This window comes from Triturus cristatus, chromosome 4_1, assembly GCF_964204655.1.
Source record: "Triturus cristatus chromosome 4_1, aTriCri1.1, whole genome shotgun sequence".
NCBI classification, from domain to species: domain Eukaryota; kingdom Metazoa; phylum Chordata; class Amphibia; order Caudata; family Salamandridae; genus Triturus; species Triturus cristatus.
In genome coordinates this window covers 249,568,229-250,144,944 of record NC_140585.1, presented here as the reverse complement: position 1 = coordinate 250,144,944, position 576,716 = coordinate 249,568,229, and the positions used below count along the sequence as shown (strand labels likewise).

General features: G+C 45.6%; 2 protein-coding genes across 6 annotated transcripts in view; both read left to right on the top strand.

The window, feature by feature from the left end:
* CNOT4 (CCR4-NOT transcription complex subunit 4) overlaps nt 1–2,755 on the top strand; it is a 753,420-nt gene extending 750,665 nt beyond the window's left edge. For all 5 annotated transcript variants that reach the window (XM_085651989.1, XM_085651993.1, XM_085651992.1 and 2 more), the window contains one exon: nt 1,345–2,755. In XM_085651989.1, the coding sequence (XP_085508115.1) occupies nt 1,345–1,649 (305 nt within the window). In that variant the 3' untranslated portion in view covers nt 1,650–2,755. The remainder of the gene's footprint in view (nt 1–1,344) is intronic.
* A 137,325-nt stretch (nt 2,756–140,080) lies between these two features.
* LOC146854207 (solute carrier family 23 member 1-like) lies at nt 140,081–519,366 on the top strand. Its single transcript, XM_085651987.1, has 12 exons — nt 140,081–140,355; nt 291,743–291,910; nt 294,218–294,375; nt 348,889–349,048; nt 366,973–367,154; nt 376,522–376,642; nt 390,650–390,806; nt 421,049–421,302; nt 489,197–489,361; nt 503,191–503,299; nt 508,950–509,045; nt 517,702–519,366. Exons 1-12 carry the CDS (start codon nt 140,284–140,286, stop codon nt 517,944–517,946), a joined length of 1,887 nt encoding a protein of 628 aa, XP_085508113.1. The 5' UTR covers nt 140,081–140,283; the 3' UTR covers nt 517,947–519,366.
* Nucleotides 519,367–576,716: the final 57,350 nt, after the last annotated feature.

The following is a 576,716-nucleotide window of genomic DNA, read 5'->3' as shown; positions in this document are numbered from 1 at the left end:
CCACAGGTACACCTGGAAATCTGTGATGTAATGCTAGCACGCTATTGTGCTTTCCATTTTTAGTTCTGGCGTTACCCTAGCCCTTTTGAATTCAGCAAATGTATGTGCATAATATACTTCCCTATAGTTACTTTCAGCCAGCCTTTTTCTTTGGTCAGTTGTCATCATTCATATTGCCTTACTCCCCCCTACAACGTAGGGCAGTGGGTCAGCCCACTTTAGCCATTGGTTAACTTCCACTGAGTTATGGCATTCTGCTTTTTTACAAGGAGCACCTCCACACAGTTGTTCTCTTTGATGACAGAGACTATGCAATGAGTGCTTTTTTAAACCAAAAAATATATACATTTGCTTTTAGCTAGTATTTTATTTTTATTTTGACAAGTGCCTAAAAGCTGCCACAAAAATAAAATTTTACAAAAACTATGACAAAACAAAGTAAGCTTTGACAAAACCAAAAGGCTGGCAGCCAGCGCTAAGACTTATTAGTTTTTACAATTCTTGTTGCTTGAGCGAACATGCCCGTGTATATCTACTTATGAGAAAAGATACTGAGTTCGTGCACTTGCTAACTTTCTTTTCTCTTGCCACTTACTTTCTTCTTCCACTGCACTTGCACCATTTTCAAGTTTATTCCCACCCTGGGAAAGCCTTTATATCTGCCTTTTCAGGAGTAAGGTTTATGAGGACCTATACATGTGTACCCTTTCAGTTCCCTTATGACGTCTGTGATCCGAACCAGTATATAAACAAGGCCTTTGCACACTTAGGGAAGTCAAGTATTCAGACAGTTGACATAAACAGAGCACTGGTTTTTATGCTGAGTCCAAATAAAGATTGAGGCTTTTGGTCTGAAGAAAATGTAAATTGAAGTACAGTAAGCTATTGATTTTTTTTTTTTTTAACTGTCCAGTCCTTAATTATAAATATTTAGGTGTTGTAAGAATTGTAAATAAGTTCGGTTTAGCGCTGGCTTTAGCATTTTCCTCTGCTTCTATGGAGTGTTCTAGTACTCGTAGTACCTGGTCTGCTTATAGTAACATTACAAGTATAGAGGTGCGGTTGGGAGTTAAATCAAGGGGATAGGGTTCATCACACTTTTTTGTCAAAATTGCTTACTTTATTATGGATTCATCATTGTTGCCAGAATGTAAATATTGTCATTAGGTATTGACTTGGTGTTCTCCATTGTTCTGTTTCTTCATTGTAGTATTTTTAACTGACTCAAATATGAGTGTAGTTAGTAGGTTCAGTTTTATCAACTGGAATCATTTTATTTTAGCTTCTTTATTGTCCTGCTGACTGTACTTATTCTTTTCTCTTTATTGTGTTTCCCTTCCACAGGTATCCCTTCGTCCACTGGGAATAGTTTAGAGACTCTACAAGACGACAATCCTCCACACTGGTTAAAATCTCTCCAGGCCCTGACAGAAATGGATGGCCCTGGTGGTGCCACCCCCTCGCAGACCCACCACATAAATCCCTTCAGCGCACAGATCCCCCTGCACAGAGCCGGTTGGAGCCCCTACCCTCCTCACACAAACCCCACCAGCTTCCATTCCCCACCTCCTGGCTTCCAGACAGCCTTCAGACCTCCCAGTAAAGCACCCACAGATCTTCTACAGAGCTCTACGCTGGACCGCCATTGAATGGACAGACTGGCAGCAGTTGCTTCTTACTCTGCCCTCCCCATTCGTCTCCTTTCACCTCCAGACTCACCCTCCAATCTGTCATTCTGAAGAATGTAGTTCCTGATGCGCCTCCCACCCCCAGATGCATTGTGATCGCAGTGTCATAGCCACCTCCCGTGGCAAAGTTTCTGTTAAACCACATAAGTTAGAGTAACCGCATATCTTCTCTTAAAATGCATTTCAGAGGTATGGTTTAAAAAAAGAGTAAAAAAAAAAAAAGCTGAAATAAATCAAAGTAAGATGCCGAATCAGAAAAATTCAATAATTCTCCCAGCACAACGCAATTTCGTGACACAAATGAAGTTTCCTGTCTCATTGGATAGTAACTACTTTGTTTGCTGCTAAATCCAAACGAGACACTTTGAAAATCAGTAGCAAAAACATTTTAATTAAAAAAAAAAAATGAATTAAACACCTTATCACTTTTGAAACCCTTCTGAGGAAACTGAAAAACCTTCTTGTTGGCAGTCATGGCATTGTGGAGTCTGGATATCGGTTTGTGTCCTTTCACCTGTGAATTTCTGAAAGATTACACTCCCATTCAGTAAGCGTTCTGATATGGAATATTGATTTAGCGAGGACCAGCAAACTAACAAGATTTAAGTTTAAAAAAAAAAAAATCACAAAACATTTGGCCTAAGGATTTGAAAAAAAACATCAGTTTTTACGGAAAATTCCAATATATTGTCAAGCAGTACATGATTTAACTACAATCAACCGGAACATCTGCGATAATTCTGCTTTTTCGCCAGTTCTATTTTTTTCATTTTGATCTTCGATTTAAATAAACATAATTTGAATTCCGTTGAATAGAGCACTGGGGTAACACCAAGTTGGGATTACAGCAACATAATCAGGAACGTACCCACAGTCAGCGGCAATTACTAAACCCTATAGTTTCTGGACGTTTGTGCAGTATTGAAGACGGGAAATGAAGAGGACAAAAAAAGAAAAGATAACATTTAGACAAACATGGTTATAACCTGTTGCTAAAACTAAACCAAGGAAATGTACCTCTTTCTTCAGAATTAAAACTAAAATCTTAAATAAAACGGTAAACTTGATAGAATTGTTCTCTTGTTTTTTTGTTTGACTTTGCAAACACTTTTTGCACTGAATTGCAGTTATATTTGATCGAACCAGATATTATATTTGTGTTATTGTGATACCTTCACATAAGTTTGCTTTAAAATTTCTTTTTCTTGCATTACTTCATCTTTTGTATGCTTGGATAATTGAATTGATCAGGCCAAAATAAATGCCACAGTGGGGGCATTGCAGGTTCTCTGAAATGTCATCAAGTGTAAATGGTAAATGCTCCTGTTGTCTAGAACAGCCGTCAAAAATTAGGCCCAGATGGCAGCAGGCTAGCCTGACTTGTGGTAATTTCTAACATCGGATGGGCATCCGCAGTGATAACAAAGAAGAGGGTTTCCGATTTTCCTTATTTATGTTTTAAGCAACATAGATGGGTATTTTAACTGTTTCATATAACTTTTGCTGAGAGAGCCGCTTGTAGGAACTTGAAACAGTAGGTTACATCTCATTCACATCACTTGTGGAACAAGATCCATGGCATATTTATAGGAAAGAAAAAACACTATGAAAATTACTTCCATCTAGATCACGTCTACATGAATGTATCTCAGGGTGATCTCTTGAGAATCTGGCATAGATCCTGCCATCCTGAACCCTGGTTGGACACCTATGAGCTACCTAATCAGTAGAATCCTCAGTCTGTCACCATGATGTGATTGACAATGCCAGTTATTTACCTTTTCTTTCACATCTTCTGCTTTACAGTAGATATGGCAAGCATCTGTGCAACTGTTAATTGGTATTGTTAGTAAAGGCCCACTTTGCAGGACCCCAATACCTGACAGCAGCCGTTGTATACCATTAATCTCAGTTATTTAAGTTAGTGTGAGTTCTTATGGCACTCGGTACTATTGTTCCTTCTTTTCCCCTTATAGTAACCTAGTTGGTGGGTGGAGTCACAGTGGTAGATGGCCGATATAATGACTTTGGATTGGGAGATCCCAGTTAGAAAGGAGTAGATCTAGTTTTTTGGGAAAAGCATATCATGCTGGAATACAGTGTTATAGTAAGACCAACAGTGAAAGTCTCTGTGTGAAGCAAAGGTTTTGGAAAATACAAATCGGGCCTCCTTAATCTATCCCATGCCTCCCAACCACCGCCAACACAAAATGTCACAGGACTGCTCTGCAGTCTACGTGTCCCATTGTAAAAAAAAATTCTTTTTTTTAATACTAGAAGCAGGGAAAGACTGCTGGTGGGAAGAATTATGTATTGTATACTTTTGTGTGTAGTAGGTATGACTAGTCTGTGCTATGTAAGCTCTTAATTTTAGGTCTGCTGTTTTGAACAGGATCGCAGAGGTAGAATGTTTCCCAGCAAGCTGGTTCTGTGCTAAAGATTGTTCATCTTAGGGTATTTAAATGAAAAGGTTTGTTCAGAGGGCAAAAACAGTGTGTGATGGACCAGTAATGTTTAAGCGGTTGAGTTTTAGTCTGCAGTGTTCCCTAAAAACTAGCTAGCACGGTGGTTCTTCACTTTTTGATATCTGTGGACCCCCATTTAATGATTACCAGAATCTGGGACCCCCACTGAATCATTATTGGAATCCGGGCAGACACAATGAGTCATTACTAGAAGCCTGGGACCCTTCAATTATCTTTTTTTGTTTTTTTGAACTGCAAAACAATAGCTAAAAAATACAGAAACAAGCATTTATCAAACAAATACACAAATTATTAAATGGTTTAATTCACACGTAAATATAACAAAATACATTTTTCATTTTATTGGGAATGATGGAACATTTAGAAATTCGAGGCCACTCCTCATCCATACTATATTCTGTTTGATGCACTTGTACTGCTCCTACAAATGAAAATGAGTCTAAGGATACTTACTTAATTTTGAGCCTCCAGTTTCTAATTCCTTTACAGTTGCAGAACATTTAAAATGTTTCACTTTTACAGTTTGCTTGTTTGTTTTTGGTTATTAGTCTGCATGCGGTATTACTGCCAATGTGAATGACGACTTTGAGACTGGCCACGCGATGGTTCAAAACCCTGAAAAGTATGAAACTATTGAGTACCCTATTCACCCTGGCACGATTTGTATTTGCGAAGGTGTCATTGCCCAATTCCCAACCATTTCTTCTAGGCTTCATTTATTCAGGATTGTGTAACTAGGGAGATCTTTGCTATATCACTTCGAGACACATAATAGCAATTTTGTGAGATCACTACTGCTAACACAATGACTACTGTTCTTTGTACTGATTTATTCAGTTACTGTCCATCTCTAACATCACATATTTTTTTATTAACACTTTTCACACTTACATTCTTGTGTCCTCTTATCACTGTGATGATTGGGACTAAAGGGAGAATGTTTTGCTAGCGGGATGTAGAGATTCCTTGGTACCAAACTTGTTACTTCCATAAATTGTTGACTGTCTTTGGTACCAACAACGTGTGATGGGTCTTCAATGGTGGTATGCCTTCTCATCGTTGGTCCAGCTTTGATCAAGTAAGTTCCTTGATGGTTAAAACATGCTTTCCACATTCTGTTTCAAATCCTAGTACTGGAACTGTTTTTGTTTTATTGCTTTGATCCCTAATGCCTTTGGTTGAAAATGAAATTAGAAAAATACCATGTAACGAGCTACGCATGTATATCAATGTAACAGTAGGTAGAGAGCAGGAGCCCAGCTTTGAAGAGCACTTCTAAATGTGTAGGGATCAGATAATATACATAACAGTAAGAAACCAACTCGAGTATTTGACTTGGGGTAGGATAGAGAAGTTATAGTGCTTTAGAGAGGTTTTATTTATTTATTTTTTACTCATCTCCTATGACCTCCGTAGCTATAGCACCCATTCGATCTGTACCACCACTGATGCCTATTAGCTTGGTGGTTTCACTCTCAGCTGATGTTCTTTACTGGGGATATCCATAACATATAACTTGAGCTGACCAGAGGTTTTAATCATTGGGTCATTGTCCTGTCCCTACACTCAACCAGATGTCGCATCATCCAGAAGATCCCAAAACTGTCCCTTCTCTGAGCTTTCCCCTATAAACATTTACTCTTTGATACAGTGCTCTAAAATATCTAACAGAACTCCACCAAGCATTCCAAGTGGGAGGTGTCATCTGGCGCCACAGTTTACAGATCTCTCTCTCCTGGCCAGCAAAATCAAGTAAAAGACCAATCTTTGTTGAAGCCCTATCGGGGTCCAAAACTCCCCCCCCAATACTGGAGTAAAACCAAATAATATAAGAGATGGGCTTACCTCTATATTGCAACCCAAGGCTCTAGAAATAGTTTTACCCACATTTATCCAGAATTCTTGTATCTTGGGGCAGGATGCAAATACGTGGACGTCATCCACGTTCTGATGGCCGCATCTCATACAACTGGCTTCTCCACCGCCCTTTATCTTGGATAACTTGAGGGGAGACCAATAGATTCTATTGAGTGTAAAAAACTGTTTTTTCCTGAGTGCAGCAGATTTAATCAAGGGGTAAAGAATGTCTAGAGATACTTGCCATAAGGTTTCCAGCAAGTAACTCTCCCAGGTTCTATATGGTTGATCTATCTTCCTATCTGTACCTGCCAGGAAATGGTTATACCATTGTGCCACTTCCTTTTTCCTTGGAGCTGGATCCTGTAGCTCGCATTCCATATTGTTGTTATCCATAATTGGCCAGCCTTGACCCTTACACCAGGAAGAGAGCTGGTAAAACTTGAACCTGGACAGGGTACAGTTGGTTCCAATATTCCCAAGGATGACATTTATCACCCAGTACAAGATCTCTCCAATGTACAACCCCTGCCTCTTTTAATGGATAGGCAAGAGAGTCCGAAAGACACTCTGGTATACCAGGAGAGCCCCCAAACTGGCGCCCAATCGCTATAAGATGATAATCCCAAACAATTTCGGCAGTCCGACCAGAGCCTAGCCGCCTAACGCAGAGACTTTAAGCTGATTTAAAAAAAAAAAAAATTGGAGAGCCAAATTTGTACATAAAACCTAGCTCCTCTTCCCCTACTAACATGGCTTTAAACATGCAGCCTCTCGGTGAGTTGTCAGGGGAGAGCAGTAGCATTCTACAATTCTTTAGTTGGTAAGCCCAACAGTACAGCTGGAAGTCTGGGAGAGCCACCCCCCCTCCCCTCGCTGGAGTTTGCGCCTAAGTTTTTTCCAGGATAAACGGATTGCTTTATTTGCGCAGATGAAGGACGATATCTTGCTCTGAATTTTGAGAATATCATCAGATTTAGCTAACTCTAACGGGATGTTGTTAAAAAGGTAAGTGTATTTTGGGAGTACACACATCTTGATCAAATTAACTCGACCGTACAATGATAGTGGAATACTCTGCCATCTTTTAAGTAGGACATCAACCTCCTTTGAGACTCTATCTAGATTAGTCTTGGGGATTTTGGCAGGGTCTTGAGTTATTATAACTCCTAGATATCCAAGTTCTTTAGCAAAATTTCCCTCCTGATCAGTTCTATTCCAGGCCATGATCTCGGTTTTCTCATTATGAGCTTCGATCTCTGGGGGAACATGGCGGCCAGCTAGATAGCAGGTCGCGGGTCGTGTCTCCTCCGGCTTCAACTGTCGAGACTGCTGTTTGTATAATGTGCCGGTAGATAAGCTTCCACGAGACAATCTTGATTTTGAACCCCGGTTTTTCCACAGGGCTGGTTACCAGGTGTTTTTCCTTTCGAGCGGCTGGCGAACGACAGGTGAGCGGGTAAAGCAGAGCCTCTGGGCCAGGGTTAGAGGGGGTATTTGACGGAGGGGGAAAGCAGAGGCGCAGAATTTGCGCTGGATTAGAGTGGGATTAAGACTGTTATCTTGCTCTACTGCGGTTATGGAGTTTTTGTTTTACTGATGTCATATCGCTATATCGTACTATACTGGCACTGCCTCTGTGGCTCTGCTTTTGGCTCAACTTGTGCTCCCTTTGCCCCCCGTGTTCTACCAATACATGGTGGGAACCGAGAGGAGACTCTGCTTTCGGTGTTGATTTTTTTTTTTTTTTGGATTTACATTAAGCGCTGGCTGAACACCTGCGTGTTTGGCACCAGTGTGATTGGCAGTCTAGTTTTAGCCTCTTTCCGCCCCTTATATTGAGACAAAGGGAAAGGGGTCCCCACTACTCACAGCTTGATCTGGTGGGTGAATTAAGAGCCAATCGGGGAGCGGAATATCTAGAAAACCCAGAAGCAATGAGACTGCACCGCATTACCCAACCAGAGAGGTCAGCTAAGGTAAGAGACCGGGAATGAGATTGATCTCCATCTTACAATGCCATCCGGCCTCTATATTGAGACCCGGTCTACTGAGAATGGTCTGGCCAAATTAAAGAAGTCAGAGGTGCCCCTTGGAAAGAGATATAAACTGAGATCACGTACACACTTAAATGGGGGACTTGCTGCTGAACAGCATGGCCAAGCTAGCCAAGTTGTAGCGGTTTCTGCGACAATAGCGAATCTTAAGCAAAAGAAACTGCCTAGTAGAGTAGGAGAGACAGGTAAATCCACTTGTGTGAAGAGTAAGAAGAAAAAAACCTGCATCCAGTTAGTCATCCCTTCTCTTCGGTCATATTTTATGCCTAATACTCAGGTTATTGGGAAATCTAAATCTCAGGCAGGGACAAACTTAGCTACGGCTCTATCGGCAGCTGAGAGGCAGAGTCTACTGGCTGTAATTCCTGTTTCTAATCGGTATTCTTTGTTAAGTGAGCCCCCTATGGCTTCTTCGGGTGAGGGTGGTAGTCAGATCGAACTAGACGACTCAGATGGCTCATCACCAACCTCTCCGACTTCTGAAGCTCAAAGTCCGGACTCGGAAACGGGATGTTAAAGCAACTGTCTATTGAGATCGGACTACAATATTCGACTTCAGAATCAAACCAAAAGAGGATCCAAGATACCTGCACCAGTTTAGAGGAAAACCTTACAGCACTGACTCACAGGACTGAGATTCTACAGAGCAGAGTGGGGGATTTGGGCTTAGAAGTCAGAGATAACTCTAATGAGGTACAGAGATTGAGGGATAAAGAGCGGGATTTAACAGAGAGGTTGGAGAGGTTAGAAAATATCTCGAGACAGATGAATATCAGAGTTGTAGATATAAAGGAAGGTCTAGAAGGAGATAATTTAAAGGCCTATGTCATTTATCTTCTGAGTGAAGCCTTTCCACAAATTGCTACGCTAAATATCTGGGAGTCCGAGATCCAGAGAATACACAGGGACCCATTTAAGTTGAATCCAGCCCGAAAAAAGCCGAGGAAAGTTCTAATCTATTTTCAATCATACCTGGTAAAGGAGCAATTACTAGGGGCTGCTCAAAAACTTAAGTCCATTCAGGTCTACGATGCCACTTTCAGGATCCTGTCTGATTTCTCCCGCGTCACAGAGGATAGAAGATGGGAGTTGGGCAAGAGAATGGATGCAGTGAGGGATTTGGGAGCCCAGGTACAATTGCGATTCCCGGCCTTTTTAAAAGTTGTATAGGCTAACAAAACATATAATTTCAGATTTCCAGAGGAAGTGGATACTTTTTTGACACAGCCTAAAACTAGTTAATCTAATTTAAGGGGGTTATGCACCGGCACTATACAACTTTATCACTTTTTTAGGTTTTTCATGTTTTGCTGTTTTCTTTTATGAGAGGCTGGATGGCCCGACCCGAATAGGCAATATTTATTGCCTATGAGTAATCAGGGAGGGTTCCCACAGGGGGGAGGAGGGGTTGGGGGGGGTTGGTGGTGAGTCTTAATAATATTCACGTTTACTGGTGGGGAGCATTGGGAAAAAATAGAAATAAAAGTGTAACATCAATCTCAAGTGACATAATAATAGGGGAGACAAGACAGTGATGGAGGATAGACCCATAGGGGGAGGGAAATATCATCTTGATCTATTAACCTGGAATGTGAATGGGTTGAAGGTGAAAGGGAGACAGCGTCTGATTTTGCAGTATCTAAAAAACAGTACAGCTAGTATTTTTATATTACAGGAGACGCATCTTTTACAATGAGAATGTTTGACACTATTTGGAAAACTAAGATGGGTCGACAAGATCATCGCGACAGATCAGCAATGCTCTTCGAAAGGGTTTGCTGTAATAATTAAAAATAATTCAGGAGAAGAAGTAATTAAGTCTCAAGTTGATAACGGAGGGCGTTGGATTATAGTAGCAATTATATGCTGGGAATAAAATATACAATAGTTAGTTATTATGGGCCTAATGATGACAATACTACCCCCTCCTGAATAACCTATGTATCGCCCTAGCAGATTTCGATTCAGCTTTGATCTTGGGTGGAGATTTTAATGTACTTCCGAACAATAAACTTGACGGGTCCACCCTTAGAAATCAGGTAGTATTGCCGCGGGTTAAAGCCTATCTTCTGGCCATGCTGAAAAATGTTAGCCTTATTGACGTATGGCGGAAAAAAAATGGCTGAGAAGAGAGAATACTCCTTTTATAGCAAAAAGAATTCTCACTGTTCAAGAATAGATTATATGTTTATGGAGCATTCTGATCTTGACAAAATTCGCACAATATATTTGCCCATACATTTATCGGACCATGGCGCTATACTCCTGAAATTAGAACTCCCTACGGAGGTATTTTTGACAAGGTGGACCTTAAATAGAAGATTCCTCTTCCAGCCCTCAACTCCAGGCTTTTTAAAGATAGAATCTACTCAGTTTTTCCAGGAGAATTTGGGGTCAACTAGTGTACACGTGGTATGGGATACTTTCAAGGCCTGGCTGAGAGGGATATTAAAAGGAGCAGTAGTGGGTTGGGATAGGGCTGAGATAGAACTAGCCGACTTGAAAGTAAAACTATCAGGGGCGGAGACAGAATTAAAAGCGAGTGGCTCTTCTGGAACAGATAATATAAATTTAATCAAAGTTGAAGAACTACAACTGAAGTTTAAACTTAGGTCTGAGGAAATCCTACGTCAAAAGTGGGAGATAAGCAAAATGAGTGACTTCGAACAGGGGGAGAACTGTGGTAAACTCCTTGCAATGAAAAGCAGGGTTGATAGAGCCAACAATTATATCACTAAAATTAAAATGGGTTCTCAAATCGCGGAGGACAAGGGTAGTATAGAACAAGCTTTTACACAATTTTTTCAGGAACTCTACGAGGATCGTCTTCAGGTGGCAGAAGATCATATTGATGGGTGGCTTAGAGACAAATACCTCCCTACATTAGCTGTGGGTAGGCATGGAATCCTCACATCAGAAATAACAGGACCAAAGATCTTAACTATCTTAGATGCTGGGAGGAAGGGGAAAGCAGCAGGCCCGCTGCAATTCCGATTGAGATCTATATGATCTTGAGAGAGATCATCATTCCAGTCTGGTTGGAATTGTTCAATGGTATCCTAGACTGTACTTCCCCTCTGCCTGATTCTTGGAGCGATGCAGTCATTGCACTGATTTTAAAGCAAGGGAAGAACCCAATTCAGTGTCAGTCATATCGACCAATTTCTTTGCTAAATGTGGACTCTAAAGTTTTTGCTGGAATCCGAACTTGTTGGGCCGATAATCCACCTGGACCAAAAGGGTTTCTTGCCAGGCCGTCAGATGTCAGATTTAACACACTCGAATTGGGTCGATCGACCTGGCCTCGACACAGGGTCTCCCTCTCTCAATCACTACTGTTGATGCAGCCAGGGCCTTCAACCGGGTGAACTGGCACTTTTTGGATAGGGTTTTGAAGGTCTTTGGCTTCCCCGACAGATTTAAGATAGTGTTGAAAGAAATATATAAATCCCCACGGGCTCAGATTCTGGTTAATGGAACTCTCTCCCCTGCAGTTTAGATAAGGCGTGGAACTATGCAGGGCTGTCCCCTCTCCCCCATTTTACTTGATTTATAAGTAGAGCCGTTAGCTCAGAGCATAAGGTTAAATGAGAAGATTGTTCCTTTTGAAATAAATGGGTTTACACGAAAGTTAGCCTTGTATGCTGATGATTGGATTCTTTTATCATCTAATGTTAGTACTACACTTTCAGAGCTTGAGGTTGAAGACCAAACTTTTGGAAGCCTGTCCGGTTATGAGATAAATAATGAGAAAACCGAGAGGTTTTATTTTTACTGGGAAAATGAATACAATCCTATATGTGTAGAACAATTTCAGTAACCTAGAAACAACTTTCACTACCAGTATGCACAAGGAATACAGCAATGAAAATGATTCTGAACGTTTTGAGGTATTCCCAAAAAATTTCCCCTTTGTCTGCCCCTTGGTGATTCTCTTCACTGTACACTACGCTTATACTCACCGCTATGGTTGGTCCTGGACAGTTATGTTATTGTTAACTGGTATTTGTATAGCGCATAATCACCGGCAGCTCTCTTAGCACTTTACAGAGAGTGGCCAAAAACTACTAGCGGTGTCATAACAGCGCAAGGACAGGGAGCTAAACTGTGTCCAACGCCTCTCTAAACAGGACCGTTTTGAGCTGCTTCCTGAACAGGAGTGCGGGTTCCTTGCGAAGGTGTTCAGGCAGTTGGTTCCATAGTTGTGGAACTAGGACAGAGAACACTCTACCCCCTTTGGATGCGGTGTTGCACCATGGGAGGGCCAGGCGACAGGCCTCGGAAGACCGCAGTGTACGGCCTGGAACATAGTTCTCGAGGCGTTCTTTATTATAGGCTGGGGCTTGGCCATAGATTGCTTTATGGGCAATGCAGAGACCCTTAAACTTTGTTCTCTGCTTGTTGGGGAGCCAGTGCAGCTTGCACAGCAGAGGGTTAGCGTGAGACCTTCTCAGGAGCCTGAAAACCAACCTGGCTTCGTCGTTCAGTACCACCTGCAGTTTATTAATACGTTTCTGGGGGAGGCCGATGTATAAGGCATTGCCGTTGTCTAACCTAGAGACAATAGTGGCTGACACAATTATCTGTGATAGAGGCGGTTGAACGGAGGGGGACAAGTTTCCGCAACTGCCTCATGAGGCCTGTACATGTGCCAACCACTGAGGTGACTTGGTTGACCATGGAAAGCTCGGAATCAACCTTTATGCCCAGGCTTTTCAAGACCGGCACTGGTGTGGGAGTGGCACCTAGCTCCTGGGGCCAGAAAAGGTCACTCCAGGGGCTGCTTTTTGTGGGGATGACAAGGACTTCTGTTTTATCAGGGTTGATTTTCAGCGAATTGGCTGTCATCCAGTTTACTGTAAATCTGAGAATGTTTTGTGCCAGATCATGCGCATGGGAGGAGTTGTCAATCCGGAGGATGAGTTGAGTGTCATCCACGTAGTTGAAGACTCTGCAGTCCAAGCGGGCTAGGGCCGCCACCAGAGGCTGTAGGTATATGTTAGAGGAACGGGGACAGGGCGGAGCCCTGGGGGACGCCTCAAGTAAGGGTGCCTCTGTCCGATCCCTGCTCACCCAACTGAATCCTCTGGGACCGACCTGACAAGAAGGATTCTAGCCAGCGGTGTGCCAACCCGCAGATGCCCAAGGTAGTGAGTCTCGCCAGCAGTTGTGTATGGCTGACCGTATCGAATGCCGCTGATAGATCTAGTAAAATCAGGGCGCACGTTTTTTTATTGTCAGCCATGATTCTGAGCTTGTCGAGTACAGACAGCATCACCAGCTCAGTACTATGGTGGGCTCTAAAACCTGCCTGTCGCCTCTGGAGTAGCTGGTGTTCCTCCAAGAAAGACGCGAGTGTCTTAAGGACATGTTGTTCCACAACTTTCACCAGGAAGGGGAGCTGAGAGATGGGCCTATTATCTTTTAGGTTGGCGGCGTATGCCTCTGGTTTTTCTTTAACAGGGGGATGACTCTGGCCTCCTTCAGGTTGGAGGGCAGGTAGCCAGACTCCAAGGAGTGGTTTAATAGAGCGAGGATCTGCCTTTCCAGCCCGGGAAGAGCCATTCGGAAGATCCTTGGGAGGGGGAGGGGGGGGGGAGTTCAGGGATCTGCAGGAGAGCCCGATTTTGTCAGATTCGTCAGTAGTGTCAGGGAGGCAGAGTCTAGGTTGGGGAAGGTGGTAAGTAGCTTGCAGGGGGTGGGGTTGTGCTGAACCAAGGAACCCTGATTTATAGGGGTATCATCAATCTCGGAGAGGATATCCTTGACCTTCTGGAGAAATATGGATTGGAATGCATTACAGTCTGCAGGCGTGGCTGCCGATTTCAGCTCAGACTTTTGGCTGAGTTCTTTCAATATTCAGAAAGTCTCTTTCTGTTTGTTTGCTGCAACTGTAATTCTTGCCTCGTAATACTCTGCTTTCCTGGTCGTAATAGATTTTTTGTACGAGGTAAGTAGGGTTTTGTAGATTATCAGCTCAACTGGGTCATAAGCTTTACGCCCCCGCCTCGGCGGAGATTTTGCTTCCTTTCCCTCAAAATCTCATTAAACCAGGGGGACCCCCTTTCCCTTGTCTCTAACTCTGCCCTCCACTCTGGTGCCACTTGGTCTATGGCTATGCGCAGAGTACCAGTGAGGGCTTCACTCTCCTGGTCAAGATTTCCCATCTTAAATTTGGAGGGGAGTCCCCAGAGTAGGTTGTCCACTAGGTTCTCTGCCTCAGTTTGTTTCCAGCTTCGCACCTTTTTCCACTCCGAGGGTGGTTGTGACAGTTGCCTGTCCATCGGGACCCAGCAGCTAATTAGTGAGAGGTCAGACCAGGCACAGGGGCTGATGTCTATTAGGCTAGCCCGTGGTTGCGAGGTCCTGATGAGGCCCAGGATGTGACCTTTAGTGTGGGTGGGACCTTCAACCAATTTATAGAGCCCCATCGAGCTCATTGCTGTCTCAAATTGGCTGGCCAGCGGCTCTCAGTACTTTTATCCCAGTGATAATTGAAGTTGTTGGTACCCGTGAGCAGAGGTCAGTAATAATCTCTGAGAAGATATCGTTGAAGCTGGGGGTTGACCACGGGGGTCGGTACGCTACCAGTATTAGGAGGCAGGAGGATTGAAATGAGATTTTGACCCCAAGTATGTCTGCATTTTCAATGCTCTCTGGCATTATTTTGGCAACCATTATCCGCCTATTAAAGAAGATGGCCACACCCCCTCCTCTCCTTTTATCTTGTCGGTTATGCCAGAGGGCATCAAAGTCTCCCGGGAGGGCTGCAATGATGTCTGGGACTGAGGTGTCACCTAGTCAGGTTTCTGTAAGCGCCAAGAGGTCTATGTCTCCATCTTGGAGGAGTGAAAAGACCAAGGTGGTGCTTCTGTAAGGAGCGTGTGTTAAGGATTGACACCTTCAGTCTTGGCGAATTTTTGGGTACGGTGGTTTTGTGGGATGGTGGACGCGGGATCATAGGTATGCTCCCTCCATTGTTCCTTTGAATTGTTTTTGTCTCTCAGCTTATCTACTGCATTTTTGTCTAGAGCATAGCGTCCTGCTGCTAAAGTCTGTAGTTCTTCCACTGAGTAAAACAGTGATTGACCAGGGGTCCTAGACCCGGTCGGGCACAGACTGGCTTGCCTTAGGCATGCCTGCTGCGCGCGTCCGCTCCGCGTCCGCTCCAGCGTGGCTATTTAGGTACTCCCTTCAGCCCATCAACCAATCAACTCTGCCTTGCAGCAGCTTTTCTCCCCCTGAGCACTAGACCGTGTTAGCAGAGCAGAAGTGATGGTGACCTGGGAGGGTGCTGTTGGCGAGGGAAAGCAAAAGGCACACAATTGATGGATGTAATGTAGAACAAATCAAAACATTCACCCCCAGTCAAGAGATCTGGGTTAAATCCATCATTCTTTTGCTCAGCATGCCACCCTAGTTTAGACCTGGCCATATGCAAATCAGCCATGACCCTGTGCCTCATGGGAACAGTCCAGCCCAAACTGCCAAGCCACGTCCTCCCTGGACCGGAAACAAGCATCCTAGGACCGGCTGGACTGTTCCCATTGGGCGCAGGCTCAAGACTGATTTGCATATGGCTGGGTCCAAACTGGAATGGCATGGTGAGCAAAAAAACGATGGATTTAGGCTCAAATCTCTGTACTGGGGTGAATGTATGACATTGTTCTGCATTCTGTTAATCAATTGTTCTTTTTACATTAGTCGGCGAGGGAAAAGCGCTACAGGTACCGGTCAATTTCAATTTTAAAAATGGGTCAGATTCAGTTTTAAAACATGTATAGATTCAACACAATTATTAGCAGCAGGCATTACGCTTAAAAATCAGTTAAAACGGTTAAAAAGCAGTATTTCCAGAGCACCACAATTCACATACATTGAGGACTGCCTAGCGAGCTGTGGTCTCTCTCTCCCTCTCTCTCCCCCTCTTTCCCCCTCTCTCCCCCTCTCTCTCCCATCTCCCTCTCTTTCCCCCCTCTCTCCCTCTTTCCCCCCTCTCTCCCGCTCCAGAAGGCAGGGTGCAATTTATTTAAAAAGTAGGACATGTATCTTTACATATCCTGGTAGTCTAAAACACTTACATTTGTTTGTCACTACAGCAAGGACTACCTCTCCATTAGGATAACATTTGAGTTAACTGATTACATTTTATAAGTGCAATTTCCAAATGGGACCTGGCAACCCTTTTATTTTTGGGATCTCTGGAATCACAATTTCAAACCCTTACTGTAACGTTGGATTTTAAATTGTAGTTCTAAAAATGTCACTTTTAGAAAGTTAGCATGTTCTTGCCTTGGCTATTTGGTGCTTACAGCCTGCCTCTGAGCCATGTGAATGCAGTTGGGCTTTGTGTATTCCTTCTAGACAGCCCTACACAATGTGAGGGCTTAGGTGTGACTGGATGGGTCATCACTGGCAGGACGGGAGGGAGGAGCTGAACCCAGCCTCACTTACACTTGAATAGGCAGTGGCCTGTCTCCACACAAAGGGCTGCATACCCCCTGCAGTCAGGCTAGAGCCAGGGCCATGAAGGCTGGTCATCTGTGCACTTAAAAGGCATTACCTCTAGGAGCTTCTCCCCACTTTAAAAGCACTATGTATAAAAGAAGGAACTGAAACACAAGCTCTTCAGTACACTTCTGGGCCTTTGGATACTCTGCCTGGAAGAAGGACTGCTGTGCTGCTGAAAGAACTGCCAATGTGCTGGACTGCTGCTCTAAAGAGACTACTGCTCTGCTGTGCTGACCTCTTGCCTGGGGAAGAAGAACTGGGCCTGCACCTTCATCTTGAACCCCAGAGTGACAAAAAGGGCTAGTCTGCTGGCCTCCTGATCTGAGACTCAATGACATAAGACTCCCCAACATCCTGCACCACACACTGTATCTAGTTGCATTGAGTTCCTGACCCTAAGTGGTGTGTCTTGTGTCCTGGACCCTTGGTGTGGCTTGGTGTCACGACCACAAATGGGCCCGTTTGCACCAATACCTCGCTGCTTGTACCGCAAATCAGAGTGAAGCTCCATCAACTTGACTCTTCGTGCAACTGCGAAGTTCCAGTAACACTGGCTGGCTCCTCACACTCCGCCAACAGCCTCCTGCAAAGCTCTCCATGCCCCTCCTGGGCCTCTACACGCAAACGGGACTCTTGGCACAAATCTGAGAAGTTAAAACTTCAGGGTGCCTAACTTGGTGACTGTAGCTGAATTGTGCCCCATTTGCGTTCTCCTGAAAGTGCGACTTTGACTCCGTCAAGCACAACCAGATATCCCTGGTTGGTGCTTTACGCTTTTTGGCGCTATTTTAACCTAAAATCTTCAACAATTCTAACTCCAGGTCTACTGATAGAGTTTTTTCATTTTGGTCTTGTTTTATTAACGTTTCATCTATTTTTCTGACTGTTTGGAATCTTTGTGTCGCTGTTTTACAGTTTGAAGTGTTGCACAAATACTTTAAACATTGCATCAAAGTTAAGCCGGACTGCTCTGTGCCAAGATACCAGAGGGTTCAGCACAAATTGCTTTTGGATTTGCTTGTGCCTTACCCTTACAAGATTTGTGGTTTCTGCTTGACCAGGGCTCACACCCCAGTCAACCAGTAACCCAATTTCTTAGTGTCCAAGAGATACAAATTTCCGTCATACTTCTGGATTCTAAATGCAAAAATTCAAGGGAACATGCTAAACTCTTCTAGTCCTGAAGGAGACAAAGATGGCAGGGGAGAGCAAAGTAATTGTGCCTACAATCCTCAAAAACCATCCAAGGCTGTGAGTACCAGTGGCCGTGGAGGACCCTTCACATCAAGACACTGCTGAGCTGCCGGCAGGTGCTATGATCTCCTATCAAGTCTCTGCTATCGACATGTGACTTCAGAACTTGATCATTGCCTTAACCATTTGAGAACCTCTGAACTAATCTACCAACATCCAGCAGTTATGGGGCATGTTTTAGCTTTTTAAATGGTCATGGTTGTACAGTCAGCCCTAGACTATTCTAGTTATAGCTGTAAAGCTAGTAAGATTTCTGTATTATCATCAATATACACTGCAGCAGCATACTTTACAACACCACCACTTGTGTGAGTGAAAGTAGGAGCATGGATCTCTTTTTCTCAGGTAATCTTAGGGGAGGTTGGTCTGAGCCATTCCCACAGGGGAAGAACTGTAGTTAGGCAGGCGTGTTCACATGTACATGTGCAAGTAAAGGAACTGCACTATGCAAGATGGTACATCTGTGAGGTAGGGCCTCCTATGCACATTTGCAAGAAGTATGGAAATGCATGCACTATAGGTATTTAACCTCTGTACATCTGTACTGTATGTAATTATGATGTTAATGTTACACAAATAATGCAACAGAAAATTAGCATGCGTTGTTTAAGGTGAAACCTCTGGTAAACCTACATAGCAGTGCTAAGTTGATCTTTCTACATAAATGCATTTAAACAGCCTCCCTAAATGAGTCTAAAGTATGCACTATCCCATATGAACTTTAGCTGCACTTCAAACATGTAAACATCTGTCTGCCTTTACCGAAATAAACACAGCTTAGTTAAAAATTCACTGCTCAGACTCAAACTACCAGTATTTTGCTTTCAAGCTACATAATTATCTCCTATAATGGAACGTTAAGAAAGATCACTTTTACACGCTTTCATTCCTTTCATTAGTTCAGTATTTGGAGATGGGACTTTCAGAGTTACTGTGCTGTGGCTTTCAGACATAGGCTCATTAATATCCACATCTTTTACACTGAGCACCTTCCAAGTTCATTGTCACTGCTTGCTTAGCAAAGACCACTTTTTTTCTTAAGCCCAAGAAACTTGAACCTCTTTTTTAATTATGAACAGTCTTATCTGTTTTTGCCACTGTTTCTCTCCCAACTCATCTGCTCCTCCTCAGCCTTCGAATGGGGACTCCTACTCACTTATCAAAACACTGACAATAAAAGTTATATTTAATCCTCATTAATTTATGCTGTCGCTCCGAGCTAAATGTGTTGGTATTGGCGATCTGTTAGAATGAATATTAGAGTAGCGTACACCCTTTAATTATAAATGCTCATCATGAACTCTCATCAATTACTGAATTGTTTACCCTAATACAAATGTCCTTGTACTTGGCATGAATTGTAAGGTCTAAAGATATAATCGTACTTGCACATTCTGAACGTGCTCAAATTACCATTTTAAAGATAAGCAATCACTGAACTACCTCAGCCCACAATACCCTTTAAATGATAAATGAATGAATAAATGGATATTAATATAGTGCTGTGCTACCGTGAGAGTGTGTCCTAGCGCTGAAGGAAGGAGTTACAGGCTGGGAGGACTGATTAGCCCTGTCGGAACGGCTAGGTTTTTAGAAGAGATTGAGGGCAGTATTAGGTGACAGTGAAAGTGTAAGGGGTCCCATGCCTTCACAGCCAGATAAACAAAAGAACAACCACCAGGGCAAAGCCGGGAGATGTGGACCGCCTGGATAAGAAGCGCATGGGAAGAGCAAAGAGGTCTGGGTGGGTAATGTGGCAGAAATGTTAACTTGAGGTGTGCAGGGCCTGTGCGATGAAAGCCTTGGTGCACCATGCACACAGCATTGAAAGCAGAGCGCTCCTGAATGGGGAGGTAGTCAGTATAAATCTGGTTAAGGAGTTTTGTACAACTTAAAGTGGACACACCAGGTACGCTGGGAGTCCTAGATGTATAAAAACAATTCCCATGGTCCAGTCTAGATGTACTTAAAACCCAAATAATCATTTTTGGATCCAATAAAGGAAGAAAAAAAAGATTTTTTTCTGTTTTATAAGGAAGCCGGAAAGAGCAACCTTGTTAATATGCATGTCCAATTAGAGCTTGGCTTTGAAGTAAATGCTCAGCAAGCTTCTAGGATGGGGACCACATAGAATAACTACAGCTGAAGAGGAGTACCTTAGCTTTTTAAAAAAAATATTTAGTTTAAGACAGTTCTCCTTCATCCTGGTGGCTACTGTTAATAGGCAGGCACTTATGCAGCCTTGAGTGCTGCATGAGTTGTCAAAAATGGATACCAAAATTTGAGTTATGTGGACACAGGAAAAGAGTGGAATTTAGCAAAGTTCTCTGCGGTACTCTGTATAGGACCTGTTTATCGCCTGAACAAAAGGGGAAGTAAGTGAGCTGGATTGAGACCAATTGGAAGCAAAGGAGGCCAGCTAATGTAAGGTTTTCTAACATATGCCAATTTCAAAAAAGAATCTTTTTTTAGGATGGTGTGGACGACCATGTCCAAGGTTTCAGAGACATCTAGGAGGATCAGACCTACCTGTCGTCCTCAAACTATGGTCAAAAGCACAGACTTCATACTGTGACATCTAAAAGATATTGGATTCAGCATAAGCACATTTCTGGTTGCTAACATCTTTCTCCAGCGTCTCAATACTGAACAAATTTAACATCTGTTGAAAATTTCGTTAGCAGGGTTCGAACTAGGGCTTGCTCCCAAGAACAAGGTACCTGCGCCAGAGATGAGGATAGGTTGCATAGGTCACTAATGACGGAGCAATTGTGTCTTACACTAAAAAAAAAGTGTGGGGAGACAAGGATATGGGGTGGAACCCGACTTTATAGTGAAAAGGGACACATTCACACCATGTACCACCCTTGGGATGATGGAATTCTGACAATGAGGAGCCTGTGGCAGAACAGCAGGGGGTTTATGATGACGAGAGATTCTAGGGGATATTGTGCTGCTATGTTGGACTGAATGTTGTGTATCTTTTCTTGAAACATTTATATTAAAAGGTTATAGAAGAGCTTTTGGGAAGGTACAGTAGAATTTGTGCAAGTTTTCAGATGGGATAGATAGGCTGTTAATCAGCGAGAACAGTACTTTGCTTAGATTTGTAGCCAAATATGAATCGTACGCTGATCAGACCAACTTGATATTTATTGATGTCCTTTTATAGCCATTTTTTGTTCCTGGAGAGTTATTGCCTCTCCAGGCTCGTTCTAAGAATTTACATTGCTGCAACATAGTGGAGATTCTCCCAGAAGCACGTTTTCCTAAATAGAGTGGACAACGAGAGAGGAGGGATACTTTTAGAGGGTAGTAGTGAGGGAATCTGTGGAGAAGATCACAGGGAGGGGCCCGCGTCTCAGACATGTCCCCAGTTCCACCCTGAATAGCCTAGTTGTGTAATAATATGCTCTTTGGAGTATCTCCAACTGGATGAGCCGTAGACCCCTTCAGTTTGCGACTGCTCCAAGGGATATTAGTGCTGCCTCCCAATCTAAATCTTACCACGTTCCCAAATCTATGTCCATGATAGGGTATGCAGTCTGTTGTATTGTTTAGAATGGATTTATAAGTGACCATGACTACCCCTTTGGTTAGTTCTTCGGTCGAGACCCTATTTCCTGCACGCTAGCTTTAAGGCATTTCCACCTATTAATGGAAGTAGGTTACCAGTGTGTGGCAGAGCCGTGTGCATCCATAGTGTTATGTTGGGGCTATTAATAGTCTTCATGTAACAGGGCACGTTTTGAGGCCCCTTGTTCCAGCTATGTCTCCTATTTTACTGCAACCAATGAAGTTCTATTATTTAAAGCCCTTATACTACCTTTCAGTAACGCACAAATGGAGTCTAATAATGTTCCCTTTCCATCCTATTGATGCTGTGGTGCCTCCCCATGCCCTGTGCACTGCCTCATGGACTGTCAAGAGTGTAGGTTGTGCACTTTCTCCATAGATGTAATGAACATACATTGTCTCCCCCATTAAAAGTCTGTTCAACCGTAGCTGGCAGATTCTGTTGGGGTGCACCCATTCATTCAATACTGGCAGCTCAGCGGCGTGGCCCAGTAGTATTGCTTAACATTTGGAAGCCCTACAGCCCCTGTTGGACATCTGTCTAGGGAATCAACTGCAATGGAGGGGGGGCTGGGTGGAAGCCTGCCGTCAGCAATCTCCATTCTCTTCAGATTTTTCAGGAAAGTTTCTGCTTCTGTATGTATACCTTTTTTTGTATAACACATATTAGGGGGGGGGGGGGTGTTATCCTCTTAAATATGGCTGCACCTTCCGTTACAGATTGGAAGTTTCCTCCAGCGTTGTAGATCTCTGAACTCAGCCATCCTTTCTCTAGGTTTACAGCTAGGAAATGTCTTCTGGTCCCTGGTTACTTTGATACGGAAATCCATCTATCCTTCTCTTCATGCCCCCTGTGTTGACGTCCACTCTGTATCAGTTCATTCTATATCCTGAATATTCACTGTTCTCAATGAAGATCGCCAGCAGTGAGTCTTGGATAGCTACTCTGTCAAGGACTGACGTCTCTGATTCTGGAATAAAAATATAGTCCATGCTGGAAAATGCCCTCCTGGTGCCCGAGAAGTTTGAGTGTGTTTAGTTTACCATAGGTTTGCTAGATCCAGAACCCTTGTAAAATTTGGCAGAATTTTGAGCACTGACCTTTCGGTATGCGCAGAAGAAGACTTATTTATAGTTCTAGACATATCCTCATTGAAGTCCTGCCTGGGCAGTTACCCTGCTCTCCCATTCCATTCATGTTCCTTGATGTGTGGGTACTTCCTCTTCTTCATTTGGCCCTACATTACCTGTCTGTGCTAACTGCGTACGCGGTCTCTCCTCTCCCTGGATCCAGATTGGCATGTTTGGGACAGCCCACCTCTGTCTGCTTGTTTCAACCTACCCCATCTGTTAATGTTTTGAGGTTTGTAATCATTCATAGTAACTCACTCCTCGTAACAGGTAGCCTTCTTTGGCAAAACTTTAACATAACCTCCACTCCCTTACCCCACTCTTGAACTCTGTTGCAGAATAGATGTTTCTTGCTCGTCATGTGCCATGTTTTCTTATTGGTCTGGGTTTGATATGCAGTCTGCTCTTGGAGTCAGACGTGTTTCTTTGATGTCAGTGGCCTCTTCAGTTCCTTACATTCTGGCACCCAATCCCATACCTCTTCCGGGGTGTAAAAATAATAGACCTTGAGTTATGCATTACTTTGTCTGGCCTGATATAGTAACATGTAGTCCTAGCTCTTTGCTCTTCAAAGGATTTACACTGCTTTTGGACAATTTTCATGTAATCCATTAAAAACATAACATAAGGCCTCATATTTCATATTGCCAGCTGTTTGTGCCATCTTTCGTGTTGTAACTGTCATAATTGATGCGTTTCCTAATTATAGGGTTTTTTGCTGCAGTCTGTGCTCAGTGGGCCATTCGAATCACGAAACTGGAGCAAAGCTTGTCCGTTGGCACTATAATTTGAAGTCACCACTCTAGAAATAACTCCTGGTGCTTGCCACACAATCCTCAAGCTGTACCGCACCCTGGCTTGCTTGTATTCTACCCTCTATCCCAATGTGTGGCAAGTTGCAGTGAGTTGTGAGTTAGTATGTTAGTGCCATCCTCCATGCCGATATTCTTCATTTTTGTCCGTCTGTCTACCACAGTTCTTAAATCCTGATGCGGTAGAGCAACTTTGTTTCCCACTTCCCCTATTTCTCTTTCCAGAGCTGTTTTTCTTTTGTCGTCCTCTTCATGGTTTTGGTGGGGCCCTACCATGGCTACGCTGGGCCGGGCCTGCACGTGGATTGATTTAGGATGATCGTACCGGCTCCAGCAAGGATTCAGTCTTTCCCCTCGAGTCTACTGATCCTGGGATGCCTTTAGAGGATCATGTATTTGGTCTCTACCCTCAATAGATCCTCTCTGCTCCTGCTCGCAAAATACAAATATGTACCTAAGCCGTGTATTACCACGTGTATCTTGCTAGTATCTGGTATGGTGCTGTTGCTTGACCTAATTTATTCTAATTACATCCCTACTATTTCATCTGTGTAGCTGAAGTGCAGTACGTCTTACTCATAGTTATTTACAAAAACGGTCATCAATATCGAGGATGAACATGTAACTTTGGGAGAATTCACAGGTTTCTATTTTCAGGTTCTCAAATCCAACAAATCAACCATATTTCCAGGTTCCACTTTAGGACTTCATCTTCCCTCACACAAAATCAGTGGATGCCTAGCCCTTAGAGGTAGAAAAAAAACCTAAGGTTGCCTTGGTTATCCTTAAAAACTATTCTTGACCATCTCTTCTGTTTTATGCCAGAGCCTGGTGCACAAAAAAAGGTGGTAGCAATAGATTTTTGCCTTCCTTCTGATGTTCAACAAAGCCTAAACAAATCCAGTGATAAATGTTAGTATTTTCTGGGATTTGAGAACCTTGTGTCCTATCGTCCCCTAATACCAATATCTCCAGCAGATTCACTAGTTTATTTACTGTCTACGTCAAACCTTACTTTGGCTTTACCTTCCTGGAGGAAAAGATTGAGAGCAGATGAAAGGGAGCCTTTAGTATTACGGCAGCAAAACCAACTGCTCTATTTACTTCTTAAATAGCCCACAGTCAGCCATTTTTAATCCTCCCCCAATCGGACAGAACTCTTGGAAAAAAAGTTGTAAATGTCCTTTGCTGGCTGACTTGACTTTAGTATCTACAATTCATATAACACTTATCTATTAAATGCACATTTCAGAATCCATTTATTTTGAAAAGTTTAATAAAACATTTATAAAACACATCAAATTATAAATACATTACTCTTCTTCTTGGTGCCTTCACAATACTTTTATAAACTACCTACCTAGTGGAGAGCTTGAAAGCGCTTCACAATCAGTTAAATGACAGCAGGCAATGGTAATACCACACATTCGTGCATACGGCATGTCCTGCATACGTATATGTAATTGCCAATTCTCTTTTTTGGCTGAATGTTTAACCTGAACCTAATTTTTCTACAGCTGAGCAAATTACCGAGAGGGGCTCGGACCCTGTTCTTTCTCTTGTTTTTTTTTGTTGTCGACATTTTTAAGTTTTACCTGAAACCACGTGCTTTTGGAGGAATCTTTTGTTAGAAAAATAAACAGAACAGTTTAATACTGGCTTAGAACGCCGCCTATTACTTACCAATACTTATCATTGGTTGGTTTCCATGTCAGTCTTGTTGCCTTGCCTTTTATTGGTTGTGCCTCCTGCTTTCTCCCTGGGCTCCTATCCCAGCGGTGGAGCATGGACCTATCACAGCTTCCTGTTTGCGACTATTGTCCTTTCACTGGCCCCCTCTCCTCCAGGTACTTTTTAAAATTAATTAATCTCAGCCGTTATTTGTGGATATTGATGGACAGCTTAAAAAACGAATGTGCCGACTTACCGCACTGTTGCCACTTTCCCAAAATACACGGACATGTATGGTATTGTATCATGCGTACTGGTATTAGGTTTTTGCTTTGAAAACTCCATAATTGCCAAAAGTAAGTCACCAAACCAAGAACAGGCAAGGCATGAAACCAAGGCAGCCTGGCTTGTAGAATCTGTTGGATATCCCTTAAACTGTTTTGAGTTCTACACAAGAAAGTTACCCATGCCGAGTTCCAATGAAATTTGAAAAGTCACTGGATTTTACCTTCCAATTTTGACCCCTCATTGACACACTCCGTATTTGGCACACTAAAAGGTAGGGTTTTGCAGGTTGTCCCTCCAAGTCCGGCTCACATTGGTCTATATTGTTTGAAGTTATTAAAGGTGCAGTGCCACCTTTCACTAGGGGCAAGATTGTGCCTCTTTAAAATACATCCATAGGCTGTGTATATAAGAACAGAATCGTCCAGTAATTGAATTGCGAGGGGAGGCATTGTTGAAGGCACCAGGAAACAGGTCTAGTTGGATTCATTAGAAGAAGCATTAACAAATGCGGGCTCTGCACTCCTTTCAAGCTGGGGATTCGTGCATTCTGCATATCTGCCAACTAAGACAGAAATGTCAGTGTGTGGAGGGGGGCGAGGCCTTGGAAGGGCGCGGTCTCGTGCTGCCAAGCACCTGAGAAGCACTTTTGCCCCGCTGGCCCCCAATCACCCTCCTCCAAAACCATATAAAAAGCTTGCTGAGGCTGGTGCCGAAGTCCTGGGGTGTTTGGGTGTTTTCACACCCCTTAATGGATGTTTGCAGTTCAAAGCCTCGAAAAAAGAGCTGAAAATCCACAGTTTACAGTGGTTTTCACCTCGTTTTCCCTGCCACATTGTGGTATCAGCTCCTCACCGGGCGACCGTGTGGTGGGAGCCGATGTCGTGTGTCACACTGGCACAGTGTGAGTTATAAGGTATGATGCCCTTTGTGTAAGGGGCTGCGAAATGAGAAATCAAAGGACACAGTTGTACTCTTAGCACCTGTGAAAGACAAAGCCCAGATATCACTAGGTCCCCGTTTTAACGGTCTGGATAGCAATGGTCTGCCCATCCCAGAGGGGAAGTTGGGTTGCATCAATCTGAACTAAAGTTGGGGTTGGTACAGAATATACACCTCAAGACAGAGTCCCAGGCATGTGGTTGTATGGTCATTTTAACTATAATACCAGACATCCTTGTAGTGAATTCCCTCTTTTAGGAGCCACAGAGGAGTAGGTATGCAGAGCACCCAGAGGCATATATGTAGCCTGGGGTTCTGTGGAGAAAAGGACAACAGGCAGGCACTTCCTACCCCCTCAGTTAGGTTAAACTCCTAGGTTTGTGGGGATTTCCAGGACAAAAGCAAGGTATTGATGTATGAGTGGTACACAGGACTCCTGCGCCCCACCCCATTTAAACAATACACAGTCCTTTGTATCCTCCAAGTGTTATGCACTAATCTGACATATATAATGTGTACTAGAATAAGATCTAAAACAATAATGAATATTATTACAGTGGCTAGATTATACTCCCATACAGTATTTATCACATGGTTGTAATAGATTATCTAAAACTTCCCTACTTGCTTTTTAATATTATATAATTAGGTTGCCTTGTTTCAGAGCCATACTGTCTTCAGAACTGCGTCCCATCACGCAGCATTCAGCTCTTTTCCTCTCTAGCTGAGCTCATGCATCCTAAATTGCATGCAACCCTGTCATGCTGGTGAATGGCACCTCTCACTTGCAACCCTGAGTTGGGCACCTAGCACCATTTTGCCCGAAGCAATGCTTTCACTCAAAATCATCAGGCGTGATTGTCCAGCATGATGGCCGCCTAGACGCCGCGTTAGCTGCTCCCTGTTCCCTACCCTGAGAGTTTACTCCGAGGGTGGTGCCTACCTCGCTGCTTGGTCACATCGGTCTGCTTTTCTGGCGCCAGCTCTGTTTTCTTTCTCTCTCAACTGCTGCGGACTGTCATCGGGAGAAGGGTGGGTGCACCTGGTGGGCTCTGTGGCATTTTCTGGACTCTGAAACATCCAGGGACACGAAACCCTGGGATGCTGCTGAAGGGAGCCAAACAAGTGAAGGAGCAGGTGGAGCTGGCAGGGACGCTCCCAGCACGCTCTGCTCCACCTGGCAAGAAGCTAGTACGCAAACTTGAGGAAACGGCAGGAACGTGGAATGGCAAGTCCCAGATGGGGATGGAAGTCTTGAATCCAGTGCAGCCAGGCACGCAAATGGCTGCAGCATGCCAGGATATTCCTAAGGACAGACAGCCCTCTATTGCAGAAATATTTTCAGGCAAACTGGGCGGTCAATCCCTGAGTGATCAGGGTAAGTTGTCAGCAAAGGCCTCAGCACAGGAGCTGATTATACCTTTGGTCACAGGGGATAAAGCAGTAGAAAGGTGTAAGAAGGGGGGGCACTAGCTCCTTAAAATGCACAAAAAGTGCCTGCAAATGAATGCGGGGAGCAATCTTTCTCAACTGGCGAGATCATGGGGACTGGAGGGACCATGATGCAGGGGTTGGAGGCAGTCACAGTGGTTTTAAACGAGGTAGGACTGCTGGGGCAAGATACTAATCACGAACCAGGTCCCCAGCAGGTATATCAAAAAAGTGAAGAGCAAACGAATATAAATCCGAGAGGGGGATCCCCTGCGGAGAAATTCTTTTTCTTAACAGACGATTCAGACCTGTCCAGCCTTAGCGAGGTGTTGACGGATGCTCAAGGATCATCAGGGGGTAGTTCAAAGGATGGGAAAACCGCCCTCAACTCAAACGACTCCCTTTCTAAAAGAAGCCGTGAGAGAGCGCGAAGGATTGAGAGGGAATCAGGATCTGAATTGGGCATTACTCGGCAACTGAAGTGGGACTACTCAGCGACTCGCCAGGTATATAGCGAGAATGAGAGAGAGATCAGGCACTTCTCATGGAGGTCCCACACCAGATCTGTCTGCTGCACCTTCAATAGAGGTAATCTACTCCACCCTGAAGCCAGTTCAGTCTGAGGCAAGAGTGGAACACAAAAGAGCTCACCTGGCCACTAAAAAAGATTCAAGGTGCCATACGTAAGGTGTCTAAAATTTGCTCAGAGATGGCAGAGCGGATTACTGTGGTCGAGGAGCATGTAGAGGCAGCTCCCATGGTGGTGGAGGCGGCGGCGGTCACGCAACAACAAAATGTATAGGAGACGCAGCTTGTAGATATGATGTGGAAGCTGGAAGACTTTGAGAACCGCCAGCATAGAAATAACCTTCGGTTCCTAGGTCTTGTAGAGATGGCGGAGAGAAATGACATCAGATCTTTTATGTTGAAGCTACTTAAGGGAGCCTTCCCTGATCTTGCTCATTGGGACTGAGAATCTGAGGTCCAAAGAGTTCATCGTTTTCCTCTGATGCCCCAAAAAAATAATCATTCTCATCAGGAAGAGTGGTTCTGGCAATTTTCTTCAGCACCACGCCATCTTCGACAAGGCAAGACCAGAAGCAAAGAGGTATTTCGAGAGCCATACCTTTTTTTGTTCGCCCGGATTTTTGTCATGCAATGGTAGAACGGAGGTGGCAGCTCCGTCAGCTTTTTTCTCCATTCCAGCGACTTGGGTGCAAAGTAGATCTATTAAGTCCTCTCCGCCTCAAGATTATATTCAAGGGAAAGACGCAGACTTTTCTCTTTGAGATTAAAGCATGAGACTATTTAAAGGAGATTTCTAACAAGACTGGAATGGGCTGATTGTCATGCTTTGTTGGTTATGTTGCTCCGTAGACGGGGCCCTATCCCTTAAGGAGGGATGCTGTTTTTTGGGTTTATCTTTATCTTAAGATTAGGATGTTTGGATAAGGGACTTTTGCTCTCTCTGGGTGGGGATTTCCTACTTTTTTCTTTGTGTGTTCTGTTCTGGATGGGGGTTCTCTCTCTGGTTCTTCCTTTGGGGCTTTTTGGCGGGGTTGTTTGGGTCGGGACAAGGGCAGCAGCGACTTGGTGGGTAGGAACCATCACAAGGGTCAGGACAGACTCTCTTGCTCGTGATAAGGGATGGGAGCTGGGAGGGCTGGCTGAAAGGGGGGTGGGGGATCCAGGTCAGGGCGTGGAAGTTGGCTGATTGGGCAGCAGAGTTTTTTACCGTTTTTCCAGCATAATAAAATGTGGCTAATTTAAGAATAGCCTCATTTATCATCTGTGGGCTAAACATCTTCCAAAAGAGACAAAGCGTCAATATAGATTTACAGTTTTTGAATGCAGACATCCTTTGCCTACAGGAAACTCATGTGGAAGGGTCTCAGAAACAGCTATTAGAATTTCAGGTTTTCAAATCATATCTAGCACTCTGCAAGGGTCCCGCACTGGTGATGTAGCAATTCTGGCTCGTAAAGGCAAGATTCGTTATAATAAAGCCAGGGCAGATAATCACGGGAGATGGGCGATTGCAGAAATTATGCATACACAAGGCTCTTTTACTCTTTGCTCTATTTATGGTCCTATTATTGATGATGCTACTCTTCTCGATGGGATCTGCACTAAACTAGCTGGGTGGACGTTCCCTTTAGTTATCTGTGGGGACTTTAATACCAATATTAAGGCAGAGTCCTTAAGGTTAGATACCGTGGCCTAAAATGGACGCAAGCCTAAGGTGTTCCGGTCACTAAAACATCTAGTTCAAACCCACGGGTTATATGATGTATGGGCGGATATGTTCTCCTTGGACCCCAGCTTTACATACTATTCTCCTCCACATAAAGGTAATGTCTGCCTTGATTACTTTTTTATACCTAGCAGATGGCTCCAGGCGTCACCTATTTTTAAATACCCTTGTGCAATGTCCGAACATAACCTGGTAGTATTGGAGGTGGATATTCAAGCAACTCCACAGATTAACAGGGCATGGTCGTTTGATTGAGCGTTTCTCTTAGATGAAGACTATCTTTGCCAGATGAGGAAGTGGCTACTGCTAGTCCTAGCCGAGAATGTGGGGTCTGCCCCCTTGAGCATTTTATGGGACATGCAGAAAGCAGGGATCGGGGGGGAAATGAGGTTTAGCTGGGGCAGGCAGAAGAGGGAGATGCAGAAACTAGAGGGGCTCGATCAGGCTCGAGCGGAGGCTGAGTTGGTGGGTGCAGTCTCAGCGAAGTCAGATATCGAAGAGGCCCAGCTTCGGGTTATTCTTGCTAAATCTGCAATAGGGGATATATCTACCAAAAAGGCAGGCGATAAATATACCGCTTGGAAAAACAAATCTTATGAACTTAATGACAAAATGGGGCGCACCTTAGCATTTCGTGCCAGGCAGCAGGTGGCTTTTGGTGAGATCAAACAGATCAATGATCCAGATTTCAGTCTCATTTCTGATGTAGGAGGGATATGATCGGCTTTTCAGAAGTATTACCAGCAACTTTATAATGAGGAGACCTCTGAATTATTGGAAATAGAGTCGTATCTAAAGTCTTCTACTATGGAAGGTTTGGATAGGGAAGATAGGAGCACTCGATCAGCCAATTTCTGCAGAAGAGATTGCAGTTACAATCTCTGGGCTCTCATTTGTTAAGGCCGCAGGGGTAGATTTAATATCTGGGGAGTTTTATAAAGTGTTTGCTACTACTCTTATTAAATTTATGCTGGAGGTGTTTTTGGATATTCAAAGAGGTTGTCCCCCACCTGAATCTTGGGCCTCTGCAAGGATTGTGGTTTTTCCAAAAAAAAGGGCAAACCAGTACAGGACCTAGGCTCATACCGCCCAATCACTTAATTAACTGCGATACAAAAATCTTTGCAAACATTTTTGCCTCAAGGTTATTGGGGATCATAAAGAAAATTTGTCACCTGTACAACATGGTTTCTATCCAGAGGTTTGGAACAACAGATCACACCCAGCGGGTAATTACCTTATTTGATGTAGCTAAAATCCGAGGGGTGCCCATGGCATTGTTATTGAATGCTGAGAAAGCCTTTGATAGGGTTTGTTGGCCCTATCATTGGTAAATTTTGGAGAAGAAGGGATTTGGACACGAGTTTATCGGGTGGATTAAAATGTTATACGTTAACCCTACGGCTAAGATCGCATTAATGGGTGGAGAATCAGAGTTAGTAAAAATTCAGCTGGGGACAAGGCAGGGGTGCCCCTGCTCTCCCCTGCTTTTTTGCTCTTTATATAGATCCTCTGATTTACCGAATTAAGGACAACGCCCTAATCCAGCCAATTACCACTTTGGGCTGGGAGACTACAATATAGGCATATGCCGATGACCTTGCAATTGTTACTCCAGACCCCACTACAGCGGTTGAGCAGATTAAAGGCAAGGCTCGTCGATTTGGCCGAATCTCGGTCTATAAACTGAACTGGGACAAAACCCAGATTCTCATTAATGATATTTGCTATGAGGATACACGAGTTTTGTCGGATGCTGTTTATCTGGGGTTAAGATTTAGGCTGACAAAGATAAAATTGTTGAGGGGAATCTGGGACCATTAATAGATGGAACAAAAACTGATCTACACAAATGGAATAACCTTAGATTAACTTCGATTAGTAGGAGCAATCTTATAAAATTATGTTTCTCCCTAAGATCATATATTTCTTTTAGAGCCATCCCGTTGGAGGTAAATATTACTTGGTTTAAGGTGCTGGACAGCATGATGGGGAGGTTCCTATGGGCCTATGCTAGACCACAGAGATCATTGAAGTTTCTTTGTCAAGAGAACGGGGGACTGGGCTGTACCAAATTTTATGTTGTATTATTGGGCCTCTGCTCTTGTACAAATTACTCCCCTACTGTTTGATGCAGGTCAGAGAGGGCAGTACTGTTACCATTGTGTTTTGAGCTAACCCTCGGAGAGGCGGCCCGTGGGTCTTTGTTCCGACAGCTTGAATTTAGCTATTTAAAAAACAGTAAGATTCAAGATCCTATTATATGCAGCTCAGGTTTGCACAAATATTTGGAAGAAGCTTGGGATTGGGTGGTTCTGTTTTTACACTCCCTCCAAGATAACCCCCTCCTAGCAGATATTTTTCACGATTCATACATCAAGCGGTGGGGGAATAATAATGGCCCTTGTATCCTTGGGGACTTTTTCTATGAAGAGGGTTTTGCCACATTTGAGGTTGTGAGAAGAAAATTTTCTTTAGGGAATAATGCATTTTTCAAGTTTTTGCAAATTAGGGTCTTTGTTGGGAAGAAAAAGGGTGGAGGTGAAGGGTTCAATAAAGTGGAGTTAATTAGGGGAGAAAGACACCTGATTGGGAAGATTTACAAACTGTTAAATGACAGGTTGGGGTATGGTATTGGGAAACATGTGGCCCGGTGGCAGGCAAGCAGTCGGGTTACGGAGAGGGACAGTCTCCTCTCTTTGGAGCTTGCTCGATCGACACTGCTATCCGCTAACCTACAGGTCCAACATTATAAGACCTGGTTTAATCTATATATTACTCAGGCAAAAATCATCAAATGGGGTGGGTTGGCAGTACAAATTGTCCCCGCTGTCAAATGTGCGGGATTGATTTAGTTCATTTGTTGGCAGATTGTCCAGGGATAGCGAGCCTAAGACTGGAGTTAAATCATTTTTTCAAGGTCAAATTAAAATTGAAGGTTTCGGTCGCATCACAATTAATTATTTGAGGAGTTCATGAACAGGAAATCTCCCCGGTGGCACCCTCTGTGTTTTTTTCTCGTGATGGCAGTGTTCAGATTGTGCTAACGACAGCTTGGTTGGACCCTGTTCCTCCATCTTTTAATCATTGGCTGGGCTGTTTAATCTCGGTGTACCATATCAAGAGGGCTGTTTATGCTCAGAACCGTTCTCCGGTTCGTAAAAAGGGGCTGCAAATTTGGGCATCTTTGAGGGAATGGTTGGAATCCCATGGAGATGGCCAATAGACACTCGGCCTATGGCTTCCTTATTTCCTATCCCTTTTTTGGTTTGTTTTTGTACAAGTCTGTTTTGCTTAATCGCTGCACGGCTCAACTGCTGTGGTTTTGTTTTTGTATAACGGCTTGGACCGTGGGTGGGGGGAGTGGGGGCTTAGGGAAATTAATTTGTAAAAAGCGAATAAAGATTGTTTAAAAAAAAAAGAAAAAATCAGGCGTGTGACTGTGTGTTGCATTTGTAACTTGGTTAGGGCAGGTGCTGGAGACCGTCCAAGGTTTTTTCTCCAAGGGAAATATCTATTTTCAGCTAATACCAAGCGTTCTAGAAACAGATCTTGAATAAAGACATTCATTCTAAGGCCTAATGCAGAATAATATTAAGTGAATGCACTTATACATTCATATAGGCACCAGACATTAACGTAACATTATGTTAAGATAAAGTGCTTATGCTACTGTATAACCCAAGAATACAAATGGGATGTTAAAATCACAGCTGATTCCAGGTGAGGATCAAAGGAGTAGTGTTGAGCACCTCATAGTGGAGGGTTATTCGAGGTCAACGATGCCTCACTTGAGAACACACTGTTGCCATGTGGGTCTAATCTAATCTGTATGGCTGCTTTGATTCCTGGACACCTTTGCAATATGTGGTCAAACAAATGCAACTCAATGAGTTATTGCCACCCATTGTAGTGAGAGTTTGAACAAGCCTTCCTCCTTGGGTGTTGGTCGCGGGACCAAGTTTCTGTTCGCAGCATATATTCGGAGTGATTGAGCACTGGCCTGAAGGCTACGTGCTCTTGTGCGCTGCCCCATTTGCCAGTACTAGATTGTGCCTTGGAAGCTGAATTGGACAGCAATAACTTGAAGCCAACCATAGGCACTTTACAAGCAAAAAGTAATTGCTAGGGTGATCTGTACACTGACAAAAAGCCAGGTCTCTCGCTGTTACTGGAGATCACAAGTATTTGCATCTAACAAGGTGCAAGATCTTGGTGCTGTTCATCAGAAATGGTTGTCTGTCGAACGTTGCTATGAGAGGGTGGATGCCCGAGGATAGCGATGCGAAAACTCACGAGAGGAGTATAGGACGGGGGGCTGGCCCTCCCGGACATCCAGTTGTATTACTGGGCTTCCCAACTGCAAGTGGTCAACGACTGGGTCTATGCGCCCTCTCACACGGGGGTGGTCCTTCAATGCTGGCGGGAAGCTAATACATTTCTGGGGTGGGCTGGTACCCTGACAGGTAGGACCCCTCTATGGGTGGGGGATCACCTGATGGAGGTTAAGGGGCTTATGGGCTTCAGGGGCTGGAAATTAATTGGAATAGAATACCTGGGTGATGTGTGGAAAAGAGATGCCCCTAGATCCTTCGTATATCTCAAACGGGAATACCAACAATTGCATGACTCGCAGCATTTTCATTACCTTCGCCTTATGCCTGCCCTGCGCTCCCATGTACGCCCCAACACTTCCATTCCAGAATATTCTCCCATGGAGGATTGGCTTCTTCTAGACCCCTTCCTCGGTAGGCCAACCTCCACTATTTACAGTAAACTCAAACAATATGCCTGACCCGCTGGTGTCCCTGCGGGAGAGATGGGAGGGAGAGATCGGTCACCTTGAGGACGACGATTGGCAGGACTCCTTGCAAAGCCCTCGCGAAGTTGCCTTTCGGATTAGGTTCTGCCTCGTACAGCTTAAAATTTTGCACCGGGTTTATTACCCGCAAACTCATCTTTTCGCACCGGGCAGGAGCCTATCTCCACTATGTGCGCGGTGATTCCAGGGGGAGGGGACATTCTATCATATCCTCTGGGAATGCCCGAACATAGTGCCCTTTTGGACGAAAGTAGCACGCACAATGGCGAAGGTGGTGGGTTCGCCGGTCCCGGTGGAGCCCAAATGGCTTCTCCTCATGATCAAAGGACCCACAGCCGGGGTGGCAAAGCGCAATATTGGCAGTTGTTGGGGGGGGCACAGGAGCCCCCACAGTGGGACCAGTGGCTCAGGGATCTGAACTGGTGCTAGAGGGCAGAGGAAATCATATATAAGTCCAGGGGCTGTGTGAAAAAATGAAAAAAGGTGTGGGGGCCGTGGCGGAGGTATCTGGCATCACGGGGTGGAGGGGGGGGGGGGTCAAGTGTGAATAGATCATTGTCCTGTCATGATGGCTTGCGTATGTACCATGCAGGGGTGTCACCCCCTATGCCTTGTGCATTTGGTTGTATTATGTGTGAGACCATGAGCAAAGTTAATAAAAAGAATAAAAAAAAAATTTAAAAAAATGGTTGTCTGTGTGTTAGACCTTGCGTCCTTGGAGAAGTCTCCCTTGTCTTTTCTTGACTCTTCCTCTTGTATTTTTGACTGTATGCTGGACTTTTTTTCATTTTCCTTAGTAGAGTGCACTCTGTACACCCAGGGCTTATAAATCAAATGCTACACTGATTTACTGGCCCTGGGTGCACACAGTGCACAGTACTAGGCACTTACTAGTAAGTCAAATATGCCAATCATGGAGAATCCAAATACCTTGTTATGTTATGTTAAAAAGAGTTATAAATGTATGAATCAGCTGAGTACTTCCTAAATCCATATTGGTACCTCCAAGACAGCAACACTTTCTACGAAGTGTGCTAAAAACAGGCATGCCAAGAATATTGTAGCATATACAATATTATACATAAAGTAGCACTTAGCTCAAAATGTGCCGTTCAAGTTTTCAAAGTTTCTCATTACCTGCCTATATAAATTGCAATTCATATATACCCAGACAAATCATGTTTTTGGCCAAACAAGTAAACAAATGCCGATGACCTTACCAAGCACAAATCTCCAGCCTCCCACTGCCAAGTTCTGAGTGACCTAACGGTCGTTTCAGAATATTCACGCCAAAGAAGATCTCAGTCGGGAGCGGCTAACACCTGGAGGGTCAAATCAGGAAAACCAGAAACACACTGGGCTGCAAAGACAAAGAATCTCCGTGCGCAGGGTACCTCCTCAGTAGATTCCTGTCCTGTCCTCCTTAGTAGATTCCTGTCTCCCGTCAAGACCACTCCCTTGGATAGCCGTTTCTCCGATGAGTCCCAGGTCCGGGCGCAAATATGTAGAAATGAAAAAGTTTTTAGGGGTTCACTGATGCACCTGGTCCTTTAAACCAACAAAGAAGAGATTGGCACGGAAGCTGTAATATCAAAAGAATACGTTTATTAACCTCACATGAGGGAGACTGCGTCATACAGTACCCTCAGGCCACTGTAGGAGACAGTCTAAGGAGTACAGAGAACAGGGGCCTTGTATGGCCAGTTTATTGCTGAGTTAGCATGCAGACTCAAAGAGGCAGTACAAGTGTGCACACAAATACATGTAAGGATACATGAGAATCGCTTAGTCAACAGAGTGGGAGGAGAGACTAAACTGCTTACATCAGTAAGAATAGCCTGACAGTTCCATATTAGGACAGGGGTATTGGCAGCTACAGGTCTTTCTGAGCATGTGCAAGGCTCTGGATCAGTGCTGAAAGAGTTAACTATATCACATGACAAAATCAGAATACAAGGGTAGTCAACAGTGAAGAGGGAGCAAGCACATGGCTAACTAAAATGGCTGCCACAAAACAAAATGGCTTCAGCTGATGCTAACAGCCATTGCAGCTAGTTTTTACACCTGTATCTCCTTGTAGACGAGGGAAATTATTTTCCAATAATGGGAATAAGAAATGTTCTGAAATGCAATGAATACAGTGCTCCCAGCTGAGTAGTGAATTGAATAGAACAAACATTTACTAAACAAACACATTAAGGGGTTGCAATTTGTTATTTGAAGAAACAATTAAAAATATTTGTAAATGACTAGAAAGTAACCTTCAAAAAGTAGGATTTGAATTTGATAGTTGAACTGAACACGAGAAGAGCCCTGTATTACTGCTTTGGTTGGCTATCTTAGGTACACCTCGTAATGGTGTTTTGGCGCTCTTACAGACAGCACATTAATGGGAACATGGACAAATACATTAAAAAAAATATAATGAACACAAAGAAGGACATTTTTTTTTTTTTTTAAGTTTGAGTTTATTGAAGAAATAAGAAGGGAAGGAGAAGGGAGGGGAAAGGGGGTATAATCATCATGGTATGCATATACAAACAATTAGCATTTCAATAAAAATTCTCAATTAAAGCAAAAATAACAAGCATGAGGTTTATATGAACAGAACCTACGTGTAGGAACGAAAAATACTGTATAATGTAGTAGAACGCAATATCATAGTAAAAAGGCATTAAGGAAACAAGAAAATCATGGCGGCTTGCGTACCTCAACTGTTTCAGGGTCTGGAGAGGCATGTGCTGGAGCAAAGGAGGAGAGATAAGATACCAAAGGGAGCCAAATCAGATCGCGCTTAATTGCTAGGGAAACGGGAGATACGTAATTGGTGTCTAGGCGGTGATGGAAGCAGACTGCATTCCACCAAGATTGATAGGAAACCTTTGCAGCCTGCTTCCAATTAGAAGTAATGGTATGGAAAGCCACAGCAACTAGGAGATCAAGTAGTAAATAATGGGAAGGAGATTGCGGAAGAAACGGTGATAGGGAACCTAGAAAAACTTGTAAAGGGGAGAAGGGAATTTGAAGATGGAATATTTTTTGTATTTGCGTCCAAATTAGGTGCCAGAACTTGGAAATAGGAGGGCATTCAAACAACATGTGTTTGAGATCAGCAACGGGACAGGAACAGGACCAACAAATAGATGTTGTGTCAGACGAAAAACGGGATAAAGCATGTGGAGTACATAAAGTTCTGTTATAAATAAAATATAAGGTTTGGGTAGTATTAGCAGCTCTAGAGGTTTTATGAAGTTTAGTCCATATTTTGTCCCAGAAAGGTATTGGCCAATCCTGAGAAAAATCCAATTCCCATGCAATCTCGATTTTAGACTTTAGTCTGTCAGTGGCGTATCGGAAAGAGTTATAAATAGCAGAGGCTGAGGGAGACGCATTCAATAATAGAGAAGTAGCTTTGCGGGCCAAAGGAATATTGGTAGAAGGTTCCAAGGAGCGAAGATATACGATCAGGACTGGGAGAAGGGTGTTGTATTGCAATCGAGCAGAAGAGGGTAGGGAGAAAGAGGATTGAAGTTCCTGGAATGAGAGAGGAATATCTTGGGAAATTAATTGAGAGATCCAACACAATCCTCTAGAATGCCAAGTCTTCCAGAATATGGTACGATTACGAATTTTAAAAAGAGAATTATGCCATATCGGTTGTTCGTGAATAGAAAGAAGGGAGGGATAAGATGATATTAGGTAAGGGAGAAGGAGAGTACGGGAATGAGAAATAACAGGTGTGCGAAAGCGAATTAAAGAAGACGTGAAGGATAAGAATTCGCGAAAAGTAAAGGGGGACAGGAAGGAAGATTCCATACTTAGCCAGACAGGCGGATAGAGCGGAAGATCGGAAGAGAACCAACGGGTCGATTGTTTCAAAGAGAAAGCTCGGTGGTATTCTCTAAAATCCGGAAAGCGTACACCAGACTGGGCCTTATCTTTGCGCAATGAAGCCAAAGCTATCCGAGAACGCTTGCCATTCCATAAGAATTTCAGCAACAAGGAATCAATCCGTTTAAAGAAGGAAACTGGAATGTGCACTGGAAGCATGGAAATGGTATAGAGAAGAAGAGGGGATAACATCATTTTTATAGAATTGAGCCGACCCCACCAGGACAGAAAGAGCGGGTGCCAACGTTGAATAGCTGTGTCCATTTTCTTGAAGACATAATCAAAATTAAATTTGAGCATATCAGACAAGAGAGGAGCAAACCAAACACCCAAATATTTGATCTTAGAAGGTTGCCATGAGAAACCGGTTTGGGAAAAAAGATGTTTTTGACAAATAGGGTTTAGAGGTAAAATCTCACATTTATCAGCATTTAGGCGATAACCAGAAACCGCGGAGAAGGAAGACACCTGCTGGAGAAAAGAGGGAATAGAGGAAACAGGATCAGAGCAGTAAAAAAGAATATCGTCAGCATAGACCGAGAGTTTAACCTGACGCGAACCAAATTTAAAACCAGAAATACTGTTGTCCAGACGAATTTTGGTAAGAAAGGGTTCCAAGGCTAAAACAAAAAGTAGGGGGGGATAGAGGACAACCTTGTCGCACTCCTCTGTGCAGCGAGAAATAATCCGAGGTCAACCCATTGACAAAAATGGAAGCCTGCGGATTAGAATAAAGTAAAGAAATAATAGAGATGAATTTGGAAGAAAAGCCGATCCAGCGTAAGGTCTGAAACATAAAATCCCATCCAATCCTGTCAAAGGCTTTCTCCGCGTCTAAAGATATAGCCGCGAAGGGAAGTGACAGTGAGGGAGCCTTGCTAAGTATATTAAGAAAAACACGGGAGTTATCAGAAGAGAGACGGCCCTTAACAAAACCTGATTGTTCAGGGCCAATGAGGTCGGGTAAAAGGGGATCCATGCGCAATGCCAGAATTTTAGCCAAAATTTTGTAATCCGTATTGACCAGGGAAATTGGTCTGTAATTTTTGCACAACGAATGATCCTTATCTTCTTTGGGGATTAAACAGATTAGAGCCTGTTGGAAAGAGCCGCTGGAAGAACCCGCTGCAAGGAAGGATTGGAATAGTAGTAACAGTTTAGGGAGAAGTAGAGAGGCAAAGTGGCTATAGAATTCAATAGTGAACCCATCAGGGCCTGGAGACTTACCGTGCCGTAATTTAGAAATAGCATGGGAAATTTCAGAGAGCGAAATGTCCTGTTCTAGGGCAGCAAAATCAACGGAAGAGGCCGGGGGAGAGGGAAGCGAGTGAAAATATGAAAGAAGATCTGTAGACTCCGGGATGTGCTCGGGGGTGTAAAGATTATCATAAAATTTAACAAATTCAGAAAGAATGTCCTTATCTTTAAAGTAAGAGTGCCCAGTGGAAGTCTTAATGGACTCAATCTTTGTACGCTCCTTTCTTATCTTTAAGTAATTGGCCAAAAGTCTCCCCATTTTGTTTTTACCCCCATAATACCTGGAATTACATTTTAGCAAAAGGTTAGAAGCGGCATTAGTTGTAAACCTATTGAAGGAAATTTTCGCGTCAATAAGCTTTTTAAGAGAAATCTCAGAATTAAAGGCGTGAAAATCAAGCTCTAAATTCTTAATATTAGCTAAAATGCGTTCGGACTTGGCTTCTCGAAGTCTCTTTTGTCGGGCTACAAAATTAATAATAAAACCCCTAGAGGCTGCTTTAAAAGAATCCCAAACAGTAACAAAAGAGGAATCAGGGGTATGATTGAGAAGGAAAAATTCAGTGGCAAAGGTAGTAAAATCAGAACAGAAAGTAGGTTCCAAAAGCAAAGCATTATTGAAACGCCATCTGCCAGAGTGAGGGGAGAAAGGAATTAGGTCAAGGTCCACATGAATCGGAGCATGGTCCGAGATTAGGATGGAACCAATATCAGAGCGTATGGCGTGCTGGGATAGGGATTTACTAAGGAAAATATGATCAATGCGGGATTGTGATTGATGTGGAGGAGAGTAAAAACTGTACTCCCGAAGATCAGGATTACACAATCTCCAAATATCTACCAAGGCATTATTTTGAAAGGTGTTGACAAATTGAGAGTGCATTCTAGAGGGGATAAATTTAACCTTGGAATGACGATCGAGGAAGGGATCAACAATTTGGTTACAATCTCCCCCGAGAAGTATATAATCTCCAGAAAAGGAGGACAGCTTAGTGGAAATAGAGGGCCAAAATAACCTGTCAATCCCAGTTGGGGCATACACATTAAAAAGAGTGATAGGAATATTATCTATGAGCAGTGTAACAATAACCCATCGACCATCAACATCACATTCATGAGAAATTGAGGAAACTTTCAACTTTTTATGTAATAAAATCACAACACCATTTTTCTTAGAAACTGTGGGGGAGCAAAAAACATGACCCACCCAATAACGCTTGAGTTTCAGAGCCTCCGTTTCAGAGAGATGAGTCTCCTGAAGGAGGGCAACATCAGATTTAAGTCTCGCTAAATGTGATAAAACCCTTTGCCTTTTAATGGGGTTGATTAAACCCTTAACGTTCCATGATGTAACACGGAATGGAATAGCAAAGAAAAACAGCTAATAGCAACATGCTTATTATTACAGAGAAAATAACTAGAGAAAACTGAGAGAGTTGTAACAGATTGATGAAGGAGAGAGGGCAGAAGGAAAGAAAGCAAAGAGGAAGGAAAGGAAAGGAAAGGAAAGAAGGAAGGAAGGAAGGAAGGAACCACTGAGAATATAATACTGAATCAAAGGTAAGGAAAGAGCAAAAAAAGGGGAAATGGGAGGGGAAAGAGAATGAAAGGAGAGAGGAAAAAGCAAATGGTAAGAGATCAAATGTAGGAGAAAGGACAGAAACAAAAACCAACAAAAAGACAGTACATGTTCGAAACGAACGACTGAAAAACATACTTACGGAACGAAAAACTCAAGAACAAGAATGGGGTGATGGCGCCAGGAGACAGCGACGACGACATCCAGAACAAAACATCGAACCTCAAATACCATGAGACCAAGAACGCAGCATATAGAAAACAGCATAGCACATCGGGGTAGAAGGGAGGAAGAAGATATCTGTAAAAACAAAGAGAAATATACAAATAAAGGGGAAGACGCGTCACAGGGAAACAAGAAACAATAAACTACAATTGAACTACAAAGGAGACACATGAGAGTGATACGACTGCTGGAAGAAGAGACAATAGGGGATTCACAACATCAGCAATAATGAAAAGACAACAGAATCATAACACAACAAATTCCAAGAAAAAATAGTAGGACCGGTCAACCAGGTCTGGAAGTATCCATAACATCTGGGCGTTGCCGTTGGAGAAACGCCTGCAAAGCTGCGGGGTCTTCATATGTGGTTGTTCTGTCCTTATATGTGACCTTGAAGAGACAAGGATGTAGTAAACCATATCTAGCATTCAGGGCCCGTAATTGAGGTCGCATGTCCACGAACTTCTTCCTACGATCTGCAGTGGCCTTGGAGACATCTTGCGAAAGATAGAGGCGGTGACCTTCCCACACAATTTGCTTCTTGAGCTTGGCAGCTGAAAGGACCTGTAGTAGGTCAGTGAATTGTAGGAAAAGCATAATGACGCCTCTAGGCTTACTAGCGACCTTTGGACCAAGACGATGAGCCCTTTGGATGTTGACGGAAGTTAAGGCCGGAGCATCTAAAATCTTGGCAAGAAAGGATTGGAAGAAGACGGTGGGGTTTGGCCCTTCTGTAAGTTCTGGAAGACCATAAAGGCGTAGGTTGTTCCTACGATTTCTATTTTCCAAATCCTCTGTCTGACGTTTGAGCAGAAGAATCTCCGCCTCCATTGACGGTATGTGGGAACAAGAGGATTGCAAAGAGTCTGTAGAGGTTTCCAAAGTTTGAACACGTGACTCTAGAGTCGACCATTTTTCCTGCATAGCCTGCATGTTCTTTGTGGTTGCCTCCATAAAGGGTTTGAAAGCTCGAAGTTCTTCCAAAATGAGATCCATGGAAGCGGATGAGGAATTACTCCCCGGGGATGGTGGGTCTTTCTTCAGGCGCTTAGAGGAAGCTAGAGAGGACGGCAGTTTCCCTTTGTTGCGCGCTTTTGGGATGGCGCCTCGTATTAAATCTGACTTCGATGTCGCGGCGTCCACCATGTCCCGAGGAGGAGAATCTGAGTCCGAGTCCACAGGCAACTGAGAAGAAGCAGCCAGCTCTAAATTCCGAAGTTTTCCCATGAGGGGTCTGGGAGTCAATAAAAGGAAAGCAGTAGGTCAATGCTGAAAATGCAAGGGACCTGAATCCAAGGAAGGCAGGTGAACGTGAATGACAAAATAAAATCACCACAAGACGAAGCAGAGCTGAGTTGAGGCAAAAACAAGCATGGTCATGCAAAGGAAGAAAGAGATAACAGATGTATGAGAGGAAACACAGTTGTGTCCCTGTAAGACGTCTCCCCTCAACAGGTATCCCTCCAATCGAACATTATACAAAAAGAGATGCTTGAAGACATAAAAAATCGAAGATAAGATCCATAAGTTCATCCATGGGTGCAAATTTGAATGAGAAAACACACTCCACATGAAGGTGTTAACACCGTACAGAATTGGCGTTTTGCTGTCTTGAGAAGCGACAAATGGAGTTTCTTGAAGATGCACGATGTTTCAGTGGAGCATTTCTCTGGCTAGCCACATATCAAGCAGCCCGTGAGCGCAAGCTCGTCGCGCTGGTTCGGGGGGCAACATTCCAACGCCGCCATATTCATTGGGCGTTTAGCCATATCCCCCCAATAACTGGAAGATTAACAAAGCAAAAAGCAAGCCTTTGAAAAAGAAACAGTCTCAATTTAAAAGAAGAATTAAACTCTGACGCACAGAGGCACTTGGGCAGTAGATGGCAGCAAAGCCCTTGTGAGCAGGGAAAAGAAAGTCAATTATGAGCTTCCTGAAGACTGTAGAAACATTCTTAGCATCGATAAGAGCGAGCTGCATGAGGAAATGAATTTCACTATTACTGGTAAAGCGCAATTATTATGCAAGAAACCAGGCAGAGGGAAGTTGTGGGCTTCAATAAATTAATATTAAGTATTTGTCAGTCAGCTGGTGTGCAAGACATAGGCATAGTATGTAGAAGCCTCCCCATAAGCGATATGAAGTAAAATTCCTCACAGAATGTGGGTTAAAATGGCGGCCGCTCTTGTGACGAGATAGCTCAGAGGTGCTTGACAAGAAAAAACGCCCCTTACATGCTGCTGCCGCTTCCCTCAGTTATAGCAAGGTGTGCAGCTTCATTTCCGCCAGGAAAGCTCGATCTTTGAGGTCCGAGCGTCGCCCCGGAAACGCGCTATGTCGGCCGTTTCCTCCCGCGATTCGGGAGAGTTAGGGATAAACCGCCATCTTCTACTGGCGCTGGCCACGCCCCCCAAAGAAGGACATTTTAACTAAAATGACTAAAGAAGTGCAGAAAAATATTGTTTTAATCTCATGCTATCAAGAGATGGAAGCCCCGTTTCAGAGCCAGGAGAGGGGTGGCAGAGAAATCATGCACTAAAACAATGAGAGAACGGGAACCATTCTGCCCCTTACTCTGAAGTCTGCAGCATTCATGATCTGAAGTTCTAGAGTTGGCAGTGAAATGAGGCACTGCAAGAAGTCTGGAAAGGCGGTAATGAGACCAGGCGAATCAGAACCCAGTCGCTCCTTCCCTCTCCCCTTTGCCCACCTATGTAGCTTTTGATTAGTATTGGTACACTGAACTCTTGTGCTGGTCTTGGAAGTTCTTAGGAGAGGCAATAATAGACTACCATTGGAGAAATGCATTACAGATTAACTCTGGCATAATCTCGGGCTAACAAATCACTGTGCTCATAATTTATGGTAGAAAAAAAAAAAAAACTTCTACTTGTTTTCGAGTGGATAATGAAATCTATTTGTCCATTTGCATCTTACTGTTGTACAGGGTATCTGCTTGATTTGCTGAGAGAAATTTGCATTCCATTGTCCATTGCAGTGCTTAGTTCAACCTTCTTAGTAAGAGGTGTTATTGTAAAATAAATCATATTTCGTAGAGCACCGGACTGCTTCCACAAGTTTCTTTTTTCTTAGTTTTTCTCTTTCACAGTTGTCTGATGGAGGTGATCTGAATCATCAGCGGTGTTTTGTGGGTCCACTGGATATGATGTGTCGACTGCCTATGAGATGCTACTTTTGATGATGACCGAAGTGTCCTTATGTCTGTGCCTCCAGGGAATGCGACAGTAACAGCCGCTGAACTTTTCAAATATTTGCATTCAAGCTTCATCTTTTTTCAAGACTTTTGAAAAAAATCGGATGCCGCTGCTCCATATCTTCTGGTTTACAGCCATGTAATGCTTGTCCGTGATATGCTCATGTCTCTTTCATCTGGTGACCTGTGCAAGGAGCATCACCCTACAACGAATGGCCTATCCCAAAGAACTTGTTTCATCCTAGTGACATATTCTTCATATATTTTCTATTTAGGTATCCCTTTTTGCATTATAATTGTTTCATTTATTCAGAATATACTTTTTTTCACTTAAATGCACAGTTGTTAATGTTGTTAACATATTTGTTTCAGTACAATATGATAATTCAACTTGCTCAAATATATTGTTTACATGCTTGTTCTAGCATTTTCTAGATATCGTTTCTAAATAATCAACAAGGTCTCAACTTAAGAATGGTTTGGCGGAAAACAAACTCATGTAGTTCAAAATGTTAGAATGGCCCCTTGAGTAATGAATGGGATACCTGGTGTGTTAGCTGGCTTTATACCGTATCCAAGCACAGTAAATCTGCCAGCTCCAGTCTTAAGACACTTATTAAATCAGTTAGCAGCCATCACTAGGATATATTCACAGTTCACGGAGGGCATACATCGGCAGTGCAGATTAAACGAGGTACCCGTCAAGGGTGTCCATGCTCGCCGCTGCTATTTGCGGTTTACATTGATCCGCTGATTCGTAAGTTGGAAATAAATGACCAAATTATTCCGATTAAAATTCAGGGCCAACTGTTTAAAACTCTAGTTTATGCGGACGACGTTGCGATAGTGACTCCTTCTCCAATTAAGGCAATTGTGGAAGTAGAAACGGAGGCTGAGGTATTCGGTTGGATATCGGGATATGCGTTAAATGGCCCCAAGACACAGATCATTAAGAATAGCCAGGTGGTTTGTAATGATGTGCGGGTAGTCAAATCGGCTGGGTATCTCGGTATTAGTATATCAGCAGATTTAGATAAGATCGTAGAGCACAATATTGAACCTATAATGGTTAAAAGCAAGAAAGATCTCGATAGGATACATAACCTTCATCTCTCCCTTGTTGGGCGCTCTAACGTGGTTAAAATGATAATTTTGCCCAAATTCCTGTATCTGTTTAGGACAATCCCATTGATATTTGAAGGTAAATGGTTTGCGGCAATTGAACGCTTGATCAACAGATTCATATGGGCACAAGGGAAAACCAGGAGAGCCCTTCGATTTATAACTCTTCCTAGGGATAGGGGAGGATGGGCGGTTCCCGATTTTAAGTTATATTACTGGGCAGCAGCCTTCCAGTACATGAGTGGGCTTATGGGAGGAGACACCTCAGATCCGCAGGTTAAGATAGGATCAACTGATTTATATGCAATACTTATTGATGAAGATGCAGGAAACTGCTTCCTGAAATATACAGATCCCGGGTACTATAAAAGAACCAGATTTAAGACACTTATAGCAGGCTTTAAAATTTGGGCATCATTTTGTAAAAAACTGGGGCTGGGTAGATTCAACGCCTATACTCGGATCGAAGGGAATATGTCTCTCCCAGGAGAAATATTTGCAGATACTGTTATGGGTGATTGGGGGCGGCGGGGGATTCGGAAATTTGGGGACCTCATGGGAGTTCAAGGCGTCTTACAGTTTACCGAAATCCAAGGGAAGTATGGTATCACTAGGAATAATTTTTTTAAGTTTTTGCAAGTTCAGAGTTATTTGATAAGTAAACTGGGCGGCACTGCCCGGTTCTGTAAAAATAGGATACCGGATGTCATTGAGGGCGGGGCAGAATGTTCTATAAGGAAACTTTATGCTGAGCTGTCTGTCTTCAGAAGCGATGATCTGGAAAAATATGGAAGGAAATTGGCAGATAAGCTGCAGGTCGACCAGGATTGCTTCCAGGACTCTCGAGTTGGGGCAGACCATACTCTGCTCAGCAGCACTACAGGCCCAACATTATAAGACGATATATTCTTTATACCATACACCTGATAGGATTGCTCAATGGGGGGGGGGGGAACGACAGGAATTACGTGCCCCCGGTGTGACGGCGAGGCTGATATCATCCATATTTTTGCGCTATGTCCACAACTTAATTTGCTGCTCAGGGTTATTGAATCTTTTCTAGATATAAATCTAGGAATTAATGATGCTCTTACGCCAGCATGGATTCTCCTTGGGGTAGGTGGGGGAAATGAGCAGGCTAGCTCGTCTTACTTCTTGTTCATGGCTATGTCAGTTTTGAGAATCTGTGTGGCAACAGCATGGCTGGATAAGGTAGCCCCAACATTCCATCAATGGTTGGCTAGACTGCTGTCAGTATATAATCTGGAAAAAGGGATATATGATAGGAAGGGGAAAAAGGGTAGAATTTTAGGAAAACGTATATGGGAACCTATCAGGAGGTGGAAGGAGAATGTTTGAAAATAAGTCTGGAAAAAAGAAAAAAATCTGAACTTATGTATATTTTGGGGGATAAAGGATTGTTTTCATGTTTTCTGATCTATGTGCCTCTCGGGCAAGGGACTGTGCTATGTGCAAAATTATTGTGACTTTTTTTTTTTTTTGGACAATTAGAAAAACTCAATAAAAAGAAATAATAAAAAAAAGGATATATTCAGTTTGTTTTGCAATTGACTGCGATGGGGCAATGTTGGTGATAAATCCATAGACTATTAATGCTCGAATGGTTAAAGAGTGCACAAAACAAGAAGTGACTCCATTTTAGGTTGCTTGTAAAGCTAATCCGCTAGAAGTGGTCTATCCTTATACAACACCCCAATAAAGAGGATGCTAACTATGTGTGTTCCATCTATACTAATATGCGTGGCACGCCCTCATTAGCAGTGGTGTTAAAACGAATAGAGAATGAGCACAGAGCTGCAATGGCTCTTGATTCAGGAATCAAATTAATAGGGAATTTTGAAACCGTTCTCTGTAGTTCTCAGTAACATTTGAAGAGAAGCCCAGTTCTGGCCGTGCACCAGTTTTTGCAGCAGTTCCCTTTCAAGATTGGAAATGGGAACTTCCTACAATTATTTCAGAAGTTTACTCCTTTGTTGGCTGGGATACTTTAGTTTCTTGAGCCTCATCACCGCAAATCAAAGCTGAGGGCTCCGGTAAAGAGAAAGCTGAACCGGATGTTAAAACACAAGCAGTAGGCAAAACAGAAAACTGGGATTGGATCTCCTCCATCGCAGGACTCCAGGAAGGGAAGATATGATTTGAAGGACCACAGAAAGGACAAATATGTCCAGCAGAAAAGTGAGCCAGAGTGTGAAGCTAAGGGTACCATGAAAAACAATCAGAAAAGTTTGGATTCAATAACTTTTTAATAAAAAAGTAGCCAATTTAGTGCAAAAACATGCCTCATGGATTACGGGCACTTCTGCGCAGCAGGACTTGAGGAGTAGCACTTCTGGACAGAGCTGGAGAAGTGACAATAGGTTGCTGGACTCTAAAAGAGCATCTGGTGGTGACTCCACGTAAAGAATATGCACAGGTTGCCACACTGAATGGACTATAAAGACCTTCCTGACAGGGTTTGTTGGGTAGCAATACAGATTAAGGGTGGTATATTGCATTAAGTTAAAGCTATATTTTAGTCCCAAATTTTTGGATGCTTATAACATACTCCTTGAAGGGAATGACTAGCCTCAGTTTTTCACAAGGGATGCTCCTTGAGGTAAGGAGGCTATGCAGGCGTTTTCCTCCTTAGTACTTTAAGAGCTTAGGGAAAGATATGCACATGAGTGGGCTTTAAAACATGCTCCCAGGGTGTTAGAAATCAAGCAGGGTGGGATACAGAATCTGTTCTACATGTGTTTCCCTTAAGGAGTGAGCACCAAGTTCAGGTTCAGTAACCTCAAAAGCCAGAAGCTAAGCATGATATAAAAGCTATTTTAGATCAGTTACAATATCAATGTATAATAGCGCCTTATCATTCCACAATGCACGCACTCTTTATTGTCTGGAGTTAAAAATGGACCATTCCTATAGAATCATTTTAGATTATAGGAATTTAAATGCACATGCTTACACACACACAGTGCAAAATGCTCACAGTACCTGACTAATGACAAGTTTAGTCAGGAAAAAAATATAATTAAACTCTAGATATATCTAATGGATTTTTTTTAGCAAAATAAAATAAAATGCCGGAATCCCATTATCTATCTGCATTTTCATTCAATGGTTTTAAATATGACTATACAAGATTAACTTGGGGGTATAAGAATAGCCCTATACTCTTTGCATCAATTTATGCACCCCGGGATCTTCTTGTAAAATCTCCATAATCGTTAATGCAGACATCTACATTACAGATGATGACTTGGCTGAAAACCTGATAAGGTGGGCTGGTCAATGACACTCTTACGTGACCGGACATGGGTATAAAAGTAATTTTAAAAAAATCTAAAATTACATATCTTAGTGTGATTGTCCTTAGATACGAATCATCCAGTGTGGGTAAGGGATTGGCACCTGACTTCCTACGGCAGGATGCCACTTTACAACCACCAAATAAATTAGGAATTTTGCATGCCCTGATGAAGTTTCTTAACTTTGGAAAAGCTTACTTACTGCATTATCGTTCAGGTTAAGCCTTTGTATAAATTGATTTCTATCTGGTTTTCTGAAAAGAATGGGATGAAAGCTATCTTACACGGACAGCAAAGAGGCATGTTAGAGACACAATTTAGTGACACGGGACAATAAAACAAACCTAGTAATTAAGATTATTCTCAGTACTTCAGACTACACATAAGTAGTTTACAAGGAGGGGACTAATGACTCCTATAGCATAAAGATTGCATTTGTATCCTTCTGCAAAGGTATGCTTTACTCCTACTGAGAAGGTTCCAACTGTCGTAAACATAGCTATACTGAAGGAGGATCCTATTGCACAGGGTAAATCAATCATTATATTTTCCCCTATTCCTGCCGCAATAAAACATAGTATCTCCAATGCAAGCACTCTTTACTTTTGTTGGGTGTGGCGGGCCATGTTTTTGTACTCAACCAATGAAAAAGTTGAAAATGATCCAACACCTCAGGGTTAGGCACCTTTACCATGCATAAACTTAAGTTTGTGGAACTTTTTACATTTACACAAATGCCAAATATCTTACCCATACATGAGTATAGAGAATGTCCTACACAGACAGCTCTGCACAGCTTACAGTTGACACTAAACAGAAATGCTCCACAGCTTTTGTTGCAGGGCAGGGAGTTTTTGAAGATGGAGACTTTAAGGTGGTACGTGTACACACTAAGGTTCTAGGTGATTCTATTGCACAATTAGCAAAAAAACATGCCCTACTACTTGTCCTTCAGGAAGCTGATCCATTAGTTTTCACACTTATTGGATTCACCATTCTGTATAAAGGCTTCAATGTAGATCTTCTGCAATTAAACAGATTCATAGCTATAAAGGTTAAAGTAATAAAATGCAAACAACTTTAGAGAAAGGTAACTGTTGCACTGGACAAGCTTTCTTTGGTTCATGTACAGCATACCATGCCCAATAAAACTGTGTATTTCACTTAAGAGGGAACTGTGCAGCAGAGTTGGCTACAAAGACAGAGGTGCAAACTTTAAAGTAGCTGCTGTAACTCAATCTCAAATTAAGATCGATGCAGACATCTAAGAGGCAATAAAAGCAACATTAAAAAGAGAAAAGCCTTCTGACATTTTCCACTCTAATTCTTACTAAAATAAAATTCTTACGGTTTTTATACTGAGATTGGCCATAGGGACATTCCAAATGAGCAAGCTAGATTATATTTGGGGCCCGATTCCATTTTTGTGTGAGGGCCCGCGCTCTGCCAGGGGGACTGAATAAATTACTCCGTCACCCTGACACAGGTACCACCCACCAAATCTTGAAATGTCCTCTGGCCCAGCAGGCATTTCAGGCATTGACAGCATCTGCCATCATGGCGATACATTGTAAGTTTGACAGACTGCTCCATCAACATGACAGCGCATACTACAAACGTAAAACAAATGTATAAAAAAACAACAACCTCAAAGCGGGGCATTGAGCACTTTTCAGTTCCACTTACCACCAGGTTTTTCAGGCGGTGAAGGGCATTGCAAAATGGGTATATGTCCACCCATCTGGATTAGGTGGACGGACATACAGCCAAACCTCTGATGGTCCCTACTCTGTCAGGCTGTCAGAGAAGTTTGACCATGGCAAAGACGGAGTAGTCTCCCTCCCTTGTCACACTATGGTCCACCCAACTTTAAATTGGGCTGGTGCACCATTATGTTGGTGGAAAATGATTCCGCCTAGATTCCTTTAAGCGGGGCATTGAGCACTTTTCAGTTCCCCTTACCACCAGGTTTCCCAGGCAGTGATGGGTATTGCAAAATGTGTATATGTCCACCCATCTAGATTGGATGAACTGATATACAGCCAAACCTCTGATGGTCCCTACTCTGCCAGGCTGTCAGAGAAGTTTGACCACGGCAAAGACTGAGTAGTCTAACCCCTCCCCCCCCCCCCCCACCCCCCCCCCCCCTTGTCAAACTATGGTCCGCCCAAATTTAAATTGGGCTGGTGCACCATTATGTTGGCGGAAAAGGATTATGCCTAGATACCTTTAAGCTTTTCTCAAAAAGACTAAAACAGCAATAAATGACTTGCAAAGGGAGCAATTCATACCTTTCATTCAGACAATGGTCCTGCGTTCTCCGCTGAGGCAGTTATGGATGCTTTGTTATTCCTAAACAACCCTTAACCACTAGGGTATTGGATACAGGAATGTTGAGGTATTGTAAGAAATGTATTTATTAGTCCAGAGAGGTGGCAGCCCTACTCACATAATAAACACAATCCTTTTCAAGATGAACCACAAAAATCACTAAATGTCCTGTGCTTAACCCTCTGGGTGGATGGTACAGAAACAGTCAGGCTTTACTTCGAGGCAATGTGTAAAGTATTTATGCAGCACTCAAACAATAATAAAGGAAAAACCAACACAAAAAAATCCCAAACCAATTTAGAAAAACAGTCAATTTTCATAAATAAACTGACATAAATAGTAAAAATCCAATCGGTAGAATCAGAGTTATAAGTTTTTGACGTTTCAGGTAAAAGAAGCACGGAGACTGAAAACACCAACTGCGGATATCTAATCGTGCTGGACCAGGACAAAGTCATAAGTACAGGCCGACTGCAAAAGAGTGCGGGCCAGGTAGAGGACCAAGTCTAACCTGCTTGGAGTTGCACCATTTGTCCTTGGTGTGGAGGCTCTGCTTCACGCAGCATTGGATCCAGTGAAGCAGGGATCAGGAGCTGCACAGTGCTGCAGTGCGAGGTCCAGCATAGGTCTGCGCTGCGTCAAAACTCACTCCCATAGAGGCCAGCAGAGGGGATCAGGTCCCCACCAGTTGGGTCTGGTCAGCTGGAAAGAAGAAGTGGTGTTTGGAAGCTTGTTGTGCCCCTGTAGCTCAAACAGGAGGCCAATCAACTGACCCTTGGTACCACTTCTGCAGATTTTGGACTTAGGGCAAGCATGTTCTGTCTTCCTTTCTTCAGACCGCAGAGCAGTTCTCCTGCTGATTCTTCCACCGGTCCAATGATGTTCTTATGAGAGGTTATGAAGGTGCCACCTTTCTATCCAGTGCAGCCTGTGGGTAGCGGATGCTCCCTTTGTCTAATCTCCCTCACTTCGGCTCCAAGGGTAACAAAGGATGGGCAGGCCTAAATGTGAGCTATGTTTGTCAGTGACAGGACTGTTAGAAGTCATGAAGGGGGTGGCCAAGCCCTGAGCCTACCCTTTGAAGCTCAGGAAGGCTGAAATCAACCCCTCAGAACATCCTGCTCAGTAGGTGAACACCCTGCCCCACACCAAAGACCCTTTAGTCCCCTGGTGTGGAGGGAATACACACAACATCACAGGAGAGCTATTCGCATTTATGTGATCCTGGAAACTAGTAGAAAGGCACACTTGGTTTACGCAGAAACATACCAACTTTCTAAAACTGGCATTTTCAGAATAGTAAATTCAAATCTGACTTTACCATCATTGAGAATTTCCCATTATAATGAATTTGAGTGGAAACAATATTTCTCTGGGTCTTAACATAAGTTATCGCTTATTAAGTATAATAATATAACCCAGTGTTAGTCTATGGAAGAGATAGCTGTACAATTGTGAAAACAACATTCAGGAGTTTTCCATTTTCAGGCATGTAAAACTTAAGTACACATGCCTTAATTTTTAACTATCATGCACACTGCCCTTTCAGCCTTTAGGGCCTATTTCAGGGATGACTTATAAGTATTAAAAAGCAAGGTTTAGGCCTGGCAAAAGGTTTATTTTGCAGGTCAAAATTGCAGTTTAATACTTCACTATAGGTAGTGGTAGGTCAGAGGCATGTTTTACAGTGATACTTTAGTAGATGGCACAATTACTGCTGCATCCCACTAGTAGCAAGCATTTAACATACAGGCTCTGGGGACTTACAACTAAATTAAACCTACCAATTAGGTGTAAGGCACTTTTACCACATTTAATCGAGAGAGCACAACCACTTTATTGTTTGTTAGCAGGGGTAAAGTGCACACTGTCCGAATGGCAACAAAAATGAATTCAGCAAACAAGGGAGTGAATGCAAAACGTTTGGGGTGAATACAATGCCAAGGATGTCAGGTCTAACAGATCTAATAACCTTTATAGGGCTCAGAGGGCACTAAATAACTTGCATAGAGGAGTATTAGGTGGCTACACCCCATACAAATTACTCTTTGGCATGCCAATGTAGGTGGCTGATCTTGATTTCCCTGGAGAGGTGGCCAGGTCAAAACTCAAACAAGTCCTCTGACCCTCTTTCACGGTTGGATTTGTTGCAAACCAACTTGTCCAATGTGATGAACTCTGACATCACCAAATATTAAGCAATTGAAGCTGCTAACTGGTGGCTCCGAAAGAGGGAGAGGTGGTCCAGGAAAATATCCATGAAAAGCAGGTCTTTGGACTGTTGTACAAAGCACCAGTTCTTGGACAGTAATATTGCTGCTGCTTCTTGGTGGAAACAAGAACAGAATAGTGCTGATTGATGATTGATCACTTCAAAAAGCATTAGGAGGCCAATTCTGTTCAACAGACCTCCATTGACACCACAGTGTCTCCGGAGTAGACCAATGCATCCTCTCTCTCTTCTGGCAGAACGACCCCAAGAAGAGTACAGCTGCGTTCTACCCTTACCTCTATTGGGGATTGATGAGACTGCTGTGCCTCCAGCTTTATTCTAAGTGCCAACTGCAACAAATGATGAATCAAATGATCCATTGCAAGGCACAGCTTCGACAAGTGAACCTGATGCTGCAATATCAACAATTGTAACCTCTGCGACTGCGATTTACTACTGCCCCCTAACAGAACCCACGTCAATTGAAAGGATGTAGCTGCAGGGAATTGTGTTATGAAAATGGCTCAGATTCAGGTTTTGAATTAAGGGAAATCATCACCCCTCCAGTTAGCCTGCTCTACAAATGGCCTCTTTCTTGTGTTGGTTCTGTGACAGACACCCTTTTCCAGCATTTTGTTTTTAAATATTTTCATTAAGGTTTTTACAGTTCTAGTAGGAACAATACACTTCAGAAGGCACTTGATTTAGCTAAAGGCCAACATATTATGTAGTGGGCACATATGTGGTATAATTGGATATGCAACAGTGCTCTTTAGAGAGGAAGAGATTATGGAAGAATGTCAAAATGTTACAGGAGTCAGGTATATTACAGTAGTGTCCTTCATTATGAGCAGCCAAAACTGTGCAGAAGGCGCGTTCCTCTGTCCCTGAACAAAGAACATCGTCTTTCAGTGGTTACTGAGTGCAAATACTAGTAATCTGAAAAAGAACAAAAAGAAACCCAAGAAACTAGGGGGCATATTATCAAGAAAGGCGATAAAATTATCGCCGCTTTAGCGGCAGAAAACTGCCGCTAAAACGGCGATAAAGGGCTTGATAATATGATCTATGGAATTCCAATTAAAGGCCATGTTAGATGTGAAGGACATCTAACCTGAGCTTGAATTGGAATTCCATAGAGCATATTATCAAGCCCATTATCGCCGCTTTAGAGGCAGTTTTCTGCCGCTAAAGCTGCAATATTATTATCACCTGGCTTGATAATATGCCCCTAGGTAGTCTAGATATCTATCACATCTGCGCTGCAAGAGTGCAGTCAGACATTCGAGCAAGTATGAAATGGAGAGAGAAAAATTAGGGGGTTGCAGCATGCAAAAGAAAGTTTGAATCTTGCTTCTGGTCTCGATTTGGCGTTCCCAGCTAAAGGAGAGGTCAGTGAAGGGGGTGAGGCACTGCGCTTTATAGAGTAATCGCTATGAGGAGGAGCATGACGGCAGTGTCATAGGGTGGAATCCTCAGAAGGCGGGAGGGAGTGCCTAGTCCTTCCCCTGGGCCCAAGGTCAGGGTATTCCATCCCAGCTTAGCGATAAAACGATATGTGCAGAGTCCTCTGACTTCCTTGCCTCAGAGCAACACACTTTCTGATTCGGCCCAGGAAAGCACTGTTCGATGCCAGGCGTCTAGTGCCGCAGGGGGGAGAGGCGAGGTATCCTTCCAAAAGCATGTTATGGAACGCGGTGCTAGTAGAAGGGCTAAATCTAGAAACTGGGAGGTGGCTTTGTATGTCTTAGGATGCGGGTAGAGGAACTCACTATGTTCTGAGAGTTGGTGTAATTGATCGGCAACAGACGTCCGGAAACTCTGTAAAGATGGGCAAGTCCAGAACACATTGGGCCCGATTCACAGAACTAACTTAAGACAAAATCCTAAACTTACTACTTTTGGTATTCACAGAAGTTAGGATTTTGTCTTAAGACAGACTTAAGTTAGGATTTTTTTTTAAGTCTGTCTTAAGTCTGTCTTAAGTCTGTCTTAAGTTTGTCTTAAGACAAACTTAAGACAAAATCCTAACTTCTGTGAATACCAAAAGTAGTAAGTTTAGGATTTTGTCTTAAGTTAGTTCTGTGAATCGGCCCCATGCAGTATATCTCCGCTAGATGGTTATATGACATTGCAACTAAGGCCTTTACCATGCATGCTTTTACCATGCATCCTTTGCCAAGCATCCTTTTTCACGCAATGCATTTACCACGCATTGCCTTTACCATACAAGTCTTTACGACGCCACACATTTTAGGACCCCCCTTTCTCTCGGCCCACCACTTGACAAATCACCCTGAAACCTTCCACACAGCAGCTGAAGTGAGTTGCCTACTAGTTTTAATAATTTCCTGAAGATTTGTCAAACTGCACCAATGTTTTTGGCAAAACAAAAAAACGCTTCATCTACGGAAACTAGGTCCTAACTATAACTATCTACTGGCAAAAAAATGAAAAACACGTCCAAGCACCTTTCAGTGACGTGAAATGAGGCCCACCAGCCAGTCCATTCTCAACGATTTTTTATTCTTAGCACAGCAAGATGATTTACCGCGTTTCAACTCCCAACGGGTCTTAATCATATGCTCACAAGTAGGTGGTCACTAATTAGGTATTTAAATCATTATGTAACAGTGAAGGACAACTGGCATAGTATAGTACCACCAATCCTCCAAACAAGTTTATAATAAAAGGTATTTATATGAAGATTTTTTATGAAAAACAGTGCATTTTCACCAGTTAGATGCACTGTTTAATCAGTTCAAATTCGATCTTCCTTGCATCGATACTCATGTGGTAACTGTCCATTAGTTCATCATTACGTGCACCTCACTGCCCATAATGCACTGTAATTGCTTGTAAAATCCATGTCCTTACCACATCACTCGTTGTTTCCATAATGTTTCCTTCGGTTCATGCAATTACCTTAATACCTCCTTTAGGCCTTTAAAGGGCAGAATTCCATATGCAGCAGGTTGTACATCATTATAGCAGTTTCCGAGGTCATGCCACTCTCTTGTTGTTACCTATAATACTTTCAGTTCCTTCTTGCTGTGCCTCTGTTTGTTATTTGTGTTCCTGACGTGCACAGGAAACAAATCCTCCACAAACCCTGGCTGTTCAAAACAACTTGACGTCGTGCCAGGCGGGCATTCTTTGCCCTTCCATGAAACCTTCCACCAATATGCATAGTTCAGCCAGCTGGCATCCCATCCTAATACAAATTCAAAAGGTAAATGACGCACCGGGATGCCCATCCTATTGGGCTGGGGCCTGTTAGGAGCGTCAATCCTCAACTATTCCAAACGAAAAACACGTCCAAGCACCTTTCAGTGATGTGAAATCAGGCCCACCAGCCAGTCCATTCTCAACGATTTTTTAGCACGAGCCTGCTGTAATAGAGTATGGGAGAGAAGCCCTGCCCACACTCCTCCCATATTTTTAATTGGCTTGTGTCATTGTCTTTCATAAATGCTGCCTTTGTATTCGTTAATAGGCTTATTTCCTCCTTAGTACGGCCTTGTCTTCATTTGTACACTCCCATGGCGACTAGCCCTTTTACTTCGGTTGTTACACGGGACCTGTTATTTAGTCTGTAAGCACTATTTACTTTGAGAGTCTCTTCCTGCAGGCTGGACATGAGCTGCTTCAGCTGAAACCACTTAGGTTTTTTAAAACAGCACGGCCGCCACCGTAAGACGGGCACCTGCTTTCAATCACTTTAACCCGGCAGTATCTTGTGTCTGTTTCAAACCCCCCACCACCCCCCCAAGTAAAATGGATTTAAAAAGGATTAGGGAATTAAGTCATGTGAATTCGAGGTAGCACATAATCCTGTTCTAATGGGCTGAAGCTGACAACAGCACATCTGTGTTACATCTCATCTCTACTAAAGCCACCTGATGGGTTGTTTTCAAAAGCCTGTTTTATTAACAATACCACCACCACCACCATCAACACCACCACCACCATCAACACCACCATCAACACCACCATCAACACCACCATCAACACCACCACCATCAATACCACCACCTCCACCACACCAATACCACCACCACAAATACCACTACCACCATCGCCACCACCAATACCACCACCGCCACCAATACCACCACCAATACCACAACCAATACCACCACCATAAATACCACCACCTCCACCACCACCAATACCAACACCACAACTACCACCAACAGCATCACCATCACCAACACCACCATCAACACCACCACCACCAATTCCAATATCACCACCACGAATACCACCACCACCATTACCACCACCCCTAATACCACCACCACCAATCCAATACCACCTCCACCACTACCAATACCATCACCACCAATTCCACCACCACCAATACCACCATCAACACCGATACCCAATAACACCACCAATACCACCACTAATACCACTTCCAATACCACCACCAATACCACCACCACCCGACGAAATGGGGAGTGGCAGATAGACCCTCGCTCAGGACGTGGGCCAGGGAATATGACAAGTGTATGATTGCGGAAAAAGAGGTATTCAAAGTAAGAGGGTGCCTCAAAAAATCACAGGAAGTTCAGTGTCATTACCGAGACTCGAACCCAGTTCCCCAACTCTCCTTATTAACAACAACCCCACCACCATCAACACCACCAACACCACCAATACCACCACCACCATCGCCACCACCAATACCACCACCGCCGCCAATACCACAACCAATACCACCACCACCAATACCACCACCATCAATACCACCACCTCCACCACCACTACCACCAACACCCCCACCACCAACACCACCATCAACACAACCACCACCAATACCACCACCAATACCAATACCACCACCACCAATACCACTAATACCACCACCACCACAAATCCAATACCACCTCTGCCATTACCAACACCACAGTTAATACCACCACCACTAATGCCACCATCACCACCAATACCACCACCACCAATACCACCACCATCAATACCACCAATACCACCACCACCACCAATGCCACCACCAATACCACCACCAATGCCACCACCACCACCAATAACACCATCACCACTACCACCACCAATACCACTGCCACCAATACCACCACCAATAGCACCACCAATACCACCACTGACACAATACCACCACCAATACCAATACCACCACCACCACAAATACCAGGACCACCACCACTAATACCAATACCACCACCAATGTCAGTACCACCACCACCAATACCACCACGACCAGTACCAATACCACCATCACCAATACTGCCACCAATACCACCGCCACCAATGCCGCCACCACCAATACCACCAATGCCACCACCAATACCAGCACCCCAATACCACCACCACCAATACCACCACCACCAATACCACCACCACCACCAATACCACCACCACCACCAATACCACTACCACCACCAATACCACTGATACCAGTACCACCACCTCAGCGCCTCTGGCTCACTAGTAATAGCAGGGGCACTGTACGAGGCCGGAGCTACAGCCGAGACCGTCCCTCCCTCCTTCCCTCCCATAAAGCACAGCCCGTCCTGCACCAATCCTTGTCTTCATTTGTACACTCCCATGACGATTAGCCCTTTTACTTTGGTTGTTACACGGGACCTGTTATTTAGTCTGTAAGCACTATTTACTTTATTGAGTGTCTCTTACTGCAGGCTGGACATGAGCTGCTTCAGCTGAAACCGCTTGTGTTTTTTAAAACAGCATGGCCGCCACCGTAACACGGGCACCTGCTTTCAATCACTTTAACCCGGCAGTATCTCGTGTCTGTTTCAAACCCCCCCACAAGTAAAATGGATTTAAAAATAATTAGGGAATTAAGTCATGTGAATTCCAGATAGCACATAATCCTGTGCTAATGGGCTGAAGCTGACAACAGCACATATGTGTTACATCTCATCTGTACTAAAACCACCTGATGGGTTGTTTTTAAAAGCCTGTTTTTTGTTGTTGGTTTTTTTGCAGAGTTTTATATAGCGCAAACTTGACCCGAATCCAATCAGGTATCAGAGCGCTTTACATAGCACCAGTTACCTTACATGAGGACACATTCATTTTTTGTTAGGCACGGGGAGATTAAGTGATTTGTCCAGAATCACAGGAAGTTCAGTGTCATTACCGAGACTCGAACCCAGTTCCCCAACTCTCCTTATTAACAACAACCCCACCACCAATAACACCACCAATACCACCACCACCATCGCCAATACCACCACTGCCGCCAATACCACCACCAATACCACAACCAATACCACCACCACCAATACCACCACCAATACCACCACCATCAATACCACCACCTCCACCACCAATACCACCACCACCAATACCACCACCACCACTACCACCAACACCCCACCACCAACACCACCATCAACACAACCACCACCAATACCAATACCACCACCACCAATACCACCAATACGACCACCACCAATACCACCACCAATGCCACCACCAATACCACCACCAATAACACCATCACCACTACCACCACCAATACTACTGCCACCAATACCACCACCAATAGCACCACCGCCACAATACCACCACCACCAATACCACCACCACCAATACCACCACCAATACCACCACCAACACCACCACTACCACCAATACCCAATAACACCACCACTACCACCTCCAATACCACCTCCAATACCACCATCAACACCACCACTACCACCAATACCCAATAACACCACCAATACCACCACCACTAATACCACCTCCAATACCACCACCAATACCACCACCAATACCACCATCACCAATACTAGTACCACCAATACCACCGCCGCCAATACAAATACCACCACTAATGCCAGTACCGCCAATACCACCACCACCAATGCCACCACCAATACCAGCACCCCAATACCACCACCACCAATACCACCACCACCAATACCAGCACCACAATACCACCACCACCAATACTACCACCACCAATTCCAATACCACCGATACCAGTACCACCACCTCAGTTCATCTCTCTCACTAGTAATCGCAGGGGCACTGTACGAGGCCGGAGCTGCAGCATTGACCGTCCCTCCCTCCCTCCATCCCTTCTCTCCCACCCATTTACAATGGCAAAATCTCAAACGCGTGTGAATGCGAGACCTATTGCACTGCAAATGCTTGTTATTCATAGCACAGCAAGTACCATGTTGTGAAATGTGCTTGGATGTGTTTTTCGTTTGGAATTTTTCCCTGTGCACACCAGGACCACAAATAACAGAGGCACAGAACGAAGGAACTGAAAGTAATCTAGGTCACAACAGAGAGGCATGACCTTGGAGACTGCTATAATGTTGAACAACCTGCCCCATATGGAATTGTGTCCATTAAAGGCTTAAAAGAAGTATTAAGTTAATTGCATGAACTGAAGGAAACATTATGGAAATGAGTGACATGGTAAGGACATGGATTTTACAGGCAATAACTGTTCTTTTTGGGCAATGAGGTTTGACACTCCTAACAGGCCCCGACCCGAGAGGATGGGCATCCTGGTGCGTCATTCTATATATATATATATATATATATATATATATATATATATGGATCGAAGGAAAGTGTAATGAATTTTGTCAAGGATATTAACTGTAATGATCTTAATCTCTCTTTTACTTCTAACATCAGTGAGGACTCAGTGACATTTTTAGATGTACAGGTTTCAGTATTTAACAACATTTTAACTACTACCCTTTTTAGAAAACCCACGGCAGGCAATACACTACTCCATGCTACCAGTTCATATCCCCCGCATCTAATAAGGAGTATACCCTATGGGGAGATGCTCCGCATCCGCCGCATATGTAGTAATGCTGAGGATGCAGAACAAAAACAGAAGGAAAGCATGATAAGGTTTTTAGCCAGAGGGTATAGCTATGAAGTAGTGGAGGCTGCTAAGAAAAAGGCCCAGTCAAAACCTAGGGAGGAACTTCTAGAATATAGAAAAAAGAGGTTTCAGATCCTAACAGTGAGCCTGTGCGTCTTATCTTAACATATTCCAAACAAGAAAAAGAATTGAGGAGCATCATGAGAAAAAATTGGCATTTGATACGGGAAGATCCAGTGATTGGTTGCCTTATGCCCTCAAACCCACCAATTAGCTTCCGTAAATCTAGAAGCATGGGGAATATGTTAACTGACAATAGCCAAGAGAGCTTTAAAAAGCAAACATGGTTACCCACAAGAAAAGGCTTTTTTAAATGCTCATCCTGCAAGGCCTGCCAGTTTGGTACAAACACAAAGACATATTGCACAGCATTCTCTCAAACACAAAGGGAAATCAAACAACATCCTACGTGTAAAATGGATTACTGTGTTTATGTCTTGCAGTGTGACTGCCCTTTAAAATATGTAGGTAGCACCAAGCTGGCAGTGCATAAGCGCATTCTGCAGCACATAAGAGCTATTGTCAATAAAGATCAGAATTACCCTGTAGCTAGACACTTTGAAAAAGTACATAAAAGTAACCCCAAATGCCTCAGGTATTTTGCCATTGAATCAGTTCCCCAGAAGCGAAGGGGTGGCAATAGAGGCTATCTTACGCCGTTTGGAAACTCAGTATATATTGGAGTTTGATTCCAAATGGCCAGGGGGTCTAAATGCTACAGAGGATCTTCATACCTTTCTATGATCTAACTCAAATTGCCTGGCATTATATAGTAGCTGCTGGGTATATCTTTTCATAGGAATGAAATATCTGTATTTGTTGGCTTTTGGGCTTGTATATTAATATTGTTTTTAATGATTAGTTTTAAGGATACTGTAGGGTAGTTTTTTATTTACCTAGTGTCTTTTTTTATTGATCATTTTAAATATGTCACAAGTCCTATTTTGCCTATTATCTTAAATGTCTCTCTTTGCACTTTTAACCCTGATTTAGCCAGTATGCATATGCTTCAAATGTCAACACAGGGGAAATATTTTTCTGCAATGTTTTTCAAACTTGGTCAGCTACGTTTTAAGCATCATCTGCTGTCTTTTGTACATTGGTGTCTCCTGCCTCAGCTCGCAATGATTGCCTCATTTGCACCTCTAAGCATCAGTCACTTTATGTTCACCTAGTACTGTTGCACTGATGCACTTTAATAGAATAATTATTATTAAGTATAGTGTTGGACAACTGTCGAAGTGTATATAATTTAATTTTTGTTTTTAATTCTTAAACACTGTAAGGTGAGCACAATATTAATAGTTAGAAGATGTGGAATGAATTTTCAATTGTTAAAAACAACTAATAAGGGGATATGTTTAGAAATATCAAAGTATATAAATATAGGCATTCGGGCCTTTAATTTTCTAAATATATATTTGGACATTAGTTATGCATTAGCAAAAATGAATATGTACAAATGCAAATATTTTATATTATGTGATTACCAGTATTTTCTCCATGTCTACTGAAAATTTAATTAGCACTTGCACTTTAAATAACGGGTTTGTCAATGCGTGTGGTCAGGTGATCAAGGCCGCTTGGACGGCCGAAACGCGTCTGGACAGCACTAAGGGAAATAAATAAAACTGTTTGGTATCGCAAGAGGTCTGTGCCCGTGATTTCCTCAAAAGGGAAAAGAATTGCGAGTTGCTTCATATATATATATATATATATATATATATATATATATATATACACACACACACACACAAACACATACTTGCTCCATGGTCTGCCAGTTGCTTCCGCACTCCCTAGCGGGCGCATTGTCGCTTGAGGGCAGACTCGCAACAATCTCTCAGCGCCTCAAAGAAAAGACCAGCACTCGCGGAAGTGGGGATAAATCCATGTAAGGATTTTTTCGTACTCTTTACAGCAAATGCGTTTTGGCTACTCGCCTTCTTCAGTGTCGGTGACTGCCGCTTCTGAGCCTCTTTTATTTCAGACATATCAACCATTTTCATTGGCGATCGGGCAGTTACTGTGCCACCATCTTTGAGTGGCGGTTCTTTAAAACAAATTGTATTGTTTCTCATTTATTTGCTTAGTTATTGCAATTTCATGAAAGCAAACAATTAAATTATTCTAAATGAATGCATGATGCTTCTGAGTTTCAAATCAAATTTCAATTTCACATGATTATGATACCTCATCTATACTTCATACAGATACCCGCCATATTGTATATATTCGTCTCCTTTCATGTGTTGCTGAATCATAGACAATATATTTCATATTCATCACCAAATGGCGGATAAAACAGCCAGAATTACACTTGATTCCGCCCTGGATGGGCAAAAGCAGCTGATTATTTTCTTTGTATATGCTAATCGCTCAAATTACGGTGCAACATACTTCTGCCCTCGATGGGCTCTCATAATCAGCCGGTTATTATCCATTATTACATTCATATGGCCTTTTACTGCCTTTCTACTCAATTATAGATGCACTCCTAGTTCCTCCCCAATATTCAATCCTAAAGGTGACTTAGTTGTCATGTCCAGTATGTATTGTGATTCTGATCTACGTAGTTTTTTCTCCTTGTCACCGCCTCTTATGTCCCACGGTACCTGATCAACTCAAAAGTATCTGAGCAGGTACTTGTTTCTCTGATGAGGAATCTGGAAATGTTTCGCAACAGGGTAACCAGGATCTTTTTTATTAATCCCTCTTTGATGCTCTAGAATGCGTATCTTTGCAGGGTGAATCATACTCCCCACATATCTTAGGTTACATGGGCTAATTAGGCAATACACGGCATAAAGTGTGTTGCAAATCCGAAACTTTGTTATGTGAACCGGGTCCCGTGGGCCTCGAATCACATAAGGAGTGACTTTATTGCTGTTAGTGCAGGCCTTGCACTTGCTGTTCTCTGCATGGGATACTATTTATTATATCACTGGGGTGGCTGCTTTTAGCATCCAATACAGAGTTTCCTGCTGTGTTTATAATGCCGTAAGGACCTTATTGTCTCTCACAAATACCTACAGGTACAGAAAATTGACCTCAGAGGAGCTAATCTCACTAGTGAATCTTAAGCTTAAGTTTGTCAGCTCGATGATTCCTCGGGAACGGTTCGATGCCAAAAAGGGGTCCACCTCTCGACAGTCCCAACCCTGAATGCTATAACAGCACAGGCGAGTGGGGTGATCATGCGGGGTAAGGAAAGGAAGGGGACTGCAGGGAGGGAGATCTATAAAGCAAAACAATATTGAGGAGTATAAATTTATACCATATCCTCTTATGCTACCTAATGAACCTTGCGTACCTGTAAAGAAAATAACTTCCTCATTTCCAGGGGAGGATAATATAGCCTTGTCTATTTTTTGCAAGGAAGGGAATTGCGCTGGGAAGGAGTTAAACAGAAGGAACCTTAACACAGTGTTCGTAAAGGGCACAAGTATTCATTACATTCGCAATATATATATCATCACATATAAAGAGATGTCCTGTACACACAATTCAGTTGAGCAGCACCCGCTTCACAGGGGATGAGCAGGCGGCCACCTCTTGAACCCCCTGTTAGGGATATATAAATAACAATCACCACTTAATTCTTTAGGGTATATGAGGCAAGAAATGATATGCCATGAGCCTTGTATTCTTTTATCAAGTGCGATATCCTAAATACCTAATGTCTCCCACATTGATTTGCAGGTCGATGTGAATACCGTGTAAATAATATGAGGAGTTAACAGCACTCCGCTCTGCAACCGGCAAACAGCATCACTGACATTGTCTCATATCACAGTCAACAAAATACAGCTCCGGGCATATGAGGAGTTAACAAAGTTTAAGTCTAGCTGTTTAGTAACCTATTTCTGTAAAATATGTCTATATATCTGTTTTTCACTTTGTCATTTGTATGCGTGACTACTGATGTCATTGCGACCTCTGGTTTTGCTGTGCAGAAGGAAAATGCATTTTTGATTTGGTTATTTCGACAAATGAATACAAAGGGAAAAGTTAAATCAGTATCCTACTAAATAACTACACTGAAACCTTTTGATAGTCAGGGAGAATATTAATATCCTGTTTACAATATTGAGTGTTGATTAACAATGAAGAGAGGGGGTGATGATCACTCAGGCATTTGCTATTCGATATAAGTGTATGATCAGTTAAAGAATAATACCGGGTGCAACAGAATTATGAGTTATAGAAATACAGCGGGATTAAGATCTTGAACATTTTGGGGGAGATGAGGATGAGGAATAGTCATATTAACTGTTAGAAGTAATAGTGTCCCCACTATATAGATAATTCAGATATTCGAGATCGGATACCTTTGGGGGCACTAGCCCATAAAAAGCTATATTAGGCTGTGTGGAATATTGCGAGGGATCACTCAGGCATATGTCAGTAGATTTAGACCCATAATTGAATAGAGGGTAATACCGGATGCAATTCTATATATTCTTTCACAATAATCATGAGGTGGACAGAAATATAATTAGAGTAAGATCATGAAATAATGGGGGGAAGAAATGAGGTGTATTAGCATGAAAAATTAATGATCTTAAACAACAATTATAAGAAATGACATCCCGGCTGGTCTAGTCTCAGAACTGATACCTCTGGGGCACTTGCCTTTAAAGAGTATGTGAAATGGTATGAGAGTGTTTGCCTAAAAATCTGCAATCAGAGGATAATGCTCACTGAAATCAAAGTACTGTATGTATATAGAATTTTCATGAATTTTGAAAGAAATGGATAATGGTAATTTTAACACTATTACGATATTGACTAATGAAGTCTTGCTGCACTCTTCATGAAATGAAAATACATAAAAAGAACAACATGGCGTGTGCATGTCATGTGACCAAGGGTGCCTGTACGGCCAAAACGCATTATGGCGGAAGGCAAATAAATGAAAATAATGATTCTACATTGGTGTCTGCTACGTTTTGTCTTGAAAGGATTCGAGAGCAATCGCAGGAGCAATATATATCTATAACTGAAAGTTACACTGTGTTTGGTTAAGGGGGTGCAGAGAAAAAAGGAGGGTCCTAAAACAGGCTTGAAATCCAATGCATGTTACATTGACTTTTGTATTTCACACAGCGCGAGAATGGCCAATCGCATTTAGCTGGAATTTGACAGCATTAGATATTGGGGTTCGCAGACGGATGATTCTTTTGGGTACTTCAGGTAAGTAGATTAAGTATTTTTTTTTAAGTTATAAGGTTTTTCAACGTGGTGTTAACTGGTGGCACAATACGACAAAAAGTAGCATGGAAGGCCAAACAATAACCTACACTGCATATATAATGTTTCAGGTTTACTACATAAACAACTGAAAGACCCATTTATGCTTACGTGCTAATGGCAACCTATACAAAAATAAATAACAAATACAATATGTCTTAATCTACATATACGTTTTCTTTGCATGCTTTCAGGCTCACAAAATAAAACTGGCCCAACAAGTCAAACAAAAAACCTCTTTCTTATTTACTCCTTTGCAACAAAATGAAAAATTGACCCAAGCAATGAGCCACACAAACTACTAATTGGAGGACATGATAATTGGTCACTAGGAAAAAATAATCTCAATTTTTATAACAGTAACAATGATTGTCTTACATTCCCTTTGGCCTACATATGTAGCACAATCCTACTAAAAGTAACAAAGAGGCCACAAAAAAAAAAACTAGACTGCATATGTAAAGTTTCAGATCTACTACATGAACAACTAAAAGACACATTTATGGTCCCATGCTAATGGAAACCTATAAACAAATACATAAAAAATAGAATACATATTAATCTACATGCTGTCTGGCTCACAAAGTAAAACTGTGCCTAACTAGCCGAACAAAAAATCTTTCTTATGTACTCCTGTGCAACAAAATTGAAAAGTGACTTAGCAGTGAGTTACACAAACTACTATATGGAGAACATGCTAATAGACCATAAGGCAAAAAAGTCTTAATTTTTATAACAATGATTGGCTTTCATTCACTTTTAACTTAATTTGTAGCACAATCCTACTAAAAGTAGAAAGAAGCCCAAAACTTAAACTAGACTGCATATGTAAAATTTCAGAATTACTACATAAACAACAAAAACACACATTTATGGTCACATGATCATGTAAACCAATAAATAAATGCATTACAAATACAATAGATAAAAGTACAAAAATCACATTAAACCTTATTGCCACTCTATAGTTATAGTTAGTATTCCCAAAGATAGGCATTCTTCGTATATTAGCTCCCTAATAACTTCCCATCCGATTGACGAATCGCCACAAACCTTTCCAGACCTATAGCACTTTCTACATTTTAGGATGGTGTACATTTTTGTGGTGAATCGTTAAGGGGTTGCAAAGATAAAATGCGGTCCCAAAATACATTTTTCCACCAATGCATTTGTCCATAGACTAATTTATTTGGCGGAGCACGAAAACGGATGAATGGATTTACATGAAATTTGGCATGATTATTTATTATGGTGCAGAGATTATGCTTTTGGGGTACTGCAGTTAAGTAGGGTAAGTATTTATTTTATGTTATAAGACATTTAAATTGAATGATATGTCACTGCTGTACTTTCATGGAATTTCACAAACCGTTGTGAAACTACCTTGGTACATGGCCTTAATTTCTTTAAAAATATATATTTATAAAATGAAAATCCCTACCTATTACCACTTTAAGAAACTGGTAATAAGTAGGGGCCTACTACTTACCTATATGTAAGGCCCTAACACTGAACACAGCCAAACTGTAGTAAAAACATCATGGCTACCTTTCATTCTCTAAAAACAGTCAATACCCAAGAATATACTGGCTTGTCATCACTGTTTACCATGGTATACTGCAATGTCATCACAATATACCATGGCCCAAAATATAACTAAGGCATAGCTAGCTGTATTATTGGATTGCAGTACCCTTGCATCACTCATGGTGCCACATAGGCAATACAAAACTTAAGTCTCATTTACAAAGGAACTCAAGGCCACCCATGTGTGGCCCTGTGTTGATTGGTAAATCTGGAGGCAGCGCAATTCACTGTTTCGCGTTATTCTGCACATCATAATCTACGTTGCTACTAAATTTCACATACATCTTTATGCCACGTTACTGTAGCCACTCCACTATGCGCTATTCCTCTCTATGCCACTCCACTCTATGCCTCTCCACTGTATTAGACCCCTGTGAGAAGTTGGCCTGGCATATGATGTTCACTAGTTAAAGTGACCACCTTGTACCATGCCAAGCAACCCTTATGGTGTGGTTGTAAGTCAACCTTTTCGGACTAGCTGCCCTAGTGGTAGCGTAGGCTAAGCAGTCTTTGAGGCTAAACTCGTGAAGCGTGTTAAGCCAGCTGTTTTACCAAATGTAACCCCCTTTTATACCAATGAGAGGACACCACACAGATATATATTCAAAATATATATGTATTTATTTCTCAAAGTAACCCCTAGTCTCTTTATGAGCACAGGAGCACAAATCGTCAAACAAGATTACAGTAGAATACACAGAAGTTGCACTTTATATGGATAGGCCCTGGTGGCCGCTCAAACCATATACTAAAATAGTGGTACAAGTACCACGAACAGAAAAGGGAAAAGGCCTAGGGCCTCTAGAATCGCTGGGCCTACAAGGAGCTAACTTCAGTTAGTGACCAGGAGGTCCACGGGTGGCGTGTGCAGAGCAAATAGTCACACGCGTGCTCCCATAGGTTTTCAATGGGTGCGTAAAAAGTACAAAGTTACTGCAAAGAGGATCTTCCGGATGGATTAGGAACTCAAGATTTGAAACACAGGCACTAGAGATGTAATACTACACTTGGGCACAGGAGTGCCAGCTTTACCTCACCCACAGGAAGCGGGTGCATAGGCCTCGAAGTGCGTCGGGTTTCTTCTATCTGTTCCGTGGAGCCTGAAGACAAAGATGCTGCAGGCGGTCGGTCTGGAAGAGATACGGTGGATCCAAGGGTGGATCGGAGTTGCAGAAGACCTGTAAGCAGAGGGGACAGTGTTCACAGTCACTAGCCAGTGACCAGCGTGGCACCAGGTGGGTACCAGGCGATGTCGGGTGCAAACAGGAAGAAAGGTGTAGCTTGTCTCTGCAGCCACGTGGTCCCTGAAGGTCGACGACGTCCAGGAGTCGGTTGACGAGCTGTCCCACGCAGGCTCTCGCTGTTGGCGGTGTCGGCGACTTGATCGAAGCAAACAAGCCTTGGCAAAAGCAATTGTTGTGGAAAACGAAATAAGCTGATGGATCTGACCAGCAAGGTCAGGGGGATTGCTCCTTTGGAGGGGAGCAAGGGCCAGTCTGGAGCAACCAGACCAGTGGTGTATTTCTTGAAGTTCGTCGCCAAGATGGCCACTAGCCAGCGGGCCAGCAACCGGTTAGGCGCGTCGAGTGGCAAAATGCAGAAGGGCCCCACGCAGATCGTGGAGATGCTGGAGGGCTCACCTTTGGTGCAGATGCTGCTCGAGGGTTGGGCTTCTCAGATCCCAAAGCACAACTTGGAGGGAGCCTCGGTTGTTGCGCTTGCAGCTTGTCGTGGTCGTTTTCAAGATGGCTGGCTCCACGTGTCTCGGTGCCTCCACGGGTCTCCTCTTTTCAGGGACTGTGGATCGGGCGATGAGAGATCTGGAGGTCCAGGTCTTGTCAGTCTCTGGGCTCGGGCTCCGTCGGGAGGCGGCGGCAAAGCAGACGTTGATTCGCTAGATGGTGCTTGCATTAGCAAGGTGGTCACTCCCTGACCACAGGGGAGATTTCCTTCAGTCTTCTGTGCAGCAGAATGTCGAAGTTCCCGTCTTCTTCTTAGTTTCAAGTTGATTCCAGGATGTCTGAAGTCTTAGGACACAGCTCCTACCTTTAAGCGGATTCTAGGGGCCGGACTACCTGCTAGGTCCCTCCCTATGGGTGGGACCAGGAAGGGGGGTGGTTACACCCCCAATCCTTTGTCCAGCTCGCCCCAGGCCCGGGACTGGTGTGCCCCAGGACCGGTTTGAACTGGCATATGCACCGAGGCTCCTTGTGAGCCTCAGGCATGTCTGGTTTCTTTCAAGCCCTACCTGACCAATACACAAAATCCTGTCCGGGGTGGTGCATGCACCTCCCCTGGCAGGAAACCCTTTGTCCACACCTCCCAAGCTGGAAGGACTCCCAGCAGCAGGAGGGCAGACTTGTGTCTGTGGTGGCAGCATCCATTTTGTGGAGCTGAGGCTATGTCTGATTTTACCCGGGTTTCAGGTACTGTACATGTCGCGTCCCTCTAGAAGGGTGGAATGCGAACCCCGTCGCCAGAATTGGCGAGGGGTTAGTATTCCAATTCGTATGACACCTTACTCGACATGTTTTGATAAAGCCAAGCCAAAGATAGCATTTAACCGCGAGGTTCATAATGCACTTAAGAGTATATGGTATGACGATATCTGGAAACAGTAGAAGGAAGTTGTTCCGACCACTGCAGAGAGGCTCAGCTCATGCCAGAGCACCATCTCACATGGAACCAAGCACTCTGCCTTCAGGATTGTTAAGGCCTGCCATAGGAGTGACTTATAGGTTACCAGGTGTCCCATTTAAGGTTAGGTATAGGTATACTACACCTAAGTAAGAGGTGGTTACACCAACTTACCCCAGCTGAGTGATCAGCCAGTTGTGTCAAATTTGTTAGGCCAGGGGTGGCATAATACATGCTTCAGCCCCTGGTAGGCCTTGGGTACACCAATGCCCTGGGTACCTAGTGTACACTGGTACAGGGGCTCACAGGGTGATCCACTTCCAATTGGTTATGCACCTAGGGTGCATAGTTTTAATTTAGTAGAGAGAACAGCAGGCTGGGGGTCTGATTAGCAGGCCCACAGCCTCAATATGTCAAAAACCAGTGAAGCAAAAAGCAAAAAATTTGGGGTGACCATAGGATAGCAGACCCTACTCTCCTACAACCCCACTATATGCCATTCCATTCTACGCCTTTTCAGTGTACGCCACTTCACTGTATGCCACTCTGCTATAAACTACTCCAGAATATGCTATTCTACTCTACGCTATTCCACTGTATGCCACTCAATGCTGTTCCACTATATGCCACTCCACAGTAGGCTACTTCACTCTATGCCTTTCCAGTGTATGGCACTCCACTCTATGCCACTTCATTCTATGCTATTCGATTGGATTCCACTCCAATGTACACCACTCCACTGTATGCTATTACACTCTACCGTCACTGTATGCCACTCCAGTCTACACCACTTCATTATACGCCACTCCACTGTACACTACTCCACTATACACTATCACACTCTACGCCACTACATTGTACAACACTTCACACCATGCCAGGCCACTCTATGCTATTACACGACACACAACTCCACTCCGTGCCAGTCCATTCTATGATATTACACTGTATGCAACACCACTCTACGACTCTTCAGTGTACGCCACTTCACTGTATGCCACTCTGCGATATGCTACTCCGGTATATGCTATTACACTGTATGCTATTCCACTGTGCGCCGCTCCACTGTATGCTACTCCACTCTACACCACTCTGGGTGTATGCCACTCCAGTCTACCTCACTCCATTCTACTCTATTTGATTGGACACCACTCTACTGTACACAGCTCCATTATGTGCTATTGCACTCTACCTCATTCCAGTGTATGGCACTCCACTCTACATCACTTCACAGTATGCCACTGCAATGCACACTACTCCATTATACTCTATTCCAGTCTACGTCACTCTACTGTACACCACTTCATTCTGTGCTATTCCACTGTATGCCACTCCAATATATGCTCCTCCACTCTATGCCACTTCAGTGTACACCACTCCACTCTACCCCACTCCATTCTATACTAGTCCATTGGACGCCACTCTACTCTAGGCCATTACACTCTATGCTATTTCACTCTACCCCATTCCACTGCACACTATTCGAGTCTATACCACTCCACCTTATGCCACTCCTCTCTATGCTATTCTATTCTATTCCACTCTAAGCTATTACACTGAATGCAACTTCAATATTTGCCCTTCTACTGTATGGTATTCCATTCTACCCAACTCCCTTGCACATCACTCAACTGTATGCTATTACACTCTACCCCACCCCACAATACACCACTACCACTTCACTGTACGCCACTCCATTGTATGACGCTACACTGTACACTACTCCACTCTAGGCCATTCCACTTTATGCCACTCCACTGTATGCACTCCAAGCTATGCCACTCTAGTGTACTCTCCTCCACTGTATAAAACTCTACTCTACAAAAGTCAACTACACTCTATACCACTCTATTAGACTCTACTCCACTCTATTCCTGTACACTCCAGTGTCCAAATTTGCACTCGATTGTACGCCTGAACACTATATTGTACAACACTTTACTTTGCTCTACGACAGTTCCAACACTTTACGACACAGCATTCCATTCAACTGTATGAGACGCCACTACAATTTATAACAATTTCCTCAACTCTACACTATGCCACTTCAATGTATGCTACTCCCCTCTACCCTAACCCACTGTACCCTATTCCACTCTATGCCACTCCAATGTACATCTCTCCAGTCTATACTATTCCACTCTATGCCATTCCACTCTTCTAAACTCCATTGTAAAGTATTCCCCTGTATGCTATTCCACTGTATGCTAAGCCACTTTATGCTAATCCACTCTGCGCCCCTAAAGTGCACACCACTTAACTCTATGCTGCTCCACTTTATGACACTCTATATAACTCCACCTTATAAAAGTCTACCACACTTCATGGCACTCTACGACAATCTACTCCACTCCATCCTCGTACACTCCACTGTCCACTTATATACTCCACTCTATGCCAGTACACTTGAATGTACAACACTCTGGTCCACTATATGACACTTTTCTATAGTACACAGCACTCCACTCTACTTTACGAGACCCTACTCCAATTTATAATAGTTTACTACCTACACTATGCCAGTACACTCTACACCATGCCAGTCTACTCTGCGACACACCGATACACTCTATTGCACTTTCCTCCGTACTACATTGTACCACTCCACTCAACTCTACTCCACTGTACGAGACTTTACCTCACTCTATGCTACTATACAACAATCCACTTTACACAGCTCCACTGGACCAAACAATAGTCAATCTTTCTGCGATAAGATAGCCCATCATTTCTACGATAAGGTAGGTCAAATATACAATCTGTTCAACTCATCTAGCACTGCTGATTCTAGCAACATCTCTCCGACAGCCCACCATCTCAGCCAAGATCCCAACACCTTGGTTAGTAACTCTTTAGATAATCTGTTACTTTACTCCCACCACCTTGCCAGAAGTCCTCAAGATTATCCAATCCGCAGGCTCTGGATCTCGCTACGGGCTGTGTCCCCCACTCCCTCCATTCTTAAACAGATCCCCAAACCCATTGACCTCTACCTGAACAACATTTTTAATGGGATGTTTGCGACAGGGATTTTTTCCCAATATGTGGAAAAAGGCATATTATTTTAACAAATTTCGAAAGCGCACAAATAGCCGTGGGTGTCTTGGTGCTACTGGGTTTAGCAGTTTGGGAGGCATCTATTCCTCCATTTCTCAAAAAGCCTAATCTGGACCGAGATAACCCTGCCAACTACCGTCCTACCTCCAGACTGCCTTTCCCAGCGAAGTTAGTAGAAAAAATAATAAATACCCAACTGACACAATTTATCCAACCCAATCACTTACTGGACCCCACACAACTTGGCTTTAGGGCTGAACACAGCACAGAGACGGCACTGATTAAAACTACCGATGAGTTAAGAAAAGTCTTGGATAAAGGAGATATGGCAGCCCTCATTCTTCATGACTTATCAGCGGCCTTCAATACGGTGGATCATTCCACTTTGATCCTTTTCTTCAAACATCGTGGCATTAATATCAAAGCTCTTGCTCTGCTACAGTCCTTCCTGAGAGGCAGAGAACATTCAGTGATGCTAGACAACCTCATCCTGGTGGGGTCTCGCAGGGGTCCTCACTCAGCCCCTTACTTTTCAGCATCTATGTTACAGAATTTGCATCTTTTATCAGGTCTTTGGGTTTCTCACCCTCATCTTACACTGATGACACGCAGATCGCCCTGTCTGCCTCTAACAATGTTAACTCCAGTAACCTTCAACTTCACAACTGTATGAGATCTATAGATAATTGGATGGGCAAACATTGCCTTAAATTGAACTCTGACAAAACCGAGGTCATTCGGCTCCAACCCCGTTAACTTTTGAAAAACTGCTGAAAACATGGCTTTAACAACTTGTAACCTTATAGCTCTGTGCTTGTTATGCTGAATCAGCTCCAAGACACACTTGGGTATACGTGTGCTTTAAAAATGTATTAACATAACTGTTTCACACACTACTATATGCTATACAACTCAACTCTACAACACTCTATTACACTATATGCCACTCTCCAACCACTTTACTCCAGTATATACCCCTTCACTCCACTGTTCAATGCTGTACTATACTCTGTGCCACTGTACAACACTCTACTCTATGATACTCGAGTCCATTATACAACACTTTGTATGCCACTGCACCCACCTTTACTCCACTCTACTCTGACATAGTACTCCACTCTACTCCACTGTACACCAGTTCACTTTACTTCATTGAATGCCATTATGCTCTATAACACTCAACGCCAATCCACCGTACAACACTCTACAGCACGGTACGACATGGTACTCCAATTTATGACACTTTATTTAACTGTATTCTACGCCACTCTACTGCACTCCATGCCACTATAGTCTATGACATGCCACTTCACTCTGACTCTCTACTCCACTCTACACTTCCCCACTCGAGTGTACTCCACTCCACTCCACTATACTCCACTCTACTTCCCTTTATCCCACTCTACACCACTGTACTATACTCCGCTCTACGCCTCCCCACTGTCTACACTCTACTCCACTTTCTGTAACTCCACAACACTGTACTACACTTTATGCCACTCTGCTCCACTCTATGCCCATCCACTCTACATGACTATATTTTGCTGTATGACATTCAACAACACGCCACTCAACTTCGATCTATGATACTCCACTCCACTATATGACATGGCGCTCTACTCTACGACACTCTCCTCCACTGTACTCTACGACACTCGACTTGATATTATTACACACTATGATACTCTACTTCACCCTAATCAACTCTAAAACACTCTACACCACTCTGACAGTCTACGACACCGTACCCTGCTGTTCGACACACCATTGCACTGTACAACTGACTGTTCAAGTCTAAGATACTTGACTTCACTATATGAGACACAATGCCACTACACAGCTCTTTACTACACTGTACGATGCGCTACTACACTGTACTCTACTCCACTCGCTTCCAATCTACAATACTCCAGTCTACAACAATCAAATTTACAACACTCTCCTCCATCATACTGTACGATATTCCACATAACTCTCAACTTGTGACAATGGACTCTGCAATTTGAAAAACATTTTTATTAAAAATTTAAAAAACTCGTGAATATTCAATGAAAAAAAACAAAGGTTAAATCTTAGTAATAGGTAAGAAAACATTTTCCCTAAACAAACCAAGTTTAAACTACAATAAGTGGCGCACCTCGTGAAAACACTAACTATAACTCGCCACTGTATATGTATTCCTAAGTAGCAAAAATTTATGTTGGCCAGTCGAGGGGTCCTCCGCCTAAGTCGTAGGTTGTAGGTAGATTTTAGGATTGGAGCGGGAACAGGCAAGATTTTTTCATTTGACTCGGAGACCTGAAATCTGATAGAAGTCGAGTAATTACCTGTGCAATATCAGAACAGTCTGCATAGGTGTCCTTATGTAAAACAGCATATCATCCGCATATATGGATCCGCATGTGCCGTATCCCCCAGGGGAATACTCCAGTCAGCTCCGCCCCAACGTAATCGAATGGCGAAGGGTTCCATGGCCAAGGCGAAGAGGAGCAGAGATAGGGGCAACCGTGTTGAGTTACTCTGTGAACCATAACGGGGCAGAAACACAGCAAACTTGCGCCGATAGACGCATACAGATGAGCCTCATGTTATGCAACATGCATCCTCTCAACCCAATGCACTGGATTTGGATAAAAAGGTCATCCTAATTAAGAGAACTGAAGGCTTTTTTGGGTCTAGGATCAAGCAGACCGACCCAGGGAAAAGTTGAGGCACAACTACATACCCCGAAATTTGTCGCCAAATGTTCAGAGAAGTGCTCCTTCCTGGAACAAAACCATTTTGGTCAGGGTGGACCAACTGAAGTAGGAGAGGAAGTAGGCGATCCTCTAATACCCTGCTATGAATTTTGTACTCTGTGTTCAAGATTGCCAAGGGGCGATAAGAGGCTGTCTCCTCAGTATCCTTAACCAGCTTAGAAATGAAAACCAATAAGAGCTCACGGAGCAAGGGAGAGAAAGACCTTTTCTCCAGTTTTGGCGCAAGGAGATCAGAGTGAGTCTTGTAAAACTCCATTGGAAGTCCATCAGATCCAGGAATTTTGTTTTCAGCGAGGATGCGGATCGCTTCTTTAATCACCATTATTGAGATGGGCTGATCTAGGTCCTGGTATAGCTCAGCAGGGATTTTATGGTAGGATGAGTTCTTCCAAGTAAGCTTAGGTAGAGTGAGGGGATGCCTGTAGCGAGGAGGAATAAAGTGTTGAATAGCACTGAGTGAATGTATTGTGCATGTTGCGTTGCATCAGCAGTAACACAGCTCTGATGGAGGTAAATAAATGGCGTTGCACAGTCTCCAGACAAATTAACCAGGACAGCAGTGCACCTGGTTTGTCCGCCTCACTGTATGAGCATTTTGCTGCGCTTGGTGGATAATACACCATAGCTGCTCTAAGATTTCAGCAAGTGCGAGTAAAGGTGGTGTTTGTACAGCCTGCTCGGTTTCTAGAGCAAGCAGGGAAGTCTCTTTATCAGCAAGCTGCAACTCAATGACGAGGCATTCACCTACCGTTGTGCCAATGCAATGGCCGTTTAGTGCCTCCTACTCAAGCATGATGGAGGAGACCAAACCTTGATTCAGATCAAAGATTTTGGTGATACGTTCACAAAATGACTGTCTGAAAGCAGTGTCTTCCAGCATTGAGGTATCCAGGTATCGGGAAAGTCCGCATTCTTAGGCCAGGCTGCCAAGTCATGGATTGTGTTCAGACAGTGTGTGGCCTAGGTAATCTTCGAACATTATATAGGTAATCTGCAAACCTTGCAATGGGGTAGAGAGTTGAACTTCACAAGATACTGTCCAATTGCACATGCAATTAGTATGGTGACGAGTAAAGTGAGTAATCTTTGAGAGGCTTTTGGTGTTGACTAAAATCACTGAAGTCCCAGTGTCGGAGCCAGTATGCAAAATGGCCAATATTGTGTGCCAAAGGTTTCTTGAGGAAGAGGTGGAAAGGACCCAATTGAAGTCCCCTCCATTGAGCCAAGGGATGAACGTCCATTGCACTCGATGACAGGATAACATATCAAGGAAAGAGGGCTGATTGACTTTGGGAGCGTAGATGCTGCCCAGAACAATGGGGACACCATCGAGGTAGCCTTGGAGTAATACGTAAGGAGCACCTTGCCTGGTACAGTAGACACTTAGAGCGGAAACCCATATCTGCACGCCCAATGCAAATGCGGAGTAGTTACTGGAGAAGACTTGTTGCTGGCTTCCAGAGTAAGCCGGTGCATCTCCTGCAAAAACAAGATGTGTGCTTGTCTCCTCTTTAAATAGAAATGAATAGAATACCAGCTACTTGCTATACACCTCTGATGTTGAAAGTGACAATATTGTTGAGTATTGAGTAGTGTGTTGACATATGTATCCTATCCTGCACTGCCATGACCATGTGCAAGGAAAAGAGTATCGCTAGTGACCAACACCAGAAAAAGAGGAAGGGTCTGCCGTGCCAGACAGCCACTTTGTCCTGAAAAAGCTGAAGGATGTGTTGAGTCAACCAGTAGAAAACTGGGAATACCAGAACAGTGTGGAACAGACAGCAAATGGCTCTTTCACCAAACAGCTAAAACCAAATGTAGAAAGTGCATCAGAGGTGGCATGTGTGCATTAAAGTCAAGAAACTCAGAGTGTAATATACTCCTGGCAGCCCTGATGTATGGGAAGATATTACCCAGCCCAGAAATTGCAGAAGCAGAGTAAAGATGTGCGCAGTAGGCACTGCAAGCCCTGCTATGGGGATATGGAGTGAGGAGCCCTACTAAGGGTGCATGTATGCAACCTTGCAGGGTCATATGTGTGTGCAGATTAGAGGAGGGAGAAATGTTTCTGACCCCTCATTGAGTGGCTACTCCTAGAATAGGGGGGGCCATGGAGCATACAGAAACTTAGTAATGGGAGTGAGATAAGTGTGCTTGGTGCAGATGGACAAGCAAGCTATGAGGGCAGTTTGTGGGTGTGATCAAATACAACTGGTTGGTTGAGAGGGGTGTGAGCCCTTCTCAAGCAACAGCCACAAACCTTGTCAGGGAGAAACACAAAAGTCACTAAATTAACTTGAATTTAACCATCTACTAGCTTGACACAAAAGTAGTCAGGCTTATGTTAGAGGCAATTTGTAAAGTATTTATACAGCACAAAAAAGTAATAAAGTGACAACACAGCACAAGAAAAATCCCACACCAATTTAGAAAAATAGAGAAAACATTAATAAATATTTCACACAAAAAATAAATCCAATAAGTAGGACTGAAGATATGCAATTTCAGAGATTTTAGGTAAGTATAGGGCCTAACAGCACGAAACGCCCATCAGAACTCCTTTCGGAAGGCCACAGGGAAAGCTGGTGCTGCTGGTCTCAACAGTGGTGGTTGAGGCCTTTTACTCCTGATGTCCTTGGCCCGGCCTAATATGTATTCTGAACAACTGGGCCAAATACCACTTCTGCACTTGACTCTCATTTGTAAACTTCGAAAAGTAGTCAAAGGCTCCCTCTGTGGGAGGGGAGAGTAGTGTGGATACAGATTAGTAAACATGGCTCACAACTAAAAATGCCTGCAGCAGCAGCAATAAATCTTTGCCCAGCCAAACACTCACTTTTATTCATAAAGCAAAGTATTTTATTTCTACTGCTAACCACACAAAGGAAGAATACCACATTCACAAGAAACTACATAGTGTTCCCCTGAACTTGGGGCTCTAGTGTGTCTCTCTGGCAATTACCTGTCCCACTCAGTCCTCGCGTTGGCAATTGTGGTTATTCCCCATCCACTATTGGTAACATTCAGGGCATGCCTCGCTAGTAGTCTGAGTTTCAAGAGTTCACTATGACTCTGATTCAATGTCAATAGTGTTCTAGTGTACACATGCTTGATTTAGCAGCAAGTTTCACTGGGACCGTCAGGCCGAAAACAAGTCTTACCTGCACTGACAACAGGAAAGCGTTTGGAGTCCTGGATTGTGGCCCGTCTGCAGATACTTGCTGCATCTTCAGCCCAAATCAGGAGTGGTGTTTCCAGTGATCTCCGATACACTGGGACCTCACCGCTTGCTGTTCATAGGCTGTGGTCCAGTCAACTGAGCAAAGTTATCCACAGCGGCACCTACTGGCATATAGGGGCACCGCTACCGCCAAGGCTTTGGCCCTTACTGCACGTCAGTCTTTCACCACGGCGGCCCTAACCTGACATATGGGGCTCGCTGACTCAATGTTGTACATGGGCAATGACTCGATCGGTGAAGCAGCCGTTTCTTCACACCTCGCACTTGGAGTCCACTCAACAGGCCTCCCCGCCTGACCTTGCTTTCTCCAATGCTCTCCTCTTTCTCATAGGGCACGCTGGTCTTGGCAAGCAGGCAGGTGCTGGTGCTAAAGGCTCCTGGGCAGGTGGTCTTGAATTCCCTGGGTGATGTCCAGGGAGTAGCAGGGAGACTAGTAGGCCTTGGCCCCTAGTTCTGGTCACAGACAGAAGTCTTGCACAGCTTCCTATCCTCATACAGCTTGTCTGGCTGCTTGGCAGATACACATTTTGAGGGTCTCAACCTCCCCTTTTATAGTCCATTTCCAGACACCAAATGTTATTTAGGGTCTGTGTGTTTGAAGTTTTATGTTGGGGTTCTGCTTTTTTGAAGTGCAAGCTCCTCTCCTCCGTCTTCCTCTTGAAAAGCTGTCTGTCACAGCAGGGAAGGAAACTGATTGTCCCACAACACAAGTCATAAGAGTGATTAGAGTTCACACCTTGATGTCAGCCATAGCGATGAAATGTGCATCAAAAGGTTAGCCCTGGGCTCTCAGCCATGCTATTTATGATTCTCTTATCAGCCCCATCACCTTCCTGAGATGTGTCCGGGCTCCTTCCTTGTGACCTTTCACTGACTCAAAGAGCACCCTTAGAAGTGTACAGGGGAAGCCTGGTTATCCCCTGCCCAGTGTGTGTCCAACCCAGCTTACAGGAATGCTGCCATACATAAATCTTCCTGGGGGATTTCTCTATCTCCTCTCCATATTTCACCATGCAGGTGAAACCGAGGGCCTTCCATGCATTGTACCATCCACAGACACATATACACCCAGTGCATGTATTCAGCACACACGCACTGCACAGTACTGTATCATCCATGTACTATAATATTCAAAGGCACACATACATCCAGCACTTGCATTTAACATGCGTGCACTGCCCAGAACTGTATCCTCAATGAACTGTACCACATATAGGCACCCATACACCCAACAAATGCACCTATCTTTCACACAATTTATCCTTCATGTATTGTACCACTCACAGGCACACATACACACAGCACATACATTTAACATGCACGCACTGCCCAGCACTACATCCTTCATGTACTGTGACACTCACAGGCACACAGATACACCACTCATGAGCTGTGCAGCACTACACACCGAACCAGGATAGGCCAAGGGTGAGTTAAGCACACAGGAGCGGAACTTTAAAATGAGTGGACCTGTAGACCTCCCTCCAGTGACACAGGTTAAAAATGACCTGTTCACTTCTAATGAACACTACTCGGTATGCTGCCACAACCACACTTGTGTGCTTAACTCCGGTGAAGGTAGTAGCCTTCCACCACAATGAGGTTAGTGCTTTGGGTGCACCTTCTGGTCCAACAAGACCTCAGTCCATGAGACAGGCCTATGTCATGGTGCTCACTCATGATCCGTGTTTGCCTATGACAACAAAAATCAGAATTAGGCAGGACCTTAAGTAGGCCGGGACCTGCTGGTGCTCAGCACCGGCAGTTCTATAAATCAGGTGCCGAGACGGGTCTCTATCGGGCTCTCCATTTTTGCCCTCAGGGTGAAAAATAAAATCTCAACTCTGCAGCGGTACTACCCTTCACTGCCTTTGAGGTAACTTCAAAGAGACTCATTATAATAGTTCTTTTACAATCTCATCATTTCAGAACAGAAGCATTTTCAATATTATATACAACTAAGCCATCGTTGTTGCTTATTTATCTTACACAGCTAACAACCATTGACAAAGCCAATAGCCGACTTGTTGTGGGTGTAATGTTACTTGTTGTATTATATATCTGATTGCAATGACACAAGCAGTAAAATACCAGTCGGGCGGCACACTATGCTAAGCACAGATTTTTACCTTGCACATTTTATGCCACTGCCATAATTACATCGGCTACGCCCCTTTGAGAGACCCCCTAGTTTTTTCATTCCACATGAAGCCCTAGCATTATGGATGAAGACATCAGTACAGTTGGGCACTCTGGCCATGGGTGCATGTGTATTACCATGCAGAGGACTTTTCTGTCCCAAAATGAGTTTATCGACCTTGAAAGCATGGAAGGCTAAGTCGATCCTTCTGGGACTGTAATGGTATGAATATCACTGCACGTCTGTGCCAAAAGTTTAAATCACTCAGCCTTGCTATCGGCAAACCACTGTCATTAAGTAGGAAAATAGGTTGTTTTTATGATTAGAGCTCTATCGAGAGTCCCTGCGGCCACAAAACTCGTTTTTCTGAAACTTGGTTGGCACCTGTGATGTTCTGATAGGAGACCACAGCAGCCGGAATTGACCTACGCGCAATTATATGGGCGGATTGCCCGATTTGCATTATGAGTCAGCCCTAAGCCCTTAAATATAATTCCTGTGACGGCTTTAACCACGTCGTTCTCCCTGTAATGACCCTGTTAGCAGCACTGGCTGGAAGGCGCGCTACACGGCATGATGGCACTGATAAGGCATGAAAAGATTTCATAGGAAAAGTTAAGAGCTGCCCCAAGAGAACCCCACCGGCGCTTTAGAATACAGTTTTATTTACAGTTTTCTGAAAAGTATAAACCGCTGGGATACCCAGGAGTCTGTGAGAGGAACGCTGTATCTCACAACTGAACACACAGTAGGAACCTCTGTGCTTGTGTCATGGGGTATACCCTTCTCTTGCATTTGTTTACTGTCTTGCATCTTTATTTAGGGAAATGGGTTTTTAGTACAGAGTGCACTTACCATTAACTCCTCGTGCATATGGTCCCAGAGCTCGCGGCAGAGGCACAGTCTTAGCACTTGGACAAATTGTATAAACTTTCTGGATTGCTCCCTACTCCTTCTGATTTTCCATTTTTTAAGTGAGCAATGACACCTGCACTTACTGTCAGTACATACTGGTGCATCTATGAAATCATCCCCTTCCTGAGATAAACATTATAAAATATACATTATGAGACGGTGTATTAATTCTACAGACACGACTCTCCACCTTCAGCAGCAGCGTTTGCATTTGCAAACGCATTCTGAACTCTGTCATTTGTTATTGACAAATCACCATTGGAAATTTTAATAGAGTGTACTTTTCATAACCCTGGGCGTAGTTCGCGTAGTGCACTACGCGAGCTACGCGTAGCACTTCGCGAACTGTGTAGTACCCTGTTCGCACTGTGCAAGATGCGGACAAGCATCCGGCACTGTGCAATCATTGAAAACAGCATCTTGCACAGTGTGAGCTGTAGTTTTCTGCCGCTCGAGTAGATTTTTACTCGAGCGGCAGCTTTCTCAACGCGGACTGGTAGTTTCTCATCGCGAGCGGTCGCGAGCATACTCGACCACTCTCAATGAGAAACCTGACCTCCTCGCGTTGAGAATCTCGCCGGGACGTTTATTTTCCACGCTCGCGATCGGCAACTTGATGTTGCTGATCGCGAACAAGGAAAAAGTCTCTCCGGGATGTCATTTTGCTTGCTCGCAGTCGCCAACTTGATGTTGAGGACCGCGAGCAAGCAAAAAATGATCGCTGCACTACGCAAAGCTACGCTACGCATGTTTGCACTTTGCTATGTGCAATTCACGTAGTGCGAAGTAGCGCAAACTACGCGAGCGTAGCGTAGTGCTTTGCCCAGGCTTACTTTTCAAGAGACTTCCACATTTTTAAATCTGTTTGATGGGAACTTTCCTTCCACTGTATTCCCAAAATATTTACGGAGTATCAAAAAACACTTTACTTGCTTGGATGTTCAGTTCGCAGATCCCAATGTGAGGCAATTGCCAGATCCATACGAGTTTGGGCTTTTTTTATTGAATTTTCAAAAATTCGCTATTAAGTGCCATTCACTTAAATATCACGTGTTTAAACAATCATGAATGAGACCATCCCACAGAAAGAGCATGCCAGCCACTGATTCCCTATTTTCATGTAAAAAGTGTTGTATTTCTTCCCTCATGTTTATATCTGGCTTTACAGCACAGCACAGCACAGCACAGAGCATGTGTGATGAGCAGAAAAAGAGTTTTCAGAAATGCTACGGAAACAGAGGCTTGGGCTCCATCCACTTGCTGGTTTGCTTGAGTACAGCATTTGATTTGGGCCGATATTGTGTGCTTCCACTGAAAAATAGTGCTTGCATTGCACTTTCTGTCTTTAGGAAACGCGTAGGATCAATACATTAGGACTAGGTTGTTTCTGGTGGCAAGCCATTGATCAAAGCTATAGGCCTGACCTGTTTATTATGAAAAGTCACTAAAAGGCTTTAGAGAGACATATTCATTGTGAAAGGCTATGTTAAAATCATTAGGCTTTTAAAGGTGGATTGTTATTACTCTTTATTAAAGCCTGCAGGTGGTATTTTGTTACATGAAATATTGCATGTTACCATACTGGGCGAGGGGTTTGACACTTCTTACTGAAGATCGTCAGGATAGGAGATCCTTATTAGGCCATTTTAGGAGTGATAGTAGTTTGCTTTGCCTACTGTAAGTCTGCACACAGTTGTGATTTTATGACTGCAAGGCTGACTTACTCAAAAGCGTACATTCAATGCAGTATCCCTGATTTGCTTATGATGACCAGCCAATCACAAAGGCTATTTGTCTAATTGGTTCACTAAATACGTTATGTCCTATTCCATTGGTCTGATCTGTTTACCATGGAAAGTTACGCCAAAGGCAGTCCGACTGGCCTCTTTATTGTGAAAAGAATTTGGTAGAGCCAATAGGCCTTTATCCATGGATTATTATCACACTGCGTTACACGTTGTAAATGGGTATTTTTTTACATGTAATCTCACAGATTACTGTAGTAGGCTATGATTTTGGTTTTGGTCACTCATTCTGACAATCCCTGAGAGTAGACGAGTTTTCGTGTGGTGGTTCTTGGCAGGCCATTTTGAGAGGGGTTATATATTTGTTGTCAACGGTAATGTTGTACATGCTTGTAATTTTATAACTGTATGCATGATGGTTGCCAGCTGATATATGCACTTCAGTCGGTTGTGGTGTTAAATCAAAGGGAAAGACTATAGCTCTAACTAGTTCATGGGGAAAAGTTAGGACAGATTTCAAAGGTTTGATCTGTTTAGTATGAAAAGTTATGACAAAGACAGTAGGCCTGACTTATTTTTTGTAAGAAGCAAGCATTACAAGCAATATACTTTTAATAGCAGATTATTATTATGCTGTACTAAAAGTCTGTAGGTAGGTATTTTTTATTATTTCTGTAGTTGAACTTTAAGAGAAATTAAGTCTGCACTTTTGGGCATTGGTTTGGCTGAACAGGGCCTCTGTAGTTCAACCTTTCATACATACAGTGTTGGGCAATGGCTAAATCATCAACATGCCTTCATTCTTTGCAGTACACTTAGGTCATATACAATTGTCATAGTGTTCATCCCAGATGTTTGGTGATGACAACTTGAGAACAAGCATAGTTAACCATTAACTACCGTTACATACAGGATATTCGTCCGCTGCAATTATACAGTATTTCTCCCACACATTATACTCAGTTTCTACTCACCTAGCCATACAGTGAATATTTTAGGTCCCCTGTCTTGTGCTGTGTGTCTCTCCTTCCCGCCCAATAGGTTGGTAAGGAGGATTGCCCAGTCAGTTGCGATATACTTTTCTCGTAGGCTCCCTTGATTGTCCATTCTCATTGCAGATTCCTCAGCTATGGCCCACTTTATGCGTGCTGCTTTCCAGCTGTTATGTAGTGGGCCAATTTGGGGCAGCAAGTGCATAGCAGTCACTTGTTTGACTAAAACCAGTTCCAGGTCAATGAATTTAGAGCCTACTCTGTGGACCGGTGATCTGTGGGAGAGGCCCAGTAGGCAGGTTTCCAACCGTCCAAGCCTTGGGCGATGCTTTATCTGTTCTTGTTCTTGCATCACCCAGTGATAGTAGGCAGAGATAGTTGGACAGGCCCACACCATGTTTATGAATCCGGCATCCATTAAGGAACATCGAGGGCAAGATTTGTCTGTGGTGCCCATTATTACCTTTTGTCTGTGTGGTGTAAGATATGTGGTATGAAGGTAGCTTAGTTGGGTATATTTTAATCCAGTGTTCCTAGACACTTGGCCCGTGTGCTGTAGCACGATTGTCCCATCTCTGGTAGTGAACTCCCAGGCTATTGTTTCTTCCCAGTGTACCTTGACCCTGTCCATGGGAGCCATTGACATCGAGAGGAGAATGTTATAAAGCTAGGGCATCAGTTTCTTGCAGCTACCAAATGTGAGGAGTGTTTGTAAGGTGTCATGCGTTGGAGGTTCTGTCTTGCCTCTCCCATGTGTCCCATATCATGACTGTAAGAGCCCTCTATGTTAGGAACTAGGATCCTGGCAGGCCCTCCTTGCTCAACAAATCCGCAAAGCTTCGCAGTACGCCCTTTGTGTAACAGTCCTTAATGGTACGGAGTCCAGCATCAGTCCACGGTGCCATCTGCCGGGCATTGAAGCTGCGAGGAGTCCTGCCTGTGGGACTGCAGGGGCTCACAGGGGTCTATTCCCAGTTTTCCGCACTTCCTTCCTCCAGCACAGCAGCACGATTGTGAGCATCTGCGTGCGCTCCAATGAGTTACTGTTCCTGCCCTGTATTAGGGCTATTAAAGACCTCTTGTTTCAGGCATCCCCTAGAGAAACCATCTCTTCCGTTCTCCTTTCACCCACCTACCTCACAGCCATTGCAGTTGCGCCACCCCATAGTAAAGTTACAGGTCTGGTACAACTAGTCCTCCCTCATCCTCGATAGGTCTTTGAAAAAGACTGAGTGAGATCCTCTTCCGTCCCCCCTCCCAAATCAATTCCCTCAGGAGAGTGTTCTGTTCCTTAAACCTGGACTGCAGGATCAAGATTGGTAGAGCTGCAAACAAATAAAGGACCATCACCATTTTGGTCAGTGCCACTCTAGACATGTGATGTAGGCGAAGCACGTTCCAAAAAGTTACAGCGCCTCACAGTAAACACATAAATGGGTCCCAAGTTACCGTCTCTTTTGTCCTTGTCTGTGTGGTACACTCTAAACCCCAACAATTTAATTGTTGTCAGTCCCATAGTATGTTTTGATCAGGAATTGGCAGTGTGGCTTCTGTCAGAATGGGAGACACAGGGAACATGCATGTTTTATTTTAATTGGCACGAAGGTCCAACACTGCTTCAAAAGCTGGCAACACTGTGGATCCCCGGAGTACACCTACCTCGGCATCCCCGATGAACAGCAGCATAACATCTGCAGAAAGGGAAATATGTTCAATCTCCTGAAAGCATATGACCCGTCCCTCCCTCTGGACCAACACCACAATGCAGCTTGATAGATAAGGCAAATAGCAGGGGAGATATGGGGCAACCCTGTCAGGTGCCACTGCTCATCTCTATGGGGTCCGATATTAGTTGTCCTGTGTGTACCCAGGCTATCACCCCACATACTGGAGCGACACTCATTTACCCACTCCTCTCCCAGTCGCATCGGGCACATGACCGCCTTGGGGTAAGGCCAGTGCACTGAATCAAATGCCTCGCAGAGATCAATGGATATGACCACTGCGTTGGGTGTGTTTCTGGGACAGCCACTTCAAGCACCCGGAATAGTTAGTGGATATTAGTGCTGATGAACAGGCTTGGCCAGTTCACTAGAATTTTACTTAGACCTTATAGTTTAGACTGAACATAGACTGAGGCCTATACGAGACTAAGTCAATAGGATCTTTGTGGGGTTTAAGGTTTGAGTCCAGGAACACATCCCTAGCTGTGTCTGGGAGGAGTCCTCTGCCATAGGCCTCAACATACATCGCTGCCAGGTGTTGGACCAGAATTGTACCGTATACCTAGTAGAATTTCACTGGAAGACCATCGATACAAGGTGTTTGCGCCAAGCCACCCTCCTCAGTCTGTAGGTAGGTTTTATATAACATGGCATCTCACCAATTATAGTGGTAGGCAAGGGTTTGGTGTTGGTGACTCACTCAAACAAACTATGGGGATAGAAGATTTACACTATATTTCTAATCAGGCCCTCTTAGAAGGAATTTTATATTGTTTTAACAACTATAATTTTCTACATATTTTTTATTTTATTAGGGTATACCTTATGGTTTTGTGTGAGAAAGCTAATGCTCTATACAGTAAGTATCAGTTGATTCTGGTGAAAAACCCATTATGAAGGATATTGGCGTGATTCGTTCATTGGGAAAAGTTTCATATACCATATTTTGGATCTGTTTATTATGAAAAGTTGCGATAAATGCACTAAGCCTCCTTTATTTATCATTAAAAACACATATGTTAAAGCCAAAGACCCTTAAGGGTGGATTGTTTTTGCACTGTGTTAAAATCTGCAGACGTGTATTTTGTTACATGAAATAACACAGATTGCCTTCATGGACAAGGATTTTGATGTTGATTTTGCCATATGTAAAACCCTAGGGGTAGAATATTTGCACTGCAATAACTCTTGCTACAATCTCTTTGAAAACCCAGACAGGCTTATTATGTGCCAGGATCTTCTAATAATAAAAAATCCTTATTTAAAAAAATATCTATCTATCTATATATTCACTGAAAAAACCATAGGTTTCACACATGTTATAGTTAGCTGGACATTTTACTGATAAAAAACCAATGAAATTCCCCCGTTATAGTTACTGCAGGCAACTAGAACTCACGCGACCGCAATCCTCTGCTGATGCTAATACTGTATTTAGACACTTATTTGCCCATGTCGTCTTCCATTAAATTTTAGCTTTACATATATTACAAATATTTTTTTTTCATAAAGACACATATGTCATCAGCAGAAGATTGCGGTCGCGTGAGTTATAGTTGCCTGCACTAACTATAACGGGGGAATTTCATTGGTTTTTTATCAGTAAAATGTCCAGCTAACTATAACATGTGTGAAACCTATGGTTTTTTCAGTGAATTTGCAAGGTTTTTTAAATGCTAAGTTACTTTACGCCATTCGTGGCGTGCGCGCCCAGTTAACGCAGTTCGTTCCGTGCGCGCACCGTGCGCGCACAGTGAGCACGCGGTGCGCTTCGCGCACCGCGCGCCCACTTTACGCAGTTAGTGCCGTGCACGCACAGTGGTCACGCGGTGCGCTGCGCGCACCGCGTGCCCACGTTAAGCGGGATGGGCCATGTACGCACGATGCGCTTCGCGCACCGTGCGCACACGGGGGACATATTTTGCGAATCTTTGTGAAATGTATTCTTTGTTAACTTCCTACCTATGATAAGCCATGCACAAATGGTGCCCTTCGGGCACCATTTGCACACGGGGTGGGGAGAATGTGGATAATTTTTTTTTTTTTACTATTTTTTACCGTGCGCGTAATCGGCGATTTTCCGAAAAAAAAATTATTATTTTTTTTGGGCTTGGGGACCCCTGTATCAATGCTGGGTGGTTAGGATCTCATTAAACTGCCTCTTTACACATTTTTGGGGTTGGTTTTTGCTGCCCTACTCAGGAAGCGAGAGAGAAAATGGCGGCCGCCGCTTCCTGGTTTCGACCGATTCGAATGTTTACTAAGAACTAAGAGCCAATCAGAATGGCGCTCGCGCACGCCACCGTACGCGTACGGTAAGCGCACGGTAAGCGCACGGTAAGCGCACCGTAAGCTGCCACAGATATATATATTGATTTAAAGGCTATTTTCTCAGAATCTACTGAACAGATTTACACCAAACCTACAAAAGGCACTTCCTTGACCTGGGGACTACCTCTCTGCCAAATTTCATTAAATTCTGTTCAGCCGTTCGGGCTGTAGCCCTGTCTAAAGGTCCTATGGAAAAATGCATGGGAAAAACGCGTTTTGGGACCCCCCCTTTTATCTCAGCCCCCGCTTGACGAATCCCCCCCGAGACTTTCAGGGTAGGAGCGGAGCGTAGCGCCCCACCTATTTTGAAAAATTCGCGAGGATTCGTCGACCGGCGCCAAAGTTATTCAAAATAGAATGTTGCGGATTTCCTATGGAAACGTGGTCCTAACTATAACTACCTACTGGCGACCGCCAGTAGGTAATATACATCTTTAACCGCTTCTCTGCGGCCGGAATTCCCACACGGTGCTGAAAAATCTGACGCGTGCGCGGTTCGGACAGCCCCCGGCTGTCCTCTGCACACGTCCAGTGTGACGTCAGAAGGCCAGGGGCCGTCCGACGCACGGAAGAGGATATATGTATCTATATATATATATATATCTATCTATATATACATAGATAGATATATATATATATTTCCCAAAGGTGACAGGGATGCTATAGTTAGGAATCAAAATTTAAATTGGCTTAGAAATTCACTGAAAAACCAAAGGCTACAGGGATGTAATAGATAGGCTTAGATTTCACATGCCCAAAATCATAAAAATTCAGTAGTTATAGTTACCTGAGCTAACCATACCTTACACCCTTGCAATGCACTGCTTATGACCTCTACTATTACATCACTCATGACATGGTCAGCGGCATCACTGATGACATCACTGATGACACCATTGATGACATCTCAAATGGCATCACTAATGGCATCACTCATGACATCACTGATGACATCATCATGTGAGTGTTTTGTAAAAGTTTGTTGATTTAAATATATATAATAAGCTACTACAAAGGTTAAATTGGCATACTTTCTGTACTACTAATGAGTGAAACTATTACTAACATATGTTATCTGAAACATGTGTGAGCTGCAGTATAAGTGTGTAAGTGGATGTCTGAGTGGTCGTATGGCTGTGTGAATGGGTGTGTCAGAGGCTTATGCATCTGTAAGTGGGTATGTCAGTGGCTGTATAGGTTTCTTAGTCGGTGTATGAGTGGCACTAGGAGTGTGTGAATGGATGTGTGAGTGGTTTTCTGGATGTGTGAGTGTTTGTATGAGTGGCTGCATGGGTGTGTGAGTGGTTTGTGGGTGTGTGAGTGGGTGTGTAAGTGGCTGTATCAGTGTATGGGTGGGTGTGTGTGTACCTGTATCAGTGTATAAGTGGGTATATGAGTGGTTGTATGGGTGTGAGAGTGGGTATGTGAGTGGTTGTAAGAGTGTACCAGTGGGTGTATGAGTGGGTATGTGGGTGATTGTATGGGTGTGTGAGTGGTTGTATGGGTGTGTGTAGGTATGTGAGCGGGTGTGTGAGTGCCTATATGGATGAGTGAGTGGATGTATGAGTGGTTGCATGGGTGTATGAGTGGCTGTGTGAGTGGCTGTATGGGTGAGTGAGTACCTTTGTGGGTGACTATATAGGTAAGTGAGTGGCTGTAAGAGTGGCTGTATGGGTGAGTGAGTGGTTGTATGGGTGAGTGAGTGAATGTATGAAATGGTTGTATGGGTGAGTGGGTGTGTGAGTGCCTGTATGGGTCTGTGAGTGGGTATGTTAGATGCTCTATGTGTGAGGGAGTAGGAGTTTCAGTGGTTATATGGGAAAGTAAGTGGCTGTGTGAGTGGCTATATGGGTGAGTGAGTAGCTGTCAGTGGCTGTATTGGTGAAGGAGTGGCTGTCTGAGTGACTGCATGGGTGAGTGAGTGGACGTGTGAGTGACTGTATGGGTGTGAGTGGTTTGTGGGTCTGTGAGTGGGTGTGTGAGTGGCTGTATGCGTATGTCAGAGGCTATATCGGTATGTGGGTGTGAGAGTGACTATATGGGGGAGTTAGTGGGTATGTGAGTGGCTGTATGAGTGACTGGGTGGGTGTGTGAGTAGATGTATAGGTGACCGAGTGGCTGTGTGAGTGAGTGGGTGTGCGAGTTGCTTTATGATTGATTGAGTGGTGTGTGATTGGCTGTATGGGTGAGTGAGTTGCTGTATGAGTGAGTGGCTGTATGAGTGACTATATGGGCAGGTGAGTACCTGGGTGAGAGGCTGTATAGGTATGTGACTGGTTATATGAGTGGCTGTATGGCTGCATGAGTCACTGTATGGATGAGTGAGTTGGTGTATGAGTGGTTGTGTGGGTGTGTGATAAGCTGTATGGGTCTGTGATAGACTGTATGGGTGAATGAGTGGGTGTTTTAGCAGATCTATGGGAGTACAAGTAGCTGTATGGGTTAATGAGTGGCTGTGTGAGTGACTGTATGGGTGAGTGAGTGGCTGTGTCAATGGCAGTGTGGGTCTGTGAGTAGGTATGTGAGTAGTACTATGGGTCTGTAAATGGGTGTGTGAGTACCTGTGTGGGTCTATGAGTGGGTATGTGAGTACCTGTGTGGGTCTATGAGTGGGTGTGTCAGTTCCTGTGTGAGGCTTTGAATAGGTAGGTGAGTATCTGTGTGTGGGTCTATGAGTGGCTATGTGGGTATATGAGTGGGAATGTGAGTGTTTGTGTGGTTCTGTGAGTGGGTATATGAATGTTTGTGGGTCTGTTTGTGGCTTTGTGAGTGCCCGTGTGGGTCTGTGAGTAGGTGTGCAAGTGACGGTGTGTGGGTCTGTGAGTGGCTATGTGGGTCTTTGAATGGGTATGTGAGTGTTCATGTGGGTCTGTGAGTGGCTGTGTGAGTGCCTGTGTGGGTCTATGAGTGGGTGTGTGAGTGTCTGTGTTGGTCTTTGAGTAGCTGTGTGGGTGGGTCTGTAAGTAGCTATATGGGTTTATGAGTGAGTATGTGAGTACATGTGTGGGTGTGTGAGTGCCTGTGTGGGTTCATGAGTGGGTGTGTAAGTTCCTATCTGGGTTTGTGAGTGGGTGTCTGAGTGCCTGTATAGGTCTGTGAGTGTGTCTCTAAGTGCCTGTATGGGTATATGAGTTGGTATGTGAGTTTTGTATAGGTCTGTGAGTGGGTGTGTAAGTGTCGTGTGGGTGTGTGAGTAGGTGAGTGTCTGTGGCTCTATGAGTGGGTGTCTGATTGGCAGTATGGGTGTGTATATGCCTGTGTGTGTCTGTGAGTGGGTGTGTCAGTTCCTGTGTGGATCTGTGTATGAGTGAGTGAGTGCTTATGTGGGTCTATGAGTGAATGTGTGAGTATGTGAGTGTGTGAGACTATGTGAGCATCTATGTGGGCCTGTGAGTAGGTATGTGAGTACCTGGGTGGGTGTGTGAGTGCATGTGTGGGCCTGTGAGTGGGTTTGTGAGTGGCAGTGTGAGTGTGTGAATGGGTATTTGAGTGGCTGTGGGTCTGTGTGTGGGTATGGATGTCTGAGTGGGTCTGTGAGTGGCTATGTAGTTGTGAGTCAATGTGTGAATACCTGTGTAGGTGTATGAGTGTCTGTGTGGGCCTGTGAGTGGGTCTGTGAGTGGCAGTGTGGATATATGACTGGATGTATTAATGTTTTGTGGGCCTGTGAGGGGCTGTGTGGGTCTGTGAAGTGGTGTGGGAGGGCCTGTGTGGGTCTGTGAGTGGCTATGTGGGTCTGTAACTAGTTGTGTGAGTGCCTGTGTGGGTCTATGATTGCCTGTGTGGGTCTATGAGTGGGTCTGTGAGTACCTGCATGGGTCTGTGAGTAGATGTGTGAGTGCTTGTAAAGATCTGTAAGTGAGTATGTTAATTCCTGTTTAGGTCTGTGAGTAGGTATCTGAGTGCATGTGTGGGTCTGTGAGGGAACGTGTAAGTCCCCATGGATGTGAGTGTCTGTCTAGGTCTGTGAATGGGTCTGTGAGTGGCTGTGTGGTTCTGTGAGTGGGTGTGTGAGTGCCTATGTGAGTCTGTGAGTTAATGTGTGAGTGCCTATGGATGTGTGAGTCACTGTATGGGTCTGTGAGTGGGTGTGTCAATTCCTATGTGGGTTTGTGAGTGGCTATGTGAGTGCCTACATGGGTGTGCAAGTGGGTGTGTGAGTGCCTAGGTGGGTGTGTGAGCAGGCCTGTGAGTGTTTGTGTGGGTCTGTGAGTGTTTGTGTGGGTATGTGAATGGGTGTGTGAGTGTTTGTGTCGGTCTGTGAGTGACTGTGGGTCTGTGAGTGGGTGTGTGAGTGTCTAAGTAGGTCTGTGAGTGGGTCTGTGAGTGGCTGTATGGGTCTGTGAGTCAGTGTGTGAGTGCCTGTATGGGTCTTTGAGTCGCTATATGGGTCTATCAATAGGTGTAAGAGTACCTGCGTGGGTCTATGAGTAGGTCTGTGAGTGCCTGCATGGGTCAGTGAGTGGATGTGTGAGTGTTTGTATAGGTCTATAAGTGGGTGTATCAATTCCTGTTTGGGTATGTGAGTGGGTGTCTGAGTGCCTATGTGGGTATTTGAGTACCTGTGTGGGTCTGTGAGTGAGTGTGTGGGTATGTGAAGGAATGTGTGAGTACCTGTGTGTGTCTATGAGTGAGAGTGTGAGTGCCTGTGTGGGTCTGGGAGTGAATGTGTGAGTACCTATGGATGTGAGTGGCTGTGTGGGTCTGTGAATGAGTCTGTGAATAGCTGTGTGGCTCTGTGTGTGGGTGTGTGAGTACCTGTGTGGGTCTGTGAGTAAGTGTGTGAGTACCTGTGTTGGTCTGTGGATGTGCGAGTGGTGCTATGGGTCTGTGAGTGGGTGTGTGAGTACCAGTGTGGGTCTGTGAATGGGTCTTTGAGTGCCTGTGTAGGTCTGTGAGTGTGTCTGTAAATGGTTGTATATATATCTGTAAGTATGTGTGTGTGTATGTGGGTCTATGAGTGGGTGTGTGAGTGCCTCTGTGGATCTGTGAGTAGGTCTGTGAGTACCAGTGTGGGTCTGTGGGTAGATGTGTGAGTGGCTGTGTGGATTTGTGAGAGGGTGTATGATTGGGTGTGTAGGTCTGTGAGTAGATGTGTGAGTGCCTGTGTGGATCTTTGAGTGCATATGTGAGAGTCTATGACTGGGTGTGTGAGTGCCTATGTGGGTGTATGAGTAGTGCTGTGAATCTGTTAGTGGGTGTGTGAGTACCCAGCATGGGTCTATGAGTGGGTGTGTGAGTACCCAGCATGGGTCTATGAGTGGGTGTGTGAGTACCTACATGGTTCTGTGAGTCAATGTGTGAGTGCCTGTGTGGGTCTGTGATTGGGGCTATGAGTGGGTGTGAGAGTGCCTGTGTGTGCCTGCCAGTGGGTCTGTGAGTAGATGTGTGAATGCCTGTGTGGGTCTTTGAGTGGTTATATGAGTGCCTTTGTAGGTCTTTGACTGAGTGTGTGAATGGCTGTGTGGTCTGTGAATGGGTGTGTGAGTGCCTATGTGGGTCTGGAAGTGGGTCTGTGAGTAAATTTTTTGTTTTGAGTTTTTAAATTGCAGCAGGATACGCAGATCTGGAACACGGGGGCTGCGCTGAGTGCTGTGGTGGATCTGTGGATCCACCTACCTGGGAACCAGCAGTTTTAAGGCAATTATTCACCTACTTGTGTCCCTCTCGGCCCCTCTAGCATACCTAGGTACCCTGACCCCTTCAATCACTTTGCACTCACATTTTGAGGCTCTGGACCGTGCCCCAGTACAAAAAATGGCAGCTGGAACTTTTTAGTCAGGTTGCGGCCAGCCAATTATGGCATTGCTGTGGATGTGTGAATTCACGAAACACTAGGGTGGATCCACAGAGGGTCCTCCTCTCTAGATATTTATGTTTCTTTTTTCTTTAATGACTTTAAAACTACTCAATGGATTTCCACCACATTACAAAAAGGGCTCTTTCTGGACCCAGAGCTAGCTTCCTGCCAAATTTGGTGTAATTCTGTTCAGTGGTTCGGGCTGTAGTCATTTCCAAAACCCATATGAGAACTTGCAGGAGGAAAAGCGTTTTGGGACCCCCCTTTTTCTCAGCCCCCGCTAAACATATCACCCCAAAACTTTCCACACAGCAGCTGAACTCAGGTGTGTACTAGTTTTGAACATTTCGTGGAGATTCGTCAAACATTGCCAAAGTTATTAGCAAACCCAATAACATTTTTCCCATGGAAACTAGGTCCTAACTATAACTACCTACTGACGACAGCTAGTAGGTAATGTATGTAGTCAGTAGGTAGTTATATTTAGGATATAGTTTCCATGAGAAAAGCATTCTTTGGCTTGCCTATATCTTTGGCATTGTTTGATGAATCTTCATGAAATTTCCCCAAAAAATTAACTGCTTGTTCTTGTTCTCCATGGAAAGTTTTGGGGTAATCCACCATGTAGAGGCCGAGAAAAAGGGGGGGGATGTCAAAGAAAGTGCGTTTACCGTGTTAGTTCTGATAGGGATTTTAGACACGACTAGAGCACGAACCCCTGAACGGAATTACAACCAATTTGGCAGAAAGCTACATCTTGGCCCAGAAAGCTTGTTTTTGTGATTTGGTATAAATCCATTCATTAGTTTTTGAGAAATTAAAAGAAAAACAATTTTGTATTTCTAGGGACACGGATCCTCCATTGACCCTCCTAGGATCCTCTGCCGATTCCCGAATCCACGCACCAACAGCAATGCTGTGATTGGCTGGCTGCAACCTGAGAGGAAAATTGCAGCCGCTATTTTGTTCATCGGGACTCAGTTCCAGGGGGGAAAATAAAATGAAAAAGTGAGTCAGGGTAGAGGTAGCCTGACCCTGTTGGACTAATAGTGGGGTCTGTGAAGGACCCCTCATGGGCAGGAAATTATCCGAAATCCTTTATTTTTTACCCCGCGAGGGTCTGCATATTCTACTGGATCCTCCTGGATCATAATGGAGGATCCAGGAATAAAAATCCCAATTCAAAAAAACATACATTCACTCACAGACCCACACAGGTTTCACAAATCCACTCACACATCCACTTATATACCCATACAACCACTCACACACCCATACAGCCACAAATATATCTACTCACAAAATCACTCACACACCAACACAGATTTCTCATACCCACTCATGAATCCACTTACACATCAATACAACCACCCACACAGCCACTCACACACCCATACAGCCACTCACATACCCAGCCACTCCACGCCCACTCACAGACCCACACAGCTTTCACAAACCCATTCACATACCCCCTTACACATTGACACAACCATTCACACAATCATTCACACGCCCACACAGCCACTTACACACACACCCTCAACCTGCTCCCACACCTGCTCGCAGAGCCAGACAACCAGTCACACATGCACTCACACACCAACCAGCAAAGGCAGGGAAACCCGTGTTTACTACCGGTTAGAGGGAGCATTTTTTAATCTCCTGCAAAGCGTGATCAAAAGCCAAACTGCTTTAAAAATGATCCCGCCAGCTGAAAGCAGACTGTTAATATGTGTCCCTGCCTGCACTGATGCGGGCTGGGAAACAGAGCATTGTGTCTGCCCAGAGGGAGCAACATATATATATTTTCACAAAAAAAGTTCAATTTACATTGTAGTTTGGTGTAATAAAAAGATGTTTTTGTTTAAAAAAAAAAACCTTGAAAATGTATTGACAAAAAAACCAAAGGTTAAAGTAATGACCCAAGGGCCATTGAGATCCATTTTCCAATGCCACAATGTTGCATCCCAAGACAACCATATATTTATTTGCTCCAAGCCTACGCACTCATTCCGCATCAACATCCCCAGTGACTCGATTTAGGAGATAGGCATGCAGGGGCCCCCAATGTCCATAGGTCACTGGGTCTGTGGAATCATTTTGTAATAGAGTTCCAATTGATCAACTCAATACACCATGTAGCACAGACAATCTTGAGCTCTGGATCTGCAGTCACCTTCCCGCAGGACATCTGCCTCTTTGTCAGTAGCACTGCCAGTAAGATGAATCACCTCACCGTTTTTTAAACGTTTTTAGTATATTCCACCCACCTCACACCAGTAGTCTGGCACAGTACCGCAGCTTCACATAAAGTACACGAGGTTCACATCTGGGATACCACATCTGGTGCAGCGGGAGTGAGGTCCCTGAGTTTGTTTAGAAATAATGTATGAGGCATGTGATAGGCACGCTGGATTTATTTGAAATGGATAAGTCACAGTATTAGGCCGATTCAGAGTCCGAGGGTTCCCCTCCTAGATCTTCCTAACACTGTACTCGTGCTCTGGGGTTCGGAAAAGGGGGGTTTTAGCTTGAATGGGAGAGTGTAGATTTGTCACCAAGTTTCTCTGTTGGAGCGAGCAGAAATAATTTTAGTGCTTTTGTCTCTGGGGGTTCTTGTGGGAACATTGGATAGATGTCTCTACATAGTGCCTGAAGCTGGAAGTAAGTGGAAGTGTCCATTAGAGATGGCTCCGCCCCTTCCACCGCGACAGGTGGTCCTGGAACTGACTCGACTCGAACATGTCGCCCATCGTGTTAAACCCCCAGCTATGTAATTGTCACAGGGTGCCTCAAGTGCACGTGCGAGGATATAATGGGTGGTGATTCACACTTGTTTAGGTGAATAAAGTATTGGAGAATTCAGTCTCTTGTGATTTTTTTGGATGATGCTACATACATGATACTGTGTCAATCTCCATTCGATTGCAGCATGGGGTTTGTCCCTGCAAGGCCATCGTTGAGGTGGGGTGTGCGCTATCATATTCGATTGCCAGGTGTGTCATATATAGAGGAGGATAATGCCTCATGGTAGTCATGCAACATTTCCTAATTACTGTATACCTATCTTGACAGACACAAATGCCCAAATATTTGATAGAAGTGTTGGTTTAGGTCAATAGGAAGTTCAGCTGGTGGTGTTGTGTAGTCACTGCCAGTGGGAATATTGTGGACTTATTCAAGTTGATAGCGACCCCACCGACCTCCTGGAACAGTGTAAATTCTCATATTAGAGGGCTTAGGTTTCACCCCAGGTCAGACAGAGAGAATGTTATGTCATCTGTGTATAATGGCAGTTAAATTGTGAGGCGAAAATGCCCGACCACATCTTCTATTTAGCTGGCGAATAGCAAAACCCAAGGATTTCTTGGCAAGAGCTTGAAGTATGGGGCAGAAGGCGCACCCCTGGTGAGAGCCTGAACCGATGGCAAATGTGTCAGAGAGCAGGCTGCCCATTCTGATCCTGCAGTAGGAGCCGTATACAGTAGCCGTACCCTGCCAGTGATGTACTGTGGCATGCCCATTTGCTACAGAACAGCAAATATATAATGCCATTTGATCAAGTCGAAGGCTTTAGCTGCATCTAAGAAAATGGCCACTTCTTTCTGCGTAGGGTCCAGCTGGTGTATAAGGGCAAAAAGAGTTCTCCAATTATGTGTGGTAGATCGTCCAGATATAAATCGTGCTTGATCTGGAAGAACCAGCCCAGGCAGCAGCAAGAGCAGCAAGTTTGCAAGCATTTTGGTGAAGATGTTTGCGTCTATATTTATTAATGACATATTCGGTACGAGTCTGAACTGTAAGGGGATTTACCTGGTTTAAGGAATGTTATAAGTATCAACTCTCTCAATGTTGGTGGCAAAGTGCCCCCTTGCAACACCTCATTATATACTTATAGCAACCTAGGTGCCAGAAGAGTTGCATATTTTTTATAAAATTAAGATGGGTACTCATCTCCTCCCAGGGTCTTACCATTAGTGAGTTCCACAATGCCGGCCCGGAACTCCTCCAATGTGAGCACCTCCAGAGGTCCCTCTATCCACGCCAGTGTTATACGATCAAAGTTCTGTTCTATCTCACCCAATGTTTGGCTTATATGGGACATATACAGACCGATGTAGTAGTCCACCAGTTCTAACAGTACATGTCTGCCTTGTGGACCAGTGTGCTGTGTTCTCTCTGCAGCTGAGTAATGGTTGCCGTGTATCTATCCGGCCACGCCAACATAGTGAGTGCTCTGCTGGGATGCTCTGCTTCTATATACATTCTTGCCTTAGTATTTTTATGGTTATGTTTTTCCTCTGTTTCTGTATCTGTATGCTTCTGTCTTATTTACCACAGCAAATGGGAGCTTTGAAAAGGGAAGTGAGCTATTGTATCTCTAAAGTCTTTAGTTCATACTCTATCTGGTCAAGGTCGGCATGGAGCGCAGTCCGCACTTCATGTTGTTTGGCGATACCGACTCCATGCATATATGCCTTAATAGACTCCCACAATGTTGATCGCACCGAACCCTCATTGTCTTTGAAATAGTTCTGCATTTCCCACCTTAATTCCTCAGAGAATGCAGTGTCGAGTAAGGATTGCAGGGAGAGGCGCAAGGAGAAGGTATGTTTGGGTGCTGGAATTATGATTGTAAGCAGGACAGGCGTATGGTCAGATAGTGTATGGGGGAGATGTTCTACCCCATTTGTCCACCCACATATGTCTGGCATACCTAACAGTTGTCTAATCTCGCCCATTCTCATGGGCTGTGGACACGTGTGTTCCCTCCATCCTGATGGGGAATCTGTTTTTCAAGCTATCGTGTAACCCATGGATTTCCATAATATTTGATAGGGCAGTGGCGGCAACATGGTGGGTGCGTGCCATTAGGTTTGAGCAATCCAGCTGCCTATTCAATACCAGAATAAAAGATCCTCTCTAGAGTATGATGTGTGGCGATAGTGTGGTGCATTTGTACCATAGCCATCATATAAAGTCTGGGTCATCTGTGTTGGGGCTGCAGGAATTTTCCCTGTCACTATCTGTAGAATGTTAAATCTCCCCTGAGGGTCATTTTCCCCATGTAGTAGTGTGAATGCATTCCACATTTGATGCAGTTGGAGAGGGAGCTGTGTTCTCACTGCAGTTGTCAGTGTATACCCAATATATGGACTGGTTTGTTGACGGGATCTGCTTGGTGCTACCGGTCTACAGGATCTGGCGCTTAATGGCTTGTTCGTTTTTTGGACCAGCGCACGCAAACTGTCAATCTGGGCCCACTTCGCTCACGTACTGGAAGCTTAGTAAGGGGGTGTCCCAGGGCTCTTGTTTGATCCCGACTTTATTTAATATCTACGTGGCCCCCCCTTGCTAACGTCATCCGAAAGTTTGGCTTCATGCCATTTTCTTATGCAGATGATACTCAATTACTCCTATCCTTTGATAAGGATAGGGAGTCAGTTGATCAGCGTTTTGCTGAAGGCATGTCTGCCATAGCAGAATGGATGACGGATCATTTCCTGCAGTTGAATGCGGTAAAAACCGAAATCCTGTTGTTTGGTCCTACACTTACCTCCTGGTCGCCTGCATGGTGGCCGACGGTGTTAGGCCACACCCCCTCTCCTACTTTGGTGGCAAAACATCTAGGAGCCCAGTTGGATGCACGGCTATCAATGAAAGATCAAGTTATGACCACCGTTCGGACCTGTTATCGCACCCTGAGCCTTTTGCGCAGAGTGTTCATCTGGCTGCCTCTAACAGTACGTAGAACCCTAGTTCAGGCTCTGATAATTGGTCGCCTTGACTATTGTAATGCCTTACTGGCATCTGCAAATGAGGCCCTTCTAAGCAGATTACAGATTGTTCAAAATGTGGCCGCACGCATAGTCCTTAATAAACCACCTCGCACCACCTCCGGGCCACTTCTGAAGTCGCTTCATTGGCTTCCTATTCGCCAGAGAATAAAGTTTAAGCTCTGCTGCTTTGCTCATAGAGCTGTTTTTGGCAAATGTCCGAGTTATATGGCAGATAAGTTTAAATTGTATCGCCCGAACCGGTGTCTTAGATCAGAAAGCAAAGGGTTGCTGGTGGTCCCACGTTTTAAGAAAATTCGACCTGGAGGTAAATCAGTTGCCTTCCTGGCCTCTAAACACTGGAACTCCCTGCCAGAGGAGCTTCGAAAATGCTCTAGCTTCACGCGCTTCAGAAAACTCCTGAAGACGGAATTATTCAAGATCTGAGCTACGGAAAGCTATATCAGTCTGCTCTGTTCTCTATGTTACGGCGGAGATACCCCTGCGGGGGCGATTCCTGCGCTTTATAAATTCCCTACATACATACATACATACACCACTAAAGGCGTTTCGGCTGTAAGGATCTGAGGTGCATGTGGTGTGTGCTGTGTAGACATAGGAAAGCACATTTAAATTCCTGCTAGTGTATCTGCCCCCCCCACGCTAGCCACTTCAACCTGCCAGAATATAACCCCAATTATCAAAACATTAAACAACATTTACATCAAAACAATGTAAACACTTATCCGTTAGCTCGCGTGTCTCAATATAGGGTTTACCCCTAGGGGGAAATTCAGAGGGCCTGCCTATCCACACCTCCTATCTTTGGGAATGTCTGCCGGTCATGATGTTGAAGGTAAGGGTTAATCATAATATTACTAACAAACTGTAGTATAATCCAACATGATGCCTGGTGTTGGCTGTGTGCAAATTTCCAGCCGGGCAACATTGTCACCATACTCTCTTAATGATAGTTTAAATGGCCTCATGGCTTTTTTACAGTGGCCGGGGGGGTAGGGCCTGGCTCACCCCCCCCCCCACACTCCCCATCTGCCACCAAGACTACTCAGTCCAGGCGTCAAGGCGCATCACAATTGCATAGTGTCATACGTGAATCCAGCATCAATTCCCTGCCACCCCTATCCTGCACTTCAGCATGAGTCCTGGTCATCATTCTGTGTCACTCGAGTCTTCCTCCGGTGTCTGTAGTCCGTGAGGCGTTGCAGACCACATATCCTTGGAGAGTCTCTTTATAAATGGTTCTGTTTTCTGTGGTGACACAAATATATGTGTTTTGTTTTTGCTGGCTACTTTGAAGTGTGCAGGATACAGCATTGCATACTGTACGCTGGCCTGGCACAACTTGCATTTGATAGGTAGGTACTTCTGGCAGGCCTCCTGCACTGCGAGGTAACAGTCCGTGAATATAGAGAAGGTGCAGCCCTCGTGCATTAGTGTCTGCTTCTCCCAAGTCAGGCGAAAGGCCGTATCCTGTCACAGTAATTGAACAGTCTGGCAATAATGGGACGTGGAGTTTCACCAGGCAAGGGCTCTTGCCACAGCGAACAATGGTGAAAATCCATTGCCCCCCAACAGCTTTTTATAGGAGGGCTTCCATGTAGTCTAACAAAAGCACAAAAGAGAGGCGCCAAACGAGGTTTAAAGACCAGCAGGAGGTAAATCCCCAAATACTAATAATAGAACACAAACAAACACCTGGGTCTAGATAGAGAAGAAGGCAGAAAGAGTTGGTCAATGTACCTAGCTGAAGTGGAGTATTTCTTTTAAAGGACGAATTTCCTTACCCACCATGGATGGCATGCTTCCTCAGTGGGAATCTCCTTGCACCATGATGCTTGGGTTCTGAATTCTCAGAAAAAGTGTGAACACATTTTGCATAATGTTCAATTAGACCCATGAAATTGGTGTTTTCTCTGAGTAGCTGGAGCCAGTGTAATGGATTTTATTAGATCTTCCTATGGCTTGGCACCTCGACATGTGATGGTGCATCCAAGACACTCAATTTCAGTTAACAGGAACTGCGATTTCTTATTGCAAATTGTTAAACCAGCTTCCCTTAGTATTTGTAGAACTTTCACCAAAGTACCATTATTCTCCTCTTCTTTGGCACCAAAAAGTAGAATATCATCTTGACCAAAGCGGACATTTGATGTATTTTTAAACAAATGTTGGAATACGCTTGAAACAAATGCCAAGCCACAAGGAAGTCTTGTAAATGGAAACATGCCATCCATTGTAATGAAAGCAGTGAGATTTTTTGACTTGGGGTGTAATTTAATCTGGCATGACAACAGTGATGTTAGAAATTTACAAGTATAAAGTAAGATTTCCACAACATTGTACCATATAATACTTTCCTAACTGCTGAATGCATACAGTTCATTTACAGGTATCCTCCAACCTTTCCTTGCACACTCCTTGTACTCCAGCAAGATTGTCACATAATTCACTTTAAAAACTCCTTTCCCTATGCAGTAAAGGAAAAAAAATGAAAACACCGCACCGCCACTGGCAAATGTTACAAGATAAACACCGAATTTAAATGTATCTTTATTTATTGATCAGACTTTCCAGACCCACCAAAATAGGCTCGCGACCCATCATTGGAAACGCTGCCCTAGGCCATGGATAGGGCAAAAGGCAGCTGGCTTTTCCCTTGGTTCACTAATAGCATTGTTTGAAAGTGCAGTGGTGGTGGAGGTATGAATGTTTCCAAGTTAATAATTAAACAGTGTTTCCTAAACTGTGGGTCGTAAATCGTGGTGGGTTGAGAGCTGATTTTTAGTGGGTGCGAAAGTCCAAGCTATAAATAAAGGTGTCTTTAACATCTGTATTTATCTTGCCACATATGCAGCGCTTCAAGACAGAGGTTAAAATGTCAGGCTAAATCTTCTAACAAATTGCTGCTTCTTTTAACATGTGGATTGGTGCTCTCACTTTGCAGTCAGAGAAAGGAAAGAAAAGTGACAAACTTGCTAGGGTACGTGTGTGTGGAAGGAAAGGCTGCAGGATGTCATTTTTTGTAACACACAACAAAATGTAATTACCTGTAAATGAACTGTACAAATTTAGAAGTTAGGAAAGAAAAAATGAAACTTCTTTTTTTTGTAATTCTTTAGTGTGATGGCAACAAGGGCCCCGATTCACAAAAGTAATCTGAGACAAAATCCAAACTTTACGACTTTCGCTATTCACAAAGCACACTTATGAGTAGGAAAGTTAGGATTTTGTCTAAGTTAAACTTAAGTTTTGGTCTTAAATTTAACTTAAGACCAAAACTTAGGTTTAACTGAGACAAAGTTTGGGTCTTAAGTTTACGTTTTGGTCTTAAGTTTAGCTTAAGTCCAAAACTTAAGTTTAACTGAGACAAAATTTTGGTCTTAAGTTTAAGTTCTGGTCTTAAGTTTAACTTAAGACCAAAACTTAAGTTTAACTGAGACAAAACCCAACTTTACTACTCCTAAATGCCCTTTGCGAATACCAAAAGTTGTAAAGTTAGAATTTTGTCTCAGATTACTTTTGTGAATCGGGCCCAAAGATTTTAATAGGTTAAAAGCGAACGAGACCCTTTACTTGCTTATTTGGTGATGCACAAATGAAAAATATTCACTGAAACCCAATTTCCACTCATTATCATTTGTGTGCGATATAGTTTTATCAGTAAAACTGTATGTCTGTGCAAATGTAGTCACCATTTCAATGGAAAATGTGGTGACTGTAAATTATGGAACGCTACCACACTATGCTTTAGTTACATTAACAAATTGCACGCCTAATGTCCATTAAAGTTTGGTAGGTCGTGCAAAATTGCCGTTCTAAAAATTGGGTTTAGGACCACTGGATTACAAACTACCACTTCAATTTCCACTCAATGTAATTGTATTATATAAAATACTAAATTGAAATGCATTGCATCGGTCACATTGTAATGAAAATACACAATTTTGAATTTGTCATATATGTATGGGAGTCCCTGAGCCAAGCAACCGCAGACCCCTCACCCCTCTGCCCCTAAAACTCTGAAGGTCAACATATCAAATGCAAAAACAAATGGTTTTGAAGCAATGCTTTAAAGCTATTTGTTGTGTACTGTTAATCTTTTTAAGCGTTGGAGGCACGAAAAACGTCTGGCCTGTCCACAACAAAAGAAACAGCCCCCATTGGCAGTGAAATCGGCCCCAATCTTTTCAGCCCACGCGGAAAATACCTGATGCCCAGTAGCGCCAGTCCAGGCCTGCTTAGATCTTTTCCAAGCATTCCTCCCATCACCTTTTGTGTATTTGTTACAACACCCATTTGGCCAAAAGGATGCCCAAGTGTGGGTCTTGTTCTCACCGTGCCACTGGAAACTAGCTGCACCTGGCTGAAAAGGTTAAAATAGGCTTAGGATAGCATGGCTTGGCAGTTCAGACTGCCCTGTCCAAGACCAAGGCTGATTTGCACCCAGATGGGTCTAATCTGAAGCATTAAGATAGGCAAAAATGAGTGCAAGTGCTGAGACTATTTGGAAGCGTTCCTTCCATCACCTTTTGAGTGGTTGCCATGGGGACATCTTTTATCCCTGGTGTGTGTGCAGAATTACCCATTCCTCTACCCATGTGATTCCAGGACTCAGAGGCAGCCAGACAGGGGCGCAGGCCCGGACTGAGCTTTGTTCCAACGGGCATTTCCCCAAGGGGCTGGAGCCATTTGAGGCTGGTGTTTGAAGGTGGAAGCTGCATCCTCTGTCTAATCTTTGGAGTTCAATACAGCAGGCACAGCGGAGGTCTAAGAGGAGACAGCGATAAAGAGAATGAACTGTAAAAAAAAGAGACGAAGAGCGCGGCACTGGTTTGATTTGAACATTTGTGCCAGGGCTGCTTTTGGCTCTCAGCCCATCCCTGCAGGCGCGCAATTAACAGAAGGCAGTCAGGCATTTGACATCCATGTTTACTATTCTCTCCACCACCCATAAACAGGAAATACAAGACTGTTAAAGAGTTAAGGGCAGGAGAAGAGCTGAGGACATCTTGTCCTGTTCCTAGGCCTGCAGAAGTGTCGTATTTGGGGCTGAGAGGCGAAGGTTGGGCACTCCTCTACAGTGACCCGTCTGTACGTCAGAGGGAGAAAAAAACACACCTTATGCATAGCGGAGGCTGGGCACGGAGACAGGAGAATGTTCCTGACAGACAGCAGCATGCGTTGCACTGATGCGCCTCACGTAGACCTTCATATGGAATGGAAGGCACTCGCGCTTCACGTATCCTTTCACAGGGATTCGAAGACGCCTGTGGTGCTCGCGCCTCACGTATCCCTTCACAGGGATTCGAAGACGCCAGTGGTGCTCGCGCCTCACCAGCACGTGACTCACGGTGCATTGCTTCACCGCCTGGGTCCAAGGCTGGCAGGTGTACAGATGAAAGTGGGGGTGACGATAATGAGGGAGTGTCTATTGGGGAAGGTCTAGGCTTGTGGAGTCTACACAGGCCATTTTCCTCAGCTCTGCTCTCTCAGGTGAGAAAAACCAAACAGATGTGTCGTGACCCGACCTCAGTCGGGTCAGGACTGTGTATGGATAATGCAACGGCGCATTACAGTAGATTCCTTTGTGTTTGAAGTCCATCAGGCTTTACATAGTTTAATCCTTGTGCATGATGTCTTTTTGAAAATCGAAATGGATGCTCCGCGCATATTGCCCTCGGAACGCATTTTAAATCACCCAGGTCTGCTCTCGCTAGGCCTCCGGCGACCAGCGCCAGTCCACTGTAGCTTTTAAATTAGATTTACGTGTTCTTTATTCAGCGAGTGAATTAACTGTTACTAACAATATGATGTACAGTGCAACAATGAATCTCAGTTTTTGGAGCTATTTTTAAATTACTTGAGGCATGCATTTGTCGTGCTCCGCTGACTGCTGTTTTTCTGCAGGGGCCCCCTCCTTCGTACCGTGCGGGCGAGCTGCGCGTAGAGGCCTATGTAACGCACCCTCATCCCCTTCCCTTGGGCACGTGACCTAAGGTCCTCCCCCTTTGGTCATACTGTGACACATAACCACTCCCTCCAAAGCCTCCGCGTGAAGGGTGGAGAGGGTACGTGTGTCCTCCTGTCCTCTCCGCCACTCCCTGAGCGGCTTATGTAACACCTTCTCCAAAGGTATCCTGAACTGACTCGCAAAAGCAGCTTGTGTGGAAGTCAATCCATACCTGGCTGCTCTAGGGTTACACTGGGGAAGGAAGGGTGGGTTATATTTAAAATGTAAGGCAGGTGTTTTTTTTTAGCAATATCTCCAAGGCTCTGGACTGCTATTGCGCCTAGTGAGCTTCTTAAAGTGTTTTGATTAGTATGCCACTAGGATGATTCAAGGTTTGGCAGCATTTACTCTGTCCGTCAGGATGGTGGAGGATATTACATCCGCCACCCTGACGGACAGAGGACTGCAGGGATCTCTGTATCTACAGAGGAATTGCATTCAAAGCAGTTCTTCATAAGGTACAAAAGATTTGGTGGACAGCCGCTACTGGGTTTGATGGCCGGCCACTAAACATTTTGTTTATTCAAAAACAAACAGCATATTTAGTGACTCCTACATCAGGGAGTTCCCCCCCCCTACTACAGGGATGGGGGTGATTATTATTGTAATTGTTTTTTAGTTTTTGCCAGCTTTTCCCTGTTGGTGATGGACAGAAAAATAGGACATCAGATAGTAAGGCCTAAGTAGAGCAGGCGGTGTGATGCCCTTACTCTGACGCTGCACTCTTTCCATTGACAGAGTCAATGAGGGCACTGCCAACAGAACACTTACGATTCACCCAAATTACAATAGGGCACGCAGAAGAAGAGTTTGCGGACAAGGTACTCCATCACAAATGGTAGCCGAACTCTAAATGAGGGACTTAGAGGCTTATTTACAAGCCCTGTGCGCTGTGATGCACCGGTGGCGCAAGGACCTTGTAAATAAGCCCGATAGTGTCTTTCCATTAGACTCCATATAGTGTTTCAATTGTCCCCTAACAGGTCGACCTAGGTTTTGCGTCTCTTTTGTACCTGAGTGAATAGAAACTTGGCCATTTACCCCAGCCAACTATTGGCCAATTTCTAATGGCCCTCTCCTCGTAAAGCTGGTTAAAAGAGGAGTTTTCTCCCACATCTCTAATTTGTTGAAAAGGGTGATCAGAATCCTAATCTAGGTCTTCTTTCGCAAAGAAAGGCAAAGTCTGTTGAGCACTGTCAACTCTTTCAAACTTATCAATGAAGGAAGAGGTCTGCCCTCTGTCACTATGGCTAGATACTTTAAGTGGAAACACTTGCAGTGCAATTCAAATTGTATCTAGGATGACGTTAGCATAGTCCAAACATGCTTGTCCACTCTCTTTCCTCATACGCTCCCAATTGGACACTTTATGGTTCAAATCTCTTTATTACTGTTATGTAAACGAAAACAAATACAAATGGCAAAAAGCGACCTGGCGCCATTCTGGGCTACGCAGAGCCCTGCGATAGAAGCATGAAAGTCAGGAAATTATGGATTAACAAACACCCAACCCACCCTCCTCCCACCCACCCTCCATTCAACCCCGCTCCAGCTTTAAGAATTTAGACATTGTTGCCATAACTTAATACCGCTGGGGGGGTGTTGACACTCCCGCCTCCGGTAATCTGAGTAGGCGCAGGTATTTGGGGCACGTTAGTTCACGGAATTCTTGTGTCAATAAGGTCAGAAAGGGAAGTCATAACTCGTGAAAATCAGCCCCTTCCCCAGCATTTGTGAGTGTTATCTTTTCCATGCCCAGGATATGCCACAAACGAGTTAGCTAGCCCGCGTGAGTGGGGATTTGGTGGGTTTCCCAGTGTGCAAGAATATTTGTATGGCTGTGCCCAGAGCTATGCCGATCAAGCGTCCTTTTCTAGATTTCAGTTGGTACGTCAGTGGGTGAGGCACTCCCAGCAGTATGTGTGCTGGAAATCTGAGTAGTTAGGTCTCAAGGTGTTTATCAATCTCGTCTAATACTTGGGACTAGTATTGTTGCAGTCGGGGGCATTCCCACAATAGATGTACTAGTGTACCTTGGCATCCGGAGTTACTCCAGCAATCTGCGCCCCTTGATGAGTTAATCTTATGCACTCTCTCCGGTGTGTAGTACCAGTAGGTTGCGACCTTTGTAAGCGTGTCAGTTAAGGCCATGTTGCTAGCTGTGTGACGCGGTCTATGGCAGATACCCTCCCATTCTTTGTTGCTTATGGGTCTCCCCATCTCTTTTTTCCATCTACAGCGCCCAGCGTCGTGCATGTGCGTGTTCCGCGCATTCAGGAGCTTGTACAGGTCGGAGACCATTCACTTATCTGAGGACTTGGATAGGAGCCATTTCTCATATAGAGTGAGATGCCGTTTTGCGGCGTCTCTATTTTGTGTCTGTAGTACCCAATGTCTGAGCTGTAGGCACCTTAGACGCTCTGTTTCTGGGATGCCATAATCTGCTTTAATCAGTTGGAACGAGAGTATCCCTTACACATTAAAAAAATGCCTATGGCACGGCACTCAGAACGGTGCCACAACATGAACTTTGTCTCACACATTCCCGGTTCAAAGTCTGGGTTATCAAACAGTTGGGTCATAGGTGATGGAAACATCGTTAGATTGTGTCTGACATTGGTCTGATCATATGTCGCCATTGTAGTCTTTGTGATGTCGGACACGTAAATACTCCGTGGTCTGTGTACCTTCTTTAGAAAGGGGATTTACATCAGTGACGTGCCGGCTACTGCCCTATCTTGGAATAACCAGTGCTTTTCTGATTCAGTGCAACTCCATTTCACTAGATATCGCAACTGCGCTGCCTGATAGTATAGTTGGATGTCAGGGATTCCCAACCCCCCTCATCGGGCGGTAGAAAGCTAAGGTTCTTTTACATCCTAGGTTTGCGGTCCTGCCATATGAACTGCATAATCTCCACTTGTAGTTTGTGTATCATGCCTGGTGGCGGGCGTAGTGGGAGTGTTTGGAACAAGTACAGAATTTTGGGAAGGATCATCGTCTTGGTAGCTGCTATTCTACCCAGCCAGGAGATCAGGTGATGTTTCCATCTATGTATGTCAGCCCTGAGTTGGCGGAGTAAATTATTGTAGTTGACGGTGAATGTGATATGTGTGGACGCCGCTATTTGTATTCCTTGGTATGAGATTGTGTCATGTGACCATTGAAACGGGTGTTTTTCTTAAGGCGATCCACGGTTTGGAACAGAAATGAGAGGTTGAGGGCTGCAGATTACCCTAGGTTCACCTTGAAGCCGGATGCCCTGCCGAAACATTCTAATTCTGTGAGAAAGGCCCCTAGTGATATGTCGTGTTCGTTAAGGGTGACCAAGACATCGAACGCGTAAAGGCTTATGATATGTTAATCCCCTCCAAACGGGACTCCATGTATCTGTGGATGTGTGCGTACTCTATGCGCCAGCGGCTCCATGTATAATGCAAAAATCAAAGGTGACAGAGGGCATCCCTGCCTTGTGCCTTGAGCTATCTTGAGTGGGGCCGACCTATGACCATTGACTCTCATAGTTGCTGTGGGGAAGCGATAACAATTAAAAATCTGAGTGCGGAAACGTTCCCCGAGACCGAAATGGGACAAGACTTGCTCAAGGTAGGGCCAATATACTCTGTCAAATGCTTTTTTCAGCATCTATCGTCATCATCATGTAGTTGTCTGGGAATCTGGAGGCCTTGTCTACTATATGTAAGACTCTCTTGGTGTTGTCGCTCGTCTGTCTCTAGGGAATGAAGCCAGCCTGATCGGGATCAACTAGGGCCCAATTGGACACTTTAAAGTGCTCCAGCGGAAAAGGGCAAATTTACATATTCTCCCTATGTCACAGACTCATCACCATGCTAACTCATCCATACACTCATTGGTGGGGCCCATAACACCAACACGCACTCGTCTCACATGAATCTGTACACGGGAGAAAAAGCGCTGGACATGTGGGTACCTTATTACCTATCAGGATTAAATTTCTTTACATTATATACATCTGCACCTATGGAATCCTAACCTTAACATCAAGGCACTCCACCACTTGGTCGACGGACCAATTAGTTGGACTGGTTGATGTCGATTTAGAACCAGCTAAACACAATTAAAGCCTAGGAAACATTTGATTAATTCTCAGTACTCAATTAAAGAATCACAAACTCATTTCTTATTAATCCAATTTTGTTTATCTAATATTAATTTTTCTGCATTAGCATTTAGGCGCTACAGATTTTAACATAATTCCGTTATTTCCAGAAGAAATCAAATCTTTTAGAAAATAAGCATAGATGTCGAATTGCAATATATTTACCAAATATCAAACGTTGTTGACCCTCCGATCACACAGATGTAATGTTCAAAGTCTCTGCTACAATCTCTAGAAACTGTTCAACCCACAGCAATGATCAAATCATCAGATGAATAACTTCTCGGAAAATCAAAGAAACCCAAGGTAAACCATGGAAATCTTCATTAGCTCAACGTAGACCCAATGCCACGGAAGATCAGCCCAATGAACACACCCCCCTTGGGCGGACAAGGGTCTTCTTTATACCCTTTCCCCGCTTACTTCGGATCAATATACAACAAATTTAGAGGTAGAAACTGCTCGGATTGGTCAGTCCAAGTCAATTTGTAATATTTTAAAAAGTTCACATGTCCCACGGTTTTCCATGAGACTTGGCATGGCAAAGTACAAATTGTATTTCTTCTTCTCCGGTTCACAGGCAAAAGTTCCGAAGCAATAACAAGTCATTGTCCCCTTGGTGGTTCACACCATTCATCACTTGGCAACCCTCCATGCTCCTATCCTTGACAAGGGACATGCTGCTACCGGAGCTGATGTCACTTGGAGATCTCCAGAGCCATCCGATTCTGCGCAGTAGTCATAGCGCTCACATGATGGCGGCACCACAGGAGCTCCATCTTGAATACTGCGGCCTAGCAGGCCCAAATGCCAACTTAAGCAAAAACAGACATAACAGTAATTAAGATATAGAAATGAAGAGTCTAATGTTTAATCCCATTCTAATACCAATGTATATTAGCAATTTCCTAGCTTGTAGCAACATTTAAAGCAATAATACTCACCATTCTGCATTGCTGAAAGCACAAACCATCAAAAAAGCAACATGAATCATGCAATTCTCTATTTCACCACAATCTAAAGTTAGTTTGCGTACCACAGTTAATTAATAAATTGTTCTGCCATGCAATTAGCAATTTAGTCCCGCGTGTGTCTTGTGTTTATCAAGGTGTAAAGGTTGGTTAGTACTTTTTTACTTCAAACTAATTAGTACGAGTTAATTCTTAGAATGATTACGTAATTAGTTACATGCAAAATAGAGGAGGTATACAAAATTTTGTTTTACCTGCTCCATCAATCCCCCCTTTAGTGATTTTTAACATCACCACTAATCACAAAAAAACAAATCAAATTTTTCAATGGAAATGGTTACTCAGTTCCCTTGCATTTGTTATGTTACATCATAGTGTTTACCATATCACTCTCTCTTGTTTTCTTGTACATATTTTCTTTCAATTCTTCTAATTCTATATCTTCTACCTCTCTTTTTCTTATTTCCTTCTCTTCTCTTTTCTTTTCTTAATTTCTCTTTTTATCTTATTTTGTATTTTTCTTCTTTTTATACACATACACCCTAGTCTCAACAATAACACTAATATAATCACAAAGGTCACAGGTATCAGTATTTTACCCACAAACGAACTACCTAATTTTGTTAATAAACTCTTAATAGTAGAAACACTTTTACCAAGTTTCTCCCAAACACTTTCAACCTCCAATGGAACAATTTCTTCATTCAAATCAGTTATATTCTTAATGTATTTCTTTAAGTTTTGACTTTCATCAGGAATGTAAGTACAACAATGTTGCACTTTCAGCATTCCACAGACTCCTCCCTCTTCGGCCAATATAATGTCAAGGGCAAGTCGATTTTGCATAATCATAGCTCTAATAGCAACCATTTTGGTATTTACCATTAGGAACCCTCCAGCTGTGCTGGTTGATAAACGATCCACAACTGTAGACAATTTTCTAATTTTATGGGCAGTCAGAGATATTCCAACTGCTGGTATCAGTGCCCCAAAAATATCCCCCATAATTTATGACCAACCCTCCCTCCTTCTACGTGTTAGTTGGCTACCTATCTCGTGCAAATCATCCTCTCCCCTTTCCACATGAAATATTTTTGGGAAAACCAGGCCTAGGTAGCAGGTTCCATACCAGTGGTCCGGTAACCTATAATAAGCTTTGTTCCCACAGATGATGTAATATATTCCAGGGAATACCGGATCATTTCCTCCTTTAAATCCCCATCCTGCCATGATTTTATATTTCATGGCATTCACCTGCACCTACAAAGTAATGATCATAGACAGTATTATCTCTACTGATGCACAATTTCCCTTTCTGGGGCCAATCTAAAGCCATTGCTGGATTTGTTTCTCCCTTTAAATGATTTTCCTTTCCAACATCCCAAAATGAGGTTTCCATCTTTTCCCCAGACACTTTCCTTTGCATCTTAACTCTCCTCTCCTCAACCATGTTCAAGAAGGTTTTCTCTTCTTTTCTCAAACTACAAGTAAGAATCACCTTGTTTAGTTCAGGAACTACAGGTATCTGTGAGAAAACATTATCTACATCAGTGTAATAGTATTCTAATTTTCCAGTGTTATAAAACAAACTAGCTAAAACACTACAAGTTATCTCATATGTCAAAGGAAGATGATGATAAGTGACACCTTCGGATACAGATGCAGGTAACTGCATGCAAACGTAGCAGTCTCTAACCTCCATGGCTTTTACATACTCGTACTGTAACTTTGAAAAAACATTATTAGAAAAATCACTTATGGACTTATCTTTATGAAGTTCTGTTCTATCTACCAGTTTCGTAACATGACTGTCATCAATCTTTCCCTTGTTAGTCCTATTCTCGGGGTGTTTTTCTATATCTTCAAATGTTATTCTAAATGAAATTATTATTGCCAATATGATCCAAATAAGCATTAGTAATCCTGTACAACAAAAACACATTTTACACCATTTTCGGAGAAACCCACAAGTAGGTTTTCTACCTTCTCTGTTTGCCATTTTGGTAATGATCAGTGTCTTTTGACTTAGCCTCTTTTCCTCCACAATTTGCTTTCGTCTAAACCTAAGGCTCTGATTGCCTGCTTGGTTCTTTACTGGTCATGTGTCTCGTCCGGAGTTTTAATTCTTTGCGATTTTCTTGGTCATTTCAATCCATGCATGAATCGTCTTTGTCTTTAGGTTCACAATCTTTGTTCAGAGCTTCCTGATCATCCGTTTCTTCTCTGATGTCAGACAACATAACCCTCAGGATTTCCGAATCTTCTTCTTCTTCAACCACTCCCTGTACAGTCACTCCTAGACTTTCTTGGCTATCCGCTTCCTCTTGTATATCAGGAAGTGCCACATATGTCCATTCCGGTGACTTTTACTTCTGGTTCGGTTTCTTTATCCTCTTTGCTCCTTGCAAGCGTTTCTGATCAGTGTCTTGTGATTTTTCTTGACTAGACACTTCATTCACTTGTTCAGCATTAGAAGATTTTATTTGCGTTGATCGGTATCTCAATCTTTTGAGTTTGTTGGGCCAAATTCTTCTTTTGACGGTCTCTTTAATTTTGTTCCTTTCCCTTCTCGCTCCGTTTTCCACCCTCTTTTCTTTAAAGTTCTTCCTTCTTTATCTTCTTCTTCACGCTCTTCGGATTCTGTATCGGTCTGGCCTTTACTGTCTTTGGATTTTATTCTCAGGACTTCAGGTTCACTATCTACATCTATTCCTCCTCGTGTTTCTTCCACGTATTCTTCCTGCTGACTAACTGTCCCTTCTTCTACCTGGGTGTGTGTTGTCCCTACACCTCCTCGGGGGTCTTCCACAATGATCTTACCCTCACTCTCTGTATCTAATTCCTCACCTTCTATTTCTATGATTTCGGGCGGAATTTCTCTTATGCTTTTACTCGGGACTTCTTTACCAAAAATTTATTTTTTTCAGTTTCTCCAGTATTCTCATTTATTTTTTCTTGTATTCGCACTTGTTCTGTCTCTGATTCAGAGCTGGTATCAGAAATTTCAAGTCGTCTCCTTAGCGGTATATTCTCCTGCCCCACAACTCTGCTCAAATCTGCTTCTTCTGCTCTTGGGGTCTGTCGTGTTCTTGTTTCTTCTGATTCTGACTCAGAGCAGGTATCTGACACTTCCAGATGCTCTTCTTCAGATCGATTTTCAGGACCAGGTACTCAAAGAGTGTGACTGGCATGAATCCAATTCTTTTCCTTTGCACACTTCACAGCAGTCGTGGTGGTCAGAATCACTTGACGTGGTTTCCCCCAGCGTGGAGCCAGACAATTTCTCCTTCTGTGTACTTTGATGCCTACTCAATCTCCAGGACTTAAGTCATGAGCTGGCTTCTTTTCGAGAGTGGTCGCATCTGGTCCATCCTGATGAAACACAGACTGTACCATATCAGCCAATCCCTTGCAATAATCCAAGACAAAGTCATCAGATATAGGCAGCAGTTTGTTGCCAGGAATGAAAACATGTCTCCTTGCTCTACCCTTGATAATTTCATGGGGGCTCAGACCAGTGCTCTTCTCAGGAATTGACCTAATAGTCATAAGCACAAGAAGCAAGACATCTGGCCATTTTAGACCTGTGGCCAAACACATTTTTCCCAATCTGTTCTTTATGGTGCCTTTTACCTGCTCAACCACCCCAGAAGCTTCTGGTCGGTAAGCACAATGTCGTTTTTGTTGTACATTCAATGCTTCACAAATCAATTTTATAATTTCGTTTTGGAAATGCGTTCCTCTATCTGATTCAATCGTTACTGGGAAACCAAACCTAGGAATGAACTCTCTCAGTAGGAGTTTTGCTACAGTAACTCCATCATTCCTTCTAGTCGGGTAAGCCTCAACCCAACGTGAAAACAGACAAACAATCACCAGTACATATCTTAGCCTGTTACATGGGGGAATTTCAATGAAATCAAGCTGCATTCGAGTGAAAGGATCTCCCTCCCGTCCTATGGTTCCCAAGCTCACCACTGTTTTTCTTCCTGGATTATATTGCTGGCATATAAGACATCTCAGACAAAGACTCTCGGCTATAAGCCGAAACTTTGCATTATACCAGGTCTGTTTGAGTATTCTGATCATGGCATCCCTACCTATGTGAGCCTGCCCATGGTACATCCGTGCCATGGTAGAGATCATGCTATCAGGCATCACTGGTCTTCCATCGCGATAAGCCCAAACTCTGTCTACCTCTCGTGGTGCACATCCTGATTTTATCCACTGTTTCTTTTCCTCTTCTCCTGCCTCTTCCTGCAACTGCCTCACCTCATCCCGTGTATTCACAGTGTTAGTAAAAAGCAAGGGACATGACTCAATTTCCCTCTCCCGATTACGATTTAAAGAGTTCTGATTTCGCGCACAATATTGTGCTATGTCATTGGCAAATTAATTTCCTGCTGATACATAGTCAGTTCCTTTGGTATGCGTTGCGCATTTTATAACTGTAATTTGTTTAGGCAGCTGTATCGCCTCAAGTAATTTTCCAACCATCTCTGCATTTCTGATTGGAGTTCCACTCGACGTCAAGAAACCTCTTTGGGACCAAATCTGCCCAAAATCATGCACTACTCCAAATCCATACTGACTGTCAGTAACCACAGTGATTTGCAGATTCTTTCCCAACTTGCATGCTCTAATCAGGGCAAACAACTCAGCAACTTGAGCAGATCGTACTCCTTTCAAACAGGATGCTTCCAACACAGCTGCTACAGTACACACAGCATATGCAGCACTCAAAATCCCTTCTCCAGTTCGCAGACATGACCCATCCACAAACATCACATAGTCACTCTCTATCAGGGGCACATCTTTTATGTCCGGATGCGGTTTGGTGCAAAAATCAAGCACTTCCAAACAGTCTTGATCAACATCATCCTTCACCTCCGCATTCACGGCATCAGGTAGTAAGGTCGATAGGTTCACATTAGTGCATCTTACATGACTCACATTTGTAGCACCCAAAATGACCTTTTCATATTTAGTCAGACGTATATGCGTCATAAATTGCGTTTTGCTCTTTGTCAAAAGTATTGCCACATCATGAGTTACAAACACTCTCACAGGATATCCCATCACGATTCCTTCACTCTGTTCCAAACTTTTACACGTGGCTGCCCCAGCTTTTAAACAACTAGGCAAAGCTACAGCTACGGGATCTAACACAGCTGAAAAATAGGCAATCGGTTGTCTCAATCTCCCATGCCTTTGTACCAACACAGACAGTGCACATCCATCTCTTTCACTGCAATAGAGCTCAAATTCTTTTTCGTAATCAGGCATTCCAAGAGCTGCTGTTTCACACAAGCGGTCCATTAATTGTCTAAAAGCCTTCATCTCTTCTTTATTCAGTTCGAGGGGATCTTTCACATCACTTTTTGTTAGACGTACCAGTGGTTTTGCAATCAGCAAAAAGTTGCTGATCCACTGGCGACAATATCCTACCATCCCAAGAAACATTCTGACTTCTGTTTGTGTCATTGGTGCTCTCATTCCTTTTATTATTCTAATTCTGTCCACAGTCACCTTTCTTAGACCCTTTTCAATCTTATGACCTAAGTATTGTACTTCTTTTTGACAAAACTGTAATTTCGATGGGGATACTTTGAGACCTCCATCAGCCAAATGATTTAACAGTGCAACTGTATCCACCACACATGCCTCTCGTGTCTTCGATGCCACCAATAGGTCATCGATATACTGCACGAGCACTGAACTTTCAGGCATTTTTAGGTCTTCTAGAGATTTCTTTAGAATCTGATTAAATATTGAAGGACTTTCTGCATACCCTTGAGGGATACGGCACCATGCCAAAATACGCTCGCCGAACCGGAACGCAAAGATTTGTTGGCTGTCAGGGTGCAATGGGATAGAAAAGAAAGCATGACACAAGTCAATGACTGTGTACCATTCTGCATCATGGGGAATCTGAAATAGGGTTACCGAAGGGTTCGGTACAATAGGACAGCAAGGAATAACGATTTTATTCACTTTCCTCAAATCCTGTACTATCCTAAAAGTCCCATTCGGTTTTTTCAAACCCATGATCAGAGAGTTACATGGACTACTCATTATTTCTCTCAGAATTCCTTGTCCAATCATTTTGTCAATGACAGGCGTTACTCCGGCAATTATTTTGTGTGACAGTTTATACTGAGGAATATTCGGGTAATTTACAATTATTTTCACAGGATCTACTCTTTTCATCAATCCAATATCTTCTCCTGTGAAATCCCATACTTCGGGTTTTACTGTTTTCTTCAACTCTTGAGGCAATCCTTCCGGATCAAATACAACAAATGCCTCAGTGATTTCAGGTTCTGAGTTTGCCATGGTATTCTATACAGTATGTCTTCATCAGAAGTTTCAAAAGCAATGCCATCAGGGCTACAGAAAATAGTGCAATTCATCTTGCACAACAAATCTCTCCCCAACAGATTTACGGGGCTAGTGCCACACACGACAAATCGATGCATGTCGGTGAATTTCCCTATTTGGACCTTAACAGGATCCGTAAGATACGTTTTTATCTGTTTGTTTGAGACTCAAACTACTTGGATTGTTTCACCAGAGAGAGGAGAATTTTTAACGTCAGCTGATCTAACAGTTAAACGAGTAGCACCAGTATCTACTAGGAAAGTGATGTTCTCTCCATTCACCTTTCCATCCACAAAAGGTCCTGTCTGGTCTACCTCTAGAGTTGCGCCAAGTACGCACTCCTCTTCCTCTCCTAGGCACCGTAAATAACTCTCGTCTGACTTACTCTCATCGCGTTGCAGCCAATACTGCGAAACAGCACTAGTGCGCGATGGCTTTGTTACCTGTTCCTCGCTGTAGAATCCTGTCTCATTACTGTATCTCTGAGGATTTACGTGCTGTGGAAAAGGTGGCTTTGGCACCTGACACTGTTGGGTAACAACCTGCTGCTGTCGCGGCGGTTGGCAACTCACCTCATTCTGCACCTGTGGATTCAATGATGTATTATCACCATTAGCCCTCGGTGGCAATTTACACTCGGATTTCCAATGCCCTAATTTTCCGCAGTTATGACATGGCCACTTCTTTTTAGCTTCTTCTATACTGACCTTTTCTTTTCCCTTTCCAATATTAGGCTTTTGTTTAACTTGGCCCATGCCATTAGCTTTTTCAATCAACTGGGCTTCTTGTCGTTCAGCTCCCTTAACCTGTGCCCACATCGCTTTTTCTTTCAGTTTACGCTGTTTGGCTTCAATTTCATCAGTAAAATATTTTGCACGTCGTAACACCTCATCTATCTTTTTATTCTGCCAATCCACTGTATGTTGTTTGATCATTTCACTAACCTCAGGTTTTAAACCATAAACAAAATGACTCCTTTTCACTTTGGAGGTACTTTGTTCTTCAAAAAGGTAATTACCTGGTCATATTTTTTTATTACTTCTAGATCAGGGGCTCCCGTTTTAGGATCCCTAGGATACTCTCGTGTTGGCTAATCTATTGTAATTTTACATTCTGCCCATAAATCTGCAGGTACATTTATATCAAAAAGACCGTTCAGATCTATCCACAACACCTTTGAAAGTTTGACAAACCTTTCTACCTGTCGGTACCATTCAACTGGTTTTTCTATTAACCTTGGGAAATCATTAGTAAATGACAAAATATCCTGTCTAGTCCAAGGGACATGCCCATATCCTCCTCCTGGGATTTCCCTCATGGGACATTCGGTTACTACTGGCTCCTTTTCTCTCCACGGGAATGCTGAAAAAGCCTTATCTGTAGTTTCCTCTCTCTTTCAGAACCATCGGCATTTCCACCGGTCCACATCACCCCATTTCCTTAGCAAGGCAATCAGTTCTTTAATTTGGGTCAACCTTCCTGTCGTATTCAAGTTTTCAATCTCCTTTTCAGAAAAATCTGCTCTATATGGTTTTTGTAATGACCTTATTTTCTCAAAATCAATTCCCATTTCACCCGCTGTCTCTTCTAATTTTTCATGCAAAGTTCTCGCTCTCCAAGTTATACTTATACAGAGGAACATTAGATCCTCATCCTGATAAGCTTTTAATTTTTCTGTTGGAATGGTCCCTACGATTAATTCTTCTAACGTTGTCTTTAATTTTGCTACATCTAAAGGCTGTGGTTCTGTATCTTTCCTCTGTAAACTTCTTAACCAATCACTTAATTCCTCAGATGTAGGTCCGACAGGTGTTGTTTCAATTCTTATTTTTTCCGTTATTCTCTCTGGAGTTTCAGTTGCAGATTCTGTTGTCATAAGTGTCTTACTTGCTGGACTTTGATTTACAGTAAAACTTTTAGGAGTACTTAAACCTGCTGTTCCTGCTATATTTTTCCATTCCCTCCCTCCAGAACCGCTTCTCTCTGTCTCTTTATTCCTACTATCATTATAAGGAACTGTTAAATAATGCTCACTATCTTTCTGTTTATCAAAGACAGGCATCACCGGCCCTATAGTTACAGGTATGGTTACTGCTTCCATATTTTTAGTTAACTCTCTAATTTTCTCAGTTAATTCCAGGGTAGTTCTAGCTAATTCAGCTGAATTTTCATTTCCCATTCTAACAGGTTGCGGTATTTCAGAATCTTTAAATGGATACATTTTTCTCAAATTAGGTGGCGTTTGCTCATATTCTTTATTCATTATAGCTTCTTTTACCGGCGCACTCGGCGTCAGTAAAGAAGAATTCGGTTGATATTGGGGCGGATTTTTATAAAACATGTTCTCCAGCACTTCATCTTCTGATTCACTCACTCCATATCTATAACCTTCTGACCCTGTGTTATTTCTCTTTTCTGGACATTTCCTGCCACTCGTCTCTTCAGCATTTCTCAGAGGAAACATACCATCACTCATATTCACATTCCGCCATCTTCTCATTCTGTCATCATGACTTTCTTGACCACAATGTCTACCAAACATGTAATTAACCTTCTTCCAATCCAATGCCTTTCCCTTTCATACATCTCTTCTTCCCATCCAGTCAAAGCCTCGAACTGAGTAGGTCTGGGTTTCGGTTCTAACCTCATCATTCTTTCTCTCAAATTTCATAACACAGCCAAACTAAACGAACCACTTTCGGGAAACGCTAGTACTCCATCCTCTTTGGTATACCTTGCCCAATTCTCCAACCAGATACAAGTATGATAACCATATTTCCTACCATAAAAGATGCAGGTGATTTCGGTGGAGGAAGTATCTGCCCTTCCCTAGTCACAATCAGCTTATCCTTCTTAAATAAGTTTTTAATTTTCCCAAACCATGATTTTTTCTCTTTCTCAGGTGGATCGTAGTACATCATTTTTACTTTCAAAAGTTCTTAATCAACTAAGCTTTGTAAATCACTTCTTCATGGCTTCTCCGTATTCTGTCCAATCTTAGCGCGACTCACACTAACGCACCAATCCGGAGCGTCTACGTCACGCTTGAAATTCTCCAATCCCAGCGCGACTCACACTAACGCACCATTCAGTGAACGCTTCGTTTGTCTGCAGCTGACCAATCCCAGCGCGGTCTTTCTGACGTCAGCCTCTCTCACTACTCCTACTTCTGCTGACCCCTCCTTTACAAAATTTTATCGGCAAACCTTTCTTACGTTTTCTCTCATTAAAATCTGTTAGTAACAACATAAAACATCTCCATTGCCTGTTTCGTTAAACCAAAGAGATAGTTTTGTCCACTTACACAAGAATTTTGTCTTTCCAGTAGGCAGCGCTTACCTCTACCCTACCACAGAATTTTTCAGTTTCACCGATAAAGTAGCACTTCCCTCTACCTTACCCTTCTAACAAATCAAAAAACAAACTGTTTCTCTGGGGATAAAACATGTGGAGACTACAATGCTCCTGAGAATTAAGGCCAGAGTTTCACAAGAGTACCTATTGCTATTTCACTCACACACATTCATACGGAAAATGTCCCTACCGATAACACACGACGATGTTACCACCATGAAACCAGACAATGCGCTGTGCGACTTCACTTGGCACACATTTTCTCTGCCTGCATACAGGGCAACCAACTTCCTACTTAACGGAAGTCTTTAAACCATTCAACAACATAAAACACAACACAAACTCAACATAAAGTGTTAAACATAAATCAATAATCACCAAACCAATGCAATAAAACCATAACTCTGCTACCAATAAAACTGCTCCAGCGGAAAAGGGCAAATTTACATATTCTCCCTATGTCCCAGACTCATCACCATGCTAACTCATCCATACACTCATTGGTGGGTCCCATAACACCAACAAGCTAGTAGTTGTCGGTGGATATGATATGTGTGGACGCCGCTATTTGAATTCCCTGGTATGAGATTGTGTCATGTGACCATTGAAACGGGTGTTTATCTTAAGGCGATCCACGGTTTGGAACAGAAGTGAGAGGTTGAGGGCTGCAGATTACCCTACGTTCACCTTGAAGCCGGATGCCCTGCCGAAACATTCTAATTCTGTGAGAAAGGCCCCTAGTGATATGTCGTGTTCGTTAAGGGTGACCAAGACATCGAACGCGTAAAGGCTTATGATATGTTAATCCCCTCCAAACGGGACTCCATGTATCTGTGGATGTGTGCGTACTCTATGCGCCAGCGGCTCCATGTATAATGCAAAAATCAAAGGTGACAGAGGGCATCCCTGCCTTGTGCCTTGAGCTATCTTGAGTGGGGCCGACCTATGACCATTGACTCTCATAGTTGCTGTGGGGAAGCGATAACAATTAAAAATCTGAGTGCGGAAACGTTCCCCGAGACCGAAATGGGACAAGACTTGCTCAAGGTAGGGCCAATATACTCTGTCAAATGCTTTTTTCAGCATCTATCGTCATCATCATGTAGTTGTCTGGGAATCTGGAGGCCTTGTCTACTATATGTAAGACTCTCTTGGTGTTGTCGCTCGTTTGTCTCTAGGGAATGAAGCCAGCCTGATCGGGATCAACTAGGGCCCAATTGGACACTTTAAAGTGCTCCAGCGGAAAAGGGCAAATTTACATATTCTCCCTATGTCACAGACTCATCACCATGCTAACTCATCCATACACTCATTGGTGGGGCCCATAACACCAACACGCACTCGTCTCACATGAATCTGTACACGGGAGAAAAAGCGCTGGACATGTGGGTACCTTATTACCTATCAGGATTAAATTTCTTTACATTATATACATCTGCACCTATGGAATCCTAACCTTAACATCAAGGCACTCCACCACTTGGTCGACGGACCAATTAGTTGGACTGGTTGATGTCGATTTAGAACCAGCTAAACACAATTAAAGCCTAGGAAACATTTGATTAATTCTCAGTACTCAATTAAAGAATCACAAACTCATTTCTTATTAATCCAGTTTTGTTTATCTAATATTAATTTTTCTGCATTAGCATTTAGGCGCTACAGATTTTAACATAATTCAGTTATTTCCAGAAGAAATCAAATCTTTCAGAAAATAAGCATAGATGTCGAATTGCAATATATTTACCAAATATCAAACGTTGGTGACCCTCCGATCACACAGATGTAATGTTCAAAGTCTCTGCAACAATCTCCCGAAACTGTTCAACCCACAGCAATGATCAAATCATTAGATGAATAACTTCTCGGAAAATCAAAGAAACCCAAGGGAAACCATTGAAATCTTCATCAGCTCAACGTAGACCCAACGCCACGGAAGATCAGCCCAATGAACACACCCCCCTTGGGCGGACAAGGGTCTTCTTTATACCCTTTCCCCGCTTACTTCGGATCAATATGCAACAAATTTAGGGGTAGAAACTGCTCGGATTGGTCAGTCCAAGTCAATTTGTAATATTTTAAAAAGTTCACATGTCCCACGGTTTTCCATGAGACTTGGCATGGCAAAGTACAAATTGTATTTCTTCTTCTCCGGTTCACAGGCAAAGGTTCCGAAGCAATAACAAGTCATTGTCCCCTTGATAGTTCACACTGTTCTTCACTTGGCAACCCTCCATGCTCCTATCCTTGGCAAGGGACATGCTGCTACCGGAGCTGAGGTCACTTGGAGATCTCCAGAGCCATCCGATTCTGCGCAGTAGTCATCGCGCTCACATGACAGCGGCACCACAGGAGCTCCATCTTGAATACTGCGGCCTAGCAGGCCCAAATGCCACCTTAAGCAAAAACAGACATAACAGTAATTAGGATATAGAAATGAAGAGTCTAATGTTTAATTCCACTCTAATCCCAATGTATATTAGTAATTTCCTAGCTTGTAGCAACATTTAAAGCAATAATACTCACAATTCTGCATTGCTGAAAGCACAAACCATCACACAAGCAACATGAATCATGCAATTGTCTATTTCACCACAATCTAAAGTTAGTTTGCGTACCACAGTTAATTAATAAATTGCCATGCAATTAGCAATTTAGTCCCGCGTGTGTCTTGTGTTTATGAAGGTGTAAGGGTTGGTTAGTACTTTTTCACTTCAAACTAATTAGTACAAGTTAATTCTTAGAATAATTACGTAATTAGTTTCATGCAAAATAGAGGAGGTATACAAAATTTTGTTTTATCTGCTCCATCAAAAGCATTATAGGGCTCCCGGTTTTCCATTTAAACGGATTTGTACCTATAAATATAGATGGAAGGCTCTTTTTCCTTTGTCTGTACCTATAAATAGAAATGGAAAAATACTTACAAACCTGAGCAGGTTTTCTCTAATTGGCTTTGACTGTGAAGACCACTGTCCTCCCCCCATTACAATGCCCAAAAAAAGCCAGAAGCCTACTGAGGGTGACAAGAACAAAAGAAAAGTTGAGTGTTCACAAGTGACAGGAATCCTGCAAGGTGAGAAAGTGGCAGGGGAACTAAGCATGGTTAATGAGGGCTACCTGCATTTTCTTTCCTTGGAGGCAGCAACACATCCATCCCCTGTTCATTCATGGGGAGAGGAGTTGTGAGGCGGGCTAGGCTGAAGTGGCCTCAGGGCTCAATTGAAAGCAGAGGGAACTTTCAAAAGGTGCTCAACAAAGTTTCAAGAATACTTTAGGGATGCTCTGCACCTGACTGAAATCAGTGTGGCTGGTGAGAGGGGGCATGAATGAAGATGATTTCGAGGAGGGTGAAAAGGCTACGGAAACAACAGTCTTAGCATTTACAAGAAATGGTATGCTGGCATATTTATGTCCAGTGCTGATATGAGTTTCCTAAAAATCGTGCATTGTTTAGAAAGTCAAAAGCAGACTCTGTGTGTAATGTTTTGTGCATGTAGTAAATAGGTGAGTATTTGTGAAATTAAAGGGTTATATGTTTTTATGTTGGACGTATGGCATAAAGAGTGACACGCACAGCTTTATGGCCTGTAAAGTTTTCTAGGGGTGAAAGGCATCCGAGTCTAAGTGCATGTAAAATTCCAGTTCCATGCATGCAATTCTTTTGGTTCCAGCAACACTTTGGTACAGGCTGCAGTATTCTTCCAGGGTGTTGGCTCATTCACCCATTCAGCAGAGAATACAAGGAGTAATTAAGGGACATTCACACATAATGGCACACTGCGACCTGATAGCTTTCCCCGCAGAGTAGCCAATCACTTTCTAAAGCTGTCTTCTCACCCTTTTGACCTAAAGGGAAATATTTTCACCTGTTTATTTTTGAAGGGCTACTTGGACACTCGCATGTTTGCTTTATTTTATTTAGACTTGGAGGCTTTCATTGCAGGCTATGTAGCCCTTCTGGCCTCTGCATCCTCCAGGTTAGCTCTAGCTAGCACCACAGAGGCTGGTTTCAGGGAAACCAGAAGTTTTGGGCAGCAAGTGATGTCAGTTTAGATCTGAAGTGTCAATGGCAAAGTTTTTAGATGATAATTGCGTTTACTTCATTTGTCCGATATATAAATTGTATTGTATTGTATTGTATTGTAATTCTCTTATTACCCCTGACGAGGAGTCGAAGTGCTTTTTCGGCGAGTAGTACGCTACTCCGGAACCCATAAAGGATTAGTGTTGAATTAGTATAGTATAGTATAGTATAGTATAGTATAGTATAGTGAAATATGAAAGTAATTTGAGTGGTGGATAGGTTAGTCATTTATTTGGATTCAGAAGGATAGCGTAGGGATAGAAGAGGGAAAAAGATTTGCATTTATATAGCGCTTGTTACCCCTGATGGGTCGTTGAAGCGCTTTTTTCGGCAAGTAGCACGCTACTCCGGGACCCATAAGGATTAGAGGTGAATTAGTATAGTAAAATATGAAAGTAATTTGAGTGGTGGATATTAGTCAGTTATTTGGATTGAGAAGGATAGCGGAGGGATAAAAAAGGGAAAAAAGGTTTGCATTTACATAGCGCTTGTTACCCCTAATGGGGTGTTGAAGCACTTTCTTGGCGAGTAGCACACTACTCCAGTACCCATAAGAATTAGTGGTGAAATAGCATAGTGAAATATGAAAGTAATTGGAGTGGTGGATATTAATCAGTTATTTGGATTGAGAAGGATAGCAGAGGGATAGAAGAGGGAAAAAGGTTTACATTTATATAGTGCTTGTTACCCCTGATGGGGTGTTGAAGCGCTTTTTTGGGGGAGTAGCACGCTACTCCAGAGCCCATTAAAGGATTAGTGTTAAATTAGTATAGTGAAATATGAAAGTAATTTGAGTGGTGGATATGCTAGTCAGTTATTTGGATTGAGATGGGTGGCAGAGGGATAGAAGAAGGACAAAGGTTTGTATATATATATATATATTATCATCTACTGGCGGTCGCCAGTAGATAGTTATAGTTACAACCTAGTTTCCATAGGAAATCTCAAAATTCTATTTTGAATAACTTTGGCGCCGGTTGACGAATCCTCGCGAAATTTTCAAAACTAATGGGGCGCTCCGTTCAGCTCCTACCCTGAAAGTCTCGGGGTGATTCGTCAAGCGGGGGCCGAGAAAAAAGGGGGGTCCCAAAACGCGTTTTCCCCATGCATTTTTCCATAGGACCTTTAGACACAGCTACAGCCAGAACGGCTGAACAGAATTACTTGAAATTTGGCAAAGAGGTAGTCCTCAGGTCAGGCATGTGCCTTTTGCATATATGGTGTAAATCCGTTCAGTAGTTCCAGAGAAAATCAAAAGTAAAATCATATACATATCTGGGCGGAGCCTAACCACACATCTCATTGTGAGATCTGATTGGCTGTCAGCACTTCATCCAAGAAGTGTTGGCAGCCATCTTGGGATCAATATACATGATAGCACCTCATTAAAAAGCATTGCAGTTAATAGAAGGTTTTAAGACCTTAGTTACATTATAAATCATTTGTTGATGGTACCATACTCATTTTAGGAATTGTAGTATGTTCTAAGGTGATTTTACCATGTGAAAAAGCCTTCTGCTGGGATATCATGAATCATGTTTGAGAGAAAACTATTTTCACATGCTTTTCCCACAGAGGTTTGGAAGGTGATCTATAAGCTAAACTGAGAGCATATTTTCTGTAAATTCACATTATCTTTCTCAGTCATGTGAGAATGAAGTCTGACATTCTCAGTAAAACATGTACATCCAACAAGGGCAGAGACTGTCAGTTGATTCCTTTGTGTTCTACTGCAGCTTCCCAGAGTGTTCCAAAGAACAACTAGAGCGCTAACAGTCTTACTTATGACAAAGGTATGGCACACCTGAAGCCATCTTGATTGGAATAAAGCGGTAACATTTAAAACATTTAATTTAAAAAGGAACAAAATGAGAGGGTTCATTTTGCCATAGAATGTATGATTAGTGCTGCAGAAAGAAAAATTAGGGCACATTTTGAGTGACTTCTCAAATCCTCTTCTATTTCATTAAAGAATTCTGACATGCAGACTGAAACATGCACTTTGAATACCAGCAGCAGACTTCCCTGGTGAGCAGTAGCTTTACTACAGTGATCTAATGAGGAACTAGAGTGCTAACATTCTGAATTTATGGCAAATGTGTCACATCTGAATGCCTTCTTGATGGAACCAAAGTAAACAAGCATTGAAAATGCAATAGGTCTCGCCCTCGTTTAAGTTAAAGCAATTCTGTTTGTAATTAGGTGGCTTTTTAGCTTTGCTTTTATTAGTGTTTTTCAAAATTTCATGTAAATAAGATGCATATCTGTATATGTATGCATGCATTTATATTTGTATTTATATAGATATGCAGATTATATATATGTTTATATATGTATGTATATACATATATATACACATACATATATATAAATCCATATATGTGCATATGTGTGCGTGTAGAGAGAGGTAGAGAGGTAGAGATGTAGAGGTAGAGACGTAGAGGTAGAGAGGTAGAGGTAGAGAGGTAGAGGTAGAGAGGTAGAGGTAGAGGTAGAGGTAGAGAGGTAGAGGTAGAGAGGTAGAGAGTAGTAGAGAGAGGTAGAGAAAGGTAGAGAGGTAGAGAGTAGAGGATGAGTAATAGAGAGTAGAGAGTAGAGAGAGAGTAGTAGAGAGAGTAGTAGAGAGTAGTAGAGAGAGTAGCAGAGAGTGAGTAGGAGAGAGTAGTAGTGAGTAGGAGAGAGTAGTAGTGAGTAGTAGAGAGTGAGTAGTAGAGAGTAGTAGAGAGTAGTAGAGAGTGAGTAGTAGAGGGAGTAGTAGAGAGTAGTAGAGAGTGAGTAGTAGAGGGAGTAGTAGAGAGTGAGTATTAGAGAGTGAGTAGTAGAGAGTGAGTAGTGGAGACTGAGTAGCAGAGAGAGAGTAGTAGAGAATGAGTAGTAGAGAATGAGTAGTAGAGTGAGTAGTAGAGAGTGAGTAGTAGAGAGTGAGTAGTAGATAGTAGTAGAGAGAGAGTAGTAGAGAGTGAGTAGTAGAGAGTGAGTAGTAGAGAGTGAGTAGTAGAGAGTAGTAGAGAGTGAGTAGTAGAGAGTAGTAGAGAGTGAGTAGTAGAGAGTGAGTAGTAGAGAGTGAGTAGTAGAGAGTGATTAGTAGAGAGTAGTGGAGAAGTAGAGAGTGAGTAGTAGAGAGTAGTAGAGAGTGAGTAGTAGAGTGAGTAGTAGAGAGTAGTAGGGAGTAGTAGAGAGTGAGTAGTAGAGTGAGTAGTAGAGAGCAAGTAGTAGAGAGTGTGTAGTAGAGAGAGAGTAGTAGAGAGTAGTAGAGGGTGAGTAGTAGAGAGTGAGTAGTAGAGAGAGTAGTAGAGAGTAGTAGAGTAGTAGAGAGTGGGTAGTAGAGAGTGAGTAGTAGAGAGTGAGTAGTAGAGAGTAGTAGAAAGTGAGTAGCAGAGAGAGTAGTAGAGAGTAGTAGAGGGTGAGTAGTAGAGAGTGAGTAGTAGAGAGAGTAGTAGAGAGTAGTAGAGTAGTAGAGAGTGGGTAGTAGAGAGTGAGTAGTAGAGAGTGAGTAGTAGAGAGTAGTAGAAAGTGAGTAGCAGAGAGAGTAGTAGAGAGTAGTAGAGAGTAGTAGAGTGAGTATTAGAGAGTGAGTAGTAGAGAGAGTGAGTAGTAGAGAGAGTGGTAGAGAGTAGTAGAGTGAGTAGTAGAGTGAGTAGTAGAGTGAGTAGTTAAGAGTGAGTAGTAGAGAGTAGTAGAGAGTGAGTAGTAGAGAGTGAGTAGTAGAGAGAGTAGTAGAGAGGGAGTAGTAGAGAGAGAGAGTAGTAGAGAGAGAGTAGTAGAGAGTAGTAGAGAGTGAGTAGTAGAGTAGTAGAGAGTGAGTGGTAGAGAGTAGTAGAGAGTGAGTAGTAGAGAGTGAGTAGTAGAGAGTAGTAGAGTAGTAGAAAGTAGTAGCGAGTGAGTAGTTTAATTTAAAAGGAACACAATGAGGAGGTTCATTTTGCCATAGAAATTATGATTAGTGCGGAAAAAAGAAAAATTAGGGCACATTTTGAGTGACTGATCAAATCCTCTTCTATTTCATTAAAAAACTTCTGACATGCAGACTGAAACATGCACTTTCAATACCAGCAGCAGACTTCCCTGGTGAGCAGTAGCTTTACTACAGTGATCTAATGAGCAACTAGAGTGCTACCATTCAGAATTTATGGAAAATGTGGGACACATCTGAATGCCTTCTTGATGGAATCAAAGTAAACAAGCATTGAAAATGCATAGGTCTCGCCCCCGTTTAAGTTAAAGCAATTCTGTTTGTAATTAGGTGGCTTTATAGCTTTGCTTGTATTAGAGTTTTTCAAACTTTCATGTACATACCATGCATATGTATGCATATATGTATATGTTTGCATGAATTTATATTTATATAGCTATGCAGATTATATTTATATGTTTATATATTCACTGAAAAAACCATAGGTTTCACACACGTTATAGTTACGAATTAGCATTTAAAAAACCTTGCAAATTCACTTAGAAAAACCATAGGTTTCACACATGTTATAGTTAGCTGGACATTTCACTCGTAAAAAACCCATGAAATTCCCCCGTTATAGTTAGTGCAGGCAACTATAACTCACGCGACCGCAATCCTCTGCTGATGACGTCAGATATTACATCACTGTATTTAGACACTTATTTACCCATGTCTTCTTCCATTAATCTTTAGCTATACATATATTACAAATATTTATTTTTCATAAAGACACATATGTCATCAGTGATGTAATATCTGACATCATCAGCAGAGGATTGCGGTCGCGTGAGTTATAGTTGCCTGCACTAGCTATAACGGGGGAATTTCATGGGTTTTTTACGAGTGAAATGTCCAGCTAACTATAACATGTGTGAAACCTATGTTTTTTTAAGTGAATATATATATATATATATATATATATATATATATATACATACATATATATATTTTCAGAGACTCTTTAATGACAGTGCTTGCAAGAAAATAAAGCTGTTCTTTTCTGACCCCCGGAGCAGTGTCACACTCTTTTCTTAGGAGAGGAGAGAGCCTGGTTGGTGTGTTGTGCCAGCTGCAGGTGCCAGCTAAGTAACACGCCCTCTCGGTAAGGTGCTACGCGGCTTACCTGCACTTTTGGTGTTCGCATGAGACTGCAACGCGTCGCCCCCCCCAGCGTTTGATTTCCACTTGGAGTTTATCGCCAGCATGGGGAGTGAGGAGGCAAAATTGTTTGCGTGACAAGGGGGACACAGGACGGCTTTACCACCCGCAGGGCTGCGGCGGCGTGGGGATCCATGCCAACACAGTTTGGGACATCACTTGGTGTTATAAGAGGTTCCGTCATTGTATGGGCTCTTATGAAGGACTCCACTAACCAGAATGCAGCAGTGCGGATGAGGAACGCCAAGTGCCTTGCATCTGTGAGGCGTGGGAGGGCCAGTAACCATGTGACTAGGAGTAGTCACAGGCGGAACAACTTCACAAAGAACCCTCCGGAACAGCAAAGAAACAATCTGGAATGGGCACTGATAAAGCCATTGAGGCAGAGACGCGTCTGGCCTGCGTTTCCAGAGACTCTTTAATGACAGTGCTTGTAAGAAAATACAGCCATTCTTTTCTGACCCCCAGACCAGTGTCACAATCTTTTCTTAGGAGAGGAGAGAGTCTGGTTGGTATGTTGTGCCATCTGCAGGTGCTGGCTAAGTGACACACCCTCTCGGTAAGGTGCTACGCGGCTTACCTGCACTTTTGGTGTTCGCATGAGACTGCAACGCGTCACCCCCCCAGCGTTTGATTTCCACTTGGAGTTTATCGCCAGCATGAGGAGTGAGGAGGCAAAATTGTTTGCGTGACAAGGGGGACACAGGACGGCTTTACCACCCGCAGGGCTGCGGCGGCGTGTGGATCCAGGCCAACACAGTTTGGGACATCACTTGGTGTTATAAGAGGTTCCGTCATTGTATGGGCTCTTACGAAGGACTCCACTAACCAGAATGAAGCAGTGCGGATGAGGAGCGCCAAGTGTCTTGCACCTGTGAGGCGTAGGAGGGCCAGTAAGCCTGTGACTGCGAGTGGTCACAGGCAGAACAACTTCAAAAAGAACCCACAGGAACAGCAAAGAAACTATCTGGAATGGGCACTGATGAAGCCATTGAGGCAGAAACGCGTCTGCCCTGCGTTTCCTGAGACTCTTTAATGACAGTGCTTGCAAGAAAATAAAGCTGTTCTTTTATGACCCCCGGAGCAGTGTCACACTCTTTTCTTAGGAGAGGAGAGAGCCTGTTTGGTATAGGTTTAGATTTAGGAGAAGAAATCGATTTTTTTGTGGTGGATCGTCGCCAGACATTGAGACCAAGGAATCAAAAGAAAAAAGAACAAGAATCAACGCAAGGAGGCGGGAACGCAGAAAAAAGCAGAAACGGTTACAAAAATTCAAAAAAGCAGTACTGCCGAAAAAAACAACAATAGATGATAACACCATTATAAATCTTTCCTCCATTACCCTTTCTGAAGCTGAAAAACAACTTCTAAGCCTCGGGTTGTCTTTTTGTCCCATAAGTGACTTCAATTATACACGGACACGCATCAACTTTTTTTGTTATATACACAAACTTAAGTTAAAGAAGTTTTTCAGCATCAAGGATGGTCTAAAAGAATATGAGTCGAGCTCAAATAAACAATCCAATAGTGACCTTTCAGCATCTGGTGCTGCAACTTTATTAACAATGAATGAACTTGCTATTGCCAACATAGAGAATGAGTGTATTTCGGATGACGATACATCTACCCAACAAAGGCTAACTGAAGCAGCTGTTACACAACTAGGAGCTAACATGAGTCCTTTCAAGCCCAAATCCAGCTTTTTACCTAATATGCCCAAGGACGCGATTGACATCTTTCAAGATGTAATAGTGGAAAAAATTGCACCATCAAATTAAACATCGCAAAAGATATAAAAGCGAACAGGAAACCCAATATGCAGAATTGGTCAAAAAACTGAGCAATAATCACCACATAATTGTTACTACAGCAGACAAAGGTGGTAACATATTTATCTGGCCACAAAGTGATTACATTATAGAGGCACAAAGACATTTGAGTGATCCATCATGTTATGAAAAATCAACATTGAAAAATTATAATGATGCCAGAGAAGATTTGAAAAAAGCTCTCCACAAATGGAAAAGGGAAAGTATGATCTCAACGGAGGAATTCCGTTTTTTGCATGTTGAAGATCCTGTTCTGCCCAGACTATACCTTATACCCAAGGTGCATAAAAAGACGGTACCAGTTCTTGGGAAGCCCATAATATCTGCAATCCAAAGTGTGGCAGAAAACATCACTCAATACATTGACTTTTTTTTACAAGATTTAGTCAAATGTTTGCCAACATATATCAAAGATGCCGGGGATTTTCTGAAAAAGATCAAGAATATTCCATGGTCTGCGGATTCGATATTCATTACACTGGATATCGAATCCCTTTATACTAGCATTGAGCATTCCACTGGGCTTAAAGCACTGCAATACTTTTTAGACACTAGACCGTTGGAGTGCTATTGCTCCAGCGTGGAGTGCAAAATCCCTCCCTCTATCACAGACCAAAGATCTCACAAACACACATTATCCATACATTCGCTGGTGGGGCCCATAACACCAACATTCACTCACCATTAATCCGTGTGGGAGGCGATTATCATCCAAACGCTGGTATAAGAAGGAAATACCACTTTTACCCTAATGAGTGTCAAATCTACACCACCTTCTGTTGCTCATTAGGCCCTATAATCCATCTTTGGTATTCCTCCCATAATTTTGGCGGTGGATCTGCTAGTTGCTGTTTAAATGATTATCTAATTCTCTTTTCCATTCGCATTAATACATTTTAATAAATAAACAAACCAACTCGTTTTTGTAATGAAACAAATCAATTCTTTATCTAATTAATGCAAGTAAATTCATTAGTTGTTCAAGCAGCTGACCATCATATTAACCTATTCTGGCTAATTATCATCTTCTAAGTCAAATCCAGTAGTCTCGTCAATCTATGCCCGTCAAATTTGAAAGTTCAGTTCATCAGGAAATTGGTCATCCGATCAGTCTGTCAAAGATTCAGGGAAACAGCTGTCCTGCAATGTCACCGTCCTCTCCGTCAGCATAACATCAGGAAATTGGAAAACAACTTTTTTACCTCTCTATTCTACCTTAATTTATAGTAAAATCAATGATAAAAAGTATCAAAGTTCGGGCATCCGAGTTCGCTGATTGGACAATCAGGGATCATCCTTTTGGTTTCTCACGAAAGTGTCTTTTGGGTTATGACCCTTGTCAGTTCTGGTTCACACAACAGTCTTTGTTCAAAATATTTGGCTGATGTCCCAGACTGTCCTTGGAAGGTACATGTTCATCTGGGGCCAGGTCCAGGCCACAGTTGCTAGCGGTGACGCATGCGCACTTCACCCAGAACCTTGAGCAATGGAGCAGGTTTCGTCTGTTACAGTGGTCAGCCATTTTGTGGCCACTCGAAATGGTCAACTTAAGCAAAGAAACACAAAAACGTAATTAATACATAGAAATGGCTAATTAAATGTTATTCCCTCGCTAATACCCATATGTGTGTGTATTTATCTAGCAAAAGCAACTCTCAGTGCGGTTTATACTTACTGAATAAAGCACAAATCACAATTACACCACTTAAAGCAACATATATCATGTAATTTTCTAATTGTCTATCATTAATATGCGTACAGAATTTAGTTTATGTATTAATTAGGCCATGCAAGTGCAAATCCCACGTGTAATTCATATATTAGTAAGGTTGGTAAGTATTTTCCACATCACTCCAAACGATTAGTTCGATTATAATTAATTAATTAATCTAATTAGTAAAAACAACATGCAAAATGTTGTGGGTATACAACATTTAGCATTACTCGCTCCAGCACTATAGCCATAACAAAATGATTGTAGAGCTAGTAACTTGGTGTCTCAATAACAACTATTTTCTGTTTGGCAATGACATCTATTTGCAGAAAAGGGGCGTGGCTATGGGGGCCTGCTTCTCCCCCAGTTACACGTGTCTACACGTGGGATGGTGGGAGGAGCAGGTCCTCAAGCGCATTCACGGCTCAGCATTCAATAATCATGTATCTGAATGGATGAGATACATCGATGATGTTTTTGTCATATGGAGAGGCGATGAACAAAGTGCCAGGAATTTTGTTGATGAGATTAATGCCAATCATGAGAATTTAAAATTTACATCACATATCAGTAAGACAAATGCAGATTTTTTGGATGTAAGTATTTTTGTTTGTGAGGGCAAAACAGCAACCACCTTGTACAGGAAGAGTACTGCAGGCAATTCAACATTGCATGCCAGCAGTGCTCACCTCAGACACATAATCAACAACATCCCTTATGGCGAATTAATAAGGCTTAAGCGAATTTGCAGCACAGAGGATGATCTGGCTATCTGCACAGATCAAGCCCTAATAAGATTCAAACAGAGGGGCTACAAAAAATCTATCCTCAAACAGGCTGTTAATAAAATAAACGCCAAATCAAGGGCCTCTCTATTTGCCACCCTGGGGGTCAATAGGACCATATCACCTCTTATCTCTTACCCTTTTCCCACCACCACACCTCACAAGCAGTTACTTACACACAACTCAAATCACACAAAAGAGGGGGTGGATGGGGGATATTTTAAGACCAGCTGGTATTTTCTCCCAATTCATAAACTCAAAAAACACACTGAAATACCTGGGTCTGGGAAATGACCTAATGAACTGACATGTAACCTGAGAAGTGATGAGATTGTTTCCTTTTTAGGATGTTAACCCTTACCCACCAATAGGAGGCGTATTTCAGCATAGGATTCATCCTCACACCACAGCAGAGTTGGAGTTACTTTATTACCCTCAATAACCTGAAATTTCCAAATGGGAGCAAGTAACCAGTTCATGTTTTGTGTCTTTGGAACTGTAATGAAAAACTACTCTCTGATGGTAAATTCAGATTTTAAATTACAATTTTGAAAATGCCACTTTTAGAAAGTTGCAAACAGAACAATTGATGTACAGAATGCAGAACAATGGCATACATTCACCCCAGTATATAGATCTGGGCCTAAATCCATAATTTGTTTTGCTCACCATGTAATTCCAGTTTGGACTTAGCCACATGCAAATCAGTCTTGACCCTGTGGCCAATAGGAACAGTCCAGCCCGAACTGCCAGGTCAGGTCCTCCCTGGACTGGAAACAAGCATTCTAGGACTAGTTTCGGGGTTTCACCCCTTATCAGCCAGGATAGCTTGACTCCAGTGGCATGGAGAGCACGGGACCTACGTCTGGGCATACCCGTCCCACTCGGGGTGACAAATGCAAAAAGAACAATTGATGTACAGAATGCAGAACAATGTCCTACATTCTCCCCACACAGAGATCTGGGCCTAAATCCATTGTTAGTTTGCTCACCATGCCATTCCAGTTTGGACTCAGTGGCAGTTCGGGCTGGACTGTTCCCATGAAGCACAGGGTCAAGACTGATTTGCATATGGCCAGGCATAAACTGGGGTAGCATGGTGAGCAAAAGAATAATGAATTTAACCCCGATCTCTTGACTGGGGGTGAATGTTTTGATTTGTTCTGCATTCCGTCCATCAACTGTGTGGCTTTTACTTTTAGAAAGTTAGCATTTTCCTGCTTCAGCCATTTAGTGCCTGTAGCCTGTCTCTGGGTCACATGACTAGGTATAGCTGACAATTGGACTTTGTGTATTCCTTCTAGACAGCCACACACAATAGAGATGTTAAGTGTGTTTGGGTGGGCCATCAATGGCAGGATGGAAGGGCGGAGCTGGGCACAGCCCTACTTACACTTGAATAGGCTGTGTTCTGTCTTCACACTAAGGGCTGCATACTTCCAATTAGTCTGGTGCCAGGACAGGGAAGGCAGGATGCCTGGGGACTTCAAGGGGGAACCTCTAGAAGCTTCTCACACTTTCCAGTGGAAGTGCACCAGGTATAAATATTGGACCTCAGACACCACCTATTCAGAATACTTCTGGACCTGTGGATACTCTACCAGGAAGGACTGCTGTGCTGCTGAAAGGGCTGCCTCTCTGTTGGACTGCTGCTCTGAAGGAACTGCTGCCCTACTGTATTGATCTGCTGCCTGCTGGAATATTTCCTGGGTGAGAAGGACTGGACCTGCTTCTGTTGAAGCCAGGACCCCAGAGTGATTCCAAAGACCCAGCTGGCTGGCCTCCTGACTAGAGCCTCAGGGACAGAAGGTTCCAATAACCTTCAACTCAGCACCTGGACTCAGGTATCTGTTATTTCTGCCCTGCCAAGTGGTACCACCCCAGTCCTGGACCCTTGAAAGGGGTCTTGAAGGAGCTCTGGTAGCCTGCCTGTGGACCCAGCAGAACCAACTCATCTCCCCTGCTCTGCACCTAAAACCCGAGCAGAACTGACGCATTGCCTTTGCTGTAAAGGGTGTCCTGTCTCGCAAAGGACTCCACATCGATCCCGCGGCCGCATCGGAACTGCCGCCTCTGCGAAGATTGGCCAACGCAGGCCCTTGCATCTCTCGTCAACAGCAGCCTTGACAACCTCGCAGGTTCTTGCATCTCAGCTCCTCAGATCCGACGTGTCGTCTCAACTGTGAGACGCATCCTCAATGCCAGACTTCGCATTGCAAGTCCTCGTCAACGGGATCCTCGATGACAATGCAGGATCTTGCATTGCAGCTTCACTGCTTCTTGGATCCGACTCATCTTCTCGGCTGTGCGATGCATCCTCGGCACAGAACCTCACAACAGTCCCCAAATTAGGATTTAAAGTACTCTTATTCAGCAGACCTACCTGAGTCACTGTAGCCGGCCTGCACCTCATCGCGGTCAGTTTGAACTTGTGACTTGTCAGAGTCCTGCGCAACCAGATATCCACAGTTGGTACTTTGTGCTTAATGTCACTAAATGTACTGAAGTCTTTAGACCTGCATATCTCTGGTTCTACGTATTTAATTTTTGCTGGTTTTGTCTTGTTTTATTAAAAATTACTCAATTTTTCTCAGCTGTTGTGGAAGCCTTTTGTGGTGTGTTTTCACTGTTTTACTGTTTGAAGTGTTCCACAAATACTTTACACATTTCCTCTGAGTTAAGCCTGAATGCGTTGTGCCAAGCTACTGGAGGGATGAACACAGGTTAATTTAGGGTTGCTTTTGACTTCACACTGAGAAAAATGGTGGTTGCTGCTTGAGAAGGGTTTCACCCCCTCAACCAGTAACCCAATTTCTTACACTGACAATAGTCAAATTCTGTAAAACATGCTGAATAAATAAACTTTCATGACAAACAGTGTTATAAGTGTCTTTACAACAATCACTGCTTGTTTATACAGATATCAAACATTAAACATGCCTCTTTGCTTTGAAAGAAAATTCCACTTTCATTGCATGTGAAAGTCAATGTTTGAGGAAAGGCATTATTCAGTATAATCGTTTAATTTGGAGATGTAAACTAGCCTATAAGAACAATATCACTCTGCATTCAAGAATATTAGTGAGCCATGTTTGCACCCATAGGTAATATAGCATTCTAGAATGTGCTGTATAGCATAAAAGAAATTTCACCATAGTGCCGCTCTTTGAAAAATGTAATAACAAGCATTGGCAAAGCTACAAGTCTTGGCAACTAGAAAATGCCAGGGGGCTAATGGATCAGCAGATATATATATAGACAGTTTTTCATAAAGACCTAGGGGGTGAAGAGGTGAGGGCTTAGGGGTAAAATGGAGGGAGAAATACAGAAAATACCCACGCATATGCCCTTGCAGTGCCAGGTCTGACATCAGCAGTGGAAGTATACATGCTCAGAAATCGACATTCTATCCATCCAACCAAAATGCTCCTTGGACAGGACATACACGAGAATAGGGAGGACAGCCAGTAAATCAGAAACAGGGAAGTGAGAGGGACAAGAAAGCCATCCAATCATGAGTAAAAGGCTGACCCTAAGCCCATTCCATGTATGGTATTGTCTTTCTCGTAATCTATCTGAAGGGAAAACCTAAAATATTTGTCACTCTTGGCAAATCTAGTCTCACTAAACACCACACTTGTATTGCATGGTCGAGATGCATTTTGGGAGGCTGAAAATATTATTATTTAATTCAAAGCAGGTGACGCCTTCTGAATGCAGAAGAGGTGAAAGCTTTGTAGTGACATCACCTAATTATACAGTTACATTTGTTTGCCAACTTCTGCCATTCATCCGACACACCTTTGAACTTGAATATACAGCTGTCCCAGTTCCTGTGCTTCAGTTCAGACTCGACAAGGGAATGTGCCAATCATCTGCTTTCCTGACTCGAAGGGACTTTTGCACAAGAGGAGCCTTCAGCAGTGGTTGATCAGCAATAACTCACATGAGCAGGGATCTCACCCTCGATCAGGGATAAGTCCCTGCAGTGACATTTCCAGTTCCCGGACTGAAGAGGAGGCTGGATTTTGCTTGGAAGAATTTTTGCTTTATATTCTGAGCTGATGATTACTGAAGCCATGAAAACTCCAAATAAGAACCCGAGTTTCAGTGGAGAGGAGAATCCTACTTTTATGGTGAGTGACTTGTAAGATGTTCTCTTTTTATTTCCCTGAAGGGGCGAATGCATGTATATTTTTCTGTACCTTCCAAGTAGATTCTAAGGGCCTGATCCGGAGTGTGGAGTTCAGTGTTTACTCCGTCAGGGAGATAAAGTAAAATGCTCCATCGCCCTCACAGAATACCCATACTCCACATATAGAGATGCTCGCTGGCTCTGCGAACATACCTAGTCATTGACAGGAATTGCTGCCACAGCTGTTCCTGTCAAAGTGTTAAAAGTTTGATGGATGGCTCCATCAGACATGATGGCCACCGGTGAAACTTTTAACTAGTTTTTTGTTTTTTTTTAAAACATAATTTATTGTGTCAATTTGACTATCTCAGCGCAGGGCTCTGTACTCCAGAGACGTCTGCCATATTCATCATACATATATCGGCAAGCAAATGACAGATGTATTTTAAAACATATGGTAAACAAGAAAGAAAAAAAAGGGGGGCTAAAATCACATTATATGACAAATGCATATTTGAAAACACTTAGTGTCCCCTCCCCTCCCTCCCCCCTCCCTCCCCCAACTCCCTTGTGATCGCACTCCTGCCGCCTAATCTTGCTCTCACACTCCCGCCAACCATATAACCCACCCTCATGGCCCGTACCCCCTAACTTTTAACTAGTTTATGCTTTTTATAAATAAAAGAAATCCAAAGCAGATTTTTATTTTTAAAAATAAACAAAAACTAATGACCACCATACCATAGGTGGTGTATCCTATGGTGTGGGGTCAATATATATATTTTTTACAGTCCCTCACCACCAGGCTTTACTTGTGATGAGCACCAACAAAATGATTAACACCATCCATTCTATAAATGGGGCAGACTGTGTTACATGTAAACCTTCGACAGCCCGTACTCCATCGGGTCACTGGAGAAGTATGTTGGAGAAGGCACAGGTGTAGTCTCCATTGCGGACATACTTAAGAAAGTTGCTATGAAGAAATGAAAAACAATGTGAAATTGGCTTTTCTGTTCAGCTTGTATCAGTTATATCTTTTTTTAGGTGGTTTTAGTGAAATTGTACAGAGAATCCAAGATTTTCCCATCATTTTGTCACAGGTTTCTTTTGGAGGCGTGCACCTCCAGTACCCCTTCAGAAGTTCAGGCTTGCTTGGGCTACCATAAAATTATTGCAGTATATTTATGAGTGCCTCTTCAGCCACCACTTCATGCAACTGGAGTCAGCTTGAAGTATCTCAAAAACAAGGGAGTAGCCAAGAATTGCTAGTTGATGGAATTGCAAACCCTGGATTTGATGCAACCTTTTTATTTCTTGATTATAAGGCGGTTTTAAGGGCATTATCATTGCTAAAAGGACTGAGAATCAAAAGCAGCCAAGGCAAAAATGTTTAAACTAGACCCACTCCGTTCCTCTCTGTTCATTTCTCTATCTCCTTTGCTCTTCCCTCTCTCTCATCTAAAGCACCAGCTGTGTCGTCTGTATTTACCCGGGGCAGCTGGAGAAAGTGAACGAGGTGCCAGCAGCGGCCCGTGCTCCAAAACCAAAAAACAGGCTCTAATGGCTTCAGCCCACCAGGAAAATGCTTGGTGGAATAAACAGACAGTCCGGGCCTGGATGTGCAGAGCAAGGCATGGGGTACTTTGGGACATCAGCAATTATGGGGGGATACACTTGGTAATGAATCACAATGGGCAATGAATGAATAAAGATCACTTCGCTCTACCTTTCATCACACTCCTCAGGTACACCACTTGTTATGAAAAGTGGATATGCTTATCACAGTGCATTTAGCTATTGGTGCATGTTAGACCTGAAAGCCTCAGGGTGGTCTTTCCCCCAACTTTTGGCTTCCTCCTCCACCTTTCTGACCTCGTTTGTGCTGGTATTAGGGCTCTGCACAGTTTACCACTGCTAACAAGTGCTAAAGTGCTTGTGTTCTTTCCCCTAAACATGGTAAGATTGGTTCATCCCCAGTTGACAATTGGATTTGCAAAAGGCACTGAGAGCTTGGGCAGAAGCTCACTCTATACCAGGTGAGACCACAGGAGAGGATGAGGCAATGGAAGAGACACTTGCAGTGGAAAGGGATGACTTGATCCCTGGAATTGAGTCCCCTCCTAGGGCAGGGAGCAGTGTCTCTTCCCATGGGCTATCCCAATAGGAACTGGCAGAAAGGAGGGAGGACGGAGAGTTCAAGCTGCAAATGTCCAAGTTAAAGATGGAGGCAGTGGAGAAAAATGATGAAAGAGCCCTAGAGGAAAATAAAATCTTATTGGATCGTGAACTGAATCTAAAGAAGCTGGACATCGAAACCAGGCAGGCAGATTCTAGCAGTGATGGTGGCATCAGTCCGCAATTCCAAAGTGAATTAATTTTAAAACACCATCTAGACTACATGTATTTTAGTCCATCCAAGATATAAAGTTCAAGTATAATGTTATAAGTCCACCTTTGAGTAATTTTTGGATAAAGTGACGAGTGCTGAAAGTGCAAAAAAGTGTAAACAGCGTAAAAGGCAAAACAGAGCATATTGCAGCATATTAGAATGTGTACAGTGCTTGCAGAATAGGATTTAATGCAAAAGAGACAGGACTATATCAATCAATCAATCAGAGCATTTGTATAGCGCGCTACTCACCCGGAAGGTCTCAAGGCGCTTGGGGGAGGGGGGTCCGCTACTGCTCGAACAGCCAGGTCTTGAGTTGCTTCCTGAAGGAGAGGTGGTCTTGGGTCAGGCGGAGGTGGATGGGGAGGGAGTTCCACGTCTTGGCCGCCAGGTAGGAGAAGGATCTTCCTCCAAGTTGTGGCTCTTCGGATGCGGGGGACGGCGGCGAGGGCGTGGCTGGTTGATCGTAGCTGGCGGGTGGGAGCGTAGAAGGTCAGGCGGTCGTTGAGGTATCTTGGGCCTTGGTTGTGGAGAGCTTTGTGTGCGTGGGTGAGGAGTCGGAACGTGATTCTCTTGCTGACGGGGAGCCAGTGCAGGTGTCTCAGGTGTTCGGAGATGTGGCTGTGTCGGGGAATGTCCAGGATGAGGCGTGCTGAGGCGTTCTGGATGCGCTGGAGTCTTTTGTGTAGTTTGGCTGTGGATTTACAATTCGATCCCACCTTTATGGCCCAGTACACAATACTGATTATGGGTTGACTTTGGAGAGCCATCTAAACAGGGGTTCAACCAATTACAATTCCCCTTTTTTTTTAGCTCGTACCCCCTTTTGACAATAGCCTTCTCCAGATTCCCTATTGACAATAACCGAGCCAACCAGTGCGAAAATAATGGGGGAGTTGACTCAATCCAGACAGAGGTAATACAAAGCCTGTAAGCAGCCATGGCAACAAAAATAAAGGCCCCACCTTCCCTTCTGCTGATAGAGTCACAAATCTCCAACAGGATGGTCGTGGGAGTTAGCATAACGTCCCTTGCTACTACTTTACTTAAAAAGACTTGTATTTGGGTAATCAAGTGCCTTAATTCTATACACAAGGCAAACATATGCACAGAGTCTGCACTACTTCAGCACATCGGGGACAGTACGTGCTTTTACTGGTACCCCACTTGGCAATTCTGCTTAGTGTATAATAAAGGAAAAAGCAGGTTTTATAGAATTGTGCTTTTAAGTTGGCCGATAGAAGGTCACTCTGTGCATATTGAAAGGCTAAATAAAAGGTATTGTCAGAGATTTCTAATTTCTGCTGCTTTTGTTAGAAATTGAGGCCACATCATCGGGCATGAGTCTATTTAACAAGGCATAGATAGATCCTAGCCGGGGAACACAGGGTGCAGACAATCTCTCTACGAGCTCATGTTTATCAAAGCCCGAGGGCCCCCCGGTTTCCGTGAAAGAAAGTCCCTAATTGCATAATACTTATAAACCTCATTTTGGCTCAAATTAAATCTCGCCTGAAGTTCTTCAAATGTTAAGACCCACTGGGCGAGTACAGGGCCCCTAGTGTTTTTATCCCTGAGCTATACCATTTTTGGAAGTAAGAACTCTCGAAAATCCCGGGCAAGTTAGAGTTGTTATTGGTGGGGGTATAATAATTTATAGTCTACCCAGCCCAAGAAGTTTACGCATGGCCGTGAATACCTTGTAAGCTCTGATAAGGGTTTTGAATCTTACCCTCTTAAAGTACCCAAACTCTAATTGGCGCCACAGACAGCCTTTAGCCTCGGGACCCAACAATAGTTCAAATGGTGACAGGAGCACCGTGTGGGAGGTAGAAAATTGTTCTTGGAGCAATATGGTGCATCCTTGTAAAGCCGTAGCCCAATAATATAGTTGCAAGTTTGGGAGGGCCAACCCCCTCTCTCGAGAGGAAGAAAAAGAAATTTAAATGATCTTCTGGGCTGAGAAGAAGCCCAAATGAATTGGGAGAACAAACGGTCAAATTCGTGAACTCAAGAGGGATAGCTCTAAAATAGTATAACATTTTGGGGAAGAACATCATTTTTATAACGTTACAGAAGCCCACGATAGTCAAATGTAAGTTGTTGAGCCTATTCAATGCCTTTTTGGTATCTCCATCTGCCAGGATATTTACCCCTAGGTATTTGGCCTTTTTTACCACTCTATGATCAGCCAAATTGATCTGCCTATTAATAACAATCTGAGTTTTTTCCTTATTTAGCGAATACCTCGATATCTTCCCAAAATCCTGTGCTTCATGCTCTATGGCTTTAATAGCCCTATCGGGGTTGGGCGTGACTAAAGCTATGTCATCTGCATAGGCCATAATTTTGGTATGCAGTCCATGTCTGTTTATAGCTGGGATTTCTAAATTGTTAATTAGCTTTCTGATGAAGGGATCTATTTATATAGCAAAGAGCAGCGGGGAACAGGGACACCCCTGTCGGGTTCCGCGCGTGATCTCAAATTGCTCGGTTAACTGCCCTTTTATTAGAACCCTAGCGGTAGGGTTGAAGTATAAACCTTTTATGGCTTGAATGGCATTAGGTCCAAAGTTCATCCTTTTCATGCCACAGAAACAGCCAGGAGACCCGATCGAATGCTTTTTCGGCGTCAAGTTGTATAAGCGCCATTGGGTCTCTTGAAATCTGTGCCGCATCAAACAGGGTGAGGGTTCTCCGAATATGATCGGTAGTAACCCTCTCTGGAATGAAACCGTGTTGATCTTATGGATACCAGATGTCCAATTTTGGTAGATAGTCGGGAGGTGAAGATTTTAGCATAGATTTTAGAGTCACCATTTATGAGTGTAATTGGGCGATACGAGCCCATTTCTAAGGGGGGTTTATCCTTTTTTAAGGAAGATAATTATCTTGGCTGTCGCCCAGGAGGCTGGAGAGGTTACTCCATTAAAATCTGTTCTACCAAAGCCGTAAAAATTGGAGTGGAGAAAACGTGATAAAAGTCCACTGGGATGCTGTCAGTGCCCGCCGCCTTACCATCTGGTAGATTTGCCAGGGCATTAGCTATTTCATCCCAGGAGGGAGGTCTTCTAGTTGCCTATAGTCCTCGGTGTCAAGATATGGTAGTGACACTGAGTCCAAATATTTATCTATCTCCTTCTGTCAAGTAACTTGAGAATCATTACCTTCTTCAGTGTATAACCGAGAGTAGAAGTCGCGAAAGGCTGCCCTGATCTCTCTATGCTTGCTAGTGACATCCCCTGTGGGAGTCTGTATAGAGTGTATCCAGTTTGTAGTAAGATGTTGTCTTGTTCTTACCGCTAGCTGGTGGCTGACTTACTCGCTATATTCGTATATCTTTTCCCTTGCAGTGACCCATTTCGCGGCTGCTTTTCCTGCTACGATGGAGTCAATTTCTGCCCTTTGGATGGCTAATTCTAACTGGTCGGGTTCGATGTCTGCCACCTTCTGAACCGCAACAATGAATTTTTCTTCTGCTTTAGGAGAACTGCAAAGTCTCCCCTCGAATGCCTGCCTTCAGGGCATCCCAAACAATCATAATTGGAGCTGATCCAGTATTGCCTTCCAAAAAGTCCTGGATCAAGCCTTTCATGTGGTTTAGATATTTCACGTCGAGCAATAATGCTCTCTCAAAGATCCAAGTCGAAACTGGCTTGCGAAACAATGTGCCCCTTAGACTTAAGATCAAAGGATTGTGATCTGACAAAATTTGTGTGGTAAGATATCTATCTTACTTTCATGAAGTAAGGAAGTTGATATCAGAAAATAATCTAATCTGGCAAAAGAATGATGTGGGGCTGAATAATAAGTGTATCCCGGCTGGTTTGGGTTGAGGTTGGACCAAACATCCATCAGCCCATGTGTGTGTATTAAGTTCTTCAGGGCTTGAAAGACTTTGGGTTTCCTGCCCATATATTTGCATTGGCTGTTTGTTCCCCAATTGCTAGCTAAATTGATATTAAAATCTCCACAAATAATAGCTGGGAGAGGCCAATGGACTAGCTCTTCGGAAATATAGTTGATTACCCCAGGATCGTCCGCGGTACTCCCATAAATTGAACAGAGGGTGAAAGAGGATTCCATGTTAAGCCGGCATTCTGCTAAAACCGACCTCCCTTGGGGATCAGATTTAATACGAGCGCGCTGCATTAAACGGTTGCGTTGAGCCAGAATGCCTACCCCTATTATCTGGGCGCTCTGTGAGGTCCCCCCCACTAGGCTGACTCCTAATGAGTTCAGAAGGTGTAATTGCGAACCGTCAATGTGAGTTTCCTGGAGGCAAACTACGTCCGATACCATGGGTCTAAGACCTTGGGAGCCTTTATGCCGTTTGCGAGCGTCATTCAAGCCACAGATCTTTAGTGAGACAATTCTAAAATGTGTTGTATTGGTCATTGTGATACACTATAGTATTTTACCCATGCATAAGGGTTACATCAAAAAACATATAAAGAACAAATAATACATGCTGCCCCAAAGGATAAAATTTGCACTAACCCTGTCTGTCTCTGCAATGCATAGTGTCGTAAACCGAAATGATAACCAAAATCCAACTAAAAAAAGAGCCCATCTCAACCTCAAACTAAATGCCCTTCCCGAGAACATCCCCAAACCCTTCCCCCGCCCACTCTTCAACCCCCCTCCCAAAATGAGCAATCAGGTATAACCTGAATGATGGTCGCCAGCAATAACACCCTGCTATCCAACTCCGCCATAGGAATTCAAAACTTAGAATAGGCTAGGTTATGCTAATCATGCTAGAAATAGAGAGGGAAATCCTTTCAGTTAAAAATGGTTATAATTAAGGATCCTCACGCCATGATAAAGCAAACAGCCGAAAGACCTGCCATCCCTAGCATTTTGCTCCGATCTCAGCTTAACAAAAAGATAGAGAGAAATTAGGCAGTTTCAATGAAGGTTATGATGCTAATAGTACCCTATTGGAGCCTAGCTCTGTCCTTTCCTGGACTTTATTTCGTACTCTTGAGCTTTAATTTCTGAAAAGAACATTTGCGGAGGGCCGTTCAAGATGACTTTGAGCTTGGCAGGGTTCATCAGAAAAGCTTGGCCACCCAGCTGTTGGAAGGGAGTAATTAGTTGACGGAGGCACCATCTCCGCTCCACTGTTCTATGGCAAAAATCTGGTTTTGCGAAGAATATCACCCCCTCAAAGCTTTTCTGGGAAACTGGTCGAGCCTGGCCATAAACCAGCTGTCGCAGCAAAATATTTCCCAAAAACACAAGGAAGGCGCTGGGCTCAGCCCAGCTACCTGTTTGTGATTTTTTCAACATGAGGGGGAAACGGTGGGCCCGTTGGATCTCGTGATCCCAGTTCCAGTCTGGATGATCTGGAAAGGCCCCCTTCAAAAGTTTTACTATGAAGCACTGGGGTTTTTCCCCCTCTGCCCCCTTGGGAATAGCAAGTAAACGGAAATTATTCTGGCGCTGCCTGTTTTCCTGCTCTTCCAGCTTCCCCATGACATCCGTCATACACACACTTTGGGAAGAGCATAGGTTGTTCAGCGTTGCAACTTAATATCCGAACAGGTTTTATTCAACCTTCTAAGTCCGCCTTCAAGTTTTTTAGCAGCACCCTTAGCTTGTCCTGCTGGAACTGTTTAATCGAAAGCAGGGTTTGAGATAGCATGCTGGTTGGCTGGGCCTAGGGGCTTGTCAGATTCCTCGCCAAAAGGGAAAGCAATCTGGGAGTCAGAATAGTCCCACTTTAATTGGCCCATCTCGTTTACTGTGCGCGCTCATCCTGCGTTGTACCGTGCCAGTTTCTTTGCTGGAATCGCTGCAGTTGGAATCAGAGTGACTTCCATTGCTAGAGGTAGAAGGATTGTCTTCGGCCTCTGAATCTGTGCCATCCGATACTGAAAAGAAGTAATCGCCGGCCGGGTTGGGAGACAGGGCGCCCTGGGGGAGTGAGTCTGGGTCAGTACCTTGTTGGGTCCTTGAGCTGCCACTAGTTTGCTGATCCATCCCTGAGTGGGTTGAATCATGATAGGTATTTGGACTCCCTGCCTGGGGGACTTCAGTCCTAACAGCCGGAGAGGGGGCAGCGGGGTCAAGATGCTCAGGAGTTCCCTTCGGGCCTTCAAGGGAACTCACTTTAAGTATACCCCCAGATCGTGCCGGCTCTGAGTTTGTTGTCTCCCACAATGTTTGGGAATCAAGCAGTTCTAGTCCATTCTGCAAAGAGTCAGTATTACAATCCCCACTTTCCCTGGCTTTTACAGATTTTTTCCCCGTTGGGGCCATGGAGCTCACTCTGGGGAACAATTTAGCAATTGAGGGCTGGGAGCCATCACTCTCCTTAAGGGCGCTCCTCCTGCTTTCCCCGTTGCTCTCTTAATATTTAGGTTGTCTTTTTTACCTTTTGGCGCAGTATCCAAATCGGATGTCGGCCCCCCCCTGTGCTCTGAGAACCAGCGTTTTTGACAGCTGTTTTTGATTTCATGCCTCTCCCTCCGCAGGGCGCCACAGTCCACGATAGACAGCAAAGGGCTCCCCTCACGGCACAGAATACCTCAGCGGGAGTCGCGAAGCAGGTGAGAAATGCCACAGCTCCCAGCAGAGAACAGTCCCAGATCAGCCCCGAAGCCGTGTCTGATTGCAGCGTGTCGACAGTGATGTCTGCAAGGTGTCCGGTGGTCTCTTCGCAGCAAACTCAAAGCCTTGAAATCCAGCAGGAAAAAATCCCTGATTAACCGAGATGCCGTATCGAGTTGCAGCGAGTCAGCGGTGAGACCGGTTCTCTGTTTACAATGTATTCAGCAGCTCCTGAGACCGGCGTGTCAAAGACAGGCAGCATAGCAGATGGCAGAGTTTGCTTGTGGCGTGGGCGGCGATGACCGAGAGTTACGCTGACACCATCTTGCTCTGCCAATGCTGCTTTTCAATGTAAACCAGGTACACTCCAATGAAAGCAATTTTAATTTGCCCGGTTTGGGCTGACTCCTGAAAGGTACCACCAAAGGTTCAGGGACAGCTAGGTGCTCCCCAACTCGTCTTGGGTAGATTTTGTGGCTTACTCCAGTAAAACACTGAATAATTGGATGGGTGGCAGCAAATTGAATGATTACAATGGGTTATGCAATCTGATTAGGGAGAGCACATGCTCAGTATTTGGTTTGCAGAGTTGCGCCAACACCTAATTGACAGTAAACTGGATTCTCCAAATGTCCCCAAAATAATTCTCAAGGACAAGTGGTAACCAGTCCCAGTCTGACCCTGAGAAGAAGGGGTTTTTTGATAAGCAGACACGGTGGTTTGTACCCCAGTGTACTGAGTGGTACAAGTATGTTATGTTATGAGGTCTTATAGAGTGCACTAATACACAAAGGTGTCTTGGCACTGGTATCGAGCAAACCAGAAAAACATCGAAGGCGAGAGTACATTTTCTAACAATGCCAACTCTCAGTTAGAAAAGCCAGGTTTTCGGAATATAAGAAGGTTGGACTGGATTCTCAAATGGTCGGGTGGCTCATTCCCCCATTTAGGGACATAAACTGAAAATGTTCTTCCTCCCCGCTTTTTTTTTCCAGATTTTCCACACTTGAATTCTATTGGCTGAACTCAACCGTAGAGTTCTCTTTGGTTGGTACTATCTGAACGTGTCTTGGAGAAAGCCTGGCCCTTTTTGGTGGAAACCTTGATGTACCCAACATAGTGCTTTAAACTGAATATGTGCTCTACCTGGGAGCCAGTGCAGTTCTCTAATATATTTAGATACTGGACAAAAATTGGCAAGATTTAGTTGCACTCTAGCAACAGTATTTTGAAGAGTGTGCAATATTTTCTGAACTTGAGATTGTGCTCCCACCAATAAGGTGTTGTACTAGTCAATTTTTTAGATGACCAGTGCAGATATAACTGTTTTCCTAAGTTCAAGAGGGAGAAAAGGTAGGATTTTTTTAGAATCCTGAGCATTAAAAAAACAAGAAGATGTAACCTGATTTGAGTGGTCGACAAATGTAAGTTTATTGTCATATACCATGCCTAGGTGTCTTACCTACTGCACAGGCATTGGCAGGGATCCCATATTCGATGGCCACCAAGCGTTATTCCAAAGGGTCTTGCTGTTTCCAAACTGCAGCACCTCTGTTTTGTCAGAATTGAGTTTTAAAAACTTCTTGGCCATTCGTTTGTGCAAAGTCAGACATGCATGCCCGAATTGAGTTGCTAACTTGTTTGGGTCGGACGAAACAGATACTACCTGCTGGGTGGTGTCTGCATAAGCACACACTGCAAACCCATGTGAGCTTATCATTTGAATTGCAGGAGTGACATATACATTAAAAGGGGTTGGACTTGGATGACCCCTGGGGCACCCGCCACCCCTCAGAAAGGTAGAAAGGTGTGGACGTGAAACCCTTTAGGAGACTGTTTTCTCTGGGTCTGTAAGGAAGGGCCTAACTAAGTTTAGTGCTGATCCTCCTATGCCAATTCCATACAGATGTTTAATTAGAGTGGCATGATCTACTGTATCAAATACAGCCGATAGGTCCAATAGGACTAATATCGTGCTGTCTTCTTTGTCTATGATGGATATGATTTCCTCGGTGGATGATTCAGTGCTATGTTGGGGCCTAAAGGCATGTTGTGCCAGATAAAGACAATTGTTGGTGTCCAAAAAAGTATTGATCTCTTGATTAATTGCCTTTTCTAGCAACTTGGCTGGCAGTGGGAGAAGTGAGATGGGTCTTTAGTTCTTTTCTACAGTGGGGTCTAAAGAGGATTTGTTTAGTGAACCTTATTTGATCTTTTTTAAATCGGTGACAAATTGTTCAGTTGTAATCGGTGAAAAGGAGCATAGAGAATGGTATGAGTTTGAGAGAGAGGTCTTGAGTTTTCCTTCTGGAGAGCTAGTGCCTGAGGATTTGGAATTTTGATTCTTGAACTCTAGAAATAAGGTGTTGACCTTGTGAAAAAGAAATTGGCCATATTAGCACAGAGAACTTGACTGACCGGGATTTTGTTTTTATTTACATTAGAGGTGGTTAGTGTTTGGACTGTTCTAAATAGTTCCTTAGAGGAATTGATTTTATTTTGGAAGTGTAAACTTTAATTTTAGTTTCTTTAATCAGTTTCTGAAATTCTTTTAGTTGTCTTTTATAGTTCTCTTTTTCATGTGGGCAGTAATTTATTTGCCACACCTGTTCCTGATACCTACACTTTTTCTTTAACTCCTGAGTTGAGCACTCCAAGGGCCACTCCAAATGTCCCAAAAGGGCACAGTCACCCACCGGTGGGCAGACGCCTGGGTTGGCAAGTGCAGTGCTCGGGAGGAGACAGTCCCAGTTAGCTTTGGGGAACACACAGGTGATTCTCGTTTCCCTGGGGGATAAGTAGAAGGTGCCAAAGTACAGGCAGTGGGTCTCCATTAATGGACAACGGGTGGAGGCTCTAAAAGACACAGGAGCCATTACGAATACTGTGAAGAGTCAGCTGATGTCGTCAGCATAAAACAAACACAAGGCAATTGTGGGCGGAGCGCTGAAGCTTTTCAGACACTCACCCCCATTCACAGATCTGGGTTGAATCCATCATCGTTCTTTAGCTCACATTGCCACCCCAGTTCAGACCCAGCCATATGCAAATCAGTCTTGACCCTGTTCCTACTGGGAACAGTCCAGCCCGAATTGCCAAGCCAGGTCTTCCCTGGACCGGAAACAAGCATCCTGCGACAAGTTTCAGAGTAACACCCTCATCAGCCTGGCTAGATTGAATCTAGTGGCAAAGTGGGCAAGGGACCCACGTCTCAACTTAGGACGAACAAAGCAAACACACGGAGATGATGGACTGAGCTCTGAAACCTTTCAGACACTCACCCCCAGTCACAGACCCAGGTTGAATCAATCATTGTTCTTTAGCTCACTTCACCACCCCAGTTCAGACCCAGCAATATGCAAATCAGTCTTGACCCTGTTCGTCATGGGAACAGTCCAGCCGGAACTGCCAAGCCATGTCTTCCTGGGACCGGAAACAAGCCTTCAGGGACCGGTTTCTGGATAACACCCCTCACCAGTCAGGCTAGCTTAAATCCAGTGGCAAAGTGAGCTAGGCGCCCACGTCTGGGCATACCCTGCCTACTTAGGGCAAACAAAGCAAACACAATGAGATGATGGATGGAGCACTGAAACTTTTCAGACACTCACCCCCAGTCACAGATCCGGGTTGAATTAATCATCATTCTTTAGCTCATTTTGCCACCCCAGGTCAGACTCAGCCATATGCAAATCAGCCTTGACCCTGTTCGTCATGGGAACATTCCAGCCCAAACTCAATCAATCAATCAGGGAATTATGAAGCACAGCTACTCACCCGCAAGGGTCTCACAGCACTAGGGGTGGGGGCCGCTCCGTTGAGTGCTATGGTCATGCAAAGAGCCAGGTTTTGAGGTCCTTCCTGAACTGGGGCAGTGTAGGCACTTGACGGAGGTGGAAGGGGAGGTTGTTCTAGGCCTTGGCTGTGAGATAGAAGGACTAGGCTCCCATTCTGGTCTTGTAGCTGCCTGGGATAGTGGCCAGAGAAAGAGATCAGCTGATCGGAGGTGTCTCTTGAGTGTGTGGAAGGAGAGGCGGCTGTTTAGATATGCTGGTCCGATGTTGTGGAGGGCCTTGTATGCGTGAGTGAGGAGCTTGAAAGTTATTCTTCTTTCGATGGGGAGCCAGTGGAGATCACAGAAGTGTTGGGTGATGTGGTTGTGAATGGGGATATCTAGGATCAGTCTGTCTACAGTGTTCTGGAGTTTGCGAAGGAGTTTCTTGTTGATTCCGGCATAGAGAGTGGGATCCATCTAAACGTTTTTGGGAGTATGCAGAGGTTGTTTAAGCAGGCCGTGGATACGGCGTTGATCTTGTGGTTCATTGTGAGCGATGAGTCAAGTATGATGCCAAACATCCGTGCGTGATCTGTTGGGGTGGGGGATTTCTGAGGGCAGGGGCCACTAGGTGTCGCCCCATGCGGAGGGGGTGGAGCCAAGGATGAGGACTTCTGTTCTCTCGGAGTTGAGTTTCAGGCAGCTCTTCTTCATCCAGGTGGTGACGGCTTTCATCCCTTCTTAGAAGTTGTGTCTGGAGAGGGAGAGGATTAACTGGCTGTCTTCGGTGTAGGAGATGATGTTGAGCCTGTGATTTCTGACGATGGTTGCGAGGGGGCCATGTAGATGTTGAAGAGGGTGGGGCTGATGGAGGATCCCTGGGGCACTCCACATCTGGTCTCTGTAGGTTCTGAGAGGTAGGGTGGGAGTCTGATTCGATGAGTTCTGCCTGTGAGAAATGAGCATACCCAGTCCAGGGCTTTTCCACGGATACCGGTGCCATGGAGTCTGGTTGCTAGTGTGCAGTGGGAGGCACCAAGCTAGGTCTTCCCTGGACCGGAAACAAGCATCGTGAGACCGGTTTTGGGGTATTCTCCTCTCCACTCCTCAGCCAGGCTACAACACAGGCCCAGTGAGGAGCAACTGGCCTGCTTTTCCTCTGCCCAGGGCTTGGTGTGTTGGGGCTCCCACGTGGCCTACAAAGAGTTACCTTAGAGGCCCTGCTAGGGGGGGGTCCCTGGTGAATAGTGCTGAAAGAGGTGAGCTGGGGGTGTGCCAGCCACTTTTCATTCCCTACTATCATACTGTACAATACAAACGGATGGAGCCACTTGGCCACCTAGGGTTGCGACACTGCTTGGCTGGAACTGAACTACTTGACACTTGGGTGCACGCCCTGGGATTTATGTGACGGGGAACCTTTCTTAAGCTGCAGATTCTCTCTTGGTGTTTGTTGTGCATGTGACTATGCTGCTGAAATGAACTGAGACAGGGGCCCCAAGACTCAGCAAATGAGTAAAGACCAATTTACAAGGACACTCAGGTCCGCAGCGTGTCGGACAGACCGGGGGTAGGGACCCATGGGCACGCAGATTCTTGCAGCCATTAAGTCCAACAAATTAACTCTAGAGGGCAAGATTGACTCTGTCTGCACAGAAATGATTCTGCTGCATGCAAATGTATGCCAAGTGACAGAAAGATCCTAGGAGATGGAGGTGAAGGTCACAAGCTTATCTAAGAAGGTGAAGGAGCTGCAGACCACAGTCTGTGAACTAACTGAGAAAGCAAAGCATCTTAATGACCACCTGGAGGATTCAGAAGATGGGTTGTGAAGATACAACTTACATTTTATCGGATTCCTCTAAGGACAGGAAGGGAACAAACCAGAATCTTTCTTGTGATGATGGCTTCAAAGCATTATGGATCCCACCCAGCTAAAGGTTTTCTTAATGGTTGAGCGGGGCCATCAAGCACTGCCTACCCCACCCCCACCAGGTGCTCCTCCAAGTGCTCTGATTGCAAAAGTGCTCATTTATCATGACACAGATAATATTCTCAAGTGGGCCCACATGCACTTTGACCCCAAGCATGAGGGCCACACCATCTGAATATTCCCAGATTATACTCGTAAGGTGCTTGCCCTAGGACACTCCTTCCTGGCCACCAAACAGAAACTACGAACTATGAACATTAAATATATGTTGCTCTTTCCTGCCAAGCTGCGGGTGGTGAATAATGGCCAATCTCGCTTTTTCACTTGCCTAGAAGATGTATGGGCCTGGATTGACAACACTGATACACATGAGTTGGGCCGAGCACCTGGGAAGGCTGGTGGCTTGGGCCAGAGGGGGCTCACCGGGCACAGTGGCTTTATGGAGCGACCGAAATGGAGCATGGATGTTGCTGCTGGAGGCTACCGCACTGAAGTACAGCATGATGGTACGCTGGCTGTTGTTGCTGCTGGTGCCTGGGGGGATGCCCCAGCCAAAATGAGGAGGATGCTAACTCACTATGTGGCGCATGCTGAGTCTATTATTGATAGTAATGTATGGAATGGGTTCTCGGGGCCACTATGATAATTGAATAAGTACTGTGTTGAGCTACAATTCCCCTATTTTGATGCTTGGGGGACAGTGAGAAGATGGATTCCCCACCCCTCAACTACTTAGTTACTGAGGGGATTGGTTGGGGATGGTGGGGCGCCTGCCTCTTGTCCCTCCTTTTCTGAGCAGGGGCGCACTCACAATTCAGAGTCATTGGCACAGGGGTGAGGTAGATGTCATACAGCGCCTCACCTTTCCTACTTTTTTGGATATTGACTTTTTTGTTCCTTGTTTTTACCAATTCCTGTTTTTTTTAGAGTGAAGTGACAGGGTGCTTTATGAGTCCTACTAGTTCCTAGCTGGTTTACCACAGTGGTGGCTCTTAGCTTTGTGGAGCTCGTTGCAAATTACTATTCATGTTACTTGTTGGGTGGTTATAGGCATCTTGGGGATATAGATGCCACAGAGAGTAGGGGGATCTTGACGACACTCAGTAGCATCGCACATGGGGAAACATCTTCAGAATGGAAGGCTTGATGTTTACCTGGGGGGAGAGGGATGGGGTCGTACATGTTTTATTGGTTTTACTTTATTGAGTTTTTTCAATGCAATGTTGTATTTCAGGCAGCACACAGGCACACCGGGTTCCGAGAGGTAGTGTAGGGTGACCTGGGGATAGGATTGGTTCCCCATTTGCAATGTCAGGTGATGACGGGCATTGGCATGGTTAGACATGACAGGGATGGGATGGGAAGACATACATACAAACCTATAGCAGGAGGAATCAAGATAATTACCTGCAATGTAAGAGACCTGTGGGACTACACAGAGAGATATAGGGTGCATACCTACCTTAGACGCTACAGGATGGGAATAATCTTTCTTCAAGAGACCCGCCTAACTGACCCAAAGGCAGAGAAATGAAAAAAGAAACTATACACATCCACATTCTCCTCATATGTGTGGGGGTGGCTACTTGGATTGCCCCCGAGGCCTTTTTTCGGCTCAGAGAGGTGCACACAGATGTGGAAGGCAGGTACCTGCTTCTCACAGGGCAACTGGATGGTATGGATGTGGTTTTATTACATGTATACGCCCTCAAGTGCGATGATAAAGTGCTTGACATTTTTACACCACACAAAGAAACGCCCCTCATCAGGGCAGGCGGCTTCAGTTGTATTTTACACAGAGGTATGGACTGGGTCACTGGAGGAGGTAATGGCAGGTGTGGACTGCTTTGACCCATGGACGACACTACGTACGACAGGGGTGGAATGCACATACCATTCAAGTACACACAACATACACAGCAGGCTGGACAAAATATTTGTGGCGTTGGGTGACCACAGTTGAACACTTGGGTAGATTCTTGTCTGACCATGCCCAAGTACTCCTTACCACTGTGTGGTGCCAAGATACCCTGCCCATCCCTACTTGGTGCCCACACCCAGAGATGCTGCGAGATGGGGCGTTTCATGCGGATATACGGGAGGTCCTGGAACCATTCCTTGGACATAACTGGGGGACCATTAGGACTGGTGCTAATGAGTGGGGCACACTTAAAGCTGTCTTGCGCAGGGGAGTGCCTCACTATAGTGTACAGAATCAAAAATCAGCTATGCAGTAAATTACTGGCCGAGGAAGATATTTTTGCTTAGTTCCAAAAGGGTGAGCAGGACAACCCAACAACGCAGGGTGAGATCGTAGCCGCTAACCGTATATTAGGGGAAACGTGGGACAGATTGGTCAGATTGACCCTGATAGAGTACAGACCGTTACTGCACAAATGGGGGATAGGCCCAGTAGACTTTTGGCATGGCTACTTTGGAGGGAATGGCCAATTATCTTGATAATGTCTCTTATGATGGGTGACGGTAAGACAGTTGCGACACAGGCCTCAGTCAACAGGGAACCCCAAAGGTACTGGGTACGCTATATCAGCGAGGAGATAACTGCAATACGATTGCAGTAGATGAGTTTTTTGGGGGGTCTAGATCTACTGTGACTAGTGCCTTCACAAAGGGAAGATCTAGAGTTGGCACTCACCAAAGAAGAGATATTGGCAGTCATCAAAGAACTAGCCAGTTACTGAACACCAGACACGGATGGGCCCCCAGCGGAGTTTTATGCCACATATGCAGACGTGCAGTCAGAGAGAATGATGAAGTCTTTTACAACGCAAGGTACATGGGGGTATTTCCGCAATCTATGAGAATGGCACTTATAGTTATGCTCTCCAAACCAGATAGAGACTAGGAGAGGGTCAGCTCCTACCACCCACTCTCCATGATTAATGTGGATGTGAAAATCCTTTCCAAAATCCTAGCTAATAGAATACAAGGAGTCATTGAACAATTCGTGCATGAAGATTAATGTGAATTTGTCCATAATAGAAGTGCCCACATGAATATCCACAGACTCACCCATGCCATGTACACGGTACAGGACTTCCACACGTAGATGGCAATGGTCGCCCTCAATATCAAGAAAGCATTTGATAAGATCGGGTGGGATTTTATGTGGGCTGTTTTAACATGAATGGGGTTTGGCACAAATCTGCTGAGATTGTACTCCATGCCGACGGCCAGGGTTCGGTCTGGGATATATATCTCTGACAGTTAGTGTTGTATCTTCCCCTTTTACTCCCACCTTGTATCGTCCCCTTTTACTCCCACCTTGGTACCTTCCTGCTGTTGCTGAGGTACGTTCTTCAGTTGCCTGCCTTCGAATATCCTTCGTATGCTGTGGCATGTTTCCTCTCAGCTTGCTGGCGACAAAGAGGTTGGTGTAAGGGAAATTTACCTCACTTCGGTCCAGCTGGGGGTAGAGTTGCCACGCAGCAATTGTGCAGTCGCATTCAGTAAAATTACCTTGCCATTTTTTTTGGCTCTGGCATTACAGAAAAGTACACATTGTGACTAGTCATTTGGTCATAGCGCTATTTTGCATTTTATTCCTGGAACTTGTGGCGAATACTTTTAAGTTAATTTCACGCTGAGTTCTGCCTGCATTTGAACTATTTTTGAGTCTGGCATTACAGGAACTCTCACATTAAGTTGTGCCTTGGCCATAGCGATACATTTATATTGCCTTTTGAACCTGGAACTGGTGGTGATATTTTTAAGTTTACTTCACGCTGAGTTCTGCCTGCATTTGAACTAACTTTACTGAGCAGATTCGTTCTACTTACCTGCTTGCCCCAGACTTCCTGGTGTTCCTCACTCACTTTAGATCAACTCATTTTTGCAACATCTATATTTTCTTATTCCTCTAGAATGGGTACTCCAGGAATATGTCAACCTCCTTCATTCCTAAATGAATGTGGAGATCCTGATATCCATTGGAAGGAATGGACAAAGCTTTTTGAGTCTTATTTGATTGCTATGGGTGGAGAAAGGTTTTCTGCTTTACGGAAGCAGCATATTCTCTTACACAATATTGGAGTTCATGGTCGTAAAGTGTACGAGACTCTCCCAGAACCTGAGTTGGATGAGGAAGATGACCTAGATGTGTATGAAATAACTATGCTAAAGTTAGGAAATCACTTTGGGGATAAGATAAACGTGGTTTTAGAACATCACAAGTTTTTCAGTAGGTCACAAGGGAAAAATGAATCTGTAAAAAACTACATTGCCGATTTGAGAGGTCTTACTCAAAGGTGTGATTTTGGGGATCTTAATGACTCTTTAATACGTGACCAATTGGTGAGATGCACAAGCAATAGTAAGATCCAAGAGAAATTGTTGTAAAAAAATCCATCGCTGGAAGAAGCTATTTCTATAGCTCAGTCTATTGAATACACGGCCAAGTGTATGAAGGAAATAAAAATATCTGAAGAAGTGGTTGCAGCGGTTCAGGTAGATGCTCCTAATAAACATTTTTTGAAAGTCAGAAGTAAAGGAGAGTCATCCATTAAGTTTCCAAGAGAACATTCTGATCTCAAATGCTATAGATGTGGGAGTAGCAATCACTTAGCCAACAATCCTATATGCACAGCTCGTAATGCTCACTGTAAGAAATGTAACAGAAGAGGACAATTAGCTAGAGTGTGCAGGGACAGCAATATCAGCCAAGTCAAAGCCATCAATGAACCCAGCGATGATCAGCTTAGATTTATGTTCCAAATTAAGAGTTCTTGTGGCAGTAATTTCACTGAATACCCCAAATGCAATATTTTAATCAATAACAAATCTATTGAAATGTTCGCAGACTCCTGCTCTCCATTTACCCTGTTGAATATGGAAGATTACAGGAAAATCAAAGGGGATCCAGGTATGCTTATTTCTAAACCTGATATCACACCCCATGGGTATACCAAAGACCCTATTCCGTTGGTGGGGATGGTGGAGACACAAATTATTTTCAAAGGGAGATCCACTGTGGGTAAGGTTTACCTCGTCAGCTCAGGTTCAAATCTTCTAGGGTGGCGTCACCAGAGAGAACTGGGTATTATTCTTGACCCCAATAGCAGGGAACAGGTCAATTTGGTCAAAGAAGCTACAGGGGAGTCACCCCTCTGTGACGAATTTCCTCCCCTCTTCTCTAATGATCTGGGGTTGTTGAAACACTACCAGCATAAAATAAAAATTAGACAAGGGCAAAACCTGTTGTACATAAAACTCGCCAAGTTCCTTTACTTTTAAGACAGCCATTGAAAGATGAACTTGACAAACTCTGCCACTTAGGCGTCATTCATCCAATTGACGCCTCGGAGTGGTTATCTCCCATCGTCATAGCTTCCAAAGCCAATGGACAAGGCATTCGCCTTTGCACTGATTTACGCAGCCTGAATGAAAACATTTGGATCGAACGTTTCCCCCTTCCTAACATCAACGAAATGCTGAGTACCATGGGTAAGGCTACGTTTTTTTCTGTCATAGACCTTTCCATGGCATGTTACCAAGTAGATCTCCACCCGGATTCTAGGCCACTAACAGCATTTTCCACCCCTTTTGGCACATACATGTTCGGAAGGATGCCCTTCGGTCTTGCCTCGGCGGCTGCTGTCTTCCAAAAAATGATGCAAAGGGTACTGGAGGGAATTCCGAACAGCATGTGTTTTCAAGATGATATTTTGGTCTATGGAGCCGATGAAGAGGAACATGACTCCATATTTAGGAAGGTATGTACCAGGCTGTCGAATGCAGGGTTATCTGTCAACAAGGAAAAATGTAAGATCAAAGTCACGGAAGTGGATTATCTGGGACACAATCTTTCTTTTGAAGGGATAAAACCTAAACTGAGCTTAGTTCAAGCGGTGGAAAACGCTCCTTTCCCCACGAACAAGGAGGAGCTTAAATCCTTTTTAGGGTTGGTTGAGTATATGGCCAAGTTCATCCCCAGATTTTCTGAAAAATGTGAGTCTTTACGGGAACTGTTAAAAAAGAAAAGTGAATTCATATGGGAAGAGATACACTCTGATTCTGTAACTAACTTAAAAAAAGAAATCATTGGCTCACGTGCTCTGGGGCCTTTTGACCATAGGAAGAGAACCATCTTATGCACTGATGCCTCCAACAAAGGTCTTGGGACCACACTGTCTCAGAAAGGGGATGGTGGAGAAACTATCATTGCCTTTGCCTCCCGTACCTTAAGTCAACCTGAACGGAATTATTCCGTAATCGAGAGGGAAGCATTGGCCTGCTACTGGGCCATTAATCATTTCAAGTTTTTCCTTTGGGGCAGTAAATTTACAGTGCGCACGGACCACAAACCTCTAACGCACATCTTTTCATCCAGGAAAGTACTCTGTGAATCTCCAAGAATAGCTAAATGGGTTTTAGGGCTAGAGAAATTTAGCTTTAGAATTGAGTACCTTCCTGGTCAGAATAACGTTCTTGCAGACTATTTATCCAGATCTCCTATAGCAGTCAACATCGAGGCAGACCCTTTGGATACTCCCATTCATTCGATCCATCTTCCTTCCTTCTCCAAGGAGGAATGGAATATTGAAATGGAGAAGGATTCCAAAATGAAGGCACTTAAAAGTCTAATCATAAATGGTTGGCCTGACAAATGTGGTGATGTCGTGGATGGTTTAAAGGAATTCTGGGAAGTTAGAAACAAGCTTACCATTTATGAAAACAAAATCTACCACAATACCAAAATTGTGCCACCAGAGGCCCTTAGAGACAGAATAATAGACCTTGCCCACGAAGGCCACTTAGGGAGAAGTTTCACCAAAAGTAAAGTGAGGAACAGTTTTTGGTTCCCCAAGATGGATTCTAGAGTAGAATTAAAGGTAAAGGACTGCTATAATTGTGCCAAAAGTGACAAAATAAAGACCTTACATAAGGTTCCTCTTTCCCCAGTGGAGGTACCAGTAATTCCTTGGACTAAACTGGCCATGGACATAATTGGCCCCATGGATGCCTTAGGTCCACAGAGAAGGTTCATGTTTGTTCTGGTTGACTACACGTCCCACTGGGATAATGTCAAATTCACCCCTTCCACTACGACCAAGAACCTCATTGCTTTGTTAAAGTCAGTGTTTTCTTTTGAAGGGATTCCATCTATTTTAGTAACTGACAATGGGATGCAATTTACATCGGATGAAATGATGACTTTTTTAAAGAACCATAACATCAAGCATGAGAAAACGGCTCTTTACTGTCCCAAAGCTAATGGGATAGTAGAGAGGATGAACCGTATGATTAAAGAACATATTCAACTGACAATGTCTAATGGTTTCAACGTAGATAATTCCCTGAGAGACTGTTTGTGGGCCTACCACACGGCACCCAGCCTTGTAACTGGCATCTCTCCTTTTGTGGTCTTGAGAGGGAGAGAACCTGGCACCAAGATGTACCCTCTCGGGCTAGATGGGGGTAAGACAGTTGTCTATGACAGATCAGAAAGTCAGATTAAAGTTCAGCAACATCAATCCCGCTACAAAGGATGGTATGATAAGAAACATGGAGTGAAGAACTTAAAACCTATTGTTAATGATTCTGTGTTGATAAAGAAACCCACTAGGGTACAAGTGGGACAGAGTAAATTTTTCCTTCCTCAAAAGATTAAAAACATGGGGAAAAATGTGGTGGAGTTGGAGGATGGTCATGTTTGGAGCGGGGACAGAGTAGCTATGTAAAGTTCTATCCTGTGTGCTATGGTTATCTGTTATGTTGGGTAAGGAGATGTGTTGTATCTTCCCCTTTTACTCCCACCTTGGTACCTTCCGTCCACCCCCTCCTTCCCACTTACCTTGGTATCACCTGGAGCTCACCTTGGAATGTTGACATACCGCTTGCCAGAGAGCGGATGGCCTGGAATAAAGTGACAGTTGTACTTCTCTCCGCGGTGTCACTTTGAGCATTACAGTTAGCTTTCTACAAACGCCTGACCAGTCGCAGACATTGAAGGTACTGCTCGACATGGGTTCTCCTCAGAGATTGGTTTCTCGTTTATATGGCGCTCTCAAATGTGATGCACCTAAGATCCCGCTGATGGCGAGACAGGGCTGGGCCAGAGACCTAACAGACCCCCTAGGGTATGGGGAATGGTGTGAAGCATGTGCACTGGTAAGGTTCGTATCTTGTAATGCCCTTTTCAAGCTAGCACAGTTTTATGTCTGCGCGTTATTTGTTGCCGACAAGACTTCATAAATGTATCCAACTAGCCAAGATACTTGCCCAAGGTGTGGGAGGGGGGTGCTGATTTCCTCCACATGACTTGGGGAAGTACAGGTTTGGTGTCCTTCTGGGATACAATTATGTGCTGACTACGGGACGTGACCGATATCCATATAAGAAACACTGCCCAGCACTGTCTACTGCACCTAATAACGTGCCCGAGTGGGAGTAAGGTTTATTACAGATTCCAGCTACGGGGGATGGTGTTAGCAAACAGATGGATAGCTATAACATGGCTGTCGCCTACGGACGCAACATACACGCAATGTGGACATGGGAGAATGGCACTGGCTGCAGAACGACAAATGCGAGAGGTTAGAACAGATGACAAACAAAAAGAGGACTGCTTTGAATGGGCAGGAACACTGCAGGAGCTTCTGGCACCGGTGCTGGAGGGAACTTCCGGGAATAGCCTGGCTGCTCCTACACCTGTACGTGATAGTGTATAGGGGAGGTATAGGAGAGCCACCATAGACAGGGGTAATGGGCCTGATGAACCCAAGTGGGGAGGGGAGGAACTGGAAAGGCGATTGTGCATGCATGCAAATATAAGGCACTTGTTGTGCCCGCAAAACTGTGCTGTCTAAAGTTTTACTTTATATGGTTACATGATAAAATAGAAAATTAAAAGTAAAAAAACATTGTGAACTGCATGACAGATACAACAGGAAGGTGTTTTATGTTGTGAGCTCTATCACAAAAACCATAAGTTGGGGCTTTATGTTATTTAACACTAAGCCATCGCACCCGAACTATAACGCACCATCAACACCACCTTCAAAGCAGCCACCTTCCCAGATGACTGGAAGCATGCAGAAATCACACCCCTGCTCAAGAAGCCCACAGCTGACCCCACGGACCTCAAGAACTATCGGCCCACCTTGCTTCTGCCCTTCGCAGCCAAAGTTGCAGAGAAAACAGTCAACAGGAAACTGACACGATTCATTGAATAGAACGCCGTCCTCGACCCGTCCCAATACGGATTCCGAAGCCACCACAGCAAAGAGACTGCCCTACTCACCACCACAGATGACATCCACACCCTCCTGGACCAAGGCCACTCCGCAGCCCTCATCCTACTTGACCTATCATTGGCCTTCGACACCGTCTCCCACAGCACACTAGTCGCCAGACTACATGATGCAGGCATACAAGGAACAGCCCTGGACTGGATCCGATCATTCCTCACCGGAAGGAGCCAAAGGATCAGACTTCCCCCTTCCTCTCTGACCCCACGAAAATCACCTGCAGAGTCCCACAGGGTTCATCACTGAGCCCCACCCTCTTCAAAATCTACATGGCCCCCCTCGCAGCCATCGTCTGACAAGACGGCCTCAACATCGTATCCAATGCCGACGACACCCAGCTCATCCTCTCCCTCACCAAAGACCCCACCACTGCCAAACTCAACTTCCAGAACGGAATGCAAGACGTCACAGTCTGGATGACTAACAGTTGCCTGAAGCTCAACGCTGAGAAGACAGAAGTCCTCGTCCTCGGTACCACCCCTTCTGCATGGGACAGCACCAGGTGGCCAACCGCCCTCGGAAGCCCACCTACCCCGTCAGACCACGGCAAGAACCTCGGCATCGTACTCGACTCATCACTCACCATAAACCGACAGCTCAATGCCATCACCTCTAAGACAGACAGTCACCCATACACTCATCACCAGCAGACTGGACTATGGAAATGCACTCTACGCCGACATCAACAAGTCCCTACTCCGCAAACTCCAGACAATACAGAACACCGCAGCCAGACTCGTCCTCAGCATCCCCCAACACGAACACATCAGCCAACACCTACGAAGTCTCCACTGGCTCCCCGTGGAGAAAAGAGTCACTTTTAAAATCCTCACTCACGCCTACAAATGCCTACTCAACAACGGACCCAAGTACCTCAATGACAGAATCAACTTCCACGTACCCAAAAGAAACCTCCGATCTTCCAACCTCGCACTGGCCGAAACCTTGCGCATCCACAGAGCCAGAGCAGGCGGAAGATCCTTCTCTCACATTGCAGCCAAGACCTGGAACGAGCTACCGGCAGACATCAGACGCGCCCCCTCGCTGAACACCTTCAGGAAGACCCTCAAGACCTGGCTCTTCGGCTAAACAGATCTGCGGACCCCCCCCCCCCGCGCGCCTTGCGATCCTCACGGGTGAGTAGCGCGCTTACAATTCCCTGATTGATTGATTGATTGATTGAGCAACCTTACACATATCTCTAGATCAGGTGGTGCTAGAGAGGTCTGGTGTTCATTGTATATTTGTAGTTCTTTCAATATTTAGTTTTGTGCTCATAAAAGTGCTTTTGCTTTTCAAAAGCAAAAGCACAAACTAAACATTGTTTCTAACCCACACCACTTCCCGTAGTAAACCTTGGACTGCTCTGCCTCCCTACCCGGATGGTCAAGTGCTGAAGGGGTGCACTTAGTGCTTAGGTTCGGTCTATACTAGGGAGGGCTCAGGGCTTTGACTCGCCCTTTTTTGATTCCCTTCTTTACAGCAATTTAATTTGGCTGCAAGTGTGGAGGCAGGAGGCATTATCTTTTTTATTCCACTCACAACAATACAACCTAATCTAGGGAGTTGGAATAGGGACTATCAAGAGTCTCTAAAGACCTCGCTACTTTACAAGTGTCTCTGTGCTGGGACAACAGTCCCCTGGTCCACCCACACCTTTGAAAGCTATGAATGGTGGCTTGTGGTTTTGGTACAATCCCTAACCTTGTCTGGAAGGGACTGTTGGATGCCTGTGATCCTTAACCCTGCCTCCCTTAAAAGAGAAGCTCCACCGAGTTCTTGGAGCAAGAAATCACATCGCTGATAGTGTCTTCACGGAGGAAAACTGCTTATTTGCTCTAAGTATGCTGCTGGAAGTTAATTCCAGGTCCTACCTGGATCCCCAGAAATCCCCAGGAATTCAAGTCCCCACTCCTTGCACACCGAAGTCACATAGAGGATGAACAGGACTCCAGTGTCTGAGCAGAATAGCGTACTTTATGTCTGTACACTAGAGAGCAGGCTAATGGCCTCCTTTCCACCCAAACAGGGCCAACCCGCCAACAGCAGAGGCCACTGCATGTAAAGATACAAGCCTACGGCCAGCCATCAGTGGTGGCTCTATATGAAATAGTTTCATTGCTACATCTGTGCTGAGAGCATACCAGAGACTACACGTGATAGATGCATCGCAGCACATTGTTCCCTTATTTTTGTTATATTCCTTGACCTGTTGCTACTATTTTTTCCCATGATATTTGCTCCATACACTTAGGACGTGTACTGGATCTACATCTGACTGTCTTTAGGTGCCTTTTCCTGTTTCGCATCAGGGTAATTTGATACCTTGCTATAAAAGTCTGTATTAATTGTAAGCTACAATCAAGGGCTACAATATTGCCAAAGAGGGCTTTTATCTTTTGTGTTTTTTTCTTTTAACTGGGACCCTCTACAGGAGAGACTTGACACCTTTCACTGGTGCTATTAAGCACTGGGTGGCAGTGTATCTACCAGGAGGAATCCCTAGTTCCTTGGGCAGTCAAGAAGGAGATTTCACAGCCCTCTCAGCATCCAGGCCGTGACAGATTCATTAGGTTTGATTATGTTATGGATCCTTTCCAGGACCTAGCACAAGACTTGTAACAATTACACCTTGAGAATTTAGTGTTGAAACAGACTTTGATATTGCGGTCTACACATATCCCAGATGTCCCTTCAAGTTAGGATAATTTCTGGATTCTCTCAAAATTCATCTTGCTTTTTGCTAGGCACATTTTATGTAGTCAAGATCAAGAAAAGGTGGTTTACTCAGTTGGTTGCATTAAAGGATCTGCATTGTCCCAGGGTCCTCCATTAGTAATTTATTCTTATGCTTGTTTGAGGGCAAGTGATGCGTATGATGATACTGTGGCTAATGGGAGGAGTTGCCCTTTCTTTGAACAATCAAGAAGGAGAGTCAACAGATCTTTTTAGTATCACGACATTTCATGGTGCCCATATTTTGGCTACTCCTGCCTTGAAGCAGCATCATCACTTCCTGCCATGAGAGCCATCACCTTGCACTAAGCATGTGTCTGCACATCAGATAGAAAAATACATTTGAAAGGGAACCACGCAAACTGGTTCCAGAACTGTAGACAGTCGATCCCCATTTTGTCTAGAAATTCAATACAAATGTGGGACCCAAACGACCCAACTTGCTTCTAGTTCTCAGTTATTCTTGACCGAGGAAGCGAATGCTCTGCAGAGTACCCAAAAAGCTGCTATCTGCATTACAGCTAGACTCCTTGACGTGAGGGGCCCTGAAGTACGAACAATTTGACGTAGAAGCCATGGGTTTGCCTAGCTCTCAGAAGCATGCCTGTCTTCTCCAGGAAGGTGTTTGGGAGTGCTCCCAGGAGAAACTGACTGTCAAGTGGGAGCATCACCGGAATTGAGGTGAAATGCACCGGGTACTTTAATTTCCCAGAACATGGTTCATATGGCACACTGCATAAGGAAACTTTTAGTCAAACAACTGTGTGCCCAGAGGACTGAAGATGCCATCTATGATGTGTGGAAGATTTCCAAAAGAGCCATTATTGCACTTGAAGCAGAAGATTTGCTCCTTGCCTGGAGGTTGCAAATGTTAAAGACAAGCTCACCTTGATGTAGCTTGTGTCTCGCTCATTTGCCCCAATCTCTCCTCAAGGAAAGTGATTTGTTAACCCATAAAATTGATCAGTCCCTCGTAACATCTCACATTTGGGCGTCCTGGAGAGTGGGGGTGGAACTCTGTCACAGCAGGAAGTGCAACAGCTCACAATATTTCTGGGCTTCATTATACAGTCATTTAAGATGTTTGTGAGAATGGGTATTAAAGGACACACTGTATACAGCTTCCCTATTAACTTAGATTGGCAAAGCTGTCCTCGTAGGCTTATAGTGGAATGTATGTATAATGTAGAGCATATTCATAAAAAAAGAAAATTGGTGTTAATTGGAGGAATATAATGAAACGGATTTGTGTTCAGTTTTGGACTCTCCCTTAAGTGCTTGGTAGAAGATTTATGTGCCACTGGAGCAGTGCAATGTAGTCTCCACCCTTACATGTCACAGAAATGCAATTATATACTCACATTTTACATTCTATTCACTGTATACTTTAACTTCATTAACTTGTGGGATGCATTTAAATGCATGAATGAAATTTATTCACTGTAGAGACCAGAGAGTTATGCATGTGTGCACTGATGTTCAGTTGAAACATGCGTGTATGTATTAGTTATTCACGTTTTTACACTTATACTTATATTTGCATAAGTAAACATGAATTTTTATTCACGTTTTACATATATTCTTAAAAGTTACACGTGTGCATGCATAATTAGGTCTTCGAAGTGTACATATATGCATAGTTGATTTAGTATGACTACAGACCTCAGTGAAATTTGTCATGCCAGCATTTTCTCTTTGTCATGCAGTTTTATATTTCATTGGTTAGTGAAAGGCTGATTGTTTGTATTAGACTGCTGATAGAGAGGCCTGGAGGAAAACTTGGCAGTGAACGTGGCGAAACGATGGTCAAAAGAAGCCTTCTGCTCATCATGTACCAGGACAAAGAGATGTTCAAGGTTGAGAGCTGCAGCTTTAGTTCGATGTGTTGGGAAATTGAGAAGATGTTACACATGCACTCAAGTAATGATTTTATTGGTTCCTGGTGTGAGAAAGGAGATAAGAACATTTCTGAGTCTCCAGCTACTTTTAAATTGGTGTTCACACAGTTAGAGTAATGTCAGAATCCCTTCAGACTTCTAGAGGTACAGACCTCTCTGCTTGCTTTATTCTTCCGAGCGTGAAGCTTTATGCTAAACACCTATTTCCTATTCTAAGACTTCTACTGAAGTCTGATCATGCTGACACCTATTCTGCTCCCAATTTAGAGACCCTTGATAGATGACCCTATACCTAACTTATATTTAGAAGAGAAAAGGGACCTTTCTTTATGGAACACCTGTTTACCTTTATTTTTTTCTGTACAATTCTGTATCTCATTCTGTAGCGCCTTAACCAGGGGAGATATTAAAGCTTACCTATTATATTGATGTTCTTATTGAACTTACTTTTGGCTTGCATATATACTGGATTAATTGGAAATCCAAATAAAACCTTATAACTAAACTTGGCGATTATTGGCACTTATTGTGGAGTCCCATTGGGTTCAAAAGTGAGAAATGCATTGTTGATGTCTTCTCCCGTATATGCTTCATGTTAGCGAACAAAGGTCCATACGACCAATGGGGAAAAATCTTTAATGACTTGACTATGAATTATGTTTTTAAGGCCCGTGCTCTTTCAGATGGTAGCTTGTCGGCTGGTTAGTGTGAGAACTCACTTACCTGGGGGTCCTCTCCTGCCGGTCCTACTTCTGATCGGCAACCCAAAGGTGTTCCTTGACGCAGTCGTACCTGGAATGAAGGAAAAAAGGAGACTCGTACATTCAATGCCAAAAAAACTCTTTAAGCAGGCCTGGGAAATTAGCCAATGGGCGATCGCAGTGGGAGAGGAAAAGGAAGTGCTAACCTGGAAGAAGGGAGAAGAAGGAACGCGATCGAGCGAACCCAGGAGGAACCAAAGGGAACTTGTGTTCGAGAGAAGAGGGACGTGGACTTTGCCTGTGGAGGAGAAGACACATCCAACTGACGATTAAGCCGCTGCGGGAGACAATGTCCTGGAGCAGCAGGAGAATTCCTGCTGGGAGACGGAGGACGCAGAAATGGGATAGGACGAATGGTGGATAGCCCCGAAGGTTGCAGTCTAGCCTCTGCAACTCAGGAGAGTTGCAGTTGAGTGCATGAGTACCCGTGGCCAGAGGGTGCTGCTGGGGAAAGGGTTGAGGGAGTAGGGAAGGAAGGGAAACGGGTCACAGTGGTGGAGGTAGAGGGACGCCTGAGGTTGTTCCTTTTCTCTACCCCAATTACAGGACAAACCCAAGGGACTACAAGTCCCAAGATGCAAAGCTTGTGAAGCTGACAATACAAAGATTAGAGATTTGGGATCAAAACGCTTTTTAGTTGAAACCTATATATGTGTGTGTGTGTGTGTGTGTGCATGCGTGCGTGCATGCGTGAGTGCACGCACGCGTGGGGGTGCGTGTGTGTGTAATTTGTAGTCTTTCTTTGCCAATTGCTTTATATCTATTGGAGTGGGGGGAGGTGTGAAAAAGAGTGAAAGGAAAAGGGTCACACATATTTTATTTTTCCCTTTCACCTTTTAAAAAAGAGAAGACCAACCCGGTGCCTCAGAAGATACTGTCACAGGGTTATTCGGTCTTTTTATCCCAAAAACCGGTGCTGGTGGTAGATAGTTATCGGCAGAGCCTTTAAAACCCATACTTGACGCTCATTTTCTCTTTATACGGAGAACATTCCGGGGGAACTCCAGCCATGCCTGACGTCCTAAGAAGAGAAGAAAGGAAGGAAGAAAACCATTATTTCCATTCTTGTCTATTATAATATCAAACCTATTTGAATAAAAGGCATCATTACAAAACCAGACAAGTCTCCTCGACTTTACCTCCGACCCAGTCTCCTGAAAGTACTGCAGTTAGCTATTGAAGCAAAGGGAGTTAGAGTTTCTCTGTAGATATTCTAGACTTTCCCAAACCCCGCTTTAGCCTATAAAGCCCATGTTTCGATTCGGAGGATTAGCAAAGTTCCAGCGGATCGGAAAAGAGTTGTAACAGCAGGGGAGTAAGTAATTAATAGGGTCAGACATTATAATTGTCTATGTCAAGGTTGCGGTATTTTGCTGAGATTGAGTGGTGCGATGTGATGATATTTTTGTTGTAGTACAGATGTGAATGCGCCTAATACTGAACAGTTGAAGTTAATCAGGCTGGATTTAGACTAAGATCCCAGGTTAGATATATAAGTTTGGAATATACTGGGTTGTAATTTGTCTGCTAAGTTTTGTGGTGCTAGTTGTGAGGTATTATTGGCTGCACAATTGAGATAGGGACATATACCTTTGTGTGAGAGTAAGGTGCGGTTGGTGTAGTGAATCCTGTTGCGCAAAGGAGAAGCTGCACTGATCCGGGTGATTCCCGCTGGTCAAGGTTTCACTTGAGTGCGTGTCTGAGTAGTTTTGAAAGTGTTGTTGTGAACCATTTCTTGTGTGATTGAATAATTTGAATTTCTTTAGTGGATCAGACAAAATTTGTTGAACTCACTTAGCGTTTTGTTTTCGGTTTACTTCAAGTTGAGAAAGGGTGTGAGAAATACGTCATAGTGTGCCACGCTGAGATTGAACGGTTGGCGTTTGTCCTGCACTGCTCTTGGCTGATTACGTAACAGGGAGCCGCTCTGTTCTTGGTTGAGAATACCGAACCAGAACTGTTGGTAAAAAAACTTTATTCTTGATTTGAAACAAAAATTCTACTTGTGATTTTTGATATTATTGTTGAAAAATGAAAGTTTTCAAGGCTATACGATCTCTGATTAGGTGAGATGTTAGAGTCCCCGTTAGAGAAGGAGAAGAGGTGCTGCCTTAAGGCACAGCAGGTCATCATATGGCTATAAATGTGGGGCTCCACGCATGCATTTGTTTAAGGTCTTGGCATGAGATCACTGAAAAAGAAGGTACTTTGATGTTTCCACGCAATGGCACATTTACTTTGAGAATTATTGAGAATTTGAGATGGGTATTGTACGAGATGAAGCCACCTCCTGGAACTGCACAGTGGGAGGCACTTAATGCCTGGGAGCGTTAGCTCATGCCAAAGAGAAAGAGAAATATCAGGGTAGAGTCAGAAAGGCAGTATGTAGCTGCTCTGAAGCTAGATGGGATGCTGGACAACAGAAATGGAGAGCTGATATAATTGAGGGAGCTCGGTTATATCCTTCATTAACAAGTGAGGAACCTCAGAAAGAGAAGAAGAAAAAGAAAAAGGAGGATAAAGTAGAGAGTGTAGAGGGATCAGGCCAAGATAGTGATAGTGATTCCAGTGATGACTTTCTAGATGCGTTATTGTCAACCCATCCAACTCCTTATAATGTGACCCAACCTGAAGGAATGAGTGGTGTTGTTCCCAGTGGAAGCTCAGAGGCAGCCACTGCCCCAGTGAATAATGGTCAGAACCTTATGGGGGAGAGTTCAGGGATATGTGCCACTGTTAACACTACTGTTTCTAATGCTCCAGAAGAAATAAATGTTCCAGTTACGATTGGTCACATGGTTCCTTTATATAAACCTGAGCCACCAGGAACCACGAGAATGAGATGAATGAACTAGGTTTTCCAATGGGTACCAAGAGAAGGTGAGGGTTCATGATTGAGCAGGGAACCCCAATCTCCAGGAAGGGAGAATGCAGTGGATGTGGTCAAATTAAAATTAGTATTGGATGAAATGATCTCAGTAAATCTTGATATTTCTGAATAGATGCCTATCAAGAAAATTAACTTCCCTACATGTGCAGAGATGTTACTAAGTGTTGGACCTGGCCCTTTCTGCAGGGTCACCTCCAAATATTTATCCTTCCTCCTTCCCTTTTTGCTGAATTAGTTTTTGTTGGCTTTAGGACTCTGGGCTCTCTGGTTGAAAACATGGTAACATTGCTTTATCCAAAATTGACATATTGAATTTACTTATAAGTCCCTAGTAATGTGCACTACTTGTGCTCATGGCCTGTAAATTAAATGCTACTAGTCGGCCTGACGCACTAATTGTGCCATACACTTAAGTAGCCCTTTAAACATGTCTCAGGCCTGCCATTGCAGAGCTTGTGTGTGCAGTTCTAAACTGCCATGTCGACCTGGCAAGTTAACCCTCTTGCCAGGCACAAGCCTTCCTTTACAATACATATAAGTCACCCCCAAGGTAGACCCTGGGCAGCCCTGGGCAGAATGCAGAGCATTTGAAAAGTAGGACATGTTCTTTGAAGTTTTACATGTCCAGGTAGTAAAAAACCCTCTTACATTCGTTTTTCACCACTGCAATGCCTATCTCTCCCATAGATTAACATTGGGGTTACCTTATTACACTTCATAAGTGTAATTTCCAGTTGGAAAAATATATAGACTTTTCAAGTTTGGTGTCTCTGGACTCACAATTTAAAATCAAAACTCATGGTAAAGTTGGACTTTACATTGCAAGTCTGAAAATGCCACTTTTCGAAAGTTGGCATTTTGTTACTTTAACCATTCTGTGCCTTGTGCCTGTCTCTGAATACCCATCTGGAGTGGGTGACAGCTGGACTTTTACATTCCTTACAGACAGCCACACAAAAAGGGAGCTTAGGTGTGACTGATGGGCCATCCACATCCTGATGGGCCATCCTGGGCAGGGTTGGAGGGAGGAGCTGACATTTACACCTGAATAGGCTGTGCCTATCCCCACACAAAGGGCTGCAAACCACCCTGTAGTGAGTCTGGAGCCATGGCAGGAAGGGCAGGGACTCTGCGTACTTAAAGGCCTCTCTTTGAAGTCTCCCCCATTTCAAAAGCACAACTGGGTATAAGTACTGGACCTCTGACACCACCAACTTAGTACACTTCTGGACCTGATAACATTCTGCCAAGAGGAAGGTCTGTTGTGCTGCTGAAAGGACTGTCACTCTGCTGGACTTTGCTGGACTCCTGCTCTACTGTGCACTCTTTTTGACATTGTGGTACCGAATGATTTGCGAGCGGAGTGTAAAGTGGCTATACAGTGGCCAGAGAAGGAGCCACAGTAAAGTCCAAAATCTCATGCCCCATCACCGTTAGTGGTGAAAAAGTATCAACAGGTGATTACCTTTTTGAAAGGGAAAATATCGGTGAAGGACATTGATCGGGTTAAGATTGATAGAACAATTCAAGAGCCAAAAGAGATTGCGCCTTCTTATTAGTTTTTTTAATAAGGTGAAAACATCCTGTGCTCAGGAACTAAAATTATGCACATCTGAGAGGTCCACTCCCAACGAGATCCTTGTCACCTACGAGGTAATAGCGCAAACAGTGGGGGAATTGTTAAGTGCTCCGGCTAGAGGCACTGTGTCACAGGGCCCCAGATGGTTTGACGCCAGCTGCTCCAAATCAGCTAAACATTTGAGGGAAGCTCTGGCAGCAAGACCGAGAATCCAATCCGAGATCCGTGGCTATCGTAGGGAATATAAGCTAGCCCTGGCCAAACGCAAGGGAGCCCTGCAGGAAGATGCCTGGAAAGAGTTGATCGACTCTAGTACTCTGAGGAACAGTGCCAGGTTTTGGAGTGTTGTGAATGGACCCCTGTTTGATAAGGAAGGAGGTGTGGGCCTTGTGGCTCACGTCACAGAGGAGGAGTGGGTATGTCACTTTAATACTATGTTTGAATGCCCGCTTGAGCCTACTTATAGAGAGCCCGTAAATAGGAAAGATGCTGTGATAAGTTTTGACATGAGTGAGATTCTGGAAGCGATCCAAGGGCTAACCATAAATAAAGCTCCAGGCCCAGACGGGATCCCCCCGGATTTATTCAAATCGGAGCCCCTGTTTGGGCTCTGATTCTTGAGTCCCTGATTAATGCCGCAGCTAAGAATGGGTGCCCCCAGTCATGGGCTTCTTCAACCATAGTCCCAGTTTTTAAAAAGGGCAATAGAAACAGTACTCACTGTTATAGACTAATTTCGCTTATCGATTCAGTGGTCAAAGTGGTGAGTCGGGTCCTTTTACAGAGACTAACAAGCTGGGCGGATGAGAACAAGATATTGTCGGACGTCCAGTATGGCTTCCGACCGGGGCGCTCCACTGTTGTTCAGTGTCTTAATCTTTTTATGATACTGAACAAATACACTGTAGCACATTCGGTAACCATCCACCTTGCCTTCATGGATTTGTCATCTGCTTTTGACAGTGTAAACAGGGCTAAGCTATGGCAGTCGATGAGGGCAATAGAGGTGGAAAACAGCATTGTCAACTTTCTTGAGGACCTGCATTCATTGACCACAGCTAACGTTAGCTACTCTCAAGATCTGCTGGTAACAAGGGACTTCGAGATCAAGAAGGGTGTCCGTCAGGGTTGCATTTTGGCGCCTTTTTTATTTAATTTTTATATTAACGATTTAGAAAATGTGTTGAGGGCAACTGGAGCTGATTTCCCCTATGTAGGACAGCAGGGCGTCCCTGTCTTGCTTTACGCGGCCGACACTGTCCTAATAGCCAGAACTAAACAGGGTCTCCAAGCTCTTTTGGCTGCATTCTTGGGTTTTATGTCAGACCGGAACTTGTCCATTAATACCTCAAAGTCCTATGTCATGAGGGTGGGAAGGCATACGAAGAGGAGCTTCCAGTTTAGAACTGGTAACAATAAGATTCCCCGCACAATTGTCTTTTCTTATTTAGGGGTCTTATTTGATGATCAACTTAAGTGTAACCCATTAATTCAGAAAAAAAAGGGGATCTAGTTCGGGCCAATGCAGCAATTTTTAATTTTGCCTCAAAAGTGGGGAAGAAACCGACTGGAGCAATGTTGCAAGTGTATCCAGCAAAAAGTCTAGCGATAGCATCCTATGGCAGTGAGATTTGGGGATACACGGCAACAGAACCCCTCCTGGTAGTGGAAAATGTTTTTTTAAAAAGATTATTATGTGTCCCACGAGGAACCTCGAATTTGGTGGTACACGAGGAACTGGGTGTCCCCTACCTAAGCGACACTCTTGCCTTATGCCCTCTGATTTTCTGGCTAAAGTGTTGGTTAAATAAAGACCTAATCCTCACTCATTTGATCTTAAAAGACTGCCTGGCCCTAGATAATATGGTTCGTATTCCCTGGCTTAACTATATTAAAAAAGGGTTCGAATGGATTGGGCGGGGCATCCTATTTCTTAAACCAGATGTTATCGTAAGAAAGGATGTGGAATTAATTAAGTCTGCCTTTCTGAGCCGAAGGCAAGCAGATCGGGATACAGTAGAGGTCCAGAAACCGAGTGTTCGAGCATACCTACCGCTGAAATCAACACCTTTGTCAGAACCATATCTTATGGGGTCCTTGACGACACATGAAAAATTTCTTTTAACTAGGTTCCGGATGAACCTTTTTCACCTCCTGTTAACAAGACCTAAGGGGGCTTCTAGATGCCAAGTGCTAGCATCCTGTGGCTGCGACGGCAAGTCTCCTCAGTATTTGCTGCACTTTATGTTTTTTTGTAACTTCTATGAAGTCCCCAGGAGGCATTTTTTAGTTCCTATTTTAAAGAAATTAAATTTTAACCAAGACAGACCAGCTCTTTTGTACCTTCAATTGTTGAAGGATGATTGTATAATTTTTAGGTCTCGCAGAGGGCAGCGCATGCGCTGCCTCTACGAGGCATTAAGTAATCAGCATTGCTAGTTAAACTCCACCCATTTCATTTCTCTTTGCTTAGTCACTTACCATTGGTGAAATCTGTCATTGCTCTTCTTAACGTGCTCTTTGTTGGCTGGTGATCCGTCACGTCATTTCCGTTTTCTTCCGTTTCTGGCGGAAGCAGCATCGATCAACTACTGTTAACTTGCACTGCAGGGCGCCATCTTCTAATGTAAGCACTACTTTTCTTTTTTTTTTCCATGGCGCCTGGTTCGTGCCCCCCCCCCGCTCATTGTTGTTTGTTTTTGGTAATGATTTCACGCATAAAGAAGCAAACTGACATCTATCGTGGCTGGGTGGTATCGCCTGCTTGCATAACGCAGACGTTCTGTTTTCTGCAACTAACTGATGGTTTATTAGTGCTGAGTAGAATTGGATTTTTGCGCTGATTGATACAAGCACGCTTCTTTGTTACTAAATTAATATTAACGCTTTTCAGCAATTTAATACGTGTTGTTTTTCCATCTATCGCCGAGTTTTTCACGTTTGTTAAAAAGATGCACTTCCACTAACGGGGCGTCCGTACCGGGCGGGGTAGAAGCAGCATTCCCTTTATTACAGGAAGTGCCTTTCACCATGATAGCGGCTGAAGCTCAATGTGATGCATCATTTCATGGGCAAAACACAACAAATGATTCCATGGTGATTGAATGTATGTATGCCTCGTGTTAAAAAAACTAACTAACTATAAAACCTGTCTTGAGTTTTGTAAGCAATTGGACTGTGAGCTTTACATTTAATTAGGGTTCCCTTGCCAAAGCATGTTTGCAGCCGTAAAATTCCACGTGTACATACCCACTCTTTAATAGTTAGGAATGTAAAGCGCGACCGGCTTTCAGAATGGGGAGAGGATGTGGTCTGTCGGCTAGACTGCCGAATTTGGTGCTGGAAACCAGGGTTCGAGCCTCGGGGTCGTGTCCACATCCTGTGATTCTGGGCAAAATCACGTAACCTCCCTGTGCCTAAATATGTAATGTAAATACGGTGCTCATGTACAGCGCTCCAATACCTTCGGGTCGAGTTTGCGTTACATAAAAGATGCAAAACAAAAAAAATGCCTTTACCAGATCAGGTTTCCTAGACTTGCTTTGCTGAATGGGAGGGTAGAACGCACGACTCATAAACTGTGGCGTACTGCCATCTAACGGGCACCAGGAAATGATTGGAAATTATTTTTACAGCGCTCCTTCTAACTCCGCTGCAAGGGGATGGGATGAGATTTGTCATTTACTCCCAGTCAAAAGCAAGCGCACAGTAATTATAGCGCTTACCACCCAGCCTATCCGTTCAACAAAATACAGGAGGTTCAGACTGCCCATCAAAGCAATAGTTGTTGCTTATTTATCTTACGCAACTAACGACGACAGACAAAGCCAATAGTCCTGGCTTGTTGTAGGTGTAATGTTATTTGTTGTATTATATATCTGAGTGTAATGACAGAAACAGCGAAATACCAGTTGGCCGCTCACTATTCTATGCACAGATTTTAAGCTTAGGCGTTTTAAGCCACTCCCTTAATTACATCGGCCACGCCCTTTTGGGAGACCACCCCCCCCAGTTTGTTCATTCCACTTAAACCCCTGTTTGTGATATTTAAAGAGCACACCGGCAGCTGCAGGTTTCATGGACTGTGCACTGGGCATTCATTTCCACACAAAGATTGAGAGTCAGCATTGAATCTGTAGCCGCCTAACGCCGCAGATTTGCTGTGTTTTTGATTTTCCAAATAGACTTTGAGTTGCAGTACCATGTGACAGCGCTATTAAATGCATTTATTCTCCCTGGATTCCAGTCGAATCCAGCTTCACCACCCGTGTGTCACTCCTGCAGGAGAGTTATTTATGTCTTACACATTCCCCGCTCAATGTTTTGAAATGATATTCGACGGGCAAGTTTAGACGGCAGTCATATACTCACGCAGAAGGCAGTGCGATGTGCAACTGAAGACATTCGGCACTATATTTAAAAAAATATATATTTTGTTTGATCTCCAGATTTCATGGCCATACAAAACACTCACTGCTGGTAGCACCACTCCATCGCAAATATGATTCCCTTTATACTGGCAGAAATAAAAGAGCACCTTCGGGTAGCACATCAATGTCTCCTCTTATCAACTGCGCCAGTGTTTGCTTTCAAAATGTTAAAATGTTCTGTAATAACAAAAATGTTTTAATGTTAGTGGCACCTACATACTTATAGCACACACTGCCCAGGTGCCTGAGATTATCACCATCCCTTCTTGATTTATGCCCATCCTCATGGGTCTCTGTTTATTGTGCCTGCTTATGAGTGATCTCAACGAGGTCAGCAGGGCACGCACCCACATTCTTTCTCCTAGGCAAAGTGCATCGGTCCTGAAATTTTCAGCGCGCTGCCCCCCTCATACCACTTTCCAAATGCAGCTATTGGAGTGTCTGAAGCTCTCACTCACAACTTCCATTGGTGCTTAGCCCTGCTATCTTGCACCAAAAATGGCTATGTTTTTATAAGTGCTTCAGTGCTAAACTGCATGGGTAAAAGACATTGTCATTTACAACGCCAATAGGTCCATCTCTTGCAAATGTGAGACCTATTGCATTGCAAATGCTTGTTATAGTAGGGTTTTTAAAAGCATCTTTGAAATCTAGGCACTTTATGGACATGTAGAATCTTCTCTTTTAGACATGTTTTTAGATTATTTATAGTGAGGTAACGGAGTCAGTTTTTTTACATAGTGTTAATATTGTATTGTCTCCATGTATTGTATCTGTGTTTATGGTTTTGCAAACAAAAACCGAATAAAGTTTATTGATTGATTGGCCTTCTTATCATGAGAGTTTATTGCAAGTGTTTAAACAGCACAGTGGAATGGAAAATCTTAAATCCAAATATATGGGAAGCTTTGTGTCTCAGTTTGTGACAGGATAAAGACCTGAGGTTAGGATGAAAATTCAGCAGTATTTAAATTGTAGGCAGAATAAGTCAATTGATGAGATTTTAAGGTATGTGAACTATTGTAGTGATGAATTAGAAATGAAACAGAAGCGGTTAAAGGAGAAGTTGATGTTGGCCCATAGGAAAGCAGCACAGGGAGGGAGTCAGAGTCAACTGAATGTAGGCAATATTGGTTCTATGCAAGGTGTGTGTCAGCTGGGAGTTCTTATGATGCGAGGTCGAAACGGTTATCCACAACAAGGTAGAGGTCGTGTTGTACCGATTGACCCGAATACTGGAATGAATGTGGCGACATTAAATACATTAAATACATCAAATTCATGTAATTATTGTAAATAGGGCATTGGAAGCAGGAATGTCATCTTAATCCCAACAGAGTAAGGAATGAGAATCAGTAAAAAATTCATGATTTGTGCAGACACAGGTTAACAACCCCATACAGCCATAAAATGTGCCGAGACAAAGTATGCAAGGTCCTAATGTACAACATGCTTCAGTGATGCAAGTTTCTCAAGCCCCAATTCCTCAGCAAAACATAAATGATCCAGATTTAACGCTACTCAGGTCCTGAATTGTAATCAGAATTCCTTCTAGAACCAAAATCCGTTTCACCAGTTTCCTGTGACTCACTTGAGGGCTATGGCTCTGATGTGTCACAATGATGGTGCCCGTGAGAGGAGGAAAATAGTGTTCTTAGTGCAGTCTTAGAGGTAGACCAGAATGGTCCATTCGTGGAAGGTGAGATGAATGGCCACCTGAGTCATTTTTTTATCGATACTGGTGCCACCAGTTCCACAGCAAAACCAGCAGAAGTTTCAAACCGCTCTGGGTATAAAGAATCCAAGCTGTAGTAGTTGCAAATAAACAAATTATAAACCAAGTAACATGAGAAGTGCCTGTTACATTAGGGCCCTTTGAAGAGAGCCACCAGTTCGTGATATGTGATTCTATGTCAGTAAATCTTGTAGGACGCGTTTTGCTGTGTAAGCTAAATTGCACCATCTATCGCTCACCGAAAAGTGTGGAGTTTCAGACTGATGACGAAGATGTTGATTTAAAATTGGCAAGTCAAGGGCCAAATATTGGATTGTACCCTTTGATGATGCCACCGTATCTCAGAGATACAGTGAAGCATGAAGTCTGGCACTTCTCAGGAAAGGACAAAAGGAGTTGAGCCTATCCGTAAAAATGTTAAACCTTAAGCTGAATATCCAAGAACTCCTCAGTACAATTTGACTCCTGTAACGATTGCCAGTGACTGAATCAATGATTCAACAAGGTATTTTGAAAGAGATTATGAGGAATCCATGTAACTCACCCACCTGTGGAAGATTATTAACATTGTTGTTCCCTGTTGTCCTATGGTGACCAATCTAGCTGATATTTTATTTCAGATTCCATTTGATCTGAGTGATTTACTGTGATTGATCTGTGCCAGGCCTTTTTCTCTATACCCTTGCATGAGGACAGCCAGTACCTCTTTGTGCTATGGTTCCATAACTGTGTTTTGGCGTGGTGCTGAGTCCCACAGGTATGCAGAAAGTCCCTTGATCTTTAATCAGATCCTTTAAAGGAAACTTGAGTCCCTAATGACGCCCTGCAATTTTGTCCTGGTGCAGTATTCGATAACCTGTTAGTGGCATTGTATACCCAGAAAGCATGAAAACAAGACACAATTGCACTGTTGAACCACTTGGCTGAGAATGGACATTCTGGTGCCAATTACGATCCGGCAAAAACCGGGTACGAACCGTCGGACGGAGGCTTTTTTCCGTCCGACTCGTACCCGGTCGTAAAACTTTACAAACATGCAAGTACGATTCGCACGGAAACACCATTTCTGTACGAGTCGTACAAAACACCGACCGACGAAAAGATACATACAAATGGGATCCGGGGAATGCGCCGACGTGACGTCGGGACGCTCTCAGGCCGCGTTTCACGACCCAGGAAGTACGATTCGAACCGACAGCAGTCCGGACGGCAATATTTTTACGGCACCCAAAAAGTGCCGGAAAAGCGAAGTACGGCGCGAAACGACCAGAGTAGGTGGCCCGGTAAGCGCCGTACCCCCCCCCAGCCCCCGCATGTACGCGCCGTACCCCCCCAGCCCCCGCATGTACGCGCCGTCCCCCCCCAGCCCCCGCATGTACGCGCCGTACCCCCCCCAGCCTCTGCATGTACGCGCCGTACCCCCCCCAGCCCCCGCATGTACGCGCCGCCCCCCCCAGCCTCTGCATGTACGCGCCGTCCCCCCCCAGCCCCCGCATGTACGCGCCGTCCCCCCCAGCCCCCGCATGTACGCGCCGTACCCCCCCCAGCCCCCGCATGTGCGCGCCGTCCCCCCCAGCCCCCGCATGTACGCGCCGTACCCCCCCAGCCCCCGCATGTACGCGCCGTACCCCCCCAGCCCCCGCATGTACGCGCCGTACCCCCGTGTATGTACATCCGAGTACGTGTCGAACCCCCCCGTGTATGTACACCCGAGTACGTGTCGAACTGTACGTGTCGAACCCCCCGTGTATGTACACCCGAGTACGTGTCGAACCCCCCCGTGTATGTACACCCGAGTACGCCCCCCCGTGTATGTACACCCGAGTACGTGTCGAACCCCCCCGTGTATGTACACCCGTGTACGTTCGAGTCGTACCCCCACCCGTGTATGTACGGTGCGTACCCCCAGCGCGTACTCGGGTGTACATACACGGGGGGTTCGACACGTACAGTTCGACACGTACTCGGGTGTACATACACGGGGGGGTTCGACACGTACTCGGGTGTACATACACGGGGGGTACGGCGCGTACATGCGGGGGCTGGGGGGGGTACGGCGCGTACATGCGGGGGCTGGGGGGGGTACGGCGCGTACCGGGCACCTGTTTGGACGTCTCCATGGTTGCTATTGGAGTTCGGTGCGGACGGTCTTTTAACCATACGGTTGTACATTCGGACGCCCGGGACGGATCGTGATTCCCCGGTTGGACTTCGCTTTTCACGTTTGTACGGTAAATCGTCCGAGGACGTGTCGGACACATTTTCCGACCCGAGGACGTGTGGGGAATAATTCCCAAGGCGGTTCGTATGGACTTTTTACCATGCGAATCGTGATTGCCAGTTTGTACGGCACTTGTACGATCCGTACGGTAAAAAGACCGGATATGAGTCGTACGGGAATTTTTTTTACCGGATCGTAATTGGCACCAAAGTGTCACAAGTAAGTTACAGTATTGTCAGAGAGAAGTTCTGTATCTCGGACATCACATTGAGAAGGGAGCGAGGAAAGTGTTGAAAGAGAGAATCTCTGTGATTCTGAAAATGAATCATCCAACCACCCAGAGAAAAGTCAGGATGTTTTTGGGAACGGTGTGCTCCTGTCAACAGTGGATACCCAACATTTCCCTAAAGGACAAGCCTTTACAGAAGCTGACACACAAGGATGTGACAGATCGAGTACCATGGGATAACCATTGGGATAGCAATTGCTTTGTTGCTTTCCTAGAGTTGAGAGACTCAACAAATGCTCCTGTCAGACCTGTATCTATTTGTCTAGAGGTCAGCACAAGGCTCGAATCGGGCAGTACCCCAAAAAAATCTATCTAACAATACGGTAATGGGAGGAGGAGCCTAGCGCGCAACCAAGATGGCCGCGTAGGTGCGAGGCTGCCGAGGACCTCCGCAACCTCCTACGACTATCCTGAATTTATCCTGTCTTGGATGAGGGGACTGTGTTGGTGAGCCTGAGCTGAGGTGGCACCCGTTTCCCGTTGTCAAATCGGACCTCGGACACCTGAGTGAGCACCGATTGAAGTCTGCGGCCTTCTCCTCGCCAGACCCCGGATTTGCGCTGAGGGGTGACCCAGTGACAAAGTGAACAACAGCGGCGGGCCGGGCCTGGCGAGTCGCGTACCCCGCACTTTCGCTTTCGCACCCCCTTGCCGTCTCTGCAGGGTTGGGTCGCGGGGCTCTTTGTGTTGGTGTGGTCTCGCTGGGAGACTCGGCCTGCCCGCCGGCTGTGACCCACCCCGCCGATCTGGGGTGGCCCCCCCCGGAGCTTGTGGCCCTGATTGCCTGCCCTTCACAACGTGGCTGGTGCGACCGGGGGACTGGTGGCCATGACCACGAAACAAGATGGAGACCGGGCAAAGACCAAGTCGACCCGGCGTGGCACCACCCATCAGGCCAACAGTATGGACCGCTATACCCTCCAGAAGGGATCTCCCGGCGGACCGCACAAATCCCCTGAGGACCCTCCTGATGCCCCGGACCTGCCCACGGATCTGACTCTGCGGGATGTCATGGGCGCCATTGCCGAGATGAAGGCCTCGGTGGGCCAGCGGTTCGACACACTGGCACAGAAGATCGACTCGGTCCTCGTGGATGTTGGCCTGGTGAGGGCCGATCTTTCCAAGACCAACGACCGAGTTGATTCTTTGGCCCACACCGCATCGGGCCTTACTACTGAGGTGGCGGCACTACAGACAGAGGTGCGCCGGCTTAGTCAGGCGAGCGCGCTTATGGATCGGCGCCTGGAGGACTCCGAGAGTCGGGCCCGGAGGAACAACATCTGCATCATCAGGGTGCCCGAGGGACGGGAGGAAGCGGCGGCGGACCTATTTGTGGAGGACCTGATCGCTACCCATCTCCAGCCACGGGGGCTGAGTAAATTCTTCGCGGTGGAGCGTGCCCACAGGGTTCCCGGGGGAAGGCCGAAGGTCGGAGCCCCTCCGCGACCTCTCATTGCCCGGATTTTCAACTTTCGGGACAGAGACGCTATCCTGCAAGCCTCCAGACTGCATGGGCTGGTTAAGCTTGACAATATCGAGGTGAACTTTTACCCTGATTTCACCCCAGCGGTCCAGATGCAGAGACTGAGCTTCCTAGGCGTCAAGCGCCGTCTTCGGGACCTGAACCTTAAATACGCTATGCTCTTCCCAGCCAAGCTGCGAGTGGAGGTAGAGGGTCGCACGCACTTTTTTGATCGTCCCGAAGCCGCCGGAGACTGGCTGGACACTCTGTCTGGGGATCGTGATCGAGGGGGCGGGGGGGGGCGGCGGGGGGAGACGGCACCCTGGATCGGGACTGAGGGGGTAATATTGGGCTTCACTCTGGACAAAAATGATGCCACTCTCGATTAAGCGTCTGTCTGTATAATTTCCCCTCCTATGGAGGTTGTGTGGGGTCTACTGGGGGTTCTCCTTCCTCCTCTAGGGGGTTTAGCTAGTTTTTACTATATATATGGGGCGACAGGCACACTGCACGTTGGGGGGGCTGTTCGGGCTCATGCAGGGGTGCAGGGAGGGGGGAGTTTTGTTGGGGCGGGTGGGCATGGATGGGGGGGTGTTGTTCGTTCTTACCACAAGGCAAAAGTATCATTGTGTTAGCTCTATAGTGCTCTCGGGGGGACAAATGGTGGCTTCTGTCTATGATGGGGGGTAGGGAACTAACTCTGTTGTCCTGGAACGTGAATGGACTGGGGGACAGGATTAAACGTGGTGTGGTCCTGCAGTTCTTGAAGCGAATCTCGCCCGATGTAGTTTTTCTGCAGGAGACACACCTCATTGGCAACTCCTTCTGCGCCATGAATCGGCGTGGCTATCGCCTAGTGGCCCATTCGGGCTTCACGTCTGGCTCAAGGGGTGTGGGCATCATGGTTAAGAACTCGCTCCCGTTGGAGATTGATGAGGTGCTCCATGACGACAGGGGACGTTACACGGTCTTGGTGGGAAGGATGGAGGGCAAAGTGGTCGTTTTTGTGTCAGTATACGTCCCGCCGGGGCTGCAGTCGACTACCTTTGCGGACCTGGGGCGCCTCCTCCTTGGCCTTCCGGGGGGGATTCTGGTGGTGGGGGGGGATTTCAATGCGGTGGTTTCCGGGACTGTGGATCGTCACCCCCCTAGGGACCTCCCCCGGGCCCAAGCGTGGCTATCTGGCCTATTGGACACTTTGGGATTGGTGGATTGCTGGCGTTTAAAACATCCCACGCAGCTACAGTATACCTTCCATTCGGGGGCCCATGGTAGTCTCTCACGACTAGATTATGTCCTGGTCCCGGCGGCCTATGTTGGGAGGGTGGGAGAGGTGCGCCATTTGGCACGGGGTATCTCGGACCATTCCCCGCTCCTGTTACACCTGGATCTTTTTCCGAGGGGTGAGGGTAGGGTGGTCCCGATCAATCCCTGGTACCTGCGCGACCCCACCATTCGCGCTGAATTGATTAAATCCCTCCAGCGCTATTTTGACGAGAATGTGGGGTCCGTGCCTTCGGCTGTCTCACTGTGGGAGGCATTCAAGACAGTACTACGAGGAGAGGCCCTGTCCCTTATTTCCCACACCCGGAGGCGCGAGCGGGAGGAGGTGACCCGGGTGGAAGCTGAGATAGCCGAGTTGGAGGGTAATCTAGAATGTGGGGTGACGGATGCCGTATTACATGTTCTCCAACTCAAGCAAGCGGCCTATAGGGCCCTCGTCACGGAGGCGGCCAGGGGCCTCAGTAGAGAGCAACAGGGGAGACTGTATGATGTGGGTGATAAGGCTGGTAAATTGATTGCGTGGTTGGACAAAAAGGAGAGAGCGAGTCGTGTAGTCCCGCTGATTGAGAAAACGGACGGTGTGTGTGTTACTGAGCCGGAAGAAATTGTCTCCTGCTTCGCGGATTATTTCCGTGGGGTGTATTCCCCGGTGTCTTCCCGCTCTGAAGAGGATTCCCGTGCCCTGCTCAGGGATATCGCGCTGCCTTCCCTTTCGGAGGAGGACAGAGTGTCGTTGGACGCCGCTCCAACCTCCGACGAAATCGCCCTCGCCATACGTTCGGTCGCTTCCGGCAAGGCCATGGGTCCTAATGGTCTCCCCATCGAGTTGTACAAGTTGCGACCGGATACGCTGGCACCACATCTCCGATCGATGTTCCTGGAGGCTCACTCGGTGGGCTCCCTCCCGCTGGACCAGCGTCTGGCTACAATCGTGGTTATCCACAAGGAGGGGAGACCTCGGGACCGGGTTACATCCTATCGGCCCATTTCGCTACTGAACGCGGAGCCCAAAATTCTCGCTAAGGTCCTGGCCAATCGGCTGGTCGGCGTGGTGGGCGACCTGGTTCACCAGGATCAGTCCGGCTTTATTCCCCATCATAACACGGCCCTTAACTTGCGGCGTTTGCATGGGGTGCTCGCACGTGTTTAGTACATACGGGAGCCGGCCATTTTGGCGTCCTTGGACGCCACCATGGCGTTTGACACGCTTGAATGGCCATACATCTGGGCGATGCTTGCGAAGTTTGGCTTTGGCGCAGGGTTCATCAGTTGGGTCAAATTGCTGTATTCGGGCCCATTGGCGCAGGTGGTGGTGAACGGTAGAGTATCGGCTCCGTTCGAGCTGGGCCGGGGCACGCGGCAGGGCTGCCCCTTATCGCCGCTCCTTTTTGCGCTTGCCTTGGAGCCCCTGGCGGAGTGGCTGCGGTGGGAACCTTCCATCCGTGGTCTCCGTTGGACCCCCGAGTATGAGGACCGCGTATCCCTATACGCTGATGACATCCTCTTGTACCTAGCTTCCCCACGTAAATCACTGATAGTACTGGTTGATGTTTTGCATTCATTTGGTCGTAACTCCGGCCTTGTCATCAACTGGGCTAAATCGTGCGTGTATGTTCTCTCTGGGGAGGCTCCTATTCTCCCGCGGGGCTGTCCGATCCAGATCGCCCCGCAGGGATTTCGGTACCTGTGTGTCTTCATTACTCTGGACCCGGAGGCCCGGTATGATCGGAACTTGCTTCCCCCCCTCCAGCGCCTGAAGGAAGATGTCACACGCTGGCGGCGCTTGCCGCTTTCGCCGCTCGGCCGGGCGGCATTGTTTAAGATGATGTCTCTGCCGCGTTTCCTGTACGCTTTGCAGAATACTATGGACCTCGTCCCAGCGCGCTACTTCCGTGAGGTGGAGAGTTTGCAGCGCCGCCTGTTCTGGGACGGGAGGCCGCGTATCGCCCTGGCGAAGCTGACGCTCCCATGGTATGACGGAGGGATTGCCCTCCCGGATATCAAACGGTACTATTGGGCCTCCCAGCTGGCTGCGATTAATCACGGCCTGTACGGGCCCGCCTTAAACCCGGCATTCGAAATGGATAAGATACTACTCCCGGGTGGGGACTATAATCGAGCGCTCTACTCCAGCGCGCCCGACGCTCGGCTGACCGGCCCCACGCGTGTCATGGTGCGAGTGTGGCACGCGGCTAATGTGGCGATGGGGTGGAAGGACCGTCTGACCCGGGCATCACCACTATACGCGTCCGAGCAGTTGGGCTCCCTGTGGACCTCGAAGGGCTTCGAGAAGTGGGACATGATAGGCATCAGCAAAGTGGGGGATCTCTGGACGAGGGGAGGATTTAAAACGTTCGAGATTCTGCAGACGGAATTCCAGTTGCATGACAGGGAGTACTTTCGGTATTTGCAGATCTGTCATGCACTGGGCTCCATCTTCCCGGACGTTGCATCCATCCCGGAGCATTCCCCCCTGGAGGATAGAGTGCTGGATGGACACGTTCCGGACAGCACGATCTCACTGATCTACAAAAAACTGATCAATGACCGCTCGGGATTGCTGACTGCCCTTCGTGAGGCTTGGGTTGCCGATGGACTGGAGCTGGACGACGAGGACTGGGCCTCTGCGGTGGCCTCCCCGAAAGAGGTGGCCATACCGGCCCGCCTTCGCTTCGTCCAGCTCAAGATACTCCACAGAGTCTACATGACGGGGCCAAGGCTCCTGCGTATGGGCTATGCTGTGGACGGGTTGTGTAAGCGTGGGTGTGGCACTTTGGGGACCTTTCTGCATATATTGTGGGAATGCCCGGAGGTGGAGCGATTCTGGCGTGGTGTGCATGAGGTCCTGCGTGTGGTTACGCATGTGGTGCTGCTACCCGAAGCGAGGAGATGCCCGTTGAATGTGTGGGAACCTACCGACTACTCGGCGCCACAGACGTGGTGGGTGACTCTGGGATATATGGTGGCCAAGCGTGATATTGCTCAACTGTGGGGATCCCAGAGGTCCCCGACTGTCTCGGCCTGGAAGGAACATATGGATTGGTGCATGTTTCGGGAAAAGGTGGTGTATGTGGCGAGAGGTAAGCCTGGGACATGGGTGAAAGTATGGGGCCCCTGGAACGCCTACCGCGGGGGAATCTGTGCTCCGCCGTTATTGCCCGATCCGTCGCCGGCCCCATCCCCTTAGCCGACCCATCTTCCTTGTTCCGGGCATTGAGTTTACCCAGCCCTAGTCCTGATCTCTTCCCCTTCTTGATACTCCTATGGACTGGTAGGGTCCCCCTCTCAGGGGAGCACATGCTGCTATTTCTGATTGTGGATTGCCTTGTGGGTTTGTTTTTCTGGTTGTTCTTTCAGTTTAAAATGAAACCGTACAGTGGGGTCCGGATGGTGTGGCTATCAACGCTGCTAACTCCTGTGCATCTTCCTCAGCCGCAACACACGCTCTACAATGTGTATCATATGCTCCTTTTGTCTGGAAGGTTGTAGGCCCATCTTTGTATATTTTTTTAGTTTTGTAATAAACGGTTTAAAAAAAAAAAAAAAAAAAAAAAACAATACGGTAATGTGTAAAAACATATTACTTTTTATTAATCTTTTTCTTTTTTCTTTTTAAGCCTTATAGCATATCTTTTGATTAAAATTTTAACACAATCATAATGAAAATTAATTCATTAACAAATAACAAGTGACATGTACAAATGTTATTATTTACAGATAAAATTCATGAATAAACATACGAGTTTAATCCTGATCATTCAGACAACAAGAGACAGAGACCCCCCATCAAAGTCCTCACATCAAACAACCTCACCTCTCATACCACACTCTGACAAGCAGAACACTCACACCCACCTCAATATTCTCACACAACAAAAATATATAGGGGGAACCCTTGATATTTCACTAGCATACACCAATAACAGTGAACGCGGCCTGGGTAAATCAGAGTTTTCATCCGCTTTGGTGTTGTCTTAAGAGAGTTCCCATTTTCTGGTTAATGCACGTTTCGGTGGGATTAAATAGCTGCCACCTTCATCAGGACCACTCTTTAGGACTAATTTCAGGAGAGTGGAGTGGGGGAAATCCGTGGGTAAATACACAAAAATTGTACTGATATGTACAAGAAAAGAGGCCAACCCTAGTAAGAAAGTTACAGAAAACAGAAATTTGGCACAAGGGGTGTCTGTTACATGGGTGCTCCAGTGAGGAAGATACTGAGACCTACCACCTGTCAAAAATATGCACCAAACTGATAGATTGGGTGCTCCTACACATGCGTGTCACCAGACATATGTTCCTGTAGAAAGAGTCCGTTAAAGCAGAATGAAATATTAAACCAGATAAGAAAGGTCACCCATGGTTCACTGTGCTACTGAAATAGTGAGAGGAGAATAGATTTAGAAATATTGAAATTATAAAATTATAAGTGGGGTTACGATAGATACACAAGGGCGTGAGAGATGACATCCCAAGGTGTGACTTAATATACTTAAATCACGGTAACTGACCTCGTCAATACCCCATGATGGCCTGTATGTTGCTCTTATAGTTTGACAGGGGCAAAAATGGTGAGAATCACCACATGCAGACTTGTGAGCCAGGTCACTCAAACTGGTACAGCTGGAGCCCTGCTAGTGGTAGATGGAAGGCAATTGATTTTGAATGTCTGGGGGCCTTCTCTGGGGGGCAACAACATACAATGAGGCATGAAGACGCTGCATGGCTATAATCGATGTATATACTACATTGGCACCTCTGCTATGCTTACCCAGATGATATCTGCCTGGGCTAATCCTCTGCAGGGATGTAGAGTCAGGGCCTTTTAGTTAAGCCTGGAATCCTCCATTAGCATATGTGTGTGAACCTGTTAAAAAGATGAGCAGGTATGCTCTGTTATCTCATATATAAAGGCCATGTCATAAGCTGTGATGGCTGATAGCAGGCAAGGATCCCGGTACTACTTGGGCTGTGTAATTAAGCTCAACCCCCTCCGGTTGATACCGAAGATTCATGGGTTGAGCTAAGACGGTAACAACACATTCAGACTAAATCAAGATGTCTTTTCCTTTCTACGAAAGGTCAGACTTAAGAAATTCTTTCAGCAGAACACCTCCCTAGAACAGGAGAATAATGCTTTGGGTTGTTGACCTGCATCCAATTTTACTCCAACATTGGAAATGGTAGGCCCCGAAGTGACTGTCTTCGAGAAGGCAGTTATCAGAGACCTACAATGAGTTACCAAATATTTCCCACCAGCCCAAGCACAATCTGACACAGCAGGAAATGGTAGCTCTCAAAAAACTACAAAACAACACTAATATCACCATCAAACCTTGCAATAAAGCTGGGGGTATAGTGGTCATGGATACTCAAAAGTATATGGCCAAAATTATAACCATGCTTCAAGTCCCAGAACACTATAAAAGGGTAGAGAATACTGTTCTAGACACATTCAAAACACAAATATGGAATACCACTCAAAAAGCTCTCACGGACGGTAACATCTGCAAAAAGGAATGGGAATTTCGAAATAAAATCGACCCAGTGACACCTGTCATTTATGGAGTTCCTAAAACGCACAAAGATATGCATGATCCTCCATTACATCCCATCATATCATCCATTAACTCCAGCACTGAACCACTCTCTAAATATGTAGATGCTTTCTTCTGTCCGCTGACTAACCAGTACGAGATCTATATAAGAGAGTTCCAGGGGACATGATAGCCAAAATTGAGAACACACCCTATCATAAAGACCTTCAGTTTCTTGTTACCCTCAACATTGAGGCACTATATAAAGACATTCCACACGGACAAGCCCTAAAGTCTGTGGCAGCTCTGTTGGCTAGAACACCTGGAGATCACCCTGATCAATTAATTTTTGAATGTTTGGATTTAGTGCTACACAACAACGTTTTCGAATTCAATAATATCATGTTTCAGCAGATCAAGGGGACCAGCATGGGGGCCTCTTGTGCCCTGAGTATAGCCAATATTTATATGGGCGAATACGAACATAAACACATCTTTAACCCCTTCTATGCTCATGACGGAATGGTTCCGTCATGAGCATAAGTGCACATTAAAAAAATCCCTCTGCTGTAAACAGCAGAGGGATTTCCCATTTGTTTTGCTTTGGGAAGTGGGGAAGAGCTTCCCCAACCTCCCAAAGTATAGTGTCTGTTTTCATTTTAATGACGATCGCTCGCATTGCGCGCTGTCATCATTACAAGGAAAACAAATTTACAGTTTTGATGCTTGTGGGGCTATCTCAGCCCCCAGAGCACCGAAAAACATGGGAGAGGTATCGTTGGAAAGAGGAGAATCTCCCCTTTCCTATGGTACCCTTCCCTAGTGGATCCCTGCTAGGGGATTGCCCCAGGTGGGCGATCCCCTAGCAGGGATCCACCCATTAGCCAGTAGGGAGGGGGGAGCGGCCCCTTGGGTAAGGGCCTTTGCTCCCGCCCCTATAAAATTATGCCAGGCAGCCTTTCTTCCCCCCCTGGGGGGCAGAAAGCACCCTAGGTACCAGGGATTTGTTTTATATGCCCGGGGTGGAGCTGCCCACAATGGACATGCCAATGTCCCTACCCTACCCCCCCAAGAAGGCACAAGACTTTCTGCCCCCCAGGAGGCAGATGGGGGCAATAGCCCCTGAAAGCCTACTAGGCCCCAGGGATTTTTTATTTCACATATACGTAGGGGTGGAGGCTGCCCAGAATGGCCATGCCAATGTCCCATCCAAAAGAAAATTAGTACAGTGGGGGGGCAGAAAGCCGACTAGGCACCAGGGATTTTCTTTCTTCCAAAGTTCGGGGCGGGGGCTCCCACTCCTACCAAAAAAATGCCACAGTCTTTTTGCCCCTCCAGGAGGCAGATGGGGGCAGTAGCCCCTGATCTTCCCCCGGGGGGGGGGGGGGGGGGCAGAACGCCCTCAAGGCACCAGGGATTTTCTTTTTAATATACGTAGGGGTGCGGGCTGCCCAGAATGGGCATACCAATGCCCCCACCACAAAAAAATGGTACAGTCTTTCTGCCCCCCCGGGAGGCAGATAGAGGCAATAGACCCTTATCTGCCCCCCGCGGGTGGGGGGGGGGCAGAAAGCCCACTAGGCACCAGGGATTGTTTTTCCAAAGTTCGGGTGTGGGTTGCCGAGAATGGGCCTGCCAATGCCCCCACCTTCCCCAAAAAATGCCACAGTCTTTCTACCCCCCAGGAGGCAGATGGGGCAGTAGCCCCTGATCTGCCCCCCAGGGAGGGGAAGAAAGCGCACAAGGCACCCGGGATTTGTTTTTAAATATACCTAGGGGTGGGGGCTGCCCAGAATGGGAATGCCAATGCCCCCACCCCCACAAGAATTGCCACAGTCTTCCTGCCCCCCTAGGAGGTAGATAGGGGCAAAAGCCCCTTATCTGTTTACAGGGGGTGAAGCAGAAAGACAAATAAGCATCAGGGAATATATATTTTTTTAATTCAGGGGTGTTGGCTGCCCAGAATGAGCATGTCAATGCCCCACCACGCCCACAAAAATGCCAGTCTTTCTGCCCCCACAGGAGACAGATTGGGGCAGCAGGCCCTGATCTGCCCCCAGGGGGCGGCAGAGAGCACACTAGGTGCCAGCGATTACGCTGGCTTTTGTTATGCGGGGTAGTGGGGGCTGCCCAGAATGGGCATACCAATGCCCCCACCCCCAAACTAATAGCCACAGTCTTTCTGCCCCCCTTGGTGGCATATCAGGGCAACCCCCCCCCCCGAGTTCCCCACCAGGGCGGCAGTAAGCCCAATTGGCACGGCCTTGTTTTAAGCAATGTGCCTACCTGTGGCTTTTGGGTCATAGCGCAGCCGGCACATAGGGAAACCTAGCAAACCTGTACATTTTTGAAAACTAGACACCAAGAGGAATCCAGGAAGGGGTGACTTGTGTGCCTCTCACCAAGTTATGTTACCCAGAATCCCTTGCAAACCTCAAACTTAGTTTTGAAAAAAAAACATTTTCCTCGCATTTCTGTGATTGAAAGTTCTGGGATCTGCGTGGATCCACAAAATTCCATCAACCACGCATTCCCCAAAGTTTTCCGAGAAAAATGGTACCTCACTTGTGTGGGTAGACCTAGTGTCAGCTACAGGAAACGGCCCAAAACGCAACGTCAATTCTGTTTTGGACACCCACACAAGTGAGGTATCATTTTACTCGGGAGACTGAGGGGAATGCTGTGGGGTTTGTGCCGGCACGGTGATTTCACGCAAACATATGTGGAAAATGTGTTATTTTCAGCTAAATTTGAGGTTTGCAGGAGATTCTGGGTAGGAAAACGTTGGAGGAAGCAAGCTATAACTCACTGGACTCCCCCAGGTGTCTAGTTTTCAGAAATGTGTGGGTTTGGAAGGTTTCCCAATATGGCCTCCGAGCAAGGGGCCAAACACCCAGGTGACCCCCCTTGCAGAACCAGGTTGTTGTGTGATAGGTAATTTTGATGTCTCCACAATATATTTTGGGCCCTTGTCTGTCGTGGGTACTTGAGCCACCCACAAGAGTGAGGTACCATTTTTATCGGGAGACCTGGAGGAACACTGGGTGGTAGGAAATTTGTGGATCCATGCAGATTCCAGAACTTTCCCCCACAGACGTTTGAGAAAAATGTGATTTATTCAGCTAAGTTTAAGGTTTTCACGGGATCCTGAGTAGGAAAATGTTGGGGGCCCCACGCAAACCATACCTCGCTGGACTCCCCGGGTGTCTAGTTTTCAGAAATGTGTGGGTTTGGTAGGTTTCCCAAGATGGCCACTGCGCTCAGGCCAAAAACCCAGGTGACCCCCCTTGCAAAACCAGGTTGTTTTTTGATAGGTAATTTTGATGTCTCCACAATACGTTTTGGGCCCTTTCGTGTCGCAGGTACTTGACCAACCCACGCGAGTGAGGTACTATTGTTATTGGGAGACCTGGGGGAACGCTGGATGGTAGGATATTTTTGGATCCACATAGATTCCAGAACTTTCCCACACAGAAATTTGAGAAAAAAGTAATTTTTTTCAGCTAAATTAGAGGTTTGCAGGGGATTCTGGGTAGGAAAAACTTTGGGGTACCCTCGCAAGCTATACCTCGCTGGACTCCCCAGAGTGTCTAGTTATCAGAAATGTGTGGGTTTGGTAGGTTTCCCAAGATGGCTGCCGAGCCCGAGGCCAAAAACCCAGGTGACCTACCTTGCAAAACCAGGTTGTTTTGTGATAGGTAATTTTGATGTCTCCTCAATACGTCGTGGGTACTTGACCCACCCACGCGAGTGAGGTACCATTTTTATCAGTAGACCTGGGGAAACGCTGGGTGGTAGGAAATTTGTGGATCCAGGTAGATTCCAGAACTTTCCCACACAGAAATGTTAGAAAAAAGTGTTTTTTTCCAGCTAAATTTGAGGTTCGCAGGGGATTCTGGATAGGAAACCGTTGGGGGACCCACACAAGCCATACCTCACTGGACTCCCCCGGGTGTCTAGTTTTCAGAAATGTGTGGGTTTGGTAGGTTTTCCAAGATGGCCGCCGAGCCTGGTGCCAAAAACCCAGGTGACCTCCCTTGCAAAACCAGGTTGTTTTGTGATAGGTAATTTTAATGTCTCCACAATAAACGTAATGCTGGACTATGCCTTATGGTGAAGACATGTTGAGATGCCAGATTTAGACTTCAGAATGTCTCGGAATGGAGGTTCTGTTTTAGTAAATTATTGTGTTGTTGGCACTGTAACAGTATGCATGCACTGTTTTGGTATGAAAAAAATTAAATAGAATATTGTTTTTGTTTGTTTCTGTAACCTGAGATGTAATCTCAAACCACAAAAATGACAGTCTTCGTCCTGGGGTCCTTGTGCTGAGGACCTCTCCAACTGATGGGTCCACTCCTATGGAAACAACTTTTGCTAAAGTTGATTACTTATATGTTGCTCCAGTACGTTGATGCCTGAATAAAATCTGACTTTTAAATAGCTTGATCACTTTCTTCTGCAGCGTTCGAACATTCGTTCATCCTACGGTTATCAGACTTTATCGAACCAGCTGCCTGGCTCCAATTTTCCAGGTGTGATTTTTCCAAGATCACTTTTGGTTTTGGTGGAAAGCTGAGGCATGAATCCAGTACACCTGGCACTGGAGTCCAGCTCCCTGATCTTTGAGACCCAGGTGAACCTGAAATTTGAACTTTTGTTTTTAAATCCTAAAACTAAGACTCTCTTGGGTGAGTTCACCATGTGCCCTGATGTTCCAAGGATGGTCATTGCTGTTGTATGGATATCTCCAACTAGGTTACATATAATGTGCTTCCTGCTGCCATAATGAAATCAGTGTGTAAGCTGGCAATTTTTAAAAATCATTTTCTGGGACATGTGAAAAACATTTGTAACCTTTGCCAAAAATGATATTATTCCCTGGTTGTCACTCAAAATATCACGTGAATACCAGACAAGTTTGCTCCCGTTCTCAGCTCGGTAACTGAGTTGAGTTCTGTTCACTTTTAAGGTCGAGCATATGAGACCTCATGTAGATACTTTAGTATATACTTTAGTATAAATAATTTAGTATATACTTATAAGTGTATGTAGTTTCTGGGCTCTGGAAATCAGCCCTAGGACTTGTCTGCTTCCGCTTAAGGACTTTTTTTCTGTTCAACTGCCTTTATTTAACTATCTTGATAGAAAACGACCAGCAGAGGTCAATAAAATACTAGAATTGCTTTCTGCTGAGGGACTTCCTTTTTTTTATTTTTCTGGCAACTGCCTCTATTTAACTTTCTTGATAGAAAACGACAAGCATAGGTCAGTAAAATACCGGAATCACTTCAGCATTCTCTAGATTCCAGTCCATAGAAATTGTCTTCCACGGGCACCCCTAGACAATAATATTTTTTTCAAATCTTGTATTTTCAGTGCTATGATCACCGAAGGCCCTGCTTTTATATTAAAAGAAAAGCTTTGGACTATACCATTTCCCGATGAAAGGCAATATTTATCTCCATGTGTTCCCATACTTGGTGTGTCACGCAGTTTGGTGCTTACTTTTCCTCCAAGCTAAAGAACAGTAGATGTGTCAGCACCCAGGCTAATGTGCTGCATAGCTAAATACATATAATCGGAATGATTGCCGACTGACGGAAAAAAGGCGGACGCACTTTGCGTCCACCGCGATACCCCCGCCATTATAATATGGCAAGGGGTAAATCGGGTTGCGATGGTGGGTGGATCTCCACCTCCGGCGCCCACCATCCTAATCAACCCCTTAGTGTGGAAATGCTCCATCAAAGGAGCTCCTTGTACTTGACATCAAATTCTACTACAATGCTGCAGAATACGTGCCTTAACTTTTTGCTTTGTTTAGCACACATACAGCAGGCCGCAAGGACATTGTATCACATAAAAGACCTCTGATATGTTGCAGTTGGTGTGATAGTGTAGGATGTAATTATGTCCTGAGAGTGTAAAGTCCTTTAATGCTACTGATGTCTCACATGCTTTGCAATTCCTGCATCTGAATTGTCCAACCAGGGGCACTAGACCTAGTTGCATCCTCAGCTCAGGGTTGTGTGGGGTCTTAAAAAGGGAACTGTCAACATAGTCTTTCACTGTCTGCCCGCTCCAGAAGGTAAACAGTGTTTTTCCATCATATCAACTTCCTCTGGGACCAGATCCCAGTACTTATTGATCACTTTTTGATCCTGTTGCTTTTGGTACAAAAGGTCACTGGGATCAGGTCTCTTTTGTGTTTCCAAAAGAGTGTCCCTAAGACAATACCAGGCTTGCTTCCTTGCCCTATGTAAAAGGACCTCTGTCCTTCAGTCTCTTTATTAGCATATCTGCTACGTGAACAATTTCTACAAAGCCTAAAGAATTGTCCAGATGGTACATTATCCCTTAGGTCTCTAGGAAAGGGACTACTGTATCTAAGGAGTGTGTTACGCTCACTATTATTTTTATAGAGGCTAGTGTATAATTTCATGTTCTCTACCTTCAGACTCAGATCTAGAAAACTGATCTCCTCATGACTGACATAGTAGATTTTATATCAAAAGATCTCTCGCTAACCCAATTCAAGAAATCAGTTAGAATCGGTTCACTTCCTATCCGAATCATTAGGACATCATCTATGTACCTTTTCCACATAGTGATGTTGTTTAAAATGAATTGTAGTGATTGTAAATGTGAATGTGCTCATATTTATCCATGTGCAGATTTGCTAAACGCAGAGCGAACCCAGCTCCCATGGCCACACCCTTGGTTTGTATATAGAATTCATTTTGAGAAACTAAACCTTTTTTACTCATACCAATTTCTAGTGGAAGTACTAAAAATTCCACCGGGACCCATACTGTACTAGCTCTTCTGTTTAAAACTTTCCTCACTACATCATGTGCCTCATTCTGTGGTATGCTCATGTATAGTGATGACTCATCTAAGGTGACCAGGAGCTGAGCCAACGGATCAAAAGATTGGTTCTCTACTAAATAGATAGTTCCAGAGTGTCTCAGATACACGATCTTGTCTCTGTAACCCAGGGTTTTAAAAATACATCTTTGTGATTACAGAGGGGCTCCATGACCGAGCCACACCCTAAAACAATGGGTCTACCTGGTGGCTTATCCAGGCTCTGAAGGAGTTTGGGGAGAGTGTAAATAATCAGAATCTTGGGGCCTTTTTCGTTCAAAAAGTTGTATTCTGGTTCTGTCAAATAGCCTTTATCCAACCCTTCCTGTGTGAGTCTGCATATCAACTTCACCACCTCCTGATTAGGGTCTCTGGTGACCCTGCAATACCTGCCTTGTACTCCCAATTGTGCATTGATCTCACTGACACACTCACTAGTGCTTTGTACCACTATGGCTCCTCCCTTATCTGCTGCCATAATCGTGATTTAAGAGTGGTTTCTCAGTGATTACAAACTCTCCCTTTCTTCCGTAGAAATATTTTATTTTATGTACTCTCTATGCTCAACTAGGTTCATGACCTCCTGGAGTACCACCTGTCCAAACCCTAAGACTTTGTGTGACATGAGGTGCATTAAGGGTGTGAAGGTTGAAGGAGGTCTAAAAATAGTTGCGGCATTCTGCCTTGTTTCCATAGGATTTTTCTAAACAAAAATGTATGTCTCAGCCGTATTTTTCTGAAGAACTGTTGAAGTTCCATCTTTATGTTAAAACTGTTAGGTGGTACATGTCTTTGCTGGAATGTGTGTAGCTGTTCCATTTGTCCCATCTTTCTGGGGTTTATGCTTAATATTTGATGAGTTTGTAATACCTGTTATCTGTCATGACATTTATCTGATCATTTTTATAGGGTAACTTTGATATCTTTTTATCCCAGTCCAGATGTACTTTGTTATGTAGTCCTTTCTAATTCTTCATTATGATATATTTGCTTCTGATTTTTATATATTACTACTGTATTGCAAATGTATATCGTTTTAACTAAAGTAATAAAAATATTTGAACTGAAAACTGTTAGGCGGTAGAGTCAGTACAAAGGAAAGGCCTTTCGCTACAATGCTCCTTCCCCCGTCTGTCAGTCTATTAATGATGGGAGTAAGGTTCATAGATAGGTGGATCATCCTGTTTTCCAGATATTATAGTAAAACTTACAACAAATGGAACAACTATCCATCATAATTCTAAATAAAAAGAAAACAAACATAATTGGCAGAAAATAAAGTATTTAGATAATAAAATAAATAAACCAACCCTCACCTCCCACAACAGGCACTTCCCTCCCTAAATGATCTAAAAGATGGTGTTAAAAATGTCCCTTTGCCCAACTGTCCCACCCTTACCTCTACTAACAGTCCCACTCCTCCCTAAACCTTCAGAAAAGATCCTAAGGAAACTACCCCTTCCTCAGTTGTCCCATCCCCACAACCCACAAAAGGCCCAACCCTGCCTAAACCATTGAAAAATAATCTAAATAAATCAACTACAAAATGTGTACGTTATCAACTGTCACTTGCGGACAGTGTAAGTTCTGTACACAAATCTTCATAACATGCTTAATACCACTGCACACCTATGACCAGGAGCATAAACAATTACACCCAATGGCATTATGCAGAGAACTAGGGTGATACTTACCTCCCACTATGCAAGGTATAAAACAAACTAAAACATTCATCAGATGATATCATCTGGGATGTCATCAGTGAAGTAATAAATGTTGCTATAGAGTATGTCATGAGTGGTGGAATATGTGAGGAATCTTCGAGAAATGTTCAAAACTAGTTTTCCACTAACTTTAGCATCTATTTTGAGAATTTCAGGATGATCTGTCAAGCGGGGGCTGAGGAAAAAGGGGGGCCAAAATGCATCTTTCCCATGTTAATTTCCATAGGAACTTTAGACATGGCCACAGCCCGACCTGCTGAACGGAATTGCACCAAAATTGGCAGAAAGTTAGCTGCAGGTCCAGAAAGTGACCTTTTTGTAATTTGGTATAAATTGGTATAAATCTGTTCAGTGTTTGCGGAGAAATTTAAAGACATTTCCAGTTGTATATCTGGGTAACCAGGAAATAACATTAAACAAGCATTGGCATAGCCAATAGGTCTCGCCTTTGGGACCTTATAAGTGTTCAGCCATGCAACAGTTGATGTTGTTGCACCAAGGATATTGTGCTGCATAACTAAATACTTATAAGGTCCCAAAGGCGAGACCTATTGGCTATGCCAATGCTTGTTTCTTTGAGCAATGCATTTATGAAAGCAATGCAAACTTAAAGTTGGAGTGAGGTGGCAAAGTGAGCAAAAGAACGATGATGGATTCAACCAAGATCTGTGACTGGGAGCGGGGGGTGTCTGAAAAGTTTCAGCGCTTCGTCCATCATCTCCTTATGTTTGCTTTATGAGATCAAGTACATAACATGATTAGTCAATGCACGTCAAATAGTTCTGCTTTAATTGTAGTACAAAAGTTCAATAGGAGACAGCTTGATACACCAAAGATCAAATAGTATGAGGTGAGTGAGACCTGAAGCTCCACCGGAGGAGCCAAATCCAACTGCATATATTTTAACGAATTGCGAACAGCCGTGCCCCAGAAGTGCTCTGTCAAGCCAGACCATAACATTCAACAGATACTGTTAAGTGGTGCAAGAGCCGAATGTGCCTTGTAAATGTTTACTATTTAAAATTAAAATAAAACACATTCCAACAGGGAGCAGGCATGTAGATAAAATACCCGTCTGTATTGTTGATTTGGCCATACTTTCATCTAATCCCTGGCACTCGGGCCCGAGGTTAAATTAAGGACGAAAAGTCATTAGTTGGAATTACGTTTGTGCTGGACCTTACCTAATGATATATTAGGTGAGCTGAAAGATGGCACAATGTGCTGTTTCGGCATTTCAGACCGTGCAATTGCCGCCTGTTTTTGCTAGCTGAAGTGTCAGACTGTTTTTCCATCGGGTGCTGCGATTTTACTGCACAACGTAGAATGATTGCAAACCATGGATGTAGTGATAATCATGTTTTTGCCAATTTTTCATCAACTGGACTTGAAGGAGTGTAGGGGGTGGGTGGCGGCGGCAGCAGAAGTAAAATAAGAGTTGGATTTGTGCTACAAAATAGTGGGAGAAGGAGAGTGTCTGTTAATCATATATCCAACAATCTGCAGCTCAGCCAATCGAATTTGAGATATTCCATTGAACCCTTAAAGAGGTTTCAAGGTCACTTTGGGATGGACCAATGAGAGTGTGGCGAATGTAATTTGGCAGCTGGAGGGTACTATGGACACAGCTGCTATAACTGCCTGTTTAAAAGGGAACATTCGTTAGGGTTGGTCTTATTCGAAATCTGCTCTGACGTCAAGTTAAGCGCCTCGTTCAAGCACACAAGCGTTTTACGAGGAAGCAGCTATAAAGAGCGTAATCACACAGCCGGAGGGGGAGACTGGGCAGCGCAAGCAGATTACATTGAGGCCCAGGACTCCTTGTTTTCCTACCGCAGTCTGCTCTGAAGTGGGGTCAGCTCACAGGTCATAGAGCGCTTCTATAACTGCGAGGGAACTTCAAGCCGCAGACAGTCACTTTTAAGAGAATTGACATGGAGGCATGTGCCTACTCTGGAGCGCAGCGGGATCGAGGAAGTGATGGCGGGCTGCTGAGGGCCTTGTCAAGCCATCAATGGTTCAATGTCTGCACAGGGTAGTAAGTGCTATTTAAATGCACCTACCTTGCATTACACGGTCCATGGAAGGGGCCCCCAAACATCAGCATGGAATGCATGATTTAATTAAGTCAACAATCCCTCCATGAATAGCAACACATTAGACATTTTGAAAATGCTGTTCGACTGGTTAGTACAACATAGTCGATCTTGAAATTCCATCATCTACATAATTCACAAAATGATGCTCATATACAAAGGCCAGTAAGTGAAATTGAACATTCTGTGCATAGGGTTGACCAGAGCCCCCACGCCATAAAAAAAAAAAAACAAGCATGCGCGCCTCGCGCTCAAAGTAAAATAAAAATAAAAAAGTTTGACGAGTGGCAGCAGAGGGAGGGGAAAGAGGAGGGGGCCTGCACCTGTTTCCATTGCGGTAGCGAGCAGGAACCATCTGTTAATTACAAACAGATGTTTTGAAAGCTCGCTTCCGCAAGGGAATCGCCAAACGTGCACGCGTTGCCATTGAAAGTAATGCAACACTTGCAGGTTTTTGGCCCAAAAAGCGAATCGATATCAAGAGGTCTCCTACTAAGCAGCGCATGCGCGCTGCATAGGCGAGACCTAAAAAAGAAAAGGGGTGCAGGGTTGAAACACCCTGACCCCCTGAACCTCTTTGGGGGGTCCCACAGGGACCAGCCAGGCACCAAAATATTTTTGTTTAAAAAAATAATTCGGTGGAAGTCGCTCTGGATTCGCAACTCCCGCCAAACTTTGTTTTTAAAATGGACGGTGTCCTATTATTCAGCCCCCGGATGAGCAAGGTGTGGGGGGGCATTTGCATATTACAGAGGCTTACTAATGCCCCGGGGACTACCACCCCCCTGGGGCCTCATTTCAGGTAAATGCCAGAGGCCACCACCTCCTCGGGCATAACTTTTTTTAAATGGGGTGCCTCTTGGACCTCCCTACCCCAGGGACCACCACCCTGGGGCTTTATGTATAAATAAAGATTGTGGGCCATGCAGACTCTGTTGCAGCCCTGAGGCTCGACACCTCCCCGGGGCTTAAAATTTAAATAATGGGGGCGGCCCGCACAGATCCCTTTGCAGCCCCAGGGTCCACCAACTCCATAGGTAAAACTTCTAGCAAAGGAGGGGGGCCACGCAGCCCCCTTCCTGGACCATACGTGGCCCTGGGGACCGCCACAACCCAGAGCTGGCTCCTGCAATGTCCCAGGGTGCTGTTTGCAGTGGCGTGGCGGGAGCTTTTCCTCTCCTGCCTAGTCAGAGCAGACTGTGATCCGCTTTGAACAAGTAAGAGCATTTTGCTCTTGCTTGCTCAAAGCGAGCACAATTGCTTTGACACAGAGGGAGCTGCATGTTAGCAGATCCCCCTCGGTCAAAGCAATGCCGGCTCCTGCAGGAAGTGATGACCCGGCAGGGACCACGGGGCCTTGAGGCTCCCCTCCATAGTCCCCATCAGTACAAAATGGGTGCCCTGGGTGGGACCAGGGTACTCACACTATGGGTCAGGCCCCTGGGGATGGGGTCCCCTGTGCCAAAATTGGCCTGGGAGGGGGGTACTCAGTCCCCCTTCCTTTTTCTTCAAAAATTATTAAAAAGAAGCTGGGCCACGGGGATTAGGGTCCACGGGGCCTAGATCGCTCCGGGACAGGGGCCACATAGCCCCCTCCTCTAAACATTTTAAAACAAGCATTGGTAAATGCATTAGGTTTTGCTAATGTGATTAATAATAAGCTATTTTTTGTTGTAAGTTGTAGCTTGCTGAGTAGTTGTACAATATAAGTTATAAAAAGTATGTTAGAGTGTTATTACTTACTTATGTACATGAAGGCAATATATTGTGCTGTTACTCATGGTATAGTGCGAGTAAGTAATCACAACATTTTGAAAAATTGAACAAAAGAGGGAAATAATTGATGCAATAGCAATATTAGGTGTTTAGAGGAGTTCTGACAACTTTTGGTCCTGGTGACACTGCAACTGCTGCATCATTCCCAGCATGACCCTAGTGCCTGTAAGGTAACTGCCTATTTAGTAGTAAAATATTGTAATATTTTGTGTTTACAGTGGTTCCTAGAGCTTTGGATCCCAGTTTCACTGTACCTGCTCCACCATTGAAACCATGACCCTAGTGTCTGCTAGATAACTACACTTGTGACTGCTTAATTAATAGTTAAATAAAGCAATATGTGGTGTTAAGAGGAGTCCTGCAAACTTTTGGCCTTGGTGCCATAGCACCTGCAGCACCATTGGAATCATGGCCCTAGTGCATGCTAGATAACTGCACTTGTGACTGCCTGCTTAGTAGTACATGTTATCAATATTCTGCGTTTAGTGGGGTCCCTAGAGCTTTTGGCCCTGGTACCACTGCACCTGCTGCACCATTCAAATTAAGCTCCTTTTAACTGCAAGATAACTGCAATTGTTGTGCCTACATAATAGTAAAATATAGTTGATCACAACATTCTTGTCAACCAACTCTTAGAGTCTGGAGTCAAAGAACAAGCTCTTAAACTTCTCAAATAATTTTCAGCAGATAGGCTACAATTTGTTCCGATGGGAGCATTCTCCTCTCAACAGTTTAGGTTGCTATGCGATGTACCACAGGGCTCCTCACTGAGCCCTACTCTCTTTAACCTGTATGTGACACTGCTGGCCACGTTTATCAGGTCCTTTGGCTTTTTAGTCATCTCATATGCTGATGACACACAGTTAATTGTCTCAGTGTCCAGCAATAAAAAGAAACACCAGATTGCCTAAATCTATGCATGACCCAGATTATTGAATGGATGAAGACCAACTGCTTAAAGTTGAACTCTGGGAAAACAGAGGTTCTTTTAATGGGCAATGATCTAGACTTTTCTTCTTCCAGTTGGTGGCTGTCCGAGCTGGGATCCCCTTTCACCGGTGAAAAAAGTGAGGAATCTACGGATTATCTTTGATGACAGATTAACTTTTAAGGAACAGGTCAATGCCTGAACTTCATCAATGGTCTTTATCTTAAAGCTGATTAGGAAAATACTCCCCTTCATCCACATGGATTTGCAAAGAACTGTGGCTTTGTCCAAATTGGACTATGGTAATGCCCTATATTTAAATATACAAAAAGCCTCCTGCAGAAACCACAGGTATTACAAAATGCAGTGGCTCAATTGTTTCAGGATATTCCCCGACACTAATCAGCATCACAATGCCTAATCAAGCATTGGCTTCCAGTCACTAAAAGGATTACATTGAAATCCCTATGTCTAGCTTACAAAGCATTTCACAAGGTAGGTCTAGATTACTTAAAAAACAGTGTATTTGGTATACTCCAAGAAGAAATCTTCGATCTTTTGCTGATAAGCTCCTGGTGGTCCCTAGAACTAAGAGAGCACATTGTGGGGGGAGGGGTTTCTTAATAGGAGCAGCTAAACTATGGAACAAGCTACCTTTAAAAACAGCCCCAACTTAATCTCCTTTAGGGAATCATTGAAAACCTAGCTCTTTGAAAACTAGTTGCAGGACACCACTATCTAGCAGTATTTTGTCTTTTAAGCAGTGCCAAGACACCTCAGGGCAGTAGAGCGCTAAAGAAAAATAAATCAAATCAACATGCAGTCTCAATATTTATTGGAGCATTGTGATTCTTGTGTAAAATACATGTGCTGCAATGAATAATATAAGTATTTCGCTGATTACAGAAAACTATATACTTGTATATCAGTAATGTAGTATAGTGTCCTCCTGCCTGGCGCATTCTACCCTATCATGTCTTAGGTTTGTGGATCTGCCAAATCCCTATCCGAGTGGTCTAAGCTGCCCTTCTTGATGTAGAGTTGGTCAGCATCCCTCATATTAGGTGATCCAGCGGAAGCGGTTTTTGTGGGCACAAACCTGAAAATCCCACCAGACAGTAAACTCAATTCAAATCTACACAGATTACAATATCGCAGAGTTTGGCCCATAGAAACTCTACAAACATTCACAACCCATAAGGTCATCCAATAGATCTTTGAATGAGCTAATAGGGCCTCAGGTAACTAGAGACGGAAAACCACTCCTTCATGAGGACATGTATTAAAGAAGTGGCTGTCTTACAACTATATTCACAATTTGTAAATAAAATAACAAATAACTAAGGGCAAACACATGAATTAGTTATCGAGAAACTTTTATCTAAGCTTCGAAGTGAATGGTCAAACTACAAAAATACACCACAATCATTTAATGACAGTTATTCATCTGTATACAGGTATAATCACAAAGCATCACCGTTCAGAGCAAATACATCACAAATTCAATACCTGGTGAGAGGGTGAAAGAGAGAGATAAAAAAACACATTGCAAATACAGTATGTAATTTAAAATCAAAGAATGCTTTATTCAACAGTACATGCCATAAAAGTGTTACAGATAAAAAAGTTAAAACAATACAAAAATAAAACTTGTATAAAAACTTTTGTGCAAAGTAGTCATCAGATTTCCCAATATAATACTAAGGCATTGGTTCATGGCAGAACAGACATAAAAAGTGTAATTTACAGATAATCTTGATTGGTCTCAAAAGGGCGTATGAGAACAAATTAAAACCCACACATCACCTTAGCCCAAGCGCACATACATTAACGAAGAGGGGTTCATGTTTCAATTTTCAAGCATAAATTGTTGCGAACGAATGACCCACATCCACCTTAAGAATTTTGCCATCGGAATAGCGTACCTAAGTGATGGATCTGTACGAGAATTCGAAGAGCTGTACTACACGATCTACTGCCCATATTCCTGCATATTTGCTTTGCGCGGGCCAGAGTAGGCAGAGCAGATGAACAGTGTGTGTGATAGAGTTTCTGCCTGGTCTGTGCATGTTCTACATTTGTTATTCTTTGTAGTAGACCATTTAAACGTGAAGCAGTTTAAGGGTAAGGTTCCTGTTTAAATGGGAAATACAGTTTCCGATAAAAAGGCGTTGTAATAGCGTCCCAATAAAGCTCAGGATTTGGGCGAGGTTTGATCTGTAGACAAAGCCCTGTGAGGGAAGTGGAATCATAGTGCCTGCACTCTTCACGTGCAATCATATCCCAATATATGTCCTTGAGTGTGTCTTTTGTCAGGAACAAAGAGTTAGTGGGACTATCCCACAGTTGTGCAAGGCCCAATCTGTAGAAAAGGCCCCTCAAATGTTTCAACCAGCTGATTTTGTTGAATTGATCTGTGTCAATAACGTCCCTTTAGCCCTCGGCATCTACTGTCAGTTCCGGCGTGCACCATAACCTACGCTAGTATAGAATAGGTTGTAGCCTTACGAGGTCCGGTATAGCATTCCTGCCTAGATCGCTCCTTAGGGGAACAGTGGGTGTACTTTGCGGTAGACTAGTTTTTGCTCGGAAGAACGAGTTCTCAGCAATTGTTAACTGACAGATTTTCTAGGCCCCATAGCTCAGCACCATAAAGGGCTGAGCTCACCACTTTGATGCTATAAATTTGAAGTACCAGACTGACTGGTTTAGTCAGGGAAGTTCCTAATTATTTTCTTAAGACGCACGCTAACTGTCTATGTTTAGTGCCATGGCATCAACATGCAGCTTCCATCTTATGTCCTTCTGCTGTTTGATGCCCAGATAGACAAATGCATCAACCTGCTCGAGTGGAATCCCATCCATAGTTATTCTACCCTTAAAAGATCGATGTTGATTAAAAGCCCTGAACCTAGTCTTGTCAGCGTTAATTTGTAGGCCTCGAAGATGACAAAATTCTTCATATCGTCGCAGTGCATGTTGTAAGCCACTTGGGGTTTTAGAGATGATCAGGGTATCATCTGCAAACATTAAAATCGGTATCTATCTGCCAGCTAAAACAGGAGTGTCAGTGTGGATGGCTGCAAGAAAATTTACCACTCCATTAATGAAGAGGGAAAATAGTGTAGGAGCTAGCACACATCCTTGATAGATGCCCTTGCGTACTGAAAAGGGATCTGTCTTGTCTCCCTGCACCTCCCATCGGATCTGTGCAAAATTTCCCTCGTGGAGGCGGACAATAAGAGAGAGTAAATCTAGTGGCATCTCCATTACTTTCAGTACCTCCCATAGTTTAAGCCGTGGGACCAGTTCAAAGGCTGATTTCAAATCAACAATGGCAGCATACATGCTGCCCTTGCCGAAGGCTACTGTTCGCCAATAGAGTGTAGCAGAGCAAAAGACCTGGTCAATTGTGCCCGGAAGCCTGCCTGAACGTGGCTAATGATGGAATTTTCGTCCATCCATACTTGAATCTTGGCCAGGACAAGCCGGGCCATCACCTTTTGTATTGAATCTATGAGGCTTATGGGGCTGTAGTTGCCAGGCATAGATTCATCTCCTTTTTTAGGTCTCGCCTACACAGTGCGCATGCATTGCTTAGGAGGAGACCTTTAGAAATCGAATCCGTTTTTCAGGCAAAAAAGTGCACGCATTGCATTGCTTTGAATGACAATGCGTGCATGTTTGGTGATTCCCTTGCGGGAGCAAGCTTTGAAACCATCTGTTTGAAAATTAACAGATGGTTCCTGCTCGCTCCCGCAAGGGAAACAGGCGCAGGCCCCCTCCCCCTGCTGCCTCCCCCTGCTGCCTCCCCCTGCTGCCTCCTCTCCTCGTCCTTTCTATAACCGAGACTGTCATGCTCCTGATGAGTGTTTGCAGTTCTTAAGTGCGATTCTCTTTAATACCTCAAGATGTCACTGTGGCTCTAGTTTGGATGTTGTAATCTTCCTATAAAGCAATAGTACCCAGACCAGGATTTTTAGGAAAACTGCTGCCTCCATTAATTGTTTCCATTCATATACGTTGGCTTTAAACATGTTTTAGGAGAATATTCTGAAACTCTGGACTGGAATTGGCCCTTCTGTAAGAGGATGTAAAAGTGCCCTACATTACGTCCCTGTGCATGGCTTTGTGAATCAGCCTAGGTGCGAGCCAGCAGCCTTGGTGACAACACTCTACACCAGAGGTCTTCAATCTGTGGGGCGCGACCCCCAGGGGGGTCGTGGAGTCATGGGAAGGGGGTCACGCTCTTCCTTTGCTAAAATAAAAAGTTCCAGACATGGTCGTTAAAATGCCTTCCCTGCAGCGGTATTCAGGGACTCTGCCATGTTGGGAAACAGAAACCAGGCAGACAGTTAAACTCACCTTTCTGCCAGTGTACTGCTGGCCTGAAAGAAATGCAAATGTGCACAACGAGTTAATCTGCCAATCCTTTACATTTGCAGATTAACTACACTGTCAGAAAGGTGAGTTTAACTGTCTGCCTGGCTTTGATTTCTCAGGAAAGGAGAGTGCTGTTGAAGTGATTGCTTTTAATTGTCATTGTATTTAGATAGCTTTTACTATCCCTGAGAATGTGTTGAAGGGACAGTTATGCTAAAAAAAAATGCATTACATAGGGTCAGATATTACTAAAATCTATGGGCCTCATTTACAATGAAATGGTGTAGGGCAGCTCCGCAAGTATTTTTGCTGCGCTGCCCTATGCCAATTCAAAAGGGCAGGATTGGACTGTATTTATAAAATACAGTGCATTCCTTTCCTTTCTGGCTGCACACAATTTGGTGCCTAGCGCCAACGCAGGCAGCCTTGCACCGTGGTGCAAGGGTGTCTGCATTGTTTGCAGGATTGTTTTTGTGCAAGAAGGCACGCCTTTCTGCGCAAAAAAAACTCATGGAGGCTTTTTCCTCTTTCTATGTGTGCCACACAAAGAAAGAGGAAACAATTGAGGAGAAATAGATATTTCTCCTCATTACGCATCTCCGGGGGCAGCGTACAGTTTTGACGCATCCTCAGATTTACAGATGCTTGTAAATCTGGGAATGTGTCAAAACCCATGGGAAAACCCACCGCAACGCCCATGGAACGCCTCCACCCCCCTGACGCAGTGTAAGGCAACACATCAACTTGCGCAGCGTTGCCTTACACCATATGTAGGAGTCCATGAAATGCCACACAAAATGACTTTGCGTGGCCTCATAGATGGGGGTCTGCGCAACCAGAGCGTCATAAAAAATTATTCAGCGCAAGGGGCTTATAAATAAGCCCCTATATTTTGAAAGCAGCCCATATATTTTGGAAGCACCATTTTATCATAAAACATTTTGCGCATTTTGTAGCAGTCTATCTTATACTGTGTGCAATGCAAGTATAAAATAAAGGCATTTCCCACTGAGTAACAATTTTTCAAAATGTATCTATTATTCATTGAAGCTGCCTGGTATTTTATATGTAGCTACCGGATGGTGAAAGACCTAAAAATATATGTATGTTTTGAATGATGTTCAGCCACCTCCAGTTACATGCAGCTGTAAATGCCAAGCTGTCAGCATCCCATGAAATATAATATGCTTTTCCTCTAATGCCGTGCAATAAAGTTGCAGCCCATGCATTACAGCTATTATAACAAGGGCCACTGGAATTATGTGATTGTGAGGCCGCAGAGATTTTAGCATGATAATAGATTTTTCGCATTTGCCACATAATCCATCATCTGCCACATAATCTGCTGATTTTAACCAAAAAAAACTTATTTATTCAAAAGGTTCAAAAGTTAATAAAAAGCAGCAACAGGTGTTGACGCTTAGTAGAATGCCATTTGTAGAGCTGTGCTGGTCACCTTTTTGTTGCTTATTGCTATATTTGGGTGTTAAACTGGTTCTAAGGAGCTGCAACCACAGATTGACCGTTCTCTGGTAAACATTTATGGTTGTCAATGATACAGAGTACCAGGTTTTAGAAATTTTTGTTGGGTCCTTATGCCTAAAAAATGTTGATGGGGGGTCTCGGCATCAAAAAGTTTGAAGACCACTGCTCTACACTGATAACAGAGGACATTGATGCTCGCAGACACAGTCATGACGATACTTCCATCCGAGGTCATGCCGAGCTCCCGACTACAAGACTTTGTCGAGGTGAAGAAATACGGGCAATGCCGCCCTGGAGGGCGAGACATTTTGTTTTCAGGATGGTCATTGTGGAAAGTAGATGGGAACCTTATGCCAGGCTGTCACGAGACGGACGTAAACGTAACCAAGAGTGCTTTGGTGTATTCATGCCCTTCACCCAACTACCAGTGTCCTGCTGACCCCCCACAGTGTGCATGAAGGCTTTAAGCAAGCTCGGCCATTGAAGGCTGTGCCCATCAATACCAACCACGCATCCCTCTCAGTCTCAAGCCACAGGGTACTTACTACAGGTGCCAGTGACTCCCACCATGAGCGCCCAGCCCACCTGCAGAAGTTAGTCCAACTAACTAGTCTTGGTGCCAAAATTCCGTTTGTGCCCACGTGGTGCCAGTTGAGCCCCGTTTGGTGCATCTCATCTGTACACATAGTCCGGTAACTCTTAGTGATTTTGTGGGCGTTTGCTCTGTAGTACACGCCTTTGAGTGCCATTCTTGCTTTGATTTTGACTAGCAAGTTGACACATAATACCCTGTTGTGTTGCATTGTGTGATGCCTTATTAACAGGTAAATGCTGCACGTCACATGTGGCTTCTCAGCGAAAGGCCCACATTAAGCAATATATAAGAGCGCCCCATATGTTCCTAGCTAAGAGGGCACGTGTTTAATAATAGGCCAACTGAACCATGTGCCAGCAGGGGTCAGTAGCATCTCTTCCACGTTGAGTGATGTTTTGTTTGCACCTTCCTACTGTGGCACCGGAAGAATGAGCCTGCAGAATGTACTTAAATGTTTCATTGGGGGCAGCGGGGTGTTCTGGCATTGCCAACAGATCCTATTCCTTTAGACCTGCTGTGCCAGGCCTGCCTCCTGCTACCCGGAGTGCAGGCGAGGCTGGCACCGTTTGCCGAAGCCGAGCCCGCACTGCTGTCCTTGGAGTTCCAGGTAGTGCTGATCTATGACTGCACCGCATGGGCATTAAGCGATGAGAAGTTAAATTATCTGCGTGCGCTTTGTTATATTCATGGGCTCAGCTCTTCTGCCAGTCAGTGCAGCACTTTACAGCGGGAAACTTTTAGGGGCGGGACTCAGTCCCAGCAGTGTTAGAAAGGACGTTATTAATATTACACAGCCCCTTCCTCAATCCAGGGCATTCATTTTAGACCGCCCTGCTATGTCCAGGGCATTATTATTAAAGAGCAGCGTCACCAGTCCAGGGCATTATTAGAGTGCCCTCCCATTCCAGGGAATTAATACTGGGGTGACCTCCGGCCCAGGGCATTATTATTACAAAGCACCCTCGTTGTTCAGCGCGTGGCTATCAGCATGCCCACATTCGTTAAAGTGCCCTCCCATTCCAGGGAATTAGCATTGTAATGCCCTCCTCCACAGGACGTTATTATTATTAAAGATTTCAGTCAATGTGCAGGGCCTTCGTTTTGCAGTACCCTCAGCCGCAGGGCATTGTTATTAAAGAGGGCCCGCTCCATTTCAGGGCACAGTTACTAGCGAGTGGGCGAACCATGCGTGAACTCTCCTCGACTATAATTGCCCAGTGAGCCTCCACCTGTTTTATCGAGACATCCCTTGTGCGTTGGGTTGGGGTCTTTGTAAGCGCAGCCGGTAATTCACCCCCACATGGCCATCCCATAGCCACAGTCCAGTCAAATCTTCAAGACCGGGGCCACCTTCAGTGACTGGTTCTGTGTATAATGTAGCAGTCACACTTCATGGCAGAACTACTCACACCCACCATTTCTGCGTTAGTGAGAAACCTTTTACTTCTCACTTACTCGTTTAAGTATGGGAAAGCAGAGGTGTAGCCTTTTCATTCAGCGTAGCAGACCAGCACAGTGTTATGACAGTGCTGACCTCACCATCCCTTAGACTTAGAGGCACAGTGTTAAGAGTGGAGTGAGCCATGTAACCTAGTGGTAGATATAGTACACAATAGGAGGGGTCATGGTGCAGTATTACAAGATGGGAATAAGCTGTCCACCCGGTGACACATAAGGGCATCATTTTAAGAGGCGGGGCTTGCTGCCTCGGTGGAGAGTGGTACATGGCATTGAGACAAGACTGGCGTGGTGATACAGTGGTAGAGAATGCACATGGCCGGCCTTCTGGCTCCGTGGTCCCTTTGGAAACAGTATTTCATGATGGGGCCTCGGCCAAGAATCAGTATTAAAAGATGGGACTTGCCACGTCACTCAGTAGTAGTGATAAGACAGAGCATGCTGTCTCAGTCAGTGGCACACAAGGACACAATATATGGAGTGGATGGGTTTGTGGTAAGCGGTTGTTGGAGCACTATGTTACGAAATAGGGCTGGTTTCGTGACTTGGGCAAAATCGGTGCAATATTAAGAGATGGGGCTGTCTTATTGCAGAGCACAGTATAAAGAGACACGTCTGGCCTTCTCAGTCAGTGGCGGCACAGTATTAAAAGGTGGAGCTTGCCTGTTGCGGTGCAATGCGTGCTACATTGCAGGACAGGATTCAAGTCTGATTTCTAGCTCCTTGTAATTGAGGGCTATGCTGGTGGCCTGCATGCTTCTGTACACACGTTGGTCCATAGTTAATAGTGCGCTCTACATAACATATAGCATCACATATAGTGCGCTCTACATAACATATAACATAAAGTAATTGTATGGCTTTGGTTCTCGTGCAGTATTAGGGATTTCTTAACTCTGAGCTGCTGGTGTACTGCTATGAGAAGGCCTTCTTTTCGGGTGGAAAGTGTTCTGTTCCGATGCTCTTCTGTTCGGTGAGCTGCCTCTGAGCGCACCTTTGTGCTGTGAAGTGCCTATAAATCCTCTTTCTCACTTGTAAAGTGCCTTTGAAAACACCCATGCGCTTTGAAGTCACTGTGATGACTTCATTGTTCTATAAAGCACATGCAGTCACACCTTTGAATTGTGTGACTTGTCTGCGATAAATCTGTGTGTCTGCCTTGGATCACACCCCTGTACTGTGGACTGCTTTTGACGGCGTGGTCCCCCAGGGCACACGAGAGTGTGTTGCAACCGTACACTCGCTGTTGAAGAAAGCTGGAGGTTGAAAACCAGTGCACCAGACGAGTATATTACGGCTTCATTATTTACTCTTAGTGCGTCTGATAGGCTGTGTCCCCTAGTTTTCTGTACTGCTGGTGCCCTTCTCATCAAATGACAAATTGTGCTTTATAAAGCACATAAAGACATACTATTAAGAGAATGCCCAGTCTTCTCAACATCACCACCTGTTTAGGTCAGGCAACCGAGGACCTGCTCTTTTAGCAGAATTATCATCCATGGTTAAAAAGAAGTTGAACAGATGTACTGATAGTGGGTATCAGGGCCGCGTCTGTCAGCCATTGGGTTTCATATGTTTTTCACGCTTTGCCATTGCTTGGATTGAGTGTTCATAGTGGCAGTGGCTTTTCACGGTTGGTAATATAGTCCCATTGGATTTTGTTCTTGAGGCAACAAGTAGACTTTTTGTTAAACTGCAGATGTGACCGTTTTAAGAGCCATTGGGTGTTCTTTAGTGTCTTTCTTTTGCTCACATGACATTTCAATTGCTGATTTATGTTATTATGGAAATGCATGCTGTTTGTGGGCCTTAGCCTTTCATAAGGATGCAGTGCTGTGCGATAATCACCTTTGCACATTAATTTCTTTATCTTTGCTCTCATGATATGTTGAATATACAGCTCTTTTTCACAAGGGTGTGCACCCACCTTAGGCTTCATTAAAGATGCAGCAAAAATATTGCCCTGGTGTTAATAGTATATACCAGGCAATATTACATATATTTCAACACAAACTTCTGACTTTTTCACAGCCCGCTTCTGTGAGGGCACAGTTTAACACTGCTATGCTAATGGAGTCTGTTCACCAAAGGGGCCCTGCGTCCTGCTTCCATATTGTTGTAGATCATAAGGTTGCTTTTAGGAGCTGGGCACAGAGGCCTCGCCACCTGCACCCAACCAGGGCTGCCGGTGCTTGCTGGTTCTCCAAATCACCGTGGGCTGAGGTTTGTGCCCGAGACTGCAACTCCCAGAATGCACGGGGGCGTTGAATGACAGTCCTGAACTGGAATGTGGCACCTGTGGGGAGAGGCTGTCGTCGCTGTCTGAAGGGGGCCGACCTTTGACCTGCGGCTGGTTAATGCTGGTGTCTGCCCTCCGATATTAGACAGGGCTGTCATTATTACACATATGTCATATGTGATGCACCTCCCATGAGTGTGGTAATGTGCTATCATGTTTGGTCTGGAGAGGGTCAGCTCTGCCCTGCAGCTGCGGACACGCCTCTCTAGCACAGATGTGTATACGTCTTTCTTTCTACAGATGTTCCGGCTTCTCTAGAAGTCTGCTGATGTGCAGATTTTTTCGTGCTACAGATGTGCAAACTTCTTTCTTTCGGCAGATGGGCAAACGTCTTTCGTTCCCTTAAATAAGCGCCGACCGCTCTCTCCTACAGACATGCAGACAGACGTCCTTCCACAGATGTGCACTTTTTTTTATCCTACCTTCGTGTAGAGCCGTTGTCCCATGTACAGATGTGCAGCTCGACCTCTCACGTGTAGATGTCACATATGCCTTTTCCTAACGAGCTGAGGTGTCTTTCCTCCTATGAGGTAGGATGGCTCACCAGTTTAACACACACCGCTGACGTCTGCTGTGGCCTACAGTTAGCAACTCAGCCTTCCATCCTTGCGAGGTCGTTAAGCCGAGTTCAGTTGACTTGTGTAATAGTAATAACAGTTGTGTGCAGCACAGATGTGCGACATGAACTGCCATATTTCAAATAAATCACGTTATTCCAGACAAGCATTGGCATAGCCAATAGGCCTCGCTTTTGGGACCTTATAAGTATTGAGTTATGCCGCACAATATCCTTGGTGCAACATCAACTGTTGCATGGCTAAACACTTATAAGGTCCCAAAGGCGAGACCTATTGGCTATGCCAATGCTTGTTGTATATTGGAATTATCTCTGCCCCAGCCAAATATCCGGAATGGGAGCACCGTGGGCAATGGCATTAGCTAATAAAAGTATATATGAGGTCCATTTAGATCTGACCTGCAAGAAAATGTCAGCGGGGACCCAGCCTAATCCTGGCGTTCGACCTCCTGTCAGTGAATTAAGGGAAGCACTAAGGTCTGCCTTTTCAAATACCTTATCATCAGGGTAGACGTGTATCAATACAAATCCACAGTCCTCTACTTCATCACTAGCATATTGAGCGGGGAAATGGCTGACCCACACATCTGGATCCACATAATTTTCCGGGGCTGGTGTCACTCCTTCACTGCCCCATTTTACCAAGTACCAAAACCGTTGTGAATTTTAAATACCACAGGCACGTTTTAGTTCCAACCACCTATCCTCGTCCCAGGCTTTTTTGGCAGAGAGGGTAACCTTCTTATATGTGGTCCTAGCGGATCGCACTCTCGCCACGTTGCCTGACTTGATAGCCTTGCTAAGGGTACCACAGGCGTGTCTGCAGTCAGAATTGTACCATGGATGATTTGCTTTAATGTCTCTTATCCTGGCTGTGCTTGGTCTTTGGAAGTAAGATCAAATTAAGAAAAATAATGTTTTGTGCAACTGTATAAAATCATTTAACGACTGATGTTTAAGAAGGTATATCTCCATTGCCTTTACTGTATTTTCCATCTCATTAGTTATGGAGGAGAAAATTTCCAGGTGCTCTAAAATCAATGGGTCATTTGACTCGCGGCATGTTGTTTAATAGCTGGAGATGACAAGTAGTATATGTAGCGTCAGTTTGCTCTTGTAGTCTCAAGTCCCTAATTACAAACCTAGAGCACAATGGGTCATGGTCACTCTCCACACGTGCCTTCACTACCATGTCCTCAAAAATGTGCTACAGGTTCAAGTTAACTAAAACATAATCAATGTGACTTGAGTGGTATCCACTATTGAATGTATTTGCCTCATGTCTGTCGGAAGTGGTTCTACCATTGGCTGCCCTTAGGCTGTATTCTAAACAAAGGGCTTTCAATTGGATGGCAGACTCAGTCCATCGTTTGATTGGTGCGAGTTCCAGTAATGGAACGCCACACTGCTCGTCCTCCTCTCTTGCCTCATCATTATCCTCATTATCAAAGGAGTCGAATGTCGTCGTATTTAGATCCCCAACTATGACTACAGAGGCAGCCCCTGAAGGGATTTCTAAGAGCTCGCCTAAGGCATGACTGGTGTCAGGTTTCCGCCCCCGCTGAGGCCTCTCGCATAAATATTATAAAAGTCAATAGGGCCATATTGATCAGACACCAACCTGATTGGAAGAATATCATTGTTGGCTATAGATAGGGCCAGGATTTTGAGGCCGATATCCTGTCTTACCCGCAAAGTGAGACCCCCCGATGGCTGACCTTTAGCACCCTGGATTGCCCAAATGTAGAAGTTAAGATATCCAGGGTGGTATTTGGGCTCTGTGGCCCAGGATTCCTCTGGAAAGCACAAATATCAAACGCCTCTATAAAATTATTGCAATGGGGAGCGTCACCCCTATGCCTCAAGCCGGCAATATTCCAGGATTGTATTTTGATAGCGTGTGCCGATGGGTTTATACCTGGTATTTAGCTGGCCCTTGGGATTAAAGATCCAGCTGCCAGTCAAATGGCCCATTGATTTTAGAGCACCTGGAAAAGATCCAGGCGCCTGGTCTGGAACACACCTAGGAATCTTAGGAGAACGGGGAGAGAGGTAATGTGTGTGTTTTAATGTCCTGCGAGCTAGCAGCAGAGGGCAAAGGACACCTTCAATCAATCTCTCTAAGTGGAGACCCAGAGGATTGGGGATAATTGGGATGTTTAGGAGTTAAGCCACTGATCTTGTCTGGGCGATTACATTTAAAGCGGATAGTAGTATTGAAAAGATGTTGGGTCCGAAGGTCAAAGGCTACCAGGTTTTCTGCTAGGTCACAGTGTGAAAGTGTAAGGGCAATAGTGTCTGTGACAGATCCCTGAGTTGAGTGCCCTTTGGCCCCTACAATGGCATCCCTTATTATGGATCGACACCCCCTCACTCGCCAATGAATGGCCTTATTGACCAAAGTTGCCTCGGCTTCGCTACGTGTCACAGGCAGGAGCTTAGGTACATTAGTCAAATATATTATCCGCTTCCACACGGGGGAAGTGTCAGTGTCAAGAGGCATGGAATGGTTGGTTACCTGCGAAGGGTGGGTTCTTGCTTGGGGCCCTGTACATGGTTTGGGGTTGGAAAAGCTCTATTATAGATTCCACCACCCTGGAAGTTGGGTGCTTGTTGTGCTCCTTTGGTACTCCCATGGCTTACTCAACTGCCACAAACACCAGTTACAAAAAGGACACTATGGGGCATGCCCAAATGACCCTCCCATACCTGGCCATAGAACATCCATAATATATAAACAATTAGTATAGAGGGATCAATCTCTCATTTATTTTTGCACAAGAGACTATGAATTATCTTGGCAATATACTATTTCTTTAAACAAATTCAACAATTATTTATCAGGTGCAAATATCCATCGGCGAGAATCAAAAATATCAAAAAAATTCACGTTAAATTATACACAATACTAGACAGACTAGTCACAAATATTCAAAAATACATTACAAGACAACACATATATACACAATCATATATACAACATGTACATTCCCCTAACTACTTTTTAAATATGTTCACTTCTACATCTCAGTGATACATTCAGAGGTAGCCCTCTTGGCGTCAGAGGTATCATTCCTCTATCTCAATCTGTTGTGTTCGCCGAATAACTAATGCTTAATCAAAGCAATGGGTGGACTCCTCCTTAATCTGTATGTCGACGCGGTTGCGTTTCAGCCTCCAATTTCTTATTGGCTTCCTCAGGACAGGGGTATACTCTATCTGTTCGGTGGTCCAAACTAATCGACCATCAGGACAACTTCTTATTTGTATAATGGAATCTGTTTTGGCCCCATTCATCGGTATCTATACGTATGCCTCGTCTATGAGGGTCACTGGCCTTCTTATCGTCACTCGCCGTGTCAGCAACTCAATTATCCAATTTATCCAGATTAAGGAGGAGTCCACCAGTGAAGAAAAAAGAAGAAAGTGCAGAGTTGCCAGATGACAAATGACAGAGGTGGCCCGGGCCCGGCATGGGCACGCCCGTGCGCATCCCGTGCTGCGGGAGGACTGAGGTATTTTTAAAGCACCTCCTGGACCAGCTGTGGCTCATTGGCAGCAGCCAGCCGCAAGGGAGGCTGGGTCCCGTAGTCCTAGCCCCCAGCAGTGCAGCAAAGCGGAACAAAAGCGTCCCGCGCTGCGGGAGGACTGAGGTGTTTTTAAAGCACCTCCTGTCGCAGCTGTGGCTCGTTAGCGGCAGGCAGCCGTAAGGGAGGCTGGGTCCCGTAGTCCTAGCCCCCATCAGTGCAGCAAAGCGGCAAGAAACCAAAGATTCGGTTGTAGATTTAACAGGACCAGGACACAAGATGGACCCAGTAGAGCACCTGAGCGCAGCTTGCGGAAACTAGAGTCATCAACCCTTCGGCCAAAGGGTTTTAGGTCTGCTTGACTTTACCAGCCGGTAAAGCGCAGAGGAAAATAGGAGTGTTCAGTTCAGGGAAATCAGAGTTCAGACTGACAGCATGTCAGGCTCAGATTTTGCAAGAAAAATAGCAGTGCACATCCTTTTCCCACGGGGCAATTATACCTCCAAACGTTCACGGTTCCTGCCCACAAAGTAACTTTTGCGCAGTTTGCATGATATCTATTGGTTAAGCTCCATAGCTCGATCATGGTGTGAACACATACGTAATATCTTTGTTCACTATTCACTGCTAGTAAGAATGTGCAATATCATATCCCCTCGGAAATACGAGAATACGCTTGTAACTTAACATGTACGCTCCGCACGCTCTCTTCTGAGCTTGCAAAAATGTTGTTGCAATTCATATCAACAGAGAGAATATCCATTATTCAAAAAGTAAGAAAGATAATACTCATAGCTATAATGCAATCAGGTCAGCAATTTTAGTCTATTCAGAGGACACGATAAAGGACAAAATACATTTTTGAGGCCTGCACTGTGAAAGCACTAAATCATCATTTTCTAAAGGAAAAACGCTAACTTCGAAACATTAGAGAAAAGAAATACATAAGGAATTGATATCATTATGTTTCTAAGCATAGACTATTTATGATTTCATTAATAAACAGTTTCTTTCATATTTATTTTAAAGCAGGAATCATTTTACTTGAGCATTTTCATAATCATTTCCAATAGAAACTTATAGTTTCCATTATTAAACTACACATTATCATTTTAGCACATTAGTAGTTTTTTCTCGTTTTGTCATGAACAACTTATTCTTAACTAGTTTGGTGACCCACCTGCATGCTTTTACAATGCTACAGTGGTTCTGTCGGGGAGAAACACAATTACATTGCAAATGACGATAAATCTTGATACCAATATTTTTTGCAACTCTTTGCTTAACCACAGCGCACACCACAGTAAATCTTGGAACACAACAATACAACAAAGGAAACTCCAAATTGTTTGCAAAAATTATTATTATTTTCTATTTTTCATTTTTTAAAACATATTAAAAATGCATTTGTCAAGGGCTGTCAAGGTGAGGCATAACTGTAAAGTGACTAGTATTTCAAAGTGACAATCAGTGCCCACTGCTAATGGTGCAGTGCATATATACAAGAGTGAAGCTATATACAAATATCTGCTGAATGAGGAGCGTTCACATCCATGGACTTTATGCCTGGATTCACTTTTAATTATCCTTCGGTTTCCTGAATAATTTCTACTCGAAATAGGATACAACTTTGCTGTGCTATCTCAAGGGGAATTATTCACTCAACCTCATTCCAGAGATTCTTCCTGACCAGTGCGGATTTTCCTGGCAGCCTCGACTCAGCGAGGGACGCCTAGGGATATTTCCCAATTGCTGGACTGTCTTTTGTCCTGAAGGAGATCCGCTCTGACATCATACTAACACATTATCAGGGTCGAAACGTCGACGATAACACATGGCGCAGTCTTAACAAATCTGTGGGTGTACACTAATAAACAGCACCCGCCACAACCAAAAGATATTGACCTAGTTGTTGTTCTGACCATTATTCAACCTGTATATATTTGTATATAGCTTCACTTGGAAACAAGCAGTGGTTTCCCAATTTTTAAGAAAGGGGACACAACGTCAACTTGCTGCTTTCGTCTGATTTCCCTCTTGTATGGGAAGAATTATTTCCACTAGGCCGGAGGGTTGGCTGGAGTAAAATCTGTTTTTTTCTGAAATGCAGTTCGGGTTTCGCCCGGAGGGGGGGGGGGGCAGAGTTTAACAATGCCTGAACCTTCAGCTGGTCATAAGCAAGTACGTCAATGGTGAGAGTCCATTCACCTAGCATTTATGGACCTCTCCTCAGCCTTTGACTTGGTCAACAGGTCCAAGTTTTGGGGCATATATGGCTACAATGGTTTATTACAGAGGATGCATAAGGACTGTCTGCTTAGGGTGAGATATGGTCCTGAGGGTGAGCTTTACCTTGCTAACAAATCCTTGCATGGGGTTAGGCAGGGGTGTGCGATGGCCCCCTTATTATTTTTAATCTATATACATAATTTATAGTTGCACTTCAGTAATGCAGGTAAGGATATGCTTATGGGGAAATCTACCCCCCTCCCTGTTTTACTGTCTGCTGATGACGCAGTTTTAATTTCCAGACTCGCTAACGGATTACAATGTCTTTTAGATGCCTTTTACGATTTTATGGGGTGGGCTCGATCTTAAAACCAATTGTAGTAAATCTTTTGTTACGTTCAATAGCCCTAAAAACACTAAAACCAGATCACTTTTCCTGTGAGGGTCTGAAATTTGTAGGGGGGGAATTGTAATTATCTTTGTATCCTTATGGGTCAAAATTTGAGTTGGCACACTTTTTGTATCAGCAGGGCAACGCAATGATAACAAGTTGCAGAGTCAGTTTTTATTTTTGCATGACAATAGGGAACAAGCCACTGCGTGAAATGATCACTATATACAAAAGTAAGTGTATTGCTGTAGGAAAGTATGGCGCTGGAGTATGGGGGTACATGGGTGCAGGTCCTTTGTAGAGGGTTGCGAACAACATTTTATGCTGACTTTTGGGAGTCCCTCAATTGGCTCCTTCATTTATATGCCATTCTGAGGTTGGTTTGCCTCCTATAGAGGACAGGATCAAGTTGGACCCCCTCTTACTCTGGATTAGAATCTGGGGTAAACTAGGTCCTTCTATTTCAAAAGATATATTGGAATATTGTCTTTCCCAGGATCATGCCCAGGCAATCCTGTGGATTAATTATATTAAGGAGGGTTTTAGGGACTTAGGTTTCCCTGAGCTATTTTTTAATCCGTCAAACATTAAATGGGATGTAATGGACCAGGTGAAAGTGGCATTTAGAGAAAGGTGGGGCACCCTTCATTAGGCACATTTTGACAAACTGGGTAGTAGCAGTAATTGCAATCCAATTGAAATATTTCCGGGATCTGAATTTGATCTAGCATCAATTTTGTATTTAAATTGTAGATTTTATATGATTTGGTTTCGTTTTAACACCTTATATTTACTAGTGGCCCTTTCCAGGGACATTGACTGGCATAGTATTATGCCAAGTTGCCCTTGTTATAATACCTCTACACAAATCACCATGCACTTATTCTCTTTTGCCACCTATACCTCCTTACTCGGTAGTGTTTTTTGACCCAAATTCTCTGCAAATCTGAGATACGGTCTCCCAGAGAGGCATTTATCTTTTGCCAATAAACTGAGAAATTTGGAACATTGTGTTGCATTGGTAAATTTTGTTCGCTGTGCGTTGAAAATAAGAAATAGATATGGGTTTGTATAATCCACTTCGTTGATCATATGTGGCTGCTTTGGTAAAGGGGTATGGTTTTTAGGTTCTTGTTTTTTTATCCTCATAAGTTATTAATTTTTATTGTTGCACGTTTTAGCTTGTGCTTTAATGGCTTTCAGTGAGCCAAATAAACAGGCGCAGCTGGCACAGGGAAGAGTGGTGGGCAGGGATGGAGGGGATGGGGGATGAAGTCAACAGACGACAGGATAGATAAAATAAACTAAAAAAATAGATAAAACCACTTTCCTTGCGCTCGCCGCATCACCGAGCACAAGGTAAGTGGTTTTATTTATCTATTTTACCTATTTCGTCGTATGTTGACTCCCCCTTCCGCCCCTCCCTGCCCTACCGCTCTTACCTGTGCCGGCCGCCCCTGCAAATAAAGTTTATCTGACTGACTCTTTCTTACATTTAGCCATTCTCAATAGCGCAAACACAAACTCACCAATCAGCTGAAATGCACTGCCAGTTGCCAGCCAGATTTGTTGGCTTTGGTAGAACTGCTGGCCTCCTGTGAGGGATGAGAGACTGCTTCTGGTAGTCTGTGACTGCAGTGAGACAGTTAGTCTGAGGGGTGTCAGAGTCCCGTCAGCAGTGTCAAATCAATACTTTGGAATGGGTGTTATTTGCTGCAAGCAATATTTGTTTCCTAGTCTGTGAGTGAATTGTTTATGCTTCTGGTAGTGCCTGACTGTTAGTACAATGGGCACAGGAGTTCTCTGGGTAGTGCAGGTCTGACAGTATGTGAGGGATTAAAGAATGCTTCTGGTAGTGCCTGACTGTTAGTACAATGGGCACAGGAGTTCTCTGGGTAGTGCAGGTCTGACAGTATGTGAGGGATTAAAGAATGCTTCTGATAGTGTCTGACTGCTCGGACGAAGGGTGACTGCTTACCCCTCAGTATTGCAAGCCTGACCGTGTGTGATGGTTTAAAGAATGCTTCTGATAGTGTCTGACTGCTCGGACGAAGGGTGACTGCTTACCCCTCAGTATTGCAAGCCTGACCGTGTGTGATGGTTTAAAGAATGCTTCTGATAGTGTCTGACTGCTCGGACGAAGGGTGACTGCTTAACCCTCAGTATTGCAAGCCTGACCGTGTGTGATGGTTTAAAGAATGCTTCTGATAGTGTCTGACTGCTCGGACGAAGGGTGACTGCTTACCCCTCAGTATTGCAAGCCTGACCGTGTGTGATGGTTTAAAGAATGCTTCTGATAGTGTCTGACTGCTCGGACGAAGGGTGACTGCTTACCCCTCAGTATTGCAAGCCTGACCGTGTGTGATGGTTTAAAGAATGCTTCTGATAGTGTCTGACTGCTCGGACGAAGGGTGACTGCTTACCCCTCAGTATTGCAAGCCTGACCGTGTGTGATGGTTTAAAGAATGCTTCTGATAGTGTCTGACTGCTCGGACGAAGGGTGACTGCTTACCCCTCAGTATTGCAAGCCTGACCGTGTGTGATGGTTTAAAGAATGCTTCTCATAGTGTCTGACTGCTCGGACGAAGGGTGACTGCTTACCCCTCAGTATTGCAAGCCTGACCGTGTGTGATGGTTTAAAGAATGCTTCTCATAGTGTCTGACTGCTCGGACGAAGGGTGACTGCTTACCCCTCAGTATTGCAAGCCTGACCGTGTGTGATGGTTTAAAGAATGCTTCTGATAGTGTCTGACTGCTCGGACGAAGGGTGACTGCTTACCCCTCAGTATTGCAAGCCTGACCGTGTGTGATGGTTTAAAGAATGCTTCTCATAGTGTCTGACTGCTCGGACGAAGGGTGACTGCTTACCCCTCAGTATTGCAAGCCTGACCGTGTGTGATGGTTTAAAGAATGCTTCTCATAGTGTCTGACTAGTAGCATAACTGACAAGGTTTCAGATTGCCATGTGTGACATTTTCCTATTTTCAGTGTAATTTTGAGAGACATTTCAATGACTATGAGCGACACTTTCTTGCGAGCAAAATCAAGCAATGAAGACGAGGGACACATATAAATATTAGAAATTACAGCAGAGATTGAGGCTGAGGCACACATAGGTCAAACCATGCTGTATTTTATTATTTCAAGACTCGTTTAGCAGCCTCAACCCTAATTAAAATCATTACCCTTAGCTAAGCAGTGTGCCCCGGTTGGCACATGGCACCGCTCGCTGCCCAGCCCTGCAGTAGGTACCAGATCACACCAGCCGCGGTCAACCTGTCCCAGAGCTACAGACTTTGCTGACAGTAGTGACTCTCGGGCTCGGTGCTGAAAGTAAAGTAGTGGCTGTTGGACCTGGGCGGACCGGCACATTGCTGAAGAGGAAGCTGAGGGTGAAAGTTCCAGCTGCTTCTGACAGCTCTCTGGCGCCCTAAGCACTGCTGTTTGACTTCAGGTTGACAGAGTCATGCTCCTACCTGTGCAGCATTCCTGGCTGTGTGAAGGCCCCAATGCTGAGGAGTGCGGCCTACTTGCTACTGGAAGGCATAAGACTTTGAGGTACAACCTCATCCGGTCTATAGAGAAGAGATGCCATATTCAAGTTAGCGAAAAGAGAAAATGATGACACCATGCACCTTTTGTAGGTTTTCATTCTCAACGAATCTACTGCATTGTGGGAAGTGCAGCCCTGGCTCGCTTCATTTAAACTAACAGAAAAGCCCATGATGAGAGCATTGTGTCCCTACTTACATGGAGTCATCTAACTACCTTAGGCATCAGAAGTAACAGGAAAGTTGGTCTGTTACCCAGTAGAGGCCTTAAACCACACCAAGACCCACCAGAGGAAGCAGGCCGGGTGTGTGGCACAGTGGCAGAGAGGGAGAAGGTGGCATATTATCACACAATGTTCTTTTAGGGAGAAAAGCCGCTATCACGAACCTAGTAGCTGTGTCTGTGTGGGAGGGGCTTTGCCTGCACTCGAACCTCCATTGCTAGGACAAGAAATATATGCCACTGCCTTACAATATTTCTGTGCTCATCATTTTACAGATAAGAGCATTTTTTTATATATTTCTGGGGATTGTACATTTGAAGGGAACTAATCAAGTGTGCACATACCACAGCAATGTAAGATACTTTGGAGGGGTCCTTGTGATATGCAATGAAAATCTGTCCGCATGTCACAGAAAAAGAGAGAAACGTAACAAAGTTAAGGTCCTATCAATAATAACCTTACCAGGGCAGTCATTCGTGTTTCTTGCATCATGGAGATGTTATTCCTACCACTATCAGGCGCCTCCTGGTAGGAACGCTTCATCTCTGTCCCTCAGGAGCTTCCAGAATCACTGGGCTTCAAAAGGGCAGGGAAGCCCCGGCTGTTCTCTGTCTAACCTTCTGTATATCTTCGTGGACTAAAACTAGCGCTGCGACGCCCCGTTGCTGGGGCAGACATGCGCTTTACAAATACCTTAACAGAACATAATATTAACGGTCTAGGCAAGCGGAGAAAGAGTTGGTGTCAGGCCCTGCTCTTGAGTTTTTCACTACAATAAGTGACAGTCTGCACAGACGCCGCCTCATGCTAGTTGGGACAAAAGTAACTGGGGACTGCACGCGCTCTGTCACGTGCTCTGCGCCGAGCACGATGGACGGTAAGCGTCAGTGCTCTGAATGTAGTATTCCACAGTCTAGTGTTCCTACATGTCGTCACATTACATCCGCGGGCCAGGCGTGGCCCGCGGGGATCTAATAAAAGGGGCCGCCCGTTCGGGGGCGTTGTTCTCCAACTGTAATCTGTTGGCGTGGTGTCTGGTCGCGCGCTAGCTCTGCGCGCTGCGTAGCACAGGTGGTCACCCCAGTGGCCCTGAACAGGCGATAGCACACTGGCGACGAGGGTGGGGGCTCAGAATCCCTCCGACTGAAGCTCCGCGAGCCGGGAAGTCTCCGACGGCGTCGCGGGCATCGAATCCTTGCTCCGGGTGCGCGCGCACGTGCACCAGCCCGTCCTACACACCTGAAGCCGCGTGTGCGTTGCCGCCTCCTGTGCGAGGCCCGGAGCGAGTGCCTTTGACCCCTGCTGCCACGGGGCCGGCTGATCTGCGCGCCGGTAGCGCTGCAGCCCACCGCAGGACTGCCTGTTTGCCTTTATTGTGCTCCAAGGCCCCAGTAGCAACGCGGAGGCTGCTGAAAGCGAAACTTAGAGGGAAATGAGCGGGGGAGTCGTCCAGAGCCACGGCACTCGCATCAGTAACTGAAGGGGATCTGGACACTTGCAAGAAAACCAAAAGAGGAAAACGAAATCAAGAGGCAGGACAAGGTGAGCACTGCATATACCCACAAGCGCTGGGCCACAGCTTCATAGCTGGAGGGAGAGCTGAAAGTACCTGCAAGGGGACACAGGCCCACCACACACACAAGGGATATGCCACAGGGGCCAATACGGTCGATCAAGAAGAAGGGGCCCACCACCTACTGCACTAGACAGACCAGTCATCCGCACCCGACACGATGGTTGATAATGACCAGAGAGGCGCACAAGGACCAGCGGTAGCTCCTGCTCCCACCCCATTCCAGCACGCAGCGTCAGGAGTATTACCCCCGTTCAGCGAGCTAGAAGACCCGGCGACAGCGTCGCCCAGATGGAAGATCTGGATTGAGCAGCTCAACAACTACTTTATCGTGACCAGGGAAACCGACGACGCCATAAAAAGGTCTTTGCTCCTGCACTACGCGGGGGACGAGATATTCAAGCTGTTCAAGCATTTACCTAACACAGGAGCGGCGGGGGATTACGACGCAGCTGTAACCGCCCTGAATGCCCATTTTGATCCCCAACTGAACCCAGATTTTGAACGGTTCAAGTTGCGCCAAGCTCGGCAGAGAGAGGGGGAGTCAATGGACGTATTCTATGCCCGACTGCGCGAGCTTGCAAGCACGTGTACGGAAGATGACCAGCCAAAGGAAATCCGAGCACAACTAATACAGGGGTGTCGGGACAAGACGCTGAGAGGACTTATTCTGCGCCAGCCAAAAATCGCTCTCGAAGATATGCTAGTACTGGCGAGATCGCACGACTTGTCGGCAGCCAGAGCAAACGAGATGGACCAGGCGGTCACCAAGACCCCGGACAAACCTGAAAACATCCAGGTACAGCGGGCGGACGCCATTCGCGCCAAACCAAGGGGAGGCCCGTCCAGGGACCATAACACAGAGAAGGCCAAGTCGAAGTGTGGGTATTGTAGGCATGAACCACACGCTGCAAAAGACTGCCCCGCACAAGGGAAGATGTGCACCAACTGCGGGATACCGAACCACTTCTCTTCGGTATGCCGGAGACGCACGAGGGACCGTGAGTTTCGAAACAGAAGACCCCCGACGAAGGCAGTAAGACACCTGTCGGTGACAGACGGGAGGCCGCCCGAAGACTCAAAGAGAAAAGGGAAAAAGTACCTAGACACGAGTGAAGAGTCATCGGATGAAGAGGAAGGAGAGGCCTACCTCATCTCGTTCGCGCGGGAACTTAAGTTGCGCCGCAGGCCACAACCAACGTGCGTTGTCCACGTGGCAGGAACGGAAATACAGGCGGTTATCGATACAGGGGCCACTGTGAACGTCATGGGCCTGCAACAATACCAACAGCTGAAGCCCCGGCCCGTGGTAAGACCGTCCAAGACCCGCATCTATGCCTACGGAGCCGACACACCTTTGCCGTTGAAGGGAAAAATCACTGTACCAATCAAGGCGGACGACCTAAAGGTAACAGCGACGATACACGTCGTTAACAGAGAAGCGGACACCCTTCTAAGCAGTCACACTGCAGAAGACCTGGGTCTGATCTCGTTCGCAAGGAGAATACAGACTCATCAAGTAGAAGAACTGCTCAACCAGTTCCCAGAACTCTTCCAGGGGCTTGGACACATCAAATGTAACCCAGTCAAGCTGCACATCGATGAGACAGTTGCCCCGGTCGCATTGCGAAACCGGAGAGACCCGTTCCACTTGCGGCCGTTGGTGGAAAAAGAGCTGGAAGCTCTGGAAAAGCAAGGCGTCATTGAGAAAGTGACGGGGCCAACCCCATGGGTGTCGCCGATGGTCATCGCGGAGAAGCCGAAACAGCCGGGAGCAATACGCCTTTGCATTGACATGAGATTGCCGAACAAAGCAATACGGCGGGAGCGACACATCACGCCGAACATGGATGACATAATCGCGGATGTGAATGGGTCCAAGTGGTTTTCGAAAATCGACCTAAACGCAGGGTACCACCAACTCCCACTAGCTAAGGACAGTCGATACATTACCACGTTCAGCACCCATGTAGGACTAAGGAGATACAAGAGGCTCGATTTCGGCATATCGTCCACCGCGGAAGTGTTCCAAACGCGATAAGAGAGATGCTGTCTGGGTTGCCCGGCGTGCTAAACGTCAGTGATGACATTCTTATTCACTCTGCGACAGCGGCTGAATACTACAAACACCTCCGCAGCACACTGGCGCGCCTCAGAGACCACGAGGCAACACTACACAAGGAGAAGTGCCAGTTCTTTCAGCCATCATTAGAATTCTTCGGGTACGTGTTTAATCAAGAGGGCATCCAAGTAGACCCGAAGAAATCCCAAGCCATCAGAGACGCACCGGCTCCGCTGACTTCAACAGAAGTACGCAGCTTCTTAGGGATGGCGACCTACTGTGGGAGATTCATCCCAGGACTGGCCATGCGGGCGGAACCACTGCGAGCCCTCACCAAGTCAGACGCCAAGTGGGAGTGGGGACAGAAAGAAGAAGAGGCGTTCCAAAGCATCAAGGACGTCCTACTAGGAGAAGCTACACTCGCGTACTTTGACCCCACAAAACCGACCGAAGCACTCGTAGACGCCAGCCCGGTGGGGTTGGGTGCCGTCTTAACCCAGGAGCAAGAACCTGGACGGTGGGCAGCATCGTCTTTCGCCAGCAAGTCACTGACTCCCACGGAAGCCAGGTATACACAGATTGAACGCGAAGCCCTGGCGATCAAATGGGCCTGCAAACATTTTCACCTATACCTCAAGGGACAACCGTTCACAATGGTCACCGACCACCAACCACTCGTGCCCCTTTTCAAGGGAACAGCGCCTCACCCCCTGCCGCGGATCGACAGATGGGCGGTACAACTGCAACCCTACGAAATGGAGGTAGTGTACCAGCCCAGCGCCAAAAACCCAGCCGACTTCCTGTCCAGGCACCCGGCCCCAGCGGCTGCACACGAAGACACCAAGGACGTTGAATAATACATCCACTTGGTATCCACTGCGGCCTGCCCGGTGAACATGACCCTGCAAGACATCAAAGAAGCGGCTGCCACTGACGAGGTGTACCAAAGGACCCTAGCCGCAGTCCAGGCAGGAGTGTGGACCAACTATCTGCGGCCAGCCAACTCCTGGAGCCCGGCAGGAATAGAGTACTCTGGGACGATGTGGCGCGTGCGACATGAACTCAGCGCCACCGATGAGGGAATCCTGTTACAAGGTGCACGGTTGGTGATCCCTCAAGCCCTGAGACATCAAGCAACCCGATTGGCCCACGGGGGGCACCAAGGCATCACGAAAATGAAGGCCAGGATGCGGGAGAAAGTCTGGTTCCCCGAGCTGGAAACTATGGTGGAAGAGTACGTCCGGCGATGCCCGCTATGCCAGCTGACCGGGGGGGTGGAAAGACCCGCACCCGTGATAACCGAAAGTGCCAGCACCGTCCCGTGGTCAAGGGTGAGCATGGACTTTGGGAGCTTCCCCGGAGGAAAACACACCCTGGTACTCATGGATGAATTCTCGAAGTACCCTGTAGTGGAACTGGTGACCTCGACAGCATTCGCCCATGTGGAACCCGTCCTAGAGAAAGTGTTCGCGATGTTCGGATTCCCCCAGGAAATCCGCAGCGACAATGGACCTCCCTTCCAGGGGACTGAGTTTGCCACATTCCTCAGCCAGAGAGGAGTGAGCCACCGACGAGTAACTCCCCAGTGGCCGCAAGCAAACCCGCCCGCTGAGGACGAGCGCCCCGCCGGTTCTCAGATGCGGGGATCCCCTCAAAGATACTGCCTAAGGCCTAATCTGCGCCCCAACCAGCGTCTTAAAGACTTTGCCTGCTGAAGACCACCAGCCGCTGACGCCGGAAGGCACGCAAGTATCGCCACTCCGGTGGTTTGAACTTTTGAACTATTGTGAAGTTGTTTGTTGTTCTTTTAACCAATTTGGATAGGGATATAGTATTCCACAGTCTAGTGTTCCTACACGTCGTCACACTACATCCGCGGGCCAGGCGTGGCCCGCGGGGATCTAATAAAAGGGTCCGCCCGCTCGGGCGTGGTTCTCCAACTGTAATCTGTTGGCGTGGTGTCTGGTCGCGCGCTAGCTCCGCGCGCTGCATAGCACAGGTGGTCACCCCAGCGGCCCTGAACAGGCGATAGCACACTGGATGGAGATCGCTGGTGCAAGGGCATCAACTGAAATAATAGCTCCCAGACGCCCCTCGACTACTGAGGGATGACAATCATGTTCACTCCCAAAGAGACATCAAGGAGGAGAGGGCTCTAGCCACTGCAGCAGTACCTGACAAAGATGTGAACTCTTCGATCCCGGCTATGATAGACGGTCCGGTACAGCACAGTGACGTCAGCACTTGCAAACATGTTTTAAAGATCCAGACGACCTCTGAAGTTGTGTGCACTGGCAAAGCTCTGAACTGCGTGACCTGTCCTCATGAGGCTCTGCTGGCACCAAACTCTCCATCGCCGGTAGTCCGGATTTGAGCGGCACCTCTTGATGAGAGACTGCGGGCACCAAATGGCGGCACAACAGGCAGCGGCGCGAGCAGCAGCACGGGAGCCACGTCATACCTTCCGCCGCTCTCGCACCGCGGGCAGCCCGCATAAGTATGTTCTCAGGAATGGGCAAATCACTGGATACATTCATAGCTGCCAAGGTTTCAGATTGCTACGTGAGACATTGTCAAAATGTCAAAGTGCCATTTCAACGACTAGGAGTGACACTTTCTCACAAGCAAAATCAAGCAATGAAGATGAGGGAAACATATAAATATCAGAAATTACACCCATTTGACCAACAAGAAACACCAAGAACATCTTAAAAGTGCTGCAAAGCACTAGAAATGGTCTCTGTCCACATGGGACCTGGCCCAACAGGAAGGATGTGTGAGGCACCAACATGAACAGATTACACAAAGCCATCTCATTTATCTAAGTTCACACTGTCTCAGCTGACACGAGCACAGGCAAACTGCCCAGCACCATTCTGCATTATCTTCACAGGCTGAGGCCGGTGCAATAATCTCCCATACAACATAGATGATAGCTTATTGCTGTCAGAAGCCTGTTTTAAATTACCCCTGGCAGCTTCGAGAAATAAACCACAAACTTAAAGGAAGGCATAGAAGCACACACTTGGTCACAGCTATTATCATTCTTTTAGCACTAAAGTTACAGTGCAAATGCATACCATATGCTGTTTTGAACATGTCCGGTTTTTAACATGCTGCAGAATACAGGCTGTTCATTAAGACATCACATGACATTCACTGCAGACTATGTATGTAAACATTTGTAAAAGGTGGAGGTAAAGGGATGAGAAGGAAAAAGAGAAGGAAGAAGAGAAAAAAACTGAAGGAGGGAGAGGAGAGGAAGAAGGAGGGAGACAATGGGAGTAGCGAGAGGGGTGAGAGGAGAGTAGGGAGACAAAAGGATGAGAGAGGGAAAGAGATAAAAAAAGAAGGGGTATAGGTGAGATTGGATGAGAGAGAGAGATGGACAAAATCAGAAATGGAAGGGGAAATGCAAATGTGAGGCACTTATCATGGCTAGTGCAGCAAGTAAATATAGCCAGACATGCTCTGGACAGCTCAGTTGAATTCGAGATAAGCTCTCAGTTAAGGAATGGAACACTGATGTGCTCTGCTGTGAATTACTGTACTGTTCCCTGGAAGCTGGCAAGCTCCCTGCACCTTCCGAGTACAGTGATAAGTAGTGTCAGTGGGTCCCCAAATGTGAGTCAACACGTGTTCCATCTTTGCTGAGGGTCCCTGTCTTTATGTGCCCTACAGGTTCCAATGTGCATGCTAAACTAGTACACGCATGCTAGGATAAACTAAATGCTTCTGCACATTGAGGTTGCCAGGGAGTGGTGAGCAGTAATGGTACAGGTGTGACAAGTAATCCTTTAAATGCTTGCTTTCTGCTCTACATTTAAAGAGACAGTGGGCATTCTGAGTTTCAGACTCTTCTCCTTCGAGCCGGTGGAAATTGCCCTCGCACTGAGCTCTTTCCCAGCTTCTGAGAGACAAATCCAAGGTTACCAGACCACAGAATGCCGATTCCTTTGAAAAGCATGCTACATGCATTAAAATAAAACAAGCATTGGCATAGCCAATAGGTCTCACCTTTGGGACTTTTTAAGTGTTTAGCCATGCAGCACATGTATATACAGGAGGAAGGACACTGAAAAAAACATGCAAATATGCTAAAAGGAAAAAACATAAATAGATATCTCTTCTCTCAAAGACCAACAGACTTACAGTCAGTTTTGGACCTGGGGAACCTAGTTGAATGTGCAGAGTGCCCTTCACATAGGAAGATGCCTGGAATGTGGAGACATGATGATGTTCGGATTGAGAGGATGGTATGGTTTGTGCAGGGATCGTTGTGCAGGCAATGTAGCCTGTTGTTTTTTGGTGTATTGAAAGGAGCTGAGTTAAAGGGGGAGGATAGGGGGGCGGAGGGGTGCATGATGCTGTGGGAAGGGGATGTGGCGTGACGTCTGGTGGGGTTGACCGTTGGGCAGGTGAGCAGTGGTCGGGATTCGGCGTGTTTTCTCATGCTAGCTGGGGCCGGGGGGGAAATGGCAGATAACTGCGGGTGATCTAGCAATGGAGTCCGATTGATTTTTGCTGACGGCCTTAGAACTATAGAGCTGTGTTGAATTTGTGGCATGCTGCCTACATGCCAAGCCATTGCAAAAGAGGAGCAAATGCCATATTTATAATTTTTTTGAGCTCTCCCTGTGTGAGCACTAGGGCTGCGAGCTACCTGAGACCAGTACCTGTCATTGCTGCTTTTAAACGTGACTGCACTCGTTTTCATCATCATTTTTAAATCGTGCTGAAAATCTTTCTGGGGGCATTTTTATTGTATTAGATTAACTGGGAATTAGTCAGAGGCACTCTAACACCCCTCTCCACGCTTTCCTACCTTTCCTTCACTAGCCAGCCGCATTCATTGATTGCAGGCGGCGGCGGGCGCCATCTTGGGTGAGGGCTGGGGCTGCGCTCTAGTCGCGCTGGCCTCCCGCCCTCCCAGACTACTTAGCTGGCCGTTTTCAGTCGTTCGCTGCCTTTTTGAGCTCTCCCTGTGTGAGCACTAGGGCTGCGAGCTACCTGAGACCAGTACCTGTCATTGCTGCTTTTAAACGTGACTGCACTCGTTTTTATCATCATTTTTAAATCGTGCTGAAAATCTTTCTGGGGGCATTTTTATTGTATTAGATTAACTGGGAATTAGTCAGAGGCACTCTAACACCCCTCTCCACGCTATCCTACCTTTCCTTCGCTAGCCAGCCGCTTTCATTGATTGCAGGCGGCGGCGGGCGCCATCTTGGGTGAGGGCTGGGGCTGCACTCTAGTCGCGCTGGCCTCCCACCCTCCTCACAGCCTATAAATGGGCACTAATAACAGACGGCGCAGCGGGCTGGCGCAGCGGGCGCGCGCCGAAGCCGCGCCAAAGCCAAGCCCGTCTGCGCCCGTCCGCGGCCGGACACGGCCCAGGGCCATAACCCCTGGTCCCCGACTGCTGTACTCATCTCTGTACTTAACAGAGCTGAATCCTGGTAAAACTCATAAGGATTGTACCCCCGTCCCTCTCACTGTTGGGAGGGACACTAGCCACCCCCCATGTCCAGGCTGTGGCTACAAACTTCCTCATTCCCACCCTCTAGCCCATCTAGATCCTAATTATATCTCGTCACACGTTCCAGACAATGCTCCTTCGCATGGCTGTCGAGCCGCGCTTATCAACACGCGCTCACTTCCTTGCCACAGTTTTCACATCAAGGAGTTTATCATCGCTCATAACCTAGATTTACTGTTCGCTACTGAGACATGGGCAGATGCCGGCTCTGGTCCGGATTTTTGTGACGCTATCCCAGATGGATATAGCGTTGCTAGACATGATAGGCCCATAGGAAGAGGCGGTGGCCGTGCAATTATCTACAAGGACAAATACCGGACCACACTCGATCCTATAAACTCTGCTAATTGTGAGTCAGCTGCCTTTGCGATCAGCATTAACCCCATCAAGCCCTAAAGGGTATAATATTATACCGACCCCCTGGCCCTCGTAGCGCCTTCCTCTCCACTCTCTCTGACCTAAATGACAATGTTGTCGGCTCAGAAAATTACACGATACTTGGAGACTTTAATTTTCATTTGGAAGAGAAGGATAATCTTGATACAATTCAACTAACGACTGACCTCGCTAATTTAGGACTTCACCAATTAGTCAAGGGCATTACACATCAAGCTGGACATACCCTTGATGGTCTGTTCACCAATGATCCTGACATCTCTGTGTTGGACATTATTCCCATCACGTGGTCAGACCACAGGGCTATTATATTTCAGCAAAATATACGGGCCCTACATTCTTCTCTTCCGAGACCCCGAACTAGGGTGGGGACACGTGCTTGGAAAAACGCTGACATTCCTCAGATGCTAGACTCCCTTGCCTCCTCCCATCCTCAGGGAGGAAATTCTTCAGCATTATCAGCTATAGATTTCCAAGATTGGATCCGAAGTGCCGCCGATCTAGTGGCCCCAGAAAAACTCACAAGACCTAAAAGAGCATCTCCTTCGGCTGCCTGGTATAATGAAGATTTAAGACTCCATCGCCAACACTGTAGGAATCTAGAAAGGCGATGGAGAAAAGTTTACTGCCCCACAGCCAGACAAATTTATAAAGATGCCCTTATGATTTACAAAAAGGCAATTGTGGCCCGAAAAACAGTCTTTTTTTCGGCACAAATTGAAACCGCTGCCAACTCTGCCAGAGAGCTGTTCTCCGTTGTTACGACCCTGTCCACCCCCCCCTCTGGCCCTGGGGTAGAGCCCTCACAGACCTTTTGTAATGATTTATCCACCTTCTTCACCACAAAGGTGGCAGATATATATGCTTCATTTGAAGGGGATACCAAAACTGAACACAGAGACGGTAGTGTGAATGAGGTACCTTCTCATCATAATTATGACTCTTTCTTATGTTTTTCACCTGCCTCACTTGATGACGTTATCACCCTCATCTCATCCACTAAATCGGGTTCCCCTTTGGACCCTTGCCCTCCTTCTGTGATGCAAAAACTCACAGAGGTGATTTCAAGCCCACTTATGGAGATCTGCAACACTGCATTTCAGACAGGCCAATTTCCTAGTATATGGAAGAAGGCTGTTATAAAACCCCTTCTGAAAAAACCCTCCCTAGACTCCACAGCCGTCGCCAGTTATAGACCCATTGCGTGTCTACCCTTTGCCGCCAAAGTATGCGAATCCATGATGAATAGACAGCTTTCACAGTTCGTCGAGACCCACCAACTTCTCGATGAAACGCAGTTTGGCTTTAGGAAAGGGCATGGGACAGAGACCGCCCTGATTAAGGCCTCTGACGAGATCAGGGCAATCATGGATCTGGGGGGGGGCGGCTGTCCTCATCCTTTTGGATTTGTCAGCGGCCTTTGACACGGTCGACCATGCCACCTTAGTCGACCGTGTCACAGCTCTGGGCATAAGCGGTCTGGCCAAGGATCTCATTTCATCTTTCCTGGCAGACCGTACCCAGACTGTAAGGCTGGGAGATTTCTATTCACCCACCTCTGCACTCCCTTGTGGAGTTCCACAAGGTTCCTCGCTAAGTCCCATGCTATTTAACATTTATATAGCGGACTTAGCGAGGGTAATAAAGGCACATGGAGTACGGCTAACATCCTATGCAGATGACACCCAGCTGGTCCTGGGCATCCATAAGGACGGCTGCACTGTGGCAGCCAACTTCCAGAGAGCTATGCTTGAGGTCAGTACCTGGATGGCCTCTAATTGTCTTAGGCTCAACTCGGACAAGACCGAGGTTATGACCTTTGGAAAACTCTCTCCAGAATGGTCTTCTAACTGGTGGCCGGAAAAGCTCGGCTATCCACCTGTCCCAGTGGAAAAAGCCAGAAACCTGGGAGTCATTTTTGACAGCAAGTTGGTATTTGACCTTCATACAAACAAGGTTGTGTCGTCTTCATTCTTTATTCTGAAAAAGATTAAGAAGCTGCTCCCTTATCTCCCTCCCTCAGCTGGGAAGACTCTGGTCTCTACCTTAGTCTTCTCCAAAATGGATTATGGAAACGCTCTCTTTCTCCATACCCAGAAGCGTGTCATAACAAAGCTGCAATCCATCCAGAATGCGGCAGCCAGGATTCTCCTGAGCATTCCTCGCCGCAACTCCACCACTCTTGGCATTCGTCAACTCCACTGGCTGAGAGTAGAGAGCCGCATTAAATTCAAGGCCCTCTGCATTGCATATAAGGCAGTACACGGCATAGGACCCAGGTTCCTGACGGAAGCCTTTCAGCCATACACTCCTAGACGGCAATTAAGATCGGCCAATACCAACCTCCTCACTGTTCCACGCACAAGAACGGCCACCTGGGGAGATAGACGTTTCTTGGTGGCCACCCCAAAACTCTGGAATCTTTTGCCACATTCCATCAAAACTGCCCCGAATCTGATGAGCTTCCGCAGGCTCTTAAAAACGTGGTTATTTAACCAGTGAGAGGATGACTGACCCCAGTAGCTCCACAGCGCCGAGACACCCCAGGGTATTTGTTGCGCTATAAAAATTACGTAAATAAATAAATAAATAAATAAATAATTTATAATGTTGAGTGACTTTTGCGTTGTGCAGAGCCAGTGGGGCCGGTGTTGGGTAGTTCTTTTGCTAAGGACTTTGAAGTGTTTGGTGTATCTGCGTTTCTGGTTTGATTCTTCTGATTGCTTTTGGTGGGGGATGTCACATTCTGTCTCAAAATGCTGGCCTTGAACCTGGGGAGCCCATTTCAAGTTTTGGCATGCTTTCAGTGTGCCACGCCAGGCCACGTGGGTCCTGTTCCAGTTTGGGAGTGTGACTTTGAAACTGCATCCCTTTTGGGCCCCCATCGCTAGGCAAGCATCTCATTCCTGCTGCAGAGTGGGCGCAGGGTAAGGAGAGATGAGGGGGGGGGGGAGAGGAGTGTGAAGGCCTCGGAGCACGAATGAGCAGTCTGGACCTCTGCCCCAGTTCATACTGTGGTGAACTGTACTGTCTCAGTTATCTCAACTGCTGCAAAGTCACCAAACAACCAGCATAAAACTGACACAAGTACATGAAATGTCCACTGTGGCTTTAAGAGTTGGCTCCGCTGCCTCGGTAAGGTGGCGCAATGTTTTTATACACTATGGCAGTAACTCAGGTGGGCACGTGGAAGGTGGAGCTGCTAGCCTAATGTCACACAGAGAGTCGGCGGCACACTAGGACTAAGGGAATATGGGAACTGTGGGCTCACCTGGGTGTAATAAAGCGAGGGAATCGAGGTTTATATAAAAATATTCTTCTTTATTTTAAGTGCCATGTAAGGACCTACTGGTGCAAGAGCCAAGGCGTCCAGCTCAGCCAAGCTCCAACTGCTTCTCAGCATTTCAAACCCAAGCTCCTGCATCAGTGAATTCCCTATTACACATACATGTTCCAAATTACATAAACAATAGGGTAATGACATAAGAAACTCTAAACTCTATAATGAAGATAAAGAAAATACACAATACTACATGTATCCTTTTAACAAAACAAAATAAAACAATTATTCCAAAATATAATCATCACATTTCTTTGGCATCCTAGTACTTCTCTTTTGTAACACAGAATTTTCCTCAATCGAGGAATCTACACTCTCTTCTACATTAGATTCAGACACATTAGATTCTGTCTGACATGCACCAGGTATATTGAAACCTTCATTCCTCATGTGATTTTGAGGAAGGGCACTACAAGTGCCATTCTCATCAAACCACATATCACCATCTTCATCTTTTCCAAAAAAACATTCTTGCCCTAGTTTAAGAACCACAACAGGACTTTTGCTCCCCAAGCCCTTGTCCTTTAATAGAACAGCAGTATCAGTCACTCTTTCTACTTTGAAGGGAAGAGTGAATTTAGATGAACCCTTACGGTTCAATGTTGGTTTAATAATACGTATCCAGTTGCCAATTTCCACACTTTTACTCTTTGTTTTGTGACACAAATCATTATAAGATTTACCAGAAATGCGAGAATCTGTTATATTCCTTCTGGCTTTGGCAATAAAGGATTCAAAAGCTTTCCCTCCAGCTTCCTTTTTAAACAGAGGTATCAGCAAAGATTTGACCTGTCTACCTCTTATCAACAAGTATGGAGATACACCTGTAAATGCATTCGGGGTTATGTGGTAACTCCAAACTTTTTCTTTTTTTTTTCCATTTATTTTTCAGAGTTTTATATAGCGCGAACTTGACCCGAATCCAAATTGGGTATCAGAGCGCTTTACATAGCACCAGTTACGTTACATGAGGACACACATTCATTTTTATTTGTTAGGCACGGGGAGATTAAGTGATTTGCCCAGAATCACAGGATGTTCAGCGTCATTACCGAGACTCAAACCCAGTTCCCTAGGTCCGAGGTCAAACGCCCTAGCTGTTAGGCCAACTCCTCTTTTAAAAATTCAAAAACATCAAGATTGCTCTCCAAAGCAGCTTGGATCCCTTCTTTTAAGAACCTGTTGGCCCTTTCCACTTGACCATTGGCACAGGGACAATATAGAGGCGCTCTCTCAGAATGCTCACCAAATTTATTCAAAAACAGTTTCATTTTAGTAGAAATGAATTGCACCCCATTGTCAGACAAAAGGGGAACCGGCGCACCTTCAATTCTGAAGATATGCTCCAAAAATACAATAACTTCATCAGTAACTGGATGTTCCACAAAAGTGTAATACATCCACTTGGATAAATTGTCAATGACAACAATTAAAAATCTCTTCTCCCTGCCTAAGCACTCATACGGACCAGAAAAACCAATAGAAACTTTCTCCCACGGTCCCATAGGAGCTTCCTGAACTGATAAAGGCTCAGTAGATACTTTCCAATGTTTGTCAGATTTGACACATACAGAGCAATTATCCACAAACCTCTCAACACACGCATCCATGCCCAGCCACCAATAGTGAACTTTGAGCAATTTTTTAGTACCAGACACTCCAGGATGCCCAGAATGAGCTAATTGGATAAGTTTATTCCTGACACCAGACGGTGGCGCAAACAATAAAATGCCATTTTTAATGCTAAGTTCATTGGCAACCTGAGCAAAGCTTCGGAGAGGAATCTCTAAACTTTTGCAAGGCAGCCACCCATTGGTAACAAAATGCTTGACCTTGGACAAAATGGTATCAACAGCTACAAAGTCGTTCCATTCTTTGTCAGAAATAGCAGAATTACACGAATCAACGACATCTACCAAAGCCACAACACATTCATGCTGGTCAATGATCTCATTCTCACATTCCTCCACAGGTGGAAGTCTAGATAAACAGTCCGCAGTGAAATATTTACCTCCAGGAATATGCTGAATTTCAAAATTAAACTCTTGCAATCTAGTGATAAGCTTTACAAGCCTGGATGAAGCGTTACCACTTCTGACACCATCCATCATGTAAACAAGAGGCTTGTGATCAGTAACAAGAACAAAAGGTCACCCCCACAAGAAATTGTTTAGTTTTTCTACTGCCCATACACAGGCCAAAGCCTCTTTTTCGATGGTACAATAATACCTCTCTGCCCCTCGAATCCCTCTTGAAATGAATGAAATGACTCTTTCTTTGCCATCCACCATCTGTGTAAACACAGCACCTAGTCCGATAGCACTGGCATCAACAGTAACATAAGATCTTCCTTGAGGATCAAAAGTATTGAGACCAGGTGCTTTAGCTATCAGTTTTTTGACATTATCAAAGGCTTCATCATGGATATCTGTCCAAGTAAATTGAGACCCCTTTTTTAAAAGTTGTCTGAGAGGCTCAGCAACAAGAGCATAACCCTTAACAATTCTGGAATAATACTCGCCCAACCCCAGAAAAGAAAGCAAGGAGTCTTTATCTTGAGGTCTGCTAGCTTTCTCCAAAGTATTAATGAGATCTTCATTGGGAAATATGCCATCAGGAGTGACCATGTGACCCAAATAATTAATGTCATCTACAATAAATTTACACTTGTCCTTACTCACGGTCATCCCCTTGCTTTCTAAAATTTTTAACACATTGTCAAGAATCTTGTTGTGTTGCTCACAAGTTTCAGCAAAAATTAAAATGTCACCCTGAAATGACTGCACACCACTCAAACCTTGAAACAAACTCTCAATTAATTTTTGAAAAACACTGGCCGCTGAGGCCAGCCCAAACGGCATCCTCAAAAGCCTATAAAGACCAAATGGAGTGATGAATGCTGAAAGATCTTTTGAAGACTCATCAAGAAGCACTTGGTGATATGCTGATTTAAGATCGATTATGGATAAAAATGTTGCACCATTAACAGCTGCCAAAATTTCTTGAATTCTGGGCAAGGGGTAAGTGTCTACTACAATATTTTTATTCAAAGACCTAAGGTCCACACACAATCTCAAATCTTGATTTTTCTTAAGAGCAATAACTATAGCAGAAACCCACTCAGAACTATCAGTGGATTCGATGATGCCCTCAGAACACAAAGTATCTAAGTGAGATTTTAACTTTTGCCGTATGCCTAGAGGAACCATGCGTACTTTATGTTGTATTGGCACAGCTAATTTTTTAAGTTTGATTTTGTGTGTATAACCTTTTACGTGGCCAACTTCATCTTTAAAACTACCACTGTGTTTCTTCAGGATCATCTCCAAAGAAGATTTATCGACAGAAACACCATTGACTGCTAAATCTCTTACTTGGATAGGACGATCTGAGCCTGGACATAAAATAACACCCACCTTCCCCAAATGATACCATCCCACTATGTTTTTTCCATCAATAGCCACATAAATTTTGGTAAGCACTTTGCGTCCTTCAAATTCTAACGTATCTTCAAAGAAGCCCAGCATAGAAATTTCAAAATTACCAAACACCTTGGGGTTAACATCAGTTTCCTTGAGTTTGACATCCATCCAATTATCTTCAAAAAAAATATCAGACAGGATGGTAATGGGCGAACCTGAATCTGCCATGGCTTCAAAAGCCACATTGCCAACTAGTACAATACCTAAAGGCACCTTAAAAGGAATGGTAAGATTGTTCACAGAATCATCAAGTAAATCATCACAAACATTTTGCAAATCATGCTCAACACTAGAAATATTATTAACACTAGAGTTTGAAATTTTCTTTGGAACTTTGCACACGGATGAGAAATGACTAACTTTGCCACATTTGTTGCATTTTCTTTTTAAAGCAGGACAGTCAGAACAATTTGCCAAGTGTGTCTTAGCACCACATCTGTAACAACTTAGCTTATTATCTCTGGTAGTTTTGACATTTCCCTTATTGAAAGATTGTATGGCACAGACAGGAGAAGAGGAATCAGCATCTCTAGATTCTTCAGCAGTGATGACTTTCGAGGATATAATGGACCTTTCAATTTCTTCAGCTAAATCCAACGCTTCACCTAACGTAGGATTGCGACAGGCAAGGAGTCTTTGTTGTACTTTTTTGGACTCACAGTTAAACACAAATTGATCTCTAATGCAGAAATCAACATTTGCTCCATACTCACAGTTCGCAGCCAAAACTCTTAGTGCGGCAACATATTCTTCGATGGTTTCATCAGGAAGTTGCTTCCTTTTGTGAAAAGAATGTCTTTCAATCAAAACATTAGGTTCATCCTCGAATTGTTTCTCTAGTCTTGCTACAGCTTCCTTATAAACATTCCATCCATCTCCTCCACTACTGGGTGGCGCTATAGGAATAAGATTCTTGAATATTTCTATTGCTGCAGTGCCAAGAAAACTAAATAAAATTGCTTTCAACCTTTCAGGTGAAAATTTAGTGCCACCAATGGCTATTATATAGTTTTCAAATTATTCAAATCATTTTGTCCATGGCAATTTTGGTTTGCCTGGAATGTGCAAAAAAATAGTAGGCTGATTGAAAATTTGAGAAGCTGCCATATTCAAATGAAAAGTAAGAATGTGATAATTAAATTATTAAAAACACTATATAGTAAATAAAATCTTTATCAGAATGAAGTGTGCATATCACTTTAAATATTGCAAATGAAAGCTGTATCAGAATAAAGTGTGCATATCACTGTAGAAGAAACATAGAAAACTTTCAAATGTGTAAGAGGTATACAATAAATTATACAGGACATGCACAAGTAATTCTAAAAAGTGTGCATATCACTGTTGTAGATATCAAAAATGTACTTATCAAACATGTACCTCAATATGGTACAATTTCAATGGAGAAACAAAATCCAAAACTTTTTTGAAAGTGTGCAAATCACTGACTCCGCTTAAAGTGTGCGAATCACTGGATACGCAAAACAGGTTTAAAATACTCCACAACTGAAGCGATGCACAGGAATTGACAATAAATTGAGCCAATCATGAAGAAGCCGCAGTAAGCCTTGCCGTAACTGAGCAATTTGTTTCAATATGCAAAGCTGGACAGAGAAAATCCATAAAACCAATATGGCCGCCACGTTACGTAAAACGTGCAAAACGTCCTCCCAAGATGGCCACCAATTACGTGAGTTGCGTTGAAGCACGTCTAACAAATGAGAGAGGCAACTTGGCAACAATTGTTAGGCAGGCAGAAGGACGTCGCGAGGACCACTCGTGTGAAGAGCTCTAAGCGCGTTGCAAAACCCAAGCGCGAGCAATGTCACGAGCGAGCAACGGTTCCAACAAGCAGCCAAACACCTTCAAAGTGCAGTACATTGATATGAGGCGAAGAAGTAGCCGCAAAAGGAGGGTAGAATCACGAAGAATACCTCGAAGAATCAATCCAAAAATAGTAGTTAAAAAGGTAACTTCGGAGATTTGATGTAAAAAAATAAAAGCGCAGTGGGTCGGCACAGAATATTAAATACCAATTGTCGCCATTGTAATAAGACGAGGGAATCGAGGTTTATATAAAAATATTCTTCTATATTTTAAGTGCCATGTAAGGACCCACTGGTGCAAGAGCCAAGGCGTCCAGCTTAGCCAAGCTCCAACCGCTTCTCAGCACTTCAAACCCAAGCTTCTGCATCAGGGAATTCCCTATTACACATACATGTTCCAAATGACATAAACAATAGGGTAATGATTCTAAACTCTATAATGAAGATAAAGAAAAGACACAATACCACACTGGAGTCACTAAATTCACGGCACTGTGATGTTGGAGTAAGGGAAACAGGTGACGACAAGCCTGCCTGAGTTAACAAAAGGACGGTGACCTGCGTGCAGCATTGTAAAGATGAGACAGGGAGACTAGCGCGCGGGTCGAAGCTCTGCTTCACCCGGGCGGTCGCGTTCCGTCTACCACCTCCAGGCCGTGCTCCCTCCAGGGAGGGTAAAGGGCAGTCTCTTGGGTTTTGCAAATGTTACCCAAGGCCAGAGAGGGCAGGTGAGCCTGCCCCGCTAGGAATCCCAAATACATTGATGAAACAAATTTGAGCGCTCACTGCGGTTTGGATTGGACAAAGGCCTGCCATGACAGGAGGCCGAGAACAGTACGAACGATGCCCTTTGGGGCGGAGGGGTTTCTCTTCGCTTGTGGTAGAAAGGTTCTCGTAGAGGTGGCGCGCCTATGGACACTTTGTGTTTGCGACGGCAATGCTCTACATTTTATAACAGTAACATAGCGGCGGAAAGAGCTCTTCTCTAACAACAAAGCTTACAGAAGCACGAGTGCTTGAAAAGAGCAGACGCGTGCGCGGCCACGCTAATTGGTAACAGATGGCCCCTGCGGGTGCTGCTCGCTCCCATAAGGTGGATGCCACCATAAGCACGAGTGCTTGAAAAGAGCTGACCGATTTCTAAAGGTCATCTCCCTAGGGCAGCTCTAAGGCTCGACCTAAAAAACCTTTCATAGCTCTGTGGGGGTTGCAGGAGGCAGTTGCAGGATGACAGGTGAGCATCGTGCAGGCATCAGTTGGCACGCCTCGGCAGACACACACCCTCAGACTCAACCCCGAGTCTCTGCTTCTCCAGTTATTATATTTTTGAGCAGAAGGCAAACGGCCGGGAGGCTTCCAGGACAGCTGCTGGCAATTCTAGGCCTGTGACAGGCAACCCAGGGACCTGAGTGCAGCCTGATCGGGTCTGTGCCTGCAAAGCAGAACTGGAGGGGCGTGAAGCACAGGAGAGCTCAGGGACTCACTGAGCCTCCCCCTGGGCATGGAAATGCTAGTGATTAGGGAAAGTCTTCAGGGGAGAATGCAGCGGGCGGGTGTGAACAGGTGAGCAACGCCCATTGGGCTCAAAGGGCTCCTCCTGTTGTGTGTGGCAGCCCAGGCTGAGACAGCTTCCCGGGCACACTTACAGCCGCACCCGAGTACTTCACAGGTAAGACCATTTGCTTCTTAATGAGGCTTTGTTGTTTTTCACCCCTTCTTAGAGCCCCTGCAGCTCCACTCTGCCTATTTCTCATTTTTCTTAGCCCTACAAAATTTGGCTCTAGTTGTGCCTCTGGGTGTGAATACACAGTGGGACATTTTCAGTCGTGTAAAATTAAGGTTATTTACATAGTGAAGGGTTTCAACATCATTGCCATACCATCATCGCATTTAATTTTTCACTCCCACGTTTATAATCGAAAGAGGCCCACTTCACCTTTCATCCCGAATGGGCAGACAAAAGAACAGTTTTAAACATGGTAAATATATGCTAAATAAATTAGCAATAGTGGAACATGCAGCCATGCCAGGACACTACAAAACTTCTGTGAGTTACAGTGAGTTTTGTACACGACCGGCACCCATTGACTGTGGCAGCTGCCGATCGAGCGCAGTCTGAAGGAATTAATTAATCACACGCACACAGTTAGGTGGCTGGCACCTCTCTTTCACTTCTCTAAGTTGCAGTAACTTGAGCTCGAGCCACCGCAGCAATTACCGATTGCCGCGTGCTTCCTCTGAGAGTCCTCTGGGCCAGGCCTGGACTCGGTGAAAGTCCTGGCCAATGCTGCTGCAACGGTCTGCTTCTCCGTGCAATTCAAATTGCCACGGGTCTGACGTGAGGCAGAGCTCCGGAGATGAAAAATTTAATTCACCGTGGTACAGCACTCGATGGTGGCCTGGGCAGGTGCAAGCAGCAGGCAGTGCTGCGAGCGCCAAGATTGCGGCAGCGCATGCACACCTTTAGCCAGTCAAAACCGTTTCCTCCCAAGACAAACTCCCCGCCTCGCAAGCAGGACTTAACATCTCCCAAACCCGCGGCACCAGACTAATACTGGCCAATACCATGAGGTCTGGTTGCGTGAAAGCCGCGCGGCGCCGTGGAAATCACCATGAAACATTGTTGCATTGTACAGTGAGCCTTACAGCAGCCTCAACACTGCTGCAAGACTCAAGCCTGCAGGGGGAACAGCGCGCGCTCGCCAGGAATGGCGCGCTGCCAGCTGCCACACTTTCACTGACTCATGATATTTAGGCAGGTCAGGGGTGCTGAGATAGTATGGAAATGCGTGACAATGCATTTCAGTGCGGTGATGCGGATCAGCACACTGAAATGCGTTAGTCTAACGCTTGATGCGTGATACTTGGCAGGACTGTACATTATTGTGTGTCTCCTTGACGCCATCACGTCTGTGAATCATAGGCTGTGGTGGTTGGAGTGAGTGTGCATAGCTGAGCCACCCCCTCCCACCGGCCAGCAGCACTCAGAGTCTGTGAATTATCAAACACTCCGCTGCTGCCAGAGCAGCGCAGACCATGCGCAATGCTGCTCAGTGCTAATAGCAGTGCTCCAGCTTCACAGCTCCAGGAGGCACTATAAATGGGTTACTTTGTATTTTAGTGCAGCAATGATGACCACCACATTTAAATTCTTTAGTCTAACCCATGATGCAGGGTACTTGGCAAGGCTATGTAATGCATGCAGCTGCTGCTACCTTAATTGGACATGGACAGTTTGAATATCGGTTGGGGGTGAAGTGGCACAGGACAAATCCACCCCCCTAATTCCACAGCCTAGATAAACCATCCCAGGAGGGCCTGGGGCCCCCTGAATCACACACTTCCCGGTGGGCCACAAGAGTGTGGGCCGGTTTTTGAGTGGTGGGGGGCGTTTATGTTCTGAGGGCCAGTTGTGCAGCAGTGCTGCAATATCGCCCCCATAACAAAAGCAAAATGCAGCAACAGCGACTATCACTAGCACACCCCCCCTTCCCCACACCACCCCTGGGGCCGGTCGAATTGAATTGCCAGGGCTGGTATGTGTTCCCAGTCAGGCCCTGTGCATGAGCTTTTATCTAATGCCACCATCGAGCTGCAGGCATATAGGACCACATTATAATAAGTGCCATGGGGGTGCCAAGGGCATTTACGCTCACTTTGTCTGCCCCCAGGGCACTTTGGCATTATAGAAGGGGGTGCACATGCTTGTGCATCCCCTTCACTAGCACCGATAGTGCTAGCGCACCTAAAGCGCCAGCACTACTTTCAGAGGGTGTTACCTAATTTACATAGGCACATGCAAATGAGGGAATTTCCTTGACTCTGCACCTGGGCCATATTACAGACGTGGGCACAGAGGCAAAGAAGCCTTCAGGAGGTGCACTGAGAGTGCACCATTTGGAAGGTGGCGCACTGTCAGTGTGCCTCCTATGAGCAATCCTCTGCAGGGGCTAAAGGGGGTCCCTAGGACCCAACCGGACATCCCCTTGCAGGCAAATGCAATCACTGACTGCACCCGCCTGCAAGGGGATCTATATTCCCCTGTTAAAGTGCAACTGGTTGTGCCTGCACTGTGCAAACAAGGAGAAGCTGCTCCGTGTTTTCACATGAATTCGCTGCCCTTGGGCAGCGCTAGTTTGCAGCTGTCCTGGGGGCAGCGAATGCATCCTAATAGAGCGCATTGCCTTTTTCAAGGTGTGCTGGGCACAAACAATGACAATGCGTAATACAGCCCATAATGTGCACAATAGACTTTTAGCTGCCTGTTTGAATATGCTGTTTATTATTTATTAAAATCTCGAGGTTTTACAGTTTATTGTGCAGATTAAATTGTGAACTGTTGTACATTAAGGTTGGATCTGCACGGCATACATATTATTTTTTGCCTCCCTCTTTGTCAAGATGACCACTGCTGTAAACATCACTGCTTTTCCATAGAAATCATAGATTTGAAAGTGCACTGAAATGTTGGTGAAAAGGCGCATACTACAATGGTTATATGATAATGAAATCTTCAAGAGACCCACCTAATACAGCTTGTAATATGTCATCAAATTTGTTTTTTAAAGCAAGTGGTGCAGTTAGGGTACTGATAACAAGAAATTGTCTTGTGGGTTTAACTCTAGGACCAGGGAAAATATCTTATTCTGAATTGCCTGGACATGTACACGTGCCCTTTCGCTAGCCTCGGCAAGATCCTCCCCAACTTCATCAAATTAACATCCTCAGTTCTCCCCCAAACATTCTTAATCTCAGGGCATATATATGTTACACTCGATTTTCATCTACAAGCATCAATGTGCAGCATGATTTTGTTTCTTAAATGAAAGACCTTCATTTTTGATGCATCTGGTAGCTTGAATCTGCTTCTGTCATCTTCTTCCTTTAGACATCCAGAAAGTGTCAACAACCCTCTCATTCTTGTAGTTTGTGAGACAGTTAATAAAAGTAAAATATATTCAATATAGGGCACTATTAAACAACCGCTATGTATAGAAAACTGACCAGGATCATGACATCTACATAAAATTGCTCTGGTTAAATTTGAGATTTGTTTCTAGACTCTTTCAGCTCCATGTAGGATGAAGAGAGGTGCAAGGAATTTTCATGAGTCAAATGTAGAGGAGGGAAGTCTGCTTTAGCAGTAAAAGAAAAGGAAACTTAATCATTGTTTCAAGGACCTACTTGACACCCCTGGCACACATGGACATCATATGCACATCCCACCTCATACACACCTTTAGTTGTGCCGGTACATGTACACAATATTATGCATAGTATAGCCTTGGCCATTTAGGTGTCTTTCAGCCCCTTCTGCTTTTCATTCGGCCACATAATGGATGCTGGGCCCTTGATGGAGCTTAAATGGTGGTCACTGACATAACATTGGTTTTGCCTCATTGCCTGACTGCCTAACATGCTGCTCCTTTGAGCAAGCCATGTCAGCCAGACCTCTACCACCATTAGCCTAAAGCCAGAGAAACCCTTGCATAAAATCTGCAGGTTCCTGCGCCCAGCGCCCTTCCCAGGATCTACTTAAAGGAGGAAGCAGCACAGCATGGTAAAAGGCAAGCCTGTCTGTGCCCAGACATGCCTGGACCACGCCCAGCGCCAGGAACCCTGGCTATCTGGACCTCCACAAGTACATCACCACAGATCTCGGTGCCTTGGACTCCAGATGCAACAACAACTGCTGCCTCATACCTCCATGCTCTACAGCGGGACCATTCATCTGCGTCCTATGCCGGTTCACCTCCATCCCAGGACCAACTGCCATCACAGAAACCTGCACCATGCCCCCCTGCCAGCGGCTACTTCCCCAGAACCACTCCAATGCCTCCTGATCAATGCCAGATTACTTTGCAAAGATGCCAGCAAAGTCTGCGACACCATCTCCACCCTCGCCCCCGACGTCACCTTCATCACTGGGACCTGGCTCACCCACGCATCGACCCCTGACATCACCAGCGCAACACCTAACATCTACAAGATAAAACAACACAACCGCACCAGCAGACACGAAAGTGGCATCACCATCGTACACAAGGAATCAATCATCTGCACCACCACCCAAGATGAAACCACGCCAAACATGGACACCTAAAGTTTAAACTCCACACCAACAACAAAACCACCATCAAAGGCACCCTCGCATACAGATCTCCAGGATCATGAACTGGCCTCAGTGATGCCATTGCAGCATTATTCACCCCACTTACCATCAAATCGACGTCTATCTCAGAGAGCTCAACTTCCACCTGGATGACCCCACAGATTCCAACTCCACCAACCTCCTGGCACGAATGAACAAAATCAGCCTCATGCATGTCTCAGACCTCATGCCCAAAGCAGGACATACGCTGGACCTTATCTTCACCTGCAGCAACAGAGTCAGATATATCCACACCACGCAACTCACCTGCTCTAACTATTCCATCATCCACTTTGTCATCACTAGACTACCCCGCACCACCCCCAACCATCCCAGTTTCCCTTCCACAGTTGGACCAAAGTCACACAGCATCAATGGTCGGACGCCCTGAGCCCCATCCAGCTTGACACCTCCACCAACCTGAATCAGGCAGTAGATAACTTCAACGCCTGGATCACCAGCACCGCCGACCAAGTCACCCCCACCAAACCAACCTACATGCTCAGATCCACCAAATGAGCCAGCTGGTACACCCCAGAACTCAGGGCCATGAAACCCACATGAAAACAACTGGAAACAAATGGAGCACCAGTACGAATTACACAGATCATGCCACTTTCAAACCTGCCCTCAACAACTACCACTGCCAACTCAAAGTCGCGAAAAAAGGAGGCTGTGTCACACTGCACCGAGGCCAGTGCCAACCAGACCATGGAACTCTCAAGCATCATCAGAGAATTCACCTGCCCATCAGCCATTGTAAACTCGATACCCTCCTCCCAGGAACTCGGCAATGCCCTTGCAGGCCACTTCCACAACAACATAGCCACCATATACAGAAACTTCGGTCACTGACCAACCAACCTCCTCAGCCTTCCCAATCCCACAAAGAAAGCCACCAACCACCCACTCACCACATGGGAACAATTCAGCACACCGAACACTGCCACCTAAATGAACACCATCCACTCATGAGCACCCTCTGACTCATGCTCCTATTGACTCTGCAGCCTTGGAAGCGACAAGATCATCCACCAACTTACCACCATCCTCAATGCCTCCATCACAATAGCTACATTCCCCGAGGCCTGGAAACACTCTGCGGTCAGACCCTTCCTCAGGAAGCCCTTTGCAGACCCCATAGATCTAAAAAATGACATACCCTTCTCACTGCTACCATTCCCTGAACACCTGGAGAGAAACAATCTACTAGACCCTTCCCAATCAGGATTCAGAGCCAACCACAGCACAGAGACAGCCCTGACCGCTGTGACAGATGACATCTGCACCCTACTCGACAGAGGAGAATCAGCTGCCCTGATCCTTCTCGACCTCTCCGCAGCCTTTAACACCGACTCCCACCACATACTTATCAATCGACTGCACCAGATTGGAATGAAAGATGATGGATGTCTTCATTCGTCATAGGACGCACCTAAAGAATGTGCTGCCTTCTCTTCACCTCACAGCCCAAGGGCACCATCTGTGGCATCCCCCAACGCTCATCCCTCTGTCCAACCCTTTTCAACATCTACATGAAGCCACTAGCTGACATAATCAGAACCCACAATATCAACATCATTTCCTATGCCGATGACACCCAGGTTGTCCTCTCACCCTCAGTGGACCCTGCCACTACAAAATCCAAATTCTCTATGACAGGTCAACTTTGTCTCCTCAACCTGCTTCCACCCTTGCCCCATTCTCTGCAGAATCTTCAACTGACTCCCCATCAGCACCAAAAAAATTGTGATGCAGGTCCTCATCACCTGCCGTCCGGACTATGGCAACACACTCTATGCATGCACTACCAGCAAACTAATGAGAAGACTCCAGACAATCCAGAATGCAGCAGCCATACTGATCCTCAATCTTCCCAGAAGGACCCACATCACCCAGCGCCTGAAAGACCTCTACTGGCTCCCCATCCAGAAAAAATGGCAATTCAAACTGCTGACCCACACCTACAAAGCACTCCACAACCAAGGACCAGCTGTGCTCAAGGACCTGCATACATGAAACACTACCTAAACTTCAACCTTCCACCCAGAAACCTCTGCTCCGCTCACCTGGCATCCGTCGCTGTCGCAGCGGAGGATGTTGCTTCTCCCACCTCGCCGCCAAGTTCTAGAACGCCGTCCACCTCTGTACTTTGCCTTCGCTGACAGACTTCAGGAAGAAACTAAAGACTTGGCTCTTCAACTGAAACCCACAGCCTGGCGCCTGGATACCCTAATGGGTGACAAGCCGGACCATATCTAGTGTTTGGAAGAACTTTATGACAAAAAACTTTTTTAAATCACCTGTAGATAAGGTCATTTTTTTACTTTCAAATTCAATAGGTTTGGCAAGCCGTTAAAATGATGTGAAAAGGCAAATTAGGAGTGACCTGGGCACTGCATTAAGCACGTCAGAGGCCGATACTTTATAATGGTGTAGATAAGGATGGTATTGCACCATGCTAACTTGGGGAAAACTCAGAACTCCGCTAAATCCACCTAGGATGAATCGTTAACTTGAACCGAGGCTGAAATCACAAATTCCTTAACATTGCATTGACTGTGAATCAGATTTTCGCCCCACAGTAACAACAGAGAGAAAAAGATTGCAAAACCATAAAGATTTATTAACAAATTAATAAAGTTACAACCTCCAATCCAATCAATTAAGCAAAAATCAATATTCACCTGAATACAGCATAAATGTATATTGTCCAAGTAGTTCAATTAGTGAAGCAAATATTGCATATTGAAAGGTAACAAGTGCAAATCAAGGAAAAGACTTGTTTCCATAAAGATAACTCCCTAATTCTGAGGCGAGGTTGTTGGCAGGTGGGATAAATTTAGAAGCAGCAGGTTTCCGCAAATAGAGCATCGAAAGAAGAAACAGATAAGTGCTCCATTAAAATAGAAGGAATGTACTTGCTCTTGAGAGTATCTTTTTGAGCAGAAAAATAAAAATCATTAGTCTCAAGAGGAGGGAAAGGATTTCCTGCCTGCAAAGGTTGACAGAGACAACTAACCAACAAAGCTCACACAGTTAAAACACATGCATTTAACTTTGAAGTATTCAGGTAATGCTGCATCAAGAGGGCTTGGGGCACATTAGGATTAGGGAGGGGGTCTTTGCATTTGTACATTTTGAGCTGGAATAACATTCATATTAGGCCCTGGGCCATCAAACTGTACTTGGGGTGGATTTGAACTGCACTTGCATTTCCAATGCCCCTACTTATTACAATAATTACAGTACGTTATTTTCTTCAACATGGCTATATCCATCCCAGAATTCGGGTCACCATGAACCCTCGTTCTCCACCAAGTGGTACACCATTCCCACCCTGCATCATCATCCCACCACCTTATTATCCAGCTCCCTGCATTTCATTGCCACTCTTAACACCATATCCGGAATTCGCTTGTTACAAACCTTTCTGAAATCCTTTCCAGGCTAATTTTGTCTGAGCCAACATGAATGTATCCTTATTTTCATTCCGTCTTTCCAAATCCTCGCTACAATACTTTGCAAACCCCAGGATTCCATCTAACGGTTTGGGCTGCCAGCAAATCCAATTTGTCTGGATATGTGAGCAAATCTCTGGGCTCAAACCAAGAATGAATGAAGCACAAAATATCAAAGAGCACTCCGTTTGGGATTTTTGACACCATTATTATGGCAAAAAACTTGTGTAAGCCTTTCGTAGTATGCATATACTCACTCCATAAACTTTTGTGTGGTCTTTGAGATTTACAATCAATTCATCTCTTTCTGGGGAACCTGCTTTTGAAAAGTTAATTATCTCCGGTACTTCTCCATGAACACAGGAGATGTAGCATTTGCTACAAAATCTCTCTGCAATTGTGCATTGTAGAGCCACATAACAATCAGCCCACAAATCATTGGGAACGACAACGTCAAAAAAAGTATTCAGATCTTACCAAAGTACCTTTTAAATTTTCACATATCTGTCAACTTAAGTGTACCACTGATCAGAACTTTGTCTCAACTATGAAAATTGATTTATAAATGTAAAAAGATCACCACCTTGTCAGAGGGCTGGCGACTATGCTCCCACTTGCATTTTCCACTGGACTGGGTGAGTCAGAATTCAGTTTTTTTCGTCTCAGAGTACAGCACTTGCGCTGTTGCTTAGCTACCTGTTGTGTATGCTTTAAGAGTTGAACTCCACCCATTGCTTGCTGATTGCTTTTTATTTGTCTCGGTTAGTGTCCTTTACAAATACTTGCTTGCCAATGGGCAATCCGCCGTCATTGTCCCTCCGACTCGTTTCTGGTTTTCTCCATGCAGCACCGACCAACTACTACATTCTTACGCTTTAGGTGTTTATGTCTTTGTTTGGGGACTACTTTTCTTTTTCTTGTGTTTCCCTGACTCAGCGCGATACATGCTTTACGTCCGCTGTGCTTTTCATTTGCGGCGAGGTGGAGAGGACAACCATTAGCGTAGCAATGTATGGAGTGCTCATGATAGAGCCAGAAATGGCTTTATTGTCCACAACCAAACAATTATTGTTGGATTTTCTCTTTGCTTTCATATGGTCCTCGCTGAGATGGCGGCAGCGCGATCCCGAGAAATAGATCGGTGTTTTCGGAGGGGGTCTGGCCACCCGGCAGCGGGAGGCACGGCAACGTTCTCAAAGACTATCAGGAGCAGCAGGCCTGGTGTAAGCAGGGGCGTAACACAGGCCCCCGCAGCCCCTGCAGTGTGGGAGTCCCCCAAGCTCCAGGGGGCCCCCCTCAGCACAGCACTTCGTCCTTCGAGCTCCTGATAGCGTTCCATGGACGCCTTGGGGGACCTGATGCAAGACTCTGTGACTAGTTTGGCGCTCCCCACTTTCAGGACGTGGCAGTTTGTTTCCAGTGCAGGACATGCACAACTGGGCAAAAGACTAGAGGGTGGGTCCCCAGGCTCGAGCTGCTGCTGCTGTGCGGGGAAGGGCATATGCAGCTCCCGCAGTGCCTGGGAAGGCGGGCCCTGTCCCTGGTTTGCCTCCCGTCCTCCTGCTGCCGCCGCGTGTTGTGCAGGGGCAGCTGTCGTGCGGCGTCTGCAGAGTCCACAAGGAAAGGCCACTGCGGGCAGGAGTGCGTGCCAGGAGGGACGAAGTCTGGAGGTGCAATGCACACACAGCCCGCCCGGAGCGGGCAACCATCGGTAGGTCCTGCGCTCGGTGGCCTTGACAATCATTGCACTGCGCACTATGCCATGTATGTAGAGTGGCCCTGTGCCCTGCTCTGGTGATGCGGGGCAGAACTACAGAAGAGCAGCTGCCATCTCCCGGGACAGCCCGGTCCTCATTAAACAACCAAACTGGGCGCTCTCCGGCTCTGCGGCCTTCCTCTTGGCGGCACGTTACATATAAGGGCACCCTTGCGTTTTGTGGGGAACTTCATTGGTGAAATAGTTGTATTTTTTTTCTTGTAAAACAAATATGCATGCAGCCAGTCAGATCAACAATTCCATTATTTTTTTTAATTCAGAGGAAATGCGCTTGTTGCTATGACAACGCCATCCGGTCTGTGCACCTCACTGGTCAACATGAAGAATGAGTTAGTCAAGTGCACTCCGTGTATTACAAAAGTTTCAAAGTTTATCCATATTCAAAAGTTTTGGCGTGCGGCCCGACCGTGGTCTGCCCTGGAACCACGTGGGTTATAATCTTCAAATAAGTTGAAGTGAATGCACTTCAAGCTCGGGCGCACTGCAAATGTCAATAGCGTATCAAAAATACACCAATTTCATCCAAGTTTAGTCCTTTTATTGCAGATGATCCAAAATGTTCTCTCAATTATCCTTGTTACATAGTAGACCGAAAAAGTATGAATAGCTTCTACACGACAGCTGTGCTCAAGCCTCTTACTGTCACATGCCCCATACTTTAAATAAAAATCCTAAGTGGTTCTTCTTTGTCCCAATGCATTTCGGGCTTATATTATGGCCCTTCTTCAGGGGTTCACTAGAAGTTTAAAGAAACATTACCATTACATTATGTCATGGCCCAACCATATCTTTAAGACTACATCATTACACAACTCTGATCCTCCGATTAACATTTTCTCGTCATACGCTATATAAAGCGCTACTACCTTTCACTTAAACAAGAGTCACCCCACATTTTGCTGGCTCATTTTATTTTGTGGTAATTGAAACACATATTATCGCGTTACTATTCCCTGTACGTCTATATTCATAATTTAGAACCATTACATGTAACAAACTGCTTCTACGATTATATCACCCTTCGTTCATACCTTTGATACCAGTCATTGCGTTCTCCCATTCAAAAATACGTCATTACTCCATCTCCTAACGTCCTCGTTTATAACTAGTGCTTATTAAAGCTCCTCCCCTCAATGTTAACCAATAGAAATGACCTGGTTGGTAGAACTTGCTCCTTATTCAACTACAACTCCCATAATGCAGTGTATAAATCGACATTTATCCCGTCAGCCAGGCTGCAAACAGTGAGTTGTATTACTCTAAAATTAGTCCCAGAGCCCACCAGCGGCAATCCACGACTCTCACGCAGCACTGGCTGTTTGGAGAATGAATCAGTAACATGCTGATCTTCCTGCTGTAGCGCCTAAATAGAGCCTTTCTTGGGGCTACAGGCTTCATTCGCCACTGTTTGATCTGGGGTCGGAAACACCTGGCCCAGTGGCGTAACGAAAGTTTAGGGGGTCCCCCTGCAAGGTTCATGGAGTGGCCCCGTTCTGGATTTAATCCGGAGCTCTCAGGCCTGAGTAGTGTGCTGAGAGGTCTCCCTGCAACTCGGGGGGCGCCCGCAACGCTGGGGCCTGTGTTACACCCCTAAACCCGGCACTCCGTTATGGAGGCTGATCCCTCGCCCTAAGAGTCACCGTCGGGTAGGTTGAGGAAAGTGCAAGGACACCTAGGAGGATGACAGCCTCCCCTGCCCTCACTCGCCTGGCATCCTACAAAGAGAGCCACGTGACCATTCCTTGACAAGAGGCTGCCTCACAGTGTAGATTAGAAGATGCCACAGAATGGAAAGCCACTGAACTATATGCCAGAACTTACAATAAATACTTTGTTCTACAAATTCATAAGTGCGAGACGATCCACTGGGGTCCTGTCCTTGAAGAAGCACGGAAGAGCCAGAAGGCGCTACACGTGGCTCAGACACGTCGTGATGAGGAACATTCACAGGCCAGTAAGGGAGGAAAAGGCACCGTGTGGCCTCGACGAGCCGAGCAGGAAGCTGCCCCTAGGATGGCTGACCACCCGCTACCTAGAATCGCTCTTCCTCAGAGAAAACTGTAGAACCGAATCTGGGCGCATTCCTGCTTTTAGCCCATGGGTGCTGCTGTGAAGCACCAGTTCTTGCCCACAGCCCTGGTCAGGGGCGAAACACAGGCCCCCGCAGCCCCCGCAGTGCGGGGGGCCCCCAAGCTCCAGGGGGCCCCCCTCAGCACAGCACTTCGTCCGGAGAGCTTCTGATAGCGTTCCATGGATGCCTTGAGGGGACCTGAGGCAAGACTCTGTGACTAGTTTGGCGCTCCCCACTTTCAGGACGTGGCAGTTTGTGCCCAGTGCAGGACATGCACAACTGGGCAAAAGACTAGTGGGCGGGTCCCCAGGCTCGACCTGCTGCTGCTGTGCGGGGAAGGGCATATGCAGCTCCCGCAGTGCCTGGGAAGGCGGGCCCTGTCCCTGGTTTGCCTCCTGTCCTCCCGCTGCCGCCGCGTTGTTGTTTTCAGCATCAAGGTAGCCCTGGATGGAGCTACTGACTCGTACGAACTGTGTTTTTGAGGTATTTTTTCAGTTTTAAAGGATATCTTGCAAAGTATATACTTTTAAGTATTGTATGTAGGATTCTTATCGTTTTAGTCTTGTTTTGGATATATGAAAATATTGGATATTTTTCTAAAATGGTGTGGTGTCTTTTTGTAGTGTTTTCACTGTATTACTGTTGGTTATGTGCAAGTGCCTTACACACTGCTTCTGAGATAAGCCTGACTACTCGTGTCAAGCTACCAAGGGGGTGAGCAGGGGTTATGTTAGCAGTGTAACTCCCTTACCCTGACTAGGAAAAAGGGTTCCTACTTGGACAAAGGTACATGGGGGTCTCTGCCAATTAGAAACCCCCATTTCTAACACCTTTTTTTTATTATAATGCGAACAACGTCCATGTCTCAGGCAAGCTGAAGGACATAGGAGGCAACATCACGGCGTGCACTCCATGCTGCTCCCCTTTGTTGTCAGTGTTGTAACAGTCGAGTCGTGCCTCAGGCACGCTGCACTTCGCGGGAGGTAAAGCTTTGTTTATGGTTTTTAGTGCATGTTTCACACCCTGCCTGTTCCTCAACTACCCCCTCAATCTGTCTGTAGTCACCACTCCTCCAATAAACACCTGTATGTCACTAAGCAATATCTCACTACAGCTCCTTATATGCCCTTGCTATCTCCCTATCCGCTCCCTGCTCTCTCTTCCCCAGCTCTCTCGCTCTCTGTCCTGCTGTCTCACCTAACCCTGCAAGTGCCAGGATGCGCATCGTGGGGGCAATTTAACAATTGTGCTATCTCTTCTTATCTTTATTTTAGTCTCTCCCTTCCTCTCGTCTCCCTCTATCACCCCACCCCCCTCCACTCTCAGAGATCATCTTCGGTGTCACTGCCATGGATGTCTTACTGCAGTTCCAGACATGTGCAGTGTGTCTCCCACACTTTCTTCCCCTGGCTCTATCTCCCTGGTTTTCTGTTGCCTCTCTCTCTGCCCTTCCCCCTAACACAAGTTTAGATCCTGTGTGTCTTTTGTATGTATTTATTTATTTAGTTACGCTAGAAAGTGCATCGCTAAACACTTATAAAGTCCCAAAGGCCACTGCACTGCAAACCAAAACACATAGGTAAACGCACTCCAATAGTTCTAATTCTCGCAAATACGAGACCTATTGCATTGCAAATGCTTGTTATAATCTGGTGCCCTCATTTTGAAAGGTGGGAGAAGCATCTAGACTGTGGTATTGAAGTGCATGGAATATTCTGACTCTCCTGCCCTGACTTCAATCTGGCTGCAGTGACAATGGGAGGTGTTAGGTCCTTTGTGTGAGTGCTCAGCACTTCCTATTCAGTTGCAAGTGGGGCTGTCCTCAGCTACGCCCCCACATCCTGCCAGCAGATGGCCCATTAAGGTCCACCTACTCTCTCTATTGTGTGACTTGTATCCAACATTGTATCCTACGCCGACGACACCCAGCTCATCTACTCACGAAGAAGCCCGAAGACACCAGACTCTGTTTCCAGGAAGGGATGAAGAATGTGGCAGCCTGGATGAAAGACAGCTGTTTCAAGCTCAACTCTGAGAAGACCGAGGTCCTCATCCTCGGACCCTGCACCTCCGCCTGGGACAACACCTGGTGGTCCGCTGCCCTCGGGACCCCGTCCACCCCCATAGACCACGCACGAAACCTCGGCATCATCCTCGACTCCTCTCTCTCCATGAACCGCCAGATCAACGCCGTTGCCTCCACCAGCTTCAACTGCCTACGCATCCTCTGCAAGATTTTCAAATGGATCCCCCGACTGCAGAAGTACTATCACCCACGCACTCATAAATAGCAGACTGGACTACGGCAACGCCCTATACACCAGTATCAACAGAACACTTCTACACAAACTCCAAACCATCCATCCAGAACACCGCAGCCAGACCACGTCACGAACACATGACCCAACACCAACAAGACCTCCACTGGCTCCCCGTTGAGAAGAGGGTCACCTTCAAACTCCTCACCCATGCCTACAAATCACTCAACAACATCGGACCCAAATACCTCAACAAGAGATTATCCTTCCACGCACCCAAAAGGAACCTCCGATCTGCTGACCTTCCCCTGGCAGAGGTCCCCCGCATCCGCAGAAACAGAACAGGCAGGAGAGCCTTTTCCCACATCGCAGCCAAGACCTGTAACAAGCTCCCTATGAAAATCATATACTCCCCGACCCTGCACACGTTCAGGAAGGACCTCAAGACCAGGCTCTTCACCTGATCCGGAGTTGCCCCCCCCCCCCAGCGCCTTGAGACCCTCACGGGTGAGTAGCGCGCTATATAACACCCAGATTGATTGATTGATTGATTGACTATCTGGGAGGAAGTTACAAAGCCTAACTGTCAGTTACACTCAGTCATATGACCAAAGGGAGGCTACAGGCACAAAAGAGCTAAGGGCAGAAAATGCCAACTTTCTAAAAGTGAAGCAAAAAAAGGTGTTAAGTCCTAGGCTCAGTCTAAATGAGGGATGTACGTCGGCTCTGATTCTTTTAGACCTCAGTGCCACATTCGACACGGTCTCTCTTTGGATCCTGTTACGTAGGCTGACGGAGGCAGGTGTCAGCCGTGGCCTGGTTTGCTTCTTTTCTTTCTAATAGGGCCTTCCAGGTTGTGGCTCCACCGTTTGCCTCTACGCTCCATGCCAACAAACAAGGGGTCCCGCAGGGCTCCACGTCGAGCCCCATGCTTTTTAACCTCTATGTGCAACCTTTGGTGGTCTTGCGAGGAGCAGAGGGTTCACCATTGTATCATATGCTGATGATACACAGCTGGTGGTTGCTCTCTTGGATGACACCTTACGGACAGCATCCAAGTTTCAGGAGGATCTAACGGCTGTCGCCGAGTGGATGACTGATAATTGTTTCCAACTGAACTCCAGCAAGTCAGAGGTCCTGCTGGTGGAAAACCTTCAAGAGCTATTGTGGGATCGGTGGTGGCCGGCCATTTTGGGTTGTGCACCTACCCCATAGCAGGTGGTGAAAGATCTTGGTGTCTGGGTCGATTCGAACTTCAGCTTTCAATTTCAAACCAAGAAAGTTGCAGGGACCTGCTTTGGCATACTTCGCGGACTTAAACCTCTGCTTGGGTTTTTTGACCCACCCGTTAGACAAATGATTATTCAGGCCTCCATTTTATCAAGACTGGACTATGCCAATGCACTGTACATATGGGTAAATAAGACCGAAACCATGAGATTACAGCGAGTAAAAAATGCGGCTGCTATAACCCTGCTGGGTCCCCCCAGAATTTGCCCCACTTCTAGAGCAATTTGCAGGTTGCATTGGTTGCCTGTTGTCAACCGAGTAGAATTCAAGGTCCTCTGCACTGCATTCAAAATCTTGAAATCTTCCTCTCCGGCCATCTTGTCCATTCTACTATCCCCTTATTCCCCTACGCGCCAACTTCGCTCCTCGGGACAACATCTGTCGATTGTGCCTCGTACGAGGAGGGCCCGATTGGGTGGGCACTCTTTCCGTTTACTGGCTGCCAAGCTTTGGAATGCTCTGCCACTTCCCATTCGTGCCATGGAGAACTACTTGGCTTTCCACAGGGCTCTTAAAACCCATCTGTTCCCCACAGCCTATGTTCTGCTTCAGCGCTGGGATGCCTCTTTGCTGAGGCAGCTGTGCGCTATACAAAACATGCAAACATAACATAACATATTGATAGCCAGATGGGCTTAAGTTCAAGTTTTATAGAAAAAACAATCTGGCTACCGTTTTTGATTTGCTGCTGTTTGTTTAAGCAGAATGTGGGCCAATACACATAGGGGCCGATTCACAGAACTAACTTAAGACAAAATCCTAAACTTACTACTTTTGGTATTCACAGAAGTTAGGATTTTGACTTAAGACAAACTTAAGACAAAATCCTAACTTAAGTCTGTCTTAAGTCTGTCTTAAGTCTGTCTTAAGTCTGTTTTAAGTTTGTCTTAAGTCTGTCTTAAGTTTGTCTTAAGTCTGTCTTAAGTCTGTCTTAAGTCTGTCTTAAGTCTGTCTTAAGTCTGTTTTAAGTTTGTCTTAAGTCTGTCTTAAGTTTGTCTTAAGTCTGTCTTAAGTCTGTCTTAAGTCTGTCTTAAGTCTGTCTTAAGTCTGTCTTAAGTTTGTCTTAAGACAAACTTAAGACAAAATCCTAACTTCTGTGAATACCAAAAGTAGTAAGTTTAGGATTTTGTCTTAAGTTAGTTCTGTGAATCGGGCCCATAGTCTCCTTGGTCCTGGTATAATTATTTAACCATTACTTCTGTATTTTATTGTAACATTTTTACAATGTTAAAAGTCTGGAACATGACGATACACTGTTTAGTGCAAACAAATAATTTTTGTAAGTGCATTCAAAATTTCAAACAATTATAACACTCAAGAATTGTGCTTCAACAAATTAAACTTTGTCTTCTCTATAAAACTTTCTAAAAGTGGCATTTTTAAAAACCTGACTTTATCATGAAATAGGGTTTTTCATTACTATTCCAAAGACACCAAACATGATATAGCTGCCTGCTTCCAATTGGAAATTACAACTTATTAAATGCAATAAGGTGTCAAAAGTTGATACTCTCATAAGGCGACAGTATTCCTTTCCCTCTATGCCTTAGTGGTAATTTTTGGGAGGTTCCTGGCTCCCGAGCATTTTTTAACATTTCGCTGCATTGTGAAAAGCTTGATGCCATTTATATTATGTTCATGTTTTTAAATGTTTACTCACTTTTATTTTAATGATATTTCCTTTACCAGTACTTGTGCAGCGCAGGGGTGCCTGTGCTTCAAAACAGGGTTGCTGGACCTCAGTCATGTTTTCATTCTTATGCCCATCACTTCCCTTTTTATTTCAAAGCACCCTAGCGTGCTTCCTGACTGGCTCACCACTGCCCTCTTAAGGGACCGAGAAGCGCGTCTGTGCAGTGGGTGCGCCGATGGCGTGCTGAAGGAACGCCAAAGGCAAGCACGTCTGTGCCTGTGCACAGTTGGACTGCACCAGGTGCTAGGACCCCTTGTCCTTGCGTACCCCAGGCCTACTTAAATTTGGAACAGTTGTCCTTTGAACCAAATGTTAAAGCTTCCTCTTCCTCTTGCTCAACCTCCAATACTTAGACAATTGGCCGACTTGGCCTAACTGTAATTTTGCACTGAATCCTGATCCCCAGTCTTGCCATGCGGGTAAACACTATGCCTAATGTAGGAGATTTAACCTTGCACACTGAGTCTCTTCCCCACTCAGACAATTCACTCTCATACTTGCTTTTAAACACAAAGTCCCTCATTAAACACAGTCAGGAATTTGCTGACGTATTAGAGCTAATGAGACCGGATGTGTCCTTCCTTACCGAAACCTGGGCCGACGCTGTGCCTGACCCTGATTTCATCATTGCCCTCCCTGAGGGCTATGAGGTAGCTAAATGCGATAGGAAGAACAGGCAAGGAGGAGAGATAACAATAGTATACCGGAACAATCTCAAGGTCACGGTAAGCCCCTACCATTTTCAGGTTGCGAGGCGTTTATGTTTAATTTGAAGGTTAGTAACCCTAATACATTCAATGGCCTTTTAGTTTACAGGCTGCCTGGCCCTGGAGAAGCTTTTACTAAAACTCATTGAATCATGTGTTAGACTCACAAATTTTACAGTTTTGGGAGATTTTAATTTTCACTTAGAAGCAACAGAAGAAAGGAACATAAAACAATTGGTCAAATCATGCACTCACAAAGTGGGTCATACGCTCAACAGTATTTTTACCAATGATCCGAATTTAGCTGTTGAGAAGTTCATTTATACCTCTAGCCACAGGACGATAACCTTTAATTTGAAAGATTTCATTAACTAAACGTTCTGTTCATAAAGCAGCCACACCACTCAATCATTGCCAATTTGGATAGTACTAAATTAAATGTTCTACTGACTAAATCCTTTTCTTGAAAACAATGTGGATGTCGATCAATTACATGATTAGTCCCTCATAAAAGAACCAAGACCACTCACAGAACTCTACCATCTGCACCATGGTACTCTCACAAACGTAGGCTATTCAGGCAGAGTTGCAGACGTCAGGAACAGAGGTGGAAAATTAAATACTGCCCTGATGAGAAAACCAAATATAAAATGGGGATCAAGGACTACAAAAAAAGAAGAAATAGGGCCAAAGCCACTTTTTTCTTCTAACAAAATAAATTCAGCAAAAAACTAACCGAGACAGCTTTTTAACACAGTATCACTAAATTTGGCAAAATAAAATAGTGTGAACCCTAATCAGCCACTTTGTGATAAATTAGCTGACTTTTCTTCTTTCTAAAGCATCTACCATCCTTAGTGAATTTACTACCCTGACTATAAACATTCAGCCCCCAGCATACAACAAGTTACCAAAAGGCATTGTCTCCACTATTTCAGAACAATTACTAGCTTTGTTTACTACCTTTACCCCTCTGACAGAGGAAAGGGTAACCAAATTGATTCAAGAAGCCAAGTCGGGTGCCCCATCAGACCCCTGTCTTCTGCAGGTCCTGCATCTACTAGTTAATACCATATCAGCGCAGTTTACAACCCTTTTAAACAAAATATGGACCTGGGTTGCTTTCCCTTAGCTTGTAAGAAAGCATCTATATTACCACTCTTTAAAAAAGTTTCTTGGCTCCAATTTCAGCAAAGATTCTGGAAAAAAGCCTTAATTTAGACATTAATAAGTTTTTGGATTCCAGGACTATCCTTGACCCAGTGCAGCACGGCTTCAGATCTAATCGTTACACGGAATCGGCTTTCCTCGGGGTGACGGAGAAAATCAGGGCCATTGTAGACAATGGAGGAAAGGCAGTCTTAATTTTACTTGATCTGTTAGCCACCTTCGAAACGGTTGACCACGTGTTGTTGTTCAACAGTCTTGTGCAGATTGGCTTCGGGGATCAAGCTCTAAATTTACTCAAATCATTTTTCGTTTACTTGCGGGATCCCTCAGGGGTCCTTGCTGACTCCAACCCTTTTCAATATTTATATCACCACCCCCTTTATCTAGCTGATAAGATCTTATGGGTTTGCAGTCCTCTCATATGTGGACAACACCTAGATTTTAGTGTTGAACTCCTTGAACTGCGAGACAGTTGCTTTCAGATTTAATCTTTGCATAAGGGATGTGGTAGAATAGATGCAAAAAAACTGCCTAAAAATTCATTTAGAGATAACAGAGATAATGCTTTTCGGCAACGATACTTCTTTCTAAAGCACAACCTAGTGGCCCTCACCTCTGGGCTCCCTTCCAGTACCAGTCCACAAAGTTAGAAACGCAGGGGTCATTTTTGACACTAAATTCGTGCAAGTTGATCATGTGAACCAGGTAGCCTCATCCTGCTTTTTCACCTTAAAGGCACTGAAAAAATCCTTCCATTTCTCCCTCCTGAGCTAAAGCAAACTGTAATCTTGGCTCTAGTGATCTCAAGGCTGGATTACTGTAACACATTATATGCGGGATCCCAGTAGAATGTACTTGATAAACTTCAAATGCTGCAAATTCAGTCTAATCTCTCATAATATTCGCAATCTGCATTGGCTTCCTATTAGAGAGTGGATACAATTCAAAGCCCTGTGTTGGGCCCATATGGACCTCCACAAGGTTGCCTGTTCAAATGGTACATACCTTCGGGCAATATGCGATCCCTTACTGCCAACAAGGTAGTGGTTACCAGGATAAAGAAAGCATACTGGGGAAGAAGAGGTTTTTCCTTTACTACCTGTAAATGGTGGAATGCTCTGCCAGACCACCCAAGAGCCCATTCCAACCTGCCTAACCTTAGAAAGCACCTAAAGACTTGGCTGTTCCCTGCTGTTCATTAACTAGGTCCCTCTTCATCGGTTGCTATGAGACTTTGTTTCTAGACACAGCGCCAAGATGCTTCTTTGGATATATGTGTGCTTTAAAAAATGTATTAACATAACATAAGGAGTCCCCAAGGTTATCCATTGGGAGGGGTAGACCTCACAGTAGTGAAAAACTAATGTATGCATTTTCACTACCAGGACATGTAAAAAGTGCATGTCCAACCTTTTAATTACACAGCACCTTAATCTATGGGCTACCTAGGGCCTACCTTAGGGGTGACTGATATGTAATAAAAGGGAAGATTTTATGCCAAGTCTAAATGGCAATTTAAAACTGCATTCAGACAGGAGTGGCAGGCCAGGGACATGATTTAAGGTGCTACTTAAGTGGGTGGCACAATAAGTGCTGCAGGCCCACTGGTAGCATTTAATTTGCAGGCCCTGGCTATATGGTATGCAAGGGACTTACAAGTGAATTAAATATTCCAATTGTGTACAAGCCAATTTAACCATGTTTTAGGGGAGAGAGCACAAGCACCTTAGCACTGGTTAGCAGTGGTAAAATGAACAGAGTCCCAAACAAACAAAAGCAAATTTAGTAGAAACAGAAGGGAAAAAAGGAAAATTGTTGGGGGTGACCGTGCGGGCAGGGCCTTCTCCAACAGTCGTACTTTTTGGAAGGTCAATCACAAACTCTGTTGCTATGGTTTCAAGAGCCTTGTGTGTCACACAAGCACATGTAGCAGCTTCTTTACATAAATATAAAAGTTCTTCTTCATTGTACACAACTATGAATCCTAAATCAAGAGTTACCTTAATGATTTCTTTTAACTCTACATTTACCCTCATGACATCTAGTGCTCTTCAAGAGGCGTCAGTCTCTGATAACTGGGACTCAGGCTATCAACGTCTATAGTCGCTACACTCACAACAGGTGTTGCTACTGTTCGGGCCAGGCTCCCATCGCTGTGAGGTATGAAGCGCAAACACACAGTGGTGGCGGTGATTATAGGGTCAATATAAGTTCCAACAACAGTAGCATTGTGGAGTTGGTAAAGCAATCGGAAGCGTTTTTGGGAGCTGGCAGTGGAATAGCCGCTATTCGTGGATCTGGGTGTTGAGAGGGTGTCAATAGTGGAGGTGAAAGAGTTCAAGGCACACCCCCATCAAGGAAGTAGTGATCGGCAAGTGACAGGAGTCCCACTGATGACTGATCTGCCCCCAACTGATGGAGCTACATCATATGAGGTGATAGCGAAGACAATAAATCATTTAAAAAAGTCATCACCGGAGGGGCGTGGCTTGCAGCCAAGCGAGATGGCCGCAACCTAGTTGGGCTCCGGGGAAGAGATCGACTCCCCGCTCATCCGTCATTCATCCGCACACTGATCCGATCCCACAGGTCCAGAAACGGAGGCGGACACACGGCGGCGCTACCGGATCCAACTCCCGAGTCCCTCAGACGTCTGGGACGGAAGCGGCAAGATCCGTAACTTTTCGGCCTGGTTCGGCGTGTGCGGCTGGGGCCTCGAGTGGTGGGATGACCCCGGGCGCGGCGTGACCAGACCGGCCTGACCCGGAGACGGAGGCTGGGCACCTACACGCAACTGCTGACGGCGGCGCTACCGGAGGCAGCCGGGGCAGAGATGAGGCGAGTGCTCCAGTGAGGGAGGCGTAATCGGGTCTGCTGACTTCGATCGGCCCGCAACGACGAACCTGCCCGGGGCGCCGGGGCTGAGGCGTGAGCTCCGCTACTTCTCCGGAGGGTCTCGCCCGCACTTGGAGGGCTGGTACCGGATGCCGAAGGGGCTTCCTCGAGCCTGCGCTGCTTGTGGGGACCGGTGGGGCGCACCGAGGACTGCGACCCTGCCCTGTGCCGGGACCCACTGAGGCGTGCAGCCGGCCCGGCTGATCCGCACCACCCCTTGGGGGACGACCTGAAACGAAGCGCGCTCCCTGGGCTGCCTGAGGGGTTCGTGCCCGGCCTGAAGAGCCCTGGTGTGTCGACTCCCCGCTGGGCTGCGGGAGGGTCCTTTGAGAGGCATCATCTATCCGCGCCATGAGCGGGAAGGGAACCAAGGGGCACCATCAAGGCAAGCTCGATAAATTGGCCTATGCCAAAGACCCCGCGGTGTCCGACCGCAGCGGCCGCGAGGAGAAGATGGCGGCGACCACCGACGCACCGAAGGTGACACTGGAGGACATTATGGCGGCCTTAACACAGGTACAATCAACGGTGGGGACGATTTCTACGGACGTGTCCCTGCTCCGTGCGGACTTCCAGAAAATGTCCGCAAGGGTTGCGGAGGTGGAGCAGGTGACGGAGACTCTGGTAAAGGACTCGAAAGGCCTTCTGCAGAGGATGTTGCAGTTGGAGTCAGAGAACAAACGTATGGCGGCCCGGTTGGATGACCAGGAAGGGCGTTCTCACCGCAATAATGTGCGCATTATTGGGATTCCCGAAAGTGAGGGGCACCCAGCCATGGACCTATATGTCGAAGAACTGATCAAATCCAAGTTGCAGCCCCGGGGCCTCTCAGCGTTTTTCTCGGTGGAGCGAGCACATAGGGTACCGGGAGGGCGTCCGAAGGTGGGAGCGCCTCCGAGGCCCGTCCTGGCCCGCCTGTTTAATTTCCGAGACAGGGACGCCATTCTGCAGGCGGCGCGGGTGGCACCACCTATCAAACTACAGAACTCCACGGTGTCCTTCTTCCCTGACTATACGGCTGCGGTGGCGGCGCAGCGGCGGAGTTTCGTGGAAGTCAAGAAGAAACTGAGGGCCAGAGAACTTCCATATGCAATGCTCTTCCCGGCCCGTCTTCGTGTGGCGGCGGAGGGCAAGACTCTCTTCTTTGACACACCAGAGGAGGCTCATGACTGGTTGGAGGGGTGGCGCCAGGCTGGTGGTGCACGGCGCTCTAGCCGGGGAACAAGGCGTCCCGGGAGTGCGGACGATCCTAATGTACAAGATCGGCGCCTTGAAGAGGTCGAGGAGGAGCCCACCGGTTGAAGTGATGGCTTATATCGCTCCCGGAGTGTGGTTCGGGGCTTTCCTCCGGGGACCGCTGCTGCTGTGTGGTCCACACATTAGATGCTTTGGGACATGAACGATGGGACCTGGGGATAGGGGACGTCCTGGTCTCCCCCGGACTCCACGCTCCTTAAAGCGCAAGTACTGTTTGGGGTTCGTGGGATCGAGCACTCTGCTGAGTTGGGGTGGCGGGCAGTTCTGAGTCCGCATGGCAGGGAGGCAGGGAGGGGGGCGGGGGGATGGGGTATGTTCTTTAGTTTTGTTCTTTGGTTCTGGTTTTATAGGACACGGCCTTCAGACTTACACCACGCACATGCTCAACACACGACCCGGGTTGCCTTCTGCACTATCCGACTGCTTTGTCGCTTCACCCACCCACCGTGAAGTTGAACTCGTTTAGTGAGGTAGCCCCTGACACTGACAGGACCCCGGTGCAGCCCCTCTCATTGCTTACCTGGAATGTTCGGGGTTTAGGAGATAAAATCAAGCGAGGCCTGGTCCTGCATAGTATCAAACGCTGTGCCCCGGCACTGGTCTTACTTCAGGAAACCCATCTCACAGGCACTGCTACTAGAGCACTGGACCGCTGGGGGTATAAGATGGTGGTGCACTCTGAGTTCACCTCTGGGTCCCGGGGGTTGGCATCTTGCTGCGCAAACAGTCCCACTTAATCGTGCTTGGTGTACATACGGATGGGGCCGGGCGTTTCGCCGCTGCCCACATACAATGGGAAGGACATCTCTACAACGTAGTGTCAGTCTATATCCCTCCCGGGTTACATGCCGCGGCGCTCCCGGCGCTGAGTGAATTTCTCCTCACCCTACCAGAGGGGGAGGTATTACTTGGGGGTGACTTTAATGCAGTCATGAATGACCACGTTGACCGGTCTCCACCTCGAACGCGCGGCAGTGGCGCAACGCGACTTGCGGGCTTCACGGCGGCGCTAGGGTTCACAGATCTTTGGCGGTGGTACCACCCAGAGACGCGCTCGTACACGTTCCACTCCGGGGTCCACGACACTCTCACCCGTATTGATCACTTTCTGGGCTCCCCCGGTTGCCTTCACAACATTGCCAGTATTGACATTAAACCCAGGGGCATCTCTGATCACTCCCCGATCCTCTTGCACTACAATAGTCCTCACCTAATGCGCCGCCGCGTATACCCGATACGCCCCAGCTACTTGCGACTCCCGAAGATTGGTAAAACCATCGCACGGGCGTCTAAACTCTACTTTCACGAAAACGCCGCTTCGGTCGACTCCCCTACGATTCTTTGGGAGGCGTACAAGACGGTGCTGCGGGGCCAGGCAATGGCTGCCATCACAGGTTATAAGCGCATGCAGACAGTGGAGCTGCAGTCGCTGGAGCTTGCGCTCCGGACTGCGGAGGCTCGCCAGGCCGAAACCCCCTCCCGCGAAACCTCCCATGACCTGCGGTTGGCTCAGGTGAAGCACAGGGAGCACCTAACCGACCGTGTTAGACAACGACTTGAGGCCTCACGGCACACGGTCTACGATGTCGGCGATAAAACCGGCAGACTATTAGCGTGGTTGGACAGGCGCGACAGCGGAGCCCGATGGATCGCGCAGCTTGTCACTGCCGAGGGGTCGAAAACGTCAGACCCGCGAGACATAGTGCACACCCTAGCGGGGCATTTTCGTGACATATACTCCTCCAATTCCTCCATGTCGGTGGAGGTGGCACTGACGTATATCAAGGACCTACGGATGCCCACGCTCTCCCCTGAGGCTAGAGAGTCCCTGGAGGCCGACCTCACGGTCGAGGAGCTACAGATGGCCATTGCCGCGTTGCAACCCGGTAAAGCACTGGGTCCCAACGGCGTCCCGGTTGAGCTATATCAACGACTGCCTGAGATGTTGGCCCCACACTTGCTGAATATGTACAAACACAGCCTGGAGGTGGGGGAGCTCCCCGCAGACCAGCGAACGGCCACCATCGTGGTAATACCGAAGCCGGGTAAGCCGGCGGATCAATGTGCCTCCTATCGCCCCATATCGCTGCTCAATGCAGAGGCCAAGATCCTGGCGAAACTGTTGGCCCTCCGACTCACGCCTCACTTGACTGCCATAGTGCACCCGGACCAAGCGGGCTTTATGCCAGGGAGAAGTACCTCACACAATCTAAGACGCTTACACGGTGTGCTGGCCCGAGTGGACCGGCTGCAAGAACCAGCTGTCATTCTATCTCTTGATGCCCGCATGGCATTCGATATGGTGGAGTGGCCCTTTCTCTTCGCGGTATTGTCACATCTGGGGTTTGGGCCGAAATTTTGTGCCTGGATCCGACTCCTCTACACTAAGCCGCTGGCCCATGTCGCGGCTAATGGGCATATGTCGGAGGATTTCCCTCTGGGGCGGGGTACGCGTCAGGGCTGCCCGCTTTCGCCGCTGCTTTTCGCTCTTGTGCTCGAGCCTCTCGCGACTTGGATACGGTGGGAGCCTATGATACGGGGCCTCCGCTGGTCGCCGAGCTGGGAAGACCGCGTCTCCCTCTACGCGGATGACATACTGCTCTACTTAGCTTCCCCTAGGCACTCTATCCTAACGTTGCTTAACATCTGCGAGGTGTTTGGCCGGGCATCCGGCTATACGATAAACTGGTCGAAGTCGGTCCTCCTGGTGCTGCGGGGCCCCCCCCCTCGGCTGCCGGAGGGCTGCCGGATACAGGTGGCGGAGGGGTCGTTTAAATACCTAGGGGTGCACATTACACGGGAGCAACAGGAATTTTACAGGCTCAACTTAGGCCCTCAATTGGACCGCCTCAGGCAAGATGTGCAGCACTGGGGAACGTTGCCCTTGACCCTGGTGGGGAGAGCGGCGCTCTTTAAAATGATGGCCCTGCCGCGGTTTCTTTATGTGATGGAAAATACTCCATACCCGGTGCCCCCGACCTACTTCCGCGCGGTGGCGGCGCAGGTCTCCAACCTCCTCTGGGGCAACAAACCGGCGCGCATTGCACAAGCAAAACTAGTCTGTGGGTGGTACGACGGGGGCATTGCGCTCCCAGATATCCAGCTCTATTATTGGGCGGCGCAGCTCAAGGTGATCAACCAGTGGCTCCATGCGCCCCAGTCAGACCCAGCGTTTAAGGCAGATAGGGATATACTGGGTGAAAGGGGTCTGCTAACTCCACTATATGATGCCCGGTTGGCCCCGAAGTTGATCGGCCCTCTGCGACAGACTGTGTCTCTCTGGCATGCGGCGCAGGCCAGGCTGGGTTGGCGGGGAGTCCTGACGAAGCTAACGCCTCTCTGGGATTCAAAACGACTGGGGTGTCTGAGGGACAGCAAGGGCTTCGATGCTTGGGACGCCATCGGGATCTCGGTGGTAGGCGACGTGGTACATAAAGGGGAGGTGGTCCAATTCACTCGCTTACAACAGCAATATGAGCTAGCTCCCTCAGAATGGTTCCGCTATCTACAGATGAAACATGCCCTGACGACGCAGTTAACCCCAGGTGTGCAGGTTCCGGAGGCGTCCCCACTGGAGGACAGGTTGTTGACTGAATACATGCCTAAGAGGGCCACGTCCTTCACATACCGTAAATTGGTCAACAATTTGCCGGACTCTATGGGGCTATTGCGGGAGAGGTGGGCCGGCGAGGTCGGTGAATTTGATGACCCAGACTGGCGGGAGGCGCTGGCCTCGCCACGCGAGGCGGGTATACCCTCGAGGCTGCGGCTGGTGCAGCTTCGTATTTTGCACCGCTCATATTTCACCAGGTGCTTGCTACATAAACTGGGTAGAGCGCCGCACCCCTTCTGCCTGCGGGGTTGCGGGGAGGAGGGAACCTTCTATCACCTGATCTGGGACTGTCCTGTTCTCCAGCTATTCTGGAGGCGAGTGCTGCGCACGATGTCACAGGTGTGCGGGGTGTCGCTGCTGCCAGAGCCCAGGCGTTGTCTCTTGAATGTGTGGGAGCCCACAGATCTCAATCGTCAGGCGCAGAGCTGGGTGACGCTTGGGAACATGACGGCCAAACGGAACATAGCCCAAAAATGGGGAGCGGTGGAGACGCCGTTGCTATCAACATGGAAGAGCGAGATGGATAGGGCTATGTTTGCTGAGCGCTCCGTTTTTGTCAGGCGGGGTTGTCCTCGAAAGTGGGTCAGAGTGTGGGGAGCATGGAACAAGTATAGGGGTAACATATGTGATCCACCACCTCTTTCTGATGGGGAATCCTCTGATTCGGATGGCTAGGGAGGCTGGGGGGGTGGAGGGGAGGGTAGGCGATGCTGGTGATTGCCAGGTATCTGACCTGGGCCTATCTGAAATAATTACGACTGTGCATGGTGATTTTTCTAATGTACTATATATACGGTCTGATTCTATATCTGTTGGTTGTATTTGTTGTGAAAACAATAAAAATTTTATACAAAAAAAAAAAAAAAGTCATCACTGTAGTTACTATCACTCCCTTCATTATCCTTCACTTCAGTTTCACCCCCTTCTTCCCGAATGTTTCATTTTATTAGTACAGGATAGATATTAGCCCCCTTAATTATCTCTGTCCTCCATGCCTGCTATCCTGCATCCCACACCTCTTCCATCCAGCTCTTAACTGTCCTCTTAGCCTTATTCTGATATTTCTCCTTCTTTAGTCTGGGCTGCAAGCTCCCATCCATACAAGGCTTCATATTGCTCTGGTCTAAGTATGGATTTCTTTTCATACAACATCTGCCTCAGATTCTCAATTTTTCTCAGATTACAGGTGCCATGGGGTGGACACTGTAAGGACCCTTTATTCACAGTGATCTTATTCCATTGTTTAAGCCAAATACAAATGTGTAAACCGAAATTGACGGCCATGTAATGTCCTTATGGATAGGTATACTTACATCATCTCTAAAAAAAAGCCCTTAATTTCTTAAAGTATTGTTTTTGCTATTTTTGGCACAATACGATTCAATTAAATGTAACTTGAACAACTGGCGGTTGTCGGTAAATCACAAATCTACACACAATGCCGCTGGCTTCCAATCCCAACATGACAACACAGAGTTGTCCACTCACAGCGCAACACTCTCTGAAGTAACGACCAATACCAGTGTGGTACACACAGTGTCAAACAGTACCAACGTGGTACCCTATGACGCAACTCGCAGCACCTCACAGGAGTCCTCACTTACCAGGGATCTAGTTGTACAATAGCAAATTATTGAAAGCCCAAAACAAAACTCTTGGGGGGCGCAGGAGCGACACAACACTAAAGTAAGATTTATCAAGTCACGGAAGTCCACCTTGCATGGCCCAGCATGGCTTGATAAATCTGGAGTAACCCAACACAGCACAATGGATATGTTCCTTTCTTTGCCCCAGGGAGGCATTCCATGGGAGGAGCGTGGATATTCCTACGCATCCACCCATTGATTTTGGCACATTCCCAGATTAATCAACACTGGCAAATCTTGGAATGCGTCAAAATGCTACACCTTCGAAGGGGAGGCACAAAGAGAAGAAATATCTTTATTTCTCCTTCTTGTTTGCTCTTTCTAAGTGTGCTGCAGAATGCACCACATTTAGAAAGAGGAAAGTGCCTCTGAGGAATCTTTTTGTGCAGGAAGGTGCCACCTGCTGCACCTTAACAATCCTGCATACAACGCAGGCACCCTTATACCATGGCGTAAGGTTGCCTACGTTGGCACTAGTCAGCCAATAGGGTGCCAGTGCAAGGAAAGAACAGGAATACGGTGTATAATGTTAAACACAGTGCATTTGTGCTCTTTGCCTTTCACACAGCGCAGCAAGGTGGCCTTCATGAAAGTTTGATAAACATGCCCCACAATGTCTCTACAGCAGTGGTCTTCAAATGTTTTAATGACGCGCCACCCCCAAGTGAAAAAATAAATCATCAGGCTCCCCTCAAAATTCTTCACTATTATTCTATTAAACTGGCAATGTTTAAATATGTCTAGACTTATTTAAACATTGCAGGTAAGTTCTGCTTGTTAATCAAAGAAGAAGGGGGGACTAGGAGCTAGTTGAGGTCCAGTACCTGTGCTCCACCTAGTAGTATAAATCCAAAAAGTGGGTTACTGTTCCTATAGGGACACCATTACTGTCCACATAGAAGAAGTCAGAACCTAGACTACTCTGTTCTCTCCCATTCCTCTTCTATGTGGACAGTAATCGTGTCCCTATAGGAACATTAACCCACTTTTTAGATTTATAGGTAAGTTCTGTTACCGTTTTAAAAATGTAATCAAATACATGATTGCCAAACATACTATTCTGGTCAGGCAGGCCTTAATAAAGTGCAAAAGTATCCATTGTGTGAGTATTAGAAAGAGGGGTGGGGTTTTTAAAGAATATTTGGAGTCCCTGCCACCTTCTTCCAGCCAGGATATAAATGAAAAAAGATGTTAGTGATGGCATATTACAGAGCGGCTGCCTGGCGCTCCTTTCTTCAACTCCAAACAAAGCACTAACACTAGCATAACGCTTCTATTGGCTAGAGTCTGGCGCCTCCCCTAGGATCACTTGAGGCCCCTCCTATGGGGGCCGGCCCCCCAGTTGGAAGACTCCTGCTCTAGAGGAACCGCAGAATAACACTAGGGGCCTGTTTCACACGCAAGAAGTGAAATATCGACCAGTGGAAATCACCATGACAAGTGTGGTCTATCCCTCTGCACAAAGGACTAACCAAACACAAATCTCAATCAGTACAATCTCACAACAGAAGTTTAATAAGACCCTATATTAATATGAAGCTGATAACACTTCATGGTCTGACACTAAAAATCTTAACAGACAAGTTACAACATAATATACTTAATAACTTTCCCTGCATCTTAGACTACGAAGAGTCCGGTAACCAAAACTTCAACTCTTGCAGCAAGCGTGTTTATCTTAATAAGCACACGCAAAATACATAAGGTAGCCTCACAAATATAACAACAAGGAGCTCACCTGGACTTAAAATGGACACCACACTGTGCAACCCACTTACTCGTCAAAGCTCACAAACAACACAACACTCGACAGCACTCAACAACAATCTCAAAGATGCATAACTCTGCCATACTATGGACTTGCAATAGCTCAGGAACGCTGAAATACAGCCAGTTCTCCAAGCTGGGCAATTGGAAACTCGGGAATGCGGATTTGTGCTGGGGCAGATTTAGACCGATTTTTGGGGCAAATGTTAACTATCTGCACGTCATGGACAACCATTTAGATAGAATAGATAAGGATGGTATTTGTACCGTGCTAAGGTGGTGCATATTCAGAACTCCGCCAAGTCCACCGGGATAGATCGAACGGAGCCTGAAATCACGAATTTATTAACATGGAATTGACAGGGAAGCAGATTTTGCCCCACAGTATCAACAGAGAGGAGTAAATTGCAAAACCATAAAGGTTTATTATCAATTAGAAAAGTTACAATTTCAATCAATCAATCAAACTAAAATCGATATTTACTTGAATACAGCATACATGGATATAATCCAAGTAGTTCAATTAGTAATGCAGCTAATGTATATTGAAAGGTAACATATGCAAATCAAGGCAAAGACTCGTTTCTATAAAGGAAACTCCCTAATTCTAAGCTGAGGTTGTGGGCAGGTGGGGGAAATTCAGGAGGAGGAGGTGTCAGCAAGTTGGAAGAAGAACCAGATAAAGGCTCCAATTAGAATGAGAAAAAATGTTCTTATTTTTTAAAGTATCTATATAAGCAAAAAAAAAAGGAGCACTGGTCTCAAGAGGAGTGAAAGCACGTCTGCCTACAAAGGTAGACTGGGCAAGTGATCTAACTAACCAACAAACCTCAAAACATAACTTGTCATCCAAATGATACAGTCTTCAGGTTCCCTCTGGGCAGGAACCAATCAAAACACAGTGTTCTTGCCCTATTTGATGTCAGCCTCCTTTTCACGGATAATACAATGTCAACCTCTTCTCCCATTGCGACCTTCATAATATCTCACAAAGAAGTATTCACTTGCTCAGTTTCTCATCCACTGCAGGGGTTTAAGTCACTGTCCAAACCAACTAATTGCTACTCTATGAACTTCAAAATGTAGGCTAACAAAAAATGGTATGTTAAATGAGCACACAGTGACTTTGATTTATGAAACAGAAAAGTGTTATGTACAGCAAGCAGAAATACGTGAGGAGCCGGGTTCCATGTTCTAGAACTGCTCTGAAACCTCAGGTCGATGGTACTTTTTGCCAACATGGAAGCGTAGAGGGGAGAGAAGCCAACCAAACATTTCAGTTCCAATTTACGATGACTCCTAAGAATCACAGAGTCCTAGTTAAGTTTAATTAGTTTATTACAAAGCCCAAAACAGCTGGATGTACAGGCACCTCAAAGTGAGGGTGTTTTTAGAAATACATTGGAACCAATTGATAGCCAAATCTACAGATGAAGGCGGTTGAATGTGCACAGAATGATCAGTTCGAGAATATGATTACAGAAAATAACAGAGCAGACGTCAAGATTCCCCTTCATTGGAAGTTCATGGGTATAAAGCCTTAATCTGTCCCTACATGGGTCTGTGGTCCGCGCCTGCTTCAATCGAAAGGAAAGGTTGTACTAAGAGCGATGAAAATGGATATTTAGACCGGAGTGGCTTCTGCCGGTCGAGTGTGGACCCCTACCTGGAAAGAGTCGACAACACACAAGAAGTGCATTCTGCCGCATGAAATTCAACTATTTATCCAAAAGCTTCCAGGAAAAATGCATTTCAGGCCCACAGAAATCGGCCAACATAAGTGAATAGCTCACAGGCTTCAAGAAATCACATAGATAATGAACACTTTTACTGAGCATTTCTAAATTAACACATTACTTAAGCACGCCAACTATGTGAATAATTGTCAGCAGCGCGTACTAATTCTACATGTTACTGTTTCAGCTAAACACATATTAATTCAACGTTAATTTCTTCACGTTTATATAAAAATATCCCTAATACACCACAATTCACGTCATTGCAGTTCACGTTTTATGGTCCAGATTAATAAGACAAAGGGTTATCCGCAGGTGTGGACTACTCATGATTATAACGCACCCCTACAAATGGAAAATGAATTTTGCGCTACATCAGTCTTTTATTTCAAAATGGAGTGAGGCACCTAGGCCAACTCATGTCAACTTTACATGCGAATTAGCTAACTAAAGTTAATCAAATATATGATTTATTCTGCTAAACCTAAAAATAAATCATATGGAAAATCTTATGTGAAAATGTTTGAATAAATAGTGTGTAAAACCTGTAGGCTAGCGTTATGATGGTTGCAGATTTGCACAATATTTAAATACAAATAAATGCTGATGACACTGTGACATCATGCTTCACATGCCTGATTAGTTAAACCTTTTAAGTTAGCTTAGAAAAAACACAAGTCTAAAATGTTAATTGTTGTAAGCATGAGGACATCTGGTGTCAGTTATATGAAAGCATAAAGTCTAGGGAATCCAATGATTCTGATTTTTAGTGGGACGTGAGATGACTAGCTACCCAAACGCATACTTTTAACATATGATATTTGGACCTAGGAATATGTCACTTTACAGCTATAGACTGCCGAGCAAAGTTGGGACTTAATTTCTGCCAGATGGGTAAACCATGACAGCCCTTCTGATGAGTGTGTTAGCATGCCTCAGGGCTAAATGGTGTTCTCATGCACTGTATTGAAGGACAATATACTATTGTGGAGCCTTACTTTGAGTTCAGTCTTCATCAGTGTTTACAACGTTGGAGTTATTCAAACATTATGGAAAGGCTTAATTTGACAGCCTCTCCATAAATATGGCCCGGAGTCTGACCCTAAAAATAATCATTAAACCGTATTATGAGATTTTTTGTTGGATAAGAGATTGCTAAAGTTTTCACATTAGGTAATTCGGGCTGATTGTTCTGTCGATAAAATCATGGCAGTAAATCTGTTTGTTGGCTATAATACTTTGACAAAAACCAGTGACAAGCTCTCTGTTTGCTTTGCCAATTATTTCACCCCTTTCTCCAAGGTGGACATAGACCTTCCCTGGTCCAAATTACAGTCCTGGGTGATCAAGAGCAGCCAGTTGCACTTCTTTGTAGAATTACATTCCTATAGCTACTCTGATCACATGATTAGAGCTTTACCCTAAAATTCAAAATTCTAATGGACTGATACTGCGGTGCATGTTGGCACCTCTATTGTTCTCTTTATACATGGTGGAATTCACAGACTATTTGGATCATTTGAGCGGATTATCCCCTATACTGAGAGTTGCTAGGATTACCAATCCAGCAAGTGCTGATGACTTGATTATATTATCGAAGATGCAGCTAGCACCAATTGTATTGTTTGCAAGAATATATTAAGCTTTCTAGCTTTAAAATAAATGTATCTAATGATCATGTCTTTTAGCTGTTTGAAACCTTCTCTTAGGCAATTGTTTTTTTTTTTCAATGGAGCATGTACCCAACTACCCATATTTCGGAGTAAGTATTGATCATTAATTGAACTGGAATCGTGAATTTGAGAAGTTGGTTTCTAGGAGTAAGGACATATTTCATGCAATTAAGCACTTTTCTTTGAAATATGGAGGGTGCGCAATTGGTCCTGCGTGTTGCCCTTACTTCTTTGGAATGCAATGCCGCCACGACTCTACTACATTTGTTTTTATCAAGGTATGGCACTTCTTCACGTAGTTGGCAATCTGATAATACACACTTTCTATGTTGGCACCTTTTTGATTTGAGGTGCCTCTGTGTTTCCCTACAGCATTTCCAATCAATTTGTAGCCATTGCATTATACATGGGGAACAACCTTTACAACGCAACTTTTACAACGCACTACCTTTACAACACATTTTTTACAACGCATAATCCATTACAACGCATGACATTACAACGCATGACACTACAACGCATTTTTAAAAACTACCTTTACAACGCATTCCATTACAACGCATACTACCATTACAACGCATACCATTACAACGCATAATATTACACTACACTATCCAACACTTACCCTACTGTTGCACCCCCTGGAGTTAGAATAGTAATTTTTACCCCTATACTATCCAACACTTACCCTACTGTTGCACCCCCTGGAGTTAGAATAGTAATTTTTACCCCTATTCTATCCAACACTTACCCTACTGTTGCACCCCCTGGAGTTAGAATAGTAATTTTTACCCCTATACTATCCAACACTTACCCTACTGTTGCACCCCCTGGAGTTAGAATAGTAATTTTTACCCCTATACTATCCAACACTTACCCTACTGTTGCACCCCCTGGAGTTAGAATAGTAATTTTTACCCCTATACTATCCAACACTTACCCTACTGTTGCACCCCCTGGAGTTAGAATAGTAATTTTTACCCCTATACTATCCAACACTTACCCTACTGTTGCACCCCCTGGAGTTAGAATAGTAATTTTTACCCCTATACTATCCAACACTTACCCTACTGTTGCACCCCCTGGAGTTAGAATAGTAATTTTTACCCCTATACTATCCAACACTTACCCTACTGTTGCACCCCCTGGAGTTAGAATAGTAATTTTTACCCCTATACTATCCAACACTTACCCTACTGATGCACCCCCTGGAGTTAGAAAAGTAACTTTTACCCCTATACTATCTAATACTTACCTTAAATGCAATTTAATATTATGCGTTGTAATGGTATGCGTTGTAAAGGTAGTATGCGTTGTAATGGAAATGCGTTGTAAAGGTAGTTTTTAAAAATGCGTTGTAGTGTCATGCGTTGTAATGTCATGCGTTGTAATGGATTATGCGTTGTAAAAAATGCGTTGTAAATGCATGCGTTGTAAAAGTGTGCGTTGTAACGTCATACATCCATTATACATGCACCGTGTGTTCAATTTGAGTGGGTGTTATCCCTTTAATTTTGGAGATTTAATTCCATTGGTGCTTCAACCACTTGTTTTGGCCAGGTATACATACTCAGATTGTTTTCCTCTATTTGCCTTTTCCAGAGCTCAATGGGCTTTGTTTATATTCAGAAATGTGTTCAATTTTGATTTTGAATGTTTTTTTTATCTCAGTCTCGCTCTGTTTCATATGTTTATATTTGTTGTTACCTTTCCTGGGTGGGCTTCAAGGATGCTGCTGTCCTTTATGTATTCTGAACTTGATTTTGACTAAATAATCTTCAGCAATTGCTTGCCTGCTCCCAAGTTTTCATTGGCCAGCCCTCTGTTCTGATTGAGTTTCTCCGGTTTGCTGTTTCCACTATAGGTGATCCAGCTTTAGCTTGTACTATTTGAGACCTACACATATACATTTTTAACCAGGTCCCTGCACCTACGACGAAAACGCTGCCATGTAGCATTAGCTCTTTTTGTTAGGCTTTTCATGAAATTAAATATGGTTACATAGCATCTATTAGGCCTGATTGTATTTATGATGATTTATTCTTGTATTTATTACTCAGATAGAATTACTGTGCCCTCTCTGGAGCTTCTTCGTTTTGTCACTATATTACATATGTACCTCCTTTGTAAATGATTATTCATTATCACTATGAATAAGGTTGTTGTTCCAGTATGTATTTATGTTATCAATCAATCGATCAATCAGGGGGTTTATAAAGTGCACTACTCATCTGTTAGAGTCTCAAGGTGCTGGGGGGTATGTGTGGCTCCGTTGGGGTCATCTGAAGAGCAGAGTCTTGAGGTCCTTCCTGCACTAGAGCCGTGTGGGGCTTTCCTGGAGGTGGAGGTCCTGCCAGGCCTTGGCTGCGAGGTAGGAGAAGGACCTTCCACCCACTCTGGTCCAATAGGAGCATGGGACGGTGGCCCGGGAGAGGTCGGCTGAACTGAGGTTTCTCTTGGGGGGGTGGAAGGAGAGACGGTTGTTGAGGTTTTGAGGTCCGATGTTGTGGAGGGCCTTGTATGCGTCTGTGAGCAGATTAAATGTTATTCTTCTTTCGACGGGGAGCCAGTGGAGATTGCGGAGGTGTTGGGTGATGTGGTTGTGCCGGGGAATGTAGAGGATTAGTCTGGCTGTGGCGTTCTGGACGGTCTGGAGTTTTTTGTTGGTTCTGTCATAGAGGGCATTCCTGTAGTCCAGTCTGCTGGTGATGAGGGCGTGTGTGACCGTTTTTTTGGATTCGGAGGGGATCCATTTGAACGTTTTACAGAGTATGCTGAGGGTGTTGAAGCAGGCTGAGGAGACGGCGTTGATCTGGTGATTCATAGTGACTGATGAGTCCAGTATGATGCCGAGGTTACATGCATGGTCTGTCGGGGTGGGTAGGTTTCCAAGGTCGGGGGCCACCAGGTGTTGTCCCAAGGTGAGGGGGTGGAGCCCAGGATGAGGACTTCTGTTTTCTCTGAGTTGAGTTTCATGCAGCTGTTCTTCATCCAGGTTGCGACGGCTTTCGTCCCTTCTTGGAAGTTGTGCCTGGTGATGTTGGTTTCCTTGGTGAGGGAGAGGATGTTATCACTGTAATGACCACTGTTCTGATACAACATTGTGTTCGCAGAGTGGTTCAATTTTTCCTTTATTGTGCAACAAAAAATAATCTGTTGTGTAATGTACATTATCCTGAAGAATTGTGTCAGGGCTCCTTAACATTTATATGGGCTTCTCTGTTAGATTGTTATTATTATTATATCGGCCTGCTTTAGACTTGAGTTTCACTCTGCTTATTTGCTATTTTCACAAATAGACCCCTCAGTTGTTGTGATGGAAGATCGTCTGCTTTTTTACCGTTTATGAAGATTATATGGTCCTGATGAAGGTGGTGTATTAAAAAGAGGAACTCCACCGAATCGTGTGTCAGCTTCCTTTTTAGGTCTCGGCTAGGCAGCGCTTGCGCTGTCTCGTTGAGACATGCAGTATACACTATAGCAGGGAAGCTTCGTTTAAGCTCCGCCCACTCTCTGCCCATCTTTTTCATTGGCTTGTGTTTCAATTGCTGCCTTACTATTGGTTGTAGGCTTCTAAGTCCCTCCTTATGACGACCATGTCGTCATTTGTGTCCTTCCAGGGCTACTGGCCCCTTTACTGGACAGACTACTTTCTTCCTGTGCCCCCCTCCTCCCACAGTCCGATGCCGTCTCGCAGACGCCCACCCCTTTCAGACCTTGTTGCAAGCACGCACTCCGTTTGCAATGCATTAGGTCTCACGTAAATGTGAGTTCTATTGCATTGCCAATGTTTTACGAAGAGTCCGCTGCAGACTTCGGGAGCTGTCAGCGCTGCACCAAGCCTCAGATTAATTGATGCCAGACTCGAAGAACACCTTTCATTGCTTTCAAACCGCTCCTTGTCTCTGACTGGAACAATAGCAATTTTCTCAACGAGGCAGCAATTAACATGGTGTTTGTTGCTGCCAGAGACGCTTCTCGCATGCACGACCTCACAGGCTGGGGATAAGAAGTGATGTCTGCATGGTCGAGGGCCGCCCCCTGGACCGGCCATGGTTTATGACTGGGCGAATGTCCCTCGGAGCTTCTGAGTTCAGGCTCAGGTCCGTGCCCCCCTTATTGCACAGCGAACGTTCCAGAGTATTCGGGGGCGCTCTTTGTGTCTAAAAAACACAAATTTGGAAACCCAACCTACAGAACAAAATTATTGCAAACGATCGCCTGGAATTTTCATCTGGTAAAAGTTTCTGGGGCTACCCATGACTCCTTCACCTTACCAGGCATGCTGCAATCTCGAGCACTTCATTTTATTCTTTGCTTCTATGCGCCGAATCAAGCGCACACAGACTGCTTCCCGGTAGCAGGCATTGCCATTCTGCTCGGACCGGATGCGTCGTGAAGTGAGTCAATTGCTAGAGTGGGGCTTTACAAACCCCCTCTCTACTCACTTTAACCTGTTCATATGCGGTACTCTTTAGTTGATGATAACTACCTCTCCACCCTATTCTAAGTAAAAAGTTGCAATACCACTGCTAGAATGTTTTCTGCCTATTAAATTACGTTTGAGTTCTTTCCTATGGTGAGCGTCCCAAGTTTGGATATAGTTTTTGCTTTTTGTTCCTGTAAAAAAACTCTCAAATAATAGAGAGCCTTACTATTAACATCGAGGTGCACGCTGCAAGGCGCAATGTATTTCTTTGGGAGGCACGGCATCACAGAAACTCCGAACCTCGATGTGCGATTAATACTAATACAGGCTAAATGTTAAAATATGCAGAACGTGAAATTATTATGCACTGACTATACTAATGCTGTGGACTGGTACAGTAGATCAACTAACGGCATTTCTAACATGGTAGAATTCTCGCAGCTTGGACATTCAATTTACCATGGCCCATGGTAGTGACTCAATTCCATTTCTGGACCTCACACTAGAAGTAGAGGATGGAAGAATAGTTATGAACCTATATAAAAAACCTATAGACAGAAACACCTTGCTACAGTACAATTCCCACCATCCTAGGAACCTTAGGGACAACTTGCCATATGGACAATTTTTGCGATTGCGTCGCAATTGTACTAGAAGAAAGGATTACTTCAAAGAAACCGACATACTTATCATCAAACTAAGGGAAAGGGGGTACCCTAAGGGACTCCTCAACAGAGCCAGATAAAGAGCTTGGTATAGACCACGGGAAACTCTATTGGAAGTGCAACCAAGGGATCAAAAAATGGACAAGCTTATATGCGTAACGACTTTCAATACCAGAAGCAATGAAATAAAAAAGGTTATTAAAAAATACTGGAACTTGGTTGGATCAGAAATATGTATGACCGAGGCACCCATGTTTTCATTCAAACGTACCAAAAATATTAAGGACTTTGTAGTATCCTCATACTTAGAACCACCTCCCATACATGACCTCAGATCACAACTTAGTTTGCCACCTATCATAGGACATCACAGATGTAGTCACTGTAAGGCTTGCCAATATACCATATCTGGGACTATGCTCATACATCGGGGAAAGACGTATGCCCTCAATCAGTTTACTAACTGTAACAGTCAGAATGTTATCTACGCTGTTAGATGCCCATGCCAACTGATCTATTTGGGTCAGACGACCCAGAAAGTCAAGAACAGGATTCTGCAGCACCACAGTAGACTTAAATGCAAGACCCAAGGAGCTCCCCTAGTAGAACACTACACAAGTGCAGGACACACCCATGAACATCTTGAATGGTGGGTCCTAGAAAAAATCATACTACATCCGAGGGGAGGGGATATTGTTACCTCCCTCAATTACAAAGAGTGCCGTTGGATACATACTCTTGAGGCTGTTAGCCATGGCCTCAATCATCAAGGGGTTGATTCTTCTAATCTAGATATGTAAAAACACCAAGATTACCGTAGTTCGGTAAATCTCTTACCTTATATGAACTAATGTGAAACATATGTGCTCAGGTTTATTGTATAATATTTTAATTTATCTGGTAACATTACATCATTACAATATGTCTAGTTTGTGGCGAACCATCTCGTCAGTCATTTGCCCGATATGTACTAATGTGAAATAAATCCGTTCAGTTGTTTTACTGTATAATATTATACTTGGTCACACCATTACAATATATTAATTTTGTGACATTGACGAACTATTCCAGTGGGGATTTGCATATGTGAGAAATCAATTAGGAATGATATGTCTATGTACCCTCTTTATTTTGAAAACATACCGTGCTCCATGTAGCACCTTTCTCTCGTCACAGCTTCAATAGAAGCAATACGCACGCTACATCCATTCCTCTCCATGGATTGCAGACCGCGTTTTGAAAATAAAGAGGCGTGTCCGCTTCCCACACGTACACGCTCCGTGAGATTACGTCAAATAGCAATTCTCACGATTCACTCGCTGCCATTAGTTGCCGAGTTACTGACAGATGCGGACGTCTTCTCCTGATAATATTAAGTAAGCTTCTCGACCCGTTTACCAGGGTTACTCCCTTCCGAGATACTGAGTTTACTAGGAAGACCGTTAATCTCACATCAACATGGCTCCCTCACTCATTAGACTTGTCACGTTGTGATCCTTTTTGCGAGCGCATAATCTCTAGAGCTGCTAAAAGATCCTTGTGCCACTTTAAATTACCGTGTCCCAGCGCACCCCTCCATTACAACAAAGTATACTGTCCCAAGTCACCGGTTTGGTTGCTTTCTACCGGGTTAAATAGAACGTACGCGGGCACACCTCACGTTTCATTTGTTTGGTTGTTCCCTACCTGGTTAATTACACCGTATGCGTGTACACAGAACAATCTTTTTCCTCACGGGTGATTAACTAACGATTGCTCTTCCTCGCTTTCTTGGCCCTGCGCATGTCTCGCAGATAATCGTAAATCAGCCTTTTCGTAGTGGCTTAATTTATGCCCTTCCCTTCACAGTTTGTGGCGATCGTTACGACGGCACCATCCTTTTTCCATTGGATTAAATAACTCCCAAGGTACGTGTATTTTCATTGTACCATACGACACCGGCTAGGTTTACAGTGAAGCCTATGGGGTATTTCAATCTCCCTTATCTGTTACAGAACAGAAAACTCAGAGGGGTGTCAGCTGACACCTCCTTGAATGTGATACAAGGAAGCCAAATAATACATTTCGTTGATACCAGGTGAGCAGCTTGCCGCTAATTGCATTTCTTAGTTTTATCTTAAGTTATACAACACACACATAGCTCTGATTCATTTTTTGCACTTGCAGGCTGTTATATCCCTTCTTATCCTGATGAAGACCCGTTTTTAAATGCTTACAAATCTGCACTACTTCCTAGGGTCGAAACGTCGACGTTGCTCACTCAACTTGTCCACGCAACCTCACAATTAGAATAAGGAATATTATATCCTGTTGTGGTTTATGCATCTGACTTTGGACTTTCTTTGTAAAACTGCGTCCATTTTTGTAAATATATGTTATATGTGTGAATCTGTGTTTATCACTACGTCACCAAGCACGATCAGTCACTAATTGTTTCATGTGTATGTGTTATATATTTGGACAGTCTTGTAAATATTCTGTTGATTTGCACAAAGAGTAAAAAGCTATTTATTTTCATAATCTCTTGTATCGGTATGTGTGTGTTTTCGAATCTTCCATTGAATGACCATTGAAACATTGATTACATGTATTAAGTACTTTATAAACAAAGATCACGTGACTCTCAACAGAACCATTGTTTTTGTTTCACAAATACACCCAGGTTCTGAGGGTTACTGGGTTACCCCATTATCTTTAATGGTCAAATGTACAGATACTGGTATATTACAAGGTATATGTCACAGTGACCTATAACAACAGCCCTAGTACATGTTACAGATATTAACGGGATTCCTCTCCAAAGAGTGTGTTTGTTGTGCCCACGTTCAGTTTAATGACTTATTTGAAAAGGTTTAATTGCAAAGCCAGTGACAATTCGAACAATTTGTGTGCACGTGGACTCTTCATGCCCATATTTATGCGTGGCAGTACAAGAGAAGTTTCCATTTTCATCTGGGCATAGGGCTCGAATTGAGACATCATTGGTTGTGGGTGTTGGTACACTCAGTCACTCTTTGGAATTTATATCTGAAATGGAAACACTGTTGTGCTCAATGGGATCTGATAGATAACCCATGCTGATAGGGAAGTAACTCCCACAAGATTGGTCAATGGCCCCTGGGTACTGGAGTTCATACCCAATACAAAGGGGTATGACATTAATACAGCCTCTCCATGCCATTTCTTAGAAAGAGCTTAAATGCTAAATACCATTCCATTATCTTTCTGCTCATATGTGAGCTGAAAAATAGTGTCCGGGTAATGTAGTATGCATGTATGGATGTTTTATTGGATTTGTGAAGTGCAAACCTAGATATAAAGCTACTGAGCACTTTTATGCCATGTTACAAGAGGTGCCAGTGGTCGGGATAGGGTGACAAAGGGCACAAGGGGCACTTGCTACATCAGGGAACGCTTTGGATTCAGGGCTCAAATCCCTCTTGTAACAGTGCATGACTGCTCCTCCTAACACATTGCAGGTTGTAATATTCTTAACTCTGACAGCCCCTTCTAGCATCAACCCTCTGTGGATCTCATCCAAACATGCTGAGGTGGAACCATGGTTTCCTGACGTGTACAATAACTACCAAACTCAGGCATCATATGTCTTTTTGTTGCTAACCTGAAGTCCACCTCTTCTCACACAAATAGGATTGTTTTGCCATGGTGATTGCTAAGAGCTTTTAGATTAAGTATTTTTTTATAACATAACTTAAACACATTGACAGTGCCAATAGCTCTGGCTAAACACTTACAAGGTTCCAAAGCCGAGACTGATTGCATTGCAAATGCTTGTTAATATCTATTTTTTTGCCAACAGAGGAGGGATGAAGCCTCTGATTGACATCTTCCATGTTACAGGGACTGTTTGTACAAAACTGGCACCTTGTTTTTAACACAAAAGTTCCATTTAATATTCATGTATTTGTAATCATGTATTTGTTTATATGAGTTCCATGATCCAATGAACTGGTGACATTTAGTTTTTAGGTCTCGCCTTGCTATCGCGTGAGCGATCGCAAAGCGAGACTATAGGGGCTTTTAAAAGTGCTCCCAAAAAGCGGATTGTATTGCTAGCACGCGCACAATCACACGCTTTGTGCCGCCATGCACTCCGCTTTTTGAGAGCACTTCAAAGGGTCCGCGCCCCCAAGCGCGCGCGCCACGCTCCGCCGGGCGCACGCGCCACGCTCCGCCGGGCTTGTCTTTTTTTTACTTTAAGCGCGAGGCGCGCGTGCGGCCAATGCTTGTTATACTTAGTCTTGGGTTCAGAGGGTATCGGTTTCTTAACTGTAACGTATGAGGATTCAGAACCCTTACACCCCTCTCCCCATCTTTCTCTACCTTCTCCCCCTCCTTCCCCTTCTCCCCCTTCTCTTCTTTCACAAAAAACTCCCCGGGGTATAACTGTTCATGCACCAGCCGGTTATCCCTCTTTTCGAGGCTCCGGAGCGTGTACCTCGAAGCCCCTGTCACAGGCGCACTCCCACTTACCACCTTTATCCTACCTTTATTAGAAGCAGTGCCGATGTAATCCACCTGAACAGGCGCCCCTTTCTCACTCCTCTCACAGAAGACCCGTCTCTGCCTGCCATCTAATGAAAAAACGCTCTCGGCTGACGGCTCCTTTTGGGAGAAGTTCTCGGTGGCTGCCTCGGTACTGAAGTATCCTCGACGTCCTACCCACCGGAAGGGAATCCTTGCCGCCGCGCCTCTTCCCCTGCGCAGCTCCAGGGCCACTCTGCCACACACCCGCTCCGTCGCCGTACTGCTGGATGACCGATTCAGCTCGCACCGAGCCGCCTCTCACCACATCCCTCACCATGCCATGGAAGAAACAGCCAAATACAGGTACGGCAGTGTTTTTAGAATACGAACCGCATATTCCTGTTGATTCGGAAGAAAATGAGGCGATTTCACTCGATTTCCATATTCAAAAACCACAGATGTTCTAAGGGCTCTCCCGCGGCCGCTACTCGCTGGCCGCCATGTTTTCCTCTCAACCTGCAGAGACTGTTGTTATCAATTTGTACATAGTGCCACAAGGCCAGTCACTAGCTAGGGTACACTGGGGCATGGTACTTTTACATTACAGAGACTGTGGTGGGTATGTTAACCGTTGAGCTATTTTTTTATATGCGCTTGCAATGCATCACAAAATATAGCAAACACATTATAACAAAACCCGCTACAACCAGAAAATTTAGCTCCTTGCAGTAAATATTACATTTGCGGGACTCCCCAATTTGCAGCCCATTCTCTTCCTGTTAGCGACCCTACACCCTGCCAGCCCCCTAGGCGCTGGCTCCACGGAAAGCGTATTAATATGCTAAACAAACAGCGGGGCATAGTACTTTCAAATAACACAAACTACGGTGGGCACATTAACCCTGTCAGCTATCTTTCCTTGTTTTATATAATAAGCAGAGCATGTTGGCTAATTGTTTAACATGTAACAAGTTTTTTTTCAGGTTGTGTTTGTGATCTTGCATTATTTTTAGGTCAACTTGTTCAGCTCCTGGCACAGCGCGAGATGGCCCCACCTTCTGTATGGGCATCGCAGCCTCTGGTGGTCCATCTTTAGGGCTTCATAAGACCCGCGCCTCCCTGCAACACGCAGACACCTCTGGTCCAGGAACCTCGCGCAGCGTGTAATCTGCATTTTTTATTAATGTATTGCGATGTGGAGCAGAGCGCTTTGCACTCGCCTGAAGTGGGCAGGACTACTGTGCATACATATGCCACAACACCGGACTGGTGTACAGATATCTGCGCTTGGTAAAGAAGGTCTCAATACTTTCAGCAGGTCAGGACAGCAATACCAGTTCTCACCATGTGCCAGTGCTCCTAATTAACCAGTGCTAGTGCTTCCTGGCATAGCATTTAATGGGACAGTTGCAGCACTGTTCTATATTTCTGTTTTACTTTTAATGGGTGAGTCCAATCGCTTCTCTGCATGCTTTTAATGAGACTGCACCAGCATTTCTCTATCCGCAGAAAAAACACGTGAAGATTAATAGAACCCCCTCCTTAAGCCTCCGCACCCTGAAGAAAAAGGATAACACTGCAGTCAAAGCACTCACCAGGATAACTAGACAGGTCGCAGGTCAGAACTCATTTGTTTGTGTTGAGACACTCAGCAGCCCGGAGGCACATCAGTGTCCGGGCAAAGGAGGGACCCAATTCTGTATGTTTTGTATACACTTGACTGGTTCTTCGTTAAGGTGTAAGCAGCATGTCAAAAGCACTCAGGTACATAAGAGCTTAAGTGGCAGTGACCCGCATCCTGGTGTCACCACCTTCACATTAACATACACAACCCTGTTTGCTGCAGCACGCCTTTTAGGGAGCTTTCAGAAGGGACATCTATCGGTGGATTGGTGCCATTGCAGCCTCTTTTTAACATACAAAACCCTGTTTGCTGCAGCACGCCTTTTAGGGAGATTTCAGAAGGGACATCTATCGGTGAATTGGTGCCATTGCAGCCTCTTTAAAGAGACATCTTTGTACACTGAGCAGGCACCGTCTGCTCCAGTATGTGAAGGAACACTCCCTCTACAGTGCACCTCCGCATCTGTGGATGTGTGTAGAAGTTATGGATAATGTGCTGCGTATCTAAACACTTATAAGGTTCCAAAGGCAAACACATACATAGATAAAATACATTATCATTTACAATGACAATAGCTCTAACTCTTCCAAATGCGAGACCTATTGCATTGCAAATGCTTGTTACTTATACATGCATGTTTTAACAGATATATTTAGCGCTGTAAAGTTAATTATTTTGATTATCGTGCCTACTGGATAGAGGTTAGTACGAAAGGTAACACATTGTATGGTACACTTTGCTATAACAATTTGATTTCCTATGCTACCTATGAGACCGGATTCTGCTCACAGGCTTTTTTATTTCCTTGCTGGAAATGGCATAGATTAGCTGAGAGGTTCTGTTTCTGAATGTACCAAGCAAATAACAAATGTGCAAGTTCCATCATTTGAGATTTCCTGCATGTTTTAGAGATTTCCTCACTTTTGCTGACAGTGAGAAAATCGTTCTGAAGAGGCGCTAACCGAATCACCAACGAGAGACCTTATGTCTTGAGTAATCTGGAGTAGCAAGCTGATAAGCGACTCTTCATCCTTAGTTGATGCCTCATAAAGGCGTTCCTCTCGATATGCTGGAACCTTGCCCCAGAAGTAACTGGAACTTTAAAATCAACCTTTTAATTGACAACCTCTATAATTTGACTGTTTAAGTGCTTAGGATTTTATTAGACTCCGCAATCAAGACGTACAAATATCGACATACATATGGTATGCCATAGTCTAGAGGTAGAACATAGAGCTCTGAAGTAATTACAGGTGACAGTAGTATTACTTGAAGACATTTCTGAATTGCCTAAGCATGTATCAATGAATCATGAGTCACAATACTATCCAGTCTTTAAGACTTACGATGTCCTTCGGCTCAGATCCTTTAATGGCCGATATAGCCCATTACGTTGGACTATAAAGCTATAAGATGTTTACAGAGCTGAGGGGTGTTGTATTACCTGCTAGTAACAAGTCATACTCCTCGGTTACTGATTGGAAGGATGGTTCAAACATTGATCAAGTACCCTTTGCAAGTCTACTTAAAGTTGGCTTTGAAAGAGGTGCTTATTTGATCAAAGGTGGGGTATTTGTAGCTTTTTTGCAGTCAAAGTGAGTTTCGAGGGTTAAGACTTTACTGAAATACATAAAATGTTGATGTAAGCTTTCTGTCCTTCATTGGTGTGTGAATGATGAGTGATCCTGTAAGCCTTCGGGGATTAGATGACTCTGTATTCAATGTGTCAGTAGAGGCAATACCTTAAGTCTCCTATTATTATAATCACCATATTTTGACTCATCTAGAAGGTCTATCAGGCTTCTTCCCTTTGTTTCCAACAAAGGTGGTTGTTCCTGTTACATGAATAATGGATCTAAGAAATCCATTGATACAGATGTATTTTCATTCCACCAAGCTTAACCACTTTCTAATAGAGTTTCCACTTTTTTTCATTCTAGATTGAGGATGGAACCCATAACTGTGTGGTCATAGACTGCAGTGACAATGGCACTGAGCTGAATGAAAAGGACAACAAAGGCTCACACCAAGATGCCAGCCACAACAAGATGTTATACGGAGTGACCGAAATACCACCATGGCACTTGTGCATCTTCCTTGGCATTCAGGTGAGGCAGGAAAGGACAGCAGGAAGCCAGCATGAGCCATGTACATGGGAGTGCATACCAGGGTATTGTGCACAGCTTCAACTCCATTCAGTAAGATAATAAGTGAGAGAAAGGGAATATCAAACATGCTGCATATACAAGAAGTACTAGTCGAATTGGTACAAAATGCACTTTGAGTATCTCCATGGAAATTCTGGAATCATATAAAAGGGTAGTGTAGAAAGATAACATTTTGCATGCACTAAAACTGGTGAGTGGTTGTGGCGTTTCACATGTTCTAGGTGTTGTTATGAGAACCATTTGGACACAAGTTAAATAGGTTGGGTCTAGTTAGTCCTGCAATGGTTTTTATGCTATTTGAATTTATAGCATGCGGATACCACACAAGGGTATCCTGGTGCAAATCTGAGGGGTTGCATTGATTAGGGAAGCCTAGAGAAGGCAGAGGACATCTACATTTTGAGATTATTTCTGAACACGAGTAAGGTGCTGGCGGCGCAAATGGGAAGGGAAAGTTTGTTCCAGGCAGTAGGGGCAAGGTATGAGAAAGAACATCTCCATGATCTGGTGCAAAGATCAGGGGAGTATTCAAGTAAGAAAGAAGCAAGCTTTAGCTGTCTAGATGGATTGTGGAGATTATGTTGTTGAAATAAAGGGGGCCTAAGTTTTAGAGTGCCCTATAGGTGTGACAGAGGACACACCATAATTGTGGATGAGGAGCCAGCCGAGAGTGTGCAGGTGGCTGGATTCAGTGGTGTGGTGGGAAAGGTTCAATTCTAGCCTGGCAGTCACGTTCTGAAATACCAGCAGCCTCTTAAGAAGGTGGGAAGGGATGTCTATAGAAGGAGCAAATCCGAAAACTAACCTACTAGTAATGAGGGCATGCATGAGAATGGTTTCCTAGCGTCCATTGGGAAACATTGGAATTTTTTTTAAGCATCTTGAAGATGTTAAAGCAGTGGAGGAGCCAAAGTGATCTGGTCAGCTATCTTCTTTGCACCGTGAAGCAACTCTGTTACATTACTTAAATACTGGGGCCTGTGTTTAGTACATTTCGCTGGTTGCACCAACTCCTAGCAGATAGCTTCCCCTCCAGAAGTTCTCGAAGTATGAGACAATATTAATTGTTCAAAAGACACACAATTGATGGATGGAATGCAGAACAAATCAAAACATTCACCCCCCTGTCAAGAGATCTGGGTTAAATTCATCATTCTTTTGCTCACCATGCCACCCCAGTTTAGACCTGGCCATATGCAGATCAGTCTTGACCCTGTGCCTTATGGGAACAGTCCAGCCCGAACTGCCAAGCCACGTCCTTCCTGGACCGGAAACAAGCATCCTAGGACTGGTTTCGGGGGTTCACCCCTCATCAGCCAGGATAGCTTGATTCCAGTGGCACAGTGAGCACGGGACCCACGATTGGGCATACCTGGCGCACTTAGGGCGAGGAAGCAAAAGACACACAACTGATGGACGGAATGCAGAACACATCAAAACATTCATCCCCAGTCAAGAGATATGGGTTAAATCCATCATTCTTTTGCTCACCATGCCACCCCAGTTTAGACCTGGCCATATGAAAATCAGCCTTGATCCTGTGCCTCATGGGAACAGTCTAGCCCGAAATGACAGCCAGGTCTTCCCTCGACTGGAAACATGCATCCTAGGACCGGTTTCGGGGTTTTACCTCTCATCAGCCAGGATAGCTTGATTCCAGTGGCACAGTGAGCCAGGGACCTATGTCTGGGCATACCCGGCACACTTAGGGCGAGAGAAGCAAAAGACACACAATTGATGGACGTCCATCATCTCCTTTTGTTTGCAATATTAATAGTGCAGCCCCAAACTCTAATATGGTCGAAATCAAATGAAGCCATTCATTATTTAGGAGATGCACTGTTATCAATGTATTTACCTGTTTTTACCCTTCTATTTAACTTAGGCCAGATCCCGGACATGCTTGAAAGTGTATGTGTCACCACTGAGTTCTTCTGAGGTCAAGGTGTTTCGTTTCTATGGTAACAAATAACCCTAGTACGTTCTCAAGGCCATGTGCAACTTTTTTGTCCCTTACAATAACCAATAACCATAACATTCAAGTACTCAGTACTACCTGTAGCTCTGTTTCCGAGTAGTGAATGTACTTCATTTGTTAAACTGTAGGGCACTCGTTTGTCTTTGCTGCATCTTCCAAATGGAGGTGCTCGACTGGAATAGCTAAATGATTTGGATTGGCATAGCGTTGACTTTGGCGGTGTAGCTTGTCCCCACCTCACTTCTTTATTTCCGATTTCTATTTCACAGCACTACCTAACTGCACTGGGCAGCAATTTGTCCATACCGCTGATCTTGTCCAAAGAGCTGTGCCTGACGCATGACCCCCTCAGTCAAAGCCACATCATCAGTACCACCTTCTTTGTTTCTGGACTCTGCACCCTACTTCAAGTCACTTTGGGGGTCAGGTAAGTGACAGATGTGACACCTCCCAATCCTAATGCTTCAGTAACATTGAATGAGTCAACCAATGGCATTTTCTCAAATGCATGAGCCGTGCTTCCATACCCGTATATATTTATCTAGTCTTTTTTTTAAACATATTTTATTAGTTTTGAATATTCACTGCAATTCAACAATCATACATTTATGAAACACTTTCTTTTTAAAATCAGAGCCATATTTGAGCTACACGTTTAAAAAAAACGTATATCAGCGCACAGACAGCAATACATCATATCGTTTTTTTTACGGGTCTTAGAGCCACATGTATCATTATTGGAAATTGCGATTACCTAATTGCGATTTTCTGCAAATCGCAAGTAGGTAATCGCTATTCTAATGTATGAAACTCCAGGAGTTTCATTGACTAATTCCCAGTAGGTCACAAATCGACCTACCTCATGAATATTAATGAAGTAGGTCACAATTTGCGACTCAGTAGGAATAGCTAAAATCCTGGGGACGGTGGCTTGCTGAAATCAGCAGACCACCATGTCTGTGATTGCTTTTAAATAAAACAATCATTTGTTTTTAAATGCAGCAAGTTTTCCTAAAGGAAAAGAGGTTTCAGTTAAAAAAGAAAAATTTGAAGTTTTCATTTCATTTTTTTTTAGAGTAGGCAGTGGTCCGTGGGACCACTGCCTACTCTGAAAAAACATTTCGATACCATTCCCAAAGGGGATGGGGTCCCCTGTGGACCCCTACCGATTTGCGAATGGGTTACAACCTACTTGAAGTATGTGGTAAAATGCGAATGTTTTGCAACCACATTTCAGTCGCAAAACATTCTTACATACTGCTTCAATTCGGTATTAGGAAGGGACGTCCTAAACACGCTCCTTCCTAATACCAAATCATATGTATTTGCAATTACAAATTATTATTCGGTAGCATGTTACCGAATCACAAATTGGAATTCATCATACCAAAATGCATTTTACTGGTCCCAAATGGCACGATTCTGTGAATCAGGCCGTTTGCGACCAGGAAAATGCATGATACATGTGGCTGTCAGCCCTTTAATTCAGTTTTGCTCCCTCTAGTACATTAGATCTCTGTACTCTTACCATGGACCTAGATTTCTTTGAACTTCTTAGGACATCCTTGTGCCTCATACACCCATTTCTCGGCGCTCACACACCAATCTAGATTTTTGCTACCGTCTAAAAGATGGGTGCTTTTCCCCCACCTTCCACACTTTTGAAATATCCCTTCTAGCTACTGTCATAGCCATATCCCAAATGAGTAGATCTAGAAATTGTTGTAACTATCTTGCCATATAGCCAACCACGCCGTCTCCACCGGTATTTCAAAAACCACTGTGCTGCAAATTGGTTCCTAACCCCTTTCCAATAAGGTTGTATTTCAGGGTATTCACGTCAAGCATACTTTAAGGTACCTACCCCTAACACCCCTGAAGCACTTACTCTCTGAACTTTTAATTGTTGTGCTCTAGTGTAATATGCCCAGTTTAATATCTTAAGTTGCACTATTCTATACCCTACTCCAATGCCTCCCACCCGTGGATATTGGCATGCTTCCATCCAATCTTCATCTTCCAGTGGTCCTATATCCTTGGCCAATATTCCTCTGAGTTCAGTGAGTGACTCTTGTATGTTGTTAACTAAGGCTTTGTGTACCAGAGATATTCCATGTTTGCGCAATGAGCTCACTTGTACCCAATCTTCCCAAGGGGATTCACCTTTAATTTCTTGGATGTGTAGAGAGTGTTCATGTAGTGTGTGCTCCATATAAAAATATTTATAATATTGGGTGTCTGATAATTTATATTCTTCTTGTAGTTTGCTGAAGGATTTAAGTTATTTTGGGCCCCAAATGTCTCCTAATATAGACATATCTATCAAACCCCGTTTTCAAAACCCTCTGAAGTAAACCCGGGGGAAGGGGAAGAATTGACCAGAACCAGTTGGGGGATTGGTCAGGGAATTATGTTAAAATGTCGAGTCCGATGCAGTTCAAGTAGATTCATTAGTCAAGTACGAACACCACCAACGATGCCAGCCAGCCAGTTCCGCTCCCAGTCTCGAAGTGACTACTTTGGAGCTAAGCTTCCATGTAGACTGTGAGCATTTCTGGCATGCGCTAGTTACAGCATTTAAAGGAACAGTGCCTGTAGTATGATTATAACACATCTCCCTTACCCAACAATATATACAAAGGCCAACACAAATTTCAATAAATCAAATTTCAAAAGCAAATACAAAAATAGAAATAAGTTGGAAACAATTGCTAGCAAAATTAACAGCAAACAACCAAGATAAATAAAACCAAAAGATGATTGCAGGATGTAATCCTTGAACCGAATAGATGCTCTTTTTAATCTTGTTGAAGGCGTTTTTTGCAGAATATTTCCATGAGCATTTCCCATGAAAGAGTCATCAGACCACACCACTGTTGGTCATGATTGCTCTGGGTAACACTTTGCCACCTTCCAAACTTGAATTGCTCCTGTTACCAGAATACGTCACAAGCCTCGACATGCTCCATGTGCCAACAGTATTTACAGTCACCACATTTTTTGGTGTTCATACTTGACTAATAAATCGACTTGCTCTGCATCGGAATCGACATTTTAATGCAATTCCCGGACCAATCTCCAATCCCCAAACTGGTTCTGGAAAGTTCTTCCTCTTCTCCTGGGTATGACTCCAAACTGTCTAGACTCTAGAGAGACAAGGGCAAGGGCAGGCCTGGTTTCAGGTTCCTTTGTGTGGGCAAGGGCCTTTGAAATGTTATCAGGCCAGGGTACAGCTCCTCTCAAGCTATCCTCCCTGTCTGTTTGAATTACAATTTATTTGAGTGTAAACATAATTTCTCTAGCTGCTCCAAAACTGTAGTTAAAAGCAAAAGGAACAAATGATGGACGCAGTGCTGAACAATGCAAACATTCACCCCCAGTCACAAAGATCTGGGTTTCATCCATTGTTTTTTTGTTCACCACACAAGTTAGCACTTATTAATTTAAACAAGGTAACCCAGTGTTAGTGTATGGGAGAGATAGGCCTTACAATAGGGGTAACCAACCTCAGGAATTTTTCACTATCGGGACATGCAAAAACTTTAACACACATGTGCAACTTTTCAAATACCATGCACTCTGCCCTGTGAGCCTTTTGGGCCTACCTTAAGGGTGACTACTAAGAATTAGAAATGAAGGTTTAGGCCTGGCTAAAGGTTTTTTTTGCTAGGTCAAAATGGCAGTTTAAACATACATTACAGGCGGCAGTGGCAAGACCGAGACATGTTTTAAAATGCTACTTCAGTGGGTGGCACAATGAGTGATGCAGCCCACTAGTAGCATTTAATTTACAGACCCTGTGTGCATGTTGTAGCATTTGGGAGTGACTTACAAGTAAATTAAATGTACCAATTGGGTATAGGTCAAATTTGCCATGTTTGAAGGAGAGAGCACAAGCACTTTTCTACTGGATAGCAGGAAAAAAGTGCACAGAATCCTAAGAGCCGGGCAAGATGGCCGCGGACGGGCTGTGCTGAGCGGTCGCTGCTGACCTCTCTCCCATCAGTAATGAAATCGGCACCGACGATGAGTTGGTTAATAGGATTTTGGACCCCTGATGGCTTTTGTATTTAGGTGGTATCCAGATTTGTATATTCGTCCACCGATGCGTTTATCCATCACAGCGTTTAGGTATAGAATGCTGTTAGAGCTGGTCTGGCTGAAAGAAAGCTGGGGAAGATTTTGGAGTACTATTGGTTGCATAAGGGCACGATACACACAGCTGCACAGAATGCCACAGCTCCCTGCTAAAAATGATAAAGCAAAAGGGAAGGAGAAGGCAAAGGTGCAAGCGGAGGCCGGTAAAAATCCCCCCAAAGGTTCAAACGAAGAAGCAGTATCAGCCGCCAAGGAGCTAGGGGCAATACGGAAAACTGCGGCTCCGCAGTCAAACAAGAAGATGGAGACACGGGGGGGGGGGGGGTGAAATGTCATAATCGGTGCTACTGAGCCAGGTAGCCAGTCACGCAGTCTCGCTGAAACAAGGAGTAAGCCGCTGGCAAAACATGTTGAAAGGACTGAAAGAGTTGACAGATTTGACAAAACTAAACCAAAACCTAGGGAGACCCCACTCAGGCAGCCTACCTTGTCAGAAGTATTCACCGTCCGATCCATGGCACCAGGCGATCGACCACAAAGCGAAGGTAGTAGAAACATCGGCGGATCTAGCGATCCTGGAGGCGTCCTCGAGGACGCTGGAGGTGCGTCAAACGCGGACGCTCCGGTTGCTAGGCAACAGCAACAACAACTGGCACAGCGTTCTAATGGCACTGCTGGGACTAAGGATCGAGCGATGCTTCAGACAGAGGTGGACCTGGTTTCTGCAACGGGCTCCCCCCTAGTATGCGCTGAGCGGGGACTGGCTCAGGCAGGAAATGTAACCCCAGGTGAGAGGGGGAATGTGGACGCAGACATGATGGGCGCAATCATGGTGCTCGAAGCAGAGTTGTTAGCCTCCAAGAACGCCCAAAACCCCAAAGGAACCCTGCCTACATGGGGAAGCTCCGTGAGTTTAGCAAATAAGGGGAAACAACTTGGTTGCAGAGAGGAGGAGGCAATTGAAAAGGGCGAGGTGGGTTCGGGTGAAGGAGAGAGATTCTTCTCTCTCAATGAAGACTCAGACTCGGCGCAGCCAAGTGAGGAGATTTCAGAGGAGGAGGATGATGAAGCGGAGGGGGCCTCATTTTCAGGTTCCAGTTCCTCTGGGGGGGATATAGGTACAGGGAATGACTCGACCTTGAGGAAGAGACAGCTAAAGCTAAGTAGCCAACAAACTGGGTCACCGGGAGGCATAGAAAAGGGCCTGTTGTGGGACTATTCAGGAACTTCCCAGATATATCAGGAAGAGGATGCCGCTGTGTCACCAAAACAGAATGCACCTTTTGATATCTTGTTTAATATGCTGAAGCAGATGCAAGCAGAGGCTAGAGTCGTGAGCCGGAAGGCAAGACAGGATGCTAAAAAAATACAATCCTCACTGAGGAAGACTAATAAACTCTATGATGATTTGGTGGGCAGAGTTACGGAGGTGGAAGAACGCACGAGTAAGCTTGAAGATGATCTCGGCAATTGGCAAACCTTTAAATCGGCTCAACAAAAGGTGGCAGAAGACCTTCAATGGAAAATGGAGGATTTTGAAAATCGCCAAAGGCGTAATAATGTCAGAATTTTGGGTGTGGCTGATGGGGTGGAAGGGCAGGGCATAAGGCGCTATGTGATCAATTTACTCAAAGGGGCGTTCCCGGAGTCTCAGTGGCAGTGGGACAGGGAAGTCCAGAGAGCGCATAGGTTCCCTTTAACCCTCAAAAAAGTGCAGGGGGCCGATGGTGGAGGCAATGCGGCTTTTCCGCGAGCTATCTTAGTTTATCTAGGAAATTTTCTCTTAAGGCAAGAAGTAATCGAGAAAGCTAGACCTGATAGCAAGAGATCATTTGAGGGCACCACCTTCTTTGCCAGGCCGGATTTTTGCCATGTGACGGTCGAACGGAGGTGGAGGCTGAGGCAGTTGATCTCAAAATTTCAGGCGCTAGGTTCAGAGGCTTATTTATTGTTCCCTGCCAAGTTAAAAGTAATCACTAAAGGAAGAGTTACGATGTTTTTTTCAGAGATCAAAGCCCAGCAGTTTATGGACGATTTGAAAAAACAGGATCCGTAAAGGGAATGTTATTTCTATTTCAAAGCCAAGGTGGTGCTGAAACACTTGGCTTTCTTTAGAAGCTTGCCCGGATTCAGGGGGTTTCAATATTAGCCTAAGATGGGAGATGGGAGAGGGGTGCGACTGTTGCAGCCCAAAACCGGCCACATATAGGTCTTATGGACCTATTTGCCTGTACAGGGGGGCGAGGGGGTGGGTGTCCAGGGGTGGGAGGGGAGAGGGTGTGGGTGGGGGATTTTTCAATATGGTTAAAATTGTTTGATTTTGGTGGTTTAATAATGCACATTTTGTTTCTTTTTATTCTGTTGTGTGTGTTATGGTACATACAATACAGATGGTATAGACAGTATCAAAGGAGTGTAGGTTATTATAAATTTATGCTATCTACTATCTGGCTGATTATGAGTAGGAATTTCTCTGATATCCTTTAATGCCTTGCAAGATTGCCCTCAATTAATGTTTGTGGCATCAATGATCCTAGGAAGAGAGCGAAGGTAGCAGGTTTGCTGAGATCTTTACAATTGGATCTGGTTTGTCTCCAGGAGACCCATATTGAAGTATCGCAGGTATATCTTCTGAAACAGCTAGGATTTGATGTATTAGCAGCAAGTAATCAAGGGACTAGAACGAGGGGGGTAGCAATATTAGGGAGAAATAGTGATCTAGTTGTGGTAAATATTCTTTTTACCGAAACTGAATTTCATACGGAATCTTTAAAAATAAAGTAAAATAGCTCAGAATAACAAGAGGCAGAATCCGTGGTATAAGAGGTTTCTAAATGGGCTTTATTCCATCCAAAATGGCCGACTCGAGTCGCGGCCTTCAGGTTCCGTCACCACGAGGGTTCAGGAAGTGAAGTACAATACTTTATTGACAAGAAGTAACTTTTATAGGTCATACATTTACAATGAAACAAGTGCAAAAAGGCGTAACAATTGATAAGATAAATTAACATAGTGATACGTAATTGAAACTAGGCGTAATAAGGAGCAAAAAGAAACATGATTGGCTCTCATTATCTTACATAGGTGGATCTATACGATAATACTTAACATGGATGCGTGCGCAGCAGCATGACGTGTGATTGACGTGCAACTAGGGGGTGAAGGGGACTTGACATTTAGCTCTACATGTGGAGACGAGAAGTCTAGGGGGTCATGTCAACCTAATCCCAAATCATATCTAACATCCTATGTTTAGAGAACTATGTTATCCACAAGGAAGGACTCTCGGACAGAATCTATTCTATACTAACTGTATGTGCGTGTACAAGCGTCTAAGTGTCTATATGAGAAGCGAGGGGCAGAAAACTTTCCATGGCAACAGGGCTATGAATCACTTGCAGGAGGACGGAAAGGCTGAGTCCTTTGCTTGTGAGCTAAAGGAAATGTTTACCTAAATCACTAGACAGGAATGCATCGGCTGAAGAGCAAAATAGATAATTCGAAGGTGAAATACAGCTTCTTGGCAGGCAGGCGAAAACTGGCCGAGGCAGGCACCGTTAGCTGCACAGGGAGTAGGACAAAGTTCATGGATACAGATGCGAGCTCAAGCTGAAACTGTCAGAGACAGAGAGCAGGGAAAGGCTTTGAGGAAAGAATCGGGCCTACTTGCCTGAACTGTAAAAATGGAGTACCTTAGCCATATAAAGTCGGTGGCTTTTCATACTTAGGAATTGAATATCCAGCCCATTGATGGCGGATCTGACAGAGAACATGTCGACGGTAGACACACATATGTTTGCGTCTTGGAAACTGGAACTGGAGGGAACACACATGTACTTGTGACATGCACATAGAATCGTTGGGGTCCAAGATAGGGGACATAACTGATCAGGAAAATCCACATTTCCACATTCCCTCCTTGTCCCCTACTTGCCCTTCAAGAGATATCAATCTTCATTATTCCATCGATTTGCTCATGGAGCATCATTTCTTCTTCCTTCTTTTTCCGGCATTTTGAACGAGAACTTTGATATGGAATGCATGATGTGGCACACAGACCACAAATCGCTGGTCCACATTGCAGGCATAAACAACAACTGAAGAGCATAAGAAGGCCAATACCTAGGAAGGATAGAACTCTCCATCCCCAGGCTGATATCACACTCCAAAACCACCCGGACCACGTCCAAGTGCCTGTATTCTCGTGTATCTGGCTTACAATCTTATGAAGGCGTGTTATAGCTTTATATACAGATGGCGAATTTTCTGGTATGAATATGCAGCAGCTGGATCCGATGACCCTGCAAGCTCCGCCCCTATCGGCCAGGATGACGTCAAGGACAAGACGATTCTGGAGAACAACAATTCTCATCACTGATTGTTCCTCTGTCAGATTGCCTAGGGCGGTTATAGTCTCGTTTACTACAGCTTCAAGAGTCTTGGTGAGTCTGCGTATCAGCTTACTATTTGATATTGTACCTATATAGGGGAAGATACCTTTATTGAAATCTACATACTTGTCCCATGCCGTCTCAGTATAATCGACAACTGGGAGATCTCTACGCTCTCTTTTGTGTACTAAATGAACATTTCGATAATAATCAGGGGGAGCTAGGAAAACAGGTGGCAAAAGGAATGCTATGTAACAGGTACCATCCCAATCTAGAGGCAGACGCATATATGCCGTCTGACCACATATAAAGTAAGAATGGCGAGAAGCTCTAAATGAAGATTTCCCTTGATCACTATATTCTACTGTAGTAACGCATTTGCTATGGCCCATGTGTATGGAACCAACTTTTCTCACACATAATTCACCCTTAACTGGAAATACTGACATAGTGGGCAGAATTAATTCAACTTCGGATTTGACGTTCAAAATCATGAGGTTAGGCGTAAAATTACCTAATTTATACACTTCATTTTCTAAATCAGTTCCTGTTCTACTGGGGTGACCCTCCTTATTAGGGTGACAGACTTTGAATAAAACTAGATTCAGATTTCCCCATATCCAATGTTGTTGATAAACTGCTGTGTCTGGGTCTATGGAATTTAGTAAACTAAACCATGCTCCACAGGAGCCATTGTGTGTGAACGGATGTGGAAAGAAAGGCAGAACTCCTTTGTTATTCTGATAGGGAGGGAGTCGGCCACACACCCAACAATTGGTGGCATTACTAGTCTGATGGGAATGATGTAACATACTAATGAAGGTGTTATTGCGCAGCGCAAGTCTATAAGATAATTCATGTGGCGGTAGGTCACTAAAAGAATGTTCAGCAGTAATATTATAAACATGTCTAGAAATAGGATGATATATGTGCAAAATCACACTCGTAATGATTATTAAAACACTCAATAAAAACAGAATTAATAATGTCCTCACACAGTAGCTACGCAGTGATTTACAATACGCCTGTCGTTTCAACATTTCTCTGGTATTTTCTCTACTCAGGTCCAAGGGATACATGTCAGAGACAATTCAACCGCTTCACCTTGGAGAGGACTTAAACAATCAAATTGCTCGACTGTTTGGGCCTAAGTTTTAATTTATAGTTCTGAGAGTCATTCCTTTCAACAAAGGGAAGTTTTGAATCAGTCTGTGAGGGAGTGCAGGGCACAGTGTCTATATCCGAGGATAGTCCATGAAATTTCTTAACGTGACTGGAATGTATCCATCCTTTGCGGCCCTCCACTTTCACGGCTGTTCTTGTGGTCAGCAGGACTAGCTTCGGTGTTTTCCACCTGGGCTCCAATTGCGTTTTCCGATCGAAATTCCTCACAAACACCAGATCCCCCGGAGCAACGTCATGGGGTTTCACCTCAGTGTTGTCAGGAAAAGCTGCAGCTACCTGTGAACGACAAGATTGTAGTGCAGACATCAAGGAAGCCAGGTAATCTGTCAGCATATTACAATTAACATCAGTTATTTTACGTGGTACAGGCGTCCCCCACATATTTGGTGGCCTTCCGAAGATCACCTCATACGGGGATAGCCCTGTTCGAGAGTGTGCTACCATTCTTATGTAAAATAGTGCAACTGGTAAGGCTACTATCCAGTCAACACCTTTCTCCTTACATATTTTAGACAATCTGATTTTCAAAATTTGATTATGTCGTTCCACGAGACCTGCTGCCTCGGGGTGTCGGACACAGTGGAACTTCCACTGATATCCCAACAAAAGTGAGACATGTTTCATTAATTCGGATGAGAAAGGCTGGCCGTTATCTGAATATACAACACGTGGTAGCCCGTACCGTGGGAAGAATTCTCGAACTAACTGTTTGGCAGTAGTCGGGGCCGTGTAATCTGATACTGGGTACGCCTCAGTCCATCGGGAGAGAGCGCAGACAACTACAAGAACATATTTGAATCCTCGACATCGTTCCATCTGGATATAATCCATTTGGAGCACTTCAAAAGGATGATCAGGAGTCTGGAATCCACCCTGTTCTACGGGAACACTTTTTCCCGGGTTGAACTGACAACATATCATACAGGTACGGACCTTTTGTTTAGCTGCTGCTCGTAAATGTTTATTGAACCAAATGTGTTGAATGCTATCTAGCATAGCTTTTTCTCCTAAATGCGCCGGGCTGTGAATTGTAGCTATAATGGCTTGGACCATAGAGTCAGGAAGAAACCATACAGATTTCTCCTTCGTCATCCATCCCTGATCTGTCTGGATCCCTCCTAGTTCAGTCCATTTCTTTAATTCTTCTGCAGTAGCATGTGTCTGTATGTCAATTACGTCAAGTGCGGGATCCTTAATTGTCATACACTGTGTTGGTGTCTGAACTATTGGCTTTGTCATGTCTAATGTGCGATTCTGAGCAGTCTGTTTAGCTGTTCTGTCAGCTAAATCATTGCCTTGAGAAATGATATCAGTAACCTTCGTGTGTGCTTTACATTTCATAATCGATATAGCAGTAGGTAGATGTATTGCGTCTAACAAGGCATGAATGAGGGGTCCGTGCTGAATGTGGGCACCATGGGAGGTTAAATAACCTCTCTCTCGCCACAGTACGCCGAAGTCGTGTACAACTCCGAATGCATAACGTGAGTCAGTGTATACATTAACTTTCTTATTTGTGGCTTGAATACAGGCTTGTGTTAGAGCAATAAGTTCTGCTGCTTGGGCTGACAAAGTATCTATACAATTTGTCTCAATAACTTCAGTGTCTGTTGTGACTGCATACGCGGCCACTAAATCTCCTGTACTTGTTCTCATGCACGATCCGTCTACATACAACGTCAGGTCTGGATCTAACAATGGAACGTCTGTCAAGTCTTGTCTAGGTTTCGTCTTTATTTCAATGATTTCAACACAATCATGAGCTAGTGGGTCTGTTCCAATTACAGGTAATAGTGTAGCAGGATTCAATGTATTACACCGTCGGATCTCTATGTGTGGTTGAAACAATGTCAGTTCATAACCGGTAAGTCTTGCTATGGTCAAGTGTTGTGTTTGTGTTCGGTTCACAAGAACCTCTACTGCATGTGGTACTTGTACTGTCAATGGATGTCCTAATACTATGGCATCGCTTTGTCTGATTGCTAAAGCTGTCGCCGCCACTGATTTCAGGCATGCAGGCAAAGCCTGAGCTACGGGATCTAATGTACTGGAAAAATAAGCACATGGCTTGCGTGATCCTGCTTGATCCTGAGTGAGTACTGACAAGGCAGTACCTTCACGTTCTGTAACAAAAAGTGTAAAATGTTTGCTATAACATGGTGTTGCTAAAACAGGTGCTTGACATAAAGCTTCCTTTAGGCTTTCAAAAGCTTGTGTATGTTCCTGAGTCCAAGGGAGAACAGTCGATGTGGCTGCCTCCTGTGTGGTTAGCTGAATGAGTGGTTTTGCTAGAAATGCGTACTGAGGGATCCACTGCCTACAATATGAAGTGAGGCCTATAACAGCCCGCACTTCCTTTTGTGTCTGGGGTATTGACATGTTAGCAATTAACTGGATGCGATCTGGTGTAAGCTGCCTTCCCTCCTTGGACAGCGAGTGACCAAGATAAATAACTCGCTGGACACAGAATTGCAGCTTAGAAGGAGACACCTTGTGCCCCTTGTCGGCTAGAAAATGTAAAACTGTCAGAGAAGCCTTTTCACATTCAGGTTCGCTTCTCGCGGTGATCAGCAGATCATCGACATATTGAAGCAGTGCAGTATTGACTGGCATGTGGATACTGTCAAGTTCTCGTTTCAGTGCTTGGCTGTAGATGCTGGGGCTTTCTGTGAATCCTTGGGGAGCGCGTGAGAATTTAAAGCTGCGCCCATTTAAACTGAATCCGAACAAATATTGGCTTTCCGGATCTATTGGGACGCTGAAAAAGGCATTCTTGAGATCAATTACAGTAAAGAATGTTGCTTCGGAATCAATTGCTGTCAATAATGATGATATATCAGGGACCACAGGAAATTGTGGTACAATGCACTTGTTTAGTTCACGCAAATCAATAACCAATCGGTATACTGGTGGGGCAGTAGGATCAGTTCGTTTAAGAATCGGAATTATCGGTGAATTACATACATTGGAGTCTGTTTCTACAACTACTCCCTGGGCAATTAGCTCATCAATGATTTTCAGCAAAGCCACTACAGCATCATGTGGTAACTTGTATTGTCGCATTCGTGGTAGTACCACTCCTGCTTTCAATGTGACTCGGTATGGTGTAATGTTCATGCAGCCAACATCCGTAGGGCCTTGTGCCCATAGATGTACTGGTAAAGTCTGTAGTCGGGGATCCATGTCCCTAGACACATAGTGACCTTTAAAATCACGTAGAAACAACCTTACTCCTTCCGGAGAACAACATATTATGGCTCCTAGTGCTTTCAGAGTTTTAATTCCTAACAGATTTTCTGGGCATGATTTAGTAAGCAATAAATCTGTAGTTCGTGTCAAAGGTCCTATCGTAAGTGGGAGAGGCTGTGATACTTCATTAACAATAGGTTTTCCTGAAAAACCAAGGGAAACATTTTGAGAGCCTGAGAGGGGTGCCCCTGGAACTTCACTACGTTTTATAGTTGTTCGACTTGCCCCTGTATCGAGTAAGAATTTTCTATCTTGACCTAACAATTCACTATGTACATACGGTCCTTCTTGATCTACAGGAATCTCGATGAGCGGTAAGTCAACTTCCCTCTCTAGGCTTGTTCATGCGTAACGCTGATACTCAGGATATTCATATTGTGCAGTCTGATACATTTGTCGTGTTGTGGTTTGTGTGGCAGTAGCAGGCAACGGTGGTGCAGCTGGCACAAACTGTATGGGCTGCTGTGAGGCTGGCATGGACTGTTGCTGAACTGGCATGGACTGTTGCTGAACTGGCATGGACTGTCCATGCTGCATAGCTCCTTGTTCATTCTGATCTTGTCTAACTAATCGTGGTCTCTCTTTTGCAATACCTGTAGCTATATTACGTTTCAGGACTGGACAATCGTGTACATAATGGCCTAGTTGTTTACAGTAATTGCAGGTTCCTCTTACAGGAGCTGTAGAATCACCAGAATGTGTCACACCCTTTTTGTGACCCTCTGCTGGTACTGTCTGAGAAACTAGCATTTTCATTTTTGTATCCTTCATGCGTCTATGCTCGTGTTCTTGTTCATCCCTAATTCTATTGTGATGATACTGTAACATTTGTAGCATTTGTGACGGAGTGTTACTTTGCCAGGTACTCTCGAATTTCAATATTCTATTCTTCACTGGAGGCAATGCATTTTCCACTAATTTTGTCACAAATAAATGTGGATATGAGTCACTACTTGCTTTTATACCACTGTTTATACCAAAACATTTTTCAAATCGAGCATAATAATCGCTTGTGTCTTCATCTTGCTTTTGTTTGCAGGCTGTGATTGCACCCCAATCTTCCTTTTTTGTAGTTAATAGACGTGGCAGTACCTGTACTAGTAAACCTGGTAACAGTTTAACTTTATCCCCGAGCCCTGAACCTGCAGTTCGGGCCCTTTCTTCCTCTGCTAATGCTGTCCAGTCTATCTTTTGGTCTCCCACTTCCCACTCTTTTTCTTTCAGTTTTTCATAGATGCCAGCAGGCAAAAGCACCTTTAATATCGTCATAATATCAGGAAAGGTGTACTCTCCCATTAGTAACATGTCTTTAATTTCTCGGTGGAAACCCGCTGGGTCTTTGTCATGACTAGGTACTACTTTCTTCATTTCTAATAATTCCATTTTTGATATGGGTGTGTAAACAAATACACGGTGAAACTCATTGTCTTCGCCTTTTATTGGGTGCACTTCTCGTAAAGGATTTTGTCTATCCATATAGTACGGCGTTCTTTCTCTGTGGGGCAGCGAGAGAGAATCCGGATTTACAAAAAGGACATACTGTTTACGTGACACTAATATCTCTTTAATTAGCTTGTTACTAGAACCTCTCCATCTGTTCGTGAGTAGTTCCGTTAATATATCAGGTAAAGGACCAGGGTCAGCATGTTGGCTCTTATATAATATAAGGAGTTGCTGAATCATATAGATTCCAGCTAAACGTTGTTCATCTGCACTGAGATTAAAAAACGTGTGTGCTACGGTCTCATCACCGTATTTTTCAGGACTGTCAATCCAGTGAACAGCTGATCTGGCTAATTCTTGCTCATCCATGGAATCGAGGAGGTGGTAACCCCTTCGTTCTCGCAGTATTTTATCTGCGGCTTGAAACAAATGTTCAGGAGACTTCAGATTTATTACAGGCGTCGGATACGTTCTGCTATTATTTGGGCATACAGAGTGTATGGGATCAGAAAAACATCTAGCATTATCACAGGATCTTCCTCTGCCTACATAGGCTATGGTCTCTGACTGTCTTGCGGAATTCCCTGATTCGGACACTTCATCTTGCTCGAACTCGTCTGTTCCCAATCTTTCTTCATGAATACGCTCTATTTCTCTACGGATTTTTCGGCACATGGCTATTATACAATTTTGCTTATCGTGTCTCCCTTCTGATATATTCTGGCTCCATCTTGTAAGAATAAGCATTGCATTCGGGTCTACCCCCGGACGGTCTTGATTTCTGATCACACAGTTTATGAGGAAACGTAACAGTTCCCCCTGTATCTCTACTTTCTGGAATTCCATAGCTCTGTTAATACATCCTGGATCTCGTCCTGTTTGAACAAAATGGTATATGTTATCTAGATGCGTAGTCATTCCTGGTAACCTTGCTAAATACTCTGCGGCTCGCCTGATGCGTAATGATGCCAGGACCATTTCGTCCTCTTTACCAACCACCGGGTCATATCTACAATTTACAAGGAGTTCCTTAAGCGTACGTTCACTTACGAATTTAGGTGTACGTGAATGCGCTGATTCTTGAAAGACAAGTTTATTTATTCTGGGTGGTGTAAAGGTATTGCTAGCACCTCCCGTGGCCCCATCTGGGGCATCGGGTGTGAATGGGTTCGTTGAACGTGACACAGCAACTATGGGTGTCGATACCACTGTAGAATCGACTGCGGGGACAGATGTGCTTGCCGAAGCTTGTATCGGGACTTGCTGTTGCACGGGGTCGGATACCTGATCCTGACGTTGAACCCCTCCGCCAGACGGTCTATGTAGTGTGGCGTTAGTATACTCGGGAGCTGTGTCGTCTAGATATGAGGAAAGAAAAACATCTTCTGCGGTTCTGGGATGCCCTTTTTGATGTACCTTAATTGGAAATAACGGGGGTGGCAAGTCTTTTGGCATCCCTGGAACAGCCTTTGGTAGTCCTTCGGTTAGAAGGGGATACATACCATTCATAAGAGCATTTCTTTGTCTATTTACTTGTTCTGACTTCACTCGGATACCTTCCTCAATTAATAGATCTTCTTGAACTTTATTTGAACTTTCTTTACTCCTCTCTTCTTGTCTACGTGCTTTTTCTGTACGTCTATGAGATTCTTTACGCCATAACTCAACAGCGTCTTTCTGTGACTGTCTGACCTTTCTTTTCCATAACTCTTCCTCCACTTTCATGATGCACTCTGCATCCCAGGTTCCCGCTGCGGGCCACCTTTGACTTTCCGGCAATCCCTTGGTATAATCTACCCATAGATCAAGAAACAATATGGCATCTAAGCCATGCTTGTGGTACATAAAATGCCCTGGAGTGTCCCTAGGAGGAATAGGAACTGCTTCTTCAAGCACCCCTTTTCTGGTAGTAATCTGTCTTAACTTCGAGAAGAGCGGCATATTGACAACTGATCTGATACTTACTCTTGAATTCACTTAATACGAAAAACACAATAATGAACAGCAAACAAAGAACAATCATTCATACCACAATATGCAAGACATTTGAACACTTTAAACATTAAACATTAAACATTTTAACAATAACCGACAATGATGACAGTCTGCCTAACTAATCACCACGCTGAATTCTTGACAATAACTGAATACTTCGGACTACTTGATATACTGCTAAACAGTACATATACACTGCTAAACAGTGCCGACCGGATTTGTGTACCCAAATCCGTCTTGACCGGCACAACCTATGTGCGCGTCAACACGCCTCCTCGGCGATGGTACTCACCGAGTAGCTCCTTGAAACGGAAGGCCTCAGAGAATGGACAGGACTCGATAACTGCGGATAGCGGATCCTCTGGTCATCGGGATTTCGAAAAACCTGGTGGGCTTCTGTATACCTCGGATCTTGCTCTCTCAGCTAGGCTCTGGTCGGGATACTTCGCACTTCTCACCGCCTCGTCTGGGTTGATCGCAGCCTCAGTCGCCCCCGCTTGACCGGAGGGAGCTTACAGGAAATCCTGCTGGTACGCGTTTATGGTCCGTCCAGCTGTGGCAGGAGACCGGGCCTGCAACGCACCGCCGGCGCGTGAGATGAGAAAGTGTCCCTGTTCGGGCGCCATTATGTGGTAAATATTCTTTTTACCGAAACTGAATTTCATACGGAATCTTTAAAAATAAAGTAAAATAGCTCAGAATAACAAGAGGCAGAATCCGTGGTATAAGAGGTTTCTAAATGGGCTTTATTCCATCCAAAATGGCCGACTCGAGTCGCGGCCTTCAGGTTCCGTCACCACGAGGGTTCAGGAAGTGAAGTACAATACTTTATTGACAAGAAGTAACTTTTATAGGTCATACATTTACAATGAAACAAGTGCAAAAAGGCGTAACAATTGATAAGATAAATTAACATAGTGATACGTAATTGAAACTAGGCGTAATAAGGAGCAAAAAGAAACATGATTGGCTCTCATTATCTTACATAGGTGGATCTATACGATAATACTTAACATGGATGCGTGCGCAGCAGCATGACGTGTGATTGACGTGCAACTAGGGGGTGAAGGGGACTTGACATTTAGCTCTACATGTGGAGACGAGAAGTCTAGGGGGTCATGTCAACCTAATCCCAAATCATATCTAACATCCTATGTTTAGAGAACTATGTTATCCACAAGGAAGGACTCTCGGACAGAATCTATTCTATACTAACTGTATGTGCGTGTACAAGCGTCTAAGTGTCTATATGAGAAGCGAGGGGCAGAAAACTTTCCATGGCAACAGGGCTATGAATCACTTGCAGGAGGACGGAAAGGCTGAGTCCTTTGCTTGTGAGCTAAAGGAAATGTTTACCTAAATCACTAGACAGGAATGCATCGGCTGAAGAGCAAAATAGATAATTCGAAGGTGAAATACAGCTTCTTGGCAGGCAGGCGAAAACTGGCCGAGGCAGGCACCGTTAGCTGCACAGGGAGTAGGACAAAGTTCATGGATACAGATGCGAGCTCAAGCTGAAACTGTCAGAGACAGAGAGCAGGGAAAGGCTTTGAGGAAAGAATCGGGCCTACTTGCCTGAACTGTAAAAATGGAGTACCTTAGCCATATAAAGTCGGTGGCTTTTCATACTTAGGAATTGAATATCCAGCCCATTGATGGCGGATCTGACAGAGAACATGTCGACGGTAGACACACATATGTTTGCGTCTTGGAAACTGGAACTGGAGGGAACACACATGTACTTGTGACATGCACATAGAATCGTTGGGGTCCAAGATAGGGGACATAACTGATCAGGAAAATCCACATTTCCACATAGTTGTACATAGGAAAAAGGAGGATCAATGGGGTAGGTGGGTCATTGTGGAAGTATGTTTTAAAGGGACACGGTTTACACTAGTCACAATATATGGATCCACGGAAGATGACCCTGATGTTTGGCAGTTTATGGATATGGAACTGCCGCAGTGGCCGGAACCTATTATATGTTGCGGGGATTTCAATATTCATGACCCAAAAAGCTCCTTTGTAGAACCAGGGGGAAAGTACCTAGGGAGGAAGAAGAAGTCATACAGAGCCCTTGCCGCTATGGTTCAACATAATTCCCTTGGGGACCCGTGGATCAAGTTGCATCCCTCTATAGATGGCAGCACCGTCTTCTCCGCCCCACATAAAACACTGGTCAGGCTGGATTATTTTTTAATCTCTAATTCTTTAATCCCTCATTCAAAAATAGAAAAACAACCCAGAATTATTTCAGACCATAGTCCTCTCGTTTTAACACTAAATATTACACAGGTAAATGTTAGGAAAACCCAGTGGACCTTCGAGCGTATTCTATTAAAGGATGAGGCTTATCAGAAACATATGGAATGTTGGATAAAAATTTTTGGGGAAATTAATAGAGGTACTGCTTCCCCTGGCGCGGTCTGGGATTTTTTTAAAGCTGGGGTTAGGGGGGAGACGTTGAGTAATGTATTGGCAAGACGGAAAAGGGAAAGAAGACATCTGGAAGATATAAGGCTTAGGTTACTTGCAGCAGAAGAAAATCTTGCCATAGCTATAACGCAGGATCTCCCACTTGAGCCTTATATACTTAGTATAGTTACCCTTAAAGGAGATGCTACAGAGGGTATCATCTCGAAAGCCGCTGAGAAGTATCTGACACATAAACGAGATGCCTATGAGTTAAGTGAGAGAGTTGGACATATTCTCGCTGTCAGAACTAGGCAGCGTACAGCCACTGCTGATATCAAGGAGATTCAAGATACCCAGGGTAACTTAGTTATGGATCCTGATCTCATTAGGGAAGTTTTTCGGAATTTTTACACCAAGCTTTATTCTTTGGATGAAGTGAGGGGCTCAATAGAGGTAGATAGGTACCTTAGCGACATTTTGGCTCCTTCCTTAGTGTTAGATGATAGAGAGTTGTTGGACGCCCCCTTTCATTTGGATGAACTTAGGGGTGCCTTGGAGAGTCTTCCCTCGGGGAAAGCGGCTGGGCCAGATCAAATTCCGGTGGAATTTTATAAATTGTTTCAGAATATTCTGCTGGTTGATATGTTTGATATTATGCTAAATACACAACGGGGTGGTTCTCCTCCGGAGTCTTGGAGGGGGGCAGATATTATAGTTATTCCAAAAAAAGGGAAATCCCCGACACTCCCCGGCTCATATAGACCTATTACCCTTATGAATTCTGATGTAAAAATGTATTCGAAAATGCTGGCAAAGAGGCTTGCAGGGAATATAGAGCAGCTTGAAAGCCCATCACAACATGGCTTTATACCAGGTAAGGGAACTACTCAGCATGTAAGGACGGTTATTACAATGTTTGACGCCGCAGGAACCCTGGGTGACCCTATCACAGCGTTGTTCTTAGATGCTGAAAAGGCCTTTGATAGGGTCGCCTGGGAATACCTTTGGGCAGTCTTGAGGTGGAGCGGCATAGGGAAAGGTTTCATAACAGCTATCCAAGCCCTATATAAAGGACCAACAGCTAAAATTAGAGTGAATAGAGGACACTCAGATGCAGTAAAAAATTTTAGGGGAACGAGACAGGGTTGTCCTTCATCCCCTCTCTTATTTGCGTTATTTCTGGAGCCCCTAATACGAAGGTTGGAGAGAAATAGTGGGATTTCCCCAATGGCTCTGAATGGCCGTACAGTTAAAATTTTGGCATATGCCGACGATGTGGCTATACTCACCCCCGACCCAGATTTGGCTATCATAGAGGTTGAACGGGAAGCTACCATTTTTGGGCAATTTTCGGGATACAGTTTGAATAAATCTAAGACCCAGATAGTTAGGAATAAATATACCTCTAGTGCCGATCCCAGGGTGGTTATTTCAGCCATGTATTTAGGTATAGTAATAGTAGCAAATCTTGATGCTCTCGTTGAGGTTAATATGACTCCTCTACTAGCCAAAGTAAAAACAGATTTAGACAGAGTTAACAATCTACATCTTTCTTTAGTAGGCTCTACCAATGTGGTGAAAATGATGATTTTACCAAAGTTTCTTTATTTATTTAGAGCAATTCCATTATTTTTCGAAGCTAAATGGTTTAATATACTGGAAGGTATCTTAAATAGGTTTATATGGGCGCATGGAAAAACGCGTAGAGCCTATAGATTTATGTCCTTACCTAGAGAAAGAGGAGGGTGGGGAGCTCCTGATTTTAGATTATACTATTTGGCAACCGCCCTTCAATATATGCAGGGTTTAATTGGAGGAGGGGGGATCCTGCAGAAAATTACTTTCTCATCTACAGATGTTTATGCAATTGTGTTGGGACAGGAGACAGAAAACTGTTTCTTATACTATACTGATCTTGGGTACCTCAGAAGGAAACAGTTTAGGACTCTCGCTGCGGCTATTAAAATATGGAATGCTTTCCTGAAAAAGATGGGACTTGGCAGATTCAACAGATACATCAAATTATATAACAACAAGTCTTTTCCCTCAGAAATTTTCTCAGACACAGTTATGGCCGCATGGGACCAAAAGGGAATTAAGCAAATTGGGGACTTAAGAGACTCTGTGGGTGTAGCGCAGTTTGGCGCAATTGTAAACAAATACGATATAAGCAGCAGAGACTTTTTTAAGTACCTACAGGTTAGGAGCTTCCTGGGTAACAAACAGGGCGGTTCAGTAGGATACAAAGTCAATGACTTCCTGGAGACTTTAACCACCGGTGGCGCACACACGATTAGATCAGCGTATGCGTTATTAGTTAAAACCAAAGCGGACGACTTGGACAAGCACAGGCATAAGTGGGTAGAGAAGCTTGGAGGAGAATTGGATGATTTCCAGGATTCGTTGGATTTGGGTTGTACTATACTGTGTTCGGCTCCCTTGCAATCTCAGCATTACAAAACTTTATTCTCACTTTACCATACGCCAGCCAGGATTGCTAAATGGGGGGGTACAGTCGGGATAAGCTGCCCTCGATGTAGCTCAACTGATGCAGACATAGTTCATATGTTCGCTACCTGCCCTCAACTACATACTCTAATTAAAGACATAGAGGGTTTTCTGGATAGGGCATTAGGGATTCAGATATTCCTAACCCCCTTGCGGATCTTGCTGGGAATAGGACATGATGGAAGTAATAGTAATTCAGATAAGGAGTTTATGTTCATGATAACGGCTGTGTATAGACTAACCTTAGCCAGGGCCTGGCTTGACAAGGCCCCCCCGCTCATGCAAATATGGTTGGCGAATCTAATTGCTACATTTAATCTGGAGAAACCTATATAGGCAAGAAAGGGTAGAGCAGGGAGGGCTCGGGGTCTAAGAACCTGGGAGCCATTAGCGCGGTGGAGGGATGGGATAGGGTAAAAGGACTTTGTGTTTGGAGATTGGGTTATGGATTGCTGATTAGGACTTGATTTGTCAAATAGGATTTATCTAATTGTACTACATATTGTTTAAAAAAGTGTTGTGGAGTTAACAAGTAACTGAATGTATGAAATGTGCGTTATGGAAAGTATAATAAAAAATATATAATAAGAAAAAAAAGAAAAAAAAGAACCACCGAAGGCCCAGGTGCTGGGAACTGCTGAGCTGCGGAAGGCGGTCTGTTCATTAGTGTTCCTGCCCAGGGTTGCCCTTTCCGTGAAAAAAAAAAAAGAATCCTAAGAGCCAACAAAAAGAGGTTCAGCAAAGGAAGGCAGTGAAAAGCAAACGTTGGGGTGACCCTGCAGAAAGGCCCAGGTCTAACAACTGTTAATGCATTTCAGAGGCATGTTGTTGTTACGAGTCGCATGAATTGGGTTGTCTTTAGGTTTGGAAACTCTGTACAGCATAGAACCAAGCATTGACAAAGCCAAGTGCAAGTGAAGTGCTTCTTTATTGACTGGTACGTTCGTTTTGTGGTTCTCTGGGTGTATGACTAGGTAAATGTAAAAACGAGTCAATGTTTGATTGGATAGATGAGCGACCTATGAATGGGTAGTTGAATGAATCCATGAATAGATTAATTGGGTGAATAAGTGCCCTGACTGATGAGTGAGTGAGTACATGATGAATGGAACTTGTTTGAAATTGTTTGCATTCAACAAAGTAAGATGTAAGGAAGACATTTTCAGAAACCTGTTAAATATTGGTCTCAACCGCTATACACAATTATGCTTTAAGTTATCTGGTAATGCTTGAAAAGCATGCCCACAATATGCCAGGAATTGCCACCATGATACCAGGGCTACTATTAAACCAGGGGTGTCCATGAACATATGAAGGATGCCCACAACATGCCAAGAATTTAAACTATTGTGCCACAGACTACAATAGCCAGTAACAGGTTCCATCATGCAAGGATATCCACATTATGCAAAGAATTACCACTATTATAGGATGGATTATCACCTTCTGCCCTACTGCTGAAACCAGAACTGCTGTCACCACCACCTGTGACACCTGTGTGATGGAGCACCTGGATGCCGTAGGCAAGTTCTTTCATGTTCACTGATGTCATGCTTATGGGGCAGGGCAGTGGCGGTGGGTCACAGGAGGGCATTGTGCTGCCTACACCCGGGCCGAGTGTGAGCTATCTTGTCAGTACTTTCCCAATCCCTGTGCATTGCGCATGGTGCATGGGTATGTACCTGGGCCATGAGGGATGAGGGCAATTGTGTCCCAGCATACCGGACATCCATTCTTGGGTTGCTTCTTCATGTAGCATGGGACATAGCATGGCCTTGCTTTCTCAATGGAGCATACACATGTTAGTGGCATTAGCCTTATTTTCGACTGTGGTTCTGGCCGGTGAGGGCTTTGGGGTAGTTGCGTGCATTTGGTGTAGTTGGGGTGTGGATGCCATTACCCCCATGTTACCTAAGTTGTTTGTGTACTCACCAGGCTATGGAACTCCTTGCAGTCCATGTACTCCCACTGGTGGAAGCAGGGCCATCACCTTCTCCTCCCAGGGATGGAAATGTACTGGTCTGCGGGGTGCACCACCTCCAGTGATGTTGCTCTGGGCATAGTCATCATTCTTTTTGCACTTGACCGCCCTCCGCAGATCATACCACCTGGCTTGGCATTCATTCCTGGTCCTTCTGATGGGTGCAACAGCATTCACCCTATCGACGATCCTCTGCCACAGGTGTGATTTTTCAGCTATGCTGGTCTGTCTGACCAATGTTCGAAACAGCTGTGGCTCGACTCTGATGACTTCATTGACAAGGATCTCCAGCTCCTCCCTTGTGAACTTTGGATTCTTGTCTGTGGGCATGGTGTGGGGTGAGGGTGTGGATGGTTGTGGGTGTGTGGGTCTGAATGTGACGGTGTGCGTGTGAATGTGAAGAGGGGGTATGTGTGAAGGAGGTTGTGTGAAGGTGTATATGTTAAGGTGGATGGGTGCAGTTGTTGGTGTGTGCTCTCTAGCTGCAGTGAGTCTGTTGCAAAGGCTCATGGTTTGTGTGTGTGGGCCCTTTTTATTGGTCCATTTGTAGGTGGGCCTCAGTTTGAATTTTTGGTGGGTGTGTTATAAGGGGTGGTTGTGAGTTTGCCCCTCTGTTTGCCTGTTTGGATGTGTCCAGGTCAGTCATTTCCATTTTTAGTGCACTGTAGACGTGTTTTGTGGTGTTGTGCGAGTCGAGTAGACCCTCCTTGTGCTGTTTTACAGTGTCCATGGTTCAGTACAGGGGTATGAGTCATACAGGCACACACCCCCATGCGTTGTGTATGTACGGTGCGTACACGGACATTGCTATGTACGGTGCGTACACTGCTATTGCATATGTACGGTGCGTACACCGCCATTGCTATGTACGGTGCGTACACCGCCATTGTGTATGTACGGTGCGTACACCGCCATTGCATATGTACGGTGCGTACACCGCCATTGCAATGTACGGTGCGTACACCGCCATTGCTATGTAAGGTACGTACACCGCCATTGCGTATGTACGGTGCGTACACCACCATTGCATATGTATGGTGCGTACACGGCCATTGCTATGTACGGAGCGTACACCGCCATTGCTATGTACTGTGCATACACCGCCATTGCGTATGTACGGTGTGTACACCGACATTGCTATGTACGGTGCGTACTACAACATTGGTGCGTACAACCACATTGCGTATGTACGGTGCGTACACCGCCACTGCGTATGTACGGTGCGTAATTCAACATTGGTGCGTACAACAACATTGCGTATGTACGGTGCGTACACCAACATTGCATATGTACAAGTCATTCCCCGTGTACGGGACGTTTTCCGTATGAATCGTAAATCGGAAAGCCGGTCCGGATCGTACTTGTATTTTTACTATTCGTACGGAAAAGTGTCCAGGTCCGTCTCGTACAACTTTTCCCGCTACGATTCGTACGGATCGGGCCGATCCGTATGTACTTTTTCCCGTACGAATCATACTTCACGGGTCGTACGGGAAAAAAAATACAGGATCGGAATCGACCCCTATATGTATTACTTATAATTTTAAACATATTTTTAACTATGTTTGTTTTAAATATATGTATTATTTACTTTATTTTACATTATTTTTCATTCAAAAAAACCTATATTTTTAATAACGATATTTTTGACAACGATATTTTTAACAACGATATTTTTTGTACTTACCATAATGTAGCTAGGACTTTGATATTCTTGATCACTATTTCGGCTCTGATATTTTTGACTTCGATATTTTGACTTTGAAATTCTGTCAGTGATTATATATAGATGTTATATATAACATCTTAGGGCTATAGCAAACTCTGACCAATCCTACCCAGTGGCCCGGCATTTTAAAGCTGTACATAATAACAACCTTAACTGTTTATAGTACTTTGTTATCGATGCCGTGGCACCAAACAAAAAGGGTGGCAATAGAGAGAAAACATTACGTCAGTTAGAGTCACGTTATATAGTGAATCTTGATAGTAAATTCCCGGCAGGTTTGAACATAGGGGAAGACCTTTATAATTTCCTATAATTATTTGTTACATACATGAGAACATCCTTTATAGACATCTAATCCCGAGTGGTAATTACTTATATTTTATATATAACTGTTTTTACTATCTTGGAATATTGTGATCCCGGGAAGTATCTACCCGTCAGGTGATTTTCCAATAAGGTTATGCTGTCAAATTTCTCGCTCAATGTTGATGTTTCTCAGATGTTCATTTTTTCCCCTTCTGTGCATATAGATAGGTTTGAGTTTAAAACCTTCATATTAAACACAGAATGTAACAAGTGTAACACGTCTATATTAAAACTTTTTTCCTATCCCTTTTCAACTTTAGGCTTTTAAGTAATGTAATGACTTTATGTAAATAACGACTATGGCTGCTATATCTCTTTATTATGTAACAAGAGTCAAACATAAGAACTCATGTTTGAGCATGGAAGCACTTTTAGCACTGTTGGAATTATAGGCACATTTTGCACTTTGAATAGTACTGTTCTGGTTTTATTGATTATTATTTTTTCTCCATTTCATTCTACTATTGCGTTATTTGAACAGCTGGGGGATAATCATGATATACATATTTATGTATTAAATATGTACATGGGTACGGGTCATCGTTACATAAAATGCCCGCTTTAGGCAATTAGTACAGCAGTATTTGTACATCTATATTATGAAGGTTTAATAATAACAGGGTATTTGTACCTGGTATATTATTCTATTTTAGTACTTTATTCCAGCGTTCAAGGCATTATTAGTACTAGAATATGGCGGTACCTACACATGTATCTTTAACTTCATGTACATCAGTTGGTATTTGAACCGGTTTTTATCCTATTTTATGCTGTTTTTGCACATTATTAGCTGTTTTGCACATATGCGTTTCCTTGCACATAAGTAGTAATTGTTACCATACCAGGCTCGTGAATCATTATTAGTATTTATACTGAACATGATATGTTTACTCTTGATAAAAATTATATTGTTGTCCTGTATAATATAGATGTACTATAAAAACAGACGAGCATTTCGCGTTAGACCTATGTGCCTATCAGCAACGAAATTAAGATCATATTTATAATAACGATGCACTGTGAAGGATTATATATTGGCATTCTTATATTGTGAATCGATATGGTCAAATTTTGTAAAATAATGAACTGGAGGCTATCGTATTGTGGTTCTGGGTTCTGACGAGAAACAAATGTAAAACAAGTACTGTTTCTATGTTTGTGAATATGACGATGCACGTCACGCATCTGTACCAACACTGTGCCTTTAAATATTGAAAAGCGGAGTGGATATATATATATATATATATATATATATATATATATATATATATATATATATATATATATATATATATATATATATATATATATATTTTCCAAATGAAGTGCTCGAAAAAGCAAAGGAGCCACACACATCGTGGATTTTTATCGTTTTATTGGGCAGGCAGCAGATGCCAACAAAATCCTCTCAGCATTGCATCTTTGGCCATATGCGTTTCTGATGATACCCTTGATCACTGGCTCTGCAGGAAAAGAAACAACGGGTTAGCTGTCATCATTTAAGCTTTTAAAGTTCCACCTGAGTAGGCGTATGCAGGCTAAGCATTGTGGTTATTATAGTTTTTGCCATTTATCACACTCCTGAGTAGGTGCCGTAATTTCCCAAAACCATTGCAAAGTTCTTAAAGCAGCTGTTTGCAGGTAATTTTGGAACACTGCTTTTTTGTCTATTTTGTATATTTATACACAATATGATTTGTGCCACATAGGCTTGTATAAATCTAAAGGCACGAGCACTTTATCTAGGATGCATCAGTATGATAATGCATTATTCATGACTGTCTATTTGCAATTTTAATTTTCTACTGGTTTTAAGAGTTATGTGCAATAATCAAGCAATATTTTTACATGTATATATGCAGTGACTTTTATATGCAAACTCATTAGCATTGTGTAGTATGCGGCTCATTCGTTTAAAGGAACTATTTTTTCTATATAGGATTTATCCAGAAGGATTGTACGTAATAATAATCCACTTATTTTATATCATGTATTGTATGGGGCTCTACAAGGTTATTGAATAGGTTTATCCGCTGGCATCGATCTTTCTTTTATGGAAGATTTTTATATATAAGTGTTGTAACTCTGATTCCTCTCAGCTATTTTATTCATGGCTAAATTTATGGACTTGCGAGCACATTTTTTTACTTCATGGTATTGCTTTATTGTATAACCACTATGGTTCAATTCAGCTTGATGTGGCTATTCGTCATGGTGCAGTATTTGTGCACAGTGTACGTAGTATTTTTTCCATTACCTTTTATTTTTATTTTTACCCTTGATGTAATATGGAGGTTTGCTGTTCTGTATGCCGCACTCCTATTGGCTCATGTAAATGGGAGGAGTCTACAACTTACTATATTTGTTGTGTATGGTCCTTATGGTGTCATGTGATCAAGGCCGTGGTAACACGGCCGAAACGCGTCATGCCTACTGACTCTAAGGAATAAACCTTTTCTACGACAATTTTCAGCGTGCTGTGGTCTGTACCTGTTCCAGCTATCTACTGGAGTCTGGGAACTCCTCTTGTGATATATATATATATATATATATATATATATATATATATATATATATATTTTCCAAATGAAGTGCTCGAAAAAGCAAAGGAGCCACACACATCGTGGATTTTTATCGTTTTATTGGGCAGGCAGCAGATGCCAACAAAATCCTCTCAGCATTGCATCTTTGGCCATATGCGTTTCTGATGATACCCTTGATCACTGGCTCTGCAGGAAAAGAAACAACGGGTTAGCTGTCATCATTTAAGCTTTTAAAGTTCCACCTGAGTAGGTGTATGCAGGCTAAGCATTGTGGTTATTATAGTTTTTGCCATTTATCACACTCCTGAGTAGGTGCCGTAATTTCCCAAAACCATTGCAAAGTTCTTAAAGCAGCTGTTTGCAGGTAATTTTGGAACACTGCTCACTTTCGGCATATCCAAACGACCACGTTGTTCCAAATGTCCCAAAGGAAAACCAAAGGCACGGACCTGCTTCGTATGCAGTGGGGCCCTCTCCGGGCCAGAGCAGGCCATACATATTCCAAATGAAGTGCTGGAAAAGAGAATTAGCAACCGACGTCGTGGATTCTTATCATTTTATTGGGCAGGCAGCAGATTCCAACAAAATCCTCTCAGCATTGCATCATTAGCAATACGCATTTCGGGTGATACCCTTGATCACTGGCTCTGCATGAAAAGAAACAACGGGTCAGCTGTCATCATTTAAGCTTTTAAAATTCCTTCTGAGTAGGCGTATGCAGGCTAAGCATTGTGGTTATTATAGTTTTTGCCATTTATCACACTCCTGAGTAGGTGCCGTAATTTCCCAAAAACATTGCAAAGTTCTTAAAGCAGCTGTTTACAGGTAATGTTGAAACACTGCTCACTGTCACCATGTCCAAACGACCACGTTGTTCCAAATGTGCCAAAGGAAAATCAAAGGCACGGGCCTGCTTCGTGTGCAGTGGGGCACCCTCTGAGCCAGAGCAGGCCATAGATATTCCAAATGAAGTGCTCCAAAAATCCGAAGGAGCCACACACGTCGTGGATTCTTATCGTTTTATTGGGCAGGCAGCAGATTCCAATAAAATCCTCTCGGCATTGCATCTTTAGCCATACGTGTGTGGCTCCTTCGCTTTTTCGAGTACTTCATTTGGCACAAGTGGAACGTCGTGTTCCGTTTGCTTGGAAAGTACTAAGCAGAAGCGGCAGCCTGGCGAGTTGACAGCAGCCCACTGTGGTATTTAAAAACTTTCATTACGGAGAACATTACGGTGCCCACTGAGGATTGATTTCAGCAATTGAACTCAAAAGACCATAATGCACTTCGCACACACCCGTGGGGGTGGGATATATAAACTGATCACGAGTGCAACACTAAACCACTGCTGCCTTTCTCTGTGTAAGCCAAGCCGGTGAACAAGGGCGAAGGCATGCCCGAAATGCGTACGGACCTTAGTGAGATTCCATGCTGTGACAAGTGATGTTGCTACCCAGCAAAATAAAAGGAATTAACATGACGATGTGTGGTGCATTCAATTGTGGGTGCTTTTTCATTTGGATATATAGCAGCCCATCCAGGTCGCGAAGGCGCCCCACTGCGAATGATGCAGGTCCAGTGCCATAATCATCATGGCACAAGTGGAACGTCGTGTTCCGTTTACTTGAGAAGTACTAGGCAGAAGCGGCAGCTTGGCGAGTTGACAGCAACCCACTGTGGTATTTAAAAACTTTCATTACGAAGAACATTACGGCGCCCACTGAGGGTTGATTTCAGCAATTGAACTCAAAAGACCATAATGCACTTCGCACATGCCCGTGAGGGCAGGATATATAAACTGATCACGAGTGCAACACTAAACCACTGCTGCCTTTCTCTGTGTAAGCCAAGCCGGTGACCAAGGGCGAATGCACGCCCGAAACGAGTACGGACCTTGGTCACATGACCTCAAGTGAGTTCCACACATACTTAAAGGTGCAGTGTAGCGGCATGGTGCAGCGTGCACAACAACACTTTAAATGTGGCATCAAGTGTTGTTCAATTGAAATTATAAATAAAGTTCAAAACAAATGTTATTTTTACAATTGTTCCTCTTAGTTAACTAGTGCACTGTACAAATTAAAAAAGGAATTTAGGAATGATACTGTTGCAGGGGAAGAAATCAATGTATAGTACATTTTTCCTGTTGCCCTTATACAGTAGGGGCTTATGTGTCTATGAGTGCCAAGGTGCCATGTGACTAAAGAGATGATGGAGAATTAGGGGTGTAGTACCCTGTGATCCGTCCCATTCTGATGCTTCATGGGTTGGTTACGGATCTAAAGTGCAGGTGAGGTAATGTCACTAGTGGTATTAATCAAAGTAGGGGGACTGTAACGCTCAAAGTACAAAAAAGGGGGGTGCTGTAGAAACGACAGTTCATATGAACATGCTGGATCTCATGTGCTCTTAACCATAATTCAGTGGCTATTCTTCTCTCGTATTGTGTTACCAATCTGTCAAAATATAAAGATACAAATCATTAAAAATGTTGTCAATAATTGGTACCTTCCCTATATACATAGCAACTTCCATCGACATTAATCCCGAGGCACTTTAGTATAAAGCATATAGACATTCAGAAATGTTTCCTGTGTTATATCACAACAGTGCACTACTGTTGCATTAGTCAATTGGCAATATCGAGTGTATTGAGTATCCACAAATAAAGCTGAACAACACAAAATAAAACCAAAATTAATAAGACAAGTGAGTTTAAAAGTTATATTTGAAGCTCAAATAGTTATAAAAACTGGGAACTCGTGAATTGGTTGGCAGGAAGCGTCTAGATGTTTATAATTGCACATATAATTCTTCATCATTATTCATGCCTGTAGGGGACATGCTATCGGCCAGCAAAATCAGTCTTGACTCGTGTCGGTGTAGGGCCTGAACTCGGTTTCCTCCTCAGGGATGTCTGGGTATAGACGCTAGACCAAAGTACTTGCCCTTGGTCCAGTCACCCTCATGTGCCTCATTGAAGTGTCTCGATGTACTGTAACTGAAGTTGCGGTTGGTGACCGCCCTCCAGTGTTCCAGAATTCTTTTCTTGACTGGAAATGTGGTTGACCCCACATACCACTTGTCACACGGACAGGTGATTGCATAGACTACGAAGTAAGTCCCACATGTAATGGGTTTACTGATCCTCCATTTCCTTTTTGACCTCCACAGCGTAACATCCCTTACATTTACACTCTGGCTGCAGGCTTTGCATTTACTGCATTTATAGAAGCCTCCCCTTTGTTCCAGCCAGGTTTTTTGTTGGTCTGTAGGTGACTGTTCACTAGTATGTCCTTAAGCGATGAGGTCTTTCTATATGTTACTGCTGGTGACTGCCCTAGCTTTGCCTCAAGGAGAGGATCTTGTGTAAGGATATGCCATCTTTTTTTCAGGATATTTCTGAGCTCATCTGCCTGTGTGCTGTAGGTGGTAATGAATCTGACTGGTGTGTCAGTGTTATCTGTTCTGTTGAGTGTCTTGGGAGGAGAGAAGAGAGCATCATTATAGCTGATAGAGTCAGCTTTCGTGGCGCCTCTCCGTAGCATCTTCGTAGGGTACCCCCTATCTATTTTTAAATCTCACGACCATGTCTTGTTTGTTTCTCTCGTATGATGCTTCTGTGCTGCAGTTCCTTTTAGCTCTCAAGAACTCACTATATGGAACACTCCATCTAAAATTGGGCGGGTGGCAGCTAGCTGAATGGAGGATGGAATTTCCTGCCGTTTTTTTCCTGTATAGGTCTGTGGCCAATTTGCCCTCTTCTATTGTCAGCCTGATGTCAAGGAAGTCAATGCTCTGTTGGCTATGTTGCATCGTGAACTTCAAATTCATGGTATTACAATTCAAATGGTCCACAAATTCAAGAAGATCACATTCATTGCCTTCCCACACAAAGAATACATCATCTATAAATCTGAGCCATAATCCGATGTTATTGGACCATGGCTCCAAATCCTCGCTCCAGAGTACCTGCTTCTCCCACCAGCCCACCAAAAGGTTGGTGTAGCTTGGGGCTAGGCAGGTACCCATGGAAGTGCCCTGTAGTTGTTTGTACCACCTCCCAGTAAACATGAATACATTTTCAGTTAAACAGATCTCAATCATTTGCAGGAGCATGCGCATGTGTTCCAAGAATTCAATGCTCCTAGCTCTCAGAAAATGTTGACATGCTTGAAGGCCATCTGTGTGTCTAATGCTCGTATAGAGACTTTCTACATCTAGGCAGACCATCCAGTATTTATTCTCCCAGTGCAGCTCTTGGATTTTCTGTCAAAAATCTTTGGTATCTCTCAAATACGAGTTGAGATCTTTAACATATGGGAAAAGGAAATGGTCAATGTATTCAGATGTTTTCTCTAACAGGCTATTCTTGGAGGATACAATAGGGCGCCCAGGGGGATTTACTGGGTCTATGTGCACCTTGGGTAAAAAGTAAAAGGTGGGTGTGGTTGGGGTCTCATTGAGTAAAAACTTTCTTTCATCCCAGTTCAAAAGTTTCTGGTCAAACCATTCTTTAAGGTAACCATGGTACCTGGTCTGTAGTGTGTCTAGATATGTTTTGTCCACCCTCTCATAGCACACGGGATTGCTCAGTTGTCTAAGGGCCTCTTGTATGTACTTCTCCCTGTCCATCACTACAATGGTCCCACCCTTGTCTGATGTTTTTTATGACTATTGTGTCATCCTTTTGTAGGTTAGAGACTGCCTCCCAGTGTTCTTTACTCATGTTCTTAAGTCTAGGACTCGTGTCAATGAGTTTCAGCAGATCATGGCTGACTGTCTCATGGAACAAATCAATGTTGTCCTTTGCTGTCTGGGGCACATATTTAGAGGGAGCTCTAAACTTTGTCAGACCCGGAGCCCCTATTTCTATACCTAATGCTTGTAGGGTGGTGTCATAGCTACCGGGGTCAAGTGGGTTTTGTGTATTGGTGGGGGCAGAAGTTTGGTCCTGTAAATCCTGCATAACAATTAAAGCGGGGATGTCAGCTATTGCTAATGTTTGTGGGGTGTCAATGTTAGGTTTGTGTGGGTTGATATTCCTATTGTTAACATTCCCCTGTAAGGTATGCAATTTGAACAGTTTAATTTTGCCTACAAATTGGTAGAGATCAATTCTTGTTTGGGCATAGTCTCTGGGATTATCAGGACAAAAGGACAACCCCAGTTTTAAGACCTGTTCTTCAGAAACTGTTATAGGTCTACTAGAAAGGTTCATTACCGTCAGTTGTTGGGCGGTGTCATCCATTATTACTTCTTGTTGTCCTGGCTTCTTGTTCCCATACCAGTATTGCTGTTCCTTTCTTCTCCTGCACCGTCTTTTCTTGCTCTTGTGTTGGCGCCTCTTCCTCTTCCCCCAGGTTTTCCCCTGAACGACTGTTCGTGGTTCCTCTGTGTGAGGCGTATTTCATCGGAAAAAGAAGATAGTTCCCCCTGGTTAGATGCTCCGCTGTCAGCAGATTCCTGGTCAGAGCTTAAATCCGTAATGGAGCCATCTGTGCCTTTATCTACTATTCCCAGGGCTTTGTCTTTTGCCATGTCCGCTCTCATTTTATCAAACTTTCTCGCGAAGGATAATATTCGCCCAGTTCTATAGTCTCTTTCGTCGCGTTTAAATTTTCTCTCTTTTCTTTCAATCACTCCTTTCTCAAAAGACTTTATTCTTTCATCAACTGATTTCAGGACGTTCTTGACCTCATTTTGGTCTGGGTTCTTCTCCAGCTCGTCCATCAGTGTTTGGATCTGCTGTGTCAGCTCTTTATGCTCCTCCCATGCATTTTTTTATCAGCATGTGTAACATGTTTCTGGAGCAGGTATTGGTGTTCTCTGTCCAGTCTTTGAGAAGTTGTGGCTTTGGGCGATTCAGTGTAGGAATGATAAAAATCCCCAGACCTCGTGGGATTCTGTTGACCTCTAGATAGTTTTGCAGGGATGTGGCCTCCCACCATCTGCTTGTTTCCTTTTTCCGCAGTCTTTCTAACTGGTTACCCATTTGCTTAACTGTGGATACCTCGGGTGACACTGTCTGTTGGGTACCGGTGTTGCCCCGGATTTCGGCATTTTTCTTTTTGAATATAAGGTTCGCAGACGCTTCCCGCCCTTTCAACCCCTCTGCTGCCATGGAAACTCCGCTAATAATCCAGTCTCACAGACTTGGAAACACTTTGCAAACCGCGCTTCAGTAAACGAGTTTACTCACGAACTCTGGCTTAACCTGATTGCCGTTCGTGTGCAATCCTGTTGCACGGGCGGAAAAGTAACTGCCGGGACGTCTTCTGAGAGACAGGCACGTATCGGGTGATTCAAGGCTGATCAGTTGATCTGTTGTCCTCTCACCTTGCTTATCGCTCGCTCTCTCTCGTCGGCTCCCTGTGCTGAGACGTTGCTGTGCGGAGCTCCTGCTCCTTCAGGTTGATGCTTGAGATTACAGCCGGCGGGCGTGTTCTCTCGGTTTCCAAAAGTCGGGTTGGCGGTAAAACACTGCCCTTCCTGGCGAGTCGGGGCTCGTTGAGCGGACGCCACCGCTGACAAATACAAAGAAAATCCTGCGATTACTGCAGAAAAGATGAGCCACTCCGGTTTGCAGTTGTGAATTTTGCGGGTTTATTCAGCAGACAAACGACGCGTTTCGATCTCAACCGAGATCTTGGTCACATGACCTCAAGTGAGTTCCACACATACTTAAAGGTGCAGTGTAGAGGCACGGCGCAGCGTGCACAAAAACATAAAAGAAACACTTTAAATGTGGCATCAAGTGTTGTTCAATTGAAATTATAAATAAAGTTCAAAACAAATGATATTTTTACAATTTTTCCTCTTAGTTAACTAGTGCACTGTACAAATTAAAAAATGAATTTAGGAATGATTCTGTTGCAGGGGAAGAAATCAATGTATAGTACATTTTCCCTGCTGCCCTTATACAGTAGGGACTTATGTGTCTATGAGTTGCTAGGTGCCATGTGACTAAAGAGATGATGGAGAATATATATATATTACCTACTGGTGACCGCCAATAGGTAGTTATAGTTAGGGCCTGATTTCTATTAAAAAGCTGTTTGCCGAATCTTTGTGAAATTTTCTTAACTAATTTGATGCTCACTTCAGCTCCTGTGATCCGTCAAGCGGGGGCTGAGAGAAAGATGGGGTCCCAAAATGCTTTTTCTCCATGTTAATTTCCATAGGAAACTTTAGACACGACTACAGCCTGAACTGCTGAACGGAATTACACCAAATATGGCAAAAAGGTAGCTCTTGGTTCAGCGAGCACTCTTTTTGATAAATGGTGTAAATCCGTTCAGTAGTTCCTAAGAAATGTGAAGATTTCTCAGATATGCAACTGTGGCCACGGTGGATCTCCGACCTCTCCCGATCTCGTACCTGAGATCTGATTGGCTACCAACACTTCAAACCAGGATGTGTTGGCAGCAATCTTGTTATTCGGTTTAACCGAGTCACAAGCAAAAATGTTTTTAAAAAAAGATAAGGGGCAAGGGTAGAAACACTGTGACCTCCTGCTCCTCTAGGGTGGGTCCCACAGGGACCACTCCCCCGCCCCCAGGGCCCAAAAAGCATTAATTTTTTTATTTTTGGGGGGTCGGGTTGGATTCGTGAATCTTGCCGAAAATGTTCAAAAAACGAAGTGCAGGTTGCCGCACTTCATTTAATTAGACCCCCGGTTGGGCCAGATCCTGAGGGCAATTAGATCTAAAATTACATATCAATGTGTGGGGGGCACTGGCCCCGCCACTCGGCCCTGGGGACTGCTACCTCCCTGGGGCCCCAGATAGACAGGGACAGGAGGATATCAAACAACCACTGGAGAGTAGAATGACCCTGCAGGACAACGGCTCGCTTTGAACAACCATTGGTGCTGAGAAACCAGCATGTAGCCCGGATCCCTAAGGTGCATCAACAGCAACGGTCTGCCAGGCCAGGGCTGCAGCCCAACGCCTTACGCAGAGTATGCGGAATACCACTACCCTGCACCGCGGATAGACCACCATGCGCAAGTGCCTGGAGAGTGGGGAGCGCACTACAGGCCGCCGAGAGAGGACAGGTGTATTTATGGACCTGGTACCAACAGCACAGTGTCAACGCCACTGTCAGGGCTCCCTGCGGGGCACGTGTCCTACAGCCCAACAACAGGACTACAGTTGTTTGCGCTGCAGGGGAGTCCGACATTTTAAATGCTACGGATGGCATCCACACACAAAAATTATCACAAAATTATTGGGTTATCATAGGCTGAGCGATTGCTGTGATTACTGATAGATCTCTGAGTACTTTCCAGGGGAGCCGGAAATATAATCCCTTTGTGCACTAAAGAGAATCTACACAATGAGTCAGCTGGCTCAATGTACCTGCATGGAGATGTGACTCGCCATACTGGGACACGGTCACAACCTCAGACTCTGTATGTAGCGCCATGATGACAGCTTCGCCACACTCTGCGCTCGTCTTTGCTGCACAGCTAGTGACAGTAATGTGACCGCACCGGGCGCTAACTTGGGGTGGGGCGCCATGTTCAGCGTTTTAAAAGCACCTGATGCCGCGTACATTGTCCCACCAACTTTCGGACATCCCTAAAAATGACAACTCCGGTGACTAATGTACTTCCTGGAGAGACTTGTCTAGTGAACGTTTTGACACATCACATCCTAGAGGGTTAATATGCCTGCTGCAAAGAACGTGTCCCATTCACATCACAAAGTGGATATGATATAAATAGGTCAATGGGTTACTGATTTTGTTAGAGATCCTTTTGTTACTTGCAGTTTATAAGTTAAAATCCTGATATAGAGCAGTGAGCTTTTAACTGCCATCAAAGAGCTGAATGCAAACTGCTAGGAACATATTAGAACTATATCTTTTTTGCCCAGTCTTTCGTTGTCCTAATATTGCAAAAGGGGTTCATTTGGGTAGAAATCAATTCTCATTATTAAAGAAAACCCCTAACAATGGTGTTACATTTCACATTCTGAATTTGTGCTTTTCCAGTCCAAGGACTCTTAAACTATACTGCCTACCAGTATGGATGAAACATAACTCCTACTCCTTGTAGGCATCTGTCTTATGTAACATTTCCCATATACTGATTTACACACGTATGATTGTCTCTGTGCAATGCGTGTGCGATGTAAAGTGTTCTAACATTCTAGACTGGTAAGAGTGGCGCTATAAAACTTAATTAATCTAAGAGACAGTTGTTATGGAGACTTGAGGGGCACTGTCAAATGGTGTTAGTGAGGGAATCCGTGGCGGAGGTGGTCATTTTGCCAACAAATATTGTCGCACAGGGCGCCACCAGGGCTAAAGCCGGTCCTGGCTGGGGTAAGCACAGAGGAAGGAGAGGTGGGCACTGGGTCACAGGACAGAGGAGATGAGCCCTTGCCCTGGCCCTAAAGGATGTTCACTGGTGTGAGCACACTGAAACAGGGGGACATGTGGGCCTGCTTTGGCTTGAGCCCACACGAGCTGAACGCAGTTGGTCCAGAACTGGCCTGAGCACACAGGAGTTGGGGATGTTCGAGCCCACACCGGCCTAAGTACACAAAGGCAGGTAATTTTTGAGCTGATTCCATATGAGCTTACAGGAACAGAGGATATGCGGTCGATATACAGCTGGAAGTGACAGCTGCCCTGCACTGGCCTGTAACGAAGCTGCAATGAATATTGGACTTTACCACTACCTCTCACGATGTGAATAACGCGCCACCAGCACTCATTCTCTTGTACGGCCAGTCTGTGGTCTTGTCTCTTTATGCCACTGTTGCCAATTTCTCTGGGCTCTTATTGAATAGATCGCAATGAAATTGGCACACTGGCCGCGCTTCTAATGAGACCTGAGTGCTAATCTCAGATTCACCACCTGGCCATGTTTTTGATCCTGGCCAAAATACTAAGGGGCAGATTTATGTTTCCTGGCGCATCCCTGCAAATCAGCAGGGATGCGCCAGGAAAGATGCGTCACGCAAGTTTACCCTTGCGCCACCACAGATGCGCCGCATTTACAATGCAGCGCATCGTGGCGCAAGGATAAACAGATGCGTGACGCATCTGATGGCGTAAGGGCGGTGCATTGCCGGAGTTGTGTCACAAGCACGACGCAACTCCAGCAATGTTTAGGGGCTGTCCATACCTTACATGCTGCGTCATGCCTTACGCCTGCTTCAAGAAGGCGCAAGGTTTTGACGCAGCAGCGTCGGAAAAGTGACTGAGTGAAATCTTGTAGATTTCACTGCGTCACTTTTCCGAGGCTTTTTCCGCTGGAACGCCCACCCTGCATACATTAAACCTGACGCAGGTTTAATGTTGCGCAGGGCTTTACACCGTGACGCATCTCCATAGATGCGTCACGATGTAAATAGGGTGCAATGTGGCGCAGAGTTTACGCCGCCGCTGCGTCACAAAAGTGATGCAACGGCGGCGTAAAAGTTGCGCAAGTCTAACGTAAATCTGCCCCTATAATTCTGTGCCCGGGTTCCTTTAATTACCAACCGAACAGTACAACCTCAAAACGGATGAATGGAGATTTTCAAGCGGTTAGACAAAAATGAACAGCCACTTTGAAACAGAAGCAATATGATTCAGAAATGTATATGACAATGTTTTATTCCACCAGTGTGTTTGGGATGGGAACGACTCTTTATTTTATTTATATACAATGGTTCAGCTTAGTTCATTTCGCATGGCACTATAAGTAAAAGTACTCTGTGCTACCTACTTCTGGATAAAACAATATGCCTGGTTTGCTTCGTACTGGGCATGTTCCCTACTTGACATCATATTTTGTGAATTATAATATGCATTTGCAGTCCTTTGGGCTGGATGTGCAGATCTCGTCCATGGAGGGCTGGGCTGGGGACCAGACACCTTGCACTCTGTCAGTTTCCCTGCATGACCCGGACTGTGCCACTTGCCCCTGTGTAATGCATTCCTTCCTCTGACGCCCTTGCAGCAGCTGTGGCCTGCTAATGGACAAGGGCTTGTTGCCATATTTCACCCTAGAGCATTGTCCAGCTGTAGAGTGGTACATTAATGGGACCTGTGCTAATTCTCAACTGCTCTTGCAAGTTCATCCATGAACAATGTGCTATATATTCAATCATTAACAATTGACTGCATTCGTAGAAAGCTCTTTATACCAGATGCTGTATAATTAGGCGTATTTTACGTGGGTGTGTTGTATTACCTAATACTCCAAACGTACACACGAGAAGAAGGCCACATGACTCTCAAACCCCAGGAAGGGAAAACATTTTCATCTGTGGGCGACAATTTGAGAAGGGGAGAGAGCTCAGAGGTTCCTTAAGATAAAACCTGGCAGCCAGGGTGACGGAATCTTGAGTAGATGAATTCAAAAAGGGCTAGCACTGAAACTGGGAGCACAAAAAGTGGAAAGGGGTGAGTACACCTCGAGACCAAGCGGTGTCTGAGGAATTAACAATGGAATAGGCAGGCACTTGCAAGGCCTAGAGTTGCTCTCACTCTACTTTAGAAAAAAACTTTAGAATTTCACTGAAAAAACCAAAGGTTACAGGGGCGTTATAGTTAGTAATTAGCATTTAAAAAAACCTTAGAAATTCAGTGAAAAAAACAAAGGTCACAGGGACGTTATAGTTCGGTTGACATTTCACTCATACAAAACCAGAGAAATTCAGCCGTTATAATTGGTGAGCTACCTATAACTCGCGCCCCTGCAATGCACTGCTTATGACCTTACATATTACATCATTCATGATGTGGCCAGTGACATCACTGATGACATCTCAAATGACATCACTGATCAACAAGGTGATCCTACACCTACCGCCTCAGGGCACCAGTTCCGGAGGTCAGCCGCTTACTGTGATTCACCTCATAGCTTCCTGGGGTGTCCTGGTGAACTCCTAATAGCCTCCTACCACTTTATGTTAGTCAGAGCACAGCAGGCCTACTGTGTTTTCAAGGCAGCGCATTTACATTTCATGGCATCACATGTGGACAGAGACCTGGGGGGGTGGAACATCTAATCTCACTGTACCAGGCATGGCCAACTCCCACCCTATTAGTGTACCCAGATGTTCTCAGAGTCCCTGGGGTGGGTATTCTCACTTTATACCTGATGACCCACAAAGATCACTGCTCACCTGTTTCATGCTGGTACCATTGAGTTTCTTCAGGGACTGGTCTTTGGGCCATGCTCCCATCCTCCCATGTGAGCTCAGTGCTGGCTTTCCCGCAGTAAATGTGGTGGCCGCCTCCTCAGTATGGGAAATGTTGTTTTACTCTATCAAGTTGCCGCCTTGATGGTGACTTCACTGCAGATAAAGCTCCAGCTACCTGCTACACTTTCTTTGATCTGAGTCCAGTCCTGCCTCACATGGGCATATGCCACAGGAGCTGCTGACTTCTGCCAGTGCCACACCCCCGATCTGCAGAGCATGGTGCCTTCTCTCAGCGTGGCACCACAGCCTTCCAGGAATCACAGTCTGGCATTGGTTTATAAAGCTCTAGATGGGTCTCTGTGTTATCTTATCTTGATGGACTCCACCACCCTCACACTCGCTCCTCAGCCTCCAGCAGCCGCTAAAGGAGTAAGTTAGTGGCACTGTAGCAGTGGCAGAGTTGGACCTAAAGATCAGGCAACTGCGATATTCAGGTGCTTGGCTGCAGGAAGCTCGTAACTAGTTGGAGCCTTCAGGTGAGGAAAAAAGAACAATGGGTAGAGTATGAGGATCCCGCTAGGTGCTTATAAGTGGGGAGGGAGGCACAGCAGACATTATATTCTATGAAAAGTTCTATTTATTACATATATATGTATGCCTTTATATCCCTCTGACCCTTTTTTCCTTCCCCGTACCTTATTGCTGATAGTGCATTCCATGGAATGTTCGGCGAGAGGATGATTGTTAGGGGAGGCCCTTGACCGTTATTCTGTATGTGCTCTCTCTGATGATTGTTTTATGATTAAGACTTGTGTTACCTCACCTTATGACTCCTTGCAGTGCAGCACAACTTGTGGCAACATGAACGGGACGAGCCTGCTCCCATCATCCAGCGATCTTCGCAATGAGGCCATAGTGGTGCTGCCATCCGTTGGAGAGCTTTGGGTACTCAACTTGTTATGCAGTAATCTTCCTCCTCTCCTCAGTGTGCCTCATTGCTCCAAAGCAACATTATTTCCAACCCGGGGGACGAACTGATGAGTTGCTCTTGATGAACCAACTTTACCTGTCTGACACTCCTGTCACACCTTTTCAGGAGCTCTCTACGCTTGCCTCCACTCATCTAGGCTGAGCTCAGTTATACTGGCCTGTCATGTCAGCTCCTGCTGGTTTTTCCACACCCAGCTTCCCACTGTGATGGCCCTCAGCTGGCCAAACTCATCCTATCATACCATCAGCCAGTCTGTTGGGTGGAGTGACGTTCCAGCTGCTGAAGTTGATATGGGTGAGTAAAACATTTTATAGCTATGACGTCAAAGAATTTTCAATTCTATTAAGGACACTGAGGTGAGAATTATGTTTCTCTTTACAGCAAAAACACAGCAGCCAATTTACAAAGTGAACTACAAAACTTAATTTCCCATGAACAGCCCCATGACATCATCATGCCATCCACCAATCAGGGCCTGGGTAGGCCTATAAGACCTTCTGTCCCCATTGTCCTTCCTCTTTTCTTTGCCAGCGACATAATCATAACAGAACCGTAACGTTTATAACAACCAACAATTCAGAATACTCTGGTAACGACCATCATCAATCACCACTCAGCCTGGTGGAGAATTCAACTGATGGTCTCCTGGAACGGAAGTCGAACTCTTATGGGAACTGTAGAATTTAACCACAACTGCGTCTGAGCTTCTGGCAATCAACCTTGCTTTCCATCCGTACAAAGAAAAGACAATACGTAATATCACCGAAACCTTGCCCTACAACAACAAAGGGTGGCCATTATTGCACAAACAACATCATAATTGAACTCATCAATCAAATTTAATCAAATGTGAAGAAATACCATACCATGCATGTGAGAGGGATAATCCTCACATTTGTGTCTCTATTAGAATTAAAAATTCTTTGACGCAATATATATAAAAATGTGTATTCTATGTCAGGACCAAATGCCTTAGATTATGCTTGTTCAAAGCTGACCCACTACAACAGAAGCAAAATCAACAATCGGCTTATGATAGTAAATCTTAAAAGTAAAATCCGAGGACCAATTAGCAGCTGCCATAATATCCTCTAATTGGGAACTCAATGAAAAAGACTTGGAGGCTATGGCGCCCCTTACTGAATGTGCACCAAACAGGGAAATATCTATACCTGCCTCTGACAACAGCCATTTAACCCATCTGGATTTCACTGGTCCAAAAGCCTTCTGCAATAGCCTGCCAGTGGTTTAGCGCAACGCCCTGGTGCAATCCTCATACACCTTTAAACAACGCACTACACAAAGTTTATGATTGTCTGGGAAAATCTGGATAACTCACGCAGCAGGAATGTTTTTTTAGTACAACTTGAATCTGGGAAAAACACTCCAGAATGTGAAAATACTTTACCTGTTAAATCCAGGGCACGCACATCTGAGACACGTCGGCATGAAATGAGACACAACAGTACTGTATGTTTCACCGACAACTGCTTCACGGAATTAGCCTCATTAGCTGAATATGATCTAAGGAATCTAAGTACTACATCCACATCCCATATGACCGAATAATTCGGTTTGGGAGGCTGGATCAAACCCCACAATAACTTGCATACCAAAGGATGTTCCCCCACTGGTTTACCATCCACATGATGATAGCCCACTGAAATGGCCGAACTGAAATTATTGACTGATCTATAAGCCAATCCTTGTTCTGCTAACTGCAACAGGAAATTGATGATCAGATGCAAATCTGCGCCCATGGGATCCACACCCCGTTCGTTGTGCCAACAAACCCATCGTTTCTATGCTGAAGCATATCGTTTGTGAGTGTTGGGAGCCCAAGATTGCTTGAGATAAAAGGAAGCTTGCCCTGAAAGAACCGGCTTATGCCAGCGTCTCCCAAAAACCTCCAGGCCATCAACACCAGACGGCCTGGCAGAACCAGAGGATGTGGAAACTCCAAGGGGTCAGTGAGTAGGTCCTGGAAGGTTGGAATCAGAATTGGAGTCTGATATGGCATTTCCAACAACAAAGAGAACCAGGGCTTAGCTATACAAAAGGGTGTAACTAGAACTAGCTATGCCAATTGGCGTTACATCTGAGAAATGACCCTCTGAAGCATGTTACACGGGGGAAAAGCTTAATGGATGTTCCCTTGCCAGTTCTGGAGGAAAACATCCAAACTCACTGCAAGGGGATCTGGACTCCAACTGAAGAAGATCGGAAGCTGCGAGTTCAGATGGGGACAAAAAGATGTGCCACACTCGGGCCCCATTGTTGATTGAGCCGCTGGAAAACTCTGGGGTGTATTTCAATAGCTGAAGTCCCTCGGGTGTTGGGAATTCCAGTCTGCTACCACGTTCGGCTTCCTCAGGATGTACTCCACTATCACTGAAATCTTGCGTTGGAGACAAAAATGCCAAAAATCATTGGCAATCTCCGCTAGGAGATGGGGTTAGGTACCACCCAGTTTGTTGATGTACCTCACCGAGAAGATGTTGTCCAGCCACAGGAGAATACAGCATTGAGATTTGTGAGGGGATAACGTCTTGATCGCAAACATCCCCAACAGTAGTTCCAGACAGTTGATATGCAGTTGCAGATTTGTCTGAGACCACTGGGCTCCCGTGGAAATCATGACACATCTTGCTCCCAGTGGGGGCTGCTCCGCTAAGGCAGAGGAACGTCGCTCCACTGCGCTGCAGCAGTGAAGGAAAGGAAAAATAAAATAATAATAACTTGATGTTATTATCATTATATCTGTTCCTGCTGCGGCAGCATGGGGTGGGCTGGGCTGCTATGCTCACAGAGTAGGGCAGGTGAGGAGTGGTGGGTACACTACAATGCGCATGACACTTTTGTCAGCTGTATTTGGTCGGCCAAATAGTCATGCGCACTTAGCATGTTCTCCACCGAGGCTGCATTACAGCCTGGGGGGGACAAACATGCCCAGACCCCCAGTCCCCATCTGAGTGCCGAACTACGGTGTTCAGACCAATCATAGCAGCGTTGTGATTGACTTAGGGGCACCAATCACAATGCTGCATTGCAGCATTGTGATTGGCTCAGGGAAGCCTGGCTGCTTTTTGTTCAGCTGACGGAGGAGGGACGACGTGGGAGAGCAGCACGGAGGTATGTGTATTTTTCTTTTCTTACACCCCCGACATCCTTGCCCCACGCCCCGCTACCCAGATCCATTCTAGCCACCACTGCTTGCTCCCCAGTCCCATCTGCTGGTGTCCGATTCCACAATGACATCCGGAACATTGCCAAATATGGCCTTGCTGTTCTAAGCATCCTTTGGTCTAGCCACCAAATCATCACTACTCTGGCTTCCTCAGATAGGTAGACCTGTACCCACTATGATAAGCCCCTCCTCAGATGGAGTATTTTTGGGCGTTGAAGGGCCCGGTAATGGAGGGGACCAGAGAAAATTGCCTGAATAGATAACACCAATAGCCCCACAATCCTGGCCAGGAGCCTCAAAGAGACCGTCCAAGATGAGTGAGCTCGCCTTAGCCACTTCTTGATTGACAAAATATTTTGGGCCGGGAACCTGAGAAGGGCCCGCACAGAATCTATGCGGAAACCTGATGTAGTTATTGTGAGACGCATATGTTTAAATTGACAGGTTTTTAAGTGTGGATTATTATTACTCTACATTGAAGCCTATAGATAGGTATTTTGTTACATGGAATATCACAGATTACCGTAGTAGGCAATGGCTTTGGTGTTGGTCACTCAGTGTGGCAAACCGTGCCTTTAAAGGTTTGTTCTGTGAGAAACCTTGTAGGCCGTATTAGGAGAGATAGTATTTTGCTTAGCTAACTGTAACTTTTCTAATTTTATTACTGTGTGTCTGATAGTTGTCTTGTGAAGAATGTTGGACTCAAAACTGTAGGCCTGAGTTAGTTATGGTGTCAAGCTACATCCCTGTTTGGTGCAATGAAAATGTTATGTTCAAAGCCATAGGTCTATTCTACTTATTATGCCACTTTATGACAAAGGCAGTTGGTGTAGCTTATTATTTGTAAAACGCATATGTTAAAGCCAGTAAGCCTATTAACAGTTGTTTGTTATCACATTGTGTTACTGGCTGTAGACAGGTATTGTGTTACATGTAATCTCACAGATTACTGTAGTAGGCATGGGTTTTGACATTGGCTACCCCCTCTGACAAACCCTGTGAGTTTTCATTATTAGGCTGTGTTGAAAAGGACTGAACATTGTTTTGCAAGCTATATTTCTCTTCATATCTGTAATTTTATAATTGAATGCATGATGATTGCCAGATTTTGTGAAGTTGAATAGGCCGATGTTGGGTAAAGTCTATAACCAATGTTAAAGGGTAAAGGCTTCATTGTTTCATTGGGAAACGTCATACCAGATTTCATAGGTTTGATTTATTTATTCTGAAACGTTATAACAAAGCAGTAACGTCAATAGGTATTTAAAGGTGGGTTTACAGTAGTAGGCAAGCCCCTCTGACAAACCGTAAGTACAGAAGATTTGGTCGGTGACAATCCTTGTTAAGGGCTGATAGGAGAGATGGTATTTTGCTTTGCCACCTGTAATTTTGTATACATTTGCAATTTTATGACTGTATGCCTGACGGCAGCTGTGTGAGAAAGCTTTCAGTACAGTATGCCTGAGTGGGTTATGGTGACAAGCCATTGACAACAGCTGCAGGTATGATTGGTTCACTAGGAAAATATATTTTCATTGCCAGAGGTATGATTATAAAAACTTATAATAAACGCTTCAGGTCTGACATATTGATTGCGAAAAGCATTTGCTAAAATTAATAGGTATTTAAGGGTAGCTTGCTATTTCTCTATATTAAAGCCTTCAGATAGCCATTTCTATATGAAATGTCACAGATTACCCTTGTAGGGAATGATTTTAGTGTTGTTCACTGCTGTCGACAAATCCTAGGGTGAGAAGATTTGCACTGTAATAACTTCTTGCTAGAATCTCTTTCTAGTTGTCTGACACTTTATTACAAAGACATTTTGGAAATAATACATCCACCGCGTAGATAAATGTATACATATAGGTACACAGAGGGCCTTTGGTTCAGCTCTGTTCTGCCATTGGTCTGGCAAGTGTGCTTTTCATCCATGACAGCAAACTGCATAGGGTAATGGTTCAGTCCGCCTAAGTCACTGTATCTCTTGCCCTGTGAATGATTGCATTTACTGATCACATATGTACATCCACCTGAAAATGAGTGCACTACAGTGTAAGGGCCGGTTGGAAAGTCCTTCAGTTTTTAATTCTTTCCTTTAATAGTTCCCTTGAATTTATTTGCTTCTCCTTTTTTTATTTGAAAGTTTCTTGTGAGGATACTAAAACTCTCCTGGCAGTGCTAACGAGTTGCTTGCATGCCACTCTTTTAATCTGCAGAGCGCTGTTTTTACAGGGTCATCCCTGAACTTTTTGCCTGCTTCCTAGCCTTTTTCTGACATGGTGTTGGTGGTTTTAGAATTTTGGGCACTTTAGCACTGCTGTCCAGTGTAAAGTGCGTGTGCTCTCTGTGGTAAACATGGAAAGATTGGTCTACACCTATTTGGCATATTTAATTTACCTGAAATCCCATTTCAAACAAGCGCCATTTCCCACGTGGCCATTTCCTTTACCATTCCAAGATGGCCAACACGTTGGTTCTAAATCTAGCGGCCATGCTTGAACTTTAAAACAAGAAAAGACTATTTACAATAGCTTTGAAAGGCAGACACTCACTGCTATGTTTAGTTTTGTTATTGCAAGCATATGCCTGCTGTCTTAATAGGGCAGCATGTTTTCTTTTTTCTACATGTATTTTAAATTATCTTGCATATGTTATTGAGTTTGTATGTACTTTACTGGAGTTGTGTCAGAGGGTGAATGCAAGAATGAATCAATGGACTGATGAATGTATACCTGAATGCAGATGAGTGACGGAGTGCATGTGTGATGACTTATTGAGGGCCTAAACCCATAAATGGCACAAAAGACAATTTTATTCATAAGCCAGGGCTTCGCTTGTGCAGGGCTCCACTCCCCTTCGCTTGTGCAGGAAGAGTAAGTAGTGCTACAAAACATCTACTCGCTTACAGTTAGATATTATAAGTAAGTAGTCATGTAATTTTCTTATTAAAGGCACGTTTTGATGTCAAAATGTGCCTACAGTTAGAAAATGAAGTACAGCTTTTATTATGGAGACCGTAACATTCCACTTATTATTGAAGAGTTAAATTTATGCTGATTGAGATGCTCATACTCTCCTTCACTTAACACACAGCCAACTATCTTCACCTGTATATGTCCGTGCTAAACATTTAGTAGAAATAATGAGACAATGTGTGGAACTTACACTGGGGCTAATGCCAGATGTAGAGAGGGACATGCATTCATGAAGACCCTGGTTTTTGGGTCGAGAATCCCAGACAGCAGGAGTTGTCTGTTTACTCAAGACACATTGTGAGCTTACCAAAAGTTTACATAGGGCTTACAACTTGCTTATTGCTTACTACTGGTTTTCTTTATTGTGACTATGAATTCCTTGCTCAATGGCTATCCCTGTCCATCTTGTTCCATCTTTTGTTTGTCCTTCTACTAGCGCATATACTCTTTACCATCCTCATAACAGGCTAAGTGCCTTTTCACTGCTCACGTTTGGGCAACTTCTTTTTTCTTTTTGGTTGAGCATTTCATCACAGTGACTGTTATTTTCAGCTCTCTCCCTCTATTGCTTTTTCTCCATTCCTCATCTCCAAGCACCCTCTGGGGTATATTCACAAGAACGTTTGATAACTACCTCAAGAGAAGCGTAACGCAACTCTTAACATCGCAGCCTATCGCGGGAAAATTACACCGTGCCAACCAAGCATTCACAACGTGGCGGTAGCATGCGATAGTCACCAGATAATGCGTCAAATGGCCGTGCAAAATTCAACACCACGCCGCAAAAACGCGAACGCAAAAAATCATGCGATGAGGCCAATCGCGGTACAAAAAGTAGCGAAAACCAGCCACAGGCTTGCAAATCCCACGCGTCTGGCAGGAAAATGCGCCATAAAAACCACAGATACAACACACCAGAAACAAGCCAAAGCACGTGGCAACATGGATGCACCCTCACCGAGCGCAGAGTCCAAAGCGAGCCCCACAACCCCCACAGACCACCAGCAAGGAACAACGGGGACGGATGAGGAGAAGAGGGAGAGGGGTGCAGTCCGCAGCAAAACCAGATCAGCGTCACAGAGGTGACAGAACACTACCAGCAACTGACCCACACGTAGACCACCTGGAATGCAGTCGGAGTGCCGAGGAGGCCAATCGAGGAGGCCAAGAGGTGCTGGCATGACAACCTAAACCAGGCACAAACCCGCTGCCAACAGGAAGGCTGCAACAGCGACAGGAGGTGGCAGTCCTGCACCACAGCAGGAGCTGGAGGAAAGCGAGGCCACAGTCATCAGTGTGTAGACGGTGCAAGGAGCAGGGAGTATGGACACAGCTCGAGAGGATCAGACACAACATCAACAGGGTGAGTAACGACCAGGGACTGGGGGGATGGGGAGAGATGGGCACAATGGCACACATGCACAATGAGGTGTAGCACACTGCACACCCACAATTACCCTGGATCATGTCCCTCATCCTCTTGGCACACTGCAGCACACACACATAGCAAGAACAGCACACCCACATTGACGGCAAAGTGGTACAATGCGCAAAGCCGACACTGCAGAACAGAGGACACAACTGGCGCCGCACATGCACAGAAACATGCCTACTACATCTGACAGCGCAGGAAACTGTGAAATGGAAATGTACGCGTACAACCTCACATCCGTCATGTAGTCCAAATTTACACTGTCCGCAGCAGTATTCAGCACCTCCCAAACAGTCACAATGTACATTGTCATACAGTCTGCCTGTCAACCAGAACAATGCGCCAACATACATGTCAACACAATGTCAACATGCATCTCCCCTTCACATTGCAGAGGGGCGCACAACACCTCCAGCAGAGCACAGAAGACAACACATCTGTGATGCCAGAGAGCACCACCACACCTTCGACACCGACGCCCTACAACAGCCCATTGACATCCCACACAACCCACCACCAGGAGCCTGGCAGCCAAGCTACTTAGAGGAGAACACAGAGCTTGCAACAGACCACACAGCAGGAAGCACCCGCAAGCACAGCTGGCTCACAACACTTCACCCACCCACACATGGCACCCCAATGCCATGTGTCAGCACGCCAAAAGGAGGTGGCCGAACAGGTGTGGGTGGGGTCCGAACCCATGGAAGGCAAACTAGATCACATACATAGGTGTCTATTACCCTTCAGGGACCACCTACACCCCACAAAGGAGACCCACACTGCTATAGAGACACATGAAGATGCACAATCACAGTACAGAACCACACCCAGGGGCACACAAATAGCAGTCACACACCCATGTTGGCTCTGCGTACGACGGCCCAGGCCACTCCCCCTATGAATTGAGTGGGTGATGACAAAGCTACATGTCCAAGCTCTAACCCGCTGCCTGCGGTGACATGTCTGCATCAGCTGTATACAGCACAATGTAATGTCATAGGGCCCTGGGCCCTCATGCATACAACAAGACCACAGGGACACACGCAGATATTATGTTGAACTGACTACGGCCCCTTTATTGGCAGGGCCACATGTACAGTGACGCCTGTGCTGGATGTGTGTGGAGTGAGTGTAAGCCAGCACGGACGGAGTGCTTGGTGCTGGCAACCACTTGAACAGTGGACACCAGTGCAATAGAAACTGAAAACACATGCATAACAGAGTCAACTGCTGAGCAACATGGAGGGAGCCGGAGAAAGTCCAGAAGTGTCTGTGAGTTGCAGTGCACTGAGTTTGGGGCACTACAGCTGAGCGCGCCCATGTGAAGAAAAAGTCTCGGATTGTGTCCCTTTGAGATATTCCTGATGCAGATGCAGTAGGGTGTGTTAGACCTGCATCATCTTCCTCATCAATGTCCCAGGTCTCCCACACTGCTTGAGGTGACATTGCTGCGCAACCTCTCCACAGCACAAAACTCAATCAGTAACGGACGATGGCTTGCAGTGCACTGAGTCAGTGGCACCTGGAGTGCCGAGCAGGGTATCAGTCTGATGATGGCATCTACGACCGGTGTAAGCAACTCCGTAAGTCTGTCAGGACCACCGTTTCAACTCTGGCAGATGGCGGTTGGAGGTGGTCCTGGCAGTGGTGGCGTGTGCCTCCTGCGGTGATGCGACGTCCGGGCTGGGCAGGACTCGATTTGATGTGTGAGCCCTGATGGACCGCAGTTGAGGCCGGAGGCAGCGGACAGCGCAGGGCCACAGACACATGACGTTGATGACCCTAAGGCCATCACCTCAGAGGCCATCCAATATCTCAGAAGAAGGGGTCCCGGACCTGACCAGCACAGAGTTAGTGGCCCCGGATGCACAGTGGCTGGCACAGGCACCCTGCCACGGGACGGTGACTTGCGGTGCACTGAGGTAGGTCCACGTGCAGTGAGAGGGTCCTCATCGATGTTGAAGGTGAATGTAGTGGAGGCTTGCAGGGGACAGAGGAAGGTGTCCTCCAGGGTATGATGCGGAAGGTCTGATGTTATCCGGAAGCAGCAAATGGTGGAGTGGAAAGCGTCAGCCTCGTTTTCACCACCAATTCGGTATCAGCTACATGAGGATGAAAACTAGCCCCTAGTCCATAGACTCAGACGCCACCAATGTACGACCAGAGAGTGTCCATGAATGTTGGGGAACAGACTTAGTGGCACCTGTGCTGAGAGGGGATGCAGTCTGCGATGATGCTGGTACACAGATATGAACTCCGTCGTCGCTAAATCAGGACTCTGTGACCTACTGGACTGCAGTGTAGACCGGAGGCAGCGGTCAGCAAGGGCCCACAGCCAAGTGTCGCACATGGTTTCTGCCACCTGACCGAAGGGAGTACAGTGAAGTAGAATCTTCCTTATTGTCCGTACACGGACAATGTATGATCAAGACTCAGTTCCAAATGTGTGACCTACTTGACCGTGGTGTAGGCCGGAGGCGGCAGTAGAGTACGTCAACGAGAAAGGACTAAAGCGGGCCTGTGTTGTGGAGGCCATGATGGTCTGAGGAGGCTGCCAAGGTTGCGGGCCTCGGGCTTGGAGCTTGCGCAGGCACTGGTGGGCCCTCCTTGACACACGCCGGTATCGGCAGGTGATCAGTGTGGCCTGGCTTCGCAGGAGCGGGCATGACGGGTTCAGGGTCCAGCGGGCCGGGGTACAGCAGGCGCACAGGATTGCAGGCAACTCCGATCACCATAGGCTGGCATCGGCCTCATGGCGTGAGGAGAGGCGCCGCCCTGGCAGAGACGTTGGGCTTTCCAGAAAAGGACCACACCCAGGGCTTTTTATTCACACCCCTACGCTGGCCTGGCGTACGCTGGGCCATCCCACTCTGCTCACGCTTAAGGGGAGGACATAACAGGCAACATTTCCGCAAACTCCCTCACTGGCTGGGGGGACATGGTTGCGTCCACTGTCCACTACACTCCATAAACCAGAGGTGTATGTCGCCATGGACATGGGTGTGTTCCGCTTACTGCGGTCTGTCCAGCACATCTCAACCACTCTTGGCATTTTGTACTTTCTCAATCATGGTTCTCCTGCATCCTTCACACATGCCTGGTTGCCACCTGTCCCCACATTCGGCTAGTGTGTGGCTGAGGTGCCATGCCGTTGATGGCTCATGTTCATGGCTTGCCAAGGTTACCATTGTGAGTTGTTCTGTCGTGTCTGGTGGGTGGGCATGTTATTTTGCATGTTGGTTGTGATTTTATGATGTGAGCATTGCCAGAGTTGTGAGTTGCATGGTTGTGGAGTTGAGGTGAGTGGGGTGTTCATTTGGAACTTGCCAAGGGGCTGTGCATTTCCCTTGGTGCCATCCTGGGAACGCTGGTTGCTGATGGACTGTCGGAGGATGAAGGAATCATGCACACTGGCTGGGTATTTGGAGGCGACATTGGTGGAGGTTTCACGGTGTTCGGATGTTGCCTGCACATTGATGTGAGATGTGTGCTTTCTGTTGCAGTGATTGTGTGCTGTGTCACCAGGGGGCACAGGTAGGACATGTGTGCTGTGGATTGCCCCCAACACATGCGTGCATCCAGCTATGGCGTATGGTCCTTACTTTGTCTCCAGCGGATCCTGCGCATTGTGTTTGACGTATAAGGACTGGGGTATCAGACTGATGGTGATGTCCAGGACAGGTGATGTCCAGGACTTGGATGTGGCTGGCTGTGAGACTCCTCCGACTCTGGCGGGTGTTGGTTGGGGGGTACCAGGGGCCAACAGGTGCAGCACAGGCACCAGGTTTGTGTGGGGTGGGATGTTGGTCGTCCGCTGTGTTGGTGCAGTCGGCTCGTTGGGCGACGTTGGTCAGGATACATAGGATGGTTGTCCTTTTGAGCCTGTAGTGGGCAATGACATTGTCAGGTGTTGGGTCTGTGAGGCTGGTGCGTTTCCTGGGGGTCCACTGCCTTTGTCTGCGCTGCCTCTGTGGTGGTCCGGGGGGGGGGGGTTCCAGGTGAGGGTTGGGGTCCTGGGGTGGTGGCGGTGGGTGTTGTGGCCCTCCTGGGTGTCCGGGCCACATGACCAGTGGCTCCATGGTATCTGTTGCCCTTTCGATGTGGCTGTGGGCTGGGCTCCCTTTTGTGGTGCAGGCTGTGGTCCGACTTTGCACCAGGTCTGAGCAGGTGTTAGTTTCCGGGTGCTAACGCACCTTATCGCCTGTTTTGTGTTCTTATCGCCGATCTGGCTGGTCCTTGAGAATGTTGAGGTGTGGTGTTGTCGCGGCTTTTGGCACAGGAACGCCTACTCTGCATCTCATTAGCGATAGTTGCGGGGGTCATCTCTGGCGATGTTTTGCGGCTGCTATCGCGGGTATACTGGTGCTGTGGGCTGTTAACACCAGCTTGTGATTGGGGCGATAAGTTTATCGCAACTTTGGCTGCGATAAAGTGCCGTTAACTCGGCGATAGATCCTTGTGAATATGCCCCTCTGTGTTGAGCTCTTCTGTGTGCTTCTTCCCCTGCTACTAGCGCTCACCTCTCCATGCTGCTATCTCCCCTGTGTGTTACTTTCTTCTTCCTCTGCCTAATTTTTTAACCGGGTCCGGTTATTGAGGGTCCGACCAGGTACTCAGCGGGTGCCTGGCTTTGCTGGTGTGAGTAGAATCAAACGAACCACGCAACGAAACAGATCAGTAATTTACCGGATGGAGGAATTGTTTCTTTGACTCACCACGTTTCTTTCCCTTTCCTTACAGGGTGTGCCTATTAGCCATCACCCCCCTCCCGAGACCCATGGTGTGATTAGTGATCACGCTATATGTAAGCATTTGTATCAGTATTTTAATCTCAGTGCTTCTAGCCAACCGCCACCTTGCAACAGATGGGTTGGTGAGAGTCACGTTGGATTGTGTGTGTTACTGACGCACCCAGACCACTCGACGCCTGAGTAGGCGTGCAGGTGTAATAGCGCTATAATCATAAGGTACCTTCACATTAAGAGTGGACCCCATCACCACCACTCACGTTAATGTGAATATTAGATGCACGTCCATTTCTCACTATACTGCACCATAGCTCCGTGAGATAACCCTACAGTGCACATTGAGAGGAGCACAAAAGCATGATCGTTTTTTGAATAGCAGACGCTCCTTGACTTTATCTAAATTGATCATTTTTGTCTATATATGTTTGTTTGTGTCTGCTTTTCCTTTCAGGTAACTGCTGGGTTCCGAAAAGATTTAGGTACCCCACCAACAGCAGGTTTTAATTATCATTTTTTCCTGTTTTTTCACACTTGACCTTCAGGTTAGGGTGAGCCTTAGCGCGCTCATACCGCTGGAATCTTCACATTGGTCCTGATGAATGTCTAGCTAATTGCATCCAGATAGGCAAAAACATGTTGACCGCTCACAGTGAGACATAGCTGAACCATCTATCCAGCTTACACACCGCTCACTTCGTCTTTTAACCGTGCTGGGTTGGCCGACTAATAAAATTATTTTCGGACACAACCTTGACACTTTTAACCATGTTCACATTTCACATTTGCACTAGTTTATCAAACAAACAAGAAATAACCAGCTCCGCAGTAATTCTGGGGGGGTATTAGACCTTCCTGGTGGGGCCCAATGATGAAGCATGTCACCAACTAGGTTGGTGAGTGAGGGCTTTCTAAAGAATCTATTGTGATTCTTCTTGCTTGCTCTTCTTGTAAGAAAAGTGCACTCTTTTGTTGTTTTGACAATATTTTTCAGGGGGACCAAGAGTGCTCCTTCACATAAAAAATCCTCTCTCTCCTGTTGTTTAAAGGTAATTTTTTAATTATACATCTTGCCCACTCCCCATTGCTCCTCCCATTCCCAAACCAGCTCCTCAGGTGCCCCTCACCACTGATTATTTTAAAACTTATATTTTTTAGGGTGACCTCCACAAAAGTGCATTAGGGCACTGAAAATGTATTTTTTATTATTGACCGATCTAAGTATTTTTTATTGTTGACCGATCTCATTAGCAGTTGACCGAGTTAGAGCAAGAGCTAAACCTGCTTGTATGGCCATTATTACAGTTTTTCATGCAATAATGCGGTCACAGTTTAGTTTCTGACCATTTCTGTCAGTCAAATAAGATTAAAGTAATTTTGTCCCTATCCATGGTTGCAAGGAAAGCGAACAGTGAATAAATATAGCTGGACCCGTCCTTTACAGAGTGCGATGGTTTGTATTACATTCATGCATTTACTTGCTTTTAAAACCACCAGATTGCATCCAATTTAATTTGTTACAATACATATATGTATCACTCAACATTTTTAGGTTGCCCATCTTGGAGGGATCATCACCTGCATTTCTCACTCCTGCCCTCACTATGCTTTCACTCCCCAAGTGGAAGTGTCCGGATTGGACCCAAAATGCCAGCCTGGTAAACACCACTTCACTGGAGTTCAAAGAAGTGTGGCAGTCGAGGATGCGAGAGGTAAGTCCCAGGACATTTGATATCTGCCATGGTTTAAACTTTTTTCTGGTACTCTTATAGGCTTATTTGGGTCTTGCACCTGCTTTGTACATACTAAAAATATTGGATGCTTAGGCAAGACACTGCTCTGTTGGGTTGAATTAGAACGTATCAAGAAAGTATACTCTTCCACTGGTATGCACATAGCCTTGAAATTTCCTTTAAGTGAGGTGTTGCTCAGGTATTTGTGAATTAAAAATCAAATGGGGGGACTGCTCTTTGTGATCTTTGTAACCTGAGACTGATGGGGAATAGAATGGTTTATTGGGTCCATTAACACAGGAGTAGCAGATGGATGTACATATACGACTGCAGTACCCTACTCACCAATTCAGGAACAGTTCAGTCTTGCAACCCTCTTTCCTCATAAAGTGGAAGGCAGGTGGGGCAGTCTTATTAAGACTAGACTAGTGTGCACTCATTCACCGCAGTCCCGCAAAGCATATTAAGCTTTTCCTCTTCGCCACAATTTTCATGGTGGTTCCTCCTCTATGATAACCGTGGCGGAGAGGAAACAAAGGGGGCCATACAAGCCCCCCTGTTGCCTCTGGGCCATGGGGTGCATGCAGAGAGGCATATGTTCTGCCCCCTGTGTGCATGCACCCCAGTACCTGCACGGCATGGACTGCATCAGTCCATGCCGTACAGGTACTGTCTGTGACGTTCCCATTGTGGTGCCTATTTTATAGGTTTGCGGGGATTTGGGGTATGGTAGTGTGATCCATGCAAGCCACTCCCTGGACGTCTTTGTATGTCTAGTTTTCAGAAGTATCTGGGTTTGGTAGGTTTCCCAGGCCCAAATTCTGCAGCTATCCATGGGTCGATTTTGATAAGGAGAATTTGATGTCTCCACGTTGTGTTTTGGGGCCTCTTCAGTCATAGGTGCTAGGCCAAACCACACAAGTGGGGTACTGTTTTTATTGGAAGAAGTGTGGCGTACCCCAAGGCTCATCCCTCAGCCCAACGTTGTTCAACGTCTACATGGCACCGCTCGCCCACGACGGCACGACCTCAACATCCTTTCCTACGCCGACGACACCCAGCTGATCCTCTCTCTCACCAAAGACCCCCACACCGCCAAAACCAACCTCCACGAAGGAATCAAGGCCGTCGCCGGCTGGATGAGAAACAGTCGACTGAAGCTGAACTCGGACAAGACGGAGATCCTCATCCTCGGATCCACCCCCTCGGCCTGGGACGACTCCTGGTGGCTGAATGCACTAGGAGCACCCCCTACACCCACCGACCACGCACGCAACCTAGGGGTCATCCTCGACTCCACCCTTTCCATGATGAAGCAGGTCAACGCCGTCACCTCCTCCTGCTTCAACACCCTCCGCATGCTTCGCAGGATCTTCAAATGGATCCCCACCGAAACTAGAAGGATTGTCACCCAAGCCCTCGTCAGCAGTAGACTGGACTACGGAAACGCACTCTACGCAGGAGCCCCGGCCAAACCCCTGAAACGGCTCCAACGCATCCAGAACGCCTCCGCACGCCTGATCCTTCGACATCCCTCACCGCAGCCACATCACACCCCACTTGAGAGACCTGCACTGGCTCCCCATCAACAAGAGGATAACCTTCAAGCTCCTTACCCACGCACACAAGGCACTCCACAACACCGGACCAGCATACCTCAACAGCCGACTCAGCCTCTACACCCTTACCCGCCAGCTCCGCTCCACAGACCACGCCCTCGCCACCCTCCCCTGCATCCAAAGAGTGACCGCCGGTGGCAGATCATTCTCCCACCTCACCACCAAGACATGGAACACCCAGCCCATCCGCCTGCGGCAGACAGAAGACCTCCTAACCTTCAGGAGACTTCTCAAGACCTGGCTCTTCAAACAGTAGCAGCCTACCCCCCCTAGCGCCTTGAGGCCCTCACGGGTATGTAATGCTATGATTGATTGAAACAGTAGAACATTTGTCATTACCAATTGTATTTCTCCTCATTTTCGACTTACAAATGTAGCCAGAGTGCAAGAACATACACATTTTGCAAAGAGGCCCTCTGAATCACATGATAGTTTGGGTAACCCGAAATTCAGAGGAGTACAAATACTCACTGTTCCTAAACTCAGTATCTTGTGTATGTTTAAAAAAATACATGTTTCCTTAATATCCTGTTTTCATTCATTCGATTTTAGCATATGCATTGATACATGATTAGTACACAATAAAAAATCATTATAAGCTGTACCTCAGTCATTGCATGTCTTTATACAATCAATAAACATTTAACATCCCTGCGACTAGAAGGATTTTGCGGTCGTAACAATATATTACTTTTGTAAACTGGCAATTGAGGCAAGAAGTGACAGATAAAAACGTTTTTACTAAGTGCTATTTTTTCCACATTTTTTGGGGGAGTGAAATATTTTGTTGATTTTACAGAACAAACATTGGTACATGCGTAATAAGCTGTTGTATATACTCAGAATACCACTGCCTTTCTCCATCGCAGATGACAATCAGCACGCAAGCACAATGTCTCTCTCCATGCTCCAGTGAAGTGTATCCCTCGTTGGTAATGTTACCGTCTTGTAATCTCATCTCTGGGTGTGTCACCAGAGTCATCTGTTAATCCATTATATGAATGCCATTTCCCCCAAACCCTTTCAAATTTACTGGAGCAGTTTCTGCTGTCATAAACTACTCTCTCTACCTCCATGCATCGGTTTATTCCCTCCCGCCACATGGCCCTTGTTGGCACATTGAGCCCCCCCAAACCCCCCATAAAAAAATGCCCAGTTTTCTCTTGGCAACAACAAAGCCCAGCATACAAAACAGTAATTATTTCCTTGAGAAGTCCCCATCGTTGTGTATGCCCAGTATAATCAGTTGAGGCATCTTGGGAATGGCAACTTCCACCACTTCTTCCAACTCATTGACAATCGATGCCTAATATTGTGCTATCCCCTAGTATCCTCATCTCTCCTGCAGTGAAGGCACATCGGGCTCTCCAGATGAACACATCACAGGTGCCATCATACCTGTAATGTGTTTATCTTGGTTATCGTGGTGAGTGTGCACAAACTCTTGATTTGTGTTACGTGACAATGGGCTCTCTGCCCTTCCCATTTTATGGACGTGGGACATGGTACAGTGGACCCTTTGGAGGATATTGTACAGGATCAGGCTGTGCCGGTTCCTGATGGCGACCCCTCTAGGGTTTATCAGGGACGCTTCACAGACCACATCCTCCAGGTCGCCCACAACTGCTTCTCATTTCTCCTGTAGTTTTCCCAGGTTATCTGGCGTGTTATTTATTGTAGTGCGGTACAGCCGAGAGACCGCCCTGTGGGTAAGTGTGTCGCCCAGCTCTTCAGCGAGTTATGGTCCGGAAGATTCCTGGTCCTTCTTCAGAGCATGTGTCATTTGAAGGTATGTAAACTGTTGAGTCTTAGCTGGGGCATATTCCTGCTGCAGTGTCTCAAAGGGTATGACGTCACCTTCCACAACCATGCCCCTTGGTGTTTCAATCCCAATGCACTCCCAACCCCGGAAGACAGTGATCTTCCCCGTTTTGGACAGTGTGGTTCCTTTTCAGACCAGAGAGGCCGGGTGAGTTGCCTCCCCTACAGCCCAGGGCAGCTGTGGTGTTGTCCCAGGCCTGCAAAGCAGCTCTGGTTGGCCCAGGCAGTTGCCCTTTATCTCTCCGTCCATAGATATAGTGAACATGGGTCGCCACTCCCATGGCCCTCCTCTCTATCCTATAGGTGGGTTCAGTACATGAGCTGTGTCCCCAATCGTTAATTATGTGCAGTTGTGTAGCCCTGTGGTATGCTCTAATATCCGGGAGTGCTAGGCGTCCATTATAGACAGACCTATACTGGGTCTTCAAAGCTATTCTCGGGGTGCCCCCGTCCCATAGCAGAGTGTGGAGCTTCCTGCCTAACTTATCAAAGTAGTGGGATAATATAGGGGGTATCCTGGAATATATATAGCAGCCTGGGCAACGTGATCATTTTATAAAGGCTGCCCTGCCCATAATTGTCAAGGGTAGTTTACCATCAGGCTGTGTCCTCGCAAAACTCCAACAGTAATCTGTATAGGTTCAGCTCTAAAAACTAGCAGCAGTCCATTGTAATATTTATGCTTAGATATTTGAAGCCTTTGTTTGTTAGGTGGATCCCTCCCAGAGTCCCAACTGAAGGATTACAGATTTATCCCAATTGATGCTGAACCTGGAAAAAGTCTCGAAAGCGTGAAATACCAACAGCATAGCACTGATGGAAAGTCCTGGGTCTGCTAGGTAGACCAAAACAACATCCGGTTATAGCGAAATCTTCTCTGGCTCTGTCGAGACCTGGGGAAAGTACAAAATGTCTGCCCTACAGTGAACCCCGCACGCCAGTGTCTCTAAGCATAAGGCAAATAGGAAGGCCGACAGCCGGCATCCCTGTCTCGTTCCCCTACCCAGGACAAAAGTGTTAGACACCATTCCATTGACCCTCACTGCAGCAGTGGGCCTTTTGTACAAGAGAGCCACCCAATTACAAAACTGGGGCCCAAAGTCGAACTGCCTCAGGGTCTCAGTAAGGTAGTGCCGATCTATAGAATCAAACACTTTCCCAGCGACAAGCGACATTATCGTGCTTACTTCGAGTTTATCCAACCACATGTGCAAACGTCGAATGTTCAGTCTTGTGACTCACTTTGGCATAAACCCGGATTGGTCGGCACGTACCAGATCAGATATCACTCCTGCTACTCTGGTGATCTGGATTTTGGCTAGAATTGTATTTTCGGTATTCAATAGTGAGATAGGTCTGTATGACGTGCACAGGTTGGCTGTCTTCTCTTCCTTTGGGATAACCACAATAAAGGTGTGATTGAGGTCCAGAGGCTGGTTTCCCTCCTCCCTTGCCATAGAGTCAGCAGGTGTGGGTGGAGAAGCGCTGTGAAGTCATGGATTGTTATGTCCAAGGTTCCACCTTGGGCTTCACTAGTTATCTGACCGCAGCCTACCCTGTCGTGTGTGGTGTTGTGGCCTGGTGGTCTTGCGTCGTGCCCTTGCAACTTGGAAATCTGTGAATGAAGCAACCCCAACTGTACCCCCTCACCCCACGTTTCTCTGACATGAATTCTGAAGTACCCACTACTCAAATTCAGAAAATGCCTGTCACCCACCCCCTTCATAAACAACATGTTAAACTTTTCCCATTTGCAACTGCAGGCAAGTGTGGTCTCCCTGTACCTCCTTAGCACTCACTTACATCTTGAACACGGTCTGGTAAAGAATGGTATGGCGCAGCTCAGTCGATTGAGTCCGGGGGACCCTCACTCACCTTCAGGCGAGGGGTGACCAAATCGTCCCTTAACATCCATGGCTGACGAATGGGCCTCTAATGTTTGCCCCCCGAGCAAGGATGGCCACTTCCCTGTATGAGAACAAAGAAAGGTACGCAGTTCCCCAAGGGGGATGGAACAACGTGAGTAGAGACAAATAGGAGGGGAATCCTCCCAGATGGAACTAGAGTTCTCACACACACAGCAAGCTAGGTGTCATGCTTCATCATATGGACTCGCACCTCATCGGGTCGGTGGTGCAATACCCGACGGGCACCCATAAAGGGGCTCTTTAGCGGAGATCTCCTGTTCCTGCCGTATGGTGCCGTGGGTGTGAGGGCCCTAGGGGTAAGTGTAGATGTGAGTGAGTCATTCTAAAAAAGGTTGGATAATCCACAAGAAAAATTTAATGGAGTGGTCATCCACCTTATTAAAAATACAAAGGAGAGGCTGCTCGCTGGCTCAATGGTCCAGGGGAGCAATGCTCTGCTGTAAAATTGAGGTCGACATGTTTCACACAGTGTGTTCAAAATGATACTGTTCATTTCATCAGCACCTATAAAAGCCATCTACACACGGTGGTAAGGTGGATGAGTTCCTACCTACCACTAGTCTTACGTGCGAGGACTCAAGTTCCGTCTAGGAGGATTTCCCTCCTATTTGTCTCTACTCACGTTGTTCCATCCCCCTTGGGGAACTGCGTACCTTTCTTTGTTCTCAGTATTTGGGCACGTACGCTGGACCCCGTTAAACAGCCCTTTCAGTCCCTCTCCTTGCTTAAGACACTTCCCTGTATGGCCATGATCTCCTCTGGTGGCCCCTCCTGGATTGTCGTCTGGTTCTCTCATCTCTCCAGGTTCCCTGCCTGTTCGCTGCTCATCGGGGAGGTGGTCCCCTTCCCCCCATTCAGTTCGGCGGTCGCTTTTCTGACTATTCCCACCCCCAATCTGGGTGGTCTATTAGGAAAGATTTACCCTGAATAGCCCTTTAAGCTTGACTGGGTACAGCATCATGTAGTTTATATTTAAGACATGCAGCTACTGTTTCACCCGATCAAACTTTTTTCTTTGTTGCTGCACTAGTTTGGTAAAGTCTGGGAAAACGGATCTGTGTGGACTCCTATTTAACCTCCCCAGGCCCCCGTTTTTTGTGCCTCGCTGCCGCCTGTTGTGCTGTGTTTTCACTGCCGTGTTTTTTCTTTTACTACTATTGTGCCCACTATTGTGCTCACTGTGTGATCGTCGTGCCCTGTATTTTCCAGTCTTGTGCCTCTCTGCCGCCTGTTTTCCCGCTGCTCTCCCCGCTCCCGGCTCCCTGCCGCTGCTCCCCTGCGGCCCCGCCCCCCTTCTTCGTTCTGTATCATCGCCCCCTCCTTGCCGCCACCCCGCTCCCACCTCCCAGCTGCTCCTCCCTCCCTCTACGCCATTTATGGCGGAGCCCATGTGTACGCGCAGCGTTCACGTGCAGCGGGCGCGCCGATTGTGCGCCGAAGGCGCGCCAAAGGCAAGCATGTCTGCGCCCGTCCGCGACCGGACCGCGCCCAGCGCCAGGACTCCTGGCCCCTGCCGACGCCAGACCACACGTCGAACCTACGACGCCGCCACCCACCACGCACTCAACGACGGCCGGTACCCCGCCTGCTACCAAGCCACCCCGAAACGCACCCACAGACCCTTCGCCTGCCAAGCCTGCCGTTTCACCTGCCTCCGGACCTGCACCACACCCGCCAAGCCGATCACAAGCAGCAACCACCTCAAGTGCATCCTGCTCAACACCTGCTCCATCCACAGACATGCCGTGGAACTCTGGAACCTGCTCGACACAACATCACCGGACGTCGCCTTCCTCACGGAAACCTGGATGAACGCCTCATCAGCGCCCGACATCGCCATCGCCATCCCGGACGGATACAAGATCACCCGGAGGGACCGCGTCAACCAGACCGGAGGAGGCATCGCCATCGTACACAAGAACACCATCCGCATCACGACCAACTACGACAACACCCTCACCGCCGCCGAACACCTCCACTTCCAGATACACACCGACCCCAAGACGACCCTCAGAAGCACCCTCATCTACAGACCCCCGGGACCGCGCACACAATTCAGCGAAAACATCGCAGACTTCATCAGCCCGCACGCCCTCGCCTCCTCGGACTACATCCTCCTAGGTGACCTCAACTCCCACCTGGAGAACAACAACGACAGCAACACCACTACCCTGCTGGACAACCTCGCCAACCTCGGACTCAAGCAACTGGTGAACACCCCCACCCACTACGCCGGCCACACGCTTGACCCAGTCTTCTCCTCCAGCAACCACATCGCCTTCAGCCACTCCACCGGACTTCACTGGACTGACCACAGCTGCGTCCACTTCAGCTTCAGAAGGACCACGACCCACCACCACCCGCAACAGGCTCCTCGCAGGAGCTGGAACAAGATCACCACCGACCAGCTCACTACCTCCCTCAGCCAGAACCCGCCCGCCAGCACAACGGACCCCAACGAAGCAGCCAGCAACCTCACACAGTGGATCACCAACTGCGCAGACGACCTCGCACCACTGAAGACCCCTCACAGCAGACCCGGCAGCAAGAAAGCCTCCTGGTTCACCGACGAACTTACGAACTCCAAGAAGAACTGCTGCACCCTCGAGAAAGCCTGGCGCATCAACCAGACCACAGACAACATGACAGCCCTGAAGCACGCCACCCGCAAACACCACCAGCTGATCCGCACCACCAAGAAGACAGCATTTAAAGAACGACTGGACAACAACGCCCACAACAGCAAGGAACTCTTTGGCATCGTCAAAGAGCTCTCCAACCCCAGCGCCGGGAACAACGACATCACTCCCTCGCAAGACCTCTGCGACTCACTTGCCTCGTTCTTCCACCGCAAGATCGCCGAGATACACAACAGTTTCGGCGCACCAACCACGCACCCAACCACCGAACCAACGCCCCCCACCACCACCCTCTGCGCCTGGACTCCAGTCAGCACCGAAGACACCACCCGCACGATGAACCCCATCCACTCCGGATCCCCAACCGACCCCTGCCCCCACCACGTCTTCAACAAGGCCGACTCCATCATCGCACCCCAACTCCGGGACATCATCAATGCCTCCTTCAACACCGCCACCTTCCCAGAAAGCTGGAAGCACGCCGAGATCAGCACCCTCCTGAAGAAACCCACAGCGGATCCCACCGACCTCGAGAACTTCCGCCTCATCTCGCTCCTCCCTTTTCCTGCCAAAGTCATCGAGAAGACCTGCTTCCGAGCCAACCACAGCACCGAGACTGCCCTCATCGCAGTCACTGACGACATCAGATCCCTGCTCGACAACGGGGAAACAGCGGCCCTCATCCTCCTGGACCTCTCCGCAGCGTTCGACACTGTCTGCCACCGCACCCTAGTGCAGCGCCTCAGCAACATCGGAATCCAAGAGAAGGCACTGGAGTGGATCATCTCGTTCCTCGCCGGAAGAACCCATAGAGTCCGCCTCCCCCCGTTCAGATCCAAGGCCACAGAAATCATCTGCAGCGTACCACAGGGATCATCACTCAGCCCCACCCTCTTCAACGTCTACATGAGCCCCCTCGCAGCCATCGCACGCCAACACAACCTCAACATCATCTCCTACGCCGATGACACCCAGCTGATCCTCTCCCTCACCAACGACCCAGCCACCGCCAGAACCAGCCTACACGAAGGGATGAGAGACGTCGCCGAGTGGATGAAGAACAGCCGCCTGAAACTGAACTCAGACAAGACGGAAGTCCTCATCCTGGGATCATCGCCCTCCACCTGGGACGACTCCTGGTGGCCTCCGGACCTGGGCACCGCACCCAAGCCAACGGACCATGCACGCAACCTGGGCTTCATCCTGGACTCCTCCCTCATGATGACCAGACAAGTCAACGCCGTCTCATCATCGTGCTTCAACACCCTGCGCATGCTCCGAAAGATCTTCCGATGGATCCCTACCGAAACCAGGAAGACGGTCACCCAGGCACTCGTCACCAGCCGACTGGACTACGGCAACTCCCTCTACGCCGGAACCACAGCCAAACTCCAGAAAAGACTCCAACACATCCAGAACGCCTCCGCACGACTCATCCTGGACATCCCCCGACACAGCCACATCTCCGGCCACCTGAGAGACCTGCACTGGCTCCCCGTCAGCAAGAGGATCATGTTCAGACTCCTCACCCACGCACACAAGGCCCTCCACGACCAAGGCCCCAAGTACCTCAACAACTGCCTGACTTTCTACACGCCCACCCGCCAGCTGTGGTCGACCAGCCACGCCCTCGCCGCCGTCCCACGCATCCGCAGAGCCACCGCCGGAGGAAGATCCTTGTCGTACCTGGCAGCCAAGACATGGAACTCCCTCCCCATCCACCTTCGGCGAACCCAGGACCATCTCTCCTTCAGGAAGCTACTCAAGACCTGGCTTTTCGAGCAGTAGCGGACCCCTTCCCCCAGCGCCTTGAGACCCTACCGGGTGAGTGGCGCGCTATACAAATGTCATGATTGGATTGATTGGATGACCATATGGCGCATCAAGTGTCTGTCTCTATAATTCAGGACATGAGTGATCATGGACTTCAGAGTGGATCCCAGTGGCAGCCTCCTTGCCATAGCTTTATGCGCTCTCTCAATAAGGAAGCACTGGGAGAGTTGATCCGATGGAAGAAAGGATTTCAGCCAGTTCTCAAGAAACAGTTCCAGTCAAGGGCCCTCCACATCTTGTGGGAACCTCAGAAATCGATTGAACCTAGAGCGGCCTTCAGCATCCACAAAAAGGGCCGCCAATTCTCAGGGGAGGCTTCTCATTTTCCGAACTGCCTCAGTTAGGTCTTGCACCATGCCTTCCAGTGTTGCAATTTTAGTTTCAGCCTCTGCCACCCTTCCCGTAAATTTCTTTAGCTCTTGCCAGAGCAGTGCCACATCTGTTCCAACCTAACCACTTTTGGTCTCCCAGGCCTGGCAGGGGGAATCAATAGCATGCAAGATGGCCTCCGTCTCTGGGTAGGAGTTGTACCCCCGAGGCTGCAGTCCCCTGTGCTTCGGTTCCCCTGCAGCATTTGCTGCATCGCTTGCCAAATTTGTCCAATTTCACTTGTTTCGGCTGCGCTCTGTCTTTATGATAACAGGTGTCTCAGCCATTGGGGATGAACAGATTTGGAGTGGATGTCCCGCCAGTCCCCTCACCCATGTATGAGCAGGTTGCACGAGCAGCGAAGTTGCAGTGGGCTGCTGATTCAGGCTGGCATCCTCCATCTGCTCCTCCAGTGTCTAATGCTGTGCCTCACTATCGGGGTGCCCCAAGCATGTGGCGAAACCTTGTCTACCTGCCAGGTTCCTTCCCCAAGGGCGGGTCTCAAGGGCTTCTTCCCTCGGGTTGGCATTTGGGCACTGTTTGGAGGGGGGGGTCACCTGCCTGTTGTGCTTCCCCGCCTCCAAGCGGTCCTCCCTCACGAACATGGTCTTTCGCCGCACCTGCGATCGCTTGCGCCTCTCTCGGACGGCACAGGGGACAGGTCGCTGGAGCAGCAACCTCCTCTGCATCTCATTTTACTCCCAGGGCCCGCTCGCTGCCCTTCAGTGTCCAGGGGGTGATGTCACCACCCCGCCGTGGAGTTCTGGTTGCCCCTGAACTTGCACGTTCAGCTGTGCCTGCCCAGAGCATCTTGGGCGCCATCTTAAGTCTCTTGTGCCCTCACTGGGTGGGCTCAGCTCCACACCGGGAGCTGCACCTATCACCCCCAGCTGCCACCACATTGTGCCCCCTTCTCCCAGGGGCCTCACACCAACTGGGGAGGTCAGATGCGTATTGGCAAGTGTGGGAGCGCTATGGTATGGTGGCCATCTTGCACTGCCAAACCAAGTCTACTTTTCCACTGAATTTTAATCACTTTTTAATTCAAAAGTTAGTTTATTTCTGCAATCTACACAAATAACTCATTGATGAATTCATAATTTTGTCTAGTTTTGAGACATGCCTAGTTTTCTGGTTTCACCAAAGAATTTCCCATCTTTTACCACCACAGACTACAAGTATGTTGAAACCGCGAAAATATTGGAAAAATGGACTTCCAGTTGGAAAATGCAAAAATTGTCTTTTACAACTATGTATGTTACTAAAAGCTGGGAAGATGGTGATCTTAGCACAGCAAACCTTTTGTTGATATTTTTACAAAAATATAATGTTTCTTGCTCAGCAGTTTTTCCCATTTTTCCAAATATCTCAAAATGTTGCTAATTTGTGACTATTTTTGCTATTTCCTACAGGGAAATTCACAAACCCTGGTCACCTTTAGAATCCCCAACATTTGGTAAGAAAGGACACAAATTTGCCATGGATTCATTTTGAGGAATCAAAGATATGAAGGCTTAGGTGCAACAAGCCCCAGGAAACGTCTCAGCGGCTAAAGGGTTAATAATGTTATGTTATGTTATCTTAACTGGGTTTATAAAGCATGCAACTGCCTCAGCAAAAAAGGCGTCCCGGGGCTAGCAGTAGAGGGACAGAAACAACAAAAGAACTCAAGAGAAAAGTAGGAAAGAAGAGAGGCAGAAAAAGGCAGGATTACAACGCAGGAAAAAGAAAGGTCTTGATGGCTTTACGGAAGGTCAGCAGGCTGTTCATACTGCGAATATGAAGAGGCAGCGAGTTCCATAGCTTAGCTGCCAGACAGCGAAAGGACCGCCCCCCAATACGAAGACGCTTCACGCGGGGAATCACGACCAAGTGTTGCCCGGGGAGCGAAGCTGGCAACCAGGAACATAAGGTGTCAGCAAATTGGCCAGAAGTCTAGGAGACGCAAATGTAAGAATTTTAAAAGACAAACAAAGAACCTTAAATTCAATTCGCTTAGCTATGGGCAACCAGTGTAATTGTCGGAGAGCACCAGCTGTAGCGCACCTACACGGAAGCCCCCGCAGAACTCTGGCAGCTGCGTTTTGAACTCGCTGCAGGCGCACCACCTCAGCCTGGTTAGCTCCGAGAAGGAGCGAGCTGGCGTAATGAAGTCTTGATAAGATCGCCGCCTGGACAATTAGCTGATGGGTGGGAGGGTCGAAAAACCCCAACAGGGGTCTAAGTCCATGAAGAAGACCGAAACAAGTCCCAGCTACCTTCTTGGTGTGGTCTAGAAAACTGAGGGAGGAGTCCATCCAAACTCCCAAGTTTTTAACCACTGTCTTGGGAATAGGCATGCTGCCAAGAGTGGAAGGCCACCATTGCTCATTCCACAGGCTCCTATTCTTCCCCACCAACAGCACCTCGGTTTTATTAGCATTGAGCTGGAGGCAGTTGGAATTCATCCACTCCGCGACTGCCGCCAGACCACTTCTAAACTTAGAAGCGTCCTGCATAGAATCGGCCACCACCAGCTGTGTGTCGGCGGCGTAGGAGACCATAGAAAGACCTTTGTCCCTAGCCACAGCCGCAAGGGGTTGCACATACAGATTAAAAAGTACTGGACTCAGAGCAGAACCCTGAGGCACCCCCTGCCCAATGCCCTGGACACATGAGAGAAATGGCGGGGCGGTCACTTGGAAGGTTCTCCCTGACAGGAAAGATCTAAACCATTCCAAGGCTAAGCCAACAACACCTGCCTCCTCCAAACGGCATAAAAGGATGCTGTGTGAAACCGTGTCAAATGCGGTGCTGAGATCTAACAATATCAGTGCCGCCGTGTGCCCTGTATCCAGAATGGTACGCAGATGTTCGGACACAGCCAAGTGAGCCGTCTCCGTGCGGTGGCCAGGGCGGAAACCATTCTGGGAGGGATCCAGGGTGACATTACTTTTGAGAAACCCAGTTAGAGTGTTATTAACATAAGCCTCAGCGATCTTAGCTACGAGAGAGATGGGGCGAAAGTTTTCCAACTTAGCCGGGTCCATCGACGGTTTTTCCAATAATGGGACCACCATGGCCTGCTTCCATGTCTCAGGAACCACCGCAGTAGCAAAGGAAGAATTGACAACCTGGCATAGAAGGGCCAGGAGCACAGAGAGAGAGTCTCTGAACTGGGCGGGCTTCAAAGGGTCGACCGGGGAACCCGATTTAACTTTACCGCACAGCAGAAGAAGCTCTTCCAGAGAGATGGAAGGGATAACCTCCAAGAGATGTGTGGGAATGACCCATGAAGGGCAGTGGAAGAGGGAGGCAGCAACGGGAGCGACTTCTAGATAGTATCCACTTTGTTCACAAAATAAGTAGCCAGAGCTTCACAATGTTGCTTAGAGCTGATCACCGAAGTAGTGGAGTTTTTTCTAACTCTAAGATCCTTAATTATTTTAAAAATACATGTAACCTTATTTTGACTAAGTTTAATTTCCTTAGCAAAATAAGCTGCCCGGACAGAATGTATAGTCCTGTGGTAACTTTTAATTGCAGCCTGGTAGCAGGCTTTGGCCCCGGGATCATAGTTCTTTCTCCAGGTACGCTCCAACCTTTTACAAGATTTACGGATCTCAGCTAGAGATTAGTTGAACCAGGGATTAGAATCAGAGTTGCGGCCCTTAGACCATTTAGCAGGAATGAGGGAATCAAGAGCTTTAGAAATCCAATTGCAGAGTGATCTATAAGATACGTCAGGATCACTGTGCCCTTGAGGGGGGTGAGCAGAAAGAAGTGCATGAAAATCCTCAAGCTTCAGTTTGCGCCAAGGGCGTTTAAAGGAAGACCGTTGAAGAGCTCTGTGAGGAAGTTCGAAAATCGGGAAAGACAATGGGACCAAATAGTGGTCCGACCAACATACGGGACTAGGGCTCTCCACAGAAGCATGGGGAATATTAGAACAGACAGGGTCCAATAAATGTCCGGCCGTATGGGTAGCGCCAGAAACCAATTGCATTAATTGACAGGCCGCCAGGTCTGCCTGCAAACTGATATCACTGTCGTGATTGAGGTAATAATGCAAGTTAAGGTCACCCAGAACATTGAAATTAGCTGTGCTCATAGCCAGAGTGCTAACAACATCGATAAGAGCTAGTTTAAACTCTTTGGCTGGGCCCGGGGGCGATAAACCAACAACCCTCACATAGTGAAGTTGGCGCTAAAAGTAATGCTGAAACGAGCACACTCGCAGCCCTGCACCAGTTCCTCTACAAACGAGCAGGAGTAGCAGGATTTAAAGATAACCGCGATGCCGCCCCCTCTAGATTTCCTACTCAGGATCAGAATACTATAGCCTAGAGGAAGCGCAAGCCCCGGCTCTGCCACCATATCATCACTGAGCCATGTTTCAGTGAGAAAAAAGACATCAGGGGTTTTATCCTGACTCAGATCATAGATGTCCAAATAATGTTTAACCAGGGACAGAACATTTAAATGCAGGATTAGAATGGGGGCCCTGGGAGCAAGGGGAGCGAGTGGAGTGGGGAAGACTGGGTGAGAGTTAAACCCACAACTGCGACAGCAAAAAGGCCCCTCCATATAACCTAGAGATGGTGAAGCGGTACAAAAGGGGGTGGTGATGGACGGAGCATCAGAACCAATCAAACACTCACACCCAGTCAACAGATCTGGGTTTGATCCATCACCGTTCTTTAGCCCACTCTGCCACCCCAGAGATGGTGAAGGGCAGGCGTCAATCAGTGTGTTAATAGCCAGCAGCTCCGTTTTAGAATAGGAAAAACATCCTGACAAGCCGCTACCAGCGTGTCTTGCGGCGTCCAGGCGTGGACGGGCGCAGACGGGCTTGCCTAATGTAAAGAGGAAAATGTTTATTAATGTAAAAGGTCTCATAGTTTCTCATCCTGTGGCAAAGCCAACAGGCCTGACGTTTTATAACTGCACCTGATTTACTATATATGGTGGTATTGTAGTTTTACGGCTTACGGTTTGTAAAAACCATTGAAGATTTCTACGTGGGCTAGTCTGCACTCACAGGGTTCAGTTGACTTCCGTGACATTTCTTTAGTATGTACCATATGTAGTTTGAGAAGCCCTTTAGAAGGAGTTCCCAATGGTTTCTCCAGCTGCCATGTTTCATGCAATTTTGTGCAAAGCCTTTCTCATTGCAACTATTAAAATACTTTTGCTGTTTAAAGCACTGACTGTTCATTGATTCATTGAGTTATGTATTGCATGGCTAACTTCGGCTTTTATAGCTCATTGCAACCATCTTAGTAAGCCTTGGACTTGCCTACCTTGCTACCCTTAGAGTCAATTGCAAAAAAGGGGTACTTGCTTGCCAGCCTGAGCGTCTGAAGTACCTGAGCCCTTGGACACCAGAAACTAAAGATATCTTAAGCCCAGTAACTTCTGATTGGCCTGCAACTCTCTGACCCAGATTTCTCAAAATAGGTATTTATTTGTATGCTCTGCTTCACTGGATGGGGCAGAGGGTGTGCAATGCTTTCTCGCCAATCTTTCCTGCCATTTTTTGAAGACGTGAAGTCTGGCAATATCATACTTCACAAGATACAGGGCATTGTGGTAGCCCACATGTGACAACACACATCCTCAACCAAAGCAGTGTGCTTATGCGGGGGAAGAGAAAAGAAAATATTCTTTTGTATCTTGAGGAATGGAACCCTGCAGCATAGACTTTCTGAATTTGATGCGATAGATCCCAGTTAAAAAGAATAACACTGTTTTTTAACTTTAACTGTATGAGATGTTAAAGTGCCAAGTTGGGGAATCCATGAGGCAAAGTACCAATCAGTGATATCCCCTCAGAATACCAAAGGCTCCTTCTTTTCATTATTCAGTGTTAAAAAATGGCTGCCGGAACTTCACTTTTTTGATGTTCTGGTGGCCCAATGTGCCCCAGGATATTTACATGGCCACGTAAAGCCACTCTACGTGGCTTTTCACAGCCTTGTAAATATGTGCCCCTTTCACGCAGAACACTGTGTGAAAGGGATTGTTACATGGGTGTTGCTGTGGGTAAAAAAATAAAAAAACACCCATGGAATCTGAAGCATTCCCAGATTCACGAGAAATCGTAAACCTGGGAAAGCGTCAGAATCTCACGCCAACCCAGGGGTGGCATTAGGGAGGCACAAGGAGGTGAAATGTTTTCATTTCTCCTCATGTTTTCCTTTCTGCAGCACACATAGAAAGAGGAAAGCACCTGAATTGATTGATTTTGTGCAGGAAGGTGCAGCGCACGGGAAAAGGACATAGCTCTTTTGTTTTGACGTAGGGCAGCGCAGCAAGATACCTTGCGGCGCTACCCTACGTCAAAACCTCATAAATGAGGCCCATTATGTATAAAACCTGAGAAGTGTGAATGCCACTTGTGGATACAACTAAGCCCATAGCCATTACAAAAAGACCCATGCATTCTAACATTGATGAGATTCAAACTACCAATAGCACTCAGATGCTAATTCATTCTGTCAAACACCTTTGTCTGATTTTATATTTATTTATGTCTTTGATTTAATGCTTAAGGTACAGTTGTGTAACACGGAAGGCATTGAGAGTGCACAAATGTACATGATTTCTTACTGCGTTCAAATGCCCATAAGTACGAAGCATATAATATTTTCTTGCAGTATGTGTAAATATTCTTGTGTTCCCCTGGCTGTCTTTCTATCCCTCACTTCCCTTTAATTCTCTTTTGCTTCTTCTCTTATTCCCACTATCTCTCTATTGCTCAAACTCCTTTGTATTTCTATAATCTAACCTTATAACTCTTAATGTCCGTTTCCTTCTTTTTTTGTTTGTTTCCTTCTTTTTTCTAATTTCTTTCTTTTCCTTTCCTTCTGTCTCCTTTCAATGTCTCTAAATTCCTCCACTTATTCGTGTAAATCCATTGATATCAATACCATCTTCATTTTTGCTACATGTTTCATTTCTCTGTAAGAATGTCTGCATCTACTTCTTCAACTACCTGTAATGTTGCACTCACAATCTACTTGCTCATGTTGGCCCTTATCTTTCCTTAGAATATTCTTCTTTTCTCAACCAATGTTTTAGTTTCTTCTACTACTACATAGTTTTCATCTAATCCAGCCTTTGTTCTCTTCACTTTCTACTGCTGCCATTCTCTATGCCTATTTATTCCTTTCCATCTTCCTGCTCTTGACTGCTATCTTTCATTTTTTTCTCTCTAATCACATAATACTATTTCTATGCTATTGTGGTCTACCCATTTTTTTCTATTTCCTCTTCACTCTCTGTATCTCTTCTAGTACCTCCTTCTCCTCAATGACCACAATCCCACCTTCTTTTCCTCCCTCATAGCCCCCATTTTATGCCACCTCACTCACCATTGCCTCTTCATCTATTGCTTTCTTGCTCCTTGTCTATATATTTTTCTAAATAATTATCTCACTGTGACATTTAATAAACTTCTCCCTTTAGTTTCATACTTGCTCTGCTTTACATTAACATTCCTCCCTTTTCGTATTCATCTATCCCTTTTCCTTTCTTATTTCTTTTGCCTCCCTTTACATCCTTCTACCTTTGTTTATGCAATCCTCTCGGCTTGTTCTTTATCTATACCATTTATTCTTTTTTCTTGACCCATCTATACCCTACGTTCATATGTTTCTCTCCCTCCACCCCTCCTTTCTTTTGAACCCATCTCATCTGCTTCTCAATTGCAGATTCAAGGAGCTGTAATAGTTGCTTCCTGCCTCCAAATTTTGATGGGCTTCTCTGGTCTTATTGGAGTCGTCATACGTTATCTTGGACCATTGACAATCGCCCCAACCATTTGTCTCATCGCTCTGCCTCTCTTTACTTCAGCAGGCAGAGATGCAGGCTCACACTGGGGGATAGCCGCCATGTAAGTTAAACGTTGTAACTCCCAAATATACACATGTGATACACTAAGCTATAGATTTTAACATGTTCTATTTTCCATTTTCCTAGAAACAAAACAGACTTAAAATAGTGATATACAACTCTATAGTGTGTTGATTTCATCATGACAAGCTTATATTGCCTCTCCCAAGACCAATGCAAGAAGAGATGAGCAGTAAAAGGAGATCAGAGAAGAAAAAAAAATCAATAACATAAATCCTACTGTAATAAAGTTATTTATTTTGATAGGGTTGAACAAAGGGACAGTTGAGGGGAGGATGAAACTGTCAATGCATCCAACCTAATATTGGTTTAGTTGTGGATATTTCCTATCTGTGCAAAGTACAGCTGCTCTACTAATTAAAAGCTATAAGTGTTTGCCGTTTCCCAGGCCAGAGAAGAGGTAGTTCTTTTTTTAAAAATTATTCTTGTTATCCAACAGTTGCTCTGTATACATCAATGTGTACCGAATTAAAAGCACGTATAGCAAGTCAATATGGAGAGGTGCAAACCACAACAGTTTCAGACAATATTTGCATCATCGAATATGTCACAGATACATTCTAATAGGCACAGTGTACCGGAATGAACAGTTCAAGTAAGGACTACCCACTTCCCACCCTCTCACACAACCCCTGGCTTTCCTCAGGACTCTCTATATTCTTTCCAGTTACCCCATATTTTCTCATACTTTTGGGGTCATCCCCGTCTCTGATAGACCACACGCTCTGACAGTTGACACCAGTCTAGGTCGTTCTTTCAGTCCCGGATAACCGGGGGTCTACTTGCCCCCATGTTTTTGCAATATTCTGTTTAGTCATCCCTGCTGCCAATGTCAACTATATTATAAGGTACCGGTCCAGGCCTCCTTCCCAGAAATGCCCAACACCAACCATCTAGCCTCCAGTGGAACCTCAAGGCCCGTAACAGCAGTCATATCCAGTGTGACCTCCCTCCAATATGAAAGACCGGTCCACAGCCTCTGGCACTAAGGGCTGGGTCGTACCGACCCATGTGGTGCAGCATGGATCTGGAATAGTGGGATCTGTGTAGTATGCGTAGTTGTATAAGACGGAAACTGGCCTTTATGGCTATTTCTCTGGGGTTCTGGTTGGCCTGCACCCAGCCATCATCTTATATGAGCCCATGTCTCTCTCCTAAGCCTCCCTTAGTGAGTGGAACAGGTCCAGTGAATTATAAATTATTTTCCGGTACACTAAGGAGACTGCCTTAAAAGGCATTGGGTCCAGTAACGACCGGTCCTCCAGGGGCAAGGACTCCAGTAGCTTTCCTCTCTTAGGTAGATGGCACCACAGTGCATTTCTCAGTTGTAAATATCTAAATTGCTCCCCAGCCCCCATGTCATACTCTGTCTGGATGTCTGCAAAGGACAGAAGTGCTCCCCCCCTCCAAATGTTCCCCAGTCGGTCAATTCCTATCAAACCCCATCTAATGAGGCCCCTCAGTTTCTTCACCTCCCCAAGGTGCTCGCTGTCCCACAGTGGAGTCGTGGCGGTCAGTCTACCTTCCCAACCCAAATGCCTTTTGGCTTCATGCCTAGTCCTAACAACTGCCTGAGTGGGGCTGGGTAGTGTGCTCATTGGCATCCTGTCTTATAGGATGGAGGGATATCCCTGCTCTCCAGCGGCCTCACGAACGACCCTGTAGGCAGGTTCCTCCCTGTCTCCAAAAACCCATTCATTAATGACCATCAGTTGGGCAGCCCAGTAATAGCCCCGGTGGTCAGGAACTGCCAAACCACCCTCGCATACTCCCCTTTGTAACTTCTCAAGGGAGATCAGCAAACTACCTCCATTCCAGAGGAGTGTGCACAATTCGCTATTGACTTTAGTAAAAAAGTGCTGTTGCACCCTTTACCGGGTGTTCTGCAGGGCGTACAACATGCAGGGGAGGGTCATCATCTTAAAGAGGACGGCCCTGTCCATCAAAAATATTGTCAGCGACCTCCAGTGAGCCACATCCTCCCTGTGGAATTACTCTACATCCCGGGTCACCAAAATTCTCGGGTATGGAATGCCCTCTGTTGTCACAGGAGCCACGCATGCTGATGAAATAAATGGACTTCCTGCTTTCAGTGGAAAGATAAGGGACTTGTCCCAGTTGATCTGATAGCCAGAGTAACTCTCAAAGAGGCCGAAAATATGCAAAATTCTATGCACCGAGAAATGGGGCCGCAAGACATATAGTAAAATGTAATTGGCGTACAGGGAGATCCTCTCCTCCCACACCTCTCCCCTCTGGATCCCCCACAGGAGAGGGTCCTGCTGGACCAAGGCTGCCAGAGGCTCCAAGACCAAGGCAAAGATCATCGGTGATAGGGGGCATCCCTGTTGCGTGCCCCCATGTGGCATGAACCCGGATTGGTCTGGGTGTATCACTGAAGTTATGACCCTCACCAATCCCAAAGCATTGGCCAACACCTTGGCCTCTACATTAAGCAGTGATATAGGCCTATAAGTAATGCAGGCCGTGGGAGGCTTGCCTTTCTTGGGAAGAACGACGATTGTGGCCGTTTTCTGATCCATGGGAAGGGCTCCATCTTCCTTTGCCATTTGAAACATGATAGGTATGTGAGGAGTGACCTTACCTGCAGCACATGTGCTCTGTTTTGTTAAGGTCAGTACCTGTTCTGCCAGACGCTTGGTTGTGGAGAGCAAACCATTTATTTGTATTTCCGCTACTGCTACCTTCTCTGAAATTTTGTGTAAGTCAACCCTGAGTGGATTGACCTCTGTCATTACAGCATCTAGTTTAGGCTTGATAGGGGCTATAGAGCTGTGTAGCTCCTGTATGGCAACCATAATTGTGCGCATGAAAGGTTCCCCATCCTGCTGTAGACCCCTCCCTAGAATCATGGATTTCCCTTCATGAGTCAATGGCTCAGCTGCCGACATCTTCAATGTGTACTTATCCAGGTTGCTTTGTTGCAGGGGTCCTGGAGCGGGCCCTTCATCATTGCAGAGTCCACTGCCCTTTTCACCTCTCCTACGCCCTCCAGCTATCTCTCTGCCCACTCCTGCCAGTGAGAATACCCCAAGTTGCAACACTGGGCCCATCCAATTCCTCAATTAATGTTCGGGTCTCCGGTGAATCAGCTGCAATCTCCTCTCATCCACATGGCCCTCTACTCCTCACCGCTTCGGCACGCAGGCCGCAATTCTGGGTCGGCGCCAGTTTGCCCATCTTGCATGGGACATGCTAAAGGGGCTTCTTCAGAGCCCTCTTATCGAATTGCAGGGGGGGCAGTTCAGCTTCAACTCACCTGCTTTCGTGCTCCTGTCAGCTACCTTCTTGTCTCAGAGATTCTCCCTGGACCTCCAGCGTCCGTCCGGGCTTACGTCAAGGACCAGCGCGCCTCCTTTTACAGTGTCGTCGGCTCGGTTCCTCGTCCGACACACAATCTGTCGCTCACCGCGGGTTTCGTCTGCTACCTGTGTGCTTGTTCTTGTTCCCTGGGGGGTGCCTATAACTTTGCTCCAAGCCCCCAAAACCGTAAGGCAGCGGGCGCCATCTTTCTCAGGCCTCCCTCGATGCTAGCGCTCTCTTTGGCGGGATCGTCCGCCTCATTCCCGAGCTTTCAAAATATCGCCAGTGGGTATAATAGCCCCTCTCTCGCTAGGACAGGGATGATCTGTCAGGATTTCAGTTTGGATGATGAGGGATTAGCCCCGAGCAATAAAGAGCTTGCTCAAGAGGCAACCTTTTCCTCAGTCTGCAAGCCATGGTCCCCCATACATTTTCATAATACTTTGCGAATGCTTCTGCTATATCTGCTACTGTGGTATGCACCCCACCCTTACGATCATGAATTTCGGTGACCCAGTTCCTGTCTCTATTGTCCAACCAGGCTATGATTTTGCTAGCTTTATCGCCTACAACATAAAACCGACTTTGGCGGTGGAATTGGTGCCCTGTGTAAACGTCTCTGTGTGGCCAAGCCATGTGCCCTTGCCTCGTTTACGGCAAGGTACCCTCAGTTCTCGCTGTTTTAGCCAGAGGTGATGGACCTGGGATTCCTCCCTGTTACCCCCCTCTCCAGGGACTTGATCTCCCTCTCCAGCTCCATCTTTCCATTTAATCCCAATAAGGGCCTGAGTGTGCCCGCGCAGCACCGTCTTGAAAGCCTCCCGCAAGGTGGACGTCGAGTCAACTGACCCCTCATTCACCTGAAAGTATTGGTCTGTGCACTTGTTTATCTGGTCTTGGAATTTCCTATCCTTTAAGTGCCAAGCCGCTATTCTGGGTGTTAGCCCAGTCTCCTTGGTTGGCCCCGATGACAGGTCATCACCGGGGAATGGTTGGAGATGCAGCACCCTAGATGTGATCTGTTGCTGTCGCGGTTTACGCCGTCCTGTTAGGTAAACATGTAATCCAATCGGGGACAGGCCACCATGTGTGGCCGATAGATAGGTAAACTGATTCATACTCTGGTGGTGTGCCCTCCAAAGGTCCACCAATCCCATGGAGTTCACGCAGAATTGGAGCTGGCTCCAAACCTCGTATTTCTCCCCTCTCAGTCCTCCTGTCTCACCCCAATGCCATCACATCGTTCATGTCGCCGCCCAGGATCAAGGTGTCCATTGGCATTTCCAAAAGAGGCGTCAAGAGCTGAGAGAGTGTCCCCCTGTAGTTTGGGTGGCACTAACTCCACCACCCTGATTGATAACCTCGCCAACCTCGGACTCAGACAGCTCATCACAATGCCCACCCACTCCGCCGGCCACACACTTGAACCCATCTTCTCCGCAAGCCTCCACGTCACCTTTAACCACATCACCGAACTCCACTGGACCGACCATCGCTGCATCTACTTCACCACGCACCACCGCACTCAACAGATCCCCCACCGCAGTTGGAGCAAAATCACCGAAGACCAGCTAAACACCACCCTCGCCCAAAGCCCACCTGCGGATCCCACCAACGCCGACACCGCCGACCGCAACCTCAGGCGTTGGATCGACAACTGCGCCAACACTCTCAAGAAACCCTCCAACAGACACACTAACAAGAAAGCCAGCTGGTTCACCGCAGACCTCCAGGCCTCCAAGCAAACCTGCCGTACACTAGAGAAGAAATGGCACACCGAACATACACCAGACAGCTACGCAGCCCACAAGAACGCCATTCGTAGACACCATCACCTCATCATATCCGCCTAAAGGGCCTCCTTCAAGGACCGACTCGACAACAACGCGCACAACAGCAAAGAGCTCTTCAACATCGTAAAGTAACTCTCCAACCCCAGCTCCAACACCAACGACATCCCACCATCTCAAGACCTGGGAGACTCCCTTGCCACCTTCTTCCATCGCAAGATCGCAGACATCCACGACAGCTTCAACAACCTGACCACCCCGACACCCACCGACACCTCAGACCCCGCGGCCACCACCCACTTCGATCCCCTGCTCGCCTGGACCTACATAAACGAAGACGACACCATCAAAATCATGAACACCATCTGCTCCGGCTCTCCGTCAGACCCATGCCCACACCACATCTTCAACAAAATCAGCGCCACCTTCACACCCCATCTCCGCTAGGTCTTCAACATCTCCTTCGAGACCACGACCTTCCCGGAGAGCTGGAAGCACACCGAGATCAACGCCTTACTCAAGAAACCCAAGGCGGACTCGAGGGACCTCAAGAACTTCCGGCCCATCTCCCTGCTCCCGTTCCCGGCGAAGGTCATTGAGAAGACCGTCAACAGACAGCTGACCCGCTACCTCAAGGAGAACAACATCCTGGACCCGTCCCAGTCCGGGTTCCGCAGCAACCACAGTACCGAGACTGCCCTCATCGCCGCCACCGATGACATCAGGGCCCTGCTGGACAACGGCGAAACCGCAGCCCTCATCCTCCTGGACCTATCAGACGCCTTCGACACTGTCTGCCACCGCACCCTACGCACACGCCTCCACAATGCAGGGATCCGAGACAAGGCTCTGGAATGGTCCACCTCCTTTCTCTCTGGCAGAACCCAGAGTGTCCGCCTCCCACCTTTCCACTCCGAAGCCTCCGAGATCATCTGCGGTGTACCCCTATGATCATCCCTCAGCCCAACATTTTTCAACATCTACATGGCACTGCTCACCCACGTCGCCCAACTGCACGACCTCAACATCATATCCTATGCCGACTACACCCAGCTGATCCTCTCCCTCACCAAGGACCCCCTCACCACCAAAACCAACCTCCACAAAGGATTGAAAGCCGTCGCCGAGTGGATGAAGAACAGCCGTCTGAAGCTGAACTCAGACAAGACAGAGGTCCTCATCCTCAGGTCCACACCCTCAGCCTGGGACGACTCCTGGTGGCCTTACGCACTGAGTGCAGCACCGACACCCACCAACCACGCACCAAACCTGGGGGTTATCCTCTCGACTCAACACTCTCCATGACCAAGCAAGTCAACGCCGTCTCGTCCTCCTGCTTTAACACCCTCCGCATGCTCCACAAGATCTACAGGTGGATCCCCACCGAAACAAGATGAACGGTCACCCAGGCCCTCGTCAGCAGCAGGCTGGACTACGGAAACGCCCTCTACGCAGGAGCCTCGGCCAAACTCCTGAAATGACTTCAGTGCATACAAAACGCCTCTGCACGCCTGATCCTCGACATCCCTCTCCACAACCACATCACAACTGAGAGACCTGCACTGGCTTCCCGTCAACAAGAGGATTACCTTCAAGCTCCTCACCCACGCACACAAGGCGCTGCACAACACCAGACCGGCATACCTCAACAGACAACTCACCTTCTACATCCCGAACCGACAGCTCCACTCCGCCGACCTCGCCCCCGCCTCCGTCCCCCGCATCCAAAGAGCGACCACTGCGGCAGATCGTTCTCCCACCTCGCCGCCAAGACCTGGAACACTCTCCCCATCCTCCTACGGCAGACCCAGAAACTACTAACCTTCAGGAGGCTTCTCAAGACCTGGCTATTCGAGCAGTAGCAGCACCCCTCCGCCCCCAGCACCTTGAGACCCTCATGGGTGAGTAGTGCGCTTTACAAATGTTTGATTGATTGATTATACCTGCCTGTCTGCAGCACAAATCTGCCCATCGAGTCATGCTACGTGGCCGGGCGTGAATGGTGTAGAGGACCTCAGTCCTCCACACCATACACGAGGGTCTGCACTCTTCTGTTCAGGGCTTTGTAATGATGGCCTTTTGAGTGGGTCTCCTGCAAGAGGACTAGGTCCAGGGCATGATGTTGTATATATAGCAACACTAGGGTACGTTTAACCATGGAGCCCCGACCATTCCTGTTCCAGGACAGGATTTTCAGGTCAATGTGAGCCTGTGTCCCCATGTGATGTAGGACTGCGGGGTCTGCCCTGTGCCCCTCTATGGTTGGGTCGCTCCCTTTGTCTCGCCATATAACCACAAATATACATGATGCACTGTGCAGCATCTAGAACATAAAACAAAAACAAAGCTTTCCAATGACCTCTCTACTCCCTGCTACTCTGCACTGTGGTTCGAGAAATGCCCATCCCCCCATTTTGCAGAGCTCCTGTTGCCCTAAACTGAACAATGAGGATTTCAAGGGTTGGCTGCCCCACCACGAGGTTATTAAATGCTCAAGTCACTCACAGACCATTGTGAGACCGATTGTATTGTCATTTCCATGTGTTGCCCATAGATTGATAATTCGCACTGTTCCTCGCACTCCCGCCCCCCGTTCACTCAACGATAAACATTTAACATTACTCTACCCCGGGTCCACCCTCACCAGGCTAGAAAGTGTGTTGGTGCCTCGCTCCTTCTATGCAGGCTAGTGTGTTTGTGAACGATCAAAGTCTACGTAATGGTCCCCAGTCCGTCTAGACCTCAGTCCCCATGACAGCACTTAATGTTAGGCCATTGGGTACTCATCCCACATCCAGCATTGTCTCTTATGACGCCTCTTCTTCCGCCACGTCGGTTTACTGACTGTTATTGAGTGCTGGGGAATCATCGCCCTGTCGACCCGGTGGGGGGATGCCCTTTCCTGTCCCCTGAGGTCGCCAACTCTGAGGTACGCTAGCCCTCCAGCTAGTCCCACGCTTCTGCTGGTGATGTAAAGAACCAGGATTTCCTCGAAAATACGTATTTGTCCATCTTGTTAATTTGAGGCGGTTCTTGGCCCCGAGAAGGGGTACTTTTTGTCTTCAGTTTTCAATCGGACATTTTGAAGTCAAAGCTGTGTTGTAATTTCATACAGTGAAGCTTATCACATCTTGAGTGGCCATGGATATTGCTACTCTTCAGAGCATTGGTGGCTTAAATTTAATTGCAGATTTGGGCTGCAAAAGGCATCCAGGATACACATTTTCTATCAGTTATTTATCTGAAGACCTTAGGCGCTCTCCAATCTTCAGTACTCTCTTAAAGACCAGGGCTAAATCGATATGCATATGGCTGGTTTCTGTATGGAATATTACATCGGGGGGAAAAACACTGGAATGGAATGCAGCTCAGAATGATTACAGATGGTTGATATTTATTCAAATATTCCATCCATCAGTTTTTTTGTTTTTTCAGTGAGACACCCTGAGTGGCATGGTAGGCCCAAACGTAGGCCCCTTAGCTCATGGTACCTAAAGGACTTGAGTTGTACCTTACTGATGATACTCCATAAGGCTGAATCAAGTCTAGGATCCCAACCAGACAGCCCAGGCGTTGGGACTCGAATGTCCCTTGTGGGGGAAGACTAAAACAGATGTTCATATTTTGAGCCCTGTCTGGAAGGGCACAGTGGAGCTTGATTTAGCGTGTGGGAAAGGCAGGTGATCTGAAACAGAAAAATATATAAAAATGACTCTCAGATCCAGGGAGAAAAAAGCCAAGATGCGAGTTATTAGTATTTTGTTTTCAAAAACAAACCTCTGCTTTTGGATTTTGTTTTTGAAAACCTTACAACCGCTCAGCAAACTTTCAATGCCTTCAGAAGAGCCGCCATTATCTACAGATTGAGAGTAGGTTTTTATAAAAAATAAACAAAGAATACAGATGATAGGGCTTTTTAAAAGGAACACAAATATGGAGTTGAATTACGCAATAACTGTTATTTTTCTTATGCTGAATCAATACGGAAAATTGTGAGAGTTTTGGAAAATAAATCAGATGCTGCTAGCAATAGAGGGAAGTGCAATGCTGACGTTATTGCGTGTTCATGGACAAATCATTTCAGATAGTTTCTGCAGGGACAGTACCATAGCCATTCAGTTCTTGTTGTGAGACACCGGTTATCAGCGTAGCCTTGTTCCAGACCTAAAATTGAGAGGCTGTGCAGCATTCTTGCACCTGTTTTGTTTTCTTATAATTTGTTGTCTGTTGCAGGACATGCTTCCTCATCATTGTGTTCTCTCAGTATCTGCGCAAGATTCCAGTGCCGTGTCCAACCTTTACCACAGCTCGGAAGTGCCACTTCACCAGACTTAACATCTTTCAGCTTTTCCCGGTGAGTTATTGTTTGGGCTTCTAACAAACCTCTTAAGGGGCAACTACTGCAACTTAACTAGAACATAGGAGCACTAGACTGACCAGGGTCTAAACATGTTTTATGTTGTCAGCACATATATGAATTTTAAATCTGGCATGTCAACATTTTGAGTAGCCCCTTTAAATACTTGATTTATGTTTTGTTGGAAAGGTTATGTTTTCTATGTTGGACCTTGGTGAACAAGACCAATGCAACCTTATTTTAGCTTGCACAATTGAACTACACTGCACCTTGGTATGCAAGGAACAGGTGCTCCTCACTGTTATGTGTTCCATCTATTGGGTCACGGTAGTCAAGGGCCAGTAGAACCTCAACCAGTTTCCCTTCACTACAAGGCGATTCATTTGTCAGCCTGTTGCTATGCAAATGTCAATAATAAAACAATGTGAACCCTAGAAAATAATGCCCTGCTTTTTTCAGATTGATAAAATCAGTACAGTGAAGTTGGTATAGCACCAGGTATTCAAATGCTCACATACAAATCAAGGCAAGTCAGATTCTCCCACTCCTGAAGAAAGTCACATTGGACTCTGACGATCGACTACCGGACCTCCACTTGCCTACCCTTCATTGGTAAAATCATGAAAAAAGCAGTCTGTCCACAACTTGAAGATCACATCAACAACAGTCTTCTGCATAAATTCAGCTTCAGACAATGCTGCAGCATGGAGACAGCCACCTTACAAACAGACTATGCCCTTCTGACTACAGATAAAATTGTTCCTGCCTCTTGATAATATTGGACCTCTCAGCTGCCTTCAACGCAACACAAGTCTTGAATGGGATTCACTGCAAACTTTAGGTTTTCAACCAAAACCAATTAATTCACATTGATCCCTCTACATCCACACAGATCCTGATATTCTGCAAAGTTCCTCAGGGATCAGTCTTGTCACCCCTCATCCTCAGCATCTACATAGCACTGTACTCATCAATAGCATACAAATACATCAATTTGAGGAGGGCATATAACATATTTGAAAGTCTCTTCTGCTGCAACATCTCAAACATGGCTTGCGCCTTATTTACAACTGGATGTCCAGCACCTACCTGAAGCTTAACCCACAAAATGGATGTATGCTATTCACCAAGCACAACAAGCAACTGTTGTAAGGCCTACTTGGGCCCAACTTCGTTCTCCATTTTAGTGACACATTTTTGGTTGAATATTTTAGCTTTACATCATTTTTTTAATGTTGACTTTTACTCATTTATGCTTGCCTGATAATGTACTGAGAATGCACTGTACATGCAGCTTATTTCTAGTAAGTATTTCTCATCATATAATTGGTACTCTCTGTCCAGGGCTAGGAACACAGAATGAGATATTCTAGTATTACTTGTTTGGTTGATACCGCTCCTGTAACCCAAACATATAATTGCATCAGCACTGCGCCTCTGAAACAGTGTGATTTGATCATATAAAGAGCCCCTGAGCTACATTCCTCAGACGATCACTTTGGCCTGGGATTGTCTGGAAACACACTGGGTTCGAGATGAAGTTCTGCTGAATCTGCCCTTTCTCTCTCCAGAGGACGATGGCCTACTCTACATCAGATCGCTCCCTGGCACATCTATCCATACCTGTATGGGGGTCTGGCTATCCTTATAGATCTGGCAGAGGGCACTGCCGTTTTGCTCTTATAGAATAGGTAGTAACAGATAGGAGTACAATAATTACAAAGTAACATTCCATGGTTGAATTTTTTTTATCTTTTTCACCATGCTGGTTACATAGCTTTGTCTCATCTGCTTAATTTCACAGCTCATTCTCTTTATGCAAAACGTGATTGTTTTAATAAATGTTTGAAAACTTTTATTCACATCTTTCTTGTGTTCACTTTGGCATGCATAAGTAAACAACGAAAGGCTAGATCTGTTTTCACGATTTCCTTGGGAATTAGTGCGGTCGTGTTTGAGGTTCTCACAATTCACCTTCTACCCTGAATCAATTAGGGGTTCAGGTGAGGCACTGTGAGATAGCTAGGCACTAGGTAATTTGCTTGCTGACGTTATAGATGAACTCACTCCCTATACTCTGATGTTTTTGTTGTCCTAATACTCAGTCCTATTTATTTAGTAGGATACGTATACCATAACAACGAGTGCAATCCTGGCTCGACAACAAGAACCTAGATGGATTTGACCCCACACTTTCATCCAGTGCCAGGCCACTTGGAGTCACCCTAGACACTCTCAAGGAAGACATCATAAAGAAAACCAAGGCAGCCTGGTATTAGCTCTCTCTACTAAATAGAGTAAAACTATTCCTCCTATAAAGCAACTTCAAAGCTGCTATTCAAGCAGTCATATACTCATATCTGCCTTTTCATGCTCAACAACTTTGCAGACTGACGTCCTTATAGGCACTCTACATGCCACACCATGCCTCATCAAGGGCCTGAAGAAGTAAGACCACACCACCCCTACCATCATGGAACCCAAATGGCTCACCCTTCCTGGCCATACCATCTTCAAAACTGGCTGTATTATCTATAAGCCATCGCAACAGCACTACTGCCTGTCTAGCTGACAACCTATCCAGCTTCAGAGGCTCTGGCACACGGACAGGAAGGACATCTTTGGAGTGAAAAAGTTCCTAGCTATCGTAATGGAAAGTTTCAGTTCTATTAAGGACAGTGAGGCAAGGATTATGCTCTTCGTTCTTTGATTTTATTATAACAGCAGCCATAACAAATAACCATTACAAACTTCATTTCCCATAACCTCAGGGAAAATGAAGAGAAACGTTCTTCTGGCAATGGGGCACCAGGACATCTCTTCATCCACTCTTGTCCCCTCTCTCTCTCTTCCTCTTTCTTCCTGTGACAAATACCATAAGTGGAAGATCTATTAATTCACATGTACTCCCAAGGAAAAAGCAATACAAGTGACACCAGTACAATGCCTAAGAAAAGGACTTATCGGCCCCAGACAGAATTGATATCTTAGTCATCTTAACACCATAATATCAAATACATTACTTACACCAATTAAACAGATCCGCTGTCCAAAGGGTGGTCAATGATGCGAAAAAACATCGGGTGGTCTAATCCTTGCTTCCGTGTCCTTAATTGAATTGAAACTTCCCATTTCATTAGCTAGGACATTTTTAATTCTATGTTAGGACCCAGAGGCAAGGCTTATCCTAGTTTAAAGCTTGTCCACCACTAGAGCCACAATGGAGGGAACTGGCTTGAAGGAGTGCCTCTTAAAGTCGAATCTGAAGACCAGTCCAACGAATTCAAAATATCCTCCAAACAAGCTCTGAGAGTGAAGGCCTTCAATGCCATAGCTCCTCTGGTAGAATGTGCCCCGAATACCTTTGTGTCAATGCCCGCCTCTTGCATGGCTCTTCGAACCCATCGTACAATGGTCGGGGAAGAGACCACCTTATACGGTTTCTTAAGGGCAATGAGCAACTTTTGTTCCCCATAGGCATGCAGCTCCTTGGTTAAGGCTTCATACACCTCAATACAGTGAACAACACACAGTTTTGGGGATTCCGCAAAAGTCGGGTATGAGATAAGGTCCGAGTTACACTTAATTTGCCTAGAGACATAGAAGACGACCCCATTTGGGGTAAATGTCCTCCCTGTAATATCCAAGGCTGAATGTCTGATACGGTTCTGCAAGCATTTCAGACACACGAGAGTGGCCAACTTAGCTTACAGCAGTTTGCAAAAAAAGGTATATGTTTCTAGGCCATGAGTTAAAATGGTTCAAGACATTATTGACATCATAAAGAATGGAGTACCTCGACTCCAGACGAAGAGACAAACGGATGCCTTTTAGCATTTTTCGGACCAGAGGATATTCCCCGACTAGGAGGTCTCCCACGTGGGCATGGCCCGCAGAAATTAATGACCGTAAGGTATTGACTGATCTATAGGCCATCCCACCGGAAGCTAATGAGGCACAAAAATTCAAGATACAAACAATGTCTGTCCCTACGGTTTTCAGGTTCGTCTGCTGGCACTAACCAAACCATCGAGACCAAGCCAACTGGTATCGATTGACTGTACCGTCTATTCATGCTTTAGAGAGGATGTCCACAATGCTTTTTTAAAGTCCTGGAACCTGCCATTGAGACCCGTAATCCTCCACACCTTGAGTTGTAGGGTTCCGTTCATCCTCAGATGATGGGAATCCGCTGAGGGAATGCTGAGGAGGGCCTGATCTAGGGTAGATGGATTGAAAAATCCCAAGAAAATTCTACCAGAACTGGAAACCAGACTTGCGATATCCACATCGGGGTCACTACCACCAGATCCGCCAATTGCCTGCTTGTTTGCGCAGCTAGTCTCATTATAATGGCAAAGGGAGGAAAGAATGAGTCTTTCTCCACTGACCAGTCCTGAAGGAAGGCATCGGTCGCTACTGCGCCGGGGTCTAGTCTCCCACTAAAGTACCGGGGAAGTTGGTGGCCTAGACGGGAAGCAAAACAGGTCTATTGTAAACTGACCCCATCGGTCTGAGAGGGCTTGGTACATGGCCAAAAGCAATTTCCACAGGCTCCAATCCTTGAGATGTCGTAATTGTCAATCCACGACTTGGTTGGCTGTCCACAGAAGGTGTTCTGTCATCACTGAAAATTGGTATTCGAAGCAATACTCCCCAAAAATCTTGGTCAGCTCTGAGAGGGCCCTGGACCAAGTGCCCCACAGATGATTGATATAATGGACTGCCGCTACAGTGTCTATTTTTAGGTAAATGTAACACTGTGCGTGATCTTTGGCCCAGCACTTTACCGCGAAGGAGCCAGCCATCAGTTCTAGATAATTGATATGCAGGGCCTGTTTACTGCGGACCATCCGCCCCCATGGTGAACTGCGCACTCCAACCAGTGCCACTGGCACCAGATTCCATCATGAGATCTGGTTGGGAACCGAAGATGGCATGCCTGTTTCAGACCTCCATGTGTGAGAGCCATCATCCCAGTTTGTCCTTGGCCTCCTCTGCGAGGGGGACATATTGGGAGTACTTGTGGCCACGGCACAAGTGAGACTCATTCACCCGTTTCAGAACCCAGGAATACAGAGGTCCTGGGAAGATGGCCTGAATGGAGGATGACAACCACATTGCAATCTGTCAGAGGGAGGTAGACGACATGGACAGGGTCGTGCGTACCTTGTGCAGTATTTTGGCTATTTTCCTGGATGGCAAGCTTAGAGTAATCTCCACCGAGTTGATAACGAAGCCAGGAAGGCAAGAGTTTGAGAAGGGACCAGGGCTGATGTTTTACGGTTGATAAAATATCCCAGGGACTGGAGGAGATCCACAGTTTTCCCCAGATATGCAGATAATTTGCAAGGACATTGGTTCATTGTGCACATGTCGTCCAAGTTTACTATCACGTATATCCCTGAGGCTCTAAGGTGCTCTACCTCAGGTTTGAGGATCTTGGTGAAACACCATGGTGCCAAGGAGAGGCCGAAGGGAGGGGAGTTGAACTTGAAGGTATAGCTGTGCCCTTGGAACTGAAGGTACCGGCGATGTGGTGGGAAGATTGGGATTATCAGGTAAGCATCTTGAAATGAAGCCATGCATTGAATTCCAGGAGATTGATCAATGGGCACTGGCCCCCAACCCATTTCTCCACCAGAAAAAAATTGTTGTGGAACAAGAAGGGTGGGGTTTGGACTTGAGAATGGCTCCCTTGGAAAGGAGCTCCTGGATCTCTACCTGGATAAGGGTGGCCTCTTGCTCCGAGAACCAGAGAGGTCGAGGAGGGAAAAGTTTGAAGGGAGACCCATAGAACTCCACGTGGAAACCCTGAATGATCTGGAGCACCCAGGTGCTGGAAGTCTCCAAATGTCAACGAAATGTACCAAATAACCCCCAAACGCCTGTGTGAAATGAGGGTTAGACTGACCGTATGTGTTGGTGGAAGGGCCTCCATCTATGGAACTGCTGCAAGATCCCCTGTGCAAAAGGTATGCTCTGGTCGGGTAGAAACCCCTGATGCTGGAGGAGTCCTGCCATTGACCTCGCCTGGAGGGCTGGCCTCTATTGGAGTGTGAGACTGGGGACGGCTGGCTGTGTGCCCCGTGCTGCAGCCAGCCCTGATGAAAACCAGAGGGATGAATATATGTTTGATAGATTATTGGGCTTTGTCTAGGGAGTTGAACATTCAGTCAGATTTTCTGAGTTCTTCGATGACAGGTTCACTGAAGAGCCCACCCTGTGCCACATGCCCAGCTTCCTTTGTTGCCAGATCCTCCAAATTGGGTTCTATTTTTATCAGGAGGAGGTGCCTCTCGGTAGAGATGGCTCTATTGGCACTACCAAGGAAAATAATGGCAGCTGGACCCAACCCAAAAGTACCTCTGGAGAAATGAGTGTCCCTGATGCCTTTGCATCCTTCACCATGTCCAATATTTTGGTCAATGGCCCTGTCACATCCAGGAGCTTATCCTGGCATGATCGGTAGGACCTGTCAATGCCCTTCTTTGGGTCCCTGATGTATTTGGCATTACAGCTTCTTTGCCATTCAATGAGGGGCGGGTGCTCCCTGCCCAAAGGCGGTTTTGTATTTCTTTATCCAGGGCTTTATGTAGCCTCCCTGCCACCTATGTGGCTTCCGTGTCCCCAGGTGTCCACTCAGAGGAGCAAGGGTGCATCAACTCCTCTGTGTCTAGCATGTCAGACAGTTGTCCTCGGGGCCCATCCACGTTAGGGCGTGTCCCCTCTGGGGGGCTAGTCACTGGTCACCAGGACCATTCATGGTCAGAATCACGATCAGACGTCGTGAGGGATCCATCCGAGGCGAGTGGGGGAGTGCGCATATCATAAATAGAGTGTTTAGCTAGCGCAGCGCTACAATCAATACCTGTATTAGGAAGCAACAGTGTCACCAGACACCTTATGCCCTTAGGATTGAATGGGCTATTAATCACCACCTGGGTTGTGTCAGTTACAGTAGCGGGAATTAATCACCATTGAAATGCTCGTACCGACCCCTCAGGATGTCAGGACTCCAAGTGGGTTGGGGACGACACTTAGGAACCAACCTATACTGCAGACGGAGGCGCTTGGCTGTGCGTCCTTCGATCTGCGGAGGTCAGGAGAAGCATTCTTCACAGTAGCGTGAGACGCGAGGGGTACATGCCCTCTGGCAGCCGGAGGACCGGAGTGCGCCCTGCAGTGAGGCCCAACTGTGAAGCAGAAAACAAGGCAGCCGCAAAAGAAGTGTCTAAGCGTTCCGGGGGCTGCTGGCAATGAAGGCAGAATCACTGCCCATTCCAGCAAAGCAACACACAAGGAATAAATCGTACAAGCACAGCAATAAGACATGAAAGGAAGTCACAAGTAAACTGAGTCCAAATACTCTTCAACACATGGCTGCTGAGCAGCGAAGAAGGAGAGAGAGAGAGAGAGAGGACAAGAGCGGATAAAGAGATGTCGAGGCGCCCCATTGGCTGATGTTTGTTATGGTTATTTGTCATGGCTGCTGTTATAATAAAAACGAAGAAAGAAGAGCATAATTCTCACATCCGAGTCCTGACACAGAATTGTGATGAAGAAGTGCAAAAAAGTAACAAAACAAGACAACATGCCTTCACCATCTACATACCCAGGAAATTAATGTTGTTGATTGATCAGTACAGATGAACCCTGCTCCAATTTAGGCAAGAGCTGAAGATGAACCTCTTTAAAGAACCCTACTGCATGATGCTGTAACAGACCACTTTTGCTCTCAGAAGCCAGCTACCCTGCAGTGACACATTGACTGCCTTTCAGCTGTGGCTCCTCCGCTATGGCAGAGGAGCGTTGCACTCTCTTGTCAGCAGCCTCAAAACTTGAAAAATCAGACAATAATAAAACAGGTTTATTATCGTTTTGTTTTTCAAGTTCTAAGGGAAGAGTCTGGGGGGGTGAAGCAATCTCAGGGGCAGTCACCGAGTGGTGGGCACTGCTGTCAGTGCGCATGTGAATTTGGCCGGTCGTCTTAGGGCGGCCATACTGACATGCGCACTGAGATGTCTACAACCTGAGCTGCGTTGCTGGGTGGAGAAAGCAGGCACAGGCTCCTAGTCTCTCTGGGAGCACAAATCCAGGGCGCTCAGGTCAAACTTGACGCTGCTCTCATGCTGTCAGCAGCATGAGAGTAGCATCTGTATTGGCCGAATAGAAGTCTGGGAGCCTGTGCTGCAGTTGAGCCAGAGAGGAGCAGAAGAACAGCGAAGCGGCAGGTAAATTCTTTTTATTTGATTTTTTCAAAATATTTTCTCGTCCAGTAGCCCTCCATTACCCCTGCCCCACCACTCTGCCCTGACACCAGCAGCTACTTCTGCCTTTGCCTTTTAATCTGTGCTTTTTGGCTATGTTTGTACTATATAAATACCACATACATACATATACAGATACATACATATAAAGCTGTGTACAAACATTTTAAGATTTGTGTCATCTAAAACACTATTATTAGTAATATTAATGTGTAAGTAGGGAGTGATGTGATATTTTATATCTGGGATGTATTTTAAAGCAGAAATGGAAAGTGATGCAGCGCATTAAAGGTAAGGCCATAGGTAGAACATACAGTGTACCATATAACAACTGCAAAGCATAATTAAAAATAAGCATTCAGGTAAGTCTACAGGACTCTGTCTCCTGGAGCAGCAATAGAGTGTACTTTCACTGAGGGGTGCATATTTACAATGGAATAGGGAATACATATTCTGTTGTGAATTGAAAATGTTTCCACTGTCAAAAATAAGGAGTTTGCCAATTGACTCAGCTATTAGGATATTAAAACAGGGACAAGATGTTCCCATTTTAGGAAGTAGCTGCAATCACAGAGCGCAACCACAGCAAACCTAGAATAAAAGCAAGAGCATAGCAATCAACAGTGCAGCAGGTGTGGTTGAACTGGGGCTCAGGAGTCTTAGGGGACCACTGAACACCGCCTATAGCTGTAATTTACTACCTTAACCAGCTGATGGAGGCAGGCGGGAGGATTTTGTGCTTGCTTGCGCCAAGGCCTATGACTCTTTTGCTACACATCAGTAAAATGTAGTAGCCAAACCCTGGTTGAGGATCATGTTTTCAAGGATTTGTTTGAAGCCTTGTTTGGATGATCCACACAATTAACTACTCTTGTAGTAGGGGTTGGTCGTGACCCGCAGGTGGTTGGTGCTATCAAGTGAGCTGTTGGATAACTGTCCTTCTTGGGGAGCTGTTGGCCTATGATGTGCTGTGTGTCTGAAGATTGATCCAGGAGCTCCACGTGTGAAATAAGGTGCCTCTAGTGGAGTTTGAATGACGAGAGATCCCCAGCCTAGGTGAGACTCAGGCTGGTTTGAGGGTGAAAAGACAAAGTGAGTGGATCACATCATCAGAGTCAGAAAGCATACATTGCTGCATCCTTACCAGAATAATACAGAATAAGATCAAACAAATTCTTAAGATTGTAGCATTACCAAGAGAAAATTCAGCCCCTCCAATCTAATCTGTGGCCTACTGCATGACCAGACCTGTTAGCAACAATGTAACAGTAAGAGAGTCATTGATTGCAAAGCTCTGCAAGGAAATTGATTTCTTTCACATTATCAGCAATAGGACGTGTGTACCTTTGCAAGCATCAGTGAACCCAGGCAGCCCAACAGGCATTACAGTGCCTCTTCGTTCTGGAGACAGATCTCGGGTTTACCTCCTGTAGGAGATTAGAGAGGCCGTGAACATTTCAGGAAGCCCCGAAATCGACACAGCAAAATTAGAGATAAGCTTTGTTTTGGAGCAACTAGCAAACATGTGGATTGTTACCTCTGAATGATAGTCAAAACTTGTGAAAGCATAGAAATGGCACGGTAATTGAGAAAATGCATGCCAGTCTTGTGGAATCGCATCTGTTGCACAGGCTTCGAGTAAAGGTAACCAGCTGGCAAACATCTCCACTTCCAACTGCAGCCAAGCGCATAACGGGTGGACCTCTATGGAATCAAACTTCATTCAGATTGTTGCAAAAACCTGCTGTTTCATCTTCCAGTTGGTACAGCCTGTTCGAAGCTAGTAAAATCAAATACAGTGGAATATCAAATACAGGGTCTGAACAGCTGAACACCCTTCTAGCTGTGGCAGGAATATTTGAACGGCTATGGTTGTTTACAGAGGAAGTTCACTTGACTTTTAAGTATCACAAAAAGCATTCAGAGATGTTGATCTTACAGCTATGGAATTTCCGGTTGTAACATGGAATTCCAATTAGAGGAAGGCAACCAGACGAATGCATGAGGCTGGCATTATCTGTAACAATACAGAACATATGTTTTAGAAGGTGCCACAGCACTTAGTGATTGTGGGCAGAGAAGATCATAAATTCCACATATCACGTCACTCGTCTTCCTAAATCTTGCCCAATGTCAGCAAAATGCTGTGCCTGTAACTATGAAGTCCCTGATTGTAGCTTGGGATTCCAGCCCCACAGGGCAAGACATAATAGCCATACAGAGAACCAATGACCAGTTACAATGATTTGGAATAAACAAAGGCAATGTTAAAGAAAAAGACAAATTAAGTACCAAGTTAATTGAGTATGTGGAACTTCTTTATAGTCAGCAGCCAGAAAGGATTGCCTGTGGGAATAACTGCAGTAGGGGAAGAAATAACCCATAAGACAAGTGCCAGGATATGATTGTTTTGTGAATGTGTAAACTTCAGCAGCGAGGAGAGAGTGGGGGATAGGAAGGCAGACATTGTTTTGGTGGAACAATATTGGGACCAGAGCTGTCAGATGTGGAGGAGGCAGTTGTGATATGAAAATTGGAATTATACTCCCAGGCGGGGTGCAAATCAAACAGAGTAGGTTATTTCTATCAGAAAATCAACATTTCCTAAGCTGAATGCTCTGATAAGGTTCAATTGCCAGGAAGTCAGTGACAGGGCACTTCAGAGGCACAGAACCAATCACAACACCAACATTCAGAGGCACAGAACCAATCACAACACCAACATTCGAAGGGGACAATAGTGAGAAGGATATCTCTATTGTGTAGCAAACTGCTCCATCACCTCAAAACAACTAGCAAAACTTTACACACACGAAATATTAATAATAGGGAAAAGGCATTGAGAAAACAATATTAACTTCCACATCTATTTCCTCCTCCACTTTTCTCCCATGATAATACCTCTATTAGTACGTTGTAAGACTATTTGAATATTACTGCTAATTAGGGTTTGCTACTAATGAAATGTAAATCTACTAATTATTAACCCCAGTTTGGATTTAATTCCTCTGTGTTTTAGACTATACAGAGGATTATGGAATTAATTCTAAAGCTTCTACATCATTTATTACACATGTGACAACGTCTAGTGAATAAAGTAGGCAAAATTTCAGTGGAGATATAGGGTAGGGTACTTTTGTCACCCAAAGTTGGGAATGATGCTTCATACATTGATTGGCCAGATTCATCAACTTCAGTAAATGCACTAGAGTGGATGTGGAGGATGTTAGCATTTTAAAGACTATACCTACATATTAAATAGAAATAAGCCTGGATCAAATTGACATATGTGGTTCAAAACTGACTAGAATAATGGAGGAGGCACTGGAGTATCAGACTAATACTACATGTTTGATGGCTTTCAGAACAAAATTTGATCAACAGCAGGGAAACCTTCACATGTTAAGTTGCAAAAGAACACCCTGTTATAAACAATGCTGCTAGACCAATGTGATGGTAAGCAAAACAATTTAAAATATTGGCTAATGCTTCGAACGGAGGTTGAATTTAAAGGCACATTTAAACATCAACCCCTTTTTGCTTACCAGAGAACAAGAAATCTAAAGGAATTACTCACCAAAACCAGAGATCACACAGCCAGGTACACAAAGGTACTACACCTTGTCTCAACTTTGGGAGTTGTAACAACATAATAAAAGGCATTTCGATCATGCACCCGGTTCAAGGCACCCCTATCATATTACAAACCACAGCAACCTGTGATTAAAAAAATGTAATCTACTTGTTGCAGTGCCCCTGTGGACTGTGGGGAAAACTGAACGAAAAATAAAAGTAAGGCTGACAGAACATAAGAGTAACATCTGAACCAAAAACCCCAAATATACCATTGCTGCACATTTTAATACACATAACCATAATGTGAGTCATCTCCAGTCCTTGGTCCTAGACAGGTACTTATTAAGGAAGGTCGAGACAATAGCAAGTACCTTCTTCAAAGAGAAACATACTGGATGAAACATCTGGACTCGATCAGTCCTAAGGGACTCAATGAACGAATGGACTTTAGTTGTTTCCTATGAGGTTGCACTAATCTTTTTTGAACTGTATATGTAGTTGCTTGATATGTCAACATTATACCTGTATTTCTCTTTTGGCATTTGTTTGAAAAATGTTTCCGTTCATCATTTTGATTTTGATTTTATTTCTATACCTCCATAATTGTTTAGTATCACACTATTTCAATTTGAGAACCATATTGTTTTTTGAAAATCCTCGAGTCACTTACTCTTGTCAGTCTTTCACTCGTTTGAAGCCTGTTTCTATTTCACCTACCTGAAGCCTTCTTTTATTTTTACTTACCTGGGTCCATGTATATTTCCGGTTGCTCTCTTTTGAAGGCCTTTATCTATTTCCCCTACCCAGGTTCCTGCACCTCTCCGGTAAAGCCAAGTTGAGAGGACATCAGAGCGTTCTCTCTCCCGAACCGATTCGGTTTGACTTTATTACATATGTGACGTACGCATGAATTTGCTTGTGTTTTTTGTGTTTTTTGTTTTGTGATTTGAGTTGAAGCAGGCGTATTGAGGCACATGAGATTCACGGTTACATTGAGACATGATTATCAGTTCGATTAGCAGCTATCACATACCGGCTGGTTGCGGTTAAACATACATATAGGGGCTCATACGAGAATCACGGTAATTTTTTTTATATGGTTATCGCGTTGGTGAATAGCTATTACACAATGGATGAATTCACTTTTTATTTTGCTTTATGCTGAAATCTGCATTTGAGCATGCGTCATGGTGATTTACTTTTTGGAGATGATTATCACATTGATGTTCAGCAAGTATATAACAGATTATTCACAGTCTCTTTACACAATTGTGTTGCACTAGACTTACTTGACGTAACTAATTAAGGAATGAATCAAGGATCTTGCATATTTTAGTTCTTTTCCCACTATCAGTTTAATTACTTGGGCACTTTATAATATTTAGGTGGTAATCAGAATCTTTGAATTAACTAGTGGTATTACTGTTTAGGAACTACTCTCTGACGAAGGGCTAAGCCTGAAATGCATTGTTTTTTTTTCACAATTAAAGATTTGAATTACGATATTGTGTGTCCCCTAACAATATATACTAATGGGAATATGGAATATTAATAAAGAAGAAAATTAACTATTCATTAATATTTTAATTTAAGAAGCTGATTCTTATGTGTGCAAAGTGGGGACGTTTCGTCCTCTTCAGGAAAATGCTTTGCTATTATACTTTATATTTTCATGGATCCAGATCAGAAGTAAGGGTGTGCGGAGTTGGCGGAGTGCCGCTTCATGGAATTCCACAGAGTTGGCTAACAACTCCATGGAATTCCGCTTCACTCCACCCCCTGTCACCAACCCCGAGGCTGCTGTAGGCTTACCTGTTCACGGTGCTTCTCCGCTTCCGTGCCCTGCCCGGGCTGTCCTCCTCCTCCTGGCTGTCTCCTTACCACTCCAGGCTCGTCCCCAGGCAAAACGAAACTCGGAGAGACAGAAACGCGTTGGTTGGAAGCGATGATATGCCCGTAATATTGTATTGAAAAATAAAAAAGAAACATTGTGATAAATGTCCTTCATGGCCTCTATTTGTTAGTAAAGTGGTGGGGTGGAGCTTGCAAGACCTTGCAACGCTGGGAGTATACATTTTGTGGCTGTTCACTATTGGAAACTAGAGTCCAATGCTTCAATGATGATGTATTAATTGTTGTCTTCTTTCTCATTGGACAGATGCTTTTTGGGATCTGCATTTCTTGGATCGTGTGCTACATTCTTACTGTGACCAATGCTCTTCCTTCTAACCCTGCGAGCTACGGATACTTGGCTCGGACGGATGTGAAAGGAAGGGTTGTTGCGGAGGCACCATGGTTCCGGTTCCCCTACCCTGGTACAGTATTATCCACTCATCTATATATGTCCTATTATTTGCATTTTCCTAACTGCCACTGATCCTTGTCTACAAATAGTAGCCTTTTCCCATGATAACATAAGGTGCTGCAAAACTATCATTGAAAAATAGGATAGACTACAAGGTACTGGAAGCCAAGCTACTAAGATGAGCCTTGTATCTGCCCAAAGCATTTGGACAAAAAGTTATTAGGACTGGACTTGGTATTTTTTCTTTGTAGGTGGAAGTCCATGCTATGTGTATCACGTTTCTCGTTAGTCTTTTGAGTAATATTGCAGCATCTATAGCTGCTATCCGCCTCATTACATTTTTAATAGTGAGCATTTGTTTGGTGAGGAAGTTAAGATGTAACATCTCTATTTTGAAATTATAATTTGGCTTTAGATATGAACCCGTTATGGAAAATTGAGTATGCCTCTGCTATTAAAAATACTGGAAAAGGACATTTCTTTTATCGCAAGTTAGCAGTATATCAGTACCAAGAAGTCCTTGCACTATCTTCATATGCACGAGACCACATTTGGTACAGAACTCTACCTAATCCCAATTTATGATGATTCTGGATTTTAGGTGGATATGGTCTAATATTGAAAGTTTAAAATAATAATCAGAATTTGTCCTGTTGGAAATGCCCCTGTAGTTTTCAGTACTAACCTACAAGGTCCCATCTGTTTCAGATACGCCCTTTACACTGGAGAAATGAAGAAAATATTTAAGGCCCCTTTGTAAACAAGCAAGAATTAGGACTGTTGGAAATTATTTTAATTATTAATTCTTCAATGGTTGCCTTAGGCACTGCACTGTTTGTAAAACTCTTTTCCATAGACTATAGTGATATTTCTTTAAAATGTGTTTAATGTTTGACTTCTTAATTTTAATAGGCTTAACATACTGCATTACTATTGTAAATATTTGTATCTAGCTATAGAATAAATAAACACTGTTCTCATATTGTCCTGGTATTTGCATTCCTTGTACTGTTCCCATTTTACTTTATATATTTTTCAAAACCATCTTACCGAGCCATGTCTGCTTATTTAGGTGTACTTTTCTAACATTTATCATAGGTACAAAGAGGATCAGTAAGTATAACGTATGGAATGAGTTTAAAGATTTTTGGAAAACTGGCAATGGCATGCATTCCAACTCATCAGTACTGTTCATAAAACCTCTGCACTCTCTATGTAATATTTAGGACTGTATGTCTCAGATGGCATGCTCCTGCCTGCTCTAGTTAACCAAATGCCATCAACTGAAACCTGAGCCTACATACTGCCCTCTCCATGCACTAAATTCACATATCGCAAGCTATCATGCACATATTTTTTTCACTTCCGACATAAGAACCTCCTTCATTTCAGAATCACACAACATAGCTTGGGTCACCCTGTGAACACTGTGGGGCTGATTCACTAAAGTAATCATGAGTAAAGGAAGTAATACTATAGGAGTACTCTTTTTGAATACTCTGACATGCTTTTGTGCATTGGCCCTGAAATGGCCTACTCCCTATCAGTGAAGTGGAAAGGTGCACTGTCCTTTCTAGGTGTACTAACTGTATATGAATATTCACTAAATAATGGCATTTTAAATATTTTTGGGCCATTTCATATATTCCTAAAAGAGTGCGTAAATGAGTAAATTAGGCATACTACTTTATGAATTGCAAAATGCTTTTTTGAATAGTTGACGACTACCATAATGCTCATGTCCTCTTCCACACCTCCATGGAGATTATAATACAGCAATTGTACCCAAAAATCTACAGTCACATTTTTGTTCCCCAGGAGCAATTCTGACTTTCGTACAGTACTACTGAAACATAAAAAATACTCAACCAATATGTGCCAAAGTCCATGGTCCGCTCTAAGAAGGCACTTACGTCCACATGTAACCCCAGAAATGATTTACCGCACAGATACAGGCCAAACGTGTTCAATTGCAGCACACCTTCACTCTGTCATTCAGTGTGTGATGCAAACACCACGTTCCATTGTGTGTCACCATGCATTTGTGTCACCTTCCCTAAGATACTAGCATCAACAGTGATGACACACATTCTCCCCAAACAGAAGGTTTTTAGTATAGGTGCAGACACAATAGCCCACTTCAGTTTCCCTATGACCTCCCGCTGTTAACCAGTTCACTCATATTCTACATCCGTTAGTAAAAACTTTCACATGGCTTTCATTACTGCAGCAATATTTATCATAACTTTGCTGCACAATTTAGATAGTGCCACGACTTACTGGAATTCATCATTTTTTGAGTCAGGAGCTGCTGCACAATGTATTTCACCCACTAGCTCGTGGTTGAGCAAAAGATCTTATCAGTGATAATTTATCCAACATAAACAACTTGATACTCCATCGATGCACTATTTTTACATTCTGCGTAGCTTCCTTTAGATCTTTAGATGTAGCTATGAGCTACGCTTGCTCATATAAAACGCCATCGATGATATAAATTGATGTATCGTTCTGAAAGTATTTTACATTTAGATACATATCATTAAATACATGATACATTCTCATTAAAATGGAGAGTGCACAAAAAAAGGCCAAACTGCATTATTTTAGGTTGGTACAGGCCATGTTAGTGGTGTTGGTATTCACCTCACAATTAAATTTGATGAACGCAGATCTCAAATGAGAAATTGGAAACACCATAAACTCTGTCTACATGCTCACCAGTTTATTTACTTTAAGCAGAGTATGAACATCCATCACAATATTGTCATTCAAAGCTCTTAGGTTGACACAAACACAAATTGTCACCCTCCTTCTTGGGCAAAATTATTGGCATCACCCATTCAGAAGACTAAACTTCTTAAACAATGTTTGGATTGCACAAAAAAACAAATGAGCTTGAAGCAGTGTTTCCCAATATGGGACCTCAGAAGAAACAGAATTCTCACAATATGCTTGCCAATGGGGATGTTCCCCCGGTGGAAGAATGCACCACTAGGGGTACAGTCTTTGCCCAGTATATACCAGAACACACAGTACATCTTCATTAGCTGTTTTGCCAGAGTTTAAACAGATCCAAAATGAGTAGGGGGCAGCCCCTGCCCTGGATTTGGGGACGAAGCTCATAGATAACTTTGCCGCAGTATCAGCCATAATGTTAAGTAACATTAAAGGGGAAGCAGCAGCGTTGGCTATACACCAGCGATTCGCAAATTTGGCTCCAGGAGAACAGGAGCAAAAATTACAAACAATTATTGAGGAAACTTATGCATCAATAGGTACAGATAATTTGGGAACCAGACCTAGCAACCTACAAATTAAGGGAAATTCTGGTAAGGATAACTCGCAGCAGGCATTGGACTCTTCTACTAAGAAATGGAATAATAAGATAAATAAAGAAAAGACTAAAACACAAGGCGGTGCCCGTAACACAAGTCTACTAAAAAATGCTATAATCTGTGTAACCCTAAAAATATTAAAACACCTGATAGGTATCAGGATACTGATACACGTTCCTTTCGTTCCTTTCAGGATTCATCCAAAAAACATTAGGAGAGAGGGAGACGATCAGAGCACAAATCAGAGGAGTATGGGAAACCAAAGAAGGACTCACAACGCTCATCTGACTTTATTAAACAGGAAGACAAACCTACACTGTCCAAGCCTCAATTAAAAAAGAAGAAGGTGGCTGGTCCTAAAATCAAGCAGGCCACGGATATTGAGGACTCAGCTTCTGAGCGGGGAGTAGGCTTTGACCATTCTGGAAATCGCAGCAGAAGGTACGATAGTTTGCTAGCATCTTAGGGAGTGTCTGGCAGCAGTGGCAATGAGTGCATATATCCAAGTGGAAACACTGGATTGGAGAGCGAATGTTCCGCATCAACTATATGAGATGCCACTCCAGATGGAGAGGGAAATACAACGCCCCATTAATGTTCTCTTTTGTAAGAACTTTTCTTTCGGCTATGACATTCTCTTTGCTGAAAAGTAATAGCCACAGGAGTTTGTGATGGACTGCCCCGAGGGTGAAACAGTAATTTTACCTGCTTTTTCTGACCTCATCCCAGATGCAGTAAAACATTCATAATCTAAGGAATGGGCTTTAGTACAAGGTCATGCATTATACCACAACCATGTGGGGTGGGATGACGGTTTCCCTTATCACATCACACCAGTGAGGTCAGCCCCAAAACCTCAAAGAAAATACCCCATAAAAAATTAGGACAAAAAACAAGTTAGAGAAATACTCAAACAACTTGAATGGCAAGGTGTAATTGAAAGTTGCACCTCCCTTATGAACAATCCTTTGTTTCCAGTAAGGAAACCAGGCCATTCATACTCTCTAGTATTGGATTACAGACATTTAAACACCACTACACACACATTTGCTGTACAAAATGCACACAACGTGACACTAATGAATAACATAGTGTGAAAAGATCCAAAACCACTTTAGACATTTCCAATGGATTTTTCTGCCAAAACATAGTGCTTGAAAGCAGGTACTTGACCACATTCAGTGCACTAAGTTCTCAAAATCCGTTCTGTCGATTGCCCTAAGGGTAAAAGAACAGCCCAGGGTTGTTTTCAGCCCGGGTTACAACCTTTTTGCAACAATTTGATCACCAGGCATTGTCCTATGTCGATGACAAATACTTGACGGATGATGACCTTTCAGCTCACTTGGCTAGAGTCGATCACATTGTTTTGGGATTGCTCTCATGGGCTAGAAATTAAATTGAAAAAAATCATAGATAGCCCACCTCAGTGTCCTATTCATAGGATACGAGTTGTCAAGTGAAGGCAGTAGCCTAGCGACACACTTCCTCGAGAGGTATGTGCTTTTACAACCACCAAACACACTGAAGAAACCCCAATCAATATTGGGTTTCCTGAGCTTTGCCAGAACATACATTCCTGACTACGCATTGGGCATCTGAACACACACTGCTGTTTACAAAACTTTATTCGTCTTTCTGCAATCAAAGTTTATACTTATTACAATTATATAAAAAATAGATATATGCAACAAAACAGAAATACATCATTAAAACCAGTATAATAAAAATAGAATGCCGCTATAAAAACCTTATCATAAAATATGCTAAATTGATTGTATTCACCGTACACAATGCTAGGCAGTGTATTCTTTATGGTATTTTGCCTGAACACACACAAATACTGCATTCAGTACAAGCTGGTATTTTAGCATCAAAACACTTACACACACACGTGTGAACACCACCACAAACCTGGTGATCCGTATAATTGTGGGTGCATCAAGATACACATATGCCACATTAAATGAAGGAGACACTGTACCAATTGCATATACATCACATTTATACATCAATGCAGAGATATTTCTTGCTCCAACAGAAAAGATTCTGATGGCAGTACAGACTGCTGTAGTGAGAGAAAAATCATTAGCTCAGGGGAAACGCATTATTGTTGTGTCTCTTGTGGCCTGAAAGGCTGTCACAAAAGCCAGCATTCCAAACGCAAAAGAATTACATCCATGATGAAGGAAGTGGCCTGATTCGGGTTACTCGAGTCACTCAAGACCACCTTTCTGCCTTCTATGAATGAAGAGTCGGTCAGACAGTAGAGAATACAAACCAATAATAGTTTATTCAAATTGTGCTCAGAGCGGAGCCCTGTCTGCCCAGTCGCTAAGAGCGCTGCAGAGCCAATCTAACTTCAGCAAACATAACAATACATTATGTACATTTCCGAATCAATGAAAACACGCCTACCATGGAATTCTCCAGAGAAATGCAGCTGGACAGTAAATTATAAAGAAGTAAGTTTCGGTTCTGAAGCCGGGCACACATTATCTAGCAATCAAGGCCATCCTGCCTGAGCCCGCCACTAGACAAGTGGGAGAGGGCTTACATCTAGAGGAAAGGTATGCGCTCATAAGAACAGAGCATTCATTAGTGTGGCAGAACTCAGCTCAGAAAAAACATAACCTAAAGAAGGCCGTTTCTCAGAAATGACAGAGAATTAGTTTTGATCATGATACAAAATGGCGCCGGTACACGAAATGGCGCTGCGAAGGCTAACTTACATAAAACAGTACAAAGGCATAATTTTTGTTCTAACAATGATGGGTATAGCGGGCCAACTCTCTTACAGCCACAGGTGTAGAATATAAACATAAGCTTACCTGCAATATGAAAATGAATATCCTCTTCCTTATGAATTCATGCCTCTATATCATCTATACTGACGGTTCAGCATAGCCTGCCGTAAGCAGCAATACTCTGCAGACGGCGTTGCCCTGAGGGTAGAATGGAGGATGGAGAATTCGACCCACACGAAACCTACACGCAGTCACTAGCTGATTGCACAGTCCATCTGGATGAACTTAAAGCTCTAATTCTGGCACTTGAGAATACGGATCCCGGATTACCCCCACTTATAGTGTGTGATTTGTATTATTGTGTCCGGTTTATAACGAGTACCTACACTACTGAGGCCAGAATGGATTCAGATTCTAAAGGGTACAGTTATAGTGTGTTATTTGTATTATTGTGTCCAGTCTTACAACGAGTACCTACACTACTGGAGCCAGAATGGATTCAGAGATTCCAAAGGGTACACTATAAAGCACAAGTTGCTTTGGGGACAGGTGGCTAAACTCAAAATGTGTTTGTCACAAGCTCATGTTATACACACACTGAGTCATTAGCATGTAGAAATATACATCGTAGGGAATTCCATGGCTGATGAAGCTGCAAAAGTGCAAACTGCTGCAGTCGCTGCAATTATTCATTGAAGTATGAGGATAGATGGAGGCATTGCGACTGCTGACAAAGCTGCGCGTGATGGCACCCACCTTCTGAAAGGCTTTCCAACAAAATACTCCTACCAATTAAGTGCGCAAAACATTCCATTTCCGGGAGCAGAGGATTGAGCAATACCAAACTCAGATTGCAGGTTAAGGTTAATCCTAGCCTCACATAAGGGCCAAGCAACTGTTCATGCAGGGGTGGCAGCTTCAATTTCATTATTGCAGCACTGCTGCTAGTGTGTTCACGCAGGGGTGGCAGCTTCAATTTCATTGTTGCAGCACCGCTACTGGTGACCAGGGCTATACAAACAGACTAGGGATGTTGTCCTTAAATGCAACATCTGCCATCAGGTGAAGGTTTCCACCATAGCTCTCCCCCAACAGACACATCTGTTGATCTCAGACAAGCCTCTGGCTTGTGTTTTTTTAGACCACTGCCGCCCCTTACAATCAGATGGGGCTTACAAATACATCTTGATAGCAGTGGATTCCTGCTCTCGATTCCTGTGGATTTGGCCACAGCGATCTGCTGATGCCCGAACTGTTATAAAAGATCTGCAAGTCTTTATCGGGGCATACGCAGTGGCCAGATTCCATTCGGACCATGGTCTGGCATTTACCTCCAGGGCTTACAGAGATACCATGGGAAAATTGGGTGTGACTTTGTGGTACTCCTCCCCCTACCATCCAGAGAGAAACGCAGTAGAGGAAAGGAAGAACTGGGACTTAATGCAGTCTTTAACAGCTAGGATATTAAGTTCAGGTCGCAGTTGGGTTCACCACCTGTATAGGGTCCAGAGAGCCCTCAAAAATCTTACTAGAAAATCCCTGGGTGGTCGGACTCCCTATGAGATCCTGTTTGGGGTTAAGATGTGGATTTCAGACCTCGACAGTCCCAGTACAGTGGGGGTAGAAACACCTTTTGACATCAATGAATGTTTAGATGCTTCAAATGATTTAAACAACTTTTGAGAAGCTCAGAGCAATGTCCAGCAGAAACGTACCGCCACTGAAGAACTGAAGGATGCTCCAGCAACTCCTGGTTGGATTCCAAAGATCAGTGATCTAGTACTGGGGAAGATAGTGCACAAAAACTAATTTGGGCCATCCTACAGAGTGCCTTTACCTGTCCTAGTTGTTGAAAGTGCCAGAACTGTACTTCTATTGCCCCTTGCTGGCTGCAAAAACAAGAGATTTGTATCAATAGATCTCATCAAACCACATCATGTGGTCGGTTCTACACAGTAGGCCAGGAGGGCTCCTCAGTAGTTACTTGTCTCCTCTCACTACCCTACAGGAAGTCGCGATGGAAGCTTTGATCAGCGATGAAGCTTCTTCTCTTCTCCTGGGACAGCTAACATTGAAGAATAACTTCTTCCTGTTACATCCACAACCTACTTACAAACCACATGTATGGAAACACAGATTTCAATTCTGCAAACAAATAAAGATTGTATCTACAGAAACGTAACACCAATCTAATCAACTCCCAGTTCTGCGCAGCCGGTAGAGCTGCCTAAAATAGATCGAACAGTCACTACCACCTTGAGGTAGACTGCGTGTCTTTTACATTCTGCTGAAAAATACATACTTTATCCCTCCATGGATATACATTTGGATTACAAATGCATCACTTTTCCTGTTTATCTGGATTGATTTTGTGACTCTCTTTTTCTACTTCTAAACATACACGATCTCCCAGAATGCTCTGCTGTTGAGCTGGTGAATTTGGTTTTAACACTCCATTCTTCATCACACAAAGTGCGCCTTTTCCTGGTGAACATTTCTGCTGTTCCGGTCCCTGATGGAATTGTTTGGGATAATGTGAGAAGTTGGCCTGGCATATGCTGGTCACTAGTTATAGTGGCCACCTTGCACCAGTCCAATTCGACTCTTATGGTAGATAGGTTTAAGACAACCTTTTAAAGAAAGATATCCTAGTGGTAGCTGTGGAGAGCAGCCTTCAGGCTAAGTCTCAGAGGAATGTAAAGCAGCTTGTTTTACCTTATAATCTCTTGAATTACCAAATGAAAGGACACCACACAGGTATATATATATCAAATATATATGTATTTATTTCTTGCAGAATGACAAGGCCTAGGGCCTGTAGAATCACTGGGACTTCACTACTGCAGTGAAAGCAGGTAAGTAACAGACCCACGGGAGACGCATGCAGTGTGTGAACACAGACGCGGGTTCCCTATTGATTATAATGGAGCAAGTAACGGTTTGATTTTTAAAGATTTAGGGTACTTCGAGGAAGTCTACAAGCAAGCCACTTTCAAGGTAAGTAATTCGAGGGCCAACACACACTAGGGCGCCGGAGTGCACGAGTTACCTCACCCACGGAAGCCGGGTTCATAGGTGTCTTTTGGTGTCGGGTCGCGTCGCTGTTTTCTATGGAGACCAAAGAAGACTTGCTGCTCGCGGCGACTGAAGAAGTGTCCGGTGGAATCCAAGGCTGGATTCAAGATGTAGAAGACCTGAAAATTGAAGGGACAGTGTTCACAGTCACTTGCCAGTGACCCGGGGCCAGGAAGATGGATGCCCACGGATGTTGGGTGATTTCAGGTGATCAAGGGTGTTTTGACTCTTCGCTCACAAGGACCAGGAGGCATCGACGATGACCAGCTGCTGGATTTGGAGTGTCCCACAACGTCTGCAGCTGACTGCGGTGTCAGCAACCGGATTGGAGCCAACAAGCCTTGGCAACAGCAAGTCTTGTGTGGAGTGAAGAAAGTCGATGATGCAGACCAGCAAGGTCTGAGGGACTCACTCAGCAAGGGTAAGTGAGGGCAGGCCTGGAGCAACCAGGGGAGCCCTTTGAGTTGATAAAGTCTTCGGGGACCCACAAGCCAATGGGCAAGGGATCGCAAAGACGCCTCTTGAGGAAATGCTTCACAGGAGCCCACGGACACTCGGGATGGGGTAGGCCTCTAATTTTCACTGCAAAACCGGCTGGAGGCTTCGGCCACAAATGGTCCAATGCACAAGTTCATAGAACATCGTGAAGGGGTTGCACTCGACAATAGTGCACGTACCTGGGTATTTCTGTTCCTCATCACTCGTGGGGTCCACTCACCACAGCTTTGCTGGGGACTCATAATGGCCGTCGAGAAGTCAGGAAATCCACTTCCGGGGCTGCAGGGACTTCGGACTCCAGCGGGAGCGGGAAAGTTTGCGACCGTTGTTTCAAGTTTTGGTGCCTGCCAAGCAGGGGAGTCACTCCTTGACTCCAAGGGAGATTCTTCTGTCTTCCAAAGGTAGTGGAACGTCGCAGGACCAGGATTCTTCTTGTAAAGCGTCATCCAGGGTTATCTAACTTGCAATGGCAAGGTGTACCTATCTTATAGTGAAGATAGGGGAGTGACTAGCTCTATGGCCACTCCTCTGGGAGGGTCAGGGTAGGGGGTGGTTACACCCACTTCCCTTTGTCCAGTTTCGCGCCAGAGCAGGGGCAGGTAGCCCCTGAACCGGTTTGAGCTGGCATATGCACAGAGGAGCCTACTGCTCCCCAGTGCAGGACTTCAAAGCACTCTAGGAGTGCACTCACCCAGCCCCAATACACTAAATCCTGTCTGGAAGGTAGTGACACCTCCCTGTGACAGGATGCCTATTGTTGGGCCTCCTCCACTGCGAGTTTCAGTCAGCAGCAGGAGGGCAGCCCAGTGTCTGTGCTGGTGGTATCCATTTTGTGATGCCAGGGATCTTTCAGATTTCTACCGTGTTACCACAGTAGGCACATGTTGTCCCCTCTAGAAGGGTGGGATCATACTCCCACATCATGGACTGATGTGGGAGTATGATTCCAAGTTGTTTGACACCAAACACAACATGTTTTGATGCAGTCATTCCAAAGTTAGCATTAACCGGGAGGTTATAATGCACTTAAGAGTACATGGTTTAACCGCATCCACAAACAGCCACAGAGAATAGACTCTGCCAGCAGCAGAGGGGTCCTGCTCATGTAGAGGCACCCCCTCACATTGTAAACCAAGCACCCTGCCCTCAGGATTGATAGGGCCTGCCTTAGGGGTGACTGATAGGTTTATATGTGTGTGTATGGTGAGATATAGGAACCTATACCTCAGTGAGGAGTGCTAACACTACCTCACCCAGGCTGAAGTAGCAGGCCTGTGGTGTCAGATTGAGTCTGCTTCCCAGGGGTGGCATAATACATGCTTCAGCCCCTGGTAGGCCTGTGAAGTGCCTATGCCCTAGGTACCTAAGGTACCATATAGTAGGGGCTCATAAGGTACCACAGTATCCAATCACGAGTGCATCTAATATGCACACCAAGTCGTTTAGAGAGAACAGAGAGACTGGGGCCCTGATTAGCAGGGACCCAGCCAGACTATAGCCAGAAACCAGTGTATACATCAGAAAAAAAGTGGGGGCAACATAAGTGCAGATCCTACTCTCCTACACAAGCCCCTCCCCCAAACGCAGGGACACTAAACTAACCTTGACCAGTTGAGTCTTCGTGTTCTAAGTGGAAATACCTTCAGAGTCCATCTGCATTGGCATGTTGGGTCCCAGGTCTATGTTCCACTGTATAGTCCATCCCCTGTAGGGAAATGGACCACCTGAGCAGTTTAGGATTTTCACCTCTCATCTGTTTGAGCCATAGGAGGGGCTTGTGGTCAGTCTGAACTATGAAGTGATTGCCAAACAAGTATGGCCTTAGCTTCTTCAGGGCCCACACCACAGCAAAGGCCTCCCTCTCTATAGCTGACCAACGTTTCTCTCTAGGGGGTCAGCCTTCTGCTTATGAAAGCTACTGGCTGGTCTTGACCTTCGTCATTAAGTTGAGACAGTACAGCTCCCACACCCAGCTCTGAAGCATCTGTTTGGACAATGAACTTCTTTTAGTAGTCTGGACTCTGTAAGATGGGGGCAGTGCACATTGCCTGCTTTAGGTCATCAAATGCCTTTTGACAGTTAGCTGTCCACTGAACCTTTTTGGCATTTTCTTAGAGGTTAGATCATTTAAGGGGGTCACTATAGATCCATATCCCTTAAAAAACCTCCTATCGTACCCAGTCCGGCCTAAGAAGGCTCTAACCTGTGTCTGGGTTGTTGGAGCTACCCATTCCATTATGATCTGGATTTTGCTCTGCAATGGTTGAACCTGACCTCCACCTACAAGGTGGCCCAGGTACACAACCTGACTCTGCCCTATCTGGCACTTAGTGGCCTTGATAGTGAGGCCTGCTTTTGGCAGGGCCTCCAAAACATTTCTCAGGTGGACCAGGTGATCCTGCCAGGTGGAACTAAAGACAGCAATATCATCTAGAGAAGCTGAGCAATACGTTTCCATACCAGTCAGAACTTTATTCACCAACCTCTGAAAAGTGGCAGGTGCATTTTTCAATCCAAAGGGCATTACCACAAAGTGATAGTGCGCACCAGGGGTTGAAAATGCTGTTTTGGCCTTGGCATCATCAGCTAACTTGATTTGCCAGTAGCCAGCTGTTAGGTCAAATGTACTGAGTTACTTGGCTGAGGCCAAAGTATCTATTAGTTCATCTACCATGGGAATTGGATAGGCATCAGTCCTGGTGACTGCATTGAGGCCTCTGTAGTCAACACAAAACCTCATTTCTTTCTTACCACCCTGGGTTTGAGGTTTAGGCACAAGGACTACTGGACTAGCCCAAGGGCTATCTGAAGGCTCAATAACACCTAGTTCCAACATTTTCTGGACTTCAGTCCTGATACAGTCCCTGACATGGTCAGGTTGCCTGTAGATTTTACTCTTGAGAGGCAGACTGTCTCCAGTGTCCACCTCATGGGTGCACCAGGAAGTCTGACTTGGGGTCAGGCTTAACATATATCTGAACTGTTGCAGAACTTGTCTGCATTCAGTTTGTTGATGTTCAGTGAGGCTGCTTGCCAAAGGAACACCATCCACTGACCCATCATCAGGGTTCTGTGAGAGCAGGTCAGGGAGAGGGTTACTCTCCTCCTCCTGTTCCTCATCAGTTGCCATGAGCAAGCCCATGGCAGCCCTGTGCACACATGGCTTTAATCTGTTGACATGGAGCACCCTAAGGGGGCTCCTGGGAGTTCCAAAATCCACCAAGTAGGTGACTTCTCTCTTTTTCTCAACAATGGTATGGGGGCCACTCCATTTGTCCTGGAGAGCTGCTGGGGCCATAGGCTCCAACACCCACACTTTCTGGCTTGGCTGATAAACAGTCAGGACAGCCTTTTGGTCATGCCAAGCTTTTTGTAATTCTTGGCTAGCCTCAAGGTTTTTAGTTGCCTTCTTCATGTACTCTGCCATCTGGGAGCGGAGACCAAGTACATAGTCCATCACATCCTGTTTGGGAGGTTTGAGAGGTAACTCCCAGCCCTCCTTCACCAAACATAATGGGCCTCTGACAGGGTGCCCAAACAGAAGTTCAAAAGGGCTGTAGCAAACCCCCTTCTGTGGGACCTCCCTGTATGCAAACAGAAGGCAGGGAAGTAAAAGGTCCCATTTTCGCCTAAGCTTTTCTGGGAGGCCTTTAATCATTCACTTTAGGGTTTTGTTGAACCTTTCAACTAACCCATTGCATTGTGGGTGATAGGGAGTAGTGAACTTGTAGTTTACACCACACTCCTTCCACATTGCTTTTAGATACCCTGACATAAAGTTTGTACCTCTGTCAGATATAACCTCCTTAGGGAAACCCACTCTGGAGAAGACTCCAATGAGGGCTCTTGCCACCACAGGGGCTGTGGTGGTCCTGAGGGGAATTGTTTCTGGGTACCTGGTGGCATGATCCACTACCACCAGGATAAACCTGTGCCCAGATGCTGTTGGAGGGTCAAGGGGACCAACAATGTCAATCCCTACCCTGTCAAAGGGTACCCCCACCACAGGTAGTGGTATCAGAGGGGCCTTTGTTGTGCCACCTGACTTGCCACTGGCTTGGCAAGTGACACAGGAGCGACAAAACTCCTTGGTGTCCTCTGACATGTGTGGCCAATGAAAATGAGGGACAAGCCTGTCCCAGGTCTTGTTTTGGCCCAAGTGTCCTGCCAATGGGATATCATGTGCTAGGGTCAAGAGGAACCTCCTAAACATCTGAGGTACTACCAACCTCCTGGTGGCTCCAGGGGTAGGATCTCTAGCCTCAGAATATAGGAGTCCCTCATCCCAATAAACTTTATGGGACCCAATAGAACTCCCAGCAGCCTCAGCAGCAGCTTGCTGCCTGAGGGGTTCAAGATAGGGGCAGCACTGTTGCTCCTTACTCAGATCTTCTCTGGAAGGTCCCCCTGTCCCCAAGAACTCAACCTGACCAGGCTCAAGTTCCTCTGGGGCAGTTCCTTCTTCAGGCTCTGCTTCTCCTCCCTCAGGAGGGGAATCTGAGACAGAGGGGAAGGTACTGCCTTAACCCTACTGCTCCTCCTCTTGGGTAGCATCTGGTCCAAAGTTTCAGGATCCAGAGCTGGTTCAGTTTTATGCATTTTGGCCTGTGACCTGGTCACAGCAAATACCTCTGTAGGTATGCCCAACATCTCAGCATGAGTCCATAATTCCCCTTCAGACCAGGCTGAAGTCTCCAGATCATTGCCCAACAAACATTCGGCAGGGAGGTCTGCACTGACTACTACCTTTTTGAGGCCAGTTACCCCTCCCCAGGAGAAATTCACAACTGCCAGACTATTGTTGGTCCTGACATTGCTTGCATTGGTAACCTGGTAGATTTCACCCAGGATGATCTGTGCAGGGTCCACTAGGTCCTCTGTCACCATGGTGACACTAGCACCTGTGTCCCTGAATGCCAAAGCCTGTTTGCCATTTATTATAGGCTGCTGTTTGTATTTGCCCAGATTACTGGGGCTCACTAGGAAGGACATGTCAATGTCTCCCTCACAAATCAGCATTGCCTGTGTGGTTTCTCTGACTAGGCCAGAGTCCACATCAGAACCTAGGGTCAACCCTACTACACCCTTATTCTGATTACCACCTCCACCAATGACTGCACTAGGGGGAACAGTTGCCTTAGGGGCTTGAGTGGTGGTGGTTTGATCTTTGGACTTGGTACAATCAGAAGTCCAGTGCCCTTTCTGTTTACAGAATTTGCACCAGGGCTTCTTTTGGCCTTTTCCATTTGTAGACTGTGAATCCCCACCAGGTGCAGATTTTTGGGGCCCTTGTGAAGACTTCTGGTCTTTTGGCCTTATCCCCACCTTTATCTGAGCCTTTAGGATCCTGCTTCTTAGTGCCACCCCCTTGGTTCTGGGTTTTCTGCCTCACCCTGGTTCTGACCCATTTTTCTGCCTTCTTTCCCAATTCTTGGGGAGAGGTCAGATCAGAGTCCACAAGGTACTGATGCAACAACTGTTTTTTTTTTTTTTCTTTTTGAAACCGTTTATTACAGAATCCAAAAGATATACAAAGATGGGCCTACAACCTTCAGGCCGGCCGCTAGCAAACAGGAAGAGCATATAATACAAGCAGTAGAACACACGCTGCGGCAGAAGAGAGATCACAGGAGTTGAAAGAAGCGTCGACAGCCACATCATCCGGACCCCACACAACGGTTTCATTTTATATAAAGAACGAAAAAACAAGTCCACAAGGCAACCCACAATCGAAACAGCAGCATGTGCTCCCCTGGGGGGGACCCTACCGATCCACAGGAATAACAGGGGGGGGATAGGTCGGGACGGAGACAAAGTGGACTCAATGCCCAGAACCAGGGAAACAAGCAGGCTAAGGAGACGAGGCCGGTGACGGATCAGGCGTCAGCGGCGGGGTACAGATTCCCCCACGGTAGGCGTTCCAGGGGCCCCACACTTTCACCCATTTCCCAGGCTTACCTCTTGCAACATACACCACCTTTTCCCGAAACATACACCAATCCATGTTGTCCTTCCACGCCGAGACAGTCGGTAACCTCTGGGAACCCCACAATTGCGCAATATCACGCTTGGCCACCATATATCCCAGAGTCACCCACCACGTCTGCGGCACTGAGTAGTCGGTCGGCTCCCACACATTCAGGAGACATCTCCTCGCCTCGGGCAGCAGCGGCACATGCGTGACTGCCTGCAAAACCGCATGCACACCACGCCAGAATCGCGCCACCTCCGGGCATTCCCACAAAATATGGAGAAAGGTCCCCAAAGAACCACACCCACGCTTACACAACCCGTCCACGGCATAGCCCATACGCATCAGACTCGGCCCCGTAACATAGACCCTATGGAGTATCTTGAGCTGGACGAAGCGAAGGCGAGCCGGTATGGCCACCTCTTTCGGGGAGGCCACCGCAGACACCCAGTCCTCGTCATCCAGCTCCAGTCCATCAGCCCCCCACGCCTCACGAAGGCTAGTCAGCAGTCCCGAGCGATCATTGATGAGCTTTTTGTAAATTAATGAGATCGTGCCGTCCGGGACACGCCCATCTAGCACTCTATCTTCCAGAGGGGAGTACTCCGGGATGGAGGCAACGTCCGGGAATACGGAGCACAGCGCGTGACGGACCTGTAGATACCGAAAGTACTCCCTGTCCTGCAACTGGAATTCCGTCTGCAGCACATCGAACGTTTTGAATCCCCCCCTCGTCCAGAGATCGCCCACCCTGCTGATGCCTATCATGTCCCACTTCTCAAAGCCCTTCGAGGTCCACAGGGAGCCCAGCCGCTCAGAGGCATACAGTGGCGTCGCCCGGGTCAATCGATCCTTCCACCCCATCGCCAAGTTTGCCGCGTGCCACACCCGTACCATGACCCGCGTAGGGCCCGTCAGACGCGCGTCGAGCGATCGAGAATAAAGCCCCCGATTATAGTCACCACCCGGCAGTAATAGTTTATCCATCTCAAAGGCCGGTTTAGAGCGGGCCCGTAAAGGCCGTGGTTTATCGCGGCCAGCTGGGAGGCCCAGTAGTACCGTTTGATATCTGGGAGGGCGACCCCCCGTCATACCACGGGAGTGTCAGCTTCGCAAGGGCGATACGCGGCCTCCCATCCCAGAATAGGTGGCGCTGCAGACTCTCCACCTCGCGAAAGTAGCGCGCCGGGACAACATCCATCGTGTTCTGTAAAGCATACAGGAAACGTGGCAGCGACATCATCTTAAACAATGCCGCACGGCCAAGCGATGAGAGCGGCAAGCGCCTCCAACGCGCCACATCCTCCTTCAGGCGCTGGAGGGGGGGGAGCAAATTTTGTTTATATCGGGCCTCAGCGTCCAGGGTAATAAAGATACCCAGGTACTTAAATACCTGCGGAGCGACCTGGATAGGGCAGCCCCGCGGTAGGATAGGAGTCTCCCCGGAGAGGACATACACACAGGATTTAGCCCAGTTGATGACTAGGCCAGAATTGCGGCCAAAGGAATGCAAGACATCCACTAATACAATCAGCGATTTACGCGGGGAAGCAAGGTATAAAAGGATATCATCGGCATAAAGGGATACGCGATCCTCATACTCAGGGGTCCAACGGAGACCACGAATGGAAGGCTCCCACCGCAGCCACTCCGCCAGGGGCTCCAGGGCAAGCGCGAAAAGGAGCGGCGACAGCGGGCAGCCCTGCCGCGTACCCCTGCCCAGCTCAAACGGAGCCGACACTCTACCGTTCACCGCCACCTGCGCCAGCGGCTCGGAATACAACAATTTCACCCAACCGATGAATCCCGGGCCAAACCCAAACTTCGCCAGTGTCGCCCAAATATATGGCCACTCAAGCGTGTCAAACGCCATAGTGGCGTCCAGGGACGCCAAAATGGCCGGCTCTCGTATGAACGGGACCCGCGCGAGCACCCCATGCAAACGCCGCAGGTTGAGCGCAGTGTTGCGATGAGGGATAAAGCCGGATTGATCCTGGTGAATCAGATCGCACACCACGCCAACCAGCCGATTAGCCAACACCTTGGCGAGAATTTTGGGTTCCGCATTCAGCAGCGAAATGGGCCTGTAGGACGTGACCCGGTCCCGCGGCCTCCCCTCCTTATGAATAACCACGATAGTGGCCAGACGCTGGTCTAGCGGGAGGGAACCCGCCGAACGGGCCGCGAGGAACATAGCACGGAGATGTGGCGCCAGCGTATCCGGTCGCAGCTTGTACAATTCGATGGGAAGACCATTAGGACCCATGGACTTGCCGGAAGCGACCGAACGTATGGCGAGGGCAATTTCCTCAGATGTTGGGGCGGCGTCCAACAACACTTTGTCCTCCTCCGAAAGGGAAGGCAGCGCAATGTCTCTGAGCAGGGCATGGGAATCCTCTTCCGAGCGGGAAGATACCGGGGAATACACCCCACGGAAATATTCTGCGAAGCAATCAACAATTTCTCCCGGTTCAGTGACACACACACCATCCAGTTTCTCAATCGACGGGACAACTCGACTCGCTCTCTCCTTTTTATCCAGCCACGCAATCAATTTACCAGCCTTATCACCCACATCATACAGTCTCCCCTGTTGCTCTCTACTGAGGCCCCTGGCCGCCTCCGTGACGAGGGCCTTATAGGCCGCCTGCTTGAGTCGGAGAACATGTAATTTGTCATCCGTCACCCCACATTCTAGATCACCCTCCAACTCGGTTATCTCAGTTTCAATACGGGTCACCTCCTCCCGCTCGTGCCTCCGGGAATGGGAAATAAGGGACAGGGCCTCCCCCCGGAGTACCGTCTTGAACGCCTCCCACAAAGAGACCGCCGAGGAAACAGACCCCACATTATCTTCAAAATATCGCTTAAGGGATTTAACCAACCCTGCACGAATGGTGGGGTCACGCAAGTACCAGGGATTAATCGGGACCATCCTCCCCTCCCCCCTCGGGACAATGTCGAAGTGCAACAGGAGCGGGGAGTGGTCTGAAATACCCCGCGCCAAATGGCGCACCTCCCCGACCCTCCCCGCATGCGCCGCTGGCATTAGGACATAATCTAGCCTCGAAAGACTGCCATGGGCCCCGGAATGAAAGGTGTACTGTATCTGCGTAGGGTGTTTCAAACGCCAACAATCCACCAGCCCCAAGGTGTCCAAGAGGCCGGACAACCACGCTTGGGCACGGGGGAGATCCCTAGGGGGGTGACGGTCCTCAGTTCCGGAAACCACAGCGTTAAAATCCCCCCCAACCACTAGAATCCCCTCCGGAAGACCAAGGAGGAGGCGCCCCAGATCCGCAAAAGTAGTCGTCTGCAACCCTGGCGGGACATAAACAGAAACGAAAACAATTACTCTGCCCTCCATTCTACCCACCAGGACCGTGTAACGTCCCCTGTCATCATGGAGCACCTCATCAACTTCCAACGGGAGCGAGGTCTTAGCCATGATGCCCACACCCCTTGAACCAGACGTGAAGCCCGAATGGGCCAGAAGGCGGTAGCCCCGTCGATTCATAGCACGAAAGGAGTTTCCAATGAGGTGTGTCTCCTGCAGAAAAACTATATCAGGTGAAATTCGTTTTAGGAACTGCAGGACCACCCCCCGTTTTATCCTGTCCCCCAGTCCATTAACATTCCAGGACAAAAGACTCAATCCCCTACCCCCCATCATAGCCGATAGCGATCAATCGTCCCCCAGAGAGCACTTTAGGAATAGCACAACAATACTTTTGCCTTGTGGTACAAATGAACAATACCCCACCCCAACCCAACCGCCCCAACAAAACTCCCCCCTCCCTGCACCCCTGCATGAGCCCAGACAGCCCCCCCCAACTTGCAGTGTGCCTGTCGCCCCTATGTAATTGAAACTAGTAAGGCCCCCTAGAGGAGGAAAGAGCACCCCCTCGAGACCCCGCACCACCTCCAAAGGAGGGGAGACAAGACACGACAGACAAAAGACCCTAAGCTTGGCCGAAAGTGGCAGCATCCGGAGTGAGCCCCCGCATCAGTACCTCAGACCCGGTCCGGTGGGCAGTCTCCTCCCGCTGCCCCCCCCCACCATCCCGACCATGACCCCCAGACAAAGTGTCCAGCCAGTCCCCGGCCGTTTCAGGACGGTCAAAAAAGTGAGTGCGACCATGCACCTCCACCCGCAGCCTGGCCGGGAAGAGCATGGCGTATTTTAAGTTCATGCCTCGAAGCCGCCGCTTGACGCCCAGGAAACTCAGTCTCTGCTTCTGGACCGCTTGGGTAAAGTCAGGATAAAAGTTCACCTCCATGTTCTCCAGCTTAATCGGCCCTTGCAGTCTGGAAGCTTGCAAAATCGCATCCCTGTCCCGAAAGTTAAAAATACGGGCAATAAGAGGCCGCGGAGGGGCTCCGACCTTCGGTCTGCCCCCGGGAACTCTATGGGCCCTCTCCACGGCAAAGAATTTACTCAGTCCTCGAGGTTGGAGATGGGTAGTGATCAGGTCCTCCACAAAGAGATCCGCCGCCGACTCTTCCCGTCCCTCGGGTACTCCGATGATACGGATATTATTCCTCCGGGCCCGGCTCTCGGAGTCCTCCAGGCGCCGATCCATGAGCGCACTTGCCTGACGGAGCCGGTGCACCTCCGTTTGAAGGGCCGCCACCTCAGTCGTGAGGCCCGACGCGGTGTGGGCCAAAGAGTCGACCCGGTCGTTAGTCTTAGAGAGATCAGCTCTCACAAGGTTGACATCAATGAGGACCGCGTCGATTTTGTGCGCTAAAGTGTCAAACTGCTGGCCCACTGAGGCCTTCATCTCAGCAATGGCGCTCATGACGTCTTGCAGAGACAGATCCGTAGGCAAATCCGGGGCATCCGGGGGGCACTCAGAGGACTTGTGCGATCCGCCGGGAGACCCCTTCGGGAGGGTGTAGCGGTGCATGATGTTGGCCTGATGTGCGGTGCCACGCCGGGTCGACTTGGCCTTCAACCGATCCCCATACTGCTTCGTGGCCATCGTCGCGGGTCTCACACCCGCACCAGCCACGCAGTGGAGAGCAAGCAATCAAGGCCGCGAGCTCCGGGGGCCACCCCAGGACGGCAGAGCAGGCCACAGCAGGCAGGCAGGCAGGGTCTCCCAGCGAGGCCACCCCAACACAAAGAACGCCGTGATCCCACTTGCGATAACAGCAAGGGGGCGCAAAAGTGAAAGTGAAAGTGTGGGGTACGCGACTCGCTAGGCCCAGCCCGCCGTTGTTGTTCACTTTGCCACTGGGTCGCCCCCAAACGCGAATCCGGGGTCAGGAGAGAAGTAGGCCGCAAACTTCAGTCGGTGCTCACTCCGGCACCCGAGGTCCGATCCGAAAACGGGAAACGGGTACCACCTCGGCTCAGGCTCACCGACACAGTCCCCTCAACCGATGCAGGATGAAGACAGGATAAACGTAGGAGGTTGCGGAGGTCCTCGGAAGCCTCGCACCTACGCGGCCATCTTGGTTGCGCGCTAGGCTCCTCCTCCGCAACAACTGGTTTTGGCAATTATTAAGGATCTGTTCTCTCATCATAAGATTATACAATCCCTTAAAATCAGTAACTCTACTACCAACCAGCCAACCCTCCAGAGCCTTGGTTGTACAATCTAAAAAGTCTGTCCAGTCCTGATTCTGTGCTTTTTGGGTGTCTCTGAACCTCAACCTGTACTGTTCAGTGGTTAGGCCAAACCCATCTATTAATGCACTTTTCAGGACATCATAATCATCAGCATCCTCTTCTCTAACAGTGAGGAGCTTGTCTCTACCTTTATCTGAAAAGGAGAGCCACAAGATTGCTGCCCACTGTTTCTGGGGGACCTGTTGAACTCTACAGGCCCTCTCCATAGCAGTTATCCATTTGTAGATATCATCCCCACTCTGGTAGGGAGGAACAACCTTTGACAGGTTCCTATGGTCTGGAATGGAATCTCTGCCTCTAGGGACACTGTTGCTGCCACCAGGGGATTCTAACCCCTCTTTCTTAAAAGCTCTCTGGAGCTCAAATGCTTCTCTATCTAAGGCCAATTGCTTGGTTCTGAGGGCAAGCCTAGCTTCCTCATACTGGAGCATCTTGTACCTTCTTTCAGAGGAGGTCTCTCTATGAAAGTATGAGTTCCTCTGATGGACAGATTCTCTGCCAGAGTGAATTGAGTGGTCAGATTCCTTGAAGGGGACCTAACCCTCTCTTCTACTCTGTCAGCTCTCTTAGGGAGAATTCCTCTGTCCTTTGCAGACCCCTTGTGGGTCTGGCCCTTCAATCACAGACTCCAGGTCATCTTGATTTTCATCATCAGACCCAGAGACTATGGCTGACCCACCCCCTGATCCAGATCCACTAGCTCCTAGAGCCAGTCTATGATCATCTGCTATAAGTAGATTTATCAGGTGTTGTGTGGAGGGACTCTGTCCTAACCCCAGGTGTCTTGCAACACACATGGCCTTCAAGTCAAAGAAGGTCATGTCCTTGTACTGAGGTTGGGTGGACCCACTGGCTCCATCGCTTGAGGACATTCTAGTGTTATGCAGTGTTGCACTACCTACACTAGTTTGTGGCCTACTGATCCTAGCTTGAGCTGTAGCAAGGGTGTGTTATCCCTTCACAAACAGCTCTAAGTTCAGTAGAACTTATTGATACTAAGCTTGACTTTATATGTACCTTGAGTACCTTAAGTGGTTTTCAGTTAGTAATTCAAAATAGAGATTTTCTGGTAAAACAATGGCAAGCTGGAATCCCACACGCTGCCCACCAATGTGAGAAGTTGGCCTGGCATATGCTGGTCATTAGTTATAGTGGCCACCTTGCACCAGTCCAATTCGACTCTTATGGCAGATAGGTTTAAGACAACCTTTTAAAGAAAGCTATCCTAGTGGTAGCTGTGGAGAGCAGCCTTCAGGCTAAGTGTCAGAGGAATGTAAAGCCCCTGGTTTTACCTTATAATCTCTTGAATTACCAAATGAAAGGACACCACACAGGTATATATATATCAAATATATATGTATTTATTTCTAGACACACTCTACTAATCTCTTTATGAGATTAGAAGCCAGGAACACATTCAAATATCAACGTTTCACAATAAGTTAAGCACAACTATGGCTGGGGCCCTAGGGGCGTACCCGACCATATACTAAAAAAGAGGTTGAGGAAAGTTGACTTGCAGAATGACAAGACCTAGGGCCTGTAGAATCGCTGGGACTTCACTACTGCAGTGAAAGCAGGTAAGTAACAGACCCATGGAGACGCATGCAGTGTGTGAACATAGACGCGGGTTCCCTATTGGTTATAATGGAGCAAGTAACGGTTTGATTTTTAAAGTTTTAGGGTACTTCGAGGAAGTCTACAAGCAAGCCACTTACAAGGTAAGTAATTCGAGGGCCAACACACACTAGGGCACTGGAGTGCACGAGTTACCTCACCCAGGGAAGCCGGGTGTCTTTTGGTGTTGGGTCGCGTCGCTGTTTTCTATGGAGACCAAAGAAGACTTGCTGCTTGCGGCGACTGAAGAAGTGTCCGGTGGAATCCAAGGCTGGATTCAAGATGTAGAAGACCTGAAAATTGAAGGGACAGTGTTCACAGTCACTTGCCAGTGACCCGGGGCCAGGAAGATGGATGCCCATGGATGTCGGGTGATTTCAGGTGATCAAGGGTGTTTTGACTCTTTGCTCACGGGGACCAGGAGGCATCGATGATGACCAGCAGCTGGATTCGGAGTGTCCCACAACGTGTGCAGCTGACTGCGGTATCGGCAACTGGATTGGAGCTAACAAGCCTTGGCAACAGCAACTCTTGTATGGAGTGAAGAAAGTCGATGGTGCAGACCAGCAAGGTCTGAGGGACTCACTCAGCAAGGGTAAGTGAGGGCAGGCCTGGAGCAACCAGGGGAGCCCTTTGAGTTGATAAGAAAGTCTTCGGGGGACCCACAAGCCAACGGGCAAGGGATCGCAAAGACGCCTCTTGAGGAAATGCTTCACAGGAGCACACGGTCACTCGGGATGAGGTAGGCCTCTGATTTCCACTGAAAAACCTGCTGGAGGCTTGGGCCACAAATGGTCCAATGCACAAGTTCGTAAAGGGGTTGCACTTGACAATAGTGCACGGTCCCCGGGTATTGCTGTTCCTCATCACCCGTGGGGTCCACTCACCACAGCTTTGCTGGGGACTCACAATGGCCATCAAGAAGTCAGGAAATCCACTTCCAGGGCTGCAGGGACTTCGGACTCCATCGGGAGCGGGAAAGTTTGCAACCGTTGTTTCAAGTTTTGGTGCCTGCCAAGCAGGGGAGTCACTCCTTGACTCCAATGGAGATTCTTCTGTCTTCCAAAGGTAGTGGAACATCGAAGGACCAGGATTCTTCTTGTAAAGCGTCATCCAGGGTTATCTAAATTGCAATGGCAAGGTGTACCTATCTTATAGTGAAGATAGGGAAGGGACTAGATCTATGACCACTCCTCTGGGAGGGTCAGGGTAGGGGGTGGTTACACCCACTTTCCTTTGTCCAGTTTCGTGCCAGAGCAGGGGCAGGTAGCCCCTGAACCGGTTTGAGCTGGCATATGCACAGAGGAGCCTACTGCTCCCCCAGTGCAGGACTTCAAAGCACTCTAGGAGTGCACCCACCCAGCCCCAATACACTAAATCCTGTCTGGAAGGTAGTGACACCTCCCTGTGACAGGATGCCTATTGTTGGGCCTCCTCCACTGCGAGTTTCAGTCAGCAGCAGGAGGGCAGCCCAGTGTCTGTGCTGGTGGCATCCATTTTGTGATGCCAGGGCTCTTTCAGATTTCTACTGTGTTACCACAGTAGGCACATGTCGTCCCCTCTAGAAGGGTGGGATCATACTCCCACATCATGGACTGATGTGGGGGTATGATTCCAAGTTGTTTGACACCAAACACGACATGTTTTGATGCAGTCATTCCAAAGTTAGCATTAACCGGGAGGTTATAATGCACTTAAGAGTATATGTTTTAACTGCATCCACAAACAGCCACAGAGAATAGACTCTGCCAGCTGCAGAGGGGTCCTGCTCATGCAGAGGCACCCCATCACATTGTAAACCAAGCACCCATGCCCTCAGGATTGATAGGGCCTGCCTTAGGGGTGACTGATCGGTGTGTGTTTGGTGAGATATAGGAACCTATACCTCAGTGAGGAGTGCTAACACTACCTCACCCAGGCTGCAGTAGCAGGCCTGTGGTGTCAGATTGAGTCTGCTTCCCAGGGGTGGCATAATACATGCTTCAGCCCCTGGTAGGCCTGTGAAGTGCCTATGCCTTAGGTACCTAAGGTACCATATACTAGGGCAGAGCTTTCCAAACTCTGTGTCGCGACACGGTACTGTGTCGCCTGCCATGTGCTGGTGTGTCGCGCGACGTCGACCAGATGCGGTAAAATTCGCTTTTTGAACAGGACTGCATGTCAGTGATGCAGTGCGGTACGCGGAGGAGGAAGAGCGTTCCCTTTGACGTGCGCGTCAAATGCGCTATCAGTTCACAGAGCCGCCTCTGCTCCCCGTTCCATGCACTCAGTACGGCGCAGTTTTGACAGGAGAGGCAGCCCGGGTGCTCCCGCAACCATCACCACTTAAATTATTTAATTTTACTCTGAACATTTAGAAAATGCAAGGTGCATCAACAAGTGACCAGCAAGAGCGGCATTGTAAAATAATCCGATTAGCTTCGGCAATATTTGTAAATCTACAAGTCACGCGATGAGCATTATTATATGCAATGGTATGGTGGGGTACGATTCGGATGGAGGGCTGAAGGTTAGGGCGTGATTTGGGGGGGCGAGGCTCGGAGACAAAAGGGAGTGAGAATCGTTTTCATTTTGGCCGGTACAGGAGAAGACGGGAAAACAAGAGAGACAGAGGCAGGCATGGGGGGTGGGGGGGGGGGGGGTAAAGAAATGGGAAAACAGAAAAGCTGTGAGAGAAGAAACTTAAGCCAGAGACAGGCACGGGTGTGAAGACATTATTTCCAAAGGACGCAGCTTCTTTCGATAAAAAGTATGCGGTTAAAAGTTGACCCCTGACTGGCACTAATAGTGCTTGCTTGCCCTGTGGCTGGCGCTTTGTAGTTTAAACTACTCTCTGCCCAGTAAAGTTGACTGACTGCAGTTAGACTTTCACTAACACTTACCAACATTGAACTGCAACAGTGAGAGATCCTGGCGCTGTGCTCCAGTCCAGCCTCCGTTTATTCCGTCCTCGAGTGCATACTCAAGCCGGGTCCGCCATTGAGAGTGCCGCTGCCTTCAGAGAGCTTGTGCCATCACAACGCGTCTGTGCTTGCCTTTTGAGCACCTGGCTGCAACTCACCCCCTGCCCCGGCCCCACAAGCAGCACAGTTTGTTTTCAAATTAGAGCGGGTCTCTTGGCATCCCAGGGAAAACGGGGCTAAAGGGAACAGATGGGCTTTACGAGGCTGTCTCCAATTAAAACGGGATGGGCTGCTGAGCTGGAGCCTAAGATGGGAAGGGAGACTCCCAACACTGGCAGGAGTTTTCCTAGGTCCCTCAGAATTCACTCAGCGTGAACGGAAGTCCAACACTCCTACTTCCTGTGAAACAGTAGGAACATGACCCTCACCTTGGGCGGAGGACGAAGAATCTGGGTCTGAACAAAGGAAGCCATGATCCCAGAAATACACGAATCCACACAAAATCGGAAAATCACCCCTGACCAAGACCATCTCACTTTAAACTAAACATAAAAGAACCTTTTTTGTTGTTGTAGTTTTATATAGCGCAAACTCGACCCAAAGGTATCATACAGATTTAGAGTAGCACCAGTTGCGTTACAGATGAAATATTTGAGGTAATAATGTTAACTGTCAACGTTTAACACTAATAAAGCCACTTATTTCAACACAGAAAATCTAACTTCTTCTCTTCCTATACCCAACCTGAAATCATTAATTTCTTTACATTTTTAGACAAATGGATTTGTTACATCCCAAATAGACCATAAAAGTAATAAGAACTAGCACTAGCCCAACAGCCGGAAGAGCAGAAGCAGTAACACACCTTTGCTCCCTCGCAAGGTTTATGCAATGTATGTACCTTTGCGCACATATTTTATTTGTACTCAATCCTAGAACAATTATTCAAATTTGAAAATGGACCATTTTACCAGGCAATACTGGAAGTTGAACATGTGTCATTTTAACCTTCAACACTGAAATGTAAAATTATATATGGCCCTTCACAGACTTGGAAAGTTTGCACTTCCAACCCTGAAACAAAGAACTATTATGTTTGATAGATTTGGGAAACAACCGTTTCAAAATTGCTTTATTAACCTTCCTGCTTTCTCAAATTTGTTTGAAAATGCACCATTTGCCCTCTTTTTTTCCAAATTTTTCTCAGGGGAAGGACCCCCTGAACCCCTTTTAGTTGGTTCCAGCTCGCTCGCTACACTGCGTTACCATGTCGCAAAATGATGCATGTCGAAAAAGTGTGTCACCAACATGAAAAGTTTGGAAAGCTGTGTACTAGGGGCTCATAAGGTACCACAGTATCCAATCACTAGTGCATCTAGTATGCACACCAAGTCTTTAAGAGAGAACGGAGATTCTGGGGCCCTGATTAGCAGGGACCCAGCCAGACTATAGCCAGAAACCAGTGTATACATCAGAAAGAAAGTGGGGGCAACATAAGTGCAGATCCTACTCTCCTACAGATAAGTTATCATATAATGTATTTGGACCAGCTGAAACTATTCAAATACCATATATAGTCACAATGGGCCCGATTCACAGAACTAACTTAAGACAAAATCCTAAACTTACTACCATTTTGGTATTCAAAGAAGGCACTTACTCATTTTGGTATTCACAGAAGGCACTTACTAATTTCGGTATTCACAGAAGTTAGGACTCCTAACTTTAGGACTCCTAAATGCCTTCTGTGAATACCGAAAGACTTAAAGTTAGGATTTTTCTCAGTTTGGGAGTAGTAAAGTTAGGACTCCTAACTTTAGGACTCCTAAACTGAGAAAAATCCTAACTTTAAAGACTTTCGGTATTCACAGAAGGCATTTAGGAGTCCTAAAGTTAGGACTCCTAACTTCTGTGAATACCGAAATGAGTAAGTGCCTTCTGTGAATACTAAAATGGTAGTAAGTTAGGATTTTGTCTTAAGTTAGTTCTGTGAATTGGGCCCAATTTCTTTGTATGACGTTATTGCTCCTAGTACTGTCTCTGACGATTGGGATACTGATACAGTGCATGAAATGCCAGACGATCTACAGCATTCTAGTGTTTTTCATTCTGGAGAAATGTATGAAGGCAGTTCCAATTTTGATCAAATGTTCTGTTTTCACCATTATGGTCACCACTTTCTCCACATGCAGTATTTAATTACACACAGTGGGAACACTGCCCTACACCGCCACGGGGTAAGTCAAAAACATTTGCACAGAAATGTGCATATTTTTTCTAGTCACAATCCAGTTGACCCACAGCCTTAATATTATAAACTCACACCTTCACAGGCTAAGAAAACTATGCTCACTGACTCCAAGCTGTTTTATTCTACAACTTTCATTTCCCAGCTGTCTGTACAAGAGTTTGACTTTTGTAAGCACAATGTCAATTTAAAATCTATATGGGGAATAAGAGATTGGCAGGTTCAGGTAAGAGAGGCTTCAATTAGAGCATGCCTAATACCACGACAAATGATTTTCCTAAACAAAACTGTGCCGCAAACATCCTGTCTTCGCCGGTCGTAGATAAAAGATTTAAAAGCAGCAAACATTCCCACATTTGCACAATTTGCAAACTAGCAACAATTCACAAATTACACAGAGTAAACATTATACAGCATGCTTTGCGACGGAACATACAATTCTTCAAGAACCAATCAATAGGGACAGTTAGTGTGACCATTAGATACTAATTGATGTCAGGCCCATTTTAGTTCTGATGAGGGATAATGGCCTCAAAATTGCAGAGAGGGCAGGTCAGGCATTGAGGGAGTTGCAGAACCACCAAATGTGTTGCTGAGCCTCAGAAAGTCTGTAAGTCGACAGGTCAGCTTCATTGCGGTGCCTGCAGATGCAGGGGAGTTACTCCTTCACTCCAACGGAGATTCCTTCGGGTGTCCTAGATGCCCGCAGGTCTGTTTAAGAACCTGGAAGAAGCACAGACACAGACAATCAAGAAGACTTGCAGAACAGTGAGGCCAGGAGCAGCAGGAGTCTTCCTTGTTGCAGGCTCGGTTCCAGGCAGAGTCCATCGAAGTCCAAGTTACCAGACGGTCGAGGAGTGATGTGGTTACAGTCTTGAGTTTTGAGTCTTGTCCAACAACGAATCTAAAGACCCACCCACAGGAAAGCCCTTACGTACCCAAAGGAAAAGGTTGGAACAACTCAGAGGTCCTTCCCAGAGGAGGGGCTGGACAGAGGGGAGGATACTTCCATGTCCTTTGTCCAGTTTCGTGCCGGAGTAGAAGCCAAGGGCTTCCTGAACTGGCCCAAACTGGAGTATGCAAGAAGGGCACCAAATGTGCCCTTCAAAGACTCTAGTGGCACTGGCAAGCGCCCCCACCCCAGCCCAATACACCAAGTTCTTTCTGGGAGGTGGTCACACCTCCCTATGATAGGAAACCTATTGTTCTACCTTCTCCTGCTCGAGCTTGGCTCAGCAGCAGGAGGGCAGAATCATGTCTGTGGTTGGCAGCAGCACCAGCTTTCTGTCAGGCCCTGAAAGGCTGTTACCGGGAGTACAGGGGGCTACCTCAAGGGAGCCCCCAGGACATGGGATCATACTTCAAACACTGAAATCGCTGTTGGGGTATGATTCCAACATGTTTGATACCAAACATGACTGGGTACGGTGCAGCCACTATATAGTTAATCATCTCAAAATGACTGTAGTCCACTATATCTATTAGAATGACTGAACGCACTTACAAAGCCTGGAGATTCAGCCTGGGGTTTGTAGGGGTGTCCTGTTCTCAGGACTGAAGAGCCTGCCATAGGGGTGACTTATTGGTTTAATTGCAAGCACCAACTCACACAGGCTACAATGGAAGGCCTGTAGTCACAGTTTGAGTGGACTCCCACGGATGGCACAATACATGCTTCAGTCCATCGGAGCGCTTTGGTGTACCTATGCCCTGGGTACCATAGTACCATATACTAGGGACTTACAAGGGGTACACCAGTAGCCAATTGTGGATGTACAAAAGTGTAGGCAGAACACACAGTGACTGGGGTTATGATTAGCAGGATTCCAGTCAGACTAGGTCAAAAACAAACTGAAACCAAGCAAAAAGTGGGGGTAACCATGAAAGCAGATCCTACTTTCCTACAGTATTTACCATATAAGTAGTTTTTGTGATGCTTTCGGTGGAATGATATTGCTGTCAACAAAGTAAAGTTGCTCTTGAATTAATTGCAGGGAAGCAAGTGTTAGCCAAAGTAAAAAGGGCAGAGTAAAGGTCAGACACTATTGGGGAAATCCTTGGGCCCTCAATGCTTCTCCCAAAGTGCCCATCACTTCTCATACTTGGCTATAGCTTCAAATGTTGGAGGGATATTGGTCTTTCAAGAAAATGTTCTTCAGATCCTTGTTTGGTATAATTATATTTTAAACAAATGCATTTTAATGTTTTCTTTTGTAGGCCAGTGGGGAAGACCCACCATCAACGTGGGTATAATAGTTGGCATGTTGGCTGCAGTGATTGCAACCATGGTGGATGCCATAGGGGACTTTCACTCCTGTGCCCGGCTGGCTGGGGCGCCACCTCCTACAAGGCAGGCTGTGAACCGAGGGATTGGCATCCAGGGTATCAACATCTTACTTACAGGAGCATGGGGCTCGGGTATCGGCACTGGATCCTTTGGTGCAAATATCGGTGCTGTGGGCATTACCAAGGTAAGACATATATGTCTAATCAGAGTAAGCGCATAGTCTTGTTAATCACAAGTAAGGCATGTAGTGTGTATAATGTAGTACAGAATCTGGAAGTGACATAGTCACATAGAATACGTATTTTCTCGTGGCAGAGGGGAAGGGGTCCATTAGGATAACGAGCGGTGGCGATCCGCCCGCCAAAAACCTCCGCACGCTTAGGATTTCCCCCCTGCCACATTACCATGGCGGGGGAGAAGACCGTCTGCCGGTTTTTCGCCGGTAGGCAATCCACCTGATTGCCTACCGGGCGGAAAAGCATTTTGTATGGTGGGATCCTGGGAGTGGGGGGTGCACATGGGGGGTACCTATGGTACCCCCCTGCAGTTCCATGCACAACATGGCAGGCACTACGAGGTGCCTGCCATGTTGTGCATGGAAGTGCACAACATGCCTTCTTGGCATTGTGGCGGGCAGTGCTGAGAGCACCGCCCGCCGCAATGTCAGGTATGCAGGATGCGCCCGCCAGTGTGGTGGGCGCATCCTAATGTCTGCAACGGGACCCCCGCACTGATGGTGGGCGGTCCCATTCTCCGAAAGGATGGCGGGTGGACAAAGTCCGCCCGCCATCCTAATGACCCTCTAAGGGTTTATATATTTAAGGTAAGCCAACCCTGCCATGTTTTTCTGCAGTTGTATGGACACATTGGGGCTTTCACAAAAGCTTTTATGAGTAGAAGAAGAAGAACTACAGGAGCACTTTTTAGGTACTCTTAAATGCCTTTGCAAAGTGGCCAAGAAATGCTCAACTCCCTATTAGTAAAAGTGCAAGGAGGACACGGTCCTTTCTCTGGCCCCCATTATGAGTCTGGCAGTCTGAGGACTGCCAGACTTGTGGTGGCGCGGCAGTGGTGGTTCAGTCACCACTGCACCGGCGGTCTGACCGCCCCTTTTTGAGTTGGGAATGCAGCAGGTGGAGGTCAGAGGCTGTAAAATGCTTAGCGCGACCGCTGTGGTCCCGCCAAGCATATTACGAGTTTTGTCTCCTCCAGGGTTTACATGGCAGTTCTTCCTCCATGTAAACCTTGGAGGAGAGGAAACAGGCCCACTGTGCCTCCTCCGCTTGTGCATGCACACAAGGGGGCAACCATATGCTCCCCAGTGTGCAAGCACAAAAGTACCTTCACAGCATGGACTTTCGAGTCTATGCCGTGCAGGAACCTTGTGAGGTGTTGGTGTGAGGGCGCAGCAGTGGAGTACCACCCACACCACCAAAACTCATAATCGGGCCCTCTGTTTACTAGCTATATATGAATATTTCATAAATATTACCATTTTATTACCAATTTAAATGTTTTGGGGCTAATTTACAAAGGCATGTAACAGTACATAAAACAGTACTACAGGAGTTCTCTTTTATTTACTACTTTGCATACTGCAAAACACCAGAGCTGAACAAACCATGATACAGGGATGCATTTGCCTGTAAAGAAAATGTAATTTGCAGCTGTACGCTCTGCTCTTGGCTCTTTCCTTGAGAATGGTAATGTATTCTTCCTGTTCATATTCATCCTTTTTGTCGATTAGTCTCTGTATGGTATACGTTCATACAATACATGAATTATGTGACCAGTGGGAGTCATTTGTACAGAAGGACCAGGGGAGCATCCTCAATGTTACCATTGACAACAGCCTACGATGCACCACAGTGAAGGTATATACTCAGATTCTGAACAAAAGGACTACACACATTCCGGCAAAGTAGTATTTTGACACAGATAATTTACAAGATATTGGCCTACTATCAAATGTATTTACAATTGTAATCGTATCTTTATGGCATCAAAAAATGGCTGGATTTATATATGCTAGATTCTCACAAAATTGAGCCCACCTGGTATAAATCCACTTACTCCTGTGTAACCTTATGACAAGCCTGCAGGCAATTACACCGAAGTAGCTCCCATGCGTTGGATGGGAAGTAGGTGTTACAAGGTGCCTTATGAGTTTGAGTACATACAAAAATGTGGGAGTTCGTAAGTATTCACAAACTCTCCCCTGACCCTTTCTCACTATGTAAATGGTCAGAGATTTTCTTCTGATGTTGGCATGCGAACTGGGTGATGTGGTAACATTTGATGACAATTCGAAGGGAGTTTGTGGGCATGGAACCTCAATCCTCTCCATGGATCTGAGCCAGACCTAAAGTGTTAGATAAGACAAATCATATGAGTTTCCCGTGTTGAGTTCTACAAGTATTGAACACTCCGAGACTGGTGGAAGGGAGATGGTGGGTTGATTTCGCCGAGAACCCCGCTCCATTCCTGGCTTTCCTGCTCACAGCCACCACCACGAGGCCAGTGATTGCTGAGGCGGTGTGCGGGATGTGGTCTTTTCACTGGGGTTTCTCCGGCGGATTCTCGCCGGCAGGAGCATCAGCGCCACATTGATACCGCAGATACCACTGCGGAGGACCATCAGCTCAGCTGAGGGGTATCGGATGTCACCACAGCATCGGCTGACACTGGATGACACTGGCGGATACAGCGGCATGGTTCCCTGCTGACCACTAATAATTTCAGAGGGATTCCTGAGGGAGGCTTTTCCTGGTGACCCCTGTGGCTTTTTCTGCACTGTTCTCTCTTTTTGCGGATGTAGCAGCTTTGTGGGCGCCGAGTATATGGCTCAGCATTTCTGGCTGTAAGTTCTCGGCTGTATTTGTGCAGTGCAATTTTTCAGGACACAGTGATGGCCCCACAGTAGGCTAACACCTCTCGAGGGACCAGTGGCAAACACGGGGCTGCTAAAAATTGGGGTGAAGATATTGCCGCGCAAAAGGAGCAGGAACTAGGATTTAACCTAGCGCCCACACCCCTGGTTACTACACCCTCACAAGTGGGGTGCCCTATTTGGAAGCTACTAAAGATAGGGGCTGTACAAGAGGTGATTGTGGCCGCATCTAAAGAGTTGATACCAGGAGAAGTATCTCATCTGGTAGAGACTTTAATGGCGGCAGCGGCTCAACCGGTGAGCACATTTTCTTCTCTGCACGAGGTGCAGACAAAATATCAAGTTGGAAATGTCGAACTACAGAAATATCGAGTAATAAATATCATGAGTCAGAAATAACGGCAGCAAGAATATCGTGGTCAAGAATATTGATTTGAAGGTAAGAAATATTGTTTTTAAAAATATAGAAGTAATTAATATTGTTTTAAAAAATATAGGGGCATATTATCGAGGAAGAGCGATAAACATCGCTTACCGCATTTAGCGCTTTTCTGTTTATCACCGTCTATCGCGGAATTACATCGCCGTGTTAGCGGCGTATTATCAACGTCTTGCGAACAGGCGATGTAATTCCAGCGATAGACGGCGAGAAACATCGCCTGAAATCCAGCGATGATAATGGATATGCTTGCTGATAGGGGAGTGTGGTCGTGACCTGGCGATCCACCTCCCATTATCAGCATAGCTAAGTAAAAGCAAAACCAGACGTTAACTTCATGCGATAACCGCGGTTAGCGCGTTTTTTTACATTGCTGGGGTTGCATTGTTAATAGTGGGAAGTTCTGTTTGCCACGTAAATGAAGCAGACCTTGTGGGGAACGCCCATTTTGCATGTCATTAGCGATAATAATCGCTGACATGCAAAATGGTGAAAAAACGGAGACTGCATCAAGGAAACATGCGTTAGCGTGTCCTTGAAAATAGTGAGATAATTATTTCGCCGCTTTTCGGCCGAAATCAGCCGCTAAAGCGGCGAAAATGGCCTTGATGATATGCCCCATAGTTGTTTAAAATATCGATTTTTTAATTAGTGTTTTGTATTTTAGTAAATATTTTAAATGTATGTGATGTATTTGTTTTCTACAAGTATTGGTTATGTTTTTTAATATATGTGTTACATTTTTAGTAGCTATCAATTTTATTTTAATTCAATTTTGCGTTTTTGTAGTTCTGTAGCAAGTTGTGGGTTTATAGGGCAATAGGGTGGGAAGTAATTTAATTATAATAAATTAATGATTTTTTTTATTTATTCATATATATTTAATTGAGATTTTATAGTGTTAACTGTGGGAAGTAATTTATTTTTAATTCATTATTAATTTATTGTTAATTAAAATGAATTAATTATGGTAATTGTGTAATTAACTTTAGGTGTGGGTTGTGGGGTTTATAGGGGTAAAAGGCGGGAAGTCATTTATTTTTAATTAATTAATAAATAGTTGTTAATTAATACTAATTAATTGAAAATAAATATGGAAATTGTGTAATTACTTTTAGGTGCGGGATGTGGGGTTTATAGGGGTAAAGGGTGGGAAGTAATTTATTTTAATTAATTAATTATTAGTTATTAATTAATATTAACTAGTTAATTGAAAATTAAATATGGAAATTGTGTAATACATTTTAGGGGTGGGTTGTGGGGCATATAGGGGTAAAGGGAAGGAAGTTCTTTTTTAATTAATAATATTTATTTAATTGATAATTAATTATGTTAATTATGGAAGTACATTTTATTTTTAATTTAGATGTGGGTTATGAATTGTGTGGTGTTATAGGGTAGGATGTAAATACAATACATGTATGTAATAATGTTTTTGTTTATAAATAATTTCTAACTAAAATATTTGTTTGAAAATCTTTTTATATTGTATTTAATATAATATTTGTAGGTATTTGTGATATGTATTTAACATTGTAATGTATTTTTTTACGTTTTTAATATTAAATATATTTGTATATAGATTTTTAACATTTATATATTTTTTCAATTTATTTTGTTTTTAAACTATTTTTTGTTGTTGATATTTTGTTTGTTTTTAATTTTGAATTGACTGGAGTGGGAATACTAATTTTTATCCCTTTGCAATCCAACACTTTCCCTACTGTTGCACTGACTAGAGTGGGAATAGGAAATGTTAACCCACCGCTAGCCAACACGTCCCCTACTGTTACACTCACTGGAGTGGGAATAGTAATTTTTACCACGCCGCTATCCAACACTTTCCCTACTGTTGCACTCATTGGAGTGGGAAGAGTAATTTTTACCCCTCTGCTAGCTAACACTTTCCCTACTGTTGCACTGACTGGAGTGGGAATAGTTATTTTTACCCCTCCGCTATTCAACACTTTCCCTACTGTTGCACCCACTGGAGTGGGAATAGTAATTTTTACCCCTCTGCTATCCAACACTTTCCCTACTGCTGCACTGACTGGAGTGGAAATAGTAATTTTTACACCTCCGCTATCCAACACTTTCCCTACTGTTGCACTCATTGAATTGGGAATAGTAAATGTTATCCCTCCGCTATTCAACACTTTCCCTACTATTGCATTCATTGGAGTGGGAATAGTCATTTTTACCCCTCTGATATCCAACACGTTCCCTACTGTTGCACTCACTAGAGTTGGAATAGTAATTTTTACCCCTCCGCTATCCAACCCTTTCCCTATTGTTGCATGCATAGGAGAGGGAATAGTAATTTTTACCCCTTTGCTATCCAACACTTTCCCTACTATTGCACTGACTGGAGTAGGAATAGTAAATGTTATCCCTCCTCTTTCCAACACTTTCCCTACTGTTGCACTTACTGGAGTGGGAATAGTAATTATTACCCCTCAGCTATCCAACACTTTCCCTACTATTGCACTGATTGGAGTAGGAATAGTAAATTTTATCCCTCCGCTTTCCAACACTTTCCCTACTGTTGCACTTACTGGATTAGGAATAGTAATTATTACCCCTCAGCTATCCAACAATTTCCTTACTGTTGCATTGACTGGAGTGGGAAATTTAATTTAAATATTTTTAAATAGTTTAATGTTTTAATTAATAATAGACTGTTGTTTAACATACATTTTGGTGCCGATTCCAATCCGGTAAAAAGGCCCTACGAATTGTCGTACGGAGCGTTTTCTCCGTACGACTCGTACCCGGTAAACTGTCCGTACAACTTAGGAAGTACGATTCGTACAGAAAGCCTCTTTCCGTACGAATCGTACAAAAGACCGTACGGGTAAAAAACCCCTACGAATCAGATCCGGAACAGCCTGTACGCGACGTCCGTACGTATGTAAGCCGTGTTTTATGGCCCAGCAAGTACGATCTGTCCCTACGGCACGCCGTACGGCTCTTTTTTTACGGGAGCCAAAAACAGCCGGAAAAGCTGAGTCCCCAGGGGTACGAGTCGTACAGGCCCCCCCACCACCCCCGTATGTACGCACCGTACCCCCACCACCCCCGTATGTACGCACCGTACCCCCACCACCCCGTATGTATGCGCTGGGGGTATGGTGCGTACATACGGGGGTGGGGGTACAGTGCGTACATACGGGGGGTGGTGGGGGTATGGTGCGTACATACGGGGGTGGGGTATGGTGCGTACATATGGGGGTGGTGGGGGTACGGTGCGTACATACGGGGGGTGGGGGTACGGTGCATACATACGGGGGTGGTGGGGGTACGGTGCGTACATACGGGGGTGGTGGGGTACGGTGCGTACATACGGGGGTGGGGGTACGGTGCGTACATACGAGGTGGTGGGGGTATGGTGCGTACATACGGGGGTGGGGGTACGGTGCGTACATACGGGGGGGCTTGTACGACTCGTACCCCGGGAACAACTTTTCCCGGGCTACGAGTCGTACAAACTTCGCTTCGTAGCGGGTAGAGTCATTCCCCGTGTACGGGACGTTTTCCGTACGATTCGTAAATCGGATAGCCGGTCCGGATCGTACTGGTACGCTCGGACTGTCTTTGTACGATTCGTATGGAAAAAAATACGGATACGAGTCATACGGAAATATTTTTTAACGGATCGGAATCGGCACCTTTATGTTATTGGTATATGTATGCATATATATTTATTTGTTACATTTTTATATCATTTTAAAATTACTAAATAAACAACAATAAATAGTTTGTTAATTGTTTTGCAGTAAATATATATAATAATTATTATATATGTGCGTTTAACATTTTTAAGTTAAGTTTATTTGTTATATTTGATGAAATGTATATTACATCTATTTATGTTTTTTAAATTAATTTTATTATTTAATATATTTACATTTTATTATTTTATTTTATATATATAATTAAAGATAAAAATGATATTTTGTACATCTATATTTATGACATCGATATTTTGTTTTCAATATTTTCGTACTTACCATTATAAATATAGGATGTCGATATTTTTGACATTAATATTTATGATTTGATATTGTTGTATGGAGATGTTTTAGGTATCGATGTTTTGTCAGTGAGCCCTGTGCACCAGGTACAAGGCTGCAGCCAGGGTCAGGGTGCAGACCAGGCTGGGGATCAGGGGCAAGAACATGATGGGTTCAAGCCAACGGTGGATATCCTGCGACCCTTTAGCACTGGCTTATCAGCACCTCAAACAGGGCTCTCACCTGATGTTACTGCAGTGCCCGCTGTGCAGGAATCTTCATTAGAGGCTCTGTGGAGTATCACACAACCAACAAATGCAAGTAGTGCTTTTGATATTCCCCATTTACCCGGGAGGGTTGTGGATGCTGCTGGTTGTCCATGCATTACACTAAGGGAAGATATAGAGGATGATGAGGGCTCATTACTGGGCGGAAAGTTGGGAGCCTCTATACACAGTTCTACAACAGATGCAGATGTAGAAGCAACTGCTCAAAGTGAAAGTGATCATCTATCTGCCCCAAGGAGCCTGGATTGTTCGTTTCAGGCAGACACTATCTCTACCCAAGGCGGTGTACCTCTCCAAAAAAATACAGTAGTGCAAACCAAGCAGAGAAAGCTCATAGATCAAGGAGCGGCTCACCCTGTATTCAAACTTACAAAGGAACAACAGTTTGGCAAGACAAGTAGCCAAGGGGCAAAGAGTAGTCCATTTAGGAAATGGGTAACCTCGAAGGGAGAAGTTAAATCAATTATTTCCCATCTATCTGCCCCACTTCTGGGGGTTGTAGCTGGGAATCAGCACCCCGAGCTCCAGGCTCTGCATATATGTTCAACCCCGAATGCGGGTTCTCCCTCAGATATATTGTCAAGGACACTATCGGACGATTCTCCCTTACTTAAAATCAAGGAGTCTGCGGGAGGAATTGAAGAGGCTCCACAGGAACCATCCTTAAGATCAATTATGGTAGCCTTGCAGGCTCATCGGGCCAAGGCGCAGGCTTACTTTACTCAGGCAAGAGCGGACACTGTACAGATGCAAAAATCGCTGGAGGAGGTTTCCGGTCACATTAATAACCTTACAACAGATGTGAGAAAAATTGCAGCAAAGAGTGGCCTCTAATGAGGAAACAGTGATGACAACAGTTAAGTCCATTGAGAGTCATGAAGGTCAGCTCAAATTCCTCCAAACTAAGGGGCTGATTAGGATGGCAGGCGGACTTTAGTCCACCCGCAATCCCAGTGGAAACGGGACCAGCCGCCAGACATGCGGCAGTCCCGCAGCCCTGATTATGATACGACCGCCATCCTGGCAGTCGCATCCTGTATATTTGACATTGCGGCGGGTGCTGCTTCCACAATGTCTAAGAGGCATGCTGTGCATTACCATGCACAACGTGGCAAGCACCGAACAGTGCATGGGGGTGGGGTGGGCAGGCAGGGAGCTCTTTATGGGCCTTTTTTCCATCAACGGCCTTAGGTTGGGTTGAGTCCTTCCTTAGGATATGGGGGCTGGGTGGGTTTCGGTGGGCTGTTGGGGGTGGTGGGATCAAGATGGGTTTTGATGGCAGTTTGGTTTATCAGCAGGGGAAGGGGGAAATAGGTCATAGTCTAGTGGTGTCATACAGGTTGAGTGTTAAGTTTAATAATGGACATGCAAGGCTAGTGTTGTAATATGAAGGTATGGAATCCAGATAGTTTTATGTTGTATAGACGGCTAAGAAGGCACAATTTCAATGTATGTGTTGGAATGTGTCAGGGATTAATGCATGATTTAAGCGACAATTCGGAGGAGATTGGATATTATAAACAAGATTTGGTGGAGCTAACTGAGACGCATTTGGCATGTAAGAATAGAGCCCTACTATAACTGTACTATAACATAGTTGCCTCTACATCCCAGACTACATCAATTCGGGGGGTGGCTATCCTCTCTTCTAAAAATTTACGGGCAAAGTATTAAAAACAGCAGCTGGCCCCAGGGGCAGATGGGTGTTGGTATAACTTATGTTACATTCCTTTATATTTCTGCTGTGTGTTGTTTATGGACCAAATACTGATGACTCCGAAATATTTAATACACTTTCATTTGAAATATTGGATTGGGCGGGAGAATTGATTTTAATGGGAGACTTCAACTATGTTTTGAATTATAGCATTGATTCCACTAACTGCAGGGCTACCTCTTGTAAACCCAGAACTAGGACCTCCCTGAATGACCTGATTAATTTATATGGTATTTGAGATGTTTGACGGACTCTCTATCCATTAGACCCTGGCTATACATATTATTCTCATCCACACAAGCACTACTCAAGGATAGACATGGTTTTTACTAAACGTACATTGTTAGATAAAATTAAGATGACAGTAAGGGCAGTCTCAGACCACAACCCGATTTATTTTCATTCTTCACCCGATCTGAAGTGGGAGAAGCCTGATAGCCATAGGTGTAACTTGCCTCTGCATTTATTGACTAATACTGAATATATACAGTCTAGTTCAGGGTAACTTAGGGAATTTCTTTCCAGTAATAGAGGATCGGCCTTCCCTACAATAGTATATGACACTATGAAAGCATATGCCTGATGCATAACGTTACAATACGTTATCACACAAAATAGAGCTGTTACCGAAGAAGCAAATACTCTCTGGCAAACTGTTCACCAACTCAAGATACAGCACGCCCTTAGAATCACTCAAGATGCTACAGATGAACACCAAATATTTTGCCAATTATTAGAAATGTGATCTCGTGCTGGATGTAGCCTCAAAGAACAGGTAGCGGCTAGGTTTGTAAAACATAGACAGCTCCAATGTGAATATGGGGAAAGGGTCGGCCGAGTTCTAGCATACCAAATTACAGAAAAACAAACTAAGCTTAAAATTCAGGCCATTAAGGGATTGGATGGAAAGCTGTATACAAAATCTAAACTTATTTTGGAACAATTTTCAAGGATTTATAGTAAGTTGTTCAGCCAGTCACAGAAGTTTGATCATGTCAGGTGCGGGATTATATTCAACAGTGTCATTTACCCTCTCTTGCGGAGAAGCAGGCATATGAATTACAGACAGAAATTTCAAGTCGGGAAATTGAAGCTGAACTAATGGCCCTATCTTCAAGCAAGGCTGTAGGAGAGGATACGCTCCCGATTGAGTTTTATTAGTCGTTTGGAGAAATACTGAGGTTGAAATTTCTCTACATGGGGCAATATATTCTTGCAGGAAGAGCTATTCCAGATAGCTTGAACACAACTAATATTGTGTTTTTAAAAAAAAAGGATAAACCAGCCGATGACTTGGGCTCTTATAGGCCCATTTAGTTGATTAATGTAGACGCTAAATGGTTTGCCAAAATGTTAGCCTGTCGTCTTGCTCCATTGATTTCAGGTTTAGTATCCCCACAGCAACATGGATTTGTCCCGGTATACATACTATAGAGCATACTAACAGCAATTACGGCATTTGATATTGCTGGAAAATGTAATATGAATATGGGTATGATACTACTTGACACAGAGAAGGCATTCGACCGGGTGGGACTGCTTATGGGTCACGCTATCTGTTTTTGGCATAGGCTATGAATTTGCTAAAATGATGCAGGCACTTTACATGACCCCACAAGCCCGAGTTGCGCATGCTGGGAGTTACTCTGAGCTTTTATTGCGGTACAAGACGGGGTGCACACTCTCGCCCCTCTCCTTTGCTCTTTACATCAAACGTTATCTATAGTCCCTTCTTAGAAACATAGATATCCAACCATGTGTCTTTGCTGATCGGCAGCTCAAACTCAACACTTATGCGGACGATGTGGCAATCTTTTCTTCCAACCCTGCATAAGTCGTTACTCTGATTTTTCATGAAGCACGTTCTTTTGGGGAGTTCTCTGGCTATCAGTTACAGTAAGGTAAAACACAGGTTCTTCTGGATTATAAGGCCAACTCTCCAATTCAGGGGGTTACCACCTCAATGGTTTATTTAGGCCTCAGGTTGTGCTCTGTGGTTTTTAATATCGTTCAATTAAATTAAGAAACCTTACTATCTACAACGATTATTACATTCAAATCATGGAATAAGCTGCCACATACGATTATCGGACGAGTAAATATTATTAAAATGAATATCCTCCCAAAGTTTTTGTATCTGTTTAGGGCAATTCCGCTGAGGGTCCCGGATTATTTTTTTAGACGCTTCTAAGGTGCTATCAGTAGCTTTATCTGGGGGTATCAGCGCGTTAGGCGTGCCAGCCGACTTTTGAAATCCCCCTATAAAACAGAGGGGCTCTCACTTCCGGACTTTAAGCTCTACATCTGGGCCGCTTTTACTGGTCACTTGCGTAGTCTACTGACATATGGAGATTCAAATCAAATACCACTATATTATCAGCTCGCTCTAAGAACGGAAGCTAGGCTTTTCTTTCATCAGTTAGATGATCCCAATTATTACAAGTGGGTACGCTTTAAGGTACTTAAAGATATTATTTGTATTTGGAAGGGGATTTGCAAAAAATATTATCTAGGTTTTATTAATCAAGATACCCCTATATAGGATAATCCTGCTTTCCCTTTTATCTCTTGCGATTTAACTTGCCGAGTATAGGCAGATTTTGGGATTACAACAATGGGCCAATTATGTGATTTAAATGGTTTAAGATCCTTTTCTGACCTACAAAGTGCCTATAAACTGCCTCATCATTCCTTATTTAAATGTCTTCAGTTCAGGGATATCTGCGGACGGGACGTGGGCACAGGCGGAGCATTGACAGCTCAGAGCTTTCTTCATAATATTTTAAGCAGGATATTAAACCAATTATAAGCATGATGTATCAGGCATTCTCATAGTTAGCTATAGATGATAATCCACTATTGGCGGTAAAATGGAGCAGGCTTCTTACATCTGAAATTTCAGCTGGTGAGGTTAAAATGACTTTAGATCTGTTGGACCGTTCTGTACACTCCGTGAATCTCAAGCTACAACACTGGCATATGGTGTCTTTTTTATATTATACTCCGGATGTAAATCTAAAATTGGGGGAAACTCCGTCGATAGATAGGACCAATAGAACTAGATGTCCTAAGTGTAACCTCTCTGCTGCCGATGTCCTACACAAGATTGCGCTCTGCCCTTATATGCAAACCTTTTGGAAACGGGTGGTAAACTATATGTCATTAAGTTTGGGCTTTCCCATACAATTGTCTCCTGAGGAGATAATGATGGGCTGGAAATATGAATTTAAAGGAGGTTTGCAGAAATTGGTCACAATTATGTTGACATCTGCCTGACTTTGTATAGCCCGAGCATGGAGCTCAGAGAATGCCCCTAAAGGTGCAGAATGGTGCACTCTTCTTTTTCAAATATATGAATTAGAATCTGCTTTAGCTAAAGCGACAGGCCTTTCCTCGTTGCTAAAATTTGATAGGTTTTGGAAAAAATCTTAGATGGGATTTTATCAATGCCGATAATGCTTAATAGAATATAGTCATTGTTTAATCTCCCATCCGTGCATGTCTGTGTAGTTTATAATATATCATATTACAGTTTTAGCCTGGTTAGTAGTAGTGGGATTTTTACCTGTCATGAATTAATGATTGGAATTAACTGGGTATATCTACCCTTACCTGGTTGATTTCCTACGGATATCTGATTACGTGTGTTTTTGATGTTTTATCCTGTATGACATGCTTTTGATGTATTGCTTTATGACATGACTAAGAAAAAACAGAAAGATGAATAAAAGACAAATGTTAAAAAAGAGTTTCCAGTGTTGATCTTTCCAAGAACAGGTGAGTAGGGACGATCTACAGGGTTGAATGAGGCGTATCCAAGCCATACCTGTTTGTTCTTTAATGATAGGAGTGCAATATTGAAGTAATTTGCAATAACTATACAATGTGTGTTGGGAAGGAAAAGTCCTCTGCATGGTAAAGAAGTGTAACCCTGCCCTGAGTGCCCAACTGTACTATTTTCTGGATCCCTAATGCTGATTTTTTTGTTATAGGTGAACAAGGATCAAACATGTCTGCCATGACATAGGCTTGTTTCATGGATTGTGGTCTTGTTGGACCGGGAGGTGTGCCCAAAGAAGTACCCTTGTAGAGGTGGAAGGTTACTGCCTTCACCAAGAGCTAACCAGTACGAGCATGGTGTTGGCAGCATACTGTGTAGTGATCAGTTGTAGTGACAGGATATTTTTACCCTGTGCCACTAGCATGAGTCCTACACGCTCACTCACCTTTTAAAAGTTCCTCTGCTGTGTGCTTAACTTACCCTTGACCTACATCAGGTAGATGTGGAGTGCTGCACAGCGAAGGAGTCATGACTTGCGTCAGTTGTATGTGGGCTTGGGAAGGGTACAGTACAGGGATAGAGTAGTACTTTGTAGTACATGTGAAATTGGTGTATGTGCTGAGTGTATATATATCTGTGAGGAAAACATGACATGGAAGATGTAGCGCTGTGAAGTATGTGTGCAATGAAAGCATGTGTGCTTGAGTGAAGTACAATACATGAAGAGTAAAGTGTTGTGCAGCAAGCACACGGTGACTGTGTGTGCGCTGTCAGTGTGTGTGTGTTAAAGATATGCTTAATTAAACAAAGGAGAACAGATAGAAATGCTTCAGTGCTGAACAGTGCGCATAGATTTATTGTGTGTAAAGAATGCATGCGTACCTGCAAGGGTACAATGCATAGAACTAATAGTGCTGGCCTGAAAGTGTGCTGTGAATGTGCACTGAGTAAATGTTCCTGGAGTGGTCCCTGGGTTCCATTTTGGAAAGCTCCGGCCTGCCCGGTGAAGACATGAGGAGGAGAGCAATCCCCCAGACAGATTTGTGTATTGCTGCACTCCTGTGAGCTGGGTGGGAAACACACTGGAGAGAAAAGGAAGAGACTCCCTTTAAACTTCAAATGTTTGCTCTTTGATTTGATTTGGACACATCTTGGGAAGGGAGATGGGGCTGATAAGGGAATCAAAAAGAGTAGGGCTGGGGGTCTGGGATTAACGTTATGATGCACATATCACTGTGGCTGATATCGAGGTGTGAACTCTGGTCACTATCACAAATCGTGTTGTGGGACAATCAACTTTGGAGTCTTGCCTGCTGTGATAGATCTCTTCATGAGGAAAGAAGAAAGAGGGAAGTGTCCACTTCAAAAGGAGCAGAACCCCAACATAAAATTTCTAAGATTCAGACCCTAAATCACGTTTGGTGCCCTTGAGCCTGGAGCACCATCGCCTGCCTGCTTGCCAACGCCAGTGGGCCCCTTGAGGGATAGGAGAGCATTGGAGGGAGGTCCAGCGGGTACTCCTGTATGAGGATTCCCTGAGTCAGATGTGAGGCTGTACACCAATCAGGCCATTGCGTGTGTGCAGTATTGGCTCTGTAACCCTCGTATACCAGGAGAAGGCCACAACCCGGTATAGTAGCCGGTACCACTTTGGCCTAGGTTTGAGGTCATCGCCGGGTCCAAAGGAATACTGCTGTGACCAGAGGATCGTGCCCCCATGTGATCTGCACCTGATGAAGTCCCCGAGGTTCACCAGACCCCGCTGAGGACGTTGTCTCCTCGTTGGAGCCCTGGTCCAGAGCTGCAGGGTCACACCATCACCCCCTTCCACTAGGGGGAAGAGCACCTTACCTTAGTGGCCGCCGAGCAGAGCTTCTCACCAAAGAGAAACTGTGCCACAGGTGCTGCCACGTCCATCACAAGGCGGCCAACTTCGCCATGCAGGATCTGAACATGTAAGTGTCTGAGTAGAGGACCCTCACTGCACCACTGAATACTGCAAAATCACCAGAACGAGTACGTCTGGAAATGGGCCTTTGGGGCTCCGGGGGACTTGCTGCTAACGGTGCTGGGGCACCATAGACACCTTTGACTAATTCTTAAAGAGTCAAAGGGAGAACTTTTGAGTTTGGCCTAATAGTTTGCTTTCCCTGGATGCAGACACCAGTGAATGGGGATTAACTCTGAACATGTTACATGAAGGAGGGTGGGACAGGGATTTACCTGATAAATACTAGAGCCCCGACCTCAAGGGGATTTTGTTATTGCTTCTGAACATTGTACATCATTGCATGTGTACAGTTAGAAATTAAATATTTTTTTCTATAAATGTGATTATTGGACTGGACATTGATTTATTGTTTGTACTGACCGGTTTCAAAATATCTACTTGCCCGCTCACAATGGTGAGTGAGATTTTATCAGGGCGAGCTATTTTTAGCACCTATTGGTCCATTCTGGAGAGTGAACATAATCTGGAAAGGAACAGATGTATTGTTCGGTCAGAAAGTGAATGAGCAATGAAGATGCCTTTAAATCTTGTTTTTATTTAGACACATTTGCTGTCAAATGTCAGTCTGTCTTTTTACTAATTGCTGCTTGGAAAATGGAGTTTATTGTTCTTTCTCTTACTACAGTTAGAGGTTTTTGTCGAGTGAGCTATCTGACAATCATTGTGAAACACAAAAAGACTGTAAGATTTCAGCTTTTTTCAAACACATAACATTTACATAGCTTGCAAATGCATAGTACAAATATTACAAAAAATATCAGCAATTACAAAGCACATTTTTTTAATGAAATTGAGAAGTTTGATGCAAACAAAGATTTAAGAAGGAGCAAAATTAACCAGGACACTTTACTTGGTGATGTGCAAATGACAAATATTTACAGAAACTCGATTTCCAAACATTATTGTTTTATCAGTAAAACCACATGTCAGTGGGACATTTTGTGGCCATTTCAAAGTAAAATCTGCTGATTGCAAATGACAGTGTGCTACCACTTCATGCTTTAGTTATGTATTGATTAAAAATGATAGGTTTTAAACATGATTTGAGAAAGATGCCTGCCCCCTCTCTGATGAAATGCTGTTAAAGAATCTGAAACCAATTTACAGGTCAAGAGCATCACAATTAGGTCGAGTAGATTACTTAAGTCACTAGACCTGCAGGTCTAGTAATATTTTTATGATTTTTCAAGGCCTGGACTGATTTGTAACTACAAATCCCCCCCCCCCCCACCTCAGGGAGCCTTGACTATTTGCCCACAGCTAACACTGAGAGCCAAGTGCAGAAGGAGATCATGGCCAAGTTGCTTATGATCTATAGTAGCTATCCATGGATCAGGAACCATAGTAGCCATGCGCCATACAAGTTATCAACTTATATAGGTGGCTAAGAGTGGTAGATATGATACACTAAGACAGTACATAGTAAGCCCAAAGAAAGACTCTATTACTTCCATACTTAGCCTCAAGGAAAGACCAGTTAAACTTAGATGTGGATTACTTAATGCATGGTCATTGATAAAACACTCCTTGTAGATTAACATGTTGTTAGAAATCAATGACTGGGATGCCTAATTTCTTACAGAGACATAGACTTCACAAGATTCAGACATTGATTTTGAGTGGGCATGTCCGCGATGTTATAAGGTCCTGAACAGACCATAGGAGGCTTGGGGTAGTGTAGCAATTATATTTGAAGAAAGCTGGAACATCACCACCTTACACCTAGAAGAACTGGTGGGGGCAGAGCTAATGGGCTTCACGTTAAATCAGAAAAGGTTAGTATATTTTCTGGAATTCTATGCTACCGACCACCGGGCCCAGTAAGTCCCTACCTACAACCTTTTATAGAGCTTGTCTCTAACATGGCACTGACACACTCAAATTTCTTCCTTGTAGGGGATTATAATAAGTGGACGGAAGACGAAAATTACAATCCTTTAAAGAATTGCAATAATGGGTCTACAACAACTAATACATGGCCCACCACACCAGGGCTGACATACTTCAGTCTCATCTTCTCATCAGAAGATTTAATTTTGATGGAGGGTAATACTCAGCTGAGCTGGACTGACCATGCGCTTGAGGTTTTTCATAGGGAGAAATAAACTCTTAATTCAGAATGAGGAACTTGCTGTGACAAGGCTGAGTAGAGCATTGCATAAACTGAACAGCCTGAAACAAGGACAGATATTTAACTTGGCAACATGCTTCCACACCTCGAAGACTATTAATGAGAACTGCTACTCCTTATATTCTAAGAGACATTGGACAAGGAAATACGTGCCAAAAATAGCAAATCCTGGCAAAGGCCTGCTTCACCTTGGTACACAGACCTACTAAAAGTAACAAAACAAGCATGTAAAAAGTTAGAAAGGAAATGGAAATGGACAAACAATTATTAAAGGTTGTGCTGAATGAATACAAAAAGGAGGTACACAAGGCAAATGAGAATCACTACGCTAAGACAATCATAGAGACTGCAAACAGTTCGAAAATTATATTTGACATCATGTGTGAACTGACAAATCCAGAATGTATTAGGCGAGCGACTAAACCCTCTAAAGCACTCTGTGATGACCTATGTTGTTCTTTGAGAACAAGATTAGGATTTTAGTGGACATTGAAAATACCACTCCAACGGTAGATCAATCATTACTGAATGTTCTCAGAGTGGCTGATATCTCAAATATGTGCTTTAATAAGCTGGAAACCTTTGATTTAATGAAAGAAGCTTCAGATCGCTATCGATGGCTACTTCATCAAGATCCCTTACCTCCTAGAATGTGGAAGTTCCTAGCCGAGGAGTTATATCCACCATTACTAAAGAACTGGAATCAATCACTGGAATCTTGTCAAGTTTCTCGGGCATGTAACAAAGCAACAGTAACTCCCTTACTAAAAAAGCCCAAAGCTGACACTTTCTTACTCAGCAATTGTAGACCAATATCTCAGTTATCATTCCCTGCTGAAGAGTCTGGAACGATACGTAAGCAAGAGACTGTCAATGCATCTGGACTTTAGGCCAGCTCATGGCACCGAATAACCAATGGTACTGGCTATGGAAGAACTCCAGAAGACATATGGATATCATACAGCGGTTCTGCTATTACTTGACCTATCAGGTGCATTTGACATGGTTAATCACAAGGTATTACTGTCAAGATTAATAAAGACTGAAGTAGGTGGAACAGTGCTGAAATGAATGGAATCAAATTCAAATTCAAAAGACCTTTATTCGAATTACTTGAATTCATAAAAGTACAGACATAAAAACAATTCATCATTACAATATACAACACAATATCTCTAAAAAATTTTATAAGGAACTAAAACAACAATCTTTCAAGGATTTTCCATCATATTGCGTACACGGATTATTAATCTTAAAAAGGTGCTAGTACGAAAAATCAGTTCCTCAGAGTCCAGGGAGAGTAACATTTGACAAGACTCCATAAGAGAAAGGGGTTTGTGTTTTCTAAAATAAGGTGTTAAAAACCAGTTGATATATTTTAAGTAAAATTTACAAAAGAATAAAAAGTGCAACTCATTCTGCTTACTGATGCAATCACAGGGGCACGGGTTACGGTCGATAATTAAATTGTAACCCAAAGGGAAACCCAGCATGAATTTTATGGAACCGGCCCTTAATCGAAATAACAGAGACCTCTCCCAACTAGTCATAGGTAGAGTAAGATAAAGTGGGAGAGGTTGCCTGGGCAGGTCATTCTCAATATATCTAATAACCGTAGCTTTCAATGTTTCCCTTTCCAGCCGTTCTGCCTCATAAAGTGCATATAGTGCTTGTCTGACCTCTACCTTGTCTTGACATCCAATACTGGAGGGATCTACAAAGAGATCACCTTTATTCACAGCGCTTAATGATTTTGAAACTCCCGCTAACCACGGGATTAAAAGCCCATGATCACATTTAAGACAGTCTTTGATTATGTCTTGTGTTAGCGAGGCTGCATTATTCCTCCAAATTCTCAACCAGAATAGAACTGGTCTACTTCTAATGAAATCACAAACGTAAGGGAGGTTTAGCTCTTTGTGGCAGATAAATTCAGAGGACGAAATTGGGGCACCCAAAACTTTTCTGCAAAAACGTGTCTCTTCTCGTTGGATGCCGGGATTTTTTGCAGTAGCCCAAACTTCGGCCCCATAGGTGGCAACAGGAACGCACTGTAATTTAAAATTTTTTAAAATAGCACTGGTTGCACCTAATTTCTTAGGGCGTGGGAGACTCAATATTGAGTTAATGGCCTTCGAGAACTTGCTCGTGGCGTGGGCAGAATGCCCACTCCACGAGTTGTTCGCAGCGAAGGCCACCCCTAGATATATAAAAGAATTTACGGAGTCAAGTTTGTCAGACCCGATATGGATAGTGTTAAGTTTTCGTTTACCAGGTCCGCATGACATAACAAAGGATTTTTTAAAGTTCACACGCAGGTCCAAGCCCTCCATATGATGTACAAAATTTTCCACAAGCACACGGAGGGCATTAGGGGTGCGGCCCATAAGGACCGCATCATCTGCGTATAATAGAACTGGCAAGGGGTGCCCCTGGATAGTTGGGACATCTCTGGTTACTTGTTTTAGGGCCTTTGCTATGCCATTAATATAAACGATGAACAACAGGGGTGCTAAGACGCACCCCTGTCTGACCCCCCTGCCAATTTTTATAGCACCAGAGACTTCTCCTCCTGACCCAATCCTGACTTGTGCCCTAAGATCGGTATGGAGATATGCCAGGAAGTGTACTAAGGGCTCGTCCAATCCATAACTGAGAAGCATTGACCACAGTTTAGATCTGTTTACCAGGTCAAATGCGGATGAAAGATCCATGAAAGCGAGATATATAGGAGAGGATCGGGCAACGGTATACTTATCAATTATTAATTTTAAATTCAAGCATTGTTCGACCGTGCCCACCCCACTCCTAAATCCCATCTGACATGGATCCAATAGGTCAGAATCTTCAGCCCACTCTACCACCCTGTTGTAAATAACTCGCCCAAGTATTTTTAGAGTATTGTCTAAAAGCGAAATTGGTCGGTAGTTTGCTGGGTCTGACCTATCGCCCTTTTTATAGATTGGAACAATAATACTAAGGGACCAAGTCTCAGGGATGGATGCTCGTGTCATACTGTTAAAAACGTTATATAAAATTGGTGCCCATAGGTCTGTGCTGTGTTTTATAAAATCTATCGGTAGGCCGTCTGGGCCAGGGGCCTTATTGCCTAGGCTCTCTCTAATGGCTGTCGTCACCTCAGGGAGATCAAACCGTAAGTCTCCCAACTGTTTCAGATCCAAGGTAATTATTTCTTCAGCGGGAGCAGCATAAATGTTGGAGAAGTGGGCTTCCCAGGTAGGGCTAGTTATATTGCAGCCAATAGGGGATACATTTTTACCCATATCGCGCATTTTCCTAACAGCGGGCCAGAATTGCCCGCTGCTCTTTAAGTTGGCGCTATCAACCAGGGCCTCCCACTGTTCCATCAGAAGTGCCGCCTTCCTTTCAGCTATTTTTTGTTTGTAAAATTTCCTAGCTGTTTGTACCTCCGCTGTGTTCCTTGGTTTCGTGGTTAGTGCCCTACGTAATTCCCTATTTGCCATAGAGCAAGCCGAATCGAACCATCTAGGGTCCTTCGTCTCAGGGAGTATAGGGACTAACAAATAATTTTTAATTGCCACGCATAATTTCCCAAAATCGGCGACTATTCTGTGACAATCTTCATCCATTGATAAACAGGAGTTTACCAATGCTAGGTGATCATTCTTCACGTAGTCAAGTAGGGCTTCACAGTCAATTCTCCTCCATTTAAGACGGAGACCGTCACCCGATGGCGTGATATCTCTTGCGCCATTGAATTTAGCGTATATTGGGCTGGGGCCCAAGTACAAGGTGACTGTAAGAGGATTATGATCTCCATATAGGGTCTCTACCACATTTGAGTCAGTAACACAGTCTGTTAAGTGGGGGGATGTGAAAATAAAATCAATCGTTGAATTTGAATCTCTCCCTCTAAACGTGGGGGCGTGGGTCAGTCCTGGGGATTGGCTTGTTTCCATAACATTACTAAGAATGTGGTCGTTTAAAATCTTAACAAGCTCAATACCTCTGCGATCTGCTAGATCGGAGCAGCTTTTGACCTCTACATGATATTTACTTGAGATTTTTGCATTGAAATCACCCCCAATGAGGATCCCTGACTTCTCGCCTGGGCCTATATTCATATTTGCATCAAGGTGTACCAATAAATTAGAAAGTGCTGCATAATTCCTATTTGGAATTGAATTAAAATCGTTATTATAAAAATTGATTAAATAAATCAAGGTCTTTCGTTTATACTCGAGGACCTGGATATTTGGGTTCCCCAATGATAGTTCCTTAAAAGTACCGCCAGCCAGTATTCTGATCCCTATAAAGAGTCCTCCCATTGCTCGGCCATGGGCGGGCTTAGAGGCGGGTACACTAAAACAGTGATAGCCCTCTAAGTACACATTCCCTGTAGCCCAAGTCTCTTGAAACATAATGACATCTTTGCCATCCAATAGCTGGACCCACTGGGGGTCAGACAGTCTTGATTCGATGCCTGCAACATTCCAGCTAAGGATGGACAGATCATAACCACTTTGCCTGCCTAGGTGTTTAACACTGGTGGTCTGCTTGTAATTAGGTTGTGGCATTAATGTTACGTCCTCACATACAGCTCGGGATTTGTCAGTAGTAGGCTGTATGGCCATAGGTTGAAATCGGATAGTATTGAAGAATGTAGTTCCAGGCCCCACTAATATCGAAGATACTAATGTAGTGCTGACACTAGGGGCCGGTAGGTCAGAAGGCCTGCTACAGACAATCTCCACCGATGATGTGTTGATCGAACTTCCAAGAGCGTTGGTAACATTATGGGCCGATAAATTATCCAAAACAGCCCGATTATTCAGTGGCCCATCCAATACAACAGCAGTCAAGGTAGGTAGCTTAAGAGAGCTGCAGGCACCACAATCCACAGCCATTGATTTATCACTAGAAAGTCAATCGACCCCATCCAAGCCATTCAGGCAGTTAAAACGATTAAAATGATTAAAATGGAAGTAGGGCCTGTCTTGCACCTGAAAGTTTGGACGTTGTGCATGATCCCTATACCTATGTCTATGTTCCACCCTCACCCACTCATCTGATGTCGGAGTATGATACATATGGGTTGGGGGGAAGAAGAAGGATACTGGCATGGTCTGAATAGTAGAATCCAATGACCTGTTTATTCCTTTACAAATATGCCGCACAGTGCCCGGATCCTTAAAGCTTGTCAGGATGCAGTCCCCTGTTATAGATTTCCTAGTTTTGCCTAGCCAGGAGACCCTTCTTACCATAATAATCTCACTATTAAAATGGGACGGTAGGGGTCGATTCCAATTCAGCCATTTAATGACCTTATGTTTTAGTGATTTGTAATCCTCGTTCTCCCCTGGTCTTAAGCGGGGAGCACCTGCTAAAACCACCGTTAGACTATTAGCCTCTGGTGGCAGGTCTGGTCTCCGTGGACTTGGTGCCGGCCGACCCGGAGATGGTGGGGGGATACCACCGGCTTCTAAGTTGCCGTCAATAATCCCCAGGTGGGAACTTTGAGAGGCAGAGTTTAATGTCTCTCTGGGCCTATTGGGTGTGTTGCAGCGCGGTACATGGTCTGAAACAGCCATTAATGGTTGTAGAGGAGGGGCAGTGGTCACTCTCTGGGGGGAGACTTTATTGTTACCCCTCGTACCTCCCTTTTTGGTAAGGTTCCCTGCGGGGGGATAGGGTCCCATATTATTTGATTGCTTGCTAACTATGATGTTCAAATTAGTAAAAGCTGTTTCCAATAAGGTGAGCCTGCTCTCTACTTTTATCAGGCTATCGCTAATGGGCTGTAAAAGAGAACGCAATAGCGATTCTAAGCTCCCTATAGCTGTAAGAGGGTTAGATGTATCAGCCACTGGGGTGCTTAGAATAGGGGCTCTAGTTAAACTAGAGACCTTTGAGAGAAGAGCAGTGGGAACGTTCTCCTTATCCCTCCCAGGTTGGGGTACGAGTGTATGTTTTTTACCGAAATCTAAATGCGTCGGTTTAATTTTCCCCCTGCCCCCCGTTGACTTTTTACTCCGTTTACTCGGTGGGGGCTTGTGCAGCTCTACCTCAACTCTTTGTTTAGGCTTGCATTTCTTGGCTGCGTGCGAGGGTGAGATTTGGGTGACCAGATTAACAAAAGTAGGACAAGTCCCAGAAGGGGTTATAACTGGGGGTTTTCCAGGGGCCAGCTCAGGGGAAGTGGGAATGTCCCGCAATAAGAGAGGAAAATCCTCAGGGGTCAGAGATTTTAAGCTAGGTGGGGGCGTATCATCCTCTTGGGTAGTAGGATACGGGATGATCTCTGGCAGGGGCGTATTCTTCAGGGAATCAATGGAGCGCCGCCGCTCCACCCTGCGTTTCTCCAATGATGTTTCCTTACCCACATCATCTTTAGTAGGTTTAAAGTACTTGTCCAATGTCCCTGCATTACAGCCCCCTTCTCTGGCAGTCGGTTTGCAAAGTCCTGGGGAGGACATCCTCCTGGACAAGTTGTGTTTTGGGCGAAAGGGATGTGGCCCGGCCCGGCCTCCTTTGGCCCCTGACGGCCACAGACGGCCCGCCCTTTGCCCGGGCTTCTCCCGGCGTCGCCCGCGCGCGTCCCGCGATGCGGGGAGAGCGTCACGCTTTTATGCGCCTCCGGGCGCAAGGCACTCTGGGGGCTGTAGTCTCCGGTCTCCGGCCGCAAGAGCTGGTGATGGCGGCGGGGAGACACACGGAGAAACGAGGAAGTCCCCGGTGGTGGCGTGGGCATCCGCACCCCCAAGGCACGAGAAAAGGCTTCCCAGCAGGTAGGCAACGCGGGCAGCGTTTAATTTAGGCAAGGTTCCCGCTCTGTTCCTCGAGCGTCGCGCTTTTATGCGCCTCCGGGCGCAAGGCACTCTGGGGGCTGTAGTCTCCGGTCTCCGGCCGCAAGAGCTGGTGATGGCGGCGGGGAGACACACGGAGAAACGAGGAAGTCCCCGGTGGTGGCGTGGGCATCCGCACCCCCAAGGCACGAAAAAAGGCTTCCCAGCAGGTAGGCAACGCGGGCAGCGTTTAATTTAGGCAAGGTTCCCGCTCTGTTCCTCGAGCGTCGCGCTTTTATGCGCCTCCGGGCGCAAGGCACTCTGGGGGCTGTAGTCTCCGGTCTCCGGCCGCAAGAGCTGGTGATGGCGGCGGGGAGACACACGGAGAAACGAGGAAGTCCCCGGTGGTGGCGTGGGCATCCGCACCCCCAAGGCACGAGAAAAGGCTTCCCAGCAGGTAGGCAACGCGGGCAGCGTTTAATTTAGGCAAGGTTCCCGCTCTGTTCCTCGAGCGTCGCGCTTTTATGCGCCTCCGGGCGCAAGGCACTCTGGGGGCTGTAGTCTCCGGTCTCCGGCCGCAAGAGCTGGTGATGGCGGCGGGGAGACACACGGAGAAACGAGGAAGTCCCCGGTGGTGGCGTGGGCATCCGCACCCCCAAGGCACGAAAAAAGGCTTCCCAGCAGGTAGGCAACGCGGGCAGCGTTTAATTTAGGCAAGGTTCCCCTTGGAATCATATTTGATAGACAGAAGTCATGCCATCTCTCTCCCCCCATATCGCTCATTTTTCAACACAGTAGAGCATGGAGTTCCCCAGGGATCAGAGTTCAGTTCAATCCTTTTTAATATCTATATGCGTCCATTCATAACTATTATTAGATCGCATGATATTAGTCTTGTCAACTATGCCAGATGATACACAATTCATAATATCCATAGGAAACTATTCACCAGATTCATTTGACTCCTTCCATAACTGTCTGAGGGACACTGCGAAATGGCTAAGTAACAACTCTTTAAATTGAATTAACATAAAAAAGAAATTCTTTGATGCTCAGCCAATAAAGTCTCAATGGAAGTCCCGAATAATTTCTGGCCATTGGCAAATGAGAGGTACTTAGAAGGCTCACAGATGTTTAGTAATCTTGTGGCAACTTTTGATAATCTGCTATCCATTGAGTGCCATGTCAACAAGACGGCAACTACTTGCCTTGCACTCCTCCGTAACTTGAGGAAACTCTTACCTATTTTATCTACACAGGCTAGAACATTGGTAGTGCGAAGCACTATCTTAAGAAGGCTTGAGTACTGCAATGCTTAGTTCCTAGGAGTACCAGATTACATAATAATATGACTGTACAGAGTACAATCAGCAGCTGCTAAACTAGCACTGAACAGACCATGAACGTTATCCTCCTCTAAAACTTTGAAAGAGCTCCACTGTCTCCCAATAATGGAAAGGACAGCATTTAAATTATTGTGCATAGTCTTCAAAGCAATTCAGGGGAAGGGCCCTAAATTGCTGCAAAGGAAATTCAAACGATATGTACCATCAAGGAACCTACGATCATTGACAGCAAATCTTCTCTGTATTCCGCAAATTTAGAAAACAAAACAGGGAGAACGAACTTTCTCAGTGAAAGCAGCACAGCTTTGGAATAAACTACCAGCATCATTGAGAAATAGTAGGGATCTCCTACATTTCAGGAAAGCACTTAAAACCTGGCTTTCCCATGTAATTAGGTCAGAGTCCCATTGAGTGACTAGTGGTTTTCTAGAAGACGCAAGCGCCAGGATATCTTTGAGGTGACGGCTGCACTCTATAAATATTTAATAATGATAATAATAATAATAATAAAAAAGGGTGGGCCCCAGGACATCAGGACTAAAAGGCCTAAACCACCATAGTGGGGCCAAGTAGCCCCATGGCCCTCTGAAAGGGGTTCTGACAATGCGGTATTGAGATAACTGAGTGTTCATTCTTCTTTGATTGGATGAGAGATATTTTTTAAGAGATTTTTTTCAATGACCTTCCTGCCTCTGCTCTTTGCTTAATTTAAGCCAGAGGTTGACGGTGGGAGCCACCAGCACTTATTTTTAGGGACCGGAACTTATTTTTCCATTTGAGGTGTTTACCCAGTGCAAGACAGGGAAAAACACCCAGATCGGAAAGGCAGAGGAAAGAAAGAGGGCAAAACCATCAAAAACAGAGAAAGCAGGAATCTGCAAGTGTGAGATAAAGCGGCAGGGAGTGTCTGTAGTGGACTAAAGAGGCATAAAGTCGATGTAAGGCTCCCAGCCTTGGTATTTGAGACTCCAACGTTTAATTGTTCCGGTTGCAGGCTTCTGAGCATTGCTTTGAACACTGATACTCATTCTTACATAAAAGCACTTGATTGAGTGTAGATGAGTTTTTTGGGACCCCAATTAAGTCAAAAGTATTTAGGGGCATATCATCAACGATCAGCGATAAATATCGCTGAGCACACTTAGCGCGATTTTGTTTAACGCCGACTATCGCCGGATTTGATCGCCGAGATATTGCGTTATTTACAACGCTTATCTCCACGGCGATTAAAAATCCGGCGATAGCGGCGAAATGTAGGTTTATCGCTGTAATCCAGTGATAAACCTGCATTGATAGGGGAATCCTTAGTGATAGGGAGATGTGGATTTAGCCGTACAATCCACCTCCCATGTAAAAGATAGTCAAGTCAGGATTTTTACAGACGTAAAATACCCGCGATAACCGCGGTTATCGCTGCTTTTAATATCGCTATATGTGTCCTGGGCGGGCTTGTAAATACCTCGAAGGACAGATAGCGATATTTTTAATGTTGTTTTGCTAGGGAACGCCTACTTTGCATCTCATTAAAGATGCGATGCAAGGTGTTAGACCTGTCAGCCCTTTGGGTAGTCCCTCCTCATCATTATTTATTTTGTCCCACTTTTGCCTCAAACCCTGTTAGTATTTTTTCCTTTTTGGGAACCACCAGACTTTTTCGTATTGATGCAGATTCAGGGAGCCATTTTATCTAACCCTGGAACTTCTGTCTGAGGGCCTGGAGCACAAAATGGTGGCCACCTGTGACATCATCAGAACCCACTGGAACCTACCAGAACCTTCTGCAACATTCTGGAACCCTGTGACAGTTGGAGGCGGTTTAGAATGTTGGGAAGCTAAGCCAGAGTTGACAGTTGGAGCTGGCAGTTGGCACCTGACTGGTGAAGAGAGAGGAGCAGAAACCTGAAGGAGGAAGGAGTGAGGCAGCAGGGGTGGACACTTGTGCCTGGAGTGGGGTCCATAAACCCACCCTTGATACTAGTCCCTACTGACTGAGCCCAGCCTGGAGCCCTGTGTGGGACAAAGCAAGAAAAACCATCTTAAGGACCTGGACAGCAGGAACAGGCCTTAGAAGTAAAGAAAAGCAAGAATCTGACCTGTTTATTGGTTTCCCTGGAGTCCGACGTCGAGAAGCCTGAGACCTGGAGCCCGAGGTGGAGAAGCGGCGCTGACTGGAAAGCAGACGTCGTACCCGGAGCCGCCAGAGGTCGAGAGAGGGCGCCGACGGAGGTCGTGAGGAGTACCAGAGGTCGAGGAGGAAGTCACCCGAGGTCGAGTGAGCGGCGTCGACGGGGGAGTGAAGTCCGCCCTCCGGAGTCGCCGGAGACCGAGGTGAAGCGTGCCGGAGGTCGGGAGTGGAGATCGCACTCCGGAGTCGCCGGAACCTGAAGAGAATCGTGCCGGAGGTCGGGAGTGGAGGTCGCACTCCGGAGTTGCCGGAACCTGAAGAGAATCGTGCCGGAGGTCGGGAGTGGAGGTCGCACTCCGGAGCCGGCGGAAGTCGACATCGAGCCAAGACAGCCCGACGTCATCGAATCGGAGATCGACATCGAGCCGAGGCCGCCGACATCAAACCGGAACCGCCTACCGGCGTCGTCAAGAACTGACATTGTGCCGAGGCCGCCGACATCGAACCGGAACCGCCTCACGGCGTCGACACGACTCCAGCGGCGTCGAAGCTTCATAAAAAGGGCAGTAAGTGGAATAGAGGGCGCCTAAGGCCCTGTGGAGCTCTAAGAGACCATCCTAAGGGATAAAGAGGTGTTAGAACCAGCCTGGAATTGCCAGGGGTGGACTGAGACTGATACAGTGACCTGTGTGAGGGGTGGTGTAGTTTGGGAGAGCCAGATTCCTAGATTACCCTTGATCTACCTCAGTTTTAGCCTCAGCCTTACCCAAGCTAGGTGAGACACCCTCAGGCCATCCACCGAACCACAAGCTGTGACTGGGCCAAATCAGCCCATAGTATTTTAAATGTGATCTGATTTTACAAATGTCATTGTTGGCTGGTATTATTTATTGAGGGTACTGTATTTATTGTATTCATCTAAATTATTCCTGTAATGTATTTATTGTCCTGAGCTAACTTATTCCTGCACAGTATTTATTCCCTCACAGTATTTATTTGACCTGAACCTATTTATTGCACCTGTAAAGTGTTACTATTTATTTGACCTGCACTTTTTAAGGAGAAGCCTTGTGTTCTGTGATTGTATTATTATTTATTTAATCAGCAACTAAGAGAAAAGAAGATAAACACAGAGATATTTTCATAATTTTTAAGGTGTAGTGTCGTTTTTGGAACGGATGCACGCATGGTTATTGTATGGGTATTGCGTATGCTTAACATGGTGCCTGACCCCTGACCACTCGAGCCAAGCTACCACTGTGTATGTCTGGAAAGACCCCGTTACCACCACCCTTTCCGGTGTGGGAGTGGGGTTTTTCTAACATAATTGGTGTTCAGCGGCGGGATTGAGCTGTGCCTACGCATACTCGACAATAACTGTGGGTAGTCCATAGGCCTACACCTGGAGTTTTCTCAAAGCGGCCTTCCTAATTGTGAGCTTTTGTTTTTTCCAAATTTACTCTGGTGGTGGGAGGAGGTATTATATAAGGTACCCCCCTGCATTGCTTCTGTCAAAACCTGTCTTCTGTTCTGAGTGGGCAAAATGGAAATTGTCTTAGAAACTGTGGAAAGTTATACTGTGGCCCAACCCAGAGAGTTCTGTCAGAGAGAGGGGGTGTACTGTCCCCCAGGTGCCAAGAAGGCTGAACTTCAGACCAGCTTGAGGGCTTGGGGGGAGGCACGACGAGAGAGTAAGGCTGAGCAGGAAGACAGGGATGGAGAGCCTGACAGCGAGGGGGCTGGGATGTACCAACCTGAGGTGGGGAACCTAGTAGCGGGGCCCAGAACCATTTCCAGGAAGGGCAGCAGTGCCTCTAGCGGTGGCTTGTCTGAAGTGGAATTAACAGACCGGAGGGAGAAAAGACAGCTCACATGGGACTTAGCAAGGCTGGAGAAAGAGAAGGAGGAACAGAGGATGGTTCATGAGCTAAGGCTGAAAGAAATAGATCTTCAGATCCTAAGAGTCGGGGCACACACTGTTCCTAATGGTGGCAGCAAAGACCAAGAAAGAGAGTTCACCAGGGAACCCAAACCCTACCTGCCAAAGGACATAGTAGCTAGCTATGGAGTGGGCGACGATATTGCCAAGTGGCTAGCGGCCTATGAGGTCTCGTTAAGGGCCCATGGGGTTCCAGAGAAGTACTGGGGAGCGGGATTGTACAAGTACATGCCTCCAGCTGGCAGGGATGCTTTATTGGCCCTCGAGGAGGATGAGCAGACCTACTACCCCACCATGAAAGTGGCGCTCATAAGAAAGTTTGGACTAACACCCGAAAAGTACAGACAGAAGTTCCGGGGTAGTCACAAACTGGGCACACAGAATTGGGTGGACTTCCTGGACTATGCAAAGAAGGCACTAGAGGGTTGGATTCAGGGCAGTGAAGTGAGGAACTACGAGGGGTTGTTTGACTTAGTACTGAAGGAACACCTGCTCGAGAAATGTTACCCTGAACTGCGTCAACACCTGGTGGATAGCAAGCTGACCAATCCCCGGAAGCTTGCTGAGGAGGCGGACATTTGGGCTAGTACCCGGGTGTCCACAAGGGGGACTGGAGGGGATACTCAAAAGGCCGGACAGGGCGCCCCCCAGAAGAAAGAGGGAGGGGAAAAGAAAAAGGAGTTCTCCAAAGGCCCCCAAAATAACTTCCAAGGGAAGGGAACAGGATTCACCCCTAGGGCTAACCCACCCAGAAACCCTAATCCTGGCCAGAGTCAGCAGCCAAGGGTTGTCCATTGCTACGAGTGCGGTGGCGTTGGACACTATAAGGGAGATGCGAAGTGCCCGAAACGACCACCCCCTCCCATTGGAGGAAAGACCCCCGGAGTAGCTAGTGCAGTGCTCGGGGAGGAGATGCCCTTAACTAAGGGAAGGGAGTGGGCGGGTGTCACTTTAGTGTCCCTGGGAGAACGGGAGATGGTTCCTAAGATCCAGGTGCCCGCAAATACCGTAAAGTATGGGCAGTGGGTCACCATCAACGGCCAAAGAGGGGAGGCTCTGAGAGACACAGGAGCCAGTATGACTATGGTACGTAGCCAACTGGTGTCTCCAGAGCAGGTAATTCCCGATGTACTCCACCCAGCCGCGATGGCTGACGGCAGAACAGGCCACTATCCGGTGGCCGAGGTTCCCTTTGAATGGGGGGGGGGTTGCAGGTTCACTTCGAGTTGCCGTAAGCCCTGCCGTGCCAGTTGACTGTCTGCTGGGGAATGACATGGAGCACAACGCTTGGAAGGAGGTGGAATACCGGACTCATGCCGAGATGCTGGGTACACCTGACTGGGCCTGTGTGAGCACAAGGTCCGTGACTACCCGGAGAGGGAGTTCGTTTCGGCTGGAGCCTGGAACAAAGGCCCTGCCAGCTGCCAGTCAAGGGAAGAACCGAGGACAGGAGGAGCCTGCCTCGGCGTCCGCCCCCCGTAGGACGGATAGGCCACCGGAGGTGGTGGACCAGGAGTCTGCGGTAGGGGATGTCACCGAACTGGAGGACCTACCCATCCCGGCCGAGTGGCACGTGGAGGGAGGCCCGTCCAGGGAGGAATTCTGCCAGGGCCAGAGAGAGTGCCCTACCCTTGAGGGGCTAAGGCGTCAGGCCCAAGCCCAGGCAGCAGGGAACGTTGAAGGGAACTACAGTGTTTACTGGGAGGATGGCCTCCTCTACAGTGAACCCAAGGCACCCCTACATGGATCGTCACGAGCCTTGGTAGTCCCTCAACGTTATCGAGCCTTCCTTCTGGAGATCCCATTGGCAGGACACCTGGGGCAAGACAAGACCTTCGCCCGTCTTGTCCCACACTTTTATTGGCCTCAGATGAAAGTGTTGTCCGATACCTACTGCCGGACATGTGTGTCTTGCCAAGCCAGTGGGAAAACAGGGGTGAAGCTGAAAGCTCCCCTGGAACCACTTCCTGTCGTTAGCACCCCCTTTGAAAGGGTGGGCATCGACATTGTGGGTCCGTTAGATCCACCGACTACAGCTGGTCACAGGTTTATCCTGGTTTTGGTGGATCATGCCACACGGTACCCAGAGGCAATACCTCTGAGGACCATAACAGCACCTGTTGTGGCTAGGGCCCTGATGGGAATCTTTACCCGAGTGGGTTTTCCCAAGGAAGTTGTGTCCGACAGGGGGACCAACTTCATGTCAGCGGACATGCGGGCCATGTGGAAGGAGTGTGGAGTGACCTACCGGTTCACAACTCCTTACCACCCCCAGACCAATGGTCTGGTGGAGAGGTTTAACAAAACCCTGAAAGGCATGATCAGAAGTCTGCCTGAAAGCCTGCGGAGGAAATGGGACGTCCTCCTACCCTGTCTACTCTTTTCCTACAGGGAAGTGCCACAGAAGGGAGTGGGCTTCAGCCCCTTCGAGCTTTTGTACGGGCACCCTGTACGTGGACCTCTCAACCTGGTGAGAGACGGATGGGAAAGAACTCCCAGAAAGCTTCCCCAGGACGTGGTGAGCTACATGCTGGCCTCCCGAAGCCAAATGGCTAAGTTGTGGAAGCAAGCTTCTGACAACTTGGAAGCCAGCCAAGCAGTGATGAAGGCGTGGTATGACCACAACGCTCACCCGGTGGAGTTGGAGCCTGGCCAGAAGGTGTGGGTGATCGAACCAGGAGAGCTTAGCGCCCTCCAGGATCGCTGGTCAGGACCCTTTGAGGTATTGGAGAAGAAGGGTAAGGCTACCTACTTGGTGGATCTTAAGACCCCTCGTCAGCCCCTACGGGTGCTGCATGCCAACCGCCTCAAACCCCACCACGAGAGGCCCGAAGTCATCTTGATGATGGTGACTGACGGAGCAGAGGACGCGGAAAGCGAACCTCTCCCCGATTTGTTTGCGTCTCAAGAGAAGGATGGGTCGGTGGAGGGAGTGATTCTCTCCCCATCTCTAACTCCTGAACAGCAGGAGGACTGCCGCCAGGTCCTGGGGCAGTACTCTTCGTTGTTCTCCCTTGTTCCGGGTAGGACTCACCTGTGCGTCCATGATGTGGACACAGGAGACAGCCCACCTGTGAAGTCCAAGATCTACCGGATGTCAGACAAGGTGAAGGCCAGCATTAACAGTGAAGTCACTAAGATGCTGGAGCTAGGAGTGATCGAACCTTCTAGCAGCCCCTGGTCCAGTCCGGTGGTACTAGTACCAAAAGCCGCACCACCGGGTGGCCAACCGGAACTGAGGTTCTGTGTGGACTACCGGGGACTGAATTCAGTAACCAAAACTGATGCTCATCCGATCCCTAGGGCGGATGAATTGATTGACCGGCTGGGAGCTGCCCAATATCTAAGTACCTTTGACCTTACTTCTGGGTACTGGCAGATCTCTTTGACTGATGGAGCAAGGGAAAGGTCAGCCTTCTCCACGCCCAATGGCCACTACCAGTTCTGTGTGATGCCCTTTGGGCTCAAGAACGCACCTGCCACGTTTCAGCGCCTGGTAAACCAGATCCTCACCGGAATGGAGAGTTTCTCTGCTGCTTATCTGGATGACATAGCCGTCTTCAGTAACAGCTGGGAGGATCACTTGCGTCACTTGCAAGCTGTTCTCCAGGCCCTGAGACAAGCTGGATTAACGATCAAGGCCAGCAAGTGCCAGATCGGGCAGGGGTCGGTAGTGTACCTTGGACACTTGGTGGGTAGGGGAGCGGTGCAACCCCTCCAGGCGAAGATCGAGGCCATCATGGCCTGGGAACCCCCCAAGACACAGACTGAGGTCCGAGCTTTTCTGGGCCTCACGGGATACTACCGCCGCTTCGTGAAGGGGTACGGTACCATCGTAGCCCCCCTCACGGAGCTCACGTCCAAGAAACAACCTCGACGGGTAGTCTGGACGGAGGCTTGTCAGCAGGCCTTCGTGAAGCTGAAGAAAGCCATGTGCGAGGCCCCGGTCTTAAGGGCCCCAGACTTTTCCAAGGAGTTCATTGTCCAGACAGATGCATCAGAACATGGCATTGGGGCAGTGTTATCGCAACTCAATGAAGAGGGTCTGGATCAACCCGTGGTCTTCCTATCCCGGAGACTACTTCCCAGGGAACAGAAGTGGAGTGCAATAGAGCGTGAAGCCTTTGCAGTGGTATGGGCTCTGAAGAAGTTGCGGCCATACCTGTTTGGCTCGCACTTCCTAGTTCAGACCGACCACAGACCCCTTCGTTGGCTGATGCAGATGAAGGGGGAGAATCCCAAGTTGCTGAGGTGGTCTATCTCCCTACAGGGAATGGACTTTCAGGTGGAACATCGGCCTGGAGCGTACCACGCCAATGCAGACGGTCTCTCAAGGTATTTCCGCCTTAGTGATGAGAACTCCCAAGGGGTTGGGTAGCTCTCCCCACTTTCAGCTGGGGGTACGCGTGTTAGACCTGTCAGCCCTTTGGGTAGTCCCTCCTCATCATTATTTATTTTGTCCCACTTTTGCCTCAAACCCTGTTAGTATTTTTTCCTTTTTGGGAACCACCAGACATTTTCGTATTGATGCTGATTCAGGGAGCCATTTTATCTACCCCTGGAACTTCTGTCTGAGGGCCTGGAGCACAAAATGGTAGCCACCTGTGACATCATCAGAACCCACTGGAACCTACCAGAACCTTCTGCAACATTCTGGAACCCTGTGACAGTTGGAGGCGGTTTAGAATGTTGGGAAGCTAAGCCAGAGTTGACAGTTGGAGCTGGCAGTTGGCACCTGACTGGTGAAGAGAGAGGAGCAGAAACCTGAAGGAGGAAGGAGTGAGGCAGCAGGGGTGGAAACTTGTGCCTGGAGTGGGGTCCATAAACCCACCCTTGATACTAGTCCCTACTGACTGAGCCCAGCCTGGAGCCCTGTGTGAGACAAAGCAAGAAAAACCATCTTAAGGACCTGGACAGCAGGAACAGGCCTTAGAAGTAAAGAAAAGCAAGAATCTGACCTGTTTATTGGTTTCCCTGGAGTCCGACGTCGAGAAGCCTGAGACCTGGAGCCCGAGGTGGAGAAGCGGCGCTGACTGGAAAGCAGACGTCGTACCCGGAGCCGCCAGAGGTCGAGAGAGGGCGCCGACGGAGGTCGTGAGGAGTACCAGAGGTCGAGGAGGAAGTCACCCGAGGTCGAGTGAGCGGCGTCGACGGGGGAGTGAAGTCCGCCCTCCGGAGTCGCCGGAGACCGAGGTGAAGCGTGCCGGAGGTCGGGAGTGGAGATCGCACTCCGGAGTCGCCGGAACCTGAAGAGAATCGTGCCGGAGGTCGGGAGTGGAGGTCGCACTCCGGAGTCGCCGGAACCTGAAGAGAATCGTGCCGGAGGTCGGGAGTGGAGGTCGCACTCCGGAGCCGGCGGAAGTCGACATCGAGCCAAGACAGCCCGACGTCATCGAATCGGAGATCGACATCGAGCCGAGGCCGCCGACATCGAACCGGAACCGCCTACCGGCGTCGTCAAGAACTGACATTGTGCCGAGGCCGCCGACATCGAACCGGAACCGCCTCACGGCGTCGACACGACTCCAGCGGCATCGGAGCTTCATAAAAAGGGCAGTAAGTGGAATAGAGGGCGCCTAAGGCCCTGTGGAGCTCTAAGAGACCATCCTAAGGGATAAAGAGGTGTTAGAACCAGCCTGGAAGTGCCAGGGGTGGACTGAGACTGATACAGTGACCTGTGTGAGGGGTGGTGTAGTTTGGGAGAGCCAGATTCCTAGATTACCCTTGATCTACCTCAGTTTTAGCCTCAGCCTTACCCAAGCTAGGTGAGACACCCTCAGGCCATCCACCGAACCACAAGCTGTGACTGGGCCAAATCAGCCCATAGTATTTTAAATGTGATCTGATTTTACAAATGTCATTGTTGGCTGGTATTATTTATTGAGGGCACTGTATTTATTGTATTTATCTAAATTATTCCTGTAATGTATTTATTGTCCTGAGCTAACTTATTCCTGCACAGTATTTATTCCCTCACAGTATTTATTTGACCTGAACCTATTTATTGCACCTGTAAAGTGTTACTATTTATTTGACCTGCACTTTTTAAGGAGAAGCCTTGTGTTCTGTGATTGTATTATTATTTATTTAATCAGCAACTAAGAGAAAAGAAGATAAACACAGAGATATTTTCATAATTTTTAAGGTGTAGTGTCGTTTTTGGAACGGATGCACGCATGGTTATTGTATGGGTATTGCGTATGCTTAACACGGTGCCTGACCCCTGACCACTCGAGCCAAGCTACCACTGTGTATGTCTGGAAAGACCCCGTTACCACCACCCTTTCCGGTGTGGGAGTGGGGTTTTTCTAACACAAGGTGTAAGGAAAACCGGGCTAAGACAAAGAAACGCCCTAGTGTGTCCTTGCTAATACTGCGATGCCATTATCGCCGCTTTTTGGCCGAAAACGGCCGCTGCAGCGGCGATGATAGGCTTGATAATATGCCCCTTGGTATGTGTGGGGACAGTGAAGTGTTGTTGGTGGTCCAGAGTGCTTAACAGCTAAAAGAAAGACTTCTAACATAGGTAGGTCTGTTTTGAGACAGCTTTAACTTTCTTGCCAGACAATTGTTCCCCCACTCCACAAACACAAATCATACATACTATACAGATGATGGTCTGTGTATTATCTTCCATTGGTCTGTTAAATTATCACTTACATTTGACTTCTGCCCAACATAGTGCACAGCATGGGGCGATGGGTCAGCCCTCTTTACCCACTGGCTCTCGCCACTTTGAGAGACTTCACAGAGTCTCTGCACATTGATCACATTCACCTAAATATTGTTACTTTCTCTTCAGATGCAAAGTGGGTTCTAAGTGGGCTTTTAAAAATGTTTATATATTTTTAATATTCACTCTAACTCTTCGCTATTTATTTTGGCTGCACTCCTTTTTAGGTCGAGCATAGAACAGCGCATGCGCTGTTGCTCGAATTTTTGTAAGGGGATTTTCAAAGTGCTGCAGCCGCTGGCCTAAAGCCTGCGTGCATGTGCGCGTGAACACGCGCAGCCGCCATATGTCTCCTCACGGTACTGTACTTCATGAAGGCGCTTTTGATATAATCGGGCACCGGCGCTTTACTTTTAGTGTTAAAAATAAAGCGCCGGTGCCGCGATTATAGTGAAAGTAAAGAAATAGATGCTTGTTTCTATTTCTTTACCTTTGGTATAATCGCGGCTCCGGCGCTTTACTTTTAATGTTAAAAATAAAGCGCCGGTGCCGCGATTATAGCAAAAGTAAAGAAATAGAAACAATCATCTATTTCTTTACAAAGAACAAGCATTGGCATAGCCAATAGGTCTCGCTTTTGGAACCTTATAAGTATTTATTTATGCAGCACAATTTCTTTGGTGCAACAACAACTGTTGCATGGCTAAACACTTAAAAGGTCCCAAAGGCGAGACCTATTGGCTATGCCAATGCTTGTTAAAGTTTATGTTATAAATTATTCAGAGACATGGAAACATTACAGATGACTAATTTGAGGGCTTGACGCGTTCACAAATATTAATAATACAACTCATGGCACACTTGTAGGCTTGTTGCTTAAAAAAACATCACTCGTAAACAGCTGCAATGGTGAATCTTTGAATTTAAATCTTTTATTGAAAGCATAAACCGGTCTTTTTTAGGTGATGGCATATTTCCCCTTTTTATTTCGTTTTTCGGCATATAGTTGTAGTAAAAATTAACAAAATAAATACCCAAATGTACTAGAATCCAAGGCCAGACCTATTGGCTTTGCAAAAACTTTTTTACACCTGTAACACTCACTGACAAAGACTTTCAGGAAGTAAAATATTTAAATTATTTTAATGGAGAAGGCAAAGTCTGTCTCGGTGAAAGGGCTGTGGTAATCTGGATGCGGTACATTAGGACTTCAGACTTCCAAAGAGGTGTTATCAATCACTTCTGTGAGGGTACGGGCCCAGTTGTTCCATAGACATGCAAGGTAGAGACGTGTACTTTTGAAAAGTACACTCAATCATCACAGCTTGTTACATTCTTCCATGTGTGCACGCATTGTCTTCAAAAGCAATCCTTTTAGGTTTTTCCCACTGAAGATACACTGGTTCATTCGAGGACAAAACAAATGAATTTCTAGTGGAGCCAGAAGACTTTTCCTCTAATAGTGTCCATAAGGGAACAGTACTTTGTCATCCCTAGCTCCACATTCAGCTGCCTAACAGCTGATAAAAGTATGTGTTTCCTGAAGCTCAACTACTCCTGCTGTGGGGCAGCTGCTGAAATGCAAAATAGGCACACCTCGAGGCATTGGCAAAGCAATAGGTTTATTATTTAAAATAATATAGTGCAAGCCAACACTAGGAGGGTAGTGGAGGATTGAATGGATGTCATATTCTGTCAGCAGTGACTTGCAGTTAACCTGAGTATACTTTTCAAAGTTAAGCAATGTGTCTTCTTTCCATGCCGAATGAGGATCATGAGATGTTAAAGTATGAATGGGCATATCTGTGGGTACTGTGGAAAAAAACTTTTTTAAGTATTGTTAAGCTGGAACCAGCAGTGAGCCATCTATGCCTTCAAATCCTAGAAACAATTTAGTAGGATTTTGTACTTTTCTGGTGCACCTCTGACTGTCAATACAAATTGTATCCTCAGCATAGAACTCAAATGTAACTGATTTTTATGACTAAAGCTATTATAATCAAGACAACAAAGCCCATATAGGTGTCATCATGACAACATAATAATAAACAAGCAACAAAACCCATTAATGTACTGCTATATGCACTCAATGTATAACAACAGGATACAACCAAATTAATTTGTCTAGAAGTACTTTCATTTTAGTGGTAATGTTAAGCTGCGTAAGAAACAATTAAAATATTAACAGCAGTTGCTACAGCTCAGCTATCAATAAGTTTGTGTGGGGTGGGAAAAGGCCGCGCCTACCAGCTAAGCAACTGACAAGGCCAAAGGGTGAGGGAGGACTAGGACTCCCCATGATTAGAAGGTACTATCAAGCCACGCAGCTTAGATATGTCGTGGAAAGGAATAGACCCCTTTCTGAAAAACACTTGTCCTTTATGGGCCAGACACTGACGGGAGTCAACATATGGCAGGAAATTGGCTGCCCGGTAAATCCAGGACATGGGGACAGTATTTGTCACCAGTTACGGATATGACAATGAGAGTTTAGGATAGTGTCGCCCTGAGCAAGAAACTAACGAGGTTTCCCTCCACGATGACCCCGATCATGGACAACCCCGATTTCCCACTGGGCAGTGGTTCGGACGTTTTTAGTAGATGGTGCAAACCTCGATGCAAAAGGGTGGGTTCCTTCTTCAATCCCACGGGGATTATCCCTTTTGAGCAACTTCGTCAAGACTGTGCATTGCCAGCCGCTGATGTGTTCTATCTACAGCTGCGACACTATGTGACCTCCCCGACCTACAAGGCAGCAGCCTTGCGTCAGCTTACTGCATTCGAGAAATTGTTGGTTCGTCAAGATGATGGCAGGTGCCTTATCTCAAGAGTTTTATGCTATGCTCGAGAGAGAGAGAGAGAGAGAGAGAGAGGATGCGCCGGATAGGACCAAAGGCCAGGTGAGGTGGGAAGCAGAACTAGGGCGTACACTCTCCTTCAAAGAATGGGCTGACATATTTCACAGAACGCACCACACAATATAGGGGGGACGGAAGCTGCCTACAAGGTTACATCATATTGGTACTATACCTCAGCACAGACACACAAGTGGGACAAAGGACGCTCGGAACTGTGCTGGAGGGGATGTAGACAGATGTGCTCCCTGTTGCATCTCTTATGGCACTGCCCCAAACTGACTAGGTTTTGGGAACAGGTATTAACTTACAGTGATGCAGCATTTGACACTTCTATCCCGCACTTCCCGGTGTACACTAATTCGGTTTGTCCATTCCCCCTGACTTTCCTGCTCCACGTGGGGTAGACAGATGGCCCTGACACTGAACGCCGCACGCCAGGTTATATTGGCCCACTGGGGCTCGGGAGACGTCCCAGAGCATACCTCTTGGCTGCGCTGGCTGTGGTCGACCCTGGCAATGGAATGATTTTCTTTGGTAGTGGAAAATAAAGCAGAGACATACGCGGAACTCTGAGTCCTGTTTATACACCTGCTCTCAATAGAAATCAGAGATTTGACATGCCACAAATATCTACAGATTTTGCATTTGTTACCCACCTAAATGCAGGGCCATCGGGACCCCAGTCAGAAGAGCGGAACCAACCGGGGGATACGTAAATGGCTAGAGTATAAGCAGCTGGTGTGGAGCGGAGGAGAGGGCGTTGGAAGGGAGGGTAAAGGGTTTTTAGGTTAGTAGACTTGGTGTTTTCATTTTTTCTCTTTCTTTTTCTTTTTATGTCTCGCCTAGCGTTGCAGCGCATGCGCTGCTCATTCTGCGAGATTTATTGTTGGCAAGGTCTTTGAGAAGAGGGCTTGAAGCCCCGCCACTCGTTTCCATTGGCTGGCGTCACCGTTGATGCTAAACGGTGGCCTGCCATTGGAAATGAGGGGTTTTTGTTCACGCCCTTTCGCCTCCGATCCGGACTCGGTCGCCTGCTTTGCTGCTGTCACAAAGCACTTTCTTATCTTTATGGGGCCATGTGTTTCTAATTAGAAACACATGACCCCATAAAGACACGAGATCAATGCTTTTAAAAAAAAAAAAATTAAGGAGCTTGGGGAAGGGGGAAGGGGGCAAAGCGAGAGACGTGCAGCAGAGCGGTCTATGCCGGAAAGTTATGATCCATATTAATTGCAACTGAATCAACTGGACAATCAAGTACTCGATACCTGACTTTAATATCCGCAAGACAGTCACCCCCAATGCATCATTCCCAATCAGAGCTTTGTACCACTACCATCTTTGGCCATGCATATTCCCCTACGGATTATTTACGGGCTAGCCGCCTGCTCTCCAATTGTTCCACCCTTGCCAGGTACACCACCACAACCCATGCGTCGTAGCACCATTTTCCATAAGTATATCCCCATCGGTAACATCTTTACCTGCTCACATTGTTCCTGCAGTTGCCGAAGACTGAAAATCTACAAAGACGAAAGTTCCCGCACACTCAATCACAACTTCCAGGCCTCTCCCGTCACAGACGGACGGCACTCAGGGCCAGCGCCACTTTATAATGATTTAGAGAGGCCTCACCTGAGTTCAAATCGCGGCGTCCCCGCTCGACTAGAATAGTGTGATCTTGGGCGAGGCAGAACAATTGAAAAGTTTGAATTGATTTAGGGAGGGTTTATATAGTGAACCCTGCACATTTCTGGATTGCATTCTCTGTTGTATTGTTTTGGTTTTGTCGTTGAATCTTATCTTGAACAAGGGGGAAGTCATAATATTACCTCATTTTACGACCGTTAATTCCGATCCGCTGAAAGTGGGTGAGCTTAGAAACAGATCACTAAAAACAGGCGCAATATAAAAGGTTGTATGCTTTATGTCGGCCTCTGGTAATTCATGAGTGGTGAAAACAAGAGGCACATGGTGGGATCCCAGCTTCTCAATGTCGGCAAAGCTATGTGATCTTGGCTAAATCACTTTATCTGTGTGCCCGAATTCTCGTAGCTTCCAAAACTGAAGGTGCTTAGAGACATAATAATCACAGTAGCATGTGTGTGGGTGCGTGGGAGTTTACGGACGCGCTTGTTTGTGTTTACAGTCGGTTAATTGTGGGCAGTTGAATCAAAAGCCTGAGTTATAATCTCGGCTCTCATAGTTGAGCTTCACGTGTGACCCTGGGCAACATTACTTCATCTCCTCGTACCTTAGTTCCCAAAAATGACAGATCACATGCAATCTTGAGCGGCAAGGGAAGAGCAACTTTTTTTTATGCATGTTTAAAACAAAGTTACCAGGCGATGGCCGCACAGATGTTAGAGCCGGTTATGGAGAAACACCTTTCTATGTAGCATCCACTCGCCGTTCTAGTGTCTTAGTACAGCAAACTAAGGTTCTTGTAATGGTTTATGTTTTGAGGTCAGATAGTGGTGAGAAGTTGTTTTTTTTGCTCCCAATCTCCAATTTTTCACAGCAGAGTGGCGATTTGTTGTGATCAAGGGGTATTCATTTTAATGTGCCCCTATAAGGCGGGCGCATTGCCGGAGTTAGGGGCAGGAAGGTGGGTGCAGGGCAGGTGCATGTGGGAGTTCTCTGACCTGTAAAGTTGTAAACGGTCCCCCCTCCCCCATCTGGTAGCCTGCGGATGCATGATATGTACTGTGGAGCGTGGGGGTTTCTGGTGCCCTTTATTGGGGAGTTTAACCCCCCCTCCTCCCCAGGATAGTTGAAGGTTGTGATGGGGGTGCTACTGTCCCCCCCCCAGATTGGGGAGTTGGTGACCCTTCCTCAGGATGCACGTGCTGTGGTCGTGCTTTTGAACCCCGTGCAAAAGAGTAGGAAACACCTTTGGGTAACTAAAGGGGCTGACATGGGTGCAATGAAGGAGCGCTCGCGGGAGAGCTCGGGAGAAGGTTTGCGTCCGAGGAGATGAGTTGGAGCTGCAGGGACATCTGCGGGAGGAGGGATGTGGACGGAACTCTTCTGAGCGTGGAGGTGAGATCTGCAGGAGATGAGAGGAGGGAACTCTTTTGGGCATGGAGTGGAGATCTGCAGGAAGAGATGACGGGGGGACTCTTCTGGTCACGGTAGAGAGCTCTCTCTGCAGGGGGAGACGAGGAGAGGGAACTCTCTTGAGCACGGAGGCGAGATCTGCAGGAGATAATTGGAGGGAACTCTCCCGAGCACGGAGGGAAACTCTCTCTGCAGGAGATGATGAGCGGAGGGAACTTTTCTGAGCATGGAGGGGAGATCTGCAGAAAATAAGTGGAGGGAACTCCTGAGCACGGAGGGGAGCTCTCTCTGCAGAGGGAGATGAGCGGTGGGGGGACTCTTCTGGGCACGGTGGGGAGCTATGCGGAAGGAGATGAGCAGAGGGAACTCTCCTGAGCACGGTGGGGAGCTACAGGAGCGCACAGAGAAAGGAAGGGAGTGTGTAAATGGAACAAGGTGTAGAAAACTCACCAGCGGACACAGAGCGGGGGCACCGAGGAGAACTCTCCAGGCAGAGCTCAGCCGAAGAGACTTCCCTGGTGAAGACTGTCTAAAACGGTAGCTAGGCGTAGCTGGAGCTTGTGGCGCCCGGGGCTATTCCTCAGATTGCCGCCCCTGGGGAGAGGGGGGGGGGCGGTGCTGGGGAAAGAGGACGGCGAGCACTTGAAAGAGGTCCGAGAGACATGTAGTATCGCCGCTAATAGTTACCTCAATCATGCAAGTTACATGCACATACATGACACGGTCCATGGCTACACAGTTGAATACACCGTTGACCAGCAGTACAAAGGAGAACACAAAGACTGCATTCTCTAGCTGGGGGCTGAGAAAAACCGCATGTGACATCCATCAGAGAGCTGCGTGAACGATTACCTGGTAATCACCTCAGCACAATGCAAACATGCACATACATGATGACACTGTTCGGGGATCCGTCATCTACAGCTGACATTAAATGACCAAACATCATGGTCCCCCCATTAAACCAGTGGGGACATGCACAAACGTGATGTGCTCTGGGGACCCAAAACCAACTTAACAGTGTCGAAGCCTGTGATTCTTTATCTTTCAAAAACAGCAAATTAATTATTCACAGGGCATGACTACATGTGTGCCCTTAGAACTAAACTCTGCACAAAGGGGTCAGTCAGCTCCACCTTGCCAACACAGACCAGATACAAAGCCCGCTCTGGTGGCCCAAAGACAACAACCAGGGGTCGTGCCCTGCCATTACTTCTAAGCAGCAGCAACCAACTCCCTAAGAATCAAAAGACCTGTGCTCTTGGGACCCAAAGCCAGCTTGTAATAGTGCATTTCTCCTTCAGAGCAGCCTCAGCACACACATGGTGCACAGCCTGCCCAGGGGGCCCAAAGCTAAAATACAGGGAGGGGCGACACATTATCATCACACTCCTTAAACACAGCTTTAGGGGCCATGGGAACATGTTCAACCCTATCCAAGGCCCGGGACCAACTGATCCGGCGCTGCGGCACTCCGTGAATAATCAGAAGAAACAAGAAACATTACATTTTTCTGCGATTTTGTTTTCAGATTACTTTCATGGTAACCAACAGTGTTAAAAGTCTGCAAAAACAGTAAAATCATAATAATGTGTCTAGTATGGAACGGCAAGGCTTTGTAACACACAACACTGTAACACATCTTCAGCTGCCTCCCAGACCCGAATGTAGGCATGGCAGAACCAAGGTCTGGAGAAAAATAGCCACTTAAAAGAAGTTTGGATACGAAGTAAGTTATGTGTGCATTTACGCATGTGTGTTTCAGTATGTCCACGGCTCAATCATTGGAGAGTAGTAGCTAGCTACTACTGGTATCGATCTACTCACAGACATCCGGGAATAAAGCCCTTCATCAGATCCCTTACGCATTTCAAAAGGTTCAGAACCTTAGTAGTACACAGACCTGGATGCGCCTAGACAACTGCTGACTGACTGGAGCAATCACACTGGCAACCTGTGATCACAACTGGAGCTCTCGCAACCTAGGCCCTGGTGCCCTGGGATCAGAGAATACCAGGTTCTTCTCTTGTATCTTGTATCTCAATCTTTTGTGTTCCTTTCCTCTCACAAGCCAAAGCACTTAAGGTAAATAGCTCACACACCATTCAACTCTCTCTAGAACTTTAGGCTCTACAGATGAATGCATTATTTAGGAAGAGAGAGTAGAAAGGCTTGCCTGTGCATGCAGGTAAATGTATCAATGAGAGAATGGAATCAGAGAGGTCAGTTTATCCCTGCTGTTTTCTGAGCAGAATTACAAGAACACATCAACATAAGGGCAGGGTTCAGACTGACATTTACCCAGAGACAGGTGCGATAGCCCACATGTCTAACTGGCGCTAACAGCACAGCCACCACTTGCTCAGATGAAGACTTATTCCACACTCAGTGCTTATAGTACAAGTATCACTCATATGTCACAGATAGCAAAAGTACTACTTACGTGCCACAGTGACCACAGCTATCATCACATGTCAAAGGCAGCTGATTAGTATCATTCATCTGATCAATCCCTTGCTCTTCTCCGCAGACAGCTATGTCAGCCCTCTTGGACTCAAAGTGAAGTTTGGCTGGTGGGGCATCTGACTTCCCCATTGTAGATGCCAATGCATATGTGGCGGCGTGACAGTGGTGTCCCCAGTCGAGGCCTTCACATCTGGCTGTCCTGACTGAATGCATCACGAGTGCAGATCATACACATAGGAGGGGGGAGAGGGGGTAGCCCCCAACTAGTCCGCAGAATGTTAGGCAGCATGCTGGGTGGCTGGACGCAGATTCAGGAGGCTGAGTTCCACAGTTAAGCGCCCCATTGAGCGTAATTGTGAGTGAATGCAGGGCTCGCCGTGAAGTGCATTCTGGAACTATCTGAGGTGATTTAACACCGTCCTCTGCCAGGCAAAGCCTGGATCTTACAAGGTAAGCTGTGCTTGCTGTGCCTTCTGGAAAGTCTCCGCCTCATGTAGGCGACGCAGGAAAAGCCAGAGGGTGTCGCAACGATGAATGTCTCATGGGCATTTGATGTCCCATAAGGTGTCTGTGCGGGCCAGCTATCCCTACAGTTGCTACCTCAATAGGGCCCTGTGATGTTCAAGAACCTCAGGGCTGTCTCCCGATGGTTATGTGTAGGGAGTTCCCTCTCTGTTACCGGGCAGCACAAGCGATGAAGTAGAGCCGATGGGACCCCGTCCAATTGGAGAGGGGGGGTGCAGTCCTGCCAAGAATCACGCATCATGGGTTAGACTAACGCATTTCAGTGTGGTACTCCGCATTACCGCACTGAAATGCTTTGTCACGCATATCTGTGTTGTGGTTTAGCGGTCACTGATAGCGCCTAGGCAACTGGTAGCGTGCCGTGGCATGCTCCGATCACGCTGTGTTCCCGCAGGCTTCGGCTCTCGCGCTGTAAGCTAAGGCAGTGCTGTCAGGGGCACACTATAATGCGCTGCTGGTAGTCCGGGAAAAGTACTTTTCGTTTCTGCTAGCCGAGCCTGAACTTGCTGCTTTCGATCGCAGGAGGGGGCGTAATTTAAACTGAAAAGACAGAAGAAAAACTGTAATCAATCTAACAATCTTTCTTCTGCTTTGAGACTCGCACCTAAAGGTCGAAGGCAATTGCCACCCACCTTCAATACTCATTGCCTAAGTCTAGTTGCATCACGTACTCTATGTAGGCACAATGGCAGTCGCCTGTCAGGTTACCATTGTGACAAATAAGCCTCCCTACAATACTTGTTGACCCCAGTAGCATGTTGCGCTATGGAAGAGAAGAAGCTGCTTCCTATAAACATGTCACGTCAGGCCATGCTTTTTCAAGATTGAGTCATAGCTGCCAAGGTTTCAGATTGCTTATGTGTGACACTTTCAAAATGTCAGTGTGATTATGAGTGACATTGAGTGACTATGAGTGACACCGTCGCACGAGCAAAACCAAGCAATGAAAACGGGGAAAACAAATAAATATCATCCTCCTTCTTTCTCCGTGCGCATGTTTCCCTCTCTTGCTCTGAGTTAAAGTTATGATGAAGAAAAATAAGTGCTGACCTGGCCCCCAAAAATAAGTGTTGGTGTTCCCCCTCCAGCATTGGCTTTGGGTATCTGAGGAATATAATGCTGACATAGTGTATTGAAACTTATTGCTAAGTTCTATTGTTTCATACTCTAATTCTTAAGTACTGTGTCGGCTGACATAAACCTAAGGGAAGAAGGAAAGTAATTACAAAGTAATTACAACTGAAAAACGTGTCACCCATCCGAGGGGAGGTGTAGCATCACTTGTTTAGCTCCTGAGTTAAAAGAGAGGATTAACCAAGAAGGTCAGAGATTCATTACCACCACATTTGACACCTACATCAATCTCTCTCTCTCTCTCTCTCTCTCTCTCTCTCTCTCTCTCTCTCGCGCTCTCTCTCTCGCGCTCTCTCTCTCTCTCTCTCGCGCTCTCTCTCTCTCTCGCGCGCGCTCTCTCTCTCTCGCGCTCTCTCTCTCTCGCGCTCTCTCTCTCTCGCGCTCTCTCTCTCTCGCGCTCTCTCTCTCTCGCGCTCTCTCTCTCTCGCTCTCTCTCGCGCTCTCTCTCGCTCTCATATGTGTTTGAACTGTCCCATGATGGTGCCACGAGTGGCCAAAATAGCATTTTGTTGACCTCTAGTTCAAAACGGAAAAGCTGCACAATACAGAGTTAGAAACTTTCAAAAACAATACGTTGGTTAACAACATCAGCCTTTTTTTTCATCTGTGTTCGAGTTATTCATTTCTTTACTGCTTCTTCTGTATACCTTTCATCCCTAATTCTTTCTCCCTTTTTGCTTCAATCTTTCTTTCCTAACTCCACTTCGCCCTTCCGTCCCTTATGCCCTTCTTTCACATCCTTCCTTTCTTCCTCGTTTTCATTATTTACAGTACACGGTTTTCACAATGATATGTAATTGTTCATTAGTTTCACACCTTATTGCACCTATTGAAAAACAGACCTGTGCGGCCAGTCCTGTGGTTTTTGAATAGCACACTGTTTTATATGAATTACGTGGCAAATACTTTAAGTGCTCTGCTCATGCACAGACTCTGAGAGCCAGAGCCGCTGCCGGCTCGGCTCTGGTTAAGCTCTCCCTCTTATTTTGTTGCCGCACTCACCCCAAGCTCCACTTGCACCAAGGAGCGGTCAGAGTTTCCGAGACTCTCTCTCTCCACGCCTACGGTAGTGGGGAAACTGATTCATCTAAAATCTAGCTGAATTGACAAAATGAAATAAATGCAGCAGCTCACCTCACCTCATGCACTACGTGAAGATAACCATCAGCACACTGGCAAAGGGGCATAAAGCAGGAGGGACGCAGCCCACGGCACCGCTGCCTGCTCGAAAGCCAGAGTTCCAGAGAGGGTCATCGCGCAGTGTCTGTCACCTAGTTTGGAGTGACGTGCATGGCACAGGAAAAATCAGAGACCTGCCGCCCCGTGACCCAATAAACTCTGTTGTGATAAGTTGAAAAGGTGTCGGATCCACATGAGCAGCTGATCTCCACGACCAGCCTATGCAAGTGAGACCCCGTTTTTCTATGCTAGCTTTTTGAGTCACTCATGCCACGAAGATAGACAGGCCTGCTCACTCCGTGACTGCTGATCGGGGCTAGCCGGCACTCGCGGTCTCCCCTCTGTTGATGCCTGTGTCTCAGGAGTCGCTCAGGTACAGGGGCCGGGTCGGATACAAAGTGCTGCGGGTGCTGCTATATTGAGCAGCGAGGCCAGGTCCACATATTGGCGCGAACAGCTCGAGCGCAAGGAGCCTCACTTTCGGAGCGTCATGCCGTCACAGGCCTATCCTAGGTGGATGGTGGCGTGCGTGTGCTGCGCCCTGCAGGTAGCAGTTGCAAGCAGCAGGTGGCGGTGCGCTGCCCGCTTGCACTTCAAACAGGGCCACGCGCGCGGCACCGGTGGCCCATTGCGGCGGCCTTTATAATTTATTTGGGGACACTGACACTACTGTAAAAGTAGTGTCAGTGTCCCCAAATGAATTATAAAGGCCGCCGCAACGGCCCACCAGCGCCGCGCGGCCGCCGCCCCAAAGATAGTGCCGCCTGGGGCGGACCGCCCCCACCGCCCCCCCCCAGCTACGCCTGTGCTCAGGGTCGGGTTTGCAAGGAAAGCCGGGGGAGATGTGCAGGGGGCGCTCAGTGGATGAGACTCCTTTGCTAGAGACACAAGCACAAAGGGGCGACCTCTGCATGCTGGAGACCGAGGGCGGAACTTTGCAGAGGGAACACAGGGTGGGGTGGCAGGAGAGGGAGTGCACTGGAGAGCAAACTTTGAGGAAGGAACTCTGCCGCGGCATCTCCTCTCCGCTCTCTTGTGATCTTGGAAAGTGAAAGCAGTGATTCAGGAAATACGGAGTCAGTGGAGGGCGCAGGCCAGAGTGCGTCTCGGGGAGGAGAGGAGTGAGGTCGGCAGGCGGGTGGCTCTGCAGGAGGTGAACCTGGAACGCCACTGCACCTCGTCAGAGGGACTCATTCAGGAGTGACAGCGTCTGCCAGAGGGGCTCAGGGCTGCGCACTCTGCCGCCCGCAGGAGCCCTGGCAACGAGAACGGAGGGAAAGCTCCTCCCGGAGCAAGAAGAGGAGGCAAGAAAGGGGTCGTGCCCACCCCCTCCCCTCCCCCAACCTCCCAGGGAAAAGTCTGTTCAAAATGGCCATCTGCACCCGGGCATCGCAAGTTATCTATACAGCACTGGAACAGGTGCAGCTCCACTCGTACATACAGCACCAGGGCAGGCGCAGCTCCACTCATACATGCAGCACCGGGGCACAAGCAGCTCCACTCGTACATACAGCACCGGGGCATGTGCAGCTGCACTCTTACATACAGCACCGGGGCACGTGCAGCTGCACTCATACATACAGCACCGGGGCACATGCAGCTGCACTCCTCGTACATACATACATACATCACTGGGGCAGGTGCAGCTGCACTCATACATACAGCACCGGGGCACATGCAGCTGGACTCATACATGCAGCACCGGGGCAGGTGCAGCTACACTCATACATACAGCACCGGGGCAGGCGTAGCCCACTCATACATACATCACTGTGGCAGGCGCAGCTGCACTCATACAGTACCAGGGCAGGTGCAGCTGCACTCATACATACAGCACTGGGGCAGGTGTAGCTCCACTCATACATACAGCACTGGGGCAGGTGTAGCTCCACTCATGCGCACAGCACTGGGGCAGGTACAGCTCCACTGACAGCACTGGGGCAGGTACAGTGCCACTCATACATACAGCACTGGGGCAGGTGCAGCTCCACTCATACATACAGCACTGGGGCAGGTGCAGCTCCACTTATACATACAGCACCGGGGCAGCTGCAGCTCCACTGACATACAGCAATGGGGCACGTGCAGCTCCACTCATACATACAGCACAGCAGCAGGTGCAGTTCCACTCAGGTGCAGCACACTGGATTTGGCGCAGGGGTGGTGGGGGCTGCTCTGTGTTGCTCAGGCTGACAAGCCATAGTGCTGTGGCGTTGACTTGAGTGGGCTGCTGCATGGCTGCAGGCCGCTCTTAGCTCTCCACCCTCCCGGTGCTGACCGTGCCCAGGGCCGGGGTCAGCCAGGGGTCACATGGAAGCTGAGACGGCCGCAGGTGCAGGGCCCTGGGAAGCTCAGCCGTTCCCAGCCCTAGCGGACACCCTTTAAGAGGAGCCCCTCTCTCTCATGCGTCCCTTCTTTTCAACCCCCCATACCCCACCTACCGTAAAGTGATCTAGGCCTAAGCCTAGGGCGACGATCCCAGGGGCTGCGTGGAAGATTAATCTAGGGGGACCCCGCGGTCTGCTGAACCCTAAAGTGACAGATGTTTTAATTAATTTATTGCATGAATAAAAAGCATTTGCAATGCAATAGCTCTCGCAGTTACGCAAGTTTAAGCTATTGGCATTGTAAATTACAATGCCTTTTGTTTCTGTATTTAAAAAGAAAACAAAAATAAAAGGCATTGTTATTTGCAATGCCAAAAGCTCAAACTCGCGTCAATGCGAGACCTATTGCATTGTAAATGCTTGTTTCCTGTATGTCAGCGTTGCCTTCAGCACTTCCAGGTTACCGATCGCTGCCGGCCTCCGGGTGGTGGGCACACAGCTGTGTTTCCCTGTTGCACATAATATATGCTGCCGGCCATTGGTTGTAGTTTGAAGCTGTGTTACTGCTGCTACAAGCGGACTTCAATAAACAGAATTGTTCCATTAAATATTTAAAAGTAAGGGCTCACTGTAGTCAGTTGACACACAGTGCTCAAAAAGTGAAAAGGAAGCATAAAAGTGATCACATATGGAGAAATCGCTGAAAAGACAAAAACTATTTCCTAAATTACAGATCGATGATAATTATTTGAGAAAGGACTAAATATTTAAATTCTCTCAATAATGTTTTTCAAGCCGAATAATTATCAAAGGCATTTCAACCGTCATTTTCAACCGTCATTGGTTTAACGGGTTCTCATCAGGACATGGCAAGAGATAACTGAGTACGAGAAGATGCGAGAAGCTGAACAGACCAATGAGTCATCCAAATAAATTACCAACATCATATAAAATCATGCCTCCATGTAGGGTCATATCTGGAAAATACCTGTGCCTTCTACCGAACGGGAACCCAGAAACAAAAATAAATAGATAAACAATTTGCCACAAAAACTTAACAGAATCTGCGAAAAGAATCAGCGAAACGTTGCGAACTCACAATCTATTTGAAGCAGATGTTGAGTCCTGTAATTCAACATATTATTGAACAAGTCAATATGAATGAAAATGAGGCGCATAGAGAATACAAGAGGAAGAAACTCACTGAAACGACTGCACCCTGAGGGATTATTGTAGAATATGAATGGAATGCCACGATTATTGAGTAACGGACATGCGTTTATGACGAATCAGAAAGGCAAAACAATCGGTGTAGCCAAGACGACACAGATGTTGTTCTCAGAGTAAATAAGACTCTCCAGTGGGGAAATCCAAACAAGGGCAAGGAAGTGTAACCAATTTTAGAAAAGGAAATAAAATCATCTCTAGTATGGGTTGGACAAATTACTATAAAAGATTGGGGGGGATATAACATTCAAACCGCCACCTGCACCGGCAAAACGGCCCAAGGGTTCAAAACGACATGGCTTTGCTACGGCAACACAAATTTCTGGAGCTCAAGAAACCTGTAATGGTTGAGCGAGAGCCCAGAGTCGGTTGATAGGGAGACGAAGGAAGTGACTGCGTGAATGCGGAATCGTTTAAAAACTAGAGCACAGACTCGAAAGGACAGGGGCTTGACACAGGAAGGGAGAATACAAGGATAATGATTATAGATATAAAAATATAAGAATGTACAAGACAACTAAGCAAACAATAATACATTATTTAAAAGTAGTGACAGTCGGTCCAAAAGGGCTCTCAATGTAATATTGGAATAGTATCAGACGGTGATGAAAACATAATTAAAGAAGTAAATCACATAGTGATCATATTTTGAACCATTATTGGCAGAATCACATCTTGAAATCCAAATGCAGTCACTTTTGATTAGTACCAATACCACCAACTACTGAAAGAGACGATGAGAAGCCAGCACTAACCACAGCGACAAACTCTTCAACGTCGTCAGAGAGTTCTCTAACTCAACCACCCAAAACATCATCACCCCTTCTCATGGACCCCTGCGACACCCTGGCAGGCTTCTTCCATGATAAGATCTCCATCATCTACAAAAATTTCGAACACCAACCAACTGACACCCTCAGCCTCCTCGTTCCCACAGATGAAAACCCCGATGCTATCCCCGACCACCTGCGTACCATCTGGGACTAGCTCATCACACAGTACACCTCAGTCATCATGAACTCCATCCACTCAGGAGCACCCACAGACCCCTGTCCATACCACATTTTCATCCTCAGGAGCAAAATGATCAGCAGGGAGCTCACCGCCATCTTCAATTCATCCATAGCCACGGCCACCTTCCCAAAGGTATGGAAACACGCAGAAGTCAAACCTCTTCTCAAGAAATCTTCCGTCGAACCCAGCGAACTATCTGCTCCACTTTCCCGCCAAAGTCCTCAAAGGCCATCAACCGCCAACTCACAGAACGCCTGGAGTTCAACAATCTTCTGGGCCCCTCCCAATCTGGATTGCACACCAACCACAGCACCGAAATCTCACCAATCACTGCCACTGACGACATCAGAACCCTCAACCAGAGAGAAACGACTACCCTGATCCTCCTTGTCCTCTCAGCAGGTTTCAACATGGTGTATCACACCACAACCTTATCAAAAGGCTTCGTCATATCGGAATTTAGGGAGACGGCCTCAAATTGATTGCATCCTTTCTCACCAGAAGAACCCAGAGAATACACCTAACACCTTTCCTCACGGAACCCAAACACATAATCTGTGGCGTCCCTCAGGGCTCATCCCTCAGCCTACACTGTTCAACATGTACATGACCCCCTTGGCCAACATCAGCAGAACCCAAGGAATGCACATCATATCCTACACAGACGACACCCATCTCATTCTCTATCAGAACACTCCTCCACCACGAAGGCCAACTTCCACAGGAGCATGATGGGCATCGCTGACTGGATGAATAACAACTGACAAGAACAGAAGTGCTGATCTTCTGGAACAACAACTCCCCATGGAACGACTCCTTGTGCCTACTGAATTAGGACCAGCACCCACTCTGATAGACCATGATTGCAACCATGGCATCATCCTGGACAGCAAGCTCACTATAAAAATCCAGATCAACACAGTCTCTTCAGCCTGCTTCCTCAACCTTTGCAAGCTCCATAAGATCTTCAAATGGCTCCAGTCACCATCAGACAAACCGTCACTCAAGCCCTAGTCACCAGCCGGCTGAACTACGGCAACGCACTCTACATAGAAATCACGACGCACCTCTTGAAGAGACTATAGACCATACAGAATTCAGCGGCCAAACTCATCCATGACCTCCCCAAACAGACCAACACCACCCCCAACCTCAAGAAGCTCCACTGGCTCCCCATTCAGAAGAGACGTACATTTAAGATGCTGACCCACACCTACAAGGCCCTTCACAGTCAAGGACCAGCATACATCTACCACTGCCTTAACTTCTAGCAACCCTCCTACACCTGTGCTCTGCTTCCCTCTCCCTCGCACACACACCCACATCCGCCGAAGCAACAGTGGAGGAAGCTCCTTTAACCTTGTGGCAAAATTGTGGAACTACTTCCCCCTTCACCTAGATGTATGCATATAACTTTTATTCACTCCTCCTCAGCAGCAAACTCTTAAAAGCTTCCAACTAGAACCTTAAAACATCACAATGGAAAAAAGACTGTTCAGTCCCATACAAATAGTGTGACCTCCATTTTCCTCCTCTTTTGTTGCTGCTTCTGAGCAGATAAGTATATGACAATTTATTTTCTGTAGCATGGTGCAGTGTTAAACATGTTTTTATGATGTTTGATTGTTTCAGTAATACTCAATTTATGGCTATTAAGTATGGTGTTTAGTAATTTAGAGTCTTCTACTATGTTTAAAATGAAGTAATTATACTGTTTCATTTGTTGGATGTAAAGCGTGCCATTTATGAGTACATGCGTTTTGGCAATTTTACCAGAATATTTTAAAATTAAAAGAAATGGTTAATTAAACTTACTTAGGGGTCGTGCTCAAGCGCAGACCGTTTTTCAGCGGGGGAGGCCATAGTGCAAATTGGAGCACGGGAGTGTTGGAACAGAGTTCCCCTTTCTTTCGGCCGCGAACTAGGAGAATTGTTCCTCAGCTGGCGCAGTAAGGCCATCATTAAGCCAGTGCGGCAGCTGTATGGGGGACGTTTCACTCACTGGACAGCAATACAGCTTATTTTCAAACGTGGAGTTGTGTTTTGAAAGGAATTAGTCCTTCAAAACCGTTTCCGTGGCAACGGACCACCCTTAGTGTGCTTCGTTGTCGGAAACGGTTTAGTGGTCTTGACAGGAGTATTGTGAGGAGGTTTTGAGAGAAAATAAGAGCGACATAAATATAAATATAATTAAAAATAGAAACATGGCAGAAATTAATGTGGATGTCAATTAGGAGGAACTGATGAGGGAAAATTGTATCTTAAGAGCTACAAGTGGTAATTCAAGAGTCTGTAAAACAGGCTTTAGGCTAAAAGAGAAATAATGATGAAGAGGAATATTTTTCTGTATCCGAGGAGGAGGACCGGTGCAAGGGTCCAGGTGGGAAGTACCTCTCAAAGAGGAAGCACTTGGAGGAGTCAGCAAGTGAGAGTGTAGTCCAAAGCGGCTCACAATGAGAGGTACCCGATACGCTGCAAGGAAGATTCAGCTTGACGCTTAAAAGGATCATCATACTAGGGGTATGCAGGGAGGGCAAGAGTCAGATAAGATGAGGATCTAGATGACTATATATTAGTTGTTGATCCATTTGGTAAAAAGCTATTTAATCCTAATAATATTAGGCTCCCAAGAGGGAAGGATCGGTGGCCATTGGAATACGTCTTTGATTATATAAAATCAAGGTTGTGTAAGTCCTCAGAGAAGGATGAGAGAAATGTGATGCGGGCAGAGTGCTCCAGGCCCATTATTGAACAGAAAGTGCCTATGACACCGTATTTGGATCTAGAACTCATCACATATTTGTTTAAAATGGGTAAGGATCCAAGAAAAGGATTAAGATTAGAAAAAATCCTGGAGCAATGCCGAGACAGAGTACTTGACATCCTTGGTCCGTTGACCAAGATCTCTGACGCATTGGAGAAGGCATTTTTGAAAAGTTTAGACCTCGATTTGGCCCTGGTACTTGGGTGATCCAGCTGTCCATTTGTTTCTTGGAAAACTCAAGCGCACGCCTTTTACCTGAAAGGCGGAAAACAGTGCTTATTCGTATCAATCAAAAGCTAAATGGTTTGGCTAATATGGAACCTGGCACGTGGTTTGCTCTTTGGGGATGGAATGGTGACATCTCTGTCAAAATACGTTTGCACCTTCACAAGTTTGGATAAAGAACAATACTCATTGCGGAGAGTTTTTTAAAATAGTAGTTTATATGGAAGGGCTGGTAGGAGAGGGAACACTACCAGCTGAACTGGTTTTAGAGCTCAGTACCAGAACAAGGGCACTGGATAAAACAGGAGAAACCAAAGAGGATTCCAATATTATCCACAAAGAGGGAGAGGTTAAGCTCGTTCTGGCAGAGGAAGGGGTCAATAGCCCAGACAAGGTAAAAACCAAGGTGTTTATAAGGATTTCTTCAGGTTCTATCCTGACAGGTGTAGGAGGAAGATTTAGATTCATTAAGGACAATTGGAAGGTGGTGACACAAGATGTTTGGGTGTTAGGGACTATACCAGGATGTCTAATAGCATTTGAAATAGAACCTGTGGCACTGAGAGAGCCGAAGGAATTGGTGTTCCACAAAAACTTGGAACAAATAGTACAGGAGGAGGTATTACAGATGTTGAGAAAGGATGTGATTATAAAAATAGAAGAGCAAGAAAAGGGTTATGTAAGTACTTTGTTTCTAGTAGAAAAAAAGTACAACAGATGGGATGGAGGCTGGTCATAAATTTAAGGCATTTAAATATACATCTTTGGCGAGATCTCCTATAGGATCAGGATTGGATGGTGAAGTTGGATCTCAAGGCTGCAAACTTCACAATTCCGGACGCAAAGGAGAGTCCGGGGGATCTGCAGTTCAGATGGGAAGCCAACTGTATCAGTTTTAGTGTCTACCTTTTGGGCTAATGTCAGCCCCTCGGTGTTTCACGAAGGTGATGATGCCGGTGTTCGGATTTCTCAGAGAGAGAAGAGTAAGAATGATCATTTATCTAGACAATATCTTGATAATGAATCAAGTTGTGGAAGGTTTTTAGGAACAGTTGGGAATGGTGAAGAGTTTGTTGGAAGACTTGGGCTTTGTAGTAAATCGGGAAAAATCTGTTTTGACTCCAATGCAGAATTTGGAATTATTTGGGTTCGTAGTGGAAACAGTGTCATGTCAGTTAAGACTTCCGGGAAATAAAGTGAGTAAAATAAAGAAAGAGGTGCAGACGATGTTGAAAAACAGGAAATCAAGTTGGGGAGTTAACTTAAGTGACTGGGCTATTGTCTTTGTCAATGCAGGCAGTTTTTCAAGGTCCTTTGCATTACAGGCCCTACAGCGTTTGAAGACTTCAGGTCTAGCGAGAGGTTAGTGCTATGGAGACTTGGTTTCTCTGTCTGCAGAAGCAATAGAGGAGTTGATTTGGTGGAAAGAGAATTTGGAGGCTTGGAATGGGTGGGTAATTTTGGGAATAATGTCAGATTTTGTTTTGGAGACTGATGCAAGCAGCTTAGGTTGGGGAGCAGCTTGTTTAGGTCAAGAGACCGTGGGATTTTGGAGTTGATTGGAAAAGGAAAGACTAATACATTGTTTGGAGATGCAATCAGGTTTGTTTTCATTGCAGAGTTTCAGGACAAACTTGAGAGGGAGATTTGTGTTGTTCAAAATGGACAATTTGACTGCTGTGGTGTACATTAACACGTTGGGAGGAAACAGGTCCAAGGGCTAATCCATTGGTCCGTTATTGGGCCATTCACATTTTTCTTCAACCCACTATAACATACAGCACGAGGCACTGATCAACCCACTTCAGCTATTGGCTAACTTAATGGTGAGTGAAAGCATTCTACCCTTTCACAAGGAGCACACCCACAAACTAAGCAGTTTACTTCAATTCCAGGGACTACTTGGCAAGGCATACTTTTTGATTTACATTTTTTTTGGTTTTACCCTCCCCTCCCCTTTTTATTAAGATTGAGGATGGCCCGGCAGCTTCCCCCACAGTAAAAGTTTGCAAAACCATAACAAAAGATCACACCATTGACAAAAGCCAAAAGGAGGGCAGAGCCATCCAGGCTATTGGCTTTGCCAGTGCTTGTTTAAATGATCTGGGCCATTAAAGAAATAAAGTAGCCCATATTCAAATAACCCTTTGTCCATCCCCAATAGGAGTACCACAAACCCTTTTAATGGAAACCAAGCAACTCCAGACATCTTCTGGCCTTATTGCACCATCAGTGAAGTGCTGCTTCAAGAGATAGGAATGTTGGAAGTATATTTGAGGACTTTCCAAAACCATCAGTGTCACATTGGGACTTAAGTTACGCTCTACTGATAAGCCCCAATTTGACCAAAAGGCGCTGGAGTTACTTGAATTCTCCATCGGGACTGACATGGCCTAGAAGTTCAGTTAGCATTAGTCCAGAGTAACAGGACCAGCTTTCGTGTCATATTCTAGGATGCATGTGCTTGGATATAATCTGTAAGGTCACCACTAGAAAAACGAATGCATTGCAGCACCGTAGAGTTGCTACTGGTTGAGAGTTATTGCAAGCATTACTTCCACCACTGATCAAGCCTCTCTTTAAGCCTAAACTTAGCCTGAGTTTAAGACGAGCACTAACCATGTGATTATCTCTGACCATGACACGGATGCTAATGGCAACCATAAGGCTAAGCCCAGCACAGTGCTATGACACTATTAACCAATATTCAGCTTTAATTACCAAGCCACAAGTGCCACACCCTGCAAGCTACTGGTCTCCACTGGATGGTAGGTAACCAATGGACACACACTTCACCACCCTGACATGTGCCAGTATGATGTGCCATCATCTGTCGGTCACAAAGAAGCCAAACAATAACATACACGCGGGACCAGATTGCCCTTTTTAGTCTAGGAGCAGCGGTGAAACTTTCATGGATTATTAATAGGCAACTGTTTATGTTTTGCCCTAGAGATGAAGGGTCACTGTTTTCAGTTTGCTAATTGAGTGGGCGGTGGAGAAATGCTAGCCTTTGCAAGGGGCATTCTCTTATTGACTAGCACCAGCCCAGGTAGTGTCTATGTGGTTACCCTTCCAACAACCTATCACCTTGCATTTCCTCTTTAAAGGAGATGTCATGTGATTATGAGTATGTGGGAGTCCACTTACAAGCAATGTCTCACTTTGTCATGACAGGACCGCTGATTGGCCAGCTCGGCTTTGATTTTTGTCCTTGCAGCCAATATCATTCCGAAAGAGAACATGATAAACTTGCCACGAGCCTGCACAGAGACCACACACACATCAATCGAAGAAACCAAGCTCACACGATAAATCGTTTCTTAAAGACGTGATAAAGGATACCAGCTGAAATAGGAGATGCTCAAAATACCCTATTCTCAACATTTCAGAAAAAAATATTACTTTTGTGCACTTTCCCCAGTAGCAACTCTTAAAACGTGCTGTGGTGGTATCAGGAATTTAGACCTGCAAAGGGACCCTTCCACACCTCTCCGCGGGACAGTAGTTCAAATGCGAACACATGCTGGTTCCATAACGGGCTGGTAATGGGCGGACCGGTGTGCCCAGCAGGCACCAGACTCACGAAAGCATAACCGCAAAACATGGAAATATTAGGAAACATGAATCGTAAGCTAGGATTGCAAAAATCCAGTAATTGTGTTTTTTCAGCATCTACAAATAACCACGTACCGTGTGCAAACCCCCCCCCCCCCGCCCCCCCCCCAAACACACACAAAAATACGGTGCACAATCAAAAATAAAAGGAAGCGCTGAAGTAATGATGGGGAAAGCAGAATTATAAACTCGTTTCCTTAGAAAGATGACGCTTGTGCGTCTTCTGCCATGATAAGCACAAGCAAAAGAAATGAATAATAAACCAGAGTAGTGCCAGACTCTGTGCTCTTTTCCATCGAGGGCACATGTTTACATTGAGAAGATATTGTTAACTCCTCACTCCTAAACACAGGTGAGCTTCCGAATGTTTTCATCTGACAGTGCAGATGCGGAGTACACGTGCACGGGCTGCCGGCCTGACCAGCTTTGCGGACTGCACCACGGACTCGGGTGACCGACACACCCTTAGGACAGCTGGCACAGAACACTCCGAGATGCAGAACACTGTGCTGCATTAAAGCACATAAAAAACACGAAAGGACAGAAATCAATCTATTTAGGAGCCAATGTATTAGGATTAGAACCCATTAAATGACGTGCCCGACCATCACAAGCAACTGAACAAGTGACAGCTCTGTGTACAACGGTTTTAGTTTCCAGTGTGGTGGGTCGGCTCGGGGTGTTTTTGTGTGTCGTAACAGGAATCTAATTAAAAATACTCTTCACCTCAAACTAGCGAAACAAACCAAATAACGGACACGCCTTGAGAGGTTTCACAAACGTGCAGCGAGAATAAACCAAGTGTCCCAATACTAAAACAAGCATTGGCATAGCCAGTAGGTCTCGCCTTTTTGACCTTGTAAGTGTGTAGCCATGCAGCACATAACCCCGGGTGCTGTGCCGTCAGGGGTTGAAGAGTTGGCACTAGCAAATCAGCATATTTTATGCATTTAATTATGTTTTCCATACAAATGTGTATTAGCTATTAAACTTTTAAAGACAATATACATTTTTTGCTATCTAAGAGTTCTGCTGCCATTCAAATGTCACAAAATCACAAGGATATAAAAAAGTGAAGCTTGCAGAAACACAAGCTTGCATTTTATACTTTGATTGAGCCCCCTCGGCCAGTGAAAGGTGATTACTAATCCAACATAAAAGCCGCTTTGCATCGTGACTGGCAGAACCAGGGGACGCAATGATTACTTTAGGAGAACAGTTGAAAGAGGCTACAACAGCTCATAAACTGCAGCTTTTACATGTTGACATCCTGGTAGACATACAACAGTACTGCTTCCCTCAATATGGCGAGAGAGAACTACCATTGGCGGTACAGACCCCCTGCTGTAGAAGCAGCCGAAGGATGTGCAGAAACCCATACAAGCCAACCATAGGAGGTAAAATGCAGTCCTATGAGGCAAAGACCCAGCCCCTTGGAGAGCAGTCACTGCAAGCGCAGACCCTACGCTACACTGAGCAGTGAGACGAGGCAGAATGCAGTTAGGATGCTGAGCCCCAGGGAGGGCGCTAGGGCGGTGCGATCGGTGCAACCGCACCAGGCGTTGACTTGGTGTGGGGGCGTCATTTTAGAAAATGTGTATCATCATTTTAAAAGCACCTGCTGCCTTGTTCCGGGCCTCCAGCAACTTTCAGACAGCAATCAAAATGTCAAGAGAAGTCCCGTGATCAATCCTCTTCCTGGAAAGAGACCTGAGGTTTGTCTAGTGGAAATTTTGGGACATATTATCAAGCCGAATTCCGCCGCTTTATCGGCCGTTCTCAGCCAAAAAGCGGCGATATTTTGTACGCTCAATTATCAACGACACGCTAACGCGTGTTTCCTTGAGTAAACAACCCTTTGAACTCCACTTTGCATGTCAGCGATGAATATCGCTAATGACATGCTAAGTGGGCGTTCCTTTCCATTTCTCCATGGAATTCCGCGCTGACACGGCAGCGCAATATTAGCAAGCCTCGAGCAAACCCGCGATGCGATAAAACAAACCGCGTTAACAGCGCTTATCGCAGGTTTGTAACGCCTGGTTTGAAACTGACTTAGCCATACTCATAATGGCAAGTGGATTGTACGGCTGAGACAAGATCTACCTATTACCAAGGATGGGCTTATCGCTTCCGTTTTCACGCTGAATTGCCAGTGAAGTCCGTGGAATTCACTGGCGATTAAATCCTGCGATACGCGGCACTACACAGTTTCACGCAAAGCGGAAAATGCAATGTTTATCGCGTTTCCTTGATAATATGCCCCTTTGACTCATCCTAAAGTAGCGCAGAGGGTTAAAATGCCTGCTGCTAATAAAGGGTAGCATGCAGATAAGGAAGTGCATACAATGTAAATTGGTCAGTGGGTTACTGCTTCTGTAAGAGAGCTCCTTTTGTTACTTGTCATTTATAAGTCAAAATACTAATATAGAACATTGAGCTATTAACTGTCACCTTAGAGCTGCTGCAAATTGCAAGGTATATGTTAGAGCTATATGTTTTTTTTGCCCAGTCTTTCATTATCCTAATCTTGTGAAAAGAGTTCATTTGGGTAGAAAACAATTCTTATTATGAAAGAGAACCCTTAACAATGATGTTGCATTTTAAATTCTGAGTTTGTGCCTTTACTGAATAAGAACTTTAACTATATTGCCTACCTGTATCGATGACATGCCACTCCTACACTACACCTTGTAGTACTGTCTGATGTAGCATTTCCTATACACTGATTTACACACATATGATTGTCTCTGTGCAATGTGTGTGTGGTATAAAGTGCTCTGACACCTTACACTGGTATGGATGGTGCTATAAACTAAATGAACCTGAGAGACAGTGGTTATGGAGACTTGAGAGGCACTGTTAAAGGGTGCTAGTGAGGGAATCCACAGCAGAGGTGGTCATTGGGGGAGGCGCCAACAAGCATTGTCACACAGGGCACCACCAGCGCTAAAGCCAGCCCTGCTGAGCCCCTATCTACAAAGGCCAGTCACAGGAGGTAGAATGCAGTTAAAGGACGTAGAAAGCACCAAGCCACAGAGCAGCAACGCAAAAAAAAGTGCAAGGCTCGTCAGCAGACTAGAGAACTGCCATAGGAGGTACAGGCCTCCAAGCTACAGAGCTCCACTACAACTAGAGCAGCTAGAGGGCAGTCAAGGGCTGGTCAGATCCACACACATGAAGAGACCAGCCACAATCCAGTCCATGAAGGTGCAGAGGAGACCCAAAGCCAGGTCATTCAAGAAAGACCAACCAGACACCATAGACGCACCACCGTTCTATCCACAGTAGCCAGTTAAGTCAAACAAGGGCACCCTACCCTAGAAAGAGAGTCAGTCCCAATAGGTCCTCATTCCCTAACTAAAGTGCTGCCAAAGAGCACACACAGAGCCCACGAGGGAGCAGAAAACAAAGACAGAGAGCCTAGGGGTTTTTTGCATTTATTTTGTATTTTTATATAGCACAAACTTGACCGGAAGGTATTATGGCACTTTATATGAGTAGCAGTTAAGTTATACAAGGACACATTCATTTTTGGTAGGAACAGAGCGATTACGTGATTTCATTTGTCCAGAACCACAGTGTGCTGAGACTTGAACCTGGTTCCCCAGCTGCAAAGTCGGCAGCTCTGGCTGTAGGGCCACATCCTCTCCCCTATATGTTATAGAGAAAGCAGCAAATATACCACATTTTTAGAAAGTAGTCATGGGATATATATTAAGATACTGGCCCCATCAATAGAGTAGCCAGTTGAGGAGTTTCAACCAGACACCAATTAAGAAACGGCAGCCAGGAAAGGAAAACAAAATGATAGGTGATTCGGAGGGAGATTTAGGCACAGGGGAGCTCATGCTTCATTCTCCCTTTCTGGAACTGTACCCTTGTTTTACACTTACAACATGTTTGCTGCACTCGTATAAAGCAAAGTTGATACTAGCAATTGGTTGTTTTGGTGTTTAACTCAGGTCATCAGTTGTTCGTCTTCTCCTCCATTCAGCCAAGTCGGTGCTTCCCAAAAATTAGCTGTTAAGGTTTCAGCAGCAGTTGTCCATATACCGTCTACACCTGGATATAACAAACCTTTGGTATGTTCATGTGGGGCCCTTACTGCTTTACATGAGTACCTCCTATCAAGATCTGACCGTCTTCAGGGCTTGTTTGTGGATGCTGCGCGGGGGGCTTTACCACAATGAGAGCCTCACCACCCAGGGAAATAGAGCTAGCTGCTGGAGCTGGGTAGATATTTTCTCCAGATTCTGAGTATTTTCCTCATGCAGTGTAGAGTAAGGTGCTAAAATGGTCTTTGCGTCTGCTTGTATCTTATGGTATTAGCATTAACGCAGTGTTCTACAAGCAGCAGGTCCACCAGGTATTACCTGCGGACATTATACATGCAAACAACTCGGAACTGACAGCACTTTGCGTGGAACACCTCGAAGTCTGATTTTAAACTCAGAATGAGGCTAAGACTGACAGATACGGGAGGGCAGCAGTGTAAGAGAAGGTACCCTTGACAAAGGCTGAATTCAACTGTGTGGTGTGAGGCTAGCTGTATAGCAGTCAGTGCAGATGTTCTTGGTATATATAAATAAAACATTGTTGAATGTAACTTGGCGCGCTTGCCGATGGGGAAATGAGATGCAACAGCCCAGTGACCCTAAAGTCCACGCACCCTTTAAACTTCATATTTCTCTGTGTGTTATTCTCCAGCCCCAACCCCCATCAGCCTCTCAGTAGTTAAGAGGGCCGTGTAGCAGCGGACTTTCTTTCCTGCGGCTGTCCAGACAGTTGTGGCTGTGTCTTTTACAGATAGGAAAAGTGAGATGACTTTTTAACTGTGGCTGAGGGGAACATGTGTAACTGAAGGTGCTGCTGTAGGGGAACATTAATGATCTTGCCCTGGTACCGGCCATGCACGCTTCACTGCATTAGCTTTAGTCCAAAGGGGCAGAATCACAAAATATTTACTGCACGAATATATAACTGTCGGCTGTAAACATTATTATGTGCGCACAAACCCCGTTACCCACGTCACAACTGCAGGGTCTACTGCTCATGTTTACATTGACTATTGCAGTGGCGTGGTTTTTGCTGCAGTGGTAAATCGCACGCTGCCCTCACAAACATAAAACACACTAGAACGGGAAGTAAGTGTGGGAATGCTCATGCAACGACATCTGACTTGCAGGAAGAATAAAACATAGAAAATTGTTACCTTAGCAGAATTACCACAGCAGCTCCATCCACGTGTCTGCGCGCAATAAGCAATTCACACAACACACACAATTCAGGTTTATGGCAGAAAAGGCAGAAAAATATCATTTTTATTGGTGCACGGATTGGAGGGGAGGAGGTGGGTCGGAAATCTCTTCAGGTTGACGGAGTCAGCACATGCTTGCGAAGGTTTTCTAATTTTATAGACTCTGACCAGTACAGAATAACACTATGTTCATCGGATAGGACTCTATGAGAAAAGCAATGGTAAATGCAGCTTAGCTGCGACAACATTTTAATACTACTTTACGTCTGCACCTACCCACTGATGCGACAGGTCCAGCAGGCTGAGCCTGACAACTCCCGGCAGCGTGATACCATTCAGCAGTGGAGTTACAAGCATTTCCTCTACAATTGTAAAGCGAAAACGTAAGCCCGCAGCTGCAGCCACTCAGGAAATTACAGCTGGGACACATTTTTCGCAGCTGCCAGCACTGTCCCCTCAAACCCTCCAGGGGGAAGCTAAGGGTGAGCTTGAAAATGTAATAAACCCAAAAGGCTTAGCTGTCACCTTGGGTCACGTTTAATTGTAACCTGGCGTAAAGACATTTTACGAACAGATTACTGCTCTGGCTATCCCAGAAAATGATTATCAACCAACTGCTGCGGCAGGGAAGCAGCATGCATAGTGCCAATATCGGCCACACTCACCAGCCCTCCCGCAGCAACATACAGGTAGCATAAATAAGCAGACAAGACAACTTTTTGGTGCAGAAAATTGCTGCAGGTTTATTAGCATACCAAATATGCCAACATGGTGGGTTATCTAACAGGCGATCCAAAGGCAAGCCGCCCCTCGCGGCCTACCACCTGATAGACCAACTTGCATTGTGGTCTTAGCCAATCGGTGCTTAGCGGTTGTGGTGAGGGGATAGCCCCTCCCACTTCCAGTGAACCATTGGTCCACCATATAACTCACGCCCCCCCTACGAGGGGCGGAGCGTTCAAGCGACCCCCGGTTGTACAGGTTTCCAAGCGCCCGTAAGACAGATGGGGCACTGTCGCACCCCAGGGTCCACCAGACAGACTTCCTGGGGATATTCGGCCTCAGCACCCTTTGTGCTCCTGAAGACGGTATCCCTGAGTACCTTTCCGCCTCTGGATCGCCATGTAACTCCGCCTGCAACATAAATAAAAAGATTGAAACATCATTACCCCCCCCCCCCACCCTGATTACGCCGGGTAAGCGGTAGGGAGGGAATCGGCATCAGGGCGAGGGGACAAAGAGGCCGCCAGGAGGAATTTATACCCCACCCCGGCCGGAAGTGACGAGCGGGACCCCGAAGGGGTCTCTGGACACTAGGCTGCCCAGTGTGCCATCTTGTGGCACTAAAGGGGCCGCCCTCTTATGAGGGTACCCTGCGGTGACTTTGTCGGTCAGCCCGCATTGTGCATATTCGGCAAGAGTCCCTCGAAAATAGGAAACAAAATTGCAAATGCGGATCCATACTGCCCATGGTTTTGAACTGAACCAAAGTGAACAGAGCAAGTGCAGACTGGGTGACTCTCAGCAGTGGAACGTGTTTGCAAAATAAACCGGAAACGGTAGACGAACCACTAAAATGAGCAGGCAGTGACGGGCGGGGGAGAGAGGGGACCATGGCATGGAATATTAGGTGATCACGATGGCGCAGAAGCATTGCAAACAACAGGCAGTGACGGGTGGGAGGGGGTGGGGCAGCAGAGGAGGGAAATTCCTCAAAAGAAAGATTTACAGGCTTGTTTTAAAGCTGAGGCCAGCTTTGCTTTCGCCCACGCTGATACACAAGCCAGGGAAAGAATAAAACAAGGCACGCACATGATCATGTGTGGAGAGCTGTTTAGAATTCCATCCCAGGAGGAGCTCGGGAGGCTGGGCTTTAGAGAGAGGGACGCAGACGGGAGAAGGGGCCATCACAGCTCTGTACAGTGTGATGGCCAACCAAAATGTTCTCTTAGTGAAATCGCCAAGCAGGGAGCTAAGCACACAAAGAAGGGGCATTGAAACAAATGCACCAATAACATGAAGGCATTCCTAAATGACACAGATAATGATCAATGGGAATTGGTGGGTTTGCCAAACCCCACAGAAGAGAAATAACAGGTCGATCGGAGCTTGACCTAAAAAAAAACGCTATTTGTAATTGAGTTGTGGTCGGGTGCCGCCGCGCTACATGCGAAGTGCCTCTCCGGTGGGAGGAGGTCCTAAGGGGTATTGTTGAAGCACAAGTATTTAGGTGTCTAGATGGTTAAGACTTGTGTTCTGGATATCTCTATTTGTAGTTTGTTGTTTCGAAACAGGCGATACCCTGGCTCCTAGTGTGCCGCTGTCTGCCTGAGGGGGTTATTTTGTATCACAGGATTGCAGGGCTGTCATTTCTAGTGGCCTTGTATGTGGTGCAACTGGTCTTGAAGATAATGTGTGCTGGGAGGGCGGAACCAGTGTAGTTCTTCCAGGGTTGGGGGATATCACTGAACTTCATCATGCTCTCAGTGTGCTTGAGGAGATGCCTTTTTAGAGACCAAAAATGTATTCACTAAAAATAAAAAAAATGCAATTGTTCATGGAAATGACAATCTTCAGCATGTGGGAAATGGCTTATGACAATTTTTTATTTCTTGGAGAAATGTTTGAATTTCAGAACCTTACAAGCTAATTTATCAAACACAATAATTCTATTTGTGAAATATATTTAAAGCTGGTATTTGAGCAATAATTTATGCTGAGTTACGGAGACTTACTGCTGATATTTGATCCTTGATTCCTGGAGGCATCTAATGCCAAAGTTGTTATTTCATGACTTCTGTATAGGCATTGTGCCATTGATGTACATACATGTTTATGATATTATCACTGCTGCTTGCTTTCCCTTAGCACGTAAGACTGGTGCAAACTCTGCTATCTGACCAAGTGAGCTCCAACTGTGCAGTAAAGTTGCTGTGTGAGCCTTTAAGATTTATCTAGGTCTGCCTAAAGCCTCTGATTGTGAGATTTGATTTGTTCACCCTGCCCCATCCATGTAAAGTCTTGGTCATAACATATGACTACCAATCTATTGAACGCGCTGAATGGAAAAATGAAGTGAAGAAATGTGCTATGTACAATTTGAAGATAAGAGGCCATGTGGCCTTGCATACCTAGATGTTTTAACTGCCTGTGACAGATATAGCTCTTCGGCCAGCTTTTAGGGAACTGTACATTGCAACATCCATCGTTTTGCCACCAGTCTTTCACAGTTGTCTTGGGGAAGATGAGTACCAACACCCCTAAGACCGTAATGATTGTCTGGGACACCATAACATTACTGGACTAATTCGTTACAGGCCCTTCACAATTTGTTTTTCATACAAGTTATTTTGAAATGTGCTGCAAAATGCAATATTTTGCCCAGTTTGATTTTCAGATTTTTCTCGGTAAATCCCCAAATCCTCGCTGACTCATTTTACTTTTGCATGGTCCAATTCAAAGAAGGCATTTATATGCCGACATTAGAGTTCACTTGCTTGACACAGGCATTCTAGAAATTTCAGTGTTAAATATGTTGTTTAAATAAATTGTTCCTTTATCATCTGCTTATTCAAAAGCCCCCTCTGAGTCTTTTTCTGTTTAGAAAATTCGTAATCAAATAAAATTAAGAGAATATGGATGTTTGGATGGAGGGATAGTCTAGGAGGGGTAGGTAAAGCATATTGGCAAGCTTAGAGAAAACCCACATTTGAAGAGGCGGAATAGACGATGCAAGGAATCAAAAATTCTCCTCTATGCTAGAATAAAGTCAAAGACATGCATTGATGGCATTATGATTAAAAAATGTGTGCTCTATGTTTGAGTTGAAACTGTAAAACCCCAAACTTGTTTATAATAAGCCTCTACTTTATATTTTTAAAGCAATGATAACAATTCGAGCAAACTGAATGTCACTAATAATTCACAGAAATGCTGAAAACGATGTTTATTGCAGTATATGTACCAGGGGCACGATTCACAGAACTAACTTAAGACAAAATCCTAAACTTAGTACTATTTTGGTATTCACAATAGGCACTTACTCATTTTGGTATTCACAGAAGGCACTTCCTCATCAATGAGCAAGTGCCTTCTGTGAATATCAAAATGAGTAAATGGTATTAAGTTTAGGATTTTGTCTGAAGTTAGTTCTGTGAATCGGGCCCCTGATACATATACTGCAATAAACATCGTTTTCAGCATTTCATTCATCTTGGATTGATCAGGGACCTATTGTTACTGTTACTGAACATTTACAACCTTCTTTCCTGTTAACTCTCCTTTATTTCTTGTATTTTCCAGGTGGGAAGCCGAATAGTTCTCATCGCTGCAGGAATATTGGCGATTCTTGTAGGTGTTATTAGTAAGGTGGGAGCTGTGTTTTCCACTCTTCCATCACCTGTGATTGGAGGACTTTTCATAGTGATGTTCGGGGTCCTCACTGGAGTTGGACTTTCCACCTTACAGGTTTCATTATTTTGTGAAATTTTAAGCACTAGTTCATCGAGACTGCTTTTTTACATGTCTCAACATGCTCTCTTATGACCATATATGTGTTTTAATAGGTGTTTCTGTTTAAGTGAGTGAGCAACATGTATTCCTGTGCTGCTGGTGCTTTCAGTCTACCCTGTTTCTGCCTACATGCATATTTAGGCCTTTGCATGTTGCTGTAGGTATGTGTTAGACGGCGACCTCAGAGGAGCCCGGGAAGGGAGTCCTGACTACCCTGAGACCCACCCTCAAGTATCGTAGCCGGGCACTGGTGGGAGACTCCTCAGGAGGAGAAGTCTCGTATCGAGGATCGTACTTCGGGCACCACACGACACAGAAACAACACACCGTGCGTTCTCAGGAACCAATCTTTATCAAACAGGTTAGCACTGCAAATATGTACAAGGAGAGCGCGGGCTCAATGAGTCTCGGAAGGGATAGGGGGTAGCGGGACAGTCTTTGGCACGAAAGTTCAAGGTAAGGATGTACCCGGCGCACAGCTCACAATCCTCGAGCTGGGGGGTAGGCTGGTTGTCGTGGGGTCCGGCGGGACCAGTGGAGTCTGTGGAAGCCGCGAGTCACTCAGCGGGCTCAGGTACAAGTTCGGAGGTCTTACGATCTTCAGGGAGCCGCGAGTCACTCAGCAGGGCTCAGGTACAAGTTCGGAGGTCTTACGATCTTCGGGGAGCCGCGAGTCACTCAGCAGGGCTCAGGTACAAGTTCGGAGGTCTTACGATCTTCAGGGAGCCGCGAGTCACTCAGCAGGGCTCAGGTACAAGTTCGGAGGTCTTACGATCTTCGGGGAGCCGCGAGTCACTCAGCAGGGCTCAGGTACAAGTTCGGAGGTCTTACGATCTTCGGGGAGCCGCGAGTCACTCAGCAGGGCTCAGGTACAAGTTCGGAGGTCTTACGATCTTCGGGGAGCCGCGACCGCGTCAGCAGGCTCTCGTTGTTCCAGCGTCGAATCTGCCGGACAGTCCCAGAGCACCCCTTGTTATAGGTCGACCCCTCTTTGATGTCCGGAGTCTGTGCAGGCAGGGGTCTTGTCACCTGGGGGTCGCTTGTCGGGGGTTTCCTGCCATTGTCTTTTGATCCTTTCAGGGCCGGGTCGGGAGGAGTCCCAGACACCCAGCAGGCGTGGAGCCAGCCTTCAGGGAGGCCGGAGGGCCGATCGAAACCCATCGTCCCAGGGGAGTTCAGAGGTGCGATAGAAACTGCTCCTCCCTCTCTCAACCCCTGGAAGCGTGATGTCCTCCAGCCGGAGTGGCGCCTCTAGGCCCGGGTCGCGCTGGGGCCGGGCGGCCATCTTGGTGCATGAAGTGGGCAAGCGGGCCCGGGGTGGCCGAAAGGAGAGAGGCCTTGGACGAGGGTGTCCGGGTTGAGTGCGTGTGTTCTGGTGGAAAGGCTTGGTGAGGCCGGGGGATTGGGGCCGCCGGTACCAGGTTAGGTGGTGTGGGGACCAGTAGAGCCATGTTACGAGGCCGGGTCCAACAGTATGCCTTTACATGTGTGTGCTTCTGTGAATGTCTATAATTGTAATTGTATTTATATAGTTCTTACTAACCCTGACGAGGCGTCAAAGCACTTTTCGGCGAGTAGTATGCTACTTCAAACCCAAAAAGGATTAGTGGTGAATTAGTATAAATTAATGTGAGCGTTGGACATGTGAGTCTGTTAGTTGGATTGAAAATGATAACTGAGGGATAGAAGAGGGTAGGGCATTGAAAGTGTTTATTTGGAGATCATAGTAGTAGGAAAAAGTTTGGGAGGGGTAAAGGAGAGATAGAGGGAGGAAGAGTCTCTAGAAGTGGATTAGGGAGAAAAATGAGGTCTCTGATGAGTCTGAAGAGGGATACATGATGGAAGGGTTGAGAAAGGTTTTTTTGGGAGACCTGAATAGTAAAATGAGGTTACTTTAAGGTGATAAAAGGAGGGATAGAGGAGGGAGGAGTCTAGAAAGGGTTATTTTGGAGATCATAGTAGTAGAATGAGGTTTGGGATGCGTCAGAGAGTGGAGGTAGAGGATATATTGAGAGAGGTATAGGGTGAGGTATAGGGTAGTGCTTTGGAGAGGTTCCAAATGTTGTTGTTTTTTACAGTAGGATCAAAGTAATAAATGCATCGATACATGAGTATACATGGAAGATGTATGTATGTATATTTATATATAATATGGAAGGTACTATATCAGGATTTAGGTTGTATTTAATAAACTCAGACCTTCAAATGTTCCCGTACTTGAAGCTAAAAATGTGTATTTCCTTTCAATAATTCAATAGTGAAGTAATTGGAGCTAAATAGTTATGATAAAATGTACATATTGTGATAGAAAAAGAGAGAACCATAAGCATCTAATTAGATAACTCATATGGAAAGTATGCAGGGACCTATATACATGTTAAGCATAGAATAATATAACCATAAGTAATATGTACATTTGTTAAGCAGACCTAACGAATATCTATATATTTATAAACATAATTACTATACACATTTATACAAAGGAATACACATATCTGGAGATATATATATATATATATATGAATCAACAAAATGCCCCAAAGCATTTCAAGAGACACACTACAGCTGGCTTCTCCTCCAAGATTTTATTCCAAATAGCCCACAGTTTGCACTCACAGATACAAAGTCCTGTTGCTTATGCGTTTCGATGCCACTGCATCTTAATCATAGGCAAACTTCAGTCCTGACGGCTCACAGAAAGCTCTCTGTTTATCTTCTTGCATTTGCGGCATCTTTGATTGCTTTATAATTGCTCTCAGTGGGTGGTGCTTCGTGCGTCACATTCTTTATTGAATGCTGGGACTCGTAGTCCTCCAGAGAGCTGAAAATATTCCCTGAGTGGGTTCCGTGCCGTTACCAATTAGAAGCATAAAGTGTCATCCTTATAGTAGGGTCCAGAGCGCTCAGGCAGGCTCATTATACATCGCCAGCTGTGCTGAGACCAGGTCGGGAATAGTTCCACCTTCAGCCTTTCACACGTTTGAAATGGTGCTGTCTCGCAAGGCAGGGCAGCCGTGTTACATCCATGAATCAACAAAACACCCCAAAGCATTTCAGGACGCACACTACAGCTGGCTTCTCTTCCAAGATTTTATTCCAAATAGCCCACAGGTTGCACTCACAGATACAAAGTCCTGTTGCCTTACGCGTTTCGATGCCACTGCATCTTAATCATAGGCAAACTTCAGTCCTGACGGCTCACGGAAGGCTCTCTGTTTATCTTCTTGCATTTCCCGCATCTTTGATTGCTTCTCCTCCAAGATTTTATTCTAAAATCGATGGACATCGAAAAAGGCTTTATATATATATATATATATAATCAAAATAAATACTTATATACACAGGGATATGCTGTACATTCATGTTTGAGTATGGTAGTATGTAGGGAAGAGTCAATTCTTTTTTATTTATTTTTTTGGAAACCGTTTATTACAGACTCCAAAAAATATACAAAGATGGGCCTACAACCTTCAGGCCGGCCGCTAGCAAACAGGAGGAGCATGTAATACAGAGAATAGAACGCACGCTGCGGCAAAAGGGAATTCACAGGAGTTGAAAGAGGCGTTGGCAGCCACACCTTCCGGACCCCACATGACGGTTTCATTTTTATATAAATAACAACAAAAAAAGCAAGTCCACAAGGCAACCCACAGTCGGAGACAACAGCATGTGCTCCCCTAGGGGGGGGACCCCACTGATTCATAGGAATATCGAGGGGGGGAATAGGTCAGGACGGGGACTAAGTAAACTCATTGCCCAGAACCGGGAAGACAAACTGGCTAAGGAGACGGGCCGGTGACGGATCCGGCAGTAGCGGCGGGGTACAGATTCCCCCACGGTAAGCGTTCCAGGGGCCCCATACTTTCACCCACGTCCCAGGCTTACCTCTCGCAACATACACCACCTTTTCCCGAAACATACACCAATCCATGTTGTCCTTCCACGCCGAGACAGTCGGCGACCTCTGGGAACCCCACAGTTGCGCAATGTCACGTTTGGCCACCATATAACCCAGAGTCGCCCACCACGTCTGCGGCACTGAGTAGTCGGTTGGCTCCCATACATTCAAAAGACATCTCCTCGCCTCAGGCAACAGCGGCACATGCGTAACTACCTGCAAAACCTCATGCACACCACGCCAGAATCGCACCACCTCCGGGCATTCCCACAGAATATGGAGAAAGGTCCCCAAAGAACCACACCCACGCTTACACAACCCGTCCACAGCATAGCCCATACGCATCAGACTCGGCCCCGTAACATAGACCCTGTGGAGTATCTTGAGCTGGACGAAGCGAAGGCGAGCCGGTATGGCCACCTCTTTCGGGGAGGCCACCGCAGACACCCAGTCCTCGTCATCCAGCTCCAATCCATCAGCCCCCCACGCCTCACGAAGGCCGGTCAGCAGTCCCGAACGGTCATTGATGAGCTTTTTGTAAATCAATGAAATCATGCCGTCCAGGACATGCCCATCTAGCACTCTATCCTCCAGAGGGGAGCACTCCGGGATGGAGGCAACGTCCGGAAATACGGAGCACAACGCATGACGGATCTGCATATAACGAAAGTACTCCCTGTCCTGCAGCTGGAATTCCGTCTGTAGCACATCGAACGTTTTAAATCCCCCCCTCGTCCAGAGATCGCCCACCCTGCTGATGCCTATCATGTCCCACTTCTCAAAGCCCTTCGAGGTCCACAGGGAGCCCAGCCGCTCAGATGCGTATAGTGGCGTCGCCCGGGTCAAGCGGTCCTTCCACCCCATCGCCACGTTAGCCGTGTGCCACACCCGTACCATGACCCCCGTGGGGCCCGTCAGCCGCGCGTCATGCGAGCTAGAATAAAGCGCCCGATTATAGTCACCGCCCGGCAGTAACATTTTATCCATCTAAAAGGCCGGGTTTAGGGCGGGCCCGTAAAGGCCGTGATTGATCGCAGCCAGCTGGGAGGCCCAGTAATATCGCTTGATATCTGGGAGGGCAACCCCCCCGTCGTACCACGGGAGCGTCAGCTTCGCCAGGGCGATACGCGGCCGACCCTCCCAGAACAGTCGGCGCTGCAAACTCTCCACCTCGCGAAAGTAGCGCGCCGGGACAACGTCCATTGTATTCTGCAAAGCACACAGGAAACGTGGCAGCGACATCATCTTAAACAATGCCGCCCGGCCGAGCGGCGAGAGCGGCAAGCGCTTCCAACGCGCAACGTCCTCCTTCAGGCGCTGGAGGGGGGGAAGCAAGTTCTGGCTATATCGGGCCTCCGCGTCCAGGGTAATGAAGACACCCAGGTACCTAAATCCCCGCGGGGCGATCTGAATAGGACAACCCCGCGGAAGGATAGGATCCTCCCCAGAGAGGACATATACACACGATTTAGCCCAGTTGATGACCAGGCCGGAGTTGAGGCCAAATGAGTGCAATACATCAACCAGTACTATCAGTGATTTACGTGGGGAGGCCAGGTACAGAAGAATATCATCAGCGTAAAGAGATACGCGGTCCTCATACTCGGGGGTCCATCGGAGACCACGAATAGAAGGTTCCCACCGCAGCCACTCCGCCAGGGGCTCCAGGGCAAGCGCGAAGAGGAGCGGTGATAATGGGCAGCCCTGCCGCGTGCCCCTGCCCAGCTCAAACGGAGCCGACACTCTACCGTTCACAACCACCTGCGCTAGCGGTCCCGAGTACAACAATTTCACCCAACCGATGAATCCCGGGCCAAACCCAAACTTCGCCAGTGTCGCCCAAATATATGGCCACTCAAGTGTGTCAAACGCCATAGTGGCGTCCAGGGATGCCAAAATGGCCGGTTCCGGTATGAACGGGACACGCGCGAGCACCCCATGCAAGCGCCGCAGGTTAAGCGCAGTGTTGCAATGGGGGATAAAGCCGGACTGATCCTGGTGAATCAAATCGCACACCACGCCAACCAGCCGATTGGCCAACACCTTGGCGAGAATTTTGGGCTCCGCATTCAGCAGCGAAATAGGCCGGTAGGACGTGACCCGGTCCCGCGGCCTCCCCTCCTTGTGGATGACCACGATAGTAGCCAGACGCTGGTCTAGCGGGAGGGAACCCGCCGAACGGGCCGCGAGGAACATCGCACGGAGATGCGGCGCCAGCGTATCCGGTCGCAGCTTGTACAATTCGATGGGAAGACCATTGGGACCCATGGCCTTGCCGGAAGCAACCGAGCGCATGGCGAGAGCAATTTCTTCAGAGGTTGGGGCGGCGTCCAACGACACTCTGTCCTCCTCCGAAAGGGAAGGCAGCGCTATATCCCTGAGCAGGGCATGGGAATCCTCTTCCGAGCGGGAGGACACCGGGGAATAGACCCCACGGAGATATTCTGCAAAGCAATCGACTATTTCTTCCGGTTCCGTGACACACACACCATCCAGTTTCTCAATCGACGGGACAACTCGACTCGCCCTCTCCTTTTTATCCAGCCACGCAATCAATTTCCCAGCCTTATCACCCACATCATACAGTCTCCCCTGTTGCTCTCTACTGAGGCCCCTGGCCGCCTCCGTGACGAGGGCCTTATAGGCCGCCTGCTTGAGTCGGAGGACATGTAATTTGTCATCCGTCACCCCACATTCGAGGTCACCCTCCAACTCAGTTATTTCAGTTTCAACACGGATCACCTCCTCCCGCTCGCGCCTCCGGGAATGGGAAATGAGGGACAGGGCATCCCCCCGAATCACCGTCTTAAATGCCTCCCATAGCAAGACCGCAGATGACACCGACCCCACATTATCATCAAAATATCGCTTAAGGGACTTAACCAACTCTGCGCGAATGGTGGGGTCACGCAGGTACCAGGGATTAATCGGGGCCACCCTACCCTCTCCCCTCGGGAGAATATCGAAGTGCAATAAGAGCGGGGAGTGGTCAGAAATACCCCGCGCCAAATGGCGCACCTCCCCGATCCTCCCCGCATGCGCCGCCGGCACCAGGACATAGTCTAGTCTTGATAGACTGCCATGGGCCCCGGAATGAAAAGTGTACTGTTTCTGTGTAGGATGTTTCAACCGCCAACAATCCACCAGCCCCAAGGCATCCAATAGGCCAGACAACCACGCTTGGGCACGGGGGAGATCCCTAGGGGGGTGACGGTCCTCAATTCCGGAAACCACAGCGTTAAAATCCCCCCCAACCACCAGGATCCCCTCCGGAAGGCCAAGGAGGAGGCGCCCCAGATCCGCAAAGGTGGTCGTCTGCAACCCTGGCGGGACATAGACAGAAACAAAAATAATCACTCTGCCCTCCATTCTACCCACCAGAACCGTGTAACGTCCCCTGTCATCATGGAGTACCTCATCAACTTCCAACGGGAGCGAGGTCTTGGCCATGATGCCCACACCCCTTGAACCCGACGTGAAGCCCGAATGGGCCAGAAGGCGGTAGCCCCGCCGGTTCATAGCACGAAAGGAGTTGCCAATGAGGTGCGTCTCCTGCAGAAAAACTATGTCAGGTGAAATTCGTTTCAGGAACTGCAGGACCACACCTCGTTTTATCCTGTCCCCCAGTCCATTAACGTTCCAGGACAAAAGACTCAGTCCCCTACCCCCCATCATAAGCGAAAGCAATCACTCGTCCCCCCGAGAGCACTTTGGAAATAGCACAACAATACTTCTGCCTTGTGGTACAAATGAACAACACCCCACCCCAACCCAACCGCCCCAACAAAACTCCCCCCTCCCTGCACCCCTGCATGAGCCCAAACAGCCCCCCCAACTTGCAGTGTGCCTGTCGCCCCTATATAGTTGAAACTAGGTAAACCCCCTAGAGGAGGAAAGAGTACCCCTTCGAGACCCCGCACCACCTACAAAGGAGGGAGAACGAGTACAAAAAACGAGAGACCCTAAGCTTGGCCGAAAGCGGCAGCATCTTCGTCCAGAGTGAGTCCCAGTATCAGCACCTCAGTCCCGGTCCAGTGGGCCTTCTCCTCCCGCAGCCCCCCCCCCCGCCATCCCGATCCCGACCCCCAGACAAAGTGTCCAGCCAGTCCCCGGCCGCTTCAGGACGGTCAAAAAAGTGAGTGCGACCATCCACCTCCACCCGCAGCCTGGCCGGGAAGAGCATGGCGTATTTTAAGTTCATGTCCCGAAGCCGCCGCTTGACGCCCAAGAAGCTCAGTCTCAGCTTCTGGACCGCTTGGGTGAAGTCAGGATAAAAGTTCACCTCCGTGTTCTCCAACTTGATCGGCCCTTACAGTCTGGAGGCTTGCAGAATTGCATCCCTGTCCCGAAAATCAAAGATACGGGCAATAAGAGGCCGCGGAGGGGCTCCGACCTTCGGCCTTCCCCCGGGAACTCTATGAGCCCTCTCCACCGCAAAAAATTTACTCAGTCCCCGAGGCTGGAGATGGGTAGTGATCAGGTCCTCCACAAAAAGATCCGCCGCCGACTCCTCCCGTCCCTCAGGTACTCCGATGATGCGGATATTATTCCTCCGGGCCCGGCTTTCGGAATCCTCCAGGCGCCGGTCCATGAGCGCACTCGCCTGACGAAGCCGGTGTACCTCCGTCTGAAGGGCCGCCACCTCAGTCGTGAGGCCCGACGCGGTGTAGGCCAAAGAATCGACCCGGTCGTTGGTCTTCGAGAGATCAGCTCTCACCAGGTTGACATCAACGAGGACCGCGTCGATTTTATACGCTAACGTGTCAAACCGCTGGCCCACCGAGGCCTTCATCTCAGCAATGGCGCCCATGACGTCTTGCGGAGTCAGATCTGTGGGCAAGTCCGGGGCATCCGGGGGGCACTCAGAGGACTTGTGCGGTCCACCGGGAGATCCCTTCGGGAGGGTGTAGCGGTCCATGATGTTGGCCTGATGTGCGGCGCCACGCCGGGTCGACTTGGCCTTCAACCGATCTCCATCTTGTTTAGTGGCCATCGTCGCGGGTCTCAAACCCTCACCAGCCACGCAGTAAAAAGCGAGAAATCAAGGCCACAGGCTCCGGGGGGCCACCCGAGGACCGTGGAGCGGACCACAGCAGGCAGGCAGGCAGGGTCTCCCAGCGAGGCCACCCCAACACCAAGAGCGCCGCGATCCCACTTGCGAAGACAGCAAGGGGGCGCGAAAGTGAAAGTGAAAGTGCGGGGTACGCGACTCGCCAGGCCCAGCCCGCCGCTGTTGTTCACTTTGTCACCGGGTGGCCCCCAAACGCGAATCTGGGGTCAGGAGAGAGGTAGGCCGCAAACTTCAATCGGTGCTCACTCCGGCACCCGAGGTCCGATTCGAAAATGGGAAACGGGTACCACCTCGGCTCAGGCTCACCGACACAGTTCCCTCAACCGATGCAGGATGAAGTCAGGATAAATGTAGGAGGCTGCGGAGGTCCTCGGGAGCCTCGCACCTACGCGGCCATCTTGGTTGCGCGCTAGGCTCCTCCCCCCGAAGAGTCAATTCTTGAGCAGTCTTCTGAAGATAAGATTGTTATCAGCGAATCTTATGTTTGGTGGAAATGAGTTCCATAGTATGCCAACTTGACCATAGAAGGAACAGTTCGGTGTAAGTGAAGCAAAATGCCTGCTGGGAATCTGAATGTGTGCTGACAGTTTCTGAAAGTAAATTGAGAGTTTCTGAGGGACATCTAATGGTATATAATGACTAGCTGTGATGCTGTAATGTGGTTTGAGGGCTAACTGAGGTATCTAATGGTTAAATTGCCTTAATGTCTTTCAGGGCACACCGAAGATTTCTAAGACTTTGTCTAGGGTGTCTCTGGTGGACCACAGGTGTTTGAGAGTTATCTGGGGTGTCTTAGGGCAAACAAAGGGGGCGTATAATATAAAGTGAGCACTGTAACTGCTCTTTTAAGGTATGTTGTAGGCAGTTAGGTAGCTTAAATAATTGAAGGGCAGGTGTACAATAACACTTCAGAGAGTTGTAAATGGTTGTCACTGGAACTTCAAAGGAAAGTGCTTCTATTTGCTGGAAATGTAGCAGCATTTTTGTCAGCTATAAGGTAATTATGTAACACAGCATAATAATACAATAAAAATAACACAACATAAACAGAATAGGGAACAACATAACAAAACAATCAAAACAGAATGCAACACAACAAAATGAAAAAATACAGCACAAAAAAGTATTATAAGCTTAACAAAATGCAATACAACACATATAAGCTGACGTTGTCACATATTAACACAGTCAAATTTACTTTCATGGTACGATGATAAATGGTGTTTGCCCAAAGCACTATCTTTTATTACCACCAGGAACATGTAATAGTAACACCAAACATTTTTTGTCATCCAGACCAGGGTCCATTGAGCAAGACTGAGAGCTTCATGAAGTTAAATAAAACCAAGTAACGCAAGGGAATACTATTTAAATTGCTAGTGTTTTAAGATTCCAACTTCAGGCATGACGTGTGGCGTCCAAATTTCTTAGCAAGGATATCACCCTATCGTAACCTTTATCTAATATGTCTGAGGGATTGGTGGCTTAAAGTGGAAAGGAATAATATCATGGTCTGATCATGCTAAAGGTGAACTTCATTCCAGAATAAGTGAGGGCAAATTAGAGAAGTTAATGTCTAAAGTATGGCCATTAAGTGTATTGGGCCCCTAACCCTTTGAACTAGATTAAAATCAGCCATTATCCCAATCAACATTTCAGCAGTTTTACATGAGGTGTTATCGACATGTATGTGACAGTCTCCTAAAACAGGAAAATTCATATACTTTAATAGTAAAGGGGTAATCACATTGACTAAATTCTCGCTACAAAGTGGTGGGGTGATCGTTAGATGAGGATACCAGAGAGGGCCACATTTTCTGAAATTTTCAAGGTGAATGCAAGGTCCTCAACTTTGTTTTGTAGGTCTACTTGCTGACAAGAGCAAAAGAAATTAGAGAGATAAATAATGGCTATCCTTCCTCCCAATGCTCCTGTTCACTCTAGGTGGGAAATTGAATATCCATTCGGAATGGCTTCTTCAAGGTCTGGACCGGATCTATTAATCTGCCATGTTTTAGTTAAAAAGATGAGGTCCCAGATATTGTCTGTCATACAAAATGTTCCAGATTTAAGTTTTATGTTTGAGGAGTGATCCAATGTTAATTAGACAAGCTTTTATAACCCCATCAGTTTGTGATGGGAGTTTTAAAGCTTGGTGATTTTCTGGGGTTACACTATAGTCCACTGACTGGTGAGACATCAAATTTAAGGTACATGTGTTTTTTTGTGGTTTTCAAGGGTAGCCTTTGATTGTTTGCAACTGTAAAGGCTCTGGCCATGATCTGGCCATGGGCAGGCGCAGACGGGCTTGCCTTTGGTACGTCTTCGCCACGCCTGCTGTGCATCCAAGTTCGCACCATGTTTATATGGGGCAGACAGCAGAGTAAAAGCAGAAGCACCCCAAACTGATCAACTAGAGCAGGAGGCAATTAGAACGCTTAGGAGAAGGCACTAATTAGCCGCCATACAACAATAAAACATTCCCCGTAGACCCCTGCCACAGGGAGAATTAAAAATGGGGTTTTCAAAGAAGAGGCTTTCTAAAATAAGGCTTTTAAAATTGGAAGTCGTTGCGCTCACATTTGCCTGTGCGTCCGCACCATGTTTATATGGTGCAGACGGCAGAGGAAATGAAGAAGCGAGACCAATTACACAACAAAGGTAAAATCTTTGGGTTTAGTTAGTCTCAGCAAGCCTCAAATCATTCCTGCAGACCATGAAATAACACTCACAATTTATAAAGTTGATGAAGAACCACAGTATCCTGCTATTTACTGTGCCAACAAAACCAGAGCCGTTACTTTTTAAGCAGTTTCCTCTTGTGTATGGTACACTTTAGGAGAACTCAACCCCCAATGTTAAGTGGAATGTGAAATACTGATCTCATTCCATTAAAAAAGAACAACCCTTTGTAAACTGCCATGTTTTCACAATTTCCTAACGGCTTCAAATATGATGCTTGACAGTACAGTTGGACCAACTCCTCTTGATTATGTCCACTAGGCACTAGGACCACCCATGTGCCCTGCACTAGCACAGTCTATGTAATTTGCCTCTTTCCAAACCCTCTCTCTCCCAGTTTCCCTTTTAGCCATCTATAAACCTTTAGAGGTTGATGAAATCAGAACCGCTGGCTGTGATGCATGGAGCATAAATTCTCAAAATTATTTGGAAATGTCAATTTTTATATCTACATCATTTAAGATCTCTGTTAAACCTGTAACTGGTGGATTCCAGTTATGGCTGATCAAGAAACTTTGACCCAACTGGCTTAGATGGCACCACCAGTCATGGCGGCCCACACAACAGTCACCCCTCAAAACGTCTTTTTCAATGCTAGTCATTTGAATGTTTAGGCTTTCACATGGAATCTGAGCAGAATATTAAAAGAATTTAATTGGCCGGAGAGGCCAACATCTGTCTGACTAGCATGTGGGGTTTGAGAGAGGGCCAAAGCGTCAAACTAAACGTTCTTCTTTCAGAAAACACTTCATACCAAGGACAGCACCGTGCCTCATCAGACGTAGACCATGTGCATCAACATTCGATTGATTGTGGTGGTCTGCAAGAATAACATCAAGGTCAAAATGTGCAATAATAAAAAGCACAAAGAACTGTAGAAAACCAAAAGAGCACTGCACATTCGCTTTTGTGGCCAACGCCCTTGTACGAAGCTGCAGAGTTTCAAGGACCCACATTGTATTAAGTCCAGATCATCCTAGAGAAGGTCAATCATATACTGTAGTGATCAGCTACACGGCAAGTTTCAGGGAATTCAGATATGTGCTTAAAGGTTTTTAGGGAGCACCAGCAGTGTTCCAGGGAGTCATGGAGATGTCAATGCGGCATGAACCTCTTTGAAATACTACAGACCATGAACAAGCTCTTTCTGAACAATAACCACTTCTGCTGCTTGAGTGTCAAGTATGTCAGCCCCATAGAATAGAAGTGGAACCAACAAAGATGGAGGCCCTTAGAACCTGGCCTGCAGTTCTTTTCTATTGCTGGGAAAATGTTACCAGCATTCCATCCTGGCTTTTCCAAGATCAGCTAGTAACTGACCGGTCTGACAATGGGGTACCCAGCCTTGAAGTAAAACAGGAAGAATGCTAATGAAACAGTGTAGCACTTTCACAAAGTGCGTGTTTGAGCCCTTTGGACCAAGATGTTAATCCAGCATGTCTTATGTTCTGGATGTTGACACCAACTTCAATTGTTTTGGCTTCTCGCTGTACCAAGGTACAGGCCAAGCTGCAAAATGTATTATCTACACCGACCAATGTCGGTCAGTCACAGATGAACTATCCAAACACAAGCTCCAATTTTGGCCTCCTTTTGTGCTTGGTGTAGGGCTAGCTCCCCCTTGGTTTAGTATTAGAACTTTGCTGTTGGTTGTCAAGTTTCGTAGGTCCTCTAGAGATGAATTCTTCATAGGAGTTAGGCCGGCCATCCAAGTACTCCAATAAACGAGCATACCATTTTAGTGTTGTCAACACGTGTGGTACATGAGTTAGTTTGCCTCTCTCTCTCTCTGTACTGAGGGCATGTTTGTGTATGCTGGTGAGTTCCTGTTATCTCTGTATTATATTCATATTGGAGTGTGTATTTCTTCATTATTGTATGTGACGATATGTAATACATCTACGTATGCACGTTTGTGTCTCCGTATTTTTTTGCACTGTTGTACAAGTTTATCTATTTTAAAAGGTTTAAAGACCAATGTTTGTTAGCAGGTTTATGTCCTTGTTTGTCTGCTACAGACCTCAGTGTGGGAAGCAGTGTTTGGTGTTTTAATTGAAATACTTTTGCCCTCAGTTTGCAGATATGAATTCTTCAAGGAATATATTTATAGTTGGATTTTCCCTTTTTACTGGTCTTACTGTACCCAACTGGGTCAACCAAAACGCCCGCGTCATGGAGACCGGTGAGCATAAAACCCCTCATCTTAATCGGCCATAATAATGATACTAATGCTAATAAGAATATTAACGATAATATCTGATTCTATCTGTTGGTTTCAGTTAATATTTTAATGTAACACTTAAAAATGACTTTATTTTTTATAATAACAATGATAACAAGAGTGCTGCTGAAAAAGAGTATGAATTGTATGTTTCTCCTTCTAATAATGATACCTTATGCAACTAACACCACAGACTGAATTATCGCTTAATATTTGTTGTTTTTTGCGAGTGCAGTTTATCTACTTTTATTGACCTTTTAAAAATAGAAGAATGAAATGACTCAGGACTTTAATGTAAAGGTTGCAATCAGGTGTATGCAGCAGGTAGGGCACCTATTGAGATATGTTACCAATACATCACCCACGAGAAACACAGCAGCATAACATAGAGTATAACTGAAAGGTTTGGCCCAAAAATGAGAGAGTAAAATAGATTGAGAGATAAAACTTGACATTTCCCCCTGTTGTTTTTTTTTTCACTTCTTAAATGTTTTATAAAGCGCAACAGTCACCACACGCCACATTTATTTTTAGTGCCTTGGCATATATAAATATCTCTCTCTCTATATATATATGTATCTATATCTCCCTCTTTCTCTCTCTCTCTCGATATATATACATATATATATATATATATATATATATATATATATATATATATATATATATATATATATATATATATATATATATATATATATATATATATATATAGCATTTAGACCACTTTCATGATTAATACTCATATACAATGATTCGATGTCCAATGTAATGAGCGAAAAATTCTCATCCCATATTATATGTGTAATTTTTTCAAGGAAGTCACTAGTGTCCTTGACATACGATGGGAGAGTCTGCACATGCATCTGTAAAAAGTAATCCACATATTGTGAGATTTGTTCGCTCATACCACCTATTGCAGAGATGATGGGTCTGCCAGGTACTGGACAAGTTCCCTTATGGATTTTCGGAATAAGGTAAAGTGTGGGAATTATTGGATATTCGTTCATCATGAATTTGAATTCTTGGTTTGATATTAGACCATTTCTTTTCCAATTCATTAAATCTTTTCTCAAGTTTTCCTTCGCCTTATTATATTCCCCAATGTTACTGGTACCATAGCATTCCGAGTCAGATAGTTGTTTGTGAGCCTCTTCTATGTATTCTTTGCGCGGCCAGATGACAACATTTCCGCCCTTGTCGGATTTATTAATAATAATATCCTTGTTGTTACTTAATTTTCTGATGAGGTTCTCATATTCAATATCTCTATATTTAAGTCTCGTTTTGCTGTGGTTTGTATTGTAATAAAGTTTTTTGATTTCATCTGCAGTTCTATCTATATATATATGTATCTATATCTCCCTCTTTCTCTCTCTCTCTCGCGAGAGAATACATAGAAGAGGCTCACAAACAACTATCTGACTCGGAATGCTATGGTACCAGTAACATTGGGGAATATAATAAGGCGAAGGAAAACTTGAGAAAAGATTTAATGAATTGGAAAAGAAATGGTCTAATATCAAACCAAGAATTCAAATTCATGATGAACGAATATCCAATAATTCCCACACTTTACCTTATTCCGAAAATCCATAAGGGAACTTGTCCAGTACCTGGCAGACCCATCATCTCTGCAATAGGTGGTATGAGCGAACAAATCTCACAATATGTGGATTATTTTTTACAGATGCATGTGCAGACTCTCCCATCGTATGTCAAGGACACTAGTGACTTCCTTGAAAAAATTACACATATAATATGGGATGAGAATTTTTCGCTCATTACATTGGACATCGAATCATTGTATATGAGTATTAATCATGAAAGTGGTCTAAATGCTATATATATATATATATATATATATCGAGAGAGAGAGAGAAAGAGGGAGATATAGATACATATATATATAGATAGAACTGCAGATGAAATCAAAAAACTTTATTACAATACAAACCACAGCAAAACGAGACTTAAATATAGAGATATTGAATATGAGAACCTCATCAGAAAATTAAGTAACAACAAGGATATTATTATTAATAAATCCGACAAGGGCGGAAATGTTGTCATCTGGCCGCGCAAAGAATACATAGAAGAGGCTCACAAACAACTATCTGACTCGGAATGCTATGGTACCAGTAACATTGGGGAATATAATAAGGCGAAGGAAAACTTGAGAAAAGATTTAATGAATTGGAAAAGAAATGGTCTAATATCAAACCAAGAATTCAAATTCATGATGAACGAATATCCAATAATTCCCACACTTTACCTTATTCCGAAAATCCATAAGGGAACTTGTCCAGTACCTGGCAGACCCATCATCTCTGCAATAGGTGGTATGAGCGAACAAATCTCACAATATGTGGATTATTTTTTACAGATGCATGTGCAGACTCTCCCATCGTATGTCAAGGACACTAGTGACTTCCTTGAAAAAATTACACATATAATATGGGATGAGAATTTTTCGCTCATTACATTGGACATCGAATCATTGTATATGAGTATTAATCATGAAAGTGGTCTAAATGCTACTAAACATTTTCTGGACACTAGACCTCTCATTTTTCACAATCATAATGAGATGCTTATTCAAATGATTATATGGTGCCTTTACAACAACTTCTTTTTGTTTGAGAACAAACTATACTGTCAAAAACAAGGCGTGGCTATGGGAGCCTGCTTCTCTCCCAGCTACGCGTGTTTACACGTAGGCTGGTGGGAGGAGCAGGTTCTCAGGGGCTCATTGGGTTCCAAATATGAGAACAACATAGTGTATTGGCTAAGATTCATTGATGATGTGTTCCTGATATGGAGGGGGGACACCAATAGTGCTGTATTATTCATCAATGAGATCAACACTAACAAACTCAATTTGAAATTTACATCTCACATTAGCCAAACACAGGTCTCTTTCCTAGACACTACTATCTATGTATCAGGCAACAAATTGGAATCCACACTATACAGAAAACCCACAGCAGGTAACTCCACCTTACATGCGACTAGCTCCCATCCTGGCCACCTCATTAGAAGTATCCCCTATGGGGAACTATTAAGGCTTAAAAGAATTTGCAGTACTGAAATTGAGTTCACAAAATGTACTGAAGAGGCGTTGGCAAGATTTAGAGTAAGAGGCTATAGTGAGTCTATTCTCAAACAAGCGAGTGATAAAGCAGTACTGAAAGCTAGAGAAGAACTACTATGCAAAACTGCGAGGTCATGTATTACAAGACAGAATGGAGATGAGGAGAATGCTCCACGTCTCATAATGACTTTTAATAGACAACATAGACAGTTGAGGGCTATTATTATCAAAAATTGGCCTATCCTAAAAACCGATGGTGTACTGGCGCCTTTCTTATCAGACAAACCGTCTATTACATATAGACGTGCTGCATCCATGAGAAGCCAGCTGGTTAAAAGCAGCCCAGAAAATGTATCCAACAGTATCTGGCTACAACCAAAGAAAGGTTTTTACAAGTGTACATCTTGTAGAGCATGCAAATTTGGAACTAATCGTACTACATACAAAACTCCATTTAGTCCCAAGGAAACACCAATCGAAGGGCATTTTAATTGCCGTACAGAATATGCTGTTTATGTCCTCACTTGTACCTGTGACCTATCATATATTGGTAACACCAAACTTCAAGTTCACACCTGTATCCTTCAGCATTTGAGAGCCATTGTCAATAATGACAGCACTTATCCAGTGGCTCGTCATTTCAAAGACAAACACAACGATGACTTAAAATGTCTCAGTTACTATGTAATTGATGCCATCCCTAAATTGCGCCGAGGAGGCAATAGGGAAAGGCTACTAAGGCAATTAGAAACCCGCCTAATACTGGAAATGGATACTAAGGTTCCCTATGGGTTAAATATTACTGAAGATATGTATACCTACCTTTAAATCTGCTTACAAGTCTGCTTGGAGAAACCTCATAATGGCCTCATTAACAGGAGTTCTCTGGAACCAGTCTCCTGTCATATTTATTGCAATGATGTCGATATTTGCCTATATCATACACTTAGGAAACAATACAAGTATTAGTAGGATCCTTTAGATTAAGTTGATCCACTTACTGGATATCAATACACATCTAGTTTAGGACTTTTGCCCCTCTGTAGCTTCCATTGATCCAATTTACTTATGGACACTGCTTACTTTTATTTTCTTTTTTATTTTTACACTATTTAGTTGTGGAGGTAAATAGGCAATTCATTGCACAGTTTTTCAAGCACTTTATTTTATGTACCAATAAGTACCTCCCAATATTGACGGTGCATTAAATTAAATTCTTATTGGAGATTTGCATTATGCACTTTTTGCAACTTTGCACATTTGAGGGGTTAATCAAATGTTTTTACACTGTTCCTTGTTTTATGGATGATTTTAACTATGGAGTAGAGTCTTTCTCTGTGACACTTTCTTCTTTTTTACATATACGTAGACGAGCTTTGATGGACATTGAGATCAGGTTGATAACCACACATTTAAGACTCATTACATTACGCATTTATGCCATTATTTTAAGAAAACGATTTTAATATACATTGAATTATACCGTATTTATACTGAAATATATTTATGTATTTATTTATTTATTTATACGTAAATGTGTATTTAAAGGTGTATATATTTGTTATTCCTTCTACTTTATGTAGCAGTATGTAATTAGTGTGGAATACCATCCGGTCTGTTTTCTAAAATCTAGTATGTGTAAAAATGCCGCAGTCTATCCTCCATGTTTATTAATCATGTGACACTGGGTTTGAAAGAGAAAAAAACATTTAAATTGGAGTTTTCCCGCTATGGTGTCGTTATGTGAACAAGGCCAACGGTACGGCCGAAACGCGTCATGACCAACAGCAGTGAGAACTGAAAATAAATTCAATTTTTGCCACTAAGAGGAGTTCGTGTCATTTCCTGATGGAGTGATTGTTGCAACATATATATATATATATATATATATATATATATATATATATATATATATATATATATATATATATATATTCAGTCCACAAAGCCTTTCCACGATGAAAAAAGCGTTCTTGAGCCCAGTTCCTTTAGCGTGATTATTTATTTAAGAAATAGCAAACAAACACCCGACGCGTTTCGGTGCCACTGCACCTTGGTCACGGGTGGCACCGAAACGCGTCGGGTGTTTGTTTGCTATTTCTTAAATAAATAATCACGCTAAAGGAACTGGGCTCAAGAACGCTTTTTTCATCGTGGAAAGGCTTTGTGGACTGAATGAATGAGGATCGCTACCTCGCTTGAGCCCGCCACCGCAAAAGCGGCAGGGAAATCAGCGAACGATACGAAAAAAAAAAAAATATATATATATATATAATAACCAGAGTTGCTGCTCAATTTAGCTGCCTTCTAAATTGTTTAAACTAAATACAGTTCAAATCCAAATACCACGAAAACAGCACACCTGATGGCAACATTTTAATTTTTTGTACAATATATATATATGTATATATTATTTATTTATTTAAAATGTGATGGATTATTACTATGAATAGCCACACAGAAATATTGCAGTAGTTGAGCTATCCATTAATGTTTTTTCCCTTCTGTGCTCTGCAGGAATCTCCCAACTTGACCAAGTGATCCAGGCACTACTGACCACTGGCATGCTGGTGGGCGGGTTCTTCGGCTTCATTCTAGACAACACCATTCCAGGTAACTCTTGTAACAATAATGAAATTTATTCAAGGTTCAGTGGCAGCACCTCTGCTAGGGCGGAGGAGCGCCACCTACTGCTCAGCGAGCAGTGCAAATGATACTAACAAGAGTTATTATCATTTTCTTTTTATTTGCGGGACTCTGAGCCAGGTCGGGCGGAGCGGGGCTGGACTCGCCATCATCAGAGCAGAATGAGGAGCGATTTGCACTCCCTAAGTGCGCATGGCTGTTTGGCCGGTCCATTTGGGCCAGCCAAACTGTCATGCGCACTAAGCATGTTCTCCACACGGCTGTGTTGCACAGCCTTTTGGAGAACATGCCCAGACTCCCAGGCACTGCCTGAGGGGCCTGTTTGACTGCTCAGACCAATTACGACGCTATTGATGCAGCGTTGTGATTGGCTGGGAGAGGCAGGGTGCCTGGGTGCTTCCGGTTCTGCGGATGGAGGACAGGCGGCAGCTGCAACCGCAACAGGTAAGTGTATTTTTGGTTATGTTTTCATCACCCTACACCCGCCGCATCACCGCTGTTCCAAAGCAGCCGCCACTGGCCAGGTTTACTTGACCCATTTGTGTTACTGCCACTAACAAGAGGATCTTTGTGCACTATGAAATGTGGCTAGAAGGAGATTATTGCCTCCAACATGAGGTTTCCTGCACAGATTTATTTTATAAGTTCAATTCAACACAATTAAACTATGGCTATCTGTGGTTGATGATGTACAAACCACAAACATATTTAATGTATTAGCTAAGAGGCATTGAACATATCCCTAAACAGACACCAGGAGCTTCTGGCCAGAATTAAATTAGGGGAGCAATGGAGCAATAAGATGAACAAATAGTTCTTAGTTTTATTTTCTTTCAATTACGTGTTTGTCCTGGAGACTGAACTTTGGAACTAGATCCATTGGCAGGACATATAAAGGGAAAAAGCGTATGCAGCCATCATACATAAATCCAAACTTACAGGATCTATAAAGCAAGCTAAAAAAACACATATGAATGGTGTTATTGGATGAGAGATAATGATAACTTTACTTTTGAGTAAAATGTTGTGATCCACCAATATGTTTGGCGCCACACCCAGTATATTTCATAAAAACAAAATAAATCATGACTTTTTGTCTGTCCCTCTACATGAGTTTTACTCTTGAGGAGTGAGGGTTTTTGAAGGTCAGATAATCTCTTAAATTTACAAGTAATAGGACAGAGCCCCAGCATGAGCTCTGGAATGAGTAGATACACACATAATGATATTTTACAATATAATAGAATTTATTATGTGCACTTCTCATAGACATCATATAGGAATTATTATAATAATAATTGCTCAGCCCTCCATAGGGCTTGGTCGCCCCACTCACTGCTGCCGCTCCTGCCTGCCTTTGCGCTGCTCCTGGGAATTTCCCGCTGCTCCTGGGAATTTCCCGCTGCCCGCTGCTTCTTGGAATTTCCCGCCGCTGCCTCCCTGCGGCCCCGCCCCCCTGTGATTCCATTCGCCGCCCCGCTCCCGCCACCCAGCTGCTCCTCCCTCCCGGCTCCTTACTTAAGGGGACCGTAGGGGACCACAGAGTGTGACCGCTCAGCCCTCCACAGGGTTTGGTCGCCCCACTCACTGCTGCCGCTCCTGCCTGCCTTTGCCGCCTCCTGCCTGCAGATTCCTTCGCTCGCTGCCCGCTGCTCCTGGGAATTTCCCGCTGCTCCTGGGAATTTCCCGCTGCCCGCTGCTTCTTGGAATTTCCCGCCGCTGCCTCCCTGCGGCCCCGCCCCCCTGTGATTCCATTCGCCGCCCCGCTCCCGCCACCCAGCTGCTCCTCCCTCCCAGCTCCTTACTTAAGGGGACCGTAGGGGACCACAGAGTGTGACTGCTCAGCCCTCCACAGGGCTTGGTCGCCCCACTCACTGCTGCCGCTCCTGCCTGCCTTTGCCGCCTCCTGCCTGCAGATTCCTTCGCTCGCTGCCCGCTGCTCCTGGGAATTTCCCGCTGCTCCTGGGAATTTCCCGCTGCCCGCTGCTTCTTGGAATTTCCCGCCGCTGCCTCCCTGCGGCCCGCCCCCCTGTGATTCCATTCGCCGCCCCGCTCCCGCCACCCAGCTGCTCCTCCCTCCCGGCTCCTTACTTATGACGCCCCCAGAGCGACCGCGCAGCGGACGCGCGCAGCGGGAGCGCCGATTGAGCGCCGAAGGTGCGCCAAAGGTAAGCCCGTCTGCGCCTGGACCGCGCCCAGCGCCAGACCCCCTGGTCCTCGCCCTCGCCAGCACACCCTGCACATCTACGACGCCAAAACCCTCCACGCACTCAACGCCGGCCGAAACACCGCCTGCTACCGAGCCACCCCGAGACGCACCCACGGACCCTTCACCTGCCTGACCTGCCGCTTCACCGGCCTCCGACCCAACACCGCACCTGCTAAACCGAACCCCAGCAACAAACACCTGATGTGCATCCTGCTCAACACCCGCTCCGTTCACAGGCATGCCGTCGAACACTGGAACCTCCTCGACTCGACAGCACCTGACATCGCCTTCCTGACGAAAACCTGGATGAACGCCTCCTCAGCGCCTGACGTCGCCATCGCCGTCCCAGAAGGCTACAAAATCACCAGGAAGGACCGCGTCAACCAGACAGGAGGAGGCATCGCCATCATCCACAAGAACACCATCCGCATCACGACCAACTCCGATGACACCTTCACCTCCGCCGAACACCTCCACTTCCAGATACACACCGACCCCAAGACCACGCTCAGAGGCACCCTCGTCTACAGACCACCGCGACCACGCACACAGTTCAGCGAAGACATCACAGACTTCGTCAGCCCGCACGCCATCAATTCCACAGACTACATCCTCCTGGGGGACCTCAACTTCCACCTGGAGGACAACAAGGACCGCAACACCACTGCTCTGCTGGCCAACCTGGCCAACCTCGGACTCAAGCAACTGGTAACCACCCCCACCCACTACGCCGGCCACACGCTTGACCCAGTCTTCTCACCCAGCAAATACGTCACCTTCAGCCACTCCACCAATCTCCAGTGGACTGACCACAGCTGCGTCCACTTCAGCTTCAGTAAAACGACGACCCACCACCACCCTCAACAAGCCCCCGGCAGGAGCTGGAACAAGATCACCACCTTCCTCAGCCAGAACCCCCCCCACCAGCTCAACGGACCCCAACGAAGCCGCCAACAACCTCACACAGTGGATCACCAACTGCGCAGACGGCCTCGCACCACTGAAGAAGAACACCCCCAGCAGACGCGGCAGCAAGAAAGCCTCCTGGTTCACCGACGAGCTCATCACCTCCAAGAAGAACTGCTGCTCCCTGGAGAACACCTGGCACACCAACCAGACCACAGACAACATGACGGCCCTCAAACACGCCACCCGCAAACACCACCAACTGATCCGCGCCACAAAGAAGACAGCCTTCAAGGAACGACTGGACAACAACACCCACAACAGCAAGGAACTCTTCAGCATCGTCAAAGAGCTCTCCAACCCCGACGCCGGAAACAATTACATCACTTCCTCGCAAGACCTCTGCGACTCCCTCACAGCCTTCTTCCACGACAAAATCGCCAACATTCACAACAGCTTCGGCCCACCAACCACGAACCCCACCACCGAACCGATGCCCCCCACCGCCACCCTCCGCACCTGGACCCCAGTCAGCACCGAAGACACAACACGCACAATGAACACCATCCACTCCGGATCCCCTACGGACCCCTGCCCACACCACATCTTCAACACGGCCAACCACATCATCGCACCCCACCTCCGCGACATCATCAACGCCTCCTTCAACACCGCCACCTTCCCGGAGTGCTGGAAACACGCCGAGATCAGTGCCCTGCTGAAGAAACCAACTGCAGACCCCTCCGACCTCAAGAACTACCGCCCCATCTCGCTCCTCCCGTTTCCTGCCAAAGTCATCGATAAGACCGTCAACAGACAGCTAGCCGCCTTCCTCGAGACCAACGGATCCCTCAACCACTCGCAATCCGTCTTCCGAGCCAACCACAGCACGGAGACCGCCCTCATCGCAGCCACAGACGACATCAGATCCCTAATGGACAACGGGGAAACTGCGGCCCTCATCCTCCTGGACCTCTCCGCAGCGTTCGACACTGTCTGCCACCGCACCCTGGTACAGCGCCTGAACAACACCGGCATCCAGGAGAAGGCCCTGGAGTGGATCACCTCATTCCTCGCCGGAAGAACCCAGAGAGTCCGCCTCCCCCCGTTCCGGTCAGCGGCCACCGAAGTCATCTGCGGCGTTCCACAAGGGTCATCGCTCAGCCCCACCCTCTTCAACGTCTACATGAGCCCCCTCGCAACCATCGCACGTCAACACAACCTCAAGATCATCACATACGCCGACGACACCCAGCTGATCCTCTCCCTCACCAGCGACCCGGACACCGCCAGAGCCAGCCTACACGAAGGGATGGAAGACGTCGCCGAATGGATGAAGAACAGCTGCCTGAAACTGAACTCAGACAAGACGGAGGTCCTCATCCTGGGATCATCACCCTCCGCCTGGGACGACTCCTGGTGGCCCCCCGCCCTGGGAGCCACCCCCAAGCCAACGAACCACGCACGCAACCTAGGCTTCATCCTGGACTCCTCCCTCTCGATGACCAGACAAGTCAGCGCCGTCTCGTCTTCATGCTTCAACACCCTGCGCATGCTTCGAAAGATCTTCCGGTGGATCCCCACCGAGACCAGGAAGACGGTCACCCAGGCCCTCGTCACCAGTCGGCTGGACTACGGGAACGCCCTCTACGCCGGCACCGCCGCCAAACTCCAGAAGAAACTCCAACGGATCCAGAACGCCTCAGCACGACTCATCCTGGACATCCCCCGACACAGCCACATCTCCGGACACCTGAGAGACCTGCACTGGCTCCCCGTCAACAAAAGAATCACGTTCCGACTCCTCACCCACACACACAAGGCCCTCCACGACCTGGGCCCCAAGTTCCTCAACAGCCGCCTGACCTTCCACAAGCCCACCCGCCAGCTCCGCTCCGCCAGCCTCGCTCTCGCCACCGTCCCCTGCATCCGCAGAGCCACCGCCGGAGGAAGATCCTTCTCCTACCTGGCAGCCAAGACATGGAACTCCCTCCCCATCCACCTCCGGACAACGCAAGACCATCTCGCCTTCAGGAAGCAACTCAAGACCTGGCTGTTCGAGCAGTAGCGTTCCCCCCCCCCCCCCCCCCCAGCGCCTTGAGACCCTCCGGGTGAGCAGTGCGCTATACAAATGCCTATGATTGATTGATTGATTTGATAATTACCATCTCAGAAATCAAAACTGAATTAAGGATGAAAGCTAGACACACCACAAATATTATTAATGATATATTCCTAACCTATTAGTAAAATCCCTAAATATTTAATTGGCTCATAACTTGATGTATTAGTGTGAACAAGTTTATAATATTTGTTGAATCATCTAAAGCACCACTACACACCTTTCTGGCATTAGGCCTCGTATTTTTAGCCATCTCACCCAAGCAACTAATCTGTCTATGTCACAAGCCTCTGTGTTGCAGGGACAGATGCATGAATGTTCTCCTCCACTATCAATATCCTCTAGATTAAACCAACTCTAGCTCCACCTTTGAGAATGCTGGCGGGGAACAGGTGCAGGACAAAAAGAAAAGTAGCCTCTTTCCTTGTATTTGCGTCTTCCCTGGAAGAAAGAAACAGGCACATGTATTAATCTAATCTAGTTAAAAGGGAATTTTCTTCATTATATTTTTCCTCAACCTAACACAGATCTTCTATTCCTCACCTGTCTTTTCTTCTGAAAAAAAAGAAGTAGAGGCAAACAAAATTTAGTTTTACTAGTTGTTACTCTCTTCTAATCCTGCCTTTCATCTTCTTACCTAAATTGATTCAGCCGAGTGAAATAAGATATTTGCATCTACTCTGGAGTAGTCCCTTCAAAAGTTCATAGTTCAGTAATCTACATAGTTTAATTTGATGAAACCAAGAAGTCTCTTATTTCTCTTAGCAACTTCATACACGGGTTCCGATGTATTTAATGAGTGATTGACTCAAATTCAGTCCATACCCAGAAGTATGCATATAATTACACTAACCACATATCATCCTAAAAACGCTCCAAACCAGAGTCCATGTCAATATCTTACTTTTAACCTGCATCTGTGATGAATACAAAATCCTTCTGCGCAACTTTATCAAGGTGGGTGAGGAAGAGTTCAAAAGCTCAAAAGGACACAATTTTGACCACACAAAACAATAATGCCGAATGGATGTATGACGTTACAACGCACACTTTTACAACGCATGCACTTACAACGCATTTTTTACAACGCATAATCCATTACAACGCATGACATTACAACGCATGACACTACAACGCATTTTTAAAAAATACCTTTACAACGCATTACCATTACAACGCATACTACCTTTACAACGCATACCATTACAACGCATAATATTAAATTACATTTAAGGTAAGTATTAGATAGTATAGGGGTAAAAATTACTATTCTAACTCCAGGGGGTGCAACAGTAGGGTAAGTGTTGGATAGTGTAGGGGTAAAAATTACTATTCTAACTCCAGGGGGTGCAACAGTAGGGTAAGTGTTGGATAGTGTAGGGGTAAAAATTACTATTCTAACTCCAGGGGGTGCAACAGTAGGGTAAGTGTTGGATAGTGTAGGGGTAAAAATTACTATTCTAACTCCAGGGGGTGCAACAGTAGGGTAAGTGTTGGATAGTGTAGGGGTAAAAATTACTATTCTAACTCCAGGGGGTGCAACAGTAGGGTAAGTGTTGGATAGTATAGGGGTAAAAATTACTATTCTAACTCCAGGGGGTGCAACAGTAGGGTAAGTGTTGGATAGTATAGGGGTAAAAATTACTATTCTAACTCCAGGGGGTGCAACAGTAGGGTAAGTGTTGGATAGTATAGGGGTAAAAATTACTATTCTAACTCCAGGGGGTGCAACAGTAGGGTAAGTGTTGGATAGTATAGGGGTAAAAATTACTATTCTAACTCCAGGGGGTGCAACAGTAGGGTAACTGTTGGATAGTATAGGGGTAAAAATTACTATTCTAACTCCAGGGGGTGCATCAGTAGGGTAAGTGTTGGATAGTATAGGGGTAAAAATTACTATTCTAACTCCAGGGGGTGCATCAGTAGGGTAAGTGTTGGATAGTATAGTGTAATATTATGCGTTGTAATGGTATGCGTTGTAATGGTAGTATGCGTTGTAATGGAATGCGTTGTAAAGGTAGTTTTTAAAAATGCGTTGTAGTGTCATGCGTTGTAATGTCATGCGTTGTAATGGATTATGCGTTGTAAAAAATGCGTTGTAATGGTAGTGCGTTGTAAAAGTTGCGTTGTAAAGGTTGTTCCCCATGCCGAATGCACGATAGGGATTTATTGCATCAACAGCTAGAAAAGGTTTGGCTAAGAAACCCAAATTAGTGAAAGCCTGAATCTTAGGCCTAAAATTTGTAGTACAGTCAATTCAATTCATTGAACACCTAACACACACCTGGGGGCCCATTCCCCTTTGCAAATGGTTACCACTACCGTTCACCAGTTTGTAAAAAGATGTATGTTTTGCAACTATAATTTGGTCACACCCCTTCCAATGATCAATTACAAACCCAAACTGCACATCTGTAGAATCGCAGTTCGCTGTTTGTGCATACAAAAACACATTTTGCGGTCGCAAAGGGCCCGATTCTGCATCCCATGTTAAGTCTATGATTTAGATGGGGATGGGTTCGGTTTAAATCATACATTACTGTTTGATACTTTATTCAACTACAGCATCAAATAATTTTATATTATTGAATAATTTCTTTTACATATATATAAAATATAATTAACGTATGCTGAAAATATGGAAATGGCACTGCAATATAGTACTGTGTGTGCTATCACTTTTTATCACAGTGAGCTTTGTGGGTAATAAGAGAAATACATTGTGATTATCATGGTTTAAGCAGTACTTTGTATTCCTCGATTACAGGGCCCAGCACTCTGTTCCCATATGGTTTTCGACCTGTATCAAGTTATCAGCATCATAATTGCTTGTGGAAGTGTGCTAGTAGTTTTGTTATGCAAGCACTCTACGCATGTCAATCTGTGGTAACCACATCATAACACAAAGGATGATGCTCTACATGTGTGCAAAGTATTTCCACTTCTCTGGTCAAGTAATTTCACACGGAAAAAGACTAACAGAAAGACAGCCCTTTCATCAAGACCCAGGCACAGTACCATGTACCATAAGGCAAAGGTCTTTAAAGACATTCTGGTGACCAAACATGAGAAAACAGTATACAGCTCAGAAAGTGATTCTGGACAGTAGAGAGTTTGTTAGTTGCTTGTTTGAATCATGAGGACACTATTCGTTTGCTTGCTGTAAATCCTTTGCATCCTAGAAAAGTAAGATAAATTAAGATTGCAGGAAATACCATTAGCGACAGGGTGATGCTGGCTACTGCTTTCACAGAAATGAATGTAACAAGTATTCCTGGTGATGCAGCTTTCATACTGGGATTGACCATGAACATCTCTAACAAGTGGCAAAACATTGACTAGTATTGACTTGCATTAACAGTTCCTGTATGTCTGCCTTCCTCTAGGTACACCCGAAGAGCGAGGGATTGTGGCATGGAAGGAGGAACTTGGTGGTGGCTCTGATGACAGCCAGGATCCTAAAGAGATCTACAGCCTGCCCTTTGGAGTGGGCACCAAGTGCTGCGCATGGTCTTGGACTCGGTTCCTTCCTTTTTGGCCTAAACCCAAGAGGAAAAACCCTAGCAGCAGCACCTCAGAAGATGGCTGTATCGACAACACTATAAATAGGGAGATTGAGACTACGCAGTGACATTCAGTGGAGCAACAAACCCCATCATTGGAACACCTTAACTTTACTAAAAAAAGTGGTACCATGTGATCCAGGTTTCCAAGATGACTTCAGTGGAGACATATAATGCCACTTTTGATTAGAAGCTCAATTTTTACGTAGGTTCAGAGTAGAGGTGGAAAGTCCACAATTTATTGCAATCCAGTGAGGCTTACAAATATAGAACTTAAAATTATGTTTCCCCAACATCTTTATCTCAAACCAGAAGCCATCTTGCTTAAATCAGTCGCAGAGGACAATTTTCACTTTGAATATTACATTCAAAAGAGGATTGTGGAGATATTCACTTGACTCCCTAAGCCTCTCAAGAAAGCATAATCACCCAACAAACCTCAGCATAGCTTTTCAGAAGAATGCCTGCCTGCTAGAAAGCCTTGGATAAGCCCCTATAACATATGCAGAAGCTAAAGCCATCCTAATGGCCTGAAGACCTTATTGTCATATAGTCAATATGGCGTGCTTAGAGTGGCTCTCTTATGGACGTAGTCAAATGATGGCCACTTCACGATCGTCATGAACACTGGCCCCATGTTATTCCGAGCTTACATTTCAGCATGTTTGTTCAGGGAAAACATAACAATGGGACTTCTGAGAGGCTATACCCAAATGGAGGCGTACATTGAACACCAGACGTAAATTCAGTGAACACAGAAAAAAGTGGAAGTATTAGACTGGATTAATCATAGTTTTGAGCACGGGATCTTTCTAGTAATATCCATTAACATTGAGATGCTATAACTCTAGATGTTTTTTTCTTTATCCGTAACTGATGTACCCTTTAAGACACATCAATGAAGGGAATTATACACCTTACTGCAGAAATGATAAGCCTTATTGTAGAATATGTAAGGAAGGACAGCAACAAGACTACCAGTATTACGAAGACTCTGGTGCAAATCCTAAATCTGACATAAACAGTAACTTCTGCCCAATTCAGGATTTCAGGTTTTGTGGCAAATCCCTCACTGATTAGCAACACAAAAAAATAATCACCATGCACAATCTGGTCAAATGTTGCAGATAAACAGTGCAAATGCCAACTTTGAACAGCGAGTGAAATATGTAGAATTAGCTCCTCATTCCCCAAGGTGCCTACATCTGATTGGTGTGGTAATCGTGCATCCAAAAACACCACTACCTGCAGTTTTGGAAATTGCTAGTGCACAAATATCGTACCAGTTAATGTGAGCCCTTGTCTGGCCATCTGGATGGAATTGAGACTAACTCAACTGACCACCAACCCTTTCAGCAGCAATTTCATTCTTACCTGAAAGAAAGTCATTGGACCCCCCTCAAATACTACCAGTGAGGAGATTCAAACACATACTACATTTTATTAAATACAATGTGAACCTGTTCAAAATAAAGTTTGAGTATTTAAATATTGAACAATGAAGACTCCTGTATCTTACTACAGGGAATACTGTTCTAATTAGGGTAACATTGTGTGTGTCAACTATGCATGGGGATTATGTTCAATGCCAAGTCATTCTGTTTTACTGCATTGTGTTGGTAAACACAATAAACTGACCCAGTCTGAATGTACATACAATGGTCGGGGAGGCTCAACCGCTCTCTGTAAGTCTGTGAAGACTTTTTAGTGTAAGTTTGAAAAGGAAGCAGAACATTTCCACAGTATATCTAAACCTAGTCGTAAAACCAACAGCCACATGATAAAATGGCGGGAGGTCTGGACAGAGAAAGATAGCATGAGTCATGTACAATCAGAGAGACATACAGGCACACAAAAAGAGAACCTAAGGAGGAGACATAGACAAAGAGTCAGACAGATATAGATATACAATTACCGAAACACAGAGAAAGGTAGATAGGAGGAGGAGGCAACGGGTGCTGACAGACTGGAAGAACAGTACAAAAATAGTCTGGCTAACCCACTGCGACAACCACACAGACGGAGACTGACAGACATGGTACAGGTAAACCAGAGAGACTGATATTTTAAAGAGCACTAAAGTGAGAGCAAAAGAGGTAGCAAAATATTAATCTCATCACATACAACGAAGGCTTCATATTATGCATTTCTCTTCTCTCACTGTTTTATTTCACAGCTTGTCAGCATACTACAAGACCCACAATCCCATGGGTAAAACAGGAAATGAGAAACAACCATGTTTAACCCCACATGGTATAAAAAGGGCTCTCCAAAACATGACTTCTTTGTTTATCCTGCTGGGGCAGTTACATTTTCGGTATGGGGAAAGAGTTTTCTCTTTTGGGCTGATTTATGTATATAGGAACAGACCACAGGAGGAAACCCGTAAACCCACTTGAGACCTGGGCAAGCAACATTGTCTCAACAGGTATTGTTTAGAGGACGATTTCACTTTCGAAGAAGCATGCACATAAAAGTTGCAACGGAAGGGAAACAGGGAGACAAAAAACACTTAAGGCCAATGAATGCAATATTTGTCATGTATTTAGACAAAGGGCAAAATAGCAACACTCAGTTACATTAAATGTCCATGTAATTTATATAGACTTTTGCACAGCAGTGCTCGTGGAAAATAAAGTGAACGGCGCAAGTGACAAGTGAAGTGTTATATACAGCAAAAGACAGCACAGAAAAGAACATAAATATATACTTGAGACTCTTAGTGGCTCCCATACATTAATACATTTAGGAGTACAATTAATTTTGAGGTAACCATGAAGGTGGCGCTAACGATTGCGCTGAAGGTGTCAAAGGCGTTTCAACCTTTTCTAATTTCAGGTCATCATCAGGACCAGGTTACGGTATTTATAAGAGTGCTGTATAGGGGTAAGGTGAGAGTAAACAAGCCCTCATCGTAAGCGGATAAAGACAAAAGCCATGAACAAAAAGATGTTACAAATGGGTAGAAAGACAAGGGTAAGAGAGAGACATGATAAGTAAAAATATAGGTTAAAAATGAAAATAGTTAGGGGAAAATACAGTTTGAAGAAGAATGAGAATAGTTAAATTACCGTTGTACAGACCAGGGACAAAGTTTCAACCCAGTGGGGCGCGTAATAGTAGGGACGTCAGAATGTTATGGAGAGATTAAACAGAGCTTTAAAAATGAGCACTATAGTGAAAAACACTTCGCTTTGGTTTGTGAAGCAGTTAATGAAGAGGCTGCAGAGTCACCAGACTTACCACAATTAATGAAGCCGATGGAGATGACGGGCAAATGTAGGGACGTCAGAATGGTGTGGTATCTATGGAGAGATTGAACAGAGCTTAAAAAATGAGCACTATAATGTCGGGAAGGTAGAGCGATTATCCCCGAGTATCACAAGGGAGATGTCATAGGCACTGAATAAGTGACAAGGACTGTAAAAAAGGGGGGCGAGAAGAGAAACGAGGCATCAAGGGGAGAGGTGTGGTGCTGCGGCCAGGGCGACTGACTCCGGAATCTGGGGATCACGGTTTGACCCCCGGCGGCAGCTTAGCCCAGCACCATGTGACTCTGGGCCATAGCTTGCTTAATCTTCCCGACGGCCCCCAGTGCCTAGAGACCCTTACGGGTGATTGTTCGCGCTTTACAAATGTGGATTATTATTATACATTAGAGAAAGCCCAGGTGTAACCAAGTCGCTAGCTGCAGGCACAGTAAGGAGGAAGGTCAAACCTGAAAGCTTAGAGTGCGATGGGTCAATGGTGTCCTAGCAGTTGAGTATTTATCTTGGAGCCTCACAAGTAAGATTTCATAGGCACAGAAAGTGCCAAGGACTGTAAAAAAAGGATTGAGAAGAGGAACGAGGTGTCATACATTGGAGAAAGCCCGGGTGGAACCAAGTCGTAAGACGCAGGCACAGTAAGGAGAAAAGAAGGTAAAACTTACTTGAATGCGCAGTGTGCACTGGATCAATGGTATCCGGAGGTCTGGAAAAGGTTGCAGATCCTCAGGGGAATGGAGCGCTGTCTGAGGGAACCACAAAAAAACCTGGCGTGAGTCAGGAGATGCATGCTTCTTTGAAAGTGAAATTGTCCTCTAAACAATGCCTGTTGAGCCAGTGTTGTTTGCTACAGCCTGATTTCTGTGGCAGGATTGTCGTTTTTCTGCACTGGATAATTGGGCATTTACTTGCCTGCAGGGCCTTTGTTTGCAAAGAGCTGAGGGTAATCCTATGTTTGACTCCATCCTTCTACAACATCCTCACTCTGCTGAGTGGTTTCCACCTTCTTTCGTTGGAGGGTATATTAAGTCACATTTTAGAAATCCAGTTTACAGAGCCACCAGAAGCAAGATGGGGGCTGAATTCCCTAGACGCGCTGTTTCTGATAAGATGGCCCTTATTCCTACTATTGATCCTAAAATATTGATCTTACTTAGCAGGGGGAAGGATCCCAGGAAAGGGTTTGACAAACCATGGGCCACGTGCCAAGAAACAGTATCGGAAATTTTAGGGCCTTTCGCAAGAATTTTGTGTTTAGCTGAGTAAGCTAAGTCAACAAGGGAGTTCCTGGAACCTCACATTGTTATGGCACGCGACTCCCTTGTACCATGTGGTTCCTGACGTGTACACCAAAGGTCCTAGAGTCTCAAGAACTGAACACGCACACATAGTATTACGGTACGGGCAAAAGACTGTGTGCGATCTCAGTCCATTTATTTAAAGCCTCTGGCCACGCCAGGCCAGAGGATGTGAAAGTTGTAATATCGGGGTGAAGGCTTATGTCACCGGGCCCCAGGTGGCTCACTACATCCCTTCCCAATTTGGTCGTGAATTGTTATTGTGGGATTTGGTATACCAAGCCCTTAACCCATTAGCTTGGTTGCGGGTTTGGCAGGAAGTTATACCCCTGGTGTTGCAAGCGGAGTTGTCTCCGGTGCTCTGGTTTTCTTTGCCAGAGCGATGGGGGTCTTCGTTGCGGTGACTCCTCAGGGGCTCTTGGTTTAAGGCAGATCGCTGCTCTCCGTGTCTTCTTCTACTTCTTCCTCCGTTAAAACTTGTTGGCTGGGCATAGTTACCTTACCGAACCATGAGATATTTCTCATGACAGTCTCATCACCTTTTTTCATGGTGATCATAGTGCCATTGGTTCTCAGCACGGTACACAGCCCTGGCTCAAAGGGCGTCCCGTATTTCCAGCCTGGTATGCAATCTCTGATGATGAAGTGGTCTCCTGGCACAATCATTTGAGTCTTTGTTCACTGCTTTTGACTCATGCACGTGTTATTCTGGGTGCGCCAGGCCTGAGCTCCTATGGGGTCCCTAGGGTGGTTGGGCCCGCCCGCAGTGCACTGGGATGGTGGGATGATATCTCACCTGGGTCTATTGAACAGCAATGTCCAGGGAGCTTGCTGGGTGGTACAATGCAGCATTCCGGAGTATTCACGGAGAAATGTCTGTAGGGTTAGTCTGCAATCCGGAATGCTTTGTTCAATGTCTGCATAAATCTATCACTCTCTCCGTTTGATTGCGGCCATTGAGGGGTGATAGGGCGGTGATGTATCCCTAGGTGGCTAAGCAGGTCTTTGAAGTCTGACCCATGGAAGGGTGGCCCATCGTCGGTCTTAATTTCGGTCGATAGGTCAAATGTTGCAAAAACCCTCTCTAGCAATGGTCGGCATCAGTGAACACTGTTGAGTCGATCACCTCGACAATGGGGTATTTTGAGAAGCTATCTATCAGGACCATCATAGTCCTCCCATCTGGGAAGCTTCTGAAGTTGAGGCTTATTTTGGATCACAGGACTTTGAAGGGGTCCATTGTGATGATGGGAGCTGGGGTTTCCAGAGAACTGGTAAGTTCGCATACCCGGCATTCTTGTACTACATCGTCTACTGTGGGGTCAACGTCAAGGAACCACACTTTCTCTCTCATGAATTTCGCAATCTCTCAGTGTCCTCTATGGGTCAATAGTGTGACCTGCCATTGGAGGCTTGCCGGGATCACAAGCCAATAGCCTCGCAGGAGGATGCCATCTTGAGTGGTGCTGAATTCATCATGCATCCTCCACATTGTGGCCAACTTTTCATTGTCCTGGCCTGCCCAGTCATTGGCATCTCACAGGAAGTTTTGCCAGGAACTGCATCTCTTACTTTCAGGAGCAGTGTGTCATATTTCCTGGCTTCCTGCATGTCATTGAAGCTGATTGCTTTTGGACAGGTACTATGTGAGATTATGTTGAAATAGTCTTCTACTGCATCACCGGGTTCCTGTTGAGCTGTCTGCGTCGGGTGGCGTGATAGGAAGTCAGTCGGGATTTTGCAGCCAAGTCGGTATACCACTTCCATGCGGTAGTGCTGCATTTGAATGGCCCAGCACTCAATTTGCAGTGGAGGATGGGGAAAAGTGGAACCTGTGGTTGGTGGTCCGTGACTACTTTGAAAGGCCTCCCGCACGGATGTATGTCGTTACAACGCACACTTTTACAACGCATGCACTTACAACGCATTTTTTACAATGCAACATCCACTACAACGCATTTCGTTACATAGCATGACACTACAACGCATGTTTAAAAACTACCTTTACAACGCATTCCATTACATCGCATACTACCTTTACAACGCATACCATTACAACACATAGTATAGGGGTAAAAATTACTATTCTAACTCCAGGGGGTGCAACAGTAGGGTAAGTGTTGGATTGCGTTGTAATGGTATGCGTTGTAAAGGTAGTATGTGATGTAATGGAATGCGTTGTAAAGGTAGTTTTTAAACATGCGTTGTAGTGTCATGCTATGTAATGGAATGCGTTGTAGTGGATGTTGCGTTGTAAAAATTTCGTTGTAAGTGTAGTGCGTTGTAACAGTTGCGTTGTAAAGGTTGTTCACCCTCCCGCACAGATACAGGTGAAAGTGTCTGCTTGTCCACTTAATCGCCAGGGCTTCTGCTCGATTTGCGCATAGCGCGTCTTCGTTGGGGTTAATGCCTTGCTGAGGAATGCTAGTGGCAGCCACCTTCTGGGCTCCACCTCTTGAGTTAGGACAACTCCCAAGCCCACGGGACTTGCATTGATGAGCAAATCAGTTTTGCTTCTTCGGATTGAAGTAGGCCATAGTGGTCTTACTCAGGAAGGCCTACTTCACCTTCTGCAAGGCATCGTCATCGTGCAGGCCCATGTCCAGCCAGTATCACTCTTGGTGAGGGCTCTCAGCATTACAGCGATGGTCGCCAAGTTTGGAATAAATCTGTGACAATGTGTGGCCAAGCCGATGAAGCTGCACACTTCAGTCACAGTGGTCGGTGCCGGGGCATTCTTGATGGCTTGTGACTTCCAGGGGCCAACTTGCTCACTATCCTGGCTGAACACATAGCCGAAGAACTCAATTGACGGCTGGAAAAATAAGCACTTCTCACTATGTAGTGTAACTCCTTGCTCCCAGAGGCATTTGAGAGTGGTGTGGAGATGCTGCTGATGTTTTCTCTGCAGTCGCTATGTGGATGAGGATATCATCAATCACGTTCATGACGCCTTGGAGTGTGGACAGAGTTTCTCTTATTGCATTCTGAAAAACTTCAGCCGCTGAATATATTCAGAAGTTGAGTCATTTATACCAGCGTAACCGAAGGTGAGTAGAGAAGGTGATGATGTATCTACTCTCTTCCGAAAGAATAGTTGTTGGTAGCCAGTGTTAGGCCCAATTTTGAGAACCATCTTGAGCCATTCAGGTCGGCGATTATGTCGTCCATCGTGGGCATGATGTGGCGTTCCCACTTGACGGCACAGATTGGGAGACATATGTGGATGCTGAGACGTATCTTTCTGGGCTATTTTGGTTTTCCTGCTATGACCACAGGTGATCCCTATGGAGTTGGTCCTGGCACCTTCTCTATCACTCCTTGCTTCTCAAGCTTGTCGAGTTCTTGCTCCATGAGTGGCCTTAAGTGGAATGATCCACAGGCTTGATGGAACTGTAAATATGTAACTTGGCTGGCTGTACTTTCAGGCATCTCAGGCCATTGAACAAGGTGGAAAATTGGCTCAGCAGTACGTCCACTTGGAGCACTTTCACATTTTGGGCAAATGACACACGTCCCAAATTGTCTGCTGTGTGGCTTCCAGGCAACATGTTAGCTTCTTTATCGGCAACATGGAATGTTGTTATGGCTTCATGGTAATTTTCTCTCACCTGCATGGTCATGCGCCCTCGCATTGCTATGGGAGAGTAGCTGCTGTAAGTAAACATCCTGGTGTTTGATGGGGTGAGTGGAGGCTTGGGCTGGAGGCGCTTGTACTGCTGAATCCCCATGACATTTACTGATGCCCTTGTGTCAATGAGGGCCTTTATTTCAGATCCTGCGATTCCGAGCAGACATGTAGGCTGCAGTCTTGGGCGTCATTTCAGTTTCCTTGTAAAAGAGATGAAGAAAGCGTCTTCCTCGTCGTCATCAATCCGCCGCCTGTGCTGTTGTGACATACTGGCAGCTTCTGGCAATGCTGGCTTGTTCAGGGAGAGCTGGTTCAGTGCTTATGTTGGTGTTCTCCCTCCCCGGGTGCCTCTTCATCTTACAGCTCCACAGCACACTTAGGCTAAGTGGCTGTTCAAGCTGCAATTGGAGCATGTGTGACCTTGTGCTGGGTAGTCATTCAGGCAATGTTCTTCACGGCTGCAGGAGTTGGATTGCGACTTCGTTGCTGGGGCTCCTTGGGGCATGATGGTGTCTGCTTTCCTCTTTGTGCAAACGGCATCTGCTCACTCTACCTTGAGGGCAGGGGCCTTCTCAGTTGCTTGTATGATGGCAATGTCCGTCTCATTGGCTCTCGCGCCTGATAGGTCGTGGGAACATGCCAGGACCAGGGTGTTGTTGAGACTGATGTTCAGTTGCCCAGGATGAGGCCTCTGAGGGGCTTGTTGCGACATGCCTGAATTATCTGAGCCCTTATGTCCTTCAATTGATCATCAGCTCTGCACGCAATGGCTAGTTTGTGTAGGCCTGGCGGAGTTTGAATTGTTAAAAATCGGGGTTCAATTGAGGACCAAAGTGAGCGTTAAGCACTCTGACAGCAGCATCGTAGTCCGTGGGGGCACCAGTGTTGAGAAGGTGCTCAAACAATCTGTGGCGATGAAATAGTTTTCTAACCTCCCAATCCAGGTCTTCCAGCGGGGTGATGCCGTCGCCAGGTCAGCGAATTCACTGAAGGGTTGTAGGACTTTCACAAACACATGCTGCTGCGGAAGCTGCCTTGAAAGTGGTACAGCTTGGGCTGCGGTATTAGCGTCATCTGCCATGACTAGGACCTCTTTGCGCAAGCTAATGACACTCTAGTGCTGGGGTCACATTTGCTGTGCTTGTCCTCAGCTGTTCTGCTCCTCCACATGCAAAATGGTATTCTAGCTGGCACCTGGGCGAGGAGTGTCTGGACCTTGGCGCTGGTGTAATGAGGATGTGCAGATCAAATAGCAGGCAGTGCAGAAAACGTGGCCTATCTAGCTCTCAGGCTCATGTATGCCTCACTTTTGGACTGACCTCACTAACGGTGGCAGGTAGGACAGGAGTGTATCTAGGCAGACCACAAATCTTGGCTCAACTCAACCAGACAAGTTGATCTGATCACATTAGGGCTGATTCAGGGAGGTGAACAGGCCACAGAAGAGGTGGGCACCCTTCCACACGGCAGCATGAGGCCTGACAATGTGGCGCAAGGTCTAGAGAGGCTTAGTAGACACGGCAGCAGGATACGGGACACACCTGTGGGCAGGGTGCAAAGCTGCAGAGGCGACTACATGTGGCGGCCTAACTGCGTCATTCGGGCAGGTGTAGGGTGGCCGCTGGCCGCTGCGGGTAAGGCAGAGGCAGGACCACAACTGCAGCTGCTTCGGTGCACAGCTTGAACCAGTGGAGGTGAGTGATGGCTTTTCACAATGACGGGAGTGTAGGGGTAGTAAACACCCTTGTCACCAGTGTGTCAGGGGACTCCCTTATACCACGGGGTCCCTGCTGCTTACACCCAAGGCCCCAGAGCCCTAAGAACTGCACACACAATGTATTACAGTGCGGCCAAAAGACCATGTGCAATCTCCACCTATTTATGTATAGCCTCTTGCCTGGGGTGTGAAAGCTTGAATGTCTGGGTGAAGGCTTACGTCACCAGTCACCAGGTGGCTCACTGAAATTGTGTCCCTGTGGACCCAGCGGGCATTACAAGGCCAGACTGGCTGTACCGGGCATTAGGTATTTCCTTGAGAAGCTGGAAGGACTGGAGGGGGGGCAGTTTCGTTACTAATGGGTGTTATTGTAGCAGTGCAGCAGTTTTGAAAGCACCTGCTGCAGAGTTCCTTGTATTTCCAATAGTTTTCAGGCAACATTAAAAGTGTCAGGCGAGAGATCTGAGTTTTGTCTAGTGGCAGTTTGACTCATCTAAGGTATCGCAGAGGGTTAATATGCCTCCTGCAAAGGATGCGTACCATGCAGAGCACAGAACAGTATTTTATGTGCAGAGCTTAGTGTGTTACTGCTTTTGTCACAGACACCCATTTGTTACAGTCACAATTTAGCACAGTGCACTATGAAGTGTCATCAGAGAGTAACACAGTAGAAAGGTCAGGATACTAGCCATCAGTTTCCCTCTTTCAGACCCTAATATGGCTGACCAGTCAAACACATGAGACCCAAGTTTTTTCACACTGCGGGGTGAGGGGGCACATTAGACTTGGGCTATGCTCGCGGCCAATTCTGGGGAGTGCATGGTAAGAGTGCGCTCTCTCCCTTTTGTGCAAGTTAGGGGAAGGTTGGCTTTCTTTGTAAAAGAATGGGAAAATATGTCCAAAGATCCATGCGTACTGCAAACTGTCAGGGGGTTTCATCTAGACTTTGTGGAGGGACCCATTCAAACCAGATGTCTGACTCCAATGGTTTTCTCCTAAGAAGGGGATTGCCTGATCTCCTCAGAGGCCAGGGAGCTGCTAATAAACGGGGCGATAGAGCAATGTTCTTTTCATCCAGATGGGTTTGTAAGTAATATTTTTGTGATTCAGAAGAAAAAGAAGAAATTCAAACTCGTAATAAATTTAAAGGATTTGAACCAGTTTTTACTTGTGATGTAGGGTTATAATGAGACACTCAGGCAGGAAGGTTCAGTTTCTTGTAGTGTTATTCATGAATAGGAGGAGCCCACAGGAGTATATCCTTGACCTGTGCTTTCTGTCTGCAACTGCCTGAGCAGGGGCATTCAGAACATCCCAGAGCAGGGAGAAGTGGATGCTAGAGGAGCCCCAACTTGTCCAGCAGGGCGTCAAGCGGATGGCACATCAGGTGCTTAGTGCGGATAGCGACTATCCCCCTGGGTGCACCCCGCTCTCGTGCTTCTGCTGCAGAGGATATGTTCCCAAGTGGGGGACAAAAGCACCACCCCCGGTGTCGCTTCCTCAGAGCTCCAGGGCCCTTTGTGGCTCTCTCCGGGAGGAGCGGTCAGGCGACTGTGACAGGAGGTGAGGTCCAGGCGATCGGGCTGCAGGTCAAAACCAGAAGGGGGGTAGGAGCCAATGCAGACTGGGAAGATAGGACCCCCCCAGATTCTCTCGGTGTTCGTGAGTTCTTCACGCCGTGTGTGCGATAGATTCCAGCATGCAGGGATTGCTTCTACGCAAGACAGATGGCCACTCGTCCCCCGATCACCAACAGGGCCCTCCCGCCTCGAGTTCACCTGGGGGAGAGCTCCCTTGGGTCACAGCAGTGGGCTAGGTCGGCTAGACAGATAGGTGATGTGACCTGTATTGCGAGTGAAAAGACCTTGAGCCGGCCCAAAGTTCAGCGCCTGATAGCCAGGTAGAGCCCCTTCTTGGAAATCGGGGAAGCGTCCAGGCGTCTCTACGCCATCCCACAGCTGCTCTTAAAAACGGGGACGGGGATCCCCGGGGCCCAATGCAGGTGAGACCTCAGTAGATGTGCAGACTGTACTGGGGTAGCGTCACCAGTGTCCTCTCCTCTTCAGGCCCTGCGCTGCCTCCCACTGCCTTCTCCTCACTCACCAGGGGCATGGATTGCCGCCACCAGAGGAGCCGACCCCCCGGAGCGGCCGCAGACCGCCGAGCTGGCAACTCACCCCCGCTGTCCGAAGATCTCCGCTGGTCACCACTGCTCCACCGGCGGCAGAGGTAGGCACGGTCGCATTCCTCCGGCCCGCTCGATTCCACAGGGTCCTCCGCTTACCTCACCCGAAGCTCCACCTCCCCCGCAGGCAGGTCTAAAACAGAGGCCGGGGATCCTGAGGCCCAGGAGGCTGCGTGTCGCTGTCTATTTGGGGCTCGCAGGCCCGGCGATCCCCCTCTGTCGGGCGGTGTGGGCACCCACCGCATTCTTCGGGCGCTCCGGTGCAGTTGTAGGCAGCTCCGCCGAACCTTGATCGCCGCCGCAGTCCCGGCTGCCGCTCGGGGGGGGCCCGCGTCCTGATCCCGGGCCCGACGCCCCCCGGCATGGAGCAGCTCCTCAAACGGCAGGGCAGCGTTGTGAGCAACCCGCGTGTCTTCCGGGTTGTCGACGGGACGGCTGAGTGGTGAGAGGCTGGCCCCGATGGTCTGGAGCTCCAGACCACCGCCTTGTCGAAGCAGTCCACTGCCGTGCTTAGGGAGGGCCACGAGGCCTCACACAAGGTCTCAATGTTGCTGCAGTCCTCGGCGTCCACAGCGGGGCTATGAGGACCGCCCAGGTAGACCCCCGACAGGGAGACCCTCTGGCTGTCCCTCAGGCGGATTTAGCGCCCCGTGAGGGTCCGGGGATGCTATTTTCGGCGGGCGGCAGGTAGGAGCTCCAAACTTCGCGTCCTACTTCACCGCCATCTTGGCCACGCCCCCATTCTCAGTACTTTAAAATGAGTGCTTGCACCAAAGAGCTGAAAGCATGGAATGTGAGAGAGGCTGGAGAGTCATCTGGGAATCTGCCATTTAGAGTGACAAGGTAATTCATTCTCAGGTTATGCAAAAAAGACAGTCCTCGCCTATTTGATCTAATATGGCCGGGCAGTGAAGACTCAGGGATGGACCATACGCCCTCTAATTCTTGGTTGCAAAAGACCATGGAAGAACAGCTTGAAATTTTAGCATTGAAGTCACCCGCCATCAGTATCAAAGTGCACTCCTCTGAAATACTACTTTTGTGCACAAAATAAACAAGCTTTTGCAATGCAATAGGTCTTGCATTTGCGAGATTTTGAGCTATTGACATTGTAAATGACAATACCTTTTATTTATGCATTTTGAAAACCAACTAGAAGTACAAAGTGCACATAAATACAAGGCATTGTCATTTACAATGCAAATAGGAGGACATTTAGAAATTGCAAGACCTATTACATTGAAAATGCTTGTACTGGAATTATGGAGTGTTTTTGAGTGTATTATGTGGAATGGTATTTTGTGTTGTTGAGTGGTATGTAGTGGAGTTTAACTATATAGTGTGCTGTTGAATTTTGTGGCACGATGTGGAATTGTGTGGTGTGGATTAGATGTATGTGGTGTGCTGTGTAATTGTGTTGAGTTGTATTATGTGGTTTAGTGTTGAATTATATGGTGTGGATTGCAAATGTGTGGAGTTGAATTGTGTTGTGTGGAACTGTGTGGATAGCTTTACCTGTTTGGTGACGAAAAGGAAGAGATAGGTAGGTCTACTTTATCTGTTTCTATTTGGGGGAGGGGGGGGCCGTGACCATGGCTACGTCCCATCGAAACTGATGTTATCAGCTGCTTGCTGTCAGTGTTACGATGTTTGTGTTGGATCAGGAAATTATATAGCGCCTAAAACTGCGCGCTGCGAATACAAACAAGTGACTGCCATTGTCCCGGCTCAATAAACAACAAGCATTTGTTTATGAAGCCGGGGACACGGAGAAGATGAAGTAGTCCCAAAACGAAAGAGATACCGACCTACAGGCTAACTAAACTGCAGTTGGTTGGTGCTGCTTCTCACAAAACGGAAGCGACATATTGGATGACCAGCCAATAATAAGCCAGCTAAGCAGAGATGGCAGGCGGAATTACCCTCCATATTCTGTTTACTTCAGGTCTTGCAACAGCGCATGCGCTGTCTGGGCTCGACCTAAAAATAGATTCAACCAGAGACTCAGACGCTCTTCCATTCTTTCATTTACCAAGGAAAGGGATGAATGCTGATCTGGTGTCCCATTACCCAAAATAAGTTTCAAACCCATGCAAATTTTAGATGTATGGAGAAAAACCAAAGGATTCCAATTTATAGTGCAGCTGAGTAAGATAGCTAGACCTCCACTTGTGTGACCTTTTGTTGAAGGTTTTGCTGCACAACAAAAAAAAAAAAGTTTCAAACTTAAAGTCCACACCGCTCCATGTTTCCTGAAGGCTCGGATTTCCAACTCCAGCCAGGTTTCAGGACAAGATTTTTCCCTGAGGGCTACCTCTGCAACATTGGGAGTTTTGTATTTTCTTTTAAAGCATTCACAGAGCCAGCTACCCAACTCCACTGGGCCGTCTCTTCCTCCCCTCTATGTTTGATGGCCCTTTGGACCTCGGGACCAACAATTTTAATCACTCTCTTCCCCGAGAAGCTACCAACCGAAATTTTTTTTTTTTGAAAACTTTATTTTTCATTTTAAGACAAACAATCAGATTTCTCCCCCCTCCCCCCGACATCAGAAATAAGCAGTTCATACAGGTCCAATCATCAAATATATACAGATGTAATACCTGGGAGTGAGGCAGGCCCCCGGCTATAATGGGGGAGTATCCGGGCCAGCCCTGCTCAGTGCCGCACAGGATCAGCCTCACCTTCAACCCCTCCCCGCTCCCCCTCCGAAGATAGCGGGGAATACAGCTCCCCACTCGTCCCCTCCGACTCACTCTGTGGCGACTGCCCCTCCTCCGCCAACCCCTCCATACACAGGACTCGCCACGCCAGAAGGTCCTCCTGCAACCTCTCGTCCCTCCTAGAGCACTGCATATGCGTTTCTTCCGCCAGCGCCCATTCCCTCACATCCCTGAGCCACGTATCGAGCTCCGGGGCCTTTCGACCCATCCAGGTAATCGCGACCCGACGGCGCGCCAAAACCAACATTAACTGCAGCAATTTATAAGCCAGTCTCCGTTTCCTAGGTTTGGGAACCAGGGCTAACAGGCAGTGTAGGGGTGTCCGTTGGAGGCGGAGGCCAGTAACGGCCGCAACGCGGCCCACCACTCCTACCCAAAACCTCTCTACCAGCGGGCAGTCCCAGGCCAGGTGTAAAAACCCCGCCCCTGCTGCGCCGCACCGAGGGTATTCGTCCCCCCTGCCCGTACCAAACCTACTCAGCGCCTTCGGGGTAAGATAAGTGCGATGCATGAAATTAAAATGGGTGAGCTTAAACCGCGTATTACAGGACACTTTCCTCGTCAAGGCTCCGATTCGCGTTCGTTGCTCTTGCTCTAAAGGCTCTCCCAAATCCGCTTCCCAGGCCGCCCACGCGGGGGGCGTCGGGGGAGCCGAATCTCGCATCATCGCCGCGTATAACAATGCAATTAGTCTACGGCCCCGGCCGCACGTCAGGATTACATTAAGAGTCTGCGTCGTCGGGGGCATCTCCGGGCACTGCGGCCAAACCGAACGCACCACCGCCCGCAGCCCTTGATAATCTAGGTATTGTCCCCCCCGAAGGCCATAAAATTCCTCCGCTTGCTCAAATGACAGGAAGGTCTCCGAGGGGTACAGGTCTGCTAACACTACACAACCCCCCTCTTTCCAGTCCCGGTATGACACCTGGCGCTCTAGTTCCACCATGGGGGCCAGGATCCAAATGGGTAAATCCCTATGAAAGGGTGCCGCACCCAAGACCGGCTCGACAAACCGCTGCCACACCCGTGCCGTATGTGTCACCGCGTAGGGCAGCGCCGCGTCCGCCCCCGACCCCCGCATCAAGGCCAATTGAAGGTCCGACGCCGTGGCCCTGCCCGCCAGCAATCGCGTCTCCCAGACATCCGCATCTGCAAACCATCTGGCTGCCGGGAGGAGCTGCGCTGCATAATAATATAAATCGAAATGTGGGGCCTCCAATCCCCCCTCGTCATAGGCGCGCACGACCGTCCTAAGGGCCACTCTACTGCGTCCCCCCGCCCAAAGCAAGGAGGTCAGTAGTGAATTGAGGGTCCGGAAAATCCTAGGAGGGAGAGGGCATAGCGTATTCTGCAGGATGTACAAAGTCCGTGGCAGCATTACCATCTTGGCTACAGACAGGCATCCCATGAGGGACAGCGGCAGGGTGTTCCAAAACGTCACAGACTGCCGCAGTGAGGCCAGTACCCGATCCATGTTCCGTGCGAGTGCCAAACCCTCCGTGGCGGCCACCTGAATACCCAAATACCGGAAACCCTCCCGCTCCCAGCGCAACCCCAGCTCCGGCAGGTCCTCGCCGGGCGTTGTATCAAAGCCCGAAAGCGGGAATATAAGAGATTTACTGCGGTTAATTCTCAGGCCCGACGCCTCCCCGAACCGGTCCAGGTGGTGCAGCAAGGCCGGAAGTGCCTCCGGTAAAACAAGGCGTCATCAGCATAGAGCGATATCACATTCCGCGTATCCCCCACCTGGATTCCCCATTGTTCCATTTCCGCCCTAATCGTGACAGCAAACGGCTCAATCGCCAGCGCAAAAAGTAGCGTCGAGAGGGGGCATCCCTGTCTCGTGCCCCATCCCAGCTGCCACTCCTCCGATCGCGCAGCACCCAGGCGCACCCGTGCCCTCCGGGCGCTATATAAAAGCTGTATCCACCGACGAAAGTTGGGACCAAGGCCCACCCTCCGAAGGACCTCCTGTAAGTACGCCCAGTCCACGGTGTCAAACGCCTTAGCTAGATCAATAGAGACCAACACCGTCCGGTCTTCCCGACTCCTCACTTCATGCTGTATGTGGTTCAGGCGTCGGAGATTCATCGCCGTATTCCTCCCGGGGATGAACCCACATTGGTCCTGATGCACTAAATGTGCCATATGGGGAGCCAGCCTGGTGGCCAACAATTTCGTTAGGATTTTTACGTCCGTATTCAACATGGTGATCGGGCGGTAGGACGACGGGTCATACTTATCACCCCCCGGTTTAAGAATCATACAGATTTCACCCTGGGCCATGGTGCGTGGGAGTTCCCCCCTCTCCAATGCCGCCTGGAACACCTGCAGCAGGAGCGGCGCCAGTTCCTCCGCGAACTCGTGATAAAACTCTGATGGAAAACCATCACTGCCGGGCGATTTAGCACGCGGCAAGCGAGCCAGCGCCCCCCGGACCTCCGCCAAGGACAAGCCCTCCTCCAAACCCTCCCGATCCGAGTCCGCCAGGGTCGACATCTGCAGCCCTTGTAGATATGGCAAATATTGGGCCTCCGAAATATCTGGGGCCGCCTCGTACACCCGCCTCAAGTGAGCCTGGAGTACCCCCAGCAGCTCCTGCTCCGAGCATACCACACGTCCGGAGGAGTCCCGCAGAGCCACAATGCGCTCCGGCGCCTGCTCTCTCCGCAGGATCCATGCCAGCAGCCGTCCCGACTTATCCTCCTCTCTGTGGAGGCGCTGCCTATATTGGCCCAGAGTGAACTTATCCAACCTGTCTAAGGTGTCCTGCACCCGTGCCCGAGCCTCCCCCTCCTCCCGCTGTTGCGCCGCATCAGGGTCCACCACCCTCTGGATCTGCCGGAGGAGGTCCTCCTCCTTTTGTAGGTCCCGGAGAAGCTGTTTCCGGACCCCATAGGTGAGCCCCATACATGCGCCCCTCACCACTGCCTTAAGGGCTTCCCACTTCGTGGCTACTGCCAGGTCTCCTGCTCCCCAATTAAGGGCCACATAGTCCCCTATGGCTGCCGCCACGTGCTCCCTCCCCGCTCGGTCTCGGAGGAGGTCCGCCGCCAGCCTCCAAGTCCGAAGACGGACCACCGGAGGTCCCCACTGGACCACGCATGCCACCGGCGAGTGATCCGATAAGTAGCGAGCCAGGTGTGTGACCTCCACTGACATACCCCGCCGCTCCTCCGTCACCAAAACCCGATCCAACCGACTATGTGTGTTGTGCGTGGGAGAAAAGCAGGTGAACACCTTCTGTGTGAGGTTCTTTTGGCGCCAAACATCCACCGCCCCTATGTTGGCCATCACCCTTCTGAGTTGGTCAGTCATTCGCGGTTTCGTCCCCTCCCGAGGGGGCGTCCTGTCCAGTACTGGATCCAGGACACAATTGAAATCACCACACCAGAGTACCGGGGTCCCCAGATCATAAGTCAAAACATCCTGCAAGGCCCCAAAAAATGCGGAGTCATCTATATTGGGCGCGTAGGAATTCAAAATGACTATGTCCCTGCCATCTAATCGCGCCCGAAGGAGCAGGTATCGGCCTTCAACGTCCGCCTCCACATATTGGATGGCGAACGGCACCCCCGGTGCCACCCAGATCAGGACCCCCCTGGCATAAGTAGAGAAGGATGAATGAAACAGTTGTCCCCGCCATTTTTTCCCCAACTTCTGCGCCCCTTCTTCCACTAAGTGGGTCTCCTGCAGGCACGCTATCGATACCTTGTGCCGCCGGAGGAAGGAGAGGACCCTATAGCGCTTTGTGCACGTGCCGAGCCCCTTCACATTCCAGCTCAAAAACTTATATCCCATGATCTCGTAATCACTCCACCCCGCCTCGGCCACTCCATCCCAACGTAGCCCCACTCTGGAACCTGACCTGCAATGCAACTGATGTCATCAACTTTCCCCATCAACAATACCCCCCTCCCCCCACCCACGAGCACTATGCCGGCAACAACTAAACATGCCCATATGCCCTTACCCCGCTGGTGCCAGGACGTGCACAGCCACCCCATTCACACACCTTAACTCTACCCCCGTACTCAACCCACCACTCCCCCCCACCCGACCCCCGGTCTGACCCCGTTACCAACCATGCATACCAGGCGCAACCCGACCGAATCTCCCCGCAACACCCCGTCCCCCCACCCAACTCCCTCCCGCCCCATTGCTCAAATTCCACATTAACGGCATCCTCCTCCCAGGTCCATGTCTCGGCCCCCACACCGCCAAGTACTGGCCCCGCAACCCAGGTTGATGTCTCATCCCCTCCGAAGCTCCCCAATCCGAGGCAACATATCGCTTCAAGAGGGTTCCCCCCGGCCCGAAGTCTCAACCCCCACAGTTTCCGGGATCACCAGGCTTGCGGCCACGACCTCTCCCTCCAGCAACCGAAATTTTAATATCTTTCACATTTATTGCTCACCTTTTGTTAGATAACGCTCTACCTGGCTCCTGGCAATCTTTCCTATGGTATTCTAGCTGGGCTGAAAAAGGCTCCTCAAATGGGAAACATCAATCGCTTTTTCTCTCAAATGATCAACGTTAGCCAAAACTAACATTGCAATTATCCCTGAGGTAAACGTGACTATAGAGTTTGGAAGGCCACTACTGAGGTCTAAGTAGACCCGCTCAATAACACGTGCATTATCAACTTAACCTTTGGTTAATCCCCAACTCTAACATTTGCCCTGTGCAGGAGGCAGGGTCAGCCCACCCCCTCCAAGAACCTCTCTTGACTAGGATCAATCCGTACAGGGAGAGTATCCCTGCCCGGAAGGATTGGGAGGACGTTTTCAGCAACCTGCCCTACTTCTAACACAACATCATGAGTCTTTGCTGTTAAGCTCACCAGATCATGTTCTTTCCTTATTACATGGGACTCTGAAACCGGACCAATACTTGCGTTATGATTCTGTAATGTATTCCACCCCCCATTATATCTGGCTATCCCTATGTCCACCTGCCTTTCCATCTTCCCTTAACTCTCCCATATGGGGTCATCTATCATAGTAAGGCGAGGGGGAGGATTTATCCCTAAATTCTGGCCGTCATCTGACTCGGTGGGCTTGGGTTCATTTCTATTTTGGTACGAGGTCAAGGGGTCTAGCTCCTCTAATACCATAAGGAGCCTCAATTCTTTGGGCTTATGTTTTGTAATACTCCAAATCCTGTTCTCCTCCCTTCGTCATTTTAATCTATTACTTTCTATTGGAGGGACACCCTCCCAGGGGGGAACAGCTTCTAAATCATCCCTGTGCCCTTTGACAAGGGGTAGATCAATTAATGTATCTGTAACATAAGACACATTAATGTTCCCTTTTTAACAATAGAGTAAACCTGCAGCGGATTCCTAAGTGCTATTACATTTCTGTTTTCCCCAGGACGGACATGTGGCTGGTACCCTACCGCTTGATTTTCGGGGGCAATACCTGACGTAGGACTATCTCTGGTTGATAATAGGGGGTCAACCCACATATCTTCCCAAGCCCCCACCTGGATTCCCATTTGCGATACCACTATATTAGTATGACTTACCTAAGATGTTAGATCAATACCCTTATCAATACCCTTATCTGCCTTCCCTGACCAAGGACTGGCAGAATTGAGCTTCTGGACCCCCATTAAAATTAGAGAAAGAACATCCAGCATGTGATCAGAATTAGCGGTGGATTTGTCAAGCAGGGTTAAAATAGGTGAGAGAATCCTCTCTAGTGCATAAAGTATGTCAAAATTACTCCCGCAATCCATGGTCCCCTTTGTTTAAAAATTACCAAGAATCTTGTACCCTTTTATTTGGAGACACCTCAGACTTTGATAAACCCAATGATTGCACAAAGGACACACTAGAGGGTGTGCTACTAAACAAAGCAGGCATGCGGGGGCAACTAGCATGATTGTCCGATGTTGGTCTCAGTGCCAATTCCTGGTCAACTGGCATGTTCAAATTAGCCACCATTACTTGTTTTTTTTCTATCTGTATGGCAGTGTCTGGCATAGTATAATCCTCCAATTCCCCAGGTACAAGGGTGCAGTCTATAATCTGTGGTGTTTGGGGGGTCCTTTTAAAGGGAAGTGGCTCTACAACATTCAAAAGGCCAATTATATCGACCAAAGTCAATGGACCCAGAGATTCGGACAGCAACTTAGTGGCAACATTTATTTTGGTTTCAGTTTGAACCTTGACATCTTCCACAACCATATCCATGTCCATCTCTGTATCTTCAACCGCTATCATTAAAGCACACTCATCAATAGCCTGAGTTGAAGGAAGTACTACCCCGGTACTTTGATAGGTGAGCTTGGGGTAGTGTGGGACAGTTAGCTCGGAAAGAGCAGAACATATGCCTGCCTCATCCACGTTAATTACACCTGAGGCCATTCCCGGTACCTTATCTTTTAACATTGGGGAGAGGTGTGGCGCCGTGGCCAGGATGACTGACGCTGGACGCTGGGGATCACGGTTCGATCCCTGGCTCCAGCGGCAGGGGTCTGCCCAGCACCATGCGACTCTGGGCAGTAGCTCGCTTAATCTTCCCAATGGCCCCCAGCGCCGTGAGACCCCTTCGGGGGTGATTTGCGCGCTATACAAGTACTGGATTTACATTTACATTGTGCTCCTCAGGCCGTTCGAGAACATTGACAACACGGAAGGATGGGATTTCAAATGTGACAGGTGACCCTGTTTTTTTTTCCGCCTTGAGGAAATATGAATTTTTATGGTCAATTGTGTCCCCTATCTAGACCCCAACGGCACCATGTACATACTACAAGTACATGTATGTTCCCTCCACTTCAAGCTATGAAGACGCAAACACAATTGTGTCCAACGTTAATATGTACTCTTTCAGATCTGCCATAAATGGGCCAGATATTCCGTTCCTAAGTATGCCTTGCCACCGTCTTTATATGGTATACTTTTCACGTTTTCTAGCTCTGGCAAGGTAGGCCCTGAATTCTGCCATCGAGCTTTTTCCTGCTTCTGCCTCTGAATGCTCCAGCCTGGACCTGCATCTGTATCCATGAACTTTGTCTCACTCCCTGCGCGGCTAACGGTGCCTGACGCGGCCTGTTGCCTGCCAAAAACTGTATTCAGCCTTCAAGTTATCTGCTCCGCTCCTCATCCAATGCATTCCTGTCCAGTAGTTTAGGTAAACATCCTTCCAGCTACCGAGCAAAGGGCCCGGCCTCACTGTCTTTATGCAAGTAATTCATAGTCCCTGTTACCATGGAAGGCCCATGCCCCCTCGCATCTCATGTAGACACTTAGACGCTTGTACACGCACTAACAGTCAGTATAGAATAGGATTTGTCCGCGAAGACCTTTCTTTCTAGATAATATAGTTCCTTAAACACAAGATATTAGATATGATTTAGGACTAGGTTGTCCTGACACCCCAGACTTCTGTCTCCTCACGTAGGGCTAAATGTCAAGTTCCCTTCACCCTCTAGTTACACGCCAATCACACGTCATGCGGCTGCGTGCGCATCTCTGCCAAACATTTCTGCTGACACAGCAGGATTCTCTTATGGATCCACCCACCTGTGACATCATTTTAAATGACGTTTCTAGTATACGCCTCTATGCACGCCTATTATTACGCCTTTTTCATTACGTATGTGTATTCTTATCTGTATTATCAGCTGTTACGCCTCCTGCATCTGTCTTAATGTAATGCTTTTCTTATATATACTATTACTTGTCAATAATCTATTGCTGATCCCTTCCTGAACCTTCGTGGTGACGGAACTCGATTGCCTGGTTCGAACCATCATTCCTTTGTAAGGAATAAATACCCTATTATACCCTCGAATACCACGGATTCTGCCTCTTATTTTACTGAGTTATTCTTATTGTATTTTACCGCATAAAAAATAGTACAGGTAATTTAAATATTTACCACATAAATTGGCGCCCGAATAGGGACACCTCTCACACCCCACGCGCCGGAGGAGCGTTGCAGACCCGGTCTCCTGCCACAGCCGGACGGACAATTACGCGTACCCGCAGGATTTCCTGTATCTCCCTCAGGCCAACGGGGGCGACTGAGGCTGCGATCAACACCCAGACGAGGCGGTGAGGAGTGCGGAGAATCCCGACCAGAGCCTAGCTGAGAGAGCAAGATCCGAGGTATACAGAGGCCCACCAGATCCCGAGGTTCCGAAGTATCTAAGTCACGAGTCGAGTCCAGTCCAGTTTGGTCTAGTCCAGTCCAGACTTCCGAGGCCTTCCGTTCCGTGCTTCCCGGTGAGTACCGTTGCTGAGGACGCATCTAGACGTGCACATTAGTTTGTGCCGGTCAAGACAGGTCTGGGTACACAGACCTGGTCTGCACTGTTTTAGCAGTGTATCTGTACTGTTTAGCAGTACATACAGTAATTTAGTATTATGCAATTAACTAGTTTTATTCTAATTATTATTGTTCGTTCTAAAATGTTTTGATATGTTTTAAATGTCGTGGTATGAGTGATTGTTCGATCTTCATTATTGTGTTTATTGTAATTATTGTGTTCAGAAACCGAGTAAGAATTAAGTAGCAAGGTTCAAGATGCCGTTATTTTCAAAATTAAGACAGATAAAAACTAGAAAAGGGATACTCGAGGAAGCTGTTCCAATCCCACCTAGGGACACTCCAGGGTATTTTATGTACCATAAACATGGCCTAGATGCCGTATTATATCTTGATCTATGGGTGGACTACACCAAGGATTTAGCAGAGAGTCAGAGATGGCCCGCTGCCGGAACATGGGATGCAGATTGCATCATGAGAATAGAAGAAGCGTTATGGAAAAAGAAAGCCAGACAGTCACAGAAAGATGCCATTGAACTATGGCGTAAAGAATCGCGTAGGCGCACAGAGAAAGCGCTCAGACAGGAAGAAAAAAGTAGGGAAGATTCAGAAAAGGCCCGAAAAAACATATTAATTGACGAAGGTACCCGAGTAAAATCAGAACAAGTAGACAGACAACGAAACACTCTTATGAATGGTATGTATCCTCTTCTGGCCGAAGGTTTGCCTAAGGCCACTCCGGAAATACCGAAAGATCTGCCACCTCCGTTACTCCCGATTAAAGTACATCCCAAAACCGCAAAAGACATTTTCCTTTCTTCCTATTTAGACGATGTAGCTCCCGAATATGTAAATGTCCCACCACACGCACCACCTGTCGATGGTGCTCAACCTCAAGATCATCCGCCCCCAACTCCGCAACAACAAACTCCTCCTCACATTTCAACAGTTTCATCTGTTTCTACCACTCTTCCTACATCTACCGTCTCTACCTTACATTCAACGAATCCTTTCACGCCTAGCACCTCAGAAGGTGCAAGAGGAGGTGCAACAGCGATTTTTTTCACGCCACCGCAAGGAAATAAATTGTCCTTCAGAGATTTAGCATATCAACATACACCTCAAACAGCAAGATCCGATAGGTTTAAGGAACATCTTACGGATTGTAGATATGATCCAGTGCCCGGTAAAAATGACAGAATGCTGCTGTCATCACTACGTATACGACAAGCGTCCACATATTTAATGACACTACCAGGAATGGTTGCTCATCTGGACAATATATATTACTTTGTCCAATCAGGACAAGGCCCTGAAAGTATTGACAAGGCCATGGAATACCAGAAAGTAGATATACAGAAACTACTGTTAAGCTTCCTCATAAACTGCTTGATCAGAAGCAGAGATAGGCCTGAGGTAGATCAGGATGAAATGCAAGTGCTTACCAGATGGGGTCAGAATATATCAGAAGGGAAACATGATAAACAGAAGTGTATAGTAGCTATGTGCCGAAAGATCAGAAAAGAAATAGAACGAATACATGAAAACAGAGTAGAAGCAGATAAAACTGAATCAGAGGGAGAGGAGGAGGAAGAATCAGAAATGCCCACGGGACAATTAGAAACGATAGCTTATGTAGGTAGGGGAAGATCTTGTAACAATACCAGATACTTTAATGATCCAATACGTCCGATACGTCCAGAATGTAACAGACATTTTCAAGCCCCTATGTTAAATATGAGGTCCCCTGAACACCTATTCCAGGCTGCTGATAAATTACTCCGAGACCGAAGGGGGTATCATATGCTCGATTCTATGGATGAACAAGAATTAGCCAGGTCAGCAGTACAATGGGCTGACAGTTCTGAAAAATATAGTGATGATGCGCTAGCACACACGTTTCTGAATCTTACCCCAGACGAACAGCGTTTAGCTGGTATATACATGATACAACACCTCCTTATATTGTATAGAAGCCAACACTCCGATCCTGGTCCCCTACCTGATATACTGATAGAATTACTCACGAACAAATGGAGAGGTTCAGGTACTGATTTAATTAAAGAAATTCTAGAATATCGGCACCAGTACATTGTCTTCGTATGCCCAGAACATGTTTCAGTTCCCACCGTGGAAAGAAAAACGTATCACATAGACAGACAGAACCCCTTACGCGAAGTACACCCAGCCAGAAATGATGACAATACGTTTAGACGCGTGTTCGTGTACACGCCCATAACCAAAATAGAACTATTGGAAATGAAAAAATTAGTGCCTAGCCATGACAAAGATCCAGCAGGTTTTCACCGTGAATTAAAAGACATGTTACTCATGGGTGATTATACCTATCCTGACATTATGAAAATATTGAAAGTATTATTGCCTGCCGGTATTTATGAGAAACTCAAGGAAAAAGAATGGGAGGTGGGAGACCAGAAGATTGATTGGACCGCATTGGCAACTGAAGAAAATAACCGAACTGCAGGCGTAGGGCTTGGGGACAAAACAAAGGCATTGCCAGGTCTTTTAGTGCAAGTATTGCCACGTCTATTAACTACGAAAAAGGAAGATTGGGGAGCAATCTCAGCTTGTAAACAGAAACCCGATGAAGACACTAGTGATTTTTATTCCCGATTTGAAAAATGTTTTGGTATTAATAGCGGCTTGAAAGCAAATAGTGAGTCATATCCACATCTTTTTGTAACAAAATTAGTCGAGAATTCCCTGCCGCAGGTTAAAAACAGAGTATTGAAAGTTGAGAGCACTTGGCAAGCTAACACTCCTTCGCAAATGCTACAAATGTTACAGTATCACCAGAATAGAATTAGAGAAGAACAAGAACACGAAACAAGGCGTATGAAAGACACGAAAATGAAAATGCTTGTCGCCCAGTCAGTTCCAGCTGACGGTCATAAAAAGGGTACGGCCAGTAACACAACGGTTCCCGTTAAAGGGACATGCAACTACTGTAAACAGCCAGGTCATCATGTAAACGATTGTGCAGTTCTAAAACATAATATCTCCACGGGTAGAACTAAGGAGAGATCACGTCCGCCTAGACAGGATCAGATCCAACAACAAGTACCTCAGAATATACAGCCTATGCAAGCTGCACAACAGACCGTACCACAACCACAGCCACAGCCTATTGCTGCAACACAAAACACGACACAACAGATGTACCAGTATGCACAAAATGACTATCCAGAGTATCAGCGCTACACATGAAATAGCCTAGAGAGGGAAGTTGGCTTACCCCTTATTGAGGTTCCTGTAGACCAAGAGGGTCCTTATGTACAGAGTCAAGTATTAGGGAAAGACAGAAAGTTCCTACTCGACACAGGGGCAAGCAGAACAACTATAAGTCACAATGAAGTCCCAGGGGCACCCCTCTCAGGCTCACAAAATATTTCCCTTGGTTTTTCAGGAAAGCCTACTATTAACGAAGTATCACAACCACTTGCATTCACAGTCGGTCCATTAACACGGACTACAGATCTATTGCTTACGAAATCATGCCCAGAAAACTTGTTAGGTATAAAAACATTGAAAGCTCTGGGAGCTATAATATGCTGTTCTCCGGACGGAGTACGACTATTTTTGCGTGACTTTAAAGGTCACTACGTGTCTAGAGACATGGATCACAGGTTACAGAATCTACCTGCACATTTATGGGCGCAAGGCCCCACTGATGTAGGTTGTATGCACATTACACCATACCGAGTCACACTCAAAACAGGAGTGGTACTACCACGAATGCGACAATACAAGTTACCACCAGATGCTGTAGTGGCTTTACTGCAAATCATTGACGAGCTCATTGCACAAGGAGTGGTTGTAGAAACCGACTCCAATATATGTAATTCTCCGATTATTCCGATTCTTAAACGAACTGATCCAAAAGCACCCCCAGTATATCGATTAGTTATTGATCTGCGAGAATTAAATAAATGCATTATACCACAATACCCCGTGGTCCCAGATATCTCTTCATTACTGACAGCTATTGATTCAGAGGCAACGTTCTTTACTGTAATTGACCTCAAGAACGCCTTCTTCAGCGTCCCAATCGATCCGGAAAGCCAATATTTGTTCGGATTCAGTTTAAATGGACGAAGTTTTAAATTCGCACGTGCACCTCAAGGATTTACAGAAAGCCCTTGCATCTACAGCCAAGCACTGAAAAGACAACTTGACAGTATCCACATGCCTGTTAACACTGCACTGCTTCAGTATGTCGATGATCTGCTGATCACCGCCCAAAGCGAACCCGAATGTGAAAAAGCATCACTGACGGTTTTACATTTCCTAGCCGACAAGGGGCACAAGGTGTCCCCTTCAAAGCTGCAATTTTGTGCCCAGCAAGTTGTGTACCTAGGGCACTTGCTGTCCAAATGGGGGAGACAGCTCACACCTGATCGTATCCAGTTAATTGTAAACATGCCACCACCCAAGACACAAAAGGAGGTACGGGCCTTCATAGGCCTCACTTCATACTGTAGGCAGTGGATCCCCCAATATGCATTTTTAGCTAAACCACTCATTCAGCTGACAACCCAGGAGGCAGCGACATCGACTGTCCTCCCTTGGACTCCAGAACATACACAAGCTTTTAAGGACTTAAAGAAAGCTTTATGCCAAGCACCTGTTTTAGCGACACCATGTTACAGTAAGCCTTTTACACTCTTTGTTACAGAACGTGAAGGTACTGCCTTGTCAGTACTCACGCAGGAACAAGCAGGATCACACAAGCCATGTGCTTACTTTTCTAGCACATTAGATCCCGTAGCTCAGGCTCTTCCTGCGTGTCTGAAATCAGTTGCAGCAACAGCTCTAGCGATCAGACAAAGCGATTCCATAGTATTAGGACATCAACTGACAGTACAAGTACCACATGCAGTAGAGGTTCTCTTGAACCGAACACAAACACAACACTTGACTATAGCACGACTGACTGGTTACGAATTGACATTGTTTCAGCCACACATAGAAATCAAACGTTGTAGTACATTAAATCCTGCCACACTTTTGCCATTAAGTGGAATAGACCCACTGGCACATGATTGTATTGAAGTCATTACTATTACGACGAAACCTAGACAAGACTTGACAGATGTCCCATTACCAGACCCCGACCTGACACTTTATGTAGATGGTTCATGTATGAGAACAAGTATAGGAAAGTTAGTGGCCGCTTATGCAGTCACGACAGACACTGAAGTCATTGAAACAAATTGTATTGACACATTATCAGCTCAAGCAGCAGAGCTTATCGCTCTGACACAAGCCTGTATTCAAGCCAAAAATAAGAAAGTCAACATATACACAGATTCACGTTATGCTTTCGGAGTCGTACACGACTTCGGAGTTCTTTGGCGCGAAAGAGGTTATTTAACTTCTCACGGTGCCAACATTCAACACGGTCCCCTCATTCAAGCTCTATTAGATGCAATACATCTACCTACTTCAATATCTATCATGAAATGCAAAGCCCATACAAAAATCACCGATATTATTTCTCAGGGTAACGACCTAGCAGACCGAACAGCTAAGCAAACAGCACAGAATCAGACTCCTGCAACTGACCTGACAAAGACAATAGTTCCGACGCCGACACACTGCATGACAGTTAAGGATCCCGCTCTTGATGTAATTGACATACAGACACATGCTACACCAGAGGAAATAAAGAAATGGACTGAAGTAGGAGGGATCCAGACAGATCAGGGATGGATGACGAAGGGAAAATCTATATGGTTTCTCCCCGACTCAATGGTTCAAGTTATCATTAACACAATACATAGTCCAGCACATCTAGGAGAAAAAGCCATGTTAGACAGTATTCAACACATTTGGTTCAACAAACACTTACGAGCTGCAGCCAAACAGAAAGTCCGAACTTGTATGATTTGTTGCCAGTTCAATCCAAGTAAAGGCGTACCTGTAGAGCAGGGTGGATTTCAACCTCCCGATCACCCTTTTGAAGTCCTCCAGATGGATTATATCCAGATGGAACGATGTCGAGGATTCAAATATGTCCTCGTAGTTGTATGCGCTCTTTCCCGTTGGACAGAGGCGTATCCCGTCTCAGATTACACTGCCCCGACCACTGCCAAACAGTTAGTTCGAGAATTCTTCCCACGGTATGGTATGCCCCGAGTCGTGTACTCAGATAATGGCCAGCCGTTCTCATCCGAGCTAATGAAACACGTTTCACTTCTGTTAGGCTATCAATGGAAATTCCACTGTGTCCGACATCCCGAGGCAGCAGGTCTCGTGGAGCGTCACAATCAAACTCTGAAAATTAGATTGTCCAAAATCTGTAGAGACAAAGGTGTCGACTGGATAGTAGCCTTACCAGTTGCGCTCTTTTACATGAGAATGGTAGCACATTCTCGAACAGGGCTATCCCCGTATGAGGTGATCTTCGGTAGGCCACCAAATATGTGGGGGACGCCTATACCTCGTAAAATAACTGATGTTGATTGTAATATGCTGACAGATTACCTGGCTTCCTTGATGTCTGCACTACAATCTTGCCGTTCACAGGTAGCTGCAGCCTTTCCCGACAACACCGAGGTAAAGCCTCATGAAGTGGTTCCAGGTGACCTGGTACTTGTGAGGAACTTCGACAGGAGGAGCCCGTTGGAGCCTCGCTGGCAACAACCGAAACTCGTTTTACTGACCACGAGGACCGCCGTGAAGATTGAGGGTCGCAAAGGGTGGCTGCACTCGAGCCATATCAAGAAATTTCATGGACTACCATCGGATTTAAACGTTCAGCCCTGCATTCCCTCACCGACTGACTCAAAACTCCCCCTGGTTGAAAAGACTGAGAGCGAGAACTATAAACTGAAACTAAGGTCTAGCAAGTCAGACAATTTGATTGTTTAAGTCCTCTCCAAGGTGAATCGGTTGAATTTGTCTCTGACATGTATCCTCTAGACCGAAATAGAGAGATAAATAGACAGAAACAGCTCAAGAAACATGCGTACTGTAAATCACTTCGTAGTCACTGTATAGTGACATTATTAATTATGTTTTTTCTAAGTCTTCTGATCATTGCCGCAAGTATACTATTACACATGTATTACCCTATTTTCAAGCGTGCTTACAATGTTACAGCTGAACATTCTTTTAGTGAACTACCTCCACATGAGTTGTCCTATAGATTTGCGCTGCGCAACAACACATTCATTAGTATGTTACATCATTCCCATCAGACCAGCAATGCTACAAATTGTTGGATATGTGGCCGACTCCCTCCCTATCAGAAATACAAAGGAGTCCTGCCTCTCTTTCCATATCCGTTTACACACAATGGTTCCTGTGGAGCATGGTTTAGTTTAATTAATTCTTTAGATTCAAACACTGTAGTATACCAGAGCAACTGGGTAGGGGGAAACCTGAACTTAGTTTTGCTTAAAGCCTGTTATCCTAACAAGGAGGGACTTCCCAAAGGAACAGGAACTGACCTAGAAAATGAAGTATATGGATTAGGTAATTTTACACTTAACCTCATGATTCTAAATGTTGAATCCGAAGCTACACTAGTCTTGCCTGCTATGTCCGTATTACCAGTCAAAGGTGAATTCTGTGTAAGAAAGAATGGTTCAGTACACCTGGGTCATAGTAAATGTAGTACTGTGATCGAATCCAGTGATAAAGGCAAGTCTACATTTAGAGCTTCCCGTCACTCCTACTTCATCTGTGGTCACACCGCATATATACGCCTACCCCTAGATTGGGATGGTACCTGTTACATTGCATTCCTTCTGCCACCTGTTTTCCTAGCCCCTCCTGATTATCATAGAAATAGCAATCTAGTACACCATAGACCCCAGAGAGATACCCCGATTGTTGACTACACCGAAACAGCATGGGAACAATATACCGACTTCAATAAAGGTCTCTTTCCTTACATAGGTGTTGTCTCAAACAGTAAACTAATACGTAGATTAACAAGAACCCTTGAAGCAGTAGTGAATGAAACTACATCTGCCCTAGGCAACTTAACAGAGGAGCAGTCTGCGATGCGGATTGTTGTTCTCCAAAATCGTCTTGTCCTTGACGTCATCCTAGCAGATAGGGGTGGAGCTTGTAGGGTCATCGGATCAAGTTGCTGTGTTTTCATCCCAAAAAAACGCGCCATCCGTATATAAAGCCATAACTCGTCTTCACAAGATTGCAAACCAGATACATCAGAATGCAGGCACCTGGACATGGTCCGGTTGGTTCTGGAGCGTGTTGTCAGCCTGGGGATGGAAAGTCCTATCCTTCCTAGGTATTGGCCTTCTCATAGTATTCAGTTGCTGCCTATGTCTACAATGTGGACCAGCGATTTGCGGCCTGTGTGCCACATCGTGTATTCCACGTTCAAGTTTTCATTCAAAATCCCGGAAGAAGAAAGAAGAGCAAATGATGTTACATGAACAGATTGATGGATTCCTGAAGATCGATATTTCATGAGGGTCCGTAGGGGACAAGGAGGGAATGAGGAAATATAAATTTTTATGGTCAATTGTGTCCCCTATCTAGACCCCAACGGCTCCATGTACATACTACAAGTACATGTATGTTCCCTCCACTTCAAGCTATGAAGACGCAAACACAATTGTGTCCAACGTTAATATGTACTCTTTCAGATCTGCCATAAATGGGCCAGATATTCCGTTCCTAAGTATGCCTTGCCACCGTCTTTATATGGTATACTTTTCACGTTTTCTAGCTCTGGCAAGGTAGGCCCTGAATTCTGCCATCGAGCTTTTTCCTGCTTCTGCCTCTGAATGCTCCAGCCTGGACCTGCATCTGTATCCATGAACTTTGTCTCACTCCCTGCGCGGCTAACGGTGCCTGACGCGGCCTGTTGCCTGCCAAAAACTGTATTCAGCCTTCAAGTTATCTGCTCCGCTCCTCATCCAATGCATTCCTGTCCAGTAGTTTAGGTAAACATCCTTCCAGCTACCGAGCAAAGGGCCCGGCCTCACTGTCTTTATGCAAGTAATTCATAGTCCCTGTTACCATGGAAGGCCCATGCCCCCTCGCATCTCATGTAGACACTTAGACGCTTGTACACGCACTAACAGTCAGTATAGAATAGGATTTGTCCGCGAAGACCTTTCTTTCTAGATAATATAGTTCCTTAAACACAAGATATTAGATATGATTTAGGACTAGGTTGTCCTGACACCCCAGACTTCTGTCTCCTCACGTAGGGCTAAATGTCAAGTTCCCTTCACCCTCTAGTTACACGCCAATCACACGTCATGCGGCTGCGTGCGCATCTCTGCCAAACATTTCTGCTGACACAGCAGGATTCTCTTATGGATCCACCCACCTGTGACATCATTTTAAATGACGTTTCTAGTATACGCCTCTATGCACGCCTATTATTACGCCTTTTTCATTACGTATGTGTATTCTTATCTGTATTATCAGCTGTTACGCCTCCTGCATCTGTCTTAATGTAATGCTTTTCTTATATATACTATTACTTGTCAATAATCTATTGCTGATCCCTTCCTGAACCTTCATGGTGACGGAACTCGATTGCCTGGTTCGAACCATCATTCCTTTGTAAGGAATAAATACCCTATTATACCCTCGAATACCACGGATTCTGCCTCTTATTTTACTGAGTTATTCTTATTGTATTTTACCGCATAAAAAATAGTACAGGTAATTTAAATATTTACCACAGCCTGATGGTCTTTTGTAATTTAGTGGGGCTGGCTAACCCTGATGAGAACCCTGGCGACCCTGCGGAAGATCCTAAAGCAGCGATTAAACGCCTTGAACGCAGGCACTGGGATGGCACCACCAGCTAATTTTGTGTGTTGGCACACCTTTGCTAACCTTGTTACTAATCTTCAAATATACACTGTAACGCCAATACCACAAGTACCACTGGCATACCAACCAACAATTTTCAAAAGTATATGGAAAGGCAGCTCCGCCGGGAAGAGGGAATAAAGATGGTCGGTCACCGGGATCACTAAGGGCGCATTAAATGGCGCATTAAACAACACTTTAAAATGGGGGGATTTTATATAGACTTCCCGTTACGGCCCGCTTACAGCCTCAGTGAATCCAGGTAAGTCCTTCCAGTAAATGTAGAAGAATGCAAAGAAAACAATGTCCAAATTGGCTCACAGTGGGTGAGGGCCAATGATGGATGATATTTGAATGAAAAAAAGATGGTCGAGCAGAGCAGATAAAACAGATGAACAGGTGAATTAGGTGAATTAGGTAAACAAGCAAATGAACAGGCGAGCAAATACGGTAACTGAGCAGAGCTCACCAGGCTATCCCACAAATCGCACCCAGTTCTAGCTGGGCCGTCTCCGCGGAGGGCCTGGGCTACACTCCAAAGAGGGACGCTAAGTCGTCCACACTCAGACTCCTTACCTTCTTCATGGTCTTGACAGGGAGGTTAAGGCTTCGAGGTGTAGGGGATGCAAATCCAAACTGCAACTCCAACAATGGCAGTGCTCCCAGAACCAAGCCAGGGAGCCTCCACAGCACACCCAGCGCCACCTGGCACCACCAACAATGATGGCCACTACTGATGAATCAGAGAGGAGCGGATGGTCGGTGAGTGTCAGCAGCTCTTAGAGTAAATGGTGGGCTGCAGTAGTTTACTAAAATGCCTTTCATTTTTAACCCTCTTACCTATCAATCCACACAGCTTCCGGCCTGGCAGTCATGGCAGAGGGTATTTAGAATCACTCAAAAAGCAACCCAATTTCCGTTTTTATCCACATTTACAACTAAATATAGTCTAGAAAATGATGTTTTTCTGTCTGTATTTATCTGTAACAATCTGTAAACACGGAAAATAGGGATCCTTAACAAAGACATGAATGTAATTTTCCTGTTGAGCGGTGGTACTAATTGAGGCCAATTATTGTTAATTCCTTACTGCACAGGAGTGGATAAATTTGCCATGGTAAACTCCCATTGGTCGAAAATCTGCTTTGCGTGAATGTTACGTGGTGGAATAGCACTATTTGTACAAATGACTTTCATTAGAAGAAGCAGACAACATTGAAGTTTAATAGAGAGTGAGATCAAAATAAACCGGGAATGTCCAACTGTACATGGGCTGTTAAGTCATAAACTGCCATGCAGGGATAGGCTGGCAGATGCCGACAGCTGTGCTGCAATAAGTTGACCTTGGACTTGGTTATGCTGTTATTGGTGGACGAGCTGTGACTTCCATGAGTGAGTAAAGGCTTGAGAGAAAAGCTAAATGGACAAAGCGAGAGAGAAGTGGGAAAATGGGTATCCTTTCCTCGAAAACTCAGAATACCACAGATTAGAAAGAGTACCTTCCTCCTGAAGGTAAACCATCTAGGGAAATGGTTTGGTTCAAATAATGTTATGTTATTTAGGCTTTTAAAGCACGCTTATACCCAAGGGTGTCCTGGCGCTGAGCACTGTCTAACTGGTATCCCTCAATACCAAGAATGGGTGTGGTAGCTCCAATCAAAAAGAGACTACTTCTCCTTTGTGAAAAGCAGAATCCCTGCCATATTTAGGCATCACAGGAGTTCCGTCAGGACAGTTGGGAAGACCAATCATTTGGAAGATAAAGGCTCACCCACAATTTGTGGCATGCTTCATCATAGGCAACCTCTCCTGACCCTAGTAGGGCAGTGCCACTAGGGCGGACTCAACAACGAAGCACTAGAGAGAAGGTGGGAGTTCTTAGATGAAGTACAACTGGACATTTGCAAGATCAGTTACAAATACCTTGGAGCACACAGGTGTTTCACCTTTAATTCTGGGAAACTTTATTATGTCTAAAAACTAAACTGGGATGAAGAATGAGGACAATGGCTCTAATCATGCCCGTAAGCCAACATGTTTCTGCCCCTATCGCTAGCATATACAGGTCATGGGCCAAGGACCCTCATGGACTGGCCTACTTGCCAAAAAACAATACTTGGTGAAACCAAGAAACCAAGGTGATTCCTACATGCACGTGAGTATATAACACCCTAACTTTAGGGGATACCAGCTCTCCGGTCTGGGAGGGGATGATGTACATCTACAAAACCAAACCTCTGCCAGCCACTAGTAACCTTATTGGTACAACTAATGGCATCAGTATACTGAGAAAGATAAGGGGTTACAGTTTCCTCTATGCAGGATGTTTCACAGATCTAAAATTGATAGTTTGAGGCAGAGAATGTCTGAACTAAGGCCATAGCCTAGACCCACTTAGTTTGAAGAATTGAATCTTAACAGTTGCAAAGTGAGAAACATAGAAAGAGGTTTGCGCTCAGGACCCGAGGAAGTTTTGTTGATGAATATCCAGGATGATGAGAGGCAGAGGAGGTGGAGAGAGGATGTGATTGAGACTGCAGGTGCTTACAGATAAATAACAAGACCCTGGAAAAAGAGAATCCTACCCCTTCAAAGAAATCCAAGATTCAGAGTACAATGAAGAGGACACTCTTATAGACGAGGTTCTGAGGTCCATACCACCCCATATAATGCAGCCCGACAGTAAGACCCCTACCCCAACCTTCCTCCGAGAATGAACCTACCGCCCTAAATCCTGAAGAGGCAAGCACCCCCGCCTCGAGTTATGCAAAGGCAGGATGTATCCAGACATCATTAGCCTCTACCCTTACTTCCATTACCACTCAAATCCTAACCACCATGAGGCCCCTTCCAGTTCCTCTGGCCCTGAGTATCCTGCAGATTCAACCCACTCCAAGCAATCAGGTAGTCGTAGAATCCTGCAATGTCATAGTTTCTAAGGACCAAGTAGGAGGTGTCCAAGGGCCTCCCGTACCAGCCATACAGAGCTCCTGGAACAACGGCCCCTAACGCATCAGCAACACAGAGAATAAACATTGTCCAACTGAAAACTGAGCTCGAAGTGCTCGTTTAGAGACAATGTGCTGTTAGACCTGGCTTTTCCAGTGGGTTTATCCCCCGACTTTTTGCTTTTTGGCCTCCTGTTTTTGTTGGTTTTATGACTCTGGGCACTTTACCACTGGTGATCAGTGCTAAAGTGTATGTGCTCTCCCTGTAAATTGTATTTATGGATTGTGATTCCATGATTCGCTCATTTGATTTACTGGTAAGTCCCTAGTACAGTGCACTGTGTGTGCCCAGGGCCTGTAAATAAAATGCTGCTAGTGGGTCTGCAGCACTGATTGAGCCACCCACATGAGAAGACTATAAATGTAACTCAGACCTGCCACTACAGTGTCTGAGCGCAGTTGTGACTGCTATGTCGACTTGGCAAGTGTACCCACTTGCCAGGCCCTAACCTTCCCTTTTCTTACATGTAAGACACCCCTAAGGTAGGCTCAAGGTAGCCCCATGGGCAGGGTGCAGTGTATGTGATAGTTAGGACTTATACTGAGTTGTGTGAAATGTCCTCATAGTGAAATACAGTGTATTTCGTTTTCCACTATTGAAAGGCTGTCTGTTCCATAGGATAGAATGGGAGTTTATTTATAACAGCTTATGGGACAAGGTAGAAAGTTAACGTTTAGTATGCCTGAACTCAGGATATAAAGATGTATCTTTTAGTAAGGATGTTTTTTATATTCTGGGTTTGAAAATACTACTTTTAGATAGCCATCCAGTGTGCCTCTGCTGGGTTTGTGTATTGACTGTCTGACTTTGGAGTGACAGGGCCTGGGGATGCCACTTAGGGGGGTTGATGTGTGTCCTGCCTTTCCTGAATGAGCCAGGGCTGGGCTGAATAGACCTGAGCTGCATTTAGAGTAGGGGGAGGAGATTTCCTTGCACTGGAATAGGCCTGGTCTGCTTTAAACAATGCTGTCTCCACCTCTTGCCATGAAGATGCACCAGAGAGAACAGAACTGGTTTTGACTAAGCACAGAGCCTCTCTGACACCAGAGAGCAAAGAGAAAGGGACTAAAAAAGTTGGGACCCAGACCCCTGAAGATTAGATTATTTCTGGAATTCAAGAGCACTCTTTGCCAAGGAGAAGAGCTGGAGAAACTGAAGGAGAAGTACTGCCCCTTTGCTGTGTGCTATCTGGGGTTGCCCTGCAGTGGCTGTTTCTGCCAAGGAAAGGACAAAGACGTTGCTGTGGGCTGTGTTCCCTGCTTAAGGAAGATCTCCAAGGGCTTGAAGTAGAGATTGCCTCCTGTTCTGAAATCTCTGGAACACGAAGACTTCATCCCATGCTCCCCTGAACTTCCTTGCTATGAGTTCTTACTGGCTAAGAGGTGCATGCTGCTGTTCTGAGACTCTGGAAGTTGTTCCTGCTGTTGTAAGCTGGAAACGCGACGTGGCTAAGAGAAGTGCGACACATCTGCACCTGTTTCCGATGCATCGCCGCTGTCCTGGAAGAAATTCCACGCATCGTCATCATGCCGCTGAAGAAACCTATGCATCGTCGGCACGAGGCTGGAGAAATCGCTTCACGCTGCATCGAGTGCACCGATCTACGGAGTCCGAAATCACTACCCCGATTCAAACGCAGGCTCTGCTGTGCTGCTGCAAGAACGAATGCATCGTGGGATCATGGCTGAAGAAACCAATGCAGCGCCGTTGCGGCATCGAGAACCGGTGCATCCCCAATCCCCACGCATCGCACCAGGGCGCCAAGTCTACAAGGGCACCGGAGCCGCAGTAAGAAACCGATGCATCACTTCCCCTTCAGTAAGGAACCAACGCATCACCTCCCCTGTGTGGCAGTAAGGAACCAACGCATCACCTCCCCAGGAGTACAGAACTGATGCATCACCTTCCCTGCACATAAGGAGCCGACGCATCACCTTCCCTGCGGCTGTTCTTGTTTTTGATTTTGACACATCCAAGGTACTTTCTGTTAAAAATTTCCTATATATAGTTTGCTATGGACAGAACAGTTTTTACCTTCTAAGAAGTTTATTTTGATTACTGTATTGTGAATTTGTGTCATTTTGGTCTTGTTTGGTTTAGATAAAGATTACTTATTTTTCTAACCTGGTGTGGGGTCCATTTGTAGTGTTTTCACTATAATCCTGTATGTGTACACAAATGCTTTACACACTGCCTCTGGGATAAGCCTTTCTGCTCATGCCAAGCTACCAAGGGGGTAATAGGGGTTATTTTAGAAGGGTATCTCCCTTATCCTGACCAGGAAGAAGGGTCCCTACTTGGACAACGATGCAAACTATTGCCAACTAGAGGCCTCCATTTCTAACATGTGCGATAAGATCTTTTGGGACATTACAAGGAAAGCAAATTTATTGACTTGAGCAAAGAAGCTACAAGGGCAGGTTGAGATGCCTATGCCAAGGGGGAAGCAGTGGCAGATGAGTATGGGTATAATCTGACACAGAAGATGAAGTTGCGATGAAATACTAGGATGAATACTAGCAACAGGGATTATCGAGTGCTTAAGCCTAAAGGCTTGAGGACTCATGTGAAATAACTGATTGAATGCATCAGGGAATGAAGTGAGTTGGAGAAGTTCAGGGAACACTGATTCAACAAGCAGAGGTCCAAAGTGAGACTGAGACAGGGAAATGTGGGTGAGTACAAGGAAGGAGATACAGAGGGATCCATAACGGAGTACAGGGAGTAGGCTTTGTGCATATTTCCTTGGTCTCAAGCTGATTTGCTCTACTTCACAAATTCTCTCCCTAAACTAAGAGAACACCCATATCGATGGTATACTCAGATAAAATGTGTTGCAGGAAGACCCTGACATGTTGTTTGAAGTGGTAGTCCCAAAATATTTATACAAAAGGGCCATAGGCTAGCTGACGCAAGAACCCTTGAGAGTCACAAACACAAACGACCCGACTGCGAAAACTAAATACGAGGCAGTCATAGCCCATCTAAACACAAAGGTCCTCCAGAAAGAGACAGATTCGCCCAAGATATTTATGACTCTGTAGGACCCCAAACAAACAGTCCACACCTACTTTAAATGCTTAATGCAGTTGTTTAGAGAACATAGTGTTGTGAATTATCCCCTTGATGAGAATCTGGGAGGGTTTATTGTAACCTTCGTAAATGAAGCCACTACCCTAGATCAGTTCCCATATTGTTCAGAATGTGCAATGTTGGCAGCCAAAACACTTAGATGAGTTTCTGCACCATACAAAGCCCTGCAGTGACACTTTGGAGACCAAATGGCAGAATTTGAAGGAGAGACTTATGCTTACTCAAACCAAGCAAGCACCAAATGGGAAGTGAGAGGTGTGAGTGTGACAAATATGGATTTTGACTTTGATAATACCAGTGGATTAAACATGTTAGGGGTTGCCATGACCTATGCGGGAAGCATGCCTGGACAAGGGAGAGGGTGAGGGAATGTAAATTATTCAAATATTAACGCTTTAAACAAGATTACACCTTGCCACATTTGTAACAAGGTTGGTCACTGGAAGAGGAAGTGTCATTTCAGCCCTGAATGGATGCAGGTTGATGCTCAAGTACCAAAGCCTGTGCCACAGGAGGGAATCCCTCTGATGCCAAAGTTCCAAAAGAATCCCAAATTCCCAAAGTTTGGGTTGCCCCAAGTTCCTATGATGCATGCACAGATGCAGAAAGAGAACCACGACTTTCCGCCCAATTCCCAAAATCAACACGCGCCATTCCAGAATCAGGTTTTGCAGAATTCCATCATGTTTGAAAACTGGTATGAACTTGAACAGGCCCAATGATGGCGCCTGAGAGGGGAGAAGTATTGTGTACTTAGCACAATTCTCGAAGTTGATCAGAAAGGCCCTTATGTGAAGGGAGAAGTTAATTTATTTATTTATTTATAGCTCAAACAAGACCCAAAAGGGTATCAGAGTGCTGTACAAAGTGGCGTTAGTATGAGTACAACAACAAAATGGATCAAAAGAGATAGCTTAACAAGCAAATGGTCAAGGGGGGGATACACAAGGTCAAAAGGGGATGGGGGAGTCACCCAATCTAGTGGGACCTGTAGGATTTCAGCAGCGAAGAAACAAAAAAACGAATTGAAACAGGACATTAAAAAGAGTATCCAGAACGGAAATAGAAGTAGATAGCGATAATATCCGGGTTAATGCTGTTGAAGGTCATTCAGGAGTAGCCATTTGACATGCTTTTTGAAAGAGGCAGTAGATGGGTTGGTTCTGATCTCAGGGGGAAGAGTGTTCCATATTCTTGGAGCAAAACCAGAGAAAGCATGATTGTAAGTTCTTTTCTTATTGAATTTGGGAGGTTTCAATAATAGGGTGTTAGAGCTTCTTAAGTTCCGACTCAAGTCCAATAGCTCAAGTTTTTTGGGCAGGAAACAGGGGTGTTGTGATGAATAGCTTTGTGCGTCAGGCAAGCTATTTTGAACCTGATCCTCGCTTCAGTGGTCAGCCAATTTAGTTGAATTAGATCTGGCGTGATGTGGTCATGTTTTCTGGAGCCAGTGATGAGTCTGGCGGAAGTGTTCATGGTGGCACTAAGCTGAGCCAAACTAGTTTTAGGTAGTCCAGCAAGGGTCACCAAGCCATATTCCAAGCGTGAGATAACTAGGGATTGAATAGCTGGCTGGATGTACTCAGGTGGAAGGAAAGGCTTGATTTTCCTAAGGGTGTTGAGCTGAAGATTGGCTACCCTAATAGTTGCACTGATGTGATCTTGCACATTTAAGTATTTGTCCAAGTTTATACTTAAAGATTTAGCTGAGTCAACAACATGCGGAGTGCAGTTAAGCGCATTAAGATGTTTTAGCCAGTCAAGGGTAGGTGCAAAGTGGTTGCGGGGGGAAATCAGAAGTAATTCAGTTTTGAGGGTATTTAACAATAGATGGTTAAGAGTTAACTATTGTTGAGTTTTTAGGAGTGTATCATTTAGAGTTTTTATGTCATCTGGAGAGGCGATCTTCAAATATAGTTGAGTGTCATCAGCATACATATGGTACTGGATGTCAGAGTGGTTCAGAATATCAGAGAGCTGTTCCATAAAAAGGTTGAAAAGAGTGGGCGAAAGTGCGGAGCCTTGAGGTACTCCAATGGTGACTGGGGTACTGGTTGCAAGGGATTGGTTAACTTTCATTCTTTGGGTGCGGTTCTGTAAGAAAGAGGCAAACCAGTATAAGACAGGGCCCGAAAATCCCATCCTATATTGAAGAAGAGCAATTAGGTTTTTATGTTTGATGGTGTCAAATGCTGAGGACAGGTCAAGAAGAATCAGAAGACAAAAGATGCTTTAAATCAAGGGATCTCAAGGCGTCGTCAATGATGTGAGATAATGCTGTTTCAGTACTGTGCCCCGCTCTGAAACCCGACTAGTAGAGGTCAAGGAGCTGAAATTTCCCAACATGGTTGCAGAGCTGTGTGTGGACGCATTTCTCGAGCTGTTTAGCTAGAGTCATGATGCTGGTGATCGGACAGAAGTTATTGGGATCAGCTAAGTCTGCATTGGTCTTCTTTGGGATGAGATTGACTTGAGGCAATCTGGAATCCTCCCATGTAAGAGGGATTCTTGGATGATCCGGGACAACAGAGGGAGGATGGCTGAATTGAGGTCTTTAAAAAACTTGGCCGGTAGTGGATTACTGCAGTGATTGGAAGGTTTTAAGGACGCCATAGATTGGAGCAACTCTGTGTCATCAGGTAGAAGAAAAGTATTTCAAGATGCGTTGTTTTTGGGAGCGCAACTTATGTGGAAGGAAGGTGCACTCGCTTAAGAAGGTTCCATATGTCATCTGATGATGCGGGGGAGTTCAGATGGCGCAGATTTGGAGTGGTAGGTTGCAGCTCAAGTTCAATTTTCCTAGCCTGAGAAGTCCTCCACACTAGAAAAAGACGTTATGCGTGCCGAGCTATGGTTGGTAGAGTGGTTAGCTTGCTGTTTGATGATTTTTATGAGTTTCTTGAGTCTGTTTTTAGTGCTGTCAAGTTGAGCCCTGAAGTGATGAGCTTTAGCATTGTGAATACGTTCGTTGTACGTGCTACTCATCTTCCTTAACTGGTTGAGGTTGGTAGTGGAGGGAGAGTTTCTCCAAAGTCTCTCTGAAAGCCTAAGTTTGCGACGTTCATCATGTAGGGAGCTATTAAACCAGGGTTTGGATTGTTTGATCAGAATCCTTTTGAGTTGCTTTAGAGCAATAGAGTTGAAAATACTAGTCATAGAGTCAATGTAGTGATCAGTAAGGTCATCCAGATTGGTCATGTTAGGGGGTGGCTTGAGACTATTCTCGCAAATGGATGTTAGATCACTAATGTTCATGTCTCTCAGGTTACGAGACAGTTGTTTGGTTTCACGTGGTTGGCCCTGTCTGTGTATAACATTTTCCAGTATGCAGAAGGATATTTGGTGATAATCCGACCAGTCACAGGGTAAAATGTCATCAAGTTGAATGATGTTGTCTTTAGCTATGATAAGGTCGAGGGTGGCGTCCTTGTTGTGGGTGGGTCCCTTGCAGACCTGGGTGAAATAGAGGTCAGAAAGGAAGGCTTTAAAGGAAGGAGCATATTAAAGGAGCATCAGTGTTGTTCCAATGAAAGTTAAAGTCTCCGAGGAAGATATGGCTGTGTTGGTCTGAGCATGAGGTTATAGACTCCATCATTTGCTTGATGACGAGAAGATTTTCCCCTCAAGAACAACAACAACACCAACTCCACCACCTTGATCGACAACCTTGCCAACCTCGGACTCAGACAGCTCGTCACGACACCTACCCACTCTGCCGGCCACACGCTCGACCCCATCTTCTCCGCAAGCTCCCACGTCTCCTTCAGCCACACCACCAAACTCCATTGGACCGACCATCGCTGCATCCACTTCAGCTTCCGGAAACCCAACACGCACCACCGCACCCAACAGATCCCTCACCGCTGCTGGTGCAAAGTCACCGAAGACCAGCTAACCACCACCCTCACCCGGAGCCCACCCGCCGACCCCACCGACCCCGACACCGCAACTTTAGACAGTGGATCGACGACTGCGCCAACACCCTCGCCCCGATCAAGAAACCCTCCAGCAGTCACACCAGCAAGAAAGTCAGCTGGTTCACTGAGGACCTCTACAGGCCTCCAAGCAAACTTGCAGAAAACTAGAGAAGAAATGGCACCGTGAACCAACACCGGAGACAACTACGCAGCTCACAAGAACGCCACCCGCAGACACCATCACCTCATCAGACCCGCCAAAACAGCCTCCTTCAAAGTCCACCTAGACAACAATGCACACAACAGCAAAGAGCTCTTCAACATCGTGAAGGAACTCTCCAACCCCAGCTCCAACACTAATGACATCCCACCTTCACAAGACCTGTGTGTCTCCCTCGCCACCTTCTTCCATCGCAAGATCGCAGACATCCATGACAGCTTTAACGCCACAACCGCCCCGACAGCCACGGAGGCCTTCGCCCCCACAGCCATCCCCTGCTCTCCTGGACCAACATAAGCGACGACACCATCAAAATCATGAACACCATCCACTCCGGATCTCCGTCAGACCCATGCCTGCACCACATCTCCAACACAGCCAGCACCACCATCGCACCCCATCACTGGAAAGTCATCAAGATCTCCTTCAAAACAGCGACCTTCCCGGAGAGCTGGAAGCATGCCGAGATCAAAGCCTTACTCAAAAAACCCAAGGCTGACCCTAAGGACCTCAAGGACTTCCGACCCATCTCCCTGCTCCCGTTCCCAGCGAAGGTCATTGAAAAGACCGTCAACAGACAACTGACCCGCTACCTCGAGAAGAACAGCATCCTGGAACCGTCCCAGTTCGGGTTCCACAGCAACCACAGCACCGAAACTGCCCTCATCGCCGCGACCGATGACATCAGGGCCCTGCTGGACAACGGCGAAACCGCGGCCCTCATCCTCCTGGACCTGTCGGCCGCCTTCGACACTGTCTGCCACTGCACCCTACGCACACGCCTCCAAGACGCTGGGATCCGGAACAAGGCTCTGGACTGGACCACCTCCTTCCTCGTTGGCAGAACCCAGAGCGTCCGACTCCCCCTTTCCGCTCTGCAGCCACCGAGATCATCTGTGGCGTACCCCAGGGCTCAGCCCAACATTGTTCAACATCTACATGGCCCCGCTCACCCACGTTGCCCGACTGCATGACCTCAACATCATCTCCTACGCGGACGACACCCAGCTGATCCTATCCCTCACCAAGGACCCCCTCACCGCCAAAACCAACCTCCATGAAGGAATGAAAGTTGTCGCCGAGTGGATGAAGAACAGCCGTCTGAAGCTAAACTCGGACAAGACGGAAGTCCTCATCCTCGGCTCCACCCCCTTGGCCTAGGACGACTCCTGGTGGCCGACCGCACTGGGAGCAGCACCAACACCCACCGACCACGCACGCAACCTGGGGTTCATCCTCGACACTACTCTCTCCATGACTAAACAGGTCAACGCCGTCTCATCCTCCTGCTTCAACACCCTCCGCATGCTCCGCAAGATCTACAGGTGGATCCCCATCGAAACAAGAAGAACGGTCACCCAGGCCCTCGTCAGCAGCAGGCTGGACTACGGAAACGCCCTCTACGCGGGAGCCTCGGCCAAACTCCTGAAATGACTACAACGCATTCAGAACGCCTCTGCACGCCTGATCCTCGACATCCCTCGCCGCAGCAACATCAAACCCCACCTGAGAATCCTGCACTGGCTCCCCATCAACAAGAGGGTCACCTTCAAGCTCCTCACCCACGCACACAAGGCACTACACAACACTGGACCAGCATACCTCAACAGACGACTCACCTTCTACACCCCCAAACGCCAGGTCCGCTCTGCCGACCTCACCCTCGCCACCGTCCCCCGCATCTAAAGAGCGACCTCCGGCGGCAGATCGTTTTCCCACCTCGCTGCCAAGACCTGGAACACCCTCCCCATCCTCCTACGGCAGACCCAGGACCTTCTAGCCTTCAAAAGACTACTCAAGACCTGGCTATTCACGCAGTAGCAGCATACCTCCCACCCAGCGCCTTGAGACCCCCACCGGTGAGTAGTGCGCTTTACAAATGTTCTGATTGATTGATTGATTGATTGATTGATTGATTGATTGATTGATTGACTGGTGAAAGATAAATCGTGTGGAGCACACAATTGTGTTGTTGTTCCAGATTTCGGTGACTAGTTGCACACAGGAGGACATCAGAGAATTTTGAGTTTGTTTCAGCACGAGATTGGAGAGATGTATGCAAGCAATGCCTCCCCCCCAGTTTTAACACGTCGATCACATCTGATAATGTCATAATCAGGAAGGATTAAGATGTCGAGAACTGGAGAGGAGGAGTCATTGAGCCAAGTTTAAGTAAGGATCCAGAGGCCTAAGTTTTGTGAGATGATGAGTTCCAAAATATCTGCTGCGTGTTTCACAGCAGATCTGCAGTTGAGAAGCAATGATTTGATGTGTGCGCTGGTAGTGACTACTTCACTGTGAGACATGGTGATTTGAAGACGGTTATCCCTATTCACAGATCTTAGGTTCACACTGGGTTCTCTACCAGGGTCAGAGGATATAGTTGGGATTTTGATTGTAGATTCAGAGGAGCCATTATACAAAATAAGATGAGCGAGGGTGTCATCGTCCGACAACTGTGGCAAAACCCTAAGGGGCCTATATTGGTGGTTTGGTAGAGCCGGGTTCTCCAGAGAGGGCTAAGTGGGTAAATGTGAGAAGACAGTTCATCCCCACCGTATTTAACCCTTAGGGGAGGACTGGGTTGGTCGGTCCCCAAGGAGGGGAAAAGTTTCCAAAACTTCTCCAGCTTCAGGGAGGACTGTAAAAGGGTCTGCGGGTTATCTTTGAGAGTGAGGAGATCCTGCTTGAGGTCTGCCACCATCTCCTCAATGTAAGGGAGGCTGTCGCAGTCAGTGGCCGGCCTAGAGTACGATAAAGGGAAAGTCCCCTTTGGAAGAGGGGTGTTGGATGGCAGAATAAATCCCTCACAACAGTTGTAGGGGGAGATAGAATCCCTCTTGAGATTAGACTTAATATCCACTAGGGGGTGCGGATTGGCATAGAGGGTAGTAGGACGCAGATATAATCCTTGATTAGGATTGGTGGCGGACAAGGTGATTTTATTCAAAGAGATGGGGGACGCACTGGGGGAGGAGAAAGTAGGGTGTGGTAAGTGGGAAAAGTACTGGGGGAAGAAGAAGCTGGAAGCAGGGCCCTCGAGTTGATAGTAATGGAGTCAAGGTGAAGCTTAACCTGGTTGTCAGGATTAGGTATGTGGGTATTACACTCAACCTCCGTGAAGGAAAAATTGACAGACCGGTTCATCTGGAGTGAGGAGGAAGCGGAGCGGGAGGAGAAAGAGACAGATGGAACCAAAGGTTCTGGATTAGTTTGGAGACTGTTATGATGACTGGCAGGGTTCAAGTTATTAAGTGTATTTTTAATCCACATAAATATTCAGTCAAAGCTCTTGAGATTCAGGTCGGAGGCTTGAATGAGGATGTTACCATTATTGTATAGGGAGATGGTCAGATCAGCATTAAGGACAGGAGAGGGAAGTATGGTTATATGGAAACTGTGGGGGATTTTGCTCAGCGGTTTGGAACGAAGCAAAGAAGTTACAGTTCCTCTCCATTGGGCTCTTCTGGTAGTATAGAAAATGAGGTCAGTAACCACCATTCCCTTTGACGTGGAAAAGTAGGTGTCCGAGAGGAGCATTTCTGGACATCGTTTGAGCAGATTGTGCTTGAAGGACTTTGCCGCTTTTTTTGAGCGGTAGTGGGGTAGACAATCTTAAAAGCATTCATACCTGAACAAGGAAGTCAGAGGAGCTATTAGTAGGTTGAGCCATGGTGAGGATAGCGCACAGAATAAAGGTGGTAAGGAAGGTGAGGTAGTCCAATTTTAGGGGAGCAATAATTCTAACATGTGTTCCAGGTGCGGCTGAACAGAGCTAATGTCCGCAAAAAGCTAGATGTTGAGATGAAAAACCAGGGTAGTGCGAAATTGCAACTTCATATGAGATCCACAGCCCTCATTAAGGAAGATGGCTTCAGAGTAAGGTGCAATGTATCAGCTTAAGCTACCGATCAGAGATAGGTTATTATAACGTTCCAAGAAGGCCAGAGTCCAGAGCATATGTGTGATGAGAGCTGGCATGCAAAAACCCGCACAAGATAGACAACCAGAGAAGCATATTAAATACAGTGCATCGCAACTAGATGCAGCAAATCTATTCAAAGATGGCCGCCCCAAGGAGAAGCAGGCAGGGAGGCCTACCTTACTTGCACTGCTTGGGCTCAAGTTGAGAGTCCATTGGCTCTTTTAAGCACAGCTGGTCTGACCGCCGGTAACACTGGGGAGAGAATAATTTGGCATAGGGGGTCATCACAAGAATCCAAAAGCGTATTCTACCTTACAGCACAGCCAAACATAGAAGTAGCAGGCATCTATAAACATGTTAATCAGAACGAAATCTAGAATCAAAGTACTCCACCACGCTCTCCAGGCGAGGGCTGTAGCATCTGTACAGCCCCCCCAGGCCAAAGGCACGAGCCACATATAGAAGGGCTCAGCTGTGATTCAGTCCCAAAGAAGCAACAACCAATCTCCCAGAGGAGCCAAAACACCAGGGCTCAGCTGCGCCGCTACGTCCAGGAACAGCTGCGTCCGCCACCAAGGTGCGAGCCCAGAACACAGGGGCTCAGCCAGGCTCCTCGACTGAGGGCGGTAGTCTCCTAGCAGCCCCCGTGCACGACTGCACCAACCCCGCACAGCAGTGCTCTGCTGTGTCTCACCTCCCAAGCCGCATCAGCCGACCACCCTGTGTGAGCCCGGAAACACCAGGGCTCCGCTGCCATGCCTGCCTCATTGTGAGCGGCAGCCTCTACAAACCCAGGAACTGGCTCAGATCAGCGGGGAAGGGCTCAGGCTCTCAACAGCAACCCGTGTCTCCTACCAACGGTAGCAGTCACCGACCACCCAGCGCAGACCCGGAGACAACTGGGCTCCTCCTCCATGGCTCGGGAACTCCTGCATTGGCCAGCGACCACCACCAAAGGCCGCAGCAGCAAACTTAACGGAAAGGCAACGGGAGCTCCTACAGCAGCCTGGGATCTTCTCTGTGTCCCTCCCCGGCAGATGCAGTAAAGAGGCCAGCCAACAGCACCGCGATGAGGCATGTGTCTGTTGGCGGGTGGATGGCCGGGATTGTTGCAGGATTAATAACTGAATGTGACCCTGAATCCAGGAGCTCCATTTAGGGGCTCCATCTATGTGGCCATCTTGTGGTAATGGTCATCCCGTGTCCTTTCTGATTGATACCGGTGCCACTCGTTCAACCATACTGTTGGTTGAGGTCCTGAACCTACCCCTCTTCTGGGAAAAGAGGTCCAAGATGTAGACATTTCCAATCAACAGCACAAGAATAACGTTTCAGCTCCTGATCCAGTGAAGATAGGAACTTTTAGAGATCAACATCAATTTGTAATTCGCAACTCCGTTTCCCCCCAGGCTTACCCTTACAAATTGTCACCGGAAGCAATAGCTGGGATTACAACAGAACAGGGAGTTCTGAAGGTGTTCACTGAGTGTCCATGTTAAACTCCGATTATGGAATTGCATAAAGCGAACAAAAATTGGAGGACTGTCCAAGATCTTACTAAAATAAACCAAATAGTCGCTCCATTGCTCATTATAGTAAAGATGTTGTTGCGAAAGTGTCTAGTAAAGGAGAAAATTCATTTTCCAAGAATCAGAAAACGTACAAAAATAAGATACCATTAACATGTTATAGGTGTGGTAGTCCATCTAATTTACGCAACTCACGTATTTGCTCTACTGCTGAAAGCATTTGCGCTTATTGCAAGAAAAAAGGGCATTTAGCTAAAGTAAGCAGGTCAAAGGATAAAGGAAAAAAAACTGTAGGTGCGGTAAATGAAAATGGTGATCATAATTCATCAGATTCAAGTGAGGAGAGTTGTGTGTTAAGCATTGAGGGATGCACAGAAACCAAGGTAGATTGTTCTGCAGGTAATATGTTCATGTTGAATATGTCAGGTGTTAAAAGACTATTGTCAAGTAGGTGTGGGCAATGTGATGGTGAGCATGATGGCAGATTCGGGGTCACCTTTCACATTGATTGGTATAAACAATTGGTCCAAATTCTCAAAAAAATATGTTGTTTTGAAGAAATCTGATATAAAACTTGTAGCACATGGGGGGAACCTATAGAAGCACTCTGAGAATTTGACACCATTTTAGATTTCAAAGGAAACACATCTCCTACTACAGTGTATGTAGCTAAGTATGAGTTACCATTGTTGGGTTGGATGAAAAAAGGAAATTTTAAAATAATTCTGGATCCAAATAACGCTGATCAAGTTTTGTTAAAATAGAAGTGTATAAGTCTTTGGGCAATGCAAGTATCTGAGTGGGAGATGAAATTTCCCAAAGTTTTCACTGATAAGGTTGGATTGTTGAGAGGAATCAAGAACATGATACAACTTAATCAAGGGGTGGAGCCTGATGTGCATAAGGCAAGAAGAGTTTCATTGATGATATGAGATGAGTTACGAAAGAAATTGAACAAGTTGCAGGAACAAGATATAATCGAACCTATGGGAGGGTCAGAATAGTTGGCACCGGTTGTCCTTGCACATAAGCCAAATGAATTGTTATGCATGTGTGTTGATTTGAGAGATTTAAAAAACTGAATTTGGGTGGACAGGCACACTTTGCCCAATATCACACAAATGTTTTCATTAATAAAAGGGGTAATGAATTTAACTACTTTTGATATGGCATCTGCATATCACCAGGTAGTTTTGGATCACAAGTCACTGCATCTAACTTAATTTATCAATCTGGAGGAAGCATTCTGTTTCAATAGGATGCCATTTGGTCCAGCTGCGGATTCAGCCATTTTCCAACGTTTGATGGTTTGTTGGTGTATGCTAGTGATAAGTCAAGCCATGACAATAGGCTTACGGAGTTTTGTCTGTGTTAGAGGATAAAGGAATGACACTGAGGTTCAATAAATGTATATTTGCTGTGGGGAGTGTAGATTATCTAGGGCACAAGTTATCTGCGTGTGGCATAGAAACTAAACAAGATTTGTGAAGGGCATAGCAGAGGGTCCTGTACCAGAAGGGAAGGATCAGTTACGCTCTTTTATGGCATTACTGGAATATTATTCTAGGTTTATTCCAAGATTTTCTGAAAGAACACACAATTTAAGATTGTTGCTAAAAAACAGACAGAGGTTTACGTGGAGTGAGGCATGTGGAAAGGAGTTTGAGGAAATAAAGTTGTGTGTCTCCAATGCCATTCCTCTTAAGCCGTTTGCCAACAAGGATGCCAGCATTGTGATCACTGATGCTAGCCAATACGGGTTAGGTGCTGTGTTACTACAAAGAAGGAATGAAAGAGAAGTGGTGGCATTTGTCAGTCGTGGGCTGAAAGTTGCAAAAGTTTCTTATTCTGTGTTGGAATGCGAAGCATTGGCATGTTGGTGGGGAGTTCACCATTTCCGCCAATATTTGTAGGGTTCGTAGTTTGTGGTGTGTGTTGACCATAGGCCAATAATTGACACTCATGAAGAGCACAATACAAGATAGACACTGGTTCCATTTTTGGGAGACTCAGGGCTTGCTGGAGTAGTAGGGGAAAGGTAGAGGTCTACCCACAACAGATTTTTGGATTGCTGCGTTCCTGAGAACAGAGTTGGACACACATTGGAGAAAGGACATGTAAGACTCTTCGGTGGACTTCAATAGGATTTCTTTGATTCTGAAAGGAGGTCTTTGGTCAAAGGGGTCTGGATACATTTGAGAAAGGAGATGGGGCTGGTAAGAGAATAATAAAGAGTAGGGTTGGGGGCCTTTGCAACCTGCTGAAGAACATATTACTCGGGCTGACATCCAGGTGAGAACATCTAGTCACTCCCTTGGCCTATGTGCAGGGCTATCAAGATTGGAGACTGTCCTTCTGTGATAGACTCCTTTTTTGGAGGAAGAGCACAACAAAGGAGTGGGCACTTCAAAGCGAGCAACCTGCAGAGCACGAACTTCAAATACAGAGATACTTGGGGGCATATTATCAAGGACGGCGTTAAAATTATCGCCGCTTTAGTGGCAGGAAACTGTTCACACCAGAACATGGGCTTCTATTGGAATTCTCTGCGGCATATTATCAAGCCCATTATCGCCACTTTTAGCAGCAGTTTCCTGACGCTAAAGCGGCGATAATTTTAACGCCGTCCTTGATAATATGCCCCTAAATCACAAGTCTGTCAGCAAATTGATTTAAAAAAAGAGCATGAGACAACCAAATTGTCAAAATTCAGCTGTACATCAGCATGGAGAAGCTCAGGTTGAGTGCTGCCTCTTATGACCACGACAGAGGACTAAGGGTCTGCCAATCCCCAAACAGGGTGTGCACCAAGAACACTTGCATGGAGCCTGTAGTACTAACTTCTATTAGACCGAAGAACAGTGGGCCCTGTGAGATAAAAGAGATTGCTTGGAAGGAGAGAGGTCCATTGGGGATCCCTAGAGCAGAGTGTACGATTTGGGTCCATTTGAATTGCCGCACTGATCTGGCTGCCTTCCCACATGCCAAAGTCCCTGATCCCTTTTCCAGGAGGGGGCCACGGTGAAGAATAAGGATTGCCACCCATTGCGCTGTGGGTGTTGCAGGGCTGTTTCCCGATACAGTGCCATGATCCGAAAAGGTCTGTTACCTTGTTTATGACGTCCTTGACCTCCGTATGCCAGGTGGGGGCCGCATAAAGAAGAGAGGGCCGTCAATCTGTATGTACTGATGCAACCCTACCTGCATGTCAGGAGAAATGGCCATGAAGGAGTAAGAGGGACATCGCCTTGAACCCCAAGGCAGCTGAGAAGACATTATGATCCATGGAGAGTGAGAGCAACAACTTTTACTCCCCCATCCAGGAGGATCTGAGACCCTCCCACGGCTCCTAGGGCAAACTTACCGCATCGGAGGAGCGCTAAGGACAGTGATCATGGTGACTGCAGCTTCCCGCCATTTGTACACAACCAGGCTGCCAAGGGGCACCTAGGGATTTTGAACCACAACTCCGCAAGAGTGGGTAAGACTGACCAACGAGCTACTGTGTCTTGGGGAGAATGCTCTGAATTAATGCACTCCAGCATGGGGACTCATAGAACTTCTGAGACTTTTACGCCTTAGTGGGGTCTAGCTTGGATATTGCAACATGTGAGTGGGGAATAACCTTTAGCCATAAACGGGAAAATGGAACTAGAAAGCTGACCAGGTAACAGTAGTGGGCTTGCCTCAAGAAGACTGTCTATATTGTTTGCAGTGCGTTGTGCCGTACTTTGTTAGTGGACAAATACTCCTTTTTAGGTCAAAGTCTACCAGACAGCACAGAGGTATGGTTTGCAAAGACGTCTTGGGGACTTTCAGAAAGCTTTCCTGAGAATGCATTTGGACCATTGCTTACAATTGGCTTTGTGTTTAGTAACTAACTGTTGCTTGCTTTCTATTTGCTGACTTGATTTGTTTTAGGCTGCCCATTGCTCACTTTCTGCAAACAGGCCTTTAAATTGTCTTCTTATCTGTGTATTCATAGGCAGAAGTCAAATGTCTGGCTCTGCCTTCTGTGGGAGCTTGGTGTTTACTTTTCTTTCTCTGATTTAAAATTGAGAGGATTTATGTAGCAATAATGCTGGGTAATAGGGGTGTGCTGGAAGAAGACTGTACAATGTTATATTTTTCTCGCATACAACAAAATGTATATGTCTGTAAATGAACAGTACAAATATTTCAGAATGTATCAGAATTAGGAAAGCACTGTACCCAAATCCATTCTATGACACTACTCCACTCTACGTCACTCCACTCTATGACACACTACTCTACTCTACTCCAATCTATGCCACCCCACTTCACTCTACGGCCCTTCACTGGACTCCACCCCACTCTACTCCACTCCATGCCCCTCCACTTTTCAACACGACACTCCACACTGTGACATTGTACTCCACTCTGTCACTACACAACACTCTATGACCCTCCACTCTACGACCCTCTACTCCATGACAGTTTACTCTATAAAATGTCACTCTATGCCACTCCACTCTACAACACTCTATGCCTCTTCACTCTACAACCCTCCCCGACAGTCCACCCACGACACTTTACTCTACAACACTTTATACCCTGACACTCTACTCCACTCTATGTCCCTCCACTCTACGCCTCTCCACTCTACAGAACTCCACATTGCTCCACCCTACTCAACTCCACGACACTCCATGCCACTGTACTCTATACCACTCCATTCTCCTCTACACCACTAACTTTTAGCCATGCTGAACAGCAGCCACGCTGGTGTACAACATAGCTAAAACACATTGGCAAACAAGGGAATAGCCAGAAAATAAAAATACCCCCACTTTCAACCAAAGCTTTTATGGCACAGTGAAAGTGAAGCAACTCACTGCGACCCTCCCCCGAAGAGCTCTCTATCCATTCATCCTTTCATCTACCCACTGATATCCACCATTTCACCTTACCATTCAGACTTCCATCCATAAGTATTTCACTATCCCGTCTGTCCATTCCTCTGTCCGCCCATCCATAGCCAAACCTATCCATCCATCTTCAAAACCATCTATCAAACCCATCCATCCATCTACCCTTTCAGCCATCCATCCCTTCATCCATCCACCCTTTCAGCCATCCTTTCAGTCACCCATCCCTCCATCCACCCTTTCACTCATCCATCCTTACTTTCGCTCATCCATCCACCCACCCTTTTACTCCATCCATCCACCCATCCCCCTTTCACTCAGCCAACCATCCTTTCACTCATCCATCCACCTTTCCATACATCCACTCATCCATCTATTTACCCTTTAACGCATCCATCTATCCTTTCATTCACTCGTCCATCCATACACCCATTCACTTATCAATCCATCCGTCCATCTACCATCCCTTTACTCATCCACCCATTCTTTTCACACATCCATATAGCCATGCATCCATCATTTCACTCACTCACTCATCCATCCATTCATCCATCCTTTTACTAACACATCCATCCATCCATCTTTTCAATCACTCACCCACTCACCCTTTCATGTTAATTATGAGCCTTTGGCTGTCAAGTAGCAGACACTTGACCCATCACGAACTCCACCCCCATGGTAGCTGCTAAAATGGGGTGTTCGCAATGCTCCTGTTCAAACCTTCTATCAAACCTATGTACCCATATATCTATCCAACCATCCAGCCACCCTTTCACTCCATCCATCCCCCTTTCCCTAATCCATCCATCCACCCTTTCACTCAGCCATCCACCTTTCCACCCTCAATCAATTCATTCACCCATCCATCGATCCACCCATCCACTCACCCATCCATTTAACCTTTCACTCAGCTATCAATCTACCCGTTTACCCATCCAGCCACGCTTTCATCCATACACGCTTGCACTCATCCACTCACCCACCCTTTCACTAAACCATCTACTCTTTCACTCAACCATCAACCTACCCTTTCACTCACACATCTATCATACAGCCTTTCTTTCACTCACTCATCCACCCTTTCACGTTGATTATGAGCCTTTGTCTGCTAAGCTGAAGACAGAAAAGGTCTATCAAGATGTCCACCCCTTCTGTAGCTACCAAAGTGTTGGATTTAGGACGCCCCCGTTGGAAAAGCCAATAGCTATTGCATCGGCAAGACCTTTTGTCTTTGCCAATGATTTGTTACATAAAAGCAAGTATTTGGACAATCATGTATTGGGGTTGCTGGGTGTATTTTGAGTTGTGAGTCTGTGCTCACTTTACACCTACATCCTCCCAAGAAGCCTGGGAGTCTAGTGCTGAAGTGGTACTTGGCCGATAGTAGGCTGGCACCGGGACATCAGGAGTAAAAAATCTCAAACACCACTGTTGGGCCCAGTAATTCCCTCTTGCCCCTGGGCCTCTGAACGGGGTTGTGACTTTGATCATAAGTATATTTATTAGTTTCTTCCAGTTGTTGGCGTAAGGAAGCAGTCGGACGATATAAGCAAGCGTTAGGTTTCGCTAGCAATTGCGTTAGCTTGACTAGTAGGTATTGTAATAGTTCAAAGGATGGGAAGTGGCATTAATCCAATCAGAAAAGAATTATGGAGGCACCAAAGAAATAAAAAAAGAAAGGAATAAACAAATTACGAAGTGTCCCTCGGTTAATTCACAGAGATGGGGGTATGATAGGTGTTGTATTCTTACATGAGTTTTTATATTAGAGTACCTTGTTCTTTAAGTGTAACATTCTACTGCTTTAGTTCTAGTGTTACTATGCCCCATGACATAGCTGTGTTCCTCGCCTGTCAGTTGTCTGCTGGCTGGAGAGGGACCACCAACGTTATCTCTAGCGCTCTAAAGTACTTATTTGTACTAATCAAGTTGTGAAGACATCTTTGTTTATAACAGATGCCGACGATCAGCTAGCAGTGGAGCGCAGAGTGAACATTTTGTTCCATTGGTGCAACGAGAATTCATGCGTGCTGAGAAGGATAACGAAGACGATGTATACAGTAAGGAATCGATCTTAGAATTACGCATGACAGTGAAAACTGACCAATTCGGGTCATGATTGAATGAATAATGTTAATGTGCCGGCATAACCACGTTTAAAAGTGGCCACATGTCTACGTAACTACATGGTACAGCTGTTTACGACTTAAAAAAAAAAAAGAGAAAAGGAAGAAAGAAAACTTTAAGATATTACAGCGAGAGGGTGTGCTGCCACTTGGATTACCCTGGAATTGTGAAGAGATTGCGGCGCATGCCTATTTTAGATCAATTCATCGTATTTTTTATTGCAAAACATTGTTATTTGAATCTGACAGTTACCTCTTGAATGTACACGGTTGCGCGTGCATTCAACCGTTCTGTTCTCTCAATGCCATTGCGTCCCTGTGTTCTCAAGCGCAAGGTGTGGTGATGTTCCCAAGTAGTGACGTTTTAGACGTGGTGACGTTCCCATGTAGCGACGCTCAGGAGGTGGTGACGTTCCTGATGGCCATTTTGAATGAATGAAGAGCATTATATTTACCGGTCATCATTCACGCGTAATTCGTTTTTATCCTTCCAGCGAAAAAAAGATTCAACGAAAAAGGGACTATCGGGGTCTACATTACATGAGGTATATATATATATATATATATATATTTAAAGACAATGGGCCCGATTCACAGAACTAACTTAAGACAAAATCCTAAACTTACTACCATTTTGGTATTCACAGAAGGCACTTACTCATTTTGGTATTCACAGAAGGCACTTACTCATTTCGGTATTCACAGAAGTTAGTAGTCCTAAGTTTAGGACTCCTAAATGCCTTCTGTGAATACCGAAAGTCTTAAAATTAGGATTTTTCGCAGTTTAGTAGTAGTATAGTTAGTAGTCCTAAGTTTAGGACTCCTAAATGCCTTCTGTGAATACCGAAAGTCTTAAAATTAGGATTTTTCTCAATTTAGTAGTCCTAAGTTTAGATTTAGGACTACTAAATTGAGAAAAATCCTAATTTTAAGAATTTCGGTATTCACAGAAGGCATTTAGGAGTCCTAAAGTTAGGAGTCCTAACTATACTACTACTAAACTGCGAAAAATCCTAATTTTAAGACTTTCGGTAGTCACAGAAGGCATTTAGGAGTCCTAAAGTTAGGAGTCCTAAACTTAGGACTACTAAATTGAGAAAAATACTAATTTTAAGAATTTCGGTATTCACAGAAGGCATTTAGGAGTCCTAAAGTTAGGAGTCCTAACTATACTACTACTAAACTGCGAAAAATCCAAATTTTAAGACTTTCGGTAGTCACAGAAGGCATTTAGGAGTCCTAAAGTTAGGACTACTAACTTCTGTGAATACCGAAATGAGTAAGTGCCTTCTGTGAATACCAAAATGAGTAAGTGCCTTCTGTGAATACCAAAATGGTAGTAAGTTTAGGATTTTGTCTTAAGTTAGTTCTGTGAATCGGGCCCTTGGTTTATAACTTCACGGAACAGTCAGGAACCGCAGCAAATTTAAAACAAGAATAATATTGGTTTTCTCTGGAACTTATAACCGTGATTGTGACTAACTATCATTTGCCGTGATTGTGACTAACTATCATTTGCTTGTTTTGCTAATTTCTTGTCACGCAACCTGCGGTGATAAGCACACCAAGTGCTTACTCATTTAATTTGCTTGCTTTGCAAATTTCTTGTAGCGCAGTCTGCGGTGATAAGCACACCGGGTGCTTGCTCCTTTGATTTGTATGTTCCTTCCACTTTTGCAAGTATACTTGCGATTTATTGTGTTTATATTGAGTTGGTTTTTTTACAGGTTTGAGAAGAACTTATAAATATGGAAGCAGCTGTAATTCCACCAACTTTATTTCTCCAGCAACCTGGTGAACCTCCTATTGAGTGAGATATTCGAATATTATATTGAGGCTTTAGATGGTAGAGACTTTAGTGCAACAAGGAAAAAAGCATTACTTTTTAGCACTCTAGGAAAAGAGGGGCAACATGCATTTAAATACCTACCTGTTATTACGGACTGTGAAGGAAGGACTATTACTAATGTATATGTAGAGGCAAAAGCAAGATTAAGAAAACAGTTTGCTAAAGAGGTAAATATTGTCATGTGTAGACATAAGTTTTACACGCAGCCTCAAAGAAGTGATGAAACAGTACATCAGTTTGTAACACATTTACGTGAGTTATCCATCAAGTGCCAATTTGGTGGGATGAGGGATGAAATTATCAAGGATCAGCTGATCGTTCAATATTGCAATAAAAAATGCAGGAAAGATTATGGGCTGCAAAAAAATCTCACTTAAAGCAATGCTATAGAAGTAGCCAAAGTCGTTGAGCAGTCTGATGCATGTATGAAAGAAATGGAAAAAAAAGAAAGTGCAACTGGGGTCTCGTGTGTACAACACGATGATGTTGCTGCAGTAAACTTAAATAAAAGTGGTGACACTTTAGGAAAGAAGGGTATACCCGGTAAAAGGTACGACAATAATGCAATGAAGAGTTCAAATTACAACAAGTCATATGAGAAAATGCGTACCAGGTGTGGCAGCACTTACCACACTTCTGAATATAAGAAATGTTACGCCATTGACAAAGAATGTAAATAATGCGGCCGTAAGGGACACTTCTTTAAGATGTGCAGAACAAATAACAGATCTAAGGTAGCTGTTCTACAGAATGATGCTGGGAATATAATAGCTATGGGTGATATGGAATGTGAAGATACATTTTTATGTGTAGGTGAGGATGATATGACAACCACATCAGGAAGGAGATTGAGACCTAAGGCAGTTTTCATGATACAAGGCAAAGAGATTAAATTGATGGTGGATTCAGGTTCATTTTACACCATCATTCCCCAAGAAATGTTTAAGCGTACTTGGCCAAATATGAATCTACTCCCTAAAGACATCAATCCTGGGGCGTACCAGGGTGAGAAAATAGATATTATCGGATACATGTCAACGGAAATTGCCTTCCATGATAGGTGTGTGAAGGGGAAGGTTTATGTTGCGAGAAGTGGACCACCAATTCTAGGTTGGGCACACCAATATGATTTACATATTATCATAAATCCCAGGGCCTCACATCAGGTCATGGTTGTTGATGAGGTCACCACTGAGACAATTGTAGAAGGCATGAATAATCTGTTCTCTGAAGAGATTGGAGAGTTTAAAGGATATGTACACAAAATAGTACTCAAGCCTGATGCAGTCCTCATGCAGCACAAGGTACGAAAAGTTCCCATTATTGCCATACATGAGGTCAAACGTAT

Coding starts and splice junctions, on each gene's coding strand:
- LOC146854207 (XM_085651987.1), top strand. CDS start 140,284: ATGATTACTGAAGCCATGAAAACTCCAAATAAGAACCCGAGTTTCAGT. Junction 376,643..390,649: donor ACATCTTTCAGCTTTTCCCG/GTGAGTTATTGT, acceptor CTCATTGGACAG/ATGCTTTTTGGGATCTGCAT. Junction 421,303..489,196: donor GTGCTGTGGGCATTACCAAG/GTAAGACATATA, acceptor TGTATTTTCCAG/GTGGGAAGCCGAATAGTTCT.